The sequence below is a fragment of the Uranotaenia lowii genome, chromosome 1 (genome assembly GCF_029784155.1).
Source record: "Uranotaenia lowii strain MFRU-FL chromosome 1, ASM2978415v1, whole genome shotgun sequence".
Taxonomy (NCBI): Eukaryota; Metazoa; Arthropoda; class Insecta; order Diptera; family Culicidae; genus Uranotaenia; species Uranotaenia lowii.
In genome coordinates this window covers 173,961,260-174,537,975 of record NC_073691.1, presented here as the reverse complement: position 1 = coordinate 174,537,975, position 576,716 = coordinate 173,961,260, and the positions used below count along the sequence as shown (strand labels likewise).

General features: G+C 35.8%; 5 protein-coding genes and 4 long non-coding RNA genes across 15 annotated transcripts; 4 read left to right on the top strand and 5 right to left on the bottom strand.

Annotated features, from left to right (window-relative positions):
* Positions 1-84,446: 84,446 nt before the first annotated feature.
* LOC129739113 (uncharacterized) lies at positions 84,447-109,544 on the bottom strand. Its single transcript, XR_008735747.1, has 4 exons — positions 109,503-109,544; positions 88,448-90,565; positions 85,893-87,654; positions 84,447-85,260 (listed from the first exon to the last, which is right to left on the bottom strand). It is a non-coding gene; the product is annotated as an uncharacterized LOC129739113 (long non-coding RNA).
* An 81,450-nt stretch (positions 109,545-190,994) lies between these two features.
* On the bottom strand, positions 190,995-197,060 carry LOC129738161 (uncharacterized). Its single transcript, XM_055729355.1, has one exon. It carries the CDS (start codon positions 197,058-197,060, stop codon positions 190,995-190,997), a length of 6,066 nt encoding a protein of 2,021 aa, XP_055585330.1.
* A 29,539-nt stretch (positions 197,061-226,599) lies between these two features.
* On the top strand, positions 226,600-256,853 carry LOC129739112 (uncharacterized). The gene is made up of 6 exons (XR_008735746.1): positions 226,600-226,684; positions 226,753-226,911; positions 226,986-227,693; positions 228,215-229,211; positions 253,880-254,357; positions 256,725-256,853. It is a non-coding gene; the product is annotated as an uncharacterized LOC129739112 (long non-coding RNA).
* Positions 256,854-290,906: 34,053 nt separating this feature from the next.
* LOC129738159 (uncharacterized) lies at positions 290,907-329,448 on the top strand (the record flags this gene model as incomplete). Its single annotated transcript, XM_055729345.1, has 2 exons — positions 290,907-291,497; positions 328,724-329,448. Coding segments are annotated over 2 exons (1,032 nt in total), but the record flags the coding sequence as incomplete, so codon positions are not given.
* On the bottom strand, positions 298,105-312,134 carry LOC129757521 (huntingtin). Of its 2 annotated transcripts, none has more exons than XM_055754822.1 (15): positions 311,798-312,134; positions 311,335-311,722; positions 310,095-311,263; positions 308,944-309,877; positions 308,231-308,878; positions 307,978-308,161; positions 307,652-307,914; positions 304,402-307,586; positions 304,247-304,344; positions 304,026-304,176; positions 299,867-300,179; positions 299,667-299,804; positions 299,340-299,608; positions 299,108-299,282; positions 298,105-299,051 (listed from the first exon to the last, which is right to left on the bottom strand). In XM_055754822.1, exons 1-15 carry the CDS (start codon positions 311,863-311,865, stop codon positions 298,296-298,298), a joined length of 8,739 nt encoding a protein of 2,912 aa, XP_055610797.1. In that variant the 5' UTR covers positions 311,866-312,134; the 3' UTR covers positions 298,105-298,295. The 2 variants fall into 2 exon arrangements, with proteins under 2 accessions (XP_055610797.1, XP_055610862.1); XM_055754887.1 differs by having other exon boundaries at positions 299,349-299,608.
* On the bottom strand, positions 329,228-537,466 carry LOC129757671 (ABC transporter G family member 23). Of its 6 annotated transcripts, none has more exons than XM_055754987.1 (12): positions 537,353-537,466; positions 527,328-528,145; positions 349,398-349,559; positions 333,644-333,762; positions 333,371-333,566; positions 333,107-333,308; positions 332,888-333,039; positions 332,674-332,818; positions 332,464-332,550; positions 331,921-332,311; positions 331,590-331,839; positions 329,228-331,532 (listed from the first exon to the last, which is right to left on the bottom strand). In XM_055754987.1, the coding sequence occupies exons 2-12, from the start codon at positions 527,543-527,545 to the stop codon at positions 330,965-330,967; spliced, it is 2,490 nt and encodes an 829-aa protein (XP_055610962.1). In that variant the 5' UTR covers positions 527,546-528,145; positions 537,353-537,466; the 3' UTR covers positions 329,228-330,964. The 6 variants fall into 6 exon arrangements, with proteins under 6 accessions (XP_055610962.1, XP_055611031.1, XP_055611093.1 ...); XM_055755056.1 differs by lacking the exon at positions 537,353-537,466 and adding an exon at positions 536,712-536,854; XM_055755118.1 differs by lacking the exons at positions 527,328-528,145; positions 537,353-537,466 and adding exons at positions 373,218-373,641; positions 411,982-412,089 and having other exon boundaries at positions 329,229-331,532.
* LOC129758065 (uncharacterized) lies at positions 380,486-381,319 on the top strand. The gene is made up of 3 exons (XR_008739886.1): positions 380,486-381,001; positions 381,061-381,172; positions 381,234-381,319. It is a non-coding gene; the product is annotated as an uncharacterized LOC129758065 (long non-coding RNA).
* Positions 394,617-399,838, bottom strand: LOC129758003 (uncharacterized). The gene is made up of 2 exons (XR_008739873.1): positions 399,180-399,838; positions 394,617-395,120 (listed from the first exon to the last, which is right to left on the bottom strand). It is a non-coding gene; the product is annotated as an uncharacterized LOC129758003 (long non-coding RNA).
* Positions 537,467-550,420: 12,954 nt separating the features above from the next.
* On the top strand, positions 550,421-552,566 carry LOC129739404 (uncharacterized). Its single transcript, XM_055730841.1, has 2 exons — positions 550,421-550,490; positions 550,934-552,566. The coding sequence occupies exons 1-2, from the start codon at positions 550,448-550,450 to the stop codon at positions 551,575-551,577; spliced, it is 687 nt and encodes a 228-aa protein (XP_055586816.1). The 5' UTR covers positions 550,421-550,447; the 3' UTR covers positions 551,578-552,566.
* Positions 552,567-576,716: the final 24,150 nt, after the last annotated feature.

Sequence of the window (576,716 nt, the reverse complement as noted above, 5' to 3'; positions counted from 1 at the left end):
TGGAAGCTACAAAAAAAGTAGGAAAAAAAGTGACTGTTTGAATGGATGGTTGACAGGAAGATTTCCATTTAAGTAAGATTATTAAATCTAAAAGTAATCTGGAATCGGAATTTTGAGCTGTAGGCTTCAACTCAATATATCTATCAAGAAATTCAACCGTATTCCTTTACAATGATAGGCAACTGCTTGTAAAAAGATTTTATCTGTGACAGCTATTGGAAGGCCCATGGCAAAAAAAAACCTTCGATTTGGGCTGAGACAGTTTTTAGATTTGAACTAACATTCGTGGCAGAAAAGAGCTAGTGTTCGATTATGATTACAAAGTTGTTTTGAGCCGTGTAATACTCCTACACTTTTTTAAGCTGATTGATTCATAATGCAATGAAATAGGACTTGGAATATTAGCATTAAAATTAAAAATGAAAACGTAATCAGCCACCTGAGAAAACAGAACTTTGTTTTTAAGAATTGGTGATCCGTTAGAAAAGTTGCTCGAATAAGTAATCTTGCTCTGAACGATTTCTGAAGAGTTGAACTTGATAAGTCGTTACTACTAGATATTAATTTTCTAATGAAATGCTACATGAAATCGAAGAACTATTAAAAAAAAATTGACTGTTTGAATAAATCATTGAGGAAATTTCAGGAGACTTGAATTTTTTATTTGAATATTTATGGAAAAAAGAGATCAGCTATCTGAGAAAACAGAAATTTGTTTTTAATAATTGGACATTCTATGAGTAATCTTGGCATCTGGATGATTTCTGAAGAGTTGATCATGATTAATGTTCATGCTTGGCAAATGTTAATTATAAACTGATATGAAGAGCTGAATAATAATTTTTGCTCACTTTGATTGAATGAATAATTGAGGGAAAATTCTCTATTCAATACGATGGCGAATCTAAAAGTAATTTGGAATCGGAATATTGAGCTGCAGGCTTGAACTGATTATTTCTAGAAAGAGACATGATTTCATCACAAGCTAACATGGAACATGGAATATAATATAATATCATTTAATATCGCTGAAATGCGTGGTTATGCATTACGAATCGTAAAAATATATATGTGTGGTGAATTCTACGTGATAGATAAGGCAAGAGTACAATTAAGTTCAAACTATTATGTAAATCGATGTTGATGCTCATCTTTAACAGTTAAACTGGCTATGAGTCGAAACAACAACAAAAAAAAAGAAGTATAAATCGTAAATGATCGTAAGGAAGAAATGATCGTAAGGAAGAGTAGAGGCAAAGGATAATGTAGAGAATAATAGTATGAAATAATTAATAGAAAAAATTAAGAAACCAATCAAATCACATGTCATTCAAACAATAATGCGATATTGCTATTTCATCGGTATATGTGATATAAGTTAGTTTTGTGAAAAGCAATGTGAGAACAAAAAAAGAGATTTCTCTGCTTTTCGCCTGAAATGAATGAACTCGATGTGAAGAGAGTGAGAGAAAGAGATAAACTGAGTGAACTTTAAGGGCAAAAAAAAGAGAGGTTGGACTCTGACAGTCAGTCTATTAACTAATCTTTTAGCGTATGGTTGGTTTTCATTTTTATTCGGTAGTAAAAAATGTGTAGTGAAACGGACATGAAAAAAGAAAGGTCACGACAATGGCGACAGTTGGTAAGAACCATTTTAATAAAAATTAGTTTCCGAGCGATGCTTAATTCAGGTACGATAAAATAAATAAAGATTTTTGTTTTATTTATGTATGCGACACAGTTCCGGTTAATCTGGGAACCCGAGGTGACGCTTGTTAAAAAAAGGCGACTCGTTTGAAAAAAATTGCGACCCGGTTCTGGCCGACCTGGAGAACCTGAGGTGACGCTTATTTGAAGTAAAAAAAGTGGCGACCCGGTTCTGGCCGATCTGGAGAACCCGAGGTGACGCTTGCTTGAAAAGAAATTGCGACCCAGTTCTGGCCAATCTGGAGAACCTGTGGAGACGCTTATTTGAACAAAAAAAAAGGCGACCCGGTTCTGGCCGATCTGGAGAACCCGAGGTGACGCTTATTGTAGCAAAAAATAGGGCGACCCGGTTCTGGCCAATCTGGAGAACCTGTGGTGACGCTAATTTGAACAAAAAAAAAAAGGCGACCCGGTTCTGGCCGATCTGGAGAACCCGAGGTGACGCTTATTGTAGCAAAAAAAAAGGGCGACCCGGTTCTGGCCAATCTGGAAAACCTGTGGTGACGCTTATTTGAACAAAAAAAAAATGGCGACCCGGTTCTGGCCGATGTGGAGAACCCGAGGTGACGCTTGCTTGAATCTAGTGAACCTGTTAATTTAATAATGAACTGATGTATGAAGCCAAAAACAAAATGAAGTTTTGAAAAAAAAATTTAAATGCGGGTTAATGGATAATTGAAGAAATATCCGCACTTATTATCCCTGTGAAGAAAACTTAAATCTCCCCGAGAGGATGCTCGTTTCAGAATCATTTTTTTGCTTATGGAAATAAAAAGAAAAAAAAGGGAAGTTACTTGAGAAAACAGAGTTGTTTTTTTAGAATCGGACTCTAAATGATTGGATGAATCATCCAAAAGGATGAAAATCCTGAAATAAAAAAGAATCGGACTCTCCGTGAAAGAAGTGTTACTCAGATAAGTAATCTTTACTTTTATATGATTTATTAAGAGTTCAACAAGATTAGTCGTTGATACTTGACTTGTCATTTAATTTCTGTATTAATTTATCAATGAACCGATGGAAGCTACAAAAAAAGTAGGAAAAAAAGTGACTGTTTGAATGGATGGTTGACAGGAAGATTTCCATTTAAGTAAGATTATTAAATCTAAAAGTAATCTGGAATCGGAATTTTGAGCTGTAGGCTTCAACTCAATATATCTATCAAGAAATTCAACCGTATTCCTTTACAATGATAGGCAACTGCTTGTAAAAAGATTTTATCTGTGACAGCTATTGGAAGGCCCATGGCAAAAAAAAACCTTCGATTTGGGCTGAGACAGTTTTTAGATTTGAACTAACATTCGTGGCAGAAAAGAGCTAGTGTTCGATTATGATTACAAAGTTGTTTTGAGCCGTGTAATACTCCTACACTTTTTTAAGCTGATTGATTCATAATGCAATGAAATAGGACTTGGAATATTAGCATTAAAATTAAAAATGAAAACGTAATCAGCCACCTGAGAAAACAGAACTTTGTTTTTAAGAATTGGTGATCCGTTAGAAAAGTTGCTCGAATAAGTAATCTTGCTCTGAACGATTTCTGAAGAGTTGAACTTGATAAGTCGTTACTACTAGATATTAATTTTCTAATGAAATGCTACATGAAATCGAAGAACTATTAAAAAAAAATTGACTGTTTGAATAAATCATTGAGGAAATTTCAGGAGACTTGAATTTTTTATTTGAATATTTATGGAAAAAAGAGATCAGCTATCTGAGAAAACAGAAATTTGTTTTTAATAATTGGACATTCTATGAGTAATCTTGGCATCTGGATGATTTCTGAAGAGTTGATCATGATTAATGTTCATGCTTGGCAAATGTTAATTATAAACTGATATGAAGAGCTGAATAATAATTTTTGCTCACTTTGATTGAATGAATAATTGAGGGAAAATTCTCTATTCAATACGATGGCGAATCTAAAAGTAATTTGGAATCGGAATATTGAGCTGCAGGCTTGAACTGATTATTTCTAGAAAGAGACATGATTTCATCACAAGCTAACATGGAACATGGAATATAATATAATATCATTTAATATCGCTGAAATGCGTGGTTATGCATTACGAATCGTAAAAATATATATGTGTGGTGAATTCTACGTGATAGATAAGGCAAGAGTACAATTAAGTTCAAACTATTATGTAAATCGATGTTGATGCTCATCTTTAACAGTTAAACTGGCTATGAGTCGAAACAACAACAAAAAAAAAGAAGTATAAATCGTAAATGATCGTAAGGAAGAAATGATCGTAAGGAAGAGTAGAGGCAAAGGATAATGTAGAGAATAATAGTATGAAATAATTAATAGAAAAAATTAAGAAACCAATCAAATCACATGTCATTCAAACAATAATGCGATATTGCTATTTCATCGGTATATGTGATGTAAGTTAGTTTTGTGAAAAGCAATGTGAGAACAAAAAAAGAGATTTCTCTGCTTTTCACCTGAAATGAATGAACTCGATGTGAAGAGAGTGAGAGAAAGAGATAAACTGAGTGAACTTTAAGGGCAAAAAAAAGAGAGGTTGGACTCTGACAGTCAGTCTATTAACTAATCTTTTAGCGTATGATTGGTTTTCATTTTTATTCGGTAGTAAAAAATGTGTAGTGAAACGGACATGAAAAAAGAAAGGTCACGACAGCTACGACTTCGAATAGATACGGCGAGTTCCAAATTTGACATTCGGATCGAGTAATTGTTCACTTCGTGCTACGGGTGATTCCGCCTGGTATAAAACTTATTTCCACATTTTTTTGTCAATTAATTGCATGTGTATGAACGTATAATAGTTTTAAAGATTCTTCATGAAAAATTACATAATATTATTTATTTTCGTGTGTAAATAATCGATGCAGCAATATAAAACATCATTTCACATAAAACATAACTTTACTTGTTTACTTTATTCATGTTGAATCAAAAATATTAACTCATGTTTTTTTTTTTTTTGGAGCATAATCTTATCAAGTTTCAAATAGGGTTGAGATATACAAATGTTTTAACCATAGAAAATTTAGCTGGTATGCAAAGGTTAAGTGAGCTATTATGCTCTCCGTATCATAAGAGAAAAATATTTTTTTTAATATTGTACAGTAAATCGTTACTCAAATATGTTGGTGCTAAGGTAGACAGATTTTTTTCGATATATGTATAACTTAAAGTGATTTAAGGAGTTGTTATCCATCCATTGAGTATTTTTAACGTTTGGTCTACCTGCATGTAAATTTCAATAAATTAAAGGCATTCGACTGAAGGAATGAAGCCTTCGGTCATTTTTTTTCTTGTTAACCAGCACAAGTAATCGTAGTAAAAAGGCTTTACCATTCATTTGCATAGCTTGTTAATAATCAATCATTATCATTTACTGAAGGGCGCGAGTGTTGAACAATAATTATGACTAATTTCTCATAACCTAATTTCAGCAGAAATTCACGAAAAAATAACAAAAATTTCTCATGAATTCATTTTCAATTAACATTCGTCTTATATTGCTTCGTCAAATGATATCGATAGCCAGTAACCTGCTGCTTTTGGCTGCGCTACAAACGGAAGACTACCATTTGCTGATCAAAAGCTTACTAACTAATGTTAGATAATTGGTTATCTTCTTACTTTTATCTTGTTTAAATTTATCTATATAATTTGAAATTTCGATCATAAAACATTCTCTAGATTATAGGTTTTCTCTCATGGTTATATCATTAATTAATACTTCATTTCAAAATTTATACTCGAAAATTACTCTTTCAGGTTATTGTCATGAACATACGTGATTGGTTGAAAAAGCATTATTCAATATTTTATTATACATATTCACTTAACCATTTTTTAAATTTCACACGTATAATTTTCTTAGAACCATCCCAATAATAATTTTTCTTGAGTATGCTCAACTTAAGAGCTCATTAAAACCCAAATCTCTGCTTTAACAATTATATTTATATTAATATATAATATTTTTACTATTTTAACGATCAATTCAAGTCCACACTAGGCTTTTTTACATGCAGCGGCAAATTTGTTTTACATACAATATTTTAGGAACATCGGTAAGGATCTTCATTTTTCAAAAATATGGGACGCCAATTTTAGTCCTCCTGATGTGAGTTCGAGCCGCTCATGGTTTTGTATAGCTTGTTGATGGATTTTTTTTTATTTTTCATGATAAAATATGGCGATTAACTCAATTTTCAGCTATCGACTTGGACATCGCCTGAAATATTCACCTCAGCACTGGATTCTTTTATTTTCAGATATTCATGGAATTTACAGCTTCAGTTATGAGTATACTTAGAAATTGTGCAGATTCTCTTTCCTCGCATCTCACTGTTTACTTTTTATTTATATCGCAATTAACGTCTAAATTCCATGTAATTTAATTTTTTATTTCCTATAGCATGTACATTGTACATTAGGGTGTCCCAAAATTGCATAACTTCTGGGAATCTGGGGGCTCAACCTTCAAATGGTAGATTAGGATGTGCAGAACAAACTTCTGTATGGGGCCGACTAAAAAAAATCATGTTTAGAGGTTCCGCAAGCGCGATCTTTGAAAAAAGTCCACTTTCAAAAGATTTGATTTTTAATAAATTCTGGATCCAAAAATTTTCATAAAATTTAAATATTTTATATTTTTTAAATTTTGTTTGAGTTGAATACTACACGTGAAAAATGAAAAATGAATCAAATTTGTATCAAAATGTAAAACAAGCAAGCTATTTCCAAGAAAAAAATTTTTTTGGTTCAAACATCTTGTGTTCAACTGACCAAAATGTGTACCAAGCGTAAAATATTTTTAATACCACTGCCATCAAAAGATGCGGATTTTTGTGCACTTAAACTTTGCTGAACAAAACATGTTGTTTGTATCATCGTGTGAAGAGCTATTCACGGTTTAATCCTCAATTAAAATCGAAATTTAGGATATTTTTTATTTAATTTATTAAATTTGTCTTAATAAATACCTACTTTAAAATCAAAATACTTGCAAAAAAAAAGACTTTGATGGTTTAAGGGAGTCATCAGAAGGCCATATGCCAAATTTGAGCGGAATCGGACAACAGGAAGGGGTTGCACTGAATCTCAAGTGTGAAAGGGATTCTGAGACAAAGTGTTCTAAAGAAGCATAAAAAAAAGGTTTTTCATCATACATTTTTTCCTTACCAATGGATTGCTTGATTATGAAAACTTTATTAAAATTTAATTAAGACTAACATTTCACCTGAAGACTACAACTCGATTGGACTTAAATCAAAAAAGTTATGGCTGTTCAAAGATTGTATTTTTGTGGCAAATTGTCGTTTAACACACAATGAGTACATTTTACTCATTACGTTTTACAGGATAATTTGTAACCAAAATACAATCTTTGAACAGCCATAACTTTTTTGTTTTAAGTCCAATCGAGTTGCAGTCTTCAGGTGAAATGTTAGTCTTAATTTAAATTTTAATAAAACTAACATAATCAAGCAATCCATTGGTAAGGAAAAAAAAATGTATAATGAAAAACCAGTTTTTGATGCTTCTTCAGAACACTATGTCTCAGAATCCCTTTTACACTTGAGATTCAGTGCAACACCTCCCTGTTGTCCGATTCCGCTCAAATTTGGCATATGGCCTTCTGATGACTCCCTTAAACCATCAAATTCGTTTTTTGCAAGTATTTTGATTTTAAAGTAGGTATTTATTGAGACAAATTTAATAAATTAAATAACAAATATCCTAAATTTTGATTTTTATTGAGGATTAAACCGTGAATAGTTCTTCACACGATGATACAAACAACATGTTTTGTTCAGCAAAGTTTAAGTGCACAAAAATCCGCATCTTTTGATGGCAGTGGTATCAAAAATATTTTACGCTTGGTGCACATTTTGGTCAGTTGAATACAAGATTTTTGGACCAAAAAAAATTTTTTTTCTTGGAAATAGCTTGCTTGTTTTACATTTTGATACAAATTTGATTCATTTTTCATTTTTCACATGTAGTATTCAACTCAAACAAAATTTAAAAATATCAAATATATATTTATTTTATGAAAATTTTTGGATCCAGAATTTATTAAAAATCAAATCTTTTGAAAGTGGACTTTTTTCAAAGATCGCGCTTGCGGAACCTCTAAACATGATTTTTTTTAGTCGGCCCCATACAGAAGTTTGTTCTGCACATCCTAATCTACCATTTGGAGGATGAGCCCCCAGATTCCCAGAAGTTATGCAATTTTGGGACATCCTAATGTACATCGCCAACATAATGGAAACATTTATTATAACAATTTGTTTATTCATTTATTTTAACAATACAATTTTCTTGAATTATTATTAGCAGGACGTGGTCATGTTTACTGCTTTTAGTTTTTTGTACTTACAATGAATCTATCATTTTCGATATTTGGTTTCAAATATTTTGCATCGCAATGTTATAATACTTTAAAAAAAAAATATTTTAGAACGGATTGAAAAAAATATGGTTATGATACTGATTAAGGTAGATTTCAGCTAATGGTAAGCTTAGTGTGTCTTGAGGTAAGTTGGGCATTGTAGATTTAGGATAAATGCACTGGTTTGGATAATGGATTTTCGGATGGTTTGGTGACGAGTAAAAAGACGCGCGTGTGATCTTAACGAGAGTTCTATTTCAACTGACTTGGTAACAAAAGTATGTGTGTTGATGGTGTGGATATTATAGCAAATTTATGACACAAAGTGCACTGTAAGAAATGTGGACTGTATCATCACTTTTTTATTTATTCAGGCATAAAGGTGAGGTTCAATCAGTTGCCAGCTGGGCAGGTATCTACACGCATGTGGAATACCTGTCGAAGATACATAACATTGAGAATGTTATGAATTTTATACGGTTGCGAAACTGTTTGCTCGTTCTACAAATAAGACATACACATACACGAAATTCATACATTACATGACAGTTCACACGAAGCCATGGTGTCGGGTATGTGCTAATTTGCATTGAAGATTGGCCGAACTTAAAATCTAAAGAATGCAATTTAGCGCATACGTTGGCGAAACTGCGGTGAATCCGTGCACCCATGGTGGATTATCTACATACATACATACATAGGTACATAAAACTTTATCAAACTGCTTGATTTCTTCATACTTATGCTTGATTTATCCGTTAAGCAATTCAAAACCAAACTGGGAAGAAAAATTTCGTAATTTTCAATCATTCATGTTTTAACAATCAAAACACATAGTGCTGCTATTCTTATTTTGTTCACTGCATGATATTTTTTTTCTGAATATTGGTTTGATTTGCTCAAATTATATGTCAGGTACACCAGAGAAAATAACGACAAGTGGAAAAATAGCTCTTCATCTCCATTTAAAAATGTTTCAAAATAAACAGCTTCACCAGGAACTTTGTTTTTTTTTTGTGCGGTAGCAAATGGCTTTCTGTGCGCTCACTACCGTATTTGCATGTTCCTCGAAGTATCTTTTACCGGTTTTTAATACCACATACGTTCGATTTGTGTTAATTTTGATTAATCGAATAGTTGGTAAAAATTTGAGCAAGGGCTTTTGTGTTGTGGATATTTTTATTACTTCTGTGGTGTCAAATCTAAATGCATCTTCTTTTGAAATTGTTTAAGTACTTTTATTGTACTTAGAAGTTTAATGGGGGTTTGATATGCTTTTTGTCAAAATCGAAACTTGCAAACGAAAGTGTATGAATAAATTCAGAATTGATATTAATTCAAAGGTTATATTGAAAAAAAGAAGCAAAATCCCTCATTTCAAAGTTTAAAACTATTCCATTTAAAACATGTTTAACTGGCAATGATATACTTAAATGGAAAAATAGGTGAAAAAAATGCTTCTGCCTCTTTATGTTATACATGTCTATTTCAAATTTATAACTTTATGAAAAAGAAATCAAAAAATAATTTTATTTACAATTCGAAGTTCTTGTCGTTATTTCAACCATTTTTGTGCAGAGTGTATCAAAATATGTTTATTTATAACATTCCAAACTAATGACAACTTTTTGACAAGAATTTGTTAAAAGCTACATCATCCTACCCTCGAGCTCCAAAGCATGAAAAAACTGGTAATGAACCTAATTTTCGAAAAATTATTATTTGGGTAGCGTCAGAAATTATTGGTCCATATTTTTCGAACTAAATTGCTATGGACAGTTAGGTTAAGGTTGCCAGAATTTTTATAACACGTATCCAGGATTTCAAAATTCTCGACTAAAAATCCGGGCAATATCCAGCCAAATTGAATAAATCCGGGAAAATCCGGGCTGTTTCAATAAAATCCGAACAACCAGGCCGGACCAGGCTTTTTCAAATTTTGTATAAAATATCCACGCAAACCGGGAAAAAAACCGAGAAATTTGGCAACCTGAAGTTAGGTCTTAAACTAACACAATTCAGGAGTTATTTTGTTGTTTGAATTATCCTATGTAAGGTAGAAAAGAAAATATTTGAACCCCGACGAAAGGCGGGGTAGGGAAAAACGACAACAAAACGATAAATATGTTAAATTTTTGCTACCGGAAAAGGACTGAAATTAAGCTATTTAGCCCATGTGATTATGCAAATTTTGATAAAAAAAATTATAAAACATGTTTATCTATATATATAAAAATGAATTTCTGTCTGTCTGTCTGTCTTTCTGTCTGTTCCCTATAGACTCAGAAACTACTGAACCGATTTACGTGAAACTTGACAGGTGAGGGTATTGGAGGCCGGGAAAGGTTCCTATTGTGATTTGGGACCCCTCCCCCTGACAGGAAGGGGGGGGGGCCTTTCAAACAAAAGGCAATTTTTGGCATAACTCGAGAAATAATCAAGCAAATGGTATGAAATTTGGCATGGGGTGGTATTTGGGAACGGGGAATATTTCAATGAATATTAGGTACCCCTCCCTCCTCTCAGTGGGGTGATAGGAAGGGGGAGGGGGGCTACCTTACAATTTTTCATATAACTCGAAAACTAATCAAGATAATGGGACCAAATTTGGCACGGGAAGTTATTTGGATACGAAAAATATTTCAATGATTATTTGAGACCCCTCTCTTTTTCCAGAAGAAACGGGGGGCCTCCTTCATAATTTTTACATAACTCAAAAACTGATAAAGCAAATGGAACCAAATTTGGCATGGGAGGGTATTTGGATACGAACAATATTTCTATGATTATTTGAGACCCCTCCTTCTTTCCAGAAGGGGTGATATAAGGGGGGGGGGGCCTCTTTTATAGTTTTTTACATAACTCAAAAACTAATTAAGCTACTGGAACCAAGTTTGGCATGGGCGGGTATTTGGGAACGTGACATGTTCTAATGAATGTTTGAGACCCCTTCCTTCTTCCAGCGGTGAAAAAGGAAAGAGGGAGGGGAGTTTCATACAATTTTTATTGCATAACTCTAGTACTACAACAGCTAATGGAACCAAATTTGGCAAAGAACGATATTTGGGTACGAGAAATGCTTCTATGAATATTTGGTATCCCTTACTCCTTCAAAGAGGTGGATGAAAAGGGGGAAGAGAGGTCTCCCTTACAATTTTCAGTATAACTGGAAAGTTGATCGAGCAAATTGAACCATATTTGGCATGTGAGGGTATTTGGATATGAGAAATGTTTCTATTATAAATTGAAGCCCCACCTTTTTTTTTCAGCGGAAAGATATAAAGGGGGAAAGGGGGCTTCCATACATTTTTTTTGCATAACTCGAGAATTAATCGAGCAATGCAACCAAATTTGGCATCAAAAAGTATTTGAGTACGAAAAATACTTTTTCTATGTGAAACAATTCCTTTCTTGCAGTAGGATGATAGAATTGGGAATACAGGAAAGGAAGAAGAGGCTTACATTCAACTTTATTTTTTACAAAATCTGAGAAATGGACAAATCTTAACATCGTAAATCATTTTTGTATCATTATATAATTATCTGACACACCATCCTCCTTTCAGTGAGTAAGTACATAGGAGGAGGGAGGTGAGTCCAATACAATTTTTTTAGCATAAGTTCTCAATTTATGCTGACGAAGCCAACAAATGGAAACAAATATGGCATGGAAAGTTACTAGGTTACGAGATATGTTTCAACGATTGTTATAGACCCTTACGCTTTAAAGTATAGAAAGGGGGAGGAAAGCAGGAGGCTCCATATACATTTTGTTGTAAAGCTTAAAAACTTATCAACCCATGGAGCTATATTTGATATAGGAGGATTTTTGGGAACGAAATGGGTATGATTATCAGAAAGATGAGGCTCTCTTATCAGTTTTTAGCATAAATCCAGAACATATCAAGCTAAAACAACCGTATTTTATATGTTAGATTGTTTGCGTACGATTAATTTGAGACCAACCAGACAGATTAAATTTATCAGATCTTTAACACAAATTTATAGAGCAAGATTCAGAATATAAGTTTAAGTTATCTTTGAGTTACAATTCGAAACTCCAGCTGCAGCTCTCCTTTTTTATCGGTTGCTTATGAATTATGTTATAATTTGATTTAAAATAATGCAAAGAAAACAATATAAATTTGAATAATTTCTGAAAATATCATTTGATTTTGAAAGGTGTAGCAAAGCACACCGGGTCAGCTAGTGAACGATAAAGTTTTTTGTCGAACTGACGTGGTATATAACTATAAAAATAACTTCCATGAGTTTTGAAGCGAAAAACACCGGTTTTAGTGGAATAATGCTAAGTTATGATTACAATGTTAAAAAGAAGAATAGAAAGTGAGACTGCCAGTAGAAGTCGTACGCTTTTAAAGTGCCTATCGGAAAATTGATTACACCAAAGATGAAATTGCCTAAATTTTGAATTTCTTACTTCAACTCTATTTCGAATAACCTCTTCGGTTTGGTTACCATTCCCACGAAGTGAAAAATTTTGAAAATTCAAGAGTCTACCGGCAAGGAAAAATTCTAAATTTTCGCTTTCGTGTATTTTGTAACGGTTTTTTCCCGTTTGGGTGGGAGGGATTGATCGGGATTATAATAGGAATGCGCATGCCCCCGATGGCTTAATCCTGCCCTGCCTAGGATAAGAGCCGAGCTGAGATGTAAGCAGTTTAACCACAAAACATCACAATAGACCAAATAAAAATAAGAATAAAGGTCTTCGGGCAAAACCACATGAATAATTTTGTCTTCGGACGAAACAAGAAATTAAAAATTCTTATGCGTAATACAGAATTAGATAAAGGTTTCGACCAAAAAACCAAAAAAATTGTGAACTCCCTCGGAGTATAAACACAAGAAAAACAATCGGGCCTCACCCATATGATAAGAAGAAATCACAATCATGATAATGATGCTATCGAATGACAAAATTGTAAACTCCACGGAGTTATCAGAAGAAGATAGGGCACATAGCCAAATAGACTACAAATAATAGCTACCGATAAAGTAGACTCGAGTTCTAAAAATAGATTGATTACAGCAAACAATACCACAATACAATGCCATTGTTCTATAGAACACATCCAAAAAAGTAAGATCTCATTATTGGGCTTAGGCATGAGTTGTGTAGTATATACGCAATACAAATAAAAAAAATCCGGATGGTTGAAAAGAATTTAAAGTCCCAATGGCTTACCCGGCTTATCGTAGGGCTGCACCAGAGATACGGGAGAGGATTTCAAAAGTCACGCATATTATGTTAAAAAAATCAGCTCAGAAACCTTTTAGTACTCATTCTGTGACGTTCACTTCGCTTAGTGATGATATCATCTAAAATACAGGGATGAGTAAAAGACTAATTTGTGTGACTGCGAAGCTTTTCTCAAATTGAATTTATTTTTCGACTTTTCCTAAAAAATGTTGTAAATGGTAATGAAATATGAGTGCATATTAAACAAACAAATAAAAATATATTGGTGATTTCATCAAGCACTTTACATGTGCGTATTAACATTTATCCCTTGATTATACAGATTGTTTGCCTTTTTTCCAGCATTTTAGCATTTAAATATTGTAAATATTGTAAATTTTAAACTACCACTTTGAAATGCGTATTCCATTAATGCTGGCCGGAAGAGCAAAAACGAAAATCGGAAGGCAAAATTTGATCATATGCATTTCTAAATCCAGTGGAGGCATCTCATCAGCAGGTTTTTTTTTTTAATTTCTAATTTTATCAAATTCGGTTGAAGGCTAGTTCATTTTAAAACTGTTATGAAGCCTTTGTGAACGAAAGAAACATTTTGGTGAAAAAAGTTATGTGGTTTTATGTTAAATATTCCGACATTTTGTACATACTTATTTATTCAGCCGGGAGTCTAATGACTCCTAACTCTTTTTCCGCTAAAGCTGTCTTGTTTCTCAACCGATTTTTACAAAATTTATAGTTTTAAACAGCTTGGAACGTGATTCAAATATCTATATATATAAAAAGCTATTTCTGTGGGTTTGTTTGTTTGTTTGTCCTCTATAGGCTCAGCCGTCTTGAGCTAGAGAGCTGAAATTTGACTTGGATGCTCATTAGGACCAGGAATGATGAAAAATGTTTTCAGAATTTCGGTTGACCCCTTCTGAAGGGGGTCGTCCATACATGGCAAATATTGTTTTCACGTTTTTCACATTATTTTTCGTCGGATCAGGATGAAAATTTGCACATGGGAGTTTTGAGAGATGGGAAATCGATTCCAGGAATTGAATTTTGGGTCAGGGGTCGGCAAAAACCTTTTCAATATTCGTGTGATATTGACGTTAGTGTACATCGGATTGAGATAAAAATTTGCACTCGGATGGTTTTATGAACGGGCCATCGATTACCGGTATCAAATTTTGTGTAAGGGGCCCACCAAAGGGGTCGTCCATATTCACTGTTCGCTATTTTGGTGATACTGACATTATTATACATCGGATTCAGATGAAAATTGGTACACGAGAGTTTCAAATGACAAGCAATCGATGCCAGGTATCGAATTCAGTGTAGGGGTCGGCAAAAGGGGTCGTCCTTATCAACTTTTAATATTTTTGTGATATTGACGTTATTATTCATCGGATTGAGAAGAAAATTTGCGCTCGGATATTTTTAGGGATACGCAATCGATTTCCGGTATCAAATTTTGTATAAGGGACCATATTAACTGCTTTTTTTGCGATATTGACGTTATTATACATCGGATTCAGATGAAAATTGATACACGAGAATTTCGAATGATGTGAAAACGATTCCAGGTATCAAATTTTGTGTAAGGGACCGGCAAAAGGGGTCATCCATATTACGTTATCAATTTTTTGTGATATTGACGTTATCATACATCGGATTGATATGAAAATTTGCACATAGAAATTATTAAGGACGAACAATTGATTCCAATTATCTATCGGGTTAGGGGTCGGCCAAAGAAGACGTCCATATTAACTATTTACTGTTTTTTTGTCATATTGACGTTATAATGCAATGGATTGGTTTGGAAATTTGCACACGGGAGTTTTGAAGGAAGGGCAATCGATTCCAGAGATCAAAGTTCGGAACAGAGGCCACCGATCTGCAACGATCGAGTCGAAATTTATACACGGTTTATTAGGGTTGGAACGGTCAATTGATTTCTGATTTCAATTTTTGTATAAAACGACAAAAAAGGGGGTCGTATTAACTGTTGAATTTGCTTTGCAATGATTACGTGAGTTTGTATCGCATCGAAACCATAATTCATAAACGTAGGTGTTTTGGCACGGTCAATTGATTCCTGATATTGAATTTAGTAGTAAACGACAGAAAAAGTTATCGTACATATAACGTGTTCAACATTTTTGCAATTATTGCTTAAAAATGTATTCGGAATTGCATCTGGAAAATGCCTGTGAATTGACATTCATTCAAACTATTTATGATATATTCCAAATTGAAAGCGAAACGGAGTTCGTATGGGATAAGCTAGTGATTTATAAACAATAGTGCTTTATTGATTAATTTCAAAGTTATTCAAAGTAAATTTTTTTTTAACATGCTTTGGGAAAAGGACGTAAGGCAGTTATCAAGTGCTCGAAACAATTTTCACTAAATGCTTAAGAAAGCTGAAGTTAGAAGCAATCTATTGCTCATATGAATTTTTTTTTATTTCTTAAGATCGTGGCCACGAAAAATGTAAAAAAAAAGTTGGTGTAAAAACCGTACTTTTCAATCAATCAACTGCCAAAGCTGTCCTTAGAGTGTCCATTGCCCAGCCATTTTTGCGTTCCCGGGGAACCTGACGATCCTTTTCACGGGAATTCTTGGAATCCCGGCAGGGCCGGATTAAGCCATCGGGGGGCCCGGGGCAATTTTTCTCGGGGGGCCCCTATGATTCGATTTTTTTTTCAAATGCTATCCCAGAGAATACAAAACATTTCGTGTAAAAGAAATGGAGATGAGTTCAGTATAAAGTTTTCAAATAGCCATGTTGTCAGCCTAGAAGATAGTTTTTGGTACCTTCAAATGAAAATTGTTAATTAATGACGTGCAAGCATCGCGGAAGAGTGTAGAAATTGAAAAAAATAAATGCTCTGATATGAGCTGAAAAATGCAAAATTTATTTCTCATTTTCGTTTTATCGGGAAATATTAACCTCCTGACAATTGGAAATTATAATGAAGATTTAAAACATAGAAGACAAAATTAAAAAAAAAATAAACAAAATAATTAAACTCAGAGATACAGATATAAGAGTTTTAGAATTCAAGAATAAATATCAGGTTATATTCCGAACTAAAATTCAATGTCTAAAATCTAAATAATAATTTCAAATCAAGTTTTGAGAAAAAACAAGATTCAAAGTTACAATCAGACCCAAAGCAAAAATTTCCCCACATGTGAACTTCAATTTAGTATCTTCGAAACACAAAAAAAAACGTTTATGAGTATGTTTATGAATATGACTCTCATCAGATAAAAAAACATGGTTATCAAATTGTTATTATGTGACAAAAAAATAATTGGATGCTCTCAAAGCTCAAGGGGTATAAGTGCAAAAATGATTGATTGAAAATCAAATCGGACTAGAGATTAAATGTTTAAATCGTATAATCAGTTATAGGTAATTGAAAAAAGAATCCAAATGAGTTAATTACCTTAAACAAAGACCCTGAGTTCTCAAAATTTGGAAAAACCATGAAAATGAACTACATTAACAGAAGAAACACCACAAGACTTGAAAATCTCAATGAATAGAATCTGGATAAAGATAAGATTCAAATCATAAAAATATTCATGTTAAGAAAATTACTCAATCATATTGGCAATTCAACTATTAGATCGTTTTTATGATAACTTGAGAATGATCATTTGGAAAATGATATACTGAATTCAGGGTATTTACTTCAGTAGCTGATAAAATTTTGGGTTAAATCAGTTGAAAATTTTCCAATACGAATTTTAAGTCTAAGGCAGAATTTGGGATGGAAATTCAATAAAGAAAGTCTGTACTGTCGATCGGTCCAATTTAAGCAACTACAGTTTTTTAAGCATTTATTTTCAATAAAAAGGAAGGGAAAACGGTTTAGAATTTATAAACCAACGGAAAGTTCAATAATAATGATTGAAAAATGAAAATTTATAATGATACCCGGTATCAACCCGGATACTGCCCGGGTAAAATTCTGAAATGTTTATCATAAAGCTTTTCTGTTCTCTCTTAGCACTGTGAGCTAGCATGTTTCGGTAAAAAAAAATGAAAATTGGAGGTGTTTTGCCTCATATTCTTCTTTATTTTTTTCGAATTAGGTTTACAATATTTTTTTCCAGATTTAGAATTGAAAATTCTGAAATACAATACCAAAATTTCGACATTTTCAGCCCGCAAAATGCGGTAGAACTTCTTCACTACTTATTCTAGGGAGCCTCTTTAACTCGAAAAACTTTTGTTATGTTTCAAGTTTTAATTCCGATTTTCTAGTTTTGATTTCTTTCCATAGATTTGTAGAAATTGAAGTAGTATGATTCAAGTAATGTAAAACTTTTTTTCCCTGGGGGGGGGGTCTCTGAGCCGGGGGGTCCGGGGCAATTGCCCCTTTTACCCCCCCCCCCTTTAATCCGGCCTTGAATCCCGGTAAAAATGAAATATAAAGTTTTAAACACTCTACTGAATACAGAACCTTACCCTATATGACTTTAATTTTTTAATTTTAGGTAGTAGTGATGCAAAACATTTCAAACTTTTTTAATGCCTCAAAAATTTAATTAGCAATTATAAAATCCAAGACCTGAAAATAAAATTCTTTAACCGACAAACTTAACTGATACTCGCTGCTAGAATTTGAAACAATTGAGAATTAAATCAAATCTTATGTTTTGAATTCGTCTTGGTATATCTTTGTACCTGAAAATAATCACATTTTCAAAGGTGATGGCGTGTATTAGCGAAACATGGAATATCAAAGAATAAAAGACCATAAGTCGAAAATATCATAAATTTCTCTAAATTTGCGGGTTCAAATCCCTGCCGGTGAGCCATTGTATCTTTTTCAAGAAATTTATTATATTTACGGATTATGTTCTTGCATTCTTTGATATCACATGTTTCTCTAATGCTTCCAATCAGTTTTGGCCGCAAAAAGGGGTCTTGAGGGCCGCATTTTACTCATCCCTGTATTTTAGACGATATCATCACTAAGGGGAGTGAACGTCACAGGGTGAGTACTAAAAGGTTTCGAGCGTATTTTTTCTATTAGATATCTACTGGTTTCTCTTATCTGAATTCACCTCACTTTCTATTCGAATCTGAGCTTATTTTTTTTATCATAATATGTGTGAATTATTGAAATCCTCTCCCGAATCTCTGATGCAGCCCTACGAAACGCCATTTCTACTGTGAAGTTTCGTGGCACAGCAGTTTTTATCCACCGAAGGATTTTTGTTCCGAAAAGGTAAGATTTTTAATGTTTAATTGGAAATTTATGGATGGATGGAGGATACAAAATAGTTTCGAAATCTGTTTTTTATATAGGGTTGTCGGTTTATTAGTTAGCAATAATGTATTTTACTTAAAACTTGGTAATTTTTAAAATTTCAAGATCGAATTTCACTAGAACTAGATTTGACATAATCTGACAAATAGTTCAAATTCAGGACGGCACAATCGATTTGTGAAACAAAGGCTTTACAGATTTGAAAACATGTGTACATATAATGTTTTTACTGTAGGTATTCTGCATTTAAGTCTCTTAGTAGTTGAGTCTCTTTGATTTTTAAAACCTTATTTGTTCACATTTTTACTTGTTTTTGCATAAATGATTGGAATAGTTTAAGCTTAGCATGTGTTTGAAGAAATTTAGAAGATTTGTTTTCCTGCTACAGGGGGTGTTCCAAGCAAACAATTAAAAATACATTATAACTCTATTATTAACCGGAACAGTTATCTAATTGTCATTATCTTACCCCGAGAAATTAACTCAACATAAAAATATTTGTTGAATAAATAACTGTTACTTTTTGCACTGGAATCAAGTCCACATTTTTCTGCATAACAACGCTTATCCTCTACTGAATAAAAAATGAAAACGTTGAGATTTGTTTTTGATGGAAATATTTTGTTTGCCCAAAAAAATTATCTGTTTTTTAGTAATTTTAATGTTTAATAATGTACGAAATCAGTTTTTTTTTTCAAATTATAAGTGTTTGTAGTTTGCAATATTTGACAGTACTGAATCATGCTAAAAATATTTAAAAAAAAGTTCGAAACCAAATATAAAGTCGTTTGCAGTAGAGGATTTTGATATGTTTTTTTTTTTTATTTTTATGACAACAACAAAAGATTACATTGTTCCTTTTTAAATTTCTTTAAAAACTTGCAATTTTAATGTATCAAAATGTTGAACTCAAAATCGATGAGATTTGAAATTCAGATTTTTGAATAGTATAGATAGTTTAATTCGAGTATCAACCAATTCAAACTGCAAAATATAATTTTGCTACGCTTTGAAAATCAAAAAAAATTTTTTTTGTTTTTGTTGATTTTCGTTACTTTTGATTTTATCATTATAAATTAAGGAATCATAATTTTAAATTCCTTCTGCAATTTGTATATTTATCCATTTCCATACTGAAATTCCCTAGTATAAAATAAAAAAAAACAATGAGTGAATCTCAATTGAATAAATGTTTTAAATTTTGTCTATATCTCAAACTTTAATATGCTGTCGAATTATCCTCAAAACTGTTCAATAAAGACTCTGTAACATGTTGCCCATATTTTTTTTAAACATTCGAAATAAGAATTCAAGATGCAAAACAATGTTTGGTGAATAACCATTTGGTGAAAAACCTTTTCTAATTATTAATTCATTACAACACGTTGCAGAAAGTTTATTTTTAGAACGAGTGATAAATTTATCCAACGGGGCTTGCCGAGGTGTCAAGTGCTGAAAAAATCGAGATTTGCTACGAGTGGCATACACAATTTTATGCAAACTTGGAAAATCCATTAATTGACCCAAGCGAATCTTGCGAATAACCACATGTCAATGACTACGCCAAATGACTGAAAATGTGTGATGAAGTAGATCGTAGACTGATTTTTTCGCAGGATAAAAAAGCAGTTTGAATTAAAAATTATCGCTTTTCTATAATGTTTTTAGTGTCTAAAAGTTAACTTTTTGCCACTGATTTGCGTTAAATACAATTAAAATATCGATTCAAAAATTGAATAAATTTTTTTTGTAGCAAATATTTAGATTTTTTAAATATAAAAAATCTGTACTGAATGCTGAAGAATTTTGTTTTGAATTTAGCTTGAACAGAAGACAAGTTTTTCGGAAAATGGTATGGGAGAGTGGGGAATCATGGGCCACTTTTTTTCGTTGTTCCTTAACTTCTTGATGATAAAAGATAAAATAAAAATAAAAAATGGTATGGTTTTCTACATTTTCAATGTATCATAGGGTATTTTTTTTTTTCATTTTTAATAAGTCATTCTCCCCAAATTCTGACTGTTTGAAAAAAAGCAATATTTTTTGGATTTTGAAAAATGGTGGGGAATCGTGGGTCACCAATTCCAAATTGACCAAACAACATGCAAAGTTTATGAGTTGACCCAAACCTGTGATTTTTTAATTCATTTCGTTATTTTAAAGCAATTTCAGATGATGCAATGAAAAAGAAAGCTGTGTATGATCGAATAGATTCCAAAACCTGGCTCACGAACGTTTTGGCAAAAATTTTTATATAGGATGGACAAAATATTTTTCATAACTCTTCATTTGGCATGAGAAAACTTTACAGATAGGAAAAACTTATTTTAAGCTATGAATGTGTATAAAAACATAAAAATATAGGTGATTCAAGATGCGTGGCCCACGATTCCCCACAAGCTATGATTTGCAAATTGGTTGTGTTTGTGTGACTTATTGATGTTTCATCAAAAATTCCTTTTCCACGTGAAAGATCATGACAAAACTAAGATCATAAACGTATGAGCAAATTTTTGTTATGCACTTTAGGTTCCCCATCGATGAAATTAGCGGGTGTTTTTTTATTTATGTAAGTTAATTTTTCTAACTTTTTTTAGCTTGATAAATAAAAGAAGCATATGATGCGTATTTCAGTCAACAACATATAGGAATATATGCTCAGGCAAAGCGACGACGATGATAGTTGGTTTGAGAATTTTATCTCAATACACATCTGAGATATTAAAAGTGGCCCACGTTTCCCCATGGCCCACGATACCCCACTCTCCCCTACGGTTAACTAAAGTTATCATGAATTAAAATAATTCTTTTTTATTCTTATATCTGTTCATAATTACCAAGATTAATATGGGGTAGTAATGAACACTGTTCACGACGATTCTTGCTACGTAACATTTTTTATTAGCGGCAAAATTTCTACAGGAATCTAAACACTGCATCTGGATACGATTTGTGGTTTTTAAAAATTTCAAAATGTTTCCCCATAATCATGGGGAATTTTTGTATTCACAAAGGAACAAGGAATCTTGTCCATACAATCACATATCCACTGATATAAGGAACTGATCAAGTTATGTATAACAGTTTATTTTCAAGATCTCTATGGTTATTGGTATTTTAAACATTGAAGATAAGTTTAGAAAATCAAACAATGCCTAAAAATGGTGATAATAACTGCCCCGTGTTTAGAATATCATCGGCAATACTAAACAATCCTTTGTGAATCAGTATGATAAATGATTAGCAAAAATTTATATCACACTTAAAACCGATAATTTCAAAATGAAAAAGTTGTGGCCACCCTGATTATTGTGAAGAGTTATCAATGAAAAATTACTTAGATAACTTATCATTCGTTTGAATTCGAATTACTTAACGGTTTAAGTATTTTCATAATTGAATGCTAATTTTGAACACATTGATGACCAACAATAACTCGAGAGTTAAAAATTGACCAATGAAATTGAATTGTATAAAACTTTATCCCTCATATTTCATTACTAAAAAGTTTCATGCGTTGGATATGAAATTACCAGATAATGCACGTTCAATTTTCTAATCCCCCGTTACAATTCCCCGACGGCTATCAAAGGTTTGAAATCGTATCGTTCAACTAATCACTCTGAATTTAATAAATTTATCTAATTAATAGTATATTTATATAGACTTTCAACGCCCCCCAGCGGCGGTAGGAACCATTTTGAAAACCACTGTTCTCATTCATATATTCCTCACAGGCTAGTTGTATTTTTCATTCCTAAATGAAGACTCATTATTGCAATCAAATACTTCGAACCGGTATCACGTGCTTCGCACAGTAGAATTGGAAGAAAGTACACAAAAACTCGCCTAATATTTCGCTATCAAATTTAAAAACATTCACAGGCTTTGATTTGCTTTCAAGTACGCATGGTGAACTCTGGCTGGATGGTCTATTTTAATGCCCGGCCCATGGTGATGGTCAAAGTAAGATTAAAAGGGGGGGGGCATTGCCCAGGGCCCTCCCAGCTCGGCCCCCCTCCCGGGGTAGAAATGTACAACATTGTAGTGATTTATTCATTATTTTTCCTTTGCTTATTTCTGTTACTAAACAGAGCATTGCAGATTTTTTTTCCGTATTTATGTAAGGTGTGCAAATCAGGACAAACTTTTTGAAACCTTGAAAAATATAGACATTCGATTTCGATTTTTTTACACAAAATCCAAAGAAGCGATTCAGCGATTTTTCGAAAAAAAAAGTGAAGAAAATGAAAAAAAAAATACTTAGAATATCTATTGATTTTTCATCAAAACAAGTCAGCTGCGTTCATTTTTTTTTCTGAATATAGTAAAACAATTTAGATAAAGCTAGCTCAAAACGTTGAGCCCTATTTGAGCTTTCTGTTTTTTTTTAATAATGGGAACAAATCCAGAAATATACGTACTGGTTATTTCTTATATTCTGGTAAGCGGGTCAGCCGTAGTTTGCTTTACTTGTCCATTTTACTTTGATGACCCAGGCATGTCCAAAAATTCCTGGAAGTTTTTAACGCTTCCTACAATAAATAGCACTAGCCAATAAAATAACAATTTTTTCGATGTGCAAAGAATCAAAGAGCTTATTTTGAATAATTTTAGGACGCTGATTCTAAATCTGCAATATTATATCAAATTCTTGCGGATTTTCACGTAAACGAAAATATTTAGAAAAAGGTAAAAATTCAATAAAGAAATTCGTGCACTTTTGCTTAATCTTCCAAAATCAGATTATCAAACGTAGGCACCAAAAATTTTCTGGAAAATTTCATGTTGGTCAATTTTGCATTTGAATTTAATTTGTTATTTTTTTCTCAATCTTGATTTTAATCTATGATTTTAATTAAATGAGAGACACTGAATTGTGGTTCTGAGCAAATCTGATTTTAGGTTTCAAATCATGCTCTTTTACTTTTATAGCTATATCTCTATGGAATTGAAATTGATTTCTTTAGAATTTATTTTTTTGATTTTGGATATTTTTTTTACTCAGAGATCTTTATGTTACTTCTCAATTGGCATGAGATAAAAATGTATTTTGCTTTCAATAAAGACAATTGACAGAATGAAAATCGTTTTAAAATCTATCTTGGTTTTTTCTAAACCAGCGGATTGAAGATAATAAAAGAGCTATTAAATAATTTGCGAATTGAATGTCTCTTTTAACTGAGCTTAATTTCAGTTCTTTTGTATGTTAAAAATATTCTCTGGGATTCCCTGCCCCTATGCTAAATGCTAAAAAATGATAAAAAGGTGCTCCGCCTTCCCTTTCTTCTTCTTATTCTTCACTATTTGAAAGAGGTAGGCGTTTTAAATAATCATACCCAATTTTTCGTACCTAAAAACCTTCTATTTCTTAGATAAATTCTCGAGTTGGGCAAAAAATTGTAAAGGAGCCTTTTTTGTTTTTCTGAGCTTTGACTTCACCTTGAATGATTTAAAATTGAAATTTCTAACCCTCTACTGCAGCGGTCGGGGAACCGGGGTAAATTACCCCAAATGGGGTTAAAGTGAAATTCTTGGGGGTAACAGTGAATATTTTGTGAGTGAAAAGTGTATATTTTCATTTCCTCCCTGAGGCATTTAGAGAGCTCGCTTAGTGTTTACGAATAGGTTTTTTTTTGCTCTTCGTAATGGGGTAATTCAACTTGAATAAAATTTTTTTGGGGTAATGATTCAAAAAGTTCCCCGACCCCTGCTCTACTGCAACGAAACCATACTATAAGGTACACCGATTGCTATTTAAACAATATCGTGCACTATTCTTTCAAACTATGTAAATAAAAATAAATAAATATTCTTTCAAACTTTCGTCAAGAAAAAGTTCAGTTAACTTGTATTTTTTTCCTCATAACTTTGAAAATGGCACAATATGAACAAAAATGAACGTACAGAGACTTTTTGTATTCAGACCTACAAATAAAAAGAAGAAACGGCGCGGTTTGAAGTGAAGAAAGTAGTGAATTTTTATCCAAAGCACAAAATATAATACTTTACTTTAATATTTAAATATGATTATTTAACTACCTATGCCTTTCTTATAGTACCGGATTTTGTTTAAAAATTTATGACTTTTCGAGCAATAGAGTATCGTATTCAACAAATAACAAAAACCATCAATTTTGTTGAAAATTTCCTGGAAAAAACTATGTCCAGCCCACTCACCACATAAAGCAGGTAAGTGAAGACACCTGCAGTCCATAACAATTGATGAAATAAATTTTCTCGCATCAAGCTTATTTTATCTACAGTTTACAAACATATTCTGCAGCACATTGAGCTCCTGATTTTTTAGCGATTTTTTAGTTTGAACTATACGACAAACCGTCCCCAGTTACCCTGGTGTACTATATTGTATATTAACTCTTTTTTTCGTTCAGTATTGTAAAACATATCAAACCATTTTCAATCAGCAAATATAGTCCCAAAAAAAATTTTGAAAATAAACACAATTAAAACAAAAAGAATTTTTTCATCAATTTCTGGTAGAAATTTCTAAGATAACAAAACCTTTTGTTTTCTTCTTTCAATATCATGCAGGAGACGGTTTTAACAACATTGAGCTTATATGAAGCCCTTGATTAGAAAAAAAACAAGAATTTATTGAGCCTGAAATGTAATTTTCGACACTAAACTCAGTGCTGAAAAGTAGCTCTTTTCAACAAATTGCATAAATAACTTGTTACAGCATTTAACTGAATTCTGATCACCTGTTTTGAACATCCTGCATATTTTATCTCAGAACAGTAAGTATTGAAAAATGGTTGAAAATAATATGTAACACAATCTTGAGATTCAAGATATAATCTTGAATTTTATCATTTTAATTATAGACACTGTTATTTTATAGAGTCTGGCTGTGTGGCAGCGGCCTAAAGAATACTGCCACTGGGATACTGGTCCATGTTGTACGAGGCGACTTATTCAGTACCTCCCAGATGCGTTTATCTCATATGTCTGTCTATTGGAAATCCATGAGGTTGTATCTGGGAGGGGGAGAAAATGGGTTAAGGTCAATTATAACATGCTGATTTCATAATTGTTTTCAGTTTGGAATTGCGTAAGCCAATTTTTGAATCTAAATCGGTTTTGAATTCTTGCTGATATTTTTGAACTTTTTGACCCATTTTCTCTCGGGGAGGATATGCCAAAACTGTTTTTTTTTTCAGTTTTTAGTTTATCATGTTTTTGATTGGTCATATTTTGACAAGTGTGGTAACCAGAATTGAGAGTCTGTATTCTTATGAGCGATAGTACCAGAGACTATTAATGAATCTAAAATTTTGAGGCTCAATTGTAGTAATCACCTTGCGTTGCATTTCTATGTATTCTGAATCGATCAAACCAGTGCTTTTGCGTACCCTTTTTATCAGTTCGTTAGATAGAGTTGAAATCTATTACAAAACAGTCGGTTAAATAAGTATGTTTAGATTTCCTAAAATAACAATTTTAAAAATATTGCACAGAGCCAGATGAAGTTAAACAGAGTAGCACATTGCTTCATTGTGTTTCGGATTTCATGTTTGAAAGTCGGTTAAACGTTCGTTTTCCGTTTTCAAATTGGAGTCATTTTTTTGACTGGTGTGAGATGCATTCCTTGAGCATGCTGAATTTATATTTCAATCTGGAGCAGATTTTTTTTAAAGTATTCGAATTATTTTTATCTGATAATTACTTAAAACAAGCATAAAAAATCGAACATCAAAGGCGTAGTTTATTTTTTTCAGAAGCAGTTCATGCACTCCTAGCCTAAGGTTGCCAGAATATTTTCAGTACCTATCCGGGCCGGACAAATCCGGGCAATTTTTTATAAAAACCTGGCAAAATCCGGGCATTAGATTTCAAAATTGACGACCGAAATCCGGGCAATATCCGGTAAAATTTTGTCAAAACCCAAAAATTTTTCAAGAATTTTCCGTTGGGTAAGAGTTTTTTCTTCGGTCCACTTTGAAACTTTGCTTTTTCCCCAGGAACGGGTCAACCCAGAAAGGGCTGCCCAGCAACACCCAGTCCATAGTCTTTGTTTTGAATGGGTGGATTCCTAGTAAAAATAAATACCTTGGTTTTATCTGGTGTATTCGGCGAATTTTTGAAGAAAAGCACACGGGGGTCGGGATGGTAGCGGGGCTATCGGGTCTTCTTTGTCGCCACGCGCCGGGCGTCGCGATGCCTAGATGGGACGGGAGCTGTGCGGTACCACACTCACGGCTAGTTCTGTCTCTCTCCTCGGCTTGGCCGGGACTCCAACCACGCTCTGTTGGCTAAGCGCACTACTGAACAGTAGCCTCACTAGGACGAGACGTGTTGGCGGGATGGAAGAGATAGTGCGGTACCAAGCACTACCAGCGGGATGATACGATCTCTCTTTCTCGACTTGGACGCTCCAACCAGACTTACCAAGCCACGCGTAGTGCTGTTTAACGCACACCAGGCTGGCTGTCAATGGTCTGGTGGACACTGCTGGCTAGGCGCGCTGGCCTAGCGCACACCTCGGGCCTGATGGAATGCTGACCAAAATGATCGAGCCACGCGTATGACGGTCACGCACACAAGGGAAATGGGATTCGGTCCAAGCTGGTCTCTGGCTGCGGCGATGGCCGGTCCAAAACTCGAGCTGGCTAACTTGAACGCTGATGATTGTTCGGACCGTGGAAATTCGTTGTTGTCCCAACATTTTTTGGAGCACTTACTGGATACGTCCGTCTTCAATCGCCGCCGGAAACCAAGAGACCTGTTGAATCGTTTCGCCTCACCACGAAACTTCTTCATGCTGCGCTGCTTACTTGCATTCTTCCCAAAAGCGTGCTGTCATCGGCCTTGCGTTTAAAGCTTACGCAACTCTTTGGGCCATGTGCGTCTCAAGTTTTCGCCTACTGTTCGCTGACCATCACGTGTTTGAATTCAATTTCGCCAGTTTTCTTTTTAACCAAACTATTTACAATTTCTTACCCTAACTCCAACCCATCAATAAATTCATAAAAAAAAACCCGATTTAATACACTTATCAGTGGATTGGAGGCTTTCTTACAGAGTGTCAATTATCTTTGGAAATAAATGACACAATAATGGATTCCTTATTTCTGAATTATATATTATTAATCTATAAAAAAGATTATGATTAAAGAAAATCAATAGCAAAAATTACTAAACTCAATATAAAAAAAAGGTGCCCAGTACGTTTTTTGGAGGATAAACGAACTTATATTCAACGAGTTCATTTATAATCCAAATAATTCAAACTGTTAAAGTTTGAGAGCCACATATCTCGACGCTCACTAGTGGTCAAGGGGTTAACCTCCTAAACTCTCATGCTAGATGGCGTGGGATCGATTCTCTGCTGTTTTATGAAATTTTTGTCAAATTTTTGATCGCCTTTGTAATTAATTTAGCGATTGCTGGCTACTGCTGCTGAGCAAATGGCTACCTTTTTTGGAGCCAACGTAAGCATGATATGTTCTATGGAATAGAAAAATTTTAAACAATTTTGTTTTTTTTTGGTTTTGAGATAGGTCCTACAGGAAAAAAAATCCAATTTTTTGATACTAAATTCATCAAAATCGTGAAACCTAGAATAGGAGTTAATGTGTTAAGAACGTTTTTATGGAACATACAAATTCCCGGACATCATCGTAACTCGTCGAGCTGAGCCGATTGGTACCTATAAAGTGGGGTCTTGGACCCTTAATTAATGATATCCCCAACTGACCGTTCCCTATGCCTTTCTGTAAGAAAGCCAAAAACCAAAACAATGTTACCGAGTTGATAACAACTTCCATTAATCGCAACATTTTGTCTTACCTTAAAAAAAATCAAACCATAAGCACAGTCATAATATGAATATCCTCAACTTACCTACTAATTCAACTACCAAGAGCTGGTATTTCCGGCAGAGCATTCGGTGCCATGAGCCACGTCCAACACTAGTCTAGGATTCAGGTCTCCCGTGTAGGAACCGGAGGAACGGCTTTTGTCTACATTCTTTTAGCTGACGTAATTTCTTATTCTTCAAGAAATAATTTTGTATAATCTCTTTGAATACATTGAAGTAAGGACACACGATTAAGGGAAGCTACGATCAGGAACGATTAACTTTATAATAGCAGTATAATATTGACCATTTGATGTACGGTTTTCGATTATGCGGGAAGACAATAAGCTGCATTCACCGAGGCTCGCTAGATGGATAGCAATGACGTCATTGTCGAGAAGATATCACCTATTGTACACCGTGCAGAGAACCAGAAAAATCTGGCACACGTAATTTGTTTTTTTTTATTTAAAATATGTTTATTAGGCCGTTTACTTTTTAACTAAAGTGTTTGTTGGCTGAGGGTCAGGGGTTTTCTTATGGCTAGGTGGAGGTTGGAAGGGGTAAGGAGAGGGAAGAGGGCGATGAGAGGGAATTGGAGATTTTAATATTAACTGTTCCCTCGATCGGGAACTGGGGGATCCATTAGTTTTGTGCGATCATTTGCCTCATCCGACGATTGTGCTGGTGAGGGTTGAGGGGTAATCCTTTTCCGAGGGGGAGATGCTGGTTTTAGATGTGCAGTTTGTTGATTTGTTCGCTTCTGTTGTGTTGGCTGCTGCTGTAGTATTTTGTCTTCGTTCTGTTTAGGTTTGGTTGGTGGTTGCGGTTTTCTGTTGTCCATTAATTCGGTTGGTGCTCGTCCGTCGTCTTAACAATGCTGGCGAACGTTGGTTGTTTGCTGTTGGTTTGCTGGATCAGTTTTCGGGCGGCTGCAATTGGCATGTACTGTTCGGTGCTGATTTTTATTGCTGCTGTTTCTACTAACCAAGTTGGGCATGCGCGATTGATGGGTGAGTGGCCTTCTTTTTCGCAGTTTCCGCAGTACGGGTGATTTTTATAATTCGCACTATCATGGCTAGTCGAGTTGCACTTGCTGCACGAGAGGGGGCTGGTACACTTCTTCTTCGTGTGTCCGTACTTCAAACAATTCCTACACAGTAGGGGCAGCGGGTAGTACAAACGAGTTCGTACTTTGAGAAATCCAAAGTGGATGAACTCTGGAATAACGGTACTGCTGATAGTAAGTATCAGCGTGGGTGTATCAATAATTCCTGCGGGCGTTGTTTTGGTGATTCTACGAACGTCTATCACTTTTTGGGGCGACAATTCAGCTAAGAACTCTTTTTCTTCCATTCCTTCAGCTTCCTGACAGGTAACGACACATTTGCGTTGGTTTAAACTTGGGTGACGTCCGACAATTATAGGAGTACCATCGGTGAGACAAGTTAACTTTGCCAGTTCTCTAACTTGATCTTTACTCCTACATTTCAGTACGTACCATTCATTCTTCTTTTCGAAAAACGCGCCATCAATTTTTCCTCCGGCTTTCTGTTCCGCGGATCGTCCAATTAAGAACGGGTTCTGTGGAAGTTTATGTCCATCTGCTGCTTTCAGGGTCAAGTAGTACACAGCAAAAATTATTTCCTGTAAAATTACGCAAATGTCCTGTAACAAAAAGGAGCAGGACATTTACCGTAATTTTACAGGTCGAAAAACAAATTACGTGACATTTAATTTTAAGTGTACAACTTTTTTACAGGACATTTGCTGTAATAATAAATGAATCTTTTTTAACTTTTAAGAGAAACAATTTAAAATTACAGGTTTTGTTAATTACAGGTTGATTTATTTTAAAGGTTGTAGTTTCAGTGACACGTAATAGTCAAAAAAATTTTCTGTGTACAGTCTTCCGTGCAGGTTTTGTGGATCCATCCATGAAGGTATTGTCCTATCAGGAGGTTCACCCGGCGATGGGCTCATCGCGCCGCTACAACTTCTCACTTTTTAGTTCAAAAAACAATAGCCTTTGTCGAGGACGAGGACCGAACACAAAAGGCGACCGGTCTCGTTCGAGGCTGAAGAGGAACTGGACGTGATTTGTATGGGAACGTAAAGTTGCCAAAGGGTTGGGTGAGATCTGGATCATCACTTTTTCTTGGCTTTTGGAAACATTTTACATACATTCGACGAAAGTGAACAGTTAACGGCCCACTACCTTCAGAGTATGAACAATTGAACATACACGAAGTGGGCACGGATCGGCGATCAGTGCGGCAGGTTCCCAGCTGGCCGGACGTATGACTGGCCGTGGATGTTAGTTGGAGTGGATGGCATAGTTAATCGGTAGGACAATTCGACGTTCCAGCACAAAGGTTGTTTGTCTCGGGACTGGGTGAAATTGGACTCCGGCTCATCTGAGACCTAGGATTGAGAGATCCCTGGATGCATATTTACTCAGACGAACCATTCGTAGCGTAATACCTACGGGTGGCTGGTATTGGACCTGAATACCAGTACAACCCTCCCGGGTTACTGGGGCTGGATCAGTGTATAAAGGGCTGGAGACATTTTTGAGCCGGAATCGGTTCGTTACAGCAGGCTCTTGTCGGGTTGCGGTGGATTGCCAAACGGGTCATCTGTGGTTGAGATACGGTAGTGTTTAATGATCGATATTAACGGCGGCTTACTGTCGATTGTAGTAGACCAAGCGTGATCGAGGGTAAGTTATGTTACAGGTTACAGGTCGGGGTAGCTTAACGCTGCAAGAGTGGCAAACTCCTGGCGAAAGCTTCCAATCCTGGTCACGGAACCAATGTTTTATCCAGGCTATTGCGGATAAAAAATAAAAAACTTTTTTTCTGTGGGACGTCCGAAACTACAAGAGAGATTTTATTTCGTATTCATAATCCATTTCAACTTTTCCCGCGAATTTAAACAATATAAAACAGAAAACTTGGCATCATTCAAGCGGTGTTTGAAGGGTTCAGCTGGACACTATATCTTTAGGCGTTTAAGTGGCACAGCAGGGTGATCAATAGTGATGAGATCGATCATCTTCTAATATCAGTTGTTGAAACATACAGTTGCGTTCAAAAAAGAATGAAATCGCATGAAGCTGCGCACCCACTTCCAACTTTGACAAGCTGCCATTTCTCTCTTGGTTTATATTTTTTCATGAAAATTTCACACAATCTAGTTCAACTATTCAACTGACACTCCACAAAATTTGAAGTCTTTTCAATGACGAGAAACAAAGATACAGCTTTTCCCGTAAAAAAGGGAAATTTGGAATTGCTTCACAAAATTTCCGGATCTTTGACAATTTTCATCAAAACATCTTGAAATTTGGTCCAAAGGTGTAAAAATGTTTGACCTAATATCAGGCCAAGTTTCGTCAAAATCGATGAACGTGATCAAAAATGGTGCCGGATTGAAAATGAGGTTCATTATCGCTCAGCAGACGATTTCATTCTTTTTAGGACGGATGTTTGTATGGAAAACATCGTAATCCATGTATTCTTGGTTTTTTCTTTCACAAAACCAAAAGTTATCACAAAGAATGTTGTAAATTGCTAAAAACTCAATTCGTACTTTGTTTCGAAAGAGAAAATGTTTCAATAGGGTTTCAAAATAAGAAAAACAGAGTTTCAGAAATGACCTGCTAATTATACCGATATATAAATTTGATCCACAATTAAAGCGAATATTCAATTTGCTCTTTTGTTTCAATACCAGCCCTGTTGGAACAATTTCTATTTCTTAACAAAGCAAGGATGAAGTTCATATCAATTTACAACATTCTTTGTAATGAATGTTGGTTTTGTGGAAGAACAAACCAAGAATACTTAGATTACGATTGTTCCATGCAAACATCCGTCCAAAAAAGAATGAAATCATCTGCTAGGCGACAATGAACCTCATCTTCAACCCGGCACCATTTTGATCACGTTCATCGATTTTGACGAAACTTGGCTTGATATTAGATCAAACATTTTTACATCTTTGAGCCTAGTTTCAAGATTTTTCGATGAAAATTGTCAAAGATACAGCAAATTTAGTGAAGCAATTCCAAATTTCCCTTTTTTACGGGAAAAGCTGTATCTTTGTTTCTCGTCATTAAAAAGACTTCAAATTTTGTGGAGTGTCAGTTGAATAGTTGAACTAGATTGTGTGAAATTTTCAAGAAAAAATATAAACCGAGAGAGAAATGGCAGCTTGTCAAAGTTGGAAGTGGGTGCGCAGCTTCATGCGATTTCATTCTTTTTTGAACGCAACTGTACGTACCATCAATAGTGTTCTCCTGTGTAATCATACATACTTTATTTATGTTCATAATGAACATATATACCCGTTTCAAAATTCAAACACTTTTTAGTCGGGCTTCTACCAGACTGAACCACGAGAAAAAAATTATGAAACAACAGAATATGAACCTCATGCAATTGAGATGCGAGAAGAAACAGGGAATATTTTTGACCACAATGGATAGCTGGTTTTTAATAATTTTGCTTTTTAGTTCAGAATATTTATTGATTTGAATATAAAATATTTGTAAACAAAAGTTCTGTGACTTCACTCTTAAAACACACATGATTTTTCACTTAAAAACAAGGATCCAGTGATTTTCTTCCATTCAAGTGCGACATATACATTTCACTTGGCAGTCACTTAAATTTCAAGTGAATTCATCCACGTTCACTTCAGTCGCCACTTGAATTTGAAGTGAGAAAAAATTTTCACTTCCCCTTCACTTGAATTTCAAGTGAATGTCGGGTTGTAATTGTGTTTATTTTCAGAGTTCAAAATGGCAAATTCTAAAGAACAGCGTCTAAAGCTTATGCTGGATTTGGATTTTCCCAATTCTTTACTAGGCGATTTTGGCAGAAGTTTGTGTGAAACGTGATGTAAGAAAAAGTTATTTAAAGGTGTTATCATGTTTCAGCTTGTGGGTTGAACTGGACAGATTTTCTGGTTTGCAGCAGGGAAGATTTAGAAGTCGCACTATCCGCAGTAACCGATCTTTCTTGGGATTACGATGGAATTTTCCAATCAATAAATTCATGGCAAAAGCGTAATGTAAGTATTTGAAATCGAAGTGGTGTTCTATAAATGTTCTTTCATTTAAAAACGCAAGAGATAATTAACTAGAAACTTACTTAGAAATTCAGATAAATTTCACTCGAACGTCTTAGTGGAATTCACTTGACCTGTCACTAAAGTGAATTCACTTGATCCATCACTTAAAATTCAAATGAAATTACGTATGGCGAGAATTTACTACAGATGTGCGTTAGACTTGGAGAATGGTGTTAGACCTGGTCGAATTTCTACCATTTGATAAAATTCAATGTTACAGATGAATCCACTTCAGTTCCTCCTCAGCCTCGAACGAAAGCAGTTGCATTTTGTGTTCGGTCCTCGCTCGCTAGACAAAGGCTATTGTTTTCTGAACAAAAAAAGTTTGAAGTGATAGTGGCGCGATGAGTCCATCGCCGGGTCAGCCCCCTGATAGGACGGAACCAACATGGATGGATCCACAAAACCTGCATAGACGATTGTAGATACTGACCCTTATCCTGAAAGCAGCAGATGGACATAAACTTCCACAAAACCAATTTTTAATTGGGCGTTTGTGAATTGCGCTCTTGATAATTTGTGTTCTCGTGTGTTTAGGAGATTGGACATGGATAAAACGCGGAAGAACAAGTTGAAAATCGCATTCGTTGTGTCAACTAAATCATTGGCATATTTGGTCGTTTTTGGATTTGTAGTGAAAGCATTGAACGTTCGTTGTATAAAGATGAAAATGGCCGTTGTTTTCATAATAAATTCATCGAGGAAACAGCTTCTAGTAAATTTACATCAAAATTGGACGCTGAATACCTTTTTGTGTATCACGATGGAACCAGAATTACCATTAAGTTGGATGTGCAAAAACCGTTTCTCGATGTTCGAATTTTTAATTTGCCCCCGGTAATCGACGATAATGTAATCTCAGTAATTTTGAGACAGTTCAGGGTAAAAAAAACAGAACATACCTATAGCAGCAGCACGAAAATTGATCCAACAAACCAACTGAAAGCAACCTACATTCGCCAGTGTTATGAAGACGACGGACTTTTCCTTACCCCTTCCAACGTTCCTCTAGTGTTAAGACTTATGATCCTCGGCCCCTTAAAACCTTAGTTAAAAATGGCCTTAATTAACGATACTTAAATTAAGAAGTAAAAAAGATGAACCAATTTCAATTTATTAGCACTTTAAACTTTTTTTTGTTTCCAAAAAAAGGCTGGCCTTTTATTATAACAGTTAGTATAGTTAGCAAGCGGTGTATAATATGCACCGTATACACAAGAAACTATTAAGTTAGGAAAGCGTAATCACAAAAATACCACACATTACGTAACAAAATTTGAAAAAAAATCCCACCCCCCGTGTTGTTGCATGACACAGCATAGCCATTTGGAATAGGAATTTGAATATTTTTCTTCCGTAAAGGAGATTGGTATATTTTTGAAAACACATGACGTTTCTTTCAACATTTAAGAAATTGTTGCTCTGTTATTTTTGCATTTTTATGGGTAAGTAGACTTTTCGATATCGATTTTATATGGAATTATAACAGGTTTCCTAGAATTGTTTTATTCTCGACAACGTGTATAACATAACGAATTAACCAAAGAGATTCAGATGGAAGTGTATTGTTGCACTAAGAAACCTAGCCATACGAAACAGAGTATTTTTATTCTGGGTTCCAGGCCACTGCGGTATCCTAGGGAATGAAGAAGCAGACCAGCTAGCTAGGGAAGGATCTCAGGGCCTGTTAATTGGACCAGAACCTTTCTGCGGAGTATCGAGGAGTGCCTTGAATATGGAACTCAAGAACTGGGAAAGCACCACTATTGTCTCCAATTGGAGAACAGCAGAGGGAGCAGCTCAGGCGAAAAGATTCATTGAACCAAGCGCACGACTCTCCAAAAACATGTTGAACTTAAGTAAGCACGAGTTAAGTACTTACACAGGTCTCTTGACCGGACATTGTCCAACAAAACAACATCTCAAACGGATAAACATTATTCAAAATGACGACTGTCGGTTCTGCGGGTTCGAAAAAGAAACTGCAGAGCATCTTCTATGCAACTGCTGCGCCCTCCTCAATAGGAGAGAGCGGGCTCTTGGGGCAACATTAATAAGCGCACAAGACATATGGTTGCATATCAACCCTAAGAAGGTTATATCATACATCTTTGATATCATACCCGATTGGGATAAAATGCTTAGTCAGCAATCAACTGTCACTTCAACCCATAGTGCAGGTGAGCCTGATAGCATACAGTAACGCGGGGTAATTACCACAATAGATCAACTACTGGTCGCAGTGGGCTCTCCCCTACAAGGAAAAAAAAAAGAGATTCAGATATGGAAGGCCTTCATGTCTTAGTAGACTAAGGCTATACAGACTGATTAAACGTGGACAACTTAAGATTAACATACAACAACTGAGATAGGAATCGAATCCTTGCCACCAGTGGACCAGCGAATACCATTTTACTACTTGGTCCGAAGCCGTATTTTTACAAATTTACCAAAAACATTATTCGTTGTGTGAAATGACGCACCAAATTGAATAGAATATGCATAGGAATCTGAAAGCACCATAGATCGCCAATTCAATCTTAAAAGAAAGTTACACAAGCACATAATCGATGTTTTTCGTTCTTTTCCGATGTGGTAAGTATGATTTTATCCTCCACCAAAGAAGTCATACTTTGTGAACTGGAAGCGATTCATTTTGGTGCAAAAAATCGTTTTCTGCAATTATTATAGTAAAAGAAATAAATTGCTTTCAGAGCAAACGTTTATCAACAGGTTATTCTACATAAAGTAGAATGACTGGTCTTAATTCTGCCCAAAATCAAACATGAATATTTACTACTAAACTAGCTGATCCCGTACGAACTTCGTTTCGCCAGCAATTATAAAAATGTGATAAAATTAGTTTATGTTTTTCAAACAATAACTTAAAAAGATAGAAAACCATCACATTAACAACGTATCTGTTTCTTTCCAAAACTCATTCTTCAATTCGTACGTTTACCGTTTAAATTCCACGAAAATGTCGCGAAAACTTAGGCTGGTTCATGAAAATGGCGCTTTTTCGTTACATGACTATCCGAAATTGTAGACCCACAATTCTCAATAAATAACTGAACACAAATTTTTCTCATTGATCGTATGCATTGACTTCTGTATGTCTGTAAATATGTTGGTTATCCACCATGGGTGCACGGATTCACCGCAGTTTTTGCCTAAGTTTGTGCTCACATGCATTCTTTAGATTATTAAGTTCGACAAATATCCAATGCAATGCGTACACCGAATCCGGGCCTCATGGCTTCGTATGAACTGTTATGAAGTGAATATATTGTGTTGATGTAAGTATATTTTGGAAAAACCAGTCAATCAGGTGGGCTCATTTACTTACAGGTATTCCGGCATCCGTGTATATACCTGGTCAGCTGGCAACTGATTGAACATTCTTATCATATAGTCAGTTATAAGAGGAAACACATCTTACCTGTCGGCCACTTATGGGATTCGAACATTAGTCAGTTTAGATCTGCATAAAGCTTTTGACCGTGTAAATCATGACTTTCTATGGAAAATTTTGGAAAAATTTAGGTTCCCGCCTTCTTTTATTAACTGCTTGAAAAATTTATACGTTAACGCTTGTTCCAAAGTACTCGTAAATGGTTTTCTTACAAGAGAAATCAAAATTAACTCTTCAGTTCGACAAGGGTGTCCGATGAGTATGATTCTGTTCATTCTGTATATTGAACCTCTTATTAGGCATCTCGCGAATGAAATCAATGGTGTTCTTGTTTACGATATGTTTATTAATGTAATTGCATACGCTGATGACCTGGTAGTTTTCGTAAGGAATGATAAAGATTTTGATATTTTATTTGAAATCATAGATTCATATGGCCTTTACGCGCACATTCAGCTAAACAAAGACAAATCCGAATTTATTAGATTGAATAAAGCGTTTTTTGGTCCACAAAAAATAGAGTGAAAATTCTGGGTGTAATATTCGAAAAAACGTGGAATTCTTCGATCACAAGTAATTATAATAAACTCATAAGTTCAATAAAAGGCACTTTGATAAAGCACAATGTTCGGGCTCTAAATCTCTACGAGAGATGTTTCTTTTTAAACGTTTACATTTGGTCAAAGCTATGGTATGTTTCGCAAATCTTTCCTCCTCTGAACAGTCATTTAGCGGAATTAAAATCCGCTTCAGGAAAGTTTATTTGGAACGGTTACATTTTTAAACTAAACAGAAATCAACTTTACTTAGATTTTGATAAAGGAGGATTGAAACTAACAGATCCAGAGGCTAAAGCTAAAGCATTATTTTTAAAAAACATATTTTACAATCAGGATGTGGACGGTGGTTTTGCTTTGGAAAACTATCTCATTGAATCAAGATCTAAATCATTTCTATCGCGGAATGCAAGAGAGTGGATAAACGAAGGTGTAGATGTGACGACAAATTTTGACTTACCGACAACTAAAGCTCTATATAATTATTTTTTAGATAAAATGAAAATAAAACCCGATATAGAAAATAAATGTCAGTTGAATGGAAAAATGTGTGGGCAAATTTGAATTATAAACTCATTTCTTTCCAACATCGCTCATTAGTTTATTCTTTTGTAAATGACTTGATACCAAATAAAAGAAAATTAGAAATGTACAATGTTGGTAATTTGAAATCAGTAATTTGTGAAAAATGTGGCTCCATAGATGATAATATGCATCGTTTGAAATCATGTAAAAATGCTAATGCAGTTTGGAAATGGTGCGAAAGTATAATAAAAAATCGTCTAAAATTAAAAATCAATGACATTGAAAATATCTAACAAAAAATTATTCTAAATAATTGTAAAAAACTTAAGGCAGCATTATGGTTGTTAACGAAAGCGATCACAAAAGCAGTGAACATTCAATATGGACAACCCCTTTTGCCAACCCCTTACACAAAATCTGATACCTGGAATCAAATGTCCATCCTCCAAAACACTCATGTGCAAATTTGATTCCTAAACTTCCGTGTGCCGATTTTCATCTTAATGCAATTTATTACAACGTCATTATCGCAAAAACAGGGAACAGATTATATTGACGACCCCTGCCCTGAAGTTGTATAATTGAAAGCAATTGTTCGTTTCTAAAAACTCCCGTGTGCCAATTCTTCATCTCAATTTAATAACGTCGATATTGCAAAATAAACAATGAACAGTGATGAGGTAATATGGACGACCCCTTTTGCAGACCCCTTACACAAAATTTGATACCTGAAATCGATTATCCCTCCCTGAAAACTTCTCTGTGTCAATTTTCATCCATTTCCATTAAAAAAAACCCGATTTAATACACTTATCAGTGGATTGGAGGCTTTCTTACAGAGTGTCAATTATCTTTGGAAATAAATGACACAATAATGGATTCCTTATTTCTTAATTATATATTATTAATCTAAAAAAAGATTAAAATTAAAGAAAATCGATAGCAAAAATTACTAAACTCAATATTAAAAAAGGAGGCCAGTGCGTTTTTTAGAGAATAAGCGAACTGATATTCAAGGAGTTCATTTACTATAAAAATATTTCAAACTGTTTAAGTTTGAGAGTCTCATTTCTCGACGCTCACTAGTGGTCAAGGGGTTAACCTCCTCAACTCTCATGTTAGATGGCGTGGGATCGATTCTCGGCTGATGTATGAATTTTTTGTCAAATTTTCGATCGGCCCCGTAATTAATTTAGCGATTGCTGGCTACTGCTGCTGAGCAAATGGCTTCCTTTTTTGGAGCCGACATAAGCATGATATTTACTATGGAATAGACAAATTTTAAACAGTTTTTTTTTTTTTTTTTTGGTTTTGCGATATGACCTACAGGAAAAAAAAATCGAATTTTTTTATACTAAATTCATCAAAATCGTGATACCTGGAATAGGAGTTAATGTGGTAAGAACGTTTCAATGGAACATACAAATTCACGGACATCATCGTAACTCGTCGAGCTGAGTCGATTTGTATATATAAAGTGGGGTCTTTGACGCTTGAATAGTGACGCTTAAATAGTGATATCGACCGTTCGCTATGCCTTTCTGTAAGATAGCCAAAAACGTAAATATCGCAAAAACAGTGATTAGGTAATATGGACGACCCCTTTTGCCGACCCCTGCCTCAAAAATTTATGATTGGAATCAATTTCTCGTTCCTTAAATCTCCCGTGTGCAAATTTTCATCTCAATCCAATGTATGTATATCTCTGTATTTTTCTCAGTTATATTTTTTTCTTGGTAACACCAATTTATTCATTTTTGGGTATGGTTAAATATCAAACTTACTGTTTATATTTATTAAAGATGTTTAAGAACATCTTAATTTGTTAAATTTTAATATTGAACCATCTTTTTTACACAATGAAAAAATTATTATTGATGATCCAGAAAACAAAGTTAGAAACATTATTTTCATAATTTGAATTTATTAGTTGAGTTTACCAAAAACAAATCTCTCTTTCTACTTAGCGTTTCACTCAAACCACCAACCCACCTAAAATGGCAAACTCCGTCCTTGACATCGCTACGGTTCGCTCTCGGGTGTGCTCAGGAGAGTACATCCTATGCGCAAGACAAGGGGTCCGATCATGCGGAGCATGGACGATTTTTAGGATCGTGTGTTTAAGCACCACGAGGGAGAGTGTCGGGTTTGTGCAGTGCGTGAACTGCCAAACGCTTTTCCGGTTCGGCAGGGGAAACAGCACGTCGAACCTTAATCGCCACTACGTCAGTTGCAGGGCAGGCGAGGCCAACTCTTCTTCCAACGCTCCAGCTTCTGGAGGCGAGCCTGGAGTAGAAGGGGGAGTCGAGAGAACTCCGGAAGGCGAGTCAAGTGGACAACCAGCTACACCTGCTCCAGCACCACCGCGGCAGGCACCTACACGAACCAGAGGATCCCGAACCTCACGTCCCAGAGGAGTGCCACAGCGCGTCAAGGACCAGATCACGGACGCTTTCGTGAAATGGGAAGCCTTGGATCTGTGTTCATTTAGCGCTCTAAATGGACCAGGTTTCAAGAACTTGGCGCAGCAGCTCATTCAAGTTGGTGCGAAATTTGGGAATGTGGACGTCGAAAGTGTCCTGCCAGACCCATCGACCGTTTCGAGAAAACGGTGCAAGGTTGCTGAGAAGGTCAGAGCCGAACAGCTGCCAGAAGTGAAGGAGGCTTTGAGAGCAAAACGCTGTGCTTTCGATGCTGATCTGTGGTCGGATCAGTATTCGGGAACAGCGTACCTCACAACTACAGCCCTATACATCACGGATGAGTTCGAGCTCAAATCGCTGGTACTATTCACGACTGACTTCCCAGCGGACCAATCCGAAACCGCGGCCAATGTTAGGAGTTTTTCAAATGCTGCACTTGAAAAACTCCAGATTTCCCAAGAGGACATTGCCGATGTGACCCACGTAACGGACCAGCGCTCAAACATTGCCGATGCATTCGCTGATCGAAGCCGTTTGTCCTGCATGGCCAATATTCTGGCCTCAGTTTTGATCCATGCATTAGATGGCAATTTTTTGAGAAACCATGCTCCATCGATCTTGGCATGCCTGCAAGTAGCGAGAAACGCTGTTACCTACTTGACCAGGTCAGGCCTTTCCAGTTTGTTGCCTCCAACTGTGAAAGCTAAGATCGAAGTCCGCTGGGATTCAGATGTGGATATGCTACTTGACGTCGTCGACGTTTTTCCACCGATTGCGGATGTTCTTCGCCAGAACGGTGAGCAGCAGATGTTGGATGGTTGGGACGAACAACTAATGGAAGCATTAGTTCAAGTCTTGGTTGAATTCAAGGAGGTTTCCGGTGATATTCAAGCCAAGATGGTTCCAACCATCTGGTACGTCGTGGTAGAGTTCTACAATCTTCTGGAAAAATGCCAACCGAAGGAAGGCGACAATGAGGTGTTTATGATAATTTTATTAAAAAAAAAATACAATAAAAAATTTCAACACTATTCTATTTTCTATTTTCAGGAAATCACTGCTGTCAAGGAAGAGGCCGCACGACGACTAAAAGAGAAGGTACTTCTCCGCGAAGAACACTATATTGCCGCTGTTCTTTGTCCGAACATTCGATCATTGGTCAGATGTGAACCCCAAGAGAGGCAACACGCACGTTCCTTGGTCCTTTCAAGGATGGAAGATATCCGTCGCTCTGAAGGTAAGACCAACTAAAATAATTATTCATATTCATAATTGGCGATTGGCAGCAAAGCGGTTTGCTCTCCAGCCATCTGACGAATTAGAAATATTATAACCTACTACATCACAAAACGTACCTCCCATTTTTGTATTCTTTTCAGAGCCGGAGCCAGAGCCGGAGCCGGAGCCGGAGCCGGAACCATTGCTGGAGACGGAGTCGGAGACGGAGTCGGAGCCGGAGTCGGAGCCGGTGCCAGAGTCGGGGTCGGAGACTAACTCTCCAACTTCTAAAAGAAGTCGGTTGGTGCCGTGGAACAGCAATCGTGTTATTTCGCCGCGGGTAGAGCTGAAGTGGTACCTGAAATGCGCTCAAAGGAATGATGACGCACCCGAAACACTGTTGGCTTGGTGGAAGCAACATGCCTGCATGTTTCCGAGACTGGCCTCCCTAGCAAAACGTATCCTCACAATACCCGCTTCGAGCTTTAACAGCGAGCACAACTTCAGCCGAGCGGGTGTTATATTGAGTGATAGGAGGAGCCGAGTCTGTCCAGGAACTGTTGATCGGTCCCTCGTAATCCACAACTTCTTCTTGGTACGAACTTTTGCAGTCCGTTTAGATTTTCATTATTCATTTACTGTTTTTTTTTTTTTTTTTTGTTTGCAGAGCCAGCCTGGCAGCCAAGAAGAGGCAGACCTTTTTAAGGAGGATTGATCGATTGGTTGACTACTGGACTGATTTGGGTAGTGGCGCTGTTTTCCCTTGTAACATAGTTTATGTTACAAAAATGGCTGGCGAATGGTAGATAATGTGCAACTCGAGACCCCATACACCCAACCTTCGGGTAGTGGTCATATCACCTCTTATCTTACAACTCCGATTCTCAACCTCCCCGTGGTGCTGGCTGGGATGCGAAAAACCTTAGCGAAGATCGGGTTCCCAACCCCGGTGGATGCTTTGGTCGCATGCTAACTGAGATAGGGGGCTCCTTACGCGTAGGCTTACCAGAATAAACTACAGCAAAGTAGGACTTTCGATGGGAAAAAGAAGGACGGGTGAGTACAAATTTGGAAAAATAATTGGGACTCCACATAAATATCATAGGAACATTTTATAACATTTTTTTAATCTTATTTTCATCACAAATTCTGGAATATCTTGACGCCCTGATCTCGAATATTATATTTAAAGCATCTTTTCCAAATTTTCAAACAATCAAAACTTACCTACAAGAAGAGCAACAAATGCGGTTAGAATTTGGTACATTTTCGGTTTGACTTCCATCGACTTTTTTTTTGTAAAGCAAGGGCAAAACGAAAAAATGCGACAACTTCCATTTATTTTTTCCCGTCCTCGTGTAAACTAATAGTTCGCTGATAATATGTTGCAAATTAGTATTTTTCCAAAAGTTTTTGATATCTAACCGTTTACTCTTAAGAGCAAGTTCACTGGTGTTGGGAAAAAGTGGTAGAAATTTTGACATTATTAAAATTTTACCATGCAAAACTGTTTTCAAGATCTTGCGGCGATGTATTTTTTTACAACACTGTTTCTATTTCAGCCGTATGTGATAAAATATTGCTATTTTTGCATCACAGCATGCGAAAATCCAACACGTGTTGTAAAAAAACTAGAAGGCCACAGATCTTAAAAATGTTTTTGTATGGCAAAATTTTCAAAATGTGCCGTAAGTGTCAAAATGTCTACCACATTTTCCCAAGACCAGTGAACTTGCTCTAAGGGATAAATAAACCGTAATCCTAGACAGAATATTCGAACGGTTAAATCGAAGCCACCATTTGTGTTTTTATTTATTAGCAATAAAATCGCTAAGATCACTCATATTTTCTTTGTTCTTTTTTGTATTCCCTTTACGGTTGGATTGGCTATCAATTGGATCGTCGGAACTGAGCGCTGTCTGCTCAAAAGACCGATGACTAGATTAAGACTGAGATGACTAGCGGCAGCTTTTCGGATTCCAGTTCCAGCGATAGGAGCTCCAGCGGAAGTTAATCTGGGGGTTTCAGAAGCGATTTGTGCCGTTTTTCCAGTTCGGGAAGTGTCAACATCTTCAACATCATAATCACGCTCACGTCTCTCTCACCATCATAAAATAACCAGGTAAAATTTATATCTATTTAATTGAATGTACTGTTGTGAATAATATCATTTTATTTAGGATTGCCAGGAAGGAAAGAAACGAGCTTGGTGGAGTCATTCGAAGGCTGCAGCTCTGAGCCCTAATCTGACCGGAAGAAATGTTATGGAATTTCCCGCTGCGAATGATAGGTATTCCCTCAAATTCTATTTTTTTTTTCCTAGTGATTTGAATCGGAAGAGAAAGATGTTTAATCCACACCATTCTGCCTTCACTCTTCCTTCTATGAAATAACGGACCCTTTTTGCCCTTTTTTTCTTGAATTACCTGATCAGGCTTCAGAGGTCTTGAATAGTTTTGATTTAGACTTTTGTATTCATTTTAAATATTTTCTACGACCCAAGTATAAACAAGACAACACGTTGCTACGCCAATTGGATATTTCGCAAACATCATTTGATATTAAATACGGATGAGAAAACTTCGAAAAGATCGCTGGTCAGCTTCGTTTGCAACAAAATATGCACAATATTTTGGAATGTGCATAAAAATTTATTTATTCATTGAAAATTATTTAAAGCATTATTTTTGTGTTTTTCTTTGTTTTTTCTACAGCAACGTATCAATGCTAACGGGGCCAAAACATTCATGAAGTTGATACCGATCCAAAAAGTGGTGCTGATGGTCAGTCCAAGTCACTGGGATTTGGAGAGAATATCTCAGTTTCTCTGCGCCGTTTTCCCCCTTCCTGGGAATTGAGTTTCATACAACCTATTGTAGGAATGCCAGGACACCTCCCTCCCATCCCCAGCTAAACAGCTGAAACCTGAAGTTTTCTGCAATTAGGAATTTCAATGTAAGTAAATTTTACTAATAAGCATGCTTGATATTTATTTCGCTTTAGATTTTGAGTCGTCGGTACGGAACTAGGAACAAGTACAAATGTTATATCAAAGCCATGGGCCTTAAGATTTTTTCCAAAGAAAACTTTTAGATCGAGAAAAATAATTTACCGTAGCTACGTGAAATTACCTGGGTTAAAAAAAATAGTGTCAACATACATGTGAGAAAATTTGCTCGACTCTGGCGTTATTTAGTCCTATATCACTCTATGACCAAGATATTAGACTGAAACGATTTAGGGTAGTTTCTTAATTTCTCAAACCCTGGGGTCTTCAAAACTTCGTTTTGGTTCATTACTCATCCATGATTTTCTGCAGATTTTTGAAGAAACGTTTACACATGAGTAAATTTAAACTTTTAGGTTGGTATGGGAAAATTAATTATTTTGTACTGAAACATCAACATCAGTTTTGTTTCTTCTGTGAAACCGAGCCAGTAAATGGTATTTGTGCCAATTTATAAATTCTCTAAAGAAAATTTTCCGCTGAACAATTTTGTTGAGATCTGTATTTTTGTATCTTATTAGGCATAAAAGCTATTAGCTGTCGAACAGGGGTATGTCTTTTGGCATTGAAAAACTATAAATTCAATTGACATCACAGCTGAGGCCACAGCGAAGGTTTTATGCAAAGTAGTCATGCAATACCGCTCTAGGCACCCAGCAGTGATGTCAATTGAATCTATTGACATGCCCCTTTTAAACAGTTAATAACTTTTAAGCCTAATAAAATACGAATTAACGGTTTTGGACAAAGTTGTTCAGCGGAAAATTCCCTTTAAGAGAATTTATAAAGTTTCACAGAAACCATTTACAGGCTTGGCTTCACAGAAGAAAAAAATGAAATTGATTTTTCAGTACAAAATTTACAGTATTGCCATACAGACATGAAAGTTCAAGTTCACTCATGTAATCGTTAAGGTGGAAAGGGGAGATACTTGATCCCCTTTTCTTATATTCATCATATCTTTTTGGGAAAACTTTGCAACTCACCGTATTTTGTATTTTCTTACAGCGTAAAATTTCGAATTTATAAACTAAAAATTTCAAACGATACATGAACTCGTTGATAAGCTAAAAGCATTTTGGTGAGGCTTAAAAAGTTGTGATATTTATTAAGTTACAGGAGACTTTGATCCTTAACTTAAGGAGACTTTATCCTTGCTGCAGGGTGCCCTGAGCCTAGGCAAAAATCTAGTATAATCCGAAGATTAAAGATCCGTTAACTTTTTGTTTGCCATATTAGTTCTCATTTCACAGTTTGTAAGTATCAGATAAAGAGAATTCCGAAGGTTTTTCTACTACCCTAGAGTCATCGCATACTAAAAGGCGCAATTGTTTGGTTTTTAGACCAATACAGTATTTTATTCTTTTTTAACAGATAATTACTGGACAAATTTTATTTTTTGGACATTTATTAGTGATTTCATAATAACCAATGATCACGATCCATTCAGAGAGAGAAAATTTCATTTTTTACTCTAGGGATCAGTTAAACCCAAAGCATTCATTTTGGATAACTTCTTCTTAGAAAAACTTACAGTTTCCTAAAGCTTCGAAAAAAAGGCATTATGGGATTCAAGTCATACTCTAACGATTGACATTTTAGAACAAAAATTTTGGAACTTTTTTCTTGAACATTTGTTATCTGTAAGACATTCCTGTTTCGAGATATAGCGATGGAATCAAGTTTGCCCAGGGATCACGTATCCTCACTTTCCGATACTGAAAATTCTGCAAAAAAACGGTTTTGAACCAAAACGAAGCTTTTCAGACCCCAGGATTTGAGAAATTCAAAATTGACCCCAAATTGACTCAGTCTACTTATTTTAAATGATCAATTAAGATCTGCAACTCAATAAACTTTTTGTATTGAAACTCAAATTTCAAATTGAGTAGTGTATCGAAACAAATTCACTCTTCACTTTATTACTAAAAACTTTGACAACAAAATCATTAAAATTAACAAATTTTATGCTAACATGAAATATTCTTCAAGAAACCAATTACAGCCTCAATTTTATTTTGTGACTTTTGCTCAACTCCACGTTCAAAATTGTTTGAAAACTAACACAAGTCCACAAAATTCACATTTTCTAAGGTAATTCAAAGAATTTATAGAAAAATATTCGATCAACTTTGGTGCCCTGCAATTTCTGAAAAAAGTTAAAAATTATTTAAGAAAGTTCTTCACTTTTCTGAGAAAACTTTAAAATATTCCAAAAAATTTTTAAAATGAAGGTATTTGTCAACTTTTCCCGAGACCGGAAATTATTTGGACTCCTTCTAAAATACTTATCGATGATTTCTATTAGTTTGCTTTTTAAAATTCTATAAAATAATTGATTTTAAACGAACTATTAAAGAAGTATTGACTTGAAAAAACCTAAACAGATTAATTTGTTAAATGAGATAAAACCATTTTTAACATTGTGTCAGAGATATTTGTCTTCCAAATTTTTAAAATCTGTACAATTTTACTGGTTTTGATTATTCATCATCACCGTTTACAACTTTTAATCATAGGTAGTTTCTGACCTGATCAAAAATTTATTTAAGAATAAGGATTCAGTTTCTTTTCAAAACTGGTGTAATATTTGATGATTTTTTTTGGTTCAGGGCCTTAAGAAAAACCGACTCATGGGGGGAGCTTTTGTGACAAAATTTTTCCTTTTACATTTTTGCTTGAACAATGAATACATAAAGAATACTAAACATAAATTGAAGCTTCTTTATAATTATGCAGGTTTGAGATATTTTTCACTAACAATGAGGTATTCATTTCAATTTCCAACTTTCAAAAATAAATCTTAGATGTTGCCAATTTTTTCTTCAAGAAGTTTTGAATTTGGATTTGATTTTTTTTATATTCACTAAAATGAGAAAGTAGTAAGCTAATTCTTTAAAACCACAAGTATTAAAAAATTATGAAATAAATTCGCGGTTCAAATCAGATTTATTTTTTTCTCTTGTGAACTCGATTAAAATTAAAGATTTCAGTTTTCAACTTTATTTTCAGTTAAATTTTATCTTGAAAATAAAGAACAAGTTCTTTTGCGGCAAATAAATTATCATTAAAAATTTATTTCATGACTAGAATTCTGTAAAATTTTACAAAAAAATAACGTCTTTGTTTCTCAAAAATTAAAATTTAATTTTATATTCGTGATTATATTTTGGTTGGTGTATGTGTGATCGCTTTTAATTTTAATCCTAAGTAAAATTCTCACATTTAAATTTTAATCTTGGTTTGAAAAACTGAGCTTCGAGCTGAATCTGAATTTTTAATTCTTATTTCGAATCTTAGAACTGCCCTTTGAACCTGAGTTCGAAATTTGAATTCCAAATTTGAAAACTACTTTTGAATCTTCTAATTATGAGCCTAATTAATTTCTTCTAATAATGAGCCAAAAGGCGAAATTTGGATCGGAATGTCTACAAGAAATCTCTATTTGAATTCGGAAATTTTGGCTTACATTGTGAATTCTTTCTTCAGTGAACTTCAAAATTCAACTTGTGAACCTGAATGAAAATTGAGAATAATAAAACAGTTTCAGCTATTCCAGTTCAATGAAACTTTTTTAGTTCCAATTCTGCATAAGAATTAAAATTAAAAACTTCAAATCTTAAAAATGGTTTATAGTTTTGAATATTTTCTTTTCATATTCCAAAGTGATAAATTTCGATTACAGAAGTTTGAAATGCAAAACCCAGATTCGAATTAGGATTTTTCCCAATGATGATCCAAACTGAAATTCGGCAACAATAAACTGGATACAGAATCCGAATTCTTATCACATCTTATTAAAATTCGATATTCAAGACTTCATTTCTATCAATAAGTTGGACATATTTTGAAAAACTTTAGGAAATAATTGACCTTGGATAAGATTATGAAGTTTTGGCTTTAGTTCTGAGTTATGAATCATTTTAGTCATTCATCACAATTTGATTAGGAATTTGTAATTTAAAATTTAGAGAAGAACATGTTGCTTGGCATTTTAGGATCCTCATGGAAAGGGAGGAAAGGATGAACCCATAAAAATTTCCCCCGTTCCTACGGCCATGATTATGTTTATGTGAAGTGTACATTGATTCTCAAATCTGACGATTTAAATTCTGTTTTAATTTTAATTAGCTTTTGTTTTTTTGTGTTTCGAAATTATTGATTTAAAAATTTTAGTTCAGAATAAGGATCATAATTTTGAATTATTTATTGAAAACTAAGAAATATCATTGATTTGAACTGTTTTTATTATTTATTTTAAGTATTTTCAGTAAATATTATTTTTTTCATGTTCGTGTGATGGTAATGGGTATATTGTGTTTTTTTTGGTATTGTTATCGTTTCTAACTTAATTTGAATTTCGAAACTAAGAACCCCTCCCCATATGGGTGGCTCCTTCGCACGGGCCTGCAATCTATCAATAAGCTTGCAAACTGAGATCCAAACATCAAAAAGGTAATATTTACTTCAAAAGAATAACTGTAAATTTAAGTTTGGGGAAGTAAAGGGTGATACGGTCAAAATTTGGTCAATATCAACTTGACGTATTCCTTTCAATTTTGCATTTAAAAAACCAGAACACCCCTCATTTTGAAGGTGTGTGTGTGTGTGTGTAGAATGTTGCTCCTATTTTGATTTTGGAATTCACTCTTCAGTTGTCAAAATGCCGTCCAAGAAAGAAGAGCAGCGTATCAAAATTTTGCTCGCACGCACGCAAAGCTGGCAAATTCGCTAAAAGTTTCCAAATCGTTTGTCGGCAGCCAGGAAGTCTGGATCGAGGGGAAATCGAAAACCGCAAGCCGCTGAGACGACAAAGAGAGTTGCTGGTAGTTTCAAGCGAAACCCTAACCTCTCTCTCCGAGATGCCGCAAATAAGCTGGGTGTATCGTCTACAACCGTCCATCGAGCCAAAGAACGAGCCGGACTATCGACTTACAAGAAGGTAGTGACTCCAAATCGCGATGATAAACAAAATACGACGGCCAAAGCGCGATCCCGGAGGCTGTACACGACGATGCTGACGAAGTTTGACTGTGTTGTAATGGACGACGAAACCTACGTCAAAGCCGACTACAAGCAGCTTCCGGGACAGGAGTTTTATACGGCAAAAGGAAGGAGAAAGGTAGCAGATATATTCAAGCACATGAAACTGTCAAAGTTCGCGAAGAAATATCTGGTTTGGCAAGCCATCTGTACCTGTGGCTTGGAAAGTAGCATTTTCATAGCTTCCGGTATTGTCAGCCAAGAAATTTACGTGAAAGAGTGTTTGAATCTGAATAAACGTCTGCTGCCTTTCCTGAAGAAACACGGTTGTTCCATATTGTTTTGGCCGGATTTGGCATCTTGCCATTACGGTAAAAAGGCCATGGAGTGGTACGCCTCCAACAACGTGCAGGTGGTTCCCAAGGACAAGAACCCTCCCAACACGCCATAGCGTTTTCCCTTGACCAAATTTTGACCGTATCACCCTTTAAGAAGCAATAATCATCTTTTAAGTAATAGAATACAATTCACAATACTTGATTCAAGTTAACAAAAAATGTTTTGTGAATTTTCTACAAGTCTAAAGCAAATATTTTCAAGCATAACTTAAAGTTTACCTTTTTTTCTCGATTCAAGTATGCTTTTTTTATTTATCCTATCTTTCCAGTGATCATACAACGAATTGCGAACCCCTTGGTGTTTTTTTTTTCGGACAATCAATCAGAAACCCGGATGGACAATTCCAACAACCAAATAAATGTAATCGAGTCCTCAATGTTGAACAACTGCAAATCATTCCGTTGGTTTAACAATCAATAATGAACCCTGTTTGAATGCCACCAGAACTTGCACGAATTCCTGTTTAGTTCCTGAGGAAAGCAGCTGCTCACAAAAGAAGGAATCTCACTTTCGACGGGACCTAGCGTGGAACATAAATTGAAACAGATCCGGTGGCCAAATCAGATTTTACAGAGTCTCGGAAGGATGGCGAAAAAATGTAATGTGTCTTTCTGCCTAGTCTATCATCAAACCAGAAAACCTTTGTAAGGAATAAAGAAAAGTATAGTTTTAGTTCAAAACATTAATTTATCTTTTTTACAGATTATGGAAAGGTTAATGATTCCAAAACCACGTGAGATTTCCCTACAGAACGTCAACCCGTGGTTTATTGATGACCTAAAGGATTAGGGAGATACATCAGTAATATCAGACTTGCTCTTACTCTGGTCTACCATGGGATAGGAAAATATCTTACTAATGGATGGACGTCTCCCAGAAACATATCTATGACAAAAAAAAACTGTCTCAGAAAATACAACTGAAGGTTAGTATCAAGAATTTGGAATCATTCATATTATTAATTAAGCTTCAGTAGGATTTTCATTCTTTGAAAAGCGTGCGTTCATTTTAAAATGTACCTACTTTTAAAGAAAAGAGGAATGCTCATTATGCCCCGGATGCTCGTTATGCCCTTATCTCCCCGACTTTAATTACGAGAATGTCAAATGTAATTGCTTAAATCAAACCAAGGTTAATTCTTAATAATGCATACCGTAATTGACGGTGTTTTTTTGCCTTCACGGAGCAAAAAGTATAGTTTGACCAACAATATTTCGCCTATAACCAATCAAATTGATGATTGATTCTCGACCAACTATATTTATGAAATATTCAATTAGAGATGGTAGGGAATCGGGATTCAACCAGATCAGTGGTCGACTTTTGAGTCAGAAGAGCTAAAATTTTCAATTTTTTTATTGTTTTTATTTATAATTAAAAAGCAAACAAAATATGCATGATCTATGAACATTCGTTTTACGAAATAAACTATAAAACTATGAGAGTATTCTTTTAACTCTTGCATATTTCTTTTAAATCATTTTCTGATTACCGTTAAGTACATGGATTCCCTTCTGGATCTTTAATTATTCTAACAGGGTTTGATTTTTTATATATTTAAATGCCTTGAAAAGTATCGAGTCAAGTCCATATCAAGCTAAATTGAATACTTCGCATGATATTAAAGTGAAATATTCGAACATATTAACATAAGCAGAATATTTATAATTTCTTCAGCAAAAAAAGCTTATAAATTAAAAAAGTTGAGAAAACCAAATTTACACAAAATTATCAAGCATTTTATGACATTCTTCAGATTTAGCTCAACCCTTCCAAAATCCAAAAGTATAAGTTTAAATTTACCTGGAGTATATATAGTGGAAAATTTTGATCTTCAAAAATTATGCTCCTGACAACTGGTAGAATTTAAAAATTCATGACATCAAACGAACGTGTCTTCAGAATTTAAACATAAAAAAATTCAAAAATCGCATTTTATTTCACATGTATTATCAGTATTATGCTTCGAATTGAATGAAGAATGAAATACAACACATTGTACATTATTAGTTAATACTTGCTAAAGCTGGAAAAAAATCTGTGGTTTGACCAGTATTAATCTGTCATTAGGTGATTTTGTAGCCTACTTTTAAAAACCGTGTCAAATAATAAAAAAAAAACAATACATTTAAACTGGCCACCTTAGTTCATTTTTTTTTTATTTGAAACAAAAATTTATAACATTGAAAATGAAAAACAAATCTGTCCGTGCTGAAAATTCGTTCAAAATTTGTGTGTTTCTGGAAAAAAATGGATGCATAACACTTTAAATTAAAAGTTTGTTTAAAGACTCAAAAGTTTGTTTTTAAATACAAACAATTTAGTTATAAAAACAACTGCATCAGGGTGTTAAGATCAATTTAGTAATTGATAACAATTATTCAGCCTGTACATAAGTTTTCAAATAGATTCTCAGAATTAAATTTCATTCATTCTTAATGCTGATTCAATGCTGATTAAAGTTTGAAAGATGCCAAACATTAATTTGTAATTCTCAGTTCTCAGTTTTCAATTTTGTATTTGAATTTCATGCATCTATTCACTTATTAACCCGAAATTTATAGTGTGAGGTTAAATTTTTTTTCTCTGTACATATCTTGGCCGTGCCAACCCGAACATTGGGTTTTTAAATTTTTAACTCAAAACCCGTTTGTATCCAGGCACATCCAGTCAAAATCTAACTACTTTCCAGAAAAGGTGAGAGAAAAGCTTAAAAATAAATACACGAAAAATGATTTTTATCAAAGCACATCTCAAATCTAATCTTACAATTCCAAATAATTTATTTATTTTGCTAAAAGAAGTTGGAAATTTGGAATTCCGTAAAAATTTTGAATAATTTTGAAAAAAAAAACTATGGGCAACGGGACTTGACCGGGCATCTCTCAATGTTTTCTTTGAAAATCCGGACAAGCCCGGTTTAAATCGAGTAATCTCGAACGCTAATGAAGTATCTTTATTCATAAACATTAAAAATTATCGTTTTCAGTTAAACAAATAGGATAGGACTAAAATGGTTTTTTCAAATATTTTTATTATGTTACGTGTAAAAGTTGTAAATATTTTTTTTCTAATGATTGATTAATTCAGATACGATTTTGAAAATTTCAACTGATCAATTTTCAGAGAGGGTAAATTAGATATTGACTTTGATTTTCCTGTTATTTGCAGCTCAACTTTTGAATTTGATTGATTTAAAAATATACACACGTTTTGGAAATGAAAAATTTGATTTTAGTTTTTGATGTTTTGAAACAGAATTAATTTACGATTAATGTACATTAAATCTGGATCTCTATGCTGTTGCCTCAAAAATAGTGGAAAGCAAGAAATTGTTTAATAAGGCTTAAAAATGCTTTTTGCCATTTCGTTCTATCCGCTTTTTTCTCCAGTGGATGCAATTTCAAAATTGTCTGCTGAACCTATGAAAATCCGTGTGCCAAGGTCACAATTATCGGTTTTGAAAGCTATAATAAATAGTTATTACAAAATATGTATAATATTTGCGCAGTGAGCTGAACTGCCGCAGCTTTAATTCAAAGAGCCGCTAAACTAAGCTTGCCAGATTGCTCGGTTTTATCCGGGTTTGCCCGGATATTTGATGCAAAATTTCGAGAAAGTCCGATCCGGCCCGGTTGCCCGGATATCGTAAAAAAAAGTCCGGATATTGCCCGGATTTTTTCACAATTTTCACAAAGAAACAAAAAAAAATCAAAGTTTTTTATTAAGTTTCAGCAAAATCGATTAACGGTATGGAAATTTTCAACGGTTGTTTCAAATAATTTCGCTGATTTACTTTTATAAACCTTTAAATATTTAAGTGTTCCAAAAAGTTTTTGGAAGTCTGCAATTACATTAATAAAATATTAATTTCATTTTTTTTGCATTTTTCTTTGCTTTTATATATCTTAACACCTAAATTTTGCCCGGTTTTGGCCCGGTTTTTGGATTTGAAAAATTGAAATCCATGCCCGGATTTTGCCAAGTTTTTTTGGAAAATGCCCGGAATTGCTAGGCCTGGATGGGAGTGGAAAAAATTCTGGCAACTTTACGCTAAACCGAACTGAATCCTTTGAATTTTAATATGAATTTCTTCTAATGGATTGGTAGGATTTTTAACTTTTAATGATAATTGAAGTTTATTTAATTGTTTAGAACAAATTTCCCAGTCTAATGATATAGCATTGCCGATTTTTTCATATTTTGGTTCGAGCAGAGGGACCTAACTGCAAACATATCGTTATTAAAGTCCAATGTGCTACCTGGAAGGACTACCTCATAGAACTACCTCATAGGGGGGTTTTGGAGACAAAATTTTTCATTGAACATTTTTGCTTGAAAAATGCGTTTATGAAGAATAGTGAAAAAAAGTGATACTAAAAGTATCATATTATTCGGGTTTAAGTTCTTTTATATTAAAAGTAGTTCATTTCAAATAACTACTTTCAAAAATCAGTCCAAAATATGATAAGTTTTTTTTTTAATTTAAAAAAAAAGAATTAAAGATCTTGAAAGCCTAATTTGAAAAAGAAAACTTGTTTTGTAAGTATCTACAATATAAATAATGTTAAAAAATAAATTAATAAAATGTATTCCCTGAACCCGAAAATGAAGTACAAATTATTTTATCAACAATAAAATATCATTAATGCTTTATTTCATTATTGAAATCCTGCGAAAAATTAAAGATTTCTCAGGGAACGCAATTTTGGAAAAGAGTAGATCTTATTTTATAACAATGATTTGTTTTGTTTTGAGAAATTTTGAATTTCCATCCCGAATCTGAATTCTGCATTTCGAACATGAATACAAATTTTTAATTCTTATCCGACTGAAAATTCCGAATGATGAAACCCTGATATTTCATTTCTGAATTACCATTGGAACTTTTTAAAGTTTCAATTCATCATAAGAACTAAGAGAAAAATTTCAAATCCAAATTTCAAAAATCGTTTGTTATTTTAAATATTTTTTTAATATTCCGAAATTATGAGTTTTTGATGAGATTCGGATCAGGATTTTGTCACAATGGTGAACCAAACTGAAAACCAAGAACTATAAACTGGATTCAGATTCCACAATCCGGTCACAAGCAACAAATTGAAATTTATGAAAAAAAAAGGTACCAGAACATCGGATATTATTCAAACCTGAGCTCATTAGATATTTTTGCGCACTTATACGGGCAGGGAAAATCTGGAAAATTTTATTTAAACACCTTACAAAATCCGGGCAATATCCAGGCAAATCAAGAAAAAAAAATTCGAAAAGCAGTTTGTTTTCATCGAAACACATCATCAAGTTTATTTGAATAAACTTTATTGAAAAAATGGTTTTAGACGCAAAATACAAAATTGTTATCACGCAGTTTAAATTTTTCAGGCTACCTTATTGAAAATATATTTAGATATTAGAGACTCAGGACTGTACCCAAAATTTATGCACAACTTATTTTGTAAACAACGTTTGATATTGTTTTTCGAGTACAGTCTATAAGTTTCTATCAACAAATGAGGAATTTTTTAAAAATCTATAGTAGAATTGTGGACCTGGGATAAGATTTCGATGTTTTGGCCTTAGTTCTGAGTCGAGATTGTTACTCTTGATTAACTTTAGCCGTTCTTCGAGATTTTATTAGGAATTTAAAATTTTTAGTTTAGAGAAGAACATTTTGTGAACTTTGAACTCGATTATCTCGAAATCAAGTTCATGGCATTCAGTTAGGTCTAGTCAAGCCCCGACTAGATATTTGTATGATTGGTTTTATACATTCAACTTAAAATATGATAAGTTCAAATACAATTGTGAGATTGATACAGCAATAAAATTGATAAATTCAACTATTATATACTGTTTGATGTGGGCATTCAACCTTGTGAGTTGTAGATTCAACTATAGTGCTATGGCTGATTTATAATTTAAAATTATGATTGAATCAATCATACTTTAATGATTTATTTTATGCGTTACTTTTTTCGCATTTTTCCTGCATCCATCTTTATTTATGTTTTGGTTTTAAACATATTTTGTTTATTTGTTATTAGCTGAAAGCATAAACATATTTTGTTTATTTGTTATTAGCTGAAAGCACAGAAAAGCCAATGGTAGACAAGAATTATATGATTTTGTAAACAATTCAATTGATTTTGGAATTGATCTTTCCGATGAAACACCATTTCGTGCCACCCAAAATGGGCAGCATCGATTCCAGCGGCATCGATTCCTACGTTCCTACGTTGCTGCCGCATCTGGCTGGAATTGACCGAAACGGAGGAAAAATTTTGTCGCAAGTTTTTTGAAACAAGCAAACGTTTGCTATTCAATTATACTGCCGCTCATAGCAAGTCCGTCCCATTTGCGTTTTCATCATTTTTCAGTTTATCGCTGGAAACATCTTAATTTTATCTGTAGTTTCAATAGAAAACTTTGTTTTCAGTACTTTGTTCTGATGAACATTGAAAAAAACCTCAAGTAATTTTGTCCCATTGAACAAATGATCGCAAGTCGGTCCCATATGGCATAAATCATCGCATGTCGGTCCCACAGCCATAAGGGCCCAGCAAATGATTTTCAACAGAATCAAAACAAAAAAATAATCCTTAAAAAGCGAAAATCTTTCATTAGCCGCAGCAGTGACAGATTCTGTTGATTACTTTGATAAAAAAAACATACAAGTGCCGAATTACCGGTGGACTTTTTACGATTTTTCAATGCCGTTTTTCTCATTTCAACAAAAACGCAAATGGGACGGACTTGCTATGAGCGGCAGTATACCTCTACTTATTATTTACCTTCTGTTTTTACCATTTTTAAACATAAACTGCTTGCAACATTCACGCTTACTACTTTTATGTAAAACACGCAGTGATTGGATTTGTATGTCTTTATTCAAGTATCACACAATCGATCATAAAAGAATAGTTGAATTCACTTTATTTATAGTTCAATACCTTAAATCAATGAAACATTTGAAGGTGAATTTATCATATTTACAGTTGAATCAATTATATCACTACAGTTGAATATATCATATTTATAGTAAATTTTATAGTAAAATGTAAGAGATGAACCAGAAATGTTTAGTTGAATCTATTATATCTATTATATTTACTATACAATTGTTGTTGAATCTATCTTATTAGCAATTAAATCAATTATACCACAAAAGTTGAAGCTTTTATATTCATAGTAAATTGCGTAAGGTCAATCATCAGTTGAGTCTATTACATTTACAGTTGGATGCGAAAAAAATACCTTCACTTTAATGATTCCGCATTTCCGCATTGTTTCAAATTTATAGTGAATTCAATGGTTGCTGCCAGTTATGTCACTTAATTTAAAAATAAAAAACATTACATTTGTTCAATTCTGAATATTTAGAGTGCATTTTACGTACAAGCATTATTTATTATTATTGAATTGAATTTCATTTAAACGATGATTGAATTGAATTTTAGGTGATAAATTACCAATTTTATTCTTGTTCTCAAGACTTTTTATTTTACTTTTTCAGGTAGGCATGACTTTCCATCCATCTTCGAGCTTGAAAACTATACTGACGTTGCAATTCTCTTGGTTAATGGAAATAGTTGCGGCAAATAGATGATTTCACCGAAGAAATCGTTGGAACCATTGGGGACGGAAAAACTAACTACCAAGCAATGCCGAAAAAATCTTTGTAACCGATTCAAATCACTATAGGTTGGTTTTTACATCGATTTGAACTAGTCTAGTAACCCCAGTGCAGAATCCGGATCCATGTTAGCACAAGAAGTACGTCGACGGACTCTTATTAAGGTTCGTAAATTCACTTTTTTAGACGAGATGATCGATTTTACGTTCCTATAACAAAAAATTTAATGATTACTATCAACTATCAATCAAGCCAAATGTAGATTTATGGAAACGCTTTCATGTTTCAGAAAGTCAAAAGTGATTTGAGACATTTTTCTATGTTTTTGAACCATCGGTGCATAATAAGGTTTTTGATCGTAATATTTTTACTCTTCGAATTAGTAGAGTTACCAATATTTACTAAATTATATGTTCGGAGTTTGCTATGAAATCTCCAGTGGCCAGGCTTCCTAAGAAACAAAACGTAAATTTATTCGGTTTTGAATAAAATGATTGGAATTTGTTACTTGAAGATTTCTGCAGATAAAATCTCAAATATACTTTGATAATCTCGAGTAATAGGATGAATCTTCCATTGGGATGAAAATCCCAAAAAAAGAAATTTCGAGTAGCATTAATTCGATTCAAAATGCGATATCACTGAATAGAAATTTACCGCCCAGACACCAATCATCACCCGAAATCACAATTTAATGTGTTTTTTTTTTTTTTTTCAAATGGGATGTTTTCCGCAACAATCTCACGTCTTCTTTGTGTTGGCATCAAAGTTCTACCATTTCACTGAAAAAAATAAGGGGAGAATGAGGATACTTGATACCTGGAGATCATCCACTTCCATCTGTACCGTTGAGCCGTCAACACGTACGCCGGAGCATCGTATCGTTGCTGTGTACCTGCAGGAATATTTTACATTATTTTTTTTTTCCTTACCTGTTTTTCAATCAGCACTTTTCAGTGCTAAAATTATAAAAAAAAAAAATTAAATTATTTTCATTTTCTTTTATTCATATTTTCTCTTTTCTTTCCAGCATGGGGAAGTCATCGGCTGGCTCAAGGGCTGGTAGAAAGCGTATTGCCGAAACTAATTCAGGTCCATCGCCCAAAAAAGTTGAAATTTCCAACTCATTCGATGTCCTTCATAACATCGGTGATGAGGAAATATTCATATTTAATTCTGATAAGAGTACTAAGAAACCTTCTTCTTCTTATACTCTTAAAAACGAAAAGATTCCACCAATAACGGTCACGATTCCTGACTTCAATGCCTTTCGAAAAGAAATCGTCACTTCCGTTAAGGATGTGAAGATTTCTTTTCAGATCGGTCGAAGGGGAACTGCTCGTATATTGGCGGAATCTTTTAATGATTTTCAAAAAATTTTAAATTATTTGAATAATAAAAAACATCAATTTTTTACTTACGACACTAGAAGTGATCGTCCATTTAAAGTTGTACTTCGTGGTCTCACCGGCGATCAGACACCGGATGAGATCACAGCTGAATTAAATTCTTTGTTAGGTTTTTCTCCAATTCAAGTAATTCAAATGAGGAAAAGAACCAACACGAATAATACCAGTAGTGTTGGTTTTGCTCCTGAGCTTTATTTGATCCATTTTAAAAAGGATCAGGTCAATAATTTGCAAATTTTGGAAAAGGCTCGTCTTATGTTTCATTGTCGAGTAAAATTTGAACCTTTTCGTAAATCCCATACCAATTTTTTACAAAATATTACGCAATGTCGTCGTTGTCAAGCTTTTTGTCATGGCACTAAAAATTGTAGAATGAATGCCAGATGCATGTTTTGCGGCTCATTCGATCATGAAAAATCTAAATGCCTTTTTGGTGGTGATAAGCCAAAAACAGAATTTTTTAAGTGTGCGAATTGCGCAGGTAATCATTCCTCGAATTCTCTAGAATGTCCCGTTAGGGCAAAAATTGTTGCTTCTAGGAAAAATCCCAAAGTTTCCAGAAAAGTTTCTTCTCCTCCTTCCTCTTTTTCGTCTTCACACGTCAGACCGGCAAACAACTTGCCTGTTCGCAGTCAGCCTCGGCCTACATTGGAATCACGGCTGGGTAATACCCGAAGTGATTTTAATGTTACCTGGGCTGATTCTGCGCCACAAACTCGTTGTTTATCGTTCTCAGAGGTGGTTGAAAATGGGTTGCCCTCTTCAGGTTTAACTAATAAAAATGGGAAAAAACCAAGTCTCAACGTTCACGCGAAGGCTTGGGAAAATCCCCGAAATTCAAATACTTTTTCTTCTCCTTCATTTTCTGATCCTAACAATTTTGTTGATTTGGGTGAGATTACTGAGGAAAAATTAAAATTTTTGCATCAAAATTTAATGGAAATGATGCAACTTATGTTGAAAGCAAATTCAATGTTTGAAGCTTTCCAAACTTCTTTTAATTATGCTAACAAAATTATTATGACTTTACGATTCCCTCATGGATCAAAATAGATGTTTAAATATTATGAATTGGAACGCTAGATCTTTACTGGCTAACCAAGATGAATTCTTTTTATTTTTGAAAACTCAAAACATACATATTGCTGCCATCACTGAAACTTTTTTAAAGCCAGACAATAACTTGAAAAGCAATGCTTTCTTTAAAATTTTACGAAATGATCGACTTGATCGACAAGGTGGGGGTGTAGCTATTGTCATCAATAGTCGTCTCAAATTTAGACTTCTTCCTTCTTTCAATACAAAAGTCTTAGAAACAATTGGAATCGAATTAGAAACTTCTATGGGGAAAATTATAATTGTTGCCGCATATTTGCCTTTTCAATGCAGCGGCGAACAGAAAAATTTTTTGAAGGGAGATTTGCAAAAACTCACCAGAAATAAATCTAAATTTTTTATTATTGGTGACTTTAATGCAAAACACCGATCTTGGAATAATATTTCATCAAATTCAAATGGGAATATTTTGTTTAATGACTGCTCTGCAGGTTATTATACTGTTGAATATCCTAATGGGCATACTTGTTTTTCTTCAATTAGAAATCCCTCCACAATTGATTTGGTTCTAACGGATTTAGGCGAGCATTGTAGTCAATTAGTTACTCATGCGGACCTCGATTCAGACCACCTTCCAGTAACATTTTCTTTATCCCAAAGTCCCATTGAAAACCCTTTAAAATCAACTTTTAACTTTCAAAAGGCTAACTGGGAGCGATATATGAATTTTATTGAACGTAATTTAGATGTAAACGTTCCACTGAATTCAATAGAAGATATTGATTTGGCTGTAGAAAATTTGACAACTGCAATAGTCAATGCTAAAGCCGCTTCAATACCTAAAGTTAAACATAAATTCAATCAACCTTTGATCGATGATGATCTTCAGTTTTTGATACGACTGAAAAACATTCGTCGACGCCAATATCAACGTACTAGGGATCCTTATTTGAAATTAATTTATTGCGACCTTCAAAAAGAGATCAAACGTCGTTTAAATTTCATTCGTAATGAAAATTTTGCTAAAGCAGTAGAGGATATAAAACCCTACTCAAAGCCATTTTGGAAATTAACTAAAATTTTGAAAAAGCCTCAGAAGCCAATTCCTACTTTGAAAGATGGGGATAAACTTCTTTTAACTAATTCAGAAAAGGCTCAAAAATTAGCCCAACAATTTGAGTCTGCTCATGATTTTAATTTAAACGTTGTAAGTCCAATTGATGCTCAAATTTCCCTAGAATTTGATGATATTCTTTCTAAGCAAAATGTGTTTGAAAGTTCTTGTGAGACAAATATTGATGAACTTAAATTGATTTTCAAAAAATTTAAAAATATGAAAGCTCCAGGGGAAGATGGGATTTTCTATATTCTTATTAAAAAGTTGCCTGAAAGCACTTTAAATTTTTTAGTTAAAATCTTCAACAAATGTTTTCATTTGGCTTATTTTCCCAATAAATGGAAAAATGCCAAAGTAACTCCAATTTTGAAACCTGGAAAAAGTGCTTCAGAGCCTTCAAGTTATCGACCAATTAGTTTGCTTCCATCTTTAAGTAAACTATTTGAGAGAGTTATTTTGAATAGAATGATGATTCACATTAATCAGAATTCTATTTTCCCTGATGAACAATTTGGTTTTCGTCATGGACATTCTACTACACATCAACTTTTGAGTGTAACTAATATGATTAACGCTAGCAAATCTGAAGGTTATTCAACTGGTGTTGCTCTTCTTGATATTGAAAAAGCTTTTGACAGTGTTTGGCACAAAGGTTTAGTAGCTAAATTAGCTCGATTTGATTTTCCTGTATATCTCACCAAAATTATTCAAAATTATTTGACTAGCCGAACCTTACAAGTAAGCTATCAAAATTCATGCTCTGAAAGGACACCCATTAGAGCTGGTGTCCCTCAAGGCAGTATACTTGGGCCAATTTTATACAATATTTTTACTTCTGATCTTCCTGATGTACCAGAAGGAAAAGGTAGAAGATTATTTGCTGATGATACTTTGCTTTCAGCAAAAGGTCGAAATTTACGGGTGGTACGCAGTAGATTGCAACAAAATTTAAATTCCTTTTTGAATTACTTGAAAATGTGGAAAATTTCTCCTAACGCTTCCAAAACTCAACTTATTTTATTTCCCCATAAGCCAAGAGCAAATTTTTTAAAACCTAATGAAAATCATTCCATAACTTTTAATGGGGTTTCATTAGAATGGTCTGATCACGTGAAGTACTTGGGACTTACACTTGATCGGAATCTTACTTTTAAAAATCACATTGAAGATATTCAATCTAAATGTAATAAATACACTAAATCTCTTTATTCTCTCATCAACAGGAAATCCCGGTTGTGCCTGCGAAATAAGATGCTCATCTACAAACAAGTTTTCCGACCAGCGATCATGTATGCAGTTCCGATTTGGTCTAGCTGCTGCGCGACGAGGAAGAAAGCCATCCAGAGGATTCAGAACAAAGTTCTGAAAATGATTTTGCGGCTTCCACCTTGGCACAGCACCGAAGATCTTCATCGGATTGCAGGCATTGAATCTATCGAAGAGATGGCCAACAAAATCATCTCCAACTTCAGAGGCAAATCGATGCAGTCTTCCATCGCAGAGATTCGTTCTCTTTATGTTTAGTTTAATTTTAAGATAGTGTTTAGTTTTAAGTATAAAATATTTTTGCTATTACAGGATGTTCTCCTACATTAAAAACTTGATTGCGCTCAGCAAATTTAAATCTTATAAATAAATTTTTATAATCTAGTTACTTATAGGGCTATGAACAGTTCATTATTGAGCTGAACACCTAGTTTAATGCAATAATGTAATATAAGTGTAATCATGATTTGATACAAATAAAGACATTGATACCTGGAGATACTTGATTCCTTTGCTGTATTTCGAAACAGGAATGCCTTACAAATATCAAATGTTCTAGAAAAATGTGCCAAAAAGAACAAAACAACAATGCTGTTATCTCAACATATTTTAAAAAAATTATTTTTCGAGTTATTGAACTTTGTTTGAAAATTTTGATGTGATGATCCTTTTCTATCACTTTGAAATTTTTATCACATGAAAAAATTATAACAAAAATATTTATTCCAATACTTCAATCGTTAAAGTATAATATGAACTTCATAATGCCATATTTAACTCTCAAATTTCTTTTTAGAAGAAGTTTTCTAAAATGTATATTATGGGTATAACTGATCCCTAGAGCCGAAAATGATACATTTTTCTTTGAATTGTTCCTGATCATTGGTTATCATGAAATTATTAACATCTGTTCAATAGTTGACAACAGCCTTGAGACTAATCTAACTGCCAAGAAAACCGTTAATAAATAAAAAAAAATTACTTATCTTCATCCAATCTTTATCGAATTATCTGTTAAAATGATAAAAAATACTGTAGTTATCTAAAAAATAATTGGTAATTGGAAAATTGGTATGCAAGCAAAAGTGTTTGTTCTTAACATTTATTTAATGCTTCAAATGTGTAAGTTATGAGTAGTGTTTAGTAGAATTACTTTAAAAAATGATGTTTTATCGCTAAAATAACCAATTGCTTGAGCCTGTTTGCCAGGAATCATCATTTTATCAGTCAATGCACTTAGTTGAAAATTGAACTATATTGACGGGAATAATTTCACAAAATGCATCCTCTGAAGATTTTAGACTGCTGCTTACAAGGACAATACTAAAAAGAACCATTTCGTCTTGTGAGATAGTTTTTCCTTAAGAAAACTTTATCGGTACTGAAAAAAGACAAGTGGGTGGTAGTTTTAGGGCGCGTTAAGTAATTTTGAAAAGTAGATATACAATATTCGCTATCCACTAAATTTTTTTATTGAAAGTAGAACAATTTTGAGATGTACTGGAAAGGAAAGTGAATTAAAATCTGTAATCGTTTTTTTTATTGCGCAAGTTTGAAGTTGGAAAACCGCTTAACTGGGTGGAAGATGGCGACTTGACGGTAACTGAAATACAAACCTTATATATTTGGTGGGTATCTATTAAATTCATTTTGAATTCTAGTGATTCTGTGAATAAAATTACAAAACCACCATTTGTCAGTTTTCATAAATTAAAACATTGAATATCAAATTTTGAGAAAATTTCTACTAGAAGCAGGGTGATTTGCCAATCGTTGCACAGCTAAGCACATGATTTTGGTGTTTATGCTGTATTTTTAGTAATTTCTACTAAATTCATTCAATTTTTTTTCGTCGATGCACTCATACAGGATTGGTCAACAAGATCCAAAAGTTAAAGTGTTTGAAAAAAGGGACATAAAAATTTAAAAAATCATTTAAAACAGCTTTTCTGTGCCCAATAGTTGCACAGGCAAATTTTGTGTCGTGCATAATGTTGTCCGATTTTTTCCAATGGTTGCACATTTTAAAAATCAGTCACCATGAGGTCGAATAGGCTGATATTTGTTACGAAAGCTTATTATGAGAACCTCTAGTTCAAATGCAATCTAATTTTTAGACGGCCACTTATGAGGGGAGGGGGGGGAGGGTCTTCCATATAAACCGTCCAATGCACTTTCCAATTCCAATTCGGCCTCAAAAAAACACAAAGCCGCCGGTTTGAGTGTCTGGAATAGCATTTATATTGATTTTGCCCATTCTTAAGATTAATTGTTTGCCAGCATGAGAAGAAGCAAAGTATTTCATGAAAAAAGTAATAACCATTTCGAAATAAAAAATCGTAATCCATTGAAAAGTATTGTAAAATTGCAGGATTTGCTTTCTGAAGCTTTCAATAATTTCATGACATGTTTTTGCAAAAGTTTTGAATCATCACACTTATTGGCAATGCAAAGAAGTATAATGCAATTCTTATTTTCATCCGGTTAACCAGCTTTCAAATTAGCTGTCAAAACACTAAAATTAAAAATTATTTACCTATTTTGATTTTTTTGTATGACAACGAATATCATTTCTGGGGTACAAGTAAGGTTTAGTTTTTGTTCACATACAATATATTGCAAGAACCAAGAAATTCTTTATAAATTCATTTTTTTTTAACTTTCAATACATCTCTGATGATTTTTTAAAGAAAATGAAAATTTAGATTTTTCCGTACAAGCCTCCATACTAATTCAAACGCGTTGTTATAGTTCAGGACTTAATCAATCGCTTTCAAAATTTTTATTGCTATTTCTAGCTGTAAAAACAACCAAACAAAGTTATTGGAGGTATACGAATTTATAAATTTGAAATTTTCAAACAAATTTTGCAGCGGAATTATGTACAACAATGGGGCAGGAGAAGATGGAGCGGACCAATTGTTGCATGATCCAACATATTTTCTGGTTAAGAATGGATCATAATTTTTTTTCAAAATCATGGTGTTAAAGTTGTCCAACAAACGTTTCTGATACGAAAAATGTTTTGTTCTGACGTAAAACCTTATTTGCCGTAGAAGGAATGTTAAGGTTTTTGTTAACAATTAGCACAAAAACCGCGCGAAAAAAACAAGAAAAATTAAAACTGCCGTAAGATTCACACTTACCAGCAGAAAATATCACAAAAGTCTCATTTCATCAGAAAACATTCCGAATTACATGATTCAGTATTATTTTTGAGGAAAAGTTGAAAAAACAGCTGAAATATTGACAATTTAAGTCATGCTATGCAACAATGGGTTAGAGGACAACGATTGGCAAATCACCCTAGTTTGAACACTTTGGGTGCAAATTTTTTATTGATTGATGAATAAAAACTGTTAAGATACTTATCTTTCAAATTTTATTTTTACAGGTTGACAGAAGGAGCAAAAATTCCAAATCTGGCCCACGGCTTCTTGATGGAAGAAAACAGATGCGGCCAAGGAGTCAATCCACCGAAAAATCTTCGGCGCAAGCAATTCATTGAGTGTAATTTCGAGATAATTGCTGGACGATGCTGAGTGAAAATAGTCGGAAAATATTGTTTTTTGCTAGCATGGAAGTATTTAAACAAGAATAGAGCAGGCCGAGCATTCAAATTTAGGTATATTTGAAGCACTATTAAATAGGATTAGGACTGTCATTTTTCATAAACGCCAAAAACAACGAAACGTTAGTGACAGAAGAAGAGAAGCTTCTCTGTTAAAGGAATAACATGAAAAAACATGAAAAAAGACAGTAATGCTGAGCAACTCGGTCGTGACAGATTCAAATTGAAAGGCAAGGATTCAGGACTTCTAACTAAGTATTTATTACCAAGCAAATAATTTGAATCCGATGGATAGCTTTAATTATTGCTGTTTTGATACCTACAAATAAGTAACAATATTGTACAGTTATTGATTGTATTCTTTTTGTGGCATTCTTCCCTACTCTTGATTGTCTTCGTGAATTATGTGCAAATAAAAATAAACATTGAAAAAATAAAATTCTATATGTTTTTGGAGGAGAACTTAAAAACTAAAAAAATGGCAATCATGCAAATGACCAGATCCAGAAATGGTTTGAAAATCCATTTGGTGTCGGCCCGAAAACGAGTTGTTTTGGCATAAAAAATGCTCGATTCGTACGATTCCAATAATATGATTGATTTATTCTAATAGATCTTGCGAACCAATAGCTTTCGTTTGTGGGAAACGGCTCATTCCGAGGATAGTTTGTTCTATAAAAATCCAGGAAAATCGACAATTTGTATCATTCAGAATCGATAAAAATTCAAATTCAAGTATAAACAACCAGAAGAAAAGATGAGCACCTTTTTATATGATGTCTCTTTTTACATTGCATTGGTTCAATAAATCAATATATCTTGAAAAGTACCTATGGGTCCCCCCATTTTTTTTGATGGAAAATTAAAATAAATTTTAAAGAAATATTTCTTATTTGTTAACCATTTTTAAGTTCTTTTGAATTAAAAGTTTTATGTCTTACAAAGAAAATTTTGAAATTTTATATCTCAAATTGAGCTCAGAATCCCGAAAAAAACGCTTCTTAATGCCAGACAATGTATTTTAAAGTTTTTATCCCAATGCTGAAATGTAAAAAACTATTTCTAAATATAGATTCCAGATCAATAATTCGAATATTTCGATATGAGCCAAGAATTGAAATTTGTTTCAGAGTCCTCCATCATCAATCTAGTTTTTATTTTATATTTGATAACTTGCGTTTCAATCTAGATTCATTATTTCTAGAGATGTACCGAATATTTGGCGCCGAATAGCGCCAAAAACCGTTAAACCAAATATTTGGCTCACCGAAAGTCAAGCTAAGTAATCGGCCGGGTTTTTATTTTTCAAATTAATGCAATAATATTATTGTCAAATTTTTCAAACGATTTAGAATAATTTGGAAAATAACCAAAAGTAATATTGAAAATGCTGCACAATCATCAAAAATTGTGGTTTGAGTAAACCATTTAAGGCGTATCCGTGTTTCTTTCTAGAGTGAATGCTGACAAGTATCGCTTTATACTTTGATTATCGTTTATTCGAGATAAATCAAATCTGTCCGGGATGCCCAGTTATTGTTCAAAACTTTCCGGATTTGGCCCGACTTAAGGAGGAGTAGGGTCTAACATTTTCAAAAAATCGATTTAATTTTTTTTTATTTTCTTATTGTAAAACATTTCAAGAATGTTGTGTCAAATTTTCAAGTCAAGCAAAGCAAAACTGTAGAAATTATAGGCCTTTATCTTCTCTCATCTAATACTGGACTGCAAGTATCCAGCAAGCAGAAACTTCAAACGCGTTTTTCTCGAAAGCACATTTTTAAAGTCAGTGGACATCGTCATTTGAAAGCTACTTCACCGATTTTTTTCAAATTTGTAACATCTTTTCTACATATAAAATACCAAACCCCAACGTTTTTCATTTCTATTTTTTTTTTTTTACTTTGGGGTGATTTTACAGATAAAAATGGCAGATGTTTTCGTGAAAAATCGTTGATTTTACTTCAAACAGCCACAAAAATTTCATAAATTTTTATAAAGTTAAATAATATCGTTGAGGTCCAGAAAAACATCTATTAAAAATATTTTGCTCTGGTTTTTTGACTTCGGATAATTCTGTGCTGAGATACAGTGTCCACCGCAAATCTTGTTTTCTAAAAGGCATCCTCAAAAGTGCTCCGTAACCGGCCAGGGGCGGTCCTAGAGTTGGCCCTTGGGGGGGGGGGGGGGGGGTGATTTTTCCAAATTTTCAAAAATCAGTCAATAATAAGGATCGTAAATATCTGGCGAAAAAACGTTTATTTTAAGAAACAGAGTGAAGGAGGGGGAAGGATTTGGTTCCAGTTGCAACTAAGACTTGTATATTGTAGGTTTGTATAGCTATAGGTTTGTCATTTGAAAAATTTTAAATTATAGAAAAATAGTGGATAATTTTAACAAATTTTCTCAATACATTAAATGTCTTTCATAAAACAATCTGCGAATCTTAGATGTTCACTGCGAAAAAGTGTTGATAAAAAGATATTTTTTCAATTGGTAGGTTATAAATTATAACTTTAAGAATAATTTAGAGAATTTTACCATATAAATGACATTTCACAAATGAAAATTAAACACACATTTTCGTAGATGAAAATGTAAAAAAAATCTTCAAGTTATCTACAATATTTCAATGGTCATCTTCATATCAGCGTAAGAGCCTCACAAAATTTTTCATGATTCTCATTTTGCAACAATTCCAAAACAATAATGTGAGAAAAGTGTTTGTTAATTTTTGCTATGAATTAAAATCTGAATAATTAATTATTTTTCTGAAGTATTTTGCTAAATCGTTGTTCGAAAGTATCGAATAATTATCTATTCTTGTTCCAATTCTTCAATTTTTTAATATAAATTAAATTTTACATGAGGTCATCAAAATCAACATTTATATTTATTTTTTTTTCTTGAATTTCAAGCTAACCATTTCTCACTTAATGAACTGAATGTTGAAAGTTGTAAATCAAAGAATGGATTTTTTTATAAAAACTTTTGATCAATATTAAATTGTTTAATTGTGATAACGGCTAAAAATGTATGAGGCTCTTCAAGTCAAAGTGCATAAAAGCTAATGAAAGACGTAAAATATCACAATAAACGAGCCTTCGAAAAAAGGGTAATTTAAAAAAAACTTATTTCGAGAAAACACATTTTTAATTTGATGTGCTTGGCCATTTTCCATTTGTTTATCTAAAATTTGTTTTTCTTTTTCAAACGTAAAAGTATGTAAACTTAAATTCTAAAAATTTGGAAAATTATCAAATAAAGCTTCTATAAAATACAAAGAAAGTCTTGTTTTACATCAAGTTTATTGAATTTCTCATTTTCTAGATTAATTTGAAGGATTTGGATAGTTTGTATAATTTGGACGGTTCCTACGGTTCGAACGGTTCGAACGGTTCAGATGGTTCCTACGGTTCGGAGGCTCCAGAAAATTAACCAAGACACAATTTTTCATCTGAGCTTCAGTGAAATGCAAAGAAAGTATTGTTTTACATAAAATTTATTGAATTTCTTAGTTTCAATATTAATTTGAAGGATTTGGATAGTTAATATAATTTGGACGGTTCCTACGGTTCGAACGGTTCGAACGGTTCAGATGGTTCCTACGGTTCGGAGGCTCCAGAACATTAACTCAAACACAATTTTTCATCTAAGCATCCATAAAATGCAAAAAAAGTATTGTTCTACCTTAAGTTTATTGAATTTCTTAGTTTTTACTGTCTGGACCAGAGGGGGCCAAACCTAAGCCCTCGAGTCCCTGGTCGTTCCTCTGGAGACTCAGTGGAGTGTGGGCACACAAGGCCTTTTTTTGTGGCTAGCTCAATCTTGAGCAGGAACGGAGCTCCTCAAGTTCGGCTTTTACAAGTTGCTGCTGATCAAGGACCCGTCGGATATGGTTAAACACGCTACCGCTGTAAAAATTAGATTTAATGTTTTTTATTTGGATACCTGTGTGTGGTGTGTTTTCGTTGGGCCGGCCTTTGCTGCTGCTGCTCCTCGTAACGCTCTGGGATGTGGATATGTCGTGGCTAGGCAGTTGACGAGAATTGGCGATTACGATGCCAATTCCTCATCAGCTCCTCAGGCCAGAACAGAGAAAGGGCTCCGTTCAGCCTACCAATCCGTGGACTCCTATTGGGATGTCTCCTTCTACTCGGGCGGATCTTGGCTTACCAATCTGGTCCGAAGAGCAGACGCGTGGTACCAGATTGGAATTTGACCGAAGCGAATTAGTCCTAGATGGCATAAAACCTACGCACTGAACTTTTGGGTCCAGGAGGGATAAAGCAAGGCACATGTTTCCTTAGAGGACTACCATTTTCTCAAAAGGTTATTCAATTCCGCGCTTTTACCTGATCCGTTTATCGTGTTCGTAACTTCAATTCTTTTCCGTTGATTTTTACAATTACTGACACACTCTTTAACGGCTTAGTATACCACTATTTTGACGACTATTTTTGTAACACTCGATTGAGGTGTAGTAATCCTCGATCTTTACGTGCCAGCGAATCAAGCGAAAAAACCCTTTTTTTGTATTTCTGGTAGCTTACCTCCAAAATTTGTGCTTTATACCAGATTTTAAGCGACTAGACTAATCAGCTGTTTTAATTTGTGCGTTCTCAGTTAGCTCGTTCTAGTAATGCATTTTGTGTGATTGTTTCAGTGTACCTGTGTTAACATGTTGTGTTCTTGTGAGTCCTGTATTTTATTTAATTAAATCTATCTTGCTATGATGAACTAATAATTAAAATAATGAAGTAACATAGAACAATAAACAAATAATTTAAGTAAAAAAACAAATAACTAATAACGTTAGGAAAACTTTGCCGAGTTGAATTTCGCCACGGTAACAGTTTCTAGATTAATTTGAAGGATTTGGATAGTTTGTATAATTTGGACGGTTCTAACGGTTCGAACGGTTCAGATGGTTCCTACGGTTCGGAGGCTCCAGAAAATTAACCAAGACACAATTTTTCATCTAAGCTTCTATGAAATGCAAAGAAAGTCTTGTTTTACATCAAGTTTATTGAATTTCTTAGTTTCTAGATTGATTTGAACGATTAGGACGAGTGTGTTTTAATGATATTTTCAATCAATTACTGCATTTGTTATATTGCTAAAGTTTTTCTCATTCTTCATGCTTAAAATTTTGTAATCCAGATAACCTTTTTATGAATCTTTATAAAAGTTGGTGATAATAATAATGATTGTTATGTCAGACCTTTCCGGGAATACAAAAAACACTTCTTGTTCAGTGAACAGTGAATAGAAAAAAATGTATTTTATTTCGTCTGTATTTGAAATTTTTAATTTTCGCGCGAATGAAAACATCACTCACACACACACACACACACACACACACACACACACACACACACACACACACACACACACACACACACACACACACACACACACACACACACACACACACACACACACACACACACACACACACACACACACACACACACACACACACACACACACACACACACACACACACACACACACACACACACACACACACACACACACACACACACACACACACATACACACACACACACACACACACACACACTTTTGAATAGCAGAAAAAAAACTTGGCAACATTATGGCAGTGGTTTAATAGTTCCGTTGCAGAGTATACTTTAGGGCGTTTAAGCATCACATTAGGGTGACCAATAGTACCAAGATCGATCAATGATGATAATTTCAGTGATAATACAGATTCAGATTGTTTTAAACTTTTCTTGTCAAACTTGTTTTTTGAATCATTTTAAATCATTTTGAGAAAAAGGTGTTTAAGATAACGGTAAATTAACAAAACCAGAAACAGAAAGTCTTTCGATATGTTTTTTTTATATTTCTCAGCAAATTGATTTTTTTGTTATAAACTCTCTGAACAAATTCCAGGGAAATAATACTATTCAGCTATTATTTTGCACAAAAAAAAATCTAAAACCGTTGCAGTTTAAAAATCAAGTCAGCTTACCTCTTTTTTATCGTGAAATTGTTCAATTTTCTAAGGAAAACAAACTGCGAATTAAGTTGGATTTTCAATCTCCGAAAAGATTAACTATCGTCAAACGGGGCATCATGCAACATCAGGGTTAGATGTAACATTTGTATATCACAACACTTATTCAATTCTAATTTTTATATAAGGCCTAAACATATTTTAAATCTTTCTTTTGACACTCGGAGTTGGAACATTTCGAGGGGTGAGGGGGAAGTAATAAATAAAACGAAAAACAAATAAATTGTAATAAATAGCACAAAAACTTGTATGCAACAACATTGCATACTATATCATTGCACAAAACATATGAATCAAGTAATTTTAAATCTAAAAATTCAATTAAATCAAAATTACAAATGGTTAAATAACTCCCAGCTTCTACAATTTATTTTTTGGTCTTGTCATCTATCGGATATTTGATTTTGTGTTTCGAAATTTAAAAATTTATATAAAATATTTGAAACTTTATTTATTCCCCCCTTTGTGATTTTTGGAAATTTAGAAGGGGGGGGGAGGGTTGTTGCCAAAAGAAAAAAAAGAAATTTGTTCCAGCCTTTTGTAATCAAGTTATCATAAAATGATAACAAAATGAGTTTCTAACATCGTGAGATAGTTTTTTTTATAGTTTGTGATTCTCATGGAAAATTTTAAATATCGAGAACTATTTAGATGTACAAATTTTTATATTTTTCTATGCTTAAACAAACTTACTCAGTATGACGAATACACTTTTTTAATTGATTTTTTATCCTATACCTAACATCATTGATGGTGTAAAAATTTCAATTCAGATAACAGTCTGGGCTAAAATGTATCAAAATGTAAATCAAAGATTCACCTTTTAAATATCGTTTCCACATGCTGGAATTTGATTGTCTAACATCACGCGTTTGTTAATTTCAAAATTTCATCCATCCCAACATTAATTTTCATGATTTCACTTGGTAGAATTTTTTGTAGTTTTTTTACCCCTGAATGTATGTAGCACTAGGGTGTCCCAAAATTGCATAACTTCTGGGAATCTGGGGGCTCAACCTCTAAATGGTAGATTAGGATGTGCAGAACAAACTTTTGTATGGGGCCGACTAAAAAAAATCATGTTTAGAGGTTCCGCAAGCGCGATCTTTGAAAAAAGTCCACTTTCAAAAGATTTGATTTTTAATAAATTCTGGATCCAAAAATTTTCATAAAATTTATATATTTTATATTTTTTTAATTTTGTTTGAGTTAAATACTACACGTAAAAAATGAAAAATAAATCAAATTTGTATTAAAATGTAAAACAAGCAAGCTATTTCCAAGAAAAAAAAATTTTGTGGTCCAAAAATCTTGTATTCAACTGACCAAAATGTGTACCAAGCGTAAAATATTTTTGATACCAATGCCATCAAAAGATGCGGATTTTTGTGCACTAAAACTTTGCTGAACAAAACATGTTGTTTGCATCATCGTGTGAAGAACTATTCACGGTTTAATCCTCAATAAAAATCAAAATTTAGGATATTTGTTATTTAATTTATTAAATTTGTCTCAATAAATACCTACTTTAAAATCAAAATACTTGCAAAAAAAGAATTTGATGGTTTAAGGGAGTCATCAGAAGGCCATATGCCAAATTTGAGCGGAATCGGACAACAGACAGGGGTTGCACTGAATCTCAAGTGTGAAAGAGATTTTGAGACATAGTGTTCTAAAAAAGCATAAAAAACTGGTTTTTCATCATACATTTTTTTCCTTACCAATGGATTGGTTGATTATGTAGATTTTATTAAAATTTTCATTAGGACCAACATTTCACTTGAAGACTGCAACTCGATTGGACTTAAATAAAAAAAGTTATGGCTGTTCAAAGATTGTATTTTTGTGGAAAATTGTCGTTTAACACACAATGAGTACATTTTACTCATTACGTTTTACAGGATAATTTGTAACCAAAATACAATCTTTGAACAGCAATAACTTTTTTGTTTTAAGTCCAATCTAGTTGCAGCTTTCAGGTGAAATGTTAGTCTTAATTTAAATTTTAATAAAATCTACATAATCAAGTAATCCATTGGTAAAGACAAAAATGTTTGATGAAAAACCAGTTTTTGATGCTTCTTCAGAACACTATGTCTCAGAATCCCTTTCACACTTGAGATTCACTGCAACTTGTTCCTGTTATCCGATTCCGCTCAAATTTGGCATATGGCCTTCTGGTGACTCCCTTAAACCATCTAAGTCTTTTTTTGCAACTATTTTGATTTTAAAGTAGGTATTTATTAAGACAAATTTGATAAATTAAATAAAAAATATCCCAAATTTTGATTTTTATTGAGGATTAAACTGTGAATAGCTCTTCACACGATGATACAAACAACATGTTTTGTTCAGCAAAGTTTTAGTGCACAAAAATCCGCATCTTTTGATGGCATTGGTATCAAAAATATTTTACGCTTGGTACACATTTTGGTCAGTTGAGTACAAGATTTTTGGACCACAAAAATTTTTTCTTTGGAAATAGCTTGCTTGTTTTACATTTTAATACAAATTTGATTTATTTTTCATTTTTTACGTGTAGTATTTAACTCAAACAAAATTAAAACAATATAAAATATATAAATTTTATGAAAATTTTTGGATCCAGAATTTATTTAAAATCAAATCTTTTGAAAGTGGACTTTTTTCAAAGATCGCGCTTGCGGAACCTCTAAACATGATTTTTTTTTAGTCGGCCCCATACAAAAGTTTGTTCGGCACATCCTAATCTACCATTTGGAGGTTGAGCCCCCAGATTCCCAGAAGCTATGCAATTTTGGGACACCCTAATGTAGCACCCTTTGGGTTTTTCTTTAAAAATAAAATTCAATTCGATCAAAACTAAAAATTACTGCAAATGGTGCTGTACGGATTATGACACCACAAATATATCAAAAATTTAATATTTTCGTTTTTATTCGATTTTCTGATGTCCTTTTTAGTAAGAACATCTAATGATTATGAAAGTTCATAGACGGATAGAAAGTTAGAAGAATTGAAAGATGATGAAAATGAGCGGGTAGAATTAATGTTAAGCTTCCGTATGGGGTGAAAAAATAGAAATAAGCCGGAAGGAACATATTTCCGAGAAAAATGTCAATTTCGCTTCAGAATCAATGCAAATGCAACATTTTTAAGCTGATTTACCCAAAACTTGTCAGATTGCCCGATTTTACCCGGACCTTGCTCGGATGTTTGATAAAAAGTCCGGATTTTTTCCAGATTTATTCACTGACAAATCTGATCCATCTAACAAAAATCTCAAATTGAGTCAATTTATTTTTGCGTAATAAAACGATTTTTTTTAGCAAATTTAAACCTAATCATTATGAACTGTTTTTGGATGCTTAAAAAATGTGCTAAAAATGAGTTCGAGTGTTTTTTTTTTGCTGAATAGTTTCTAAACTTAGCCCATATTTCCTCGGTATTGTCTGAACTTTCTATTGGAAATTTTGAAATCAAATGCCCGGATATTGTTGAGTTTTTGGATAAAATTAAACCGGATTTGAATGGCCTGGGTACGTGCGGGAATAATTCTGATAACATCAATTTACCTCGTTATTTTGCTTTGTAAATTTTCCGACTTTATTACAGAACGTCATCTTAATCAAGAAAATATAATTATGTATGATATGTCTGTAAAAGTTTTGACATATCCAAAACAACTGAAGAGGTTGCAATGAAATATTCCATTATAAAATATTATTTTTATTTTTACCAGGAGAACGTCTTATTTTTAACTAATTAGTACCGTGAAAGGGGATTACATTGATCACCGGAATAACTGTGACCATCATGAAATTTTCCACATAAACATCAATAACTAAGTCTAAGCTTAAAAAATTTCAAAACTTTCCTCTACGTTAAAGACCTATAAGTTGAGCTTCAAACTGGGAAAAACTCGGTTCATTTTTGAAAATTTCAATTGTAGGTAAACATTTTATTTCAAAATTTTGATTTATCTGCTTTTTCGAAGGCTCCCAAACTAACTCCCTTCCCGATAAAATCAAAGTGTTTAGAAGCAGCAGGTTGATTTATGTGAGGTTCTACTTTCTTCCTTAGTAAATGTACGGTTTTGGTGTAGTTTTCGTTGTAGTTTGAGGTAAATTTTTGATATTGAAAAAATAGGGACATTTTCCAAGAGTAAGCCAGTCTAGGACAAAAGGTTAGAAACCCCTTTCAAATGGTAAATTTTTTAAGAAAAAATAATCAGGGATAAGTGCAAGGGCCTAGGAAACTGATTGAAGGCAAAATTTCATTTGTTTTTGCAGTTATAATTTTCTAAGTAATCTTATAAAATTTAGCCCCTTAATTTATGCAGCGTCATTTACCATCATTCAATTCAAATTGCACATGAAGCACCGCATTTTTTTATATATTTTTTTGGACCGTGAATAAATCTAAACCTAGAACAACCGAAATTCAGCATTGTATATATCAGAATTCACAGGACAAAAAGTTTCTAATTTATTATCTTTGAGCCACCGAAAGTGTCGTGTTCAATTTTGTACAGTTTCATGAATAAATTAATATCATTTGAGTTTATTCCGAACTGCCATAGCAATTGATAGACTTGCATTTGCAAATATAATAAAGTTGTTTTGTATCCTTTATGATCAAGAAAACTCCTTAAAATCGTCAAAATGAAGACTAATCAATGCTACTCCAAAGCATCAAATTCTAAACATTTTTTAATCCAATTTTTAGTAGTTGAATGATTTTCTGTAAATATGTTTAACGTTAATAGACGTTCAGTACTGGTTTTAAAAAAAATTAAATATGCCACATTTCCCAGATCAGAAAACTTATCGAAAAATATTTTTAAAAAACGATCAATCTTACCCCGGACTACAGTATAAGACAACCATAAATTCATTTAATTGTTTTTATTTATCGTTTAGAATGTATTGAGTTAGTTTCAGATTAGAATGATATAAACTTTGTAATTCCATGAGGATTTCAAAAATATAAAAAAAAAAACAATTGGAAAATTTGGAAACGTTAGATATTCTGCTCTTCTTCCTTCCATACGTAGATGCTTAAAAACTGAACGAAATTCAGGGTAAAAATAAGGTCAACTTCGTCAAACTAAAACTCATAATTTGATCCAACTCTCAGAATCAGAAATTAGATATAGATATTTGATTCCATAACATCTTCGAACATAAGAACAAAGAAAATGTAAAATAATTAAAATTAATCATTTTTTTGAATTTCTTATCTGATTTTGAATGCAAGATCACAATGTTAAAAAATCCATAACCATTTGGTTTGAAATAGCTGTGAGCAAAAATTCGATGAATATATTTTTTGTACTCAATTCCTTTGCTCATTTCTTAAGTATCCATATCTTGATAAATATGATAAAGATAAAATTGTTATAAAATGGATGATCATAAGGTCTGATCAGATAGCAAAATTTGTTCAAAAAATTAAAAAAATATATAAATATTTGCACCATTAAAAACGGGAAATTTCATACAATAAGAAGTATTGTTTGGAAACACTGTAAATAGTGTTCGCAAATTTGGCATACGATGAAAGACACTTTCAACATGATTTTAGCGAAAAAAGAAAGACAATTGATTGAAATTACTTAAAATGGCGACACTTTTCAACAAAATTTTTTTTGGGCACATCTAGGATCCTCTGTGAATGGAAAAATAATGTGAAACGGCAGGAAATTCATTTTTAAGTCAATCCCAGAAGATATTCGCTTTAAATTTTCTTCGATAATTTTGCTCCTGAAGGTAGGCAATACCATTGACAATTTTTGGGTTTAATTAGCTTACGAAAATGGTTAAAACGGAGAATTGGAATAAACAAAATATTAAGAGAAAGCTTAACTTTGATTGGTTTAATTTCAATAACAGATTTGCAAAGCAAAAAACAACGCACTGATCCATGTTCAAGATGATGTTCTTAGAGTCCTCATACATGGTATGACAGAAATATTACGAAAAAAGTACAAAAACTGTTCCGATTCACTCCATTTACGGTACCATTTAAGTACCGTGTACCCAGATGATTATTAGCCTTTTTTCTGCTTACCTTCTTGTAGCAACATTATTTTTGTAAAGTTCAAAAGCTCAACAAAGTTTGCATATCAGGCATTTTATAATTGAAATTTCAGAGAAGAATCAGAAACTTTTATTTTTATTAATTTTTTTTTATTATTAGTTGAGTTCACAATTGATCAATCTCTCTTTCTAAAAAACTTACAATAGAATAATGTAGTTCCCATTATCATTCTCAGAATGGAAAACACACCGATTGACAGTGCTACGATTCGCATACGGGTGCGCTTAGGCGAGTACATACTTTGCGACAAGGAAGGTGCCCGATCATGCGAAGCTTGGAGTATCTTCAAGAACGTGAGTTTGAGCACTACAAGGGAGTGTGTTGGCTTTGTGCAGTGCGTGAACTGCGGATCCCTTTTCCGATTTCCAAAGGGCAACAGTACCTCGAACCTGAATCGCCACTTCGAGAGATGCAGAGCAGGTGCTTCTGAATCCGATCCTGAGTCTTCGGCTTCTGAAGTGGAACAGGAGAGTATCCCGAAAGTGGTACAGGAGAGTATTCCGGAAGCCAAGTTTCTGTCCAAAGCGTACCACAGCACGTCAAGGACCGAATTTTGGACGCTTGCGTGGAGTGGGAAGCCTTAGATCTGCATCCATTTATCGTGCTTAATTGATCAGGCTTTAGGAATTTGGCGTAGAAGCTTATCGAAGTTGGTGCGGAATTCGGGAATGTGGACCTCGAAAGTGTGCTGCCAGACCCATCGATAGTATTGAGAAAAGCGTGCGTTGTTGCTGAGAAGGTATGAGCAAAACAGTTGCCAGAAGTGAGGGAGGCTTTGAGAGCTAAATGCTGTGCTTTCTGTCGTAACCGCTAGAATCCTGGCCTTAAAATTGAACGGAGCTAGAGACATGCTTCCGTCATCAAATTATCTACCGAACTGAATCCGATTAGACTGCTCGTCAACTCCGAACGATTCTTCTTGAGTGAGAGGGAGGTTAGAGGTATCATGTCTCTTTCTCATACCTTGTTTCAAGTCAAATTTAATCGTTTAACGGCTTCTCATTAAATCAACGAAGCTTAAGAATCGTTTTTTCGTTGAGCTGATGTTTACACGATCAACAAAGAACGACAAGTAATTGATTTAAACTTTTACACAATTATATTTAATCAATCAGATAATATTTAATCGCCTTTATTTATTTTTTTTGCTTTCTCAGTTTTCAATTACATTTCATTGGGTAAGCTCTCATCCACCACATTACCCCCCTTCTCTATTCTAAAACATCAATTATCATTATTTTTGTATTAAAATTTTGATATTCCTTATTTCAAAATCTCTGTTTACTTTTCAAATTGGATTGTATTTTATTTTTCATTAAATGGTTTTTAAATTTACTGCTAAATTTTAGTTCTAAACATCAACCGAGTATAATAAAAACATATATAAAATTTAATGTAGACCGTTATAAGCCAACGACTATTACTGTTCTTTGTGCGTTATTGTGCTTGTCATTATTGGATGTGCAACTTTACTTGATTAGTGAATATTTAATTTGGAATTCTCCACATTATTTACAACGAAATGGCGCAAAAGAGGCCCTCTGTTAGTGACTTGGCACGAATAGACTCTCGGATTTCTGTCAAAATTAAATTGCATTAAGTATGCTATCATTTTCATAACGTGTTCAGGAAACACTCCACTCATATTTTAAGCTTATAAACATTTATTTGAAAACCTTTTAAAAATCAATAAAAACACCCAGACTTGCTTAAAAAAAATTATATTAACTCAAAGGAAACATATTGAACTCCACATATTTTAAACCATTCTAGGTAAAAAAATTCTACTCAGGGATTCAATACAATATAAATTTTGGATGTACAATCAGTTTTTTTTTCCAAGTTTCGATTAATAAAACTGATTTTTGGCACTATTGATCAGCTTGAATCATTCTTTTGTATCCGAACTATAATATTGAATCCACATCCAAAATTGAATGAAATTTTACTCTGGCATGAAACTTAAAATCATTTCGGAAAATGAACTCAGGTTTTATTTTTTAAATTTCAAATTTCAATTTTAGATTTAAATTTGAAGACTTTTTTTTTAAATTCATTCTCTGAAGTAATTGAAACGCTTATATACTGTTAACAAAAATTATTAAATTACTGTGAACTTACTGGACTTCATATAGCTGTATACTTTAGGTTGTTTAATTTCTACCGAGATTCATTACAAAAAAATTGGATATAAAACCACAATGTCAGTTTTTTTCATTCTTGCATCATGAAATCATAAATTCATTCATCATTTAAATTACTATTTTGTACATATGATTAATAATTTTGATTCCACAATCAAATACCGGTTCAGTATAGTGAATTGGGTTTGACTCTCGAACCTCAATCTTAAGACTGATCTGGATTTTATTTCGAATATTCAATCTGAATTTCATCCTCCTCCAGAACGTGTGTTAAAAACCAATCAATGCAAGAACTGAATGTCAAATAAAAGCAACTAATCATTTTTTTTTCATCTCGATCGCGTCATTAGTACACGAATGTTTAAAGGATTCTACATTGATACTGAGTTAAGTAAAAGTTTGAAATTAAACCTGTTATAAATTAAGTCTTGAATGACTTGAAAATATCCTTTACTAATATTTTTCGCATATTTTAAAACATGTTTACTCATAAGACATGGGATTTTTTTGTTCCAAGCCTTTTGTTTTGATTATTATACTTATTATACATATGATTTATTAATCCTTTGAATTCGAGTTATGAAATTATTACTTGAATCCTCATCTTGAAATCAATAATATATCTAAAACTTTTGAAAAGAAGTTTTTTTTATATTTTCTGATTATTTTCAAGCGTAATTTTATTCTGAACTGAGAATTCAATCAGTTTGTCCAGGACACAAATTTTAAATTTGAATCCCGAATTAGAATCTGTTTTCTTATGCTAAGTGCTTTTCCAACCTGTGAATCTGAAATCTAATATTTGTTCTCGAATCTGAACATAGAATCGGTATCTTAAAATATTGTCTAGTTTTTTTTTTTTTAAATTAAGAATTTGATTCTTAATTTCTAATATTAGCCATGAATTTGCACTATTGAATAAGCTTTTAATCTTCGATCAAAACTAAAAATATTATCTTCTTCATTGAAAAAACTTGACCATTCACTTATTCAAGTATTTTTAATTTATTCAAAATTAAATGTTAATCAAATCCCTGATGATTTTTTTAAATCATGGAATGGTGAATAAACTTTTCGTTTTTTTTTTCTCTTAATATCAGTACTTCTTAACGTGTGTTCTGATATTATCCATTTTAGTAATGCTGCTCAACATTCTAGTCTCAAATAAGGCCTTGAGTTTCAATATTCAATATTCTAGTCTTAAATTAGACCTTGAGTTTCAATATTGACTTTTTTTTTTATTGATTCATTTCATCTTACATACGAAATCGTTCTTTTTTTCCGGATGCTCCCATCACAGATGTAGATAATTTTTAAGTACTTTTTACCACAAGGAGTATTTAAATCTATTCTTTGCTTAATTTCGTTGAACGTTTAGATTTTCCTTAAATTTGATTTATTTTTCATTCAACTTATTCTATTTTTTTCTGTAATCCGACCCTTTTTCCATAGAGAAAATCCCTCAATTCATCATATTTTAAGAGATTTTTTTTACTTCGTTTCATACTCTGTTTGCCATGTTTCGGTTGTTAAATATATTTCTGCTTTTTTTCGTTTTCTCGACTCAATATTTTTCCTAAATTTTGCTACTTTTCCAGATTCTTATGTTTTTATTTACAATCATCCTTTTCAAATAAGATTGCGTTTCGTGCTCTCACGATCGTTTATATTCATTAGGTATCTTTATCAATTGTTCCAGCTGTTCAAAATATTTTTTCTTAATTTAATTTTTTTTAACACTGAAACAGATATCTCTTTCTTCTATTTACCACAGTTTTAATATAACAACTTTCAACTTTTGTGTTCCTTTTATCGACTTTTTTTAAATGTTTTTTTTACTTTTGATGAAGTTTTGTTTCAAATTATTTGTATATTTAATTTTCAAAACCTTCTTCCTTTCTTTTAAAGATACTTTTTAGCCATTGTGTTTTCATCGTGTTTTCGAATCACGCATTTGCATGTTGATTTTTTTTCTTATTATTCTTATTTTCATACGAAGACATTTATTTCATTTTTGTTTAAACAGTTTTTTTGTTTGGTGTTTTTTTTCTATTTATTCAACTTGTCAAATTTTCAATCAACCTCACTCTTAAGTCAATCATTTATTTACCTGTTTCGTAGTTCTTCTTATCCTACGAATTTTCAACTTTTTTTATTCATCTTCGTTGAACTGAACTTTTTTTTTCAATCATGTCCTATCGTAATTTTTCTCTGCATTTTCTATTTTTAGATCTTTTTAACTGATCATTCTTTGTTTTATTGTTCCTTTTCATGCTTGGCTTTTTTTTTTTTAAAACACAGTTTTGTTTTTCTAGAAAGCCTTTGTGCTTATTTCGAAAAATCTTATTTTTTTCATCATATTATAACTTTCAATCAATATGTTCGCAAAAGCCTCATTCCTTATTCAATTTCCTTTTTTTTTACCAGTTTCGTAGTTCTTTTTTTTTTTTATTCAAGGATTTTCAACTTTTTTACTCATCTTTGATGAGCTGAACTTGTTTAACTTTGATAATTCTTTTTGTTTTCAATTGCCAATCCTTTTTTTTTAAATCACGTCCAACCGTCGTTTTTTCTATTTTGAAGCCTATTTAAAGGACCGTTCTGTTTAATTGTTTTAATATTTTATTCGTAACTTTTTCGAAAACAAGTGTAGTTCTAATTCTCTTTGCATTTTCTAGAACTCGATCTTTATCACTTATTTTAAAAAAAAATACTTTATTCCATCATATTATATCATCATTAATTTTTTTTCATCGTTGTGCATTTTGCTTTTCTTTAGTTTAAACTCTTTCATTCATTTTAAGACAATTTTATTTTCCTAACTTTTTTTTTCAATTTTTTTTTTTGAATTTCGGTTATCCCTTATCCAATTATTTTATTTCTTTCTTCATTCTTATACTTTTAAATCATATTTTCCAATAATACATCTCGACTTTTGTTTCTATTTTTGCTGGTTACTGAATCTTTTCGAAGGGTCTTTTTTCGTAAACGTTTTGAAATAATATTATCAATTTTTTTTTTGCTATAAATTAATATATTTCCTCTATCATCCACTTTTCTTTAAATTCGTAATTCGTTATCTTGCTTTTCGTCTTCTGATAGTCTTCTCGTTTTTTTCAACTTCTTTTCGCGATTAAAAAAATATTCAGAATATCTTCCATTAGTTGTTTTAAAATTATATTTTTTTCCCGTTAACCTTTCCATTCTTTAAATTTTATTATTAACATTATTAGTTACTCATTTGAAAAAAATAGTATATTTTCAATTCATCCCATTCTAAAGTCCTTCAAACCATTCTTTTTCGCAATAGTTTTCTTGTATTTCTGTTTTTTCTTGTACTTTTAATTTAATCCCTTCGTATTTTTAACTTCGTTTCTGTTTTTTTTTTGCATCATATATTTTTTCATGCATCATATATTTTTTCATGCATCATACATTTTTTCATGCATCATATATTTTTTTCATGCATCAAATTTTTCTCTAGGCTTCATTTATTTTTTCTATGCATCAATTTTTTTTTCTATGCATTATATCTCATCTCTTTCATTATCTCTCTTCTGTTTTACTTATTAGTTTTGACCATTTATTTTTTTTCGTCAAGTATCGATTTTCATCATTTTCTTTATGGCATCACATTTATTTTTTCATACCATTATTTTCCATCCGTTTCCTTCTTAGTTTCTATACTTTTTTTTCACTTTTTCCACAACCGTTCAACTTTTGTTCTTCACATACTTCCCAACTTTACCTTACCTTTATGGAGCAACTTCATTGCTACCGACTGCGCCATGTCGTAACCGCTAGAATCCTGGCCTTAAAATTGAACGGAGCTAGAGACATGCTTCCGTCATCAAATTATCTACCGAACTGAATCCGATTAGACTGCTCGTCAACTCCGAACGATTCTTCTTGAGTGAGAGAGAGGTTAGAGGTATCATGTCTCTTTCTCATACCTTGTTTCAAGTCAAATTTAATCGTTTAACGGCTTCTCATTAAATCAACGAAGCTTAAGAATCGTTTTTTCGTTGAGCTGATGTTTACACGATCAACAAAGAACGACAAGTAATTGATTTAAACTTTTACACAATTATATTTAATCAATCAGATAATATTTAATCGCCTTTATTTATTTTTTTTGCTTTCTCAGTTTTCAATTACATTTCATTGGGTAAGCTCTCATCCACCACAATCCAATGCTAATCTGTGGTCGGATCGGTATTCGGAATCAGCATACCTCACGACTACGGCCAAATACATCACGGAGGAGTTCGAGCTCAAATCGCTGGTGCTATTTACGACTGACCTCCCAGCGGATCAATCCGAAATCACTGCGAATGTAAGGAGTTTGTCAAATTCCACAATTGAAAAACTCCAGATTTCCCAAGAGGACATTGCTGATGTGACTCACATAACGGACCAGTGCTTAAATATTGCCTAGCATTCGCCGATCGGAATCTTGTGTACTGCATGGCCTATTATCTGGACACCGTTTTGAAGCATGCATTGGATGGCAATTATTTGAGAGACCATGCTCCATCTCATTTAGAACATTTGGGAGATAAGAACTGATGATCTGAGATGTATCCTGTAAGAACTTCAGTTCTCTAATCATTTCGGATACTCGCACAGCCGGTTCGTTCACCTCCTCAATTACCCATCAGTTCAACCATCTTCGTTGCACTTACAGACTTTTCTAGCTCTAGTATCTTAGGAACCACTCGTTTCTTTTGCTCCAATACCATGGTTCCATTGTTTCTAAGACGGAAATTGTGCTCATATCTGTTGATTTTTAAAAGCGCTTTTGAATCAGGTCACCGCTCTGTAATACATCGTGATGGAATGGGGAATTCTAAAACGAAATGAAAATTGCAAATATTATCTTAAATATCTTTCATTAAATTCATTTGTCATTAAATTGATATCAATTGAAACTTTATATAAATTTATTCAAAAATTAATAATAAATTTAATGTAATGAAGCGATTAATCCCTACAATGTATGTTTGTTATTTTACTTATCGGTTTTTATGTGAAAAGTGATGGCCTTTTTAGGAAACACATATTAAAATTATGCGATTTTAAAGGTGGTTTGAAAGTTAGAAGAAATCAAAGATGGTAAAAATGAACGGGTAGAGTTTAATCAGAAGCATTATCATCACATATCAATTTTTTGTTCAGTACGGGCCAACTACTACGCACTGCAATATTTTTGCTTGTGGGGAGAACCGCGCTTGGCCTACTTAAATGCAACTCTATCTCTATCTATCACTTCATAGTAGTTGGCCCGTGCTAAACAAAAATTTGATATGTGATGATATTGCTTCGAAAGAAATTTCACTCGCTCATTTTCACCATCTTTGATTTCTTCTAACTTTCAATCCATCTATGAAATTCCATAATCTATAAATGTCCCTACTAAAAAGGACATCACTTTTCATCGATAAGTTAAATAACATTGATTTAATGTTCAATAATAATTACCTTCTCGACTGCTGAATGACAACCCAGAATGGAAAACACACCAGTAGATAGTGCTATTCAGGTGCGCTCAGGAGAGTACATCGTATGCGATGATAAGCAAGGTGCCGATCATCCGAAGCTTGGAGCATTTTCAAGAAGGTGTGTTTGAGCAGCACAAGCGAGAGTGTTGGGTTTGTGCAGTGTGCAAAGTGTCAATCTCTTTTCCGGTTCCCAAAGGGCAATAGCACGTCGAACCTTAATCGCCACTTTGAAAGTTACAGGGCAGGGTTGTCAGTTCTGCTTCTTATTCCTCGTCTTCTGGTTGCGAAGCTGGATTTGAAATACAGGAACAGGAAAGAACTCCGGAAGGCCAATCTTTAACCGAAGTGTACCGTGTGAAATGAGAAGCCTTGTAGCTGAGTCTACATTTGATCAATCTCTCATTCTACTGAGCTTACAATCAAACCAAATCTTCCTATAATGGAAAACACACCGATTGACAGTGCTACGATTCGCATACGGGTGCGCTCAGGCGAGTACATACTTTGCGACAAGGAAGGTGCCCGATAATGCGAAGCTTGGAGTACCTTCAAGAACGTGTGTTTGAGCAGCACAAGGGATAGTGTCGGGTATGTGTACTGCATGAACTGTGAATCCCTTTTCCGGTTCCCAAAGGGCAATACCTTTTCGAACCTGAATCGCCACTTCGAGAGATGCAGGGCAGGCGTTTCTGACTCCGATCCTGAGTCTTCGGCTTCTGAAGTGGCACAGGAGAGTATCCCGGAAGTGGCTTCTGAAGTGGAACAGGAGAGTATCCCGAAAGTGGTACAGGAGAGTATTCCGAAAGGCCAAGCATTTGCTTAAAGCGTTCCACAGCACGTCAAGGACCGGGCGCTTGCGTAAAGTGGGAAGCCTTAGATCTGCGTCCATTTAGCGTGCCTAACAGACCAGGTTTTAGGAATTTGGCGCAGAAGCTTATCGATGTTGATGCGGAATTCAGGAATGTGGACCTCGAAAGTGTGCTGCCGGACCCATCAATAGTTTCGAGGAAAGCGTGCGTCGTTGCAGAGAAGGTCAGAGCGAAACAGTTGCCAGAAGTGAGGGAGGATTTGAGAGCTAAATGCTGTGCTTTCGATGCTGATCTGTGGTCGGATCGGTATTCGGAAACAACATACCTCACGACTACGGCCAAATACATCACGGAGAAGTTTGAGCTCAAGTCGCTGGTTCTATTTACGACTGACCTCCCAACGGACCAATCCGAAACCGCGGCTGTTAGGAGTTTGTCAAATGCTGCAATTGAAAAACTCCATTGCCAATGCATTCGGCGATCGGAATCTTGTGTCCTGCATGGCCAATAATCTGGACACCTTTTTGAAACATGCATTGGATGGAAATTTTTTGAGACACCATGCTCCATCGATCATGACATGCCTGCAAGTAGCAAGAAACGCTGTGAACTACTTGAACTAGTCAGGCTTTTTCAGTTTGCTGCCTTACACTGTGAAAGCAAAGTTTGAAGTCCGCTGGAATGCAGATGTCGATATGCTAGTTGATGTCGTTGATGTAATTTCAAAAATTAAGGATGTTCTTGGCCAGAAGGGAGAGCAACAGAGGTTGAATGGTTCAACACTATTCTATTTTGTTGGAATTAATTGTTGTCTCCGAGAAGACCACTACATTGGAGCTGTACTGTGTCCAAACGTTCGTAAATTAACGAAATGCCCAAGAGAGGCACACCCAATTTCCTTGGTCCTATCCAGGATCTAAGATATCCGACGCTCTGAAAGAAAAATAAACTTAAATAATTATTCATATTCACAATTGGCGATAGGCAGCAAGACGATTTAATATGCGGCTTAATCTGGAAATCAACTATTTTTCAACTCAGCAATGATCAGATATTCGAGAAAATTACATGCAGGGCAATACAAAACAAAGTACAGGAATAATAAAATGGATATTAATTCAGGAATCAACCAAATCATCTGAAATTTTACCCTGATGATTGGTGACTCAAAATGCATCGAAAAACGTATGGGAGCAAACAGAGGAACTATATTTAATGTTATAAGACATAAATCACCGTTTTGTATGTTTGTTATCTAACCTATTGGCTTTATCGGTGAAAAGTGATGTCCTTTTTAGTAGAGGCATCTCAAAATTATGAAATTTTATAAATGGTTAAACGTCAGAAGAAATCAAAGATGGTGAAAATAAGCGGGTAAACTTTATTTAGAAGCATTATCATCACAAACTAAATTTTAGTTCAGCACGGGCCAACTACTACGCACTGCCATATTTTTGCTTGTGGGGCGAACCGCACTTGGCCTACTTAGATGCAACTCTATCTCTATCTACCATTTCATAATAGTTGGCCCGTGCTAAACAAAAATTTGATATGTGATGATATTGCTACAAAATAAATTTCACTCGCTCATTTTCACCATCTTTGATTTCTTCTAACTTTCAATCCATCTATGAAATTCCATAATCTATAAATGTCCCTACTAAAAAGGACATCACTTTTCATCGATAAGTTAAATAATATTGATTTAATGTTCAATAATACTTACCTTCTCGACTGCTGAATGACAACCCAGAATGGAAAACACACCAGTAGATAGTGCTATTCGGGTGCGCTCAGGAGAATACATCGTATGCGATGATAAACAAGGTGCCGATCATCCGAAGCTTGGAGCATTTTCAAGAAGGTGTGTTTGAGCAGCACAAGGGAGAGTGTTGGGTTTGTGCAGTGTGCAAAGTGTCAATCTCTTTTCCGGTTCCCAAAGGGCAATAGCACGTCGAACCTTAATCGCCACTTTGAAAGTTGCAGGGCAGGCGTTGTCAAATCTTCTTCTAATTCCTCGTCTTCTGGTTGCGAAGCTGGATTTAAAATACAGGAACAGGAAAGAACTACGGAAGGCCAATCTTTGTCCAAAGTATACCGTGTGAAATGGGAAGCCTTGTAGTTGAGTCTACATTTGATCTATCTCTCTTTCTACTGAGCTTACAATAAAACCAAATTCTTCCATTATGGAAAACGCACCGGTTAACGCTGCTACGTTCGCATCCGGGTTCGCTCAGGCGAGTACATCCTTTGCGACAAGGAAGGTGCCCGATAATGCGAAGCTTGGAGTTTATCAAGAACGTGTGTTTGAGCACCACAAGGGAGTGTGTCGGCTTTGTGCAGTGCGTGAACTGCGGATCCCTTTTCCGATTCCCGAAAGGCAACAGTACCTCGAACCTGCATTGACACTTCGAGAGATACAGGTCAGGCGCTTCTGACTCCGATCCTGAGTCTTCGGCTTCTGAAGAGGAACAGGAGAGTATCCCGGAAGTGGCTTCTGAAGTGGAACAGGAGAGTATCCCGAAAGTGGTACAAGAGAGTATTCCGAGAGGCCAAGCTTCTGCCCAAAGCGTACCACAGCACGTCAAAGACAGGATTTTTTGACGCTTGCGTGAAGTGGGAAGCCTTGGATCTGCGTCCATTTAGCGTGCTTAATGGACCAGGTTTTAGGAATTTGGCGCAGAAGCTTATCGAAGTTGGTGCGTAATTCGGGAATGTGGACCTCGAAAGTGTGCTGCCGGACCCATCAATAGTTTCGAGGAAAGTGTGCGTCGTTGCAGAGAAGGTCAGAGCGAAACAGTTGCCAGAAGTGAGGGAGGCTTTGAGAGCTAAATGCTGTTCTTTCGATGCTGATCTGTCGTCGGATTGGTATTCGGAAACAGCATACCTCACGACTACGGCCAAATACATCACGGAGAAGTTTGAGCTCAAATCGCTGGTGTTATTTACGACTGATTTTCCATCGGATCAATCGGAAATCTCTGCAAATGTAAGGAGTTTTTTTCTGCATGGTCAATTATCTAGACATCGATTTGAAGCATGCATTGGATGGCAATTTTTTGAGAGACCATGCTCCATCGATCATGACATGCCTGGTAGCAAGAAACGCTGTGAACTACTTGAACCGGTCAGTCTTTTTCAGTTTGCTGCCTCACTCTGTGAAAGCAAAGATCTTAGTCCGCTGAGATTCCAAAAGATATCGATTTGGGTCGTGAGAGGATGAAAGTAGCAGTGGTATTCTAGGGCCGTAGGCAGAGCCGGAGCTGTACTTGCAATACGGTAGAAGGAATGACGACACACCCGAAACACTGTTGAGCTTCCCTGTTTCCGAGACTAGCCACTCTGGCAAAACGCATCCTCACAATACCCGCTGCAAGTGATAACAGCGAGCATAACTTTAGCCGAACGGGTATTGTATTGAGCGACAAAAGGAGTCGAGTCTGTCCAGAAACTTTAGCAGTCCGTACAAATTTTCACTATTCATTTATTCCTTTTTTTGTCAGAGCCAGCCTGACAGCCAAATTAAAAATTATTTTTTGAAGCTAGCCGCTAGCTGCTAATATCGTACTGCGGTTGTGAGCCTTTGGCAGTGCTGCAGCTGTGCAGGATTACCCAGTAGAGGCGTTCCTCCGGGTGAAGACAAAGTCAAGGCCAATGGAGTGACTGCCAGAAATTCTTCGTCAGATGAATTCAAAGGTTGATTGATAACCAACCGTTGACGCATTCATTCCAGCAGATGAAGTGTTGAGGCCATGCTTCTTTTTTATTTTCAAGAGTTTTTCCCATACAACTTTTTCTTGGGTCGTGCCTTCGAAGCGCAGTTTGTGCATATATCCGACGGAACCTGAAATTAAAAAAAAAGAAATGTATAAATTTAAACACAAATTTCCTTTTAACGAAGGGACAGGCAGCTGGGTGACCTTACTAAATAAAAAAGTAATTTAATATGCATTGGCTAAAAATATGGAATTATAACTTTCGGCTTTTCGCCCTAAGATCTTTATTTTTAATTTAAAATTATTTTATCAAGCCTTTGATTTTGAACACTTAGATCAGATGTAAGAACCTTGAAATACAACAGTACGAATATCAATCTTCAATCCAACCAAGCAGAAGCAGTATGGTACCACATAATATTGTATCATATGGTATCGTTACGGAACTCTCAGTATTATTTACGAGCCAGCACTAAATTTTACTTCGGAAGTCCGGACTTCCGACTTCCGAAAGACTTCTGACAGAGAAAAGTGAAGTACTACCCAAGTTTCATAAACTCCTTAGAAACATTTATAAAACGTTTATAAGCGTAAAAAGGCCCACCTACAGGAGGTTGTGAAAAGCAAAATAAAAATCACTTATAAACCCCCTCGAGTTTTAAAAAGGCTTCATTAAGAGTTATTCTAGATAACATTCGTCATGAACAATTTTGGGATCATTCCTATTCCATCTCATTGTCTTAAAAAGTATTTTGTCAAAACAAAAATATTCTAAAGAAAATGATGAAGGTTCTTGCTGTCAAAATTTATTTAGAGTTGATCGGAATCAGAAAAAGATATGAAAACTCAATGCGCTTAAAAAGAGCTCGAACAGTTTTCATAAAAACTAGCAAAAAAAAGAGTGCGCTTTAATTTGAACCTATAAAATTATTTTTTTTCCATAATTTCTTCACTTATATCTGGTTAAAACAGATTTCAAATTTTAATTTTTCCCCTTAAAATGACGATTCATTTAAAATCTTAGTGTTTTATTAAAAGCATTTATAATCAAGATTCCCTTGAAGAAAGTATTTCAAAGAACACTTGTACTTTATAAAATCCTTTTTGCTTTTTATATAACCAATAAATCTGTTCACGGATTTTCTCAGAACTAAATATTCGTACATAAAAAAAAACTTCTGATTCTTTACCTATATTTATTTAATCTTCTCACAATACGTTGATAAGATAATTTCTTGCCCGAAAACAGCTCTTGAAGGATAGGAAACAAATCCGTTTCATGCAACCAGAAGAAGCGTTTCAAAACAGGAAGCGCTGCCCAGCGGGGCTGCAAACATCAGGACACATCACCGTTTGTTTCGCACTGATCCGTTCACCACGAACTCATCCACCAAAATTGTTCAGTATGTTGACTTCAGGTACTTTGAGCAGGGTGATTCTGTAATATTTTGTGCCAAAAAAACTCGGAATAACCTGTCAGCCGAAAAAAAACTGAAGAAATTTCTACTGCCTCTACTGCCTTGAAGATAAATTACGGAGCTGGAAATAAATAAAGTGTTGGTTTGCGCTGAGCTTCAGGTATCAGGTATCAGGTATCAGAATGGGGGTAGGCTTAATAGCGGCACGTTATCCAAACATACGGGAAAATTGTGCCTAGCCTTTTTTTATCCAAGATTTCATCATTTACCTGAGAAACCTGAAAAACCTGTAAAAGGAAGAAATAAATTCAATCTATTTAAGATGGCATAAAGCCTTTCCACAAGGGATTATTAGCATTATAGCTCTTTTCTACATTCGGTAAGGAATGATAGCATGTCTTTTAAGTTTAATTTCTTAAACTCAGATTCGCTTATAGCGTAAGATCCCAGAGTACGAAAACGTAGTCTGGCAAATGAGGGACAGTTACATATAATATGGAAGGGATCTTCCACATCTGATTCACAACTACCACATACTGGAGATTCAGCACGCTGAATGATGTGCATGTGATAGTTGAGTTTACAATGACCGGAGAGTGCTCTGATCAGGATGCTGCAATGAGCTTTACTTAAAGTTAACAAGTAACTCGATATGATTGGAGATGGTTTTTCTAAAAATAATTTTGTTTGGCGACAAGTGTCCAACTCTTCCCAGTATCGTTTATGCTGGTTAGAGGACCAAGTTTGGATTTGGTTTCTGAACCAACATGGCGATATTGGGACAGCCGGCTCTGGTCCGTAAAATTCCTTTTCCGATCCAGCTCTGGCGAGTTCGTCGGCGAACTCGTTTCCAAAAATTCCCTTATGTCCGGGTACCCATAGAAGGTTTAATCCGTTGCCTTCAGCAAGTTCTTCGATTGCTTTCCGGCACGCGATTACCAGTTTTGATCTAGAACTGGAAGCACTAAGTGATTTGATAGCTGCTTGGCTATCTGAACAGAAATAAATTGTTTTGAACACAATTTTCTTTTGAAGTGCAATTTGCACTCCATACATAATAGCATATAGCTCAACTTGAAAGACTGTACAATAATTACCTAGAGGTTGAGCATGTTCTATGTTCAACTCGTGACAGTAAATTCCAGCACCTGCACGGCCATTTGATAATGAACCGTCAGTATAGAATACAATATGAGAAGACATTTGGTCCTCTACGAAACCTGATAACCATTCTTGAGGAGAAGGAAATTTGACTTTAAACCCCATGTAGGGAAAACTACTCGAGAGTGTTAAATCGTTTGGCGCTAAATTAAACTCGTTTAATCTAACTAATTCAGGCCACACATTTGTATGGCTCGATGATCTTTCGATATTTCCTGACAGCCAGAGACCAACTGCCTGTAGACGAAAAGCACATGAGAAGGCTTCCTGTTTTAAGAACAAGTGTAGAGGTTTGATAGAAAACAGAGCTTCTAGTGCTGCAGTAGGAGTTGAAGTGAACGATCCGGACATCCCTAAGAGACACATTCTTTGAAGGTGATTTAGTTTTGTCCGAACTGTTGCAACTTCACCTCTCTGCCACCACACTAGGCACCCATAGGCCAGAATTGGTCTTACTATTGTGGAGTAAATCCAGTGAATATGTTTGGGTTTGAGTCCCCAGTTTTTCCCGATTGCACGTCGGCATTGTCCGAAGGCCATACATGCTTTCTTGATTCTGAATTCGATGTGATCTGACCAGTTCAATTTGGAGTCTAGAATGACGCCCAAATATTTTACTTGATTAGACACGGTGATTTCGGATCCATAAAACAACAGAGGGCGCACCCCGCGGGTGATACGTTTTTTAGTAAATAAAACAAAATTAGTTTTGAGAGGATTAACTGAAAGTTCTATATGAGAACACCATCGTTCAACAGAGCGCAGAGCTTGTTGCATTATATCAAATAATGTGCTTATGCACAAACCTCTTACCAGCAGAAGATAATCATCTGCGAATCCATAAGTTGGTATTCCACGGTCATTGAGTTTTCTCAACAAGCCGTCTGCAACTAGGTTCCACAAAAGAGGTGATAGTACACCTCCCTGTGGGCAACCACGTGTGCTAACTTTTGTAATTGAAGCCTGTCTTAAAGAAGAATGAAGATTCCTGTTACTTAGCATAGCGCTAATCCAGTTAGTTATAACACTAGGCACTCCATGAAGTAGTGTAGCGTCCATTATTGATGTAAACGAGACATTATCGAATGCTCCTTCTATGTCTAGAAATGCTCCTAGACATGATTCTTTCTGTGAAAAACTATTTTCAATGTTATGTACTACGTTGTGCAGAAGAGTTAATGTTGATTTTCCTGTTTGGTATGCATGTTGTGTCGCATTAAGCGGATGTTGGATAAGACATTCTTGCCTGATATGATGATCAATTAAACGTTCGAGTGCTTTTAATAGAAATGAACTTAGACTAATAGGACGAAAGCTTTTGGCTTTGTCGTATGATGATCGTCCCCCTTTAGGGATGAATTTCACGGCTATCTGCCGCCAAAGTTTAGGAATATATCCATGAGCAAAACTGCTTATCATTATTTTTCTTAATATGTGTTTGAAGTGTTCGAAACCTTTTTGAAGCAAAACTGGAAATAAACCGTCATTTCCAGGAGATTTGTATTGAGCAAAACCATCGATTGCCCATTTGATCGATTCTGTAGTAACTATTTTCCGAGCAAAATGCAAGGAATCTAGACTTCCAGAAAAGAACTCAGGCTCTGTCGATGATTCTTGATCAATACATCCTGGAAAGTGAGTATTGATTAGACAACTTAATGTTTCTTCGTCGTTTGATGTATAATCACCACTAGGGGTTTTAAGATATGAAACCTGATAATCTTTTGATTTGGCTAAGACTTTATTTAACCTACTTGCTTCGTGCAAGCCTGAAATGTTGGTGCAGTATCTCTGCCAACTTGAGCGCTCGGCAGCTCTTGTTGCTTTCCGGTAAGCTCGGCGAGCCAACTTGAAAGCATCAAAACCTTCCGTGCGCCGTCGGTTCCAAGACCGTCTGCAGTTCTTTCGTAATTTACTGAGATTTGAATTCCACCATGGTGTACTGTTTTTGTTGAATTTCAACGTGCGTAAGGGACATGCTTCTTCATAAGAATTCAAAATAATTTCGGTGGTTTTTTCAACAACTTCATCTAACTCAATAGGAGTAGTAATTTCAGGTGTATATCCATGAAATTTAGTGGCAAGATGCTCCAAATATAGGTTCCAATTTGTTGTTCTTGGGTTTCCAAAAGTAATTGTTTCTAAAAATTCACCTGAGTGTTCAAAATAGATAAACCTGTGATCAGAAATCGATTCTTCGTTAGGCACATGCCAATTTGAAATTTCCTGAGAAATTCTTCTAGAACAAAGTGTAATGTCAATCACCTCTTCTCTGTCACATCTAACAAAAGTTGGTTTATTTCCTACATTTAGAATTTCTAAATCAGTGCTGCTTAAATATTCCATTAAATTTAAACCTCTCAAATTGATATCTGAGCTACCCCATACAAAATGATGAGCATTGGCATCACAGCCTATTACAAGCGGTATATTTTGTGATTCACAGAATGAAATGACATTTTTTAAATCATCCGTAGGAGATGATTGTTCATATGGTAAGTATGCTGAACAGTAGACGTATTTTCTATCAGGCAGCGAAACCTGAACGACGCAAATATCTCTTGTTGTTAGATTGGGTATAAGTGTTGCATTTAAAGAATTGTTTATTAATATACATGCACGAGGCATTATTCGGGCATTAGTCATTCCAATTATACTGAACACAGTAAAGTTAGGTTTGAGCAAATTCCCTAAGTAAAAAGTTCCATTTCGGAAATAGGGTTCTTGGACCAAGGCGATTAATGCAGTTCCATTTAGGATTAAACGACACAAGTTCAGTGTAGCAGTTCTTTTGTGCTGCAGATTTATCTGTGCAACCTTAATAGAAAGCATTTCTATCAAAGAATTCCACACATATTTCCATCACACCCAAGAACCACTGCACCTTCATATCGACGCATGAAGCGGGGTATCCAATACAGGATGAAAATTTTAAAATCGTGTGTATAATCTGAATCCCACGAGTTGCCAGGAAAAAATACAGCCTTTGCACCAGTGCCTGGCTATAGTGCAGACCTTAACAACGTTCTGCTTAAGGTAGGATTATTATACACCCTCCTACCCCCACTTTGGGGCCCACAGGCACAGAACCACCTTGAAGCGGGTGTTTACAAAATTTAGGAGAATACAACTAGTGCATGAGCATTAATGGCAAAAAGCACAATTGATGAATCCTCCCTGAAGAAGCTTGGCTTGGAACCAAGCCAAGTTTCCCCCCTCCCAATGTGATAGTCGCATTTGAAGAATGACTAACACATATGGGAAGTACTGGATGAGTCGCCTTTTACGACGTGGACCAGTATCCCAGTGGTAGTATTCTAAAGGCCGCCACCACACAGCACAGCTGAGCTTTTACGTTCTGTATAAAAATCATCATCAAACTTACCCATAGTTTATTTCCGATAACCTACAGCAGGATTATTTCTCAAGATTTCATACATTTTAAAGAAAAGCGATTCACATCGAAGCGAAAACAACCTAACTTTAAAACTTTCAAGCAGTTTGTTTACATTTTGTTCCTCCTGCCGTTATTTGGTCTTCTTAAAGTCAATTCCAAGAGTAAATTGCTGTTATTGAAACTTTTGAGTTTTTTCTGAGACTTTTTGTTCTTAAAAAGGGTATATAAAGGTTTTTTGACGACAAATTTGTATTTTGACGAGTCGAATAGGGTTTCTCAAAGTAGTAATTTGTTTACATTCTGTTCCTCATGCCTTTATTTTGTCTTCAGGAAGTCATTACCAAGAGAATACTGGTATCATTTAAACTTTGTCATACGCTTTTTGTATTTTGACGAGTCGAATTGTGTTTCTTAAAAGTTCAAATATATGGTTTTATTCAGGAGTATTGAAATTTCTTTATAAGACTCTGGAAAACTCTTATGAAAACCTCAAATAAACTAAATAAGGAGTTTTATAAAAAGTTTTATAAAGGTTTTGTAGCTATCTGGAAGGACAGTTATAAAGCGTTCTTATTGAAATACAGTCGAAGGCAATAAATACTTTACTAATATTTTATAAAACACTATCGCTTGCATACAAAACTATTATTAACCAATTATTTGCATCTTTTATTTGATTTTTTTCGTATTATTTTCACCGTAAGAACTTGGAAAATGTCTCGCATCCTAGAAAGATTATTTGAATTTAAAATCAACTCAAACTACAATACAAATAATTTTTCATTAAATATTGAGTCAATGTGGCAATTCTATGTTAAATGAGATTTATTTTAAAAAGACTCAAATACTTATCAATATTTTGAAATTTAGGTACTATAATCCGGGATAAGATAACTCAATTTTTTTAATATTTTTCGATTATCTTTCCTGTTAAGGGAAATGTGGCATAATTTTAAAACCAGAAATAGACTCCTATGAACGTAAAACACGGTTGCATACATTTCATAGACTACTTTAATTTCGATTTAAAAATCGGTTTTATCTCTGGTTAGAATTTGATGCTTTGAGGTAACATTGATCAGTCTTTATTTTTCTTCATCATATAGAATACACAACAACTTCTGAATTTCTGTTTTTCTTGGTTTTGATTACTTTGGGGTCCAGAGAACAACAACAACGCGGTCCTCAATGTGTTTAAGCCGAGCAACAATTAAAATCTAAAGATAGACAAAGATGCTGCATAAATTAAGGCGCTAAAATTTTCAACATTACTTATAAAATTTTAACTACTTAAGCAAATGAAAATTTGCTTCGTTTAATTTCTGAGGCCATCGCACTATTCCCCTAATATTGTTTTCTTCAAAATTTACAATTTGATAGGGTTTCTAACCTTTTTTGTCCTAACTAGACTGGATTACTATTGCAAAAAATCCGTATCTTTGAAATTACAAAATTTACCTCAAACCACAATAAAAACAACATCAAAACTAAACGTTACCTGACAAAAAGGTTGATCTCTCACATGAATCTACCTGTTTGCTTCTGAACGCTTTGATTTCATCAGGAAGGATGTTTGTTTGCGAGCCTTCGAAAAAATCGATAATTCAAGATTTTAAAATAACATTTTTACTTAAATTTGAAATTTTCAAAACAACAAACCAAGTTTTTCCCAATGCAAAACTTAACTTATAGGTTGTCAGACGTAGAAAGAAGTTTTCACATATTTTAACTTTAGACTTATTTATTGATGATTATCTGGAAAAAATCATGTTGATCAAAATTTGCCGTAAATTATAATTTATTCTATACATTGTTTAAATTATGCACGAGAAAAAAAACACATTATGCCTCATATTTTCTAATTTTTTACTTTTACCTTTTTTAACTTTTTAAATTCATAACTTCACAATAGTGCCATTAAAGTTTCCAACTACTTTCAATTGATTCTTATAAATTTTGAAAAAAAAATTCAAATTTTTTTTTCGTATTTTTTGTTGAATAATTACATTGTTTTGACAAAATTGGCCCGGATATTGCCAGGATTTTGGTTGTCAATTTTGACATCAAATGCCCGTATAATGCAAGGTTTTTATAAAAAATTTCCCGGATTTGTTCGACCGAGATAAGTGCTGAAAAAATTCTGGCAACTTTAATTTGTTATCTGTTTGAGCCAAACAATTCCATAAAATATCAATAGTTCATGTGAGCAAGTTCACCGGTGTTGGGAAAAAGTGGTAAAAAATTTTAAATTTTGAAAATTTTACCATACAAAAATGTTTTCAAGATCTTTGGGCGTTGTATTTTTTTTGCATCATAGCATGCGAAAATACAACACCTGTTGTAGAAAAACTTGGGGGCCACTGATCTTGAAAATGTTTTTGCATGGCCAAATTTTCAAAATGTGCAAAAAGGGACAAAATTTTCACCACTTTTTTCCAACACCAGTGAACTTGCTCTAAGTTTTCAAATCTACAATTAGAGATTTCCGAAGTGATCGGGCAAAAATACGTTCATCTTGTCGTTTTTCATCGTAAATTTCTCAAGAACAAGCAAACATAGACATCTGAAAAATTGGCGAGGAAGTCCTTTTCATTACTACACAATGCAATGCAAAATTTTGCATATTTGAACTCGTAGAAATAACTTATCACCGAAATGAAGTGCCCGGACTCTAAATGATCTTAGTTTTAGAAATCATCCTGAGTTTCTGTTTCATATTCAGATTCGAAGTTCTTAAACTTAATTCTTTTGAAGAATTAAAGCCATAAAAATGGCGATGCAGAACTGAAAACTCAAAACAAGATTCATGTATGTATGTATGTATGTATGTAGGTAATCCACCATGGGTGCACGGATTCACCGCAGGTTGACCAAAGTATGGATTCATTTGCATTATTTAGTCAGCAGCAGATCAACGTTATTTTTTTCATTAATTTTCGCTGTCTTCTTTGGAAATAGCTTCTGTCTTCTTATTCCACCAAAACTAAGACCATTTTCTTAAAAGATTTAGAGCCATAACTTACTTACCCCACACTGATAAGTATGCATCGCACTTCATGTAAAATCACTACACTTCGCGAATCTAGCCCTCTACCCTACCTCAAAAAACACACGCTAGACTCTGCGTCGCAAACAAAAACCGGACCGTTGCATAAATTTGTCTATGATACATATGCATTTAAAAAGCAGAAAATATGATTCAGGACTATGTTGATTAATCTTCACTAATAATGCTAAACAAACTAAAAACTGCGTGAAACACAGCTTCCGGGAAAATTTTAACCTGCCCATCAGTATAGAACGCTTCTACTCCTAAATTACACCTTTTTCTCAGCTGTTTAATTAACCCACCAATTTTCACTAATCATTGTATCTTATCGCCTTTTCTGGAGGTCCAAGACCCAGATTACGAAGAAAAACGACACAACCATAACACTTTCTTCTCTTGCACTCTGACAAGACGAATGAAAACTCAAAACAAGATTCACTTTAGAAATTCATATTTCAATTCAGATTAAACATGAAATATTATACACTAGATGATTGAGGGCTCTTAAACAAATTTCAATATTTTCGAAAAATTAATCTGGAATCTAAGTTCAGAAATCGTTTTGATTTAACATTTTAAAAATCGTATTGAAACTCTGAAAAGGAAATTCAAATTTCATGCCTAGTAATCTTGATAATTTTAACTCATTTTTTAGGTAAATCTAAATTTTGGATACAGATGCTGTATCTGAATTTTGAACGTCAATTCATCTCAAGGTTCAGAATTCAGATACAGAATTAATATTCAACACTCAGATTAAGCTAATTAGTGAGTTATAAATTTCAAGATAACAATTTTGTTGAAGAATCAAATTAGTAAGAGAGCAGACTTAAAGTTTTGATAAATATTTCAATTTGAAATTCCAAATTGGATATTTACGTCCACAGGATTTGATTTAAGAAATTCATTTTTACGTGAAGTATTTGCGGATAAAGAAACATGAAATATCCCGTAAAAAATTAAAAATGTTATTATTGAATTGTGGTTTGATCAAGAGAAAAATTTCAAACTTAAACTTCATCTTGGATCGAGATTGTAAGTATCTGGTTTGAACCGTAAAACTTCAATCAACTCGTTTAACTTTTGAAAATTTATGTTATATTTGTTAATGGTTGAAATCATTGTTTGCTCGAGAGTTTGGTGGATATCGCTTATCGGGTTTTAACAAAAAATAAGTTTTTTACTAACCACCGATAAAAGTAAGTTCTCTTATTTGTAACTGTGAGATTCTTTATACAATTGTAGTTGATAATTTTACAGTTTTTTGGATGTATTTTCAAAAGTTTCTATGTAATACGTAACACTTTTAATGTAAAATAATTTTTAAATGGATAGGTAAAAGTTAAAGCAAATATACTTGTCAATTTAAAATTTTATTAACAAGCGCAATATATGAATTTAATATTAGCATCTGAAAATAGCTTTTTTTCGAGATTTTTTTTTCATTCGGGATCTACTACTGATAATCTGGTAAAACATTTCGACTTAGTTTTTCTATTTTTGTAAGGTTAAACATGTCAGGCTTGTTTGCTAGAGCTTTCAAAATTTTATGAAATTATTTGCAAAGGTTATATGAACAAACAAACCCATTGGCTAAGCAAAGCAGTTTTTTTTATTTTCATCCTAAGGTTAAACAAATTTCATTTTAAGAGTCAAACACTTAAATATAAAAAAGGATATTTTGAAATTTAAAAAAATGTAAAACATCGACTCCTATTTTTGGGGGAAAAATAAATTTAATGGTTTGATCACATAGAATCAATGTATGGTAGAAATATTCAAAATCTTGCGTTATTTTTATACTTTTTGTTTATCTAAGGGGATTTTCAAATGGAAAATTTTGTTTTTCCAAACATATTTAAAAATTATAACTCGTTGTGCTTTTTAATGACTGAGGTAAAAAAATTATAAAATTGAAATTTTCAAACAAAACTAGCAGCAGTCTAATAGACGCAAAATAAAAATATATTCGCCTTATTTTCAATCATTAAAATGAAAGTAGGTATTTAAAAAAATAATATTCTAAATTAACAAAAGAAGCCCAAAAATGTACTGTATTTTATATAAAATATCAGATTTAAATCATCGACTCAAAAGGTTTGCCACTTTGGAAGTAGAAATTCATTCAAAAAATGTGCAATACATTGAGAAAAAAAACTGTGATGGTCAAGATACAGTTCTGATGAACATCTCCAGGGAGAAATGTCTAAGTCTAAGGAACACCCACGTTCTACAGCATCGGCTAAAGATTGAAACGACCGATCCCGAAAACATATCACATACTTAGAAAAATTAATGATAAAATTTAAGCAACAGGAAATCGGCCTTTGGTTAGAAGCAAAAGCCATATCATTTATACTGAAGAATAAGGAATAAACCAATTGATATGTTTTACAAAAAGAAGTATGTAAAAGAAAGTTTATTTACAAGAAAATTTGGTACATTGACAAATTTATGAAGTCGTTAGATGTGTTGTAATGAATTAAAAAATAAAGACAATGTTAGAGTACAAAAAATATGGACCAAACTGATTTTCAGAAATTATGGCCAGATTAAGCCATCGGGGGGGCCCAGGGCAATTTTTCTCGAATCGATTTTTTGCCATATGCCATCTCAGAGAAATCATAATTTGTTGAACATACGAAGGAACTGAGAATGAGTTCAACATATTGCCTTTAAATAACCATTAGAAGCAGGCGCGGTCCTAGAGTTGGCTCAAGAGGGATTGATTTTCCCGATTTTCAAATATCAGTCAATGAAAGGAATCTTAAATATATGATGAAAAAAATGTTCAATTTGAAAAAGAAAAAGGGCGGGGGGAGGAGGGGGGCGGTTGGTTTGTAGCCTTTAGTTAAATTTTTTTTTAGCTTTTTAGCTTTTTTCATAAGTCTACAATCATTGCCGTATTTGTAAAAAAGAGATGAACAGCAAATATATTAATCTAATTTTTCTCAATTTCCTTAATTCTATACTCTTTTTTTAACAACTTAAATTTATGAATCTAAGCGAGAACATGTTGGAATAATAAGAAGAACTACGTAGTATGCGTATCGGGGAGTTCAAAAAATATTTGTTTATTGAGCTCTTTTAGGTAAGTTCTAGGTAAGTGTTTGATTTGTAATAAATTTAAAAATTATTGTGAAACTTTAATTCTTTATTCTCCTTCCGAAATGTTTTACTAAATCGTGATTCGGAAATATCGTATTATTATTATCAATTCTGAATTACAACTCTCATTGTCATTTCTGGTTTCGATTAACTAATTTCTTAGTATAAATTAATATCTGTTATATGATTATCAAAATCCAAATTCTTAGGAACGAAGCTATTGGAGCTTAGCAATTGAATCTCAAGCTCTCATGCAAGATTTTTAATCACTCGAACTGAAATGAATGAAATAGTTACAATTTTGAAACAATTTTTCAACAAAAAATCGTTAAAACCGTATTTTCAACATTTCAATCCATTACATAGTCTTTCCAGTTTTTTTTAAACGTATTCGGGCCAGGCAAACCCGGGCATTTTTACTCAAAAACCTGGTAAAACCCGAGCATTATATTTCGAAAATTTCAAGTCAAACCCCGGGCACTATTCGGGCTATTCCGGCCAAAAATAAACACATGGAAATTTATTTTTTAAGGCACAACATTGGTGCTTAAATATGATTTTTGCTTCTCCGTACTAAAAAAAATGTTGGGTTTTTGTTACGAAGTTTGATTCTGAAAAGGCCTGCTTTTCGGGCCGAAAAAACAGTGTCGAAACTACTGTTACTTTTCGACAAAGATTTGATGTCGAAGAAAAACAACAAACCGTTACTTGTAAGTTTAATAAGTTGTTTCTTGAGGTATTTTTCGGTATTGCAAAAAATTATGTATGCAACTCGTTGAAAAATTTGATTGTTCCAGCACTCGGCGTAATCATTGAACTAAACAAGCCTGTTTGCTGAAAAATCTACTTTTTGCAACTTGTTGCAAAAATAACTATAAACAATTACAAAAATGCTTGCCAGTCTACTTCAATGAAACAAGCGAAATAAAAATTGTAATCCATGACGAAAATTATGGTTTATAGTAACTTAGTTTAAATTTGTGGTTTGGATTTTGCTTATAATGACCCGAATTGAGTTTTTCTCATTAAGTTAACCGGATAAAACCAGTTAATTTGGGATGGTTTAAAAATATCTAAGACAAATTTTGATTTCAAATTTTCTCGAAATTCCTTAATTTACAAAATAAAGAAAAAAAACAAAAAAAAATTCTTCTTTTTTTTTTCGCAAGTCAAAATTGAAAATGGTTCTGGGAAAATTGAACATTATTTCTTAACTTTAATTTTTTTAATTTTCGTTTTTGCCAAAAAGTGCAAAAAAATGTTTACCGGTTTTTACATTATACCGGAAACAAGAACTGCACGAATTACAAATTAAGATAAAGCATTTTCAAACCCATCTTAATCAGTTCTCATAATTCTTTGCACTTCAGAAAAATAGGAATTTTGATACTGTGTTATTATAACGAATGTATAATTTAAGCTCTGAAGCCTGTTAATCACTGATTCCTTCATATTGAACCAGCAAATATAAATACGTTTCATCTTTTCTTGGGGCTGGAATCTCTTGTGCTTTTTGCTTGAACTTCAAGATCTGAAGAAAAGTTTTTTTTTATTTAAACTCTTACACCGTAATATTTCATATTCGATTTCAGTTTTGCAATACTTGTATTTTTCGCGGTCATCCATAATATGAACATTTGATGTGAAAGTTGGAAACGGAATTAAATCAAAACAGATTTAATATTTAAGTTGTGATTTTTTTTTAACTTCAAATACCTTGGGCTATTATTAGATGACACCTTATCATGGAAATATCATATAATGCAATTGGAAAGCAAGGTCTCATCACTGTGTGGAATCCATTGGCGTATAAAGCAATTTGTGCCACGTCATGTCTTACTAAAATTCTATCACGCATTTGTCAATTCTATTCTAAATTATTTAATCATTCTTTGGGGAAGAGCATCTGTATCCCTACTAACACGACTACAAACACTGCAGAACCGTTGCCTGAAAACAATATTTAATCTTCCATTACTGTTTCCAACTTTCCATCTTTATTCTGAAAGATCCCACAATATTTTGCCCCTTACAGAAATGTGTGACTTACAAACCATCTTATTTGTGTTTGATAATCTTCATTCTTCAACCAATAGAAATATGAGCTTTACCATGGGAGTCCGAACCCATAATACCCGACAATCAAGTCATCTTCAGCGTAGTAGATCATCGACTACACTAGGTCAACGAAGAATCTCCTTCATTGGGCCTACCAAATATAATAGTTTACCCAATCGAATCAAAATCATCAACAGTCGATCCGCCTTTAAAACCAATTTGATACAATATCTCAAAGGAATTCATGTTCGTTAACCACCAACCATCGTATCAGTCATAGTAATTTTAGTTTTTTTTGTTTACCTTTAAATATTTTATTTTAGTTCAGTTTTTTTTTTTTAATTTAGTTTTAAGACAGCCTTAGTTTTGATTTTTTTCTTCATATCTTTTAACCTAATTTTAATTTGTAAATTTTTGTCGTATTCTGTGGATCTCTTAAAAGGATATATTTCCACTGAGATTCACACGTTAACGTTAATTTAGATATATTTTTTCTCATCCATTCCTTCGCATATAGCTTAAAAAAAAAAATTTGGTTCCCAGCATGAGTAGAGTCTTGTTCGCGTTTTGTTATTTGTATGCTGTCGACATGCTGGGAACAGTAGCGTCCATTACCAGGGGACTCAATTGAGTTTTTTGGTGTGGGGGAGTGTGTTGTTTCATAAATAATCCCTGAATGGTAGATAATTCAGGTCCACACGGAGAAATTCGTGCAAGGTAATCATTACTTCGATTCAGAACCTCAATTCTGATTTTGCAATTTAAATATGAATTTAAAAATTTGAGTTCTAATACTGTATTTGAAATTAACGTTTTTAATGAATTTCAGTATCATGTGCAGACTTTAGATTCTCAAATCAAAATATAAATATGATATTTTGATTTTGAATTTATGGTTTTCCTTTGATTATTATCATAAACAAAAAAAAATTGGAAAAAAGTGGATTTCATTCCAACATTTGTGTTATTGTGTTTGTGATTGAAACATTATTGTGGAGTATGTATAACAGTAATTCAAATTCATAATAAAAACTCACTAAATATCCATGATTTTGTTTTTGCTTAGTTTGGAAATTTTTCATCTGAACTTTAAAACATTGTTGAAAAATGTTTGATTGTGGTAACAGCTCAAAATATCGGTACACCGGAACAAACACAAATAGAACTTTTTTATATTTCCTGAGGTAAATTTTTTTAAAATAAGTTTGTATTTTGTAATATTCTGAAATTTAAAAGTTTTTTTTTTCGAAAAAATTTCATTGTTGAAATCATCTTATCAGTTTTACTATCTTCAATTAAGAAAACAATGGGGTTATGCTATGCATACTGTGTAAATTAAAACTTGCAACAAGATAATGTTCACACGTGAGCTTTCGTTACGTCGTATAAAACATCTTTAGAGTTCATAGAAAACTGCTGCAAAAATTATCAAAACAACTTTCAATTTATGTTCCACATATTGAATATGTTGTCCAGGCTACAAATATTCTAAATGGAAAAAAGTTGCCACTACTTTATGTCAGTTGTTGCATTTTTTTCGTAAGAAAACTGTTTGTTTACATTTTGTTTCATACGACGTAATGGAAACTCACGCGAGAATACCGACAAATTTGAAAGCTAAGTTTTTCTTAAAAAGTTTCAAAGATGTTAGAAGAAACAAAGAAATTCAGAAAATTAAACCGCAAATGAAAAAAACGAAAGTGCCCTTTAGAAAACTGTCCACTCCAATGTAAAAAAATGCATTTTAAATATTAAACTTAAGGCCAAACGCCTTTTTAACTTTTTGAATGGAAAAAGTGAAGAAAATTGCAAAAAACAGGATTCTGTAAATTCTGTATTTTGCGCATTATAATTGTTTTGTTTTTTTTTTTCTAAGGTAATAAAAAATATAGTGTGATTCTGATGATACTGAGACTATCACTGAAAAAAACTTATTTGATTTTTTAATCAATTTTCGATTTTTTTTAATTTCATCATTCCATGTAGAATCAAAAGAAAAGTTTTCAGAAAAGATCAGAAGTTGTATGGAATGCGAAATTCATAACCTTAAGCTTGTGTTAACTTAGGCAGGAGGGATTACTAGTGACAATTTTTCCAAAATAAAAATAGCCTCTACATTCCATTAGGAAGCCCAAATGTCTGAAATGTATAGTAGATTGGCAACAAACTCAAACTGAACACCAACTCACCCAAAGATATTTGGTAAAGTTCGGCCCTAGATATAGCAAGCTATCGATGTTTCAGTTTGGAGGACCGATTTTTTTTTTATCTTGGAACTTTAAGTGATAAATAACCACTTTGATTGGAAAAACACTCCAACCGAGTGGAAAATTTTTAAAATTAAAAAGTACATCCACTAGAAAAAAGTTCTAAGTTCTGACAGAAATTTGAGCGTTTTCATGTATTTTTTAACAGTTTTGTCGCTTAAAGGGGGGGGGGGGTGGTGGTGATCAACACGATCAGCTCCCCCTCTTCCCATAGGACTGCGCGTGAATTGAAGGCACTTCTTGATATCTTCAAAAAAAAGATTGTAAAACCATCACGTGCAAACGTTGCGAAAAAGTTAATCAATCAATCGAAAAGTGAACTCTTGTTAGAGCTGTTAAAAGCAAAATTCAAGTCGTAATTTATTTAATAACTTTATTGTGTACTTGTGTAATTTAATAACTCTATCACCAACTTAAATTCTCTGTTTTGGAATAATTTTAAGAGAAACAAATAAATGTTTTTCATTTAATCATAGTGTATCATAGTAAGTGCTTCATCAGAAGCGGAATAGTCGTCATGACATATGAGAAGTAACATTAACATTTCAAATCAGCTTTTGGCTCTCATGTTGTTTTGTTGATTCATTAGTTAACAATGATTGATTTCATTGAGATCTGAATAATTTCAAACTTATAAACACACCATAACAAGATTTGAAATGCAAAATCTGACAAAAGCTTCGAGTTCAGGAAGCTAAAATCTTTCAAACTACAATCATTAAATCATAGGCACATAAAATTCTGTTAAATTTTATAATTAAAGATTTTAAAATGGTAAGACATTTGAAAAAAAATTCTTCTGAAAACTAATCTTTTCCATCAAGATGTAGATGGAGGAGATTAGTTTTCAGAAGAATTTTTTTTCAATATAAACATCATAACAAAAAAAAAAATCTTAATTATAAAATTTAACACGATTTCATGTGCCTATGTTTTAATGATTGTAGTTTGAAATGAATTATGAATTTTCCAACAAATTTCACCAAAGCAATCGTACCACTGTTAAAATTTTAGATTTTTTTTGAAAAAATTGTGTTTGTTTCTCAGTTCTTAATTTTTGTATTCTGAGAACATAATTTTATTAGAAATCATTCGAACTTAAAAAAATGAAAAAAAATGACTGTTTATATCATTAGTTTTTGACCCATTATTGAAATTGACAGCGAAACCATGTTCCAATCTTAGTATTTTTAATTTTTTTTTTATTTTAATTTTTTTTATCGATCTTGATTTTAAACTTATCTATGAAAAGTTAAAAAAGTTATTCGAAGTTGCACCACGTAAGCTAAATATCAATGCAAGATGTTAACCAAACTAGCATTTGTTTTGTGTTTTCAGCATTTGATGCAGCATGGTTTTTTTCAGCATGTTTTTAGCATATTTATGTTTTTTATCAGTTTCTTAAAAATTGTTTAAGATCAATTCCCAATTTAGACTTTGTCAGTACATAAAATTTTTTCAATGATGAATTTAACTTGTTTCTTTTATAATATATATAGTCAATTTTGTGAATTGCAAAGATGAATTCTTTAATTTTGATAACTGGAAGAATACAAAATTTAAAATGTTCGACGTCAGAGCGTTGAGCACTTGAAACGAAATTTCATTTATTTATCGTTCCAAATTAATATAAAATAGCTACTAGATGTGTGTTTTGAGTCAACTCTCTTAATTCCAGTTTGGATTTAATTTATTTTTAAATCTTGTTTAATTTTAAATGTTATCTATTTCTGATTTAATTTGTATTTGCGAAGGTTAAAATTCTTGTTTAATTGATATTTAAATGCATATTCGTTTTCTAGTGTTTCGCAAATTTTGAATTCAAATTTGTAAAAAATTGTAAATTGTAAACAAGACTGCTGAAAAATTATTTTTAAGCAAATTTCTAATTCAGAATAAGGAACATCCATTTGAACATTTTTCTAATGACTTTCGGAAAAAAGTATTGATTTGAATATTTGATTCTGGTTCATTTGGAATCGTAACAATAAAATTTATTATTTACTCAAGTCAATTTCCCCATTGGGACTGTCTCCAAATTGGATTGTATTTTTAGCTCAAAGTTCTCATAATAAAGTTCCACAACAAATATCAGCTTTTTTGACCACTTGGTGGCTAGGCCTTAAAATGGGTTTTCAAATGTGCAACCATTGGTAACAATTGGACAACGTTAGGCACGACATAAAATTAGCCCCTGCAATAGAGAAGAATGACTGGTAGTTAAGCTCCCTTGAAAAACAAGCTGTTTAAAACGATTTTTTAAATTTTAAGATCACTTTTCTAATACTTAAACTTTTAGATCTTGTTGACAAATCCTGTGTGAGCGCAATTGACAAAAAATTCGAGTTAATTCGGTATAAATGACTAAAATACGGCATAAAAACCAAAATCATGTGCTTAGCTGTGCAACGAATGACAAATCACCCTAAGTATATCATGTGATCAAGGTAAAAACAAACCTTATCTCAGTTGAAAAGCACAAAATAAAAAAAAATCTTAATTAAGAACCACAAAAGGAGATAAAAAAGTTCACAACCAACAAACAGAAAAAAGAAAAAATGATTCAAAACAACATAAAATATTAAAATCTCTTAATGTTTTACATACCTAACAATTTAATCACAGTTAAGTCCATGTGCCTCACCGGACGGTTAAAACTAAATGGAAGGAATTGAACGCAGCGAAATGAGTGAGCTTAGCTGGACAAAGCAAAACGAGAGACATGGAGGAACATCTAAAAAACCGTTCAGGTTTACGAGAGAATAAACCAAAAATTCACCACCAATCCAGTGAAGCGAAAAGTGAGAAGTAAACCAATCACTATTACTTTTAGTACTCACTCAAGGAGTGATCCTAATCCAGTGGTCGGCAACCTGCGGCTCATTGGGTGCTGATTTTTTTTATGTTTGTGATCGCCAAAAAGTCAAAATCTGAATTTTTTTAGAGTTTTTTTTTACATTTTTGCTTGGCGCTGTACTTCTGAATAAAGATAAATATAAGATACCAGTTTAATTTATTCCCTAAATCTTACTCTAACTTACTCAAAATCCTGTGCAAAGCCGAATTTAGGTGTAACAATAGCCTCAGAAAATGCAGATTTATAAAACTACACTGAAATTTGTGTTTCGAATCAGATTCTTGCAAACTCATTGCAAGTTTTAGAATTTAGATTGAAATTTGTCATTTAAAAAAAAACGGCAACTGCAAATGTATATCAATACACACAAAACATGGAATTTCCTTGCAGTTCGTTTTACAAGAAGATTACAGAAAAAAAAATTTCAACGAAAATCAATTTTATAATCAAAATTCTGTAGATGATTTAAGAAAAAAAATAACTATTTTTCATTTCCATTTAAAATATAAACTCAAATTCTTCATTTAATTTGTAGTTAAGCTTATTTTGAGATTTTGAGATTTTAAAATTAAACTATCAATAAAAATTAAAAGTATGCGATCACTTGCAGCATAAACTACCCTAGAAAAAAGTCATCTTGATTGTAAACTCATTAACGAGCTGAATCTAAATGGAAATTTTAACTATTAATTCTGAATCTTTAACCTACACATGAATTCAGACTTTGAATTTCAAAATTGTTTTCGAATTTCAATGAGATTTCTGATAAAAAAAATTTCTTGAATTAAGATTCCAAATCAGCATTACCATTCCAAGCTAAGAATAGAAATTTTCTAAAGATTCTGAACCATGAACCTATAATAATATGCTTTAATTTTAATTCTGATGTTTTGGGTTTTAAACTTATTTTTATTCAGTTTATTAGTAATTTTAAAACGACTTACAAATTCAGAATAAATATGGATAAAAAATTGTTAATCTTATTCTACATTTTCAATACTGGATTGCCATTTCAAGCTTTATAACGTTCGGATATTGCAAAGCAAATACTTTTATTCAAGAATTTAGTTCCAGACCTTCAAATGAAAATCAAACAAAACCCAAGAGGGTTTCTGATAATTATTATAATGGACATGTCCCGTTTTTCTGTTGAATGTCCCGCCGTCCCGCTTTTTCCTCAAAATGTCCCGCTTTTTTTCAAGGAAAACTTTTTTAAAATTCACAGACTAACACTGTGAAAAATCAAACTTTGTTCTCTTCATGAAAAGTCTTTTTTTTTCAAAATAAACAATACAACAAGAAGAAAAATCAAATAGGTCATTTTTCTCAAAATAAGCATCAATTTTTCAGAGTTTACATAAGACAATACTTAAAAGCTCTGACGTTACAATAAGATTCGGATCAATTAATCGTTCTTGGAGCGTTTCAACCAATGAAATACCTTTAGTACACGCAGAAAAATATATTTTAGAAATAATCAGATTTCGGTCGAAAATAATAAAAATTTTGGTTGGGAAAAAGCACAAATATATTTTTGGCCACACTGAATAAAAGTATCATTTTGATTTAAAGTTATCGTTTGATTGAAAACGAAATACACCCTTTTTATAAATGATTCACCATACTTGTCAAAATAATAAAATTTTGGGTAAAACACACAAAAATTTTTTAGCCTGAAATTAAAAAATAGGGGGGGTTAAAAATTAAAAATAACTTATGATTTGAATTCATTTTTGTTTTTCAATTCAAATGAAAGCAGTTTTTATGGATTTTCGGATTTATTGAATTCGGTTACAATTTTTGTTTTTTGCATCATTTATTCGATACACAATCCCTTTTTTTCCTTGGGAAGTTTCATGTTTCGCTTGGCACATTATGGTTAACTCCCGCCAATCGCTTGCCTTGGGGAATAATTACCAACCAGCTGTACTGGATCAATACAGGGACCCATTTCCTTCATGAACCAGCTTCGTATGTTAGTCCGACTTCGATCTGTTCCTTAAACATAAAAATATAAAAATAAGTACCTCACTCAAACTTGAGTTTATGATACAAACCTGTTAAGATGAGCTCTGGAACAAATCCGGAGGTCCGGCCGCACCGACGAATGAGCTGTTCGGATGAGAAAATTTGATCATTTTTTCCCGCTAATTTTTCTTTTTTTCTTTTGTTTTTTATTTGTTGGTCTACAACACGATTATTGAAATAAACCGATTTATGATTTCGAATTAAACCAAAATTTATATATAAGTAATAAAAAATGAGTGTGCAAGAATTACAAAATTTTATTGTTATTTCCGATCGATTTTTTAGTGAAACCTACACGAAAATTTGCATCGATATTGTAAAATAAAATAACAAAACGTTTTGTTGAAACCAACCCCCTTTCTTTTTCTGCGTGTATATATGATGGAAGTATTGTTTAAGCTGCTTCTAAATGATTGTTAATTTTAATTTTTTGACAGAATCTAAGTTCAATTGCTTTTTACACACCATCTTTTTCAATTTAATTAGTCAATTTTCATCACAGAATCTTTGGCACAGAACACAGAATTTTAGAAATATTCACAGATTCCACAAAACTTTAAAATTACATACGTTTTGTTTTATTAATTTTTACGTCGTTGTACATTTTGAATTTTTAAGTATGAATTGGGAAACATTGGAAAGATTAGTAGTGTACTTTGATTTTTCTCAAATAAAATGTAAAAAATACACAAATTTACATGACTTTTTAATGACATTATTGAAAAAAGCGCCATAGAAAACCATTACAGAATTTTTAAATAAAATCTCAGAACATCAGGTTTTTTCATTGTCAAAACACAGAATTCGTTACGACAACCTTGGTGTTAATTTGCGAGAACCTTGGAAAATAACGGAGTTTATGGCCCCCCACCCTCTTGAACACCACCCTCATACATATAGTTTTGCCAAACAGAATATTCAACTCACCGAGGCCGAAATGCACTTTGCCATCCTGAACAACTTTCAACGCCCACACAACACTTAATCCTCATTTTCGTCACCAGTTTTGTATGGCAAAGAATCATATTCACTGGAAATGATGACCACATGGATCGGTCGTTTTGTTTCTTTCAATTTGTGTCGGACCTGGTAAAAGAATAAATAAAATTTAATTAGTCTTAGTTTTTTATTTAATAAATGCTTACAACGATTACCTCATGGATCAAATCTTCCGTTGTGCTCCAAATTGTGATGTCGCGTTAAACTTTTAATTTGAGCAATAATCGACACATCCATGCTGTTTTCCACACACGAAAGCAAGATGCTTCTGGCCTGGCAACACCGAAAGGAACTTTACTTGCTCCAATATCCAACCACGTGCCTGGTCACATCGTTGGTGTGCTTCAGCCAGATTTCTCCCCGTTTCGGGATTCTACACTGCACAGTGGTGCAGAACATCAATCTAGCTGTGCGAAATTAATAGCGCCTAGGGATGAAGAGATAGACATTTGCTGTCTTCAGTAACATTGTTCAGTTTTACAAGGAGCATATTCAAGTACCGAAATTTTTGCCGAGGGGTCCACCGATAGCGAGATAAAAATGCTAACTTTCTTGTTTTTTAAATTAGGGCTTTGATGTCTTCGACAAAGTTGTTTATCTGATCAAAATACATAAGTTTGTTGAATATGTCAAAATCCTATCACATCACCCTCAGGAGTTACAATCAAAGTAAAAAAAAAATCTCTTGTAAAAACAGTTTTTTGAACCTGACACGTTGTAGATTGGATAAAATGGTTCGCTGTCTTTAGAAAAAAGTTGTAACAAGCCACGATCTACAATCGCCTCATACATTATGATGGGTTTAGAAGTTGCTGAAGCTCTATAGAAAGCATTTAGTGATTTTTATTGGCAATTTTGGAAGGCTCGTCCATCGAAAAGTGCACATTTTCGCAACACCCCCTTTTATGTGATTATTTTTGATGATGAGCGGAACCATTTCCATTTGAAATTAGCGGGGAAATCGGTGGAGCTAGTAGAGATTTGAATGATTGAAAATACACATTTTATGTAAAAATTACCTATTTTACTTATAGAAAAAAGGTTAAAATATTTAATTTATTAAAAAAGTGTTGCAGTTTCAATTTAAATATTTTGTTTTATTAAAAGGCATTTAAATTCGATTTTTCAAATCATTTAAACCCAAGAAAATGAATGGAACTTATCTGTTAAATTAGGTAGAGCACTAAATTAGTATTTGATATGATATAAATGAATAATAGAATTTTGCCATTAAAATATAACTGCTTCAACTGGTTCCAAGTTACTGTATCCACGTAACCAATCTTACAAGCAATTCGCATTTGTCTTTTCGTTGAGTCATAAGTTTTAATCGAATTTAAATGCCTTTTAATCAAACAAAATATATAAAAGAAAACTGCAACATTTTATTAATCAATTAAATGTTTTACCGTTTTTTTTCTATAAGTAATTTTTACATAAAATGTGTATTTTCAATCATTCAAATCTTCACTAGTTCCTCCGATTTCCGCGCTTATTTCAAATGAAAAGGTTCCACTTATCATCAAAAATAATCACATAAAAGGGGGTGTTGCGAAAATGTGCACTTTTCGATGGACGAGCCTTATAAAATTGCCAATAAAAAACACTAAATGCTTTCTATAGAGCTTCAGCCACTTCTAAACCCATCATAATGTATGAGGCAATTGTAGATCGTGGCTTGTTACAACTTTGTTCCAAAGACAGAGAACCATTTTATCCAATCTACAACGTGTCAGGTTAAAAAAACTGTTTTTTCAAGAGATTTTTTTTACTTTGACTGTAACTCCTGAGGGTGATGTGATAGGACTTTGACATATTCAACAAAGTTATGTATTTTGATCAGATAAACAACTTTGTCGAAGACATCAAAGCCCTAATTTGAAAAACAAGAAAGTTAGCATTTTTATCTCGCTATCAATGGACCCCTCGGCAAAAATTTCGGTACTAGAATATGCTCCTTGTAAAACTTAACAATGTTGCTGAAGACAGCAAATGTCTATCTCTTCATCCCTGGGCGCTATTAATTTCGTACAGCTAGATTGATGTTCTGCACCACTGTGCACTGGTAGAAACGGGACATCAAGGGCAAGCACTTGGTGGTGAAATCACGGGACTTCCGACTAATTCGATCTTGTTCTTGAAGAGCAGCAATGCCGAATATAACGTCACCTTGCCGCAGTAGAACATGGATGAACACCTTAACATCTCAAAACCAATTCCGGTTTACGTGAGTGTAAATGTGTAAACTTAGAACACACAACCAATCCATTGGAGCAAAGAATGAGAAGTAAACCAATCACTGTTTCTTTTAGTACTCACTCAAGATGTGATCCTTACTCAGTGGTCGGTAACCTGCAGCTTATTGGGTCTTGAGTTTTTTATGTTTGACATGACTGATGAAACTAGGTGAAAAGTCAAATTTTTAAATTTTCTTGGAGTTTTTTTTCTCAGAAAATGCAGATTTTATGAAAATGTCTTGAAACGGCTACCTTCGAATAGTAGTTAAAAAATTCTGTGTATCGTGTTATATAAATCTAAAGATGCCAAAATGTTACAAATTACGTTAACTTCCCAATTTATTGTCTAAAACATTTCTACTGTGACTTGGACAGCTAAAGTGAACGCAAATTCACGGAAATAAAAAAAAATCTTTAATTCCAGAGTCCTGGGAAATGCATAAAAGGCCCAGGAATTCCCAAAGCCTATAAAAGGTGCTAAACAGAGTACTTAAACTTAACATAAATTTAATTGGAAAAATGGATAAGATTGAGCAAGGAAATTGATAGTTCAACCTTGATGTGTGGCTTTTAATCAAACATTTTTGTTTTACTGATAAATACTTTAAATATGATAATAATGGCTGATATGAATAAAACTCTAGTAATTGCTTTTGCTATTTTCGAGCAGTTTTGTGAGTCAATTACTTCGAATGCCATGCATATTTTTAATCCGGAGCTGGTTGAAAGTAAATGTTTTACTTTGCTTTTTCATATGTAGGTGAGCAAATGCATTTAAATTTTGCCATTATAAAGTTCGAGCTAAGTAAAAGCTATCGAAGCAATTGCTATTTTTTTATTCATACCACCTAATGTTTTTTTGTTCGGCAACTTGGTGTAAAAGTGACGACAAAGAATCTATAAAACCAAACAATTCAATAAAAAGACACGCTGTGAAAAGAATCTGAATCAACTTTTTAGTAACACTCATCATTTGAAACTTCTGTTTCGAAAACTGTTGATAGTTGCGATATTACCGGCACAGAAATGACATATTTTTATCAAAAGAATAACTATCTGAAAATTTATGAGATTTGATGAATAAACCTAAAGTCTAGCTAACCAATATCTATCGAAAGTGCAAAACCATTCTTAATTATTTCAAATTCTAGGAGCGAGTATCAGTCAAGTTTTTCGGTTGAAGAATTTTATTTTTGGCTTTTGGGTTTTATAATTGCTGATTGAATTTTTGGGGCATTAAAAAAGTTTGAAATGTTTTGCATTACTACTACTTAAAAATTTAAAAATGCCATATAGGTAAGGTTTTATATGCAGTAGAGTGTTAAAAACTTCATTTTCAGTTTTTCCCGGGATCCCAAGAATTCATGGGAAAGGATCGTCAGATTTCCCGATTCCCGAGAACGCAAAGCTGACCGGGAAATGGACACTCTAAGCAAAGCTTCGGTGGTTGATTGATTGAAAAGAACGGTTTTTACACCACTTTTTACATTTTTCGTGGCCATGATCTTAATAAATAAAAAAAATCAAAAAATTTATAGTGAAAATTGTTTTGAGCACTGAATAACTGACTTACGGGCTTTTCCCAAAGCATGTTTTTTTGGAAAAATTATTTTTGACTTCGAATAACTTTGAAATAAATCATTAAAGCTGGATATGGTTTAGGAATAATATTCCATTCCATTCCAAGCTGTTTAAATACCAGTGAATATGATAAGACATGTCATTAAATCATAAATAGTTTAAATGATCAATTTTGAATAATTTGAATTAAAATTTTATTGAAATTACTTTCAAACCTTTCTTTTTCCAAACAGAGACATCGTTTGTTACGCTTTTTTTTATATAACACGGAGAAAAAAGACGACAGTTGTTTCAATTATTTTAGCTAATAATGGATATAGCCAATAATCGAAATGCAGTCGTTTTTTTTTGTATTCAACTACTTATAAAATAGGTTCAACAACAAACTTCTAATTGTCTTTACGCAATCAACTATCAATATAGTGCATTCAACTGTATGATTTATTTTATGCATTCAACCATAAATACAATAGATTCAACTACAAACTGCTGATTGACCTTATGCAATGAACTATGAATATAATAGATTCAATTGTAATGGTATAATTGATTCAACTGTAGATATGATAGATTCAACTACAATTGCATGATTGATTTTAGACATTCAACTATAAATATAATAGATTCAACTGTAGTAGTAAAATTGATTCAATTGTAAATATGATAGATTTAACTACAAATGTATGATTGATTCTAGGTATTGAACCATAAATATAGTAATTTAAACTATATTGTAATGATAGATTGTGTGTTACTTGAATACTATAGTGTTCATCAGCAAAAACAAAAAAATAGCAAATGTGGGACTCAATACGTGTTCCCTGTAGCGATCATATCGCTGTTTTTAAAACTCAGCCGATAGTTCCTGACATCAGTGGCAAAACGCAAGCGCTCTCCGGTTTTCCTCTACCAGTTCCTGGCAGCGATCGTGTAGAAGGCCGACAGTTCCTGGAATTGGGAAAAATAAAAATAAACCGTTGAAATAAAATTATTCCGAAAAAGTGCTTCAGATATGATAACTTCCAATATACACAGAAATTAAATGAACAATATTTATATTTGATCTCAGTGAACCAATCATAGAAACTAAATTGAATCTATCTAACATCTTAAATCTAAAATTGAATATATCATATTTATAATTAAATCAATTTTATTATTATAGTTGAATCTATCATATTTATAATTAAATTAATCATATAATTATAGTTGATTCTACTATAATTATTGTTGAATGTATGACATCAATCGTGCATTATAGTTGAATCTATTATATTTATAGTTGAACGCACAAAATTAATCATACAACTATAGTTGAATGTATTATATACATTGTTGAATGTACAAAATCAATCAGATTGTCTATTATACGTATTGTTGAAATTTTAATAATTATAGTTAGCCGATAAAAAATAATCAGATATATGATTGAATATATGTGGATAAATTGGAAATATTATCCTTTTTTCTCTGTGAAAAAACTGTATTTTTTATTTAATATTCCTCATTAAACCGTTGGTTCAATTCATTTTTTTTTATAGATCTGTTTAGTAAAAACCCTTTGAGATTGGTTATGTGGATTGCAAATTTTCAAGAAAAATTACTAATTTCGTCGATTAATGACATGACTTTTTCATGGCTATTATGAATAAAGCACCACAGACAACCGTTACTGACTTTATAGATCAAATCACAAAATTACAGATAATGTTTTTTCAAGAGCTTAAAATTTTTCTCCGGAGCTTTGATACTGAAATCTTAAATTGCATACATAAGCTTCATAACAGTTTTAACAGAAACTAGCCTTCCAATCAAATTTAATAAAAAAAAACAATATTTTCAAAAAAATAATTGACTAATATTTATTATATCAGCGAAAAATAAGTCTCCTCCGCTGGATTTAGAAATGCCTATGGTCATCTGTAGCCTTTCGATTTTCGTTTTGCTCTTTTGACCAGCATTGAAGGAGTTCGCATCTCAAAGTGATAGTTCAAAATTAAAATAATCTGTATAAGACAAACTTAAATTTATATTACGTTATTCACTATGATATTGCCTTTAAAATAATACAATTAATGCTAGAAAAATGGTCAACAATTGGAATGATCAAGGAACAAATGTAGACACGCACAAGTAAAGTATCATTTTTTTGTTTAATATCCTCAAGTATTTCATTATAATTGACAACATATCTAAGGAGAAGTCGAAAAATAAATTCATTTTTAGAAAAGCTTCAAATGGGTCTTTTACTCAACCCTGTATTTTAGTTCATCACTAAGGGGAGTGAACGTCACAGAGTAGTGAGTACTAAAAGGTTTCGAAATTATTTTTTTCTAGTAAGCACATTTTTTCCGTTAATCTGAAATCACCTCACATTCTTTTGAATCTGAGCTGATTTTTTTTATCATAATATGCGTGAGTTTCGAAATCCTCTCCCGTATCTCTGGTGCAGCTCTACGATAAGCCGGATAAGCCATTGGGACTTTAAATTCTCTTCAACCATCCAACTTTTTCATTTGTTTTGCGTATACCTATTAGAAGACTCATGCATTACTCCGTGGAGTTTACAATTTTGTCATTCGATAGCATCATTATCATGATAGTGATTTCTTCTTATTATATGTGTGAAGCCCGATTGTTTTTCTTGTGTATATATTCCGAAGAAGTTAACAATTGTTCTGGTTTCTTGGTTGAAGCCTTGAGCTGATTCTGTTTTACGCATAAGAATTTAAAATTTCTTGTTTCGTCCGAAGACATACTTTTTCTTGTGGTTTTGTCCAAAGACCTTTATTTTGTTTTTTATTTGGCTAATTGTAAAGTTTTGGAATTCAACTGCTTCCATACTCGGCTCTTATCTTAGGCAGAGCAGGATTAAACCATCGGTGGCATGCGCATTTCTATTATTCCTTAAACGGGAAAAAACCGTTTCAAAATACACGAAAGCGCTAAAACTTCTAAAAAAAAATTAGAATTTTTCTTTGTTGGTAGACTCTTGAATTTTCAAAACTTTCCACTTCGTGGGAATGTTTACCAACCCGAAGAGGTTATTTGGAATAGCGTTTAAGTAAAAAATTCAAATTGCAGGCGAATTATTCATTGATGTAATCAATTTCCAATAGGCTCATTAAAAACGTATGACTTCTACTGTCAGTCCCACTTTCTATTCTTTCTATTAACATTGTAATCATAACTTAGTGTTATTCCTCGAAAACCGATTTTTTTCGCTAAAAATTCTAGTTAAGTTAATTTTTTTATATATAAACCATTTGATTTCGACGAAAAACTGTATCGTTCATAAACATGTTTTATAATTTTTTTTTTATCAAAATTTTCATAATCACATGGGCTAAATAGCTTGATTTCAGTACTTTTTTGGTTGCAAATATTGCACATATTTATCGTTTTGTTGTCGTTTTTTTTTCAACCCCGCCTTCCGACGGGGTTCGAATATCTTCTTTTCTACCTTGCATAGGATAATTTAAACAACAAAATAACTCCTGAATGGTGTTTGTTTTAGACCTAGCATCAGGTTGTCAAATTGCTCGGTTTTATTCGGGATTGCTCGGATATTTGGTCGACCAGACCGAACTCAACATTTTCATCTAGAGACAGAAGATATAATGTTATCAATCAGATTCGATAGTTTATAATCGAATGAATTCATTTCAATTAAAAGTATTCGCCTTTTCGATCTAGTGTATGAATTACAAGAGAATTAATTTCTGTTGTTTCAAATTTTTCTCATGGCACTCAGTTCGGTTTGGTCGAATCCCAGCCATTTAATATAAAATTTGGATATTGCCCGGATTTTTGGTCGAAAATTTTGAAATCCATTGTCCAGCCCAGATACGTGCTAAAAAAATTCTGTCAACCTTAATCTAACTGTCCATAGCTACTTAGATCGGAAAACTCTGACGCTACCCTAATTATAATTTTTCGAAAATAAGGTGCATTACCAGTTCTCTCATGCTTTGATGCTTGAGGGTAGGTTGATGTAGCTTTTGAAAACTTCTTGTCAAATAGTTGTCATTAGTATGGGATGTTAAAGATAAACATAATTTGAAACATTCTGAAGTGGTTGAAATAACGACTAGAATTTTAGATAGTAAATACAATTATTTTTTTGCTTTCTTTTGTCATAAAGTAACAAATTAAAAACAAACATGTATAACACAGAGAGGCAAAAGATTTTTTATTAATTATTTCTCCGTTTAATTGTATCATTGCCAGTTAAACATGTTATAAATAGAGTATTTTAAAATTTTGAAATGAGGGATTTTCTCTTTTTTTCTTCATTTTAACCTTTGAATCAATATCAATTCTGAATTTATTCATACACTTCTGATTGCAAGTTCCGATTTTAAAAAATGCATCTCAAACCCCCCTTTAAACTTCTTAGTACAATAAAAGTAAAAAATGTCCACAACACAAAAGCCCTTGTTCACATTTTTCACCAACTATTCGATTAATCAAAATTAACACAGATCGAACGTATATGGTTTTAGAAACCAGTAAAAGATACTTCGAGGAACATGCATTTGCTACCGCACACAAAACTAAAAAGTTCCTGGTGAAGCTGTTTATTTTGAAACATTTTCAAATGGAGATAAAGATCTATTTTTCCACTAAGTATCTTTTCTGTAACTTACAATATTTTGAGCAAATCAAACCAATAGTCAGAAAAAAATATCATAGCTGCCAATTCTTATACCTCGTAGTGGCTTAATATGTTTTTTTGTAGTTTAAATATTTTGAAAATCGAAGGAAAATCATGAAATCAGTATCAAATTCAAAATATTCTAACAAAACTATGTTTTCAGTTCAAAATTAGTAATAAGGCGGTGCCAAACACCGAACTTGGCTTAGATAATTTTCAAATACGGCAAACGCATAATTTCTCATCATAACTGACAACCTGTGCAGTATATGAGAAGGAAATGCAAATCTTGCCGTGCTTAAAATGTCCAAATTTGAGTCCAACTACCGTAAGATGAAATGATGGGAATAGAAATAAACCACGAAAATGATAATGATCACATAGGAGAACAATTTCCTTCATTCCAATAGACTTCGACACTCGACCAGTACAACTTTTATACGCCAGGTTGTCTCCTGAAGTGGAATGTTTATACAAGGGCCCCGGAGAGGCGCAAGATGTGGTTTCAAGTCCTATCTATAACAGGCAGACAAGGCCTTTTTTCGCATGTTTTTAAATATCGATTTTCATCTTAACTATTTCCTGAAATTTCATCTATTTAACACAGTTGGATTCATTTCTCTACAAAAAAGTTTCGCTGACTGAATGTTTGAGTCAAGATCCATCTCCATCTCCATCCTCCAGGGTCGCAGTTTGAAAATAGTTTATATTGTTCTTAATGTAAGGTTGTAATCAATTGCAATTGAAATAATCAACTATTTTTTCAGATTTCAAATTGGAATAAAATATGAAATTTCCGTTGTATGAATGATCTATAAACAATATTGACAATTCGATTGGTGTGAATATAAAAACCCATCCGAGTACGGAAGCAATATTGAAAATATATATTTATTAAATTTAAAATATATATGCATTTTGTGAGATAATTCATTTTGGAGTTTTAAAGCTAATTTTTCGATGACGGCTGATAATGAATTCGAAATCAAATTTTAAAATTAAGGTATTTCTTTTTAATCTAAAAAAAAGTTTTGTTAGAATATTTTGAATTTGACACTGACTTCATAATTTTCCTTCGATTTTCTAAATGTTTAAACTACAAAAAACAGCAACCACGAGCTATTAGAATTGGCAGCTACAGTGAGCGAAATTACGAAAACTTCCTTCTACAGTTTGGTTTTGAATTGCTCAACGGATATAATAAGCGTAAGTTTACTTTTTTGGACGTAGCAATTGGCGTTGAGAACCAAAAATGTGAAAAAAGAGGTTCGAAATAAGAATAGTACCACTTCAGTTTTTCAACAAAAACAAAATTAATTTTAAAAATTTACTGTGTTAAAGTGAATAATAATGCTTCTACGAATGATTTGAATAACAACTGCATTTTGAGGAGTTTTCAGGTATTCCAAAGGTTTTCAAAGGTATTAAAAGGGGGTTTTAAGAGATGCTCCTCTAGCGTTAAGGAATGAGGTATTTGAGCTATAAAACTTTCAAAACTGCTGGAAATTTACAAAAATTAAAGAATTGGTTCTGTTGAATTAAAAAGTACTCGTGTGATTTGTGGCTGAAGGTTTTTTTTAATTGTATCTTTCTCGGTCTCTTATGGTTGCTTCTCATGTGAAAATTAAATAAAGTACAACAGAATGGGAAAGAAAGCATAAACTATGTTCATCATGTGCTAAATGATGATTCTTCTATTCTTCTAATCTATTTGAGAAGCATAGTGATTAATGAAACAAAGTTGTGTTGAAATGTGTGCAAGAATTGTAAAAAAATCGGATGCTGAGGCCATTCGATTGCAAGCAAAGCAGAAGCCACCAAAGCGCGCGAGCGACGGAATTCAACGAAACGGAGAATCCGGTGAGCTCGTTCCTTAATATTTTTTTGAAATTTTTCACTTTTCATTTCCTTATTCGAGCTTCTGAAAAAATGTTTTCTAAAGATTTGTGAACTATTTGGTAGAAGATGGACACGAAATATTTTAATGAACTTAGAAGAATACGGAAAGAGCAACCTGCCATTTAAACGCTTCATTTTTTTTTTTCTCTACTCCACTCACACGATGGTTTGATCGCAGCAATCGCTGATTTTTCAAAATTCATCACCAGTTATACCTAGTGTTTTTTTTTTCTTTACTGTTCTTTCCCATTTTATTCTGGTGGGCACTTTGTTTATTTAGCTAAACGTCGGTTGCTAATGTTTTCATGTGCCCGATAGAACGTTGCTGTTAGGAATCATTTCAACTAAATTTGCGTAAAAGACACGTAATAGGTGTAGTAGGATAATTGCTACGACTTCGAATAGATACGGCGAGTTCCAAATTTGACATTCGGATCGAGTAATTGTTCACTTCGTGCTACGGGTGATTCCGCCTGGTATAAAACTTATTTCCACATTTTTTTGTCAATTAATTGCATGTGTATGAACGTATAATAGTTTTAAAGATTCTTCATGAAAAATTACATAATATTATTTATTTTCGTGTGTAAATAATCGATGCAGCAATATAAAACATCATTTCACATAAAACATAACTTTACTTGTTTACTTTATTCATGTTGAATCAAAAATATTAACTCATGTTTTTTTTTTTTTTGGAGCATAATCTTATCAAGTTTCAAATAGGGTTGAGATATACAAATGTTTTAACCATAGAAAATTTAGCTGGTATGCAAAGGTTAAGTGAGCTATTATGCTCTCCGTATCATAAGAGAAAAATATTTTTTTTAATATTGTACAGTAAATCGTTACTCAAATATGTTGGTGCTAAGGTAGACAGATTTTTTTCGATATATGTATAACTTAAAGTGATTTAAGGAGTTGTTATCCATCCATTGAGTATTTTTAACGTTTGGTCTACCTGCATGTAAATTTCAATAAATTAAAGGCATTCGACTGAAGGAATGAAGCCTTCGGTCATTTTTTTTCTTGTTAACCAGCACAAGTAATCGTAGTAAAAAGGCTTTACCATTCATTTGCATAGCTTGTTAATAATCAATCATTATCATTTACTGAAGGGCGCGAGTGTTGAACAATAATTATGACTAATTTCTCATAACCTAATTTCAGCAGAAATTCACGAAAAAATAACAAAAATTTCTCATGAATTCATTTTCAATTAACATTCGTCTTATATTGCTTCGTCAAATGATATCGATAGCCAGTAACCTGCTGCTTTTGGCTGCGCTACAAACGGAAGACTACCATTTGCTGATCAAAAGCTTACTAACTAATGTTAGATAATTGGTTATCTTCTTACTTTTATCTTGTTTAAATTTATCTATATAATTTGAAATTTCGATCATAAAACATTCTCTAGATTATAGGTTTTCTCTCATGGTTATATCATTAATTAATACTTCATTTCAAAATTTATACTCGAAAATTACTCTTTCAGGTTATTGTCATGAACATACGTGATTGGTTGAAAAAGCATTATTCAATATTTTTTTATACATATTCACTTAACCATTTTTTAAATTTCACATGTATAATTTTCTTAGAACCATCCCAATAATAATTTTTCTTGAGTATGCTCAACTTAAGAGCTCATTAAAACCCAAATCTCTGCTTTAACAATTATATTTATATTAATATATAATATTTTTACTATTTTAACGATCAATTCAAGTCCACACTAGGCTTTTTTACATGCAGCGGCAAATTTGTTTTACATACAATATTTTAGGAACATCGGTAAGGATCTTCATTTTTCAAAAATATGGGACGCCAATTTTAGTCCTCCTGATGTGAGTTCGAGCCGCTCATGGTTTTGTATAGCTTGTTGATGGATTTTTTTTTATTTTTCATGATAAAATATGGCGATTAACTCAATTTCCAGCTATCGACTTGGACATCGCCTGAAATATTCACCTCAGCACTGGATTCTTTTATTTTCAGATATTCATGGAATTTACAGCTTCAGTTATGAGTATACTTAGAAATTGTGCAGATTCTCTTTCCTCGCATCTCACTGTTTACTTTTTATTTATATCGCAATTAACGTCTAAATTCCATGTAATTTAATTTTTTATTTCCTATAGCATGTACATTGTACATTAGGGTGTCCCAAAATTGCATAACTTCTGGGAATCTGGGGGCTCAACCTTCAAATGGTAGATTAGGATGTGCAGAACAAACTTCTGTATGGGGCCGACTAAAAAAAATCATGTTTAGAGGTTCCGCAAGCGCGATCTTTGAAAAAAGTCCACTTTCAAAAGATTTGATTTTTAATAAATTCTGGATCCCAAAATTTTCATAAAATTTAAATATTTTATATTTTTTAAATTTTGTTTGAGTTGAATACTACACGTGAAAAATGAAAAATGAATCAAATTTGTATCAAAATGTAAAACAAGCAAGCTATTTCCAAGAAAAAAATTTTTTTGGTTCAAACATCTTGTGTTCAACTGACCAAAATGTGTACCAAGCGTAAAATATTTTTAATACCACTGCCATCAAAAGATGCGGATTTTTGTGCACTTAAACTTTGCTGAACAAAACATGTTGTTTGTATCATCGTGTGAAGAGCTATTCACGGTTTAATCCTCAATTAAAATCGAAATTTAGGATATTTTTTATTTAATTTATTAAATTTGTCTTAATAAATACCTACTTTAAAATCAAAATACTTGCAAAAAAAAGACTTTGATGGTTTAAGGGAGTCATCAGAAGGCCATATGCCAAATTTGAGCGGAATCGGACAACAGGAAGGGGTTGCACTGAATCTCAAGTGTGAAAGGGATTCTGAGACAAAGTGTTCTAAAGAAGCATAAAAAAAAGGTTTTTCATCATACATTTTTTCCTTACCAATGGATTGCTTGATTATGAAAACTTTATTAAAATTTAATTAAGACTAACATTTCACCTGAAGACTACAACTCGATTGGACTTAAATCAAAAAAGTTATGGCTGTTCAAAGATTGTATTTTTGTGGCAAATTGTCGTTGAACACACAATGAGTACATTTTACTCATTACGTTTTACAGGATAATTTGTAACCAAAATACAATCTTTGAACAGCCATAACTTTTTTGTTTTAAGTCCAATCGAGTTGCAGTCTTCAGGTGAAATGTTAGTCTTAATTTAAATTTTAATAAAACTAACATAATCAAGCAATCCATTGGTAAGGAAAAAAAAATGTATGATGAAAAACCAGTTTTTGATGCTTCTTCAGAACACTATGTCTCAGAATCCCTTTTACACTTGAGATTCAGTGCAACACCTCCCTGTTGTCCGATTCCGCTCAAATTTGGCATATGGCCTTCTGATGACTCCCTTAAACCATCAAATTCTTTTTTTGCAAGTATTTTGATTTTAAAGTAGGTATTTATTGAGACAAATTTAATAAATTAAATAACAAATATCCTAAATTTTGATTTTTATTGAGGATTAAACCGTGAATAGTTCTTCACACGATGATACAAACAACATGTTTTGTTCAGCAAAGTTTAAGTGCACAAAAATCCGCATCTTTTGATGGCAGTGGTATCAAAAATATTTTACGCTTGGTGCACATTTTGGTCAGTTGAATACAAGATTTTTGGACCAAAAAAAATTTTTTTTCTTGGAAATAGCTTGCTTGTTTTGCATTTTGATACAAATTTGATTCATTTTTCATTTTTCACATGTAGTATTCAACTCAAACAAAATTTAAAAATATCAAATATATATTTATTTTATGAAAATTTTTGGATCCAGAATTTATTAAAAATCAAATCTTTTGAAAGTGGACTTTTTTCAAAGATCGCGCTTGCGGAACCTCTAAACATGATTTTTTTTAGTCGGCCCCATACAGAAGTTTGTTCTGCACATCCTAATCTACCATTTGGAGGATGAGCCCCCAGATTCCCAGAAGTTATGCAATTTTGGGACATCCTAATGTACATCGCCAACATAATGGAAACATTTATTATAACAATTTGTTTATTCATTTATTTTAACAATACAATTTTCTTGAATTATTATTAGCAGGACGTGGTCATGTTTACTGCTTTTAGTTTTTTGTACTTACAATGAATCTATCATTTTCGATATTTGGTTTCAAATATTTTGCATCGCAATGTTATAATACTTTAAAAAAAAAATATTTTAGAACGGATTGAAAAAAATATGGTTATGATACTGATTAAGGTAGATTTCAGCTAATGGTAAGCTTAGTGTGTCTTGAGGTAAGTTGGGCATTGTAGATTTAGGATAAATGCACTGGTTTGGATAATGGATTTTCGGATGGTTTGGTGACGAGTAAAAAGACGCGCGTGTGATCTTAACGAGAGTTCTATTTCAACTGACTTGGTAACAAAAGTATGTGTGTTGATGGTGTGGATATTATAGCAAATTTATGACACAAAGTGCACTGTAAGAAATGTGGACTGTATCATCACTTTTTTATTTATTCAGGCATAAAGGTGAGGTTCAATCAGTTGCCAGCTGGGCAGGTATCTACACGCATGTGGAATACCTGTCGAAGATACATAACATTGAGAATGTTATGAATTTTACACGGTTGCGAAACTGTTTGCTCGTTCTACAAATAAGACATACACATACACGAAATTCATACATTACATGACAGTTCACACGAAGCCATGGTGTCGGGTATGTGCTAATTTGCATTGAAGATTGGCCGAACTTAAAATCTAAAGAATGCAATTTAGCGCATACGTTGGCGAAACTGCGGTGAATCCGTGCACCCATGGTGGATTATCTACATACATACATACATAGGTACATAAAACTTTATCAAACTGCTTGATTTCTTCATACTTATGCTTGATTTATCCGTTAAGCAATTCAAAACCAAACTGGGAAGAAAAATTTCGTAATTTTCAATCATTCATGTTTTAACAATCAAAACACATAGTGCTGCTATTCTTATTTTGTTCACTGCATGATATTTTTTTTCTGAATATTGGTTTGATTTGCTCAAATTATATGTCAGGTACACCAGAGAAAATAACGACAAGTGGAAAAATAGCTCTTCATCTCCATTTAAAAATGTTTCAAAATAAACAGCTTCACCAGGAACTTTGTTTTTTTTTTGTGCGGTAGCAAATGGCTTTCTGTGCGCTCACTACCGTATTTGCATGTTCCTCGAAGTATCTTTTACCGGTTTTTAATACCACATACGTTCGATTTGTGTTAATTTTAATTAATCGAATAGTTGGTAAAAATTTGAGCAAGGGCTTTTGTGTTGTGGATATTTTTATTACTTCTGTGGTGTCAAATCTAAATGCATCTTCTTTTGAAATTGTTTAAGTACTTTTATTGTACTTAGAAGTTTAATGGGGGTTTGATATGCTTTTTGTCAAAATCGAAACTTGCAAACGAAAGTGTATGAATAAATTCAGAATTGATATTAATTCAAAGGTTATATTGAAAAAAAGAAGCAAAATATTTGAACCCCGACGAAAGGCGGGGTAGGGAAAAACGACAACAAAACGATAAATATGTTAAATTTTTGCTACCGGAAAAGGACTGAAATTAAGCTATTTAGCCCATGTGATTATGCAAATTTTGATAAAAAAAATTATAAAACATGTTTATCTATATATATAAAAATGAATTTCTGTCTGTCTGTCTGTCTTTCTGTCTGTTCCCTATAGACTCAGAAACTACTGAACCGATTTACGTGAAACTTGACAGGTGAGGGTATTGGAGGCCGGGAAAGGTTCCTATTGTGATTTGGGACCCCTCCCCCTGACAGGAAGGGGGGGGGGGCCTTTCAAACAAAAGGCAATTTTTGGCATAACTCGAGAAATAATCAAGCAAATGGTATGAAATTTGGCATGGGGTGGTATTTGGGAACGGGGAATATTTCAATGAATATTAGGTACCCCTCCCTCCTCTCAGTGGGGTGATAGGAAGGGGGAGGGGGGCTACCTTACAATTTTTCATATAACTCGAAAACTAATCAAGATAATGGGACCAAATTTGGCACGGGAAGTTATTTGGATACGAAAAATATTTCAATGATTATTTGAGACCCCTCTCTTTTTCCAGAAGAAACGGGGGGCCTCCTTCATAATTTTTACATAACTCAAAAACTGATAAAGCAAATGGAACCAAATTTGGCATGGGAGGGTATTTGGATACGAACAATATTTCTATGATTATTTGAGACCCCTCCTTCTTTCCAGAAGGGGTGATATAAGGGGGGGGGGGCCTCTTTTATAGTTTTTTACATAACTCAAAAACTAATTAAGCTACTGGAACCAAGTTTGGCATGGGCGGGTATTTGGGAACGTGACATGTTCTAATGAATGTTTGAGACCCCTTCCTTCTTCCAGCGGTGAAAAAGGAAAGAGGGAGGGGAGTTTCATACAATTTTTATTGCATAACTCTAGTACTACAACAGCTAATGGAACCAAATTTGGCAAAGAACGATATTTGGGTACGAGAAATGCTTCTATGAATATTTGGTATCCCTTACTCCTTCAAAGAGGTGGATGAAAAGGGGGAAGAGAGGTCTCCCTTACAATTTTCAGTATAACTGGAAAGTTGATCGAGCAAATTGAACCATATTTGGCATGTGAGGGTATTTGGATATGAGAAATGTTTCTATTATAAATTGAAGCCCCACCTTTTTTTTTCAGCGGAAAGATATAAAGGGGGAAAGGGGGCTTCCATACATTTTTTTTGCATAACTCGAGAATTAATCGAGCAATGCAACCAAATTTGGCATCAAAAAGTATTTGAGTACGAAAAATACTTTTTCTATGTGAAACAATTCCTTTCTTGCAGTAGGATGATAGAATTGGGAATACAGGAAAGGAAGAAGAGGCTTACATTCAACTTTATTTTTTACAAAATCTGAGAAATGGACAAATCTTAACATCGTAAATCATTTTTGTATCATTATATAATTATCTGACACACCATCCTCCTTTCAGTGAGTAAGTACATAGGAGGAGGGAGGTGAGTCCAATACAATTTTTTTAGCATAAGTTCTCAATTTATGCTGACGAAGCCAACAAATGGAAACAAATATGGCATGGAAAGTTACTAGGTTACGAGATATGTTTCAACGATTGTTATAGACCCTTACGCTTTAAAGTATAGAAAGGGGGAGGAAAGCAGGAGGCTCCATATACATTTTGTTGTAAAGCTTAAAAACTTATCAACCCATGGAGCTATATTTGATATAGGAGGATTTTTGGGAACGAAATGGGTATGATCATCAGAAAGATGAGGCTCTCTTATCAGTTTTTAGCATAAATCCAGAACATATCAAGCTAAAACAACCGTATTTTATATGTTAGATTGTTTGCGTACGATTAATTTGAGACCAACCAGACAGATTAAATTTATCAGATCTTTAACACAAATTTATAGAGCAAGATTCAGAATATAAGTTTAAGTTATCTTTGAGTTACAATTCGAAACTCCAGCTGCAGCTCTCCTTTTTTATCGGTTGCTTATGAATTATGTTATAATTTGATTTAAAATAATGCAAAGAAAACAATATAAATTTGAATAATTTCTGAAAATATCATTTGATTTTGAAAGGTGTAGCAAAGCACACCGGGTCAGCTAGTGAACGATAAAGTTTTTTGTCGAACTGACGTGGTATATAACTATAAAAATAACTTCCATGAGTTTTGAAGCGAAAAACACCGGTTTTAGTGGAATAATGCTAAGTTATGATTACAATGTTAAAAAGAAGAATAGAAAGTGAGACTGCCAGTAGAAGTCGTACGCTTTTAAAGTGCCTATCGGAAAATTGATTACACCAAAGATGAAATTGCCTAAATTTTGAATTTCTTACTTCAACTCTATTTCGAATAACCTCTTCGGTTTGGTTACCATTCCCACGAAGTGAAAAATTTTGAAAATTCAAGAGTCTACCGGCAAGGAAAAATTCTAAATTTTCGCTTTCGTGTATTTTGTAACGGTTTTTTCCCGTTTGGGTGGGAGGGATTGATCGGGATTATAATAGGAATGCGCATGCCCCCGATGGCTTAATCCTGCCCTGCCTAGGATAAGAGCCGAGCCGAGATGTAAGCAGTTTAACCACAAAACATCACAATAGACCAAATAAAAATAAGAATAAAGGTCTTCGGGCAAAACCACATGAATAATTTTGTCTTCGGACGAAACAAGAAATTAAAAATTCTTATGCGTAATACAGAATTAGATAAAGGTTTCGACCAAAAAACCAAAAAAATTGTGAACTCCCTCGGAGTATAAACACAAGAAAAACAATCGGGCCTCACCCATATGATAAGAAGAAATCACAATCATGATAATGATGCTATCGAATGACAAAATTGTAAACTCCACGGAGTTATCAGAAGAAGATAGGGCACATAGCCAAATAGACTACAAATAATAGCTACCGATAAAGTAGACTCGAGTTCTAAAAATAGATTGATTACAGCAAACAATACCACAATACAATGCCATTGTTCTATAGAACACATCCAAAAAAGTAAGATCTCATTATTGGGCTTAGGCATGAGTCGTGTAGTATGTATATACGCAATACAAATAAAAAAAAAGTCGGTTGGTTTAAAAGAATTCAAATTCCCAATCATCGTAGGACTGCACCAGAGATACGGGAGAGGATTTCAAAACTCACGCATATTATGATAAAAAAAATCAGCTCAGATTGAAATTTAAAGTGAGATGAATTCAGATAAAATAAACCAGTAGATATACACTAGAAAAAATAATCTGGAAACCTTCTAGTACTCACTCTGTGACGTTCACTTCGCTTAGTGATGATATTATCTAAAATACAGGGATGAGTAAAAGACCCATTTGTGTGACCGCGAAGCTTTTCTCAAATTGAATTTATTTTTCGACTTTTCCTAAGATATGTTGTAAATGGTAATGAAATATGAGTGCATATTAAACAAACAAATAAAAATATATTGGTGATTTCATCAAGCACTTTACATGTGCGTATTAACATTTATCCCTTGATTATACAGATTGTTTGCCTTTTTTCCAGCATTTTAGCATTTAAATATTGTAAATATTGTAAATTTTAAACTACCACTTTGAAATGCGTATTCCATTAATGCTGGCCGGAAGAGCAAAAACGAAAATCGGAAGGCAAAATTTGATCATATGCATTTCTAAATCCAGTGGAGGCATCTCATCAGCAGGTTTTTTTTTTAATTTATAATTTTATCAAATTCGGTTGAAGGCTAGTTCATTTTAAAACTGTTATGAAGCCTTTGTGAACGAAAGAAACATTTTGGTGAAAAAAGTTATGTGGTTTTATGTTAAATATTCCGACATTTTGTACATACTTATTTATTCAGCCGGGAGTCTAATGACTCCTAACTCTTTTTCCGCTAAAGCTGTCTTGTTTCTCAACCGATTTTTACAAAATTTATAGTTTCAAACAGCTTGGAACGTGATTCAAATATCTATATATATAAAAAGCTATTTCTGTGGGTTTGTTTGTTTGTTTGTCCTCTATAGGCTCAGCCGTCTTGAGCTAGAGAGCTGAAATTTGACTTGGATGCTCATTAGGACCAGGAATGATGAAAAATGTTTTCAGAATTTCGGTTGACCCCTTCTGAAGGGGGTCGTCCATACATGGCAAATATTGTTTTCACGTTTTTCACATTATTTTTCGTCGGATCAGGATGAAAATTTGCACATGGGAGTTTTGAGAGATGGGAAATCGATTCCAGGAATTGAATTTTGGGTCAGGGGTCGGCAAAAACCTTTTCAATATTCGTGTGATATTGACGTTAGTGTACATCGGATTGAGATAAAAATTTGCACTCGGATGGTTTTATGAACGGGCCATCGATTACCGGTATCAAATTTTGTGTAAGGGGCCCACCAAAGGGGTCGTCCATATTCACTGTTCGCTATTTTGGTGATACTGACATTATTATACATCGGATTCAGATGAAAATTGGTACACGAGAGTTTCAAATGACAAGCAATCGATGCCAGGTATCGAATTCAGTGTAGGGGTCGGCAAAAGGGGTCGTCCTTATCAACTTTTAATATTTTTGTGATATTGACGTTATTATTCATCGGATTGAGAAGAAAATTTGCGCTCGGATATTTTTAGGGATACGCAATCGATTTCCGGTATCAAATTTTGTATAAGGGACCATATTAACTGCTTTTTTTGCGATATTGACGTTATTATACATCGGATTCAGATGAAAATTGATACACGAGAATTTTGAATGATGTGAAAACGATTCCAGGTATCAAATTTTGTGTAAGGGACCGGCAAAAGGGGTCATCCATATTACGTTATCAATTTTTTGTGATATTGACGTTATCATACATCGGATTGATATGAAAATTTGCACATAGAAATTATTAAGGACGAACAATTGATTCCAATTATCTATCGGGTTAGGGGTCGGCCAAAGAAGACGTCCATATTAACTATTTACTGTTTTTTTTGTCATATTGACGTTATAATGCAATGGATTGGTTTGGAAATTTGCACACGGGAGTTTTGAAGGAAGGGCAATCGATTCCAGAGATCAAAGTTCGGAACAGAGGCCACCGATCTGCAACGATCGAGTCGAAATTTATACACGGTTTATTAGGGTTGGAACGGTCAATTGATTTCTGATTTCAATTTTTGTATAAAACGACAAAAAAGGGGGTCGTATTAACTGTTGAATTTGCTTTGCAATGATTACGTGAGTTTGTATCGCATCGAAACCATAATTCATAAACGTAGGTGTTTTGGCACGGTCAATTGATTCCTGATATTGAATTTAGTAGTAAACGACAGAAAAAGTTATCGTACATATAACGTGTTCAACATTTTTGCAATTATTGCTTAAAAATGTATTCGGAATTGCATCTGGAAAATGCCTGTGAATTGACATTCATTCAAACTATTTATGATATATTCCAAATTGAAAGCGAAACGGAGTTCGTATGGGATAAGCTAGTGATTTATAAACAATAGTGCTTTATTGATTAATTTCAAAGTTATTCAAAGTAAATTTTTTTTTAACATGCTTTGGGAAAAGGACGTAAGGCAGTTATCAAGTGCTCGAAACAATTTTCACTTAATGCTTAAGAAAGCTGAAGTTAGAAGCAATCTATTGCTCATATGAATTTTTTTTTATTTCTTAAGATCGTGGCCACGAAAAATGTAAAAAAAAGTTGGTGTAAAAACCGTACTTTTCAATCAATCAACTGCCAAAGCTGTCCTTAGAGTGTCCATTGCCCAGCCATTTTTGCGTTCCCGGGGAACCTGACGATCCTTTTCACGGGAATTCTTGGAATCCCGGCAGGGCCGGATTAAGCCATCGGGGGGCCCGGGGCAATTTTTCTCGGGGGGCCCCTATGATTCGATTTTTTTTTCAAATGCTATCCCAGAGAATACAAAACATTTCGTGTAAAAGAAATGGAGATGAGTTCAGTATAAAGTTTTCAAATAGCCATGTTGTCAGCCTAGAAGATAGTTTTTGGTACCTTCAAATGAAAATTGTTAATTAATGACGTGCAAGCATCGCGGAAAAGTGTAGAAATTGAAAAAAAAAATGCTCTGATATGAGCTGAAAAATGCAAAATTTTTTTCTCATTTTCGTTTTATCGGGAAATATTAACCTCCTGACAATTGGAAATTATAATGAAGATTTAAAACATAGAAGACAAAATTAAAAAAAAAATAAACAAAATAATTAAACTCAGAGATACAGATATAAGAGTTTTAGAATTCAAGAATAAATATCAGGTTATATTCCGAACTAAAATTCAATGTCTAAAATCTAAATAATAATTTCAAATCAAGTTTTGAGAAAAAACAAGATTCAAAGTTACAATCAGACCCAAAGCAAAAATTTCCCCACATGTGAACTTCAATTTAGTATCTTCGAAACACAAAAAAAAAACGTTTATGAGTATGTTTATGAAAATGACTCTCATCAGATAAAAAAACATGGTTATCAAATTGTTATTATGTGACAAAAAAATAATTGGATGCTCTCAAAGCTCAAGGGGTATAAGTGCAAAAATGATTGATTGAAAATCAAATCGGACTAGAGATTAAATGTTTAAATCGTATAATCAGTTATAGGTAATTGAAAAAAGAATCCAAATGAGTTAATTACCTTAAACAAAGACCCTGAGTTCTCAAAATTTGGAAAAACCATGAAAATGAACTACATTAACAGAAGAAACACCACAAGACTTGAAAATCTCAATGAATAGAATCTGGATAAAGATAAGATTCAAATCATAAAAATATTCATGTTAAGAAAATTACTCAATCATATTGGCAATTCAACTATTAGATCGTTTTTATGATAACTTGAGAATGATCATTTGGAAAATGATATACTGAATTCAGGGTATTTACTTCAGTAGCTGATAAAATTTTGGGTTAAATCAGTTGAAAATTTTCCAATACGAATTATAAGTCTAAGGCAGAATTTGGGATGGAAATTCAATAAAGAAAGTCTGTACTGTCGATCGGTCCAATTTAAGCAACTACAGTTTTTTAAGCATTTATTTTCAATAAAAAGGAAGGGAAAACGGTTTAGAATTTATAAACCAACGGAAAGTTCAATAATAATGATTGAAAAATGAAAATTTATAATGATACCCGGTATTAACCCGGATACTGCCCGGGTAAAATTCTGAAATGTTTATCATAAAGCTTTTCTGTTCTCTCTTAGCACTGTGAGCTAGCATGTTTCGGTAAAAAAAAAATGAAAATTGGAGGTGTTTTGCCTCATATTCTTCTTTATTTTTTTCAAATTAGGTTTACAATATTTTTTTCCAGATTTAGAATTGAAAATTCTGAAATACAATACCAAAATTTCGACATTTTCATCCCGCAAAATGCGGTAGAACTTCTTCACTACTTATTCTAGGGAGCCTCTTTAACTCGAAAAACTTTTGTTATGTTTCAAGTTTTAATTCCGATTTTCTAGTTTTGATTTCTTTCCATAGATTTGTAGAAATTGAAGTAGTATGATTCAAGTAATGTAAAACTTTTTTTCCCTCGGGGGGGGGGGGGCTCTGAGCCGGGGGGTCCGGGGCAATTGCCCCTTTTGCCCCCCCCCCCCTTTAATCCGGCCTTGAAACCCGGTAAAAATGAAAAATAAAGTTTTAAACACTCTACTGAATACAGAACCTTTAGGTAGTAGTGATGCAAAACATTTCAAACTTTTTTAATGCCTCAAAAATTTAATTAGCAATTATAAAATCCAAGACCTGAAAATAAAATTCTTTAACCGACAAACTTAACTGATACTCGCTGCTAGAATTTGAAACAATTGAGAATTAAATCAAATCTTATGTTTTGAATTCGTCTTGGTATATCTTTGTACCTGAAAATAATCACATTTTCAAAGGTGATGGCGTGTATTAGCGAAACATGGAATATCAAAGAATAAAAGACCATAAGTCGAAAATATCATAAATTTCTCTAAATTTGCGGGTTCAAATTCCTGCCGGTGAGCCATTGTATCTTTTTCAAGAAATTTATTATATTTACGGATTATGTTCTTGCATTCTTTGATATCACATGTTTCTCTAATGCTTCCAATCAGTTTTGGCCGCAAAAAGGGGTCTTGAGGGCCGCATTTTACTCATCCCTGTATTTTAGACGATATCATCACTAAGGGGAGTGAACGTCACAGGGTGAGTACTAAAAGGTTTCGAGCGTATTTTTTCTATTAGATATCTACTGGTTTCTCTTATCTGAATTCACCTCACTTTCTATTCGAATCTGAGCTTATTTTTTTTATCATAATATGTGTGAATTATTGAAATCCTCTCCCGAATCTCTGATGCAGCCCTACGAAACGCCATTTCTACTGTGAAGTTTCGTGGCACAGCAGTTTTTATCCACCGAAGGATTTTTGTTCCGAAAAGGTAAGATTTTTAATGTTTAATTGGAAATTTATGGATGGATGGAGGATACAAAATAGTTTCGAAATCTGTTTTTTATATAGGGTTGTCGGTTTATTAGTTAGCAATAATGTATTTTACTTAAAACTTGGTAATTTTTAAAATTTCAAGATCGAATTTCACTAGAACTAGATTTGACATAATCTGACAAATAGTTCAAATTCAGGACGGCACAATCGATTTGTGAAACAAAGGCTTTACAGATTTGAAAACATGTGTACATATAATGTTTTTACTGTAGGTATTCTGCATTTAAGTCTCTTAGTAGTTGAGTCTCTTTGATTTTTAAAACCTTATTTGTTCACATTTTTACTTGTTTTTGCATAAATGATTGGAATAGTTTAAGCTTAGCATGTGTTTGAAGAAATTTAGAAGATTTGTTTTCCTGCTACAGGGGGTGTTCCAAGCAAACAATTAAAAATACATTATAACTCTATTATTAACCGGAACAGTTATCTAATTGTCATTATCTTACCCCGAGAAATTAACTCAACATAAAAATATTTGTTGAATAAATAACTGTTACTTTTTGCACTGGAATCAAGTCCACATTTTTCTGCATAACAACGCTTATCCTCTACTGAATAAAAAATGAAAACGTTGAGATTTGTTTTTGATGGAAATATTTTGTTTGCCCAAAAAATTTATCTGTTTTTTAGTAATTTTAATGTTTAATAATGTACGAAATCAGTTTTTTTTTTTCAAATTATAAGTGTTTGTAGTTTGCAATATTTGACAGTACTGAATCATGCTAAAAATATTTAAAAAAAAGTTCGAAACCAAATATAAAGTCGTTTGCAGTAGAGGATTTTGATATATTTTTTTTTTTTATTTTTATGACAACAACAAAAGATTACATTGTTCCTTTTTAAATTTCTTTAAAAACTTGCAATTTCAATGTATCAAAATGTTGAACTCAAAATCGATGAGATTTGAAATTCAGATTTTTGAATAGTATAGATAGTTTAATTCGAGTATCAACCAATTCAAACTGCAAAATATAATTTTGCTACGCTTTGAAAATCAAAAATATTTTTTTTTGTTTTTGTTGATTTTCGTTACTTTTGATTTTATCATTATAAATTAAGGAATCATAATTTTAAATTCCTTCTGCAATTTGTATATTTATCCATTTCCATACTGAAATTCCCTAGTGTAAAATAAAAAAAAACAATGAGTGAATCTCAATTGAATAAATGTTTTAAATTTTGTCTATATCTCAAACTTTAATATGCTGTCGAATTATCCTCAAAACTGTTCAATAAAGACTCTGTAACATGTTGCCCATATTTTTTTTAAACATTCGAAATAAGAATTCAAGATGCAAAACAATGTTTGGTGAATAACCATTTGGTGAAAAACCTTTTCTAATTATTAATTCATTACAACACGTTGCAGAAAGTTTATTTTTAGCACGAGTGATAAATTTATCCAACGGGGCTTGCCGAGGTGTCAAGTGCTGAAAAAATCGAGATTTGCTACGAGTGGCATACACAATTTTATGCAAACTTGGAAAATCCATTAATTGACCCAAGCGAATCTTGCGAATAACCACATGTCAATGACTACGCCAAATGACTGAAAATGTGTGATGAAGTTGATCGTAGACTGATTTTTTCGCAGGATAAAAAAGCAGTTTGAATTAAAAATTATCGCTTTTCTATAATGTTTTTAGTGTCTAAAAGTTAACTTTTTGCCACTGATTTGCGTTAAATACAATTAAAATATCGATTCAAAAATTGAATAAATTTTTTTTGTAGCAAATATTTAGATTTTTTAAATATAAAAAATCTGTACTGAATGCTGAAGAATTTTGTTTTAAATTTAGCTTGAACAGAAGACAAGTTTTTCGGAAAATGGTATGGGAGAGTGGGGAATCATGGGCCACTTTTTTTCGTTGTTCCTTAACTTCTTGATGATAAAAGATAAAATAAAAATAAAAAATGGTATGGTTTTCTACATTTTCAATGTATCATAGGGTATTTTTTTTTCATTTTTAATAAGTCATTCTCCCCAAATTCTGACTGTTTGAAAAAAAGCAATATTTTTTGGATTTTGAAAAATGGTGGGGAATCGTGGGTCACCAATTCCAAATTGACCAAACAACATGCAAAGTTTATGAGTTGACCCAAACCTGTGATTTTTTAATTCATTTCGTTATTTTAAAGCAATTTCAGATGATGAAATGAAAAAGAAAGCTGTGTATGATCGAATAGATTCCAAAACCTGGCTCACGAACGTTTTGGCAAAAATTTTTATATAGGATGGACAAAATATTTTTCATAACTCTTCATTTGGCATGAGAAAACTTTACAGATAGGAAAAACTTATTTTAAGCTATGAATGTGTATAAAAACATAAAAATATAGGTGATTCAAGATGCGTGGCCCACGATTCCCCACAAGCTATGATTTGCAAATTGGTTGTGTTTGTGTGACTTATTGATGTTTCATCAAAAATTCCTTTTCCACGTGAAAGATCATGACAAAACTAAGATCATAAACGTATGAGCAAATTTTTGTTATGCACTTTAGGTTCCCCATCGATGAAATTAGCGGGTGTTTTTTATTTATGTAAGTTAATTTTTCTAACTTTTTTTAGCTTGATAAATAAAAGAAGCATATGATGCGTATTTCAGTCAACAACATATAGGAATATATGCTCAGGCAAAGCGACGACGATGATAGTTGGTTTGAGAATTTTATCTCAATACACATCTGAGATATTAAAAGTGGCCCACGTTTCCCCATGGCCCACGATACCCCACTCTCCCCTACGGTTAACTAAAGTTATCATGAATTAAAATAATTCTTTTTTATTCTTATATCTGTTCATAATTACCAAGATTAATATGGGGTAGTAATGAACACTGTTCACGACGATTCTTGCTACGTAACATTTTTTATTAGCGGCAAAATTTCTACAGGAATCTAAACACTGCATCTGGATACGATTTGTGGTTTTTAAAAATTTCAAAATGTTTCCCCATAATCATGGGGAATTTTTGTATTCACAAAGGAACAAGGAATCTTGTCCATACAATCACATATCCACTGATATAAGGAACTGATCAAGTTATGTATAACAGTTTATTTTCAAGATCTTGATGGTTATTGGTATTTTAAACATTGAAGATAAGTTTAGAAAATCAAACAATGCCTAAAAATGGTGATAATAACTGCCCCGTGTTTAGAATATCATCGGCAATACTAAACAATCCTTTGTGAATCAGTATGATAAATGATTAGCAAAAATTTATATCACACTTAAAACCGAGAATTTCAAAATGAAAAAGTTGTGGCCACCCTGATTATTGTGAAGAGTTATCAATGAAAAATTACTTAGATAACTTATCATTCGTTTGAATTCGAATTACTTAACGGTTTAAGTATTTTCATAATTGAATGCTAATTTTGAACACATTGATGACCAACAATAACTCGAGAGTTAAAAATTGACCAATGAAATTGAATTGTATAAAACTTTATCCCTCATATTTCATTACTAAAAAGTTTCATGCGTTGGATATGAAATTACCAGATAATGCACGTTCAATTTTATAATCCCCCGTTACAATTCCCCGACGGCTATCAAAGGTTTGAAATCGTATCGTTCAACTAATCACTCTGAATTTAATAAATTTATCTAATTAATAGTATATTTATATAGACTTTCAACGCCCCCCAGCGGCGGTAGGAACCATTTTGAAAACCACTGTTCTCATTCATATATTCCTCACAGGCTAGTTGTATTTTTCATTCCTAAATGAAGACTCATTATTGCAATCAAATACTTCGAACCGGTATCACGTGCTTCGCACAGTAGAATTGGAAGAAAGTACACAAAAACTCGCCTAATATTTCGCTATCAAATTTAAAAACATTCACAGGCTTTGATTTGCTTTCAAGTACGCATGGTGAACTCTGGCTGGATGGTCTATTTTAATGCCCGGCCCATGGTGATGGTCAAAGTAAGATTAAAAGGGGGGGGGCATTGCCCAGGGCCCTCCCAGCTCGGCCCCCCTCCCGGGGTAGAAATGTACAACATTGTAGTGATTTATTCATTATTTTTCCTTTGCATATTTCTGTTACTAAACAGAGCATTGCAGATTTTTTTTTCCGTATTTATGTAAGGTGTGCAAATCAGGACAAACTTTTTGAAACCTTGAAAAATATAGACATTCGATTTCGATTTTTTTACACAAAATCCAAAGAAGCGATTCAGCGATTTTTCGAAAAAAAAAAGTGAAGAAAATGAAAAAAAAATACTTAGAATATCTATTGATTTTTCATCAAAACAAGTCAGCTGCGTTCATTTTTTTTTCTGAATATAGTAAAACAATTTAGATAAAGCTAGCTCAAAACGTTGAGCCCTATTTGAGCTTTCTGTTTTTTTTTAATAATGGGAACAAATCCAGAAATATACGTACTGGTTATTTCTTATATTCTGGTAAGCGGGTCAGCCGTAGTTTGCTTTACTTGTCCATTTTACTTTGATGACCCAGGCATGTCCAAAAATTCCTGGAAGTTTTTAACGCTTCCTACAATAAATAGCACTAGCCAATAAAATAACAATTTTTTCGATGTGCAAAGAATCAAAAAGCTTATTTTGAATAATTTTAGGACGCTGATTCTAAATCTGCAATATTATATCAAATTCTTGCGGATTTTCACGTAAACGAAAATATTTAGAAAAAGGTAAAAATTCAATAAAGAAATTCGTGCACTTTTGCCTAATCTTCCAAAATCAGATTATCAAACGTAGGCACCAAAAATTTTCTGGAAAATTTCATGTTGGTCAATTTTGCATTTGAATTTAATTTGTTATTTTTTTCTCAATCTTGATTTTAATCTATGATTTTAATTAAATGAGAGACACTGAATTGTGGTTCTGAGCAAATCTGATTTTAGGTTTCAAATCATGCTCTTTTACTTTTATAGCTGTATCTCTATGGAATTGAAATTGATTTCTTTAGAATTTATTTTTTTGATTTTGGATATTTTTTTTTTTATTTAAAATATGTTTATTAGGCCGTTTACTTTTTAACTAAAGTGTTTGTTGGCTGAGGGTCAGGGGTTTCCTTATGGCTAGGTGGAGGTTGGAAGGGGTAAGGAGAGGGAAGAGGGCGATGAGAGGGAATTGGAGATTTTAATATTAACTGTTCCCTCGATCGGGAACTGGGGGATCCATTAGTTTTGTGCGATCATTTGCCTCATCCGACGATTGTGCTGGTGAGGGTTGAGGTGTAATCCTTTTCCGAGGGGGAGATGCTGGTTTTAGATGTGCAGTTTGTTGATTTGTTCGCTTCTGTTGTGTTGGCTGCTGCTGTAGTATTTTGTCTTCGTTCTGTTTAGGTTTGGTTGGTGGTTGCGGTTTTCTGTTGTCCATTTATTCGGTTGGTGCTCGTCCGTCGTCTTAACAATGCTGGCGAACGTTGGTTGTTTGCTGTTGGTTTGCTGGATCAGTTTTCGGGCGGCTGCAATTGGCATGTACTGTTCGGTGCTGATTTTTATTGCTGCTGTTTCTACTAACCAAGTTGGGCATGCGCGATTGATGGGTGAGTGGCCTTCTTTTTCGCAGTTTCCGCAGTACGGGTGATTTTTATAATTCGCACTATCATGGCTAGTCGAGTTGCACTTGCTGCACGAGAGGGGGCTGGTACACTTCTTCTTCGTGTGTCCGTACTTCAAACAATTCCTACACAGTAGGGGCAGCGGGTAGTACAAACGAGTTCGTACTTTGAGAAATCCAAAGTGGATGAACTCTGGAATAACGGTACTGCTGATAGTAAGTATCAGCGTGAGTGTATCAATAATTCCTGCGGGCGTTGTTTTGGTGATTCTACGAACGTCTATCACTTTTTGGGGCGACAATTCAGCTAAGAACTCTTTTTCTTCCATTCCTTCAGCTTCCTGACAGGTAACGACACATTTGCGTTGGTTTAAACTTGGGTGACGTCCGACAATTATAGGAGTACCATCGGTGAGACAAGTTAACTTTGCCAGTTCTCTAACTTGATCTTTACTCCTACATTTCAGTACGTACCATTCATTCTTCTTTTCGAAAAACGCGCCATCAATTTTTCCTCCGGCTTTCTGTTCCGCGGATCGTCCAATTAAGAACGGGTTCTGTGGAAGTTTATGTCCATCTGCTGCTTTCAGGGTCAAGTAGTACACAGCAAAAATTATTTCCTGTAAAATTACGCAAATGTCCTGTAACAAAAAGGAGCAGGACATTTACCGTAATTTTACAGGTCGAAAAACAAATTACGTGACATTTAATTTTAAGTGTACAACTTTTTTACAGGACATTTGCTGTAATAATAAATGAATCTTTTTTAACTTTTAAGAGAAACAATTTAAAATTACAGGTTTTGTTAATTACAGGTTGATTTATTTTAAAGGTTGTAGTTTCAGTGACACGTAATAGTCAAAAAAAATTTCTGTGTACAGTCTTCCGTGCAGGTTTTGTGGATCCATCCATGAAGGTATTGTCCTATCAGGAGGTTCACCCGGCGATGGGCTCATCGCGCCGCTACAACTTCTCACTTTTTAGTTCAAAAAACAATAGCCTTTGTCGAGGACGAGGACCGAACACAAAAGGCGACCGGTCTCGTTCGAGGCTGAAGAGGAACTGGACGTGATTTGTATGGGAACGTAAAGTTGCCAAAGGGTTGGGTGAGATCTGGATCATCACTTTTTCTTGGCTTTTGGAAACATTTTACATACATTCGACGAAAGTGAACAGTTAACGGCCCACTACCTTCAGAGTATGAACAATTGAACATACACGAAGTGGGCACGGATCGGCGATCAGTGCGGCAGGTTCCCAGCTGGCCGGACGTATGACTGGCCGTGGATGTTAGTTGGAGTGGATGGCATAGTTAATCGGTAGGACAATTCGACGTTCCAGCACAAAGGTTGTTTGTCTCGGGACTGGGTGAAATTGGACTCCGGCTCATCTGAGACCTAGGATTGAGAGATCCCTGGATGCATATTTACTCAGACGAACCATTCGTAGCGTAATACCTACGGGTGGCTGGTATTGGACCTGAATACCAGTACAACCCTCCCGGGTTACTGGGGCTGGATCAGTGTATAAAGGGCTGGAGACATTTTTGAGCCGGAATCGGTTCGTTACAGCAGGCTCTTGTCGGGTTGCGGTGGATTGCCAAACGGGTCATCTGTGGTTGAGATACGGTAGTGTTTAATGATCGATATTAACGGCGGCTTACTGTCGATTGTAGTAGACCAAGCGTGATCGAGGGTAAGTTATGTTACAGGTTACAGGTCGGGGTAGCTTAACGCTGCAAGAGTGGCAAACTCCTGGCGAAAGCTTCCAATCCTGGTCACGGAACCAATGTTTTATCCAGGCTATTGCGGATAAAAAATAAAAAACTTTTTTTCTGTGGGACGTCCGAAACTACAAGAGAGATTTTATTTCGTATTCATAATCCATTTCAACTTTTCCCGCGAATTTAAACAATATAAAACAGAAAACTTGGCATCATTCAAGCGGTGTTTGAAGGGTTCAGCTGGACACTATATCTTTAGGCGTTTAAGTGGCACAGCAGGGTGATCAATAGTGATGAGATCGATCATCTTCTAATATCAGTTGTTGAAACATACAGTTGCGTTCAAAAAAGAATGAAATCGCATGAAGCTGCGCACCCACTTCCAACTTTGACAAGCTGCCATTTCTCTCTTGGTTTATATTTTTTCATGAAAATTTCACACAATCTAGTTCAACTATTCAACTGACACTCCACAAAATTTGAAGTCTTTTCAATGACGAGAAACAAAGATACAGCTTTTCCCGTAAAAAAGGGAAATTTGGAATTGCTTCACAAAATTTCCGGATCTTTGACAATTTTCATCAAAACATCTTGAAATTTGGTCCAAAGGTGTAAAAATGTTTGACCTAATATCAGGCCAAGTTTCGTCAAAATCGATGAACGTGATCAAAAATGGTGCCGGATTGAAAATGAGGTTCATTATCGCTCAGCAGACGATTTCATTCTTTTTAGGACGGATGTTTGTATGGAAAACATCGTAATCCATGTATTCTTGGTTTTTTCTTTCACAAAACCAAAAGTTATCACAAAGAATGTTGTAAATTGCTAAAAACTCAATTCGTACTTTGTTTCGAAAGAGAAAATGTTTCAATAGGGTTTCAAAATAAGAAAAACAGAGTTTCAGAAATGACCTGCTAATTATACCGATATATAAATTTGATCCACAATTAAAGCGAATATTCAATTTGCTCTTTTGTTTCAATACCAGCCCTGTTGGAACAATTTCTATTTCTTAACAAAGCAAGGATGAAGTTCATATCAATTTACAACATTCTTTGTAATGAATGTTGGTTTTGTGGAAGAACAAACCAAGAATACTTAGATTACGATTGTTCCATGCAAACATCCGTCCAAAAAAGAATGAAATCATCTGCTAGGCGACAATGAACCTCATCTTCAACCCGGCACCATTTTGATCACGTTCATCGATTTTGACGAAACTTGGCTTGATATTAGATCAAACATTTTTACATCTTTGAGCCTAGTTTCAAGATTTTTCGATGAAAATTGTCAAAGATACAGCAAATTTAGTGAAGCAATTCCAAATTTCCCTTTTTTACGGGAAAAGCTGTATCTTTGTTTCTCGTCATTAAAAAGACTTCAAATTTTGTGGAGTGTCAGTTGAATAGTTGAACTAGATTGTGTGAAATTTTCAAGAAAAAATATAAACCGAGAGAGAAATGGCAGCTTGTCAAAGTTGGAAGTGGGTGCGCAGCTTCATGCGATTTCATTCTTTTTTGAACGCAACTGTACGTACCATCAATAGTGTTCTCCTGTGTAATCATACATACTTTATTTATGTTCATAATGAACATATATACCCGTTTCAAAATTCAAACACTTTTTAGTCGGGCTTCTACCAGACTGAACCACGAGAAAAAAATTATGAAACAACAGAATATGAACCTCATGCAATTGAGATGCGAGAAGAAACAGGGAATATTTTTGACCACAATGGATAGCTGGTTTTTAATAATTTTGCTTTTTAGTTCAGAATATTTATTGATTTGAATATAAAATATTTGTAAACAAAAGTTCTGTGACTTCACTCTTAAAACACACATGATTTTTCACTTAAAAACAAGGATCCAGTGATTTTCTTCCATTCAAGTGCGACATATACATTTCACTTGGCAGTCACTTAAATTTCAAGTGAATTCATCCACGTTCACTTCAGTCGCCACTTGAATTTGAAGTGAGAAAAAATTTTCACTTCCCCTTCACTTGAATTTCAAGTGAATGTCGGGTTGTAATTGTGTTTATTTTCAGAGTTCAAAATGGCAAATTCTAAAGAACAGCGTCTAAAGCTTATGCTGGATTTGGATTTTCCCAATTCTTTACTAGGCGATTTTGGCAGAAGTTTGTGTGAAACGTGATGTAAGAAAAAGTTATTTAAAGGTGTTATCATGTTTCAGCTTGTGGGTTGAACTGGACAGATTTTCTGGTTTGCAGCAGGGAAGATTTAGAAGTCGCACTATCCGCAGTAACCGATCTTTCTTGGGATTACGATGGAATTTTCCAATCAATAAATTCATGGCAAAAGCGTAATGTAAGTATTTGAAATCGAAGTGGTGTTCTATAAATGTTCTTTCATTTAAAAACGCAAGAGATAATTAACTAGAAACTTACTTAGAAATTCAGATAAATTTCACTCGAACGTCTTAGTGGAATTCACTTGACCTGTCACTAAAGTGAATTCACTTGATCCATCACTTAAAATTCAAATGAAATTACGTATGGCGAGAATTTACTACAGATGTGCGTTAGACTTGGAGAATGGTGTTAGACCTGGTCGAATTTCTACCATTTGATAAAATTCAATGTTACAGATGAATCCACTTCAGTTCCTCCTCAGCCTCGAACGAAAGCAGTTGCATTTTGTGTTCGGTCCTCGCTCGCTAGACAAAGGCTATTGTTTTCTGAACAAAAAAAGTTTGAAGTGATAGTGGCGCGATGAGTCCATCGCCGGGTCAGCCCCCTGATAGGACGGAACCAACATGGATGGATCCACAAAACCTGCATAGACGATTGTAGATACTGACCCTTATCCTGAAAGCAGCAGATGGACATAAACTTCCACAAAACCAATTTTTAATTGGGCGTTTGTGAATTGCGCTCTTGATAATTTGTGTTCTCGTGTGTTTAGGAGATTGGACATGGATAAAACGCGGAAGAACAAGTTGAAAATCGCATTCGTTGTGTCAACTAAATCATTGGCATATTTGGTCGTTTTTGGATTTGTAGTGAAAGCATTGAACGTTCGTTGTATAAAGATGAAAATGGCCGTTGTTTTCATAATAAATTCATCGAGGAAACAGCTTCTAGTAAATTTACATCAAAATTGGACGCTGAATACCTTTTTGTGTATCACGATGGAACCAGAATTACCATTAAGTTGGATGTGCAAAAACCGTTTCTCGATGTTCGAATTTTTAATTTGCCCCCGGTAATCGACGATAATGTAATCTCAGTAATTTTGAGACAGTTCAGGGTAAAAAAAAACAGAACATACCTATAGCAGCAGCACGAAAATTGATCCAACAAACCAACTGAAAGCAACCTACATTCGCCAGTGTTATGAAGACGACGGACTTTTCCTTACCCCTTCCAACGTTCCTCTAGTGTTAAGACTTATGATCCTCGGCCCCTTAAAACCTTAGTTAAAAATGGCCTTAATTAACGATACTTAAATTAAGAAGTAAAAAAGATGAACCAATTTCAATTTATTAGCACTTTAAACTTTTTTTTGTTTCCAAAAAAAGGCTGGCCTTTTATTATAACAGTTAGTATAGTTAGCAAGCGGTGTATAATATGCACCGTATACACAAGAAACTATTAAGTTAGGAAAGCGTAATCACAAAAATACCACACATTACGTAACAAAATTTGAAAAAAAATCCCACCCCCCGTGTTGTTGCATGACACAGCATAGCCATTTGGAATAGGAATTTGAATATTTTTCTTCCGTAAAGGAGATTGGTATATTTTTGAAAACACATGACGTTTCTTTCAACATTTAAGAAATTGTTGCTCTGTTATTTTTGCATTTTTATGGGTAAGTAGACTTTTCGATATCGATTTTATATGGAATTATAACAGGTTTCCTAGAATTGTTTTATTCTCGACAACGTGTATAACATAACGAATTAACCAAAGAGATTCAGATGGAAGTGTATTGTTGCACTAAGAAACCTAGCCATACGAAACAGAGTATTTTTATTCTGGGTTCCAGGCCACTGCGGTATCCTAGGGAATGGAGAAGCAGACCAGCTAGCTAGGGAAGGATCTCAGGGCCTGTTAATTGGACCAGAACCTTTCTGCGGAGTATCGAGGAGTGCCTTGAATATGGAACTCAAGAACTGGGAAAGCACCACTATTGTCTCCAATTGGAGAACAGCAGAGGGAGCAGCTCAGGCGAAAAGATTCATTGAACCAAGCGCACGACTCTCCAAAAACATGTTGAACTTAAGTAAGCACGAGTTAAGTACTTACACAGGTCTCTTGACCGGACATTGTCCAACAAAACAACATCTCAAACGGATAAACATTATTCAAAATGACGACTGTCGGTTCTGCGGGTTCGAAAAAGAAACTGCAGAGCATCTTCTATGCAACTGCTGCGCCCTCCTCAATAGGAGAGAGCGGGCTCTTGGGGCAACATTAATAAGCGCACAAGACATATGGTTGCATATCAACCCTAAGAAGGTTATATCATACATCTTTGATATCATACCCGATTGGGATAAAATGCTTAGTCAGCAATCAACTGTCACTTCAACCCATAGTGCAGGTGAGCCTGATAGCATACAGTAACGCGGGGTAATTACCACAATAGATCAACTACTGGTCGCAGTGGGCTCTCCCCTACAAGGAAAAAAAAAAGAGATTCAGATATGGAAGGCCTTCATGTCTTAGTAGACTAAGGCTATACAGACTGATTAAACGTGGACAACTTAAGATTAACATACAACAACTGAGATAGGAATCGAATCCTTGCCACCAGTGGACCAGCGAATACCATTTTACTACTTGGTCCGAAGCCGTATTTTTACAAATTTACCAAAAACATTATTCATTGTGTGAAATGACGCACCAAATTGAATAGAATATGCATAGGAATCTGAAAGCACCATAGATCGCCAATTCAATCTTAAAAGAAAGTTACACAAGCACATAATCGATGTTTTTCGTTCTTTTCCGATGTGGTAAGTATGATTTTATCCTCCACCAAAGAAGTCATACTTTGTGAACTGGAAGCGATTCATTTTGGTGCAAAAAATCGTTTTCTGCAATTATTATAGTAAAAGAAATAAATTGCTTTCAGAGCAAACGTTTATCAACAGGTTATTGTACATAAAGTAGAATGACTGGTCTTAATTCTGCCCAAAATCAAACATGAATATTTACTACTAAACTAGCTGATCCCGTACGAACTTCGTTTCGCCAGCAATTATAAAAATGTGATAAAATTAGTTTATGTTTTTCAAACAATAACTTAAAAAGATAGAAAACCATCACATTAACAACGTATCTGTTTCTTTCCAAAACTCATTCTTCAATTCGTACGTTTACCGTTTAAATTCCACGAAAATGTCGCGAAAACTTAGGCTGGTTCATGAAAATGGCGCTTTTTCGTTACATGACTATCCGAAATTGTAGACCCACAATTCTCAATAAATAACTGAACACAAATTTTTCTCATTGATCGTATGCATTGACTTCTGTATGTCTGTAAATATGTTGGTTATCCACCATGGGTGCACGGATTCACCGCAGTTTTTGCCTAAGTTTGTGCTCACATGCATTCTTTAGATTATTAAGTTCGACAAATATCCAATGCAATGCGTACACCGAATCCGGGCCTCATGGCTTCGTATGAACTGTTATGAAGTGAATATATTGTGTTGATGTAAGTATATTTTGGAAAAACCAGTCAATCAGGTGGGCTCATTTACTTACAGGTATTCCGGCATCCGTGTATATACCTGGTCAGCTGGCAACTGATTGAACATTCTTATCATTTAGTCAGTTATAAGAGGAAACACATCTTACCTGTCGGCCACTTATGGGATTCGAACATTAGTCAGTTTAGATCTGCATAAAGCTTTTGACCGTGTAAATCATGACTTTCTATGGAAAATTTTGGAAAAATTTAGGTTCCCGCCTTCTTTTATTAACTGCTTGAAAAATTTATACGTTAACGCTTGTTCCAAAGTACTCGTAAATGGTTTTCTTACAAGAGAAATCAAAATTAACTCTTCAGTTCGACAAGGGTGTCCGATGAGTATGATTCTGTTCATTCTGTATATTGAACCTCTTATTAGGCATCTCGCGAATGAAATCAATGGTGTTCTTGTTTACGATATGTTTATTAATGTAATTGCATACGCTGATGACCTGGTAGTTTTCGTAAGGAATGATAAAGATTTTGATATTTTATTTGAAATCATAGATTCATATGGCCTTTACGCCCCACATTCAGCTAAACAAAGACAAATCCGAATTTATTAGATTGAATAAAGCGTTTTTTGGTCCACAAAAAATAGAGTGAAAATTCTGGGTGTAATATTCGAAAAAACGTGGAATTCTTCGATCACAAGTAATTATAATAAACTCATAAGTTCAATAAAAGGCACTTTGATAAAGCACAATGTTCGGGCTCTAAATCTCTACGAGAGATGTTTCTTTTTAAACGTTTACATTTGGTCAAAGCTATGGTATGTTTCGCAAATCTTTCCTCCTCTGAACAGTCATTTAGCGGAATTAAAATCCGCTTCAGGAAAGTTTATTTGGAACGGTTACATTTTTAAACTAAACAGAAATCAACTTTACTTAGATTTTGATAAAGGAGGATTGAAACTAACAGATCCAGAGGCTAAAGCTAAAGCATTATTTTTAAAAAACATATTTTACAATCAGGATGTGGACGGTGGTTTTGCTTTGGAAAACTATCTCATTGAATCAAGATCTAAATCATTTCTATCGCGGAATGCAAGAGAGTGGATAAACGAAGGTGTAGATGTGACGACAAATTTTGACTTACCGACAACTAAAGCTCTATATAATTATTTTTTAGATAAAATGAAAATAAAACCCGATATAGAAAATAAATGTCAGTTGAATGGAAAAATGTGTGGGCAAATTTGAATTATAAACTCATTTCTTTCCAACATCGCTCATTAGTTTATTCTTTTGTAAATGACTTGATACCAAATAAAAGAAAATTAGAAATGTACAATGTTGGTAATTTGAAATCAGTAATTTGTGAAAAATGTGGCTCCATAGATGATAATATGCATCGTTTGAAATCATGTAAAAATGCTAATGCAGTTTGGAAATGGTGCGAAAGTATAATAAAAAATCGTCTAAAATTAAAAATCAATGACATTGAAAATATCTAACAAAAAATTATTCTAAATAATTGTAAAAAACTTAAGGCAGCATTATGGTTGTTAACGAAAGCGATTTCATACAATTTGAGGGTGGCCGATCCTAGTTTGTATGTTTTTAAAAGAGAATTGAGGGAAGTGAGGTGGAATAACAGAAAGCAATTCAAAGCGGAGTTTGGTGTGTTTTTAATTATTTGTTGACCCAAGTTTTGAGTATGGCAGTTAGATATGAGTTAGGCTAGTTAGTTGACCATGTAATGTAAAAACACGATTTTTAGCTTTAAATAAATATTTTAAAAAACCAAAAGTTTTCTTGTCGTTATCGTGAATCGAACCCAGTACGCCTGTCATACCAAAACTAGTCTCGCGCCAGCTTATCCGCTAGAGCTTGTGATATAGCTCAGTTGGCAAGTCAGTTGCTTTCTGAGCCGATGTCCGTGAGTTCGAGCCCAAGATCGATAACAGTTGTACCGGATAAGTTTTTCAATGACTTGTCCGCCAACTTCATCGTTGATATAAGTCGCGAATAACATAAAGATGTTAAAACGACTATAATCGAAACAAAAAAAAAAAAAAAAAAAAAAGCTTATCCGCTAGACTACATCGGCGCTCTCTCGATCCTCTGCATTGACTTCTAACTCATAATTCCACTATACGAATCGATACGTCTTACCTCAAAAAACCCCGTGTGCTTAATTGTACATCCATTTAATAATTTTCCGTCTCTCAAAATCCTGATGTGGAATTTTAAATCCCAATCCGATGCATAATAACGTCAATATCTTAACAGTATAAACAGTAAATATGGACAACACTTTTTGCAGACTCTTTACACCAAATTTGAAACCTGAAATCAATTGAACGTCGCTTAAACTTCCTGGGTTACAATTTTTATCTAAATCTAGTAAATAATATTGTCAAAATCGCAAAAACAGTGATTAGGGAATATGGACGACCCCTTTGACCGGCTCGATATACAAAATTTGACACCTGAATAAGGCTGCCCGGCTTGTAAAAGCCGCATGCGTGAATTTTCATTGAAATGCAATGAAGAATAACGTCAGTATCACAAAAGCAGTGAACATTCAATATGGATAACCCCTTTTGCCAACCCCTTACACAAAATCTGATACCTGGAATCAAATGTCCATCCTCCAAAACACTCATGTGCAAATTTGATTCCTAAACTTCCGTGTGCCGATTTTCATCTTAATGCAATTTATTACAACGTCATTATCGCAAAAACAGGGAACAGATTATATTGACGACCCCTGCCCTGAAGTTGTATAATTGAAAGCAATTGTTCGTTTCTAAAAACTCCCGTGTGCCAATTCTTCATCTCAATTTAATAACGTCGATATTGCAAAATAAACAATGAACAGTGATGAGGTAATATGGACGACCCCTTTTGCAGACCCCTTACACAAAATTTGATACCTGAAATCGATTATCCCTCCCTGAAAACTTCTCTGTGTCAATTTTCATCCATTTCCATTAAAAAAAACCCGATTTAATACACTTATCAGTGGATTGGAGGCTTTCTTACAGAGTGTCAATTATCTTTGGAAATAAATGACACAATAATGGATTCCTTATTTCTTAATTATATATTATTAATCTAAAAAAAGATTAAAATTAAAGAAAATCGATAGCAAAAATTACTAAACTCAATATTAAAAAAGGAGGCCAGTGCGTTTTTTAGAGAATAAGCGAACTGATATTCAAGGAGTTCATTTACTATAAAAATATTTCAAACTGTTTAAGTTTGAGAGTCTCATTTCTCGACGCTCACTAGTGGTCAAGGGGTTAACCTCCTCAACTCTCATGTTAGATGGCGTGGGATCGATTCTCGGCTGATGTATGAATTTTTTGTCAAATTTTCGATCGGCCCCGTAATTAATTTAGCGATTGCTGGCTACTGCTGCTGAGCAAATGGCTTCCTTTTTTGGAGCCGACATAAGCATGATATTTACTATGGAATAGACAAATTTTAAACAGTTTTTTTTTTTTTTTGGTTTTGCGATATGACCTACAGGAAAAAAAAATCGAATTTTTTTATACTAAATTCATCAAAATCGTGATACCTGGAATAGGAGTTAATGTGGTAAGAACGTTTCAATGGAACATACAAATTCACGGACATCATCGTAACTCGTCGAGCTGAGTCGATTTGTATATATAAAGTGGGGTCTTTGACGCTTGAATAGTGACGCTTAAATAGTGATATCGACCGTTCGCTATGCCTTTCTGTAAGATAGCCAAAAACGTAAATATCGCAAAAACAGTGATTAGGTAATATGGACGACCCCTTTTGCCGACCCCTGCCTCAAAAATTTATGATTGGAATCAATTTCTCGTTCCTTAAATCTCCCGTGTGCAAATTTTCATCTCAATCCAATGTATGTATATCTCTGTATTTTTCTCAGTTATATTTTTTTCTTGGTAACACCAATTTATTCATTTTTGGGTATGGTTAAATATCAAACTTACTGTTTATATTTATTAAAGATGTTTAAGAACATCTTAATTTGTTAAATTTTAATATTGAACCATCTTTTTTACACAATGAAAAAATTATTATTGATGATCCAGAAAACAAAGTTAGAAACATTATTTTCATAATTTGAATTTATTAGTTGAGTTTACCAAAAACAAATCTCTCTTTCTACTTAGCGTTTCACTCAAACCACCAACCCACCTAAAATGGCAAACTCCGTCCTTGACATCGCTACGGTTCGCTCTCGGGTGTGCTCAGGAGAGTACATCCTATGCGCAAGACAAGGGGTCCGATCATGCGGAGCATGGACGATTTTTAGGATCGTGTGTTTAAGCACCACGAGGGAGAGTGTCGGGTTTGTGCAGTGCGTGAACTGCCAAACGCTTTTCCGGTTCGGCAGGGGAAACAGCACGTCGAACCTTAATCGCCACTACGTCAGTTGCAGGGCAGGCGAGGCCAACTCTTCTTCCAACGCTCCAGCTTCTGGAGGCGAGCCTGGAGTAGAAGGGGGAGTCGAGAGAACTCCGGAAGGCGAGTCAAGTGGACAACCAGCTACACCTGCTCCAGCACCACCGCGGCAGGCACCTACACGAACCAGAGGATCCCGAACCTCACGTCCCAGAGGAGTGCCACAGCGCGTCAAGGACCAGATCACGGACGCTTTCGTGAAATGGGAAGCCTTGGATCTGTGTTCATTTAGCGCTCTAAATGGACCAGGTTTCAAGAACTTGGCGCAGCAGCTCATTCAAGTTGGTGCGAAATTTGGGAATGTGGACGTCGAAAGTGTCCTGCCAGACCCATCGACCGTTTCGAGAAAACGGTGCAAGGTTGCTGAGAAGGTCAGAGCCGAACAGCTGCCAGAAGTGAAGGAGGCTTTGAGAGCAAAACGCTGTGCTTTCGATGCTGATCTGTGGTCGGATCAGTATTCGGGAACAGCGTACCTCACAACTACAGCCCTATACATCACGGATGAGTTCGAGCTCAAATCGCTGGTACTATTCACGACTGACTTCCCAGCGGACCAATCCGAAACCGCGGCCAATGTTAGGAGTTTTTCAAATGCTGCACTTGAAAAACTCCAGATTTCCCAAGAGGACATTGCCGATGTGACCCACGTAACGGACCAGCGCTCAAACATTGCCGATGCATTCGCTGATCGAAGCCGTTTGTCCTGCATGGCCAATATTCTGGCCTCAGTTTTGATCCATGCATTAGATGGCAATTTTTTGAGAAACCATGCTCCATCGATCTTGGCATGCCTGCAAGTAGCGAGAAACGCTGTTACCTACTTGACCAGGTCAGGCCTTTCCAGTTTGTTGCCTCCAACTGTGAAAGCTAAGATCGAAGTCCGCTGGGATTCAGATGTGGATATGCTACTTGACGTCGTCGACGTTTTTCCACCGATTGCGGATGTTCTTCGCCAGAACGGTGAGCAGCAGATGTTGGATGGTTGGGACGAACAACTAATGGAAGCATTAGTTCAAGTCTTGGTTGAATTCAAGGAGGTTTCCGGTGATATTCAAGCCAAGATGGTTCCAACCATCTGGTACGTCGTGGTAGAGTTCTACAATCTTCTGGAAAAATGCCAACCGAAGGAAGGCGACAATGAGGTGTTTATGATAATTTTATTAAAAAAAAATACAATAAAAAATTTCAACACTATTCTATTTTCTATTTTCAGGAAATCACTGCTGTCAAGGAAGAGGCCGCACGACGACTAAAAGAGAAGGTACTTCTCCGCGAAGAACACTATATTGCCGCTGTTCTTTGTCCGAACATTCGATCATTGGTCAGATGTGAACCCCAAGAGAGGCAACACGCACGTTCCTTGGTCCTTTCAAGGATGGAAGATATCCGTCGCTCTGAAGGTAAGACCAACTAAAATAATTATTCATATTCATAATTGGCGATTGGCAGCAAAGCGGTTTGCTCTCCAGCCATCTGACGAATTAGAAATATTATAACCTACTACATCACAAAACGTACCTCCCATTTTTGTATTCTTTTCAGAGCCGGAGCCAGAGCCGGAGCCGGAGCCGGAGCCGGAACCATTGCTGGAGACGGAGTCGGAGACGGAGTCGGAGCCGGAGTCGGAGCCGGTGCCAGAGTCGGGGTCGGAGACTAACTCTCCAACTTCTAAAAGAAGTCGGTTGGTGCCGTGGAACAGCAATCGTGTTATTTCGCCGCGGGTAGAGCTGAAGTGGTACCTGAAATGCGCTCAAAGGAATGATGACGCACCCGAAACACTGTTGGCTTGGTGGAAGCAACATGCCTGCATGTTTCCGAGACTGGCCTCCCTAGCAAAACGTATCCTCACAATACCCGCTTCGAGCTTTAACAGCGAGCACAACTTCAGCCGAGCGGGTGTTATATTGAGTGATAGGAGGAGCCGAGTCTGTCCAGGAACTGTTGATCGGTCCCTCGTAATCCACAACTTCTTCTTGGTACGAACTTTTGCAGTCCGTTTAGATTTTCATTATTCATTTACTGTTTTTTTTTTTTTTTTTTTTTGTTTGCAGAGCCAGCCTGGCAGCCAAGAAGAGGCAGACCTTTTTAAGGAGGATTGATCGATTGGTTGACTACTGGACTGATTTGGGTAGTGGCGCTGTTTTCCCTTGTAACATAGTTTATGTTACAAAAATGGCTGGCGAATGGTAGATAATGTGCAACTCGAGACCCCATACACCCAACCTTCGGGTAGTGGTCATATCACCTCTTATCTTACAACTCCGATTCTCAACCTCCCCGTGGTGCTGGCTGGGGTGCGAAAAACCTTAGCGAAGATCGGGTTCCCAACCCCGGTGGATGCTTTGGTCGCATGCTAACTGAGATAGGGGGCTCCTTACGCGTAGGCTTACCAGAATAAACTACAGCAAAGTAGGACTTTCGATGGGAAAAAGAAGGACGGGTGAGTACAAATTTGGAAAAATAATTGGGACTCCACATAAATATCATAGGAACATTTTATAACATTTTTTTAATCTTATTTTCATCACAAATTCTGGAATATTTTGACGCCCTGATCTCGAATATTATATTTAAAGCATCTTTTCCAAATTTTCAAACAATCAAAACTTACCTACAAGAAGAGCAACAAATGCGGTTAGAATTTGGTACATTTTCGGTTTGACTTCCATCGACTTTTTTTTTGTAAAGCAAGGGCAAAACGAAAAAATGCGACAACTTCCATTTATTTTTTCCCGTCCTCGTGTAAACTAATAGTTCGCTGATAATATGTTGCAAATTAGTATTTTTCCAAAAGTTTTTGATATCTAACCGTTTACTCTTAAGAGCAAGTTCACTGGTGTTGGGAAAAAGTGGTAGAAATTTTGACATTATTAAAATTTTACCATGCAAAACTGTTTTCAAGATCTTGCGACGATGTATTTTTTTACAACACTGTTTCTATTTCAGCCGTATGTGATAAAATATTGCTATTTTTGCATCACAGCATGCGAAAATCCAACACGTGTTGTAAAAAAACTAGAAGGCCACAGATCTTGAAAATGTTTTTGTATGGCAAAATTTTCAAAATGTGCCGTAAGTGTCATTTTTACCACATTTTCCCAAGACCAGTGAACTTGCTCTAAGGGATAAATAAACCGTAATCCTAGACAGAATATTCGAACGGTTAAATCGAAGCCACCATTTGTGTTTTTATTTATTAGCAATAAAATCGCTAAGATCACTCATATTTTCTTTGTTCTTTTTTGTATTCCCTTTACGGTTGGATTGGCCATCAATTGGATCGTCGGAACTGAGCGCTGTCTGCTCAAAAGACCGATGACTAGATTAAGACTGAGATGACTAGCGGCAGCTTTTCGGATTCCAGTTCCAGCGATAGGAGCTCCAGCGGAAGTTAATCTGGAGGTTTCAGAAGCGATTTGTGCCGTTTTTCCAGTTCGGGAAGTGTCAACATCTTCAACATCATAATCACGTTCACGTCTCTCTCACCATCATAAAATAACCAGGTAAAATTTATATCTATTTAATTGAATGTACTGTTGTGAATAATATCATTTTATTTAGGATTGCCAGGAAGGAAAGAAACGAGCTTGGTGGAGTCATTCGAAGGCTGCAGCTCTGAGCCCTAATCTGACCGGAAGAAATGTTATGGAATTTCCCGCTGCGAATGATAGGTATTCCCTCAAATTCTATTTTTTTTCCTAGTGATTTGAATCGGAAGAGAAAGATGTTTAATCCACACCATTCTGCCTTCACTCTTCCTTCTATGAAATAACGGACCCTTTTTGCCCTTTATTTCTTGAATTACCTGATCAGGCTTCAGAGGTCTTGAATAGTTTTGATTTAGCCTTTTGTATTCATTTTAAATATTTTCTACGACCCAAGTATAAACAAGACAACACGTTGCTACGCCAATTGGATATTTCGCAAACATCATTTGATATTAAATACGGATGAGAAAACTTCGAAAAGATCGCTGGTCAGCTTCGTTTGCAACAAAACATGCACAATATTTTGGAATGTGCATAAAAATTTATTTATTCATTGAAAATTATTTAAAGCATTATTTTTGTGTTTTTCTTTGTTTTTTCTACAGCAACGTATCAATGCTAACGGGGCCAAAACATTCATGAAGTTGATACCGATCCAAAAAGTGGTGCTGATGGTCAGTCCAAGTCACTGGGATTTGGAGAGAATATCTCAGTTTCTCAGCGCCGTTTTCCCCCTTCCTGGGAATTGAGTTTCATACAACCTATTGTAGGAATGCCAGGACACCTCCCTCCCATCCCCAGCTAAACAGCTGAAACCTGAAGTTTTCTGCAATTAGGAATTTCAATGTAAGTAAATTTTACTAATAAGCATGCTTGATATTTATTTCGCTTTAGATTTTGAGTCGTCGGTATGGAACTAGGAACAAGTACAAATGTTATATCAAAGCCATGGGCCTTAAGATTTTTTCCAAAGAAAACTTTTAGATCGAGAAAAATAATTTACCGTAGCTACGTGAAATTACCTGGGTTAAAAAAAAAGTGTACATGTGAGAAAATTTGCTCGACTCTGGCGTTATTTAGTCCTATATCACTCTATGGCCAAGATATTAGACTGAAACGATTTAGGGTAGTTTCTTAATTTCTCAAACCCTGGGGTCTTCAAAACTTCGTTTTGGTTCATTACTCATCCATGATTTTCTGCAGACATTTGAAGAAACGTTTACACATGAGTAAATTTAAGCTTTTAGGTTGGTATGGGAAAATTAATTATTTTGTACTGAAACATCAACATCAGTTTTGTTTCTTCTGTGAAACCGAGCCAGTAAATGGTATTTGTGCCAATTTATAAATTCTCTAAAGAAAATTTTCCGCTGAACAATTTTGATGAGATCTGTATTTTTGTATCTTATTAGGCATAAAAGCTATTAGCTGTCGAACAGGGGTATGTCTTTTGGCATTGAAAAACTATAAATTCAATTGACATCACAGCTGAGGCCACAGCGAAGGTTTTATGCAAAGTAGTCATGCAATACCGCTCTAGGCACCCAGCAGTGATGTCAATTGAATCTATTGACATGCCCCTTTTAAACAGTTAATAACTTTTAAGCCTAATAAAATACGAATTAACGGTTTTGGACAAAGTTGTTCAGCGGAAAATTCGCTTAAGAGAATTTATAAAGTTTGACAGAAACCATTTACCGGCTTGGCTTCACAGAAGAAAAAAAATGAAATTGATTTTTCAGTACAAAATTTACAGTATTCCCATACAGACATGAAAGTTCAAGTTCACTCATGTAATCGTTAAGGGGGAAAGGGGAGATACTTGATTCCCTTTTCTTATATTCATCATATCTTTTTGGGAAAATTTTGCAACTTGTCGTATTTTGTATTTTCTTACAGCGTGTTATTTCGAATTTATATGCTCCAAAAGTTAGAACGATACATGAACTCGATAAGCTAAAAGCATTTTGGTGAGGCTTAAAAAGTTGTGATATTTATTAAATTACAGGAGACTTTGATCCTTTACTAAAGGAGACTTGATCCTTGAATCAGGGTGCCCTGAGCCTAGGCAAAAATCTAGTATAATCCGAAGATTAAAGATCCGTTAACTTTTTGTTTGCCATATTAGTTCTCATTTCACAGTTTGTAAGTATCAAATAAAGAGAATTCCGAAGGTTTTTCTACTACCCTAGAGTCATCGCATACTTAAAGGCGCAATTTTTTGGTTTTTAGACCAATACAGTATTTTATTCTTTTTTAACAGATAATTACTGGATAAATTTTATTTGTTGGACATTTATTAGTGATTTCATAATAACCAATGATCACGATCCATCCAGAGAGAGAAAATTTCATTTTTTACTCTAGGGATCAGTTAAACCCAAAGCATTCATTTTGGAAAACTTCTTCTTAGAAAAACTTAGAGTTTCCTAAAGCTTCGAAAATAAGGCATTATGGGATTCAAGTCATACTCTAACGATTGACATTTTAGAACAAAAATTTTTATTATATTTTTTCATGTGAAACGTTTGAAAGTAATAAAAAAATCTTAAAAACACATTTTGTTAAATTTTTCAAACAAAGAGCGATAAGTTGAAAAATAAAATTTTTAAAATTTCTTGAGATAACAACATTATTGTTTTGTTCTATTTGGAACTTTTTTCTTGAACATTTGTTACCTGTAAGACATTCCTGTTTCGAGATATAGCGATGGAATCAAGTTTGCCCAGGGATCAAGTATCCTCACTTTCCCATACTGAAAATTCTGCAAAAAAATCGGTTTTGAACCAAAACGAAGCTTTTCAGACCCCAGGATTTGAGAAATTCGAAAATGACCCCATATTGACTCAGTCTACTAAAACATTCAATTCTACGACACTATATAACGTTCACGAATTGAAACTAATTTTAAATGATCAATTAAGATCTGCAACTCAATAAACCTTTTGTATTGAAACTCAAATTTCAAATTTAGAAGTGTATCGAAACAAATTCACTCTTCACTTTATAACTTAACACTTTGACAACAAAATCATTTAAAGTAACAAATTTTATGCTGAAATGAAATATTCTTCAAGAAACCAATTACAGCCTCAATTTTATTTTGTGACTTTTGCTCAACTCCACGTTCAAAATTGTTTGATAACTAACACAAGTCCACAAAATTCACATTTTCTAAGGTAGGTAATTCAAAGAATTTATAGAAAAATATTCGATCAACTTTGGTGCCCTGCAATTTTTTAAAAAAGTTAAAAGTTATTTAAGAAAGTTCTTCACTTTTCTGAGAAAACTTTAAAACATTCCAAAAATTTTTAAAATTAAGGTATTTGTCAACTTTTCCCGAGACCGGAAATTATTTGGACTCCTTCTAAAATACTTATCGATGATTTCTATTAGTTTGCTTTTTAAAATTCCATAAAAAAATTGATTTTAAACGAATTATTAAAGAAGTATTGACTTGAAAAAACCTAAACAGATTAATTTGTTAAATGAGATAAAACCATTTTTAACATTGTGTCAGAGATATTTGTCTTCCAAATTTTTAAAATCTGTACAATTTTACTGGTTTTGATTATTCATCATCACCGTTTACAACTTTTAATCATGGGTAGTTTCTGACCTGATCAAAATTTTATTAAAGAATTCGGATTCAGTTTCTTTTCAAAACTGGTGTAATATTTGATGTTTTTTTTTTTGGTTCAGGGCCTTAGGAAAAACCGACTCATGGGGGGAGCTTTTGTGACAAATTTTTTCCTTTTACATTTTTGCTTGAACAATGAATACATAAAGAATACTAAACATAAATTGAAGCTTCTTTATAATTATGCAGGTTTGAGATATTTTTCACTAAAAATGAGGTATTCATTTCAATTTCCAACTTTCAAAAATAAATCTTAGAAGTTGCCAATTTTTTCTTCAAGAAGTTTTGAATTTGGATTTGATTTTTTTATATTTACTAAAATGAGAAAGTAGTAAGCTAATTCTTTTAAACCACAAGTATTAAAAAATTATGAAATAAATTCGCGGTTCAAATCAGATTTATTTTTTTCTCTTGTGAACTCGATTAAAATTAAAAATTTCAGTTTTCAACTTTATTTTCAGTTGAATTTTATCTTGAAAAAAAAAGAACAAGTTCTTTGGCGGCAAATAAATTATCATTTAAAATTTATTTCATGACTAGAATCCTGTAAAATTTTACAAAAATAACGTCTTTGTTTCTCAAAAATTTAAATTTAATTTTATATTCGTGATTATATTTTGGTTGGTGTATGTGTGATCGCTTTTAATTTTAATCCTAAGTAAAATTCTCACATTTAAATTTTAATCTTGGTTTGAAAAACTGAGCTTCGAGCTGAATCTGAATTTTTAATTCTTATTTCGAATCTTAGAACTGCCTTTTGAACCTGAGTTCGAAATTTGAATTCCAAATTTGAAAACGACTTTTGAATCTTCTAATTATGAGCTCAATTAATTTCTTCTAATAATGAGCCAAAAGGCGAAATTTGGATCGGAAAGTCTACAAGAAATCTCTATTTGAATTCGGAAATTTTGGCGTACATTGTGAATTCTTTCTTCAGTGAACTTCAAAATTCAACTTGTGAGCCTGAATGAAAATTGAGAATAATAAAACAGTTTCAGCTATTCCAGTTCAATGAAACTTTCTTTAGTTCCAATTCTGCATAAGAATTAAAATTAAAAACTTCAAATCTTAAAAATGGTTTATAGTTTTTCAAAGTGATTTTCAAAGTGATAAATTTCGATTACAGAAGTTTGAAATGCAAAACCCAGATTCGAATTAGGATTTTTCCCAATGATGATCCAAACTGAAATTCGGCAACAATCCGAATCCGAATTCTTATCACATCTTATTAAAATTCGATATTCAAGACTTCATTTCTATCAATAAGTTGGGCATATTTTGAAAAACTTTAGGAAATAATTGACCTGGGATAAGATTATGAAGTTTTGGCTTTAGTTCTGAGTTATGAATCATTTTAGTCATTCATCACAATTTGATTAGGAAATTGTAATTTATAATTTAGAGAAGAACATGTTGCTTGGCATTTTAGGATCCTCATGGAAAGGGAGGAAAGGATGAACCCATAAAAATTTCCCCCGTTCCTACGGCCATGATTATGTTTATGTGAAGTGTACATTGATTCTCAAATCCGACGATTTAAATTCTGTTTTAATTTTAATTAGCTTTTGTTTTTTTGTGTTTCGAAATAATTGATTTAAAAATTTTAGTTCAGAATAAGGATCATAATTTTGAATTATTTATTGAAAACTAAGAAATATCATTGATTTGAACTGTTTTTATTATTTATTTTAAGTATTTTCAGTAAATATTATTTCTTTCATGTTCGTGTGATGGTTTATGGGTATATTGTGTTTTTTTGGTATTGTTATCGTTTCTAACTTAATTTGAATTTCGAAACTAAGAACCCCTCCCCATATGGGTGGCTCCTTCGCACGGGCCTGCAATCTATCAATAAGCTTGCAAACTGAGATCCAAACATCAAAAAGGTAATATTTACTTCAAAAGAATAACTGTAAATTTAAGTTTGGGGAAGTAAAGGGTGATACGGTCAAAATTTGGTCAATATCAACTTGACGTATTCCTTTCAATTTTGCATTTAAAAAACCAGAACACCCCTCATTTTGAAGGTGTGTGTGTGTGTGTGTAGAATGTTGCTCCTATTTTGATTTTGGAATTCACTCTTCAGTTGTCAAAATGCCTTCCAAGGAAGAAGAGCAGCGTATCCAAATTTTGCTCACGCATCGCGAAAATCCGAGCTACTCGCACGCAAAGCTGGCAAATTCGCTAAAAGCTTCCAAATCAACCGTTACAAATGTAATTAAAGTGTTTGTCAACAGCCAGGAAGTCTGGATCGAGGGGAAATCGAAAACCGCAAGCCGCTGAGACGACAAAGAGAGTTGCTGGTAGTTTCAAGCGAAACTCTAACCTCTCTCTCCGAGATGCCGCAAATAAGCTGGGTGTATCGTCTACAACCGTCCATCGAGCCAAAAAACGAGCCGGACTATCGATTTACAAGAAGGTAGTGACTCTAAATCGCGATGATAAACAAAATACGACGGCCAAAGCGCGATCCCGGAGGCTGTACACGACGATGCTGGCGAAGTTTGACTGCGTGGTAATGGACGACGAAACCTACGTCAAAGCCGACTACAAGCAGCTTCCGGGACAGGAGTTTTATACGGCAAAAGGAAGGGGAAAGGTAGCAGATACTTTCAAGCACATGAAACTGTCAAAGTTCGCGAAGAAATATCTGGTTTGACAAGCCAACTGTACCTGTGGCTTGGTAAGTAGCATTTTCATAGCTTCCGGTACTGTCAACCAAGAAATTTATGTGAAAGAGTGTTTGAATAAACGTCTGCTGCCTTTCCTGAAGAAACAAGGTTGTTCCGAACTGTTTTGGCCGGATTTGGCATCTTGCCATTACGGTAAAAAGGTCATGGAGTGGTACGCCGCCAACAACGTGCAGGTGGTTCCCAAGGACAAGAACCCTCCCAACACGCCAGAGCTCCGTCCAATTGAGAAATACTGGGCTATTGTCATGCGGAACCTAAAGAAGACCAAAAAACTGCTAAGGACGAGCAGCAGTTCAAGGCAAACTGGCTTTCTGCGGCGAAAAAGGTGGACAAGGTGGCTGTACAAAATCTGATGGCAGGAGTTAAGCGTAAGCCCGGCATTTCGGATTTGGGAAAGCGAAAGCCTAACTGAATATTTTTCCTGAATTTTATACTAATTAAATTTGAAAAAGAAATTTAATTTGATTTTTTAAATAAACGATTTCACCGATTTACACGCGTTTTCCCTTGACCAAATTTTGACCGTATCATCCTTTAAGAAGCATTAATCATCTTTTAAGTAATAGAATACAATTCACAATACTTGATTCAAGTTAACAAAAAATGTTTTGTGAATTTTTTACAAGTCTAAAGCAAATATTTTCAAGCATAACTTAAAGTTTACCTTTTTTTCTCGATTCTAGTATGATTTTTTTTATTTATCCTATCTTTCCAGTGATCATACAACGAATTGCGAACCCCTTGGTGTATTTTTCCGGACAATCAATCAGAAACCCGGATGGACAATTCCAACAACCAAATAATTGTAATCGAGTCCTCTATGTTGAACAACTGCAAATCATTCCGTTGGTTTAACAATCAACAATGAACCCTGTTTGAATGCCACCAGAACTTGCACGTATTCCTGTTTAGTTCCTGAGGAAAGCAGCTGCTCACATAAGAAGGAATCTCACTTTCGACGTGACCTAGCGTGGAACATAAATTGAAACAGATCCGGTGGCCAAATCAGATTTTACAGAGTCTCGGAAGGATGGCGAAAGATTATAATGTGTCTTTCTGCCTAGTCTATCATCAAACCAGAAAACCTTTGTAAGGAATAAAGAAAAGTATAGTTTTAGTTCAAAACATTAATTTTTCTTTTTTACAGATTATGGAAATGTTAATGATTCCAAAACCGCGTGAGATTTCCCTACGGAACGTCAACCCGTGGCGTGGTTTATTGATGACCTAAAGGATTAGGGAGATACATCAGTAATATCAGACTGGCTCTTGCTCTGGTCTACCATGGGATAGCAAAATATCTTACTGATGGATGGACGTCTCCCAGAAACATATCTATGACAAAAAAAACTGTCTCAGAAAATACAACTGAAGGTTAGTATCAAGAATTAGGAATCATTCATATTATTAATTAAGCTTCGGTAGGATTTTCATTCTTTGAAAAGCGTGCGTTCATTTTAAAATGTACCTACTTTTAAAGAAAAGAGGAATGCTTACTATGCCCCGGCTGCTCGTTATGCCCTTATCTCCCCTACTTCAATCACGAGAATGTCAAATGCAATTGCTTAAATCAAACCAAGGTTAATTCAGAGTATTTGAATTATAGGGTACCGTAATCATGTGTGAACGTACCCCCACGCCGGGCATGATGACGTAGTTGTTATATGAGATTCTTCATACATTCCATAGGAAAAAAAATTAAATCTACGTTTTTCGTCATTTGCATTAAAAAGTTCAGTGATTAGTGTTAAGGAACTAAAGTTAGTGTTGAATCAATGGATTTCAGTATGAAATATTTTACATAAAGAGCTTGGAATCATTCCAAAATTCGAATAAGAAAATAGTTACGAGAAAAGATGATTTATCAATTAATTTTTTTACTGCTAATAAACTCGAAATTTGCGTATTTGATGCTTTATTAGGACTATAAGATGTATTTTCTTGCAATGTTTTCCATTTTTAAGCTTACAATATGCTTGGAAATAGTTTCCAATAATAACAATTTCTACCAAAGTTTAGATATTTCCGAGGTTAATTCACATTTTATGCAGAACCACAAACCAAATCGTATTGTTTTGAGAAGCTCATAAATCTGGGAAGTCGAATTTATGCATTTGAGGACAGTGGCGTACAAATTACTGTCATCAAAAATATTTTTTATGGAAAAACTGTAGAATTCAATACAATGCTCGTCATTTTTCATAACAACTACGTCATCATTCTGGAAATCTGCCAACCAATATGGCGGATGAGGTAACCTGTTATTTCGAAGAACTTTGAGGTTAATTCTTAATAATGCATACTGTATTTGACGGTGTTTTTTGCCTCCACGGAGCAAAAAATATAGTTTGACCATTAATATATCGCCTATAATTAATCAAATTGATGATTGACTCTCGACCAACTATATTCAACTAGAGATGGTTGGGAATCGAGATTCGACTAGACCGAACTGAACGCCAAATTGAAAAAAATAGTTATCTATTGCAGCGGATGCAAAACATGTTAAACATAATTTTTTTTTTTTTAATTTTGTTTAAAAAATCAATGTTGCAGGCAGGGGAAATAGCAAAAATGCTTTGAGCCAAAGCGCACCTTGAAAGGAAAAATAAAATGCACGGTTTGCTCAAGAAAATCTGTTTTTACGGAATAATTTGCAGTTTGTTCGGTTTTCTGATTCAAAACTATTCTTCGGTTTGGTGGGGAATGAAAACTGATTATTTTAATGACGAAAATAAATTTTCGTTCAGCCAAACCGAACTGAATCCTTTGAATTTTAATATGAATTTCTTCTAATGGATTGGTAGGATTTTTAACTTTCAATGATAAATGAAGTTTATTTTTAATGCTTACCATCATTCAGAACACATCCGATAAGTTAAAATCTAAAATATTTCTCATTTAGAAAGTAGGCTTTGGACGAAAAAGGAAATTTCCCAAGCATCACTAGTCATACTCGTTGTGTGCTGCCTATAAAGCGCCTTTTAGAAGGCCCCTAAGTTTAGAACAAATTGCCCAGTCTAATGATATAGCATGGCCGATTTTTCCATACTTTGGTTCGAGCAGAGGGACCTGAGGGCAAACATATCGTTATTAAAGTCCAATGTGCTACTAAACATGGCAGGGCCGTAGGAAGAACTACCTCATAGGGGGGGTTTTGGGGAAAAAATTTTCCTAGAACTTTTTTGTTTGAAAAATGCGTATATGAAGAATAGTGAAAAAATGTGATACTAAAAGTATCTTATTATTCGGGTTTAAGTTCCTATATATTAAAAGTTATTCATTTCTATTAATTACTTTCAAAAATAAGTCCTAAACATGATAAGTTTTTTTTAATTTAAAAAAAATTAATGAAGGATCATGAAAGCTTTATTTGAAAAAAAAACTTGTTTTTTAAATAGCCACACTATAAACAATGTTAAACGACAAATAAATAAAATGTATTCCCTGAACCCGAAAATGAAGTACAAATTATCTTATCAACAATAAAATATCATTAATGATTTATTTCATTATTGAAATCCTGCGAAAAATTGAAGATTTCTCAGTGAACGCAATTTTGAAAAAGAGCTTAGATGTATTTGATAACAAGGATTTTTAACCTGTGTTTTGTTTTGAGAAATTTTGAATTTTAATTCTGAATCTGAATTCTACATTTCGAACATGAATACAAATTTTTAATTCTTATCCGACTGAAAATTCCGAATGATGAAGCTCTGATATTTCATTTCTGGATCACCATTGGAACTTTTTAAAGTTTCAATTCGTCATAAGAATTAAAAGAAAAATTTCAAATCCAAATTTCAAAAATCGTTTGTTATTTTAAATATTTTTTTAATATTCCGGAATTATGAGTTTTTGATGAGATTCGGATCAGGATTTTGTCACAATGATGAACCAAACTGAAAATCAAGAACTATAAACTGGATTCAGATTCCACAATCCGGTCACAAGCAACAAATTGAGATTTATGAAAAAAAAAAATGGTACCAGACCATCGGAAATTATTCAAACCTGAGCTAACTAGATATTTTTCCGCACTTATCCGGGCAGGGAAAATCTGGAAAATTTTATCTAAAAACCTTGCAAAATCCGGGCATTCGATTTCAAAGCTATCAACCCAAAATCTGGACAATATCCAGGAAAATTTAGAAACTCTCCAAATAAAATCAAGAAGAAAAAACTCGAAAAGCAGTTTGTTTTCATGGAAACACATCAGCAAGTTTATTTGAATAAACTTTATTGAAAAATTGTTTTGGTCGCAAAATACAAAATTGTTATCACGCAGTTTAAATTATTGAAAAGGTAGGCAGGTAGCCTTATTGAAAATTCGATATTAGAGACTCCGGACTGTACCCAAAATTCATGTACAACTTATTTTGTAAACAACTTTTGATAGTGTTTTTCGAGTACAGTCAGTTTCTATCAACAAGTGAGAAATTTTTTGAAAATCTATAGTAGAATTGTGGACCTGGGATAAGATTTCGATGTTTTGGCTTTAGTGCTGAGTCGAGGTTATTACTCTTGATTAACTTTAGTCGTTCTTCGAGATTTTATTAGGAAATTAAAATTTTGAGTTTAGAGAATTTTGTGAACTTTGGACTCAATTCTCTCGAAATCAAGTTCATGGCATTCAGTGAGGTCTTATCGAGCCCTGACCAGATATTTGTATGATTGGTTTTATACATTCATCTTAAAATATGATAGGTTCAAATACAATTGTAAGATTGATACAGTAATAAAATTGATAAATTCAACTATTATAAACTGTTGGATGTGGGCATTCAATCTTGTGAACTGTAGATTCAACTATAGTCCTATGGCTGATTTATAATTTAAAATAATGATTGAATCAATCATACTTAAATAATTTTTTTTTCGTATTTTTCCTGCATCAATCTTTATTTTTGTATTGGTTTTGAACATATTTTGTTTATTTGTTGTTAGCTGAAAGCACATAAAAGCCAATGGTAGAAAATATGATTTTGTAAACAATTCAATTGATTTTGGAATTGATCTTTCCGATGAAACACCATTTCGTGCCACCCAAAACGGGGATGTCCAATGATTCCGCCAGCGGCATCGATTCCTACGTTTGGAATTGAGTTGGTGCCGCATCTGGCTGGAATTGACCGAAACGTAGGAAAAATTTTGTCGCAAGTTTATTGAAACAAGCAAACGTATGCTATTCAATTATACCTCAACTTATTATTTACCTTCTGTTTTTACCATTGGTAAACACCAGCTGCCTGCAGCAGACACACTATCTTCTTTTATGTAAAGCACGTAGTGATTGGATTTGTATGTCTTTATTCAAGTATCACACAATCGATAATTAAGTATAGTTGAATTTACTTTATTTATAGTTTAATACCTTAAATCAATGAAACATTTGAAGGTGAATTTTTGATATTTACAGTTGCATCAATTATATGACTACAGTTGAATATATCATATTTATAGTAAAATGTTAGAGATGAACCAGAAATGTTTAGTTGAATCTATTATATTTATAGTTGAATCAATCTTATTAACAATTAAATCAATTATACCACAACAGTTGAAGCTTTTATATTGATAGTAAATTGCGTAAGGTCAACCATCAGTTGAGTCTATTACATTTACAGTTGGATGCGAAAAAAATACCTTCTCTTTGATGATTCGTATGACCAGCTGAAATACCTAAAACAATAGTCACCTTTTTCTTCCGTGTTGTTTCAAACTTATAGTGATTTAAATGTTTGCTGCCAGTTATGTCACTTAATTTAAAAAAAAAACATTACATTCGTTCGATTCTGAATATTTAGAGTGCATTTACGTACAAACATTATTTATTGTTATTGAATTTGATTCATTGAATTGACCCTTGAATTGAATTTCTTTTAAACGATGATTGAATTGAGTTTTAGGTGATAAATTACCAATTTTATTCTTGTTCTCAAGATTTTTTATTTTACTTTTTCCGGTAGGCATGATTTTCCATCCATCTTCGAGCTTAAAAACTATACTGACGTTGCAATTCTCTTGGTTAAGGGAAATAGTTGCGGCAAATAGATGATTTCACCGAAGAAATCGTTGGAACCATTGGGGACGAAAAAACTGACTACCAAGCAATGCCGAAAAAATCTTTGTAACCGATTCAAATCACTATAGGTTGGTTTTTCACATCGATTTGAACTAGTCGAGTAACCCCAGAAGCAACAAAAGTTGGATAGTGATAGCAAAGCAGTGCGGAATCCGAATCCATGTTAGCACAAGAAGTACGTCGTCGGACTCTTATTAAGGTTCGTAAATTCACTTTTTTAGACGAAATGATCGATTTTACGTTCCTGTATCATAAAATTAAATGATTACTATTAACTATCAATCAAGCCAAATGGAGATTTATGGAAAAGCTTTCATGTTTCAGAAAGTCAAAAGTGATTTGAGACATCTTTCTATGTTTTGAACCATCGTTGCATAATAACGTTTAGGATCATAATATTGTTTCTCTTCGAATAAGTAGAGTTACCAATATTTACTAAAATATATGTTAGGAGTTTGCTATGAAATCTCCAGTGTCCAGGCTTTCGGGAGGATCTCAGTAGTCTACGCTGCAAGAAGGACATGTTTGACAGAGGCTCCGGAAATTTCAAGATATTTCTCTTCGTGATACCAAGAATGATTGTTGCATCAACAAGGAATCTGACGGAACTGGACGGTATTTCCAGCAAGGAAATGATGGAGGAGTTTTTAGCTATCGAACCTGGATGATTCCTGCCTTTTAGGTTCCCGATCCCTGTATTGGACGATTTCCCTCCCGGAATGCTCTTTATTAGAAAAGCTTATAGCACAAAGCTAAGTACTTTTTTTATATTATATACATTATACATTATATGCGCTGTTCAGGGTGAAGATTTTATTTGTTTATGAGGAAAAAGTGTGCCCCGTGCCAGTGGAAAATAACGAAAACGTTATACGGTTAGAATTTGAAAAGTCACAGTTCACAGTAATACAATTTTAGCGTTTTAGTGGAAATGGAAAACTTTGACCTTCATTTTCATCAAGTAAATCGTTTTGAGTTAATTGTATAGTGTAGTTTCTGATTAAAGGTATCGTTATCTTTCTTAATTGCATTGTAAAACTAGAGAACTTTTTATCTTTCACGAAATTGGCTTTAAATAAACTGCACAATTAATCAAAGTTGAAGTGCATTTCAGAAAGTTATATGTCTGCAGTTGTGGTTTTCATTGGAATTCGAATTTTGGTGGGATCATTTATCCTGGATTCCAAAACTTTGAAATTTTTCGAAAACCCAGAACTTATAATAAACTATTTTGGAAAACATAATACTCATTTTATTGTAATTATTTTTTTTAGAGACATTTACCATTTTTATGGCATTCATGTTTGTATTATACTAATATTTTCATGAATTAAAATCAGTTTTGACAAAATTTTAAAGGGCTTTTTTGAAGCATATTTTTTTTTATAATTCGTTTATTTCAAACGGAGAAACATATTTTATACATGATGTTAAAATTTAATATGTTAATGGTTAAAGAAAATAAATACAACATTGTTTTACTAACAGTTTGTTTAACACATATATCATTTTTTTTCAATTTGGTTCTTCAATATTGTAAGTTAATGGTTTTAGAATATGATGCATATTCAAACTTTCGAGTGTCTTTAAGATAGAACAGGAGCGTAGTACAATGTATAGGTTTTTTTTTCCACATCATTACACTAGTCAAAAGTGTATCCTGCTTATATCCTTTTCTCCCAACCCTCACACCTAAAATTATTTTGCTAGGATGCAGAGGTGACCTCGGTCCTGAAGCACAAAATTGATCTTTCATCTCTTTCTACCTTTTCCAATCTATCCATTGACTACTAGGACGTGGCCGGCGCCGTTATTGATGTTCAAAGAGAGAGCATCTGTTTTGTGCATTGAGGATGAGCTGCTAATCCCAAGCACCATTCTTTTGACCTTTGAACAAAACTGATGGCCTCGGTCAATCACGGAGTAGCAACCATTGGCGATGTGGAATTCGTTCTACTGAGCCACGCCTGCGACAATGGAGTTCGAAATGCTTTTAAAGGTAATGTGGAAGCAATAATGGAATCACTTAATGATTAATAAATGAACCTTACTATTGTATGTAGAAATTCATGATGAAGTATTTCGGGCCCCACAGTTCAAGGTGGATGTGAGTAGTCAATCCAGCTAAGCTAAGCTAAGCTAAATCTCCAGTGTCCAGGCTTTCGATGAACAAAACGTACATTTATTCGGTTTTGAATAAAATGATTGGAATTTGTTACTTGAAGATTTCTGCAGATAAAATCTCAAAAATACTTTGATAATCTCGAGTAATGGGATGTATCTACCATTGGGATGAAAATCCCGAAAAAAAATTTTCGAGTAGGTAGCTTTAATTTGATTCAAATTAAGATATCACTGAATAGAAATTTACCGCCCAGACACCACTCATCACCCGAAATTACAATTTATTGTTTTTTTTTTTTTAAATGGGATGTTTTCCGCAACAATCTCACGTCTTCTTTTTGTTGGCATCAAAGTTCTACCATTTCACTGAAAAAACATTAGGGGAGAATGAGGATACTTGATACCTGGAGATACTTGATTCCTTTGCTGTATCTCGAAACAGGAATGCCTTACAAATATCAAATGTTCTCGAAAAATGTGCCAAAAAGAACAAAACAACAATGCTGTTATCTCAACAAATTAAAAAAAAATATTTTTCGAGTTATTGAACTTTGTTTAAAAATTTTGATTTGAAGATTATTTTCTATCACTTTGAAGTTTTTCTCACAGGAAAAAAAATAATCAAAAATTTTCATTCCAATACGTCAATCGTTAGAGTATAATATGAACTTCATAAAGCCATATTTTAAAAGCATGGCAAGAAATAATCACCGGACCTTTTATTTTGCGATTTTACTAGATTTTTGCCATGAGTCAATGACCTTACGCAATTATCATGTATTGAGGATCAAGTCTCCTTTAGTAAAGGATCAAGTCTTCTGTAACTTGAAAAATATCACAATTTTTTTTAGTCTTACGAAAATACTTCTAGTTCATCTACGAGTTTATGTATCGTTCCAACTTTCGGAGCATCAATGCTATCAGAAAATGCAAAAGACGGCGAAGAGATATGATGAAAATAAGAAAAAGTTTGAAGTTGAAAAACCGCTTAACTGGGCGGATGATGGCGACTTGACTTCAGTTACCGTCAAACCGTACAAACCTTATATATTTGGCGGGTATCTATTAAATTCATTTTGAATTCTAATGATTCTGTGAATAAAATTACAAAACCACCATTTGTCAGTTTTCATTGATTAAAACATTGAATATCAAATTTTTAAAAAATTTCTACTAGAAGTTCGAACACTTTCGGTGCAAATTTTTAAATGATTGAAAAAAAAACTATTTAGATACTTATCTTTCAAATTTTATTTTTACAGGTTGACAGAAGGAGCAAAAATTCCATATCTGGCCCACGGCTTCTTGATGGAAGAAAACAGATGCGGCCAAGGAGTCAATCCACCGAAAAATCTTCGGCGCAAGCAATTCATTGAGTGTGATTTCGAGATAATTGCTGGACCATGCTGGGTGAAAATAGTCGGAAAATATTGTTTTGACTAAGATGAAAGTATTTTAACAATAATAGAGCAGGCCGAACATATAAATCAAGATATTGGTATTCGAAGCACAATTTGATAGGATTAGGACTATCATTTTTCATAAACGCCAAAAATAACGTACTGTTAGTGACAAAATTATGATTTTTTAAGAAAAGCTTCTTTGTTAACGGAATATAACGGCGAGAAAAACGATAAAATGTATACATTCTCATAAGTTTAATCGGAAAAAAGACAGTTATGCTGAGCAACTCGCTCGAGACAGATTCAGACTGAAGGGCAAAGATTCAGGATTTCTTACTTAGTCCTTATTACCAAGCAAATAATTTGGATCAAAACGATTAGCTTTTGTCAAAGCTGGGTTGATAACTACAAATAAGTTACAATATTGTACAGTTAAAGATTGTATTCGTGAATTATGTGCGAAAAAAAATAAATATTGAAATAAATAAAAATCTAGATGTTTTTGGAAAAGAACTAAAAATACTACAAGATTGGCAATCATGCTAATGTCCAGGTCCAGAAATGGTTTGAAAATCAGTTCGGTTTCGGCCCGAAAACGAATCGTTTGTTTTGGAATAAGAAATGCTCGATCCGTACGATCGATTCCACAAACATGATTGATTTATTTAAATAGCTTTGGCGAACCAAAAGCTTTCGTTTGTGGGAAACGTCTCATTACGAGGGATAGTTTGTTCTCTAAAAATCCAGGAAAATCGTCAATTCGTTGAATTCAGATTCGATAAAAAAAATCAAATTCAAGTACACATAAACAATTGGAACAAAAGATGAGAACCTTTTTATATGTTGTCTCTTTTCATACAGCATTGGTTCAATAAATCAATATATCTTGAAACGTACCAAATGAATAATCGAATCAGAAGACAGCAGGGCTAAGAACGGCCTTTTGGCCCCCCCATTGTTTTGATATCAAATTTAAAATAAATTTCAAAGAAATATTTTTTATTTGTTAACCATTTTTAAGTTCTTTTGAATTAAAACTATTATGTCTTACAAAGAAAATTTTGAAATTTCGTATCTCAAATTGAGCTCAGGATCCCGAAAAAAAACGCTTCCTAATGCCAGACAATGTATTTTAAAGTTTTTATCCCAAATTAAGCTCAAGGCGAAATTAGTAAAATGGTAAACTAGATTTGTATGAGAAATTCTCAAGTAACAATTTCGAAAACTTATTTTCATCGATGGTTAAAATCATTGAATTTGTTCTGAAATCTAGTCAGTTTTGCTTATTTGATTTGAACAAAGAATTAGTTTATAGAAGAAGTTTATATTGAAACAAAATTATTATAAGCTCTAATCAAATAAGCTAAATCTACCAAACTCCCTATAAAATTTGAAGGTTTTAACAATTAATGGAAATTAATTAAATTTTCTAAAGTAAAATTAATTAATTGATGATTAGTGGTTCAAACCTGATACTTACAATCTCGATCCAAATTCTAGTTTAGCTTAAATTTTGGATCTTGATAAAACTGCAATGTTAATATAATTAATTTTTTTACGGTATATTACATATTTCTTAATCCGCAAATACTTTTCGTAATAATGAACTCCTTGAGTTAAATCTGACTGACTTTGGTGAAAAAATTCGAAACTTTGAAACTAAAATAATCAAGATTTCTGTTTATGAAATTTGAATTTTGGATCTTTTTCAGAGTTTTAAAACGATTGCTAAAATGTAAAAAAAAACTATTTCTAAATATAGATTCCAGATCAATAATTCGAATATTTCGATTTAAGCCAAGAATTGAAATTTGTTTCAGAGTCCTTCATCAACAATCTAGTATTTATTTTATATTTGATATCTTGTGTTTCAATCTGGATTCATTATTTCTAGAGATGTACCGAATATTTGGCGCCGAAGAGCGCCAAAAACCGTTAAACCAAATGTTCGGCTCACCGAAAGTCGAGCTAAGTATTCGGCCGGATTTTTATTTTTCAAATTAATACAATAATATTATTGTCTAATTTTTTAAACGATTTCGGATAATTTGGAAAACATCCAAAAGTAATATTGAAAATGCTGCACAATCATCAAAAAATTGTGGGTTGAGTACACCATTTAAGGTGTATCCGTGTTTCTTTCTAGAGTGAATGCTGACAAGTATCGCTTTATACTTTGATTATCGTTTATTCGAGATAAATCAAATCTGTCCGGGATGCCCAGTTATTGTTCAAAACTTTCCGGATTTGGCCCGACTTAAGGGGGGAGTAGGGTCTAACACTTTCAAAAAATCGATTTTATTTTTTTTATTTTCTTATTGTAAAACATTTCAAGAATGTTGTGTCAAATTTTCAAGTCAAGCGAAACAAAACTGAAGAAATTATAGGACTTTAACTTCTCTTATCTAATACTGCAAGTATCCAGCAAGCAGAAACTTCAAACGCGTTTTTCTCGAAAGCACATTTTTAAAGTCAGTGGACATCGTCATTTGAAAACTACTTCACCGATTCTTTTCAAATTTGGAACATATTTTCTACATATAAAATTCCAAACCCCAACGTTTTAAATTTCTATTTTTTTTACTTTGGGGAGATTTTACAGATAAAAAATGGCGGATTTTTTCGTGAAAAGTCGTTGTTTATACTTCAAACAGCCACAAAAATTTCATAAAAAATTTTTTAAGTTACATAAAATCGTTGAGGTCCAGAAAAACATCTATTAAAAATATTTTGCTCTGGTTTTTTGACTTCAGATGATTCTGTGCTGAGATACAGCGTCCACCGCAAATCCTGTTTTCTAAAAGGCATCCTCGAAAGTGCTCCGCAACCGGCTCATTTTTCAATATTTTTCTACGAAAAAATTACTAACTGTTCTTTTAGCGATGCTTTGAATAATGCAAAAAAAATTAAATACATTTGTTTGAACGATAGCTCTAAAAAATATTCGTGAAAAAGGTGATTTTTTACCCGTTAGACCCTACTCCCTCCTTAATTGAAATTATTTGCTAAATCAAACAAAAAACTTAAATTTTTTTTTGAAAATTTCATGACTTTGATTTCAGTTTGATCAGTTTTTGAAGAATTTTATAATTAACATAATTTTTTGTTTAATCCTCAGATACGATTTCAACACTGCTGCTGTAATTCAATGAAAACTTCAAATTTTAAGCTGTTGTCTTTCAATTTGTATGTTTTGGCGTAGATTTTGCTCAGATTTGTCATTTTTTCCCATTATTTTCCAAAAACTGTCTGAAATTGCCCGGTAGCGTGGTTAAGGTTAAAGATAACTGTTCTTTTCAACAACTTTTATCAAGATATCTTGCTCAAATTCGACTCTCTTCTAATTTGATATCAAATAATATCAATATATTTGATATCAAAGAAAAATTGATTGGAAACAAATAAAAAAGGTTTTGTAAACTAATATGGCTAACATATAGGCTCTGAGTGTTGCATTTCATAACTTTCATTTGATTCGACATATTATTTTCATGTGTTGCCGCATACAAATCTTTACTATCTTTTTTTGGGTATTTGCGGCGACACATATTTTTCAATTGTGAAACAAATTGCAAAAATCTATATAAGCTGACACCTACCCTTAATGTGTCGAATTCGTTGAGTGTATTAAAGAATGTTAATACGCACAAGTAAAGTGCCTATTTGATGAAATCATCGACGTATCATTTTTTTATGTTTAATTTACACTCGTATTTCAAGATATTTGACAACATATCGTAGGAAAAGTCGAAAAATAAATTCATTTTGAGAAAAGCTTCGCGGCCACACAAAGGGGTCTTTTACTCATCCCTGTATTTTAGATGATATCATCACTAAGGGGAGTGAACGTCACAGAGTGAGTACTAAAAGGTTTCGAGATAATTTTTCCTAGTAGATATCTACTGGTATTCTCTTATTTGAATTCACCTCACTTTCTATTTAAATCTGAGCTGATTTTTCTATCATAATATGTGTGAGTTTTGAAATACTCTCCCGTATTTCTGATGCAGCCCTACGATACGCCATTTCTATCGTGAAGTTTTGTGGCACAGAGCAGCTTCTATCCACCGAAGGATTTTTTTTACCGAAAAAGGTAAGATTTCTAATGTTTCATAGCTGATTTGAAAAAGAGATCTAAATGAGTTTATGCATGAATTTTTGAAAATATCGTTGGCCATATTACCTTTATAAGTCTTCTAAAAGTTTTTTTTTATCACCACGGTGTGTTTCGTAGAAGGACTTAAAGAAAAAAAATACAGTAACGCTAATTTTTGCATGGGCAGAAAGATGATCTTTTTCCGGTTCATTTCCAACAAAAATTAAAATATTTGGTCGGTGACTCCCCATACAAATTTTTTTTTTGAAAATTTTCTATTTGAAATTTGAAAAAAAAACATATATTTTAAGTGTTTTCAGTTTCAGAGGTGCTTATTCTCTTAGTTCTTACTTTCAATATTTTTAATTTGAACTGGTAGCTCAACAATCATAAAAACAAAAATTTTAAAATTATTACAAACTAGTTACAGAGCTATTAAAACGAAGAAATTTTAAAAAATATCTTCTAATCCTAAAATTTAAAAATCAGCTGGCAAATTCTGTCAGCAGTCTGAGAGGGTTTAATTATCTAAAGTTATCAGAATGATCAAGATTAATCCATTTGAATTCAATATCTTTAGATATTCTGATTGTAGAAACACTGGAGGGTATTTTATTTGAAAAACTTCAATGATTAAGAAAATTAGTTAATACTAGTAACCGCTTCAAATTTTTTGTGATAACGCTTAACGTATGCGATCTGGAGTAGAAACGTGTGTCTCAATTTGAACTTTAAATAAATGAAAAAAAATCAATATCCAAAAGTAAACGATCCGTTAAAAACAATTTTTGATGAGAATTCAGTTTTTATACTTTTCCTGTATTAAAATCCCATTCGCACTTCAGACTTAATACAAGTCACTACAGCAGTTTAATCTTGCCCCAAATTTTGCATGTTACTTTCGTTTGATAAAATGATCATGATAAGCCTGGAGTGTTTTATCAAACGTTTTATTTCCATTTTTAAGCCCAATTTTAGTAACCCTCCTCTACACTGTGATTCTCCAATTTTATTCAAAGAGCAAACATTACATGCAAGGTTAAATAATCCAAGCTTCTACAGTTTTCAACCCACTATATTATTATAATAATCTCTTGAAATCTTTGTTTTAGATTAAATATTAAAGTTCTTAGGAATTTAAAAAAAAAATGGATGAATCTAGTTTGAACTGTGATAAATTTGAATTGATTCCAAGAAAAAAACATTTCTATCTTTTGTCGATATTAAATTTATAAATATCAACAGTATTGTTGGCAAAAGTGAATTGCAAATGATCGATAGCAATCTAGCCTGAAAAGCGTTAGATTCATCATATTTTGTTGCTCCCATACTTATTTTAGTTATTCTACTAAACACTGCAGTTTTCCTTTATTATTTATTAGAACATTAATGAAGCATAAATGTAACAGTAAAAAAATCATAGTTTCTACAATTTTATACCAGTTGTGGTAAAAACCTCTAGAAATAATAAGTTTGAATTACCCATAGAAAACCATAAAAACTAAAAAAATTAAGAAGCAAAAATCTGGACTGAAACTGTTGATGAAATTGGAACTTCTCCTGAAAAAACGGGGTTTTCATCTTTAATTCACTAGTTCAAAAATATCAACAGTATTTAAATTCTTACGCAAAACTGAAGTTCAGGTAATTGAAAAAAAAAATTATTCACCTTCAATATGTGAAAAAGTAATTTGAATTTGCTGTTATGTAGCCGAAGATGTACGGATTCCAAAGCAATTAATTTTACTTTTAACCAAATTTTATATTTTAAATTCTGTTGAAAACTGGTCTGCTAAGATTTATTTGAATTTTAATCTGAGGTAAAAGAAATTGAAAAATACCATAATCGAGTGGTATCATCAAAACTTTTTTGTTTTTATTAAATGCGTATTCATATGCATCTGAGCATACAAATATTGTGTTATTCATTCAAAGAACAAGTTTGGGAAAAAAAGATTTTTTTAATATTTCGTTAGACACCAATCAAAGGATGTTGGACTGTTGTTATTTATTTATATTTTTTAATTTAATTTAGCCAGAATTAGTCTTCCAAGATATACCCATATGAATAAATTTAAGTTACATTCCGATAGCACCAATTATAACGAGGATATTCCAAATTATATATTTGAAATAAAATTTTCATACAAAATAAGTTTTTCAATCCAAATCACTAATTTTTCTAGGCGTTGAAATTTGTTTTTTGTTTCAGAATAATAAAAACTTGAATAAAAACGAAAAAAACTAAATTTTTAAAGAAAAACATTGCAATTCCATTGCACTGGAATAATTTTTCAGATTGAAAATTTATGAATTTAGACTATAAATCTTCAAAAAAAACAAATCGTATGGAGACTCACCGACCAAATATTTTAATTTTGCCTGGAAATGACATAGAAAAGGCCAAATTTTCAATTTCTGAAAAAAATAGAGTTACTGTTTTTTTTTCTTTTAAACATCTTCTAGAATTACACCGTGTCACTCTTTTTAAGATGGACGATCTCCCCGTACAATGGTATATTCAAGTTTTCTTAACCTGATTGAAGACTCACGTTGCATGCTTTCAATCATATGTGAACTGTTTCCACTGAGTAATTTCCCATTGTTTTATAATTAGTTCTTCTAAAATGTTCAAAGATCCATCAATAGTTTTTCAAGCTTCCGAATACAAATTATCTCCGATCAGAAACCGCCCATTTTATAATGTTTTGAGAAAGGTTTTATTTGAGCACATTTAAATGTTTCCGTTCTTGTACACAATTATCTCATTAATTATTGTGAAGAGTGGTCAATGTAAAATTTTTTAGATATCATTTATTTGAATTCGCAGTTCTAAACGGTTTAAGTTTTCTCATGATTTGATGGTAATATTGAACACATTGATGACCAACAATAACCCAAAAGTTTTAAATTGACCATTGAAATTGAATTAAATGAAGCTTAAAACCTCAAAGGGTGGGTGTTCCTTATTTGGCATGTGTGCCTAATGTTATCATACCGTTTTATTTTGACTGATTGTGACGTTATTTTGCACTTATCACAATTACAAAAACAATGATAATGTAACGGATCATATGAACTTTAATTATACATACAGTTTATTTATCTTACTCTCAAAAATTCTACTAAATACCGGATTCTTTCAAAATATGTCCAAATTAAATTAAATTCTTAGCATTTTGCTTAAAATCCACCTTTTTTTAAATGGAAGTTTTAAACTGAATATGCCAACCAAATTTTTTGTCGGATTGTTCTTCATCATGATTTTTGTAATTTGAACGTTCATACCAAGAGTTTTTAACCCTCATCCGCATTTGAATGTTGATTGGACACTATTGCAAGTTTGAATGCTTGTAACTTTTTCAGAAGCTTCAAAAAAGAAAAAAATCTTCGGGGACCCTAAATGAATTCAAAAGTTTTTTAATATTGCACCTTTCCTTTTTTATGGACAAACCCTGGAAGCCTGGACAAAAAACTCCCTTTTCCGACTGTCAATATGACACTCCAAAAGTAAAAGCTATCTAAGTCGTGTGACTTATTATGAATCTCGTATAAAACTTATATCAATAGAAACCTTGTAAATATTGTCATTAAAATATGTTTAGATCATTATATAAAGCTAAAGCTACTATTTTTCTCGTTATTCAACATGACAGAAAAAAAAAACCGAAAAAACATGCCTCAGGAAAACTGCTGTAGTTCATATATTACACGTCCAAAAAAATATTTGCCTTATGCATATGAAAGCTGAAGTTAATTTCTACATCATGAAGCCAAGAAATTTTTTTTTAAATTTTTTTAAATGAAAGGGTCTCAAAAAGTTAAAAAAGTGGTCTGAAACACCTACTTCTCATTTGATTTCTAGTAAAAACTGTTTGAGCGGCGGTAGAGGTTTTGAAAAAATATTACTACAAAATTTATTCTAATTCTAACATTTTGTTGTCTATAGATTTTTGATGCAGCAAAAATTGAATTTACAGGAATTATTCAAAGTTGACTACTTTCGCGATTTTTTTACAAATTGAAATTTCATTTGTTTTTGTGGTCCACCGTCAGGTTGTACCCGGATTTCAGTTTTTTTTTATACATGAGCAAAGAAAACCCTGCGGGAGTGGAACTTTTTTCATGTTCCTTCTCCAGTGGGCGCAAAACCTCCTCATCACTCTTTATTTTCTTTTTTTTTCAATTTTTTCAATTTTTTAACAATAATTTGTGCACAATAATTTCGTTTCACTTGAACACTCGAATTTTTCAAATCACTTGTTATGGCTGGAATTTTATTTGGTAGAGGCGACGGTTGGAGGCGGTTGTCGGAGGCGGTGGTTGGGGGCGGCGGTATTAGGCGGAAATGAGATAAATAAGACAAGACATCTATTAAACAAATGAGGTGGGAATGTTTGCGGCTATTATGCCACTTTCGGATGAAGGGAGGTAAAAATTAATTTTGCTTCCAGCGAGATGAATGAATCTCTGTTAAGGAAGCTCTTGACGTCTCTAGCTCACAGTTTTAAACTATTGGATGTTCTAACATCAGAATTTAATGAAAGTAGGAATCGATTTTATGTCTGATGTACATTTTCAGCATCTTTTAAATTTTTGCGGATTTCTTTCTCCTCTGAGGATCCTTGGTACGGCGTTATACAGATTCTATAATATGGAAATGCTTTCCTTGACATTTTACTGTACGGCCTGGTTAAGTAGAGGGTGGCAGAATTTCGGAGCTCGTACACGTGGTCGGGTTGCTCATATACCATGTTGTGGTGTACATGCTGGTCATTTAGATGGGAGTGGATTATTGAGATAGATTGAAGCTCTCTAAGAGCCTGGATTGGGAATATGGAGTTGTCGGCTTCAGAGTATAAGTTTCTCGTGGGATACATTCTATGGCGGTTATAGACAGCTTTTAGGCAGCGGTTCTGAGCCGCTTGCAGTTTTTTAAGACGCGTAACGGCGGCAGCGCCCCAAATGAATACTTGGTACTGTAATTTTGATTGTATGAACGCTTGGTACAGTAAGGTCATCTGTTTTCGTGGGACAAAGCTCTTAATTTTCCACAATAAACCACACGTTGCACTGATTCGTTTTTGCAGTTTCTCTATGTGGTAGTTCGATTCCAGCTTACAATCGATATCTAGACCAGAGGTGCAAAGCATCGCATCATTTTGCATGCAGCGTTCGACTTTTTCCCGACCAGATCAAACTAACTTTATCTTCGGAAGCGTCGGCTTGCGAACATAGCACGCCGACTTTTGATTGCAAATGAACGCATCGCAACGACGCTGTGGCACGATGGTTCAAATGACTGCATCTCTTAAGTTCATTCCGATGCTTTGCGAACAGTTCGCCTACTGATTTTAAGGCGACGTCAACCGAAGGATCCGTTCGTTTGAATTCATCGGGGATAAGTTCAAACAACCTTATCGAGATAGGGTCGTTTGAACGTTCAATTGAATGTTCACTTTTGAACGTTCAATTGAATGTTCGTCTGATGCGTTCGGCAGCCTAAGGCAAGACGCCGAGCCGTGTTTGGATGGGATGGATTATTGATATGGTGCATTGCTTGCGTGTGATGTTCGGTCGTCGCTCGACGATAGAGGGTGTCGGGTGTCTTGTAGCGCGCGGACGACTTGGTAAAGAGAATGAGGCGCAGCTACAGTTTCATTTAACGGTGCAATTTTACTGAATAAAATGCCTGAATAGCAAAGACCATGGTAATAATATATCGTAACAATGATTTTGAATTTAACAGTAAACTTCATAGTGATTTCAAAATATTTATCAACCGGTTTAAATTTTGAAAATACCATGATTTTTAAAGTTACCGTGAAGTATATCATTAATTCAAAATATTTCAAAGTTGCAAATATTTCAAAAACACGAACATCGTACGGTATCACATTGAAATTCTTGTGATTTTTATTGTACCAGTGTTCTTCATGGTTGAATGATAATCCGAACCACGCGAAAATTGGTAATTTTTTGCTTTTTTACACATTTACATTTTTTCGTGTAATGAAAATTTTGGCGCTCTAAAAACGTCACTTTCTCTCGGAGGAAGTTAACTTAAATTTAAATTTTCGCGGTCGGAATCAGTGAATCCGGACCAAGTCGAAATCAAGCTGATCGGAATCTGAACAGAAAATGATGGCTTTAAATTCGGTGATCTTGGTAAATAATTTTATTATTTATTCATTTATATGTAGGCTAACTAAACCGAAATTTTTTTTATTCTAGAAGCTGACGGAAATTCAAAGTTCCCCATGGCCAACTTTAGATGTGGGCCGTATACAATGGCTGCGACGTGGACAAGATAGACGTCCGAGGCAAACCGATATCAAACGGATTTGTGGTCTGGTACTTCATGATGTGCAGGAATCCAGCCTTGTCCCAGGATCGGGCAGAAGATGCGGTACAAGAGCCGCCAATGTTACAGTTTAGAAACTCCGTAGTGCAGATGGTTTTTTATAGCTTCTGGAAAGTGATGATTTTTTTTTAAACAAGACGAAAAATTTGAATAAAAATTGAAGCAAACAAATGAAACCTGTTTATTTCATTCAATAGTAAATATGAATTTAGAAGAAAAAATAACTGAAAACAATAATTTTTACCATGGAATTTCACGGTCCTGGAATTATGATAAATTGTGAATTAAAATTGATGTTCAAGATTATTGAACGATTGAAATTCAAGGGAAAACAATGAACTCCACAGTTTCTTTGAAAAAAGTGGAAGCTGTAATAACCGTTAACTTTATCGTTTTGAGTTTCCAAATGTATGGGAAAAAGTCGATTTTTTCATTGTTAAGTTGCTTAACAACCCCCTTTTTTCATGGTAAATTTTGCTAAAACCATAAATTTCACTGTCCAAAACTATGAATTTGACAGTTTATTCAAGGTTTTATGTACCATGATTCGCATAGTTTCAACTATAAAATTCATGGTTGCGTGAAAATGAAATTCATGGTCTTTTCACAATGTTTTTCTATTCGGGTGCAAACCGCCCAACTACGGTTGGGCTTGTAAGGCTTGTAAGAGATTGTTTATTCTTTTTCATTCCATGTTAGGTTCAGAACTGAAGCAAACCGTCAAGACCCGCGAAATTTAATTCAAATTTTCAGATATCAGATTCAGATTTCAGATTTTAGATTTAGATTCCAGATTCAGATTTCAGATTCAGATTTCAGATTCAGATTTCAGATTCAGATTTCAGATTCAGATTTCAGATTCAGATTTCAGATTCAGATTTCAGATTCAGATTTCAGATTCAGATTTCAGATTCAGATTTCAGATTCAGATTTCAGATTCAGATTTCAGATTCAGATTTCAGATTCAGATTTCAGATTCAGATTTCAGATTCAGATTTCAGATTCAGATTTCAGATTCAGATTTCAGATTCAGATTTCAGATTCAGATTTCAGATTCAGATTTCAGATTCAGATTTCAGATTCAGATTTCAGATTCAGATTTCAGATTCAGATTTCAGATTCAGATTTCAGATTCAGATTTCAGATTCAGATTTCAGATTCAGATTTCAGATTCAGATTTCAGATTCAGATTTCAGATTCAGATTTCAGATTCAGATTTCAGATTCAGATTTCAGATTCAGATTTCAGATTCAGATTTCAGATTCAGATTTCAGATTCAGATTTCAGATTCAGATTTCAGATTTCAGATTCAGATTTCAGATTCAGATTTCAGATTCAGATTTCAGATTCAGATTTCAGATTCAGATTTCAGATTCAGATTTCAGATTCAGATTTCAGATTCAGATTTCAGATTCAGATTTCAGATTCAGATTTCAGATTCAGATTTCAGATTCAGATTTCAGATTCAGATTTCAGATTCAGATTTCAGATTCAGATTTCAGATTCAGATTTCAGATTCAGATTTCAGATTCAGATTTCAGATTCAGATTTCAGATTCAGATTTCAGATTCAGATTTCAGATTCAGATTTCAGATTCAGATTTCAGATTCAGATTTCAGATTCAGATTTCAGATTCAGATTTCAGATTCAGATTTCAGATTCAGATTTCAGATTCAGATTTCAGATTCAGATTTCAGATTCAGATTTCAGATTCAGATTTCAGATTCAGATTTCAGATTCAGATTTCAGATTCAGATTTCAGATTCAGATTTCAGATTCAGATTTCAGATTCAGATTTCAGATTCAGATTTCAGATTCAGATTTCAGATTCAGATTTCAGATTCAGATTTCAGATTCAGATTTCAGATTCAGATTTCAGATTCAGATTTCAGATTCAGATTTCAGATTCAGATTTCAGATTCAGATTTCAGATTCAGATTTCAGATTCAGATTTCAGATTCAGATTTCAGATTCAGATTTCAGATTCAGATTTCAGATTCAGATTTCAGATTCAGATTTCAGATTCAGATTTCAGATTCAGATTTCAGATTCAGATTTCAGATTCAGATTTCAGATTCAGATTTCAGATTCAGATTTCAGATTCAGATTTCAGATTCAGATTTCAGATCCAGATTTCAGATTCAGATTTCAGATTCAGATTTCAGATTCAGATTTCAGATTCAGATTTCAGATTCAGATTTCAGATTCAGATTTCAGATTCAGATTTCAGATTCAGATTTCAGATTCAGATTTCAGATTCAGATTTCAGATTCAGATTTCAGATTCAGATTTCAGATTCAGATTTCAGATTCAGATTTCAGATTCAGATTTCAGATTCAGATTTCAGATTCAGATTTCAGATTCAGATTTCAGATTCAGATTTCAGATTCAGATTTCAGATTCAGATTTCAGATTCAGATTGCAGATTCAGATTTCAGATTCAGATTTCAGATTCAGATTTCAGATTCAGATTTCAGATTCAGATTTCAGATTCAGATTTCAGATTCAGATTCAGATTTCAGATTCAGATTTCAGATTCAGATTTCAGATTCAGATTTCAGATTCAGATTTAAGATTCAGATTTCAGATTCAGATTTCAGATTCAGATTTCAGATTCAGAATTCAGATTCAGATTTCAGATTCAGATTTCAGATTCATATTTTGATTCAGATTTCAGATTTCAGATCCTGATTCAGATATCAGATTCAGGTTTCATATTAAGCATTCAGTTTTAGGATTAAGGTTAAGATTTTGGGTTAAGATTTTAGATTCATATTTGAGGCCCTTGGAGCCAAAAGGGGTATAAGTGCAAAATGGAAAAAATTAAGTTAACCATCTAGAACAAATCTTCGACTGTCAAACATCATATGCTGTTTTAATCACAATTTTATTTCGCTATTTTCTCATGTTTTGATATTGTTGAAAAAATCCTGCTTACTGAAAATTACTTTTTGTTTGGAGCCAAAGGGGTATAAGTGCAGACCCATTTGCTACCAAGTAATTTACTTATACGGTATAAGTTATACCCCTTTGCCACCAACCCTAACGTCATTTCCATTTAAAGTGTTCATTCCATCGGGATGAAAAAAATATGGAAATTAATGGGCATTTGAAAAGTAAATCATGTTAGAAAATCTACCACCAACAGTTAATCATTTCATTACATTTAGTGATAGTTCTGGTGAACAAAATATTACCAAATTTTTCATTTTTTCTATTCTAACCCCAATAAATGAATTCCAAATTTCTGATTTCGGGTCTTAATCAAATGGTGTACGCCATGAATTTGGGACTCAATATATTTAATCATCAACTCATTAACTCATATATGTTAAACATAAACTCATATATGTAAAACATCAACTCATAATGAGCGGAAGTCCATTTCCAATCTGAAATCTGAATCTGAAATCTGAATCTGAAATCTGAATCTGAAATCTGAATCTGAAATCTGAATCTGAAATCTGAATCTGAAATCTGAATCTGAAATCTGAATCTGAAATCTGAATCTGAAATCTGAATCTGAAATCTGAATCTGAAATCTGAATCTGAAATCTGAATCTGAAATCTGAATCTGAAATCTGAATCTGAAATCTGAATCTGAAATCTGAATCTGAAATCTGAATCTGAAATCTGAATCTGAAATCTGAATCTGAAATCTGAATCTGAAATCTGAATCTGAAATCTGAATCTGAAATCTGAATCTGAAATCTGAATCTGAAATCTGAATCTGAAATCTGAATCTGAAATCTGAATCTGAAATCTGAATCTGAAATCTGAATCTGAAATCTGAATCTGAAATCTGAATCTGAAATCTGAATCTGAAATCTGAATCTGAAATCTGAATCTGGAATCTAAATCTAAAATCTGAAATCTGAATCTGAAATCTGAATCTAAAATCTGAATCTGAAATCTGAATCTGAAATCTGAATCTGAAATCTGAATCTGAAATCTGAATCTGAAATCTGAATCTGAAATCTGAATCTGAAATCTGAATCTGAAATCTGAATCTGAAATCTGAATCTGAAATCTGAATCTGAAATCTGAATCTGGAATCTAAATCTAAAATCTGAAATCTGAATCTGAAATCTGAATCTAAAATCTGAATCTGAAATCTGAATCTGAAATCTGAATCTGAAATCTGAATCTGAAATCTGAATCTGAAATCTGAATCTGAAATCTGAATCTGAAATCTGAATCTGAAATCTGAATCTGAAATCTGAATCTGGAATCTAAATCTAAAATCTGAAATCTGAATCTGATATCTGAAAATTTGAATTAAATTTCGCGGGTCTTGACGGTTTGCTTCAGTTCTGAACCTAACATGGAATGAAAAAGAATAAAAAATCTCTTACAAGCCTTACAAGCCCAACCGTAGTTGGGCGGTTTGCATTTTATTCAGTAAAATTGCACCGTTAAATGAAACTGTAGCTGCGCCTCATTCTCTTTACCAAGTGGTCCGCGCGCTACAAGACACCCGACACCCTCTATCGTCGAGCGACGACCGAACATCACACGCAAGCAATGCACCATATCAATAATCCATCCCATCCAAACACGGCTCGGCGTCTTGCCTTAGGCTGCCGAACGCATCAGACGAACATTCAATTGAACGTTCAAAAGTGAACATTCAATTGAACGTTCAAACGACCCTATCTCGATAAGGTTGTTTGAACTTATCCCCGATGAATTCAAACGAACGGATCCTTCGGTTGACGTCGCCTTAAAATCAGTAGGCGAACTGTTCGCAAAGCATCGGAATGAACTTAAGAGATGCAGTCATTTGAACCAATCGTGCCACAGCGTCGTTGCGATGCGTTCATTTTTTCCAACCACAAGTTAGGCGTCGTAGCTGATCTTAACCTTTTCAAGAAATAATCAGCTTGCGACTTTTTCTCGACGACGTTTGCGCTGAACGTTCATTTGCACCTCTGATCTAGACCAAGATATGTAAAGTGATTGACTTTTTCTATTGGTATGGAGTCAATTACTAGTTCCTCATGCGATTCATCAGTAGCCCTGGGTGTTGATAATATCATGTATTTCGATTTTCGCAGGTTCAGAGACAGAAGATTTTCATTAAAATATCTGCTTAAGACAACCATGTCATTCTGCATGCTGTTGATAATTGTTGAGACTTTGTTGGCAGTGTAGAACAGCGACGTATCGTCAGCAAACAAGCGTGGCTTTCCGGTAATATTTAGTTTGGGCAGTTTACATACACAAGAATAGAGTAGTGGTCCGAGATTACTTCCCTGTGGTACTCCAACTTGCAACGATTGAATACTGCTTCGAATTCCGTTGATGGATAGAAACTGACTTCTACCAGTAGGGAAACTTCTTAACAATTCCAAAGGTCTGCCGCGTATGCCATAATAGGCTTGCTTTTCAAGCAGGATCTCGTGGTCTATGGTGTCGAAAGCTTTTTTTCAAATCAAGAAAAAGCAGTCCTACGTGTTTTTCTGGTCTAGAGCTCCGTAAACATCGTCAAAAAGCTCATAAGTAGCTGTTGTTGTACTCGAGCTCGATCTAAATCCATATTGGCAGTTGTATAGAATGCTTTGCCTTAGAAAAAAGTTTGAAATCCTACACAGATAAAAAAATGTAACCTTACACTACAAGTGATTTTACATTTTAACACCGCCGCTGGAAAATTTTGAAAAAGAGTATAGCATGTTTGCCTCTTCGAATGAAAATTACATGTCAATGCATGCTTATTTCAGCACCAGCGTCAGTTTGTCAGATTTGTTTTGTTTTCATTCCTGTTCGTTTAAGGTTCCTTTCTGCGTCGGTTAAAGGTTTCTATTTTTTCTTTCCATCTAACCGTGATTGCTGATAAAAGGTAAATCAATATTAAAAATAACTGTGATTGACTTAACATTTTCACCCTGATTGTTGTTGTTCGGATAAGAAAAGAATCCTCAAAGCAGCCTTTCTCGATTGTAGCAGCTTGAAGCTAAAATATTTCACATTTTATTAATTTAGAGTCCTAAATAATTGTTAGCTGAAAACTTACATTTAGTTTTCTTCTACTCGGGCTCTCACACTTGCTCACACTTGTTCGGATCGGCGAATGACAATCGCTTTTTAATTTCCGTCCGGAACCTTAGTTTTAAGAACATAATTGTTAGGCTGACTAATTTAGAATATCGGTTTACTACTTACGATTTACAATACAGTTGTTTGGCTATAATTAAAGCTGATCGAAATCGTCCTGAACCTAGTTTGTAGGTTAATTTCCTCGTACGTGACCTATGTGTGTTTAATTACATTTAGGAAATAATTTCTTCAGCGGATTCGTTTTGTACTCACTGTTTCACCTTTTAGAGGTTTGAATAATTATAATCAGTCACTCCCGTACTACTAGTTTTAAGAAATATCCGTACTATTAGGATTAGGAAATACTTTTAAGTTTTAATACTCCGTACTACCCGCGCTACAGATTTCCAACTATCTCCCGCTTGTTTTTGTTTATGTTTTTTTTCCCCTTTCGTGATGGCCTATCTCGCGCTTACTTTCTGACAAGGGCTGCCGAGTCGCGCAGTTTTTACACGCTCAACAGTCCCCCACCCGTAAACCTGGTCCGGATTCACTCTCTGGAGCCACCGGATCAGCGTTACCACCAGTATCAGAATTTGCTTGATGAGCGGCACTCTCTGGACCCACCGTCTGGACTCTGTCAGCAATCTCTAGTACCGCCAGATTCGCCGTTCCACGTCGAAAAACACCACCAGCTGTGCGTACCAAAGCTTGACGGACCCTTCCGTCTCCAGAAACGATCGGCTCCTCGATGATTCCTCGAACCCATGCTTTGCGTCGACTGCCCTCGACCACGTATACGAGATCTCCTTTCTTTAGAGGATTTGTTTCGGAGAACCACTTGGATCGTTGGTTGATCGTCGGCACGTACTCTCTAATCCACCGCTTCCATAACTCGTCAGACAGCTGTTGCGATCTCTTGTAAGCATCTCGAAGTGCTTCTGCAGGATGCGTAGGTTTAATGACTTCATGCGGCTCGTTGGGATCTGAACCTCGCAGGAAGACATTTGGACAAAGTGCACCCATCACTGGATCCGTGGTTACAAAAGTCAGGGGCCGGCTGTTGATCATATCCTCCGTTTCAGCAAGCGTTGTCAGGAGAATTTCGTCGTTCAATCGACGCCCGTCGTCCAAAGCGGCCATGACTTGCTTCACCGAGCGCACCATCCTTTCCCACGCCCCTCCCATGTGGGGTGTTCCAGGTGGGATGAAGTGCCAACTCGTGATAGCAGTCGTAAATTCATCGGCACAAACAGCATCAATTTCTCGTACCCGTTGGATTATCTCCTTACTCGCACCTCGGAAGTTCGTCCCGTTGTCTGTGAAGTATTCGGAGGCTGGACCTCGGCGGCTGATGAAACGGCGGATCGCCATGATGCATGATTGCGCGGTAAGACTGTGGACAACTTCTAAATGCACCGCTCTAACAACCATGCACGTGAACACCGCAACCCAGCGTTTTTCTCTGCGGCGGCCGACGACGACTTCAACAGGACCCAGGTAATCAATGCCCACGAAGTTAAATGGACGTTTAAATGGAGTTAATCTTTGTACAGGAAGTGCAGCCATTCGTGGATTCTTCGGCAGACATTTTCGGACCTTACACCACACGCAGCTTCGTTCGGTTCGTCTTATCAAATTGGTAAGACCGCTAATCAGAAAACGTTGCTTGATTTCATTCTTCACCGTCTCTCGAAATCCATGCCCAAACCTTTCATGGTATTGTTGAATTAAAAGACCCGTAACGTAGTGAGATCTCGGTAGAATTATCGGAAAGCGAAGATCGAAAGGGAGGAACTCTGCCTTTTCAGAACGACCTTCCATTCTCAACACACCATCGGCGTCGATCAAGGGCACAAGCTTGTAGAGAGGGCTGGACTTGTCTAGTGGAAACCAATTTTGAAAAGGTAATTCTGCATTCTTCTTCAATATCTTGATTTCGTCGCTGTAAGACTCGCTCTGAGCCAACCTGAAGAGAGCATTTTCTGCACATCGATGCTCGTCTTGCCGCAACGGAACCACTTCGAAAGGAATTTCAACCTTGATGAGCTTTTTAAGCTTTGGAGTCGATAGGACTGCTTCGATGGATTTGCCAGTAGCTTTGCGCCGGCAGTTGGAGATGAATCGGAAAATGCACGCCACTGTGCGAACTGCAACATTCCACTTCGAAAATCTGGTCACGTCGATGAAGCAACTAGGAAGTTCAACGCCGTGAAATAGGTGTATTGCTTTGATTTCCGTTCTTGTGTTTGCAGCAGGAAGATTCTGTTGAGGCCATTCCGACGGCTGCTGGTACAGGAACTCCGGGCCACGAAACCATGAACCTTCGCTCGAAAGATCCGGAAGACGACCCCATTTGGTGAGCGAATCTGCTACATTTAGCTTGGTCGGAACGTAGCGCCAGTCTGTCAGCTTGGAGAGACTCAGAATTTCTCCGATTCGGAAGCCGACGAACGGTTGATAGTGACGTTGGTCAGATTGAATCCAGGAGAGAACGGTTCGAGAATCACTCCAGTAGAAGATTTGATGAATAGGAAGGGAATGGTTTTTCTTAACGGTGTGACTCAGGTGCGCTCCCAAGACTGCTGCTTTCAGTTCAAGCCGTGGAATGGAAAGAAGTTTTATTGGTGCTACTTTCGATCGAGCCATCACCAACGAACATTTTACGGTATTTTCCACACAAATCCGTAGATAGGCGACGCTTCCGTACGCATTCTCCCCGGCATCACTGAAGATATGTAGCTGTATTTGGCCAAATCGATCAGAAGGTGTCGATCCAAAGTTGCATCTTGGAATCCGAACACCCTCGACCAGAGAAAACATTGCGATCCACTGTCGCCACTTATCCAGGCACTCTCCGTCGATTCGCTGGTCCCAGTCGCAACCCGCTCGCCACAGGTCTTGCATGAGCATCTTTCCTAATACCGTAAATGGAGCCAACAGGCCGATTGGATCGAACAGCGACATGACCGTGCTCAGGACTCCCCTTTTCTTTGGTGGTTCTGCCTCTGTAGCTGCTGCGTTTGTGGGTACCGCAAAGGAAAACACATCGTTTTGTGTGTCCCACATGATGCCGAGAACTCGTTCGTAATCCGTCACCTTGTCTTGGTTCAAATGGATTGACTCTCTGGAGCCACCACCCACTCCCAAACTTCGAAGAACAGCTGTAGAATTAGACGTCCAGTTGGTGATCTCGAATCCACCTTTCGAGTGGATCCAACGTACCTCTCTGGTTCGCTCGATGGCTTCCTCTTCGGTGTCGAAGCTGTCGTAGTAGTCATCGACATAATGGCGATAAACGATGGCCTGTGCTGCTGCTGGATAACGAGTGGAAAACTGTTGGGCATTCAGGTTCTTGACGTATTGCGCCGAGCATGGAGAACTGGCAGCGCCGAAGGTGGCCACGTCCATGACGAAAACGGTAGGATGATCGTCTTCCGGGAACCGGAAAAGAAACCTTTGCGCCTGCTTGTCTGCCTCTCTAATCCTGAGCTGATGGTACATCTCTTTGATGTCACCTCCCACTGCAACTCGTCGCTCTCGAAACTTGCTGATGACCGCCGGAAGTGATGCCAATAGATCGGGACCTTTGAGCAGGTAAGAATTGAGAGAAACTCCCTGCGATTTGGCCGCTGCATCCCACACCAAACGTACCTTATGCGGCTTCTTAGGATTCAGCACGACATTAAGAGGAAGATACCACACGGAAGAAGGATTGGTATTCTTCAGCTCTTCTGCTGTGGCCTTATGACAGTAGCCTTTGGCCAGGTAGTATTCAATCTGCTGGTTCACGTTCTGTTTCATATGCGGCTCTCGTTGAAAACGTCGTTCCAGGCTCTTTAGTCGGTTCAGCGCCATCGGATAGCTATCTGGAAAAACAGGCTCCTGCTTCCAAAGTAGCCCCGTTTCGAAGCGGTCTCCTACTCGGACAGTTGTCGATTCAAGGGTCTCACGGGCCCTCTGGATTTCCTCCGATTCTATGGGATTGCCTTGTGCTACATGAAGCTCTTCCTGAGCGTACTGCTCCGCCATCAGATCGTGAAGCTGACGATTGTTCAAGCTTTGAACAAGATGATGGTTCAAATAGTGATGCTGCTGCTGCTCAAGTCTCGAATCAGGACCGTAGATTGCCCAACCCAGCGCTGAACGCACGGCTATCGGTTCTCCCGGGGCACCAACCTTGGACTCCAGAGGGGCGAATAGATGTAGGTTGTCGAGGCCTATAAGAACTCTGGGAACTTCCATTTTGGTACTCGACAAAGGAACTCCATCTAAGTGGTGATATTTATCTACGATGCTTCTGTAACAGGCCTTATGTAGAGGCAGCTTCAATTCTCCGACAGTGTGGGCAGACGACATCATGAACTTTCTACGAGAATCCACGGCAGATACCAGCAGGTCGATTTTCCTCGAACTATCTTCATTCCGCTTAACATTTCCTGTCCACACGATGACCAGGGGTTCCGGAGTTCCCTCGACGCCCAACGATTCTGCTAGAGAGCTCTCAACAAGTGTTGTTGAAGCTCCTTCGTCCAGGAACGCCAAGGTTTGAACCGCCTTTCCTCCATGATGCAAAGTAATCGGTATCATTCGGAAGATTACTGACCGATCGACATTATAATGTGGGTTGCATTCCGCCACGGTAACGTTAACTGCTTCCTCGTGCCTGTGCAGCAGCGTGTGGTGGTTTCCTTTGCAGCTCCGTATCTCGCACCGTACTTTGAAGGTGCACTTCATCTTCCCATGGTCACACAGACAAATGTTGCACAGCTTGAGTCTATCGACCAACCTTTGACGATCCGGTAACGACATCGACGAAAAATCGTCACAGAACCTTAGTTTGTGGTCTGTGCGATTGCACATCGGGCAGGGTTTTCTCGTTCTCGCCGGCATCGTATTCTGCACGACCGGAAACACTTTAGTGTCGTGGGTATTCACGCGCTCCTTCCTTTTGTACATTCGCCGTCCTTCCGCAACCGCAGTGTTCTGCTCCCCGTTGAAGTCAGCCACCTCAGAGACTTCCGACACGATTCCCTTCATGAAATCGGCAAACATACGAAGAGGAAGATCAGTCCTACCTCTCTTGAAGCGTACCCAATCCAATTGATAATCAGATGGCAGCTTATCGACGAGTTCCGCTACCAGCATGGGGTTGCTCAAGTGGTCGTGTAGCTTGGCGGCAACAAGGTGATCACACAACTGCTTTACCGTGATCCCGAAGTACAGGAACGACTCTAACTTGTCCACTCGAGGGGCTTGTACCTTCCGTACTTTCGCCATCAGTGACTTCAACAGCTTTTCCGGATTACCGAACAGTTGACGCAGATCTTCGATGACCTCAGGCACCGACTCAGGCATGAGCAATCGGCTTTGTACTGCTTCCTTGGCTAGTCCTTGAAGGCTGTCTTGAAGTCTCTTCAAATTGTCGGTATTGGTGTACCCACACGCCTCCGTGGTGTATTCGAAGCAGCTGATGAATTGGGGCCACACCTCTGGCTCGCCTCGAAAAGTAGGAAGATGTTTGGACGCAGCTTGTCGTGCAGCCAACTGTTCTTTAGTCGGCCCTGAACTAACACTACAAGCTCGTCCTAACGTGTTACGTTCTAACAACTTCCTAATCAAAGCCTGTTCAAGCTTTTCTAGCTCAGACTCTTCTGGTTCGGGTGCTTCCGGCTCCTGTTGCGATCCATTTGCCTTCAAATAGTGCTCTAACAGCTCTTTGAAACGATGGTCGGTGTCCACACTCTTCTTCTTCTCCGCTTGAGCCTCACCCTTAGATGACGTCGCCAATGGTTCATGTTTGCGTTGGCGTCCAATCCCGCTCTGTTCCGAATCTGTCTCGCCATGCCGTTCCACTAACGCGTTACGCACAGTGAGAGGGAAACTCCTTGGCGCTGCTGCCGGCTTCTTGGGGTAAGCTCCGCGGGGATCTTCTTGCGTCTCTACCCACGCCTTCGTCTTCACGGAACCAACATCCGGATCGCTGTCCTCTTCATCGTTCTCAAACTCCTGACTCAGATCGGCTTTCATTTTCCGGAACTGGTCGCGCATCTGCTTCTGCCGGATCAAGAAGTCCTTGTGGTCCGCCAATTGCTGTTCTAGTTGCAGCTTCTCTTGGCGAAGTTTCTCCTCCTGCATCTTTTGTTGCAGCGCACGCCTTTTTTCGTTCACCGATCTCTCCAATTCCAAGCGTTTGTCGTGCAGTATTTTCTCCTCCTGCAGTTGCTGCTCGATCGCAGCCGATTCTTGTTCGAGAAGGCTCAGAGATTCTTGAATCGATGGCCGACCTTCTCGAAGCTCCGTTCCGACATCGCTTTTGGCACTTCCCGTTCGTTTGGAAACGTTCTTTTTAACAGGTTTCCTTATTTTGGGAACGTGCAGCAAATTACTGCATTTCGTGCAGTTCCATGGCACACTCTTCACTGCCTCGGTAACTCCCGCGCATTGATAGTGACTCCAAAAGCTACACATGTCGCATTGGACCATGTCATCTTCACTATCAACTTCCTCGCAATACATGCAGTTGCGATTGTTGACCGATTTCTCCACATTCCTGATCGTATCATTCGCCGGATCCGACATCTTGAGGTTATGTCCGGAAGATTGTAAATCTTCAAGTGTTCGGATAAGAAAAGAATCCTCAAAGCAGCCTTTCTCGATTGTAGCAGCTTGAAGCTAAAATATTTCACATTTTATTAATTTAGAGTCCTAAATAATTGTTAGCTGAAAACTTACATTTAGTTTTCTTCTACTCGGGCTCTCACACTTGCTCACACTTGTTCGGATCGGCGAATGACAATCGCTTTTTAATTTCCGTCCGGAACCTTAGTTTTAAGAACATAATTGTTAGGCTGACTAATTTAGAATATCGGTTTACTACTTACGATTTACAATACAGTTGTTTGGCTATAATTAAAGCTGATCGAAATCGTCCTGAACCTAGTTTGTAGGTTAATTTCCTCGTACGTGACCTATGTGTGTTTAATTACATTTAGGAAATAATTTCTTCAGCGGATTCGTTTTGTACTCACTGTTTCACCTTTTAGAGGTTTGAATAATTATAATCAGTCACTCCCGTACTACTAGTTTTAAGAAATATCCGTACTATTAGGATTAGGAAATACTTTTAAGTTTTAATACTCCGTACTACCCGCGCTACAGATTTCCAACTATCTCCCGCTTGTTTTTGTTTATGTTTTTTTTCCCCTTTCGTGATGGCCTATCTCGCGCTTACTTTCTGACAAGGACTGCCGAGTCGCGCAGTTTTTACACGCTCAACAGTTGTTATTTACAGGAAATTGATGATAAATCCCCAAAACATCATAGCCCCAACTGTGCGATAGCCAATTTTCTGCTGTCTCTTCGCACCAGCCGTCGTTTCCGTCTTCGAGGGAATCGTCGAAAATTAATCAATATTTGGAAGTTGAAGATCAGTTTATGTGTTGTTATTCAATCAAAAAGTGTGATCGAAGTTAAATAAAAGTTTATTTCTGCCTCGAACTGGTGACTTTTTTTATTTATTAAAACCACTCCTTGTCCAATAAGATTCATGAGATGTGCTAAATAATGTAAATGTACAGTAAACAACAAGCGTGTGCGCTACCGGGAATTTACATGAGTTGTACAGTTTTATCACACGCAAATGCCCGATTCCTTTCTACCCATGTTGTTGCATGTAAATCTACGTGGATTTTTCTAAGTGTGTTTAATACTGTGATATTTCCTTACAATGTTTTGGTGGAATGAATTCCCGATTTTTGCCTCAGTTTTTATTATTATTTTTATTTTTTTTTTCATTTAAATTTAAATTCCTCATCACAATATTGCTGTTACTTTTTCATTATTGGGTAAATTTTTCTCGTTTTATTGAATTGTGGAGTAAAGTTTAAGGATATATTTTTGTTATATTTCGCGGTGTAATTATCAGTTGTATTTTTACAGCAATTCATTTCAAAACTTTAAATTAAAAATAGATAATTTTCTTTGTTGAATGCTTAATTTTTCGCATTTTACAGGTTCCTCGATTCAAAAATCAGTATTTCATAATGAAAACATCATTTTTAGATTTATTTCGTTCATTAATTTGAGGTTTGAGAGTTTTCCCTGTTACCAATTCCATTCCATTTCAGCTGCCAGATATTCCATGCTCACATCAAGTGTGAGGGTTAAAAACTAATGTAATGGTATGCAATTGCCAGCAGCTGATAAATTAAATTGCTTTGTGTTTCTAATGTTTGCTATTTTTTTTCTGATCATTAACCCCTCATACTATCCACAGAGTATACGGAAAAAAAGGCAAAATAGCTGATCTACAGAAACCCAAATGTAATATTTTATATTCTAATTTATAATTGTGGTGAGTATACTGTTGGTAAGTATCGTCATTTCCTTATTAAGCATTTAATGTATCGATATTCCATATATACTTTCCCAAATGACGTAAATTCATATTTAGGTCTTTCCATATTCAAAATATTATATGAAGCGTTTGGTAGGGATCTCCACGCTTCATTCCGCCCCTGTATCCCGTATCTTTTGCGGTTTTCATCACATGGTTGGCCTGGCCGTAGTAATATCTGCAATGCATAGGAATATGTAACAGGTAATACGCTGAAAAGAAAAATGAAAGACGCAAGTCTTTCATTTTCCAGGATGCCTACATGTTTTGGCCATGTTGATGTAAGAAGAAGAAGAAGAAGAAGAAGAAGAAGAAATAAATTCCTATCAATGAGTGAACAAAATTTGATAAACTGTAGCTAAATTCTTCCCCTGGGTTTGGATTTCGAAGTTTTGACATTAGTTCTTAGTCAAGATTGTTACCTTACTTTACAATAAAAATTTGATTAAAAAAAAAATGAGTGTAAAGAAAATACCTCGCTTGCTTTTGTTGGAGCTGATAGATTTCTTCGAATATCAGTAAATATTATTTCAGGCAAAAGGAATAAGAAAAAAAAACCTGCGAAATGAAAAACAACGCTCAGGTCTGATATGACCACCAAATATAAAGTATTATTATAAAATAGTTACACATGTTAAAATGAGGGGAATTTCCGTAACAACTGGAAGCAATAGAAAACACGTCTTGATTCGTTTGTGGTCACTTCAAAAGAGAAGGACTCTTCGTTTATTCTTTCAATAATCTTTGTACATACATGAGCGCAGCTCTCTCACTAAGTCGATAGCCGACTTAGTTCCCAAATGGGGTTTTGCTATCACGTCGAAACATGGATACCACAACTCCTCCATCCTATATAAGCTTAAGCTTTTAACCTTTTAATACAAAAATAGTTCTACAATATACATTCATTAGTAACACTGCATTCGAACAGTTTGTCAATCCAACTCGAAAGTATTTTGCAAAATTTGAAACTTACTTATTTTCAGAAATCCTTAAAGAGGACATTATATTCAAAAATGAATTGTATAATTTATTTATTTAATGATTTTTTATTTTAAACATTCCTATATTTAATTTTTTTTTTGTTACAGTTTAAACTACCCAGACAACCAGAAGTCGTATTTTCTTTTACAGATTACATCGTATAGAATGTTATTTATACTCATTTTCGTATATCTGCACCTACAATGTGCGGTCCATGCATATTCTTTATCGTATTTAAAAGCATTGCATGATTTTATTACAACAAGAAGAGAGACTCGTATTTATGTACATATGAACTCGACCTTTGTGTACGACAATTCGCAAAAAATCCGTGAAACAACCGATATACGGTGATCAGCCGTGACTGAGAGATTTTGTCGTGTTATGCATAAAATAATTCGAAATAAAAAACGTATATAACTGCATTGATTCGTAATAATGTACATGCAGTCGTATACCTTTGCAAATTAATTCGCATGTCTGATTTTCGTAAAACTTATTTGCTGGCAATCGTAAAAGAATACAAAAAAGTTCAATAAAATCGTTTATGATAATGGGACATCGATGATTGGAATCGTATTAAAGGAGGCTTCAAAATGTTGGTCTATTTTTAGATCATCGATGACGGGTTCTACGATTTGAAAGATTTAAGTTATAGAAATATGCTATTTGCTTTTGGTTTAATGTCTTTGAAGCAAATCCCCTTGAATTTATATATTCCAGATAGCGTCGAGGAACCATCATGAGCTGCAGATCGTATGGTCAGGGGATCAAGTCCAGGTACTAACAATAAAATCAGCAATCAGGCAAATAATAAATTTGTACGATATAAACTTGAATTTGACAGCAAAAAACGCATTTCTTTGAAATAATCTTATTTTTATTATTTTTATGGATGAATAAACAGATTGGTTTACAGTATAAAAAAAAAAATAATCTTATTTTTATTCAACTGACGGAAAATGAGAGCCCTGCACTCACGTCGCAAAAGACGACCAAATAAGTCGTCAAACTTTCCATATTGTTACGAAAAATGTCGTATATTACAACCTCAATCATCTATATGATGATGTAAATTGTCAAAGTATATTCCAAACAGAATCAGGGTAGTCGTAAATGATGCGCACGACAAGTCGTGCAAATCGTAATTTAATACAATCCAAATCAAGAATATGTTTGCTAATGTACCTATATGGCCTCCAAAAAGTTCGTCGGTGAATTTGGTTGATTTTTTAATTAGCTCTCGTGAAAATAAGGTGAGAAAACTACCTATTTTTTTTCAAACTATTTCTAGTGTTGTATTAACTGAGGGTTCTTTTCATGGTGCCGCATAAATGTTTTGGGAGCACAAAAGAACACGAAACCATCAGAAACCAATGCCTCTCTACAGATCTCCAAAAAACATCTACAGGATTCCGATTGAGTTGCAGACCACCGAAGTGTTTTGCAAAGGGCTTGCGGCACTATAGCGCGGGGCAACTAAAAACGGGGGCAACAATGGTCAAATTACGAACCTCCAGCTTCCAGCACAAACCATCAGAGATACTCGAAACCGCTGTCAATGTACACACTCAATGGGCTGGATTGCAGAGCTATAAAATATAATAAAATTATTCTGAATTCGTTCTATTTTGATTAACCAGGCTGCTTAAGTTGTTTCTTGTTTTAAGGAATAATATTCCTGATTGGTCGTGCTTTTTTATATAAACGTTTATCAAGTTTTTTTTCTAAAGCACAACTTATCATGAATAAACTTCCTTAAAACGAGTAAAAGCTTTTGTAGCTGAATATCACAATCAATAAAAAATGTATTATTCATAGTAAACCATGAAATTTTACGGTTAAAACAATAATTATATACCATAGAAAAACCTTGACTTCCACCTTCATTTTAAGAATGGAAATAAACGTCTTTTCATGGTTTTATTATGAAAAAGTGGAAGCTGTTTTAACCATGGACTTCATATTTTTGAGCTTCTCAATGTATGGAAAATCGCCATTTTTTTCATGGTCACGCTGCATAACAATACCCCTTTTTCATGGTTATTTTGGCTGAAACTATGAAATGTATGGTCGAAAACTATTAATTTCAATGTATATTCACGATATTGTGGACGATAATAATCATTGTGTCAACCATACAATTTATGGTGTGTGAATGTGGAAATCATGGTTTTTTCATGGTGCAATTCTATTCGGGAAATCATCTTAATTTCCTTTTAATTTTTCTTTGGTTTGATTTTGTTGAAAAAATAAATCAGCATTGAGCTATAAGCTAAAAACAAAGTCTGATATTAGTATAGGGTGTGTCACAAAAAATGCAGCAAAAATGCGGTGCTTTTAAATAAAAAAACTGTGTTGTGTAAACTATGTTTAAAATTCTAAATTAAATACAACACTATCGCAAAACACAAAATATCACAGTTAAAAAAAACTGAGGGATTTGCATATACCTGACACACCTGTTTGCTGGATAGGTGTGCTGTTCACTAAAATAAAAAAAATCCTCAGTATAGAATCCATCACATCAAATCCAAAATCATTAGTGAAAAAAATAGCAAAACTCCGTGGTAAAATCCTTTTTCACATCAGCAAACAACATCATAACGAAGGAAACGTAACTTTGCAGCTAATGTTCTGGGCACAACAGCCAGGCGTTCCAGAAGAATTATACAAACCACTGGCAAACATTGGGTTCCTCAAATAGATCTTTTAAAAAACCACCGAACAAAACAGTCGGAACCGACACTCACCAGTTTGATACAAATCCATTATAAAGCGGCAATGTAGAAAAAAATTCTTGTTTATCAGCGTCACAACTTCGTCTTCGTCATCTGCAAATCTGCGGGGCCAGAAAAAATATAGCCTAGGACTAGCAAGGAACTTCAGTTCACCAAAATGGTTCTTTGGACACAGCATCAACCGACGGAACCAGCAGACATGAAAGACGGCAATGTAGAACGTGTTAGAACTGTTGGACGGCATCACCTTTCTCACAGTTCACTTATGTTTCCTCTGATGATGAGATGTGTGCCTGTCACTAAAAGTGTGGCCAAAAATGTATCTAAAAATAAGATCACTTAAGGAACTCACTCCTTCAAAAGCTGATGAAAAAAAAGAAAATACCATAAAATACTAAAAAAAACAAAATGGTGATAGAAATTCCAAAAAAATGTGTTTCAACAAAACCTTTGGAAAATTGCAACATTCCATCAATATTTCCGAAAAAAGACTCTGCTTTGTAATCAAAAAAAACTTTTAAAACTAAAAGAAATCATTAGAAAACTGATTCCAAAACTACAAAAGACAGCTAATAAAAGGCTTTGGCCACAATTAGCGTCCATTTCACCTTAAATCACTCCATTTGATACAATGAGAAAAAAAAAACTTACACAGCGTATATTCCAAAGATAGAGGATAGCATTCTTGTCTTCTAAGCCAACGTTCATGAGATCGAATCCCGGTCGTGACATAACCTGGCACACATAGTATGATGAAGGTTGGCGGTTTTAGCATTATTGAAATGCTAGCCGTGTATACCTTGGAATTGTACGCCTCAATGATGCAGCACATGCAATGTGGATGGATCTTTTCAAGGGAACTTAGATTGCACTTGGAGATCCTTCCTAGTTATGTGTGTGCTCGTAGTGCTACCGGTAAACAACTGCAACTTCAACCAATAGTGCAGGGGTGTCAAGTAGCATAGCAAAGTAAAAATAATAACGCGGGGTAAACCACAATAGATCAACTTAATGGTCGCTGTGAACTCTCTCCCCAACAGGAAAAAAAAAGTATTCCTAAGATAAAGACATAATCCGTAGTTTCATCCTAGTCGCCAATTGATATGACCACCAAATATAAAGTATTATTATAAAATAGTTACACATGTTAAAATGAGGGGAATTTCCGTAACAACTGGAAGCAATAGAAAACACGTCTTGATTCGTTTGTGGTCACTTCAAAAGAGAAGGACTCTTCGTTTATTCTTTCAATAATCTTTGTACATACATGAGCGCAGCTCTCTCACTAAGTCGATAGCCGACTTAGTTCCCAAATGGGGTTTTGCTATCACGTCGAAACATGGATACTACAAGGTCCACGTTCAATATTTATGAAGGTTAGGGAAATGAACGTATTCCTCGAACTATAAGCCACCCCACTTGGTGGGCTAACAAAATAGCTGTTTAAAATTGATAGTAACATATCCAAGAAATAAGAAAGTAAAATAATTACTATTCATATTTAGGAAATCTTTTTAACACATATCGAAGTTGTTTCACTTACCTCGCTAGAAGGTTGAAATAAAATGGAAGGAATCCAATGCATGAAATGAACGTATTCCTCCAACTATAAGCCACCCCACTTGGTGGGCTAACAAAATAGCTGTTTAAAATTGATAGTAACATATCCAAGAAATAAGAAAGTAAAATAATTACTATTCATATTTAGGAAATCTTTTTAACACATATCGAAGTTGTTTCACTTACCTCGCTAGAAGGTTGAAATAAAATGGAAGGAATCCAATGCACGAAATGAGAGAAGAAATAAGAAAGTAAAATAATTACTATTCATATTTAGGAAATCTTTTTAACACATATCGAAGTTGTTTCACTTACCTCGCTAGAAGGTTGAAATAAAATGGAAGGAATCCAATGCATGGAATGAGAGACATGGGAGAATATCTCAAAAACCGTTTCAGGTTTACGTGAGTGTACACACACAGGAAACTCAAAACCAATCCATCAAAGTGAAGAATGAGAAGTGAACCGATCAGAAATTTTTTAGTACTCACTCTAAAAGTGATCCTTACCCAGTGGTCGACAACCTTTTGCTTATTGGTTTTGGGTTTCTGCAGGAACAAATCGAAAAGTTTCTTAAAGTTTCTTGAAGTACTTTATTTCATTTTTTTGGTTAGCGCTGTATTTGAACATCAGAATGAAGATCAATAAAAAATACCAAATTTTTCGTTAAACTTTGATGGAGTATTAATTTAAAACAAAAAAAAAGCATATCAGAATTTTATTTGCCAATTTTTGAAATTCCTTATACTGAATTGTTTAACACTAAACATACCGACACTTTGTATATACCTTTTCATACCGCGAGCGGTCAAATGACGGTTCACACTATTTTCGCTAAAATTTTCTTGTTTCTCAACCGATTTCTTTAAAATTTATAGTTTTTAAAAGCCTATAATGTGACTCAAATATGTTTTTCAGACAATTTTCAGCTACAATCAATTATTTTAAAGTTATGTAAAGTCCAAGAAATTTTTAATGAAAAACATGCTTCTGGAAAATTGTTATAAATCTGTTCATCATTGCTCGAAAAAAATTTCACTTAGTGCATGAGAAAGCTGAAGTTAGAAGCTATATATTGCACATACGGAAATTTTTATCAAATTTTTTTTAAGATCATGCCCACAAAAAATATAAAAAAGTTGTGTAAAACCCGTACTTTTAAATCAATCAACCGCCAAAGCTGTTCCTGTTACAGTAGAAAAATTTCAAAAAATGAATTGGAAAGTTGACGTAATTTGTCACATTTTGGCATCTTTAGATTTTTTAAAATACGAAATACATAATTTATGACGAATTTTCAAAGGTAGCTGTTTTTCAAACATTTCATCAATTCAGAATTTTGATACAATTCCTACACCTATATTCAGCTTTGCACTGGATTTTGAGTATGTTATCGTAAGGTTTAGGCAAAAAAATTATATGCAAAAGAGAGAAAATTTCATACCGGTTCTAGTGATAGTAACTGCATTGGCAGTGCAATGCTTGCCAAAAATATGATAAATAAAACAGTGAGGTAGTTTCTGAATTTTGAAAAGTCAGCACAAATTCTTGCTTGGCAGACGGAGCAGTGGGTGGTAATATCTCACAGCTATTTTGCACACGAAGACGGGTGAAAGAAAACGAAAAAATAAACGAGCATTCGCTCAAATTTTCTGTTTTTACTTTCAGAAATATATTTATTATATTTTTGTCAAGCATTGCACCGCCAATGTAGTTACGTCACTAGAACCGGTATGAAATTTTTCCTTCTTTTGCATATAATTTTTTTTGCCTAAACCTTACGATAACATACTCAGAATCCAGTGCAAAGCTGAATTTAGGTGTAGGAATTGTATCAAAAATCCGAATCGATGAAATTTTTGAAAAACAGCTACCTTTGAAAATTCGTCATAAATTATGTATTTCGTATTTTAAAAAATCTAAAGATGCCAAAATGTGACAAATTACGTCAAATTTCCAATTCATTTTTTGAAATTTTTCTACTGTAACAGGAACAGCTTTGGCAGTTGATTGATTTAAAAGTACGGGTTTTACACAACTTTTTACATTTTTTGTGGCCATGATCTTAAAAAAAATTTGATAAAAATTTCCGTATGTGCAAGATATAGCTTCTAACTTCAGCTTTCTCATGCACTAAGTGAAATTCTTTTCGAGTAATGATGAACAGATTTATAACAATTTTCCTGAAGCATGTTTTTTCATAAAAAATTTCTTGGACTTTACATAACTTTAAAATAATTGATTGTAGCTGAAAATTGTCTGAGAAACATATTTGAGTCACATTATAGGCTTTTAAAAACTATAAATTTTAAAGAAATCGTTTGAGAAACAAGAAAGTTTTACCGAAAATAGTGTAAACTGTCATTTGACCGCTCGCGGTATGAATAGGTATATGCAAAGTGTCGGTATGTTTAGTGTTAAACAATTCAGTATAAAGAATTTGAAAAATTGGCAAATAAAATTCTGATATGCTTTTTTTTTGTTTGAAATTAATATTCCATCAAAGTTTAACGAAAAATTTGGTATTTTTTATTGATCTTCATTCTGATGTTCAAATACAGCGCCAACCAAAAAAATGAAATAAAGTACTTTAAGAAACTTTTCGATTTGTTCCTGCAGAAACCCAAAACCAATAAGCAAAAGGTTGTCGACCACTGGGTGAGGATCACTTCTAGAGTGAGTACTAAAAAATTTCTGATCGGTTCACTTCTCATTCTTCACTTTGATGGATTGGTTTTGAGTTTCCTGTGTGTGTACACTCACGTAAACCTGAAACGGTTTTTGAGCTATTCTCCCATGTCTCTCATTTCATGCATTGGATTCCTTCCATTTTATTTCAACCTTCTAGCGAGGTAAGTGAAACAACTTCGATATGTGTTAAAAAGATTTCCTAAATATGAATAGTAATTACTTTACTTTTTTATTTCTTGGATATGTTACTATCAATTTTAAACAGCTATTTTTTTTGTCCACCAAGTGGGGTGGCTAATTGTTCGAGAAATACGTTCATTTCACTTACATACCTTCATTAATATTGAACGTGGACCTGAGCGTTGTTTTTCGTTTTGCAGGTTTTTTTTCTATCAAAAGCAAGCGAGGTATTTTCTTTACACTCAAATTTTTTTTATTTTCAATCAAATTTTTATTGTAAAGTAAGGTAACTAATGTCAAAACTTCGAAATCCAAACCCAGGGGAAGAATTTAGCTACAGTTTATCAAATTTTGGTCACTCATTGATAGGAATTTATTTCTTAATTCTAAAAAAATAAGATCTAATTTATCTAAGAGATTTTGGTTGCTTATAATCAAAATCGAAATCGCATTCAGTATTCACTTTAGAATTCTTGATTTTTGGTTCGAATCATCATTAAAAATTTTAAAGAAAAGCAGTGTTTGAAATCGTCATTCAAATTTGGTTTTACATTTCATTCAAAATTTGATTCATGATTTTCAAAACAAATACGCATTTATTACATTTTGATGATATTTTTCCAAATATGAAAAAAAAACTAGAAAGCATTTTCAGTTTATGTTTCATATTCAGATTTGAAGATCCAAATAAACTAATTTCTAATCAAAAATCAGATTCGAAGTTCATGAGCTCTATTCTAATGCTAAATTCAAACAAAAATAAGCTTCAAAACAGCCATACAAATTCATCATTCGAAATTTTCCTTTTTTTAGATTTGCAATGCGGATTAGAAATACATTAGAGAAATAAAGAATAATCATTGAAACCCAAAACATCCGAATTATAATTACGGTTTCATGATTGAGGGCTCTGAAACTGATTTAAATTCTAGACTCATATTTCTAAATTTTGAAACCTTTTTGATGTACATTTCAGCAAACGATTTGAAACTCCGAAACAGATTGAAAATTCAGGATGACAATTCAGATACAGATTCAGCTAGAAAAAGAGTTCCACAATCAACATAAAATTATCAAGAAGACTATTTAAAATAAAATGGAATTTAAATTGCAAGAGATTGTTATTCTGATTGTTAGTTCGACATTTAAATTTAACCAAGGTCAGTTCGTTACCACAATTCAGCTAAAAATGACAAACAATAAGTAGAATTTGAGTTTATTTTGCTAGTTTTGTCTTATGAAAAACTTATTCAAAAAAACCATCAACAGCAATTGATTTTGAATGAAATGTAATTGATGATAAAGAAACATGTATCTTCACTCAAACATGATTAATATTGCAGTTTTTTCAAGAGCCAAATTTCAAACTTAAATCTTGAACTTGAATCAAAGTTGCAAAGATCCGATTTGAATCGCATCAAATTCTGATTCACAGCATTTTGAAATCATAAGATTATGAAACGTATTTTTTACAAAATGGCATTGAAAACTACAATTAACTTAGAGAATTATTTATTTCTTCCGTTAACCCATTTTTTTTTCAAACTAAACCATGCCTTTTCTGGATCTAGAAATGAATTTTGAGCTTCGTTTATTTCTCTTAGTTTCTTTTATAATTTTCTCTCTTAGCATTTAAATTTTTGAAGTTAAACGAATTGTTTTTGACTTTTTGAAATTTAATTTTTCACAATGAACACTGATTCAAATTCCTGGGTTGATGTGATAATAGAACAGGTAATTGAATTCATAATAGTACAATTTTATTCAGAATTTTGTTGCCATTTCTCATCAATGTTCACAATTTTGCTTAGGAATTTTCTTTTTTTTTAATTTTTTTAACGATTATGCAAAAACTTGATTTGCATTGTGTTGTTGAATAAAAAATCAGAAATTGTATTCGAAAGTTTTAACGTATTTAACGTTCATTCAAAATTTAAATTTCATTTTTTTGTTGAATAATGAATCAGAAATTGTAATCGAAAGTTTTCTTGACAAATCTTAATAATAATTCATGATTTTTAACATGTAAACGTAGAGCAATGTTTGGTAGAACATAATATACAAAATATTTAGTTTTTTAGCGCTGATATTTGGTTGTAAACTTTTTTTTTTGTTATGGATCTTGGTTCACATTTTCCTGTGATTAAAATTAAATTTGTTTCTGATACTGATTGTTGGATCAAATTTTTAGATTTAGTCCTACAAAGTTAACCATTTTTGTATCCTGAATTACGTTTATCATCTAAGCATGGAAGGAAGAAGAGAAGTTTTTCTAACGTATCCTAATTTTTCAATTGTTCAGTTTTTCAATGATGAAATTTTCATGAAATCACAAAGCTGATACCATTCTATTCTCAAATAATCTTTTACATCAATTTAAGGTTGCCTTCTTGGCATTTGATTTCGTTGATATTCAATTGATTCAGTTTATTCTTAGCGACTTCCGATTGAAATCTATTTGAAGAAAAGCGCTGGATCAGGTCATTCAGGGATATTATCTCAACCGGGAAAACAAAATAAACAACCAGTGTATTTACCACTAGAATTTGCTTCTCTGTCATCTGAAAATTTGAGAAAAATTATTGAAAAAACATTTTGTAGAAAAAACGTAGATTTTTTAGGATTTTTTTGAAAGTGAATTGAGATTGAATTTACTTAAAATTCAACACAACTTCATTTTAAAACTGATAACATCATATCATCAAAACTAAAGGTGACAGACAAATCTGACAAAAGATTAGAGTTCAGGATGCTACAATCTACTAAATTTTTGAAGTTCCAAAAACTTTGATTTTCAAATAAATTTACCAGTTTTTTTTTTAAATTTTACCGATTTTTTTAAGTCAGTATTTTTACATTTTTTGTTACATTTTAACTAATTTTGATTTTGTTTTTAAATCCTGATTTTTTGTGTTATGGGAAAATAATCTTCTCATAGGCTTCCAATAAATCTAAATTTTTGATAGGAAAAATATAATTTCTTTATTTTGTCCTAGGACCCAATTTTTCACGTTATTATTCCTAGATTGGAGCTAAACCTTAATTAATTGTTTAATTGAATTCCAGATCTGAATACTGCCTTTTGAACCTGAGTTATAAAACTGAATTTCGAATTTGACAATTTATTTGAATTTAAGTTCCAGATTATAATTTTTTCAACTATGAATCAACAAGCGCAATTCTCATCGAAACCCTTAACCAGAAATTTTTTTTTTAAATTCTGAATTTTTGGCTATTAATATGATTTTTTTTCTACATTTATTTATTTGAAATTCAGTTTGTTGATCTAAATAAAAATTGTTTATTGAGAAATGATGAAATGCATCTAATAGAGGTTTCAAATGCAAAACCAAGATTTGAATCATTTTTCCCAATGATGATCCAAACTGAACTTCAATTACAAAAATAAAATGAAAAAAAATCCGAAATCTGATCACAGACATCGAGTTTTAATTTTTATAAACAAATTTGGTACTGCAAAATCCAATATTATTCCAACCTAAGTCTACCAAGAACTTTTCCGCCAATATTCGGGCCTTGCAAATTCGGATAATTTTCTTAAAAATCTCCCAATATCAAATTATTCAATCAAAATCATGAAGAAAAGTCCTCGAAAACCTGTTTTTTATGTCTAAACACATCAATCAATTTTAAATCATATTTTATGTTTCCAAAAAATCGTTCATGTGATTTTGATGAAATTTGCTCAGAAAATAAGGACGCAAAACACATAACACTATTTCTAATGAATCAATTATTATTTTCGTATGATTTTGCAAATAAAGTGGACAGAATCAGGCAACATCTGAGCAATCTGGAAACTAAGTATTATCTTATTGAAATTCGATATTCGGGACAAAATTTCTATCAAGAAGTGAATTTTTTTTTTGAAAATTTGAAGTAGAATTGTGAACCTGGAATAAGAATTCGAGGTTTTGGCTTGAGTTTTAAGTCGAAATTATTACTCTTGTATTATTATAGTCGTTCATCAAAATAGGATTAGGAATTTGAAACTTTGAGTTTGGAAAAGAACATTTCGCTTGGCATTTTCGGATCCTCATGGGAGGGGAGGGGGGGAGGCTTAACCCCCAACCTTCCTCCCCCCGTTCCTACGGGTATGATAGTTTCATTACTAATTTTGAAACGATCGAAAATATATTTCTGATTAATTTCGTTTCTGAATTTTTATTTTGAAATTTGATAACGAATTCAAAATATTAGTTGTGCAACTGAATCCTAAAATATTATTTGATTTTGAGTCTATATGCTCGCTATTCAAACCGCAATTAAAGTATTATCACAGCATTTTCTTCGATTTGGAATCTATAAAAAAAATTATGTGCATAATTTTCAATTACATTTTTTGCATGAAGTAGCTGCTTCAGGATAACAAATTCTACCTTGCAACAATCATCACATTCAAAATAACAAGTAAGAAAGAGAAACGGTGATTTAAAAATAAGAAAATAGTGATTTAAACTTTGGTTTCAGATTCTACCCTGGGGTCAGTGGGGATGACGTTTTACAGACTTGATGTTTACACAACAGGGTGACAATGCATGTATGGGACAAATTTCATGATCGAATTTTGAAAACCGACTTAAAACATTTTTTAGATTGGCCCAAAAAACCGACCTGCGTAAAATTTCAGCTCAATCGGACTTGATTTAAAGGTGCCTCAAGCGCTCAGTATTTTCGGTTTTGTGACCCTCAAAAATCATCAATGGGGAAACAAAGGAAATTGGAAAAATCGAAATTTTTATTTTAACACCAAACATTTTGATACTTTGTATAGATATACCTACCTATTTATACCATCAGGGGTCAAATAACCCTTTACATCTTTTTTGATAAACGACCGGTTTTTCAAAAAAAAGCGTAATTTTTTTTTAAGGTAACACCAGATCTCGACGTTTTATGCAGTCATTTGTTACCAAAAATCGAAATTCCGATTTTCCGATTTCCTTTGATCGCCTCTTAGGTGATTTTTGAGGATCCCAAAACAGAAACTTGGAACGCTTCGAGGCACCTCTAAATCAAGTCCGATTGAGCTGAAATTTTGCAAAGGACAAATTATTCGGCCTATCTACAAAATGATCATGGTCGGTTTTCGAAAATTTATATGACCTATTTGGTTGTCACCCTATTACAAAATATTTCAATTGTCTTTTCGCCATTCAATACCATTTGGCTGAAGTTAGAATTCAGATGATGTAAAATTGGCAAAAGTACCGTAAACTGGGAGAACTTTGATCAGCGGGGTAACTTCGATCAACATAAAATTTTTGCAGATAATCATCATTAACTCAGTATTAAGTTAAAATATCTGAAAACTGTTTACTACGTTTGAAAGCCTATAAATTGAGTTACAAATAAGCTATATTTGGTTTTTATTAGAAGGTTTTTAATGTTACCTCAAATGTAATTTAAAAATCTTCAAATATCTGGATTTTTGAAGACTCATAAACAAACATCTCTCCTGATAAAATTTGAGCATTGAGGAGCAAATGAGTGAAATTTCAACTTTTTTCTTGGTTAAAGTTTAGTTTAAGTGTTATTCTTATGGTCATTTGATAATTATTTTTGGATGTTGAAAAAAAAATGGTAATTTTCCATAAGAAAGCCCGTATATAGAAAATGGCTGAAAACCCTATTAAATGGTTAAGTTTGAAGAAAACAAGAACATGGAAACAGTGCGAGGACTTAGGGAATTGCATGAAGGTAAAATTTCATCAGTTTTTGAGACCAAAAAATATTGAAAAATGTTTATAATTTTCGCTCCTGAATGTATGCAGCAATTGTCCATCTTTTGAGTATATTTGACTTAGAAAGGAAACGTTGAAAAATTCAATTGCGTCCAAACAGAAAATCACTGTTATCGATGTTTTGAGCCTTCTTTGCTAAATAGCATAGCATAGCATAGCATAGGGTGACTATACACATCTTGCATTGGCTGATACACGAGGTACAACTGATAATCAATGCAAGATGCCAAAATGAGTATCTGGATTCAATATTCATTTCAAGTGCTGCTCTTGAAGATCAGTGTGGTACCATGATGCACACCGTGACAAGTCAAAGTAATCATAGAAGGGATTATCTGAAACAGCAAAAATAACTTTTTAGGTGCAGAGAACTCATCCGACCCATAAAGCTGTTTCAGAAAGGTTTTGGAAGGTATGTCCAAGTGGGAAATCCTTCATGACAAATAGGATTAACGAAAAAGGTATAAATTGATTAAAATAAAATGAAACCATCTCACCAAAGTCCATTGATAGGCGATGAGGGAAGGAGGCAGTATGGATTGATTTGTATTTGATGGTCCTGTCGTACTAATGGTGACCATCCCTGCTCCTTCCAGTCACTGTTGCTTAATAATCCAGCACGTGCTTATGAATCACTATTCGGGATTTGAGTGCTTCTTTTCATAGTTAACTTCCCGACAAATTCACTTTCCCACAACATCACCAAACACAATCCAACTATTTCAGCCGAATCATTACGAATCACATGACCGAATCATATTTCTTCGCCCAATAGCATTTTATTAATTTGACCAACAAAATGCAGAACTTCTAATTAATAGGATACGAATTCTAGGCCCAGAAAACATTATTTTCTTCTTGCCCGGCTGAAGCTTACTCTAGTGAAACAAACATTCTGTTCAACACATTCTCTAATACAAAATTTAAGACAGCAGGTGAACCAAAACCGCAAGACCACCGGGTTTTGGTTTTAAATCATTCAACACACTTCCGTTTAGGCGTTTAACACATTTTTAAAAGATTTCTCACAAAATTCATAAAGAAATAATATAATTATAGGTAATTTTCACTGCAACGAAAAAAAACACGTGCGATGCCTTCAGGTCAACGCCTACTTCTCGTTTTGAGCCTTCTTTGCTAAATGGCATCAAAACAATAAATTTGAAGATGTTCAGATACCTACGTAAAAACCATAGTGATCAAAGTTACCCCGAAACTCGAAGTCTGGTTTTGTAACAAACATTCAATTATTATCACCGATGTCGTTTGATTTATCTGCAATCAATGATCATGTTTAATACTCCTCACCTCAGTAAGTGTTTTAAAGCTTTAAGGTGTTACGAAAAAGCAACCCCTTCCAAAATATTCAAAAATGAATGAAAAAAGTGATCAAAGTTCCCCCAGTTAACGGTACATATTTTACGTGAAACTTGCAGTTAATTTCGTTCGAGTGTTTTGCAACTAAAATCTTATATATAAAAATGGGGGCGTTTTCTTTGTAACAACATCACGTATGAATGGTCGGTCGGAATGAAGTGAAATTTGGTATCCGAAGGTTTTTTGGGTCAGAGATGGTTTGTATAATAGTAGCACCGATGTGGTCTAGTGGATAGGCTGGCGCGAGTCTGGTATTGGTACGCCAGGCGTACTGGGTTCGATTCTCGGTATCGGCAAGAAAAACTTTTGGGTTCGCATCCCATAAGCGGGGGCCGACAGGTAAGATGTGTTTCATTATATAACTGATTACCGTCAAACGGGGCATCATGCAAAAGCAGGGTTAAATGCAACATTTGTATACCACAACAATTATTCAATTTTTATTTAAATATCCTGTAATAAAGTTATCATTGAATGATAGCAAATTGATGATGACATAGTTTTTAACATCGTGAAAGAATTTTTTAAAGTTTTTGATTCTCATAAAAAATTTAAAAAATCGAGCAATAGATGTTCAAATTTTTACATTTTTCGATGCCGTAAAAAACTTTACCTCGTATGATGGATTGGCTTAACGATATCACCTACAAACTTTATATTGCTTTCGTTATTCAAAACCAACACTGTTGGTGTATGAATATTTTTCGGACAGTCACCAAATTTTTTTAAATAAATATTTTTATAATTCAGTTGGCTGACTGGGGCAAAATGCAACAAAATGCAAATCAGACCTAAATCTTATAAATCGCGTTTCCATATGCTGGAATATGATTGTTTTGCATTATGCATTTGTTTGAATTGAAATTTCATCCATCCTAAGATTTATTTACATGATTTAGGATAATAGGATATTTAGAAGTATTTTTTACCCCTACATGTATGCAGAAGATTAACACTTTTTTCTTAAAAACATTTTTGACAGAAAAATGTAAAATTTAATCCGAACAAAACCAAAAATTACTGCAATTGGTGCTTCATGCGTTATGACATCACAAATGTATCAAAAACTTTAAATTTTCAAACGTTTTCATTTGATTTTTCTTTAATTACAGAGTTTGTTGCAACTTACCCCTTTTTCTTAGTAGGGTTAAAATCGCATGTTTTTGTAAATTTAAAAATAACTGGTAAAACTTATAATTTTCCTGACTACGTCAGTTTTGTGCCCCATCAACCTTAAAACTTTTGTTGTACAAGAGGTATGATTATCTGTAAGCATTAAGATTTAAGAAGCCATTGAAGTTGAAAAGTGTTGCATGTTGCCCCAGTTGACGGTATATAATTGGAATGTTCAATCAGTTGCAAGCTGGCCAGGTATATACACGAATGCCGGAATACCTGTAAGTAAACTAGCCCACCTAATTGATTCGTTCTTCCAAAATATACCTACATCAACACACGCAATACATTCACGACATAACAGTTCATACGAAGCCATGGGGTCCGGGTATGGAGGCGCGCTGCATTGGAGATTTGTCGAACCTAATAATCTAAGGAATGCATGTGAACCCATACTTTGACAGAAACTGCGGTGAATCCGTGCACCCATGGTGGATTACCAACATACATATAACATACAGAGATAGTTTGTATAATAGTTTCAAGAGTCTTACTTTTGATGAAAGGGGGGTCCCCATACAAAGTTATCTCTTCTTCACATCTTATATATAAAAATGGAGGCGTTTTCTTTGTAACAACATCACGTATGAATGGTCGGTCGGAATGAAGTGAAATTTGGTATCCGAGGATTTTTCGGGTCAGAGATGGTTTGAATAATAGTTTCAATGATCTCACATTTCATGAAAAGTGGTCCCAATACAAATTTAACTTTATTTGTTACGATTAATAAGAAGAGAATCTATTAGCGAGCACGATGCAGTTAAGGACGTGTAGATGAAATTAAACATTTATTACGATTTATAGTTTAGAAGGTAAAACGAAGTTTACCGGGTCAGTTTACCGGGTCAGCTAGTTACCTATAATTATCAATTAACTACGCCTCTCTAATATTATCAGCATTTTTATGTTCAAAATTTAGAACTGCTCGAGCAATAAGGTAGCGTATTCAACCTACAAAACACAAGTTAGTTGAAAATCACTTGAAAAAAAAGTATCGTGCCCACTTACCCCATAAAGCGAGGTACCGTAAACTGGGGGAACTTTGATCTGCGGGGTAACTTTGCTCAACATGAAATTTTTGCAAATAATCATCATTAGCTAAGTATAAAGTAAAAATATCTGAAAATTTTTTACTACGTTTGAAAGCCTGTAGATTGAGTTACAAATGATCTTAATTTGGTTTTTATTAAAAGTTGTTTTATTTTACTTAAATTATAATTTTAAAATCTTAAAATATGTATCTGGTTTTTTGAAGGCTCACAAACAAACATCTCTCCTGATCAAATTTGAGCATGTTGGAGCAAATGGGCTATTTAATGTGAAAGTTCAACTCTTTTCTTGGTTGAGGTTAAGTTTAAGTGTTATTTTTATGGTCATTTGATGATAATTTTTGGATATTACAAAAAAAATGGTAATTTTCCATGAAAAAACCTGTATAGAAAAAATGGCTACAAACCCTATCAAATTGTTAAATTTGAATAAAAAAAAAAGAACATGGGAACAGTACGAGGACTTAGGGAATTGCATGAAAGTAAAATTTTATTTGTTTTTGAGGCCAAAAACAATTGAGAATTGTTTATGATTTTTGCCCCTAAATGTATGCCCTTGGTCCATCTTTCGAGTTTATTTGTTTTTGAAAGAAAACGTTGAAAAATTCCATTGAGTCCAAACAAAAATTACTGTTATCGATGTTTTGAGCATTCTGTGCTGAATGGCATCAAAACAATAAATTTAAAGATGTTGAGATACGTAAAAACCATAGTGATCAAAGTAACCTCGAAACTTGACATCTGATTTTGTAACAAACATTTAATTATAACTACAAATGTCGTTTGAATTTACTGCAATCAATGATCATGTTAAATACTCCTTACCCCAGTAAGGGTTTTAAAGCTTTTAGGTATTACAAAAAAGCAACCCCTTCCAAAATATTCAAAAATGAATGAAAAAAGTGATCAAAGTTCCCCCAGTTTACGGTACGTGAAGACACCTGCAGTCCATAAAAATTTACGAGATATTTTTGCTCTCTTCATCGCATTCTATCGAGCGAATTTTATCTGCATTTGTAAACTACATAATAGTATCATGTAGTTTATGCATGCAGATAGAATCAGCAGTCGTGTGGGTTTGTTGTGAATGTGCAGATTTTGCTGAAATATTATGTTATTTAGTACGGGAAGGACTTGTCGGGTGGCTTTGTAGCTGATTTGTACTGTCGTGAATTGATTCAAAAAGTATTGTTGAGGTTTTAAGAGAACCGACAAGGCCGATGATATTCAAGTGTTACAGAAAAAAACAGATGAAAGTTTTGGTCAAATGACAAGTGGCACTACACTCCAGGGCCAATTTCAACAAGCCAGTGTTGCGTTGTGATCAGTGATGTCAACCTTCCAGATTTTGTTTGGATCTTCCAGACTTTTTAGACCTTTGACAGACATTTTTTCAGGTTTCCAGACCTCCAGACTTTTGACATTTCTTCCAGACAATTCCAGACTTTTTGGTTTGGACATAAATTGTTCTAAGAAACTATGAATATTCAATTTTGTCATTGTGTAATACACCCAAAATAATCCGCACGTCGTGGCTACGTGAAAAACTACATAATTTTAACCAATTGATTTTCACGTAGCTTGTACGAGTAAACCATGTGAACGCACCTCAATAAGAATTCGCACGCTATGAGCTTCAGCTACAATTTACGTGAATTTTAAGTATGTTCGACACGGAGCGATTATGAAAAAGGCATGAAATAATTTTGGTTTCGAAATTAAATTGGGGTCGATTTTCTCGTTGCTTTTTCTTTTTTGAAATAAATAACAATAAAACTAAATTGCATTAAATTTATTTTCTAAATTATTCAACACCACCACTACCACTTATCACTATCACAATTATTGTGAAATTTATGGATGGAGTACACGAAACTGGCCTTCATTTCTATTGGGTTTGTTTCCAATTTAGTACAGTTGACTTGCCTGAAAAATATTGAATACTCAGATACTGAAACAGATTTGAAAAGATATCTTTAATCGAACTCACCAAAATGCAAACGCTTTTTTGAAGCTATTAAACGGTGGCAACCTTCTCGAGTTGCCGGAACTTTTCAATCTGAAGAACCACCTCACGGACTGAAGCAGAATTTATTCTATTATTAACTGAAACTTTGAGTGCCAGAAATTGAGGCCACGGTTCCAGGTTTCCGTGAATCCACGAGGTTACCAAAAAAACAAACACAACGTTTAACACGATTTTTCGAAATAGTAAATAAAAGTTGCTGACTGAAGGCAGCTTCTATTCTAATTAGAATTTAATAACACACACTTGAGAAAATGTACTGTAAGCCATCCACTTAGACTTTACGTGAAATTCATGAGTCAGTTATGTGGAAGTAAATTAGTTACTACCAGTAGGGCTTCCTTTATGCACTGTGTTTACTACAGACACACGTAGAATCGATATTATGCAGCAAAATCTTAGTTTACGTGAAAAATCCCGTATAAATAATTTCTTAATTATTTTGGGTGTAGGGCAGGGAATGATTAGAATTTATGAATTATGAAGTCATAATTGTTCGAAACCTATGTATATAAATATTGGCAAACGCTTTGAAGATGTATGTTAAATAGAGACTCAGAAAGAGCACGTGACTGATATGGTGACAACAAAAAATTGAAATTGCAACAAAAAAAAAGGTCGCCACCGACAAAACTTAGGTGTCCAGACATTTCCACAGATTTCCAGACATTTTTTTAAAATCTTCCAGACTTTTCTGAAAAATAGTTGACAACCCTGGTTGTGATTAGTGTTTGAATCAAATCGTCGCCTACTATATTCGGTTCCCGTGATAAGGATCAGTTATGCGCATGCGCTGAAAAGGCGATAATTCTGATCGTCGAAAAGAAGAGTGCAATACGCAGTGTGGAGTAATTCTATTTGATGATCCGTGGTGATGTTAGAGAAAAATTTAAGCGAAAAAAAGAGTTTCTAGTTTCGAGAACAAATTTATTTCCGAACAAGGTATGCTGTAATGACTCTTTCTATGCATTAGAGAATGGTATAGAGATAGTCATCTGAGTGGAGATTTTCTCAGTGGTTTTGTTTACCCCTCGGTTGTTAATTATCGGCAATCTGAATTTGGGTTTCGAGCGTTACGAAAACCCTATTTAAAGAAACCTGGTGAGAAAAGCAGCGATAAAAGGTCACTCATAGAAATGCGGTGAATAATAATACCGCGCAAAGCGGAAGTGTGCGAATGTGTTTGCCGCAAAGTATCAAGCGGCAAATCCAGATTTTGGAGGATGGAAGAATTCGCACGGATAGCGCATCAAGTTGGTTGAAGCTGTTGCCCATGTATACGGGAAACGTAGGAATCGATTCGAAATACTTAGGAGATTGTTCTTTTTTGGCTTGATTTTAAATATTTTGGTTTTATCATATAAATACGTTCAGTCAGATGCCAACTGACCAGATATTTTCAAGGATTGACTTTTATTGGCTTGGATACATTCACTTCAAAACAGATCATACGAAGCCATGGTGAAGGGTATGGAGTTTACCTGGATAAGGCGTATAAATCCATACTTTGGTCAAACTGCGGTGAATCCGAGATGGTGTATTTTCAACGTACAATATTTATGCATGCAGAAAAATTCCAAAATATGAGCGCTTATAATCAAAGCAGCTTTGCCTACTAGCGACACGTCGCATACGTCGCGACGTTGAAAATAATAACGACGCAGCGCGAGTTTCCTAGGAGACTTGGAGCATGCGATTGATGGCCTAAGGAAAATGTACAGTAAATAACATAAACAATGTTCGAGTACTACATCAAAATCGCCTACTGGACTGAAAAAAGAAAAACAAACCTACGAATGACAGGAATCCCGCTAGTAAAAATGCATCGCTAGTCCTACTGTCGCTATTCGGTTTGGTGCTATACACATAATACATAATTAAAAACCGAGAAGAATCAGGCTTAATTTCAAGTGTTGTGAAATACTATTCTGAATGGAAAATATACAGAACAGTAGGCCTAAACCATGATGAATTCGTTATGGTGATCTCGAATTACAAATCAGCCCTATTGATAAAAGTTTTGACAGCTGGCTTAAGTGTTCACGAAAAAGGGGGTCCTGAAATGCCAGATATTTAAGATAAAATATCAGAAATTTGAAAAAAAAAAAGTCTGTGTATGTCTGTGCGCAAGCTTATCGTAGACGTAGACCAACGATCAACAGATTAAAACCATATTGATTTTCAGTTTATTTTATTCAATTTAAATTAGACTTCCGATAACACAGAAATGATTTTAGTTTCCAATGAATTCATTTTATTCGAATCACGTATTTTTAAATGAAATTACTATAAAATCCGCACTTCTCGAATGTTCCCAAAAAGCCGTGACTAACCGTGATGATAGAAAGGGTCTTTTAAGGGTGGACCAAATAACCAAAATCCAATGTGCTCACCTGGGTTCGATGAACGAGCCTTTTCGTTGGAAAATCTTGTGGTTCCCAGTAGACGAAACAGCTCCAACCTTTAACGTACTAATGATTCCTTAGCATGCAGGATTATACCGGACCAGCTCACAAAATGACCGTCAGTTCTATTGCTCGTTACCATAAAGTGCATGGTTAAGGCTTCAACTCGCGTTTTCCGGACTAACTACTCTTGGAATCTTCACTTATTTTGTACAGAAAACACAATTTTTATATTGAGAAACATGCAAAATATATTCGTACAGGTCGATGTTTATTTAGGATAGCTCAAACTAGGCAGGTGTTCCTTGCCCCTTCAGCCGATGAATGTCGGATTCAGGGAATTCATCATCGAGGCTTCATCATGGTCTACGCCACTGCCACGTCTGCAGTCGCCACCGTCACCACCATGCAGCTCATCGGTTCCCTCGTTCAACAGGGCCAAACACTTCATCTGGTTTTCCGAAATGCTACGCAACAGATCCGGATTGCTCGATTGGATCTTCTGGAGCAGCGATGGCAACAAACGGAGATCCCCTTGAATCAGCTGTATCTCGATGAAGATTGGAAGTTCCTGCAGGAAGAGCAGCCGCTTCTCGGACGATGGAATGCCATGCCTCGCCAGGTTTCCATCCGATTCGATGACTTTCTGCTGCTTGCAGTTACCAAACAGCTTCTGGAAAAAAAATAATGTTGAATATGCATAAATTGGTTATAAGTAATAGGCGATGGAAGCGCTGACGAGTTTGGGTGATGGTTTTGCATAAGTGCAAGTGGGATGCAGTTATAATTTCACCCAACTTCTGACAGTTCTAAAGGCGTTTTTCTTAAAGAGAGAAAGAATAACTTTTCGCTTCCGTCGCCCATGGATCATTAATGTTACTCACCGCTGGCAAAGTCGTCTATTGATCCAACCTTTTCCAACTGAGCAAAACTGACCGGAACTCAGCCGGAAGACTTTTTTTTCGTTTCAATGTATTATATTCACAAAAATCAAGGCGAAATCTGTGTCTAAGAATCATCTTAACGAATTTTCAGCTACGTTTTACCCACTCTTCCGCATCAAATCCTCGCCTACTTTTTGCCAATCTGAGATCATCATACTAGATTCGTCATGATCAAAACAATCAAGTAAAATGTAAACAATCGTAGGACAAGGCTTAAGACCATTGTGGCTCAATTGACCTACAAATTGTGGTTTTTCTGAGATTTTACTTGCTGGTTTTTTCTTGTGCTTGGAGATACTTTTATAATTATGGTTGTTGTATACCAAAAAACAACATTAAAAATAAATTCTTTTACATTTTGTTGGGGATAAGAGGGGGATGCGTTTTTTGATCATCCGACACGAGCGTGAGCGTGTTAGCGAGCTAAGAGGGGCATTGCGGAGTTTCCCCGGCTGGGCGCAGTCAAGTGGCCCGTCAACACTGCTACGGAAGACCGTACCAGCATGCACAAGAGTTAAGCCAAAGAAGTCATATTTGGTAAACTCGGTGCAAAACATCGTTTCAGCTTTTGTTTCGAAGAAATTTATTGCTCCCAAAGTAAACGTTTATCAACAGGTTTTTAGTAAAATGATCGGCGTTAATCCTATTCAGATCCAAACACTGAGTATTTTCTTATTTTACCTCATATATATCTTGTTTGAATAGAAACAAAAGTATTTTTAATTCCTAAACGTATATTTATTTCAAATATTTTTTGCATTTTTGCTCAGTCATTCTTTTATTCTCGGTAGCACCATTTCATTTTTTTTGTATGATTTAGTCAGAAACTTTATGTTGACGTTTATCTAAAGTGTCTAGACAAAAATAATTTGTTGGATTCAAATATTGAACTATTTTTCTTAACAATGAAAAATTTATTATTGAAAATCTATAAAAAAAAAAAGCCAGAGACTTTCTTTTATTTTTTGAATTTATTAGTTGAGCTAACATTTTATCAATTTCTCTTTCTACTTAGCTTACCAGCAAACAAACTCTCCCATTATGGAAAATATCCCGGTTAACACTGCTACCGTTCGCACTCGCGTTCGCTCAGGCGAGTATATCCTTTGCGACAAGCAAGGTGCCCGATCATGCGAAGCTTGGAGTATCTTCAAGAACGTGTGTTTGAGCACCACAAGGGAGTATGTCGGCTTTGTGCAGTGCGTGAACTGCGAAGCTCTTTTCCGGTTCCCAAGGGGCAACAGTACTTCGAACCTGAATCGCCACTTCGTGAGATGCAGGGCAGACATTTCTGACTCCGATCCTGAGTCTTCGGCTTCTGAAGCAGAACAGGAGAGTATCCCGGAAGTGGTACAGGACAGTACCCCGGAAGTGGTACAGGAGAGTACTCCGGAAGGCCAAGCTTCTGCCCAAAGTGTACCACAGCACGTCAAGGACCGAATTTTGGAAGCTTGCGTGAAGTGGGAAGCCTTGGATCTGCGTCCATTTAGCGTGCTTAATGGACCAGGTTTTAGGAATTTGGCGCAGAAGCTTATCGAAGTTGGCGCGGAATTCGGGAAAGTGGACCTCGAAAGTGTGCTGCCGGACCCATCACTTGTTTCGAGGAAAGCGTGCGTCGTTGCAGAGAAGGTCAGAGCGAAACAATTGCCAGAAGTGAGGGAGGCTTTGAGAGCTAAATGCTGTGCTTTCGATACTGATCTGTGGTCGGATCGGTATTCGGAAACAGCATACCTCACGACTACGGCCAAGTACATCACGGAGGAGTTCGAGCTCAAATCGCTGGTGCTATTCACGACTGACTTCCCACGACGACTGAAAGAGAGGGTACTTCTTCGCGAAGAACACTACATTGGCGCTGTACTTTGTCCGAACATTCGATTATTGGTCAGATGTGGACCCCAAGAGAGGCAACACGCACGTTCCTTGGTCCTTTCAAGGATGGAAGATATCCGTCGCTCTGAAGGTAAGACCAACTAAAATAACTATTCATATTCATAATTGGCGATTGGCAGCAAAGCGGTTTGCTCTCCAGCTATCTGACGAATTAGAAATATTATAACCTACTAAATCACAAAACGTACCTCCCATATTTGTATTCTTTTCAGAGCCGGAGCCAGAGCCGGAGCCGGAGCCGGAGTCGGAGCCGGAGTCGGAGCCGGAGTCGGAGCCGGAGTCGGAGCCGGAGTCGGAGCCGGTGCCAGAGTCGGAGTCGGAAACTAACTCTCCAATTTCTAAAAGAAGTCGGTTGGTGCTGTGGAACAGCAATCGTGTTATTTCGCCGCAGGTAGAGCTGAAGTGGTACCTGAAATGCGCTCAAAGGAATGACGACGCACCCGAAACACTGTTGGCTTGGTGGAAGCAACATGCCTGCATGTTTCCGAGACTGGCCTCCCTAGCAAAACGTATCCTCACAATACCCGCTTCGAGCTTTAACAGCGAGCACAACTTCAGCCGAGCGGGTGTTATATTGAGTGATAGGAGGAGCCGAGTCTGTTCAGACACTGTTGATCGGTCCCTCGTAATCCACAACTTCTTCTTGGTACGAACTTTTGCAGTCCGTTTAGATTTTCATTATTCATTTACTGTTTTTTTTTGCAGAGCCAGCCTGGCAGCCAAGAAGAGGCAGACCTTTTTAAGGAGGATTGATCGATTGGTTGATTACTGGACTGATTTGGGTAGTAGCGATGCTATCCCTTGTAACATAGTTTATGTTACAAAAATGGTTGGCAAATGGTAGATAATGTGCAACTCGAGACCCCATACACCCAACCTTCGGGTAGTGGTCATATCACCTCTTATCTTACAACTCCGATTCTCAACCTCCCCGTGGTGCTGGCTGGGGTGCGAAAAACCTTAGCGAAGATCGGGTACCCAACCCCGGTGGATGCTTTGGTCGCATGCTAACTGAGATAGGGGGCTCCTTACGCGTTGGCTTACCAGAATGAAATACAGCAAAGTAGGACGTTTGATGGGAAAAAGAACGACGCCTGGGTGAGTATGAATTTGCAAGGAAAAACATAGACTCCATATGAGTATCATATAAAAATTTGTTAACACAGTGAAACAACATTTTGGTTGCCCAACTTTCAATAAATGGTTTTGGGCAAATAATTTTAAATTTAAAAAGCACGGTAGTTGAGTGGGCTCACAGCCACACTAGCTCTCTGGAATGATGATGTTATTCAACTGCCAGTCGGTTTGGGTGGATTTTTGCTTGGGCTTTTTTATATTTTTCCTTGTTATAGCATTTTTTTATATTATTTTTTAATACAGAAAATTATATGCCATTGAATTCCTCAGATTCTGAAACAGCAGTATATTTTTGATATTTGTACCTCAACAAATAAAAGAGATATAACTTGGTAAATGCACGTAGATGTGATGTTCTTTAGGCGGGTGGCGATAAAAATTGATTAGAGTTTTTGAGTTCAAAACTAATTCGTTTGCACGATTTTTTTTAATTAATGTAGTGTTGAAAGTTTGAATTTAATGACACAATCAAAAAATTTAAAACTCAAAGCATTTCCAGCATTTAAAAAAAAATAATGATTTGTTGAAGCATTAAAAATGTGGACAAAGTCGAGGTTAGTTCTCGTAAAAAATAACCACTACATTTCGATACAAATTTCAAAACTCCTAGATTTTGGAGGAAAATAAAGATAAACAAACTAAAACTAGACATTTCAAGTCATTCAACAAGACAAAGTTTGTGAAATTCGTATCAGCGGTTGGCAAGTTAGAGCTGTTTAAATGTCTAGTACCCACTATTTCTGGAGGTTGGGATCTTCGGTTTTAACAGGTACTTCAACCCTGTCAGGAACGTTTGCTCAATCGGACCGAATGCATATAAAATATGGCAGCATATGAATTCTAGTGGTTAGAACTTGGTACATTTTCGGCTCGATTTCCATCCACCTGTTCGATTGCTTGAAATCTAAACGGTATTTCTTTTTTTTTTAAGCTTGAAAACGGAACTAATGCGACAGCTGCCATTTTTTCCCGTCGCTTCGTCATAAATATTATTTTTGTGAAAATAATTTTCAAAAACTCTGGATTTCCTACATTTTTGTTATCTGACTGTTTGCTAGGGGCGAACGATCTATCAGCTGGTGTTAACTGGACTATTTAGAGTAAGTTCACTCATGTTGGGAAATGTGGTAGGAATTTTGACACTTGTAGCACATTTTAAAAATTTTATCATGCAGAAATGTTTTCAAGGTATTTGGGCGTTAAATTTTTTAAAAACACTGTTTCCATTTTAAGCCTTATGTAAAAGAAATCGAACTGGTTTTGCATCACAGCATGCGAAAATAGAACACGTGTTGTTGAAGGCCGCAGATCTTGAAAATGTGTCAAAATTTCTACCACTTTTTCCCAACACTGGAGAACTTGCTCTTATGTTAATCCTAGATAGAATATTGGATATGGGTAAGTCAAAGCCATCGTTTGTGTGTTTTCATTGGTTTTATTAAAAAATCTCGAAAATCGCTTAATTTTTCTTTCCTCTTTTTTACACTTCTTGCTTAGGTTGGATTGCCCATCAAGATTGTCGGAACGGACCACAAAATACCAGTGATTCTGGAGGATTCAGTAGCGATTCTTCCAGCTCCCAGGGTGCTATCACAACGATGACTCCCCGCACCAACAACGATGGTCTAATATCAAATGATGATTTGATAGCAAGATTTTGCATCGCACCGATCTTCCTTAGAAACCAATTTCAGAGAAGTCAGAGTAGTTCAGCAGATTTGATTCTGGAAGTTTTAATAGCAAAAGTGATTTTTGCAGCTCCCAGGATGGTACCCCAACGATAACTCTCAACAACACCCAGGCTCAGTTTGAAGGCCAGAAGTAAAATTTTCATTGAATCAATATGCTCAGCAGTTTTGTATTCTCTTTAAATAGATCAAGTTATATTTTCCGTTTGTGAAATATTATGATAAATTCATTAATGATGCTTTTCTATTTTCCTTCTCAGATCCCTTGCGCTTACAATCCCATGATGGGAACATACGAAGTCGTGTGGAGTATTTATATTGTCAACTTATCCGGTCATTTTAATGTAACAAAAAATTATTTAACAGACAACAACAGAAGAAGAGGAAATCGAAGAAAAAACAAGCCTTGTTTCCGTCTGGTAAGATCTTATTTACTTTTAACCAGTGACGAACAATTTAAAAAAAAAAAAAAACAATCCCTAACTTTTTCCAGTAAAGCTGTTTTCATTGGTGGTAGCGCTACACCCATAGAAAAGGTTGCAAAAATCCAATGCCTATTTAGCAAATCTCCGAAAATACACTGAAAAGTGTAGTGTGCCAAAGATGACATGATTGGAAAAGCACTTCTGGCATAAAGACTCGAGCTCCCTAGCCAAATGACTACATTCAAGCGAAATAGGAAAATCATTTTATGGGATTTTCATCCTACTGGATAATTCATTCCAAAAAAGTATAGTGGGAATCGAACCGACTGCAACATCTTATCTTGTCTTACCAAATCTTACCTTACCAAAAAAAAGCACTGCATTGGTCGTCTGCCGTTTGGCCGGTGTATTTTGTTCATCCTCCTCTGTCTTTGATGGTAAAGGGATGAGAATGGGAGGACACAGAATCTTATACCAATAATTCCACCTCCAAGAAAGTTCATTGTTGGAGTAAAGTCTGATTTGTGGGTGTAGCAATTACCAATGCCTTTTTCATCAGTCTCGCCAAACTGGGAAAACTGGTCTATCAACTTGACGGTAGTTCCGGTGGATTGCAATGAGTTTTCGTGAATAACATTCAGCCGACAGAATGGGAAGAGGAAGATCAACACCGTCGCTCAACTATCAACTTAACAGACCCAGATCACCAGTGACCAGATCCAATTTCGGGTCGACTGTGGAAGACTGCGTCCCACCATCAGCAACAATTGGCTGTGGTAAATCTTATGTTCAGACGATAAGTACATACTGTTTTAAGGCCACCATACATTACACAAACTGCTTGTGCAAATTCGATGATTCCACGAAGATTGTTCAATTCTATGCTCGCCCACACACGATACAAACAAATTTCGCAGGAGCACAAACGATTGTTGGCAAAAACAGCAACTAAAACAAAAAAAACCACCTCCACCCCGGCTGGGGCTCGGTAAATGGCCTGAAGTTTGCACAAACAGCACCATACACCATGCCTCAGAGGGCTGTTCGTACAAAAAATTTCTATCCCAACCGTTTTGACTCAAACAGTTTGCGCGCTCATTCAAGCAGTGCCGTACACGATGCAAATCGTATTCGCAGTGACAAAATTTAATCGAATTTCATCGCATGTGCATAAATGTGGTGTTGTACATACACACACAGCCCCGGTACATCATTCGACATTGCTGGCTGATTGTGTCCATCCTTCTTTGTCTTGTGTTAGGATATGTGATATATTTTATCTGGTTTTTTTTTTCAGATATATGCATTGCGATTGCGCTGGGAGGACAATGCCAGTTATTAGATAGCTTGTTGATGCCGGTCCGGCATAAAATTTTATACCAATAATTCCACCTCCAAAAAAGATCATTGTTGGAGTAGAGTCTGATTTGTGGGTGTATCAATCACCAATGCCTTCTTCAGCAGTCTGGCCAAACTGGGAAAAGCGGTCTATCAACTTGACGGAAGTCCCGGTGTATTGGAATGAGTCTTCATGAATCATCCACTTTCAGCCGGCAGAATGAGAAATTCAACACAATCACTTCAGTGCCCGGATCCAATTTCGGGTCGACTATGGAAGACCGCGCGCATCACCATTAGCAAAAAATCTTATGTTGAGACGATAAGTACATACGGTCTTAAGGCGGCCATACATTACACAAGTTGCGTGTGTAAATTCGATAATTCTTCGACGATTGTTTGATTCTATGCACGACCAAAAAAAAACACCTCCACCCCCGCTGGGGCGGAGTAAATGGCCTAAAATTTGTACAAACAGCACCATACACAAACTGTTTGCCCGCTCATCCAAGCAATGTTATACACGATGCAAATCGTATTGGAAGCGCAAGAATTTCATTGACTCTTATAGCATTTGTACAAATGTGGCGTAGCGTATGGCCCGCTTTACTCAAACCGACTGCGTACTCATTCAAGCAGTGCCATACACGCTGCAAATTCGCATTCGCAGTAGCAAAATTTCATCGCATTTGAATAAGTGGGCCGCTAAAACGGACGCCTGTTGTGGTCCTGTATATATTCTTCGAATACCGTGGATTCCTCGCGACGTATGCAGACGTTTTTGGCTCAGGAAATTGGCAACGGTGCCAGTATCGATCTGCAGAATAGATGGATATAAAAACAAGATGATTTATGACCGTTTTAAACACACCGCTCTGGGAATTTCTACAACCAGCGTAATCAAAAGATGTCGATTCGATGATGGACGGAAAAGAGCAAAAGTTTACTATATAATGGTGAGTGTTTCAATATTTTATTTATTAATTTCTGATAGCTGAAGGACATTGAAGAAACTTGAGGTTTAACCTTCCCTAAAATTTTTAACCGTTACAGTCCCTAGAGTGTCCAGTTGACTCTCCTGGCTTTATCTCTCTTGTTTCTCAAACGGTTTTTACAAAAAAATTTTAGACAATATTCACCTTCAACACTTCAAAAAAATCCGAAAAATCATATTTCGGAAAAAAGACTGCAGATCGGCTATAAAATGCTTAAAAAAATTCACTTAGTGTCCAAAAAATATGAAGTTAAAAGCTATAGAGATAGGGCTAAGTAGGGTAGTTATGAACAAAATTAGTCAGTTTTTAATACCATTAAACAGTGGGAAAAAATGTATATACCGCGAAGAAATTCAATATCTTCCCTCCTACACGAAACAAATCTGAGGCAAAGTGTTTTCCTTTAGTGAAAATGTCCGGAGAATCGATTGGACGTATTTTCAGACGCCGCACGAGCTTATGAACGAAGATATAGTGCCATTTGAACCCCCAATTCCCCTTTATTTTGTAAACAATCCAGAAAAAAAACTAATTAAGACTTGAGAATTTTGAACAAACAAAGTCCTTATGTTTTCTGAGGAATCTAATGAAGGCTTCTTGAGGCACCGCACGCTTCGAAGAATGGAGTTCTGACTGTTTTTACCCTCAATTCATATATATTTTCCAATTTTTCCGGCAAAACTTCGGACTTCAAAATTTCGAGCAACATAGAACGTACCTTTTTTTGTGATTTTTTCCGAAAAATCCAACGAAGCCTATTTAAGCCACCACACGCTTCGAAAAATGAAGTTATGGCTGTTTTACCCTCAATTCCCTTACATTTTTCAAATGGTCCAGGAAAGGCATGTCCGGACTTGAAAATTTTGAACCAAATCAGACTTATTTTGTGTAATTTTGTTAAGCAATCGAACTAAGGTTGTTTGAGCCACCACACGCTTTGGAAACTGCAGTTATGGCTACTTTACCCTCAATTTCTCAACATTTTTCAATTGATTCAGAAAATTTAGAGTAAAACAGCCATAAATCCAATCCGTGCGGTGGCTCAAACAGCCTTCATTGGGTTAATTGGAAAAAAAAACACATAAGATACGTTCCATTTTATTTAAAATTTTCAATTCCGGAAATGCTTTTTTCTGAACTATTAGAAAGATGAAGGGGAGGGAATTGATGGTAAAAACAGCAATAACTCCAGTTTCCAATCCATGCGGGGGCTCAATCAGCTTTTATTGGATTCCTTGAAAAAAAAAAACACATGAGATACTACCAATTTATTTCAAAATGTTCAAGTCCAAAGATGTTTTTTTCTGAATTATTTTGAAAAATGTAAGGATATTGAGGTAAAATAGCCATAACTCCTGTTTCCAATCCGTGCGGTAACTCAAAAAGACTTCTTTGAATTCCTCGTAAAAATCACACAAGATTTGTCCCATTTGGTTTAAAGTTTTTAATTCTAAATTAGTTTTTTTTTCTGGATTGTTCACAAAATATAGGGGAACTATGAGTTAGATATGCACTATAACTCCGTTCGCAAGCTCGTGAGGGGTCCGAATTTACGTCCAATCGATTTTCCGAACATTTTCACTAAAGGAAAGCACTTTGTTTTATACATAGACTAGCTGATCCCATACATACGAACTCCGTTTCGCTTTCAACTTGGAATGTGTCATGAACAGTTTGTATGAAAGTCAATTGCCAAAGCATTTTCCATATGCACTTCCGAATTCATTGTTAAGTAAGAGGGATGAATGACTTTTAGAAGTTAAAATCCATCCAAATAAAAAAAAAAAAAAATTGTTAAGTAATAGGGTCAGTAAGCCTTAACTTGGCATGCTCCTTATCTTCATGCCAAAATGCATTTTGGTGATTTACATGTCAAACAAATGCCTAAAAATGTTGTCAAACATATGCCTAAAAGGGCTGTTGTTGTGTTAGTGAGGCATGTTTTTTCTAGAGACGGCCATTTTAAGGAACTCATAAAGGGCCAAAATACGGCGCGGGGGCTACAATAAGGAGCATTTCAATCAATAGTTTGATCAGGTTTATCTCAAATTATCAACCGCTTTCAATCAAGGACATATTATTACTGCATTTCAGGCTAGTAAGCAATCATATTTGTCGAAGGACTTTTGAAGGTACACATTACAGGAAGACTACAATCATGGGAAATCTAGTCAAGCATTCCTTAGAGGCCAAGATTGGGTACATTTACCCTAATTGCAAAAATATTGGACAATCACTTTTTCTGTCGTCTGCTACTAAATTTGAAATCTGGAATCAATTGACCGTGCCAAAAAACCGCCGTGTATAAATTTCGACTCGATCGTTGCATAACAACGCAATTATTGGCCAAAAGTTAAACCCCTTTCGGTGGCCTCTTATACAACCTCAAATTTTCAAAGCAATCCATTGCATAAAAACGTCAATATTGCTAAAAACTGTGAAAAATTATTAATATGGACGACCCCTTTCGTCGACCCCTTTTGCCGACTGCTTACACTAAATTCGATACCTCAAATCGATTGCACGTAACTCAAAACTATCGTGTACCAATTTTCATCTGAATACAATGTATACTAACGTCAATATTGCAAAAATATCGAACAGTTAATAAGGACGACCCCTTCGACTGACCCCTAACAAAAAAATTGATACCTGAAATCAATCGTTCGTCTTTCAAAACATTCAAGTGCAAATTTTCAACACAATCCGACGAAAAGTAACGTCAATATCGCGAAAACAATGTTTATCTTGTATGGACGACCCCCTTTAGAAGGGGTCATCCAAAATTATGAGCTTAATGAGCATCCGTGCCGAGTTTCAAACCTCTAGCTCTTAAGACGGCTGAGTCTTAAACCCACAGAAATTGCTTTTTATATATACCTAAAGATTTGTTTTGTGCAGGAGGGAAGATATTGAATTTCTTCGCGTTTAATACACTTTTTTCCCCATTGTGCATCAGCTCAAACAAATAGTTCTTTAATGGTAAAATTCTGGAAAGTTACCAAAAATGAATGACTGGTTCGCTTTGTCAATTTAAGATTTTATTCTTATTTTTAAAATTGCAGCTTGTGAGCGTTAAACGCTTGTTCATATTTGGAGGGTTTGGTGAAATTATTTTTCCTATAACAGTTTTGCTTGAAAAATGCAAACATAAAGAATAATTTAAAATGTGATTCTGAGAGTATCTCAAAGTATCTATTCATTTAAAATCATTTTTTTCGGAAATAAGTCCTAAAAGTGTCCAGTTTTTTTTAAACTTGTTAAAATAAATGATTCCTTCAAGGCTTCACTTGAAAGAAAAACTAGTTTGGAGTTCAAATCAGATTCATTTCCATTTCTTGTGAACTCGATTCATACAGATTTAAGTTGAAATCTTTGTTTCTAAAGTATCTCTAATAAATATAAATAATGTTTAGCAACAAAAATATGTTTCCAACTTAATTTCCCTGAACTTAAGATTAAATACAAGTTATTTTATCAACAATAAATTATCATTATATCATTTATATCATTATTTAAGTCCAGTGAAATAAAATTAAATTAAAGTTCAGATTTGTCAAAGATCGCAATCTTGAAAATGAGTTCAGATTTTATTTTATAATAGTCGTTTTCACCTGCTTTGTGTTTTGTTTTGGGCAATTTTGGATTTAAATTCTGAATTATGCATTTTAAACCAGAATAAAACTCTGAATTCCTGATTCAAAGTTAAAGTTTCAAATCAATGATATTTTCAATAAGTTATAAATAAATAATTAAAAATGATGATCCTTCTTATGAGCTAGAAATTTTGCACATTAGTGCACAAAAATTGAATATATGAAATAGGTGTAGCACAAGTTTATTTTTAAACAAATTTCAACCGAATTTAAAGTTAATTCAGATCAGCTCAGTATTATCCATGATTAAAATTTTTACGCAAAATGTCAATAAATGATTATTTTTAGCTACCTTTATTTAAATACAATTATTTTATTCATTTTTAATTGATCGGAAAATTCGTCTGTTAAACATTAAATTTGAAATAATGTAGAATCACGATTTTAAATGTGAATTTTCGTTAAGGAAAAAAATATCCATTTCGAACTTCAGATTTTTTTTCCAAACACATTGCACAGTGGTCCAGAACGGAACTTCATCGTAACAAAATTTATTACGAAGATACTAGAAGAGATAGACAAATGATGTCTTCAACAAAAAATGCTCATCAAACCATGCGCTTTAATAATTTTAAATCAAACATTAGGGCCTGTCATTTTTGCATGATTTACACATACAAACTTTTTCCAGTGAACGGAAAGAGCCAAATAGTCTTTTGCAAAATTGTAGCAAACGGTTTTTGAGGCAACTTTATCGAAGACACCACACACATATGATGTTTTGTAAGCGAGTTATGATTTTTTGAATATTAAAATGTTAAGGTGTGTCGGAAAATTAATATTCTGGCTCCAGCTTTTGTGAATGATTTCATACAAAATATATGTCTTGTAGGCATTTGTATGAAATAAAAATTCGCACATTTTTCTCTCAAAGGGCAAATATGTATCTGGAGGCGTTTGTTAGTTATAAGAGAGTTTTTAGCAAAAATTTGTACTTTTTAAGCTGTCACATCTAGGATTGGTGCAAACTTTCAAACTATTTTCTGACGGCATCGATCAGTTCCTATATCAAATATTTGATTGTAAAATTATGGGAGATAGGTTATTTTTTAAGCTCGAGAAAAAAAAATCCGATGTTTGTTAATTTTCAATACAAATTCACACAATTGAAGACCCTGTGAAAAGAAAATACCCATTTTCATCGTTTTGTTAATGTCTGAGTCCATTGCGATTTAGTACATTTTTCTTGTTATAGTCAAAAGTTAAAAATTTAAAAAGTTACAATAAAAAAATAGTTATTTTCATCTTTTTTGAATTCGTCTAAATATGCTAAATCGCTTGTTTATGCATCGCAATTTAACCTATAACAAAACGATGAAAATTTGACTTTTTCACGAGAAATGAGGATGTTGTTTGAATTTGATTGAATTTGTAATGAGAATTAGCAAACTTTGGAATTTTTATCCTTGAGTTTAAAAATAGCCTATCTCCTGGTTTATGCTTAAAAAAATCTCTCATAACTAGCGAACTCATCCAGATGCAAGTTAGCGCACTGAGAGAAAGATGTGCGAATTTTTTATTTCATACATATGCCAAGAAGACATTTCTATTGTATGAGATAATTCACAAAAGTTAGATCAAGGATACTGTTTTTTTTTCGACACAGCCTAACATTTTAATATAAAAAAAAAACCATAACTCGCTTACAAAACATCATATGTATGTAATGTATTCGAAAAAGTTGCCTCAAAAACCGTTGGCTACAACTTTGTAGAAGACAGTTTGGCTTTATCTGTTCACTCGAAAAAGATTTTATGTGCAAATGACACACCATAATATTTGATTTGAGATAATTGAAGTCCATGGTTTGATGAGCGTTTTGGCTCAAGACATCATTTGTCTATCTTTTATAGTATCTTCGTCATTAATTTGGTCACGATAAAGTTTCGTCCTGGACCACTGAGCAATGCTTACTAAAGCTTAGATAACTGGAAAACAAAATCTGTGGGTTGACCAGTTTAAATCTGTAATCATATGATTTTGTAGCTTTCATATAAAATTCGTGACTAATAGTACATTTTAACTGGAAATCAGTTCAAGGATACTTTTGAATTTTTTAATCGAATGTAATAAAACTAAATCGGTGATTAACTCTTTATCAAAATTCCTTTACTCAAACTTTGTTCAAAATTTATGAGCTTTTGGTAAAAATCGGCTGTAGAAATCACATTTGAAATTGTAAATGTGATATTAACACATTTAAAATTTCAAGTGTGATTCCAACGGCCAAAGGCGCACAAAACACACAATTCAATTATAAAAAAAATGCTTCGGGGTGTACAGGACAATTAGTTATTGATTACAAGTATTTAGCCTGTGATTAAGTTTTCAAATAGATATTTGGAATTGAAATTTTTATTCATTTTTTTTGCTTTTTCGAATCTGCAAAGCTGTCAAACTTTATTTAGCAATTCTTAATTCTTAGTCTTGGAATTTTTTATTTGAGATTCATGTATCTTTTCACTTTTAAACTTTTCTTATCATTTGAAAATTTTAAAATTCTGTGATCGGTGACACAGATTCTGCGATGAAATTTTTTTCAAAACTCTGTAAAAATACAGATTTTTCTGTGATTTCGACAACCTGGCTGTCCACATGCACGCATCCCTTTTCATTGTCCACTTTCAATTCACGCAAACAGCTGCCAGATTCCCGTGCTCACGTTTCCTTTTAAGTTCCAATAGTCCGATTACGATCCACCGAAATTACAATACATCAGGTAAACTTTATAAATGGCCATTTGCCATTTTCATGGCACCAAAATGGCTGCCTGTTTTTGCGCGTTTGAAAAACGTCCCTTTAACAAGCAGGCTGTATCGGCCTTTGAAGAATAAGAAGTAAAATAAACATCCGCTACAAACAGGTTGAGCAGTAGGCAAAGACACGCAGCTCGTAGGATGAGATGAGTTGGGAAAAGTGATGAGTTCAATTCTCATTTTTTTTAAATTTTTTTTTTGCATACAATTTCAATAAGATTTTTAGTTTGATATATCCTATCTGACTGAGTTATAATTTAGTTTAAATTATAACAACGGTTGATATTATTTAGTAATGGCTGCATAGACATTTTGACATAATTTGAGATGTTTTAACATCCAACGAGTACTAAATCATAACTCATCCAGTTAGGAAAAAATTGAATATCGAAATATCTCATCTTAATATGATTTAGTTTTTCTCTTCTGATCGGGATGTGCATGAAATAAAACAGTTAAAATTGCAGACTTCAAAATTTTAAAGATATATTGTACATTGATAGAGCTATGTGTATAATGGTCCAGCTGCTAAGCACAACCACAGAGGCATAACCCATGGTGTCTGTAAACGGACAACTTCGTCCATTAACCATTCGAGCAAATTGTTTGAACTTTAAACAATCAACTTTGCCCATATGTCACAATAATCGGGAAGCGGGGCAGTGAATGTGATTAGCATTTCATCCTAACGGAGAAACTTCAATTAAGCGAACTCTGGCCCCATCATCGAAAAATAGGCGAACAGAAAGCGGACCATCAAAGTGCAAACTTTTGTAGGCCATCCGAAGAACAATTACATCCCCGGAGTTTGCGGTTCGACGTAAACAGCCTTTCTCATAGTTAGTCTTTCTCATTGGCCTAGGTCCGCAGGACATTTGGCATCCCCCGCCCCATTCTGTTCCACCCACGATATCCCTTCATTCAGATCAGCGCCAGCAAAGATGGTCGAAAAAGGGTTGGTTTTTGTTATTTCAGCTTTGGGCAACAGATTTGGATTAACCAAACGAGCGTACAGTTCGTTAGTTAGTTAGTTGGGAATCCTGGCAGTTCCCCGATTTGGTTTCAAAGACTGGAGTCCGTGGAGGAAAAGTTGCGAGGGTACCGGATCCAGATAGAAAGATTGACAAGTTTTCGGTACACATTTTTGGGAACCATCATCATCAGCCAAACCAGCACAGAACACAAAACGCAGAGTGAGTAATTGAGGGTAAATTGGGTTATGCAAACTTTGCCAGTAAATCCCACGATTAATTTTTTTTTCTTGTCTCTGTCCTCGAGCAACCACAGGGCAGCTTCTTCCTCTCTTCCTCGAGGTTAGATCATTCTAGATAAATGACCGGGTGTCGTAAAGTCAAACCAAAACCGGGCCAAGCTGGGATAGTTTTAGTTGAACCATACTTGGCACTTAACGAATTTGTGAGGCTACATCTGGGTGGAGGATATAATCCCCGCAAATGGGGTTTTTTTTTCAAAGCTCCTGGAATATCATAATTTTCCTTGTGAACTATATGGTTTCTGCTTACAAATTTAAGATGTTATATTTACTGAATGTCGACTTGAAGTATTTATTTGATTTAAATCAAGTTGTTAAAATTTTTTTTCTTTCCCAATTCACAAGAATGAACCTACTTGTACCCGCAGAACATTATGTATTAGACTAATACAAAAACCTTTCAAACGTCAACTTAGAAATTCCGTGATTTATTGCCGCGAGCTCACGTTACTGATTGGAATTTATTACACGATCATCTCCAATTATTTCTGGCGCCAGACGAGATGAAAAAAGTCACCGGCAAAAACAACACCTACAACATTGACAGTACCCCTTACAGTCGGTTTTGGAGCAAACGAAAGCAACTTTCTTCTGAAACCAGCAGAAAACCTATCCTGAAACGCGAAGTGTTCCAGAAGAGATTTTTATGGGGCATCAGCGAAACTGTGCTGTGCAATCGTCATGTTGATTTCTCCAGCTTGCCATGTTTCGGCAAAGAGGCGACAGGGATGGGAATTTTTTGACAAAAATCTGTTTCGAAAAAACGGAAATACAAGTGGTTCTAAACTAAGGTTTCCAGAATTTTTCAGCACGTATCCGGGCCAGACAAATCCAGGCAGTTTTATACAAAAACCCGGCAAAATCCGGGTTTTTGATTTCAAAATTGACGACTAAAAATCCGGGCAATATCCGGGCAAATTTTGTCTAAAGCAAAAAAAAAAACTCAAGGAAAAAACTTTTTTTTTCATGAAACAGTTGACGGGAGGGAATATTGTTTTTAACACTTTAAGGGTATACTAAACATTTCTCATAAAAATATTGCGTCCAGTTGAATATCAGTCCTAAAGTCTCGCTTTTCAAAAACGAAGCGGATCAAAAGTCTCTCTTATGCTGCTAAAAACACTTTTCATGTAAAGTACGTACTTGAATATGGTATGTTAGCAAAAAGTACGATGGTTTTTTCAGAATTATTTAAAATAAAAAGTTCCCATTTTCATTTCTAAATTCCTTTCAGTTGTGTGTTTGGGCCGAAGTAACAATCTCTAGAAGAAAACATAATTTTTTAATTTTTTTTAACAGAAAAAGTTGAACGTTTGAACATGTTCTAATGTTCCTTGAATGATTAGTCGAATGCTACCTACATTAACACGAACTAAATATGGAAGTATTTTTGCAAATCTTTCAATTGGTTTTGATTCGATTGATAAAATGCCAATCCGTGTCACATCTAGGCGTCATTTATTACCACGTGCAATTAAGCAAGAAAAAAACACATCTAGGTTGCATATCGCCCCCACGTTCATAAGAAACATACCTAGGCAGGTACTTGGTTGAGAAACAGGCGCCTGATTGTTAAATTTTTTCAGCGATCAATGAACAGTATGCTTTAGTTACTATCCACTTGCGACGACGTTTGCTTGCGACGCCTCGTCCATGGAGACGAAAAACAAACCCCTCAAAAAAAAAAAATCGAATTGGCTTCATATCGCCACCCCTTGCATTGAAAATATTCTTGGTTGAGAAATACGCGCCAAAATATTCCCACTGATCAGTATGCTATGCCATGGTTACTATCCTTTTGCGACGTTGGCTCGCGACGCCTCGACCATGGAGACGAAAAACAAACCGCCCAAAGAAAGAAAAAATCTCAAGAAAATGGATGTCATGACTTTAATTTGTTTCGAAAAACTACAAATTTTGTATGGAAGCCCCCTTTCCCTTGAGTCGGATGGAGTTTTGACTATTACAGAAACCATCCCCGGCCTCAAAAACTCTCAGATGCCAATTTTGACGATGATCGGTTCAGTAGTTTCCGAGTCTATAGGGAACAGCCAGACAGACAAACATTCATTTTTATATATAGATGATTTCCAAAGAAATTTGCCGAATTTTATAGTTTTACAATTATGAGTTTTTTTTTTAATTTTGATTCTGATTAATTTTGAATTGTGACAGAAGAATTAATTATTATTTCGAGTTTATGTGATGGTCATAAGAAGAAAAGTTGTTTAAGGAATCAATTTCTTTATGAACTTTTGGATTTTTTTTATTGCAAGCAAAATTTTGATTTCGAACTCCGATTCGATTCGATTCTGCGTCCCTTTTATGGCGACAAATCAAAATTAGAACCACTTCCATCTTCCACCGGAAACCGGAAGCCGACAACCAAATGTACCTACCGTTCCCTTTGCCCGCCCTCGTCTTACTGTCTCGAATTCTCTTCAGGAGTGCCTCCAGCGCTACAATGTGTATAAATTGTATTTTTCCCAATAATAATAATGGCGAGCGCACTCGGGCACGGTTATCATTATTTTGAGCTTTTCCGGCTCCGGTGCTTGATTTGCAGGAATTTTTCGTCTCGTTTTCCTCAAAGTACGCGCCAACCGCGGGAAAATGGAAGCCACACGGCGGCAAGCCAGGGGTTTGAGATTTCTGGAGCAAAAGGAGCTTCTAATATGACAGCAAATAAGATAAATCATTGTCGAAATCGGCTTCACCCTCGGGGACTTCTGCCTCAAGAAAAATGGAAGCTGTGAAAGGTACTAAGTGTGGTACCGCTTTTTTGGCCTTTTGCTACACTTGACGTCTCTTCCATGCTCCTGTATCCTGAGTTGATCGCTTATTATCGTTAGTTATTGGAGGTACTGACTTCAGTTTTTTCCTTTGGTTTGGTTCGGTTTGTCAGATGGTACTGTGTCGTTTTTATGATTCCCAAAAAAATCGAGGCAACTCACACGTCTCAAATTTTTGGATCACTCACCGGGCAAAATGAGGGACAAATACAATAAATAATGGTATTACGAAAACTGGATGGAAGCATTTTCCCTCGTACTGAATGCACAAACGGCACAGCCCCAGGATGGGGCACGTCTCGTTAGACGACTTTAAATGATTTCAAAGTAAACTTCAGTACAAAAAAAAACAAAAGCAAAGATTACTAGAACGTTTGCTCATTTGTTGATATAGAAACTATCAAAAAACGAAACAAACAAAGATTTTGCACAATTTTGTTTGAGATTAAAAGGCCACTGAAACAAAAAAAAAACATTTTTGTCATTTTTGTAATTTTTGTCTTTTTGTCATTTTTGTCATTTTCCGCCATTTTTGTCTTTTTGTCATTTTTGTCATTTTCCGCCATTTTTGTCATTTTCCGCCATTTTTGTCATTTTTGTCATTTTTGTAATTTTTGAAATTTTTGAAATTTTTGTCATTTTTGTAATTTTTGTCATTTTTGTCATTTTTGTCATTTTTGTCATTTTTTGTCATTTTTGTCATTTTCGTCATTTTTGTCATTTTTGTCATTTTTGTCATTTTTGTCATTTTTGTCATTTTTGTCATTTTTGTCATTTTTGTCATTTTTGTCATTTTTGTCATTTTTGTCATTTTTGTCATTTTTGTAATTTTTGTAATTTTTGTAATTTTTGTAATTTTTGTAATTTTTGTAATTTTTGTAATTTTTGTCATTTTTGTCATTTCTGTCATTTTTGTCATTTTTGTCATTTTTGTCATTTTTGTCATTTTTGTCATTTTTGTCATTTTTGTCATTTTTGTCATTTTTGTCATTTTTGTCATTTTTGTCATTTTTGTCATTTTTGTCATTTTTGTCATTTTTGTCATTTTTGTCATTTTTGTCATTTTTGTCATTTTTGTCATTTTTGTCATTTTTGTCATTTTTGTCATTTTTGTCATTTTTGTCATTTTTGTCATTTTTGTCATTTTTGTCATTTTTGTCATTTTTGTCATTTTTGTCATTTTTGTCATTTTTGTCATTTTTGTCATTTTTGTCATTTTTGTCATTTTTGTCATTTTTGTCATTTTTGTCATTTTTGTCATTTTTGTCATTTTTGTCATTTTTGTCATTTTTGTCATTTTTGTCATTTTTGTCATTTTTGTCATTTTTGTCATTTTTGTCATTTTTGTCATTTTTGTCATTTTTGTCATTTTTGTCATTTTTGTCATTTTTGTCATTTTTGTCATTTTTGTCATTTTTGTCATTTTTGTCATTTTTGTCATTTTTGTCATTTTTGTCATTTTTGTCATTTTTGTCATTTTTGTCATTTTTGTCATTTTTGTCATTTTTGTCATTTTTGTCATTTTTGTCATTTTTGTCATTTTTGTCATTTTTGTCATTTTTGTCATTTTTGTCATTTTTGTCATTTTTGTCATTTTTGTCATTTTTGTCATTTTTGTCATTTTTGTCATTTTTGTCATTTTTGTCATTTTTGTCATTTTTGTCATTTTTGTCATTTTTGTCATTTTTGTCATTTTTGTCATTTTTGTCATTTTTGTCATTTTTGTCATTTTTGTCATTTTTGTCATTTTTGTCATTTTTGTCATTTTTGTCATTTTTGTCATTTTTGTCATTTTTGTCATTTTTGTCATTTTTGTCATTTTTGTCATTTTTGTCATTTTTGTCATTTTTGTCATTTTTGTCATTTTTGTCATTTGTGTCATTTTTGTCATTTTTGTCATTTTTGTCATTTTTGGTGATTTTTGTCATTTTAGCAACTTTCTTAATTTTTGTTCTTTGTCATTGTTTGTAAGAATTTCCAGTGGGTAGTGGGAAGATTTATCCAGCGTAGTCTTGACCATCTTTATAGTAACGATTTTTTTACGGTGCAATTTTCAGAGAATAGATTGAACTATGTACCATGGCCCTGGATAATGTTGCTGCACGCAGATGATGATGTAAACTTTACAAATGGGTTCCGAAGCATTCCGATGCATCCTTCTTCGAACTTCTCGATTTCTACCCTCCCTCCACGGCTCTGCTGATCCTTTGCTGAGCCCGGCAAAATAACTACGAAACGAAGCGCTGTTGAATCTGATGAAATATGTCGTAAATATTTCACACATATACATATATTTGAATTACTTAAAATTTACAACCTTTCTCACACGTCGTCTAGGATGAACATATTATCCCTGGCAGAGAAGTTTTATGTACCATACCTACATCTCTTCTCCTTCCAGTTTTCCTTCAGCTCATTTCCTTTTCCTCCATCATCAAAACTTGGTGCTGTCACCGGTGATAGTTTTCCGTTTTCCACCCTTCCGACCTCCATCTTACAAACAAACTGCGAAGGAATGCCAGAGCCGTATTTCCGTGGTTGATGAAACAGAGACACGATGGGTCGGATTTACTCGTTGCATGTCCTAAGGAAAATTTCCGCACAAAAGTTTATACCATTCATTGAGGGTTTCGAGAGGTGTGGGAGGAAAGGGTTCATTCGACCCTCCACCACTACTTGCTACGACGTAACGGTTACCAGCAGCAGTCTACTCGTAAAAATTCGATAAAACAACATCACGTGTGGAAATTGCAATGCAACACAAGAACCAGCAGAAAATAATTTACAGAATGCTGTTTTTCCGAATATTGTAGCAAAATAGTGTGCTCGCTTATTCGCATTTTCCCGAAAAAAACACTCTGCCTCAAATTTCTCTCTGACGGATTCTTTTTCTTTTTCTTATTTTAAAGTGGAACAGTCTATACAATTAGGTTAAATACCCACTGGATGTAACTTCAGGCGAATATAAAGTCTTACGTTCAATTAATGGGCATTTACATAACCTCATATTTTGTAAAAATCATCTAAATTTTAAATATAGCGAACTGCTTTCGAGAGGCTGTTAAAGTAGTTTAAGAAAATGTCAAAACTACACTGGCAAAGACAACACAATTTTGCATCAAGAATTCACTTCTGGGCGCTGACAGATGCCAACGATCTTCGGAAGGAAAAGATTGAATGGGGTAGAGAGGACAAGACAGTCTACTGCACACACATTTAGATGAATGCAGCGTCAATCATACATAACCTACTTGATACACCTGATGTAGGTACGACGAGCACTCAATAAGGGGTCTAGCAAGCGCAGCTGAACGTTACTGACACTTCAAACATTTAACGTATCTCTCCCCACGTTTTTCCTGCCATCCAGAGACATGGCAAACACCGAAAAGGACTGTAATTAGAAAATGTCATATAAGTTTTCCCATCTTGATACCTTTCACATAGGGACAGAACTTTGGTGTATTTTGCCGGGTGATGGCGCACAAAGGAAGGTTCTGGTTTATTTCGTTTTGAGGTAAGTAGATAGGTTGGAACTTTCGGATCATAAAACTGAAAACTTGCGGTTGAATGTGCGAAGCAGATGTCCGGTTCGAGTTGTTGCTCTAATAAAGCTGTTTGAGGTCGGGCCAGTGAGGTTGATGCCAAAGTTTCCAACTGATGATCCCATGAACTAAAACTTTATCGGGTATTTTGGGAATACCCTGAATTTATTTATTTTCATCAGGAAAATCGTGATAAACGGTACATGAATAAGGGAAAATTTAAACCAGTCTTGATGGTCAAAGCATATTGCCATAAGATATGAGACGCTTACTAGTAAAATCACATCAAAATTACACATCTTATTCAATGACAATATGACAAATATAACAATAATGACAAAAAATTTCAAAGAGAAAAAAGTGCAACTTATGAACACTGTTTTGATCTCGAAGGAAAAACTACAACTGGTTTATCTCTTCTATTATATAAAATTCTCTTGTAACGGTGTTTGTAGTACTACTCCTCCGAAATTACCCAAACGATTCAAATGAAATTTATTTTAGAATATTTTGTAGCCAAGCGAATCGGTTTATATCGAATATAATGCACACAAAGTCGCATCAATTCTTCGTAATAATTAAATTTGTAATAATTTGAATAAAATAAAAGTCATGGCTTCCATTTTTCCTAGATTTTTTTCCTTTGGGGGGTTTATTTTTCGTCTCCATGGTCGAGGCGTCGCGAGCCAATGTCGCGAGAGGATAGTAACCATGGCATAGCAACATTTGAGCGCGTATTTCTCAACCAAGCATATTGTCAATACACGTGGTGGCGCTATGAAGCCTTGATGTGATTTTTTTTCTTTTTGATTCCTAGCTCATTTGAACAGCACATATTAATGCATGACGCCTAAATGTTATCAAGATTGATATCTTGCCGATCGAAGCATATACCTAAATGATTTCAAAAATTAAAACTATTTTCATTTCGTGTGATTTAAAGCAAAAAAATTTGTCTTGAAAACATGAATTTCATACTGATGTATTACTCTTTGCGGACATTTAAAAAAAAAGATAATGGGAAGATTTACATACACTTTTATAATCCAATACGCCTAGAAGGCGAGTTTTGATTCATATCGATTACAGAAAAAAGAATAAGATGTTTTCAACAGAAATAGATCGAAAATATCTTTAGAACATGTACTAAACTGAAGTTGTATCAAGAGCCTAATACATTTTTAGAACAACAACAAATCCTATGAAATTAAACAGACACTTGACTGAAAAAGAGCCTCTCCTTCAAAATAGAAGAATGATGTATTTAGAGGCCAAATTCAGAGAACGTTTTGATTTTTCTCAAGCATAAGTGAAAGCTATCAAATCACTTTTTCATAACCATAAAGCGAGGATACGCATTCTCCGGAAGAGTTTCAGTTGAGAAGGTACATTAGAGCAAGTGCAAATGTTCAACATTTACAAAAATTATAGAAATTATTTCTTCATATATAAATCGTTTGGCTGAAATGAACAATCTGACTATGTAAACTCAACTTTTTTTAATCATTCATGTTTAATACATTGGAGTCATTTACTTATCCTTTATATAGGTTTTCAGATTTCTCAGGTACATGATGAAATCTCCAAAAAAGGCTTGGCACAGTTTTCCCGTTTTTTGGATAACGTGCCGCTTTTAAGCCTAACCCTTTTCTGATACCTGATTCTGAAACCTGATACCTGATGTAAACTAAACTTTTTTTTTAACCATTCATCGAAAAACATTCTCCTGTTTGTTAACACACAATTTAAGTACGTACTTAACATAAAAATTGTGTTTTTTCTCATACTTTGGCTACAAAGAACAGACCTTTTGATTCGCTTTTTTTGAAAAGTTTTTTTTATTGATATTCCAGTGGAAGTGGATTTTTTTCAATAAATTTCAATATGACCTGAAAGTGTTGAAAATAACATTAACTTCTGTCATTTCAAATGGTGAAACAAGTTCAAACGCGCCTTTAAGTCATGAATCATCTACCTTTCATGAACTTCCTCCTTCTTATTCAATGTCTTAGTAAATAAATGACATTTGCTTAATACAACATTCAGTAAAAGTCGGGTATCAAATATTAACTTATACCGCAGAAAAGTTGTAGATATATCAATGAATAAGTTCAGAAAAAGCATTGTGTTTTCACTTGCCTGAATGAACTGGACAAATGTCAACACGTTTTCATATTTTATTTTCAACAAGAGTTTGTTAATAACTGATTTAGTTATGCAACAAATAAAATTTGATTTGTTTTACATATTAACATATTTTTCTTAGACTAATAAAAGTTTTACTATGGTGAAACCCGTATACGCTTGCCCCGGTGTATCTTAATTGAAATTAAGATTGAAATAAAAAATTGAAGCAAAATTAACTTTGATAACTATTACCCTTCTCGGCACAAAAATCATCATTTAATGATTTTATGTGGTATTTTCATGAACATTTTTGGAAAATATTCATACCAACGTCGATGAATGAACAGATTTTATTCAATCCATTCAATTTTCAAAAATTTGCTTTTCAATCAATTTTTAATGAACAGATTAGGTCAGTAAGTTGAAATCTTGAAAAGCCTTAAAAAAGACTCTCAGCACAAAAAAAAGAAAAATTGCTGTATTTCAGTCGAATAACAAAATTTAAACATATTTTTTCTCCTGTAAACAATTCTTTTCCTTAGATCATTGGGTTACATCTTATCCATATCAATTCAATGTGCACTTTTTGCCTAATTAAATAAAAATATTGCAATTTGTAGTATAGATTTCGTCAGATTTCTTACTATTTTTTTCAGGGATTTTCATCCTATTGGATGATTCATCCCATAAATTTCTTACTATGACAAGTGCTATTTGGCATCACCTCAAGTTGTTTTGTGTCATGTCTTCAAGATAAGTATTTTTCTATGATTGTTACAAACCTTTCTGCATTGCAGTGTAAAGAAGGAAGACATAGGGATTTTCGTATAAATTGCGTTGTATAGCTTGAAAACTTATTAACCAATCAGAACCCCCAAATAAGTTTGTTGGCATACATTAATTGAGACTCTCCTTTTTTCTGGGTAGAGTCGGAAAGAAGAAGGCAAGTCTTTTTTCATATTAAATTTGGCATAGGGTAAATGTACCCGACCTTGGCACCTAAGGCATGGTTTACCCTCTTTTTCGACATTCCTACCTTCCTGTTGAGTGCACCATATAACATCCTTTGAAGAATTTACTTGCTAACTGGCTTAGAGTTCAACAAAAATATGTTTTCTCTATGGAACTTTCATTAATTTGAGTAAAATGCATGCAAAGTACTCACTGCGGTGCTCCAATTACTTGGCCGCCGTACCAATTGTTTGCCGTTTCGATGATCCGATTCTTGGCCACCAGCAATGTGCAATAGATCTTTACCAACAATGCTCAATTGACAGTTAACAGAATCGTTGGCTATTCTAAATATAAGGCCACTGACAGAATGACGTCAGCTGAGCGTAAAGTTCTATGCGACGATGGAACACCGGGCTTCACTCATACAACAAAAAGGCTTTCGAAAACATTGATGAAATTTGGTTGGAAGGGAAGCACAAAATAAGCTTTCATTTCAAAAAGTCGGAAGTCCAGAAATTCCGTAATGCGATTGCGACACAAACGGTTATTTTCACTACCAAACAACTGTCTTCATATTGTGGTGTTCGGCTTCATAAAGTAAAAATTGAAAAATTCCTTGAATGGTATTTAAAAATTTTGCCCTTTTGAATTTGTTAGCTGAGATTATGAGCTTCTAGCAAGAGCCACCTCGAATGCCCGGGGTGTTGCGCAGTGGTTTGACACGCCAAATAGATGTTAGAATGTAAACCTTGCTAAAACAGTTTTTTAAATTCGACTCACATCAAATATTTTAAGGAATAATTGGAAAGCAAACGATATTTTCCTGAACTTCCAACTTCTGTTTCCAAGAAAAAAAATTAGAACAAAATTCAAAACAATTAAATCTGAGTAAGTATATGGTTCCCAAGCAATAGAAAACGATTCCAAAACTCAATTAATTATGTATTTTATATACTAAAGTCAAAATTGCCATCGATCTAACAATTTTTAGATAAGAAAAACATCTTAAGTCTAGTGAGATGCTTAATTTAACTTAGTTTTTTTTTTAATATTTCGATCCACTGTGTTCTGTAGGAGACCACGTGGCTTCTGCTCGGCAGACTGCAATGCAAATGTTTGTCCGCACGCATACCAATGTACCTTCGATTCATGGTTCCCAAATAACGATTTTTGCATTTAAAATGCTTGGATATGACTTTTAGTTAGTCGAATCACTTATGTTCTCCAACTTATTTCGAAGCTTAAGTTGATAGCAACGGTCTTATCATACAACCCAATTAGTATGCCCAGCAAACATAACATCGCATTAGAAGTGTCAGCTCAACTCGTTAACAATTTTAATGTGAATCGTAATTCCTACCAAATCAAGTAAATGATCGTAAAAATGGTTAGTTAAAGTCTACCGACTCGTATATGACAAAAGTCCGCCATGTTTGCAAATTTGTCTCCCACGTGCGGGATTCAAATGAGAAAACAACCTTGTTGTTCTCTTTGCGATAAGCAGTGCAACCAGATTTCTAAAAATCAGAGGGTCCATTTGGATAAACTGGCCAATGAGAGAAGCAGCAAATATTGTCGCTGGCAACGGTTTGCATGCATTGAGAGCAAAACTTGCGCTCTCTCGCATACTGTCAGGATGTACGGTAAAAGGTGTTGTATATCGTCCAATTTTTACAACTCTTATCGCTTAAGCCAGAAGTTAAAAATATGTATGTATATTGCCTCCACTTTAGTAGGTAACTGCTGTTTTTTCGAGTTATATAAGATGATTTTATAATGTATATGAAACGTATAGCAAAGTTTGTTGGGAAATATACCTACAAAAATGTTTGCTGGGTGAAAACATTTGTGCGTAGTTTTAAATGGAGTTTTAAAGAAAACATCAGCCCAAAAATACCTCTTTAATGAACATGTATTTTTTCCAGCTTCCAACACTGGTGGTGTATTTCGATTGAAGTTGCATGCCAAGAAAAGGAACAAGATTAGTTTTAAATTTTTATTCAAAACTTAAATAAATATTCACTCTTTAGTCTTTCTAGTATTTTTGGATTTTTTGCCGAGTTTAACTGTAAGCATGAGTATTTATTGCAAATTTTTCAAATGAATGTCCGCGTTTGAAAGCGCATGTGAATTTAACAGTTGCACTAGAAAGGTGAGTTCATCTGATTTTCATACGGTGATTTCCAACATAATTTCCTCGGATGCAGATCGAAAAAATTAACAACTTTATTAAAGTACAAACAATCAAAAAATTCGGTATGCACAGATTTGAAACAAATTATTCTCTTCGCAATGAAAATATATTCTAAATTTTTTAAGCTCAATTTGGACCTGAAAAACATGAAAAGACATGTTGGCATGCCAAGAAAAGGACCATGCCAAAATAGAGCTCACTTACCCTAATATCAAAACTTATCAGACAAATGAAGCGAAATGTTGCCTCAATAAGATACTAAAAATGATTTAATAGTAGTTCGTGAGCCTTTCTTGCATTGGAAGAGAGAAAGGTCTGGAAATCTATATCATTGAAACATACAATTTGACATCATTAAAAACACAGAGAACAGACGTACAAGCTCGAACAAAAAATCGTCAAAAAAGTGTGGAAAATTTCAAGTGCTATCACCCTAAAAATACGTTAGAAATTGACTACAAACAGTGCCATCTATTGCGTCGTTCAAAAGTTACAAATCAACTTTAAAGTGCCCAGTTTTCAAAAAGGCGTAATCGTATATGAACTCACAAAAAATGAATCCAATGTCTCAGTAAAATAGACGGCTTCAATGTATTGCTAAATAAATGAAATCAGAGATACCTTTAACTGGGCGAAAATTCACTTTCTTTATTTTTGCACTACTATGAATATTAAGATAACTAACAGCTTCGGTTTAAGTTTTCGCACTTCTTGTAACAGTAATTTATGTAAGACAATGCATCACCTATGTCCAGTCAAATACAAGAACATTCTTGACGATCAGTCTTACCCAGCAGTATTGATTCTAGGCATCTCAAAGCGGGTTACTTTCACAAATCACTTAAGCATCCAGCTGTTTAAAACTACGTATTTCTAACAAATTTGAAGGAAAAAGATAATATCTAACTTTTATTATTATTTTTTTCATGCAACATGATGAACGTTCGTTCATCAAGTTTCGAACTAAACTTTAACAGCGATTTTCTTGAAGCATGCTAAGCAGCACATACGACCTTTAGAAAACTGACTGAAACTTAGTCCGCTTTGTTTTGACAGTTCTCTTTGGTGTGTTTGGATTCATCTGGTGGCCCAGCCAAAAGACAAAAAATGGTTCAATAAGGGTGTTGGGATTTTTACACAACTTTCGTGGGCTAGCTTGTATGTTTGTTCTCTGTGTTATAAACTCTATGAAGCTTATTAAAACAGAAAAAAAGTTTCAGATGTTGAAAAATAAAGCTTCGAGAATCTCACATTTTACCAGGGCCGGATTAAACTATCGGGGGGCCCGGGGCAATTTTTCTCGGGGGCCCCTATAATTCGATTTTTTTTTCAAATGCTATCCCAGAAAATACAAAACTTTTTAAACGTGTAAAAAAAATTTAAGATGAGTTCAGTATAGTATCTTCAAATAGCCATGTTGCCTGCATAGAAAATAGTTTCAGGTATTTTCAAATAAAAATTGTTTATTAATTACGTGCACACATTGCGGAAGAGTTCAGAAATTTCTTAGAAATGAAAACTCGGATTTAAGCTGCAAAATGCAAAATTTTATTCTCATTTTTTTAAAACCCATATCACCAACTTAACTTCTCTAATTTAAAAAAAATGACCGGGTAGATATTTTAAATGATTTACATATCATCATTGATCGTTTAGTTTGTGCTTATGAGAGAAATATTAACCTAGTGATAATTAGGAAGTATCATGAAGATTTGAAACATAGGAAACAAAATTTAAAAAAACTAAATAACATAATAATAAATTCCACATTCCATAGAGATACAGACATAAAAGTTTAAGAATTCAAATTTTTAAATCACTCAAATCTAAATCATAATTTCAAATCAAATTTTGAGAAACAAAATATGAATTAAATTTAAAAAAAGAAAAAGATATTTAAAGTTATAATCAGAGCAAAAGCAAAAATTGCACCAAATGCGAATTTCAATTCTTTGTATTTGAAACACAAAAAATAATCTTTTCATGAGATGTTTTTGAATATGATTCTCATCAGATAATTTTTATTATCAAATTGTTATTCAAAATGTGACGAAAGTTTCATTCGATGCCCTCAAAGCCAAAGGGGTATACGTGAAAAAATGATCGGTTGAAAAAAAAATTGAGAATAAAGATTAAATGCTTAAAACACAGAACCGGTTATCATTGAAAAAAATCAGATAAGGAATACAAATGAGTTTAGTAACTTAAACAAAGATCCTGAATTTTCAAAATTCAGAAAAATTATGAAACTGAACTTCAGTAACTGAAGAAACAACACAAGACTTGAAAATTCCAATGAATTGAATCAAGAAAAAGATAAGATTAAGATCGTAGGAATATTTATATTAAGAAAAACACTGAATGATACTAGCAACTCAACTATCAGATCGTTTTTATGATAATTTGAGAATGATCATTTGGAAAATGATATGCTGAATACAGGTATTCACTTCAGCAGATGATAAAATTTTGATTAAATCAGTTGAAACTGTTCCAATACAAAATTCAAGTCTAAGAGAGAATTTGGGATGGAAATTCAATAAAAAAGCCCTGTACTGTCGATTGATCCAATTTAAGCAACTACAGTTTTTTTTAAGATTTTACTTTCAAAAATAGGGAGGGAAAAGGGTTTAGAATTTATAAACCAATGAAAATTTCAATAATAATGATTGAAAGGTGAAAAGTTATTAAAATACGCGGTATTTATCTGGACACTACCCGGGTGAAATTCTGAAATTTTTATCATAAAGCGAAATCAGCTGCTATTGTAGTGCAGTAAACCATAACTTGGAAACTTAACGTAACAACAAACATTATTGTTGTGCTAGACGTTTGAATGTAATGAAAATGAAGAGATGTTTTTTTTATTTTACCTGTTCTGTACAAAATATCTTAACTGATATGTTTCGATAAAAAAAGAAAATTTGAGGTGTTTTGCCTTATATTCTTCTTAATTTTTTTTCGAATTCGGTTTTGTCCAGAAGATTTTGATATTCTCAGCTCGAAAAATGTGGGAGAGCTCCTTCACTGCTTACTCTAGGGGGTCCCCTTAACTTTTTTAAGACAAAAACTAATCTAGATATTATTTCACGGGGGCCCTTTAGTTTTTATATTTCAAGTTTTCATTCCCATTTTCTAGTTTTGATTTCTTTTCATGGATTTGAAGTAGTATGATTAAAGTAATGTTAAAACTTTTTTTTTCTCTCGGGGGGCCACCCTAAGCCGGGGGGCCCGGGGCAATTGCCCCTTTTGCCCCCCCTTTAATCCGGCCTTGCATTTTACGGAAGGGTGGCTCCCATACAAAATCAACTAAAAATGGGACACAACTTGAAGACGATTTCCATGAAAACTGATTCACGAGCATGAAGTTACAGGTAAAACGAAGTTTACCGGGTCAGCTAGTATAGGTATAAGAACTTGATCCTCAAGGATATTTTCCGGCATTGCCAAAACTTTTTAATGCAACTCAATGCAAAATTCCATTTTTCCAGCACGAGTCGTTAATTTATCGAACAAGGTTTGCCGAACCCTCTTTTCGCAACTGGGAAATTTTGCCATTAATTATTGTTGATTCGATCCCGACAGACTTCGTGTTTTTAAGTTCGCACAAGGTCTAAGTTCTGGCTGTATTTTTACTCCTTAAATTACACACTCATTTCATACAAGTCACTTGAACTTTAATATTAACTCTGTTCATGATGCCACATTCTCCCCTTGCTAAAAACAAATAAGCGCTTGTTTAGCTTGAAAATAAACCTATGTATGTAAAAATGTCGTGCTCACAGAATACTAATGTTCTTTAACTTTAAATGAACACATTGTGGATCAAATCCGAGATATCTTTTTTATTCGCTTGCCGCAAGTGTGATGTTCGATTCAAAACTCAAATGCTATAAGTATAACAATGGATAAACAAAACACGTTAAAATATACAACCTATATTTAAAGAATTCGGTCAAGTGGTTTCTGACATGAAGTATGTCAAATATGTGTTTCTGGGTTTAGATTTCTTCGTGGTCCTTGATGTGTTAAAAATTATTTTGAGGATGTTCGATCATTCGAAATTTGATTTTGCTGAGCATCGAATGATAAAATCGATAACAAATTTATATTTGTTTAGTTTCTATTATATTACTTTGTTTGTTTCATCATTATTCACAATTCCTTAGTTCACACCTAATATAATTTTATATCTTTGTATCTGTAAGAACTTTCTCAAAACTTTTGAAAACCCTTTTACACATTGTGGTGGAAATAACTATTTAAGCGTTCACCACACACATAAGATGAGTTGTTCCAGTAAATAGCACATCCATAAATTTGTTTCCTCACGTTTCCGCTCCATGCCAGAAAAGTAAAATAAATTTTAATAGGCTCCCCTTCCTTTATGTTAATATAGTTTATCGGCTTTCAGTTTAAGACGCAATTGTCCTTTTAAGCGCAGTAGTATTTGCAGTATGATTCTGGCCTTTTTTCTCATCATCTGTGTTTCATATTTCTCAATTTTGTTGAAATTTGGATTTCAATTTTTTTTTAGTTTCATTTCCTTTTATGTGTTATTGCGTTATTTTCAACTTGACTTCTGGTTCCATATTTTAAACGCTTTTCATACTTTTTAAATATTCTTTTCATTTCTTACCATTTGTGAGTTTTTTCTGTCTGACCTTTTCTGTATTTTATGTTTCGTACATTCCTTTGTTCGCTTCTACTACATTTGGATTTATTTGAATGTATTATACTTTGTAAGCATTTTCTTTTCTTTTTTTATCCATTTTTTGGTATTCCATTTTTTCGTAATTTTTTTTCAATATTTTTGGGTCCTTTTCTCCTTATGTTTGTATCTTTTTATTAAAACTTTGTTTCAATTAACTTTTTTTTTAAACTGTCATAAACAATATTATGTTATGTTATCACCTTTTGGTTTGATTTTTTTTAAAGATTCGTTATGTTTTACCGTTATGTTTCGTTTTGTGCATTCAAGTATAAATATAATAGATTAATCTATAATGCACGATTGATGTCATACATTTAACAATAAATATAGTAGAAACTACTATTATTATATGATTGATTTAAATATAAATATGATAGATTCAACTATAGTAATATGAGTGATTTAATTATAAATATGATAGATTCAATTATAATAATATTATCGATTTAATTATAAATATTATAGATTCAATTTTATTTCTATGATTGATTCACTGAGGTCAACTATAAATATTGTAAATTTAAATTCTGTTTATATTGGAAGTTATCATATCTAAAGATGTTTTTTTCAGAATAATTTTATGGCTAAGTTTTATTTTCTTTTATTTTATTATTTCAGCAATTTGCATCTAGTTCGATTTATCCGCCACAATGCTAGAAAAGCTGACCGCATATCCCGATATCCACGTCCTGGTTCCTCCGCTGTTGTTTTTCTTGCATCTTGATGCATGGTTGCCCAGGAAATTGTGCATCTTAACTCGGTCCCGGAAGACGTATGGTGTCTGCACCCGGCGAAAATTGTCCTTGTGGGGGAAAACCACGACATGAATCTATCATACGCTGACTTACCATAATGCTTGTTTCCTGTGGGATCCTGCCAGGATCACGTTAAAGAACGTCGAGACACACGTCGATTTCGCGGGCAGGCAGAGTAGGTGTACCTTTCCCAATTCCAGGAACTCTCGGCCTACTACACGACCGCTGCCAGGAACTGGTAAATGAAAATGTTTCCCCATCGCCGAAGAACGCTTGCGCTTTGCCACAGATGTCAGGAACTGCCAGCTGAGCCCTAAAAGCAGAGATACGATCGCTACATGGTACACATACTGACACTTACGATTTTTTTTGTTTTTGCTGATGAACACTATATATAACACCCTTATTCTCGTTTTCGATCGAAAGACATTCGTTCGAAAGTTAGGCTATTTCGTATTCTCGTTTTCGTTCGAACGAATGGGAACAGTTCGATCTTTCGAACATCGTTCGATCGAACAAAGCGTTGCATTCCCGTTTTCGATCGAACGTATTTTCGCTACCACCTAACAAACGCAAGTCTGATATTGCGAACCATGACCGTTTGAAGCAATTTGGGAAATTCAGTGCCGATTATAAAATACAAAACTGATTCAAAATGACGAAATTTTTGTTTGTCAAATTGTATGCTTTAAAAACGTAATTTTAAAGAACCAAACAATTTATTTTTAGTTTAAAATCACAAATTTTTTTTATAAGCTATCGAGACCCTCTTCCTTTCGGCTGATAATTTTTTTGTCATCATCATCATCAAAATACACGCCCGAAAACGTTCAGTTTTGTGTAAAAATGATGTGTGTTAAATAACTTTACGTCAACTTTCGAAAAACAAACTTTTGATGATTGAAATAAATATGTTTAATTCAGAATGTTACCACTAATTTTATAGGAAATCCTTCATGTTCTTCTGATTTTTTCAATTCTTTTTCCTTGGCGGGATGCCTTGAACAGCCGCAGAAGTACAAAAAGCGGCAGCATCTTCATTATTCCTGCAGGTTGTCATTACAAATATCTTTTTGTGATCGGAGACCATCTAGACCACAGAAACAGCTTCAGAATTGAACACTTTTCGTTGCTGCTGGTGACGGTGGTATTTTGCCGGGCTAGTTTCGTTGACTCGTAGAATCCTTCGATCGCGACATTTTAAATATTTCATCTGTTCGCCGACGAATCAATTTCCTCAAGAGAGAAAAAAATTTTTTTGTTGGAATGCGTACACAAAGAACTGTCATTCTAACACAGCTTGCTGCCAAGAAATTTCGAAGTTCATCTGGCAACACCAACATCGAACGTATCGCATTCGAACGAATACAAGAATAGCTTTTTCGAATTCGATCGAAAGTAGCCGTTTGAACGAACGACAGATACGCCGTAAACAAGAATAAGGGTGACAATCTATCATAACAATATGGTTTAATTTACTATATTTATAGTTAAATACCTAGAATCAATCATACATTTGTGGTTGAATCGATCATATTCACAGTTGAATCAATCATACCACCACAGTTGAATTTATTATATTTACAGTTGAATGCCTAAAATCAATTATACAATTGTAGTTGAATCTATCATATTCACAGTTAAATCAATTATACCATTACAGTTGAATCCATTATATTCATAGTTGATTGCGTAAAGTCAATCATCAGTTTGTAGTTAAGTCCATTATATTTATAGTTAGACACGAGAAAATTAACTACGCGTTGATGATTGGCAGAAATAATTAGAACAACTGTGGTCTTTTTTCTCCGTGTTCAAATCTCAATTATGCATTTTTCATGTCGTCGTAGGCCTTAATTGTTTAATTGTTACATTGTAAATTTGTGCCTCGTTCTCCAGCAAAAAAATATTGCTGGAGTAGTCCGGCAATTATTATTTTTTTTTTTTTTGCTGAAACCAGCAAACATTCTCCGTCTTGCTGAGTTTTCCAACACTTGATCTTCATTGCTGGAAAACCAGCATTCGATCTGTCAAACTCGAAGTTGTTTTTATTTTTCCTCATTGTTTTTCGTCCCACGCGAGAAGTGTTTGACTCGTTTGACTCTATATTCCGGCGATGGAGCATTGAAATCAAAGGTATGTTGATTTTCGAAGAAAAACATAAAGTATTTTGTTAAAGAGAATAATATATTTTTATTATTTCAGGTCGAGTGTCCAGATTCTTAGCGAAAATCGGCCAACCCACTAGCAGATATTTAATTATGTTCTAAAATTTTGAATAAATTTCGCTCAAGAAAAATTAACAAACAAATTTATTTTTATAAATATGACTACCATAAGGGTTTAAATTTAAAATCTAATTTACAATCCAGAAAATTTCGGTTGTTTTTTGAAAAAAAAAAAATTGCAGGTATCCAGCAATTGATACAGCTGTATTTCCAGTAATTTAGTTTGCTGAATTTTCCAGCAATCAAAATTGCTGAAAATTTTGCTGGAATGCCAGCGGGACAAACTCCAGCAAAATTTTGCTGGTTTCCAGCAGAATAAAATTTGCTATGTATGCTTTCCTCTTTCAAGTTGTCAAGTTGTTCGGTTGAAAAGAAAAACAATACATAATCATTAAAACTCACATTTTAAATTTTATTAAAAAAATTTCATAATCAAGAAAAATATGTTTTATTTATTTTTTTTTTATTTTTTTTTTGTAGCGGCGTACCACAGCCCTCTGGTAATGAACGCTACTGTTCTCAGCACGTCTGGCAGCAACAAAAAATAATAAAAACCGCGAGCAAAATTTTACTCATGCTGAGAACTGAAATGTTTAAATTTAGTGCGAGGAAATGTAATGATAAAAATAAAAAAAATACTACATGGATCTCAATGGAAAACAGTTGGTGCAGTGGTTGTTTAATTTTTTTTCGATGAATTAAGTGCAATTTTTAATCCAAATTTTAATAATAGTCTATTTTAAACACAAATTAATAGACCAAAATAAAATGACTTTGTTTATTTTGAAAAATCGTATCGTTTCTTTTTTCTTTGAGAATTATCTGAATTTCGTAGTTATAACCATTTAAGATCAATTTGTGAAAATACCTCAGATTGATAAATTTTGTGAAAAGTTAAACGAAAACTGTGTTCTAAATAAAATTGAATTAAGAGTAAATAAATAGTGCAAAAAAAAAATAAGAAAAACACTTCGAGAGTCAGGAGTTCAGTGTCATGTGTTGTAGTAAGATGTAAAGAGTTTGGAGAGGAGGTTTAGTATTGTAAAAAATCTCACTATTTCTTACAACGGGGGTAATGGGTCTGGAAATGCTTACGCACTAGTGAACGGCCCATAAGATGATAAATTAAAAAACGGACGCAAACACATACAGTATCTTAATTAGAGTGTCCATTTCCCGGCCATTTTCTCGTTCCCGGGATTCGGGAAATCTGATGACCTGTTTCCCGGGAATTCCCGGGATCCCGGGAAATATCCAAAAACTTGTAAAATATATGCACTTCGATTGAAATATAGCTAATCGAACCTTCTCTCTATACAAGTCTATAATATGTTCAAAATGTACTCTTCATAATGTTTTTAGCTTAGTTTTTATCAAATAAATCAAACAGTTTCCAACAATGATAAATTAAAAACAGTCAAACAAACTATAATATAATCTGACCAGGTCAAATGAGGAATTCATTCATGCAATTATTGGCTAGTTTAAAACATTATGTTTTTAATTGTTTGATTTTTTGTTTTTCTGAACACTTTCCATAGTTGTTATTTATATGAAAAAAAAAAAAAAACGATGTCTTGGTCATTTTTAAGTTTTGAAATTCATCTGGCTTTCGAAGCCAGACAGAAACAAGAGAAAACATAATCTGCCTACCTGCTGCGCGATTTTTCATACATTTAAGGCTATTTGAATTAAAAAAAAATTGCACCAAACGGCTGCAAAATATCATTTGTCACAAGAATTGGCCCCTTCTCAATGAGTTTTGAATGACTACGTTTTCAAAAAGAACAATTAGAATGGTTCCGGAGGCTATCAGCCTTGTCCAGAGAAATAATTTCAGACATGTCGGAAATTCCCGGGAATGAAACTATGATTCCCGGGAATCGGGAATTCCCGAATTTTACAAATTCCCGGGAATTCCCGACCGGGAAATCCTGGGACGGACACTCTAATCTTAATGAAGCATGATGTTTCCTCCGGAGATTCTTGTTACTCAACTACACCTTTTTAGGATATGATGGCTAGCATCTTACAAATGCTAAAACCACTAACCCACAGAAAATGTACTAAAAATGTTTGCCGTGACCGTTGTTCCATCTCATGTCCGTTGGCTTAGAAAACTTGAAGGCTATCCTCAAAAAAGAAATTTTAAACTAAAATATACATTCGTTTTCAAATCGTTAAAATGAATTTTACAATTTACAAAAATTTACAATTTTGAAAAAAAAAATTACATTAAGCAAAAATGCATTTTTCATCAATAATGAACTTTTTTTTCGATTATAGAGTAAAGTGGGGCAAGAGAACGCACTTAGTTGTGTACTTATTGTATCTCTTCAAAGAACAAAGTATCGATCATAGTAATTAAACCAAATTAAAGTAAGGCTCTTTACCTTGATTGTATGACGCAAAAAGTTTTGATTATGTTTGTAAACATTAATAAAAAATCATATTTTTCAAAAATTACCAAAGCGTACTCTTACCCCACCAGTGGGGCAAGAGTACGCATGAGGTGGGGCAAGAGTACGCATATAATAAGCTCATTGTATTCCATTCTGGTCCGGTGTAAGTGAGGTCTTGAATCATTACAATCGTTTATTAAACAAAACAAAACCTTTATTTCATAAACAATAATTAAAATGAAACAGTGATTTTATGGGTAACGCTGTGCGCTTCAGCAAAGGCGAAGCGACGCAAATCACTGAAAGTCAGACCGTAAAAAGCGTAATTTACGAGATCCTCTGACTGCTGAGGAGTAAAAACTGAAGTGAATTGTCCATGGCTTTCAGCACCGAATCCCTGGTCGAGAAAAATGATTGTTATTCACAATTCAATACAAAAATATCTTCTGTTGATTGCCTTCTTAAGGCGTTTACGCAAGGTTGATTCCGAAGTCCCGAGGCTTTCAGCAATCCGGCGCTTCGATTCTCTGTCCTTCAACCGCTGCCTGGCATTTTCCAGCATCTCCGGAGAGCAAATCTTCCGGATAGTTTTCCTTTCGTACGTTCTGATTATTGAAAACTTGATTATTCTTTGGGTTAGCTTTCCAAATGCTATCAAAAAGACGAAGGAAACTGTAGTGACCGGACGTTCTTGCTTCAGGGTCAATTTCTTTTTTTTTTTCACTACACTTATATTTCATGCGTCTATCCTCATGAAATTACTTCACTTAACTGCCTTATGTTATCCCGCGTTCTCACATCGAATCATCGAGCACCAACATTCTCCTAGACAGATCGTTCACACGAACACACGTTCATCATATCATTTTTCCATTATCCATATACTGACTGACATTCTTGAGTTCATTTGTGCACACTCTCCCACTTGCGTTCATCAAGGGCTTTAACGGATATCTCGCTTCACATAATCCGTTAACACGTACACGTGCATCGAATTCTAATCACCTTCAGCATAACTTCATCTCAATAATTCTAATCACTCCTATTTCCTACAGAAACCAACGCGTACTCTTGCCCCACCAAGCCTGCGTACTCTTGCCCCCTACGACCATTTGTGAGTAAAGCTAAAAGTGCTAAATATTCCGATCATATCCTGGCATGAGTGTTCCACAGATTTAATCTATATTAATTATGTGTCCTTTGTCACGTATGCAAATTTGATTAGCGAATTTCTACTAAGCGTAATAATGTTTCCAAATACGCATAAAATTACTTAAAAACAGGAAAAACTAAAACTTATCTCATTTCTCCGACGTGCGCGAACCAAACCACAAACAAAAACACATATGATCAGCTGACTCGATGATCTGTCAAACCGGTACAGTGTTGCTAGTTTCAGTGTTGTCGTTTACTGTAAAAGCCTAGTGCGTACTCTTTCCGCCTGCGTACTCTTGCCCCACTTTACTCTAGTCGTTTTACCATCTTTATGGCATTCGCGACTTTATCAACATTGCAGTTGGCGGATCGTTATTGAAAAACTCATCCGGTACAACTGTGTTCGATGTTTACTCTTGGGCTCGAACTCGCGGACATCGGCTCAGAAGACAACAGACTTGCAAACTGAGCTATATCACAAGCCCATCAATAATGAACGAAATTGACTTGATTCAGCATTATTTTTGGTAAAAAAAAGCCAAGAACAGCAGCTGTTTTGACAGTTTAGTTCAACTTGTGCAACAATGGAAAAACCAACCTATCATTTTAATAATAAATCATTTGCGTACGGTATCTGTTGGAGTTTTAATCGTTGCGTTGTGGAGTTGAAACTTAAGCAATGCACATTTGCTGGGTTTATTCAAATAGATTTAAGAATTGTGTTGCATGTTCCGCAACAGATGTTGCAATTATTGAATCAACTGCTCATGGATCAGCATCTAGAAAGAATATAAATTAACGACATTGTAAGCGATCAGCACCAGTAACTGTTACAAGCACTCCGGAATGAGATCAACGCAGCTTTTATTGCAATTTTCATTAGTCGTGCTGACGTGGAGCTTTTCGAATGCAGCCGAAACTGAGGATGATTGTCAAATTTCAGTTTCAGATATCGAGAATCTACGTGGGATTTTATCCAACCTTAGCAGTACTGTCTATGTAAATACAACCGTTCACAGTGAGGGAATCTGCAAGAAGCAGCTAACAAAAACATTTATGAATCTTAGACGAGTGACTCAGCTTTACAAGGTAATATCTAGAAATTATGTGACCAAGGAAAGGATAGCAAATGTTACGGCCGAATATGAAGCAACACTTTCGAAACTTATGGCAGATTTTGAGGAATTTCAAAATCAAACCAAGGTAAAACACGCGGATGGAATGAAAGTATTTTTAGAGGAAGTTGTTAAGTTGGAAGAATCTTTGGCCGGTTTCAGTGCAAAATTGGAAACGGTTAGACAATCTCTTCAGGAAGTAGTTCAACATTTGCTCAAGATTAGAGTTGAACGAAGTCAGTACGAGGAGGGACTTCAATTGCTGAAAAAACGTAAATTCATTTATATATTAAACGGTGTCAAATGGATAGCCGCAAACCACAAGCCCGTGCTAGCTCGACTGATAACTTTCGCAACTCACATAATGGATTTGGACGATCGAGTGGCTGTCCTCATGTCTATAGCTGAGCAGATGCAGAAAAATTTTAAGGATCAGGAAGAAATAGTGCAGCTCACAAGTGTCATGAATCAAATAATTGCGGTTGTGGAATCCGAAATGCTTCATATCACTGACTATCAAAGAGAAGCCATTGAAGAGAAAATGAGTGTTTTCCTACCTGAGTCGTTTAAAATCGTTGAAGGATGGCTGAAACGGGTCCATCAATATCGAACCCAGCTCAAGTATGCATTCGATCAGATGGGCCAAAGTCAGATGGTTCACGTTGGAAAAACGATCTTCCAGGTGGAAACCAAATACAATCGAGAGGCCCTCATAGAACTGCTCGCGGCCACAGATAATTCATTTAGATTGAAGGCGTATCTGGAGTTGATGGAAAATAAACAATTCCACGTCACTATCATGGCTAACATTCTGGGTGCACAGCAAAGCTCCGAAGACTTGGAAAAACTTAGAAATGGTCTGCCTCAGTATTTCCGGAACATTCTAGCATGTGACAAACTGAAAATCATTTTTGAAAGGTGGAACTTATGTTTAATTTTCGGTACAAATATACCCTTCGTGGAATCACAGTTCTATCGACCCTTCATTATAGCTCATCCTAGCCAAAAATGTCAAACTTTTCGACTGTTGCCCGATCGTAAAAGAGAATACGTCCAGTTTCAAGTTGTCGACAAAAACAAACAACTAATGGCAGTCTACCGGAAGAAAGATGGGAGCGAAGGAGTTGGTCTCGAAATGGTTCCGAACATGGAATACGTGGATAATCGGTGGTCGCTTGATCTCATAACAAACTATAACATGCTTGATCTCTATACACCAGCCGGACAACATTTCATCATGCATCCAACAACTAATTTCATTGTCGTGCAGCGTGAATATTTGGGAAACAACTTTTGGAAAATCGAGTGTGACTCCTAGGCTGTCAATTTTTCTGCTCAAACCACAGTGAACACCCCTATGCATGGGTAAAATTAGCACCAGTTCACTTTCTCAAGTTCTGAGTGTTTAAAAAAAAGAAAGTTTTTATTGGATTTTGAAAAATTGTGGGGATTTGTGGTGAATCCAATATGATCAAATAATATGCAAGTTGATCCAAATCAGTAATTTCATAATTTCTTTAGTTATACTGAGGCAACTTCAGGTGAGGAAATAAAAAACAAACGTATTTGCAAAATTTCTCACACAGGATTTATGTTCGCCTATATCACATTCAATAAAAATAAACAGAACATAACAAAACTTTACAGAAAGCAGTGATTAACCCTAATCCGCTCTTAAGTGTCAATATGGAACTATTGGAAGTTTGGCGGCCTGTAACTTCATTCGGGTGCATCCAAATAAAAAAAAATCTTCGGGAACCCCAATGAAACTCCTTTAACTACCTAATCAGACATTCAGTGTCAATTTGACACCCTCGTTTTAAACCGCTATCTCTTTTGTTTCTTAAAAAAATTTAATATACAGTGAGCGAAATAAGAATAGTACCACTTGTGGGATAGGAGAATATCTATCTTGGTCATTTATCAGTCGAGTCAAATAATTCCAACTGGCAACTCCATTTGCCAGCTCCCGAATATCTCCACCTATCGATATCTTGGTTTCTACGAATCTCCTTCGCTCTCTTTCGGGCTCGCGTCCTCTCGTCGGCACGACATCGTTCGGCTACATCGTGATCGGTTCGTGCTCATCCGTCGCTCGTCAGACAAGAGCCAGCAGTGGACCAAGCGAGTCAGGTTCGTGCATAACGCCGTGATCGGAAATGAGGCGCACACCACTGTGTTTTGCTTGTTAAAATATGAATGATTGAAAATCACGAAAATTTTCTGAATTGTTTAAGGGAATAATCAAGCATAAGTTTACTTTTTTTGGACGTAGCAATTGGCGTAGAGGACCCAAAATATGAAATAAGGGGTGCGAAATAAGAATAGTACCACTTGAGTTTTTCAACAAAAACAAGATTTTTTTTTATAAATTTACAGTGTAAAAGTGAATAATAACTACGAATTATTTGAATTATTTGAATAGATAACTGCATTTTAAGGAGTTTTCCAGAACTCCAAAGGTTTTCAAAGGTATTAAAAGGGCGTTTTTAGAGATGCTCCTCTAGATTTAAGGAATTTGATATTTGAGCTGTAATTCTTTACCAAACCACTTACTTTCTTCATTAAAATGACGTGAAATGATGAAACAAACATTCGAAATTTATTTTGAATAAGGAAAAATAGATTGGAAATCAAAAACATAGATTAGTTTCAGTAAACCACATTTCTTCCAGTTTCAAGTCGTAGACGGACTATCTTGCAGTTAATACCAAATTAGGTCTCTATATTGATTTTCCAGGTTTATTTAGACACATATTCATCATTTAAAGGTATTTTCCCATCACAATTTTGTGGAAGTTCACGCTGCAGAAAGCTTTTCCGGATTTGCAAAAGAATCACCAGCACAAGAATGTACAACCGCCAAAATTTCTGCTCATCTCAACTTCCGATTCAATTGCAAATTATACCAATAATACTGCTAGCCGTCTGGTCCATCAAGCTCCATCACAAAGTACAACTTCATTCTGATAATCCGTCCAAAAACTTCACTTTAGATGACCTTGATACAATTCTAATTTTATTTTATTTAGTGACTAGCTGACCCGGTTTGCTTTGCAACACCTTCCTTAATTATTGAAATTTATGGTACCTAGATATTGAGCTTTTCATTTATTTGCACAACATTCTAAATTCAATTTCAAAATTATTAAAATGTTTTTTTTTTTTTTTTTTCAAAATAAAATTGCAACTTTTTTTTTATTTGAAATCTTAATAATTTTGTTTTTAAATCAGTATTTTAATCCTTTTTATTACTTTGAATTACTTCATAAATTTATAACTTATACCAAAATATTATTTTATATATGAAATCTTCGTTGTCCCTTTTTAATGTGGAGAGGGTATCAAACTGTCTTAGAAACTGTTTTTGTAACAAAATAACGTCACGGGACATTTATTTTACCAATCCGTTCTCGTGTTATTGTACAAAATGTGAGAGTTACCCCCTCCTCTATTTCTTCTTTGTTCCTAATGGAAGGAAGGGGGGTCTCATAACATAAAAAAACACTTCTTTTATACAAATACGATCCCATGTCATATACGGCTTCATTCTCGATAAGTTCTCGAGTTATTTTAAAAATGGGTGAACCTCTCCCCACTTAATATATCCCCTCTGGCAGGAGAAAGGGGGTTTCAAACCGTCGAGGAACATTGCCCGTACACAAATGTGCTCCCGTGCAAATTTTCCATTTTCTCGATTAGTTACCGAAATTTAAAAAACAATGTATGAGTGACCCTCTTCCCACTTTTATCGTTCCACTGAATGGAAGGAGGGGTGCTAAACCACCGGAAAAAACATTTCTTGTGCTATCCCCTTCCTGGTAGGAGGGAGTCAATATAAAACATTCCGTGTATTCAAATACACTCCCATGCCCAATTCTGTTCCATTTGCTTGATTGTATGATTGTTCCCGTGTCATATTTGGTTCCATTTGTTACATAAGTTCTTGGTTTATGCAAAACAATCGTATGTGAGCTCCCGTCTTCTCTAACTGTATTCCCAAATGAAGGAGAAAGAAGTCTCAAATAAGCAAATAACCATTTACGTATCCAAATACTTTCCCATGCCAAAGTTGTTTCCATTTGCTCGATAAGTTCTAGAGTTATGCGATAAATTCTGAAGGAGCCCCCCTCTCTCCTTCCTATCACGCAACTGGAAGGAAGCAGTAGTACCAAATATTCACAGAAACATTCCTCGTGTTCAAATACCCTCCCAAGTCAAATTCCGTTACATTTGCTGGGTAACTTCCAGAGTGATGTAAAAAAAGTATAAGAGCAGGCTCCTTCCTCAAGATTTTCCGACTTGAAGAACGGAGGGTTCTCACAATATCATATAAACATTTCTCGTAATCAAATACTTCCCCTCGCCAAATTTGGTTCCACTTGCTTGATTATTTTCCCAGTAATGGGGAAAATTGTGAAAGAACCCCCTCCCCACTTTCTGTCCCTTCACTGGAAGGAGGGGTACGAAATATTCATACAACTATTTATCGTACCCAAATACTCTTCCTAGCCACATTTGGTTTCGTTTGCTCGAATAGTTTTCGAGTTATTCAATGAAAAGGAGTTAAAGGCCCCCCTTCCTTCCTGTTTTTCCAATGGAAGGAGGGAGGGGTCTGAAATAACCATAGAACCATTCCTCGTATTTCACAACCTCCCCATGCTAAATGTTGTTCCATTAGCTTGATTAGTTCTCCAGTTATGTAAAAATTTGTAAAGTAGGCCCCCGCCCCCCTTCCTATCTCCCCATAGGAAGGAGGGAGGGGTACCAAATATTTTTAAAAACATTCCTCGTACCCAAGTACCCTCCCATGCCAAGTTTGGTATGATTTGCTTAATCAGTTCTGTAGTTATGAAGACTTATTACTATTATTTGAGAGACCCCCTCCCCCCTTCCAGGATGAGGGAGGGGTCCCAAACTATAATAGGAACCTTCTCCGGCCTCCAATACCCTAATGTGCCAAGTATCACGCAAATCGGCTCAGTAGTTTTCGAGTCTATAGGGAATAGACAGACAGACAGACAGACAGACAGACAGACAGACAGACAGACAGACAGACAGACAGACAGACAGACAGACAGACAGACAGACAGATAGACAGACAGACAGACAGACAGACAGACAGACAGACAGACAGACAGACAGACAGACAGACAGACAGACAGACAGACAGACAGACAGACAGACAGACAGACAGACAGACAGACAGACAGACAGACAGACAGACAGACAGACAGACAGACAGACAGACAGACAGACAGACAGACAGACAGACAGACAGACAGACAGACAGACAGACAGACAGACAGACAGACAGACAGACAGACAGACAGACAGACAGACAGACAGACAGACAGACAGACAGACAGACAGACAGACAGACAGACAGACAGACAGACAGACAGACAGACAGACAGACAGACAGACAGACAGACAGACAGACAGACAGACAGACAGACAGACAGACAGACAGACAGACAGACAGACAGACAGACAGACAGACAGACAGACAGACAGACAGACAGACAGACAGACAGACAGACAGACAGACAGACAGACAGACAGACAGACAGACAGACAGACAGACAGACAGACAGACAGACAGACAGACAGACAGACAGACAGACAGACAGACAGACAGACAGACAGACAGACAGACAGACAGACAGACAGACAGACAGACAGACAGACAGACAGACAGACAGACAGACAGACAGACAGACAGACAGACAGACAGACAGACAGACAGACAGACAGACAGACAGACAGACAGACAGACAGACAGACAGACAGACAGACAGACAGACAGACAGACAGACAGACAGACAGACAGACAGACAGACAGACAGACAGACAGACAGACAGACAGACAGACAGACAGACAGACAGACAGACAGACAGACAGACAGACAGACAGACAGACAGACAGACAGACAGACAGACAGACAGACAGACAGACAGACAGACAGACAGACAGACAGACAGACAGACAGACAGACAGACAGACAGACAGACAGACAGACAGACAGACAGACAGACAGACAGACAGACAGACAGACAGACAGACAGACAGACAGACAGACAGACAGACAGACAGACAGACAGACAGACAGACAGACAGACAGACAGACAGACAGACAGACAGACAGACAGACAGACAGACAGACAGACAGACAGACAGACAGACAGACAGACAGACAGACAGACAGACAGACAGACAGACAGACAGACAGACAGACAGACAGACAGACAGACAGACAGACAGACAGACAGACAGACAGACAGACAGACAGACAGACAGACAGACAGACAGACAGACAGACAGACAGACAGACAGACAGACAGACAGACAGACAGACAGACAGACAGACAGACAGACAGACAGACAGACAGACAGACAGACAGACAGACAGACAGACAGACAGACAGACAGACAGACAGACAGACAGACAGACAGACAGACAGACAGACAGACAGACAGACAGACAGACAGACAGACAGACAGACAGACAGACAGACAGACAGACAGACAGACAGACAGACAGACAGACAGACAGACAGACAGACAGACAGACAGACAGACAGACAGACAGACAGACAGACAGACAGACAGACAGACAGACAGACAGACAGACAGACAGACAGACAGACAGACAGACAGACAGACAGACAGACAGACAGACAGACAGACAGACAGACAGACAGACAGACAGACAGACAGACAGACAGACAGACAGACAGACAGACAGACAGACAGACAGACAGACAGACAGACAGACAGACAGACAGACAGACAGACAGACAGACAGACAGACAGACAGACAGACAGACAGACAGACAGACAGACAGACAGACAGACAGACAGACAGACAGACAGACAGACAGACAGACAGACAGACAGACAGACAGACAGACAGACAGACAGACAGACAGACAGACAGACAGACAGACAGACAGACAGACAGACAGACAGACAGACAGACAGACAGACAGACAGACAGACAGACAGACAGACAGACAGACAGACAGACAGACAGACAGACAGACAGACAGACAGACAGACAGACAGACAGACAGACAGACAGACAGACAGACAGACAGACAGACAGACAGACAGACAGACAGACAGACAGACAGACAGACAGACAGACAGACAGACAGACAGACAGACAGACAGACAGACAGACAGACAGACAGACAGACAGACAGACAGACAGACAGACAGACAGACAGACAGACAGACAGACAGACAGACAGACAGACAGACAGACAGACAGACAGACAGACAGACAGACAGACAGACAGACAGACAGACAGACAGACAGACAGACAGACAGACAGACAGACAGACAGACAGACAGACAGACAGACAGACAGACAGACAGACAGACAGACAGACAGACAGACAGACAGACAGACAGACAGACAGACAGACAGACAGACAGACAGACAGACAGACAGACAGACAGACAGACAGACAGACAGACAGACAGACAGACAGACAGACAGACAGACAGACAGACAGACAGACAGACAGACAGACAGACAGACAGACAGACAGACAGACAGACAGACAGACAGACAGACAGACAGACAGACAGACAGACAGACAGACAGACAGACAGACAGACAGACAGACAGACAGACAGACAGACAGACAGACAGACAGACAGACAGACAGACAGACAGACAGACAGACAGACAGACAGACAGACAGACAGACAGACAGACAGACAGACAGACAGACAGACAGACAGACAGACAGACAGACAGACAGACAGACAGACAGACAGACAGACAGACAGACAGACAGACAGACAGACAGACAGACAGACAGACAGACAGACAGACAGACAGACAGACAGACAGACAGACAGACAGACAGACAGACAGACAGACAGACAGACAGACAGACAGACAGACAGACAGACAGACAGACAGACAGACAGACAGACAGACAGACAGACAGACAGACAGACAGACAGACAGACAGACAGACAGACAGACAGACAGACAGACAGACAGACAGACAGACAGACAGACAGACAGACAGACAGACAGACAGACAGACAGACAGACAGACAGACAGACAGACAGACAGACAGACAGACAGACAGACAGACAGACAGACAGACAGACAGACAGACAGACAGACAGACAGACAGACAGACAGACAGACAGACAGACAGACAGACAGACAGACAGACAGACAGACAGACAGACAGACAGACAGACAGACAGACAGACAGACAGACAGACAGACAGACAGACAGACAGACAGACAGACAGACAGACAGACAGACAGACAGACAGACAGACAGACAGACAGACAGACAGACAGACAGACAGACAGACAGACAGACAGACAGACAGACAGACAGACAGACAGACAGACAGACAGACAGACAGACAGACAGACAGACAGACAGACAGACAGACAGACAGACAGACAGACAGACAGACAGACAGACAGACAGACAGACAGACAGACAGACAGACAGACAGACAGACAGACAGACAGACAGACAGACAGACAGACAGACAGACAGACAGACAGACAGACAGACAGACAGACAGACAGACAGACAGACAGACAGACAGACAGACAGACAGACAGACAGACAGACAGACAGACAGACAGACAGACAGACAGACAGACAGACAGACAGACAGACAGACAGACAGACAGACAGACAGACAGACAGACAGACAGACAGACAGACAGACAGACAGACAGACAGACAGACAGACAGACAGACAGACAGACAGACAGACAGACAGACAGACAGACAGACAGACAGACAGACAGACAGACAGACAGACAGACAGACAGACAGACAGACAGACAGACAGACAGACAGACAGACAGACAGACAGACAGACAGACAGACAGACAGACAGACAGACAGACAGACAGACAGACAGACAGACAGACAGACAGACAGACAGACAGACAGACAGACAGACAGACAGACAGACAGACAGACAGACAGACAGACAGACAGACAGACAGACAGACAGACAGACAGACAGACAGACAGACAGACAGACAGACAGACAGACAGACAGACAGACAGACAGACAGACAGACAGACAGACAGACAGACAGACAGACAGACAGACAGACAGACAGACAGACAGACAGACAGACAGACAGACAGACAGACAGACAGAAATTCATTTTTATATATATAGATCTTAGAATTTCCAAAGCGTTCACACGGTACCATAAATTTATTTCTTGACCAAAATCGTCCAGCACTCCCTAATTAATCCCAAATATTCGAAAATGGGCATAATTTTGGTTAAATTGCAAATAATGCTGCCATCTATGACTTAAGACTAGAGAAATAGAGTATGACTTTTAAAAAACATTGGCATTTTTGAATTCAAACCTGTTTTTTTGAATTCAAATTCACCCTCAAATCTATGTTTCATCATTTTGCATCATACTTATGAATGTTAATGTAGAAACCAAGCAGTTTGATAAAGTTTTATAGCTTAAATATCAAATTCCTTAACGCTAGAGGAGCATCTCTTAAAACCCCCTTTTAATACCTTTGTAAACCTTTGGAACTCTGGAAAACTCCTTTAAATGCAGTTATCTATTCAAATAATTCGTAGAAGCATTATTATTTACTTTTACACAGTAAATTTATAAAAATAATCTTGTTTTTGTGAAAAACTCAAGTGGGACTATTCTTATTTCGCACCCCGTTTTTCTCATTTTTGGTCCTTAACGCCAACTGCTACGTCCAAAAAAAGTAAACTTATGCTCGAATAATCCGTTAAGCAATTCCGTACAAACTGAAGATGAAAATTTTCGTGATTTTCAATCATTCATATTTTAACAAGCAAAACACTTAGTGGTACTATTCTTATTTCGCTTACTGTATGTATAGTTTTAAAATCCTCGTAATGTAACTCGAATATGTTAGTCAGACATTATTCACCTACATTACCTTAAGTTTTCCGTTATTCAAATATTTCTTAGAAGAAATAGAATAAAAATCTAAAAAAACATGTTCCGGAAAAAAGACTGTAGATCAGCTACGGAATGCTTAGAAAAATTTCACTCAATGTCCAAGAAAGCTTAAGTTAGAAGCTATAAAATATGAAAATATTGATCAGCCATACCCGATCAGAAGAGAAAAACAAAATTATATCAAGATGAGATATTATTAAATTTTTCCGATCAAAATGAGATATAATTTAGTTCTTGTAGGATGTTAAAATATCTCAAATTATAACAAAAAGTTCATGCAAGCATAGCTAAATTATACCACCCCTTGATAGCATTATATCAAGCTTATGTCTCAATCAGATAGGATTTAGACCACCAAAAATGCAAAAATATGAGTCTTGCATACAAGCTTTTTGTGACTAACCAAGTCTCGTTTTGAGCACTTTTGTGTCCTTTATGTGACTTACCAAATCCCGTTTTGAGCACTTTTGTGCCCTTTATGTGACTTAAGTTCCGTATAACGTACGTATAAAGCACTTTTGCAACTTTCAAGTTCGTTAATGAGTACATATAGTTCGCTCATGGGAATTGGGCAAAACAAGTCACATACAACGTACATATTAATCACTCTTGCAACTTTTAAGTTCATTAATGAGTACATAAAGTTCACTAAAGAGAATTGGGTAGTTGATTCTCCGTGTCAGCTAATATGTAACTTTCAATCCGTTCATTCAAGTAAATTTGTGACTTTTGGTTGCTTGGGTTTGAATGACTGAAAACTGAAGTATTGAAGATGAATATTGCCTGAAAATCATATTTGAGTTACATTACGAGGTTTGCAAACCAGAAATTTTGTAAAAAAAAATCGGTTAAGAAACAAGAGAGATATATTGGGTTTAGTCAGGAGTCAGGAGTGTCGAATTGACACTCCAGGGGCTGTAACGGGTAAAAATTTCTGGGACAGATGAGGGTTAAACGCACTTTATCATTACAGGACCGGTTTTTTCCAACAAATTTAACAGTGCACTCAATTCAGACCAGCAAAAGGTTGATGAGAATAATCTAAAACTTGTTATTGAGTTTATAGTTAAAAACAAATGACTTGTCACCCAGAAGAGTAACGTCATATTTCTGGAATCAACAACAAGTTATAAAATCAAATTTAAATGTTTTAATTGAATCAATAGAATGCTGAATAATTGAATTGTATCTTTCTCCCCACAGCGCTAAATTGAGTCCCATTTTGAATAAAAATGATCATAGAGAACTTTAGGTCTTTAGAAGTATTTTAGAGTATTTTAACAATATTCAACAGTGTGGCCAGTTTCAGATATTTTTTTAAATAATTTTTCCCAAAGCTAAAATTAAAATGTTTCGAGTTATTAGGTGTTTCGAAGAAATATTAGTACACTTAACCCTAAAAAATGGAAAATTTACAAATTTTAAGAATAATTATAAGGGAAATTAAAAAAAATATTTACGTGTTAGGGAATCAGGAACAGTCTACTCTGTAAAGTGGAAAATTTTCAGAGATGCTGAATTTTTCGTCTCAACGATCCCAAAAATTGTCACCGTGACTCCATGTATTGATAAGCTAATCAAGATAACAACCTGAACCTAATTTCAAATCCATTGGACAACTCATAAGCGACCCTCTAACACCTTAATGTCATCTTGTTGCCCAGCTACCACGAAATTTCGAAGATTTTCTGTGTTGATTTCCATCGACTTGGTCTTTGCGACATTGATTTTGAGACTTTCTGGCAACACTGCCACTGATCAAATTTGACCAAAATAAATTCAAGAGAAGCCCTTAAGTCTGGTTCTGGGACCATTTTTAAGATGTTAACAAGAAAGTTTGCACTATGTGAAAAATGTAACATAACCCTTTTCCTCACATTTCCTTAGGGAGATAAAGAGAAATAAATCATCCAATGTTGGTATTATTTTCATTTCAACTGATCAAAATAGAAGAAACATATGATTGAATTGAACTTCATTTAAGTTCAAAATAGAAGAAACATATAATTGAATTGAACTTCATTTTAAGTTCAAATAATACAGAACCAGGACATTCGGTGACAGTAAAGTTCTGATAACCCTAAGAAAATGTATGTAAAGGATATAAAACATGGTTAAGTTCAATTATATGTGAACATTTCAAGACTCTGTATAATTTGCAGCCTCGCTAGATTCTTTAAAAAAAAAATACTTCTCTGTTTGCACTGACAAATCACTTCACACATTAAAGTGTGAAATTTCACACATTTTAGATATAAGTAGACCAACACAATGTGTGAAGGAACTGCTGCCCATTAATGGGAATATCGTTTAAGGAAACAAAATGTGGATGTTTCACTCATCAAACGTCTTTTAAAACGTGAAAATATGTGAAAATATCACTATGTACCAATTTAGGTAAGCAAAAGACGATAGTTTAATTTATTTTCAATGATTTGGCAATCGAAACATCAAGATTTTCAACTTGAATGTTTTTTTTTTCTTATTTAAAATCTGTTTCACATAGAATCTGGTCGCATATTTTCATTTACTGCAAGATTGAAGCAGTCGGTCAAAAGTTATCGACGATGGAACGCGAAAGGCGAGAGAACATTCTGCACACTCACGTAGAGAAACCGACGTGGTTAGGGGTAAAGATCGCGAAATTCCTGAAATATCCAAAATCGACTGTAAATTCGTACGTCTCGGTGGTCGAGTGGTTAGCGTGGTAAGACGGTAATCGCTGATCCATTGATGGCATGGGTTCGTTTCCAATCTCGGTACTTGGTGTTGAATGTTAATCTTAAGTTGTCCACGTCATTATTTATTCAGTCTGTAAAGCCTGAATCGGCTAAGACGGTGTATGTTTTTTTTTAAATCGGTGCTGCAACGTTACCGGGAGACCCTTACGGTGGATCGAGCAAAACAAACCAGGCGTTAAAGTGGAACATATGACCGGAAGCTGCGAGCAAAGGTAATTCGATCTGTTCACAATAATCCTGGAATCTCCTTGCGTGATTTGACGAAAAAGTTCAAGACGAACCACAGTACAGCTCGACGAATTTGTTTGCGAGAAGACTTGCGGTCATATCATGCAAGCAAACACCCCAACAGGACGCTGAAACAAAACCCGATTGCCGAAACCAGGGCAAGGAAGTTGTACGAGAAAGTGTTGACCAAGTACAACGGATGCATTTTGATGGACGACGAAACTTACGTCAAAATGGATTTTTGACAAATACCCGGTAACAAATTTTACCTTGTGAAGCGTAAAGGGAATGTTGAGGGTAGATTCAAGTTTGTTTTCGCAGATAAATTTGCTCGTAAGTTGAAGATTTGGCAAGGGAGTTGTGGGAAGAAGACTAAGGTTTTCATCACTGGGGACACAATGAATGGAAATGTTTACAACGAAGAATGTCTCCAGAAGAGGGTTTTGCCATTCATTCGGTCCCACAAAGGTCCTGTGAAGTTCTGGCCGGACCTGGCAAGCTGCCACTACAACCGGGATGTAGTTAAGTGGTATAAGGAGAACAAGATCGATTTTGTTGAAAAAAGCATCAATCCACCAAACTGTCCGGATTTTCGTCCCATCGAGAAATATTGGTCAATGGTTAAGGGCAAACTGAAAAAATGTGGCAGAACCATGAGAAAACCCGCTCAATTGGAAAATTTTGGAACAAGATGGCGAATGAGGTACCAGCAGTACTGTGCAGAAAATGATGGGTGGTATCACAAAAAAGTTCGAAAAACCATCCGAAAAGCTGACGAATGATTTTTATGTATTTTTTTCTTTAAAGTGCAATAAAAACCCTACAAAATGACATTTTTACTTTTGTTGTACGTTATGTCTTTGCGGAGAAATGATCTATTTTATCCGACCAGATTCTATGTGAAACAGAGTTTAACTGTAATGTGTACGTGTACAAAATTTGGTGAAAATCTGTCAAGTGGCTTTTGAGATTGCGTTCAATACTAAAGTTCATTGACAAAATATTTTGGACAGGATCGAGAGAAATTCAGAAAAGTCTCAGTGGAAGACCCAATAAAGCTGGAGATCAACTATTCGACCAAAGTGCACATGGTAAATTGTTGAGGAAGTCCTATATATGGCTCAAAAGTGAGCTAAAATTTGTTGAATAAAAGTGAAGATTATTGATTCCATGAAGTGAGAGGAATGTGAGAGGTTTTTTTCAAGCTCAATCTGAAAATATGAATAGAGGAAGTGATAAAAAGTCTATTTTTTCTGACTGGTTCGTCTAGCTGACTTCTAAACAGGCCTGGTTTCATTTCTACAAGCTAGAAAAGCAGCCCAGCGGTAAAATAAACAAAATACGGTGGTCAAATCGTGCGCTAAATATTTGGACTGCTAGTGGGGAGATATTTTTAAAAATTGGGTAATGGACAGCAAAACAAACTCTTTAGCGGTCACCTAGCAGGTTACCAACAAGAAACTTTGCGTTTTCAAGTCTCGCCTATATTTTCCGGAGATAAGCAAGGTGAAAAAAATGGAAAAATTCTAGTATTTGAGGAGGCTAACGATCTGTCGAAACTGCAAATTACGCAGTCTCGCATAGCGATTGAAACGATGAATGGCTAAAAATTCAAAGAAGACTGCCTCAAAATGCGACTTTTTTCGCTGAAAAGCACTTCAATAGTGTTTGGGATGGGATCGTACCTTGAGTTGGTTCTGCGGTTCCGCGGGGTCGTACCTTCGGTGGACTGTATTGCGCTTGGGTAAGTACGGGATTCCAGGTTGGCTGACTAGGCGCTCTCTTGGCTGGGCGAAACTAAGAGTTTTTTCGGTTGGGTTTGGGGCTTGCTCGCCTTCCTTGGACGGGAATGTTTTCTCGGATTGGGTTTCCGGGCACAAATAACAACACTGATCTTACAAATGACCAGTGTTCGGCATCGCTAACGGAAGAGTTAGCGGCGCTAATTAGATCGCTAACTCGGTCAAAGTTAGCGATCGCTAATTAAAACCGCTAAATGTTGCGTAAAAGTTATCGATCTATAATAAAGCGCTAATCGCTAATCGATAGTAGAAAGTTTTGAAATTTTTAAATTTCAATATTGACTAGAAAAGTTTTGAACGTTTTGAACTTATTTTTTAATATTTCTGTCCATATCAGTTTCGTCAGTTCACTTTAATTTCTAGTTAGCGTATTCGGTGGAAAGTAAAAGGAAAAACTTTCGAATCAAATTTTCGAAATAGTCAGCCGTTTATCAATTTTTTTTTACAACAGTTAATGCAAAGATTCTCTTTAGGTATGTAGATGTTTGGTTTTGTACGAAATAGTTTTTCACCTTCACCACGGGTATTAGAACTTTTCTTATACTCAAAAGATTGTTTGATTGATTGACTTTTTTAGTTCTGAAAATTTCAATTTTTCTAAACTTTTTCATCTCTTTTATATTCAAAGTAGGCTTATGAAGGCATAAACAATTAAAAAAGACGCTTATTCCTATGATCCCAGTCAAAATCGAAATAGAATAGCTTCTGAAATCAATCTTTAACGAAAATTTAAATATTTACCTGGTCGGATTCAAAATTTTAAATCTGAATGATGCAGAATTTGTAATCTATCAGTCTTTGGCCAAACTAGCTCTTCAAAGATGTAGCGTTCTTCAGCTAGCGGAACTAAAAATTAACGGAACTTTCTTATCCGCTAGCTGAAAAAAAACTTAGCGAGCAAATAAATTCGCTAACCGAAAGTTAGCGGACTAATTAGCGATTAGCGGATTAGCGTTTTTGTGCCGGACACTGCAAATGACAAACTATCACTCAAGGGAAAAACATTTATTGACTCTACTACGTATATTTAAACGAAAGGTTACATTTAGCGACTGTTCTTTACTGGTTCTAATTTTATTCTAATTCTAGAAAATGGCTATTTTAAGCTACTGCCCTGATGATTGCATTGTTTTACATTTTTGGTGTTGAGTCTACGATATCATATGATGATATTATGTGTGTATGTGTAAGTATGTGAAGTGTGTGAGTTCTTCGAGCTATGGGCTCTCTTCATCCGACAGGATAGTTGAAGATTGAGATGGTCGACAGGTCCTTGATGTACAGCATAAACAAATAGGTTTCACAAAGTTTACACTTCGTTTACTTTTGATCTGGAATCGTGCCTTTACGCAAAAACGGTGTTGGAATGATAAAAAGTCAAATATGTTGTTTTTGTGCCGAAGGAGGAAAGTCGGCTAAATTTATTATACATAACTTCGACCAAACTCAAACGTAATCTAAAATAGCTTTGATTTGAAAAAGGTGGTTCATAGTATGCATTACAAGTGGCGCACGTGTTGCCCAAAAATTTAAGTGGAAAAATTTTTCATTGGACGCCATCTCAAAAACCACTTGACAGAACATCACAGAAATTTGCACTTATGTAAACATTACATTATCAGGTAACTTTGCTGAAAATTTCATCAATTTACATCTATGCATTCAGAAGTTATTCACAAAACAAAGTGTTGCAAAGTGTTGCCGAATACACTCCTTAAAGCAAGTTCACTGGTGTTGGGAAAAAGTGATAGAAATTTTGACACTTGGGGCACATATTGAAAACTTTACCATGCAAAAACTATTTCAAGATCCTCAATTCAGTTCGGCCTTAATTTTTTTTTTTACAACACGTGTTCTATTTTCGCATGCTGTGATGCAAAAGTAGCTCAATTTCTATCACATCCGGCTGAAATAGAAACAGTGCTGTAAAAAAATACAACTCCCGAAGATCTTGAAAACATTTTTGCATGGTAAAATTTTTAAAATGTGCTACAAGTGTCGGAATTTCTACCACTTTTTCCCAACGCTCTTAGTATGGATGTAGCTCAATCATTATCCTAACGAGACAAGTGATGAGGTAATTTCTGCCCGACTTTATGCCTCCTTGCTCTCATTAATAGTAATTGAATTTCGCTTTCGGTTGGAAAATTAACCGAACCCCGCCGGCCGCACTGGAAAAGATCAAACAAAGTTCAAAACGGGCTCAATTTAACAGATTGACTCACTCTCTCAACGAAAGGCCCAAGTTGGCTCCGCCAGAAAAGACTCGGGCGTGATTGCGTAAATAAATAAATATATGCATTCGTAGGGTAGAACCTCATTACCAAGAAGAATCCCACACATGAACGAAGCACGAGTATCCATAAATTTAATTCTCGAGACTTGATTTCAGAACATCCAACCAAATTTATTAGATTTTTGGTAATACTCAAATTACTGAACTTCGGATACCGATAAATTGATAAGCTGTACCAAATACATTAAGATACGAGTTTTAAATTTATTCAATTAAATCAGTTTATTTAAAACTTGTTACTTGAATTTCGAAGTTTTCGCGTTGATGGTTGTCAACCTTGCCATAATGAAAAATGTCAAAACCTCGGCAATCGTCAACCATTTCTGTTCTACTAGTTCCGACACTTGGAAAATGTTTGATAGATGTCTGAAATGTCGCCCGCGCTGATATTGACGAAAATTTCGGTTGGGGATTCAGCGACGAAAAAATTATCGATTACTCAATTACAAGCCACTCAAACCCAAGTCTTTTGATTCAGACATTTATTAACGGTTAAGTTGATGATAATGATGATTGACTTAATTTGATCTCGTTAGCCAAACCTTTTGAATCATCCGGATAAATTTAATGCTGATTTGCCTTTTCAAAGGGAAAAATTCTGCTCGAGCACATCGTTAATCGGATGGCGTAAAAAAAATTAACTTGTATTCGAGGGAAATTTTGTCAACGAAATGCAGCGGTTATGTGAACTGAGTTTTAATTCTTTCTTACTTTAAACTTTGTTTTATTTTACTTTTGAAAAATGTTATTTGAAAAGAAAAAAAAACCAACCCAAGCAATAAAAAGTCCCTCAAAACAGTTCCGTGAGTGCTTAATCTTTCAATGTGCATTCAGCCCATTAAAATTTTTAACGATACTTTAAAGTTCCAAAATCAAACTGGGGAGAATGACATTCAGCCCTCATAAATGCTCAAGAAATCGTTGATATTCTCAGGAAAAAAAACTGAATATAAACTTTGAAACTTCCTTTTCCTACTCCAAGCATGTTCCTAAATTCGTAGTGGGATTGAACTATGGCACTCCGGGGTGATAGTCTTAAACCATATATAAGCTTGCCAGACTGCCCGGTTTTATCCGGGTTTGCTCGGATATTTTATGCAAAATTTTGAGAAAGTCCGGTCCGGCCCGGTTGCCCGGATATCGTGAAAAAAGTCCGGATACTGCCCGGATTTTTCACAATTTTCACAAAGAAACCAAAAAAAAAATTAAAGTTTTTGAGTAAGTTTCAGCAAAATCGATTAACGGTATGGAAATTTTCAACGGTTGTGTCAAATAATTTCGCAGATTTACTTCTTTAAACCTTTAAATATTTAAATGCTAAAAAGTTGTTGGAAGTCTGCAACCACATTAATAAAATATTAATTTCATTTTTTTTTTGCATTTTTTCTTTGCTTTTATATATAATAACACCTAAATTTTGCCCGGTTTTTGGATTTGAAAAATTGAAATCCATGCCCGGATTTTGCCAGGGTTTTTTGAAAAAATGCCCTGAATTGCTAGGCCCGGATGGGAGTGGAAAAAATTCTGGCAACCTTAACCATATTGATCCATTGGCGCTTATCCAAATATAACCACTACAGCGCACATAATCATAACTTTCATGTTGAAATTGTGCAGTTTCTCCTCTTTGATCAGCTAATAATGTTACTTTAAAAGTCTTTATTTGAGCAGATGCGTGACTTTTGTTTGCTGGGGGAAATTCCAAACTGTGAATCTCATATTGCAAAAACTAAATTTTAATTATGCAGAGATGAAAAATGGCACTTTTGTAAGACAAAATGCACATTCTTGTTTAAAAGTTTGTTTTTATTCAAGCATTTTTTTTTTGTGTTAAGACAGATTGCTTCAATAATACAAACTTTAGCCATTCAAATAGACTTCCAAAATTTTGATTTCTTAAAAATATTCTTAATCTGATTATTTAAATTTCGTTTATAAACGCTTTTAGTTCTTTAAGAACCTTAAAAAGTATGTACTATAAAACTTCGTTATAAATTATCAACAAGTTCTAGAAGCCCTTCAACAACATTTGCAAAATGCTTATAAATGTACCATCTTTGTTCATATTTGGATTTTTTGTGCGGTTCGTAAAAATGTAATTTAAAAAATTTAAAATAACTATTTTTTTCGAAGGCTCGCGAACAAACAACTCTCCTGATAAAATCAAAGCATTTAGAATAAGGTTGCCAGAATTTTTTCAGCATGTATCCGTGCCGGATAAATTCGGGCAACTTTATATAAAAACCTGGCAAAACCCAGGCCTTTAATTTCAAAAAGGACGACCAAAAATCCGGGCAATATCCGGGCAAATTTTGTCAAAACCTAGAAATTACTAAACTAAAATCAAGTTAAGGCTTCCAAAAAACCTTTCATTATTATTTTTATAAAAATTGCTCAAAAAGTGTCGTTTTGGAGGCATAGTTAAAAAGGTTGTACAACGCAATTTATTTTTTTTTTTTGTTTGATTTGCCACATAAAGTGAATAAATCCGAGGAAAATCAGGAAAATTTTCATTAAAATCCGAAAAACCGCGCAGCGCCGGGCTGTTCCCAAATTTTTAGAATAAGGTTGCCAGAATTTTTCCACAAATCTGGGCTATTAGAACTAACATCCTAGCAAAATCCGAGCTGTTTATTTCAAAATTATTAATCCTTAAACCGGGAATTATGGAATAAACATCAAAAAGAAAAACACTTGATACGTTACATTAGACTGAGTCAATTTGAGGTCAATTTTGAATTTCTCAAACCCTGGGGTCTGAAATGCTTCGTTTTGGTTCAAAACTCCTCCATGATTTTTTGCAGAATTTTTAATTAATATTTACATGAGGAAATTTGAACTTTTAGGTTTGTATTTCCCCCAGTTTACGGTACATGTCACCGTCCCTTTTGCCAACTTTGTTTTTTTTTGTTGCTTGGGCACACAATTCTAATGCAGGGCTTATACTTTGTTGCATTTAAATTTATCACTATTTCATTAGTCTCAAATTGATACGTTTTAAGCGTTTGGCAACAATAACTCATCCAAAAACCCAACCCCATATTGAGCAGCGCAAGCGTGTACGCAAAATTAACTCAAAATATAGAAAAGATACGGAGCGTGTAAAAAAGGAATAAAGAATACTGAGCGTGCAGGAAAAATCACTAAAGAATACTGAGCGTGTAAAACCGCCAAAAACGTCAAGTGAGTTTCCGGGGAAAAGACGAGTCGGTCGGTCGCCACAACAGCATCGTGGCAGTGCGTTTGAGACCTGATTGTGGGCCAAGAAAATTAGGGCCAGAGCCGTTCAAACACATCAGGAAGCAGCAGAAACGCGGAGAGAGTGGGGCCACGCCACGTGCACATTTCCCCGACGTGCACCGAGTCAGGCAAAAGAAAAGGAAGAGCAAAGGGTACCCAGTGCCGAGAAAGTTCGAACACCAGATATTCGGGCCGGGAGAGGAAAAAACAAGAAGCAAAAGGGTCGCTGAAGGCGGCCCTTTTCCCCTGATTTCTCCTTCTCACTGATCTCTCAGGCTTTCTCCGATCCGCATCTGTGACATAGAACCCCGGAAACCACCGAAGCGAAGGGCCTCCGACCGCCGCAGCAAACGATCGTCAGGTGGAGCAGCCGCCAAAGCTCCTCGCCGCATCTGGGGCGTAATCTCCGGGAACCGCCGCCGAAGCAAGGGTCCTCTGACCGCCGCAGCAGGCGATCATCGGGTGCAGCAGCCGCCGAGGTTCCTCGCCGCATCTGTGGCTTGACCTCCGCCGAAGCAAGGGTCCTCTGACCGCCGCAGCAGGCGATCATCGGGTGCAGCAGCCGCCGAGGTTCCTCGCCGAATCTGTGGCGTGACCACCGCCGAAGCAAAGGGCCTCTGACCGCCGCAGCAGGCGATCATCGGGTGCAGCAGCCGCCGAAGTTCCTCGCCGCATCTGTGGCGTGACCACCGCCGAAGCAAAGGGCCTCTGACCGCCGTAGCAGGCGATCAATCGGGTGGTGCAGCCACCGCAGCTCCTTGCCGCATCTGTGGCGTAACCTCCGCCGAAGCAAAGGTCCTCCGACCGCTACAGCAGGAAATCATCGGGTTGAGCAGCCGCCGAAGCTCCCTGCCTCATCAGTGGCGTAGCATCCGGGGTAACCTCCGCCGAAACGAAGGGCCTCAGATCGCCGCACCAGTGGCGAAGGAGCCCGGGGACGATCGCCGAATCCGCCGGCCATCTATCGCCGATCCGGTGGGAGAATCCCGGCGAATCGGTGCGAAAAGGATTGCGCTCTATCGCCGCACTGGCGGCGAGCCGAGGCGAACAGGTTCGCTTTCCATCGCCGCACCAGTGGCGAACAACGTCTGGTGGCATAGCCGCCGAAAGGGTTCGCTTTCGTCGCCGCACCAGTGACGAAAGAATTCCAGGGTACCGCTGCCGTTCTGAACAGAAGTTCTTCGTCGCGGCGGGGCCAACCTCCGCCGAATCAGAGGGCGCTCAATCGCCGCACCCGTGGCGAAATCCAGGTGGCGCAACTGCTGAATTCGTTCATCACTCGTCGCCGCATCGGTGGCGAACATTCGAAGGAGCAGCCGCCAACAAATTCCAATCGCCGCACCGGTGGCGAAGGTCCAGTGGGTCCGCCGCCAACTCCGAGGCATCCGAGGAGGGGGAAGCATGTTGCAACCTTGTGAAACGAGTGAGTACACGCCATTTCGGGGATGATGGGGGGTTGAGCTTATTAATGTTGCCCAATACACGCAAAGTTTACCTCAGCTTGATTTTTTTTTTTTGATTGTGGCACCGACCACGGAAAGCCTCCATAATAAATGGCGCCCAACAAAAACGAACCGCTTAAGTTTTGTTCGGGAAAAATAAAATATCATTTGTATTTGTGATGATATTAGTATGTTTATTGATTGTAACAGTAATTTAGTTAAACCTACTGTTATGTTTACTCATTATTATCGCTTAAATTATAGTATCGTATCAAGTTTTTGTAATCTGTAAGTCCACATTATTAAAAATATCTGGTTTTTTGATCCAAATAAATAATCATGAACAAACAAATTGAGTTGTATCATCTTAATGATGAGGAGATGGAATATGAATTAGCCTTGCGCCATGTTACGAATCTAGCCCCATGCTCTAGAAGAGCTAGGGTGGTCAAGTTAAAAGCCCTTGTCCAAGAGGACACCCTTAGAGACACCATTTATGTTAATTCGGAACACGTAATGTCGCCGGAGTTGAACATCGAGGTCTGCCAGAGGGCAGTTGTTGAATTGAGGAATCAGGTCGATTTTGCTACCCAGAATAGAAACGCCGATCAAATGGCTTGCGCGAAATCGAGACTGCTTCATTACCGGCAAAGATTATCACTGATTCCAGTGGTCGCGAATTTAGAGGAAACGCGTAGGGTCGTGTGCGAGCTTGTAGAGACGCTGCTAGCTCAGATAGAGTGCGTGAACAGTGCAGTCAATATGGTGCTAAGTGAAACGGAAAACACTAGTCTTTCTACTAGTGTCCCGACCATCCAGGCAGAGAACAGTAGCAGTAGGGATGCCTGCGATGCGTTGACGATTCCACCGAGGCCACAAGCAGCCGGAAATGATGAAGGAGCACGAGCACGGATGCAAGAAGCGGATGTTGAGCCGTCTTCTCTTCCGTTCCAAGGAGGCAGACAAGGACAGAGGGACTCGGAGGAAGTAATCATCCGGAGGTCGGGTAGTTCGGCTGGTCTAGCTGCTGTGAACGTTCTGGACGAACTGCGGCTCGACATTCAACAACGACAAAGAAGGCAGCAGCAATTGAACGACAGCTTTACAAACCGAAGTGGTAGCAACTACGACAGGCGGATGCAGAAGGCGATTCACAATTGGCCTTTCAAGTTCCGAGGCGAAAAGGACACCACGTCCCTCAACATTTTCCTAGACCGAGTGGAGACATTTGCCAGATCAGAGGGAATCGACGATCAGACACTTCTGGCTTCCATAAAGCACCTGTTGCTTGAAGACGCCCTAGACTGGTACTCCAGAGCACTTGCCCAACGTCGCCTGTATTCCTGGCAAGCATTTAAACAAGAAATTCGACGTGAATTCCTGCCTAGTGGATACGCTCAGATCCTGAGGTTAGAAGCCAGCTTTCGTTTTCAAGGTGCCAACGAAACGTTCGATAAGTTCTTCCGTGACATCTCTACACTATTCCGCTTCATCGATCCACCACTTACGGAAGAGGAGAAGTTGTTCATAGTCAAGAAAAATATGAACATGGACTATGCAACAATAGTAACAGCCGCTCAGCCAAAGACACTGATGGACCTGGTCAACGTCTGCAGTAACTTCGACGAAACAAGGCTATTGCTGAACCAACAGCGCAGAATTCCAATTCCGCACAACCACTTACTAGAACCGAACTTCGCAACACCAGCAACAACAAGTCGGTCGCAGCAACACCAGCAGCAGCGTTTCGGGAGATTGCAAGCAGTGGAGGCGGACGAGCAGTTGTACGGAGCCACATCATACTCAGCACCATCGCATCGGCTTCCAATACAACAGCCACGCTTCAACAGAGTACATGCGGTGGAGAACGAGGCCCAGCAAGGTGCGGCTTCAACGTCAGCTATCCAAACTGAAGCAGATCTAGTGGATCCAGAAGAAGCAAACGGTTTGCAAGGGGACTTCAACCAGCTGTACGAGCAAGTTTGTGCCATGAAGCTTCAACTGGAGCGCAGATCGAATCGTTTCAATACAGGACTACAGCAGCAACACTCTCTACAACGACCGGAACAGCGTCAACAATCGCCCACAACTTCGGCAGGTCAGAACAATTTGGTGAATCGGCAAGGCAGTCAAGCGGAAAACTATCGAATACAACATCCGTTGCAACAGCAAGCTAAATAAGCGCCGCGGCAGCAGCTTCAACAGCAGCAGCAGCCTCAACAGCAGCAGCTTCAACAACAGCAGCCTCAACGGCAATTCCAACAGCACTATCAACCACAGCTCCAGAACCAGCAGCTTCAGCAAGCAGGCAGCAACATGTACGATCTAGATCCTGTTCAGCATACAGCGTACCGCCCAGCGCTTTGCTGGAACTGCGATGAGGAGGGGCATAGGTTTCCGGATTGCACGAAGGCACAGGCAATTCTCTTTTGCTACAGATGCGGTCGAAAAGGTTACACGTTACGCAGCTGTCTTGTTTGTAACAGCGAAGCGGAAAACGCCGCAGCGAGGAGGTGGTAGATGGAGGGCCAGATTCTTCGCAACACAGCTATCAACCTTCAATACCTCCCGATTTACAAGACATCAACTCTATCATTATCAATCCCGGACATGACAATCGTCCACACGCCGTTTTGGACGTTCTTGGAAAGAAAGTCACAGCTTTGTTGGACAGTGGTGCAAACTGTTCTTTGTTAGGTGGCAGTAAAGCACAGATCGTAGAAGAGCTTGGACTGCGAAAAGAAGCACTGAACGGTGGGATCAAGACAGCGGATGGAACGCCACACCAGATCAATCACTTCACACGTCTGCCAATATCGTACAACAATCGAAGCGAAATTTTGCCGGTTCTACTCGTGCCTAGCTTGCCAGATTGCGCTATCATGGGCATGAACTTCTGGCAAACGTTTGGCGTCAAGGCAGTGTGCTTCTCGATAATGAACAATGAAATTGAACAAGATGCAGAACCGATGAAGGCGCTTTCACCAGAACAGCAAAAGCGACTAGACCAAGTGGTACACATATTTCCGAAGGCAGAAGATGGTAAACTAGGTAGGACGCAGATCTACGAACATCAAATCGACGTCGGAAATGCGCCACCAAGGAAACAACGGTACTACCCAATGTCGCAGTACGTCCTAGCGGAAGTTAACAAAGAAGTCGACCGAATGCTATCCCTAGACGTGATCGAAGAAGCAGTGTTCTCACCGTGGAACAATCCACTGGTAGCGGTGAAGAAGAAAGATGGCAGATACCGGGTATGTTTAGACGCAAGACACCTGAACTCGATCATGGTGAACGAAGGTTATCCGATACCGCAGATCTCCGCAATCATCAATAACCTCGGAGGATGCTCGTACATATCTTCAATTGACTTGAAGGATGCCTTCTGGCAAATGCCGCTCCAACAAAAGTCACGACCCTTAACAGCATTCACTGTACCATCCCGTGGTCACTACCAATTTAAGGTTGTTCCTTTTGGCATCTGTACGGCAAGTCAAAGACTCGCAAGACTAATGACACATCTTTTCGCGGACATGGAGCCATTCGTCTTTCATTATTTGGACGACATCATTATCTGCTCCAAAACGTTTGACGAGCACGTAGCAGTTCTTCAAGAAGTGGCAACCAGACTACGTCAGGCGAATCTCACCATTTCTCCGGAAAAATCCAAGTTCTGTCGCCAACGCATAAAATATTTGGGCTACGTTCTCAGTGAAGGAGGATGGAGGGTCGACGAGGAAAAGGTGGAGAGCATCGTCAAATTTCCAGTTCCAAGTACACGAAAGGAAGTTCAAAGATTCCTAGGCTTATGCGGATGGTATCGACGCTTCATTCCAGAGTTCTCACGAATCGCTGCACCAATCACGGAGCTCACGAAAGCCAAGATCAAATTTCGATGGACTACAGCAGCAGAAGAAGCTTTTCTCAAACTCAAGTCAGCTTTAGTCACCGCTCCAGTACTTGCGATGCCGGACTATACAAAACCGTTCTCAATAGCATGCGACGCTAGCGATGTCGCGATTGGTGCTGTATTGACGCAGGACATCGAGGGAGAAGAACACCCGATCAGTTATTTTTCCCAGAAGCTATCTTCGTCGGAGCGAAAATACACAGTCACAGAAAAAGAGTGCTTAGCAGTTATTCGTGCGATAGAAAAGTTTCGTGGGTATGTAGAAGGGGTACGCTTCGTCGTCTACTGTGACCATTCCGCCCTCAGCTACCTGAAAACTTTAAAGAACCCCACAGCTTTGATGAGCAGATGGCTTTTGAGACTCAACGCGTTCGACTTCGAAATCAGGTACCGGAAGGGCAGCTGCAACACCGTACCAGATGCGCTATCCAGAGTAGTCTGTTCGCTAGTGTTTTCGATTTCCGAGGAGAATGATCCATGGTACAAGAACATCGTCAAGCAGGTGGAACGGAAAGGCGATAAATATCCCGACTTTCGTATTGCAAACAACGAGCTCTACAAAAATTGTCATTGCAAGGACGAGGCTGGTTTAATCACGCATCGATGGAAGAAAGTAGTTCCGGAAAACCACCGAGCAGAACTCATTCGTCGATACCACGACGCACCATCAGCAGCGCATCTAGGCTTCCAGAAGACGTGGCACAAACTACAGCAGCACTATTACTGGCCGAAGATGCAGGACAACGTCGCCCGTTACGTCAAAGCATGCACTACGTGCAAGGCTAGTAAAGCGCCCAATATAAGAATGATGCCGCAGATGGGGAAGCTCAAGCCAACGAAGGTCCCGTGGGAGCTAATTTCTATCGATTTCGTCGGACCCTTAACCAGATCCAAGAAAGGCAACACTGTGCTGCTAGTAATTGTCGACTGGATCACGAAATACGTCATCGCTCACCCGATGCGAGCAGCTGATTCGAGCAAGATGGTCGAGTTTTTGGAAGAAAAGGTGTTCCTCAAGTTCTCCAGACCAAGGATTATTTTATCAGATAACGGCAAGCAGTTCGAGTCGCAGGTGTTTCGGGCGCTGCTAAGCCGTCACAACATTATCCACATGAAGACCGCTTTTTACGCACCGCAGGTCAACAATGCCGAGCGAGTGAACAGAGTTCTTATCACTTGTGTTCGATCGTTGTTGGAGGAAGATCATCGAGAGTGGGACAAGAATCTGGCCGCCATCACCGCAGCCATCAACAGTGCGAAGCACGAATCAACCGGAGTCAGCCCGCATTTCGCCAACTTCGGCAGGGAACTGCTGCTGCACACGGACCTCTACACTCTGCAGGACTTAAACGTGTCAGACGATCCAAAGGTCGCGCAGGAGATGCGGCTATCCACGATCAACAGGATTCACAAATTCATCCAACAGCGGATCAAGAAGACTCACGAGAAGACAAAGCAGCGCTACGATCTACAGAAGCGGACTGTGTCCTTTCAACCGGGCGAGCTAGTATGGCGCCGCTCGTTTGTTCTTTCTTCGAAGGCGGACCATATCAACAAGAAACTGGACCCCAAATTTATTCCGGCTATCGTTAAAGAAAAGCTGGGAGCCAATCTCTACACTCTGGAGGATGTCGTCACCGGAAAGCGAGGTCGCTACCACGTGAAGGACATCAAACCAGACTAAGATAATCCAGCTATGACCGCTACCCAAGGTAGTCAACAAGAGCCTAACGAGGTCAAAACACGCCAGTCGTTACTACCACAAACAGGAGATCATCCACCAACCCCAAAAATCTCCGAATCAATACAAAAAACCTTCAGCTACGACCACAGCCAAAGCCTGTCAACCAAGCGCAACAGCGCAGGAAATACCGTTAGGCCGATCGGAAAAAATCGTGCATCTGGAAAACGCAGTGAGCAATATCTCTTATCTACCTCCTCGTGAGTACAGTAACAAGTTTAGCTATGTCCGCTACCCAAGGTTGCCAACAAAAGCATCACCGATGCAAAAAACACGTTCATCGTCAGCACCACAACCATCTGCTTTGCGCGACGACTCCGGAAGAAGGGCCCGTCTGAGGGAGCTCATTCGCAGCAGCAGCAACATCCGATTTTGTCCCGCAAACACGAACTCCGCTTATTCAGCACAGCATCAACAAGACGAATCAGGACAACGCCCACGGTAGCTTGAAAGAGGTTGCAAGATTCCTGCTGACTTTCTCCTAGTCCGGAGGACCATAGCTGACCAGGCTTCCCAGAAATAAGAAAACCGAACAAGTACATCCACAATGAACTCCCGATTAAGACCACCCGATCAAGACTTCCCGATTAAGACTACCCGATCAAGACTATCTTCATTCAACCACGACAACTCCTGATTAAGACTTCCCGATCAAGACCAGCTTCAATCAACCATGACAACTCCCGATTAAGACTTCCCGATCAAGACGAATCTACCAAAAGTTATCTACCAACTTTGTCAAAGCCACAAGCTATGAGATCATCATCTACCACGGTCCACACCCCAAAATACGCGCAGCGGAACCACAAATTACCCTCGCCTGAAATGGTGTCGGCAGTTTAACTGTCCGATTCAGACTTGACCACAAATCACCAACCTCACAAAATGATACATTATGGATCATGCACAGTTGTCAAGGGGGTTGCCAAGGAAATATCAAAAGGAACGCGATCTGGAGGCGCGGTATAACCTCTATTCTGGGCCCTTGGTAATTAAGAGGATTAAATCCCTCTTTTCCTTAGACTTCTGTTGCTCTTAGTATAAACCAGTTAAGTTCCCACCTAAATTTCGTTTGTTAAGTTCTATTTGTAAGATCTAGGTTATTATCTCTATCAATAACCATTTGATTTTGGATTTTCGTATGCTGCTGAGGTGGATGTTATTAAGTAGATTGTTTTAAGGATTCGAAGGAGTTTCTTTCTGCCAGATATACTGGTAATTATCGACACATTTGCCATAACTCGTTGGCTTAGATTTGATTTGGATTTTGCCAAGACCCGTTGGCGTAGAGATATAGTTTATTGTTTCTGTCCTTAGTCTTTGAAGATACTCACCACTGCAGGGTGACATCAGTACGAGGTTTTCTCGACACAGCCGTCGATTCTCATATCTCCTTCGAACTCCTAGTGGCGTGATTATGAATTTTTCATGGATCCTTATCATGATCCATGAAAAATTCTACCAAAGCAGCAATGTTGTGTTGCATTTAAATTTATCACTATTTCATTAGTCTCAAATTGATACGTTTTAAGCGTTTGGCAACAATAACTCATCCAAAAACCCAACCCCATATTGAGCAGCGCAAGCGTGTACGCAAAATTAACTCAAAATATAGAAAAGATACGGAGCGTGTAAAAAAGGAATAAAGAATACTGAGCGTGCAGGAAAAATCACTAAAGAATACTGAGCGTGTAAAACCGCCAAAAACGTCAAGTGAGTTTCCGGGGAAAAGACGAGTCGGTCGGTCGCCACAACAGCATCGTGGCAGTGCGTTTGAGACCTGATTGTGGGCCAAGAAAATTAGGGCCAGAGCCGTTCAAACACATCAGGAAGCAGCAGAAACGCGGAGAGAGTGGGGCCACGCCACGTGCACATTTCCCCGACGTGCACCGAGTCAGGCGAAAGAAAAGGAAGAGCAAAGGGTACCCAGTGCCGAGAAAGTTCGAACACCAGATATTCGGGCCGGGAGAGGAAAAAACAAGAAGCAAAAGGGTCGCTGAAGGCGGCCCTTTTCCCCTGATTTCTCCTTCTCACTGATCTCTCAGGCTTTCTCCGATCCGCATCTGTGACATAGAACCCCGGAAACCACCGAAGCGAAGGGCCTCCGACCGCCGCAGCAAACGATCGTCAGGTGGAGCAGCCGCCGAAGCTCCTCGCCGCATCTGGGGCGTAATCTCCGGGAACCGCCGCCGAAGCAAGGGTCCTCTGACCGCCGCAGCAGGCGATCATCGGGTGCAGCAGCCGCCGAGGTTCCTCGCCGCATCTGTGGCTTGACCTCCGCCGAAGCAAGGGTCCTCTGACCGCCGCAGCAGGCGATCATCGGGTGCAGCAGCCGCCGAGGTTCCTCGCCGCATCTGTGGCGTGACCACCGCCGAAGCAAAGGGCCTCTGACCGCCGCAGCAGGCGATCATCGGGTGCAGCAGCCGCCGAAGTTCCTCGCCGCATCTGTGGCGTGACCACCGCCGAAGCAAAGGGCCTCTGACCGCCGTAGCAGGCGATCAATCGGGTGGTGCAGCCACCGCAGCTCCTTGCCGCATCTGTGGCGTAACCTCCGCCGAAGCAAAGGTCCTCCGACCGCTACAGCAGGAAATCATCGGGTTGAGCAGCCGCCGAAGCTCCCTGCCTCATCAGTGGCGTAGCATCCGGGGTAACCTCCGCCGAAACGAAGGGCCTCAGATCGCCGCACCAGTGGCGAAGGAGCCCGGGGACGATCGCCGAATCCGCCGGCCATCTATCGCCGATCCGGTGGGAGAATCCCGGCGAATCGGTGCGAAAAGGATTGCGCTCTATCGCCGCACTGGCGGCGAGCCGAGGCGAACAGGTTCGCTTTCCATCGCCGCACCAGTGGCGAACAACGTCTGGTGGCATAGCCGCCGAAAGGGTTCGCTTTCGTCGCCGCACCAGTGACGAAAGAATTCCAGGGTACCGCTGCCGTTCTGAACAGAAGTTCTTCGTCGCGGCGGGGCCAACCTCCGCCGAATCAGAGGGCGCTCAATCGCCGCACCCGTGGCGAAATCCAGGTGGCGCAACTGCTGAATTCGTTCATCACTCGTCGCCGCATCGGTGGCGAACATTCGAAGGAGCAGCCGCCAACAAATTCCAATCGCCGCACCGGTGGCGAAGGTCCAGTGGGTCCGCCGCCAACTCCGAGGCATCCGAGGAGGGGGAAGCATGTTGCAACCTTGTGAAACGAGTGAGTACACGCCATTTCGGGGATGATGGGGGGTTGAGCTTATTAATGTTGCCCAATACACGCAAAGTTTACCTCAGCTTGATTTTTTTTTTGATTGTGGCACCGACCACGGAAAGCCTCCATAATAACTTTTAGTCAAGTATTGCACAATCAATCATAAAAATATAGTTGAATTTACTATGACTGTTGAATGCCCTAAATCAATCAAATTTGGTTCTGAGGAATACGGCATCATCCTTTGCATCGAGGAAATAAGTTTAAACCGAATGGATTGAAAACATAAACCAAAAATGTTTAAAAGTATGTTATAGAAAACAGATACTACACATTATAACAGAATGAATGATGAAAAAATTATGTGATAAATAGCATTTCTAACACACAAAAATGAAAAAGACTGAACATTTCGATGACCCAAAATTGTACCTGGGCTTCTTTGTATTCAACCTTTTAATGATAGCTAAGGGTGTTAGAAAGAATCTCTGATATGGCGGATCATAATACAATTCTCAGGTCTTAAAAAGGATTATACTTACCATGCGCTTATATATTTTTAACATTTTCTTGAAGGGTTTACCTTAAAATTTTTATCAACAATTTTTAATTTTGTATTTTTGTGAATTTGTATTTATATTTTAAATTCTGCAAAAAATGGAATTGTATACTTACTTCATAGTTGTACCATAACACGTTCGTCAACCTGTCACGCAAATACACGGATAATAAGTTTTTAGAAACCATTGAAGTTGACGGTATTCTTTATTTTTGAATCTCTTTCCGCAACAGTCATCTACTTTAATGCCTCAATCCCAAACAGCTAGTGATTTGTTTAAAAAGGTACGATTTAAATTGCATGGAAACCAAAAAAAAAAGACACGGTGCGGCAGATTGAGCTTTGCAAGAATTATGACGGTCACATTGCTCCGAGGGATGACGCGATAAGCAAGCTGACACCGGAAAGTTTCCAGATCCGGTCGGCGACGAGGAATGGGGGCGGATGGATAACGCTCAGTTGAGCAGATTTACATTGTTGTATTCTTCCTGCAATATAAGCAAACAGCACCTTCCGACGACTATACAAAAACGACGTCGTACCTACTTTTGTCGGCGGCGTGGCGGAAATGGAGCAAGCGAAAAAACACACAGGAAACGGAAACGGCGTAAAAACTTTTCCCGGGTCCCTATACCTGTTTCTCATTATAGTTTAGTGTGTTACCATTCTCGAAGCAATGTTGAGTTAAAGGATGAGGGAGGGTGGACTATTCTCAGCTTGGTGTAGTCAGTAGGTACTCCCGCATAGACCGATGTCTGGCGCCACATCTCGTCACGGTTCGTGCTCGGATGATGGCCGGAAAAAGATGAAGGAGAGAAATTATGGCAATGAGCAAAAATTTGTACCTATCTCCTGTCTGCGATGGGAAAGGGCCAACTTAAGTGCCAAACAACGACAAACGGAGTTACTCATGGTTCTTGATGCTGCCGGAACTCACTCGACGAGCATTATCGGCGAAAAAAAGGTTGAAAACCGATAAATCTTTTTGGATTTTTTGTTGGTCCTGCCTCTGTCTCCGGATAGGAGAACCCAACAATTTGGCGAGTGTACAGCAAAAGAATGCGCTTAATAGCGTGCAGTAAATATACTACACTGCTATCTAGATAACAGGGCTGGTAGCGGTTTGATAATAAAATAGAAGTGACTTTAGTGACCAAAATTTGAAAAAAGTGACCAATTAGTGACTTTGAGGACCTAAAAAAGTGACCAAATTTTGACTATGTAGAACGAAAAAAGTAACTTTGAACTACAAAAAATGTGACCAAATAGATTTTGAAGCAATTAAAATAGTCAGCCAAAGATAATTCTGTAGTTATCAAGTTTAATAAAGATGATTTTTTATCTGCAAAGTGTTAAATGTTCATTGGATTACAAATTTATTCCTTTTTGTATCATGAAAAACGAATTTAAGTCCACCGTCTTCGGTAATTCTTCGGCTTTTTGGCGAAGAATCCAGTTATCAAACGCGCTTTTTTCTTCTCTACGGTATCTCGAACTTGGTCAGCAGCTCGTTTTTGTGAAGACTGCTGCTTCTTAACAGTCGAAACTCCCTCTTGCATCGCTTGAGCTAACTCGACTTCTGCCATATTACGAGTTTCGATGGCCTTTTTTAGTCGTGTGTTTGCTTCCAAAAGCAATCTGAAGAATATAAAAATATCAAAGTTTTTCTATTTGGGTACAATTTGTAAACTTAACAGAACATACTTATCGGCAGTCCGTCTCTTCTCGTCCTCATCCTTTCGAAGGACTTTAGGCTCTACATCCTTCTTTTCTATTGATGACTTCAAATCATTCATTTGAAGCTAACTTTTCTCTTCTTCCTTTGCGCGTGCGATCTCCTTCAACCTCAACTTATTTTCCTCCTCCTTTTGGCGTCTCTGTTCTTCCAGGTAGTTTTTATAGCTGCCATGAGCTGTGTGGGCCATTTTTATTAGCTCCTTAGGGATGGTAACGAGATGAGGTTTGTTTCCAAATGCCTTCAGGGCGCTTATGATGTGCATCAGAGAATTTTAAGTTCTTTCGCACATTGATGACCTATCATCTGTGAGTATTCTTCCAGAGGTAGAAAATCCTCGCTCGACATCTGCATTACCGTGCGATACGGTCAATGCTGCTGTGACAATTTTCATTATCAAAGGATATTTCATTTCTCCGCCTGATGTCTTCTTGATGAAGAATTGGTTCCAGTAACTTTCTATTCTGAGATTTTCACTGCCATTCGCATCAGCTTCACATCTCAGTAGATTCGTCCATTCGTCCATTAATAGATCCCTTTTAATATTTAGCGAAAGAGATTTTGCTATATGCTGTATATCATTTGAGTTGCGACTCGATTTTCGATTCGATGGGGCAAGACAGCCACAATGCTTTATAAAGGCATTTCGAATTCCTGATTTGGGCAGGACATGCTTGCAAGAAGCAATGTAATGTTTTCTAGCATTATTCAAGAAATGAAGCGCAATTCAAATTACTCTTTCATTGGTTTATTTTCGGTGAAAAAAGTGACTTTTGGTGATAAAAGTGACCATTTTTCGGAAAATAGTGACTTTAGTGACCAAATGATGAAAAAAGTGACTGACCCAAAAAAAGTGATCAAGTCACTAAAAAGTGACTCGATACCAGCCCTGAGATAAGCATGCAAGCATTCTTTCTCACCTCCAATCTCGAGTCTAAACAGTCTTGAAACATCAGCAAATCACGTGACGTGGCTCCAGTAGCATTTACAGACTAGATATTTTCGCTCAGAGGAGGTTGTAACGAGTTAGAGACTCCCGAAGTGAAAGCACTATCTGTGGCCATAATAAAAAGATAGATCAAAACTTCATGAGTAGGCTTTTTATTTTCGCGGCATTATGCTGAGCACCCCAGAATTATTGGGAGAATGATTAGCGACTGCATGGTGATACGTTATGTCGTGAAACAGAATACTATGTAAATAAAAATAATGGTGATACGATCACTATTGGGCTTGGCCTGGGAGCACTGGACGAGATGTTGAAGAAGTTTACGAAGACCCCAAGCTTGCCGTACGCTGGATGTTGGAGACGCAAATGCCTGGTTCAACGATAAAGTTCGAAGTTTCACAGCCTACACTGTCACGAAGTCTACCCCTCAAACTTGCAGTATTTGTTTGTGTGTCGTTTTCGGGATGTGCATACATCGTTTCTCTACTTTCGTGGTGGCTTTGCTTCGCCGGTTCCTTTCCGAGTTCTTTGCTTTACGTATTCGGGTGATGTCATCGCATCGGTGTGTCGTCGCATCAGGTATTTGTCGCTTTTGGAAGAGTTGTCGAATTCTGGAGTACTCACATTCGGGAATACGGTGTTATGTCCAAGATAAGCTAATTTTATTTAAGCGTGTACGCTCGTGCTAACGCTCAGCCGAACTAAACAAACAACCGAATGAAAACAATAGCTCTGGAAAAGCATAAATAAACTAGCAACTAGAAGAGCTGGCCTCTTTTAGTTCTGGCTTCAAACTAAGTAATACGCGTTTTTAATTATATCCGAAATCTAGTGTTAAAACATAAAATACGGTAGTCGTTTGATAATCGGATATCCGATATTCACATTCTCTAGGGCGTAAAAAGAGTTCGCGGATGGTGAATGATAGATTAAAATTTTCATTCGTACAGTTGTCGATATGAATTTGTCGATTTTCAATGCCTGTTGCTTTCACGTGCAATCAGATTCTCAATGAGTTCATCTTTACGTTTGTTATCTTTGATAAGCTGATTCAATTCAATCGAGTCGATTCGAGTCTGTGCTGTCACTTGGACATAGTTGTTTTATCCAGTTTCAACACGCTGCATGGCCTCTGCATACGTGATATTTAAATCGATTTTCGCTTTAATTATTTTAATCCCTTCTGATACATTGAACATTTCCAATTCTCAGGTTTGTGACGCCTTTTGCAATTGTGACAGTATTGGGGTTTGTTGCGTTAGGTTGGGATTTAATTCTCTTCCTGTTCATTCACCTGATTTTTTGTTGAGCAATTATAACATCGCTTGGCCCGTTGCAATTTTTCGAGGAGTGACCATACTTACACACTTAATCTTTTCTCCTGTGGTCGGGAGGATTTCGTCCTGTATTTTCAACAGCTGAAATTACAGGACGATTTCAGGACAGAAAATCACTACAGGAAAACAACTGTCAAATGCACCTGTAGGTACGAAACGGTGTTCTCCTGTAATTTGCAGGGAATTTTGAATTGCTCCTGTGAGCAGGTGGCGGGTTCTTTCCGAGATGTTATGAAATTTTGAAATTTTTACCCCTCTTACCCTTGCTTTTCGGAAACTTGTAATGTTTTTCAATTAAAATAAAGACATGTTTTTCATTTTATAAACCAATTTATTAATATATTTTATTTTTCACATTAAAATTACTGAGACGCTACTGCCCCCGCGGCGGGAATGTCAGCCGTTTGATAAAAAAAATGAATAAATTGAAACTACTTACACGAAACTTTGGTGGGCGAAGCATTTGACTGGTATTCCGGAACTACCAGTAGACGACTTTCGCTGTCGCGCTTGGGACCCTTGTTGGATGACCTACCCCTGAGGAGCGGCTGTTGGTTGGTGTTGATAATTGATGAGGGAGCCGGATTTCTTGACTTGCTGGCAGCCATCTTCAGCTTCTCTGGAATCAGCAATGTCGGTCGGTTTCGATAGTGAGGTGATGGTGTTCAAGCTACGATGTGCGTTTCCACTTGTTCTTTTTACACTTTTCAAAGATAAAACTTTTCGAACAAAATTTCGCGCAGCAACCTGAAAAGCCCGGGATAGACAAAAATTCGCAACGGACTTAGCGTTTAATTGTCGCGATTTGAACGGAAAAAGAAAGAATGTTTGACAGCGACAGAGAAAAGGAAAACAAATGTATCTAACGTGCTACAGGAGCACATTGTCTGTTTTTCAGGAGATTCCTTCGAGTTCCTGTGCACTCGTAGGAATTTCGTCTCGTATTTCAGGAGTAATGAAGTGTCACGAGATTCGAATGGATTTCAATTCGAGTTTCGTGATGTCTAAGCAATTTCCCTGTGATTCGTTAAACCATAATCCCGAGCGGAATAATTGCAGTTTTAGTGTGTATAACATCCATAGCATAGCATAGGATAAGGAGAGCATATGCGGGTTGGCTGTCGGAGTAAACCAATTTTAACATGTTCAGGGTATGTTGTTTGTCTGAACGTGAGTATTAGAGTGGGGGTGATAGTTACATTTCCACTTTGCGTCAGCGTGGTTCTTCGTACCTCGGACACATTTTGGCTGCCAGTTTTTCAAGAAATTCTTTATCAGTTAGCTCAATTAAATCGTATGACGAAATGACACATTTCCACGAATTCAAAGTTTGATTATATGTGATATTGATATGTGTACCGTCTAAAAGATGTTTTACAGCCATAAGTTTGTTTGCCTGCTCCTGTTTTCTCATCTTGATCGTGTATCAACTTAGTTCCTTGAGTTTCACTATAGACTGACTCCACACACCCTATAGGCTGACTCCAGATTCACCTACCACAAAAGGATTTTTCGGCACTATATATATATTCATCAGCACCGGTGATTTGCAGAACGATGCAACGTCCATATTCGTTGTTAGGGTCTGTCGTGATCTTCCGAAATGAATCTTTCCTTTCGCTTGGCAGCAGTGAATACTGCTGAACCAATCTAGACATTCGCGGGTTTACTTTCCGTGATGTTGCCGAAACAAGAATAGTTTTACGAATGAGCCCAACTGAGCTGGATACACTCTTTTTATAGCGTCAAATACCCGAGCGTCAGGGAGATGGGACGAGCTAAATCGATGGGTCTTTTCTCTCTGTATAAAAAGTGATAAAAGAGAAGATTTTTCATTCAGAACCTTTTCCGCTTCGAGTGCATATGATGACCTATTCTATCTACTATCTATTGATGTGTTTGTTTTTTTCTTTTTCTCTATATACTCAACAGGATCCATAAACGACTTTTTTTATTTTAAACTCCGTTTTCTACAAAAGTAAAATTGCCAAAGGATATCAAGCTTCAAAACTAGACGTTAGTAAACACAAATGTACATTCTCGATTTAATATATTGATTCTAAAGTGATTATGCTTTTTATAAATAGCAACATAAATTGTAAAACAAATTAACATAAACAATGATAAACAGAGTTCCACTTTGTATAAATACTTAACACGATTCGATTAAAATCTACACAGAGCTTTCAGCAAGTTTCGCCTCTTCTAGTCGTACGGGAACAAATCACAGACACTGCAGCAGATTGCTGTACACAGACGACTGATGGTTTTGCTGAAACATATCCCTGAACTTAGTTTTCTGGCTTGGATCCAAATTTCGGTAGAAGTCCCTGGCCGACAGGATGAAATTGTTCATCTCCCGTTCGTTAAGCTGTTGATACGATGGCAGCGAGAGCACTTCCGGGAACAGCTTCAACAGATGCTGGTTCAGCGATGCCGACAGAAACATCACCGTTAGGCACCAGATAGATTTGTTGATCTGCGGAAACGACAGGAAGTTCGGCAACGAACAAAGCAACCATTCCTGGAGCAGCGCCAGGTAGGAGCTGTCGATGGCCGATCGAAACACCTGATGCGTTACGATAGCGATGATGTCTGGATTCGGCTGGTTCAACATAAGCTCCTTGAATACCTTGGTGAGAATTTCGTTCGGCGGTAGAAGATCTCGAATGAGGGTACACAGGACATCTCCGAAGATTCTAGCTCCGGCTGGGGTGGTTGTGCGTATTTTTGCGAAGAGAATTTCTATTTTCTCGATCTGCTGAATGATGATTTCCGGTTCATCCTGGACGATTCCGTTAGACCGTTCGGTTAGTTCAAGTTGTTCAGCCGATCCGTGATAAATACAGGTAACAAGAAGTTTCAACGCTGCCAGCGAGAACATCTCGTTATCTAGTTTGACTAATTCGAGAGCAAGTTTTTCAATTTTCTCCAACAACAATCTGGGTGCTGTGTTGGTGAGCACAAGTCGCTCGAGACCCTGCGGATAAAAGCATAATCGTCAAAATGGCATTGATGTAACAAGAACTAACTTACATTCAAAATGCACAGATAAATATCCAAATTAGCTGTGCGCTTCAAGATGTTATTAGCCGATATGACACTGTTGGTGAACAGATTACAATCGGCTACAAACCGGGAAGTATTTTCTATCAGGTAGAAGTTCAACGTCCATACCAATATTGTGTGGGTGTCACTATAAGCCGATGAACTGAAACAAGATCGAAATTGAAGCATTACTTGTGATCAAGAAAAACACAATTCTTACTGAAACAACCTTTCGTCTATGATACCATGCTTGATAATATAGTTCACGATGATATTACGAAGCAATTGAAGTTCCTCGCTCAATGCTCCGATCGTTGTATTCGAAGTGACCAAACACTCCAACAGGGCCAGCAATCCACTCAAGGTTGCATTTCGGATGAACAGTTGGGTACTCTTCAGGTATGTCGGAATAATCATACACAAATGAGTCAGCTCCGGCATAGTGGGTTCCAGAAGCGCGGCCATTTTGCATAACAGGTAGATTATGTGCTAAACGAGAAATACAAATTGATCAAACTTCATTTAGATTGTCAAGTTTTCAACAAACCTGCTGGGAAATCGTGTCTTCCATTGGGACTCGCTCCTGTAGTGCAAGAATAGATACATACAACTGCCGTATCTGATCACGATTCTCACAAATTTCACAAAATTTAACTAGGTGAGACAACGCAAGGAAACTGTTTTCCTGTGATAAAAGAAAAAAATTAAGAATCCTTTTGAAAAGTTGCTATTAAATAAGCGAGGTACCTCCAGCAACTGCCCCAATACGTTGTGGATTAGCTGGACCGAGCTTGTCACATCCAGATTAGCTTTTTCAACAAAATACCGCAGATTACGAACTTCCAACGAAGGTTCCGGAACGAACTCCATCAGCTCCCAGGAGTGCCGGATGGCGAACTGATTCCAACCGAAGGAGACCGTTCCGATGCAGCTGTCTGTTTCAAGCAAAAGCTGCCGATTATCTGCCGTCGTCGTCACGATCAAGCGACGCTCCAAGTTTGGCTGGTAGAACACATTGCTTAGCGGAATCAGCAGCTGGATGTTGTGAAGTTTTTTCAGGCTGTGAGTGGTACAAATTAAATTTTTCAATTATTTTACCTTATGAAGTAATATTCTGAAAAAAATTTTCAGTTGGATTAACAGTTAGAAAATATCAAAGAAAACCTACAATATTCATTACCCTTTGAAAAGTGAAGGTGCTTTTTCAAAACCAAAAGGCATTCTAGTGTTCTCATAAATGATATTTTTCACTAGCAATTTCAAATTTGGTTCATTTTTTTTTTTTTTTTGAAGACAAACAAATATAAGAAAGAGCAAAATGACACGTATTTCAAAATTAACAATTTAGAAAAGAAATTCAAAGAACTTTCGAAAAATTTCCACATCTAATAAGGAGAACCACAGGGTTCTCATCTAGAACCAATAGTTTTTCAGGTGAATTTGATTTTTAGTATTTGCAGTCCTGTTCTTCTGCTTCTTCTTCTTCTTCCTCTATTTGTGGCTGCGATTTGCGAGACCACGATTGGATCGGCGAATAAGACCATATATCTAGCGGTTACCTGTTCTTCTGCAGGTCGACGATTTGAAGCAAATTGTTGACATAATTTTTTCTGTTTTCTGTTGTTTATATTTTTCAATACAAATGTTAAAATGAAAAAGTCGTAGCAAGCAATAATTAGTTATGTAATAAGCCTTATGTAAAAATAAATCCATTCCATTTGTAACATTCAAACGATCTAGTTATACTGAAAAGCTCTGTCTACAGCAACTTCTGCTTTTAATCTATATGTTTTTAGAAGGTTGAAATGTCTATAACAAGATCGTAGAGAACCGTATTTAGCTGCCGGAGGCTAAGTAGCTGGAATCTCGTACGTGGGATCAAGTCTCCCTGCCATCGAAAGTTTGAGCCAAGCTGAAAATCATCTTATTGGTGGATTCATTCCTGTACACCCATTTCGAAGAATCGGAATCGGCTCGTGAGGTGTGGGACTGTTTGGAAAAATCTTTGAAGGACAAGGGTCTTGCTCGTTAGGTTAGTATCCTACACAAATCACTTCGATTGACCCTGGAAGCTTGCTCAAGCATGGACGATAACGGAGTCGTGGGCAAATTCAATCAACTAAACTCACTTGGACTTCGGATTCCGGATTTTTTTTTTTAACGAACACACACATATACACTCAGAAAAATACTATTATGTATGCCATAAGATTCTCTTATGAAGTGGCGCCATAAGAAAAATTAATGAAATTCATAAGATTGCCTTATGACGCGAATGAATTCTGAAGATGAACGCCTACTTCAATGAAAGGTTGTTGCTTTTCATAAGAGATTCTTATGGAAATAGTAAATCACTTTCTAATAAGAAAAATTCTAGATATTTCATGCTAAAACAATCACTTTATTGTTTGCCAAATTTGTTTAAAATTAAATCCTTAATGGTCACCATCAGCAGCGCATCAACAGACGGCTCCATCAAAGTTTTTTTTTGCCGCATCTAAATCTTTGACCTTTCGTTTTTTGGAGATCAGCTTGCTGAAAAGTAAACAAATAATGTATTTTAGTTTACTAATATATTAGACGTTTACACAAAAAACATCAAATCGAACTTACCATTCCGGAGATAGCAATTACATTTAACATTGAAGGGAAATTATTATAACTATGAACTGGCGATTGCTTCGTACAGTTAGATGATGAAAAAAACTGATGTTATGAATGAATATGTTCATTATTTTTTCACAATGGCGTTTCTTCTATTTTTCATAAGAACATCGTATGAAAATTGAAAGAATTTCATAAGACTCTTATGACACATTATTTTACACTTTAAAAAGCGGTTCATAAGATGCATCTTATGAAAATTATAATAAGAATTTGCCTGGGTGTAGGATCTCAGTGAAACTTCATGTTTCTTTTAAGAGATCTAAATTCTACTTAAGACTAAGCGTACATCTTTCAAGGATATAATGGCTAGCATTTTACTAATGCTAACACCACCAACCCACAGAAAGAGTACTATGTTTGCCGTGACCAAGACTTGATCTCATGACCTCTGGCTTAGAAGACTTGAACGCTATCCTCTAGGCCACGGTCGGCGGCTATTTGTGGGTCGGTATGTTGCTGCTTTCTAGGTTATTGAAGCAGTACAAGCCCATAATAAAGGTCATTGAAAAATCCGGCGTGGTATTTTCTGGTGATTATTTAAAAACCAAGCTACCAGGTAGCGACGTGCTACCAGGCAAGTATGAGGATATTTTTGTTGAAAGCGCTGGTATTGCTCGTTCCAAACCTTCACAAACTCCTCGCTCACAAGATTCGAAGGTTTTCTGCGCTTTTAACGATGACGAGTCTCTTTCGTCGCCGATCTACTGACATCGCGAATCGATTGTCCTACGCTACTGGAAGCTTTTCTTCTTAGTGTGAGACCCCATGAACTGAGAAACCAGGACCTTCAACTGTATGTTCCCATTCGATTGAACATCTACGGAGCCAATAGTGCATTCATCGGTGTTATGTTAACGTTCAACCGCTTATCAGAGCTTTTCGACTTTGACTTGTCGAGGGATGTTTTCCTAAGAAAAGTTTTAAGTAAGGTACACCAGGGCAAGTTCAAACGGTTTTCACCATAGTTCAACTTTCACATGTCCTAGAAAAATGTGTAAATCTTCAAAAATTATCAATTATCGTTCGTTGCATCATTAAAATGGTTCTCAACAAATTCCCGTAGAAAGTGAAAAATAAAAAAAATTTTGGTAAAAAGTAACGGCACTTTTGTGAAAAAATTTCTAAGTTTGCACTTGCCCCGTTTATGGGGGCAAGTGCAAACGCAATGCTTTTTCCAAACTTTTTCAAAGATGCGTCAGTGTATCGTTACTAAAATGAATTTAATACATGTTCCGGTATGTTTTATCAACTTTTTTTTATGTATTTGCTTTTTTTCTGCTATATTAATTACTTTTTGGAACTTCAGTTTTGCTGACTGTTGTTTGAAGCAAAAGACCTTCATTTGCCAAGGCATTACGGAATTTTGAATATCCGCTTCAGATACAACACTTTGGATACCCTTTCTGACCACTCTAATATAATGCTGAACCATTTTTGAGATGATTTTTTTTTAATGTCGGATGTTACATGGCTTCAAGGTGCGTTTGCACTTACCCCGGTAGTGTCGTTTGCACTTGCCCCGCAGTGTGGGTTGACAGGAGTGAATATTATTTTCACAATTTTTAGGGTCGAATTTTCTGCTTTCACCTGAATATCAGTCCCAAACACTCACCTTTCGACGAAAAATCGGATTTGAATGCCCTTTTTTGTAGCCAAAAAAAGCAAAACAAAAACACACTTTTCATGTCTAATATGTACTTGAATTCGTGTGTAATCAAACAGTGCCGTGTTTTTAGTGATTAATTGAAAGACAGTTTAGTTTATCTATGTCAGACTGTTGGTTTGGACAACAAAAACAACTTCTAGAAGAAGAAATATTTTTTAATTTTTTTGTAACAGAGGAATGTTGAGCGTTTGCACTTGCCCCGAGTTTGCACTTGCCCCGGTGTACCTTATATCGAACAATCGTTAGTTAGATGTAAATTTTAAATTGGCCTTGGTCTTGGTCTGTTGATTGAATAAACAAAAATAAAATAGAAAATTGGATTTGAAAATTATGCACATCAAGTCGACATCGAAGTTTTAAATAGTAAGTAAACAAAAAGTTGCTGTAAACATCCGTAATTTCTGAAATGCTGTCTGTTTTCATAGTTGAAGTAAATTTTACATCCTGCATCAAAAGTTTGAAAAAATCTTTTTTTTTTATTTGGCTTCAATTATTTTTTTTGGCCTAAATCGAGCTGGTTTTGATAAATGTTTGCCAGTTTTTACATGTTTGTGTGGTTTTCACCCAACTTACCCAACGGAAGTGCACTTCACTAGGTGGTTTCGAGGTACGTGATGGAACTTTCCGTCGTGGGAGCCGATCCTTGGATATCGGTAGCAGGAGAGCAGCAAGCTCATGATCGCTCTCAGACATACACTCTTGATCTCCAGCTGCTCTTGGAATGCTGTTAGATGGACAAATATATCTCTATTATAACTGATAAACTATGGTGATTCTTCAACAAAATTTCATACTCATCATATCTGGATCTCCATCTCGATTGATCAGCACCAACAGAGACATGAAAAGTTCCTCAAACTGTTGCTTAGTGGAATATCCAAAAATATTAACTCTGTAAATAGTGCGTGAGTTGAATTTCAATTCTAAAAAAATATATAAGACAACGTACCTTTTTAAATAAGCTTGCAACATATCCGGTTCATAAAGATAATCTATCGGAACCGAAGGTAGTTTTAGCGGATCTACGTCAACGTCGAAATTGTAGCAGTTCAAAACTTCCCCCGGTGTTAGAGCATACGGGTAGAAACGATCCGTTTTCAGTACAGACACGGCCAATGATTCTAATATTTTCAACAGAACACTATTAGCTTCTTGGATGCCCTTCATCGTGTCTTTTTCCGCAATATAATGAGCTATGAAGACCGTTTGCAAGTAAATTTCAACTTCTTCGTAGCGATCTTCCATTAGCGTTGCAAAGACTTCCGGTGTTCGATACCGGTCCAAAAACAAACTTCCTCGTAAGTGTACTTTGAGTACTTCGAACACCGTCTGCACATAGAAATCTCTATCATTGTGATACTTGTCATTCTGATTCAATTCGTTCCACAATTGTCGCTGTTGAAGGATCAAGTCGGTGCATTTCAAATACAGCTCCAGATCTGTCGAGTCCTGAAGCATCGACTTCCGAATTGAAGACCTAACCAGTTTGTTACAGTTGCATGCTAACATCAGCAGAGATTCATAGAATTGCGATTTGAGAATATTGTCTTTTACAAATTTCTCAATAAACCTGGCTTCCACGTATATCAAGCAAAGATGTTCCAATTTGCTTAGGTTTTCCAGAAAGCAGATGGCCGATTTCACACAATACATTAAAATCTCTCGATCCCATCGATCCTCATCGGTGGAGTTGATTTCGTCAAGTTTTCTCATAAGCACGATTAAGGCCACCTTCAGCATCGGATGTACTTTCAAATAATTTAGATGGGGATTAAACTGCACGCAATCCTTTCGAAAACTTAGGCACATATGCTCGAAGGCCGTGTCAATTATTTCCTGAAGTAAGCGCAGATTGAATCCCCCGGTAGAGAGCAAGTTGATCAGGCGGCTCTCGGAATTCACCTCCAGTAGCATCCGCGAAACATTTTTCGGTTTAGTGTACGATCGCCCCGATGTACAGTGAAAAGCGACCTGCTGCATAAACCAAGCTTCATCCACGTTTACCTGCTTCAATTGATCTGTGTCTACTTGAGGGATGAGGTCCCGCGGAGTTTCGATTCCCTCGTAAAACGGACAGAGCAGTAGAGCGGTTTTGAACAACTTTGGATACTTTTTACGACGATCTGATGCACTGATCGTTCCGAACAGATTACGAAAATGTTGATCGGGTAGGATTTTTTGAACCGTTATGCTGTCTAGCGGCTGGCTTGCTAGGAGCAGTTGTAGTTTTGCGTCCAGAACTAGGGCTGACTTACGGGTGATGATGATATTGGTTTCAACTGCCAGGATTCTTGTAAGGTGATCGGCAAAGAGTGACAAACTACTGAGGTGAGATCGTTCCAGTAGATTGAAGTGAGTTGTTGATTGTTTTTGATGATCAAGGAGCCCCTTCACAATTACCGAGGAGTATTCTGTTGATGCTACGTAGCTCAATAGGAAAGAACTAAAGTGACCAATGAGAATGTCCAGATGGTTGTTTATCAGATAGGAAACTTCCTCGGTATTCCAGTGCACTTTTGTGGGTTTGATTTCTTTCTGGGTTTTGATCAGTTCGTAGACTGCAATGTCATTTTGAATTGAATTCTTTCTTGTTCCTATCAGATCTACGACCGTTTTCAGTTCGTAGCCGAGGTAAAGCAGTAAATTGGCTAGTTCTAGTTGAATTTGTTGGCAACTTGACTTGATATGTAATCGATGTATCTCGACTTTTTCGAGTAATTTTCCCGCTACAGCAGGAAACTTGCTAAACTTTCTAACAGTACAAATGATTTTCACAGCGCAATTGATTTCTGAATGATTTGTTGCTTGAGATTTCACAGTTTCAACAGATTCACACAGAAAAGCAATCAAAAGGTTTACAAAAGTGTCCAATTCCGAATCGTCCTGAGCTCCATTCACGTCGTTTAAATATCGCTTTAGATTAACTAAAAGATTATTTTCTTCTGTATTCAATAGAATATTTTCCAGAATAAGCTGACTGTATGCAAGTTTTTGATTGGCAGGATAGTCTTTACCTTTCTGCAACTTGAACAGCACTTTTAGGCCAATTTGCAAACAATCGTTTTGTATTATCCATTCTTTTCCGAATGCCGTCAAGCAATGGTCCAAGATAATTAGGTCAATTACTTTATTGGTCATCATTTTGCCATCTTGGATTCCACCAACCATCAATGCGTTGAAAACTTGCACTTCAAACGTAGCAGAATTCGAATTTCTTCCAAAAACCAAAAGCATCGGAATTTTGCGGTAGCTTCTCACGTCATGTGGGAACTTTATCATCATATTCAATATGACCTCCTTTTGGGTGGCTAATTCTGTGAATGTCTGCATCCCAGAGCCACTTTGCTCTGGACTACCAACCGATGATCGATCGAAGAAAAAGATCTCATCAGCCAGCGATTGGACCGATGCAATTGCTGGTCCCCTGGCCATAGCGTTGGCCAGCAAATTGTCGCACATGTTTATGATTTTCGGAACATTCACCAACACCTTATTTTGATCTTTCATATGTGTCAAAAGAAACAAGAAACGAACAATCTGTTCGATCAATCGTTCGCAATCTTGAATTGTTCCCTTTTCCAGCAGCTCCACATGTTTGATTACACAATCCACAAACACGTTGCTAGCATCCAGCAGCTGATAGTTTATGTTAAACTGAACCAGCTGACACAACAATTCCAGAATAGCTGTTTGTACTGGAACCGTGGCCTTCGAATACATCTTCAGGCAAGCAATTACTACCTGCTCAAACTGCTTGATATAATTGCCCAAATCTGAGGTAGAGCTCACGCTTTTAAACTTGCAAAATTCGAAATAACGTTCCAGAAACGCCTGGCATCCTTCAACGTCGGCAATGTCCAAAATTTCACCTTGCTTTCGAAAATAGCCTACGTCCAGCACCCGATTGACGTAGTTGCAGGAGAACAAAAACCGCAACAGGTACCGGGTACACCGGACGCAATGTTCCGGTTCGTATGGCAGAAATACCGTCAGGTAGCGCAGCACTTCTTCGATAAACTTGAACCCATTGGTCATCGAGGTGATGTGCTTGATCTCGAGCAGACGCCACAGTGCAGTAATGGTGCTGCGCAACAGATCGAAAAACTTCTGACTCACGTCGGCGGCAATCGTAATCTGTAGGAAGAATTAAACGTCTTTATTTAGCAATCACACTGATATAAAATAACTATCAATTTTACCTTATAACTTTCGAACGAATTCCTTAGCAGGTTGTACAGTTTCAGATAGACCTGATCATTGCCAAAGTACCCAAAACAGTTTACCAACCGGAGCTCTTTGGTGTTCATGAATAGGTCTCCCTTCGTCGGTTTTGCGATGATCACCGGCTTAGTGCCACTGAACAGGTGCTGGAACATGTTCAGAATTTTTAGCACGTGAAAGATAAATTTGTCAATTTTCTCATTCTCCGTCGAGGGTGAATTGGTCCGAGCCGAGCTGATCACTGTTGATGAAATAAAAAAAAATTGAAATACGTTTTTCATCTCTTTAAAAAAAAAACAACTACCGATCATTAGTGAAGAACACAAGTCCAGCAGGTCAGTTTGGGCAGTCAAATCCAATGCCGTCGTCGGATGTTCCATCATCAAACTCGAAAGGACACTGAGCAGGTTAAACTCGTTCCAAACGTTTAACGTTTCGAGAGGGTCATATTTGTGGACGAACAGTTTGATGAAGCCTATTATCCCAAACTGCAAGTGATCAGATGAGAAATTAATTATAACGAGTTGATCCTTTAACTTGTGGAAAATACTACTCACCAATTGATTTCGATCGTCGACATTCAGAAGTGCATTGCTCAAGACATAGAAAATTTGAGACGTCGTTTTTTGGAACGCTTTTTTATCGCCGGTTATTTTGGTAAATTTTCTACGATCGACCGGTTCGGCAAAAGTAGCCAAGATGTATTCGTTCACAAAACAGCTCACGATTCCTTCATCCATCTGAATATCATGGGTCCAGTTGTTCGATGAAACGTTTTCAATATAGGTAATGATTCGTTCAGCAGCATGGTTCCGCACTCGGATGTCATCATCGCCAAGAAACATCACCAACTGATCTAACACAAGTTTTTGAACCCGTTGTCCTTCGCCGTCATCCAAAGCAGCAATCAGTAGTTTAAAATCTAAATTCGAGATCACGTCGCACAGCTTGCATTGTACCAGCCAATAGCGATTGTAGAAAACTTGAGTCAGCTTAGTGACCAATGCTTGGACATCGATTGGAGGCAAGCTTTCGGATCTTGTAAATACATTTTGGGGACTGCTCGTTTTGAAACTGAACTGATCAACCGTAGGAATTCGAGTTCTCGTCTTGGAGGAATGCTGACATCGGCACAAAACTGGAAGTGTTTGTTCGAGCGCTGATAACGCTTGATTTACCACGGTATGGATTTCATCCAAAAGACCCTGAAATCATAAAATATTAAACGTAATTAAAGTCCAAAAACATCCAAAGTAAAGTACTAAATTACCTTGGCAATAACATGCAGCAACGCTTCCTGACTCAGAAAACTACTCAGGTTTCTTCTTTCGTTGCAAATCAAAAACGCCTCCACGCTGCCATTTTGGTTTAAAGAACCTGCCAAAAGGTTTGCAACTATACTCAAAACATTTCCCCTCAACGTTTGATCCGCATGATCGTAGAACAGCAATATATCGGCCGCAAACTGTTGATTTTCATTAGCCGAGTCACCACTTTTTCGGGTCGTTGTCACCACCCTTGGAACTACCAGTAATTCCGTTCGATGGGGCCGTTGCAACATGTTAGAACCTTTCTTCCGACCCATCTCACCGCTGCAATCCGATTGGGACAGAATAGCGTCCAGTTCTTTGCTTAACTTTTCCTGGCTGTCGGATGCCATAGTACCAAAATTTTCTTCCACTTCTTTCAGTTTTAACTTCAGCGAACTCAACCCTTGATCTAAGCTTATACTCATAGGGGAGAAGTAATCGAAATAAGTCGAGCTGGTGCATTCCCCGAAGTGATCTTCTTTGATTTCCAGTGGCAGTCCACCATCCGGATGATCAAGGGCGGATGCTCCAGCCTCGTTTTCCTCACTTCCCGGAGGAGAATCTCCACTATCACCGATTACGATTTCATTAATAGCATCCTCCAGGCTCAGTATTTCTACCACATCAAACTCCTCCTTTGGTTCGTCCTTTTCCAGCGGCAACAGCAGTACTTCCGGTCGCAACTGAACGCACTGACCCAGGATCTGCAATGCCATGCTTTTAACGGAAACGCGAGCCACGTAGTCCGGAACCAACCCACGGGGACTTCCAGATAGGAGAAATTTCGAGGCTATCAGCCGTGTCGTGTAGTCCAGGATGTTCTGATCGTGGATGCTACCGATAAATAGGTCCCGCTGAACTGGGGTAGCACGGTCCGGATCGTCACTGAGGGGGCTGTAAGAAAAGAAAAAGTAACAGTAACAACACCAACTATCAACGTGAACACCTGAACTGGCCCTTTTCGTCTAGCGGAAACCTTATCGATTACTAGTGGAGGGTTGATCTAACGATGGCTATCGCTGATGTTGAGGGCTTGTCTTTCATAAACTCTTCATCATTTATGTGAGAGCCATGGGAACACCTATCGGATACCAGGGAAATCAAAACTCACCCGGAGCTATCGTCGCCGGTCACCACCTCGATCCGCACTCCATCGCGGTCCGGCTCGATCAGCACAGCATCGCCGACGTCCGGTGCCAGAGTTACCGTTTCGGCCACTGAGGAAGCCCCACCGTCATCATCGGCCTCGGCCGTTACGTCCAGCTCCACCCGGATCGTTTGCGAGTCCGCCAGACTGCTACTGTTCATCGATATCTGGCTGCTGGCGAGCGATTCCAACGATTCCAGATCTTCCGTTTGCTGGAGCAGCGGAGCAGTTCCACCGGGCGAGTCGAACGGCTTCCGGAAAAATTTGCTCACCGATTCTCCAGCACTGGAACTGGTATTCAGGAATGTGTTGAAAAAGGAACCGATCGAGTCGGTTGACTTTTGACTCCTCAATGATACGCTGTCGGGTACCGGTTTTGGTTTGGATTCCTTTTCGGGACTGGATTCGCTCGTTTGGAAAGAATTATCGAACTCCATACTGCGGAATGATTCCATTTCTAAATCTGATGCTGAAGCGAGTGATTTGTCATCACCGGGAGCAAATTTTGTAGGGGTAGAAGTGACCTGCAGAAACGATGATGATCCTGGTCTAAGTGAATCCATCCGGGCATCGGTGCTCGATTTGCGTGAGCTCAGCAAACTTTCGCTAAGATTAATTTTAAAGATAGAATTTTTTAGAGTTTTGCGTTTCAAAAGCATTTTTTGATGCTCCATTTCTTGAGATAGCAAAACTTTTCTAGTCGCAGGTTGAACACTATTCAAAATTACGCTTATCACTTCTAGGGTAGCGTTGACCACGCTGTGACTTCCGTCTTTCAGGAATTGTAGCAGCAAATCTAACACTTCGATAGATTTATCGACCCCAGCGCTCTTAAGCACATGCGGCAGAATACCTCGGAAGCAGGTAAGAACTCCAAGAACTGCATTTTGTTCTTGATTCTTCAGCAAAATCTCAATGCACCGGTTGAAGGCGTTGTTGGCGTGAACTTCCGGCCAGCGCGATCCCGCAATGAACGAATCAATATTCTGCGCTGCACAACGCCGCTTAGTGGCACATTCGGCCGTCAGATCCTCGATGAAAACTTCTGTCATCTTCATCACCTCCCAATCGGTCATGTACGATTCTAACTTTTCGCTGAACATTTTCACAAAGGATGCCAAACTTTCGAGAACCTTAAATAAAATAGAATGAGAAAATTAAGTGAAACATCCAAGTATTTAAGTCAGTATATGTAGGTACTGACCTGCGTTTCACGGCGCTTGGAAATGGCAAACATGCATGGTAACAGATTTTTTGCATAAGTTTCACCCTTTCGCTGTTTGATTCTATCGCAGTAGTGGCCAAACAGATTCAAACAGATCCGCAATGATCGTTCGTGTCCGTTTTTCTTGATCTCGTGGTACAGATCGATCTGAATCCGGACAAGGGCTCCATGCCCCTCGGCATAACGAACGATTCGGTTCAAATTTTCTTCCGCGCTCATTCGTACCCCGGAATCGGCCTCCTCGCAAAACAACAGCAGCGTCGCAACAGCCGAGCTCAGATGGTTCTGGAAATTGGCCGATCCTGTTTGCCGCACCGAAACAATCGACTCGCTTATGTTGCCGAAATGCGTTATCTTTTCCTTTTGACTGCAATAAGAATATAAATAAATAAAGTTATCAACATAGGTAAAATATAAAAATTAAAAAACAAACGAGCCGCACCTGCATTCGGTCGATTTGAGGGTATCGATCGACTTTTGCAAGCTACTGAAAACCGATAGCTTGTCCATGATTTCCTACGTTCTCCGCCTTCAGCCGATGTCGGAATTCGTTAAAAGATTCCCGGAACACCACTCGAAATACTACAGCAACATTAGCAACGATAGTAAACGCCTTTTTCCTCGATAATTTCGATGACTAATAACTTTCAGCAAACAATGCAACGCAAAAATTTTCACTTTCTCTTCCTGCATCCGCTGGCTGACAGCTGTTGTTTTTTTTCTTATCTTTTCTTCTTTTTATTGCAGTAGCGTGTCAGCTGTTTTGCCCGCTTGCCTGACGTTTTGGTGCGCTTTGTTTTGATTCAATCGTTCGCATTTTATGCTGATTTTATGCGCACCGACCACCCCGACCACCCATCTACCCACAATTTTCCTCCGAAGGAAAAATCATAATAAACACTGAACGAAATTCACCAATCAAAGTTGAGAGATTCAGCAATGATTTATAAGTGTTATACAGTTTTGTGTTAGAGCAAGTTCACCCGTGTTGGGAAAAAGTGGTAGGAATTTTGACAGCTGTAGCACAGATAGAAATTTTTCTATCGTGAAAAATGGACCAAAAATGTTGGCCGTCCACCGGTGTGATAGAAACGAAGGTATAAAACTGAGAGCAACCAGCGATGCCAAGTGCATTTGCTGTTCAGTATTTTTACTTTTTTTCCTATTTCGAATTGACCGTTTAAAAATTGAAATCAAATTCTCTTTACTTGATCATTGACTTGAAATAGTAGTGTTAATATGAAAATTTTATTATTTATGTGTATGTACAAATATTGTATAAGTTATAATGCATTCCAATATTAAACTGAATTCTGCAGAGTTAGGATTTTTGTATTAGAGTGCATTTGATTACACTTGTTGATAAAGTTTCTGAACTCTTCCTAAAATAATCATTTTTAAATTGGTAATTAAGTAAGTGACAAATAAAAAGTATAGATATTTCAGACATATTTCAAATTCCATAAAATAATTATTGAAATTCAAAAAAAAAAACTTTCATTGAAACAAAATTACTGAAATAGTTTCTCTTAAAATGAAAAACTAAATTTTTGTTTTAACTTGTTTAACTTATTCATTTAAGTTAAAAAAAGATTTAATCAATTCTTATTCTAAAACGTATAAATTGGAGAAGCTGTATTATGTTTGCCATGATCGAGACGTCATGTAGTCTAATTTATGACAATTGCAAATGTATCTCTAAGCATAGTTATGTTACTGCTTGGAACTGTTGCATGAGACGTTTGCTCTGCAGTTAACGTAAGATAGAAAAACATTTATGAAAAAAGTATTCAAATCATCAGTCAGTTTTTATTAGGTATAGTTATTCTATGGTAGTGGTTTTGTAACGTTCTTCAAATGTTATGAGTACAATTTTTGAAATCGTACGTGCAAGTAGAGCACACATGAAAGTGATTTTGGTTTTCGAAGGATTTTTCGAATTAAAAGGTTTCACATATAATTTAAATTTAGCGTTTTGTTTGGCAACTATTCAAACAAACTTATATAGGCTAGTCGTTTCTTTTCTCGTTCCTCCTTCGAACATCTAACCAGGTCCCACCTGTGGAACGTTCCATGTTTCCGTGTTTTCCATTCCTGTCCGTGTTTGAACAGAGGGATCAGTGATCCAACCCACCGGAAGCCAAACTTGGTGCATTCCGGCAGCAAAATCTAAAATTTGGAATATGGGTGTTGATTTTCAAATAATTTGCCAACTATTGAGAACATCTACCTGATACAAACATTTAATTTCCGATATTTCTTCGTTGGAATAAGCTGCACTTTGTCCGGGTTGCGCTGGGACCGAAAAATTGATTGGTAGCTGAATTTTTCTCCCGATACGATGCCTGCGTTTGATATGATTGACACTTGTCTAATTAACAGCGAGGGTTCCGCTTTTTTAAAGATGATGGAGCCATTAAAGACGACGTTCCGAACTTGTTACCTGACCTGACATTCCGACGGAATATCTTTTTCAAATAAAAAACGAATCAATTTCTACTCCCTACCGCTCAAACAAAACAAACAAGAATTTATTTACCCACCTATCTGGCATCTCTGCGTTTCAAAATGCATGATAGCCCATTCAATTGGCAAGGGCATGAAAAAAATTAGCTGTAAGTTTTAAAGAGTTGATTAACTTCTTGGTAATTCGTATCAATTTAAGTGATAAAAGAATTGTTTAAAAAGAAAATATCACTTTATGTTAAAATCCTGAAATTGCTCAATTTCCATTATTTTCCCCTCAACTGAGGGTTTGAGCATAAGAAAGATGGCAGCACCGAAGCGTTTCATGCACGAATACTGTATTCCAACGCCGACTCTATCACTCGGTTCGGTGTTGCAAAACATCGTGTTTTTCTATCACCCTCAGCCAAAAAGTGTTATACGATGCAAATTTTGCAGCGCGAAACTGTTCGAATATCAGATTTTCCCAACACCGGTGTACGGCAAATGTGTTGTGATGTGTTGCAAACCTTCGAAATTTCCAACTCCATCTCAACCAGTGAACTTGCTCTTATAAAATCAATCTTACACCCGAAATATTCATTTTCACCAGACTCGAGTCAAATAAAGAACATCTCCCTTTTTCTTATTCGGCAAAAAAATATTGGGCTTGGGCCTGCTGAAAAGAATAAGCTTGCTCTTTACTCTTAAACCGTCGTGTCTTTTGATCCATTACTCTGAGAGTTTTATAAATATCGGAAAAGTCCTTTTACATGTCATGGTCGCCTGCATGCGGTTATTTGTTAAAACAAATACCCAAGAAATAATTTTAATTTTATAAGAAACTGGAAGCACAGACTAGTCTGCGCTGGAAGGGTACTGCTAAACTTTGTAAGAAACCAACGTTTAGTTATATAAACTCCATTAAAACATGTAAAAATCACTTAGAAGTGCAAAAAGGCCCAGCTAAAGGAGGTTCTGAAATGAACTATAAGAATTAATCTTATACAACCAAATAGACTCAAAAAGATTTTGCCGAGGGCTTTTACTAGATCATATTTTCTTTTGGCAGAAAACAAATTCTTCGTTTAATTTTTCTCTCCAAAAGTTGGTTCTGAAAATGCATTTATCAAAATGAAATAATCTTTCCCCATGAAAAACTAATAGAACTTTTCTCTAACAAGTCTTAAAAATGCTATGTGTAATTATTGTTAAAACTGTAATGTAAAGCGTGCGCACTTGTAATTTTCTATAATAGAATATTGTTAGGAAATATTTTTCAAAAAATAATAAACCCAATTTATTACAGCATTTTTAATACAGTTCGCTATGTCACTTTTCGATATATTATTCAATTTTAATACCTCAACTTGATTCAATTATTGATAAATAAAGCTTTTTATCATGATGCTCGATGAAAAAAATTGTTTTTAGTCAGTCATGATTTGAAAGATTGATTTTAAGCATGTGAGAAGTTAGTAAATAAAATATACAATTTTGTTGCCACACACTTTTTGCAGTGTAGAGTAAAAAAACTGTTATAAAAAAATATGAATGGCCGTTTTGTAAAGATGTGAGCCGTTTTCTCACAGAGAAAGCAACCAAAGCAGATTGATAAAAAATGTGTTCTGCGTGCGAATGCAAAGAAAATTTATTTTTCATATAGCAATGAATGATAAAATATGGTCATATTGAATAGTTAAAACACTTTGAAGAGTGATCGATTTTTCTAACACCTAGTTTATAGTTTGAAATATGATTTTTTTTTCAGATATTTTCAGGAAATTTAAATAAATGTAACCAATTCTGCTGATATTTGCATACTTTCTTTTCGATGGGACATAATATAATCTCTGATAACAATATTATGTCATTCCACGGGTCATTCTATAATCTTTCAAATTAAACCACTATGAAACTACAAATTCGTTTATGAAATGCAAGAATAAATTTGAAATGACGCCTTCAGAGCCAAAGGAGCGTAATAAAAGTTAATGTCGAGAAAACACACTTCAAAGTTTTCGATTTGCGTGTTTCAATTATATTTTTTGGAAAGTTGCAGTATTCATTCGATCAAAAAAGTATGTAAATAGAATTCTCAAAATTTGAAATTCACAGTAGATAGAGATTTAAACATGAAGAACCGTTTGACGTTGTTTACTCGAAATTGGATATTTTTGCACTCATCTCCCTTTGGTTTCAAACGCATCAAAGAGATTCCAGTTAAATTTGATAGCTAGTTTCAATTCATTGTAGAATATACATATACTAAAACTATGATGCATATAGAAAGCGAAATGCTTTTAATACAATTAATTCAACATTGTAGCGACGATGCAGATGACAGACAATACCCGCATGAATCAGTATTATACAATGACTATTCCCATTATCTTCTTCCCAAGACACCCAAAAGATTACTTCTATAGTTTTGGATTATTAATGTAAGATAAGGCTTATCATTTTTTCATGAGATGGAATCGTATGGACGCACTTTACGATACAGGGAACGGGTCGTTAAGTAGAGTAACCATTCAATTTTTTTGCTTTTTTCTACTCGCTCCGAGCGAGTTGTATGATACGTGGAATCTTCACTTAATGATTTTCCCATAAAAAGAATAACGATACAACATATCGTGTACTTTTTATACAATTATTAAAATTTAAATGAATGAAATGAAAATCAGTTTAAAAATTAAAGCATTTTATTCACAACACATACATATAATTATTTTAAAATACACACAAATTCAAAAAAAAACACTGTTCACACTTCAAATAGTGTCGTCGTGCTGCTGTTTCCGATGCTAACCTGGTTAGTGCTGTTGTCGATTCTGTTGTCCTCCCACCGTTAGAACCGGTGCTATTGCCTAGCGGACCGGCTTAACATAATAATGCTTCCGTTAAAAGGGATCCTTAAGTTAATTCTGGCGTCTGCGTTTTGATCAAAAGACATCCGGCTAGCTGCGACTGAAAAAAATAATTTTCTGTTGGTAAAACTGAAAATTGCCAATAAATCAGAGTACTTACCCTCGCACAACCAGAACTGGCGCTGTCGCCAACCGATCCTTCGCACCATCGGAACCGGTAATGTTGCGTTCCGAATAATCCCGAAACAGTGGAATTTTCTCGAAATGTTCCGGCGAAATGAATTTTATACTCTGCACAAATTAAACCACGTGTGATGTGACAGCAGAAAATATTGGGGTGCGTTGCTAAAATTATCGAATATTTTTCAAGATTATTAGCTGTATCTTTCAGGAATATTTTTTTATCTTATCGTCGCGTTGCCAAATTACTCAAATAGATTTTTGGAAGATTAATCTTATCTTTTAGAAATGGTTTTTTCTCGTTTCTAGCAAAGGCACATTAGCAATTACCCAAAAGAAATCGTAACTATTAATCTAATCAGAACCGAATAATTCGAAAGATTCATAGTATGGTTTCTACCTATGCGGGTAATCACCAAGCGTGAAATATTTAAATCATGATAATATTGTGCCCAACAGCTCAATCATTTTCGATAATGAGTGAGCATTAAAGTACGTAAACGTGTCAACGATGTTGATGCATGCTGATGAAAAATTTCAATTAAATCTCAAAAAAAATTATCGCTGTTTGATTAATTTGTTCAAATAAAAATTGATTAATTTTATTGTCTCTTCAAAACCACTAGATTTAAAAAAAAAATCATTAAAATTGACTCGTCGATCGCTCTCTATTTCAAACTTTTCACCGCAATGTCCAGAAGGAGGTGTCAATGGATTTAACTTTTTTCATCCCACATTAACCGATTTCACTTCTTTGTTCACGAGAATCACAAGTTGTTAGAATGTTCTAAAATGATGCCGGGTTCATTGCTCGATTCAACGGTTTTCCCTTTCAGTAGCGAGGTTCCCTCGAAGCGCGTGGTACAGTGCTGATTAGAATTCAGGAAAACTCGAATAGTTAGAGATCGATTTAAAAAATGGATCAGAAACGAATTTGGCAGAAGCACAGTTTTCGCACTGTTTTGCTAATAGTGTTCGTTAGTTTGTGGATCGGCAAATCGCACCTTCCGGGAAGTGATGCATTCAAACTGATACAGCCTTGGGCCTTGGATAGCTCGGCTCAATGTAATAACAACAAAAAACTGATGGCCTTGTTCAATCTGTTGTGCAACTCAACGCAAACGGCTTCTGTGACGGCCCGGGATGCTTGTTACGGATGTTTCTTCCGGGCGACGGCCATCATTCCCGGTCAAACCCAGCTGCTGTCCATCAGTCAATGTGCCACGCTGTACCTGATGAATAGCAGCTATGCCACGTGCGCAACAGGATTGGCTGTAAGTGGAAAATTGCGTTGCTAAAGTTTTGTTTTGTTTTTCGGGAAGAAGTTGGAAATCAAATGCAGATTAAGAATTTAGATTCAGAATTCCGACGGCGAACCAGCCTGCGGCTGCAAACCTCTCACAATTAGACAAAAATAAATTAGAATTCTGATTCAGAATTCAGATTCAAGAATTCAGATTCAGAATTCAGATTCAGAATTTAGATTCAGAATTCAGATTCAGAATTCAGATTCAGAATTCAGAATATAGATTCAGAATTCAGATTCAGAATTCAGATTCAGAATTCAGATTCAGAATTCAGATTCAGAATTCAGATTCAGAATTCAGATTCAGAATTCAGATTCAGAATTCAGATTCAGAATTCAGATTCAGAATTCAGATTCAGAATTCAGATTCAGAATTCAGATTCAGAATTCAGATTCAGAATTCAGATTCAGAATTCAGATTCAGAATTCAGATTCAGAATTCAGATTCAGAATTCAGATTCAGAATTCAGATTCAGAATTCAGATTCAGAATTCAGATTCATAATTCAGATTCAGAATTCAGATTCAGAATTCAGATTCATAATTCAGATTCAGAATTCAGATTCAGAATTCAGATTCAGAATTCAGATTCAGAATTCAGATTCAGAATTCAGATTCAGAATTCAGATTCAGAATTCAGATTCAGAATTCAGATTCAGAATTCAGATTCAGAATTCAGATTCAGAATTCAGATTCAGAATTCAGATTCAGAATTCAGATTCAGAATTCAGATTCAGAATTCAGATTCAGAATTCAGATTCAGAATTCAGATTCAGAATTCAGATTCAGAATTCAGATTCAGAATTCAGATTCAGAATTCAGATTCAGAATTCAGATTCAGAATTCAGATTCAGAATTCAGATTCAGAATTCAGATTCAGAATTCAGATTCAGAATTCAGATTCAGAATTCAGATTCAGAATTCAGATTCAGAATTCAGATTCAGAATTCAGATTCAGAATTCAGATTCAGAATTCAGATTCAGAATTCAGATTCAGAATTCAGATTCAGAATTCAGATTCAGAATTCAGATTCAGAATTCAGATTCAGAATTCAGATTCAGAATTCAGATTCAGAATTCAGATTTAGAATTCAGATTCAGAATTCAGATTCAGAATTCAAATTCAGAATTCAGATTCAGAATTCAGATTCAAAATTCAGATTCAGAATTCAGATTCAGAATTCAGATTCAGAATTCAGATTCAGAATTCAGATTCAGAATTCAGAATTCAGATTCAGAATTCAGATTCAGAATTCAGATTCAGAATTCAGATTCAGAATTCAGATTCAGAATTCAGATTCAGAAATCAGATTCAGAAATCAGATTCAGAATTCAGATTCAGAATTCAGATTCAGAATTCAGATTCAGAATTCAGATTCAGAATTCAGATTCAGAATTCAGATTCAGAATTCAGATTCAGAATTCAGATTCAGAATTCAGATTCAGAATTCAGATTCAGAATTCAGATTCAGAATTCAGAATTCAGATTCAGAATTCAGATTCAGAATTCAGATTCAGAATTCAGACTCAGAATTCAGATTCAGAATTCAGATTCAGAATTCAGATTCAGAATTCAGATTCAGAATTCAGATTCAGAATTCAGATTCAGAATTCAGATTCAGAATTCAGATTCAGAATTCAGATTCAGAATTCAGATTCAGAATTCAGATTCAGAATTCAGATTCAGAATTCAGATTCAGAATTCAGATTCAGAATTCAGATTCAGAATTCAGATTCAGAATTCAGATTCAGAATTCAGATTCAGAATTCAGATTCAGAATTCAGATTCAGAATTCAGATTCAGAATTCAGATTCAGAATTCAGATTCAGAATTCAGATTCAGAATTCAGATTCAGAATTCAGATTCAGAATTCAGATTCAGAATTCAGATTCAGAATTCAGATTCAGAATTCAGATTCAGAATTCAGATTCAGAATTCAGATTCAGAATTCAGATTCAGAATTCAGATTCAGAATTCAGATTCAGAATTCAGATTCAGAATTCAGATTCAGAATTCAGATTCAGAATTCAGATTCAGAATTCAGATTCAGAATTCAGATTCAGAATTCAGATTCAGAATTCAGATTCAGAATTCAGATTCAGAATTCAGATTCAGAATTCAGATTCAGAATTCAGATTCAGAATTCAGATTCAGAATTCAGATTCAGAATTCAGATTCAGAATTCAGATTCAGAATTCAGATTCAGAATTCAGATTCAGAATTCAGATTCAGAATTCAGATTCAGAATTCAGATTCAGAATTCAGATTCAGAATTCATAATTCGGATTCAGAGGCAGAATTCAGATTCAGAATTTAGATTCAGAATTCATAGCTTAGCATAAAGTTACTTATATTTTTACATAATCAAATATTTATCTTATCATTTTTCGATAAAATTGAGCCCTGAGTGCTTTTATCTAAAAAAAATAGAAAATTGCGCCTTTCAGTATGCAATAACTTTTATAGGGTAGTGGACAAACTTTTAGAATTCTTTTCGTCTGACACTTAAAAACTGTATGAGTACTTATATGGCCAAAACTAGTCAGTGGATTTTGCCTGATTTTTGCAAAGGTTTAGAGCACCCTAAATAATGGATCCAGTCTTCTTTAATAAAGGGTGATACCGTCAAAATTTGGTCAAGGGAAAACGCGTGTAAATCAGTGAAATCGTTTATTTTAAAAATCAAATTAAATTTCTTTTTCAAGTTTAATTAGTTTAAAATTTCAAATCCGAATTGCCGGGCCTTACGCCTAACCCCTGCCATCAGATTTTGTACAGCCACCTTGTCCACCTTCGCCGCAGAAAGCTAGTTTGCCTTGAACTGCTGCTCGTCCTTAGCAGATTTTTTTGGTCTTCTTTAGGTTCCGCTTGACAATATCCCAGTATTTCTCAATTGGGCGGAGCTCTGGCGTGCTGGGAGGGTTCTTGTCCTTCGGAACCACCTGCACGTTGTTGGCGGCGTACCACTCCATGGCCTTTTTACCGTAATGGCAAGATGCCAAATCCGGCCAAAACAGTACGGAACAACCGTGTTTCTTCAGGAAAGGCAGCAGACGTCTATGTAAACACTCTTTCACGTAAATTTCTTGGTTGACAGTCTCGGAAGCTATGAAAATGCTGCTTTTTAAGCCACAGGTACAGCGATGGCTTGCCAAACCAGATATTTCTTCGCGAACTTTGACAGTTTCATGTGCTTGAAAATATCTGCTACCTTTCCCCTTCCTTTTGCCGTATAAAACTCCTGTCCCGGAAGCTGCTTGTAGTCGGCTTTGGCGTAGGTTTCGTCGTCCATTATCACGCAGTCAAACTTCGTCAGCATCGTCGTGTACAGCCTCCGGGATTGCGCTTTGGCCGTCGTATTTTGTTTATCATCGCGATTTGGAGTCACTGCCTTCTTGTAAGTCGATAGTCCGGCTCGTTTTTGGCTCGATGCACGTTTGTACTGCCGTGATATGCCGAAGTGACGTGTATGCCATTCCCAGATCTCGTCATTAAGAGTGTCTTTCTCCCTTCCCCCACTTTCCACTTCTCCACAACTTATCATGAAATGTTATACTGTATACAGATCACATTTTATGAGGGGTCCCGGAGAAGTGGAAAGTGGGGGAAGAGAGAAAGACACTCTTAATGACGAGATCTGGGAATGGCATATACGTCACTTCGGCATATTACGGCAGTGTAGACGATACACCCAGCTTATTTGCGGCATCTCGGAGAGAGAGGTTAGGGTTTCGCATTAACTACCGGCAACTCTCTTTGTCGTCTCAGCGGTCTCGGTTTTCGATTTCCCCCTGATCCAGACTTCCTGGCTGTCGACAAACGTTTCCCAAACACTTTAATTATATTTGAAACGGTTGATTTGGCAACTTTTAGCGATTTTGCCAGCTTTGCGTGCGAGTAGCTCGGATTTTCGCGATGCGCGAGCAAAATTTTGATACGCTGCTCTTCTTCCTTGGACGGTATTTTGACAACTGAAGAGTGAATTCCGAAATCAAAATAGGAACAACATTCTACACACACACACCTTCAAAATGAGGGGTGTTCAGGTTTTTTAAATGCAAAATTGAAAGAAATACGTCAAGTTGATATTGACCAAATTTTTACCGTATCACCCTTTATTTTGAACGATTTTTCCAAGACAATTTTTTTTTAATTAAAATAAGACCAAATATCGAATATATCAAAAATAGGTCCTTGACATCCCCGCTCTTTTCCAAACCACTCACGGACGGTCAAAACTCTCCGTAGTCCAACGACCGCTTCGGTTAAATATCGCACGACTGAGACAACCTGAGGTCGCGGCAGACTACACGCAATCGCTCAAAGCAGCGCTGCCGGCAGAGCGCGAGCTTGACGAAGTCCCTCTCTAAGACTGTTGGGATCATGATGCCTCTAGATATGGTGATCTCATATGCCAAATCGCCATTCCGCCATATTGAAAAAAGTTTTGACAGCTGGCTGTAGTGTTTACGAAAAAAGGGGTCCAGGGATGCCAGGTGTTAGAGATAAAAAATCAGATGGCAAAAAAGTGTGTATGTGCACAAGCCAATCGTAAACGAAAGATCAAAAGATTCAAAACCGTACTGGGGTTTAGTTTATTTTATTATATTTAAATTGAGTTTTCGGAAAAAAAGCAATGATATGAGTATATTCAATGAATTAATTTGTATTCTAAACACTTTTTTATAATAAAATTACAATACAGTTCGGTCTATCCGTATGTTCCGAAAAAGAAAAACTTTTCATTGACCGTTATGATAGAAAGGATCTTAAAGGGTGGAACAAACAACCAAAACCCTAAACCGGATGTTGCTTGTTCCTTATTCTTGTTACCTTATCCAAAGAGCTATTTTGTTTCCCTCCAATCGAAAAGTGTTGGATGAAAATAAAAGTAAATCGGTTCTGCTAAAGGAATGCTATAAATTCTGCTATTGATAATTTTCATGATTAAATGATAAACGATTTTATGGTTCGAATTTTTTTTTTCAAATAACTGTTGCATCATGTAAATACTGCTTAAGCCTTTTTCAATATTAACATATTCAGTTAATGTACCTTCACCACTACCTACGAGCAGCGCTGAGCTGGAGCTTTGCTGCACTTGAGGATGACTAGCAATTGGACAGCATCACCTGCAGAATCCTTCAGGGGCTCAATCCATTCCGGACAATCAACAGTCTGCAGTGGATCGAACTGATTCCCCAACCCACTCATCGGACTTATCGTCATGCTGCTCAGGCGCCTAACGTTGCGCCTATTTTCCTATTTCAGCTCATCGGTCCCATCATTCAAAAGTACCAAAAACTTCATCTGATTTTCCCAAATGCTACCCATCAGATCCGGATTACTCGATTGGATCTTCTGGAGCAGCGATGGCAACAGACGGGGGTCCTCCTGAAGCAGCTTTTTCATCTCGATGAAGATCGGATGTTCCTGCAGGAGGGCGCTTCTCGGACGATGGAATGTAACGCCTCGCCATGTTACCATCCGATTCGATGACTTTCTGCTGCTTCTAGATAGCTTTTGAAAGAAAAAAGTTTTGAATAAGCATAAATTTGTCATAAGTAATGCAAAATTAATGTTATTCACCGCTACCGACAAAGCTGGCACCGTCGTTTATAGGTCCAACTTCTTCCAGCTTTGCTTACCAGCCCGGAGCTCAGCCGGAAGATTTTGTTTCGATTCTATGAATTATATTTGCAAAAATCAAGGCGAAGTCTTTGTCTAAGCAATAGCTTGGTGATTGGCAAAACTTCGTGTTTTACAAAAAATCAGAGCACCTGGCATCCCAGCCAGCCAGCAGCCAGCCGAACAGCCAGCTGTCAAATTTCGGCTCCTCCTCCGCATCCAACCCTCGTCTACTTTTTGCCAAAGAGAGACCACCATATCTAGAGGCATCATGGTTGGGATGGGATACCATCAAGACAGCCATCAACAACGTTGCGGAGAACGTCATCGGGCATGTGGAACAAACTCGACGGAACGACTCATTCGACGAGGAGTGTTGGAGGGTGATGCACGAAGAGAACGCCGCGCGGACGGCATTAGTGCAGAAAAGAACCCGTCTGAACGTGGAAAATCACCGACAGCGGAAGAGGCAGCGAGTCCGAATTTTCCAAAAGAAAAGCGCCGACTCGAGGAGAAGCAGCTCGAGGAGCTGGAGCAGCACACGAAAGCTCTATCAGAAACTCAACGCATCCCGCAAAGGCTTCGTGCCGCAAGCCAAAATGTACCGGGATAAGGACTTGATGAACACCTGAACTGCGCAAATGCAGGAGACCAAGAATATGGGGGAAGGTTTATCGCCGGCGTGGCCAACGACAAAGTGGAGCCACTCCCAACTATGAGTGAAGTCAAGGAAGCCATTCGCCAGTTGATAAGTCGGCTGGGAAGGATGGCATCACACCTGAACTCATCAGAATGGGTCCGGACAAGTTGGCCGATAGCCTACACCGGTTGATGGTCCGAATCAGGCCGCCTACAAAGTGTTGTCCTAATCGTACTCCGCCTCCTAACGCCACAAGCAAACAGATTCATGGGAAACCATCAGGCCGGCGCCATGGAGGGACGGTCTGCGAAGGACCAGATCTTTACACTACGGCAAATCCTTCAGAAATGCCGTGAATACCAAGTCCCTACGCACCATCTATTCATCAACTTCAAAGCCGCATACTACACGATCGACTGTGACGAGCTATGAAAAATCATGGACGAGAACGGCTTTTCCGGGAAGCCAGCCAGACTGATCAAGGCGACGATGGATGTGCGGGGATTTCGGATAAATTGTAAATTTCATTCGAATCGCGCAGGGGCTTCGACAAGGCGGTGGTCTATCCTGCATGATGTTCAACATGGCACTACAAGGTATAATTCAACGAGTGGTGGGCGAAATGCGAGACACGATTTTCAACAGATCGAGTCAACTTATCTGCTTTGCCGACGACATTGATATAGATTACCTGTGGCGGTGGAGATCTACCGCAAACTAAAACGCGAAGCAGGAAAGATTGGGTTAATGATTATTACGTCCAAGACGTACGTCGAAGACTTTGTCTATCTCGGCTCTCTGGTGACGGCAGAAAGTGACACCAGCCTTGAGATGCAGCGGCGAATGATCAGCGGAAGTTGTGCGTACGATAGACTCCACAAGCAACTGCGGTCGAGAAGACTTAGACCTCGTACGAAGCTCATTAAACCGGTTGTTCTCTACGGGCCCAAGACATTGATATTGCTCAAGGAGGAGCTGCGAACACTGGAAGTATTCAAGCGACGAGTGAAAAGAACCATCTTTGGCGGAGTGTGGAGGCGAAGGATGAACCACGAGCTCGCGCGACTCTACGGTGAACCCAGTATCCCGAAGGTGGTAAAGACTGGCCGGAAACACTGGGCAGGACATGTGGCGAGAATGCCGGACGACTCACAGTGGTTCAAATCTCCAAAAAGCCGGAAAAAAGTCAATTTTTCAAGTCAGCGACAACCAAATTTTTTATGTTGGAATCGAATCTTCAATGTTCTTGGAAAGTTATGATGTATTAAGATATTTTCTAGGACCTTTTTCACACCTTCTATGAAACAAATATGAACGACAACTTTAACACAAGAATTAAAAATTGGATTTTTTATTCTCAGGCCAAAACAACTTGAAAAAGCATATAAATCTTTAAAAATTTATTAATGCTTAAATCGAAGTGATGTATTATAACCTTATTCACAGTTTGAAGATAAAAAACGTTCTTAATATCATGAACTAATAAAGTTTTGCTTGATTCAAAACCCAAAGTTAGATGATGAATAAAATTCTATTTACTCTATTTATTTTTCGGAAGCAAAAATAAAGCTTGCGCTGTCGATCGCCGTGGTAAATTATACACCGTTGGATAGGTGAGAGCCTTATCAAAAACATATCTTAAAATCAGCTGCTAGTTTTCGCTATATTTTGAATACAAAGTCATTGAGTGGAACGCTGTTTGGTTTAAAAATGCAAATATTAAAATATTTATACAGAGTATACCAAGCATTGTTTGCTACAATACATATGCAAATTCACCTTAAAACATCAGTTTTAATATTCATCCAACTAATATACATGAATTTTGGAGCCCATACTTACTTTTAATATAAATATTCATAACTAATTGAAACATATTCAATTTCCTAGTATTAAGCTAGGGTTGCCATCCGTCCCGCAAAAGCGGGACATGTCCCGCTTTTTTGTTGAATGTCCCGCTGTCCCGCTTTTTCCTCAAAATGTCCTGCTTTTTTTCCTTGGTAAGAATTTACTAAGTTAACTAACTAGCAATGGAAAAAAATCAAACTTTAGTCTCATTTTGAAATTCTATGATGAACATGAAATCTTTGAAATACATCTTTCTCAAGAAACACTGAATGATTTATGAGAATCTTCAGGCCACTTATGAAACTTAAACTTGGTCTTGTAGCCTGTTAAAAAACATGAAATGTTGCTCGGTTTTTCTAAAAATAAGCAGCATTTTTCATATTTTTTTAAGGCAATACAGAATACGCTAAAGCTCTAGCATTACAGTAAGATTCGGATTCAGTTAAGTGCTCTTGAAGCAAGTTCAACCAATTATGAAGGAAATATTGTTCAAGTTGCCTCAAAATAATTATAGATTATAGAATTAAACAGATTAATTTTTGTGCTGGAATCTTAGTTAAATTGCGTTATATTATACACCACCTTTTTCGGCTCAATTGTCCAAAGTTTATAAAGATGAAAGCTGATGGAAGTTTTCTTGTGTTTTCAAGTTTCCAAACAAATTACAAAACAAACAAATTTTTAAACAAATTACACATAGATTTTTTTACGATATCATATCCGCCGTTTTCATGTACGACTTGAAATATTTTCTCTCAAATAACGTGTTAATTCTCAAAAACCGTGGAAAATAACACTGCATATGGCAAAAAAACCGTATAAATAGAAGTCATGTAGAAAAATTGGGTAAAATCAATCTGCGTTTAAAAAACCCTTTGTGTACTTTCTTTGAACAACTTGGCTGATGATAAAATTATAAGTTTGGCTACCGCTACACAATAAAGCTTTTTAAAAGATTTTCTTAAATGTCCCGCTTTTTTCGGCTGTGTCCCGCTTTTTCTTCGTGAAATGTCCCGCTTTTTTTCTGAAAGTATCTGGCAAGCTCAAACCCCGTTTCAACAATTATTGAAAAAATAGGAAATTTTGAAAAAAAAAATCTAAATTATAATTTTTTCAACTTTCCGCCAAAAATCATTAACAAAAAAGCTTTTTAATAATTTTTTCCCACTTTTTTTGATTTTTAACCACTGTGCGACTGTCCTGCAAGACAGGTGTTCCCTACGAATCCGGTAGGAGCGAGACGAGCAGGAGCGCAACGAGCGAGGTGGTCAGACCAAGTGGAGCGTGATCTGGCGTATGTGGGAGGAGTTGGAGAACGGTTGCCATAGACCGAGTGAACTGTAGGAATATTGTTCATCAGGTTATGTCGTGTGGCGGAACACTATGTAAATAAATAAATGCAGCATAAGGCCGATTGGTATAGATGATTTGAGTGTGCTGCATTTGTTGTTGTTTTTTTTAAGAAAAAAGAGCTAAAATAGCACTCTCGGAATCGCTTCTCCTCTCTCTACAGTGCTGATATTCAAGCGCTGGCTTCAGTCGACTCTCGTTTTCCTGTGCAATCAATGATGAGTGTGCTGAATGTTCGACAAAAGAGCAGAGCTCTCTGAAATGGATTTAAGAAATTAAGAAATAATTTTATTAGTTTTTTGAGGGAAAAGCCCTGCCTAAGAACATAGAAAAAAAAATCTTATTATAAATTCATTCATTCACTCAGAGGAAATCTTATTATCAATTTCATAAGATACATCTTATGAACCACTTTTTTGCGTCCAAACTAATTTTTCATAAGAGTCTTATGAAATTCTTTCAATTTTCATACGATGTTCTTATGAAAAATAGAAGAAACGGCATTGTGAAAAAATGATGAACACATTCATTCATAGCATCAGTTTTTTCCTCATCTAACAGTACGAAGCAATCGCCAGTTCATAGTTATTATAGTTTTCCTTCAATGTTAAATGTTATTGTTATCTCCGGAATGGTAAGTTCGATTTGATGTTTTTGGTGTGAACGTTGAATATATTAGTAAACTAAAATACATTATTTGTTTACTTTTCAGCAAGCTGATCGGCAAAAAACGAAAGGTCGAAGATTAAGATGCGACAAAAAAACTTTGATGGAGCCGTCTGTTGATGTGCTGCTGATGGTGACCATGAAGCAGTTAATTTTAAACAAATTTGGCAAACAATAAAGTTAATCTTTTCAGCATGAAATATCGAGAAATTTTCTTATTAGAAAGTGATTTACTGTTTCCATAAGAATCTCTTATGAAAAGCAACAACCTCTCATTGAAGTAGGCGTTCATCTTCAGAATTCATTCGCGTCATAAGACAATCTTATGAATTTCATTAATTTTTCTTATGGCGCCACTTCATAAGAGAATCTTATGGCATACATAATAGTATTTTTCTGAGTGTTGGAATATGTAATTATTTTCTTTGATTCTAGTCGGTGGTAACGGGAATGCGCCCGACGACGGCACCGGTTGTCGGAACCAACTGCTACACCGGGTACTGCGAGTTTGTCCAGTGCGTGCGACGCATCAACGCCAACTCGCTGATCAACATGTGCATCTTGCAAACGCTGGCCAACAAGGATCTGAATGTGGAGTCCCAACGGATCGGATTCTACGTCAATGCGACCTCGTGCATTCTAGCAAGGGCTCGATGCAATCCGTACAATCCGATTACGGGGGAGTTGCAGGCACCTCTGGGCCCTACCACACCTTTGGGGCTTCGAAGTACCGACATCATGGCCAACGCCCTTCAGGTGACGCCCTTGGGGGACATCAGAATTCTGGCCTTCCCGGTTAAGCTGATGGCGTCGGATCTGTTCTGCTCGTCACGAGCTGTGCTCGATCAATCCACCTTCGGGGATTCGGTTTGCTAGGAGGACTAAACCAAGGAGATTGGTCATCAAAATGCTCTCCCAAAAAAAAAGTGTTTGTATTGGTTTTAAGGTTATTTTATTCACATTCCTCCTTATAGATTGTCCTTAATTTTATCCATTTTCATGTACGATATGTCTGTCCCATTTTAATTCACTGTTTACTAAATAAAAAGAAAGATAAGAACCTGTCTAGAGTCGTTGTTTCAAAACAATTTATGTAAGTATGTAGGTGGTACTACAAGATGTCTTAATAATGTTGATTTTTCTTTCGTTTACCTAAACTATTCTAATAATTGGACCGATCCGAATAGTTCGATAGCCGTGGCGCGAAAATGCACAGCGCGCTACCAAGCAGCGAAAAAGTGGTCACGAATCGAATAGAGTGTTTTTTAAAAGTGACACGATTTTTCGGGGTTATTTTTTGTTCGTGAACCGTGACTATGGTTAAGACAAAGTTAAAATAACAAAGGTAGGTAAATAGCTAACCGATTGCCCGAGAAAGAGGGCAACCCTCAGATTCAAATTTTGTTTTAGATACGAGTGTCTGATTAACCCTTCACAAGTTACTTGAAAAAAAAAACTAGAGATTACATATGCGTTTATAGGGTGTGGCTCTAGGAATGGAAAACTCCGGAAAGAAAACGAACTTACTCATTTTCTCGCAAAACTTATCAACAATCTTTTTCAACTACAAACTACTACTTTACACGAGACGACAGAGGATGATTACCACGTGCCATTTCATTTTCTCTCATTGTTGATTGTTTTGTTTTCTACTCCATTATTTGGGAACAGCTGAAAAGAGTTATCTCCAGAGAGTTTTATAAAAATTTATTCCTAGGTAATGTTACTTTTTTTCTTTCATTAAGTCTATGGTTTGCTTTTTTCAATCAGTTTCAACACATTTTTTTAACACAAAAACTCTCTCACTACATTCCTGTTACACGTTATAAAAACAGAATCTAAGAGAAAATTACATGTTTATAAAAAATAGACAAAAATATGTATCATCACAGATCATTAATTGTTTACATTGCATCCATCGCCTGGGTGGAAAACTATTGCTGGTTGACGGATTTTGTTTGTTTGTTTTTTTCGATGTCGTTCTATTTCGTTCGAGATAATCCTTCGAGCGAGGATTATCGGAAGGGAAATAAATTGGATCTATTTCTTGTTAAACTGACTGAAGTGGGACGACGTTTGATTGCATGTCTTTTTTTGTGGCATTGGACTAATTCGGAATTAAAAGTTGATAACTAAAAATTGAGCAAATAAAATTCAGGCTTATAGTATGGGGGAAAGGGATTTGGGGGGTTCCTTTGACTGCCAATAGAGCTGTGCGATGTTTTCTAGAAGCTCTTGCTTCTTAAGAAGGTGTACGAGGAAAAATGATGAAAAGATCAAACAAGTGTTGCTGGTTTAAAATAAAAAAGCTAAATACGAACAAGATGAGCTTCAGACCTTGGGTCATTCCTTGATAGATCGGAATTTTTTGTTTACTCTAATCGATGGTTGAACTGGCAAATGTCGTCGAATTTCTTCCGCATTAAACGGATATGGTGGAGCGGGGCTCTTCTTTTGTGTTTTTTTTTCAAATTCGTGGAAACTCACCAGCTCAACTATGGACGGATTGGTTGCTGAAGGGCTTTGTAAATTTCCTCCACCCGAAAAGTACAACCCCATGAACGACGACGATCACACACACACAAAGTCGATAAAGATGCATGCGCTTTCATATAAATTAATGAATGCTAGAGTTTTACATACAGAAAATTTGTCCTTAAGAGCTACCTAGCTAGTTTAACCTCGCTTGAACTTCAACACCAGTATCGTTACGATTAAGAACAGGGCAATCCAGGCTATCGTCGAAACGAAGCCCATGTAGACGTTTTCGTCCGTTATGCTCCAGCCACGGGTCAGAATCGATCGTAGCGACGATGTGGCCAGGGTCAGAGGCAGGCACAGGGACACGTAACGCAATACCACCGGCATACCTTCGATGGGCCAGATGACACCGGACAGTAGCAGCGTCGGGTAGAAGGATCCTAGGGCCAGCTGGATGGCATTCCGCTCAAGCTCGCAGATGGCCGAAATGACGAATCCGAAGCACATGCCACACAGACCCTGCAGAATTGTTAGCAGCACGATCCAGGTAATTTCTCCGTTGTTCGTAACACCAAAGACCACAATCATGAAGACGAGCACCAAGGCAGTCTGGCCGCACATAACCACAAACTGGGTAACCACATGGGAGAACAGGATTTCACCGGGAGACACACCGGCAACCCAGGATCGATCCAGAAGACCTTCGGTTCTCTCAATAATCAGCGCTGATGAGGTCAAAGCCACGGCCAAGAAGAATACAATTCTAAAGAAAAACAAACATTACTAACTCATTCCATTGGTTTTTCGAATGCCAACTCACGTCAAAATTACACCGGGGGCTACGAAATCAGTAAACGAGGGGTCATTGGTACCGTAGATCGGTTCCTTGAACTGAATAGGGACGTCACCGAGCTTGGGATTGTTGTCGCAAACCCGCAGCAGCTCCTGGGCAAATTCCCGATAGGCGACCTGCAGATCCCGGTTCAGCATGATACCGATCTGTTGGTTAGACATGTCCAGCCAAACCCGAATCTCCGACTGGTCCAGGGTTTCATCGTCCGAATCGCGACCTAGAGAGGTAAATTTATTGATTAACATTCCAATTCAGAACATGGAAGATCGCGTTCACTATTAAAAACGTGCTAACTAACCTAACGCAATTCGCGCGACCAGTGCATCGGTAAAGTTGTTGGTAAAGTAGAGCGCTCCCCAGGCATTGCCTTGCCGTACCGCATCGAGCGCCGAGTCCAGATCCGGATAATAGTTTTTCACTATCGTGTCATTCAGATGGTTCAGATAGCGGCAGGAAAGGTTCGAAAAGCTGCAGCCCGCATCGAAAACACACTCCCCGGTCAGCGACGAGTTCATTTCTCCGTTGACGATGGCCATATTCAGATTGGTGGGATCACGCCCGATCGCAAGACAGAACAGAATGACCTGCATTACCGGCAGTGCGAAGATGAACAACATCACGCCCACGTTTCGCCACATCCTCAGGAAATTTTTCGCCAACAGTGCCCGCAGTTTGCCCTTGGTCGATAACTAGTAGGTTTTTTTAATGAACAAAAGTTACTATTAGTAAAAATTCATCAGCAAAATGAATATTCTCTTTAGGTCGATAAAACAGATGTCTACTACTCTTCAATCTATCCAAGAGAGAATAAAACGAAAAAAAGTTTATTTGTGTTATTTACATTCATGCAATCTGAACAATCGGCACAGTCGTCGCATTCCACTGCTTGGCTGATTGCTCCTGGTGGGGATCCGTTCAGGCCATTGATCTGCGGAGAAAGAGAGCGAAAAAGGTGTTGGGGTTCAACGGCGACGACGAGCGTCACTGTTGAAGCTAAACCGACAGTCTAGAAACATGATTAGGCATTCTCCCACCGCTATCGGATACTTACACCGTACGTTGAGCCGTTGCTATCACTAATGAGTACTTCTTTACTTTGATGGAAATTTAAACCTACGACTCCGCTTTCCTGACTCACGTACACGGGATTGTCCTTGGCCTTGCCGAACGCCAGCGCGGACAGTGAAATGTTATTGCTAAAAATTAGAAAATTTTCCCTTTGATTAGAATGCATAATTTTAGTACCAACTCGAAAGGAATCTAACCTAATGTTAAGCTCAGCCGGGGCGGCATTCTGTTGTCCTTGCTTGCGAGACAACTTCAAGAAGACATCCTCGAGACTACTACAGCGATACATCGACAGCAGACAGGCTGGTGATTCTTCCGCTAGGAGGCGCCCCGAACGCATCAAACCGATCTGTGTTGAATGATAAAAGCAGTTTTGAGTAAACAAAAACCCAAAGTATAACTCGCTAATATCTTACCGTATGCGCTTGCCGAGCCTCTTCGATGTAATGTGTGGTGATGATGACTGTCTTCTGTCCAGCCTTGGTAATGTGCACCAGATGGTTCCATATACTTTGCCTAAGTAAGGGATCGACACCGACGGTCGGTTCATCCAGAATCAGCAGCTCCGGATCGTGCATCAAAGCCACCGCAAAGGATACTCTTCGCTGCTGACCACCACTAGAAGTCGAAAGCAAAAACCATTCGATTCAATTGCTTTAACCGTAAAACCCTAGACTCACCTCAAATTCTTTACCAATCTTGATTCGGACGGCAGATCGAGGAAATTGAGCAAGAACTTTAACCGTTCGGCAATTTCCGACGTCTGCATGCCGAAGATCCACCCGAAGTACATCATCGTTTCCCGAATCGAGAACTCCCCGTATAGAGCGATTTCCTGTGGCATGTACCCGACTCGTCTACCCGGTACTCCGGATCCTAAAATGTCATTTGAACGAAAATTCGGTTCAAAAACTTCTACCACAATTCTCAGCTAAATAAAACAAATCAATCACCTTTCGTTCCCGGTTTGCCACCGAGCACCCAGATTTCGCCGGCATTCAGTCGCTTTCGCCCCACTATGCAGGATAGCAGTGTCGTTTTACCGCACCCGGATGCTCCTAGAAGTCCATAGCTGGTCCATGGAAATAAATAGTTAGCAGAAAAAAAGGTTTCAATCAATCAATTGTTCATCAGTCGAAAACAAAGCACTTAATCGACCTTTCAACAGCGTCACCGGGTAAAATATTAATTCCGAACACGTGCCTTGTTTCAGTGTGTGTGCGTTTTTTATCTCCTTCAAAGCATTCGCGAAATGGTCAGACGGCTGCCGAGCAAGAATTTTTCGCACTGATAGCTAATAAAAGGTTGAAGATTCTGGGGGGAGGGCGAGCACCCTGGTGTAAGATCACCGCAAAGGTGAAACCGTAGCAAACACAATGCCTCTATAGGATAATGGATCGTCAACACTACGGCCGACAATCAGCGCAAAAATTCGTCACCCGAAGCTTGGCTGTTCGACGTTTTGTCGTTTCGAAGCGAAGAGATTTCGAGTGCCCTTAATTGTTTAAAGTGCCTTCATTTAATTATTCATAAACTCCTTAAGCAGGTGGTTTTACGGTGCAGGGGAAGGAACGTGATTTGTCCGTTCAGTCAAGCTGGAATGTGAGGAATCCTCTATTTCAAAGTCTTTTTCTGCTTAAGAAAACTTTGTTTTGCTTCGAATACATCAAACGAATCGCCATCAAACGTGTAGGTAGGTAGATTTGATATACATAGGTTATTTTGATCCCAGGAGATTCATATTCGCGATTTTAGCATTTCCTTTGGTTTCCACAGGTCGCTGGTTACCAGTAATTTGGCCAATTTTGTTGAATCGACCCTGTTTATTATCAAATGCATATAATCAACACTTCAACTGTAAATGAATAAATTATATTATCAGCTTAATGCCCAAAATCAACCAGGATTATAGTTGAATCTGTTATTGTTTTGTTAAATGTTTGATATTCATAGGTGGCTGGAAATCAATCAGAATTATGACTGAATTATCAACTCGGAAAGACCTATCGGCCTAGAGAGTATCGCACTCGCAATCAACGGTTACACATCTCCCCCTACACGAAAATGCAAAAACAGAAACAAAATTTTTTGAGGAAAAAATTGTCATCAAAAATATGCACACACAAGCATATTTGATTTCGTCTCTCCGAACTTTCATCAAACCATTCTTGTGAGCGTCGTTTACATCTTCTTCTGTGCTTATTTATGTTGATAATATTTTGAATCTAAATACGATTTTCTACATTCAGGAAGAACATTCAGGCGTTCCGTTACTGATTTATAACAGTTTCATATACAGACCCCGTTCGATTTTGGCAACATACCCGTACATTTTGTGTTGCCAAAATTGAACGGTTTTTTCTCATATTATTTTTCAGTTATTTTTACAAAATAACTTATATTATTATCAATAACGTTGATTTTGTAATGTTTGAGTACTTTATAATTTTTTAAAAAACTTTTGTTTTTGTAGTTGTATTTCATCACCATTTTCATAACGTAAAAACGTATTTATGGTGTTTATCAAAATTATTTTGGTCCTGTTATAGCGAAAACTTAAAGGTAATGTTATTTTGAAAAACCGGACGATTTTGGCACAAGTGCCAAAATCAGATGTTGCCAAAATCGAATGTTGTCAAAAACGAACGGGGTCTGTACTTTCGATAGACAGCCCAGTATCGGACGATCAACCGTATCATGAACAGGGAATCCAAAAATCGTTATCCTCTGATAGAAATTGCCGATTAAAACACCCGTAAGAGAGATTTTCATCCACAATAATGCAGATGGAATGTACGCAAATAGCTGGAAAAAGCACTCTCAGTGCGTTTGTTCTCTTGCTCAATTTCAGTTTTGCCGGAGAATATTCTCAAATCTAGAACTGACGGAGAGAAAATAATTTCTAGCGAGTTATCTAGATGGTCATTGGATAACAAGTGATAAACCAGTTATCATTATCAGTTCTGCTCGATTTGCTTCCCTGATCATGAATAACTCTCTTCGACTAGCCTGGAATATTAATAAGTAATCATTTGAAAACTCGATCCTTTTATTGAACTTCCATCGTAATCAAACTTCAGTCGGAACTACAGTCGGAACTTCAGTCACTACTGGAATCTCAAGCTTTTGATTGGAACTCCCATCGCAATCAAACTTCAGTCAGAACTCTTATCCTGACGGAAAACTGGAGCCTTTGAATGGAAATTCCATCGCAATCAAACTTCAGTCGTAACTTTCACCTCGGCTGGAAAACTCGAGCCCTCGATTGGAACTCTCATCGCAATCAAATTTCAGTCGAAACTCTCATTTCTATTGGAAAACTGATTGGTTATCAAAACGCGGTATCATTGAAACAACCAGAAACATTTGTTGTAGGTCATCTCAAGCCAACGTAAATTATGACGGTCCTCCCTATTTAACAAAAATTTGTGAAGTTATGAAAAATCTTTATGTTAGTCCTCCTGATCCAACCTGAATTTATGAAGTGAAACTTCAGAATACCCCTTATGTTGGTCCTCGCAATTCAACGTAAATCTATGAAGCTTATCTTCAGAACACTCCTCATGTTGGTCCTCCCGATCCAAGGAAAATTTATAAAGTGAACCTTCAGAACACTCCTAGTGTTGGTCCTCCCGATCCAAAGTAAATTCATGAAGTTAACCTTCAGAACACTCCTCATGTTGGTCCTCCCAAATCAGCTAAATTTAATCCTCGGCACACTTTTCCAACTGTTCGATGATATTATAAAACATAATTTTCATTATGTAGCTGGAAGTTTATTTACCACAGACATCATCATATAATATGAGAAATATTTGTTTTTATGCTACGGATATCTTTGGATTCGATATTGTCTCCAATTTTATTTGATGTTTTAGAATAACAAAAAGCCTTATGTTTAACTCATTTCTCATAAGTTTTTTTTTATCCGATGCCAATAGTATGTGTGGGATCTTCGGGGTTAGATCCATTTGTAGTAATTCAACATAAAATTGATTTTTTCTTAAATTTTCCAGTTTAATGAAATTTATGAAGCTTTCAGATTTTTTTTATTTTTAAAACATCCCAAAAATAAATGCTTCGGTCCAGTTTTTTTATTGCAGCAAATGTTTTTGAATGGAAGAAATCGCACATTTATTAGTTCTATAAATTTATTTACTATAAATATCTTTATGCTGGTTCCCTGAAGAAAAGTTGTATCAAAGTTTTCTTAGAGTTTTTTTTTGTTTCTGGAGTTATAAATGGACGAATAAATATGTCTAGGAAATTATAAATCGAAATAAAAGAAGTCATCCGAATCTCCAAACACTCACAACTCTCTTCAGTAATTTCAAGCCATCTTCAGTTGTCAAACCCGTAAATTTGAAAAAGTTTCAGACCATAGATCGGAACCGTAACATACAGCGTTAAAAACGCCCTGCAAGGGGTTGGAAACAGTATTGAACCTGTGTCCCTGACATCTAGTCTGACATCCGATGTCCAACGATAAAACTAAGAAGAAGAACCTGTGTTCGATAACCATATATCAAGATCGGATATTACATTTTACTCGCATTCTACTGCGAATATAACTTAGTGCAGCAACTGGCTGTTTTCGTAGTAATCTGAAACACAGTTCAATTTAGTGCGCTACGCGTTGTAAAAAGATCACCATTGTGCAGCGTTAGTATCCGGAATCAATCTTTTAGATAAAGAAAGCTTTCAATACACATTTTTTTAAATTTTAAACAGATAAAAATGATTTTTTTTTCCATGAAAATACAGATCCAAATGTGGCAACGTTGTTCGGAAAGGCCTTTCGACCGAGAGAGTGTCACTTTTGCAATCATCGGCTACATGATGCTGGTGATTAACAGCTGAGCGGATCTGCCTTTAAACCCTGAAAGAAAACAGCCAACCAACAAAAACGCACGGAAATGTTGGAACGCTTCCACAGATGGCAGCACCTGAAATGCTTCTTAAGTCAGGGCTGGACATATTTAGCAGCAGAAAATGGAGGCTAAACTGTTGAGGGGAAACCGGAAGAAGGGATAGTACAGGAGTTATAGACAATAGGGTCAATCTTCGCGGCAACTCTGAGCGAATACTACGGCAAGTCAAAACACCAAAGTATCACTCGTTCCAAAGGCTAGGTACCTTTTCTTAAAAACCCGTTGAAGTTACGGTTATCTAAGCTCGAGATAGCGAGAAGCCAATAATTTTGTGTATATAAGGGACTCAAGGTAACCCAAGGCTCTGAATGCCATCAAAGTATACGACCTAACGACGAGCCACCATTTTTATCCCTCTATCACCAGGACCCCTTAATATATCCTTTGAAGCTTTCCTGAGCCAATTCGGTACAGCAGGCGGCGTCCAAAACTTCGGCGTGGTTCGACAACGACAACGCGCTGCGATTTACGGAGGCATACGAACCCACCCTACTGACATAAAAGATAAGACATGCAGCACGACGAGTTGCAGCACATCCGGTACCAGGCAAAGAGGAGGTGCGAGTAGGAAGAATGGACTCGGAGGCAGATGGCTGAGGAAGGAGGTTCTTTTACTACTGGACAGGGCATAACTTTTTAACCATTGGGTAAAAATCAACCAAATTTTGCACACTTTCTCATTGATGTGTGTTTTTTTACATGCTGTCAAACATGAAATCGTGTTTTTCGATTCAACAAAAATAAAGGTGAACCAACGCGAGTCGAGAGAACAATTTCTTTCCAAACACCTGGAATTTCTTGACCTGTCGCACCGGCGGCAGTTGGGAAAAATGTTGAACATTCACCATTCAACCGTCTCCAGAGTGTTGAAGCGGTTGACGTTGGACCACGGCAAAGGAGCTGGAAGAAAACTGGGACCGGAGAACAAAAAGACGGAGGGAAAGGTGAAGCGGATGATTAAGCAAATTCAAACGTCTCAAGCCGCGTTTTGGCTTAAAAGATCGGCCTGTCACAGAGCTACTTCCAGAACGCAAAGAAGTGTGCTGGACTACATACATACAAGGTACATAGCTTCCCAAACCACGATTAGCGGCAACAATCGATGGCTAAAACTCGGGTACGGAAGACAAGAAGTTGCTTACAAAATATGAAGAAGAAAGATGCTTACAAAACATGACTGCTGTGTGATGGACGACGAAACGTATATTAAAGCCAATTTTAAGCCAATTCCGGGGTTGGAGTTTTTCAACGGCAAGGTTAAGTTCGATGTGGGCGACAAATTTAAGAATAAAATGCAGTAGTTCGCCTCCGAATATTTCGGTTGGCAGGCCATCTGCGGACTGAGAAGAGAGCCTTTCGTGACAAAGGGCACAGTAAATTGCGAGATCTACAAATCTGAATGCCTCCCATTTGCCGTTCTATTTTGGTGAAATTTGGCATCATACCACTATTTTAAAAGCGTCCTGAAGTGGTATGACACCAATTCTGTCCATTTTGTTCCAAAGGACATTAACCTAAAAAATTATCCGGAACTGTGCCCGGTGGAGCAGTATTGGGCAATAATGAAGCGGAAACTTCGGAGGAGCAAGAAGACAGAGACCTGTTAAGAAAATGAAAAAAAAAAAACAATAAAAAACTGAGAAACTGGTACCGGATGACACTGTAAAGACTTTGATGGAGGGCATCAAGCGAAAATGCGTTCTAAGTATTTTACACTCAAGGCTCCATTGATTTACTTTTCTTTTGATTTTTGCAGTATATTATATGTATGAAACTACCCTAAAATTTTGGTTTGATTCTAAACATTATAAAAAATTGGCATGACATTTTCGGTGTCGCAATTATTTCGTGTTCGCCCTTTATCAAGCAAGGGGAATAAAATGGGCGAGCAAAGCTTGAATTTTCAATTGCTAAGTGTTTTCCCCCCCTAAGTCCTAACAGTAGGGGAGAATGAGGATACTTGATCCCTGGGGATACTTGATTCCTTAGCTATATCTCCAAACTGGAATGTCGTGCAAAGATCAAATGTTCTAGAAAAATGTGCTAAATAGAACAAAACCGCAATGGTTGAAGCTCAAAAAATTTTAACAAAACAAGTTTTTGGGTTATTGAACTTTGTTTGAAAAATTTCACACAATGTGACTTGAAGATCTTTTTTCATAATTTTAAAATGTTCCTAACATGGAAATATTATATAAAAATATTTATTCCAATACATCAATCTTTCGAGTGTAAAATAAACTTCAAAATACAGTATTTTCAAAGCGATGGAAAACTCCCAAATTTTTTTCAGAAAAAGTTTTCTAAAATGTTGATTTTGGGTAGAATTGATCCCTAATATATGGGTACAAATGATCCCGGTATATTCTACTTCTCAATGGATCGTGGTCATTGCTGATTACGAGATTACTAATATTTATCCAATAGCTATTATTCATTCATCAATTATATAAAGAAAAGGGCTAAAATAATTGATTTTTTCTTGTTTATAAAAAAATTGCGCCCGTAAGTATGCAATGTTATAAGGGTTGAGAATAAGCTATAGAATTTTTTTCTGGCAATTATAGATTGTGGAATGAGAACAAACATGACCAAAATAGTCAGATAACATTCTATCTTGGGGTTTTGTTTGATTTATTCCATGGATTAGGGCTTCCTGAATACAGGATCAAGTCTCCCCTAACTTCAAAAATATCGCAATTTTTTTACTCCCACGATAATGCTTCTAGTTCATCTACGAGTTAAAGTATCGTTCTAATTTTAGGAGCATATAAAATTGAAGTTACACGCTGTTAGAAAATGTAAAAGAGTGCGAGTTGCTAAATTTTTCCAGAAAGATATGGTGAAAATAAGAAAAGGGGATCAAGTATCCCCACTCTCCCCTACTGGGTAGAGACTCAACCATTGGATACAATAATTTTAATCCTTAATATTTTTTCTTGACACATACATAAAAAGTTCTAACATCTTTTGTGAAGCCTCATTGCTCCACATAAAAGTCAAATCTCAAAATTCAAGAAATAAAATCAACATTTGAAAAATATTAATTTTTTCAAGCTTTAGAGCTGATTTAATTGAAATCTAGATTTCAGAAATCAAGTCCCACACATCTCGGCATTCCTATTTTTGTAGCTCACGACGGATACACCCAATTGCACAACATTGTGAATGATCCAGTAAGGCCCGATGGTAACCAAAATAAACGGTTGACATCAGTTACGTACAGCGCCCGACGATGAACAGTTGCGCGGTTGGTGCGGTTACAACAATTTGCCTCCCAATTTCTAGCTAATGTTCATTGTTCGGGGTGGGTAACATAATTATGATTCGATCAGCGAGATGGAAAACCGCCAGGGATCTTACCTAAGCGGCGAATTCATCCATCAACCAGGAAAGCAAAACAAACACGGAGAAAACCCGCCACCATGTTACGCACCCACAAACCGAAGAAGGAGGAATTGCAAGTTAGTAATTTCTCTGTGACGTATATACAAGAAAGGTTGACACCGAGGCAGTTGGTTACGTCACTGTCCAGAAAGGTAAGTGAATTTAAATTTGATTTATTTTTTCCATGGGATCAATACACTACTGGAGTAAACACACTACTGTGGTTCAAATTTTTCGAAACGTTTTTCTCATGGAGTATGAAGTTTACACTTTGTTTCCCGCTTGCTTCGATTCCAATTAGTCAAACGATCAATTCCAGTTTTGCGTAGAGGATTACAATAAAGAATCAAAACCAGCATTTATTTTCGTTTGCTAAGGTAAGAAGGAATTAAACAAGTGGCAATTTCTAATAGTTAAAATGTTATTGATGAAATTCCTTCATTCGCAAGTCTAAGTAACGACATTTGTAAGTCAACCCAAAACGATTTACAGCTGCTAGGCTTGCGGTAGGTGCAATTTTCGTCGGCAGCATCTGATGGTTGCCGGTGCATGGTGCGTGACCCCGGTCATCATGTAGACATATGTAGCTGTTAGCGTAGCTTTCGAAGCGCATTTTTAGAGGCCGCCGCTAGGCGTGTAGTTTGCGCCAACCAGTCACGAATCAGGAAGAGCAGTGCTGAGGTATGACGTAATTCGTCATGGAAGCGCGGCAGCAAAACGCTCAACCTGTGTTTTCTATCTTCAAAAACGCATGTAGGTAAATGGAGATAATTTCGTCAATTTGTTTCTTGCTGTTGCATATTGAGCTGTACGGTTGCGGATCTAGGGAACGCAATGTGCGATAGAGTAGACCGGAATTAGGACCAGAATTCATTCATGAGCTTTGCGAAACAAAAACACTGGACCACTTAAATTGACATTACGAAAATGGTAAATATTCCGATTCTGACCAAAGGCATCCGTGGCCTTGTATATTGATGTGAGTTTCAAATAAAATATTTGTTTAGAAGTGGTTACACAGTCCCATCATTGATCTGAAGTAGGTTCTATGCAGCCAAAAAATTAAGTCATATTGATACTGTCAAGTTCCAAAACAAGGTTAGATTATCTTCCATTCAACTTCTAGCGGCCCTTTAAAAGGCTTCAAAAAATCGTAAAACAAGCAAACAAAAATATTTTTATTTCAATTTCACTCACTTATTACCACCTTCTTTTCATTATTTAATAGGATGTTCAGTACATGGTGCCACCATCGCGCAGCTTCTTAAAACCCTACAAATTGCGGTTTGCCGAGATTTGTTCAAATTGCTGCTCGATTGCTTCATTCCTACATTCTACAAATTTGTATCAGAATGATCACTCAAGTAATGAAAATACTTATTGGAAAAAAAACATGTCAGGTTTCGGGATCGAACTCCGACCTTCGTGGTGACAATCGAACACGCTACCACAAGGCCATGCCTGGATGTTCTAGCTGCGTCTGGCCCAGCAAACATTTTTGTAGTTTTATTCCATGTTTTGATATACGTTACATATACATTATTGAAAGATCGTATGAAAGTTAAATAAAAACAGCGTTTACCTACCAAAGTGGGGGCAATATACATACAGTTGCGTTCAAAAAAGAATAAAATCGCGTGAAGCAGCTCACTCGTCTCCAACTGTGACCAGCTTTTACCAAATCTAGTTCAACTATCCAACTAACACTCCACAAAATTTGAAGACTGTGCTATGATTGAAAAAAAATATTTGGAATTGTTTGTCTGGAAGATATCATAATAATTTTTTATTGGATTTTTCTTTTACAATTTCAAAATTTACCACTTAAAATATAGTAAATTGATAGAAATTAATGACCCTGTGTTCTTCTTATTTTATGATCTGTTAAAAAAATCTATTCAAAAATAAATAAGAAATATAGTTTTCATCAAGAATCAACATTTATGGTGTATATTTTTGGTTTTGTGAAAGAGAAATTTTAAAAAAACATTAATTTCAAAATTTTCCATACAAACACCCTTCCAAAAAAGAATGAAATCGCCTGTTGGACAATAACGAACCTCATTTTCAAACTGGTCCTAACTTTGATCGCGTCAATCGATTTCGATGGAACTCTGCCAGGTAGTAGATCAAATATTTCTACATCTGTTGGCCAAATTTCAGGTTTTTTTTAAATGAAAATTGTCAAAAATACTGTGACTTTTGTGTAGCATCTGAAATTACCCTTTTTTACGAGAATACCTGTATCTTTTTTTTTCCAGTTATAGTACAGTCTTCAAATTTTGTGGAGTGTTAATTGAATAGGTGAACTAGATTTTGTAAAAATTTTATGAAAAAATATCAACCCAAAAAGAATTGGCAGCCGGTCAAAGTTGGAAGTAAGTGTACTGCTTCACGCGATGTGATTCCTTTTTTTTTTAACAGCAACTGTACAAATTTTTTTTCTTTCGCGACGAAAACTACACCAATTGCGCATTATCCGACACCTTATTTGTACCTATCGGAAGTATGCAAGATTTAGCGTTCATAGCTTTCAAATCGTTGCCAGCGACAATGTTTTCCAGTTCTCTCATTGGTCAATATTACTCAATTCCCATCCGATTTTTAGCCATCTGGATGCACTGCTGGTTGCAGAGAGAACATTACGATGATTTTCTCACTTGATGCTCGCACGGGAGCAAAATCATATAAAAATTCACAAACATGGGGGACTTTCTATCATATCCGATTTAAACTGACCTCGAACGACGTTTTATACGATCTTTTCACTTTGCAGGAGGAATTACGAATCGCAACATCACTGTAAACGACTTAAATTATTATTTTTTTGGACGATTTCACGTTTGTTGGGAAGACCGATATGGTACTGATCACAAACCTGCAATCAGCAAAAACAGGGAGGATAGCAGTTGGACCGTGCGCAATCGAGGCCAAGTGTGCGATTATGTACTTGGGAGCGATGAACGACCATCGGCTGAGCTTTACAAGCCATGTCGATTACGCATGGAAAAAAGCGACAATCGCAACGGCAGCCCTCACGCGGGTCATGTCGAACAACACAGCGATTAGTTGCAGCAGAAGTAGGGTCCTGACGTGTGTGAGCTCGTTCATTCTGCAATATTGACAAGGAAGCCTGAAAAGCAGCCTTGAGCAGGCAGTGCAACATTCAGAAGCTCTGCAGCATACAGCGGCTGTTGAGCCTTAGGGTGATCATTATCATGGAGGTCATGTCCATCTCGGTCTTGTTAGAGTAAGATAAGATAAGGCAACATCTTCTGCGTAGCGGAGGTCAGGGGTGCGCCGCGAACGTGTGTAGGATACCCCAATGTCGGGGGGTATCCGAGTAGTGCCGCTTCCTAAGAGGAAAACTGCGGGGATAAGACTATACCTTCCTCGTAGCGGATCTCGAGGGAAGAGGGTTAACCACTGCCGGGGGATACCCACGGGTAGAGAGGCTCTCGACGCCGGGCGAGCCTCTCGAGTCGGTGTAGGATTTCGTCACCGTCGGGAAACATCCGAGTCGTAGCGTTCCAAGTCCCGAATGTGTGCCGTGACAGGCGAGAGTCTAGGATAAGCTGCTCTCGATCTGGCACACAACGGGCAGGAAAATCCGCGGGCCAAAAATCCTAGGGTTGCCAGCCAAAGGGGATATAGAAGACCGGACAACGGTCGGAGTAGACTGACCCCATCGACAAGGGGCTTTCGAGTAGAGTGCGTCCGACCCCACGGTTTGAAGTTACAAAGATAAAACAATACCTTCTGCGTAGCGGATGCCGTGGGTGCGCCGCGTTCGTGCGTAGGATGCTCCACCTTCGGGGAGTATCCGAGTAGAGCGGTTCTCAACGACAGAAGCTGCGGGGATAAGACTTGACCTTCTTCGCAGTGGAAATCGTTGGGAAAGGGTTATTCAACGATCGGGGAATACCCACGGGTAGAGTGGCTCTCGACGCTGGGTGAGCCATTCGAGTCGGAGTAGGATGACGTCTTCGTCGGGAATCATCCGAGTCGTTGCGTTAAGTCCCGCGCGTGTGCCGTGACAGACGCGAGTCTAGGATAAGCTGCTCTCGATCTGGCACACGACGGGCAAAGGTGGCAAACTTCGAACCCTGAAGATAAGAGGTCGGGCTTCGAGTCGTTAGAGGAGAGGTCAGGCCTCAAACCTTCAGGCGGAGAGGTTTGTGTGGTCAACCCCGAGTCTTTATGATAAGAGGTCGGGTCCCGAGTCGCAAGAGGAGGGATCAGGCCCCTTACCAACAAGAGGAGGGGTACAAGTGGTCACCTCGAGTCATTACGAGGAGAGGTCAGATTTCAAGTCGTTAGAGGAGAGATCGAGCCTTGAATCGTGCAGAGGAGAGGTAAACCTCGAGTCGATGCGAGGAGGGGTCGGATCTCAAATCGTTAGAAGAGAGATCAGGCCTCAAGTCGCGAAGAGGAGAGGTTTGTGTGGGAATCTCGAGTCATTGCGAGGAGATGTCGGTTCTCAAGTCGTTAGAGGAGAGTTCAGGCGTCGAGTCGTAAGGATGAGAGGTTTTGCTGAAAGTGGTCTCGTTAATGAGTATTGCCTTGGAGCGCATTAGCGCGAATAGACCTCCCACTATTGAAGCATAGTGTACTAAACAGTTCGAGGTGGGAACCAGGTCTGCGGCCTCAGGTGGAGTTTAGGGAGTAGGGGGTGTACACGGAGTATATCATGAGTCTTCCCATTGTACCCATGGACTCAGAGTAGCAAACTGGGGGGACGCGGTGGCTCGCCGTGCCTTGGAATACAATCCGTAAACCGGGATTTACCACCTGTGGTTACCAACTAAAAACAAAAAAGAGTAAGATATCCTCTGCTACGAGCATAGGCACATGGCCGATGTGCGGTAACATGTCAGAGAGGTCTCGATTACCATAGGGCAACAGATGTGTGACAGCTTGGAAAGTGGACGGTGGACCCATCGCTTGATCACTTACATCGGATCCTGGATGGATCGGAAACATGGTTAGGTGGATTTCTGTAGCACACAGTTCTTGACTGATCACGGAAGCTCCATGCAGTCGGTTCGGATACGTGGCTCCGCCACTCTGCCCAACCTGCGGTGACATAGTCGAGACGCCGGAGCACGTAGTGTTCAACTGTCCAAGGTAGTCCAAGGTAGAAAGAGTAAGTACATGCTTGCCGCCTGTGGACCCGACACGACAACCGACAACATAGGATGATGCCTATACTTTTCGCGTAGTCAGCGATGGGTTCACTCGAATCATAACTGTTCTACAGAAGAGTTGGAACCAGCACCAGTCCGCGACCTGTGCGTGCTGGGTGACTCCTTCGTAGAGTGCGTCCGAATCTAGCAGTAAAGCATACAAAGATAAGACTTTACCGTTTATGTAAGTCGCGGACCGTCGCGGACCGTCGCGGACCGTCGCGGAGTATCCGAGTAGAATGCGCTCCCTTGGACAGAGGCTACGGAGATAAGACAATACCTTCTCCACAGTCGAACTCGTAGGAGGAAGAGTATTCACGCCGCGGATTACTCTCGGGTAAAGTCGCTTCACATCGCAGTCGGGTGAGTTACTCGAGCCGGGTAGGATGACATATCGTCGGGATTCATCTGAGGGATTCATACGTGTGCTGTAACAAGCGTGACTCTACATAGGATAAGCTGCTCTCGATTCAGCGCACAGTGGGCAAAAAGCCCGACCACTTATCTCGACGAAGCCCGACCACTTATCTCCAGGATTCGAGGTTTGCCACCTTGCCCGTCGCGTGCCAGATCAAGAGCAGCTTATCCTAGACTCGCCGCACACGCGCGGCACTTAACGCAACGACTCGGATGATTCCCGACGAAGATGTTATCCTACTCTGACTCGAATGGCTCACCCGGCGTCGAGAGCTACTCTACCCATGGGTATTCCCCGATCGTGGAATAACCCTTTCCCAACGATTTCCACTGCGAACAAGGTATAGTCTTATCCCCGCTGCTTCGGTTGTTGGGAACCGCCCTACTAGGATACTCTCCGAAGGTGGAGCATCCTACGCACGAACGCGACACACCCACGGCATCCGCTACGCATTAGGTGTTGCCTTATCTTTGTAGCTTCAAACCGTGGAGTCGGACGAAAACTACTGGACAGCCCCCCCTCGATGGGGTCAGTCTTCTCCGACCGTTGTCCAGTCTCCTTTATCCCCTTTAGCTGGCAACCCTAGGATTTTCTGCCCGCGGCTTTTTCTATACCGAGCTGTTACCGCTGCAAAGTATCTGAGTAGAACGCGACCCTTGTGAAGGAAACTGCGGGGATAAGAAAATACCTTCTACACAGTCGTACTCGTAGGGGGAAGAGTATTAACGCCGCGGAATACTCTCGGGTTGAGTGGCTTCAAGTCGCGGGCGGGGGAGGATGACTTCACCGAGAATCATCAGAGTAGCTCCGTAAAGTCCCGGACGTGTGATGTGCGTGTAAGAACGAGTAAGCCGATCAGTAGCGCCGACTTGGTCTCACATCATGGGTATAGAGCTTAAGTTGCAGATCTAGAAGGGAGTTATGGCCAGAGGCCCCAGTTGGACTTTATGGCTGTACCATATAGTATCTAGAGTCAACCAATTGCTGTCTAGCTATCCAGATATTAGGCTATCTAGCATCTTCACGTCCGAAGTGAACACCGCGCTAAAACGGAGTCCTCCCCTCTTCGATAGCCTGGCTCTGTCCGCTATCACAATGTGGAGCGGATGGCATCTACGGTGCTGCGTCCTCTACGGAAACCAAACTGTTTCGCCCTCACGTTCAGTGTACCTCTGGAGTCGAGTCGGTATCCGATCGTCCATTATGCCAGTTTCGAATAAACTTTATTTGAAACTACTTAGTCTAAGGATTAGTCGAAGAATGATGAGATTTGGAAACAATTTGAAGCAGTTCTAAGCAGGTTGACAGTTATGAGAACACGATAAGACCTGATTACTTTGGTCCAGTTCTTTTATAAATTAGACTCCAGAATTGACCAGCAATACAGTTGCCCAAACATGACCATTTGGAAGAAAATTCTATTTTCTGTTAAGCCAAAAATCAAACCTGAGTTGCCAAAATGTGTCACTTCTGTAATTTCCACTTAAGCAGATCTGATCTAAATTTCATCATCATCAGCCTTAATGATCGTGCCAAAAATTCCAGAGAACACTCGCCCATGATCTTGGGAGCTGAGGCCATCGAGACCACAATCTTGCCGATAAGCAGCACGCAAATATAACAACAAAGTAAAATGAGCATTTAACTCAGCTAAACAGTCTCAAGCAGCCGCGAAGCGGTTGCTGTGTTGTCAAAGATCGCATCCAGATTTGCAATTTTAATTAACCGCCCATCGAGCGCCGCTTTGTGCTATTATTAAAGAATAAAATATGAAGAATCGGTATCGGGTAAGCAGCCGCCTGAAAAATCTGGGAAAATTGAAATTGTTTTCGCACTGATTGGGAAACATTTGAGCATAACATTCATCTCATTGTGGAGCTTCAAATGGCTGAATGCCTAATTGAGACAGTGGGATTCCTGATTGTATGTTATTATACTTTTGTAATTTAAGTTGTTAAGCCGAAACTATGCGTAATAAATCCCAAATCGTTAAATCTTGTTTTTAATACTAATATGGATGAAGATAAGTTGTTAAAATAGCGACTATATCGAAAATAACAACTCTTCATGTCACATATAAACAACTGCATTCTTATTCTCCTGAATTCAGATTTTGACCTAATCGTGTAAAAATCGATTAGAAAAAATATGTAGCTTTTCGCGAAGCCCCTATGTATAGATTTTGTTTTTAAGTTTAGGACTAAACCGTTGAAAAAAGGTTTGTTTTTATCATATCAAAACAGTTAACTTACAACGGAATGTCTCAGAAAATATTTGATTGTGCTTGTTGCTCTGGAATTGTTTTTGTTCGAAAATTCTTACAAATTTCATTACAAATGTGTTGAAATCAGCTCCTCATAACATTTGCTTCATCACCTAGGTTGTTTATTTCAACGAGAAAAAATACACGTGATGAATAATCATATTCATACTAGAAAACAAAAGTCAGAGAGCAAAAAAATACATTGAGTCAAATTAACTGCATTCTCACGCGCAAACTGGTTCGACATCATTAGGGATGTTTCATTTTGTTGTATCTCTAATTTTCTCGGTCGTTTTGCTGAAATTGTTCGTAAACCATAATTACAATCGGCCTAATTTAGCTGTTACCGAAGGATGATCTTTCCCGATTCCGACAAGTGCAAAGCTTTGAACGTTGTTTCTCATGCAGAATTGAATAATTTCTAATTCCGATAATAGTCAAACTACTCAAGGCACGCATTTCCAAAGCTTTATAACCAAAATTATTTAGAATATCACCAAAAAAAAAATCCCGGGTACTCACATTGTTCCTTTGGCAACTGTCATGTTTAGGTTCGAGAGCACCTGGTTCGGCTTCTTCTTGGAGCCGTACTGTTTGAAGGCATGCCGCACCGAAACGGCATGCTGCTGCCGGGCCCACATCGTTCCGCCATCGTCGATCGTCGCCACGCTCGTCTCGCTGCCACTGGAAGTAAAAAGAAGAGGAAAGCTCTGTTAGAAAACTGTAACACACAATCCGGATCGAAGGACCAACGCACGGTCGAACTTCAAAAAAAAAACAGCAAAATCTTTGTATTCTTAAAAGTTCAATCAGATTTCAAGATGGAAGAAACTATTTTTTTCTGTGCAAACGTAAAAAAGTCCATTGAAATTACTTTATCCATAGAAACGTGTGGTCGCTTCACAAACAAACGACACGAACGCGAAACCACCTATAGGCACGCAAATTGCTTTCGGTAGAAGAATCTGGATGATGGCGTCCACAGCTTCGTCTGCAGCGTGTCCAGTAGTGTGTCATTAAATTCGATCAATCAGTTGCAAAATGAGTGTTTCCTGCCACGGATCACCCGTAGCTTCTAAGTATGAGCGATCGGTTATTTAACTACAAGAAAAAAACCGGTCTCCTGGACCGGACCGGGAGACTTCTTGATCACATTTCGAGCGAATTCGCTAGCTGCCAGCGTGACTCGCCGTAGCCTATCAATCAAGCGATTTACTCGGGTAATTAGAGACCCTTTGAACCCGTTGACACGTGCCTATGGTAATCAGGTGGTTTTACGCGATGGGAGAAAAAACAGGAACCGAGAAGGAAGGAAATCGGTTCATTCATGATTGATAGAGCTTGTTGCGTTTACTTAAATTCTGCGAACGCACTATGACACTAGCTGTTATGAACGCGAACCAATTGTTTCCTTTCCTTTCGCAAACAACCCCCGCCTTCTGGATTGCAAATTTTGATCAATTTCAAGAAAACCACGCGTTCCCCAATAAATTATCCTAGTTAGCGTTCACAAAATGGAATCCTTTGTCTAGGGAGCACGTCCACAAAAGCCGATCGGTAAAAAGTAATTAATCAGGTCAAACAATTACCGCTGACCATCCCAGCTAATTGCACAACCATCAGAAAAATCAACCAGAGAAGTATTTACTATGGAAGAAACCTACATGGTTTTTGTTCTGAAGGTGAAAAAACAATGCAATCACACCACCAACAGAGGCGTTGTCGTCCTTGAAAGTTCATCGCTTTTGTTTTTTTAGTGTATTGGGGCCGTTCTTCGTCTAGTTTTCCATTACGAGCGGACCCTCGAGCGCATTGCGTGTAGCATCAATAAAACGGTTTCATTAAATTTCAAGACAGTTGGTTTCACATTTACCGGTTGCTGCGATTCCAATTGAACCGCGCTGCGCAAGGATAAAAAATCCGTGGTGTACGTTCACAGTTACTTCAATTGACAGTTTGAAATTGACCCAAACCAAATCAAATTGTTAGAATTTTTGAAACTGAGAATGGGGAAATCTGAAAACAAAAATCAAAATTCTCCCGAATGTGACTTCCATTTGCATTTCCATGAGTTGGCGTTGCGTTTGGAGTGAAGCGGTGTCCGTTGAAGGGGGTACTAACCATTTGGGCACGCGACGACGTCTTCAAAACTTACTTTTACTGCCCGTGTCTTCGGGTGTAAATTGGACGTTTAAGCATGGGTGGTTGTAAAAAGTTTCTTTGCAATTTTGTTTTGTTTATGACCTTTCAAACGGGCTGTTTTGCTTTTCGGAGAAGCCGTTTGTAGTAAGGCGCAGTGATTTTTATTGGCAGCGCGTGCATCTTTAATTGGTGGTTGACTTGAGTGTTTTAGAATAAGAGTGCATTCCGTCATGGATCATCTTTGAATAAGACGTTAGCAGATTCTAGGCTGTATGCGTTTAAGGGGGGGGGGGGACGATACGATACAGATTCAGATACGATAGATTCAAATGCAATTTGATGATTCATTTTAGGCATTCAACTATAAATATAATAGAGTCAACTACAAACAGCTGATTGACCTTACGCAACGAGCTATCAATACAATAAATTCAAATAGAATCGTATAATTTATTCAACTATAGATATGATGGATTCAAATAGAGTTGTATGATTGATTTTAGGCATTCAACTATAAGTATAATAGATACAACTACAAATTGGCGGTTGACCTTACGCAGTCAACTATGAATATAATAGATTCAACTGTGATGGTATAATTGATTCCACTGTAAATTTGATAGATTCGAATTCAATTGTATGATTGATTTAAGGTTAAAAATATAAATATAGCTCATTCAACTATATTTTTATAATTGATTGCGTTACATTTGGATAGAGTTTTCAAAAAAATTGGATATTTTTGAATAAACGTGTAGTGTGGGTCGGAGTGAAGAAACGGAAAAACGACGACCAAAAAGCAATGACAGGCTAATTGAAAACGATTGCATTTTTTAAACCCCAATAACTTTTTATTGTTCCTCCTTCTAATTTCTCTCAGATGCGGCTGAAATCAGTGGGCATTCCGACGACAGCAGTTTGCATCGAATTTTCCGTTTCCTTGCGCCAGGAATCGAGTTTGGTGGACATAAACAAAGAAACTGCTGGCAAAGCTGACGAAGTTGCGGAAAGATTCGACCCATTCCAACCAGGTCTGTTGATGCCGGATGCCGGATTCAACTGAAGCGCATACTAGTACAACAAAATTCGAGATATAATCAATACAGGAACAGCTTTCAACGCTTAAGTTGACACCTGCAGCTATTCCAAAATTCTTAACCTACCCGGAAGAAAACGAAGTGCCGTCACTCACCAGGAAGTTTGAGGAAGCTTTCATTGCCGCTCACCACCAAGTTTGTATATATTTTAAATTTCTTTCTTCAAAAATCTTATTTGTTGTTTCAACTATTTTAATATTTGCTTCGCATAGTGATTAAGAAGTTAAATGACTGCGCCAAGCTTGAAAGATTACAAACCATCTAATGGCAGAGGCGACTGGATTCAAAAAACTTGTCAACCCGATCAACCGCATGAGGAGTTTTTTACGGAACTATTCAATCAAATCAAACCAACCGAACGTGAGCAAGGGCCGGTTTATAAATATGGAATATTAAATTACATAAATGCTTCAAATCTGTATAAAATATCAAAATAATTAAATTTTCATAGGGAAAATTCAATATTCTACTATATTTTACAGTTAAAGCATACTACCAACTATAGAAATATATATTTGAATGTGCATAAAATCAATTATAAAAATATAGCTGATTAAGCTGAATCTATAATTGATTGCTTAAAACCAACTTAAAAAATATTGTTGATTTAACTGTTGTTATAGTTGATTGCATATAATCAACTATAGAATTTATTTATTAAACTGTATCTATAGTTGATTGCATCAACTATAGTTGATTGCAAGTCAACTATAAAAATATAGTTGGATGAACTATATCTATAGTTAAACTCACGATGGTAATCAAAGGATATAGTTGAATTAAATATATTTATAGTTGAAGGCGAAAAAACAGTTATAAAACTATAGTTAAATCAACTATGTTTATAGTTGAATGCATAAACTTCATCAGATAATCTACGATTATACATGAATATTAATCATGAATATAGTTGAATATCAGGTAAATATTGTTGGAAAACTATACTTTTTCTCCGTGATGGCGCTATAATTATTGTCCTCAACTTAGTTTTCCATTAGAGTATGGTGGGGTAAAAGTACGACCTTTGTGCTATCCTATTTTAAGATAATTTTGCAGTTGTTTTTCTGAAAAACCAAATACAGCATTGGATTCCTTAGACTTTTATCTTTCTTCTAAAAAATTACGAAGATAATCGATCGACGCATTTGATAGCAGTAATGAAAATGCTTAACTGCTATCGAAACGTACTCTTACCCCACCTCTGGGGCAAAAGTTCGAATGATGTGGGGTAAAAGTACGACCATTCAGAACTCCACAATTTTGCATGAAGTCAAGAGGAAAATTATTTGATATCAATCTTTGCCTACTTCTATGTTTGCTTCTGATACAAATCCTATACATGTGCGATCAACCTGCGCGGATTTGGAGTTCTTCACTAATTGTCCATATCCAACAGGTTTACGAAATCGAGTTCTAATCGTATTTGAGAAATTTTTTGCGCGAGCAAGTCTTTGTATAAACGAAAATATGCTCTGATGTTCCCAGTGAATTTCAGTAAGAAGTTAAAACTTTCCGTTCAGATTTACTTCAGTATACCCTGTATATCATTCGTACTTTTGCCCCATTTGAAGTTCGTACTTTTGCCCCTTCAAGGTTTCTTTTGATTCACAGTTTATTGTGCAAAACAGAGACATAATAATTAAATTCTTTCTTCGGCATTTGCTAGTGGTTGCAAACAACTAAACAGACACATTAAGACTTTCATTGAAAGCCAGAGTTTTGATTGCTCAAACATGTTTGCCGTTATTTTAGATATTACATCATTTGGGTAAAAAAGCTGCTTTACCTCATTTTTCGGAGGGTTTTCAATGTATCAAAATAAAAATTTGTCAGGATGAAGGCAGTCCAAATCACTATCAATCCACGCCAGAGTTTTAAATTTTTCTGTTCTCGGTTTGTGATAATCTCAAAACGTACTTTTACCCGACTCGTACTTTTACCCCACCTTACTCTATACAGAATAGGAATATTTTTTCCTAGTAAAAATTGAAACATTTTTTTCAAATAGGTACGTTTTTATTTTATACATAAAAAATGCTGAAGAATCAATAAACTTTTGCTGAAATTATACAAAATCAAAAAGAAGCATCTCAACAGCTTGAGCCTCACTTTTCGAATCACACGTTTAGGAAACAATGAAATCTAAACCCCAATAAAAATAACAAACTAGTACAGCCTCAAACTTGACCTATCTTTCGGTGAAAAAAATATAACAAAATGGATTCAAATTATCGCGTCCGTCAAATTTGTAAGAGCCTCAATCAAATGTGCTGGAAGACGGAAAAACGCTTCTTTTGCAGACTACCCGAAGAGTTTTTTTCTCAGCTGTTGTTGTTTACCATTCCTCAAAGCTCAACCCCGAGTCATCGTTCAAGTGAAACTTTTGACCGCGAAATCGACACTTGATTGGTCAACGCAAAAGTAACCCACCACAATGAATAGAAGCGCGGTTGTTAAGAGGAGACCAATAAGTGTATGTAAAAAAAAACAGCATTTGCTGACTCGTCAGCGTGCCTAGACTTCGTTCGCAGTAGTTTATGATGTTTGTTGTTTTGTTTTTCTTTTTTGGCAGCCGCTTGTTGATTTTCGACACTCGGTCTGCTTAAATTTTCAAGGTCCGGGTCGAGGCTTGGCTACTGACGGGAATGGAAGGTTACATCGTTGTGCATATTGGCGATGTCAGTCAGATTTTTGAAGTTTTGTAGTTAGGAGAAAACTTATGGCTGTTAAGAAAGTTTTTTTTTATTCCAAAAGCTTCCTAACTACTCTATACTCTACTATGGAAGACGTGGTGTCGCTACTGTTTGCTTAATAAATTTGTTAGGGATCTTAGGACACTTCCAAGTTAGAGAATCCCTACAAAGTGGCGCTAAATTAGGGTTGCACGAAGATAATCATAGTCAATGGAAATCTACTCGAAGCAAAACGCGCATATCATCATCAACTTTGCAGTTAGCAAGTTTGTAGAGACAGGTCGTAGAGTAATTATCCCGGTATATCTGCGAATAAGTGAGCGCGCTACCTGGTTGACTTTAATTGGGTCTAGGTTGAAAACTTGAACCGCTGCAAGTAAGCGCAAGCTAAACCTAGTCTGATATGTTGCACTCGCCAAAGAGAAGGAAAAAGTCAATTACGCGAGACGCCGTATATTTCTACTGGGTGAACGCTACTGTTGACGAAACAGGATTTCAACGAGCGACAAAGAAGGAAGCGAAAAACTTGCTCGCTAAGCAGCAATTTCTACGAACTTGGACGGTAGTATCTAAACGTTCGGCCCACTATTTTATGGCATGAGTACCACTTCCCGCTTAACCTTTCTTTCTGTAGAAGGCCGGCGATGCCAGTAAATAATATGTGACATAAGGGACCTTGGTGTTATTGACCATGATCAGTAGCAACAGGTCCCGGTTGCCAGCTTCTGGCCGCCAAGGGAAAAAGAAATATAACAGTTGTCATACAGGAAATTTATTGCTTATTGATTTTCAAACTCGAGAAAAGATGTAGTGCTTTCAAATAAATATTGAAAAAAATATTGTGAAACATCTGCAGACGACTGTAGTTGCAGTCGCACTTCTGCTGATGCACACGTGTTTTGGAAACAATTCGGACCAACCAACTTCGTCTGTTATCTTCAGTGAGGGAGTCCCTCAAACACGTTGGAATAAACTGTTGTTAAATGTAAACAAACAAAGTAAAGGCATGATAGGTAACTGAGCTCAACCAACTAAGAACGATGAGGTTCTGTGCTTACGCTTGCAGTCTTTTGTTTACTATACAGCCAGCCGTAAAACAGTTAATCAGAAATTTAAAATAGGGTAACGGACCTATTTTGGACCGCGTTGGGAAGTAGCGATACTATTTCTAGAAATATGAAAGAATGTGTTAAAATTGTTGACTTTTTTATCCGTTCGATCAAGGTTTTTTCTATCGAACCATATCATCGTTTGTTGCTTTGCGACAAGATTTAAGCCTGAAAACTCGTTTGTTCGACAATTCATCTGGTCGGTATTTTGGACCGCCGTGTTTCGATTTTGGACAAGTTTCTATCACGTTTTTCACGTTTTCCACATTTCCTCAGCCTTTTTTTTTTACTAGAATTAAAACAAAATTAACCGACCAATTTTGACGTTTGGGTTTCACGGAGAGCAAATTTTAGCACCCAGGCAAGGTTGCCGAAATCACAGAAAAGTCTGTATTATCACAGAATTAAGAGCAAAATTTCGTCACAGATTCTGTGTCACAGATCACAGATTTTTTCAAATTTTCACAGAATTCACAGATTTTCTAGATTTTGTACAGATTTCCAAAATTATGAAATTCATGTCACTTCCTACTATTTTTATTTCTGACTCTTATTTATGAAATGAAGGTAGGTAATGTAAATTGATTTTTTTCTATCGAAGTTCTGTAAAAAATTTCTAATTTGTTGATGTTTCACATGATTTTTTTTGTTTTTTTTTACACATATAGGATCTCAGTGAAACTTCATGTTTCTTTGAAGAGATTTAAATTCTACTTAAGACTAAAGCGAACATCTTTCAAGGATTTAATGGCTAGCATCGTACTGATGCTAACACCACCAGCCCACAGAAAGAGTACTATATGTGCCGTGACCGAGACTCGATCTCGTGACCTCTGACTTAGAAGACTTGAACGCTATCCTCTAGGCCAAGGTCGGCGGCAATGAATTTAATAAAAATAGCGTCACAGAAAACCGTCAAAGAATTCTAGGCTCAAATTACAGAATTCGAGAATTTTTCACGCCAAAAACACAGATTTTTTTTAGGCAACCTTGCACCCAGGGCGAACTTGACACCCCTTTTTTTTCTAAGAAAATGCGTACACAGAAAAAAAAATGTAAACCTACTTTACAAGTGAATATACGTTTCCGCATCATTTCTGTCAAAAATATGGAAAAGACTATAGCATCTTTGCAATTGCAAAGAAATTTACATGAAAATGCAAGCGAAACACACAGAAACTCAATGGGAATGCATGTTCTAAAGGACAATTACATGAAACTGTATGTGCTCCAAGCTGTCAACACACTTGTTGTTTTGCTCCAATTCCCGTAGGAATTGAATTGCGTTTGCTGCTTGTAGAATATTCTAGCAAGGTAAGTTCTGATCTAAAATCTATCCAAATGTTTGTGAAACGATGTTGTTGAATAGTTGTAACCAATCGTCACTAATCTTTTCACATCGATTGATCTTTTATTTTTTCAGAAACCATAAGAGCCAAAAGCAGCTAAGGACTTAGTAAGGAGTAATTTGTTTGTCTACAGTCTGCAGTCCAATTCCCGGGGGAACTTCAAACACTTATGAACAGGTGTAAATATCAAACATAAAATCTGCTAATAAAGTATGAATACCTGGTCAAACTTGTGTTTCCGATCTTATTTAGAACATTGCAATCCAATAGGAATTTTGAATTGGGGTAAAAAAATGTAAACTTACAACAAACAAAGCACATAAATGCTATTGGGATTTTACATGAAGTATGCAGTTTCATCACATGTAAAAGGCCGATTCCCTTCTACCCATGTACTTTCATGTAAGGCTACATGGATTTTTCTAACTGTGTATTTTCTCTAATAAATTTTCACAAGGAAAAGTTTTGTAGTTCCTATCCTAATTTCCGTATCATCTCTACAGAAATATTTAGAAAAAAATAACTAGGTTCTCAAATGACGAAAATATTAAAGGAAATTTTTGAGAACCGGTAAATAAGCACTTATGATCGTTTAATCATCTTGATCTTTAATGTACGCAAAGCAATGTGATGTACACATTGTCCTTAAATTTTCACCGCAATTAATTTTTAAATTTTTCACTAAAATAAATATAACAACGCGTTCTCAATTTAGCTTGTGGACTCGGGGCGAACAGAGCACCAATTACCGTGCACCGATTTTGCCGTAGAATCTAGCAGCGAATTCGATTCGATGAAGTCAACTGAATTATAGAGCTATGATGGTATAGCTTGACTAGTTTCATCTGACAATTGGCCTATTGGTAAGGTGTCGGAGAGATAATCAGAGGACTCGACTCCGATTGCTGTTCGAGGCAATTTTTTTTTGGTTAACCATACATGGTCGATTTTTTTTTATTGTTTTATCATACGGCTAGTGGCATCATCCACCAAACAAAGCTCCAGAAACATAGTGTATGAGTTGTTTGTATTCTACAAACCGACATACATTATTTTGTTATTGCTTTGTTTGATAGATCTACGACGATCATTGTACCCCGATTAATGGTGTTTATACTGCCCCAGGGGAGGTTCTCATTATGCCCCTACAGTGTCCGATTTTCAGCTTTCAGCAAAAAAATTTAAAGTGCATATTTAAACTTTTTATCTACTATTTCAAGCTCTAGCCAGTTAAGAAATACACTTTTATAGTGTCTGAACATGCCTCAATTTTTTTTGTTTCGATTATAGTCGTTTTACCATCTTTATGGCATTCGCGACTTTATCAACGTTGCAGTTGGGGGATCGTTATTGAAAAACTTATCCGGGTACAACTGTGTTCGATGTTTACTCTTGGGCTCAAACTCGCGGACATCGGCTCAGAAGACAACAGACTTGCCAACTGAGCTATATATCACAAGCCCTTAACATGCCACAATGATGTCACGGTTTTTATAGTGAAAGGACTTTAATAAAGTACACAGTAAACTTTTGCCTCGATTTCCAGCAATAAAAAAAATGCTGGAAACAGCAATTCAAAATTTTGCTGAAAACCAGCAATCAGTTTTCTAATTTCTGTACCATTCGATCATGCTATTTTCATTTTTACTGAAAAATCAGAAATCGGTTTTCAAATTGCTGAACTTTCCAGCAATTGGTCTAAATTTTTTTTTTTTCGATTATAGTCGTTTTACCATTTTTATGGCATTCGCGACTTTATCAACGTTGCAGTTGGCGGATCGTTATTGAAAAACTCATCCGGTACAACTGTGTTCGATGTTTACTCTTGGGCTCGAACTCGCGGACATCGGCTCAGGAGACAACAGACTTGCCAACTGAGCTATATCACAAGCCCTTAATTGGTCTAAATAGTATACTGGAATATATACTCTACTTCTATTCAACCAGATATCAAGTCAAGGGTGAGTTTTCATTGAACAGGTAGATACTCCATGAACGATACTAATCAAAACTCTTTTTTCAGGTGGCGAATGAACAACATTTTGGCACAAAGCTGCCACCCCAAAGCCGGTGTTGGAATATGGAAAAAAAAATTGTGTTTCTGAAAATAAATACATCCCTTATTGAGAAATGGGAGAAAATAGTAGTTTTTATTGCTTATAACTTGCACAGACAGTAGTCAATATTTAATTTTGAATTGAAATATAAATTTGATACCAAATACAGCCAGTTGTTTTGAAAGAAATAGCTGATTTCCAGCAATTCGAATTGTCAGCAATGCTCGCTTGGCACAGCATCAATGTTTGCTGTTTTTTCCAGCAATTTAATTTGCTGGAAATTTTGCTGGAAAGTCAGTGGGCAAAAACCAGCAAACGGCTGAAAATGCTCTACGTACCCTGATTAATGTTGCTTACACTTCCTCAGTGGGGGTTCTCACTATGTCCCTACAGTGACTGATTTTAAGATTTCAGCAAAAATTTTAAATTGCATTTTTTTAAATTTTCATCTAATTTTTCAAGTTTCAGCAGCTTTAAGAAAAAAAAGTTTCGCCAATTTTCACATGAACAGAAAGTAAAACGTATACCGGTTTAATTCCACTTTTTTTTTTTTAAACTGAAAACTTTCTTTTTGAAATCTTCAAGAAATATACGTATTTTAAGTGTATTACAATTTCAGAGGTGCTAACTCTCTTAGTTTTCACTATATTTTTTTATTATTTTTTTTTTTTTCAAATTGAACTGGTAATTCAAAAAACTCTTCAAAAACTATGAAAAATTTCAAAAATTATTTCAATCTAGTTACAGAGCTATTAAAACAAAGAAAATTGCTTAAAAATATTTTCATATCGTAAAATGGACAATCGGCTGGCAATTCCTGTCAGCAGTCTGAGAGGGTCAAATTATGGAAATTTATTATTAGACGTCGTACAAAAATTACGTAATGCAAAAAATCTAGAATTTAGACCCCCTGCCCCCCCCCCCCCCCTATGTAACAATAAGTAACGTTTGATAGGACCCCCCTTCTATAGTTACGTAACGCTAAATACCGCCCCCCCCATATTCAATTTTGAAATTAAAAGTTAAAGTACACAAAGTAACAGGGGTTCTCATCTGGGCCCCCGTCAACGGTAATAATAACAAAAGGCTTGATTTCTCCTTGATAACGCATGATCTCATCGAACTCTGGTAGTTCACGCACCCTGTTTAAATCCAGTCCATGGTAAAAAGGTGTTGATGAACAGTGTTTCCCTGAACGCATCTACTTATCCACCATTGACGCTTTCGAACAAGGGGTGCGTAGATTTGCTCGCCAAAAAAAGAAAATTACAATTCTTTTCTTTATGTTTTTTTTCCATTTATTTGTTAAATAACTGAACCAAGTACCCCCCCCCCCCCCCGTCCCCCTATGTAACAGCAAGTAACGCAGACTCAACCTCCCTCCCCCCTCCCCTACATGCGTTACGTAATTTGTGTACGACGCCTTGTTATCTGAAAAATATGAATCCGTATATTAATCCATTTGAATTCATTATCATTAGATTTTCTGATTGTGGAAACACTGGCGGGAATTTTATTAAAAAAGCTTAATGATTATGAAAATACAAATCGCTTAAACTTTTTATGTGATAACGTTTTTCAAAAGTATTCAGAAGTAAAAGATCCAATTTGTGATGAGAGATCAGTTTTAATACTTATCCCGAGTAGACAGATTAATAAGGAAGTTAATTAATCCTTTAAGAAATCCTATTCGTTCTTCAGACTTAATGTAAGTCGCTACAGCAGTTCAATCTAGCTTAAGTAAATTTAGCACGTTACTTTCTTGTGATACAATGATCATTTTAAACTAGGAGAGTTTTATTAAACGTTTTATTTTTATTTTTTCTAGCCCAATTTTAGTAACCCTGTTCTAAACTGGATTCTGCACATTCATTTGAAGTGCTAGCATTTCTGTTAAGGTTTATTTTATTTTAGCTTCTACAGTTTTCAACTTACTATATTACTATCATAACCTCTTGCATTCTTTGTTTTAAATTGAATTTTAAAGTTATAAGGAAATAATAAATGAATCTAGTACTGGGATCAATTTAAAATTATTAAAAAAATTTATTTCTATCTTTTTATCGAAGTCCAATTTACACAAATCAACAGTATTGTCGGCAAAAGTTAAATACAAATTATCGGTAGCAAACTAATCTGATGCGCATTAGATTCATTATGTTTTGTACATATTTATTTTAGTTATTCTACTATACACTGCAGTTCTTTTTTATTATTTCATAGAACATTAATGAAGCACTAATGTTATGGTGAAGCAATCATAACTTTTACAATTTTATACCAATTGGGGTAAAAACCTCGAGAAATAATTTTTTGAATTAACCATAGAAATCCACGAAAACTTAAAATTTGTATAAGCATAAATCTGATCTAAAACCGTCGATGAAATTGAAATTTCTCCTAAAAAAAAGGTTTTTAATCATTTTGATGGCCATAAATTCAAAAATATCAATAATTCTCACGCAAAATTGAAGTTTTGATAAATGATTGAATATTTATTAATCTTCAATATGAGAAGAAGACATTTGAAAATGATTTTATGTAGCCGAAGATGTACGAATTTGCGAGTACTTTTACTTCCAACTAAAGATTATAATCAAAATTTAACTAAAAATGGCCTTTGTTTAAACAATGTTTAAAAATGCCATAAACGAGTGGTACCATTAAAAATTGGATTTTCTATTTAAAGTGCGGATATAGTGATATTTCAGAGAACATGTTTGAAAAAAAAGAAAAGATTTTTAAGATATTTAAATATTGGACTGTTGTTATTCATGCATCTTAAAATATCATTTAACCAGAGTTAGTTTTCCAAGATATATCTTAAAATATGAATATAAATTTATATTACCTTTGGATATCACCAATTAAAACAAGGATAATTGAATTTAAAAATTATAAATAAAATTTTCATTCAAAAATAAGTTTTTCAGAAATCCAAATCATTAATCTTTCCAAGCGTTGAATTTCCTTATGTTTCAGAATGACATAAACTTGAAAAAAATATTCAAAGAGAAACATTGGAATAATTTAAAAGATTAAAATTTATAAATATGGACTACAAATCTAAAAAAAAAACAGCGTCTGGGGATTCACCGACCCAATATTTTAATTTTCCTGAAAATGACACCAAAAAGGCTAAATTTTCCATTTCTGAATAAAAAAGAGTTTCCCCTTTTTTATGTTTTAAACATCTTCTATAAACACACCGTGATGTAACTCATATATAATAGCTGATTGCTATGGTTAAATAAGCATCCTTCTTAAGGTGCCATTATACCCTTATCTCCCCTTTGTGTGTGTGTAAAATGTGTGTGTGTCTAAATATGTGCAAGGATAGCATTTCATATGAAAATGTGTTTAGTTTTAGATTAGATTTGATTTCAACAGACCAACACCTCTCTGTGTAACTGGTCCAATCGGAACCTTGAGCAGCACTGATTGCTTCTTCATGTGACCGTTAGTAGCGGCAGAACCGGAGCAATCGACAATATGCGCGCTCGGCTAAAACCCCGAGTCGATGGGTTAAGATCTGTTTCTCGAGAATCATTCTTATGTTTAGGATAATTTTTCCTCATCCGATTGCTTTCCTCAGGATATCACTTGAGGAATTAAATACGTATAGTGTTTATGTCTTCACATCAACAAACTGAAATATTCAGGTCTTCGAACCCGGAATTGGTTATCTTTCCGACCAATACTAACAATCTTTTATACAGGAAGCTTTAGAGCATTATGTGCTTGGTAATTTTTCAAAACCAAAAGTTTAACGTTAATCTGCCGCTTCTCAAATAGCACGTGCATTCCCACGCCTCTGATCACCAACCCGTGTGATCCACGCAAACGCTTGAACCAAGTGTGTTGATTGCTTCTATTGAGATTCTTAGGAAATTGTTGCGGTACCTGTACCTAACCGCAAAAAGGAGGCTAGCATCAAAGTTCAAACGGGCTAATGACCAATTAACTACACCGACCGACACGACCGGACGTTCCAATCCAAGTCGATCGGGCAATTAATTCTTAATTTTTAGTTTTTAGTTTTGAAGTGTGGACTCTTTTGATTTGAAATAAATTGTTTTTATGAAATGAACTCCTATGCTTATGAATAGCAGAGTGAGTCACACGAGCTAAATAATAGTTGAGCAAAAGAGAGACCTAATGATCTCTGAACGAACGAAGCGGCTTCAGGAGAGTGGAGCGAATTTTTCATTAAAAATCAATTCCAAAGCCATAAGTCCATTCTCGATGGCGGCGGACGACCTTTAACGAGCCATGTGCAGATATTGGGGTCACCAACCGTAATGAGTTTTTCACCGGTGTGGCAACTTCACGCCCTCGGGGCTTGGCTGGCTCTTTTCTTGTGTTTCATACACATAGTTATGTTTCTTTTGAAACTGTCAATCTGCATGTATTTATGCACCTTGAATTACTCAAGCTCGATACTATCTAGCAATCGTCTCGCCCCCTCCTTAGGGCTTTCATCATCGCTCGTGAGCTTAATTAACGATCTTGGATCGTTGCATCCGGGGAGTTATAAGTTGATCGAATTTTTGATTTCTCATGATTAGGGTTCATCTTTTATTTTATTGATCCATTTCCTGATCCGTGAGACTGTTATTCAACTTATGGAAGACTAAATGAGGTAGGTTTTAGTTCCTTGAAACTGAGCTAGAGACCTACAAATATCAAACTTTTTTTCTGCTAGTTAACATCGCTAGTCCTTAAATACCAGTTTAAGCTTATTGATGTTTACCCTTATTGATGAAATCGACTCCGCTCGAAGGCGTTTTATTGTGTGTTGTTCTGTGTCGAAAAATGTGTAGACAAGCGCGTCATAATCAAGATCGCACAAAGGCACCGCGCAATCACTGGCCAATCCAAGCGGCAAATAATAATCATGCAGTGTAAATGGGCTCTGCAAGTCTGCAAGACCAAAGTCAGTCAGTCAGTCGGCATCGCAAATGTGGGGAAACAGCAACGCTGGAGCTGTTGCTAGCAAGTATGTAGGAACAAAACAAGGCTACATACCAACCAAGCGAAGTCTGCAAAACCACACCACGATCACTCCACGAGAAATGCACATCAAAGAAGGAAAGAAAAAAAAACCGTCCAGCGGTGGTCGTCGCCGATGACCTTCAGAAAAGTGGGTCACGTACCTATGCCGATACGCTTCTCGTCCCGCCCGATTCTTTCTTGAGACCTCTCGAAAGCACACTAAGTAGAAGAAAATGCCACAAAACTAGAGTTTTGGCGAGACATCAAGGGGACGACAGATTTTCGGGGACCGAAAGCGAACATGGCCGAGTCGTTATATAATCGGTCAAGTTGACGACGACGACGACGGTTTGCTGTTGTCTTTATATTGCTTCGGATTGTTCCAACGATGACCGGTTATCGCCCTCAACCGTGGTGTTGTCGTCGGCTCTTTCGATGAAAGAAGAAGAAAAAAAAATGCGAACACAATTTCGCCACTGAGACCCACAGATAATCGAGCAACTGGTCTTGTGAGAGGAAAGCGGCCTGTTTGTTGACCTTGCAACGAGCACAGGTGCTCGGAGCTAATCGATGCGGATGTGTGTTAAGATGACATTTTGACCACAGTTTGGAGCGTTATTTTTTTTTGTTTTCGCTCTGAAAAGACAGCGATTTCGGTGAGGTCATAGTCCTATGCTTTGTTTTTCGATGATTGGTCACTGAGGAAACACATTCCATCAATGAACTCTCGATTCTAGAAACCGTACACTGGAAACACCTACAGCTTATCTACATACCTTCCAACCTATTTACACCGAACTTCGACTCTCGACTTTTATATTGAGTCGAGTCGACCTGGGACTATCGACTCTTCTGTTGAGTCGAGTCGACCTGGAACCATCGAATTTATTCTCAACTACCGACTCGTGGATGCTCGATTCTCGACTTTTAATTTTTGATTCTCAACTAACAATTCTTCAATCTTAACTCCTGACTACCGTCATTCGATTCTCAAGTTTTGACTCTTGATTATCGATTTATAACTTTCAACTCTGGACTCTTAAATCGACTCTCAACTCAACTCTCAACTCGACTCTCAATTCGACTCTCAACTCGACTCTCAACTCGACTCTCAACTCGACTCTTAACTCGACTCTCAACTCGACTCTCAACTCGACTCTCAACTCGACTCTCAACTCGACTCTCAACTCGACTCTAAACTCGACTCTTAACTCGACTCTTAACTCGACTCTCAGCTTAACTCTAGGCTCTAAACTCGTCTTCAAACTCGACTTTCTACTCTCGACTCTTGACTTTCGACTCTTGACTCTCGACGCTCGATTTTTGACTCTCTGCTCTCGACTATCTACTCTCGATTATCGAATCGTGACTCTCGGCCCTCGTCTATTAATTCTTCACTTTTAACTCCTTACAGGCGACTCTCGATTCTCGAGTTTTGACTCCTGATTTTTTATTTATAACTCTCAACTCTGGACTCTCAACTCTGGACTCTCAACTTAACTCGAGAATCTTAACTCGTCTTCAAACTCGACTCTTAACTCGACTTTCGACTCTCGACTCTTGGCGCTCGACGCTCTATTTTCGACTCTCTGATCTCGGCTCTCAACTTACGATTCTCGACTCTGGACTTTTGAGTCTCTACTTACGACTCACTGCTCTGGACTATAACTCACAACTCTGGGCTCTCAACTCGACTCTCAACTCGACTTTCAACTCTCGACTCTTGACTTTCGACGTTCTATTTTCGATTCTCTGCTCTCGACTCTCAACTCACGATTCTCGACTCTGGTCCCTTCACTCTTAACTCCTTACAGGCAACTCTCCGTTCTCGCGTTTTGACTTTTGATTTTTGATTTAAAAATCACAATTCTTCACACCCAACTCGACTCTCAACTTAACTCTTGACTATAAACTCGTCTTGAGAGAGTCATCTTGAGAGAGTCTTCAAACTCGGCGCTCTATTTTTGACTCTCTTCCCTCGACTCTCAAATCACGATTTTCGACTCTGGACTCTTGAGTCTCTTCTTCCAACTCTCTTCTCTCGACTATCTACTCTCGATTCAGGACTTGTGACTTTTGGCCCTCGTCTATTGATTCTTCACTCTTAACTCCTAACAGGCAACTCTCGATTCTCGAGTTTTGATTCCTGATTTTTTATTCTTGATTTTTGATTCATAACTCTCAACTCTGAATTCTCAACTCTGGACTCTGCACTTGACTCTCAACTCGACTCTCAACTTAACTCTAGACAATAAACTCATCGAGAGACAAGAATAGAGAGTCGAAAGTCGAGTTGATAGGCGAGTTTGAAGACTCTCAACTCGACTTTCGACTCTCTGCTCTCGGCTATCTACTCTCGATTCTCGACTTGTGACTCGCGGTCCTCGTCTATTGATTCTTCACTCTTAACTGCTTACAGGCAACTCTCGATTCTCGAGTTTTGATTCTTGATTTTTGATTTATATCTCTCAACTCTGGACTCTCAACTCCAGACTCTCAAATTGACTCTCAACCCGACTCTCTACTTAACTCTGGGCTCTAAACTCGTCGACAGACAAGAATCGAGAGTCAAAAGTCGAGTTGAGAGTCTTCAAACTCAACCCTCTATTTTTGACTCTCTTCCCTCGACTCTCAACTCACGGTTCTGGACTCTGGACTCTTGAGTCTCTTCTTCCGACTCTCTGCTCTCGACTATCTACTCTCGATTCTCGACTTGTGACTTTTGGCCCTCGTCTATTGATTCTTCACTCTTAACTGCTAACAGGCAACTCTAGATTCTCGAGTTTTGATTCTTGATTTTTGATTCATAACTCCCCAGTAAGCGCGTCCTCTCAGAAATCGACAGAGCATACAAAAAATTGAGAGTTGAGTCACCGAACTTAGAATAAAACGGTTAATTTCAGCGACACTCCAAGAACGCATTCGGTTTGTCCTGCCGAGATCCCTAGAGGCAACGAATACGAATGCGTAGATGCGAAATCAGTTTGAATCGTACACTCGTACGGTGCAGTCGACTTCTCAGGCAGGCAAACACGCGTCTCGAAGGGAAACATACGATTCGGATTGTGTTCGCGTGTTTCTCTGGAGGGCGTGTCTTAGATTATTTCGTGGCACTCATTCAAGGCACGCCTATGGTGTGTTCCTCTCAGCCGATCAGATGATGCAAAATCGCAAGAAAGATCGTTACGATCCCTCTGTCGATTTGAGTTACCTCTCTGCCGATTCATGTTTACTGGGTCTCAGCTCTGGACTCTCAACTCTGGACACCCAACTTGACTCTCAACTCGACTCTCAACTCGACTCTCAACTTGACTATAGACTCTAAACTCGTCGAGAGACAAGAATCGGGAGTCGAAAAGCGAGTTTTGACCCTTGATTTTGGATTTATAACTCTCAACTGTGGCTCCCAACTAGAATGTCCTACCCGGGATTTCCCGGGAATTAGAAAAATTCGGGAATTCCCGAACCCCGGGAAACGCTTAAAAAATCCCGGGAATTCCCGAAGCCAGTAAAATGTTCTAAATTACTACAAATTTACACGATCTAAATTGGAAAAATTAATCATGTTGAGCAAGGAAAATGATAGTTCTACTACTGACCATACTGACTGGACAATCGATAACGTTGGTTGGATAATTTTTCCAACAGTACACAATACCGATTCCAGAGTGCGCATCGATCGATTTGAGAAATGCTATCCCAGTTAGAAAGTGCCATCCAACTTAAAAAAAAGGCAATTTCTACGATAAAATCGGGCTAAACAGGTTAATTTTTTCGTCGGTTTTGCAAACCTACAAACTTTGACAAAAACAAATCTGAAAATGGTTAAATTTGTGTTCTAAGTGTCATGTCAGTGTGATCAGTGACCTTGATGGCTTAGTCTTAAATATTTTTTTCTTAAATCTTGTTAACACAAGAAATTTGATTGAAACATGTTTTTCCTATCGAAAACTTAGTGTAATAGTGAAAAACGCCAAAGAATCTATAAAACCAATAATAAAACGCTTCCAAAAGAATCTGAATGTTCTATTTTGCAACACTCTTCATTTAGAACCAAAATCATCAGCAAACAAATGACATATTGCTAAACAAATGGATAGTTATCTGAAAATTTACGATGTTTGATGAATAACAGTCTAGCTAACTAAGTTCTACGGATAGTGAGAAATCTTTCTCAATTATTTCAAATTTTTGCAGCTATAATCAGACCGGTTTTTCGGTTAAAGTACTTTATTTTTGGGTCTTTGGTTTGCTTATTGAATTATTGACGCATTAAAAATGTTCGAAATATTTTGCAATATTAGGTACTACTTTAAATTTAATAATACCATATTGATAAGAATTCATACGCAGTAGAGGATCAAGATCTCCATGTTGAAATCTTCATTTTCAATTTTCCCGGGATTCCGGGAATTCCCGGGAAAAGGATCGTCAGTTTTCCGATTCCTGGGAACGCTAAAATGGCCGGGAAATGGACACTCTACTCCCAACTCGACTCCCAAATCTTGACTCTAAACTTGTCTTCAAACTCGACTCTCAACTCAACTTTTGACTCTAGTCTTTATACTTTCGACTCTCCGTTGTCGACTTACGATTCTCGAATCTCTGTTCTCGATTCTTGACTCTTGATTCATAACTCTCGACTTTCGACTCTCGATATTGACCCTCGATTCTCGACCCAACTAACATGAAATTGTAAAAGAAGTTTGTGTCTTAGCCGGGATTACCCGACCGGAAATTCTCGAGAATTAAAAAATTGAGAATTTCCGAATCCCGCGAAACGCTTAAAAAATCCCTGGAATTTACGAAGCCGATGAAAAGTGTCAAATTACTTAAAATTTAACACCATCTGAATTGGAAAAATAGATCAGATTAGGCAAAAAAAAATAGTTCTACCTTGATCAGTTGTGTTAAAAATAGCAACGCACAAACTTCCAACATTGACATAATGCCATTTCTCTCATAGTTGTTATATTTTCATGAAACTTTCACACAAGCTAGATAATCTTTTAAACTCTTCATTCAATGAGTTTCGAACATATTGAGGGCACTAGAAAGAGGGATACAGCTTTTCTAGTAGGAGTAGGGAAAATTGAGATTGCCTCACAAAATTAGCTGAAACTTTGTCAAATTTAACGTTTTTATTCGAAAATTTGATGCGGAAATGTAAAAATAGTACATTCATTGAAATTTGTATCTAATTGAAGCATTCTGAAAGTGAAAAACTTCCAAATGAGAGAAAACAAAAACACACAAAAATAAGGAAATTACCTGTCACCCCGAAACCAACCTGATTTTCAAATCGCTTCAATTTTTGACCGCGTTGATGGATATTGATGACCACATACTAGAATATACTATTTTACATAATCTCATCAAATTTTGAGATGAAAATGTTAAGATTGACAAAGTTACAGCTAGTTGTGTGATGCATTAGGTAAGATACAGCTGAATTTCTCTTCCTTGTGCCCGCAAAATGTTCTAAACTCATTGAATGAAGAATTGATAAGTTTATCTAGCTTTTGTGAAAGTTTCATGGAACAAATTCGACTGTAAGAGAAATGGTATTCTATCAATCTTGGAAGTTTGTGCGCTGCTCTGCGTGATTTCATTCTTTTTTTCAATGCAACTGTTGCTAAGACTTAAAACTTTTTTTTTGTGAACTGGTTAATACATTGAATTTGAAAAAAAAAAATCATTCGAAAACTAAGAATTTAAGTGAAAAACGACAAGGAATCTTTAAAATCAAACAATTCCAATAAAGAAGCGCTACGAAAAGAATCTAAGTGCAAAGTTGCCGAAAAAAAATTTGTGTTTTTGTGAAAAAAAATCTGAGTTTCTGACTCTCTGACTCTACCCAAAAATTCTGTGATGGGTTTCTGTGGTGTTATTTTTATTATTTTGATTGAAAAGTCAATAAAAATAGGTTATTTTTACTTAACCAGTTAAAAGAAGAAATTTAAAACTTATATTGATATAAAAAAAAAATTTTAGAAAATATGTATGAATTTAGAAAAATCTGTGAAATCTATGAATTGTCCAAAATTCGTGTTCTGTGACATAGATTCTAAATTGAAGATTTGCTCAACATTCTGTGGAGTCAAATATTTTTCTGTGATTTCGGCAACCTTGTCTGAGTGTTCTTTTTTACAACACTCATCATTTAAAACTTCCTTTTCGCAATCTGTTGACAGTTGCAAATTTATCGGCAAATAAATGACATATTTTGAAAAAAGAAAAAAAAGGATAGTTTTCTGAACATTCATAAGATTTGATGAACAACCTTAAGTCTAGCTAACCAATGTTGATCGATAGTGAAAAATATCTCTCAATTTTCGCAGCAAGAATCAGTCAAGTTTATCGGGTAAAGTACTTAGTTTTTGGGCCTTTGATTTTATAATTGCTAATTGAATTTTTGAAGCATTAAAAAAGTTTGAAATGTGTTGCAATGCTAGGTACTACCTAAAATTCAAAAAATACCATATGCAGATAGGAATTCGTACTTATGCAGTAGAATGTTTAAATTTACATTTTCTATTTTTCCCGGGATCCCGAGACTTCGTAGGAAAAATTTCGTCAGATTTCCCGACTACCGGGAATGCTAAAATGGCCTGGGAATGGATACTCTTATGTTTTTCCAATCGATTTGATCTTTGGCATAATGCATATTTCAGCTCATTTTTGACATAGACTTTGCGCCAAGCGGCATTGAAATTTTGCAACCTTTTCTCTGGATGTGTGCTCGTCTCTTTTGACTCTCGCTTCTTAATTTCGAAATCTCTATCCTCGATCTTAAACTCTTGGCTTTTAACACATTCAGGATTCTGACAGTTCGAATGAGAGGAAAACATTGCAAATAACATTAATAGTGATTATCTATAAAATTTAAGATTACCATTTAAAAATGCTGAAGAAGTTTAAAATTTTGGAAACTTTTTTTTCAGAAAACCGAGGATGTTCTTTAGGTTTGTGATGAAATAATCTCCAAAAATAGCTGACAATTCAATTTGAACACAACTGAGGAAGCTAACCATTTGTACAAACAGATTTTTTTCTCGACAAACCTTTCGCGAGAGTACATTTATTTAGCAACCATGAATATTCGTAAATTTGCAGTCCATATTGTTTCTTCCACTCTGGTGTATTTTTTTTGGAAATCAATGTTTGATATTCGGGAGTGATTATCTTCTCGCCTTGTTTTTTTTCCTACCTACTTATTGCTTGGGAGCGAACGAAAAAAACACAAGAGCAATTACTCAAAGGTTTCTTCCTGGTCCGTCGTTCAAATCTTTTCCCATCGACACCCGGGGAGTCAAACTAAACATTATTCGAATGTGGGGAAACAAGTGTTGGTCCAGCGAAAACAAAAAAAATAACTCAAAGTTCGATGTGTTTGGTTACTTATTATATTGGTGTACGTCACTGAGGTGACGTCAATCAACGAATCCTCGCGCAGTCAGAACAATTTATTAGCGTAATTTCTGATCGTGGATGGATGGATGACTGAAATGGCTTGTCAAATCAACGAAATCAATTATCTTACTCATAAATAAAAAAAATAAATTGCAAGATGAAGAATTCTGGAGTGATGTTTTGAGCTAAAAGTCGAAACATTTAAATGTTGAGGTCATAACTTTCAATTTTGAAATCATAACTTATCAATAAAATTTTAATCATTTAGATATCAGATTCTGCTTGTGATTCTGACGCCAAGTTCAGCTATTCTATGGATGAAATTTAAAAAAAATGTTTTATTCAAAAGTTCAAATGTTTCTTATTTGTAAATGAGAAACTTAAAAATAACTGATAATTATACTATAAACATTCTGATAATTGATCAATTCCCGAGCAGACTTTGATGCCTAAATCGATAGCAAACATATGCTAAATGAGCTATTGATGCTAAAATGATAGCAAGATTTAGTTCCCGATGAAAAAATAAGGTTCCACTGAAGTATCGATATGTTAAAATTCGATGGCAAACCAATACCAAAGTAAAGCATCAATAGCAAAATGATCACTCTATAAGAAACAGATTTTACTGCGACTGCTGAGTAAGGGGTATCATTCAGGTTATATTTTTTGTTATAGTTAAGAAAAACGAAATATAAACTAGTACATATACTTTAATAGCTAAACTTGCTATCACGCCTTGAGAGTGATATTTGCTTTATTTTGCTTGACAATGAAAGCTTAATTTTCGTGCTTGGCTAGCAACGTTTTGCCAAAATTTGCCAAAACTGAGACCTTCGCTACACCTAATTTTTCGAAAGATTTAAGAGCATTATGATGTCAAATTCGGCTAATGTCGAAAAATATGTGATACCTTAAATTGACATCCATGTGCTTTTCTAGCTCTTGGGAAACGAGGTGTAGTTAGGGTTTCACATTTAGCAAAATTTGGTATCATTTTGCTTACAAAGTATGATTTGTGCTCTCACTTTTGCTGTGTACCACCTTATGTCAAGTAAAATGAGAGCAAATTTCACTCCAGGGTGTGGTGGCAAAACTTGCTATAATTTTGCCATATCAGTCTGCTCCGGCAAGCCATAAAAAATCACCTTCAACTAAAAAATTAGGTTCTTAACTACTTCAACGGGTAGTTCCGGTCAACGAACGTGGCCATGGTTATCAATCACTCGATGATGAATAATTCAAATTCAAAGAACCTGATCGGTACTGTAAACTAGGGGTTTATCGGAAGTCTATTACGTTTCTAAAAAAAATGCCTGGACTCCAACATAGCGGCTAAATTAAGCCACTAGGCCAACGAAAGGGAAACGACAAGACTAGTTTTTTCCCCAACTAAAACGTGTTCCAACTTCCCTAAGATTGTTTTTGTTGGCTGCTCGCACATGAGGAAATAGAATAAATTAGATCGGAGCTACTTGGGTACTTACGTTATTAACATTTTGTCATGTATTGTACGCCGTTATCGATGTTGTTTCTTGTTGCTAGAAGCTCACTTAACTTTTTCGTCGTTATTCGTTGGAAACTCACACGCACCGATACCGGTCTCTTGGCCGAAGAGAATCCGGTCCAGTGAACTTGTTCCAGGACACTCACAGAACACACAGCTCAGGGTCGGTTACCCAGAGAGAGAGAGAAAACTGCTGCCGAACGTAAGGAAGTTGCGGCGCGAGGATAAAGAGTGCTTCTTGTGCTCTTCCACTTTTTTTTTGTTGATTCAAACTAAAAAAACTAAAAAACTGTCCACGTTGTCCTAAGTCCGTTGGTCCGAGGATCGTCGTCAATTGTACAGACTAAATCATAAATTCACTATTTTCTATTAATGAAAACTCACTGGCACCTTTTTCTCGTGAACTGAAAAAAGAGATTATTTTTCTTTAATTTAAATTGATCATATTGGGTTTGAAACTTCGAAACACTTTTAACTCATTGAGTTCACTGATCGAATCACTTTTTAAACACTTTCAGTTCATCAGGCGATATTCTAGGGGAAAATTGTGCGAACGTGGAACACCCTCCTGCAACACTAGTTTAACATAAAACCAAAATACCTCAGATCACAACAGTTTCTCTTCGGTGATTCTCACCCAAACGATCTTCACGGTGATCCGGTTGCACCTGTACTGGTTCGTCGATCACCGACACGTTCTTGATCACTAGCCAGTCAATGCGCTGTTGAGAACTGTTGCTGATAACTGACATTCTTCCAAATCTCAGATTTGCTTGGTGCTTGTACTTACCCTAGATACAAACAAGGTATTGCGTGAGAGAGATATCTTCAAACCGAGAGAGTATCGATTAACACTTTTGTTCTAGCTATAGAGTTCGGCAATCGTGCGTGCGTGAAAATTCGACTTATCATCGTGTGTTTACTCTCTCGTCGGCATCGAGAAACGAGAGAAACCCGACGAAGGACACTAATCACGCCATCATCGTCATCACCTTAACCACAAACAAACACACGCACACACACAGATATTCGCATCCCATTCAGAGAAGACTAGTTAATGACACTTATGATGGAAGCGATTGTGACGAGAGGGTTCTTGTTTTTCCAACTCACACCGCTGATGATCCATTGATGATGATGATGATGCCAGAATGGCAGCCGTCACACTGACTGCATACTAATCACGACGGCAAATTTGAATCTCGTTACCGAGGAGCAGCTGCCGTCGTCGCTCATTCGTTTGTTGCCTAATGCTCGTTCGCCTACTGTGAGATTCGGGTTCGGGTTCTGGTGAGTTATTTAGAATCTCTGTTTGTAATTGGAACTATTTTTAGCGTTACTCAGATTTGTTTTATTTGTTTTTATCTGTTGCGTGGAATTTTCCAGTGTGTGTTCAGCAAATGCGATTGATTTTACTAAATGAATCGATATCGGTTAGATGCAATGTTGGTACGATTAACTTTTTTCAGGTTGTCAGAAAAGTTACGCCGTCTGGTGTCATAAGTAATTTTAAAACATCAATAAAGTAGGCATAACTTTTTTTCTTTGCTTGCTATAGAGTTGTTTTTGACATTTCTGACGCAAACTCGCTGAGCGTGTACAGATGAGGCGGGACAATTAACCTCAAAAACTCTCGGTACAAAAAAAGGGGCAGCCAGTCGACGCACATGGTCGTTTTTGAGGTTAATTGTCCCGAAACTGAAAAGTGTTGGTGAAACAACCAGCATCATTTTACGAACACTACCAGTGGCAAATAGGACTATGTCGTATATTTTCATTGAAGGATCCTTAGTTGGCCGTTATGATAGAATGGTCTTTCAATCTCATGAGGAGTTTTTCCCATCCAATGGTATTCGTAAGTTTCCCGTTAGCCGGGATGCTTCAAGACGATACAGATCATTCCAGAATCATTGAGAATTCAAATATAATCTGTTTTCCGGAAGTCTCAGGAGTCCAGTCGAGAGTTTGCATAAGTTTTTCTATCAACATGAGCAAGTGTACTGAAAGTAACTTCTGAGGCTTTAACTTTTTTGAGTTCCTTTAGTAACTCTTTTGAATGTTTGAGAATCTCTAATGAATTCTTAGAGGAATTCTCATGAGTCACTTCAAGAACTCTAATGAGTCCCTTCAGGAACTCTTTTTACCTTCGTAAACTTATTTGAGTTCCTTCAGAAACTCTTCTGATTCACTTGAGGAACTCTTCTTAGCTTCATCAGGAAGTTTTTTGATTCAGCTTCCAGCGGCCTTTTAATGCAGCTTCTAAAAAATCGTAAAATGAGCGAAAAATTCTCTCTTTATCTTAACTGCACTCTTGGCATCGGTTCATATCACCTTCTCTTGATTAAGTACTATGTTTAGTACATGGTTCCGCCATGTTGCCACGCGCCGGATTCCAAGCTCGAAAAATGGCTCAATTGCTTCTTTTCTACATTTCCTACATATATCGCATCACAATGGTCACTCAAGTACCAAATTACTTATTTAAAAAATACTTGCCCGGCTTGGGGATAGAACCCCTACCTTCGTGGTGAGAATCGAACACGCTACCACATGACCACGCCTAGATATTGTTCTAGCTGAAACTAAAACTCGATGTGGTAATGTGATTTTGGAAGCACTTAATGCACTTTTTGTGACTTAACCTTCCAAAGTCGTTCGGGTCAATATGACCCGAAGCGCACATTCAAATCATCATAACTTTTCGAGAAAAAATCGCAAAAAATTGATTTTAAAAACCTCCCTGGGGAATCACGAAATACACAATCTGTAGTACCAGGCAACTTCCTGTGACCACCGGAAGTGCTCCCTCAAAAAAATCCGTAATTAGGCTGTTCGGGTCTATATGACCCGAGAGTTTGCGTATGTTCCCCTGGCCGCAAATATTGACCGATTTCGATGAATTTCAATTCATTGTATAGATAATTTATTCTAGTTTCTCAATATTGAAAAATAAAGTCGAAATATTTTACGAAATCACCAGTAGCTGATTCCGAATGAAAAAAGTCCCGAAAAAGAGCTCTTTTTAGAATGCCTATAACTTGAGACAGGTTCCAAATATTGCGCTGATTTGATAATATTTGGAATTGTCAAGAATAAATCTATCCATAGATGTATAAATCTTTGGTGGTCCAAAGGAAGTTTTGGCCGCTATCCCGGAACTTCCGGTAGAAAAAATTCTTACTTCAAAAAAGTCACCCAATTTTGGCTTTGCATTGCTGTATCTCGGTTACCAATGGATCGATTCTCTAAATTCAAATTTTAGTTTATTTTCGTTAACTTTATTATTATTTTCGTAGAACATTGTTGGTTCCTCAAAAATCTCAGTTGTTCAGTATATGGTAATGAAACTCACATCTTTTTTATCATTTTTCAAACTCCCCCTCGTGTCGGTGGGTTTACGCGATTTTGTTAGCGTGATTTCTCTAAAATTTGAACTCAAATTGGTCATTTTTTATATACCTAGAGATTCATTAGAATCTCCTCTTTCGATTGACATACATTTTGTGTGGTGTTTTGAAAATTTGTAGCAACGTTTTTCGAATTTACTGAAAGCTGCCAGATTTCAACCAGTTTGGTCCACGTTTTCAACAGGTTGGTGTACAAATCTCGCACCCCTCACGTAGCTGCGGGAGAAACAAATCCTGTAGCTCTCTTTTTGTCGCTCACCAAATCTACCACCCAACCCAGCAGCAGGAGGAACTGCCGTCTCGCCGCGTGGTTTGTTGATTGATTGTGCTGATGCTGATGCCTCTTTGCGTAGTAAATGTTATGATTTTAAAATAGAGAAAGATTATTTTTCCAAATTGAAATAAGCTTCTTGAATCTTTTTAGATATTTTATCATTAGAATTCTTCAGTGATACATTTGTTTTGAATGTTACTATGATTCTTTTCTGAATTTCCTGAATTTTAGAATTCTTCAGTGATACATTTTTTTTAATGTTATCATGATTCATTTCTTTTATTTCAAGCAGTGTCTACTGCAGGAGACACAAAATCTATGATTCAAGTAACAAATATTCTGAAATTTTAATCAGAAACTTTAATCAGAAATCGGAATTTGAATCGGAATCTGAAATTAGAATCTGAAATTTGAAATTGAATCTTAATCTGAAATCGAAATCTGAATCTGAGATCTCAATCTGAATCTGAAATCTGAATCTGAAATCGGATCTTGAAATTTAAATCTGATATCTGTATCTGAAATCTGAAATCTGCAATCTGAAATCTGTAATCTTAATCATAAATCATGGACGTGACGTTTAGAAATGTTGCCCATCCATTTAAAATATTAAATCAAAAGAGATTCAAGCAATTCCTACAACAATAAAGCATTCATTTCGTTATCAGCATCAGCACAATCAATCAACAAACCACGCGGCGAGACGGCAGTTCCTCCTGCTGCTGGGTTGGGTGGTAGATTTGGTGAGCGACAAAAAGAGAGCTACATGATTTGTTTCTCCGCAGCTACGTGAGGGGTGCGAGATTTGTACACCAACCTGTTGAAAACGTGGACCAAACTGGTTGAAATCTGGCAGCTTTCAGTAAATTCGAAAAACGTTGCTACAAATTTTCAAAACACCACACAAAATGTATGTCAATCGAAAGAGGAGATTCTAATGAATCTCTAGGTATATAAAAAGTGACCAATTTGAGTTCAAATTTTAGAGAAATCACGCTAACAAAATCGCGTAAACCCACCGACACGAGGGGGAGTTTGAAAAATGATAAAAAAGATGTGAGTTTCATTACCATATACTGAACAACTGAGATTTTTGAGGAACCAACAATGTTCTACGAAAATAATAATAAAGTTAACGAAAATAAACTAAAATTTGAATTTAGAGAATCGATCCATTGGTAACCGAGATACAGCAATGCAAAGCCAAAATTGGGTGACTTTTTTGAAGTAAGAATTTTTTCTACCGGAAGTTCCGGGATAGCGGCCAAAACTTCCTTTGGACCACCAAAGATTTATACATCTATGGATAGATTTATTCTTGACAATTCCAAATATTATCAAATCAGCGCAATATTTGGAACCTGTCTCAAGTTATAGGCATTCTAAAAAGAGCTCTTTTTCGGGACTTTTTTCATTCGGAATCAGCTACTGGTGATTTCGTAAAATATTTCGACTTTATTTTTCAATATTGAGAAACTAGAATAAATTATCTATACAATGAATTGAAATTCATCGAAATCGGTCAATATTTGCGGCCAGGAGAACGTACGTAAACTGCAGGTCAAATTTATCAAAAATAGATTTGTACGGAAACTTTGCGAACGGCTTTGGAAGGTTAATAAATCCCGTTTTGAGCACTTTTGTGCCCTTTATGTGACTTAAGTCCTTTACAAAGTATATATAAATCACTTTTGCAAAATAAGTCGCATACAACGTGCATATAAATTACTTTTGCAACTTTTAAGTTCATTAATGAGTACATAAAGTTCACTCATGGAAATTGAGCAGTTGATTCTCTTTGTCAGCCAATATGCAACTTTTAAACCCTTCATGCAAGTAAACATGTGACTTTTGGTTGCTTAGGCTAGCAAGACAAATAACAATCCGAGTACAAGGCAACTTATTTCAATTCTTGTGATCTAACGGCACTACACAAAATGATTCCGATGGAAAAGAAACTGTGTTGAAGTGAAACAAATTGGAAGTTTCATGTAGGTACTGGCATGTATGTGGCTCTAAAGATCAGAGTAAAGGTAGTCAGTCAGTAGTGAGTATCTCAAAGTTAGCGAGTAACGAAACTTCGATAAGTACCTCCCGAAATTCTTTCAAGATACTTTAAGATCTTTTTAAAGTCTCTTCAAAAACTCTTTTTTTTTCCTTTTAAGACTATTTTGAATCCTTTGAAAGACTATTCTGTGTCCAATCAGCATTCCTTTTTATTTTTTTCAGAATCCGTGCTGATTCCCTTCATTATTTTACTTGAATCTTTCAGAAACCATCGAGTGCCACTTGGTCCCTCTTTTAAGTCCCTTCAGGGATTCATTTGAGTTCCTTCATGAGCTCTTGTGACAACTTTCAAGAACTCTCTTGAGTCCATGCTCGTGTCCCGTAAAATCTTCAATTAGGACTTTTTGAAACTCTTTTGAGTCCTTTCAGGCACTTTTTTGTCCCTTCAGGAAATATTCTGAATCTCACAAGAATTTTTTTCTGCTCCTCCAGGAAATCTTTACGAGTCCCTTCAGCATTTTTTATGAGTTTCTTCAGCAACTTACAGTTCCTTCAGAAAGTTTTTCCCAGTATACATTAGTCAGCAGAGAGGTAGCTCAACTCGCCGATAGAATCGCTAAGATCTTTCTGACGATTTTGGAGGGTTACGCCATGTGCGTGCCTCGGGTGAGTGCAACCAATAATCCGGTATAGTTGCTCTAGGACACGTTCGCAGGGAAACACACGAACAATATCGGAGTCTAGCTCTCGATTTTTTCATTTCGGATGCGTTTTGCTTCGGACGCCAACCGCTCCGATTGAATGTGCCTATGTAGAATACCACAGACAAGCCCAACGAAAATATTCGTCGAGTTTTAAGTGTCGTTGAAAATTATCGTTTTATTCTACGTTCGATGACTCAATTCTCAATTTTTTCATGTTCTGTCGATTTCTGAGAGGATCGCGCGAAATAGGTTTGAGTCTCATACAAAATCTGTTTTAAGTCTCTTCAGAAACTTATTCCAAATCTCCCATTACCTCAATCGAGCGAGCCCCTTAAGGGATTTTTTTTTTGGCTTCCATCATGAAATGAGGAACTTGTCTGAGTCTTTTCTGAAGATTTGATGAGAACATTAAGAAACGCTTATGCGTGCATTCAGAAACACTTTTGAAATCATTAAGCAATTCTTCTGAGTCCATTTAGAAACTTTTTGGAGTCCCTGCGTGAACTCTTTGAATACCTTTAGAAAATTTACCAAAGCTCTCTAGCTGGTCAGTTAATATCCGTTCAATCTTATTTCGATTTTGTCCTTTTTCCCGGAACGATTTGCGCTGCTGAAAAACAGTGTCGAAATGACAGAAACAAAAAAACCGTCGTCTGGTTTCACTGGTTGAATGAAACCAACTTCAGACCGATTTTTGACACACTTGGTAATCTGGATTGATCAAAGCAATCATATTTTTCAGTTGCCTCTGCTCAAAAAATTTTCACAAGGTATTTTTCAAGGTGAGTTTGTTTAATGTAAATTATGTTAAACTGTGCTAAATCCAAAATATTTTTTTCAGGTAATCATCCAAAACTATCTTCGCCGGAGGGTCCAGTCCGGCGATTCCAGCTGGAATGTTGTTTCATCCAGGGTGTCCCTCTCCGGCATCTCTCGGAGACCGATCGCGCCTTAAATAATCGGATCTCTGGTTAGAAAATTGCGCTTACGTCGGTGGATTGATGAGCCAGACAATCCTACACCCAAAATAATTTAGAAATTATTTATACGGGATTTTTCACGTAAACTAAGCTTTTGTGGCATCACATCGCTTCTACGTATGCTTTGTAGTAACTACTGTACTTCCATATAACTGTCACATGAATTTCACGTAAAGTCTAAGTGGATGGTTTTGAATACTTTTTTTTGCTGTTTTCTCAAGCATGTGGTAGTATATTCCTATTGGAAAAGGGAATTGTTGTCAGTTAGCTAACTTGATTTTGTCTGGATGCGGCAGCTCAAGAGCATTCAGCGTCGGAAGACGAGCAGTACACCACAAAGGACTTCCTGCGGGTCTCAAACACGAGAAATACAAAACCTCGGGAGCAAGGCGGTAAGTATGACATGTTTCCTGTCGAAATTTGATTCAATTTAAACTGTGGTTTTTTCCAGTTTCGAAGAAAGCTTCAAGAAATCCGTGGAGAAGACGAGGAAGGGTCGTGAGAACAAGCCTAAGCACCAAATCGGCCCCAGATGGAAGTTTGTTTCTACTGATCCTAACAAGGTAATTTTTTATCAATTTGATGATTCTATTTTTAATTGTTAAATATTTTCCATTTTTACAGGATTCAACAAACCAACTCAATGAAAAGAAGTTCCACAATTGTGATGAAATAGTGAATTATAAGTGTAGTGACATGACAGTGTGACGAATGATAATAAAAATAATTTTTTTGACGAAATTCAATTTGTTTTCTTTTTTTTTATTACCAGAAACAGAAACAAAAAAAAAATAATAGAAAGAATCCAAATATTATTTCGATACTAAACACATTTCACAAAGCTTTCGTTTTCATAGCACGTTGAACGCATGAAAAGTTCACGTAAATTGCACATGGTGTACATAGAACAAAATTCCAATTAGGGGAGCGTTTACTTATTTTATTCGTACAAATTACGTGAAAATCAATTGGATAAAAATTATGTGGTTTTTCACGTAGCAGCAACGTGCAGATTATTTTGGGTGTACGAATTCTTTTATGGAAAATTAATAAGGCAAAGTGTTCGGATTTTTTGTCCAATTTTGGTTGAAAAACTGCCAGATATTGGTCGGAAAACTGTCAGATTTTGGTTGGAAAACAGTTGATTTTTTATTGGAGTCGACCCATTTTCTTTGACAACTCACTCGCAAAAACTTAACGTCGTCAGGAAAGTTCTGTCACCAGGGCACTGAATTGGTCGTTTGGTTCGTTTTTTTTGGTCTGTTTTCGAACCGATTCACGGGTTGATCGGACAAAATTCCAACCAATTTTGGTTCAATTTTTCGTTACGAGTAGCTTAAGAAACTGATATGAGTAGGGACATAACAAAATAATGACTAATACGTGTCTTCGAAAATGTTTTTTTTTTAAATAATCGAGCCAGTTATTTCAAAACACAAATTTTCGTTTAATTTTTTTTAAGTGAATGAAAATAATTGATTTTCACAGCAAATGCGCATTCCAAAAAGCAGCATAACGGTTTCTTAAGTTTTACCGGCCGAATAAAATTACGTGTCTAGTAATTGAAGCCATGAAATTATTCTCAAACTTGTGAAACTATAGTAAATGTCATGCTCCTTTTTGTTACAGGAATTAAGCCGTAATTAATTTTTGCTGTGTGTTTGTAGTTCAGAGCTCGCAGCCATTATCTTCAACGAAATGATCTAAGATGAGTTGGCTTATTGTGTAAGGCAAACCAAAAACTTGGGATCTACCGTGATACCTGTCAAATCGTTCAGGCAATGCTTCTGAATTACTCGTATTCCTGTTTGTTCAAACAGTGGCAAATTCGCACAGCTGATGAGGTTAAACGACTCACTTCCATCTGATTGGCACGCACAAGGCGGGTAAAACCCAAAACCACTGCATGGAAATTAAGCGTGCAAGAAACAAACGCATGAGCCCAACGTGAGCTAGTAGATCCTGCTAGGGAGATTAGCCGTCTTCGCAAGTAACCGGGTATGTAACAAAAGTTCAAAGTCTGTTGTCTGTTTGTTGAATCGCGATGGCTGTCGTCGAACTGAGCTCGGATGTCTCTGCGATGACTGATGGGGCGCGTGCTATGAATTATAGCTTTTGCAAGGTACTCACTGATTAGCTTCCCGGTTAAAGGTCAATAACGATTGTCTCTACTCTCGCGGATCTGAACTTCGCCACCGAGTGGGGTTTTCCCTGGCGCCGCCGGATCTGATTTCGATCACGGATCGTTTCAGGCTAGTTATCTAGAACTTCCCTGGAAACTTTCCACAAACTCCGTAAGGTGAGCGAGCAGTGTTTTTCGTTTCGAGTTTGAGTTAGCTGGAAATCGAAAAGCCGACCTAGAAGTTGAACGAACGGCTTCCATTAAAAGTTTCCACACGATTGGTTCTGAGGTCAGGCGAATTAATCACATTGTCTTATTTATACGATGGCCGGCCAGTTTCCGTGAAGTGACTAACGAGGCCCGTTCTTGCGTTTCGGATGACCGGTTTTCTTTAGGAGACGCCGTACCAACCTAAAGTGGCCGCCCTATTAGATTTACGGAAACTTCAATGAAGGAGGAAATGTCATCGTCCCTGTCGAATTTCAGCTCCGAAGTTACGTTTGGATGTACCATAATAGTTTGCACCTCGGAAAAATAGAAACGATCAAAGCCAAATCCCGCAAAGTCTGCATATCTTTTCAAATGCTAGCGAAATCCATGCGTTGACAACATATGTGCCCGCAGAAACGCAATAAAATAAAACATTGACCGAAAGCGGCCTCAACTCAGCGTCTCGATCCGCTCTCTCGTCATTATCGGTTGTGGACTTTCAAGATCAACCAGTGCTAGTTTTGCGTGAATGCACACGCCGGAACGCATACTCACGCGTGAACGCGAACACACACAAATCTCGGCTATCGGGTGCAACATTGTCGAAATCGCAACACATAATCGAAAGTTCACCCTCGACAAACATGACTGGGTGGGTTTGGAGAAAATAAAGAACAAGTTCTTCGACTTTTGCGATCTCGCAATGACTTAAACCCCATGATTAATGATCATGGCCCGAGTTCAGGTACCTTCACAATCTTTGCGGCTGCAGCAGACGCCATATTTACCATAACCAAACAAACATACGATATCTACAGTACATGTACACTGTGGGATGTTGCAACGAAATCTCATCGATCGCACGACCGATTCTGTGGTCTGTGAACGTGCATCGTGGCAAGAGATCAAGCAACTGGCACATTCACATATCTTGTTCTTGTGGGCAAGTTGTTACTGGTACCCGAACCGCAAGTGAAATATATCTGGAAGGTCTGTTGTGAAATTTAAACTACCGAGCACCACCGGGGGTTTATTTATCTGGTTTCGATTGGTTCGCATTGCGAGACCTCAATAACCGACCCAGGCTGGGCATCAGCGGGTATACATATTTTTTCCGTCACTGAACCACCAAAACGGGCTCTGAAACATTTCGACATTTGCAAAAAAACGAGTGTCAATCGCTTTCGTGAGGAATTCTTTCAAAAATAAATTAATAAGAGTTGAGTACAAACTTGCAACGATCGGTTTTAAAAAACTAATGGTAAAATTTTGATATAAAATTTTGTCCAAATCTTATATATAAAAATGGAGGCATTTTCTTTGTAACAACATCACGTATGAATGGTCAGTCGGAATGAAGTGAAATTTGGTATCCGAGAGTTTTTTGGGTCAGAGATGGTTTGTATAATAGTTTCAAGAATCTCACTCTTTATGAAAGGGGGGTCCCCATACAAAATTATCTCTTCACATCTTATATATAAAAATGGGAGCGTTTTCTTTGTAACACCATCACGTATAAACGGACGGTCGGAATGAAGTGAAATTTGGTATCCGAGGGTTTTTTGGGTCAGAGATGTTTTGTATAATAGTTTCAAGTATCTCACTTTTTATAAAAGGTGGTCCCAATACAAATTCAACTTTATTTGTAACGATTTCCAAAAGAATCTATTCGCGAGCACGATGCTGGTAAAACGAAGTTTACCGGGTCAGCTAGTACATCATATATTTAATGCGAAAATTTTACTCCGAATAGCTTTCCAATGCCTTAACGATGTTTGGTTTGACATCCCTCAGATTCTAAATTCAGATTCAGAATTCAGATTCAGAATTCAGATTCAGAATTCAGATTCAGAATTCAGATTCAGAATTCAGATTCAGAATTCAGATTCAGAATTCAGATTCAGAATTCAGATTCAGAATTCAGATTCAGAATTCAGATTCAGAATTCAGATTCAGAATTCAGATTCAGAATTCAGATTCAGAATTCAGATTCAGAATTCAGATTCAGAATTCAGATTCAGAATTCAGATTCAGAATTCAGATTCAGAATTCAGAATTCAGATTCAGAATTCAGATTCAGAATTCAGATTCAGAATTCAGATTCAGAATTCAGATTCAGAATTCAGATTCAGAATTCAGATTCAGAATTCAGATTCAGAATTCAGATTCAGAATTCAGATTCAGAATTCAGATTCAGAATTCAGATTCAGAATTCAGATTCAGAATTCAGATTCAGAATTCAGATTCAGAATTCAGATTCAGAATTCAGATTCAGAATTCAGATTCAGAATTCAGATTCAGAATTCAGATTCAGAATTCAGATTCAGAATTCAGATTCAGAATTCAGATTCAGAATTCAGATTCAGAATTCAGATTCAGAATTCAGATTCAGAATTCAGATTCAGAATTCAGATTCAGAATTCAGATTCAGAATTCAGATTCAGAATTCAGATTCAGAATTCAGATTCAGAATTCAGAATTCAGATTCAGAATTCAGATTCAGAATTCAGATTCAGAATTCAGATTCAGAATTCAGATTCAGAATTCAGATTCAGAATTCAGATTCAGAATTCAGATTCAGAATTCAGATTCAGAATTCAGATTCAGAATTCAGATTCAGAATTCAGATTCAGAATTCAGATTCAGAATTCAGATTCAGAATTCAGATTCAGAATTCAGATTCAGAATTCAGATTCAGAATTCAGATTCAGAATTCAGATTCAGAATTCAGATTCAGAATTCAGATTCAGAATTCAGATTCAGAATTCAGATTCAGAATTCAGATTCAGAATTCAGATTCAGAATTCAGATTCAGAATTCAGATTCAGAATTCAGATTCAGAATTCAGATTCAGAATTCAGATTCAGAATTCAGATTCAGAATTCAGATTCAGAATTCAGATTCAGAATTCAGATTCAGAATTCAGATTCAGAGTTCAGATTCAGAATTCAGATTCAGAATTCAGATTCAGAATTCAGATTCAGAATTCAGATTCAGAATTCAGATTCAGAATTCAGATTCAGAATTCAGATTCAGAATTCAGATTCAGAATTCAGATTCAGAATTCAGATTCAGAATTCAGATTCAGAATTCAGATTCAGAATTCAGATTCAGAATTCAGATTCAGAATTCAGATTCAGAATTCAGATTCAGAATTCAGATTCAGAATTCAGATTCAGAATTCAGATTCAGAATTCAGATTCAGAATTCAGATTCAGAATTCAGATTCAGAATTCAGATTCAGAATTCAGATTCAGAATTCAGATTCAGAATTCAGATTCAGAATTCAGATTCAGAATTCAGATTCAGAATTCAGATTCAGAATTCAGATTCAGAATTCAGATTCAGAATTCAGATTCAGAATTCAGATTCAGAATTCAGATTCAGAATTCAGATTCAGAATTCAGATTCAGAATTCAGATTCAGAATTCAGATTCAGAATTCAGATTCAGAATTCAGATTCAGAATTCAGATTCAGAATTCAGATTCAGAATTCAGATTCAGAATTCAGATTCAGAATTCAGATTCAGAATTCAGATTCAGAATTCAGATTCAGAATTCAGATTCAGAATTCAGATTCAGAATTCAGATTCAGAATTCAGATTCAGAGTTCAGATTCAGAGTTCAGATTCAGAATTCAGATTCAGAATTCAGATTCAGAATTCAGATTCAGAATTCAGATTCAGAATTCAGATTCAGAATTCAGATTCAGAATTCAGATTCAGAATTCAGATTCAGAATTCAGATTCAGAATTCAGATTCAGAATTCAGATTCAGAATTCAGATTCAGAATTCAGATTCAGAATTCAGATTCAGAATTCAGATTCAGAATTCAGATTCAGAATTCAGATTCAGAATTCAGATTCAGAATTCAGATTCAGAATTCAGATTCAGAATTCAGATTCAGAATTCAGATTCAGAATTCAGATTCAGAATTCAGATTCAGAATTCAGATTCAGAATTCAGATTCAGAATTCAGATTCAGAATTCAGATTCAGAATTCAGATTCAGAATTCAGATTCAGAATTCAGATTCAGAATTCAGATTCAGAATTCAGATTCAGAATTCAGATTCAGAATTCAGATTCAGAATTCAGATTCAGAATTCAGATTCAGAATTCAGATTCAGAATTCAGATTCAGAATTCAGATTCAGAATTCAGATTCAGAATTCAGATTCAGAATTCAGATTCAGAATTCAGATTCAGAATTCAGATTCAGAATTCAGATTCAGAATTCAGATTCAGAATTCAGATTCAGAATTCAGATTCAGAATTCAGATTCAGAATTCAGATTCAGGATTCAGATTCAGAATTCAGATTCAGAATTCAGATTCAGAATTCAGATTCAGAATTCAGATTCAGAATTCAGATTCAGAGTTCAGATTCAGAATTCAGATTCAGAATTCAGATTCAGAATTCAGATTCAGAATTCAGATTCAGAATTCAGATTCAGAATTCAGAATTCAGATTCAGAATTCAGATTCAGAATTCAGATTCAGAATTCAGATTCAGAATTCAGATTCAGAATTCAGATTCAGAATTCAGATTCAGAATTCAGATTCAGAATTCAGATTCAGAATTCAGATTCAGAATTCAGATTCAGAATTCAGAATTCAGATTCAGAATTCAGATTCAGAATTCAGATTCAGAATTCAGATTCAGAATTCAGATTCAGAATTCAGATTCAGAATTCAGATTCAGAATTCAGATTCAGAACTCAGATTCAGAATTCAGATACAGAATTCAGATATAGAATAATGAATAAAAATCATGAGTGCATAGTTTGAATATTTGGTTGAATAATTCAAATTACACTTAAAGTTTAAATTTATTCATTTACCTTATATAGCATCATCAATCTTAAAGTAAGATCTTCACGCATATGCTTTTTCCCTCTGCGTCGCTGTCAAGATTCATTTGTTATTCTGACTCCCACGTAATTACTATTATCAACTGAACAAATGATATTTTAATTTTCTTGTTGTGGTTATTAACATGACCGGTTAGGCAGCAACAGCAGCATCATGAATCTAGCCGTTTTCCACCATCGATTCGTGCTAAGCAAAACTGAGTGACGAGTGACCTTAATGATTGGACACAAATCGCAAAGTTCAATCTTTGAATGTTATGTTAGGGTTCCATGCAAATGTATTTTGAAATTCTGTTCATGGACAAACGATATGAACGAGTTCCAATTTCAAAACTTTACGGCAACGGAATTTCTACAACACATCTTTATGGTTGAAATTTTCAACGAAGCCGCAAAAACGCGGCTGCAAATAAATTTACTAGCCCTCATTTTAAGGAAAACGCAATCAACTTAATTTTACGAAGCGCACCGGATATGAGAGCTCGTCGAGCAATGCCGCGCACCGGTTAAAATTTTTGAAACCCTCGAACGAGACCCATTTTTTGCGGTCGTTTCGTCAGCGGCTGCGGTCGTCTTTCCGGCAGCAGAATCACACGACCGTTAAAGACCTTCGCACACACGCACACATGCGCACTCAAACAACTAGAAAATGGGGCCCACCTAGTTAGTGGTGATTTTGCTAATTTTTCAAAATCATCATAACCTACCAAGGTGGTGTTTAGTTATTATTGATTGATATTTTTTTCTACTATTCGCTTCCTATATATTGAGTGCGATTATGGTAAAAATCATGATTCAATTGACGTCAGACGTCAGTCAAGAGTCAATGAATGCTAAATAAATATCTTTAAAAATTATGTTGAATTTACTCAAAAAAAAATATCGGTAAAAACTACTCAACTGAGTTGCATGATTTGAGGAAATACATACATTAAAATGTGAAAAAATTGTTTACGACCATATTGTTCATGTAGTTAAGTACATAAAATTGCTGAACCTCATCTCATTGTACAACGTTATGCTGAAGATTTTATTGTAAATTTTCAAAAACTACTTGAAAAATACGGTTTTATCCTTTTGAAACGTTCTATAGTTGTGAAATTGCTCTTATTCGGAATTATTTCATGCAGTTATTTTCCACTGAAATTGATAAATGGCTTTATCAGATAGCGCAAACTTTTCCCTAGATCGACATTTGGAACAATTATCGTTGAAACTTTCGAGAAACTTGGTGAAACGCACATTGAGGATGAATATAAACTACTAGCTGACCCGGTGTGTTTTGCTACACCTTCTGAAAATTATTCATTATTGAAAAAAATTGAAATTTTGATTTTTTTTTATAAGCATAATTTTCATCATTTGAAAATGAGAACTGAAGCTGAAGTTACGAACTGCAATTCAAAGGTGATTTCATCTTTGTTTTTAGTGAACCTGTTCTTTAAATTTCTTATTAAAGATCTGGAATTTTTACAGTGTTTTCAGAAGTTGCATAAGTTCATTTTTTGCCAAAATGTATGTTTTATTGATATGGATTCTCCACCCTTTCTCTCTTTTAAAGTGGGGATTGTTGGTTCTCTTTCAAAGTGGGCATTGTTAGTATCTAAATAACGTCACATTTCAAATTTGGTTCCATTGGTTTGATAAGTTTTCAAGTTGTTCAAAAGTTGTTTTTGAGTTATGTTAAGATTTGTAAGAGAGCCCCCTTCTCTCCTTTCTATTTCTCTACTGAAAAAAGGAAGGGATCTCAAATGATTGTAAACATATTTCTCGTACCCAAATACTCTCCCATGTCAAATTTGGTACCATTGGCACGATCAATGTCTATTGTTTGGGAGACCCCCTCTCTCTGCTTCCTGTGAGGGGGGGGGGAGGTCTCAAATCATTATAGGAACCTTCCCAGGCCTTTAATACCGCAACCTGCCAAGTTTCACGCAAACTGGATTTGTAGTTCCTGAATCTTTAGGGAGACAGACTCACAGACTGAAATATTAGACCGCTGCCTTTTGAGTCACAAAGCATCAGTGTAAAATTTGATATGATTTGGTTGATTTCTGAGTTAGAGCAACGAGTTTCAACTTTGTATGGAAATTTGTATGGAAGAAAAAATTATTGCACATTAAATCATCCAGGAAGTTCAAATAAGCTTGAAATATAGCTGGTCTTCGATTTTTGGATTTGACTATTCTTAAACTTCAATTTTTGCTAACATGACAAGCAGCTAAGCATTTCGTGAAAAAAATTATAATCATTTCAAAACAAAAAATCTGAATTCATTGACAAGTATTTGAAAATGGGAGACTCTGCTTGCTAGAGCTTTTAATAATTTGATGAAATGATTTTGCAAAGGTTATATAAATTAATAAAGTCCCTGGCTGTGGAAAGCAGTTTTTTTGAGAATTTTTTTTCTCATTCATCGGTTACACAGCTTTTCAATAAGCAGTCAAAAACACAAAAATTAAAAAAAAAAATTTGAAAAAAAATTGTACAACATCGAATATCTTTTCTGGGGTACAAGTTAGGTTTGTGCTTTGGTGACATGAATTGTTTTGCAAAAACCAAGGAATATGTTTAACCAAACCTATTTTTTTTTGGAACTTTTCGTATATCCCTAGCGATTTTCGAGTGAACAAATTTGATTTCCCTTACAAATTTAATTGAAATAGGTTCCACAAATGTTATTACTATTTCTGGCAGCAAAAACAACCAAACAAAGTTATGAGAGTTGTAAAAATTTAAGAATTTGAAATTTCCAAAAACGCTTTCAGCGGTCTAATGTATCATACGCTTTTTAATCATACAAGTTTGGCAATCAGACGTTTTTCGGGGGTAAGGCAAACCCAAATTGCTACTCGCTAAGCGAAAATTTTCATTCAAAATTTTCCGCTTTTCTCATGTTTTTTTTTTCAAAAAATCTTCCGCAAGTTGGACAAATAATTGTAGAAAAATTTGGCCCAAAGCTTATGGTTCAGCAATCATGGCCCGACAGGCATATTTTTAAAAAAATTTAGAACTTTTCACTCTTCTATATTCAGTTTGCTTTGCTTGTTTTATGTCTAACTTCAACTCATATATCAACTTAATGATAAAAAATGGGATTATGAACAGATTTTTTTTTCTTAAAATGTAAGAAGACACTTTGCTTTAAATATTCTGCGAGACACCTGACATGACTGTTATGTTTCAGAAATGCCTTGCCAGATTGCCCGGTTTCATCCGGACTTGTCCGGATATCTCATATAAAACTTGGGAAAAGTCCTGTCCGGCCCGGTTGCCTGATTTTTTTTATTGGAAAAGCCTGCATTATGCCCGGATTTTTGTTTGTCAAATCAAACAAAAAAAATTAATGATTTCCAATCAAAATTTTTTGCGCAAAATCTGCTGAAAAGTTTTTATGAAAAAATTAAGCAAGTTTTTTTTCTGGATTTTTTATGGATAATTCCTGAGTTTTAACCTAATTTTCCCGGATAATATCCGGATTTCGGGTTGAAAATATTGAAATCCAATGCCCGGATTTTGCCAAGTTTTTATATAAAAACTTCCGGATTTGGCCGGCCATGATACGTACTGGAAAAATTCTAGCAACTTTACTTTAAACCCAGTCTGTACTCAAATTGAATTGACAAATGAAAAAATATCTACGATACAACCTTAAGTTTAGAAATGAAATGGAGTATCGTTGAAATTTTCCTAAATTGAAGAAAATTATAAATCACATGATTCCACACATTGATAGCATAAAGCAACTTAATTCAATTTTTTTTCGAGGTGCAAAGAATTGAATAGCTAATTTTGAATTATGAGGGGGCGCTGATTTCCAATATGTAATAAGTTTTTTTTTCCTATTAGCTTCTAGTCTAGACCACGAATAAGTTTTACTTCTGAAAAAAATGTAAGCCAAGTTTTGTTCTTGTCAAAAAGATGTAATCTTATCTTTTTAAATATCTAAAAATTGTGCAATTTCCTTTTTTAAGCGTTGTTTCAGACCCGAATGTAAAACAAAGGGTCTTAAAATAAAATTAAAAAGCGTTGTATTTTTGAAGCTTTAAAACTAGACAAGATCTGAATTCTTCATTGAATGAAGGGTGAAAATTGATTCATAATTTTTTTCATGTTTCATGTAGATTTATTAGTTCAACAGTTGTCGAAGATCAATATTACTCGAAACTGATCAATTTTAGAATTTCAATAGGCCATACTTTCAAAATTAAATGTGATCAACAAAATCTAGCGAATAATTTCAATTCGGCACGCCAAGATCTTCCAAAATCAGTTATTGAAACATAGGCACCAAAAAAGTTGTTAATTTTTTGTTCAGTTTACTGCAATATTTTATATGGTAATTTTTCAAATTTCTATAATTTTGGTTACCGTAATCCGAGGTAATATTGATCACTTTTTTCAATATTTTTCGATTATTTTTTCTGTTAAGGGGAATGTCGCATGTTTTATATTTTTAAAACCAGTACCGGACTCCTTTGACGTGAAACATGGATGCAGAAATTTATTACACTACTTTGAATTTGATTTCAAAATCGTTTTCGTCTCTGTTCAGAATTTGATGCTTTGGGGTGACATTGATCAGTCTCTATTCTGACGGTTTTAACGAGTTTCCTTGATCATAAAGGATACAATACACCTTCATAATATTTACATATGCTAGTTAATCAATTTAACCTTGATTTTAAACTTTTTATTTTAAAAATATTTATAATCGAAGAAATAACTATGATGCTGCCTACATTAAGGGGCAAAAAAATATAATAATTGCTAAATAGTTTGAGCTTCAAAATACAAATGAAATTTTACCTTCACACATTCCCCTAAGTCCTCCCACTATTTAGATTTTCATTTTTCCTTCATACGGACTTAGTCTTGGAAAACGTCCTCATTTTTTAAATATCAAAAATTCATTAAACGACTATAAAAATAGCACTATAACTATTCATTACAAAAAAAAACAAAAGTTTTTCTTTCACATTAAACAATCGGTTTGCTTCTAAATGCTTTTTGGTATCATCATTAGAGCTGTTTGTTTGCAAACCTTTGAAAAATAGATATTTTAAGATTTTGAAATTAAATTTTTACTAACAAAAAAAATCACATACAACCCAATTTTTGCCTATTTTAAACTTTTTTTTTAAATTTTATAGGCTTTCAAACGTAGAAAACAGTTTTCAAAAATTCAAACTAAAGACTGAGTTATTGATGATAATGTGGGAAAGTGTATCGTTGGTCAAATTTACCCCGTTGATAAAAGTTACCCCGTTTTATGATACCTACTTTTACGTATGAAAGAAAATGCAAGTTTTTAAGTAAATGTATGACAAAATGGTCAAACACAGCAACTAAAAGGCTCACTCATAGCCTTTGACTTCAAGGGCCTCAATTAAAATTTCATCATCCGTTTGTTATGCCTTCTTCCACAACATACAACATGGTGATAACATTACTTCTGTTTACACAAATTAGTCAGTAGAACGTTGTTTTCGTGAACAAGTCTTAATCGAAAAGCACACCAATTTTTTTGTTCAAAAAAAAGCAGAGCTACTGTTTAGTGTACCTTGGACTGAGTCAATTTGGGATAATTTTTGAATTTTTCTAACCCTGGGGTCTTAAAAGCTTTGTATTGGTTCAAAACTCATCTAAGATTTTTTGTCGTCGAATTTTGAAGCAACGTTTACATGAGTTAATTTGAACTGTTATGTTTGCATGGGAAAATTGAATATTTTGTTCTAAAAAATCAACATGATTTTCGTTTCTTCTATAGAACCGAGCCTGGTAATCGGTTTTGTGTCAATTTATAAATTCGTTAAAAGAAATTTTCCGCTGAAAAACTTTCTCGAAGATCATTACTTCGTATCTTATGAGTCAAAAAGTTGTTAGTTGTTGAAAAGGGGTATGTCTTTTGGCATTGGGAAACAATCAATGAAACTGACATCACTGCTGGTGCCTACAAAGTATTCGTTAAAAAAAAGTCATAAAATACCTCGCTAGGCACAAACAGTGATGTCAGTTGAATTGATTGATTTTCAATGCTTCAAGACATACCCCTATTCAACAGCTAATAGTTTTTTTGTCTTATAAGATACGAAGTTACGGTCTTGGAGAAAGTATGAAACCGTGCCCATTATTTTTAAAGAAAAAAGGGCTGTTCCAATGCAACAACTTATCTATGTTTTTGCGTATGTATCAAATACGATGGTTTTCATTATTAAATTTTAGAATTCTGTATGGAACCACCTCCTTTCCTCTCAGGTTCCAGGGTTGGTGATCCATAAACTTTCGGATACAAAATTGAGAACCAGATTTTTAAGAATCTTAATTACAAAGAAAAACATTGTTTTATAATCTAATTCAAGGTGCCAAAAAGTATTATTTTTAATAGTTTTCGGAAACCAATTGTCTACCATCAATAGTCTGAAAGGTCTCCCCATCAGCCTGAATGAAGTTGCCTTAAACGACGTCGATCTTCACCGAGACCTTTAATTGTTTATTGTTTACTAAACCACCCTCAAGTCAAGCCATTTCTGTTATTGGTGGCCATTGAGTGGCTCTGTCCTTGTATCGGCTCATCAGCTAGCTCGACGATGCTCGCCCATTCACGGCGATTTCAATTGTTGTTTTCAATTACAGGCGGCTGTCCATAAACATAAAATGAAGCTTAAAATGAACAGCTCATGGAAAATTGGAAATGAAGTAGGTAGTGATGTGTCTGCCTCACGAAAGGAAATCAACTGAAATACTGAGCTGACAAATGGATAGTTTAGTTAGATATTTCGAGGTAGAATGATAATACACAGGGTTGTGGTAGTGAGGCTGTACGAATGATAAGAGACCTGCTCTTCTCATTCGTCAGCTATTTATTATAAATCCATACGTCTGGTTTCACACTCAGAGATGTAAGTCTCCGTCACGATATTAATTTTAATTCAATGGACATAACATCATTTTCCTCCTTTAAAAAAAATAAATTCGATCAACAGTTATCGATCAGAATTTGTAATTATAAGCTTTCATAAAATTCAAAATTCAATTCACTTAATATTCATAATCTTCATCCTTGTTCTGCTTTCTAATCCTCTTTGACCGTCGTGGCTCAGGTGTGTCTCCGGAATTTGCCAGTGACTCTTGTTGCTTACGCTTTCTGGGGTTGGCCACTTGTCTCAGCCTCTCATCATTATCGTTCGTTTGAGTCATTTTTTTTGTTCATAGCGTTCCAGACGTTTGGCCGTACCACCCGATGTTCCAACTCAACTGTCCGGACTTGATGTCGATGGGCCATTGCCTCTGCGTTTCCAACAAGTATCTGTATTGTATTGGGTGAAAAATGTTTCAAAAATGTAGCCTTTATCCATCTAGCTGGGTTGTGCGGATTATGGTTTTGATACCAAATCTCATCACCTTCAGCTAGTTCATCTAGAGGATCAACCACCACCCTTTTGGGAAAAGCCGCAACCTTGTTAGGTACCACTATATCATCTCTTAATGAGTTTTTATTTGAAATTTTAGTATGCTTTGTAGGATTAATTAAATCAAATAAGGTCTTTGGTTTAAAGGAAAATATTTTTTCAAATGGACTTTTCCCATCACTTGATAGAAAGTTTCTATAGTTGAAAAGAAATAAACTGATTTGATCTTCTAAGTTCAGTTGTGAGTACTCTGCATCTAGAAAAAACTTTTTCAGAACATCTTTAACGGTACGCACTAACCTTTCAGCCTGACCATTGCTGGCTGGGTGATAAGGTGGACTTTTCATAACCTTTATTCCTTGGTTTTCCAAAAACATGATAAAGGCATGTGAGTTGAAAGGAGGACCTCCGTCTGACACCAAAATATCTGGTAACCCAAATCTTGAAAAAAAATCCACTAGTTTTATTAAAACCTTTCCGCTATCAGTACCCCTTTTCATCCAGATTACTTCTATCCATTTTGAAAAACTATCAACTATAAGAAGAAAAGTGTGACTAGAAAAGTGAAAAAAATCGATATGTAGCCTACTAAATGGTCTTAAAGCTGGAGTCCATTTCGACTCAACTTTTTGTTTAGGTATCACAGCTCTGCTGTTGCAAATATCACAATTAGCTGCAAGGTTTTCAATGTCTTTGTTTATATTACACCAAAAAACAGTGCCTCTCGCCAATTGTTTCATTTTGACCACCCCTGCATGATTGGCATGTAAAAGTTTAAGAACCCTACTTTGTAAAATTTGTGGTATTACTACTCTCCCTTGGTACATTAAACATTCACTTACAATTTCTAAGTCTTGCTGATTTGAAAACAAACCACTGAATTGTTTACTCATTTTCTTTGGCCATCCATCTCGTAGATAAGTAAAAACCGTTGATAAAAAAGGATCTTCTTGAGTCGCATTAGCGACTTGAGCAAAATCAATTGGGTTTTCTTTACTAAAGTTTATACTTCTTACAAATTCAACATCAAGTTCTTCAGGAATCGATTGATCTAACGGAAACCTTGAACAGAAATCCGCGTTTCCCATTTTTGAAGAAGGTCTGTAATGAATCTCAAATTCATAAATTGAGAGTTCCAAAATGAAACGTTGAAGTCTTGTAACATAGATTGAGTTCTGTCCCTCTTTCCCAAAAATTCCTACTAATGGTTTGTGATCGGTGAAAACTTGAAATTTTTGACCATATAGATATTTATGAAACTTTTTGATAGTGCAGACCAAGGCTAAAGCCTCAAGATGAAGTATAGGGTACTTTTTTTGAGCGTCATTTAACGAAAAAGAGGTAAAACATATTGGTTTTTCAAAACCATCTACAATATGTGCTATTACTCCTCCTAAACCATAGCCGGAAGCGTCAGAAACAACTACTATCGGCTTATTGGGATCGTAAAATTCTAAAATATTCGCTGAAAGCAAGGAATTTTTACTTTTTCTAAATGCTCTGTCACAATTTTCATCCCAAACATACTTGACATCTTTTTTTAGTAAATTGTACAAGTAATACAATTTGCTTGATAAATGCGGAATAAATTTGTTGTAATAATTTATCAACCCTAAGTATGATTTGAGTTCGCTAACATTAGTTGGCGCTTTTGCTTTCTGAACAGTTAAAATTTTATCCGAACATGTCATCAATCCTTTTTGGCTAATTGTATGACCTAAGTATACCAATTCATTAACAAAAAATTTACACTTGCTCAGTTTAATTTTGATATTGGCTTTTGCTAACCTTTCTAGCACCAAATAAAGCTTTTGTTTGCAATCATCCCAATTTAAACCAGCAATTAACACATCATCGAGATAGCAAAAAACTTTTTCTAATCCTTCCAAAACCCTGTCCATAACCGCCTGAAATTGGCTTGCACTAGATGCACTTCCTTGTGGAAGCCGATTATATGTAAAAAGCCCTTTAAATGTGTTGATTACCATATATTTTCTTGACCTTTCGGATAGTGATAGTTGAGTATATGCTCCTTCAAGATCTAAAGAGCAGAAAACCTTACAACCTGCCAATTTAGCAAAAAGATCCTGAGCAACTGGAAGTGGGTAAGTGTTAGGTACCAAAACTTTGTTTATAGACACTTTGCAGTCAATCACAAGTCTAATTTCGTTGTCTTTTTTGATAACAATGACTATTGGAGAGGCCCATTTGCTATTTTTAATTGGAGTAATGACATTTTGCTTTTCAAGGTTCTCAAGATATTCGGAAACTTTGTCCCTCAACCTGTAAGGTACTTCATATGCCTTTTTAAAAATTGGTTTTTCATCATTGATTATTAGTTCAGCTTCATAACCCACAATTGGAGAAGAAAAGTCCTTGTTGAAAACATTGGAAAATTTTTGTTTCACGTCATTAATAACTTCTTCAGTAGAACATGAGTTTAAATTTTGTACCGAGGAGGAATTTGTGAAAAAATTTCTCCAGTCAGAATAGAATATATCTAACCAATTTCTTCCTAAAAGAGGAATAAAACTGTGAGAACAATCAAGAATAATAATTTTCAGATTAGTTTCAATATCTTTAAACTTAACTAATACTTTGGCTTCACCTGCAATTCGTAATTTAGAGCCATTCACAACAATTAAACTTTTATCGGTTTTTTTCAGTTTTTTATCAAAAAGAGCTTTAAATTGGTTAATACCCATCACCGTCACAGAAGAACCACAATCAACCTCCATCTGAATAAATTTCCCTTCAATATTAATACACAGCAGACATGGATCGCTAATCCCATTGATTGAAGTCAAATGCATGCATTGAAAACTACCTGAATCGCTATCATCGCTATCCGAGTCTGAAACTCTTGGCCGCATACGGTTGAACAATTCGCTCAAGTCCTTTTCGTGGCCCGAATTCAAATTGTCTACAAAATTGACTGCTTGCTTTTTCAAATTTTTTAGTTTGAAACATTTCCTTTTCGGATGACCCTTTATTTTACAAAAGTCGCAAACAGTGTTCTTGTAATCCGGTTTCCGTTTTTTTTCCTCGCGATACGAAGTGTTTCCGCTTGTTGCCTTTGGAATAGTCCCAGTGTAGCGTCTTGGTTGCCTACCCTCAAAGCTTTCTTGTTGATGATAATGATTTCTATACTCATATGGTCGATCCCTTATAGCTGGTCGTGTACCCAATCTAGATTTCACTGGACCCCTAAGATTCGCTACCTGTCCATAACGACCGATACCACTAAAAGGACCTTGTCCACCCATAGCAAAGGCATTAGTTTGGGCCATTTCCCATGTAGCCACCAAGTTTTCCGCCATCTCCTGGGTTAAGTTTTGTTCAACCAATAAACGCTGACGCAAATTTACGTCCCTGACCCCCGCAACAATACGATCTAAAATCATACTTGATTTAGCTTCGCCAAAATTACAGAATTCTGCTTGCATTTTCAGTGATAAAATAAAGTCTTCCAAAGACTCATTTGGTTCTTGAACCCGAGTAGTAAATCTGAACCTAAGAATCCTGGAACTTTCTCGTTTATCAAACCTTTGTTTTAGTCTGTCAATCATATCGTCATAGTCTGCAGCGGCCAATTGACCGTTAGGGTAGAGAAGCATAAGCTCATCAAAAACCAAAGGGCCGCTCAAAGTGAACAACAAAGGTTTGCGTTGATCATCCTGAACATTGTTCACTTGGAAACAAAATTTCAATCTTTCCACCCAATTACAAAAGGATGTACCTCTTCTGTAAGGCTCGATCAATGCAATAAGGCTATTCGCGTTGTTGTTATTATTAGCCATTTCAAATGACTCGTTACTTAATCGTAAAAATATCGACAATAATCGTGATTCAATTCAATGCAGAAGTCAAAATCAAAATGAATTTTTGAAAATCAATAATTTGTGATGAATAATAATCACTGTAGCTCAATTGAAAGGAAATCAAGATACGCTTACCGAGGTTCCGAACCAATCTATGATGGCGTCGTTCGACCCTTGCCGATCAGACAATCCTGGTGATTTATTTGCTTAACAGTTGGATGATGATCTACCCCAATCCGGAGTCACAAAATATAGGGTTTCCTCCTCAAAATGGTGATCCAGACCCAACTAGCAGAGTTCGAAACTTTTTTTTTTGTTGATATCGGCGAAAAGGTCAATAACCTTAGCACAAGTTTCCCAGCTTTTTCTACCCGTGCTTCTCGCGGAAAAGATTCCTGCTGCCGAAATGTATCCACCAAAAATTAACCACTTTCAATTGATCCAAATTGCCTCAGAGAAAGTAAACTATTACTTCTGGCGCGCTACAATAACACCAGTCAGATCCAACCAGCTGAAATGCGGAAAGTATTCCTGCGGCCGGGATTTAACCAACTATCACTTCGCACTCAAAAGACACTTCCGACCGTATACCGAAAATTTATTTCGCAGTCGATAAATACTTTTATCACTCCCTCAAAACTTACGCGCAATCCGATTTTCTCGTCGCCAAAATGATGTGTCTGCCTCACGAAAGGAAATCAACTGAAATACTGAGCTGACAAATGGATAGTTTAGTTAGATATTTCGAGGTAGAATGATAATACACAGGGTTGTGGTAGTGAGGCTGTACGAATGATAAGAGACCTGCTCTTCTCATTCGTCAGCTATTTATTATAAATCCATACGTCTGGTTTCACACTCAGAGATGTAAGTCTCCGTCACGATATTAATTTTAATTCAATGGACATAACAGGTAGCTGTTTACATTCGAGCACCGTGACCCAACTGTCATCAAATTTGGCTTCGATCAAGTTGGTCCAATGTTCGAAAGATTTCCACTTTTTCCACGTTTTTGAGTTATCTAATGACTTCCTGATCGAGAGCTGATGTATTTTGTCATCGGTCCATCATCATTATCATTTCCATTATTGGTAAAACCACAGATGATAGAGCCTCCGAACCAGATACTAAATCAAATGGAAAATAACAACTCCAACGAGCAGCAGTTTTCTCCCATATTCGATGTTGAGTCCGTAATGGTTTGAAAAAAAAAAACAATGTTGGGTAGCAACAAATTGCGAGCGGAAGTTCGCCTAAGGCTGACTCTTCACTTGGACACCTGTGATTCAACCGCAAAATCTACCAACCACAAATCGAGCTAAAATCCAAACCTGTTCAAATTGTTACAGCTTTCGAGAGCCCTTGTCGTTGTTGTTGTTTCGAGGTCCATCAAAACCAAACGGACTGGACCACGACTAGGAGTATGATTTGATCGGTTTATCAATCATGTCGTTACTTTTTTTTCGTTGGCGATCTTTGTAGACGTGACGTCGCCACCAGGCTTGTTCCGGTTTGAAGTTGGGCCTCGAAGCCTCAGATGAATGGTTGAGACAAACAAGCTTAACATTAGAAAAAATTCCTTTGTTTTTTTGTTAAAAGTTTAACACTCAATTAATGTTAGTTTAAATATGAGATGAACGTGATGTAGAGAATAAATCAAATTGAATAAAAATAAAATAAAATAATAGTTGATTTGCAAGGCTGATGCTCAGATTGTTCAGAAATGGTTCTGGCTCCGGTAAATAAGACGCAGAGGATGTAAATAGGCAGATTTTTAAGACTGCTGCTATGATTGTTTGTTTTGATTTGGCCTTCCGGTGGAAATAACGGAATGGGTCAGGGAGCGCAGATTTTTAAGGCTGCTGCTGTTGATTGTTTATTTTTATTTGAACTTCCGGTGCAAAAAACGGGATGGCTCAGGAAGCGCAGATTTTTAAGGCTGCTGCTGCTGATTGTTTTTTTTTATTTTACCTTCCAGTGGAAAAAAAGACGGAACGGCTTGGGAAGCGCAGATTTTAAAAACTGTTGCTATTGTTTTTTCTGCTTTGACTTTGCCTTCTGGTGGAAAAGACGGAATGGCTTAGGAAGCGCATTTTTTTGAAAATTTGCTGCTGAATGTTTTGTTTTGATTTGGCCTTCCGGTAAGAAAAACGGAATTGGCTTAGGAAGCGCAGATTTTTTAGGCTACTGCTGCTGATTATTTGTTTTGATTTGGCCTTCCGGTGGATAAAAATACGGATTTTCTAGGCAAGCGCAGATTTCAAAGACTGTTGCTGTTGATTTTTTGCTTTGACTTGGCCTTCCGGTGGAAAAAGACGGAATGGCTTAGGAAGCGCAGATTTTTAAAACTTGCTGCTGAATGTTTGGTTTTGATTCGGCCTTTCGGTGAGAAAAACGGAATTAGCTTAGCAAGCGCAGATTTTTAAGGCTGCTGCTGCTGAATGATTATTTTTATTCCGGAGGAAATAAAGGAATGGCTTAAGAAGCGCAGATTCTTCAGACTGCTGCTTATTGTTTGTTTTGATTTGGCATTCCGGTAGAAAAACACAGGATTGGCTCACGGAGCGCAGATTTTTAAATCTTGCTGCTGGTTGTTTGTTTTGGTTTGGCCTTCCGATGAAAAATACAGGATTGGTTTAGAAAGCGAAGATTGTTTGATTCAAATAATCTGACCGTCCAGTGAAAATAGATGGAATTGGCTTAAGAAGCGCAGAATTTTGATGCTGCTGCTGCTGATTGTTTATTTTGACATGGTAATCCGGTGGAAATAGACGGAATGGCTTAGGAAGCGCAGATTTTCAAACAGCTTCTGCTGATTGTTTATTAAGTTTTGGCCTTCCGGTGGAAATAATGGAATGGCTTAGGAAGACCAAATTTTTCAGGTTGCTGCTGATTGTTTGTTTTGATTTGGTCTTCCGGTGGAAAAATACGGGATTGGCTTGAGAAGCGCAGATTTTCAAGACTTGCTGCTGATTGCTTGTTTTGGTTTGGTCTTCCGGTGGAAAAATACGTAATTGGCTTCGAAAGCGCAGATTTTGTGTTTTGATATGATCATCCAGTGAAAAAGACGGAATTGGCTTAGAAGGGTTTGTTTTGATTTGACCTTCTGATGTTAAAAAGACGGAATGGCTTAGGAAGCGCAGATTTTAAAAACTGTTGCTGCTGATTGTTTTGCTTTGACTTGGTCTTCCGGTGGAAAAAGTCAAAATTGGCTAAGAAAGCGCAGAATTTTAAGACTTGCTGCTGATTGTTTATTTTGATTCAGCCTTCGGGTGGAAATAACGAAATGGCATAGGAAACGCAGATTTTTCAGGCTGCTTTTGATCGTTTGTTTTGATTTGGATTTTCTGTAGAAAAGTACGGGATTGGCTTAGGAAGCGCAGATTGTAAGACTTACTGCTCAATGTTTGTTTAGTTTGGCCTTGCGGTGGAAAAAGATGGAATTGGCTTAAAAAGTGCAGATTTTTAGGACGGTTGCGGTTGATTGTTTGTTTTGATTTGACCATCTAGTAAAAAAGACGGAATGGCTTGGAAAGCGCTGATTTTAAAGACTTTTGCTGCTGATTGTTTTGCGTTGACTTGGTTTTTGGGTAGAAAAAGACGGAATGGCTTAGAAAGCGCAAAGTTTTAAGATTGTTGCTGTTGATTGTTTTGATTTGATTTGGCCTTTCGGCGGAAAAACGGAATTGGCTTAGAAAGCACAGATTTTTAAGGCTGCTGCTGCTGATTTTTTATTTTGATTAGGCTTTCCGGTGAAAAAAAACGGAATAGCTTGGCAGCGCAGATTTTTCAGGATGCTGCTGATTGTATGTTTTGATTTGGTTTTTCGGTAGAAACGACAGGATAGCCTTAGGAAGCGCAGATTCTTTATGCTGCTGCTGCTGGTTGTTTGTTTTGGTTTGACCTTCCAGTGGAAAAAAAATATGGAATGGCTTAGGAAACGCAGACTTTATAGGCAGCTTTAGCTGATTGTTCATTTTGACTTTGTCTTCAAGTGGAAACAGAGAGTTTGAAAATCGTAAAACCAGAACAGTGAGTAACCCTGTAAGTAATTTCTGAAACTTTCTGAAAATAACTAGTGGACCAGTCGATGCGAGATATTTCTACCCAGATAGACTTACAGTCTATCTGTCTTTTTCTTTAAATATTCTTGATAAGCTATGAATTTCTAGTTCCGCAAACAGAAATTAGAATTTTGAATACCTAATTCGCTGTTCCGACTGATCCTGAGCCAGAAAATGTATTATATATTCTTGTTCGGAAAATTTCGATCGGAGATTTCAAACGTTAATAGCATGAAAAAGCCGTCCCGAATCTGAGAGCTTCATCAAGCGTTTAAATTGTTAAAATGTGACGAGACGATGCTGCGTTGATGCGTTAACGATCTCAGCTAATGAGAACTACGCATTTTTGTGTATACTGGGCGACCTTGCAGAAGATTTGAATGGTTGCTGCGTGTGAGATATGAATAAAAAAAATTCGGCACGCATCCGAATCAAGAAGTTCAAGTCAGTTCAGGCCTAAAAGAATTGTCGCTTAATGCTTGTCTCTGGCACAAAGTTATGAATAAATTTGAAACCCTAAACACGTATGGAAATGAGACAATGGTCGTGGGATCAGCCGGTAGGAATTTGCAAGTCTGGAAAGTTCCGCATTGTAAGTTTAGCAATTTTCGTTCAAAGTCCATCAGCAGATATGCGTGTATGAGTCACTTTCAAAACGAGACACCTCCAGCTAAAATTTCTTCACCCTGGCGCAAGCCAGTTTGTAATAAGATCTAGCTCAGCAGAAATTAAACCCAACTATCTAACAGCTGCCTTTTTGTGAAAGGTCTATGTTGTCGGACATGTCGTTCGGGCCAACTTTTTCCTTCATAGTAGCTAGTGTCGTAGAGTAACTAGTAGCTGTGGCTGTGAAGTGGCGTCGATTGAGAGACTTTGGCATTGCAACATTCAGAACCGCCAGCGGTGTACCATATGGTCAGAACCTGGCTGAAACCTTAACCAATAATTAAAAGAGAAAAAAAAAATGCTCGGTCACCAAACCAGGCAGCTTTCAGAACCGACCGAACTGACGTTTGTATTCCGCAACGACCGAATAACTCCGGCATTGCTGGATTGTGAATGAACTGGTAAAACTTGTTTTCACAACTCTCAAAAGATCCCCCAAGTGTGCTGCTGCTCACCGAAGTCTTCGTCGATGATTAGAGGGTGCTAGCGCGGGGAAAAGTTGCACAGAATTCGTGGTGCGACTTCTAGCGATCTTTCTCAGGTGCTAAAAGTTGTTGTCAGCTTTCGGTTTGCCATTTTGGCTCTAGCGAAAATTAACTCTCCACCTTTACTAAAGTGAAAAGATATTTCCTCGAAAATTTTTGTCGAAAAGAATATTTAAAATTAAAAAAAAGAACGAGCGAGCTCTTGAATGATTTGTACACTTATTTCCTTTGTACATGGCGACCGTAAAAAATAAATCTGGGTACCATTTACGATACCATATTTTCAAACAGACGATGGAAACAACTAGCTGCCAGAAGGCACTGTTGTTGGTGTCGAGAGAGCCTCGTTTGCTCAATCCTGACAAGCAGCGTAAATCACCTCTGAAGGCACTGCAAAAGTGGTCCAAATAGGGTAGTTTTTGTACACGAATTAGTACTAATATAACCTTTGATCAATTTAAACCAAAATAGGGAACTAAAAACCTAGTCGCCGAATATAGTGATTGTCTTTATTTTTTAACTCCGTTGACCGATTTATTATAGTTCGATTGAACATTTTATCTTGATATATTTAAAACTCCTCTTGGAAAATGTAGTTTACTAATTTTTCTCGAAATGCTGCGCCGGTTCCGGTCACTGTAAAGATCAAAGTTAAAAACAATTCAAAAAGCAAATCATACCATCAAAAAAAACTTTATGCTAACGAAAATTTATCTTAAAAACGAACTAAGAATTCTTCGCCGGGATACATCCCTCGAAACGTCAAAATCGAAATGCTAGAAGAAGCGATTGACAACAAATTAACAGGTTTACCCGGATTTTCCAAGAAAAAAAATTGAGAAAAGCCCGGCCTGGCCTAGATGCTAGGATTTCGAAGAAAAAACCCAGGTTTTGCCCAAATTTCTCATCTAATTAAGTGAAATTCTAACCAAAAGCTCAAATTACTTAAGTTAAACAATTTATGATTTTCTCGTCAAATACCATATTTCATATAGTTTGCTTCATCCAATTGAAACTGTCCTACGATAAGTTTTCAACTATCATGAAAGATAAGTCTATGAAAATTGTTTGGTTTTAGAGAAAAATCGGGGCTTCAAAGCCAAACTTAGGTTGTAAAGAAAAATAAAGTTTAAATTTTCTATAAATTTCAACATTAAAAATATTGTGGTTGAAAAAAATAACAAAAATTTATTTAAAAAATTCAAAAATAAAAATTTGCCATATTATTTTTTTTGTTGAAAATAAAAAAAAATGAATATTGATATTCGTCAAAAGCTATTGACCAAGTTTAGAAAATTATCAATAAATGTTGTTTTTATTGCAGCTCGCCGAAAAGATTTTCAATACAAAAAGGGGTGTTGGTTCAGAAGGTTGCTCACCCCTGCTCTAAATTCTGTCTGATGAATGACAAAATTGATTTTTCTGTTTTGTTAATCGCGGAATTGAAGTTCAGTTCTTTTCTGCAATATTTTCTTTAATTCTTAATTATCCTTCATGTGAGAAACATCATGACATTTTTTAAGTTAAACAAAAAAAAAACATAACTTAATTTAACTTTTTAAAAGCTCGAGTATATTTCAACGTTCAAAATTTTCTCATTTGAAAACCAACCTTACTTTTTGATAATTTCAAATTAAATATATTAAAACAAAAAATAAACAAGACTGAGAAAATATCAACTGTTTGATGCAAACATAATTAGGAATTTAAGGAAGTAACTTTTGCTTCGTTTGAACAGAACAACAAAATATCAAAACTTCAAATTTGTAAAAATTATTTAATCATTAAGAAACAAACATGTGAATGTAGGATAACACATTGAGAAAGTTTAAAAAGAAATCGGAGGTAGACATGAAAAGTTTTGTTGAAATTTTGAATCTAACATTCAACGTGCAGATTTGTTACCGACATTTTTTGTTATTTTAATTGTAACCTTGGTATACAAATTTTCCGATTTCAGTAGTTTTTAACTATAAAAATCCTTAAAACTAAAATTTCCAGATTTTTTCCAGTGGCATTTTGACGGATGCCTGAATCGAAAGCAGCTCAATTTTTTCAGCTCGTAGGTGGGTCAGACAAATCCACGTAAATTTTATATAAAAACCTGGCAAAATCCGGGCATTTGATTCCGAAATTGACGACCAAAAATCCGTTCAGTATCCGGGCAAATTTTGACAAAGCCCAAAAATAACTCAACAAAAATCAGGAAAAACGGATTGAAAAAATAATTTTTTTCATCAAAATTTATCGACAGATCTAAAACGTATTTTAGGCTTCAAAAAAACCTCTTTTGATTATTTTTGTAAAACTTACTAACAAAAATTCGTTATGGATGCATTAATTGAAAATTTTTACAACACAATTTGTTTTTTTTATTGTTTTATTTGCCAAATAAAGTGAATAAATCTGGGCAAAATCCGTGCTGTTTTTCAATGAAATGAAATCTCAAATTTTGTATTAAATATCCGGACAAACGCGGATAGAACCGGGCAATCTGGTAACCGTATTCTAAATAGAATCATTTTCGTATGGAAAATTTGACATTATCAACAAAAATATAATTTTGCCTTCTTAGCAAATTTAGGTCAAAATCAGCCTGATTAAAGGTTGTTCAATGTTACATTTTTCATTATGCGGATGGCACAGTTCTGCAAAATTTTGATGTCACTAAATGTATTTGAAACTTAGTTTAGCCAGCTTTTTTCAAGGAATTTTGAAAGCACTACGATGCCAAATTTTGATCTCTTTCGACCCTAAAAAGGACATCGCTGTACTGGCTAAATTCTATTCAAATGGTGGTAAAACAAGATTTAAGATTTTAGTAAAACCTACACTTGGAATGATTATGGTATAGACAATGAGACTCAAATTTTAACATTCTACCACCTTTTTTCGGGCAAAATGATACCAAATTCTACTTTCAAGGCAAGATTAAAAATGTAGGTATAGTTCTATCATAACATTGTGCTCGTGTACGGATGAAAAGATTTGTTATTTTAGTCGACACTAAGAAAATTAGTTTTTTGCTTGCCTGGCCCAACACTTCTTTAAAATGACACTTCATTGCTTGAAGTTAAAAAAAATCATGCAGATACATTTTTACATCGTTGAAATCCAAAACTTGATTTACCTATTGTCATTTTCAGATTCCTCACTTTCCTATTACAGTATTTGGAAAGCTAACTGGGAAAAGTTATCTCAATTATTTTTCTCGTGATATCTAAACTGACACTTTTTAATGTATATTCAATTGTCGAATTTAAGGCCTCTTTGACTATAAACGGAAATAAAAATCGAGCAAACCTTGATGGTAAAATAACACTAATTTTTGATAGCATACCTCGTTAGTAAAATTTGGTATTATTTTATCCGAATATAGGTGGAACAGAAACAAAATTTTGGTCTCAAACTTCATTTAAAAAAAAGCACAAATACGCCTAGTTTTAGTAATATTTGAAGCATAATGCTACCTCGTTTAGCCTGTGCCTTCAGTGCTGTTTTCAGAGTTGAATTATGCCATTTTTGGCAACTGTTGCATCGAAAATTTGGCATCATTGTGCTCTCAAAAGCACTTTTAAACTGTTGGCTAAACGAGCTACTATTAAGGGTTAAGTGAAACTTTCGATTGACATGTTTCTGGTATCCGTATATGTAAATTAAGAACCAAATTTTATCAGTCTACCACCTCAACTCGGGTAAAGTGATACCACAGTTTGCTATCGAGGCACTATTAAATATAATTTTATCATAGAAGTCTGCTCAGGAGGCGTTTTTTTAAATATTAGCAAAATCGGGATCAATACCAAGTATAAGTAAAACTTTGGGCAAAAAATAAGGAAAATACTCAAAATATTAAAGTTTAACTCATGGTTGCCATAAAAAATTTTCAGCACCTACCCGGGCTGGACAAATCCGGGCTATTTTATCCAAAAACCAGGCAAAATTCGGGCATTTAATTTCAAGTAAATTTCTTACTGACTTCGGTTTTTGAAGAGTTTTGCATAAACGGTATTTTTAATAATTTTGCGATGAATTGATTAAAACATCGATGGTAGTTTATAAAGCAACTTATACATTTCAGAATCTGGGCATCTTGATTCGTATCGTAAACTGAAAATTCAGAGTGTCTCTAGATCATGACGTTTTTTTTCCAAATTAGCCTTATTTTGAATCTTGCGAACAGCAGAAAATGTTTTTTTTCACGAAGATTTCACATCAGCCTGTGGGCTGTTGGTGTATGTTAAAAGAAAAAAAATGTTTGCATACTTTTTGCGGTCGTAAAGTTTCAAAAACCTTGTGGCCCGCATGTCAAATTGTATTGAGTGTTTGATGGAGTCCCCAGAATTTATGCAAACATATTTTGCTTTCCTTGTACCATGACAGGCCACACACGATGAAATTTTTTCATAAAGTGTAAATATTCTGCAGTCCGCAAGCTTTAAAATAAGGTTATTACGGTGCAAATCTTGGCTACACATGCTTTAGAGTCAGCTTGCCAGATTGCTTGGTTTTATCCGGGCTTGCCCGAATATTTGGTAAAAAATTCCGTTGATAAAGCCTGGATTTATTCACTTAATTTGTAAAATCATACAAAAAAACCTTAGATTAGGTTACCATATTTTTGGGAGAGTCAAAAAACAATTTTTTTTAAGCAACCCTGAAACACGATTTAAATTCTGCTGATGTATTTCGATGAAAAAAAGTTTAATCCCTACACTAACTGACTGGCAGTTGTCAAAAGCTACAGCTAAGAGAAGCTTTAAAATACGAAAAAAACTGCAAATTGACGTTAATAAGAATAAAATAAAAAAAATCAAATTATGCCTCGATGTTCCTCCAAACTCTAGAGTTTTCAAACTTTTATGAACGTAAAACATGGCTGCAGAAATTTATATCTCTATTTTGACGGGTTTAACGAGTTTTCTTGATCATAAAGGATACAAAACACCTCCATAATATTAAATTGGTAAACTAAGGCAGTTCGTGATACTGCATAAATTAAGGGGTTAAATTTTTTAACATTACTTCTTAAATTTTACCTACTAAAAATATGAAATTTTACCTTTATTCAATTCTCAAGGCCCTCGCACCATTCTCCTTTATTTTTTCCTTCAAACTTTACCGTTTGAGAGGGTTTCTAGCTTTTTGTCCTAAACGGGCTTGATTTTGGAAAACGTCCCGATTTTTTTAATATAACAAATTTACCTCAAAATACAACAAAAGCCAAAAGAATAAATTTTCTAGGGGAAAAAAGTTGAACCGTCACATAAAATAACCTGCTGCTTCTAAACGCATTGATTTCATCAGGAAGGGTGTTTGTTTGCGAGCCTTCGAAAACATAGATATTTCAGGATTTTGAAATCACATTTTTACATAAATTTAAAATTTTCGAAAACATATCAAGTTTTTTCTACATTTGAAACTCAACGTATAGGTTTTTAAACGTAGAAAAAAGTTGTAAGATATTTTAACTTTAGACTAAGTTATTGATGATTATGTGGAAAAATTTCATGTTGATCAATGTTACCCCGTTTTACGGTAACATAATCTTGCAGTGGAAATGGAGTATCATTTCTATAAAAATTGAATAGAAAAAAGGATCTCATTGAAATAAAACTGCCTTGTTTGAAGGTAATGAAATACATTATTATGAGAATAAAAATTTTTGAGTTGTGTTTTGCCCGTAAATCCACGCAATTCGCACGACCCTAGTTTAATTTAAATGCTTACAAAAATGAAAAAAAAAGTAACATTAAGGAACGGGCTCATCATAAGTGCCAAATAAAATGCCAATCCTAAACGATGAAGAAGATCGCCAGGGAATCTGATGCTTGAACCTTCGGGGGATGGGATGTTTAATTTTTCAAAAGTTCCATTGGAGGTCACTTAATTGGTAATATCTCAAAAGTTTATCCAGTTTTCCTTCGTCCAGTTTCTAGATTTCGAAATATGATTCAATTTTTAATGACAGGAAAAAAAAGCGTACCTTTCAGTTGAAAAGTAACTAAAAACTACAACCAAAAAATACTGAAAATCATGTTCGTTTGCCCCTTTAGTTATGCAATTTCATGTTATGTCATGTCATGTCTCTAAGTTCTTTGCACCTCGGCAAAATATGAATTTCGATGCCTTATGTAATCTATTCAATATGAATTTGCATTCAGTTATTTTTCACTATGAAATTTATTATATGTTGGTTTATGTGTGGGGTTTTCCTTTTCCGTGATATTTGATTTGACCTCACATTTTGTGCTTATCCTTGGATAGATCAGTTATCGTGAGAGGTTAATTCGGTAATGCAATATTTCTTAGCACCTTAATAAAAGATATCTGTCCAGTTTAATCTATAATATTGATTGATGGAAAATCGATTTTGAATCGACCCAGTATTCAAGCAAATTAGATTCTTCTGCATAATTATACATCCAATCCACCGAGAAAAAAAGAGTTCTGAATATTTTAACAGTTTGTTCAAGGAGACAAGACAGGACTTTTTTTTCCTGTCATTTGTTTGCACACCTAGAACCAATTGTAGATATCGTCATTATCAATACTAGTGAAAGTATCATTGATATCTAGAACTAAAGTTTTTTCCCCCTGTGGGTGGTTGGGAAGGCCACTTTTGATAAATTACTGCTGCTGTTATCGTAAACCCATCAATGAAGATTGTTATCATTGTTAAGGTGTACTGTAGGTGTAGTTATTCTATCCATTTTATGTGGTAAAGTTGTTCTAGAATGTGGGAATTTAGTCCACCTGTTCGTTCGGACAAATGTGTTTTTTTAAATAATAAACTTTTTCTCATAAGGCACCCGTCATCGGTCCGGAATGGCTGCCCCACCACCCAAGACAGAAGACTCGATGCGGTTGGTGAGATTTTGTGCAATCGGTGGTGGCCTACAATTTGGGTAGCCACTTCACTATATAGTTGGAGCTGGCCCAAGACCGGGCCAAAGATCGTTCGTTGCCAAGAGTCTCAGTCAATTCGGTTGCTCGGTTGGATGAATGGAATGGAACGACATCGATGAAGGCGAAAAAACTCGTTTTCCGATCATTGAGAACACCAGATCGGTGGTTGATTTCGTTTTTTTTTCTTACGGGCGGCTTCTATCGAAGTTTGCAGATGTTAACCTAAGTTAATCTGCCGACATTTTTTAGCTCTGGCTTGTTTTGTCACCTTTCCTGTCAAGGAAAAAATTGGAAAACTGGTTCCACGAATGCGGTTAAAAGGTCCTTCTCTTCGATATTTCGTTGAGTTTTGCTCACTTCATAATCCTCACGTTTTCTGATTTAATTTTTCAAATCTCTTCAAGCATCGCACAATCGCACAAGTTAATTTTCCGTTGCATAATTAGGCTTAATTCCGTTTTGCTCGGTAGACACAATCTCCCACAAAAAAAAACGCTGCTTTCGCTGGGCACGTTTTTTGCAGCCACTTTTTTTTCTATCTCTTCCTCCCTTTTGGGGTGCAAAATCTAATTCACAAATTGGTCACAACTTTCCATCGATTATCTCAGATTCGGTCATTGCCCATTTCCGGTTGTAAATCGAAACAACAACACCAATCACTGAACACTAATTTTCCCACAGAATATCGCCACCGAAAAAAATACGAAAACACAATTACAGAATAGAGGTCCCTTTAGAAGTCCTTAAACCAGGAACTCCTTCCACCACCCTCTCCCATTCACAAACGAAGATAAAAAAAAAACCCATTCGCACCTTTCGGAAGCAACCACCCAAGGCGGGGGTTTGAAGATGGGGGCGCGAATACACGAAAGACAAAACCGCGAGAATCCGGTGTAGGACAACCGTTGGCGTGCAGTGTCCGAATAAAACTGAAGTTGCGCTCCTGAGCCGCGTGCGATCGAAGCTCTGTGCTCGAGCAATTTTTTCAATGTTTTTTTTTCGCTAAGTTTCAACTTCAACCGTTTTGTCTGAAGCTACGACGGGGTGGTTCTTCTCGAGGCTTGGGATTTGCCAACAGCGAGTTTGAGGTTTAATTTTTCTCGGTGCTTCAAAGGGGTGGTGGAAAATCTGTGTGTGCGCGCGCTTGAAGTTTGATGTAAAAACGATTCTTAAGTTTCAAACAAACCTCCTATATGAGAACGCTAGTTATTCGCTCTAAAGGTACCTACTTTGGCAGCAGTGTTACGATCTCTGAAATTAAAACTAGCCTAGCAGTTCGGAAAAGAGCAACAGCAACAACACTCGGTGGCACTGAAATTGCGAGCTAATGGCTTAGTGTCATTCGTTCTAGCACCCGGTTTTTTTTTTCTGTTACTGAACAACGCGAGTGTTTTCATGAGCATATATGAAACATTTGTTCTCCAGTTGAGCAACTTAATTGTGAACATCAGAATCAGATTACCAGAGATATTTTTTGAAATAAACTCAACTAGTAGCGGGTATAAATGTCCAGTATTATTTTTTTAAAGTTGTCCAATAAACTCAATCGTTATGATTAAAATGAAAATATTTTCTTGTCACAGCAAAGCGCATAATGGTTCCAATCCTCAAAAAGCTGGAAAAAAGTCAATTTTTCAAGTCAACGAGAACCAAATTTTCTTATGTAGGATTCTCCAATATTCAAGGAACGTTATAATGTATTTAGATATTTTCTTGGACATGTCGTTCAAGTTTGTTCCATGTAAGGTGTATATTCCATGGAAAAAAAATTTGAACGACAACCGCAACACAAGAATAATTTTTTTTTAATCTCAACTCAAAACAACTAAAAAAAAGCATCTAAGGTAACGAACTTATTTTGGACCGCATTGGGAAGTGGCTATGATATTTTCTGAAACAAAAAAATACATGTTACTATTTTTGACTAAATACTTTATCCGTTCATTACGAAAATCGTGGCTATTTCTATAGAAACATCCCATCTTTTGTTGTAGTGTAGCAATATTTAAGCCTGAAAACTCGTTATTTCGATCATTACTCTGGTCGGTATTTTGGACCAACAGGTTTCTATTTTGGACCACCCTTAAACTAAATAAGATTTTTTTTTAATAAATTTTACTATATTAACGACAGCAATTGATGCGCAATTATGCGAATAATTCAGTTAATCTTCCCCTTTCTCAATCTTTTGTCAAGTTTTGTTTGTTCACTTTCATTCATTCCTGAGCTAATTTTTTTTCAACTTTTCCCCAAAGGCTATTTGACTACATTTTTTTTTGTTGAATATTTCTTACTACAGCCATCTGTTTTTTCTACGACTTCCTATGCTTTAAAACATTTTTTTTGGATAAGAATAAAGTAAAAATAGAAACACTTCTCCTTTATATAGTGTGTTTCAAACGTTTTGAAAATTCCGACAGCACACTGTAATTTCAACGAAATTTGATCTGCAGTGTTAAATACTGGCCAGTTGGCTTATCTTTAGGATCAATTTTTAAACGCAAATTTTTGCAGGCGACTCAATTATAAGTTGATAAAGTCTGACATCATCAACACCGCGACATCAATTGATGCATTTGACTTCCAAAACCTTTATATGGATTTGGTTTAGCTTCAGTTCTGAAGAAAACACAGATTCAAAAAAGATAAAAATGTGCGAGAACTATGGGACCTTTTTAAACATCTTAGAGTCAGATTTTTTTTGCTGAAAAAATCACAAAAGTTTAGTATTATCTTTAAACAACTTTTGATCTACAAAAACATGTATCATTAGAGTAAATTTTCCAATTTTTTTTTTCAAAAATTACAAATCCACAGGATCTGAAAAACTAGATTTTTAGTACTGTTTCACTTGCAATTTTAACCCATTTCAACTATTTTTCCTTAGTTTTGAAACATATGAAGGCTATCTCATAGCTATAGTTCAATTTTCTTTTGTTAAATTGGTTCTACTAATAACTGGGATATTTCAACTGATACAAAAATTAAACTAAATTTTGGCTACCCCATAAAGGCGTTAAATTGACCCATTATTGAGAACCTCCACGATCTGTCAAATAACGGGTCGTTTTGTCGTATCAATTCTACCCCTTATTTCAAAAAGCTAGGGAAGCGAGCTTAGAAGGGGTTCAAAACGTCGTTATTCGTCCAGTAAATTGGCTATAAGGTACACAGGGGTAAGTAGGGACGGTTTTTCGCATAGTTTAACTTTGAAAAATCATTGAAAAATCATCAACGTGATGCAGAACATGTTGTTTACAAATTTTGAAGAGATGAGCTTGATAGACGCAAAGCGAGGAAAGTTACCTCGTAAATTGTTGTGGACTGCTGATTTCTTCACTTACCCAGCCTTATGGGGTAAGTGGGGACGGTAGATTTGCTCTTTGATTTCTCGGGAAATTTTCAACAAATTTGTGTTTTTGGTTGAATACGTTACTTTATTGCTACACGGAAAATAATAAAAAGGTAAAATTTACCGAATTAGCAAAGGTGAACGCTCGTGAAAGCCAAAAAGGTAACTTCTACCTCTTCGAGGTGAAACTCACCTCACAGTTAGGTAAAATTTACCTGAATCGAGGTTTGAAAAAAGGTACAATTTAGCGAGAAAAAAGGTGAATCCAAAAAAGGTAAATCTTACCTCGTAGCAAGGTGAAGTTCATCTGAATTGAGCTCGATAAAAAAGTATAAAAAATGGTAAATTTTACCTTTTTTTTATTTTCCGTGTAGAACCATCCACAATTTTGGAATAAGTTCATGGTACTATAAGTAAAGCATCTTTCAATGAATATTGTGTTTAATTTATGTTGCAATACACAAGATCCGATTTTATCGAAAATATATACTTATTCCAGAACAAACAAGTACTTTTCCCGATTTTTCATGATCCAAAAACTAAATTAATTTGATGAAGAAAAGAAAATTGAAAAAATGTGTAAACATCAAGTCTGAATAAAGCCGTCCCCACTTATTTATCCCACCCGAAGTCCCCACTTACCCCGGTGTACCTTAATAAAAAAGACTTTTGTAAGTATTTTATAGACAATTTGTTCAAATTTTCCATTAGTAGATCCTAAAATTTACACAATACACAAGCATTTGAAATAAGGGGTAATCCGTTATGAGCTGTTATGAGCGATTGAAATAAGGGGTAGTTATTTGCCGCTACAAGCGTTCTCAGGCTGAGTACCCCATAAAAAGGAAAGAGACTTTATCCGAAAAAAGGAGTTCTCCCAGTCTTATCGAATAGCGGGTCAAAGGTATTCGTTAAGGGGTAGCCAAAAGTTAGCTTGTACATATTTGCGATTTGTTGTCGTTTTTTTCCCAACCCCTCCTTTAAAAAGGGGTTTATATTTTCTCTTCTATCTAACCAAGCATTTTTTTTTTTCGAAAAACAACCCTTAATGGTTGTAATTTGTAGACCAAACTGTCAATATTTTTTCATGAAGCATTAAAAATAATAGTCGTGACTATGAGAAAAGCTTTTCTTCTAGAATTAAAATTAATGACTTCATAAAAAAACATGGTGCATGTCCTGTTTTTTCATGTTTTTAAACTGTAGCTACTGGCAACTGCTCATCAAACAGCCATTAATGTGGATTATTAGATTAACGTGGTTAAAACATAGTGCACAAAAAGTAAGTACCGTAATCCGATTATTTTTTCTGTTAAGGGGAATGTGGCATGTTTTATATTTTTAAAACAAATAATGGACTCCTTTGAACGTAAGACATGGATGCAGAAATATATAAGACTTCTTTAAATTTGATTTCAAAATCGTTTTCGTCTCTGTTCAGAATTTGATGCTTTGAGGTAACATTGATCAGTCCCTATTCTGACGGTTTTAACGAGTTTTCTTGATCAAAAAGGATACAAAACACCTTTATAATATTTACATATGCAAGTTTATCAATTTTACCTTGATTTTTAACGTTTTATTTAAGAAATATTTATAATTGAAAAAAGAACTATGATGCTGCCTACATTTAGGGACAAAAAATATAATAATTGCTAAAAAGTTTGAGCTTCAACATACAAATGAAATTTTACCTTCACACATTCCCCTAGGCCTTCCCACTATTTTCATTTTCATTTTTTCTTCAAAGTTGACGATTTGATAGGGTTCCTATCCATTTGTCCAATACGGGCTTACTTTTGGAAAATGTCCGTATTTTTTAAATATAAAAGAAATTATCATTAAATGACTATAAAAATAGCACTATAACTGTTCATATACAAAGAAAAAAAGTTGTTCTTTCACATTAAGCATCCCGTTTGCCTCTAAATGCTTTTTGGTATCATCAGAGGAGCTGTTTGATTGCGAGCATTGGGAAACATAGATATTTTAAGATTTTGAAATTAGATTTTTACTTACAGAAAAAAGTTTCAAAAACAAAACACATTTTACCTATTTGATACTCAATTAATAGGCTTTCAAACGTAGAAAACAGTTTTCAAAAATTCAAACTATAGACTGAGTTATTGATGATAATGTGGAAAAGTTTATTGTTGGTCAAATTTACCCCGGTGATCAAAGTTACCCCGTTTTACGGTGAAAAGAATGATTGACTTGGTTTTTTGCCGATTGAAGTGAACCCCGTCTAACGGCGGGCTAAGACTTTAGCGAGTTTATTAAATGATATAATGCCAAAATTTCAAATTTTATTTATAGTAAGCGATTGAAAAACTGTGCATAATTCTTTTCATATCGTCGAAAAACGTCTTATTACTTTCATGAACTTTAACAGGAAGTTTAACACCCAGAGTATGTTGAGTAATCCAAATTAAGTCCTCAAGGAATTGAGTAGGACCTATTTTCGACATGGATCAAATTAAGTAGTACATTTTTTTGGTTCTTCGAGATTGCAAACTAGTTTTCAAGTGTTTTATCATAACTGTGAATATGTTTGTAGTTGTTTAATCCAACACAGTTATGCAGAAAACCTCTTGAAAGATGACTCCAATAATGACACGTCCTCCCGAAATGGGCTTGATTCGACCCAACTGTGAAATATCAAAATTTTAATTCCAATTTTCTCTCCCTTATCAGCTTATTCAAATGAAATATCAGATATGTTTAAAATCAAAAAAAGTAGTTTTTACTGTATTTGTTCAAAATGTTCATGATAAACATGATTTATGAGAGAAATATTGGGAAAAAGCTACAAGGTGGTCCAAAATATGTACCCGGTCCAAAATAAGTCCGTTACCCTATATCAACATAACATATGACATAAGGGGATTTTGCGCCGGGGGTCTTCAGATATTCCCCAAAAATGGAAATTTGGCTCATTTTTAAGACTTAAAAACACATGTATTTTTACAGATTTCTAACATTTTAATTTTTCGAGATAGATTCATTTCCCACGTGAGCTTTCATTACGTCGTATGAAACATCTTAAGAATTTACAGAAAACTGCTGCAAAAGTTAACCACTTTTAAATTTGTATCTCACATATAGAATATCAGCAAATCCGGTAAACTACGTTTTACCTGTTACTAAATAAATCGTTAGAAAAGTCTTCTTCAAGTTATTCGAGTTGTGTCCTTTTTTTGTTGATTTTGTATGGGAGCCCCCCTTCCAAAAGAATTAAGATTCTTGAAACCATCATACAAACAATCTTTGGTCCGAAAAACCCTCGGATACCTAATTTCACTTTATTCCGACCGCCCGTTTATACGTGGTGGTGTAACAAAGAAAATGCGTCCATTTTTATATAAAAAAGAAGAAGATAGCAGGAGGATATGATTTGGTATGGCAGTCCTCCTTCCATATAAAGTAAGATCCTCGAAACTATTATACAAAACATCTCTGGCCCGAAAAACCTTCGGATACCAAATTTCACATTATTCTGACCATCCGTTTATACGTGATGGTGTTACAAAGTAAACGCTTTCATTTTTATAAATAGGATGTTGTCCATTCTAAATGGGAAGAAGTCCACTAGTTTTTGTCTCTTTTTGAATTATATCGTAATCAAACCCTTTGTTTACATTTTGTTTCATACGACGTAATGAAAGCTCACGCGAGATTTATATTTTTTTTGTAAATTAAATTAATCTTTATTTCAGAGCTACATAACTCTGTTATCATTCAACGGAAATAATTAAATAGCACATCAGAACGCATTGAAATTTTATAAGTGTTCCAAATAAAATATTTCAAAAAAAATTATGTAATGACCTTCAACATGAAAAATTGTAAATAAGATTTAAATGGTGTCTATAGTACCGTCTGCATCACCGAAAATTTTGCAAAAAATACCTTTGTATAGCCCAATTTATAATGCAACTTTTTTTTGGAAGACACCAAAGTGGGCCAACAGTTTCCTTGAGACATATGAAATAAATAATGACAGTAAATCTCTTTTTTTCGCATCGAAGATAAATAATGGTCGAACAATTGTACTCACATATACAGGTAAAGCGCGCTTTTAACAACATGGGAAGAAACGTACTTATAGCACTTTGCCAAAACCTTGTAAGTAGGTAGGTAAGTAAGTGAGTAAGTAATTAAGTAATTTGGTGAGTAAGTAAGTGAGTAAGTAAGTAAGTAAGTAAGTAAGTAAGTAAGTAAGTAAGTAAGTAAGTAAGTAAGTAAGTAAGTAAGTAAGTAAGTAAGTAAGTAAGTAAATAAGTAAGTAAGTAAGTAAGTAAGTAAATAAGTAAGTAAGTAAGTAAGTAAGTAAGTAAGTAAGTAAGTAAGTAAGTAAGTAAGTAAGTAAGTAAGTAAGTAAGTAAGTAAGTAAGTAAGTAAGTAAGTAAGTAAGTAAGTAAGTAAGTAAGTAAGTAAGTAAGTAAGTAAGTAAGTAAGTAAGTAAGTAAGTAAGTAAGTAAGTAAGTAAGTAAGTAAGTAAGTAAGTAAGTAAGTAAGTAAGTAAGTAAGTAAGTAAGTAAGTAAGTAAGTAAGTAAGTAAGTAAGTAAGTAAGTAAGTAAGTAAGTAAGTAAGTAAGTAAGTAAGTAAGTAAGTAAGTAAGTAAGTAAGTAAGTAAGTAAGTAAGTAAGTAAGTAAGTAAGTAAGTAAGTAAGTAAGTAAGTAAGTAAGTAAGTAAGTAAGTAAGTAAGTAAGTAAGTAAGTAAGTAAGTAAGTAAGTAAGTAAGTAAGTAAGTAAGTAAGTAAGTAAGTAAGTAAGTAAGTAAGTAAGTAAGTAAGTAAGTAAGTAAGTAAGTAAGTAAGTAAGTAAGTAAGTAAGTAAGTAAGTAAGTAAGTAAGTAAGTAAGTAAGTAAGTAAGTAAGTAAGTAAGTAAGTAAGTAAGTAAGTAAGTAAGTAAGTAAGTAAGTAAGTAAGTAAGTAAGTAAGTAAGTAATTAAGTAACCCTATTAATCAATTAATTACTTTTTTGTCTAATAAGATACGAAGTTACAGGCTTCGTCAATATTGTTCAATTTCTTCATACAAACATAAAAGTTCAAATTTACTCATGTAAACGTTACTTAACCCTTCGTTTCATAAAGTAACAAATTTGCAACAATTAATGTATGGAAAAAGTGAAAAATCGTATTTTATTTTAATTTTTTTATTCTTGATGTACTCATAATTTCCAACTACAGACCCCGTTCGATTTTGGCAACACGCCCGTACATTTTGTGTTGCCAAAATCGAATGTTGCCAAAATCGAACGGTTTTTTTTCCAACTTTTTTTTCAGTTATTTTTACTAAATAACTATAATTATTATCAAAAACATTATTTTAAGTCAGTTTCCGATCACTTGTAGTCATTTTTTAATTTTTTCTTCAATTTTTTTTTATGCATTTTGCACTTTTCTTTTTTTGTTTGTAATGCCTGTTTTCTTTTGTCATATTTGCTGTTTTTGTCATTCTTCATCATTTTTTAAGTTGTTTTTTGTCATTTTCAGTCTTTTGTTTGAATTTGTTTTTTAACTTTTTGAATTTTTTATCTTTTTGTCATTTTTGAGTACTTAATAAAATTTTTAAAAAACTTTTTTATTTATTGTTGCATTTTATCACCATTTCAGAACACAAAAACGTATTTATGGTATTTGTCTAAATTCAATTGGTCCTGTTATAACGAAAACTAAAAGGTAATGTTGTTTCTAAAAACCGTTCGATTTTGGCACATGTGCCAAAATCGGATGTTGCCAAAATCGAATGTTGCCAAAATCTAATGTTGCCAAAAACGAACGGGGTCTGTATTAAAAATGATTTTTAAGGAAAAATAAAAAATCATGAATCAAAATCACTTAAAACGATGCTATTAAAACTCTAGGGTTTGAGAAATTCAAAAATGACCCCGAATAAATAGACTCAGTCTAATGAGATATGTTTTGTTTGGTTTCTTTCAAACATATGCAATGCGGTTGCGCTGGGAGGACAATCCCAGCGATAAGAAAGCATGTTAGTGCTGGTCCGGCATAGAATCTTATGCCGATTATTCCACCTCCTGGGAAGGTCAATATTGGAGTAGAGTCTTATTTGTGGGTGAAGAATTGATAGGATTTTAGAATTTAAAGTTCAGTCTCCATAACTAAGGTTCTGAAACAGGAACATTATATGTAGGTGCCTTGTTACGATGTATAATTCGCAGTATGTTTCAGTCAAGCCTTCATTCGATCGGCATTTCTTTCTCTACAATTTTTTCGCAACCCACTAATTAAATCTCTTCCAAAGACCTACTCAGCTGATAGTAACACAAAGTGTAATTAAAATCATGCTCAACAGAGCTAGGTGTCCGCTACCTGGCTCGTGCGCGATTTGCATCAGCTGAGGACTGCCGATAATTCTAGCTACCTAACTCACTTTTCTTTCTTCCCAGCATCCGGAAGTGTCTTATGTAGCTATCAAAACAACTTCATGAATGATTTGTAGCTTATCGCGGGTTTCGAACGCCAATCATTAACACTAACGCTGTTTTTCTTTTCAATAATAATAAGGACTTTCATCTGACAACGGCTGTAAATCCAAGTAGTCGGTAATTATAGAAACAATTACGATCAGCTGCTTTGTTCCGCATACTATGATGAAAACAAGGTTTGCATAGTCAATCGTCAATGTGATTGAAAGTGAGATTATTAGCGGAGAAAAAGTTTGATTCTCTATGGACTAACCCAAGGTTTGGTAACCTGCGGAAACCTTCGAAAAGCTGAATTAGAATCTTTTAGAAAGGATCAGCAGATGGTTTTGAATGTTCTGTTTTTCCGCGTTTTGAGCAATCCCAAAAAGCCTCTACTCGATGAGGCTGTTAGTGTATTCTAAGCTAGTAAACGTCAGCCTGATGGATGTGCCATTCGAAGCACTTGGTGTGTCTTCACCGGGGAATGAAAATCTACAAGAAAAAAAAACTCATTCTGCGGCATCACTACTGTCAGCTGTAACGGCCTGGGTTAAGTGCACTTGTTCTTAGCCACACAACTTGTAGAAGAAGTTGAAGCTGAAAGAAAAAAAAACACAACACAACTACCTTCTCTAAGTAGCTGGTGGCCGTAAGGCTGAACTGAGCGGGGTTTCTGTGAAGGTCTTCAACCCGACTTGCTTCACTATAGGCTACTAGCTAAAGCAACAACCAGGCGAGTCGTCATGATTCAGCTGAAAAATACCCACTTAAATAGGAGAGGTAGCTTGACAGCTTTTTGGGGGAGAAAAACAAGCTCGACTTCAACTTGTTGAAAGTTTTTGCTGCCGTTTCTCAGATTCTCCGGTTGACAGTCTTTTGCCGCAAGACGAGCGCGGCACGCAGTTGGGCCGTGTTGTTTTTGTTTTTCCATTCTAAATTTGGTTAGTTGCTACTTAGTTTTCGTTGTAGCTTACTAAGCTCAAATTTTCTAGCTTATCATGGCTCCTCGCAGCTCGACTAACGTAATGCAATCGACATGGATAGCCAGAAGGAAAATTGTCAGCAATCGATTCGTCTGACAGCCATGTGCTCTGCAGTTCTTGCCTATGTTGTTGTTTTCGTCTTTGGGTTCATATGAAGAAACTTGGTGACACCAGCACTGGAAAAGGATTCTTAACTTCATCAGATGCGATCGGTACTTTTTAGTCCGTTTCGAAGCTTGTGATTCCATTTAAATACATACACACACATATCTGTTTCCAAAATGTCGTTGCTTACGATCAGCAGCTACAAACATGTGGATGTGTGCGTGTTTGTATCTTTCGTCTGAACTGTGGAAAATCCGAATCGATTGGTTGCAGTTCGTGGTTTAATCGACCTCTTTTTATTGAGTGTCTCTTTCGATTGCTGTTTCTTAATATCGAATCATCATGTGTGCCACCACAGCCTCTGATTTGGAGTCACCTTCTGGTTTTGCTCAGGTGTCGGTTGCTGATAGATGCGGTGCGATGACTGTCATGTGGATGAATTAGGTTCCGCATGTTTGCTCAATTTGTCTGAGGCAATTTAACACTTGTTAAGTTCTCTCGACGCGCCCGCTGCTGGAGAGCATGGTGATTCGTTTATTTCTGGTTTGAATATATGCCGCTGATTTACAACTTGGATCACACACATACCTAATAGGGTTTTGAAAATATTTATTCAAATTGATACTAGAACATTCAGTCTGATGAATATACTTACGGAATTCAACAAAATGTGGAATATGATACATACACCCATAGAAGAGGTTGCAAAAATCCAATGCCTATTTAGCAAATCTCTGTGCCGATAATGCGCTGAAATGTGCACTGTGCCGGAGATGATATGTTTGAAAAACCGTAACTGGCATAAGGACTCGGCTCCCAACTAAAATGATGCATGACCACTACATTGAAGCGAAACAAGAAAACATTTTATGGGATTTCCTTCCTATTGGATAATTCATCCCAGAAACAAGAAAATAAAAATATAAACTACAGCGCCCGTAGGGAGAGTCGAACTCAAATCGCCGACTATATCGTTTTTCCAGTCCGTCATCCTAACCAGTGTACTATTTGAGCTTCATGCAGGACGAGGGATATTTGTCATAGGCTTTCTGCCACCGAGCAATCACAAAAAATCAAACGGTGGCTCCCGGCGTTTGGCCGTCTTTCAAGGTAGTCCTTTGTCTTGCGATGGTAACGGGAAAGGGAACGGGAGTGAAGGCAAAGGGAAACCCATTGAATGAGAACTGTGCTTTGCTTACTGCCTGCTATTACATACACACGCTACATATACACAGCTGCTAAAGCCGGGCAGCTTGGCCAGGGGTTGTTTGCCGGTAAATTGAAGGAATGGTTTTGTTGTTGCTTTTGCTACATACACACGCACAGCTTAGCCGTGGTTGTTTGCCGGCAAATTGAATTGAAGGAATGTTTTTTTTGTTGTTGCTTTTACTGCATACACACGCACAGCTTGGCCGTGGTTTGCCGGTGCTGGTGGATTGAATTAGAAGGATATTTTTGTTGTTGCTTTTGCTACATTCACACGCACAGTGCTCGGTTCGCTGGCTGCCTGGTGTTGGCCGGTATTTATTTCCATCCTTCTTCGTCTTGTGATGCGATAGGGAGGGACGTGAAAGCGTTTTTATTTTGTTTCTTTCAGACATACGCAATTCGTTTAACTTGGGAGATTAATGCCGGTGGGAGCAAATCAAATCAGCACCGGTTGCGTTATCTTCTTGTACCAATGATGCTATGTAATTGACTACACGCCATTGGCACAGAGGCTGAATTTTGGGTGTATGTTTCCATCAAACGGAGCCAAAAGCTAGAGATACTTTTACTAAGTAGAGTGATTTTCTCTACCCCTACCACTGGATTTTACCCTTTTTTGCTTATCGCGCCCCTTTTTCTATACTTTTGAACACACCATCCATCTGATTCAATTTCGAGAAAATAAATTTGACAAATAGTACTGAGACGAAATTCAAAGTTCACTAGAATTTTTGTTTTGTTTTGTATAACACTTTTGCTAGTACTTCAATAGCCTAACTGATTGACATACAATTTCAAAATAACAATGCTCCTAATGCTCCTTATTTTGGTTCCCCGTTAAAAATTATGACCATTTCTGGGTTTCTAAAATTGGCCGTCATGAAAACATTTGCCATGTCAATACAACCAAGGGGCATATGAATTCTATTATATTACAGAGGATGAATAAACCGCCCGCAGATTATACGAGCTACGCCATTAATGTTTTTGGGGGTAGAAGAAAGATATTTCAATCTCAAGAGTATGCGAAAAAAGAACACCTTATTCTAACAAATTGAGCGGAAATAAGGCTATTTAGTGTTAGCATAGCTTATGCTCGAGATGGACATATGTACATACCAACCATACACCGTCTTAGCCGATTGAGGCTTTACAGACTGAATAAATGACGTGGACAACTTAAGATTAACATTTAACACCCAGTACCGAGATGGGAATCGAACCCATGCCATCAGTGGACCAGCGACTACCGTCTTACCACGCTAACTACTCGACCACCGAGACGTATACGACGATTTGATATGAAATATGTGAAAATATATCTTAATTAAGAGAACCGAGTTTGTAGAGCTATCGGGACGTGTGCAATAAACCCAAGCAGCCAATAATCCCATATCTACTTAAAAGCGGGTCCCCAAAGTTAGAAATTCGCTGAACGAAGGTTCCAACGGGAATTGGTACCGAAATCTCTCGAATGCGAGCATGAAAGTTACAAAATGTTCCTCAAATAGCCTTTTTTGTGACAAGTCAATCGCATCCGTTCAGTTTAAAAGTTACAAATTGGGTCTCAAATAACCTTCCATGGACATGAAGTTCCAAAAAGTTCCTTAAATAGCTTTTTGTGACATGTCAGTCATTTCGATTCAGTATAAAAGTTACAAATTGGGTCTCAAATAGCCTTCTATGGACTTTAAGTTCCAAAAAGCTCCTTAAATAGCATTTTTGTGACATGGCAGCTATTTTCATTCAGTATAAAGGTTACAAATCGCAGACCAACTTTTAGCTTTCATCACACAAATACTGGTGAAATCAGTCGCAAAATATACGACATATTTGTGTTTCCCATCCTTTGTGAACTTTTCAACTCCATAGTCGATACTAAATCATTCCCTGATATCTGGAAAAAGGCTCTTATTAATCCTATCCCTAAGATTTCTGCTCCCGCGCAACCCAAAGACTATCGCCCTATCAGTGTGTTACCAGCAATATCGAACATCTTCGAAAAAGTCATGCTTTCCCAGTTAACTGATTATCTTGACTGTTCTACACCTCCTCTTCTTGCTGAGCATCAGTCTGGGTACAAAAAAAAATTCAGCACCACTACCGCACTCGCAAAGGTTACCACCCATGACATTTAAAGCGGTCTAGATAAAGGTGATTGTACAGTCATGGTGCTTGTCGACTTCTCTTTGGCGTTCAACTGCGTCAATCATCGCCTATTAAGAAGTATATTAGAAAATGAGTTTTTCTTCACAAGCGAAGCTTCAGACCTCATATCATCCTTTTTGAACTATCGTTCACAAATTGTACGTCTTGGTACGAGCCTGTCAACTGATCGAGAGCTCACCGATGGCACTCCACAGGGTTCTTGTCTAAGTGCGCTTCTTTTCTGCCTGTACATCAATAGTCTACCGAACGCTCTGATGAAATGCCAATACCATCTCTACGCTGATGATTTACAGATGTACATCTCTGGCTCTGTTAGCGAAGTAGACCACCTCATCGAGCAAGTTAGTCAAGATCTGACAAGAATCGTGGAATGGTCCAATAACAGCTGTCTCGTACCGAACCCGAAAAAGACCCAAGCCATTGTGTTCAGTAAAACCGGAACAATCGTGCCGAACGTGGCATTAGTTTTTAGAGGAGAAGTTGTACCACTTTCAACCTCAGTCAAGAACCTTGGAATTTACATGGACGTCAACCTCTCATGGACCCAGCAAGTGAATGACGTCGTATCAAAGGTTGTTGGTATCCTCAGAATCTTTCGTCGTTTCTCTTCCGTACTATCTCGACCTACTCGCCTCAAACTGGTTCAATCCATCCGTGATAGTTCCTTTGCTGACTTACTGCGACATTATTATCCTGGATTAACAGCCGCTCTCAAGAAGCGACTAAATATATGTTTGAGGTCAGCTGTACGGTTTGTTTTCAACCTCCGGGGCAGAGACTCGACTCAACGCGTTCGGAATTTCATCCTTGGTCACGAGCTGGACTCCAACTATCAACTGCGAGTATGCTGCTTTATGCGACAAGTTTATCACAACATTCTTCCAAGATATGTTACCCAACATTTGCAAAGAGGACGTCAAGAGAGGACCCAATGTTTCATCATTCCGAGGCATGGTACATCTGGAAGGAAAAGCGTGCCTGTTTTTGGGGCGTCGCTCTGGAATGGTACGCCTATCTCCGTCAAGAAAAAGCCATCATATGACACATTCAAAACTACATACAAACTCTTGCTGCAATAATCACCTTTTTTCATTTCGTTTCCTTTGTTTATATAAATTACCCCAATACTTGTTTTTGTTTGATTATAGTTTTAAATTCATTGTTAGCCTAAAATAGTGTTTATTCATTCCATTGTCCTATTTGCTTTCCCACTGAAATCTCTTTGACCTGATACAATGTAATTTTAGAAAAAGGTTATCGTCACTGAATAAAAAAAACAATTACAATTACAATTACAAATTTGGGCTCAAATAGCCTTCTATTGACTTGAAGTTCCAAAAAGTTCCTTAAATAGCCTTTTTGTGACACATTCATTATAAAAGTTACAAATTGGGCCTCAAATACCCTTTATGGGGATCTAGTTATGGGATAATTAGTTGGTTTCTGGGGAATGGTTTCGGATAACCAGAAATCTGGAGACCGATTGATTTGGGTGTCTGAATCAAACTAAAACTATATTCACAAGGTTGAGTCTATGGCAAAACTTGGATTTATGTGTTTGTAATCAGGTTGATAACTGTGTGTAGTAAGAGAGAAATTTATGTTGAGTTTCACATTAAATATTGGCTATGGTATGTGTTGTGAGTATGCAATGGAATTTGAGAGTTGTGTGATATTTGTATTATGGTTACGCCACACCTTCTATGGACTTGAAGTTCCAAAAAGTTCCTTTAATAGCTTTTTTGTGACATTTCAAATAGCCTTGTATGGACTTTAAGTTCCAAAAAGTTCCTCAAAGAGCCTTTATGTGACATGTCAGCCATTTCGATTCAGTATAAAAGTTACAAATTGGGTCTCAAATAGCCTTCAATGGACTTGAAGTTCCAAAAACTTCCTTAAATAGTCTTTTTGTGACATGCTCCGCTGCTTCCCGCTGGCTTCCCTTGCTGCTATTCTAGGAAAGCTTATTATCACTTATTATTCAGTCTATTGATTTTACTGATTAAGCTGTGTTTAACCTTTTTAACGAGATTTTTTTTTTGCTTGGTAAGTTAGAGCCAATAAATTGGATATTGAGTATTCGCTAGAGCAAATGGTGTCCAATTTCCATAAATACTTGACCGTTTTTAATCGACCCCTTAGATTATGGTTACCAGAATTATTTTTTTCAGCACGTACCTGAGCCGGACAAATCCGGTAATTTCAAAATAAAACGTGGCAAAATCTGGACATTTGATTTCAAAATTGACGTCCAAAAAATCCGAGCAATTTTAGGGCAATTTTTGTTAAAGCACAGAAATAACTCAAAAAAATGAAATAAAAAAAATTTTAATTCGTATTTTAGGCTTCCAAAAAACCTCTCATGATTATTTTAGTAAAACTTGCTCAGCAATTTTGTTTTGGAGACATCAATAAATAAAAAAAAAAATAACACAATTTGTTTGTTGGTTTGTTTTGTCGAATAAAGTGAATAATCCTGGGCCAAATCCCAAATTTTGTATCAAATACCCGGACTTAGCCGGATAAAACCAGGTAATCTGGCAAACTTAACTTAAACCAACTGATTGTCGAAAATAAGGCGTGAATCTTGGAAGCTTCAGTATAACTTTCATATTCCCGTTAGCTTTTCAGGGCACTTGTATCCATGGTTTATTCTTGGGTCTTATTTATACAAGCATTGAATCAACAAAATAAGATCCAATCCAGATAAATAACTGGCAATCCATTAACTTTCAACCGGTTTAAAACTGCGTCAAATTTGGTCCAAATTTGGCTCTATGAGAGCACCTATATCCGTGGTCCAAACAGCCGGTTAAGACCCAAATTCCGACCCGAGCAACCGCACTGTTGATCCATTATACCAGTTTCAACTCAACTTGTTTTAGAGCTGGTATAAGGATTGATCCAAAACTGATGAGATTTGGATCCAATTTGACGCAGTTCTAAGCCGTTTTACACACGCTCTTTTTGTAAAACTCAAAATTAAGTAGTTTTGGTTCAAAACAGCACTTCAGTGGCAGCCCTCAACTTTGAGTTTGTCTGGGCAATCGCAAAATTAAGTTCTGATAGGCATACTCAATACTAAGTTCGGCAGCCGAACTCGAATTTATCCTTTTTTTCGAGAGTAGCTTATTTTTAGGGATTTCAAGGATGATTAAAATTTGTTGTACCGGATGTTGCTGTTCCGGTACATTGCATTGCAATTACAGAGCGGGGGAAAATTTTGACACTCCCGGTCAAAGAAAACTTCCGGATGTTACTTCTTAAGGGAAGTGAACAACATCCGGAAGTTTCCGGACATTCCAAGCCGCTCACCGTATGATGACAATGACTGACAGAATTTTACGCTGACACGGTGAACATGCATTCCATTATGAAGTTCCTTCAAAGTCTTCCGGTAATTGTTCCGGAACGACACCATTTTGCGACGTGTTCGTTGGTTGTTGTTCCGATTCGAACTGAATTCGCTAAGTGTTTTCAGTCCAACAAAGAGAGTTCAATTTTTAGTTCATAAGGTCGAACTCAGCTTTGCTCCCTCGCCGAAGGAAAAAAAGGATCAATTTTGAGTTCGCAGTTCGAACTCCGTTTTGAACCATCGCAATGAGGAAAAAGGGTACTTAACTTTATGTTCATAGAATCGAACTATGTTCTTAACTTCGGTCGTACTTAATTTTGAGTTAAAATAAAAGAGCGTGCAGTTAATGGAACATGAGTGCAGTTGCCAGTTTTGTCATTGGATCGGATCTAATTTCTTTGGTTCAATTCTTGTATAAATAAGACCCAATAATAGACCTCGGGTACAGGTGCTCTAAAACATGAGTTGAAACTGGTATAATGGACCACGGATTTGGTTGCTTTGGGAAATTTGGGTCTAAATCGACTGTTTGTCCCACGGACACAGGTGCTCCTAACAATCCCAAGTACGAAGCACTGAATAACAGCGGCGAGCGCATATTTTGCAACTGTTGAAGCTGACATTTACCCAGTTAAAAAAATGGGTAATGCAAATAGTATGTGACGACACTAGACGTTTATCAATCGAGTGTTCCATCCGTTGTTTGTGCCACCTAAAAAGACTAGAGTAAACAAAGAGACGCTCACCAATTTTTTTTTTGTCACAATTTTAATTCGAATGATAACAATACTTTCGCTTTCGCAATTCAAAATTTTTCAGATTAAAAAAGAATCGAAAATTGTAATCAGCACATTTCGTCTCTTTGTTGACTATAGTCACTTTAGAGTCAACGAAACCAAAAAAAAAAAAAAGAGGAAGGTGGAAAACCCCCCCGAGAACAGAACTCCGAGCCACCTTGAAGAGCACAGCATAAAAATTTCAATAGCATAAAGCAATTTTCTGGCGGCGGCGCACCAACTCCTCGAGAAGCAACAATCTAAGCAACCTAAGAAGTGAACATAGATATACAGAAGCGCGCAACTCGAGTTTCGTGAAGCACACTTCAATTAGTTTTTTTTTTGGTTCACCCGGCGCCTTTTTTCGTACCGAATCAATTGCCCCAACGCCAACGAGGTAGATGGGACGACCTTCACAAATTCCGAGGCGAGCGTTGTGTTATTATTTCTGCTGTTGGCAATATATTTACAACAACCGAGGGCTGCTGGCTTGGTTTTGATTGATTGATTCGAAGAATAACAACATCGCCCGTCGTCCGGTCGGCCAGCAGCGCCTGCTTAGATTCACGAGACAAATGTTGAACAATTTTCGGAAAAATTGCATCCGCCCACCGGTTTGGCATAGTTTACCTCAGAATAGAATTACATCCAAAGCACGATGTGCTGAAACGGAACTTACCTGAAAAGAAAAAAAGAAAAAGAAATGTAAGATTAACAAGAAAATTCCGCATTTAATAGGTTCGGCCGTTTGGCTGATAAATCAGGCGACCGGGGATCGAAACCCATCGTTTCCAATCTAGGTTAAGGAAATTGAGTAAGTCCAGGGACGCTAAAATGAGCACATTCAATGAAAAATGTATCACATGAAGAATCGAAAAAGGAATGGTTAACTGGTCTCAGTATTTAAAACTTCTAAAAATGTGTTATGAACAATATGATAAGATTTCCACAGTCAAATTCGGGGGAATCAAAATGTAAACACTAAGGCCAGTTTAAAATTCACTTTCCTACAATTCCTTATCGAATCTACAATGTTTAAAAACTAATTTATGTTGTTTTTTTAGTTATGGTCGAACTAAGCTTTTTTTTATTTAAACTAATTTACAGTTGCGTTCAAAAAAGAATGAAATTGCTTGAAGCTGCGCACCCACTTCCAACTTTGGCAAGCTGCCATTTTTCTCTCGGTTTATATTTTTTCATGAAAATTTCACACAATCTTGTGCAAATATCCAACTAACTCTCCTCAAAATTTGAAATCTTTACAATGACGGGAAACAAAGATTCAGCTTTTCCCGTAAAAAAAGGAAATTTGGAATTGGTTCACTAAATTTGCTATATCTTTGACAATTTTCATTGAAAAATCTTGAAATTTGGTCCAAAGATGTAAAAATGTTTGATCTAATACCAGGCCAAGTTTCGTCAAAATCGATGAATGTGATCAAAAATGGTGCCGGATTGAAAATGAGATTCATTATCGCCCAGTAGCTAGGATGAAGTTCCTATCAATTTACAATATTCTTTGTAATAAATGTTGATTTTGTGAAAGAAAAAACCAAGAATACATGGATTACGATGTTTTCCATACAAACATCCGTCCAAAAAAGAATGAAATCGTCTGCTGGGCGATAATGAATCTCATTTTCAATCCGGCACCATTTTTGATCACGTTCATTGATTTTGACGAAACTTGGCCTGGTATTAGATCAAACATTTTTACATCTTTGGACCAAATTTCAAGGTTTTTCATTGAAAATTGTCAAAGTTACAGCAAATTTAGAGGACCAATTCCAAATTTCCCTTTTTTACGGGAAAAACTGAATCTTTGTTTCCCGTCATTGTTCAGACTTCAAATCTTGTGGAGTGTAAGTTGTGATTGTGTGAAATTTTCATGAAATAATATAAACCAAGAACGAAATGGCAGCTTGTCAAAGTGGGAAGTGGGTGCGCAGCTTCATGCGATTTCATTCTTTTTTGAACGCAACTGTATGTTGTTTTTTTAGTTATGGTTGAACTAAGCTTTTTTCATTTTCATCTTCACCGGAAGTGTACCAAGACCTCAAGATACGATTGGAACGCTGCTGATGTGAATCAATGAAAAAAAATAATTTAAAGTGATTTCTTCAACTTTTCTCTTGAATGTTTTGGAATAATGCCTAAGTTTGTTAAAATTTGCCTGGATGTTGTTTAATTTTTTTTTCAAATTTTTCAACAACCTGATTGAGGTTTTATTTTTACACAATCATGGCGTCTGGTGACTCTAAATGTCGGTAACCCTAATTCAATTATTGAAAATTATTGAGAATTCTTTGTAGATTATTTCATCAACACCTTTAAGGTTCTAAAATAAATAGCTTCCTTGATAAATAAATATTTCTGAATATTGGACGACAAATCTGTTAGTGTTGCCAGTTTCTTTTCATGAAAAATAGCATGTTTAGTTTATAACGTTAAAGATTATTCTCGCTTTTTCTACCGCTTTGCCGTCTTCGGCATAAAGACTGTTCCGATAATTATAAATAATCTATAAAGTAACCGTCATTTAAAAAATCGTGTAGTGTTCAACAAAATTTTGGCTGCGTACTGTTGTTTACATTCAAGTGAAGTAAGCACTACAATTTTTTTGACGTTTTTAGCGAAGAAAATTTCAAATACGTGAAAACGGATTGAGCACCAATAAGGCACCGTGTCGTTCTCAATTAAAAAAGGAAGAATGAGTGAGTGTCGGAGCAGTTAAAAACTGCGTTGAGAAAGTATGGAGAATCGGTAGGCAACCTGGCCCTGCTGACCCTACAATGGACAAGAAAATCAAGGATTACTACAAACGGCATCCTTCGGCATCAGTACGGGATGTGGATAAGAAACTAGGTATCTCATCGACTAACGTTATGCGTGTCAGAGAGAGAATTGGACTTCAGACCCAAGCCGAATCCTTGTAACCGTGAGCTTGGAAACTCTACGACAAACTTCTGACCAAGAATTCGGGTTGTGTTATCATGGATGATGAAAGAACTCGAATATAAAACTCTACCTGGACCACAATTTCATAGCTCACTGAAGGGAAAGGAAGTTCCAGCATCAGTGAAAGGCATTTACACTGATAATTTTGGAAAGAAGGTTATGACGTGATAAGCCATATGTGAATGCGATAAAATGTCTCGTCAAAAAGGTTGCTACCATTAATCAAATAGCATGAAAAATCCTACATACTTTTAGCCTGATCTCTCTGCGTGCTTCTACTTTAAGGATGCATTTAAGTGGTATAAAGTCAACAAGGTCACATGTTGACCGAAAGACATTAACCCACTAAACTGTTCAGAGATTCGGCCAAATGAAATTTTTTGGGCTTTGAAGAAGGAAATTCCGAGTAATTACATGAAACCAGCGGATAGTGTTGATAAATTTAAAAAAGATTGCAGCCTAATGCAGTTAAAATGTGTAGAAGCTGACGAGTAGTGTTTTAAGAGAGAAGTAAAAGAACTCTCCTACCCTTCAAAAACTAATGTTAAATCTATATATATAAAAACTAGCTAACCCGGTGTGCTTTGCTACACCTTCCAAAAATAAATGTAATTTGTAAATATTTATTCAAATTTAGATTCTTGTAAGCATTTTTTTCAGTCAAACCTTCAAAGTTCAGATTCAACAACTTTTAAATGAGAGCTGCAGCTGGAGTTTCGAATTGCAATTCAAAGATGGCATATATTGTTTACTGAATCTTGATCTCTAAATTTGTTTTTCAAGATTTGAAATTTGTACTCTGTTTTAAAAGCTTCATAAGGACTTGAATAATGTCAAAATTTATGGATTTTCCACCTTTTTTCCGAAAGTGGGAAGTTTCGAACTTCCATAAAAACATTTGTAACATATTTGAGTTATGCCAATTATCCGTACGCAAAAAAATTCTCTCATAAAATATGGTCTCTTCTTTGAAAAGCTCTTTATCCTAAACTTACATGGGAGCTCCCCTATCTTTTCCAATTTTGTCCCCCATTGCTTGAAAAAGGTAGGCTGATTTACCCGGCTCGAGTTTACATTAATTTCTAATTGAAAGAAAGAGATTCGCATTGTACTTTATGGAAATAGAATTTTGATCAATAGCGTGAATCGAGAAATTTTTTTTGAATAATTCCCAATATTCTGTATTATGAGCACTTCCAGTTTCTGATTAGCTTTAGATGGTGTATTTTTTGGAGTTGAAAAAATAAGCTATAGAAATTTGAAAACAAAAACGATGAAAAGGATTTTTAATAATCATTTTCAAACAGATTTTTTCACCATCCTCGCAATTCGACGCATCCTTCCTTTTTGCGCCAAAATTATGTTAAAAAATGTTTCGCCATATGCCAAACTCGTGGACATGAGACATTTCAGCTTGAAGTTTTCTCAAACAGCACTTGTCATGATATGAAAATTATCGCTTTCATACAGTGCAAATTTCTTTTTTTCTAATAAATTTATTAATGCTAAAACTATAAATATTCAAAAATGTCGGCAATAACAAATTTCTAAGTTAACAATTGTCCCGTATATAGGGGCAAGTGTAAATGCAAAGCTTATTTTCAGATGTGTCAGAGAAATGGCTATAAAACTGATTTAATACGTATTTATGTTTGCTTGTTTTATCAAGTTTCATTGATATATCTGCAGTATTTCTGCAGTATAAATTTATGTTTGTTACTCCACTTTTAACGAATGCTGTACAAAGCAAATGACCTTCGTTTACAAAGACATTTAAGAATTTTAAATATCCGCTTCAGTTTCAACATTCGACCAAATGACCTTCTGGTCTTTCCAACATATTGAATCATTTTGAAGATGAATTTATTAAAAGTTCGACGTTTGCCCTTTTCCACCGTGCAAGTTGACAGGAGGGAATATTGAACGTATGCTTTGGTTACTATCCACTTGCGACGACGTTTGCTTGACCAATCTGGGTCACATCTAGGCGCCATTCATAACCATGTGCTGTACAAATTATAATGAGCTAGGAATCAAGTAGAAAAAAAAACACATCAAGGGTCTCATATCACCACCCCTTGCATTGAAAATATTCTTTGTTGAGAAATACGCGCCTAAATATTCCCACTGATCAGTATGCTATGCCATGGCTACTATCCTCTCACGACGTTGGCACGCGACGCCTCGACCATGGAGACGAAAAACAAACCGCCCAAAGGAAAAAAAATCTCGAGAAAATGGATGTCATGACTTTAATTTGTTTCGAAAAACTTCAAATTTTGTATGGAAGCCCCCTCTCCCTTAAGTCGGAGCGGTTTGTAACTATTACAGAAACCATCTCCGGCCCCAAAAACCCTCAGATGCCAAGTTTCACGATGATCGGTTCAGTAGTTTCCGAGTCTATAGGGAACAGACAGACAGACAAACATTCATTTTTATATATATAGATGAATTTCTGTCTGTCTTTCTGTCTGTCTGTCTGTCTGTTCCCTATAGACTTGGAAACTACTGAACCGATTTGCGTGAAACTTGGCAGGTGAGGGTATTGGAGGCAGGTGAAGGTTCCTATTATGGTTTGAGACCCCTCCCTCTCTCAATAAGGGAGGGAGGGGCCTCCCAAACAAAAGACAATTTTTTGCATAACTCGAGCACCCATCAAGCAAATGGTATCAAAATTTGCACGGTGTGGTATTTGGGTACGAAGAATATTTCTATGAATATTAGGTACCCCTCCCTCATCTCAGTGGGGTGATAGGAAGGGGGAAGGGGGCTACCTTACAATTTTTCATATAACTCGAAAACTAATCAAGATATTGGAACCAAATTTGGCACGGGAAGGTATTGGGATACGAAAAATATTTCAATGATTATTTGAGACCCCTCCCCCTTTTTTGTAGAAACGGGGAGGGGGCCTCTTTCATATTTTTTTACATAACTCAAAAACTAATAAAGCAAATGGAACCAAATTTGGCATGGGAGGGTATTTGGATACGAAAAATATTTCTATGATTATTTGAGACCCATCCCTCTTTCCAGTAGGGAGAAATAAAGGGGGAGGGGCCTCTTTTATAACTTTTTACACAGTTCAAAAACTAATTAAGCAAACGGAAGCAAATTTGGCATGGGCGGGTATTTGGGAACGTGACATGTTCAAATGATTGTTTGAGAACCCTTCCTTCTTCCAGTGGGGAGAAAGGAAAGAGAGAGGGGAGTTTCATACATTGTTTACATCATAACTCAGAAACTACAACAGCAAATGGAACCAAATTTGGCATGGAACGATATTTGGGTACGAGAAATGCTTCTATGAATATTTGGTATCCCTCACTCTTTCAAAGAGGTGGATGAAAAGGGGGAGGAAAGGTCTCCCTTACAATTTTCAGTATAACTGGAGAGATGATCGAGCAAATTGAACCATATTTGGCATATGAGGGAACTGGGATTCGAGAAATGTTTCGATCATAAATTGAAGCCCCACCTTTTTTTCAGCGGAAAGATATTAAGAGGGAAAGGGGAGCTTCCATATATTTTTTTTGCATAAGAGAATTTATCGAGCAAATGAAATCAAATTTGGCATCAAAAGTTATTTCAGTACGAAAAATACTTTTTCTATGTGAAACAATTCCTTTTTTGCAGTAGGGTGATAGAATTGGGAATATAGGAAGGGAAGAGGAGGCTTACATTTAACTTTTTTTTCACAAAATCCGAGAAATGGACAAAACTTTACACGGAAAATCATTTTTGTATGATTCTATGATTATCTGACACACCATCCTCCTTTCAGTGAATAGGTACATAGGAGGAGGGAGGTAAGCCAGTGTGTTGGCAAAAGTGTTAGCAAAAGTTCTCAATTTCTGCTAACGAAGCCAACAAATGGGAACAAATATGGCATGGAAAGGTACTTGGTTACGAGATATCTTTCTACGATTGTTATAGATCCTTACGCTTTACAGTGTAGATAGGGTAAGAAAGGAGGAGGGTCCATATAAATTTTGTTGTAAAGCTTAAAAACTTATCAACCAATGGAACTATATTTGATATAAGAGGATTTTTGGGAACGAAAAAATTAGGCATGATTATTAAAAATCACGACCTCCGTTCAGCAGGGGGTGAAGGTAAGGACAGGGGAGGGCTCTCTTATCAGTTTTTCAGCATAAATCCAGAACATATCAAGAAAAAACAACCATATTTTATAAGTTAGATTGTTCGCGTACGATTAATTTGAGACCGTCCAGACAGCTTCAAATTATCAGATCTTTAACACAAATTTATAGAGCAAGATTTAGAATATTCGTTTAACTTATCTTTGTGTTGCAATTCGAAACTTCAGCTGCAGCTCTCATTTTATAGCGGTTGCTTATAAATTATGTTATAATTTGATTTAAAGTAAGCCAATAAAACAATAGAAATTTGAATAATTTTTGAAAATATCATTTGATTTTGAAAGGTGTAGCAAAGCACACCGGGTCAGCTAGTGAATTATAAAATGGAAGAAAAAGTTATTGTGCAGTATGTTGGAGAGTAAAATTTTTAATTGAGAAACTATTTTTTTAATTTTAGAAATATAGTGTATTTTTTATTTTCGGATAAGTCTTAAGTTGTAGCCAAAGATTTTTCCTTTAAACTTCATAAATTTGCATTGCTTGCGAAAAATAGAGAAGAACAAAACAAGTAACTTTCTTCGAACAAGCTTTCGGCACCTTTATCTCCTTGAAAAAATGGTTAAACAATTCTTTTGTTCGTCGTTGACCAAAAAGGAAACTTTTTAGACTACAGAGATTTTTAAATAAAAAAAAAAGATGCAATTCGATACACCCTAGTTTTAAAACTGTTCTATTGCGGTCATGACAACTGCTTAGATTCTTGATTCAACCATCTGTTTTCAGGTAGGTAGTTCTGAAAACGCTAAGAGCAAGTTCACTGGTGTTGGGAAAAAGTGATAGAAATTTTGACACTTATTGCACATTTTGAAAATTTTACCATGCAAAAATGTTTGATAGATCTTTGGGCGTTGTATTTTTTTACAGCACTGTTCCTATTTCAGCCGTATGTGGTAGAAATATTGCAATTTTTGCATCACAGTATGCGGAAATAAAACACGTGTTGTAAAAAAAAACTTGAAGGCCACTGATCTTGAAAATGTTTTTGCATAGCAAAATTTTCAAAATATGCTAAATGTGTAAAAATTTCTACAACTTTTCGAAACACCAGTGAACTTGCTCTTATCCAGTCAAATTATCGGCCCAGACTATGTAGTGTTTCGTTGCGATCGAAGCCCCCTGAACAGCAAAAAATCAACCGGAGGCGGAGTTTTACTTGCTGTAAAGTCCAGATTCACGGCTCAGCTGATCGAAGACAGTTCCTGGAACGATTTGGAACTTTTTTGGGCTCGCATTGATCTCGGTGACCGGAAACTGTACCTATGCGTAGTGTACGTGCCTCCTGACCGCTCTACTGACCTTGTTGTAGCTGAGTCTTTCTCGCACTGCCTCTCCAAAATAAGCTCAATCTGCTCTCCCGAAGATGACATACTTGTTATCGGTGATTTCAACATGCCTGGCTTGAAATGGTGCCCCTCCCATGGTGCCTTTTTGTTCCCAGATCCTATGCGCTCCTATTTCTCGGCTCCTTCCAACATCTTTCTAGACTCTTTGAGCACCGCGACTCTTCGCCAGATCAACAGCTTCGAAAACGAAAACGGTCGTACGCTAGACCTCTGCTTCATAAACGAAGGCTTCAGGAATCCGACTATAGATTTAGCTCCCGCCCCTCTCGTCAAAGTTGTTTCCCATCATCCAGCTTTAGTGGTCTCAATCGATGTCACTGACATTAACGCCCCCGTAGAGGAAACTGCTTCTTTCTACCAGGACTTCAAAAACGTCGACTACGAAGCTATCTCACTTGTCCTGGATTCTATCGAATGGGAGAATGAGCTCGATCTTTCTAATCCCAATGCTGCCGCTGCGACTTTCTCAAACATACTGAACTACATAATCGATCGTCATGTTCCGAAACGAAGCTTACCGTCCAACCCACGAGCTCCCTGGGTCACTAATCAACTGCGACAATTGAAGACGGCTAAAAACCGTGCTCTTCGAAACTTCAGCAAGCGCAAGTCCCTCTGCACAAAAGAAGAATACCGCAAGCTAAACACGGCATACAAAAAAAGCAGCAGGCGTTGCTACCAGAACTATCTTCACCGGCTACAGCGCAATTTTAAGACCAACCCGAGATCTTTCTGGAAGTACGTCAAAAATCAGCGGAAAGAATCCGGGCTTCCGTCTCAAATGTTCTTGAAAGACCACACAGCGAACACCGATCCTGAAATATGTAATCTTTTTGCTGAGAAATTTTCAAGCGTTTTCTCAACGGGATCCATTTCCTCAGAACAACTGGATACGGCTGTAAGAAATATTTCACCTCTCGATTCTTCCTTAAGCCGTATTTCATTCGATGACGCAGCCATTCTGAAGGCGACAGCCAAGCTTAAAAATTCATCATCTACGGGTCCGGACGGAATACCAGCTATTTTCTTGAAACGTTTCATGCCACATCTACTGACTCCCATTAGGCATATTTTTCGAACTTCGCTGGACTTCGCAATCTTTCCCTCGCTTTGGAAGGAAGCTTACATGTTTCCTGTTCACAAAAAGGGAGATAAGAAAGATATAGACAACTATCGTGGAATTTCAGCTCTTTGTTCGATAGCCAAACTGTTCGAATTGGTTGTTCTGGATCCGATTTTCTCGTCCTCGAAGCAATACTTTTCCAACGATCAACACGGATTCTTGCCAAAACGATCCACGACAACAAATTTGCTGACTTTCACATCATTCGTGCAAGATAGCTTTGCCATGAAGTCCCAAACTGACGCCATCTATACTGATCTGTCTGCTGCTTTCGACAAAGTAAATCACGATATTGCAATCGCAAAACTCGAACGCTTAGGATTCGGTGGATCCCTCCTGGACTGGTTTCGGAGCTATTTAACAGGACGAAAGTTATCAGTGCAAACTGGAAATTACTTTTCAAGACAGTTCTCCGCTTGCTCAGGTGTGCCCCAGGGAAGCCACTTGGGACCGATAATTTTTGTCATCTATTTTAACGATGTACTCACTCTCTTGGACGGTCCAAAACTTGCGTATGCCGACGACCTCAAACTTTTCCACACCATCAATGGCCAAGACGATATCGATCTCTTGCAAAGGCAGTTCAACACCTTCGCTCACTGGTGTGACACCAACTGCTTGCCTCTGAACCACAGCAAATGTGCGGTCATTTCATTTTCTCGCAAGCGGAACCCTCTTTGCGCAGAGTACACTCTCGGGAACGAAACCATTGCCCGGGTGGAACACATCAACGATTTGGGAGTTATCCTAGACCATCGGCTGGAGTTTAAGACTCATACGAATTACATCGTTGATAAAGCATCTAGAAGTCTTGGCTTCTTATTTCGCGTAACAAAGGAGTTTAAAGATGTGTACTGCCTGAAAAGCCTGTATTGCAGCATAGTCCGCTCAACTCTCGAATATGCATCTGCAGTTTGGTGCCCATTTTACCAGAACGGAGCTGAACGAATAGAGGCTATCCAGCGGCGCTTCATACGGTATGCCCTGCGACACTTGAACTGGTTAGATCCGTTTCGTTTACCCAGTTACGAAAACCGTTGTCGCCTAATTGATTTAGACACGCTTCAAAATCGTCGAAACGCTGCACGTGCTTTAATCGTAGCAGATCTCCTTGCGTCGAGGATCGACTCTCCTACGCTGCTGGAGGCTATTCCCCTCAGTGTGCGGCCCCGAGGATTAAGGAACCAAAATCTGCAGCTCTATGTTCCCATCCGGCTGAATAACTACGGAGCCAACAGCGCTCTAATTGGAATTTTGAGAACTTTCAACCGCTTCGCTGAGTACTTTGACTTCGACGTTTCAAGAGCTACTTTCCGAAGAAAAATTTTAATGGTTTCGAGAACTTTGTAGTTTTAAGTAGTTTTTAATTTATTATTTTATTAGGCTATCATTAGGATCAACATGTGATCCGTTGATGTTTTACACAAATAAATAAATAAAGCTTTTACTAAATATACTGTTTTGGTAATCAAGATGTCAACACAGGACACTCAGGCTAGGTTGCACATATTTGAATTGGAATTCTTAGTTTTACACATTTTTGATAAGTGATGTGTGCTGTTTTTTAGTTAAATAGAGAAAATAATAAAAAAATCTTTGAAATACTTCAAATCACCGGAAGAGTTATGAATATCTCAAAAATATAAGTTTTGGGTGAAAGTGCTTAACTAGTAGTAAGAAAAGTTTGTTGCTTGACGCCATTTTTTGGTTCCTAGATTGCGTCAGATAGCAAAATTCGACTTCTTCTAGAGTAGCCCTTTCACCCAATTCCAATGTTATGGGGATTTCATGCGAATTTTAGTCATGTACAGCATTTAAAGATCAGCGGAAACCACCATCTTGTACTTCAAGATGACGTCAGTTAACCAGATTTGACTTCTTCTAGTTTATTCTTTTCACCCAAAATCCATATTGTGAGGATTTATTGCGTTTTTCAATGATAAGCAACATTTTGAAATTAAGCGGAAGCCGCCGTTTTGGATTTCAAGATGGCGTCAGAAAGCAAAATATGGTTTCTTCTAGTTTAGTCCTTCCATCCAATACCCATATTGTGGGGATTCCATACGAATTTTAGTCATGTGCAGCATTTAAAGTTCAGCGGAAGCCGCCACCTTGGACTTCAAGATGTCGTCAGATAGCAAGATTTGACTTCTTCTAGTTTACCTTTTTCACCCAATACCCATATTATGAGGAATTCTTGCGATTTTCAGCGATAAGCGATAAGCGTTAGCGATATTTTATGCTAACGCGCCATTTTTTATTTCAAGATGTCGTCAGATAGCAAAATTTGACCTCTTCTAGTTTAGTCCTTTAACCCAATACCTATATTCTGGGGGTTTCGTGCTTTTTTAAATCATTTTCAACATTTTAATGTTAAACGGTCTTGTTACTTGGAAAATCATGCCAAACGGCATGACATTTTTAAACTAGAAATGTCCATTCAATGCAATGTGTGTAGGATGTTTGATTTACTCTTATTTATGCGTGGTTCATGAAATCTAGTCTTTAGAACGTCTTAGGATTATTTTGAGACTTTTTCCGCTGTAAAAGAATGAAATAAGAGTAAAAGTAAAATAAAACTTTTTTGTGGTAGAGGATTTTATTAAAACTAAACGATTAAACACTTTTCCAAGGCTGTTTACAAGAAGCATTAGGTAACCATCGTACCGTTTAAACGAGATTACTTTAAGAACGCACCAAAGTAACAATAGGCAATGGAAGCGGTGCCGAATTTGGGTGATAGTTTTTCACTAGTGCAAGTGGGATGCAGCTTATATTTCACCCAACTTTTTTTTAAGGAGAGAAAGAATAACTTTTCCCTTCCATCGCCAATGATCATTCTTTAAAAATTGTGCAAACTGTCAAACGGCAAACTGGTATTACGAAGGTTATCGATTACAAATCCGACCACTAGTGAAATATGTTTAATTTCGGTGGCACTAATTTTTTCTTGACATCAATACGCTTATTATCCCTTCGAGAATGCCACTTCACGAGCCTGAAGTATAAAACCTCGACCAGAAAAACCAACAAACTGACCAAAATGCCAATAGCTGATAGCTGCAATACGACAGAAAAAATTTCCATCGACAACGGGTCTAATGTATCCTCTTCCGGAGCCTCTTCCGACGTATATCTCACGTCATAGTACATGTCCGCGAAATGAAACAACTTGGCTTCCGCGAAAATGTGGGCGTAGCGTTGGATCAAACGAGTCAAGGCAAACACTCGGGATTGCTCCGGTTGCTGCAGAAAAAGCGGCATCTGGTGTGCTCGAACTTTACTTAATCTGAGATGGGAACGGAAAAATTTGCCATAAAAATTCTGAATTAACAAGCATGATTCCCCATAACAAGATCGAAGCCCTTCTGGGGTATCGAAAAGTTTTGGGTAGGTAAGATGCCTGTAGGGACTGTTATGTTTAAAGACATCGTCAGTAGAATGGTACATATAGCAGGAGTCGTTGATGAGCTGCATCGTGTCCAGTTCCGGGAATTTAGATGGTTTGAAAATAAGTGATACAAGCAATGATTCGTAACTGGTCATCAGAACGATACTACCAATGAGAAAAAGGTTGACTAGGTGCCTTTCCAAGGATTCCGTAAACTCATTTCGTGGTGAGTTGAAGAGCGCCTGGAAGATCATGAAGATCAGATCCCCAATCTGCATCCGCTTATTCTGTACGATTCGCAGCAAGATCACTGTCGATGAAGAGCTTGCCAGAATCATGATCCAGGACCAGAAATCAAACGGTGCTACCAAGGTGTATTCCAGACCTTTGGACTTCGCCTTTTCTACAAGGTAACAAATTTGATAGTGTACTTTGTTCATGTTGATTGCTGGGTTGGAGTAAGAAATGCGTGATTTTGCCCATCTTATAGGTGCGAAGTACGTGAAATTAAAGCGTTTACAAATAGTTCGCCAAAAAATCTCGAAGACCAATCGGTTTGCTTCCAAGGGGTAACGCGAAATGAGAATATGTTTATGTTCATAGCTGATGGCATCCCGAATTTCGACTGACGTGGTTTGATTTTTCAATACTCTGTTTGATCCAAATCTATAGTATCTCGAAGTATAAGTAAACGTTTCTAAAACTTCGATATACACCGTATCGTGTGGCATATTATCCATATAAGTGAACGACCATTCCTTCTGCAATTCTCGTTTAACAATCACCAACAACTTCGAAGCGAAGACGATTTTTCGGAGTTGCTTGTTCTTGATAATTGGAATAAAAAATACAGGTTTGGTTTAAATCGCATTAATAAAATGTTATTGTGCACTGCTTACCAATGCCACGCTGTCTTCGCCAAAAATGAGAATGCAATCGACCGCTAGGGTTTTACCAAACTGAACAAGAGTTTCGCCATAGGCTACGGTCCTAGGGGAATTCTCCTTCAGAAGTGTTCTTTCAAAAAGTCCATCATTTCTGCCTTTGACGGATTCCAGCGATCCGTACAGATACCGGGTGGCTCCCGGGCAGAACCATCGTTTGTTTTTGATGATGAAATCGATCAACAAGGTTTGGTCATAGCCGCTGACGGAAAGCGGAGCCAGGATAAAAATGGTAGCAATCCAACCCGACACAATCATTGTGATGGTACTGGAGACAGTGAATTGAATTTGTATAGTCTTGTGGCGGTACAAAACAATTTGTTTCAAAATAACCTATATTAACACCCATTTTTTTTGATGACCACCATTGAAAACATAAAACATTCATTAAATCGGAACCCGTGCCGTGATAATGGATTTCACGCTGGCATGGAACAAAGTATTGTGTGTGTAGCATTCTTAGCCCATTATTGCTCTACTTAGTACCATCTTCACTCTTCGAGTTGAACGGAACGCACATTATTTTTAGACTTGGCTTTTACTTTCTTTAAACAATTGTACACTGTTGTCAAAATTTGTGCCTTTTTTCAGTTAGATACGTGGAATTTTTATGGAATCCTACTGTTTTCACAGTAGCAGCTGCTTTTAATTCAATACATCAACGCATAATCAAAAAAAAAATGATGAGATCCAATTCTCCTTAATACAGGTAGCAGCTAAAATTTAGGATCGAGAACTACATAGGGTATTTCGGGGGAATATGCACCTGCTAAGGGAAATGACCGAGTATGCGGAATACATAAGCTGAACACCCGAATACATTGCAACATGTGCTTCGTATTTCTATCTTCTACTCATATTTTGTCAATAATATAACTTTTAATTCTAAAAACTATGAAAATATTCGATTTTTTACAAACGCTTTTAAAAGCAACCTTTAAAATCATTGGATGTTTAACGCCCCAGTGTAAGCACATGATTCTCCAAAACATTGGATCAAAACGACTCAAAAACAACACAATATTCACAGTGAAAATAAATTAATTCTGTTATTTTATTCGGAAAAAAATGAAAAAAAAATTTTAACATGTTTATCTACACATAAAAACAAGTGGTTTGTTAACATTTCTCAATGAAAATAGGAGTTTTTTTTTGAAATTTTTGACTTTATTTTGAACTGTGTCAGTTTCAACGAAATTTTTCTGCTGCTTTTGGCGACAAATTTAGCGAACCGATTCGATTTTCAGTGCACGTTTTTTACTGAAATTCGATCGAAAGTTGTAATTATTATGCATCCTAATGATAATTTAGGACTAAGCAAAGAAGAAGATCGATAAATCATTTCGATAATCGGTCTGTATTCATGGAAAATTGCACTTCAAAATTTAGAATAAAACACGTGGTTTTGTTTACATCTTACCAAACAGCACCTTGAGAGGAGGGCGAATTGTCCAAAAATTGATGGGGGCATTTTGATCGGTTATTAAAAATTTAATAAATCTTTTGTTTACAATAAAACAACTATATACAACAGCTTTTCATCAATTGATAATTCAAATACATAATTTGAACAACCAATAAAATCAATAGTGAGGATGTTTTAAGAAATCATCTTGGTGTAAAAGCCTATTTCATTTGATCACTTTTTACAACTTTAGTGATGAATAGCCACCACAAAATTTAATTTGATTTTTATTCGTGATTAAATGAATATCTGGTAATGGTTCTTACTAAAATTACAAGGTATTGATTTTAAGAACACATTTGTGCAAAAAGAATCCACATAAAACTTAGCAAATCTTTTAAATTTATCAAAATATAGTCGCTGGCATTTTACCCCGCAAGGGCATTATGGACAGAAGTACCCTACTCTAACATAAATGAGCTCAGAGAAAAATCAGAATGTGTATGTGTTATCTTTTCTTTCTTCTTTTAGCCAGTATTGTTTGTGTTGTTTTGTTTGTCCAGTTGTGCTCAAAATGTCTCCGAAACAAGAACCGTTTTGCGAGCGCGCTGTACGGTTCTACGAACTGCACGAAATTCTAGGCAAAAAGTATACAGTACAACATTTTAAAAGTAGAAATGTGGCGGCTTCCACTGTTTACCATACCCTAAAATCCACAACAACTACTCGCGAGCAAGGTAGTGGCAGGTCAGTGAAAATTATGGACGGAAAGGGACTTCGTTCTCTTTAACAACAAGGATTCACTGAGTCAATGGGATGCCACAAAAAAGTTCAATTGTTCTCATTAGCAAATTGGCAAGACATTGAAATAAATTGGAAATAAGTGCCAAAAGAAGGCAAGAGCCTCAGAATACACTGAGGATCAGATTTCGACTCTTAAATCCCAATGCCGCTGGATGATGAAAATTATTCCTGAAAATGTTATGTTTTGGACGACGAAATTTACTTCCCTCTTTCGGAGACGCACAACCCCGGAAACGATCGACATCAACTATTCGAACGAACCATTTTTCATGATATCTGAGCTTCTAGTTTGTCTTGAGTCGCAACATAAGTTGATGGTTGAAAGAGCCACTCCTTAGAAAAAAAAATAGGAGGGATGTTCAATACAATTTAATATAGTTTTTGAATGGGAAGGAGTATTAAGATACAGGAATATTTGTACATAGTCATAAAGTGTGCTAAACATTATGAGAACACTAAGACTTTCGTTTCTATAATAATATGTATGTTCTGTTTATGGATAGAGAGTCCTGATTCATTAAAATGGGAAGCGTCTGTCAAAACAATATATCATCTGATTTTGTAAAAACTTATTTGTCAATTCAATAAATCATCTCACTTTGTCAAAACTCAAAACGCCTTCCTTTGTCATTTTTTAACAAAAATCCATTAAAGGTTGTTGAAATTTTGAAAAAAAAATTTATTGCTTTTGTATGGGGGACCCCCCCCCCCCTCTCTCTTTTTGAATGCGGAGGCGTTTGAAAGTTATATTAGAAACCATTCCCGGTCTTGGAAACGGCCAAATACAAAATTTCTCGTTGATCGGTTCAGTAGTTTCCAAAAATTGTTCGGATTGTGTCAAATTTTTTATGAATTTTGAATGGGAGCCTCCTCTTTTTGAATTGGAAGGGGTTTTAACGTGTAATTGAAACCATTCCCGGTCTTGAAAACGGCTACAAGCAAAATTTCACGTGGATCGGTTCAGTAGTTTCCAAAAAATGTTAAAATGGTGTCAATTTTTTGTAAATTTTGTATGGGAGCCACCCTTTTTTGGATTCGGAGGGGTTTGAAAGTATTGAAGAAACCTTTCCTGGTCTTGGTTTCACACCAAATTTTACGTTGATCGGTTCAGAAGTTTCCAAAAATTGTTCGAATTGTGTCACATTTTTATGAACTTTGTATGGGAGCCCCACTTCCTTTAAGTCGTAGTGGTTTGAAAGTATTTTAAAAGCCATCTCCGACCCCAAAAACTCTTACATACCGAATTTCAGCAAAATATAAAAATTGCTGACTACGCAATCAACTATGAATATGATAGATTCAACTGCAGTGGTATAATTGATTCAATTATGAATATGATAGATTGAACTACAATTCTATGATTGATTTTTAAGCATTCAACTAAAAATATAACAGATTCAACTATACATTTCTGATTGACCGATCTCATTGAACTTTAGATATGGTAGATTCAACTATAAATTTCTAAGTGTTGCAACTGGAAAGATGTAGAGATCCAAAATGCTCATTGAAACATATCTAGTAAAGCATGAATCATCTTAAATCTGGACGCAATGAAACAGGTCTATCTCAAATCTATATAATTATTATATGATTTTAATCGCCGTAACTTGTATCATTATAGTTTTAATGGCGTGTTCGGCGGAATGAAAACTAGAGAGAATTTTATTTTTTATGGATATTTGAAAGGAACGTGGATAGACAGGCATTAGTGCGCCAATAGGAGAAAGCTTGATAGGTGTTGAAATTTTAGGCTAGAGGGCATGTTGATGAAAAGCTCCCATCAATTCCCCCTCCCCTGTCCAAAAATTGACACTTGGCCAAAAGTAAGAACACGGAATAGATAAAATGTGAAAAGCGAAAAATCGACAAGTAGCAACTATTCGCAGAGAGAATCTGAAAAATGGCAACGTCGCTTTTCTTTCAAATGTATCTATAAAAAAAAATATTCTCTCTAGTTTTCATTCCGCCGAACATGCCATTAAAATTATAATCATACAAATCTATGTAAACGAAATAAAATCCTATGGCTATCTAGAAACAGTGCCATCTTTTGCGCCGTTGAAGAGTTACAAACCAAGCTTCAGCTGGGACAGTCTACGACATGAGATGGGCATTTTCTTTGTTAGTAAAATTTAGCAATCATTAAAGTAAATGAGAGGAATTGTTAGACCGGCAATCTTGTAGACTCTCATCTGGTTGTCAAAGTAGGGTGATTTGCCAATCGTTGCACAGCTAAGCACATGATTTTGGTGTTTATGCTGTATTTTAGTCATTTCAACCAAATTCACTTGATTTTTTTTTGTCGATGCACTCATACAGGATTGGTCAACAAGATCCAAAAGTTCAAGTGTTTGAAAAAAGTGACAAAAAAATTTAAAAAATCGTTTAAAACAGCTTGTTTGTGCCCAATAGTTGCACAGGCAAATTTTGTGTCGTGCATAATGTTGTCCGATTTTTTCCAATGGTTGCACATTTTAAAAATCAGTCACCATGATGTCGAATATGCTGATATTTGCGACGGAAGCTTATTATGAGAACTTCTAGTTCAAATGCAATCTAATTTTTAGACGGCCCCTAATGGGGGGGGGGGTGTCTGGTGGGGGTCTTTCATATAAACCGTCCAATGCACTTTCCAATTCCAATTCGGCCCAAAAAAACACAAAGCCGCCGGTTTGAGTGTCTGGAATAGCATTTATCACCCGTGAAATTTTCTCAGAAACTCAAACCCACCTCTTAATTTACCCAAAGCCATTTGAGTAGAATGCTATTCAACCTAATTTGCCCTGTGTTGAGCCTTTTTCTTTGTATGTCCTACCAACATAAAATTTGATGTCTTTAAAATCCCACAGAATGAACTGAAAGGTATTTAATGCTTAATTTTTAAGTGGCTATTAACAGGTGAAAAGATTAGAGAACGTGATCTGTTTTGTCCCACTTTACCCCTATGAAGAAGATGCGATTTTATAAAACAAATGTTTTAGGACTCACTTGGAAGTCGATCGATTTTTACATAATGAATCTCAATTTAAAACTTGAAAATGAACACAACTGCGCGAAAAAAAAACAAGAAAAATAAAAAGTGTCGTAAGATACACACATACCACCAGAAAATATCACAAAAGCTTCATTTCATCAAAAAACATTCCGAATTACATGATTCAGTATTATTTTTGAGGAAAAGTTGAAAAACAGCTGAAATATTGACAATTTAAGTCATGCTGTGCAACGATGGGTTAGGGGACAACGATTGGCAAATCACCCTAATCGGATTTTTTTCAGCGCATTATTTTTTTAAAGATATTCTCCTAGAGGCTGAACAGAATACCCTTATGCCACTGAAATGAACTTCGAAGTCTACTTGAGAACATAAATTTTAGACTGACTCTCTTCGGGCATTAAGGAGAGTGGCTTTAGATCTTATGAACCCTTTAAGGGGAATTCTGTTGGCTTGGGGAATAAGGCTTTAAAATTGAAAAAAAAACTTTTAGCATTTCTATTATTGAACTGAAATAAAAGTTTAAAATATCATTCTGCGGGAATTTGCTCTCAAAAATTCTAATTGAAATCTATGAAAATTTCAAAATTTCTAATATATTGAGGGACTTCATACCTGGCGCACATAAAAAGTCTCAATGAATAAATTTTGCAGATTCTCAATTTTTTCTCAGTCCGTCCAGTATTCAATTTTGTTTACAGTTCAGAGATATATTGACTGCACAATATTAAAAAGGAACGTCTACAAATGGAAAAAGGTGTCAACCGCTTTTCACGGTAGTCGTTTAGTTAACTGTACAGAAAAAAAACTTCGATATATTGGTCGGTCGGTATTTCTGCGCTCTTCGAGACCGATTCAATGGGAAACAGGGCCAATACCTTTTAAAGATTCGAATTTTCAGGTATCCAGTTCAAAGCTAAGCGATTTGAGATCGTGAATGAATTAACTGCGGTTTTTGAACATACGACGCGTTTGTCAGTTAATTGCATCAGTAGGTACTGTTAGAGATCAACATGTTTTCCATGGAAGTTTCTCACCATCAAAATTGGTGGGACATTATCGGCTTTTTTTCGATTTGCCATGAACTTTCCACATTGATCAGCACCCATTCCTATGAAGACCTCGTTTTAAACCATTATCACCCAGTGTGACTGAGTGACAATTTTGCTGAATGGAATCAATCTCAATGGTTGCTACGATAGCAAGAGCTAGACGAACGCCTTCGCCTCGCGCCCCGCGCCCCGTGACAAACGACTCCAAAGCCATTGCTTTCCCCTTCCTCTTTCCGAACGATTCCGAGAGGAATGCGCGCAAAGTTATGAAATCTTGATCTACACCGTAAATTTAATGATTTATTTATTACGGTTTTGCCAACTGACTGGGCCTCAAGCGGTTGTTTATTTTTGTTTCTGTTTCTGAGCGTCGTCGTCGTCGCTTCGTCGCTAGACTTTCAACGGAAAGCGAAAACTCAACTGTTTCGTGGCCGGCGGTCGTCACGATGCTTTTGATTTTGCTACAGACATTAAGCACCATATGCAATTGAACCGGACCGGGAGGTAGCCATGGGGAAAATCGGTGACTAACCTTTCTTCATAGCTCTTCGTTTCTAGTTCAAATTAATTCTTCTACATTCCGACTAAGGAGGAAAGAGGCCCAAGTCAACAACACACTTGACCAATAGTCCGTATCGCGTGGTTAATACACGCTCGCTAGGTTGCACTCAGTTGTATGGTTTGTGTTTTTCCTCATCTTTTTCTAGGTTAGATACCTCTGACATATGTGAAGTTCAAATGCTAGTCAGAGTCTCTGCCACCCGGGTATGATTAAATTTGATTCAGCATTGACGACATGGATCACTTCTTTGGTGCTTCGAACTTAGCGGGGTTATAATCGAAAAAAATTTTCGAGGTTTTGAAACCCCATTGGCGTTTGTTTTCATTTGCACTCGAGTGAAAAATGAACTATTTTGAAAGTAGGGGTTCCGTCTTGGCCAGATTGAAGGAGAAGCTTTAGGTCAAGGTCTTAATAATTTATTTTTTTTCAATTAGGGTAAATGTTCCCGACTTTGGCACCTATGGCTTGGTTGACACGTTTTTTCAACATTCCAACCTTCCGGTTTAGTGCTCCATAGAACATCCTTTGAAGAATTTACTTGCTAACTTGCTAAAAGTTCACCAAAAATATGTTTTCTTTATGGAACTTTCACAAATGTGAGAAAAATGTCGGTAAAGTACTCACTGCGGTGCTCTAAATCCTTGTAGAAAAGATCTCTACTAACGATGCTCAATTGACAGTTAACCGAATCGAAGCCTATTCTGAACATAAGGCCACTGACGGTCCCAAGTAACCATAAGCACTAAAGCTTGGCATTTTTATTGCTTAATACCAGCATTCAAGCGCTAAACTGCAGTATATCAGCACATAAAGTACAATTCTGCATTATAACTGCTCGTCGAGTTGTATGCTGCATCATATAAGAATTACACAAGTCTTTCAAAATGCAACAAGCATTTTATCAGCTTTGCACAATGCTTTTGAAATGCAACATAGCTCTGAATCAGAATAATAAATGCTATATTTCCTAAGCATCTTTCTAAGCAAATTGGCATCACTCAAGCTCGGGTTGATGCTGTTTAGCACTATGTAAACATTATAGTGGTACTATGCTAAAGCACATCAACACAGATCTATGCTGAAATGATTCAAGTTAAGGTTACAGGTCGCTATAAAATTGATTAAAAAAACATGTAGAAAATTCCACTCGAAGGATCAAAATACATAAGCGGAATATCATCAAGAGGCAAATTTAGTATGATGATGGCTGAAAATGAAGCCAAACGAAAATCATTTGGACTCCATTTGCATTTTACCAGCATTTTACCCGCCAACCCTATGGCATCAAAAAATGCTTAAATAATAAGCACTATTTTACAGGAAGATACCAGTTTCTGCACTAAAGCAGCAGTTAATTTCTCCAAACCTGGCTCACAGAGCTAATATAAACCACAAAATCAAGCTCTATAGCTGACGTTAGAGCAGAATTGGTGCTAGTTTTTAGTGCTTATGGTTACTTGAAAATGACCTGAGCTGTGCGTAAAGGTCAATGGCATCGACTCGATGTGACGATGGAAAACTGGGCTACGCATACAACAAAAAGGCTTTAAAAAATATTGATGAAATTCGGTTGGAAGCAGGAATGCCAGGTGTGTAACCCTAATCCGCTCTTGAGTGTCAGTACGATACTATTGGAAGTTTGGCGGCATTTTATATGGACGAACCCTGAAAGCCCAGGAAAAAAACACCCTAATCGGATCTTGAGTGTTTTTTATTTTCTGGGGTAATCCAAGGAATATTTAAAGAAGGTAGTGTCGAGGCAGCCCTGCTTTAGTATTAGTACACACTGCGACGTCACAATCACGAAAAATCTGTTAATTTACTAGGAAATTTGCCTTTTTCGTTGATAATTTGAAGAATTTGTTGGAAATGTTCCACTTTTAATACCTGTTATTTTAGAAGGATTCTTGCTCTACAAGATCGGTACGAAAAAAGTTGGATTTTCGAGTAATTTTTGTAAGAAATAGACCATCGAAGTTCGAAAAAATGGTGGATTTTTCCTACTCAAATTTGCAAAACATTAAAATTAGTTCAAAGTCTTCTATGAAAATGATCAAGTCAGTGCAGTTTAAGATCCTTGTTACAAAAAAGTTATCAAAAAGCAAACTTTTGCATAAACCACAATTATTTATTCGCATTTTAGTAAATCGAGTTTATAATAATCAATTGATGTTAATTGTTCTTCATAAAAATTGAATATGGTTAACCGATTGTATAAAAATCATGACAATCAGTTGAACACTCAATAACTACCAGCTAGACTTTTTTAAAGTAGATTTTATCTTCGTTTTTGAACGTTTTAGCTTCAAGATGACATTGCGTTCAATATTAAAATGAGAAAAAAACATAATGCAATCTTCAAAGGACCAGAAAATTTCATAACATAGTGAAATAGAGGTCTTACAACACAATCGAAATGAAATTGGAATTCATTTTCGTTCTAAAACATGTTTTTCTTTGAAATTTCTGCCATTCGCATATAAATTTTCGATACATTCGTTTTTGTGACGTCACAAAAAAAATCCAATATGGCTCTCGACACTACCTTATTTAAATATTCCTTGGGGGTAATCATCCTTTCGGATGATTCATCCTAGATTCATTCATGAGTGTCAATTTCAACCTCGTGATGTAACTCAAATCTCGCGTGAGCTTTCATTACGTCGTATGAAACAAAATGTAAAAAAATAATTTTATTACGAAAAAATATAAAAACTGACATAAAATAGTCACAACTTCTTTCCATTTAGAATATTTGTAGCCTGGACTACATATTTTATACATGAAATACAAATTTTAAAGTTATTTTGATAACTTTTGCAGCAGTTTTCTGTGAATTCTGAAGATGTTTCATACGACGTAATGAAAGCTCACGCCAGAAATATGTTTGTCAGATATTATTCACTTATAACACTTCACTAGAAGGTATATCTTGCACATAAGGATATATATTTTTTTTAATTAATTAAGACCATGACCACATAAAACGTACAAATTGGTGTAAAAACCAATCAATAAACGTCAAAATTTATTGAGCCATACTAGATAAGTCTATAAAGAGAATTGAAAAGTTGGCGTGATTTGGAACATTTTAAGCAAATTTAGATTTTCAAAATACAATTTACAGAATTTTCGACTAGTTTTCAGTAGAAGTTGTTTTCGAACTTTTTTTGAATTTGCACATTTAGAGACACTTTTCGAAGAGAACATAGTAAAATAGTGTGTTTGTTACCTATATATTTCTTAACTACCGGAGAAAACAAAGTTAACCGCCCTTCCCCCTCCCCCCTCATCACACAGTGGGTCAGGATACACATTTTTGTGGTCTAAATTAACTGCAGGCCGAGAGTTGGTTGTAGCCCAACGGTGTCATGCGTATTTCTCGTATAAAAGTCTAATTTTTATATTTATTTTTAATACTTAAGCCCATTTCGATGCTTAATAATGCGATTTAGTACATTTGGTGGAATTAACTTAAGAAATAGAAAATAATTTAGAACTGTATTTTTCATTTTTTTTTTTTACATATTTGATCCAATGTGCGAAAAATGTGCTTAATTACTTATTTAAGCATCGCAATAGACTCATCTAATAACGATGAAAATTCGACTTTTCCCCGAAAAATACGCATGTTCTCTTTGAAAAGGGTCTTCAACTATATGAATTTGTATTGAAAATTAACCAACTTTATTAAATCATTTGGCAAAAAATCCACCGACATTTTTACATGCATTTAGATCATGAACACAACTGTCACTCCTCGAAAAACGAGATACGCCAAACTGCCAATTAGCAAGCCATTCCAATAGGAAAATATATAATTTTTACCAATTTTTTTGCGATGATGACAGAAAAAATCTGCAAAAAGAATAAATTTTCTACTAGAATATCCCATTTCAGTCTAATTCAATCGAGTACTGTGGAACTCGGAAGTATTGCATAGCTGAATGATTGGTGAAATAGTCATACATATAAGCAACATTTCTAGTAAGGTCAGGTTGAGAGGGAAGAACATAACAAGCTTTCATTTCAAAAAGTCGCTAGTGCAGTATTCCAATAAAGATTTTTATTTAATTTTTAGAAAAGCTTGACTTTTATCTAATTTAAATAAAGTGATGATTTTATACACCTCAGGTTGTTTCAGATTATTTTTATGTGAACAAGAATCATTGTTTTTTAAGACAACAAAACCTTCATCAACCTTTATCAGGAGGACCGACTTTGAAATTAAATCTAAACTTATAAACTATGTAAGCAAATTTATTAAATTGAACATTTAAACAATTTTTTCCAACAAGTAACAGTAAAGCATTTACTTATGCAGTACTGATATAATCTGAATAAAACTAATCTATCTAGAAAAAGTACCGTCAAATGGGGCTCCATGCAACAGCAGGGTTAGATGCAACATTTTGCAACTCATTCAATTTATATTTAAATATAATAAAATAAAGTTATCATTTGATGATAACCAAATGATGATAACTTAGTTTCTTACATCGTGAGATTTTTTTTTAAGTTTTTGATTCTCATAGAAAATTTAAATAATCGAACAATAGATGTACAAATTTTACATTTATCGATGCCGTAAAAAGCTTAACTCAGTATGGCGGATTGGCTTAATGATATCACCTATAAACTTTATATTGCTTTTATTATCCAATGCCAACACTGCTCTGTTGGTGTATAATAGTATTCGGACTATCAAAATTTTTTTTTTAAATAAATAGTTTATATTTCAGTGACCAGTCTGAGCTAAAATGCATCAAAACGTAAAACAAAGATTAACCTTTTAAATTTCGTTTTGCGTCACGCGTTTGTTAATTTCAAAATTTTATCCATCCAAACATTAATTTTCATGATTTCAGCTCGCAGAATTTTTTGTAACCTATTTTGCCCCTAAATGTATGCAGCACAATTTTGCTGTTTCTTCAAAAAAATTTTTGACAGTCAAAATGTAAAATTTAATTCGTATGCGTTGTATATCAAAATCTATAAATTTACAAACGTTTTTATTCGATTTTCCATTAAAAACAAAGTTTGTTGCAGCTTACTCGTTTTTCTTACTATGGTGAAAATTGCATGTTTTTGTAAATTTATTAAAAACTGGTGAAACCAAGTGTTTCTGACTACATCAGTTTTATGTCCCATCAATCTTAAATCTTTTGATGTAAAAGTGGTATGAGTTGACGGTATTTCTGATGGCATGGACTTATCAAGACTAGCCCAAATATTCAATGCAGAATTTTTTATAAATCTGATGTGGCCTAGTTGCCAGAATGAGGTAAAACATGGACGTGGTATTGTGCTTTGACCATGAAAACGTTCAATTAAATGACCTTAATTTTCAATTTTTCTGTACTTTTAGTCACATTTGAAAGAATTTAGTTGCCATTCGCTAACCCACATTGAAGCTGTTCCTTCTAGGATCGAAAACATCAAGCAATAGAATGCCTGGGGCTCTGCGCAGTGGTTTGAAACGCGAAAAAAGATGGTTTAATGTCAATCTTGCAAAAAAAATTATTGATTGGATTAATATCTAATACTTTGATGAACATTTTCAAATAGCACGATATTTTCAAAATTTTAGATTCTTTCAGGAAAAAAAATAGAAAAAAAAATCGGTAACAACCCCATTAAAATTTAAGCTGCATCTAGAGTTTTTAATTGCATCACAAAGATGATTTAATCTAACTATTTGAAACTTGATTTCTAAATATGTTTTTCAAGATCTGACATTTTTTTATGCTTTGCCAAATAAAATTGAAGTAAAACATCACCTCTTTCGTCTTGACTGCGCCCTGATTAGTGCGAGGGTTTCAAATTATCAGTGTTCGGCACAAAAACGCTAATCCGCTTATCGCTAGTTAGTCCGATAACTTTTTGTTAGCGGTTTAGTTTTGCCGCTAAATTTTGATCGAGCTAGCGATTTAAAAAGTTCCGCTATTTTTGGTTCCGCTAAATGAAGACCGCTAACTTCCATTTACTTGTTTCAAATTCACGAATTATTACTGATAGAAGAAAACTTTTTGTCGTTTGACAAGTTAAGGAGACATCGGGTATCATTCTTACACCAATATGCGCTTCAAGTGAAAGTGGTCACTTCGAATGGTCTCAGGGCAGGAATGCCTCATACAGATTAACTTTTTTTTTTCTCTTTTAGTACTTTTTTTCTCAACATTCTTAGAAAAAGAATTCAAGAAATATAGTTAAACAGTATTAAACTATTTTAAACATCCTTTATGTAATTCATAGCTAAAAGGTCAACTTTTCGATACTTTTTTTTTGCCTGCAAAAGTACAGTCCACGGCCTACTTGATCAATATTTTACGTGACTTTAGCATGGTCGTCCACATGTGATGATTTGTTGAGATGTGCTTTTTAGGTTGAACGATGGAATTTGAAAGGTTTTTCCAAATTTCCAAGTTTTTTTTTTATTTTAGATTTCAACGTTACTATCCCACCCGGCAAGTCTCGTTTAATACATGTACGAATCGTGCTGGAAAAATCCACTTTCTACAACTTGTTTGAAGTGGATGAGATATTTACTTTTCACAATACAGTTTTTCACTGGTATTTCAAATCAGGTAAAATAAAGATAAGATAAAATCGCCATAGAATGAATTTGGATTTTCATTTCATTTAGTTTTTATAGATCCACGTTTGGCAATGCTCCTATCATAAGAATTTTGCATTCCTATTTTGAAAGTTTGAAAAAAAGTGAAACCTGGTGAAAAAAAATTTCATTAGACTGGGCACAATAAATAATCCACCATATTTGTAAGGTTTTTGAGCAAACGAATTGAGATGCAACAATAATCCATCCTCTGGCCATGCTGTTTACGCTATTGTTAGTCAACAGTTAGCGATTAGCGATTAGCGCTATAAACTTGAAGCGATAACTTTTTCAGCTGATTTAGCGGTTTTAATTAGCGATCGCTAAATTTGAATGAGTTAGCGATTTAATTAGCGCCGCTAATTATTGAATTAGCGATGCCAAACACTGCAAATTATTCAAACGCGAACAACCTCTCTTAGAAAATTTGGTCCCTTTTGCTAAATAAGTTCTCTTTTAATGGAAACAAAAGCTTGGATAGGAACCTCCCTTTTTCCCCACTGCTTGAAGGCGGAAAGGGTCTCTCATCATGATACCCATGTTTTTAGTGCCTAAAAACCTTCTTATATCAAATTTCATTTCATTGGTTGATAACTTAAGCTTTACAACAAAATTGATGAGGAACTTCCATCTTACCTCTCAAAATGCAAGATGGATGGGTCTGTAAAAAGTAAAGGAACATTGTTCACACCCAAATACTTTTTCATGAAAAATTTAATAACATTTGCTTGACTTTTTCTAATGTTCAGTCAACAAAATTGTATTGGAGCCTCTTCTCTCTGTTTGTATCCTCACTGAAACATGTCATGGTTGATGCCTCAAATAATCATAGAACCATTGCTCGTACCCTTGTCAAAATTGGGTTCATTTGTAGGATAAGTGTAGGATAAGTGTAACAAAAATATCCTCCCCCCCTCCCTCTTAATTTCTATTCACCCACTTGTAGAAGGAGGAGTCTCACATAATCATAGAAATATTTGCAATATTCAAATACCATCCCATGCCAAATTTGGTTCCATTTGCTTAATTAGTTTTCGAGTTACACTGCCGGCCAAAAGTTTGGGATCACCCGCTAAAAACATGCCAATTTTGATCGTTCATATCTAAGCCGTCTTAGCAAATCATCTGATATCATTTGAAAGATAATGAGCAATAGCTATTTCGGAGGTCTTTTGACCATAAATAATGTTTTAGTTTTGCACCGCAAACTTAACCTAAAGTTAGGCCATTTTCAAAAAATCGCTCTCAATGTTTAAAGCCGATCATCTCGGGAAAGGGTGGACAAAATTTCAAAATTTTAGTTGCATTAGAAACCGTATTTTATACTTCTCAAAACACAATCAAAACATTAAGTGCAAAAATTTAAGAATATACTTTTAATTAATAAAATAGACACTTAAGTTATCGTCCAAAAGTTTGGGATCACCACTAAGCATGGTGTATCGGCCAAAAATTGGAATCATTATTTTAAAAACATGCAAAATTATCTCATTCATATCTTTCTCTCCTAACATCGTATTGCAGATCTGAAGTGTGCATTTGAAAGCTTAGGAATTGTTATTCTTTTATAAATTCATACAAACATTATATTTTAAAGTGATAATCATAAAAAATTTACCTGAAATTAATTGTTTTTTTTGAAAATTCACACTTATGATTCTGAATTTTTTATGGTTATGGATTTAAAATATAATTTTTTAATGAATTAATGGAAAAACAACAATTCCTAAGCTTTCAAATGCACCCTTCAGATCTGCAATACGTTGTTAGATGAGAAAGATATAAATGAGATAAATTTGCATGTTTTTAAAAGAATGATCCTAAACTTTTGGCCTACTGAGGGGTGATCCCAGACTTTTGGACGTATCTTAAGTGTCTATTTTATTAATTAAAAGTACATTCTTAAATTTTTGCACAAAATTTTTTGATTGTGTTTTGAGAAGTATAGGATACGGATTCTAATGCAACTAAAATTTTGAAATTTTGTCCACCCTATCCCGAGATGATCGGCTTTGAATATTGAGTGCAATTTTTTGAAAATCTCCTAATTTTAGGTTAAGTTTTAGGTGCAAAACTAAAACATTATTTATGGGCAAAGTACCCCCGAAATAGCTATTGCTCATTATCTTTCAAATGAGATCAGAAGATTTGCAATATGTCCTAAGACGGCTGAGATATGAACGATCAATATTTGCATGTTTTTAGCGGGTGATCCCAAACTTTTGGCCGGCAGTGTACGTAAAAAAATTGTAAGGGAGCCCCCCTCCCTATCTTCCCAATGAAGGAAGTAGGGGTACAAATGTTCTAAGAAATATTTATCATCCCTTAATACCGTCCTAAAGTCTGCTTCTTTTAATATTGGAACACAAACAATTGCGTGTAGTTCAGTCATTTATTAACGAATTCATAATTTGTTTTCCATACAAATGTAGCATTTTCTTTACTCTTTCATAAAAAAAAATTAAAAAAATTATTCATTGCTGTTTCGAAGAAATTCTCGTACTTTTCCCGTAATACGGCACATTAGGCGGCGCACACCCTTTTCGTCCACCGTTTTGGCGATTTGATTCCACCAGTTCTTCATTTGAGTCATGTTCCTAACAAGTTTTCCCTTTGCCTTAAGCCTCCGCTTCGTGATTGCCCAGTATTTCTCTATCGGCCTGAACTGGGGGCAGTTTGGGGGGTTGAGGTCCTTCGGTATTACGCTGACCCCGTTCGTTGCGTACCATTCCATAACCGTTTTGCTGTAATGGCAGCTTGCGAGGTCCGGCCAAAACATTACTGGACGGTCGTGGGCACGAATAAACGGCAGAATCCGTTTCTGTAGGCACTCTTTTTTGTAGACTTCTGATGTCATTGTCTTGTCAGTGAGAAAGGCTTTGGTTTTCTGTCCACAACTGCATATCCCCTGCCAAATCATGTACTTGCGGGCGAATTTATCCGCAAACACGAACTTAAATTTTGCAGGTACATCCCCCCGAGCCATCGCCAAATAAAATTTTTGACCTGGGATTTGCCCAAAGTCCGCCTTCACGTAGGTCTCATCGTCCATCAGAATACATCCGTCGAACTTGGTCAGCACTTGGTCGTACAGCTTTCGAGCACGGATTCTGGCCACATTGTTCTGCTTCAGCGTCCGATTTGGCTGTTTGCTGGCTCGGAATGACCTTATTCCTTCCCGGAGACGAATTCGTCGCACCGTACTGTGAGCGGCCTGGAACTTATTGGCCAAATCGCGGTCTGAAAGATTGGGATTCCTCTTGACGGCCTTGATGACTTTCCCACGCAGTTTCCGGTCGACAGTTCCACTCCGACGCTTGGAATGCGGCTTCCGAGCCGTCGTCAATGTTTCCTTGTACTGCTTGATAACACGCCATACGGTATTTCTGGGCATTTTAAGCTGTTTAGCTAGCTTCGATGCCGACAACAATGGATTTTCAAGAAAACTGTGCACAATTTGATCTCTCCGTTCGGCTTCCATGGCGGTTGTTTACAAAATGCTATCGTTTGGTGTTATGACATAAATACATGGTGAAAGATAATGAATTTCCCGACACGTGGGTGAAAAAAGTTTCCAAATCCGTCCACTAGGAGCGCCACAATGAGCAAAAGAATTTGTTCCAATATTAAATGAAGCAGACTTTATGGTAAATTTGATACCATTTGCTTGACCGGTTCTCAATATATGCCAACATTTGTCTTCTGTTTGGAGGACACTCTCCCAATTACAGAGAGAAGCCTCAAACCATGATACTCCGGCCACAATAGCACCCACTTGCCAAGTTTCAACCAAATAGTATCAGAAGTTTCCGAGGGGGGGAAAACAGAAAACAGACAGACAGAAACCCATTTTATATTTAGATTCGGTACAGAATATTCGATGGATTTCATCATTTTTTTTAGCATCCCAAAATTTTGCTTTTCATTTAATCTACTATCGTCTGCAAATGAGTATAAGGGTTTCAAGATTTATTCCAGGGCTTCTTCCTGTTTTATCGTTCAGGTTGACGCAGGCGCAAAAATAACTCTTTGCAAAGTACCTACATTTGAATAATTGCCAAGTGGCGGGTCGTAAATCATGGTGAGTGCCGGTCACTTTTTGCCCCTTCGAGGAGGCTTGCTTGTATCAGTGGCCATGTTAGTGCCCCAATTCGAGTAGAGCGTGTCGAGGTTTGAAAATAATTACCGTGGAAAGGATATCAAAAGCGAGAAATTTATTTTTCGACTACAAGTGTAGTGAAGTGTAATTCAAAATATCACAAACTCACTTGTGACAAATTTCAGCTGTCAAATGTGACACGCCTTACGAGAATCAGCGACAGCTAATGTTTTAACGAGTGATTAGCACGCAACAACACCGAATGTAAACACCACCCACCGCCAGCATTCAACAGGTCCAACATTCACACAACAGCAGCGTGGTGATCTTTCTAGAGTGCCTTTCCGTATTATTATTTCAAACGGGCCGGTGTGTCACGTGTCACGATCAACCTGTACTTGTATTTCAATCTGGGTACACAGAAACAGATCGACCCTTTGCCTCCACATTTCAACTTGTGCGAGCAATATTGTTGACGGTTGATGGGCAAGGAATACACAAACGATTTTCAAGATGGCGGCGATGTAAACAACGGACGAACCTTCGTCAATCGTTGGACCGCACTCGTCCGTCAGTTTGCCGAGGATTTATGGCATGTACCTACAAATATGGCCGGACACTACTAACGCAATAACGAAATTAAAAACAAATATTGTGACGGCTGGCAATGACGAACACCAACGGCAAAAACTTCGACAAAGGCTGTCGTGAACTCGTGGACATTCCAGAGTTTGCGTTTACTCATTCTTGAGACACTTGAAAACTGTCATCACCCCTCCTGAAAAATAATTTGTATTGTTTGACTCTTCAATGGTGTTGATAGATGTCTTCTTGTTTTTTTTTCTTGAAGAGATTATTTTTATGATCGTATTATTAACAATCTATGTGACATTTGAATTTTTTTTCTTATTGACCATGCAATTGGAAGTCGGACATTGACATCGCTTTCCGAAACAATTGTGTTCGATGTTTTTTGTTGGCCTCGAATTCGTGGTCATCAGCTCGTGTGGCTTGATCTGCCAACTGAGCTATGGCTCAATCCCGTCTAAAATAACGTTAGAAAATCCAGTTCGGACTACTCTAGAAAAATGTTACGATGGTACTGGGCTAGAACAAGACAAATTAAAGCTTTTTGAAAATAATTTTATTCGATTAAAATTAACACTGAAAGCAAATGGCCAATGCAGTGCGTTTTTTTTAGTAATTAGCGATGGTAGAAAGTCTAGGACAACAAATTTTCGATTGATAACCGACTCAGATGGTGTATTGGGTAAGATATCGGACTGGCAACCGATATGAGATGTTGCAGTGAGTTCGATTCTCACTATATTTTTTTTCTTTTTTAAGATGAAAATTATCCAATAGGAGGAAAATCCCATGAAATGTTCTTCTTGGTTCGCTTGACAGTGCCAGTATTACTTTTCCAATCATGTCATTTTTGGTACACTACACTGTCCAGTGCATTTTCGGCACAAATAGGCATTGAAATTTCGCGCGTGTACACACACAGCGATCAGTACATTATTTGACAATATCCTTTCAGGCTGATTTTTTCCATCTTGCTCTGTCTTGTGATAGGATATTGGATATGTTATGTTATATTGTTTTTTTTTTTCAGACACATGCAATGCGGTTGCGCTGAAAGTACAATGACTGCGATAAGAAAAGTTGTTAATACCGGTCCGGCATAGAATCTTAAAGTATCGATAACTGCATTTCCATGGAAGTTCATTATTGGAGTGTAGAGTCTCATTTGTGGGTGTACAAAAGGCACTAAACCCTTAAAAAACGTAAAATTACGTGTAACTAGTGGATGAGTTACTTAATTTCTTCAATATTCTTCACCCGTCTCAGAGGTTTTTACCCGTGAGAGTTCATAGAGTCTCAATTTGACACATTGACGCTATATCTCTCTTTTCTGTCAATCGATTTGTACAAAACTCATATTTCTAGAAACCTCGTAATATAACTCAAATATGTGTCTCGGACAACATTCAGCTACAGACCTTGAGTGTCAATTTTACACTCCTAGCTTGAGATCGCTTCAGCTCTCTCTTGTTTCTCAACCGATTTATACAAATTTTAAGTTCTAGAAACCTCGTAATGTAACCCAAATATGATGCTCAGACAATATTCAACACTTCAGTTTTCCGTTATTCAAAGACGAAGAAAAAAAATCCTATAAAACATGCATCGGAAAAAAAAACAATTCATTCAGCTTTTATGCTCACAAGCAGCAGCCTCCCCATATTGAGTAGTAAGTCTTACTATATGGATACGCGTACCTATTAATTGATCTGTATAGTTTGAATCAGCTGGCATTGACGCTTACTAAAAATACTAACTTCATAGGTATAACCTAGGTAGTGAGACATTATTACGTTAACTGTTCGGATCAAGTCTGGCCGGAGAAATCGAAAGAGGCACAAGAGGCAGAAAGACTAAAAAAGTCTGACAAGCAGCTACGCATATGAGTTGGTTGCATTGGATATCCTGAGCGTAGATATGGTTCTTTTGAAGGCTTTGAGTGAATCAAAGAACGGGGCAGCCAATCGTGTGGCCTGGGGACATGATTTGAATGTTGATCACTGATCGAGTGATAACAGCCATAGCAAATACAAAAAAAAATCTTGCTCCCCTCGCAAGGTTTTCCAAATGATTCCAATAATCTTTAGAAAAAACCTTGTGGGGAGCGAAGAATAAAAATAAAATACACGTTTCCTACAAAACTTATTTTCCTAGTAATTACATTAATCATCTGTAAAATTTTGTAAGGAGCTTAAATCTATATATATCTATCTATATATATAAAAAGCAATTATCTGTATGTTTGTTTGTTTGTTTGTTTGTTTGTTTGTCCTCTATAGACTCAGCCGTCTTAAGAGCTAGAGATCTGAAATTTGGCATGAATGCTCATTAGGACCAGGAATGATGAAAAATGTTTTTAGATTTTTGAACGACCCCTTCTGAAGGGGGTCGTCCATACAAGACAAATATTGTTTTCACGTTATTGACGTTATTTTCCGTCGGATTGTGATGAAAATTTGCACATGAGTGTTCTGAGAGACTAGCAATCGATTACAGTTATCAAATTTAGGGTCAGGGGTCGGCCAAAGGGGTTGTCCATATCAACTGATTAATGTTTTTGCGATATTGGTGTTATTTTACACCGGATTGTGATGAAAATTTGCACATGAGTGTTTTGAAAGACGAACAATCGATTTTAAGTTTTCAATTGCGGATCAGAAGTTGGCTGAAGGAGTCGTCCATACCCAACTTTAATGTTTTTGCGATTTTGACGTTATTCTACATTGGATTGTGATGAAAATTTCCGCATAGGAGTTTTGAGGGACGCTCTTTTGCTTTCAGGTTTCAAATCTTGACTCAGGGGTCGGCAAAAGGGGTTATTATCTGTTCACTGTTTTTACGATACTCTCTTGATTGAGCATAGAATTGTAATGAAAATTGGCACATGGGAGTTTAACAGAAAAGATAATTGATTTCAGGTTTCAAGTTTTAAATCGTGGTCAAAAAAAGGCCGTCCATGTTAGTTGCTCACTGTTTTCGCGATATTGTCGTGATCATGCATCGGATTGAGATGAAAATGTTCAGATGAGGGTTATGAACTATGAGCAATTGACTCCAGGTAGCATGTTCCGTGTCAAGGGACGGCGAAAGGGGCGTCTATATTCACTGATCACTGTTTTCAAGTTCCTGACGTTATTTTACATATAATTTGAAAAGAAAAAATGGCACAAGGGAGTTTTGAGGAACGTAAAATTGGTTTCAATTATCGAATTTCGGGCCATGGGACAGAAAAAGAGGGTTTCATTGAAAGTTCAGTATTTTGTGCAATAATTTTGATGGAGGCAGTTAATTGGTACCAATTTAAGTGTGAAGGTCAAGCAAAAGAGTCGTGCATACAAACAAATAGTACATGTTTCTGCCATAATGTCTAGATTTTGCAACCGATCGAGAAGAAAACACTCTAACATAAATTTTAATAAAAAGCCAATCAACCGTTTAATTAGAATTTCAAGTAATAGTAATAGTAGCGACTTTAAACACTGTTGAATTTTTTCCCCAAAATTGTCGAAAGAATGTTTCGAATTCTTTTTCTAAACTCATTTTGACGTACCAATGATTTAAAGCGAAACGAAGTTCGTACGGGATCAGCTAGTATATATATAAAAAGCAATTTCTGTGGGTTTGTTTGTTTGTTTGTCCACTATAGACTCAGCCGTCTTAAGAGCTAGAGAGCTGAAATTTGGCATGAAGGCTCATTAGGACCAGGAATGATGAAAAATGTTTTCATAATTTTGGTTGACCCATTTTGAAGGGGGTCGTGCATACAAGACAAATATTGTTTTCGCGTTTTTCACGTTATTTTTCGTCGGATCGTGATGAAAATTTGCACATGAGGGTTTTGAGAGATGGGAAATCGATTTCAAGTATTGAATTTTGGGACAGGGGTCGGCAAAAGGGGTCGTCCATATTAACTTTTCAATATTTTTGTGATATTGACGTTAGTGTACATCAGATTAAGATAAAAATTTGCACTCGGATGGTTTTAGGGACGAGCAATCGATTGCCGGTATCAAATTTTGTGTAAGGGGCAGCCAAAGGGGTCGTCCATATTCACTGTTCACTATTTTTGTGATACTGACGTTATTATACATCGGATTTAGATGAAAATTGGTACACGAGAGTTTCGAATGAGAAGCAGTCGATTCCAAGCATTGAATTAAGTGTAAGGGGTCGGCAAAAGGGGTCTTCTATATCAACTTTTCAATGTTTCTGTGTTATTGAAGTTATTATTCATCTGATTGAGAAGAAAATTTACGCTCGGATATTTTAAGGGACACGCAATCGATTGCCGGTATCCAATTTTGTATAAAGGGCAAGTCAAAGGGGTCGTCCATATGAGCTATTCTCTGTTGATGCGATAATGTCGTTTTTATACATCGGATTCAGATGAAAATTTGTACACGAGAGTTTTGAGGGACGAGCAATGGATTTCAGGTATTAAATTCAATGTAAGGGACTGGCAAAGGGGGTCGTCCATATTAACCTTTCAATATTTTTGCAATATCGTCGTTATTTGACATCGGTCAATTGATTCCTGATTTCAAATTTAGTAACAGACGAAAGAAAAAGTGATCATCCAATATTTTTGCAATTATTACTTATCAATAAATTCGGAAGTGCATCTGGAAAATGCTTGGTAACTGACTTTCATACATATTCCATATTCCATGAAATATTCCAAATTGAAAGCGAAACGAAGTTCGTATGGGATCAGCTAGTAGGTAATAAAGCTATGTACAAGACCTTTTTCATTTAAAAAAAAGGGGATAGCTCAAGTCTCAGATCCTAAAGCTGAGGTCTCAGGTTTCAGGTTCCAGGTCTCAGGTCTCAGGTCTCAGACCTCAGGTCTCAGATCTAGGTCTCAGGTCTAGGTCTCAGGTCTCAGGTTTTAGATATAAGGTCTCCGGCTCAGGTCTCAGGTATAAGATATAAGGATTCAGGTCTCAGGGCTCAGATTTAAGATCGCAGGTCTCAGGTTTTAGGTCTCAGGTTTTAGATATAAGGTTTCAGGTCTCAGGTCTCAGGGCTCAGGTTTAAGATTGCAGATCTTAGGTTTTAGGTCTCAGGTCTCAGGTCTTTAATCTACAGGTCAAAGGTCTCAAGTTTCAGGTCTCAGATCGCAGGCCTCAGGTATCAGATATAAAGTGTCATGTCTCAGGCCTCAGATTCAAATCTGGTTTCATGTCCCATGAATCATGTTTCAGAACTCAAGCCTCAAGTTTTAATTCTTACAAGTAATTCCATTCCCAACTTTATACGGTAGGTTTCTTCCTTTTAAACTATGCCAAAGAGTACCTACTTGATTTTTAAAAACAATATTGCGTATGTTTATAGAAAGTGTACGGTTTTATGTACAAAGTGTGTGCATTAGAGTGGCCCTTATTTTTAAACTTTCAGAAACACTCCCTAATCTCAGTCAAAAAGAAAACCCTACACTCAGTTAGATTACTCTAAGGCGACCTTTTCATAAGCCTTGAAGTGGAATTTAACTTTATAACGGATTGATTTTAACATGAGGAACAACTTCGGGGAACAGTTCAAATTATTTTTGTGCATGTAAAAAATTTACAGATCTTTTAGTTTAGGTTTATTTACTTTAAATATTTTCATTCAAAACAAATAGATTACAGTGAAATAGAAAGTTTCTCATTGGGCTTCATTTTTTTCCTACATTAATAACAAACCTTTAATAACAAAACCAACCGTGTAACAGTGCTGCCAGGAAGAAAATAAACATTTGCCTGTGAAAATAACTATTGGTACCAAACTATTGTAAAACCAAAAAAATATGGGAGGACATCCTCCAATCCCCTTGGAGGTTTAATTCCTGAAGCCGTGCCTCGATCTTACCTAGTAAAGCAAATTGACATACTTCGTTTTCTCAAAAAGTATTTAGACTTTTATTTGAAAAGGGCTAAACTGTTCTTGCAACAATTTTATAAACCTTTTTAGGCTCGAAAATGTCCATATTTTCACAAATGTGGTTCAAGAGAGAGTTTTGGACAAATCATTGAATTTTTAGAAAAAAATAATGAATTTTTATTCTGAATTCCTACACTGAGAAAAACACATTTCAAAAACTAAAACTCAATTTCCCAAAAAAATGCCATCTCAGAATATGATGAAATTTTTTTTCTATGCCGGGTAATAATAAGGCCTACAAGCCGTCCATACAGACGACTTGTGCATATTAAATCGTAAAAAAGTTTTTTAACAAAAACTTTTTGATGATTTTTTTTGAAAATCATGTAGTTTATTTTTTCAGTGTAGATTTCAACCTCTATTTAGAAAACGGCTTCGTTGAATTAATTGATTGTACTGATTTCGAAGAGCTTTTATTGTTAATGAATAACAATTGTTGGTAAAATTAAGTGGAAAACCTACACTGAAAAAAGTGAAATTAATAAGTAGATTAAAAATAAAAGCCATCCCAAAATTCGATTACTTTTTTTGTGGTGGGGAATAATGTGGACAGCTTTTCTGAACATCGTAAAACGTAAAACATATGTTTTGGGTGTAATGATAGAACTTAATTAGATGCAGAACATTATAGCAATCCATTGACTCTGGGCATATTTGAAATTAAGAACTTACATAAAACATATTATCGGAATAATATATATGGATGGAGAGGGGGTCATGTCTTAAAAAGGCTATTTGAGGAACATTTTGGAGCTTCAAGTCCATAGAAGACTATTTGAGACTCAATTTGTAACTTATAATCTGAATGGATGCGATTGACGTGTCACAAAAAATAGGCTATTTGAGGCCCTATTTGTAACTTTTAAACAAAGTAGAGGTGATTGACACGTCGCAAAAAAGCTAGTGTGTGGTTTTGTACTTCTTTACATCTTGTTAGTTTATCTAAGGGTATACCCACTATATTGGTCGAAATTGGACCGAAAAAAACTCGTGCTCAATGCAACAAACACACGCAGAATTAAATTTTAAAAATAACTCACAGGTTATTTGTCATTATTTTGAAGCCTTTGAAAAAAAAAAGAGGTTTGATAGCTTCAAGCTGAATAAATTTAGCACCGACTTGATATTTTAGTATCAACACTGTTTAATTTTGAAAACAGATCGTTGGAATTTTGTCTATCAAGTTGAATCAGATATATTTCTGCTGATATATTATTGCTGGTTACCGTCATTATGAGTAATCCTGCGCAAACAATTGCGCCAAATTTATCGCATATTAGCTATCTCAGTCAATGTTTACGTTGGCATCATTCATTTATTTTGTCATACATTTAGCCAAGAAGTGTGTTTATGTTTGAGGGACCCTGGGCAGCACAGTTCAACAACCAACTAACCCAGAAAAAAATATGAAAGGAAAAGTGATAATTTCTTCACATGGTCACCAACCTAGTATGTTCAACCAACTAGCAGCTCCCACAGTAGGCCATGCGTATGCGTATGCTTGACGCTCGAAACCCGGCAAAGGCCTTCTGGTCGCCATCACCTGTTGCATCTATGGCTTGCTGGTAGGAAGATTTTTTTTTTCGGTTTTTCAAAAGGGCGAATGTGTCAAATGTAAATAGATCGAGTTATTAACTGAATGCAATATTAAGTTAGAAAACTTTTGATTGTACGTACACACTTATCAGAAAAATATTTTGGATTCGAGATCAAACTTTAAACGCGATTTGCTCAAAACAGCAATGTTGACACATTCGCCCTTTACTAAAATCGATTCCGATTTTTGTCTTTCGTTCACAGAGCCTTCCGATCGATCCGAGAATGCGTTGCGTCCTTAATGAGTACATTGAAGTCGAATCTCGGTGCGGTCCAAAATATACCGAGATGTGTCGATATTTAAACGGTTGGTGTTCATATTGGCTCACGAGAAACTACGTAACTGACTGGGCCACTCAAAAGGTTCTCTTACCGTTCGACACCTACTAGAAAAACTGCCGATCATCATCCGAGAAGAGACGACACCAATCGACCAGAGATTGTTTGGGTGCTGCCGCGAAATATTGGAAAGCAATCTGTGTCGCAAACAAACCAGTCGCGGGCCAAGTTTATCTCCAGCTGAAGTTTTGTAAACAGAAAACTGTCAACTGACGCGTGGAATCGAGCGAAGAACGTCGTTCAATTATCTCAACTGGTCATAACAGTGATTGGGTTCTCGATCTTAGCATTCCTTACACAGGGGTTAGTGTTTGTTTTTTGTCAGTTAAACCTGAAGCCGGACGTTTCGATTGAAGTTGTTCCTATCCGGGTGCGAATTCGTTGAATTGTACAAACTTCCGGCTGAGCTGCCCGAACACCTCCGGGTCATCAGAACCAATTGAACACACCTATTAGTTGCATAAAACTCATCCATTAGAGGTTTCGCTTTATCTCCGATTGGAACGCCCATTTAGATAGGTTGTTTGCCTGCGTTACAAGCTAGTGCCTAATTGAAATGTAATCAGCGAATGATTCTTTCCCTCATTCGTTTTCCCACACACAATCTACTCGGTCCATCCGTGTCCGATTCTGGTTGTGGATGCTAATACGGAAGCATTTGTATGAAAGCAGTCAGAACAAATCCCCAAGGGGGGTGGATGTGAGGGAGCGGGAACACGCTTTTGATAACAGCCGACTATTGCGAGTAATCCGACGAAAGGCCACCAACATCAAGTATTTTGATCTGTGAACTATCATCTTAATCACCCTCTATAGTAGATATATATAGTCAGACGAACTCTCGACCAATACTTCGATCTCTCTATTTGTAAGTCCATATACAAACACACACACATACACATATGTTCAGATGTGTTTAGCTTGTCTAGAAATGATTGGGTAACATTAGAGAACTAGCCAGCCAGCCAGCCAGCCGCGTTCGGTGAATAATTTAGATCGTAATGAGACACTTGCTGACAATTGCTGTCAGGGCTCTCCAGTTCACGGTAATCACAGCACGGTCACTAGATAGGTACCTGGTGCTTTTGCAAACGAATCCCGTTGGTATCGCTGTGAGTAGCAGAAAGAGTGAACCCATTTCAAGACAATTCTGGTGGAATCACATGTAAACAGAACCTGGCGATGGCATTGTTAAGGGTTCAATTCCTCACGGAGAAAAAAGTATAGTTTTTCTCAACAATATGCAGCCTATATTCAACTATATTTCTGATTGATTCTCGATCAACTACAAATCTGAAGATTTCATATATTTGTATAATAGATTATCTGATTGATATTTTGCGATCAACAAAACATATGATAGATTGAACTATAGTTGTATGATTGGTTTTAGGCACTCAACTTTAAATATAATAGATTCAACTACAAACTGCTGATTGACCCTACACAGTAACATTTTTTAATCGATTTCCATAAAAAAAATGTTGAAAAAATCCAGCAATTTCAATTTTGGTGAAAACCGGCAAACATTCTCCGTTTTGCTGATTTTCCCAACACTTGATCTGCATTCCTATAACACCAGCAATCGAACTGTCAAAATTGAAACTTGTGTTTCGGTGAGTTGATCGTTTATATGATCTAAATATGAGCTACAAAGCATAACTAAAAGAATTTGATTTTTTCTATTTCTGTAAATTTGCCTGAAAAGTCATATACAATTTGTCTCGCAAACTTCCTAAAAAACGAGTCGAGGTAAGATATATTTTTACAAGTATCCCAGTAGAAAAAGGTTATTTATTAATCTTAATTTCCATCCAGATACGACTTTAAACAGCAGCTGGTGGTCGAAAACATAGTTTAAGGCTGTTGTTTCTCGCCACGGATAGATATTGGAAAAACAGTCAGATTCCTCATATTACGTGTGCCTTCTATAAATAAAGTTAGTTATAGACTTATAAACAACATTTATAAAACCGAACATTATTTAGTTTCCAGAAAATCATTTTTTCAGTTTGCTGTTTTTCCAGCAAATCAGTTTGCTGATCGTTTCCAGCGATTCATATTGAAGGAAATTTTGCTGGAAAACCAGTGGGAGAAAACCAGCAAATTGCTGTGTACACAATCAACTATGAATATGATAGATTTAACTTTATTGGTATTATTGATTCAACTGTATTTATGATAGATTCAACTACAATTGTATGATTGATTTCTACGCATTCAACTAAAAATATAATAGATTCAACTATACATTTCTAATTGACCTCTCTCATTGAACTATAAATATGATAGATTCAACTATAAATTTTTGATTGTTGCAACCGGAAAGATGTAGAGATCTAAAATGCTCATTGAAACATTTCTTGTACCTTTACACTTTAAAGGGTGAACACGAAGTTATTGCGACACATTCAACAGGGCATATTTTTTTTACCATTGGGTAAAAATCAACCAAATTTGCTCATTTTCTCATTGATGTTTATTGTTTATATGCTGTCAAACTTGAAGTCGTGTTTTTCGATTCAACGAAAATGGAGGTGATTCAACGCAAGTCGAGAAAACAAATTCAGCAAATCCCAACGTCTCAAGCCGTGATTAGGCTAAAAAGATCAGCATGTCGCAGAGCTACGTCCAGAATCCAAAGAAGAGAGCTGGACTACATACATACAAGGTAGAGAACTTACCAAATCGCAATGAGCGGCAACAATCGACGGCTAAAACTCGGACACGGAAGTTCTACGAGAAGATGCTGACAAAATACGGCTGCTGTGTGATGGATGACGAAACGTATATGAAAGCCGATTTTAAGCAAATTCAGGGGTTGGAGTTTTTCACCGGCAAGAGCAAGTTCGATGTGGACGAAAAGTTTAAGAAGAAGAAAATGTCGAAGTTCGCCTCCAAAAATCTCGTTTGGCAGTCCATCTGCTCTTGCGTACGGAAGGGTGAGCCTTTCGTGACAAAGGGCACAGTAAATGGCAAGATCTACAAATCTGAGTGCCTCGAGAAGCGAAAATGCGTTCAATTTTGAACTCAAGGCTCCATCGACTAATTTTTCTTTTGATGTTTGAAGTAAATGTATGTATAAAACTACCCTGAAATTTTGGTTTGATTCTAAACATTATAAGAAAACTGGCATGACATTTTCGGTGTCGCAATAAATTCGTGTTCGCACTTTACAATGCACAGTTTAGTTCCACTTGCCTAAAAGATTTTCGAGCTGTGATTACAAAAGTTGTATCGTTTTATAACGATTATAACGGTTTTGTAACGATTGTGCCGAATTATTCTGTAACAATAGTTTTCGTTCTATGGCCTTAAACAAACCGCCCGAAATTAATGCCCTGGATCAGCTTACAAACGCAATTACCGAAATGCGCTCAGACATACAACAGCTTGCTCCAAAACCTATTCCTGCCCCCGTATGGAACAAGGCGACACCTACGTCAGAATTAAGGCGCCCACTTAAACGAATTAGAATTCCTGATGCCGCCTCGACTGAACCATGCAAACTTGGATCAAAACAAGCGACAGGAGATATTGCATCCATTCCATTATGCGATGAAGAAAACTCGAAGCTATTCTGGATCTATTTGTCACGTATTAAACCCGATGTGACTGAAGATGCAGTTAGGGCTATGGTCCAAGCCAACCTTGGCGTGGATGAAATAAATGTAACAAAACTTGTTCCTAGAGGCAGTGACATAAGCTCGTTCCGGTTTATTTCATTTAAAGTTGGCGTTTCTCCCGACTTAAAAGTTAAAGCGCTGGACCCTGAATCATGGCCAAAAGGATTGTTCTTCCGCGAGTTTTTGGATTACAACTTCAGACAATTTCGTGGACCGCTGTAGAGATCACCATTTTAAACCCACCATTCCTGCTGCAAATGAAATCAAAAACTACGAATCTGTTTCGCCGCTTTCTCATTGGATATCGGGACGCACCTCTCAAGTCAATTCGGAAGCTCTTTTCTCTGGCCACCAACGACTGATTGTTCCTGCATCAAGCCGTCCCGTTTTTCGGTCAGGTGGTCCAGGGGGAGGCTTCCAATTGCCATGTCAAGGCAAGTATTTGTCCCATTTGAGCACTTCTTCCGGTCATGCATCTTTGCCTTTTAGCCTCGCTTCATGCGCATCTGATGTTACTATTTTTTCGGCTTATTACGACAATCGAATTCTCGAGGACGTCAACTCATCGCTTCAACCTGCCACTAGCAACATCTCGGACAGCGAAACTATTTCGCAATATTCTCAATGGTCACCGGGGCGCACCACTCATGCCAATTCGGAAGCTCTCTACTCTGGCCACCTACGATCGATTGTTCCTGCACCAAGTCGTCCCGTTTATCGATCCGGTGGTCCAGGGGGAGGCTTCCAATTGCCATGTCACGGCAAGTATTTGTGTCATTTAGGCATTTCTTCCGGTGATGTATATATGCCTTCCAGCCCCGCTCCGGATATTATTTTTTCTGTCGACGAGGATATCAACTTCACGCTTCAGCCTGCCACTGGTTCACCGGGACGCAACGGATTGAGCACAATGGAGACCCCAGAGCCCTTCGTCACAGTCGCGCAGTTTCCAGCCAGCGTCAGCAGTCGTCCCGGCCCTGTGTTCGAAGAAGGCAACGGGGTTCTCCAGCCTGTGCGTTCAGGCAAGTACCCATATTTATTTCCTAATGCGTTCAGTGATTGCCCATCGCCTTCCAGCATGCGCCCCATTCATCATAGTCATATACTGCGGGAACAACACATCGTACTACTGATCCGCATGGTTTGCGCGTATACTATCAAAATGTTCGTGGGCTGAAATCAAAAATCTCCGAGTGTTTTATCTCAACATCAGAGCTCGGTTACGATATTTACACCTTTACCGAAACGTGGCTTGACTCTTCTGTACCTTCAAGTCAACTTTTCTGTTCAGACTACACTGTTTTTCGCTGTGACAGAAATATTTCCAACAGTAGGCGTAGTCGTGGTGGAGGAGTCCTTGTGGCTATTTCGAGCAAATATAGCTCATCCATCGTAACAATTGGAAATGCCAGTAGCTTTGAAAACTTGTGGGTGAAAGTGTCTTATGCACATAGTTCGTTTTTGATCGGCTTAGCGTATATTCCACCGGAAAAAAGCCAGGACATATCAATTCTAGATCTTCACGTGAATGCTCTTTCGGAAGCTAGATTGCAACATTCTTCATGCGGTATGATTTTTCTAGGCGATTTTAACCAACTTCAATTACTGTGGATCCCTGGTCATGGCAACAGCTTGTCGGTCGATTCCACATCAGTGATGAGTACGGCAAGTGCCTCTTTAGTGGATGGGACTGTCTTGAATGAAATGCATCAGAGAAACGGAATACGGAACCAGTATAATCGAATGTTGGATTTAGTATTCACTGATGAGTCTATTTTGATAAGTACCATCATCGAGGCCAGCGAAGTTGTTGTTCCAATAGACGTGCATCATCCTCCGCTTGAGTTTGATATTTCTTTCCCGAAACCTGTAGGTTTTGTTGATGAATTCGATGCATCTGCTCGTAATTTCTGTCGTGCTGATTTTGAGTTAATGAACCGAGCGCTATCTTAAATTCACTGGACGATTCTCCAAAGGTGTACTGATGTAGATATGGCTGTGAGTACATTCTGCTCTATTATGACTGAAGTTTTCGAAAATTCTGTACCGCTGGTTCGGCCTCCGCTCCGACCTCCTTGGACAAATATTCGACTAAAACGGTTAAAACGGCTTCGATTAAAATGGTTACGACAGTTTAGTAGCTCCCGCTGTCCGTTTATCAAAATGAAACTAAATGATGCCACCAGAAGATATCGGATCTACAATCGTTTTTGCTACCGACGCTATTTGGATCGCACGCAATCTAAGCTTCGCCGCAATCCAAAAATGTTCTGGAAGTTTGTTAACAATAAAAGAAAGGAGTCTGGTCTACCAGCGATGCTTCATTTGAAAGACAGAACTGCCAAATCGTCTGCTGAGAAATGTAACCTCTTTGCCAGTCATTTTTCCAGTGTTTTTCCGATGCATTCGTTAAGTACAGATCAAATCAATGCAGCCATCACTCTGTTACCCAGAGATGTGTTAGACCTCGACATCTTCGCGATTACTGAAGAAATGGTTCTTGATGCTATCAACAATTTGAAGTTTTCTACCTCAGCCGGAAAAGACGGAATACCTTCGTGCGTTTTTAAAAGATGTAGCGCCATACTAGTAAAACCTCTAACTCACATATTTAATCAGTCCACTACGATCCACTAGTTACTAGACGATAGTCCTAAGGGCACGAGAAGAGCTTCTACGATGGTTTGAGATTCCATAATCACAAAGTAACACAAGACATTGGCAAGTTTTGAAGGTCGGGATAATTTCTAGAATAGCGAAACAAAATGTCCGCGTGATAACCAAGGATACACCCAAATAAGGGGTTGCAAAATTTCAATGCCGCCCGGTAATAACTTTATGCCAAAAATGCGCTGAAAAGTGTACTGTACCAAAGATGATATTATTGGAAAGGCACTACTAGCATAGAGATTCGAGCTCCCAAGAAAATGGATGCAAAACCACTACATTGAAACGAAACAAGGAAAACATTTTATGTGATTTTCATCCTATTGGCTCAAAAAAGAAAAAAGTGAGAATCGAACTCAAAGCACCATCCTTATTTCGGCTTGCCAGTCCGATTACTTAACCAGTGTACCAACTAAGTCGGTTAGCAAACGAAGGTTTATTGTCACAAAAAAGAACGAGCTACGTTGGCCGTCTGCCGTTAAGTCGATTTTTTTCATCCTCTTTTGTCTTTGATGGGAATGGGAATAAAAATGGGAATGGGAATAGGAAAGCGAATGGGAATGGGAATAAGAAGGGGAATGGGAATGCGATGGGATAGGAATGGGAATGGGAATGGGAATGGGAATAGAAATGGGATTGGGAAAGGGAAATGGGATTGGGAAAGGGAAATGGAAATGGGATTGGGAAAGGGAAAAAGGAATGGAAGTGGGAATGGGAATGGGAATGGGAATAGGAATGGGAATGGGAATAGGAATGGGAATGGGAATGGGAATGGGAATGGGAATGGGAATGGGAATGGGAATGGGAATGGGAATGGGAATGGGAATGGGAATGGGAATGGGAATGGGAATGGGAATGGGAATGGGAATGGGAATGGGAATGGGAATGGGAATGGGAATGGGAATGGGAATGGGAATGGGAATGGGAATGGGAATGGGAATGGGAATGGGAATGGGAATGGGAATGGGAATGGGAATGGGAATGGGAATGGGAATGGGAATGGGAATGGGAATGGGAATGGGAATGGGAATGGGAATGGGAATGGGAATGGGAATGGGAATGGGAATGGGAATGGGAATGGGAATGGGAATGGGAATGGGAATGGGAATGGGAATGGGAATGGGAATGGGAATGGGAATGGGAATGGGAATGGGAATGGGAATGGGAATGGGAATAAAACGAGAAACAGTTTTCTATTGCCGGTTTACATAAACACGCTCTTCCATTATGCTTTGTCTTTTTAAGGGATATGTTCATTTTGTTTCTTTCAGAAATATGAAAACCGGTTGCGCAGGAAATAATATCCCAGCGATAAGAAAGCTTTTTAGTGCGGGTCCTGCATAGAATCTTATGCGTATTATTTCACCTCCTAGGAAGGCCATTATTGGAGTGGGTGTACCGTTCAAAGTTGACATGAAATGTGAAACAACTCGATCTGTTTTTAAGTAATTTCCTTATAATTATCCACACAAACACATTCTGACATAATGAAGGCTGTCCAAATTCAATAAAAAATGTTGATAATTTTTAGACTCTTAGGTTCAAAGTTCAATAACAAGAACTCATAGCTTCCTCAAAACACAAAATTGATATTGTAAAAACAAATTTAAATTGAATATTTGAAAACCGAGTTCAAAACCATTTTTGTTTATATAAGAAATCATTTCTAATTTCAAAAATTTAGTAGTTATTCAACTTTTTTGTATTGGCATATAAAACTCAAGTGATTGGATTGATTTTTTATTCAATATCTTTAAAATACAATTCAAACTTAAAGCTTGATTTGTGAAAATCTTCTACATTGTGATATTTTTCACGGTCGCCATGTGATTCGTGTGATTCAAATTAGCAAATATCCAGCTGAAAAAAACTTTAAATTGTGTTTAATAACTTCTAAGCAAATATTTCTGACTATTTTCAAACAATGACAGCGCAATTAAGGTTGAAAACTTGAAAACTCAAAGATGCCCTGCACCGTACAGGATTCAATCGTTGCGCGAAGATCTTGAAACATTTGCTAGTGCCCTTTTGACACCGTTGCTAATTTCAGTCTAATCACATACCGTTCACCAATGTAAAGCCCCAGGGGAGATTTGCAAGACGTTGAAAGCTTTGCTGAGGTGAATTATCGTCCCAAGCCTTCAGATGAGAGCAGCCTGAATGAGTACCTACTTCAGGAAAGATTCTAGTGAGCAGCTTTAATTGAACACGCAGCTGTGACCAGGCCAGGCTTGCGAAATTTCCTTGACCGGTTATCCTTGTCCGCACCCAGAGGGGTCAAACAGGTTCCCACAGCGTTTCCGGTTTCTTCAAAATCCCATAGAGCACATTTTCGTATACCTATGTAGAATGCGCAATCTTGTCAAGTGAGTTCTCATCGAAGACCACAAGCCAGTATGTATTTTTAGTAGTTTTATCCCAAATGGGTTGGATCAAATATTTGCAGAGACGAGCCCATCTTTTTCTCGTTTTTTTTTCCTTGCTGCAGCAGCTTCTCCGATTCTGATTACACAAAGTTTATTTCAGCCGACGAGCATGCAAATGTCTTGGGCAAATTAGCATTTAGCATCGATCGGACGATTCTTGACGTTTACGATGGAATTTTCGCGGGGTAGATTAGGAGAATCTTTTGTTAGTTCTTCAAATAGCAAATAGCAAATTTTAACGGCCATTTTCGCTTTAGGATAAGATTTTGTCGCCTTCTTATTTGGCGTCGATACGCAAATAGTCAAGTGTAAGAAGATTGGTTTCGGTTCTACTGACATTAAACTTGTGGCGAATCTTCTGCTTTGAGGAATTCAACCATCGAAGGTCAACCATCAATGGACGGCGTGAATGGACTTCCTAGTTCCTGTTGGCATTGGGTCGGTAATGGATAAGAAGTGAGCAGACTCTTTCATTACTTACTTTTAAGAATTAACGCACTGAGATATCTAATCCCTAATTGCCAAAAATTGATTTTGATTTCCATGAGCGGAGCGCTCTTTAATGTATGCTTAAAATGTGGGCAGCTGGCAGCAGCGCAAGCGTTACGATTATTTTGGCGTTCATGCGTACGCTTAAACTTTTTTTTGATTAATGCGTTTATTTGAAATAGCTCTTACTAACGTTTAAATTTTTGTATGTACCAATCTACATACATCTAAGTTTAGGTTTGGGTACCACAGCTGCCCACAGCATTATCTATGCACATTCATAATCCTCATCTTAATCGAAAAAAAAAATCTTTTTAATATGAGTTATTGGCAAACAGGCTTAAAACAAAAAAAAATTGTTCTACTACCTGGTTATTTTAGTAATTTGCATAATTTAAAAGACAAAATTTTTATTTTTAACCATTGCACAAACCAGAACTTTTTAGTTTTTTTTTTTCAGATCGATACTTCGAAAAAATAAGATTCAAAATACAAAAGACGAAACTTAAAAATAAGACACAGAGAAACAGGAAAAAACAACAACTAAACACAATAAACATGACTTCATCAACAAAATACAAAAAACAACTTAAAAACAAAAATTACATTTATTTGTGAAAAAATACTCTAGAAGATGAAAAAAAATATAATTTCATTCATATGACTTTCCTGAACGGGAAAGGTGAAACGTGTATTTAACGTTATTTTAAGTTTTTTTTATTCTGAAGCTTTTATTTCGAGAAATATCTTTTTCCCGTCAGTTTTTTCCCATTTGCCTATGTGAACTTACATTAAAAATTTTCTGAATCAGAAGTCAGTATATACTAGCTGATACGCCCGGTCTTTTTCAATTTTTTTTTTATTTTATAAATTTTTCGTATGTGACGGCTAATTTTCAATCTTTGTTCGAGAGATACATCAACCGTTTGAGTGCTCTAATTGAAAAGCATGAATCGGGACAAATCAATCAACCTGGTTTAAGATTCGGTTATCCGTGGATAAAAATATATTTTCGTGTGTTATCAACGTTCATTGTATAAAGCGTTATTGAGGATTATTTTTTAAGTAAAACTCAAAAGTGATTTTGGCTTTTCTCAAACCTAATCAAAAACATATCAAGCTTTATCGGATTTGAAATGCAGGCTACCATTTTAAGTCGAAAAAAATCGCCAATTTAAAAAAAAAATGCATTCACATTTTATTGTGTATATAGCTTGATATTCTAAAACGTATATATAGTAGGCAAGCCCGGATTAAGGGGGGCAATAGGGGCAATTATCTCGGGCCCTCAGGCTCAAGCACATCCCTCCGAGGAAGAAAAAATATAACATTACTATAATCATACTGCTTCAAGCTCTATAAATCTAGCCAAAGAAATGAATCGAGAAAATTGAAATTAAAACGTAAAATACAAAAAGTAAAGGGGCCCCAGTGAGAAAATATCTCAAATTGTTTCACTATGATAAATATCCGAGCCAGATTATCACAAAAAGAAGAACAGAATTTCAAACACAGAGTCACAAAACAATCATCATAAGGTAACGACACCATCTTTTAAATAAAAATCTCATTTTGAATGATTTCCTAAATCAGTGGATGGCAAACAGATAGGATGTACCCTTTTGGCCATTCAATCCAAAAAAAAAGTAGAATTAAAGTTTTTTCTAGGTGAATAGAAAAAAGGGTAAATTCACCATTTTGTTAGGTGAATGAACAAAGGTAAAATTTACCCCGAAAGAGGGATGGAAAAACCCCAGTAACACGGTAAATTATACCTTTTTTTTATTTTCCGTGTACATTAAGGCGGCATTCCTAACAGGGCGACCAAACAATTTAGATCAAAGACTTTAACAGAAAATTGAACAACTTGAAAAATAATAAAAAAAAACCCTTTAATCGGAAGACAATGAAGAAGTGTCGTCCAGGATATAACTGGCATCATCTTTTTCGCTGATTATTTAGAAAGAAGGCCTCTTTTTCCTAATTTCTTTGTAACAGCTAATGATGATTTCTTTGAGAAACTTTAGCGCTACGTTCGACGTCTGGATCGAAAACCGGAAGCCGCTGAGACGACAAAGAGAGTTGCCGATAGTTTCAAGCGAAACCCTAACCTCTCTTCGAGATGCCGCAAATAAGCTGGGTGTATCGTCTACAACCGTGCATCGAGCCAAAACACGAGCCGGACTTCCGACTTACAAGAAGGTAGTGACTCCAAATCGCGATGATAAACAAAATACGACGGCCAAAGCGCGATCCAGGAGGCTGTACACGACGATGCTGACGAAGTTTGACTGCGTAGTAATGGACGACGAAACCTACGTCGAAGCCGACTACAAGCAGCTTCCGGGACAGGAGTTTTATACGGCAAAAGGAAGGGGAAAGGTAGCAGATATTTTCAAGCACATGAAACTGTCAAAGTTCGCGAAGAAATATCTGGTTTGGCAAGCCATCTGTACATGTGGCTTGAAAAGCAGCATTTTCATAGCTTCTGAGACTGTCAACCAAGAAATTTACGTGAAAGAGTGTTTGAATAAACGTTTGCTGCCTTTCCTGAAGAAAAACGGTTGTTCCGTATGGTTTCGGCCGGATTTGGCATCTTGCCATTACGGTAAAAAGGCCATGGAGTGGTACGCCGCCAACAACGTACAAGTGGTTCCCAAGGACAAGAACCCTCCCAACACGCCAGAGCTCCGACCAATTGAGAAATACTGGGCTATTGTCAAGCGGAACCTAAAAAAGACCAAAAAAACTGCTAAGGACGAGCAGCAGTTCAAGGCAAACTGGCTTTCTGCGGCGAAGAAGGTGGACAAGGTGGCTATACAAAATCTGATGGCAGGGGTTAAACGTAAGGCCCGGCAATTCGAATTTGAAAAAGCGGAAGCCTGACTGAATATTTTTCCTGAAATTTATACTAATATAACTTGAAAAAGAAATTTAATTTGATTTTTTAAATAAACGATTTCACCGATTTACACGCGTTTTCCCTTGACCAAATTTTGACCATATCACCCTTTTGTGGTTAATTTATTATTAATAACGACAAATTTTTGACAAAAACAAAACTGAAAAGGACAAATAAACGAATTCGTTTACTTGCAGAATTTTTTTTTAATATAAGGTGATTTAACCAGTCGAAATGTTTTGTAAAAATATTTTAACCTTTTTCTGAGAAAAATCTTTTTTTTCGAACCGATGATATGGCATTTTTCTGCATCACTTTCATTGAAAAGTCCATGGAGATTACCCATAGCGATTTTTTGAATTGCCCATTTACGAAAAGATTTGTTCACAATTTATTTTAATTTTGTCGTGAAGCTTTCTTTTTTTCTATAAACGGTGATTTTTTTTATTTGAAGTTTCGTATGAAATCATTGCATTGAGATGTTGAGCAAGGTCAAAATCATTATAAATTTATTATTATGTAGATTTTTAGCCAGATTTATTAATGTTACAGTTTACAATTTTGATTCTCATTTTATTTACAGATTTTATAAATTTTCTGAACTTGATTTAGATAAATCTGGGATAGGCTTTCTAAGGATGAATCTAAATATCTCATGAATTTATTTATGTGGTTTGCTTATTTTGAAGATTTTTTCGGCATGATTTGCCTATGAAATGACTGAAAATAACATTTCACAAGAAAAACAAAATTCACATTATTCTGAGGTGCAAGGAATCTCATAACTGATTTTGACTTATTCGGGGGCGCTGAATCCAAATATTAAATTTTTTGTCAGCTCTAGTTTTAGAGATAACTTTAAAAGAAGGTAAAAGCAACTTGTGTACTTTTTACAAATTTCTTAAATACAGGGTGGGGCAGAGTGGACTCCCTGATTTGATCGGTTAGCTGTATAAAAACCGTATAAGATTATTAGAAAAACTATTCAGTTCTGAAATCTACATACAATGCCATTTATTTTTTATTAAAATTTTAAAAATGATATCGTCTAGGTGACGACCTTGACGAGCGATGCACATATTCAGCCGTTCAATGAAGTTTTCAAAAACTCTACGCAGCATATCTGGCGTTATTCCAGCAATAACATCAACAATTGTTTCCTTAAGGGCTCCCAAGGTCTTTGATCGATCTTTGTAAACCTAAGATTTGAGATAACCCCAAAGAAAATAATCGCACACATGTAATCCATTTCCGTATGGTTTTAGCATCAGAAACTCTATCATGACGATTCAAACCAAATTGTATACGAAATGCACTCTGGGTCGCCACCACACTATTCTTATTTTTAAAGAACGTTTCGGCAACAAAAACCCGATACTCGCCAGCCCACGGCATGGTGACTACTAAAAATGGCGACTTTTCCCCCCACCGCATGTGACTCTTCAGCGACTGATTGAAACGAGGGAGTCCACTCTGCCCCACCCTGTACAAATACTTATTGACTCAATTATCAACTTCTCAAAAACGAATTTTTGGAAAAAAAGTTATGGAAGCTTTCTTTTTGTTATTTTTTCCCAAACCAGCAAAAACGGGAATTTTGACGAAATTTAAAAGAAAAATTGAACTAAATTGAATTTTTGATGTTTTTAAAAACCGAGTCATGCAATACCTCGCTAGGCACCCTGCAGTGATGTTAATTGAATTTATTGTTTATCAATGCTAAAAGATATATCCCCATTCAACACCTGATAACTTTTTTGTCTAATAAAATACGAAGTTGCGAAGTTGTTCAGCGAAAAATTTCCTTAATGAATTTCATAAATTGGCACAAAAACTATCAGCTGGCTCGGTTCCACAGAAGAAACAAAAATGACGATGATTTTTCAGTACAGAATATTCAATTTCCCCATAAAAATCTAAAAGTTCAAATTTATTCATGTAAACGTTACCTAAAAATTCTACAAAAAATCTTGAATGAGATTTTACCACGACGAAGCTTTTAAGACCCCAGGGTTTGAGAAATTCAAAAATAACCCCAAATCGACTCAATCTAATGAAGGGTGGAATATTGATTGAAAAAGATCAAGATAAGATCTTAGATCTACAAATGTTTAAAACTGAAATATATTTTATTCAATGGATAGTTTAATGAATAGATACCATGAAAATGTAGAAGATTTTAATTTAAGTACTTTTAATAATGATTCAAGATCCTTTAGAATTTTGCAATGGAACGTACGTAGTATGAATAATTTAGATAAATTTGATTGCATATTACAGACCATTGATCATTTTAATGTTTGTATCGATGTTATTGTTGTTTGTGAAACCTGGCTTGGTAAAGATAACTGTTGTATTTACAACATTCCGGGATATACATCGATTTTCTCTTGCCGCGACCAACCATATGGAGGCCTAGCTATGTATATAAAGACAAATTTGAAATTTAAAACTACTGAAAATATAACTTTTGATGGCTTTCACCGAATTAGTGTCGAAATTTGTACAAGTGGTCAAGTAATTTGTGTTCATGGCGTATATAGATGTTTTGTGATCAAATTGAATCTCTTCTAACGTCTGTTGCTGATAATCACTCCTGCTTCATTGTCGGTGACCTAAACGTTCCTGTGAATTTGATTAACCTGAATACCGTAGCAAAATATAGATCTATCTTAGAATCTTTTGGATACGCTTGTACAAACACCTTTCCTACTAGGCCAACAACTCAGAATATTCTAGATCACGTTATATCGAAGCAAATTGACTTAGATCGATTGAAAAATGATACAATCTTTTCTGATGTTAGTGACCATTTACAAATACTCACATCATTCAATTTATTATGTGATAAAAATGTAACAATTCTTAAGAAAGAGATAGTTGATAACGCTAAACTAAACAGCTTATTTGTGAATTATTTAAACAGTATTCAACTACCAGAAAATGTTGATGAAGGCCTACAAGAAATCACATCAACTTACAATCGCTTTGTGACAATTTCTTCTCGAACACTTAATAAAAGGGTAAAACTTAAAGGAAATTGCTGTCCGTGGATGACATTTGACCTCTGGACACTCATCAAAATAAAAGAGAATTATTTAAAACGATCGAAAAAGCATCCAAATGATATCAATTTAAAAGAGATGCTAATTCACATAAATAAAAAATTGAGTTCAAAAAAACAAGAATGTAAAAGGCTCTATTACGAGCGCTTATTAAATAATTCACCACATTCAAAGCTCTGGAGAAACATTAATACGCTCTTAGGTAAATCTAAAACGACTTCCTCAATTAACCTTTCAGATGAAAGAGGTGTTATAACCAATAGTACACAGATTTGTGAGAAATTTAACAAACACTTTTCCACAATTGGAAAGAACCTGGCTGAAAAGATTCCAGTAAATACTGAAAATGATCATTTGACTCAAATCGAACAGGTAGAAAATACAATATTCTTACGGCCCGCTAGTGTAAACGAGGTTCGACTTGTAATTTTTTCACTTAAAAATAAAAAGGGTCATGGACCAGATGGTTTCCCTGTTAATGTCTTGAAAAATAACCACGAAACATTCTCGCACATACTTACACAATACTTTAATAAAATTTTGGAGTCAGGAGTTTTCCCGAACTGTCTAAAAATTGCGAAAGTCATCCCTGTTTTTAAGGCTGGCGATTTGCTTGACGTCAATAACTATCGCCCTATCTCGACTTTAAGCGTTTTTAGTAAAGTGTTCGAGAAGCTTCTTGTTAATAGAATTGTAGACTTTCTAAATCAGAACAATATACTTTATAAACTGCAATATGGATTTAGATCAGGTTCGAGCACTCAAATTGCCATCTCAGAATTAGTTGACTCCATCATATGTAAAATAGAGTCAAAAAATATTGTTGGGGCACTATTTTTGGATCTCAAAAAAGCCTTCGATACTCTAAATCATGACATATTATTGTCCAAACTGTATAAATACGGGATAAGAGGAACAGCAAATAATATCCTTCGTAGCTACTTAGAAGGTCGCAAGCAGTATGTGGCTATTGAAAACACAAGAAGCGAATTAAGAAATATTGATATCGGTGTACCACAAGGGAGTAATATCGGGCCATTACTTTTCCTTTTATATGTCAATGATTTATGTAACCTTCAACTTAAAGGCACAGCACGTTTATTTGCCGATGATACAGCAATTTTTTATTCTGAAACTTCACCTGATATTATAATTCAGCACATTGAAGACGACCTAAAACTGCTTTCAAAATATTTCAATTCAAACCTACTTTCACTAAATTATACTAAAACAAAATACATGTTGTTTCGTTCTTCGCATAAAAAGCTACTTCGTACTAATGACCCAGCTATGAATGGAAATACTATTGAGAGAGTTAGTTATTTTAAATACTTGGGAATTTACTTAGATGAAACTCTCTCATGGAATCGTCACATTGAACACTTGGAAAAAAAAATTACTCCTCTTTGCGGTGTTCTTTGGAAACTGAGAAATTTTGTTCCACAACATGTTCTCTTTAAATTTTATTTTGCGTTTATTCACTCTCAATTGAACTACCTTATTATGATATGGGGAAGAGCCTCCTTGTCCCACTTACAGAAACTTCAAACGCTCCAGAATAGATGCTTGAAAAACATCTTAAAGCTCCCTTTGTTATTCCCTACCCTTCAGCTTTACTCTTTAAGAACGCATAACGTTCTTCCAATATCTGAACTCTGTGATTTGCAAACTGTTGTATATGTCTATGATAATCTACACTCAATTGAAAATATTCAAAACCTCCATTTTACTACGGGGTTGCGAACTCATAACACTCGCCAGTCAGATTTCTTGCAACGAAGCCGATCCACAACATCATTAGGGCAAAAAAGAATTTCATTTATTGGACCTACTAAATACAACACCTTACCAACGGATATTAAAAACATAACCAATCGTTCCATGTTCAAAACCAAAGTGATACAGCTTTTGAAAGAAAAATTGAACCATTAAAACAGTCGATCATCAACCAGTCTTTGTTTTGTTTACCTTTTGTACTTTTGTAGCGTTAATATCTAATATTATTTTTCTTAAAAATCTTGTAGTTTGTATTTTATCTTATAAAATTATTGAACATAACATAATAAAATTAGCAATAAATAAATAGTATATTAGTAAATATCGAATAATGAATCTCTTCAAAGGAAATTATTTTCCATTGAGATTTCATATTGTAGTCAATTTAGTTAAATAATACATTTCCTCGCACGACATTATAAATATTTGTGTTCTCAGCATGATTAAAATTTGCTCGCGTTTACTCTTATTATCATTTTGCTGCCAGACATGCTGAGAACAGTAGCGTCCATTACCAGGGGGCTCAATTGAGCCTTTTGGTGTGGGGGAGTGTGGTGGGCCGCTACAAAATTTTCTCTAAAAAAAAAACATCTTTTTTTTTGTTTTGATGCAGGTTTTTGGTTAGTCATGAAAGATCGATTTAACCCAAAACTGATCAATTTAAAAATTTCCACACGCCATATCACCGAAACTAGAAGTGATAGATAAAATCTGTGAAATGTTTTGAATACAGAAAGCCAAAATCTTACAAAATCAGTTATTGAAACATAGGCACCAAAAATGTTGTTGAGTAATCATTACAAACTTTTTGGGTTGAATCACAGAATTTCAGATGTTTTTGTCAAGAAATCAGAATTTGGCTGGGTCATGTCGACATGAACCTATTATCGTTCCCCTAGTCTTTATTATAAAACTTTCCTTACTTCCATCATTAAATCAAGAACAAAACTATTTCACTTCATCATAAAATTTTAACTTTTCGTTTTTCCAATAAATAATATTGCATCCATGCCTTTAAAAGAACTCGATAGAAAGCTAAAATCCTGCAAAAAAGTCAACAATCTTTATGATTATGGGACAAATGCAACAGCAAACAAGTGACGTGCATCTGTGATAAAGTTTTTGATATATCATTTTTTTTTTTTTTGGTTTACTGGAGACTGCTATTTTATGGTAATTAACAATTTATCGTAGAAAAAGTCGTGAAATAAATTTAATTTGGGATAAGCTTCGCGGGCCGCACAAACATGTCTCGAGGGCCGCGGGTTGCTCATCCCTGGTATAGAGTGTAGCTTTGTAAGGACCTTACTGAAGTAGTGAATAAAGAACTGATTCTATTCCACCGCTAAAACCTACGTAAAACCTGAGTGACCGATTTAAGATTTCTTTTCGCCATGAAGAACAGTGATGTCAACCTTCCAGATTTTGTCTGGATCTCCCTGACCTTTTTTTACTTTTGCCAGACATTTTTTTCCAGACTTCCAGACTTTTGTCATTTCTTCCAGAAATTTCCAGACTTTTGAGTTTCGATATAAATTTTCTGACAAAACAATCAAAATTCAAAATTTTCGTTGCAAAATGGCAGGAAATTCTTCGAATTAGTAATTCAAGAGTGAGGAATGCCACGAAGATGGTATTAAAACAGAGGAAGTAAAGCATAAAACGTAGTACCGCCGACATCACCACAATAGTCTCAGGCAGTGATAGTGTAAAGAATGTATGATTATTATGAAGTAATGAATGTTATTCCCTAGTCTGCAAAATATTGGCAATCTGGCGACTAAAAAAAAAGGCTCATCACCTATAAAGTTCGCCATCCAGACTTTACCGGACTTTTCCAGACATTTTTTCAAAATACTCCAGACATTTCTGAAAAACAGTTGGCATCACTGGTGAAGAAGCCGACAAAAATTTTAAATCTTAACAAAAAAAATTAGTTTTCAGATAAAACCCATTCTGTAGCCTTTTTTATTACACTAATTTCATGAATTTCATCTAAATCATATCAAGTCAAACATTGATAAATTGAGTGATTTTTCCTATAAAACAGCAATGCAAATAATCAATGTAATTAGATTTTCATAATTTCTTTATTCATAAATTCATGAATTTCAGAAATCCATATCCTGTATGCAAATCAAAAAAATATTTGAAATCTGTTATAAATTTCAAAAATTAAGATTGTGAACTGCCACTGATATTTTGTTTTACGAAATTTGCATAGGCATCAGTGAAATCATGTTATTTTTCCGTGATTTCGACAATCAATTTGTGTTTGTTTGTGTTTTGTAAGACATCTCCATAGAGACCTATCCGTTTTAAGAATAAGAAAGCCGAAATTTGAAACAGGAAATGAGTATTTTGGCAAGGAACGGGGAAAAATGTTGTCCGATTTTAAAAGTCCACCATTGTTGAAGGAGGTTTTCCATAGAAACAATATAATGTTTTTGTGATTTTTGTTGTAACCATTTATCAGATCAAGAGGAAACATTGTAAATCATTTCGAAAGCCAAAAAAAAGGATTATCAAAATAAATTCATCTACGTTTTTGCAATCTCATGACAAGTTCGTGTACGAGATGTTATGAAGCTGGAAATTTATCCTTGGATTTGATGTTTATAGTTCGAGGAAACGAGGGCTTTTTTACCACGCAAACGATTCAAAATTCTGAATTTTGAATCATCGAGCAAAAAAGGGGTCAACAAAATAATCTGTTTTTTTATTGAAACGAAAATAGACATTCGGAGGTTGGATGAGGCGACTAATCAATAAATTATTTTGAATTTTGGATTAAAGGTCCTCAAAAAGGGGTCGTCCATGCAAACCATTTCCTGGTTTTGAGATATCGTTTTGACTGAGAGGCAAACCTCCTGTTTCTTTAGAATTAGCTAGTTATAAATATTATCATAATTTTCTAATTGTTATCCATAATTTTTTTACGTTTCCTCGACTTTATGATACATTCTCAAACTCGTCTTTTTATAAATATTTTTACTTAACTTATAAATCAAGTTCAACGCACGCTACTTTCTGCGGTTGAGGTTAATCGCGTGAAACATTCATCATCTCCATCGAAACGTTATACAGCCCATTTCAGAGTCCACTAAGTAATTTCATTGCCGTACGCGTCTCGGCAGCAATTCTAAGAAGAAACCGTGTGATTCATAGACCAACCCCGATTTTATTTACGTTTAAAGTGGACGAGCTCAAAGGCTGCTTTATGGTCTCGATGGCCTCAAACGCGGTACTATTTTGTTACTTTTTTTCTACTCTGCATGTCCATTTTCACCGACAAACCAAAGGTAATTGCGCACATTAGCCATTAGAGTCGTGCTATGACCCCGGCCAGAACTTTCAGGCGCACTTTGTAGTGGGTACTAACAGCGATCCACCATTTTTGATTTGATCTTTCTGAGCAGAGATTTTTCGACCCCCGACAACGACGTGACGTTTGCTGGAACCTGCGATCAAATGAAGCTGCGCAAAAGCATGAACTGGCAAATTTCAGCCATTATGGGGTGGTTAGCTGTTGTCTGACGCAAAATTTACTCCAAAGACCGCAAACTTCACTCCTGTAAGAAAGCTTAATAGCGTTTTTTTTTATTTGTTATTCTCGTTACTTCAGGTGACTCTCTCGAAAAGCAAATGAAGGTTGGATGAGTAATGGTTTTTTTTTCTCGCGGCAATCTTCCGCTGATGCGTATTTTTTATGGCATTTTTCGGAGGCCACGGTCAGATCATTTGAGTTGGAGATTTTTTCTTTGTTATTCCGGGTTTAGGCGATCGTGCGAAACAAATTTCAATGGTCGTAATCATCCTAATCTTAATTTTATTTTATTTGATTTCATGAATGCGTGATTACCGATTCATTTGGCTGCTAAAAATATCTTCCTCCAAAAAATAGGACAGAAACGAAAGACGCCTGATTAATGAAAAAAATAAAAAAAATGGAGTGATTTGAAGACTTGTTTGTACATAAGTCTAAAATAAAAATTATGATAAATGATGAATTTGGTACAATTTTAAGTTATGCAATTCAGATTCAGAATTAAAATTCAGAATTCAGATTCAAAAGTCAGATTCAGAATTCAGCATCAGAACTCAGATTTCAATTAGATTTTTGGAAATAAAAAATTGTAATTAAACCTGTAAATTGAAACAAGTTTGTACCAGCAGTTGCTTTTCTAATAATGTTTCCTTTAGTTTTTATTCAACAGCACTGAACACGAACGGAATCGAATCGCCACATAGACGTTCTCCAATATCAATCTTCAATTGGAATTTCATTCACGTTCGCCAAAGGCCGTAGCAATGAATATCGGTTATCGAAAAGGGTACTTAAGGGTAACCATACTCTAGTTTGAATTTGGCAGATCTTTTAAATATTGTATACGAATCTCATCGATCTCGTATTTTTCCTCAAGGAAAAAGCAAACTTTTGCAGGAATTCCAAAGAAACAAAATGTAATGTTACGTAATTACAACCTACTCAAGCAATTCTCCTCGAAAACATGTGGCTGAAGGCAAACAGTTTGGCATTGAAAGCTCCAAGTCAGTGACAGTGTGCCCCCTAAATGAAGGTGCCAGTATTTCGGTGGGCTAGCCAGAACGTGTGATATTTTCCACCTCTCGGGGTGCACCTTTCCCCCGATTTTTGAGCTGGTAGATACGAAATCGAAAAAAAAATCGTGACCGATACCGCACCTCAAATCGAGCACAGCAAAATTCCGAAAAAATACTGTCATTAAAGAAAACCCAGTGAACTTCACACTCGACGGCGATCAATTCGTCCGGTTTTGATAGGCAGCTTGCCCCCATAAAAAAAAATCGTTTCGTTAATAACAATCGATAGAAAATAAACCGCGTCGCGACGCGCCTCGCGCAAAAAAAAGAACCATACACCGATAGCAGTCGTTAATTTTTGTGCGGACGCAGCTTCAAGATGCTTTCGCAAGTTTATGTGAGAAAATTTGAAATGCTATCCTCGTGCGTATTTGGAATCCATGTATTGATTCATATTGTTAACGAGTGCCCCGAGTAAGTGATTGTACTCGTTAGGTTGCTCTGAAGGGACTCTTGAATTCCCGAAGGGTCTCTTGAGTTCCTGAAGGGACTCTCTTGAGTTCCTGAAGGGACTCTTGAGTTCCTGAAGGGACTCTTGAGTTCCTGAAGGGACTCTTGAGTTCCTGAAGGGACTCTCTTGAGTTCCTGAAGGGACTCTCTTGGGTTCCTGAAGGGACTCTCTTGGGTTCCTGAAGGGACTCTCTTGAGTTCCTGAAGGGACTCTCTTGAGTTCCTGAAGGGACTCTCTTGAGTTCCTGAAGGGACTCTCTTGAGTTCCTGAAGGGACTCTCTTGAGTTCCTGAAGGGACTCTCTTGAGTTCCTGAAGGGACTCTCTTGAGTTCCTGAAGGGACTCTCTTGAGTTCCTGAAGGGACTCTCTTGAGTTCCTGAAGGGACTCTCTTGAGTTCCTGAAGGTACTCTCTTGAGTTCCTGAAGGGACTCTCTTGAGTTCCTGAAGGTACTCTCTTGAGTTCCTGAAGGGACTCTCTTGAGTTCCTGAAGGGACTCTCTTGAGTTCCTGAAGTGACTCTCTTGAGTTCCTGAAGGGACTCTCTTGAGTTCCTGAAGGGACTCTCTTGAGTTCCTGAAGGAACTCTATTGAGTTCCTGAAGGGACTCTCTTGAGTTCCTGAAGGGACTCTCTTGAGTTTCTGAAGGGACTCTCTTGAGTTCCTGAAGGGACTCTCTTGAGTTCCTGAAGGGACTCTCTTGAGTTCCTGAAGGGACTCTCTTGAGTTCCTGAAGGGACTCTCTTGAGTTCCTGAAGGGACTCTCTTGAGTTCCTGAAGGGACTCTCTTGAGTTCCTGAAGGGACTCTCTTGAGTTCCTGAAGGGACTCTCTTGAGTTGCTGAAGGGAATCTCTTGAGTTGCTGAAGGGACTCTCTTGAGTTGCTGAAGGGACTCTCTTGAGTTCCTGAAGGGACTCTCTTAAGTTCCTGAAGGGACTCTCTTGAGTTCCTGAAGGGACTCTCTCCCGGTAAATTTGAATCGGCAGAGAGGTAACTCAAATCGCCAGAGGGATCGTAACGATCTCTCTGGCGATTTTGCATCATCACATCGTTAGAGAGGAACACAACATACGCGTGCCTTGGGTGAGTGCCACGAATTAAGCTAAGACACGCCCTCTAGAGAAACACACGAACACAATCCGAATCGTGTTTGTATGTTTCCCTCCGAGACGCGTGTTCGCCTGCCTGAGAAGTCGACAGCTACGATTGAAAGCACACACGGGACACGGGGACAAAATGCAACCACACCGTACGAGTGTATGATTCAAACTGATTTCGCATGTACGCATTCGTATTTGTTGCCTCTAGGTATCTCGGCAGGACAAACCGAATGAAAATATTTGCGTTCTTGGAGTGTCGCCGAAGTTATAACCGTTTTATTCTAAGTTCGGTGACTCAACTCTCAATTTTTTGCATGCTCTGTCGATTTCTGAGAGGACGCGCTTACTGGGCTTGAGTTGCTGAAGCTGAAGGAACTCTCTTGAGTTCCTGAAGGGACTCTCTTGAGTTGCTGAAGGGACTCTCTTGAGTTGCTTAAGGGACTCTCTTGAGTTGCTGAAGGGACGCTCTCGAGTTGCTGAAGGGACTCTCTTGAGTTGCTGAAGGGACTCTCTTGAGTTGCTGAAGGGACTCTCTTGAGTTGCTGAAGGGACTCTCTTGAGTTGCTGAAGGGACTCTCTTGAGTTCCTGAAGGGATTCTTGAGTTCCCGAAGGGACTCTTAAGTTCCTGAAGGGACTCTTGAATTCCTCAAAGGGATTCTTGAGTTCCTGAAGGGATTCTTGAGTTCATCAAGATGACTCTTGAGTTCCTCAAAGGGTCTCCTGAGTTCCTCAAAGGGACTCCTGAGTTCCTCAAAGGGACTCCTGAGTTCCTCAAAGGAACTCCTGAGTTCCTCAAAGGGACTCCTGAGTTCCTCAAAGAGACTCCTGAGTTCCTCAAAGAGACTCTTGAGTTCTTCAAAGGGACTCTTGAGTACCTTGAGGAACTATTGAGTTTCTTGAGAGACTCTTGAGTTCCTTCAGGAACTTTCGAGTTCCCGAAGGGACTCTTGAGCTCCTGAAGAGACTCTTGAGTTTATGAAGGGATTGTTGAGTTCCTGTAGGGACTTTTGATTTCCTGAAGGCACTCTTTAGTCCCTGAAGGGATCTCTTAAGTTCCTGAAGGGAAGTCCCGTTGACCATCAAACTTTAACACCGCCAGGTTTGTGTTGCCAGAGTTTTGCTGAACATTTTTCAACCGGTGGCAAAACATAAATTTTTTCTACATGTTACATCTACCTGCTCGGACAGTCAGACTAAACAACCGACGACTCATAGTTTTTGGGTATCGTTGACCGTGAAGTTGAACCTCCACCCTCTCTCGGGTGTCAATTAGTGTATCTAGCATTGCTTATCACTTGTTCAGTCCGGGCTTGGACCTTCTGGAGAGACCTTGACCGGTCCAAGAGGGTTAAAAACTTCATTATCCTTTACTTTTATATATGTGTGCTGGTTTTTTTTTTCGATGACAATTCCACTTTGTTTACAAACGCACGTTTGTTGACAAACAAAACCCATGGTTGTGGGTAAATACTTTCAACGGTTTCCCACAAAAAAATGGAATAACGAAATCTTTGCGCAAATTGTATAACTGTTTATATAGTAATGGTTGTGTATCCCTCGGATGGTTGATAATTTTCTGTAACGTTTGTATTTGATCACAGAATGGCGCTGGGGTGAGTTGACTACGCCCAAAGTCGAGAGAATAAGACAAACAGAACAGCAGTTGATAAACCCCAACCACCATTTATGAATCCAAAATAAACCAACATGAGATCCGCTGTTGGCACAAACCGGTTCACCATTTTTCACCCAATCGATCGATGGAGGATTAACCTTGAGGTCTTGTGGTCCGCCTCACCACCAACCAAAGAAACCAATCATCATCATTAATGAATGGCTGATGACTTTGGCTCACTCGTCGAAGCTCAGCGAAGTGGCGTGTTCGCTCACGCGTTGCCGCCATCATGAGTGTGCAGTTAGCCTCTGCTAGTTGCCAACAAATGGGCGAGCTAGTGTGGTGTGATTCAGTTTGATTAGAGCTGAAATGCGACTCGAGCAAGGACCGGTAGATAAGATTTCGCCACATCCTTTAGCACCAATAACAACGACTGGGTACAACCACCAGGAGGCAATACACCTTGCAGCTGACATTGGAACATTGAACGTGTCTGATTGATTTCACACAATTTTCATATTGCTCTTTTTTTTCTTGGACAGCTGGTTGAAAAATCCACGGAGAATAAAAAGGAAGTTATCACTTCTACCGATACATACACAGATCTATACTCAAAATCCACTTGACAAAAAAGAAATAAAAATACTATTTTTCTTTTGGTATTTTTAAAATATTTGCTTGACAAAATGAGAAATGAGAACACCTCGAATAAAGTGGAATTTGGTTTACGAGGGGTTTTCGGACAATAGATGGTTTAAATAATTGTTTCAACAATCTGAACTTTGGAAGGGAGGCTCCCATACAAAATCAACTTAAAATGGAACATAACTAAAATAGTTTTTAACGATTTTTGTAATTGGGTACGCATACATGTTTGCACATACCGGAATGATTTATTTAACTATTGACCTTTCTCACTTAAAAAAAAGGGGACTCATACAAAATGTACGAGTTATACGGATTCGTTTATTTTGTGAAACCATCACATACAAACGGGTTCTTAGAATGACCAAAGAACTCCTATACAAAACGAGCTTCAACTATGACACAACTTAATCAATTCTCAGGTTATTTTCCCAAAAACTAGTTCACAAGCATAATTTGACACAAAAAAGATGTATTATGCGGCATAATTTACGTTGAATGGCAACTCTCGCTTTAAAAACGAAGAAGGAGTCCCATTAAATATTTATAAAAATCAACTGAATTTATTTAATTTTCATGACTCAAATAAGCAAAACATGCTTGTTTTAAAATGACAAGATGGTTTGATGTAATAATTAATGTTTTCCACTTTATTACAGTGGGCTCCCATACAAAGAAAACATAAAACTCGACACAACACAAACAATAATCATGTAACGTTCGTCAAATTTCAGAAACAAGTATGATTTGACATAAAAAGATGCTATACTTCACTTAATGACATTTACCACTTTAGATTCGGGCTCCAAACAAAATCAATGTAAAATACGACAAAACACGAACAAATCTCAAGGGATTTTTATTAAATTTCGAACAAATGAAATTTTCGACGTAATCGGATAATTTGTTGTACTAAAAGAATTTTCCTTTTTTCTAAATCAAAACTCTTATTCAAAATCAAAATGTAAAACACTCCTCGCGCAATTATCAAGTACCTTATGTTTTTGCCTTTCTTTCAGAAAGGTATAGTTATCGGTCGATTTGGGAAATCATTAATTATGGGTCTTAGATATACCTTTATAGGTACCTATCGAATCAGCTCGACGAGTTCAGACGATGTCAGTGTATTTGTATGTATTGGTGTGATTTTTTTTATAAACTTTGTCACTACGTTTTTGCGAAACTGGGAAGTACAATAAAAATGATTTTTGTCTTAAAAAATTTGATTTTTTCCCTCTTCAATGTATAAAAGAAAGAAAAAAAAAACAAAATAGTTTGAAAAATAAATTTTCATAGTAATTATCATCAAATCATCACTCCAAAAAACGTGTCAATTCGGCTTGCTAGCCACAACCAGCAATCACTAAAATGAAGATTATCGTGTATATGACGTCATATACACGATGGGCGCGTTCGCTACACGCTATTCGCTACATGATGGGCGCACTCCACTCCCACTCATGACGACAAAACGAGCGGTAGAAAAGGGAGTAAGAATTCATATATCTTAACAATTTAACTTTTTTACCAACTCAGTGTTAACCGAACCGGTCTCAAAAACTTGAAGCCGAAGCTTCAAAACCATATTATGATAATATGGAGTTTCATAAAGGGGTACAACCCCGAACTTGCCATATCAAACCGATGGGTGTAGGGTTCAACACGGCATTTTTCTGCAGCGATGGCTGGCTTCGATACGTCGAAGCAAGCGTGAATCTGTTAGATAATTTTGTAGTAAGTTTGAAAAAGGGCGAACGCACCAAATGTAAACAAACATAGCGTAACATTTCATAAGGGCGAAACTATCAGTTAGCTCGAAAAAAAAACGCTTTTGAAACTTCGGAACATCTAATCAAATCCTATTTCAAAAATCGACGCTATCTATTGGCCCTACCCGGATAAAAAAATCCCATTTTAAATAGGCGTAATTTCGCGTTCAAAAGAAAATGCATCAACAAAAAGTTTCACCCAATTTAATTTTATCAACTGTTTTAAAGTTTAAAGTGATTTTTTGTACAGACGTGTTATTTTCAAAATGTTGAATTCCCTGGACTTTAAAGTATTTCTGATTTTAAACTTAACTAAAAAAAATCGGGTCCAATAGTGAGTTTCAGAATTCAGATTAAAATTCACAAATTCAGATGCAATCCAGCGCTAGACGATTTTCAAAATAAATTAACAAAACCGACATAATGGACAAAAATGTCAAAATAGTCAATTACTACAAAAATGACAATTGTTTAAATTTTCTTAAATTACAAAGTGTATCAAATTTACATAATTGATAAAAATTACAAAATAGACAACATTCACAAACTTTAATCAAGTTTTAACAAGCCTGACATATTTCGCAAATATGGGAAAAATTGACAAAAATTGACCAAAATTGACCAATTTTGAATGGATTGACATAAAATATAACATTTACAAAATTGACAAAACTGGATAGATAAAATGAATATAAATCATAAAACTGAAAAAGTTTTCAAAATATGCAAAATTGACAGAATCAATATAGAAAAAAATTAAACAAATTTACCAAACTGACATAATTTACAAACATTTCAAAATATTCTATAATTACAAAAATGACATGATTGTTAATATCATCAAAAATTACAAATTGGACCAAACTTGCATAGTTGACAAAATTGAAAAAAAAATGACAAAATTCACAAACTTGATAAAATTTACAAACCTGACAAATTTTGCAAATATGGCAAAAAATGTGCCCTTTTCAAAAATCGACCTTACGTTGCGAATCATTCGTTGGCATACCCAGAATCCCATTATTTTCTTCCAATAAGATTCTATATTCCCTACCCAGAATGAGAGCAGCAGTGGTATAATTTTTTTCAAAAGGGCGTGCGGCCAAATGTTAACAATCAAATTGTCAGCTGGGTGAAAAAGTACCGTTTGAAGACTTACATTTTAAACCTAATTACTTTCAACGCGATTTTCTCGAAACAGCTTTCGTCCTTTACAAAAATGAATCAACATAGAAATCAAAGTTTTTAGCATACCTATCAGGGGCATTCTTTCTTGTATACTAGTAGGAATGCCCCTGAAAGGTATGCTAAAATAATTTATACCACTGCTGCTCTTATGCTGGTTAGGGAAAATAGAATCTTATTGGAAATAAAATAATGTGATACTAGGATCAACTGATCTAGCAGTAGCATGTATATTGACAAGTTAAAGTCAAAAATCAAAAATAAATATTTTAAATACTGTCGAGTATAAGTTTTTGCATCATTCAATTTCACTTGCCGTTCTAAATGTTCTAAACGTTGACAAAACTACCCAAGTGGACAAAATGGACAAAATTTACAAAATTTTCAAAATTTACAAAATTCACAAAATTTACAAAAGTTACTAAATTTACAAAATTTACAAAATTTACAAAATTTACAAAATTTACAAAATTTACAAAATTTATAAAATTGACAAAATTGACAAAACTAATAGAATTGACAAAATTGACAAAAATGATAAAATAGACTTAATTGACAAAATTGAGAATATTGACATTTCAAAGTTGTCAAAATGTTTAATATCTATTGTTAAATCGATAGATTATTGTAATCTACATTGAAGCATCGTATTTTAGTTTAGCAGTTGAAAATTTATTTAAATTTTTTTCCATTTATTCGCTTCCTTTTCTTGAGAGGTTGAATTGTTTGAAACACATGGTTAGGAATCTTTTTTAAAAATTATACCCTTCATTTTTAGACCTCTTCTATTTTATAAATATAAGATCATAATGTCATAGAAACGGGATCATACAAGATATCCCAGAATTCAATCATTCCAAATTTTTCAATTAGTTTACAATTATGATATTATTTATGTGAAAATTATAATTATTTCAAAATACCTTCATCCTTTAAAAAATTTAGAATCCTAATTTCTTAAATTCATTTAGGATTTACTACGTTCGAAATACTTTAATCATTACTCAGAATTTATAAATCGATCTTTTATTATTTTGTGTCATGTGTATCCAAATATAATTTTTAGACTGTAAGAAAGGCTACAATCCACTGTTAAGTGTATTAAATCGGGTTTTTCCTATGGGAATTCCGGCTTGCAGTCTTTTTTAAGCAAAAACGATTTTTGTTTTTATAAATCCAACGTTTCAATCCGTTTTGGATCTTCTTCAGGGACTGAAAATGTATTTTTATAAAGTATTTTACCGATTACAAATATGAGAAATTTACCTAAAAAGTTTCGTTTTCTTGTTGAGGTCGACTCGGCTGGTCGTTTTGAAGCTGTCTTTTAATCTGTTTTTAAATGTTTCCGAATTAAATCGTGTTTTGTTATAACAAAGGTGTTGTGTTTAACTTACTGTGAATAGTTTTTCATGGATAAAATCCGTTTGTCTGGTGTTTTTGGGATAGTTTTTCCTCAGCATCAGAATATGCACAGTCTTCACTTTTCACTTTTTGTTTTGTTGTTGTTAAATGTCAGCTTGTTGTGTGTTTTGTTTTGGGTGGTGTTTTTTTATTTTGTTTTCTGTGTTTTGGATCTTCGTTTATTGATTGTATAGTTTTGAAAATGTTAGAATATGTAGGGTGGATGTTTCCAGTGTCTTTTTTAATGTTTATGGCATTTTTTGTTGTTTTAATGTGGCAGCTTTCCAGCATTCGTAATTTTCCTTGGTTGTCTCCCCTGTCGATGATCCGAACTCCGTCAATGTCGAACAGGTGGTTCATAGCTATCTCGTGGTCCAAGAGTGCAGTTTGTTGTCGAAGTTTTGCTATTGGGTAATCCGTTTTTATGTATCCTAGGTCCCACAAGCGTTTTAGTTCGTTAGTTTGGCAGCGGTGTTGTGACATTCGTTGTTTTAGTTTCACGCTTGTGAGACCTATATAGCATGCCTTGCATTTTTCACCATTTTCTTCTTGAGTGTCTTCCTCTTGATTCTCATCATTATTTTTCCATGTTCCTTTACATTTTATTTTGTATATGACATTGGTGTTTTCGTCATATGGTGTTTTGTCTTTTACAATTGGAAATAGTGATCCGATTGTTTTTGTTTGTTTGCATGCTACTCTTGTGTTTTTATAATCTGAGTGTAATGTTTTAATAATTTGTGTTGTAAGGTTTTCGATATTTGTTAGAGAACGGTAAATGTATTTTTCTGTATTTTCGTTCTCGTTCATAGCTTCTTCTGGTATCGTTTTTTCATATGATTTGTTAATCATTCGGTTTATGAGAGACATAGGGTAGTCATTCAAGCTAAGTTGTTTCCGAATGATATTATTAGCTTGGATGGTTCCTGAATGTGATGAGAACTTCATGACTCTCTTGGCGAAATTAACAGCTACATTTATCTTCTGGTATATGAAACCAATAGCATCGGGGCGATTTCTTAATTTTCACTCGTTCCATCCGCTTCATCAGAAGATAAATGTAGCTGTTAATTTCGCCAAGAGAGTCATGAAGTTCTCATCACATTCAGGAACCATCCAAGCTAATAATATCATTCGGAAACAACTTAGCTTGAATGACTACCCTATGTCTCTCATAAACCGAATGATTAACAAATCATATGAAAAAACGATACCAGAAGAAGCTATGAACGAGAACGAAAATACAGAAAAATACATTTACCGTTCTCTAACAAATATCGAAAACCTTACAACACAAATTATTAAAACATTACACTCAGATTATAAAAACACAAGAGTAGCATGCAAACAAACAAAAACAATCGGATCACTATTTCCAATTGTAAAAGACAAAACACCATATGACGAAAACACCAATGTCATATACAAAATAAAATGTAAAGGAACATGGAAAAATAATGATGAGAATCAAGAGGAAGACACTCAAGAAGAAAATGGTGAAAAATGCAAGGCATGCTATATAGGTCCCACAAGCGTGAAACTAAAACAACGAATGTCACAACACCGCTGCCAAACTAACGAACTAAAACGCTTGTGGGACCTAGGATACATAAAAACGGATTACCCAATAGCAAAACTTCGACAACAAACTGCACTCTTGGACCACGAGATAGCTATGAACCACCTGTTCGACATTGACGGAGTTCGGATCATCGACAGGGGAGACAACCAAGGAAAATTACGAATGCTGGAAAGCTGCCACATTAAAACAACAAAAAATGCCATAAACATTAAAAAAGACACTGAAAACATCCACCCTACATATTCTAACATTTTCAAAACTATACAATCAATAAACGAAGATCCAAAACACAGAAAACAAAATAAAAAAACACCACCCAAAACAAAACACACAACAAGCTGACATTTAACAACAACAAAACAAAAAGTGAAAAGTGAAGACTGTGCATATTCTGATGCTGAGGAAAAACTATCCCAAAAACACCAGACAAACGGATTTTATCCATGAAAAACTATTCACAGTAAGTTAAACACAACACCTTTGTTATAACAAAACACGATTTAATTCGGAAACATTTAAAAACAGATTAAAAGACAGCTTCAAAACGACCAGCCGAGTCGACCTCAACAAGAAAACGAAACTTTTTAGGTAAATTTCTCATATTTGTAATCGGTAAAATACTTTATAAAAATACATTTTCAGTCCCTGAAGAAGATCCAAAACGGATTGAAACGTTGGATTTATAAAAACAAAAATCGTTTTTGCTTAAAAAAGACTGCAAGCCGGAATTCCCATGGGAAAAAACAATATATTCAGTCGATCCCCATACACAAGTACCTTATGGTAATCAAACCAAAACAAAATTGCATGTTCTGCCTCTCTGTCTTTTCAATCGAAGGCGGTCATGTAGAATCAATGAAAAAATTCAAATCATCTTGAAAAATTTTCAAGAGACTTCCATCAAATTTGGTACGCAAGCAGGTGTGGATATGATTAATGGATTTTTTTATACACTAAGTGACCCTCACTCCGTTGAAACCGTAATGCAATTTGTATCCAATTCTAAACACCAGTACGTTTTGAAAAAAAAAACAGATGATTCTCGTCCAATTGGTAGAGTAGTGAGGCTTACATAAGGCGTTGATTTATCGTAGTTTTTCAAAACAGGCATCCCATAAAATCCACGTATATCACGACACAACTTTGATAATTCAACGTTTATTTTTTATTGAATATCGGCAAACCCGAAGCAATCGGCTTAAAACCTGAGTCAATGGGTGGTAATCAGGGATGCCACATTATAATCTGCATTTTCAAGCCCGAAAAATCGATATTCGGTATGAAAATAAAAAAGCTGGTAAAAATACCGATTCATCATATTAACGGCTTACATTCTTTTTTTTCTTTGATATCTCATGTTTCTCTAATACTTTCCATCATCTTTGAAATAGTAATGTTTATTCCCAAGCAACCAAAAGTCCCATAAAACAGGTACAAAAAAGCTTACTCGGGCCCCCTAATTGATATGAAGTACTTTCTGTGCAGCTCAAAATTTAAGTATTGATACTTTCAAGTTTCAAAACAAGTCTTAATGGCCTTTTTCTGCTTCCAGCGGCGATTATTTAAGCTTCCAAAAAATTCTCTCTCCATCTCAACCTGCACCTTGGGCATCGGTTCATATTTAAATTGATCTGAATTAAAATTTCAATATAATAAATTATACATTTTAACAATTTCCAAGCTATAAAAAATGATTTATTGATTATATGCCCTTTTGTGATGTTCGTTCACATTTCATATTCATGAAATGGCGGACATGTCTCAAAAAGGCTATTTGAAGAGCATTTTGGAACTTTTAGTCCATAGAAGGCTATTTGAGACTTAATTTGTAACTTTTAAACTGAATGGATGCAATTGATATGTCACAAAAAGGCTATTTGAGGAACATTTTGTAGTTTCCAAAGAAGGGTATTTGAGAGCCAATGGATGCGATAGACTTTTCACAAAAAAGGCTATTTGAGGAACATTTTGTAAATTTTATACTCGCATACGAGAAAATTCCCTTTAGAACCTTTGTTCAGCGAAATTCGGACTGTGGAGGCACACATTTAAGTAGATATGGGACTGTTGGTTGCTTGGGATCATGGCTGCACCATGAACTGAACATAGTAAATATTCAAAGGAAGGTAATATTTAGAGCTAACTCGCAAAGGAACGCATGAAGTTACTGTGAAAAATATATACAAATTTTTTGTAAATTATTTGGAAAATGATCAATTTGTGTCATATTTTACGTCGATAATATAAAGGACCTCCCCTCTTTTTCAAGATGAGGAGGTTTTGTAACTTATCAGAAATAATTAACGGCCCAGAAAACCCGATATACCAACTTTCACGACAATCAAAGCCAATTGAACGAAAACACTTCTGCATATGGAAAAACACACCAGCTAGATTCCAACGTATAATGGTTTTAATTCTGGGGTGCCATTTGAAAAGTTGGACGAAAAAAAATCAAAAAATTATTCAATTTTGAAACCGTTACAACTTTTGAATGACGCACCATAGAGGTTCAAGATCTTCGGAAAGTTGTGTTTAAAATCTACGGAAATAAGATGCAGCTTGAGAAATTAGAGTTCAGAGGAACAGTAAAGTAGGATTTGTTGAACAAAAAACTCTCTTTTTCCATACTTATTTCCAAACTAACTTTGATTTTTTTGCAACAGCCCATTTCAAATTCTAGAGACACCAAAACTAGCATAGCTGTTATTGAGCCCAAAAGGAATCCAAAACCGTTTAATACTTTTTTTTGGCCCGACTCTCACCAGTCTAGTGTGAGAGATTGAGAATATCTCACCGCAGTAAACTCGTAACACGTTACTGGCGTTACGATCTTCTACAAACTTGTTCCTCATTGCATAAGCAATAAATCCTGCAATTCTGAGCTATATAAATAGCATGTTGGAGGCATATTTGAGAACATAAAGACTGAAAGTATGTTGATTTTACATACATTTAATAATTAAAATTACATCAAAAGGAATGAAAAAAAACATCTTTTTTTAATTACATTTGTGAAAACTTAGAGACAAGACGAGCAAATGTCTGAGAAATTGGAGAACGGTTGCGATGGACTGAGTGAATTTTAGGAATTATGTTCGTCAAGTTACGTCGTGAGACGGAATACTATGATAATAAAATAAAATAATACTCTTAGAATTTTTTTTGCCCTGAAGAGTGTCTACACGTTGTAGATACCAAACAGGGATGCCAGGTGGTTTTGCCAAAAATCAAAACATCATTAGGAAAAAAAATCAGAATATTTCAGGACACCACTAATTGCATAAATAAAGGCGAAATTTCGCCTTAATTTATGCAACTGAGACGAACAGAATCTTGGCGGGCCTGCATTTATAGACGCAAAATAATTTAGAAATTATTTCCACAAATTTTTTTACGTATTTATACAAAGATTTTACTGCATAACAAAGATTCTACGTGTGTCTTATAGTAAGCACAAGGTACCTTAGTAGTAAATAACTACTTCACATCCACATATGTAACTGACTCATGAATTTGCCGTTAGGTCACTTAGATGATTAATATCCGTGTTGTTCAATTGCCTCAAGCGTTGCAAATTCTTTTTAGAAAAGAGAGTTGTCAGCCATCTGATTTTGTTAGCTGAAGTGAAATTTTTTGAGTCTGGTGATTATGGGTGGTGATAATGAATGGGATTAAAATTACTGTGTAGTTTATAACGTAGCCACTACGTTCAGATTATTTAACGTGTATGGAAAACTACCATATAAATATCACCTGAACCAAAGATTATCATCGTTAAGATTATAGCTCAGTTGGCAAGTCAGTTGCTTCCAGAACCGATGTCCGTGAGTTCGAGCCCAAGAGTAAACATCGACCACATTTGTACCGGATAAGTTTTTCAATGACTGTCCGCCAACTGCAACGTGGATATGAAGTCGCAAATGCCATATAGATGGTAAAACGACTATAATCGAAACAAAAAGTTATGCTTATTTTATTACAGTTTTGTTTTTTGTTTAATTTAACTATAAATTCATTTACAATGTAGATGTTTTTTGAAAATCAGGACAATATCGGACAGTTTAAACATTAAGGACGGTCTTTCGAAAATCTGGTCAATTCCTGGTTTATCAGGACACCTGGCACCCCTGATGCCAAAGCAGAAGAATCCGACATCAACAAACTGTCGTAAGGTGACCGTTTTAGACGTGGCGGGTTATCACTCTTTGAACGCGCGCGTTTGAAAATGGAGTAGCATCACTCTTTTCGCCATAACAGGAAGACTTTGGCAAATTTCTTCTCATAGGTAGATCTTTATGATTGATGCTGCGAAGTTTACCGGGTTTGCCAGTTTATTATATTGTAAGACACGTCCTTCTTTTAAAAACTTCATGTTATTTCTTGTTGACGGGATGATCTTAAATTCAAAAAGAAATATTCGAACTGAGAAAGACTTCATGAACACAACCAGTAAGGTTATTTTTGTAAACTACCTTATTCAGAAAAATGTACAATTTTTGATAGACTTTTCTGGAAAATGGAAAGTTACCATGTAACTCTCACCCCGAAGTAAGTAGGTACCAATCATTTCGCCCGGAAAAGGTCATTTCTATTGACCTCCCGGGCCGCGATTGACGTTCACTCAACATCTCATTACGGTTCAAAGTTCAATTATTTCTACTGCACACTCGTCAAACACCTTGTGCGTTGTTGATCCTCCAATATCGATAGGTACATCTGTAAGTTGTTTGGTACGTCACCATCGAATCTTTTTGCTCCTCCATCATCAACTGGCATCGAGAATGAGAAGTGAATTGAGAGACAGAGAGCGTGTTAAGTGCTGGTCAAGCTCACATTTCAAGGTACCTTTGCAGCTATTAAAATATGGCTGCCAACTTTGCTCACCTATGTAACTAACTACCCCGTGTTGGTGATTGAGCAGATCGAGCTTAGGCTAGTGACGTCGAATCTAAACTACGGTTGGAAGTGGAAAATTTGCTTGGAACTTCAATGGGGAACTACCACCTTATTGTTGTTGGCTTACGAATGCGTTTCACAGAAGCTTTCGATCGAGTTTGCTGAGCACATGTTTGCTTGAGCTAGGAATTCCGTGGTGGAAAACAAAGCACCTCGCAATGCGTCAAGCGTTAAGCGTCATCGTCATCTGGTCACTCGATGATGATGGTGATGATGGCGAAGGAAAATGACGCGTCATCTCGATCAAACAGTGAGTGGCCTGTGGTTGATGGGAGTCCTTGGAAAATTGTGAATCATTTGTTGTCGCTTTACCGAAGCGAAACTTATGTTTAAAAATCAGCTTATAATTAAATGGATCTGGGGTTTTTTTTTTCATTTCGTTGATTCACTTGGCATGTCCTGTTAGAGGGGAAGCCCGAGAAGAATCCAATCCATTATCACAATTTAGATACAGATAGACTCACTATCAGCTTTCTTTTTTGGTGATTTAGAACGTAGAGTAATATTGACATTGATTTAGAACTTGTCCTTGACCATTACTCGAAAATAAGAGTCAAATTGAAACTAAAGGGTGTTCCACAAGAAAAGCTGTTAACAATGACTTATTTTAGCGATCCTTTTAAAACTTCCAAAAAATAAACTTTTAGCCTGATTTCGGTGATCAAAATCATATAAGAACAATTCGCTTTCCCTGACCCAAAGCTAAAGGAGGCAGTAAAAGTCGTACCGTTGAACTTGAAAATTCGTGCGAACTATTCAACGTTAAATTATATTAATTCAAAAATTTTGGAATAAAAGCCAAACAGCATCAAAATGCCAAAATAAATTCGCTAAGTTTCGGACTTGATATTGGAATTCAAGGGTAGATTTGAAGATATTGGATAGCATTCTATCCATTTACAACACAGTTTTCCGATGGCTTTGGCTTATTGTCAGGATAATTACAAATGGAACACTGCGAAATGTGCTGTGATACCTAAATAAAGGAAAAAAAAACCATCAGGTTGGCCTAAATAAGCTCCATAGAACAAATTTGGCTAAAGTGAAGTATCCTGCATTTATTTAACATGGAACCGGGAAAAACCGGGAATTTCGAGAAAAAGTTAGAAATACCCGAAAAGTTGCCATGTTTTAGAAAATTTACTACAAATTAAAAAAATATTTGTAACTAAGAATGTAAGAAATTTTTGGGTTAAAATAAATGTGATAATAACAAAACTCTTCCAAAAGCATAGAAATATTTCCCATCAGAATTTTTCGAAATTTACAGAAATTTAATCGCAGACGTGTGAATGAATCGATTTGAACAAAATTCGGCTTAAAATCATCTCAGGCATAATTTTTCTTTGAACGACATGAGAACATTTTCACATATTTGGAAAAAAAATCTTACTTAAAGACTTCTATCCTACAAAGTTTTGAAGCTTATGATTTTTCATATCTAAAAGGAAACAAGTTTTGAGAAAAAGTTATTTAAGATATCTTCAATTGTCGCTCTTAAATTGCTTCCATTTATGTTATCCGGAAATTAATAATTTTTCAAACCAAGTTTCAGAAAAATATCTTTTTTTTATGTTCTCATGTTGAACAGAGGTATGATTTTTGGCATTGATGAACGATAAGTTCAATTCCAAAAGACATACCCCTGTTCAACAGCTAATTACTCTTTTGCTGAATAAGATACGAAGTTACTGTCTTCGACAAAGTTGTTCAGCGGAAATTTTTTTAGAGAATTTATAAATTTACACTCAAACCACTAGCAAGGACGGATGCACAGAAGAAACAAAATCTATGATGATTTTTCAGTACAAAATATTAATTTTTTTCCATACAAACTTAAAAGTTTAAATTTACTCATGTAAACGTCACTTAAAAATTCTGTAAAAAATCATGGATGAGTTTTGAACCAAAACGAAACTTTTTAGACCCCAGAGTATAGGAAATTCAAAAATGATCCAAAATCGACTCAGTCTACTACCGCCTATCCCATTCGAATTGTTATGCTTTTGCATGATTTTTTTTAAATGGTAACATTTTTTTTATCAAATTTCTCTGTTTTGGAAATATTTACTTTATGAAGTTTCAATATAATGATAAGCCAAGACAAATTTTGGAAAACGTTTCTTCCTTCATGTGATTCATTTTTGATCATTTCTAGTTACTATTAGTGCAGCTCTGGAAAAATTTTGGAAGTCAATATTTTTACTTTTGTGACTTTACTCGAAAGAATTCTAAAATTGTTTAAATTTCAAATCAGGATTGCGGATCTCATGGTGAGCCATGGTTTAGTATTGAAAATTGAAATTAACCCGGAAAATCATCATTTTAACCGAAAAAAAGGGATAAACTTGGGAATTTCAAAACGAAATATCGCTAGCAACCCTGAATATATTTTTTATCTGTTTCGATTAAAGTTCTTTTATCATTTTTGTTGAATTCGAGATTCGAGACTTTCCATCAACGTTGCAGTTGGCGGACAGTTATGGCGAATCATAATCTGTACAACTGTTTTAGAACTTACGGACATCGCCTAAAGAAGCAACTGACTTGCCAACTAAGCTACGTGACAAGCCATTTCCCTTTATATCGCTTTTTCAAATGGGTTTAGCAATATTGATTCAGTAAAATATCATCATTTTATGTGAATAACACAACTAAACGAGTTTGAAACCGATATTCTCTGAAATTTGCCACGAAAATAATCCATCAAGATGTCTACAACATTTTTTTTTAGGATTTGCGAACTAAATCGAGCAGACTATTAAAATTTTTACAAAATCTTTCCATAAAACTACCCATTTTAAAGCTCGGGTGTATTAAGATTGCTTCAAAATTTGGGTAATACTTATTGCGAACATTTTGATAATTAGATTATAAAACAAAAAAATTGGAAAAAAGGTTGAAAAAATTACCAGTTAAGACTACGCAACACTGTATAAAATGTACAAAACCGCTTTTTTTTTAAATTGTGTAATTTCAATGGTTTTAAAAATGCTGTGCCTTTCTATTGGTAAAACAGACAACTCAATAAGTAAAAGGCAATTTGAGAAATCAGAGTAATAAGGAAACAATTGCGTTTTTCGGATGATCGTGAGAAAAACTTTCTTTGTACGCTCCTTCCTTGACAAATTGAATATGACCCAGTCCAGCGTTGCATCAAATCATTTGGAAAATTTTTTTTCATGATTATAGTAAAAACTTTAAGATGCTTAAATTTTAACAAACACACAATGAATATCGCCGGTGTTTACTTATGTCAACCTTTAATGTGCAACTAATAAAAGTTTTCTATGCAGTTGAGCCTCCCTGCGCCTCTCAGTCCGTCTTATTTGGCGGAACTGGCATCAAATTGAAACAAACAAAGCAGCAGCCTTTCTAGTCTGCGCTTCTTCATTCCGTCTTATTCTCCGGATCTAGCGTTCTTTCAAATCAAAGCGACAGACATTCAAATCAGGCATCACTTTAAAATAAACAAAGCAGCAGTCTTTCAAATCTGCGCTTTTTCAGTCCAGAACTTACACCAGAACTAATTCATTCCAATAGAAACAGCAGCCTCTCTAATTTACACTTTTTCAGTCTGTCTTATTTACCGGAACTTCAGTCCGTTTTATTATCCGAAACTGGCATCACTTAAAAACAAACAAAGCACCAACCTTTCAATTCGACACTTTTTCAGTCCGTCTTATTTTACTGGAACTGGCTGCATTTAAAAACAAACAAAGTAGCAACCATTCAAATCTGCACTTTTTCAGTCCATCTTATTTACCGGAACTTGCATAATTTCAAAACAAACAGGCCAGCAGCCTTTCATTTATTCAGTCCATCTTATTTACCGGAACTGGCATCATTTTGAAACAATCAAAGCAGTGCTTTTGCAGTCCATCGTACAAATTTGCCGAAACTTCTGTCATTTCAAAACAAACAAAGCGGCAACTTTTCCAATTTGCGCTTCTTCAGTCCGTCTTATTTACCGGATCTGGCGTTCTTTCAAAACATACAAAGCAGCTGACATTCTAATCTTCTTTTTCAATTTATCTTATTTACCAGAACAGGCATCATTTCAAAACAAACGAAACAGAAGCCATTCAAATCTGCGTTTCTTCAGTTCTTTTTATTTACGGGAACTGGCACCATTTTAAACAAACAAATCAGCGCTCACCGTACCAACTACGCTATTGCCGAGAACTGACGATTAATCGGAGGAAAATTCAAAAACTTGCTTTCGAATGTCTGAATCTCAAGATAAGACCAATAACTGATTTGAGTTTTTGTTAACACTTCAAATTCTATTTGAGTGATGACACATGTATGTTTTATTTATATTTTTAACTTTTATTTTTATTCCGTACATTCATCTTATCTCCACAATGGTTCGAAAATGACCTAAAATTCTAAGTGTTAACTCATCGAAAGCATGCAATGTGTGTGTAACACGAAAATTTGATTCTGAAAGATGAAATACGTTTACGAAAACGTAAAAAAAACGAGCAATTTGCTCCACAACACTGTTTTCGTGGCGTCACATTATTCCATTTTCCTTCTAACGTCTTTATTTCTCAACCGATTTTAGTTCTGCAAAATGCATTGAATGTGGCTTTATAAGTTTGGAGAGAATCCAATATTACATTACAATAGAGCTCCAGAGTGCGTTGTAAACCTTTTAAAAACCTGTTATTTCCGTTGCGTCTCATCTTTAAAAATATCCCTTTCTCCACCTGTAGCTACAGGGAGAGAATATTGATGGTTAGAGTGTAACACATTCGTCGCCACGCTCATTTTGGTAGTTTCACTAGCCGGGCCCTAAGAAATTTTCAGAGAGAGAAAGCAAAGAGGGAGAACTTCCATATTTGAAACGTGTGGAGAAGCTGAGCGGTAAACTTAAGTAATAGAGCGTCACACGCTTTTTGATGTGACGGGCCCTCCCATGAAATAAACCCGTCACCCGAATATGGGTGCCGTGGCGACGAACGTGTTAAACTATGTATAGTTGAATAAAGATATAAAGTTTATAGTTTTCAAAATAGATGATAGAAGGATAACAAAAAAATTAAATAATTATAATGTAGAATTTCAGTTGATAAAAAATTGATTGTTTCGTTATTTATGGTTCATCTCTCATTAACAGTTTGAGAAGCTCTTCCTGGAAGAGAGACACGTTCTAGAATTGAAATTTGGCACAGAGTTTGAGAACGAAAACGATAGCAAATGAATGTTGATGAGAGAGACCTCTCGTTGAAAACTTTGTAGAGATTTCTGATCGGCCTAGAACGAAGCCTAGTGGTAAGGCGTCAGATTGATAAGAGTTGTAAACGAGTACAGTTGTAATTTAGTTCGTTGTCGAAACTAAATAATCGATAGGTCACAAAACCACCCTCTATAATCCGAAATTATAAAAAGTTTGCTTTAAACGCCTTGACATCCTGAATGTAATTGGCATTCGCTATATTTTGGGTACAGAACGATACAGATTTTTTTTTAATTCAACCCGTGCAGTGACAAAATATTTAAAAATTTATCAAAAGTGCGTTTTTATTATTTACAAATAAACTTATTGAGTTGAATATATCTCGTATTTTATAAATCGAATTCAATTTTTTTAATGCAAAAACAAATCTGAAGAATTCACCTTTCAAATGGTGTTTGACACCTTAAACGAATATGAATAATAAAAAAAAAACCACTTCATGGTGGACGGCCGCGTAGAATGGGTCATCTAGTTACGACTTAGCTTAAAATAAGAAAATTCTCCCAAAAATACACTTAAAATTCACTCGAATCCTTATTGCGTATTTATCAATAAAATTTCTTTAATATTCTGCTAGAAAACATGCAATGCTCTTAAAATAAATAAAATAGAATCTCAAGTTATCGTTTGGAATCACCTAGCAGTATTGTGTATCGGGCAAACCATTGGAATCAGTCTTCTAAATCATGCTATTTCATTTCATGCGTATCACTGTTATGAGACATCGTATTGTTAATTTGATAAGATAATTTGGAAGCCAATGAGTTGAACTTGATTTTTGGATATTTTGTAGAATTATTCTTGAAGACCAACTTCATAAAAAATTTAGTTTAGTTTGATAACAGAACAAAATTTAGCTTAAACAGTAGGTATTTGCTAGGTATGGATGACCCTTTTCAAAAAGGGTAATTTTCGAACCTGAGCATCTTGCCAAGTTTCAGCTACTAATTTCATCGTAGACCAACAAACAAAACCACGGGAAATTTTTTTTAAACAGCGATTCTGATATTTGGGTTGAATTTCAAAATTTAAGTTCCAATAAAAAGGATCCTTGATATATGTATATAACTTTTTTGAAATTTTATCGCGAAATTTATAATGAATCATCACTCTGCTTTGTATCTAATGGGATTCCTGTATTTTCTACAGGAACAAACCCACAGGAATTGTTTTTTGAAAACGGAGACTCTAATTTTTAGTGTATTTGTAAATTTTTGTTCAAATAAAAAGGATCCTTATGTATTACTTTTTTGAAATCATTTCGAGCAATTTATGATGAATCATGGTTCGGCTTTGTGATTTGTGTAAATAAGTCTGTATTTTCTATTTTAGATCTTTCAGTTTGTCATTAAAATCATGGTATCAAGTCGATTCCTGTCACATTGGTTTTCGTTATTTCAACTCTTATTCTGGAGATTTAAATATAAACATTCAAAAGTAGTTCAAATTCACTTTTTTGACCAAACTATAGAACATTACTTAGATCTTTTACAAAAGATTTTCTATAAAGGGGAAATTTTAAAAACAAAATAAACTTTGTTATTTCTTATAGCCTAGGAGAAATGTTTTGCAGCGTTCGAAAAGGTGGGAAAAGAATTCAAATCTGAAATATCAAACACTTAGTGACGTACTTCAGTGAAGTCCCGCTCGTTGAAAATATTAGGTACAACTGTTCTACGATATACATTGTGAGTTTAACATGAATAGCCAAGCCAACTATCAATGTCATTACATTGAGTGATTAACTACTTTTGTTTTGGGAAAAAAAATCTTTCGTACCATTTTTTTCTAGGAAATTTTGATACTTTTTATATTTTTCGATCAAATGTATGTAATAGTTAAATAGAGTGCAAACATTAGACACTTCAATCAATTTTAAAAGAAACAGATATACTTTTTGAACCTTTCTAAAAACGCCAATAAGTTTTTATTAAATAAAATGTTGAAAAGATTCATAAACATTTTCGACATTCTACCATTTAAATTGAAATAAAACCTTTTCATATAACCACCACCCTATGCAGGAGCTTTTCAAATGATTTCATTATAGCAGCTTTTCTAGCACAACGTTTAAAGCTTTTCCAAGTTTTCAGCACACTCTCTTTTTGAGAGCCATCGGATAAGCTCCCAGGAAACTTGAAAGCAAACTTTGACGCGACTCCAAAACCAACCGCTAAAACGAAAAGGGGAAAATGAAAGCTTAAGTAGGCGGCGAACTGGAAAACTTGAGGGACTTGCATGCAAGTCCAGCAACGAACTCCGACAAACGGTTTTGCTCGCACGAAACCTTTTAAGCTTGAGTGAAGCTTAGTGGAAATCGTTTTGGTTTTTTTTTCTTTTCAAATTTCAAGAGAGATGATCTTTTCTTAAATGTTAAATAAAATATTCAAAGAATTTTTAGAAGTTTTTTTTTTAATTACAACCTAAACACGTTAAATAGATTTGATACGTCCAAGTAGATGCGTAGTTTAATGATCAGCTGCAGAATGAAATCTTAAATTCCGAACGAAAAAAAAAGATCTAGAATCATTCACACGTTTCGGCAACCGGTCGAGAGTGTGGAATAAATTAGCATTCACAAATTTGCTACCAATATGGGTTGGACAATGTTCTTAGCAACAGAACGAGATTTTTTTAAGAAAAAAAACCTTCACGCTCATCCAATTTGGATAACCGTTTTTTTCTTATTTTTGAAAGACGAATTGAAAAACTAGTTTCTAATGAGCGGATATAGTTTCTGTTTCAGCATTTTTTTTGTGTGGAATTGGTGATTTTTTTTGAAAAAAGAAAACGAAAAACTTGCCACACGCTTGAACGATCGGAATCGGTTGGGCTGATTGATATCACAAACAGTGACAGAAACTCGACGCAAAAGTCTCTTATGCGTCCTTCGTCATTAGGCGGGCAGCCCTGATAGGTTTCGAAAAAATATACAAATATCAAGATCGCGAGATCACCACGACATGTGTGATAAACTTGAACTTGAGAGCAGGAATTTGTCCGCGGCAGCTCAACTCTCACTCACAAGGCGACCGTGAACATTGGAATTGTCATCTCCAAGGGCGATCCACAATAAAAACTGATTATCTGTAGGCTTTTTAGTGTTGTTGGATTCCCGAGAGCATGCCACTGTCCATTGTCCAGTGCCTATAGGAGAGTTTTTTCATAGTATGTTTTTCTTTTTCCGGTACGATGCACAAACATATGAATTATTGCCATATGCGCATAGGTTTCACAGGGTCGGGTTGAAGGGGTTACTACGAAATGACATGTGGAACTTTTATTTGAAATTATACTAGCCTTGAGTTTCCCCCAAATCACAGAACAATACTGATATACTCAAAAATAAATTCTTGAGTGACTTCTATAAGGTGACGAAACATTCGTTTTCTAATGAATAATTCTCAGCCCTGAAAGTCGATTTTCGGCTTAACACGAATCTGGCATTTTAAACACCATATCAGTTAACAGACACCCATAGTTCAAGTTGGATTGAGCTAAAATATTACCCACGTCAGTCTTTGGGGCGATTGACAAAAAGGGATGGTTTCCAATAGTGGAAGATGAATTTTACTGTACATCCATTGTTATCATGAACTAGCTGATCCCATACGAACTCCGTTTCGTTATGAACTTGGAATATGTCGTGAACAGTTTGTATGAAAGTCAATTGCCGAACATTTTCCAGATGCACTTCCGAATTCATTGTTAAGTAATAATTGCAAAAATATTGGACGATTACTTTTTTTGTCGTCTGCTACTAAATTTAAAATTAGGAATCAGTTGACCAGACCAAAAGCCCCCGTGCATAAATTTTGACTCGATCGTTGCATAACAACGCAATTATTGCCAAAAAGTTAAACCCCTTTCGATGGCCTTTTATACAATCTTTGAAATCTGAAATCAATTGCTCTTCCCTCAAAACTGCTGTGAACAAATTTTCAAAGAAATCCATTGCAAAATAACGTCAATATGGCTAAAACAGTGAAAAATTGATTAACATGGACGACCCCTTTCGTCGACCCTTGGCAAAACATTTGACATCTGAAATCGATTACCCGTCCCCGAAAACTACCGTGTGCAAATTTTCATTCCAATCCGATGTTAAATAACGACGATATTGCAAAAATATTGAAAGGTTAATATGGACGACCCCCTTTGCAGGCCCCTAACACTGAATTTAATACCTGCAATCCATTGCTCGTTCCTCAAAACCCTCGTGTACCAATTTTCATCTGAATCCGATATATAATAACGACAATATCGCATTAACAGTGAATATATAATATGGACGACCCCTTTAGCCGACCCCTTACTTTAATTTGGATAAGTGAAATCAATTGTTTGTCTCTAATAACTCCTATGTGCAAATTTTCATCCCAATCCGATGAACAAAAACGTCAATATCACTAATATATTGAAAAGTTGATATGGACGACCCCTTTTGCCGACCCCTTACACTGAATTTCATACCTCGAATCGATTGCATGTCACTCAAGACTATCGTGTACCAATTTTCAGCTGAATACGATGTATAATAACGCCAATATTGCAAAAACAGCGAACAGTTAATATGGACGACCCCTTTGGCTGACCCCTTACAGAAAATTTGACACCTGAAATCAATTACCCGTCTCTCAAAACATTCATGTGCAAATTTTCAACACGATCCGACGAAAATAAACGTCAATATCGCGAAAACAATATTTGACTTGTATGGACGACCCCCTCCAGAAGGGGTCATCCGAAAATCTGAAAACATTTTTCATCCTTCCTGGTCCTAATGAGCATCCATGCCAAATTTCAGACCTCTAGCTCTTAAGATGGCTGAGTCTATAGAGGACAAACAAACAAACAAACAAACAAACATACAGAAATGGCTTTTTATATATATAGATTCTATTTATACTTAAAATTGAGATGCTGTTAAAACCATTTCCTTCCATGGCGACCGTCAAAAACAGTTCTTTGAGTTCAAACATGTTAGCACACGGCCGTCAGTTATTAATGAATTTGTTCAGGTTACCTCGAAACATAGAAAAAAGTGAAAAATTTAAACTCGCAAACACGATATCGATAGTTACTGACCGAGAAAGAGGAACCAAAACTGCGTTAAACTGCAATGAAGTTCTCGATTCGAAATCAAACAAGAAACCAAAGGTCTTGGAGAATTCCTTCAACAACCGATTTCGAAATAATTTAACATGTTCGATCATCGCCTAGAATTTTTCTTTCCTTGGAGCCATCCAGTCAGGGTTCATATCAGTGCAAAAAAAAAAGGAAAAAAACCAGCAGTTTGTTTTCAATCGGCAAACTTAACTTAGCCGCGGCGCGTGTTCTTCAAACTCCGAAACCCCACTTTCAGGGCAACTTGTGGGTGGGTGGGTAATTGTTTGGTTGATGAGTGCGTGATACACCTCTTTCTACACACCCCTTCCCCCCTGAGAGCATGCATGCTGCAACTGGAGCGGGTGGCCAAGATTGTAAAGGCAACCACGTGTTTGTTCGGGGGTCTGACGTTGTGGGTGTTTTTTTTCTTGCGATTGCACCGCCTAAAATTGCATAACTTTCCAAAGTGCAGCAAACCCGCAAGCAAATCCAAACAGACCGCAGACCGCTGTAATGGTTCCACTAATTCAGTGCGAATTTGTACCATTTGAGCTGACTGAGCCAAACCACACGGGGTGATACGATTTTGGAGCGCTAGGAGTTATTGGGGGTGATTGCGTGACTCTTTTTTGGAATGAGTTTTTTTGGATCTGTGTTAGTTGAAGTCTTTTTTTTTGTTATCGATACAATTAGAATAAACTTCGTCGTTGGTTCTAAGTGGGATATGTTTTCACGAAATTAAAAATATCTTTTCGATACCTAAGGATCAGTTTCTATGGTATTTGAATGTATGAAAATAATAATTGGGTCATTAATTGTTGGATTTAAATTAGTAGCAGATCCTGATTCCAGGGAAGGAATCTGTTAAACGGAAAATGCCAACAGGATTCAGCTCTTTTTCCGATGAACCGTAGAACGTTAGACTCCAAAAATATAAAAAGACAGCCAAATTAAAATACAGACACTTATGTTTTCCAACGAAATCAAATTAATTTCGAATAAAATACCATAGCCAAGCAACCAAAAGTCTCATATCTACTTTAACTCATGCCTCCAAAGTTCGAATTTCGCTGAACAAAGGTTCCAAAGGGAACTGGTACCGAGTTTTCTCGAATGTGAGCATGAAAGCTACAAAAAGTTCCTCAAATAGCCTTTTTGTGACAGTATAAACATTACAGATTAGGTCTCAAATAGCCTTCTATGGACTCGAAGTTCCAAAAAGTTCCTCGAATAGCACATGAATATGAAATGCGAACAATCATCACAAATGGGCATATTATCAATACATCATTTTTTAGCTTGGAAATTGTTGTAATGTATAGTTTACATTGAAATTTAAACTCAGAACAGCTTAAGTAGGCTTGCCAGATACTTTCAGAAAAACGCGGAACATTTTCCGAAAAAAGCGGGACATTTAAGAAACTCTCAAAAAAGCTATATTTTATAGTCAAACTTCTACGTATACTATCAGTCAAAGTTGTTCATAGGAAGTTCACTAAGGTTATTTTAATGCGGATTTATTTTGCTCAGTATGCCTTACATAACTTTTACATACACGGTTTTTTGCCATATGCACCATTATTTTCTAAGGTTCTCGCAAATTAACACGTTCTCAAGAGAAAATATTTTAAGTCGTACATGTATAATCGGCGGATTCGATCATGCGTAAAAAATCTTTGTGTAATTTACACAAAAATTTGTTTGTTTGTTAATTTGTTAAAAAGTGTTAAAACTCATGAAAATTTACATTTTTATATACTTTGGTTGGACAATTGAGTGGTGTATAATATAAGGCAAAAGATTCCGGGAAAAAATAATCTCTATAATTATATAATAAGGTTGCCAGATTGCCCGGTTTTATCCAGGTTTGCGCGGATATTTGATACAAAATTTGGGAACAGCCCGGTCCGGGCCGGTTGCCTGTATTTCATTTAAAAATGTCCGGATTTTGAACGGATTTTTTCACTTTATTTGGCAAATCAAACAAAAAAAATAATTTTTTTTTAAATTTCTTTAGGCTGGAACAAATATCAATTTCTTCTTTTGTTCCCCCCCCCCCCCCCCCCCCCCTCGAAATTTCCAAAAACCCGAAGGGAGAAATAAATAAAGTTTTAAGTATTTCATGGAAATTTTGATAAAAAATTCAAGTATCCGAAAGATTACAAGACCAAAAAAGAAATTTTGGAAGATGGAAGTAATTTCACAATGTGTATTCTTGATTTTATTGAATTTTTGAATAAAAAATTTCATTATTTTATAGGTTTTGTGCAATGATATAGCATGCAATTTTTTGCATGCAAGATTTTGTACAATTTATTCCAATTTATTTGTTTTTCGCATTATTTTTTTATTGTCCCTCCCCCTCGCGATGTTCCAACTCTGAGTGACAAAAGAAGGATTTGAAATTTGTTCCGGCCTTATTAAGCCACCAAATCAATTTTATTTCAGCAAATTTGGCAAAATAATCTTGAAAGCATTTTTCGAAGCGCTCATTACGATTTAAAATCTGTTTTTCAATTTTGATGAATTGTTTTTTCTTTTCAACTCTTTTATTTATTTATGTTGAGTAATTTTTGGGTTTTGACAAAATTTGCCCGAATATTGCCCGGATTTTTGGTTGTCAATTTAGAAATGAAATGCCCGGGTTGTGCCAGGTTTTTATCGAAAATTGCCCGGATACGTACTGAAAAAAATCTGTCAACTTTATTCTATAATCTAATATAGTATTAGGAAGGAACTTAAACAATATTTTTTTCCATCATTGGTTGAACGGTCTCCCAAAATTCTTAACTTTATCAGAAAGAAACTGTAATGCCAAGAGCTTAAGAGTTATTCAGTATTATCTCATAAACTATGAAAAATGCTGCTTATTTTGAAAAAAGACATATTCGAAAGATTTTCTGCGTTGAATTCAATGAATTCAAATTGAGACTTATATTTTTTTTCCAGTGCCAGTGCAAGAAAAATGCGGAACATTTTGAGGAAAAAGCGGGACAGCGGGACATTCAACAAAAAAGCGAGACATGTCCCGCTTTTGCGGGACGCATGGCAACCCTAGCTTAAAGTAAACTCGCAAAGGATTGCTTTTAAAATTTTTTGACTTTTAAATGTTTCATACAACTGCTTTTACTAACCACGAATTTATCACACGTTGAAAGTCAGTTGGAGCAATTCATGAAGTAAATATGAAGTCAAGAATTTGTATAATTTTATGCTCAACAGTTATAAACATGGAATTCCAATTTTTTTAAACCGATATTATTTCAACGGATGCTTGATTTATTTGCCATCGTAATGTTTCTGAGTAAAAATTAACATCCGCCTTCGCTGTCGGCCACTGGCTGCCCTTGAGGGTATTCTAGAAAAACTTATTACCACTTCTAATTTTAGCTGCCAGTAGTGGCAGCGTGTTTGGCTATCATCACGAATGGTCTCGGTTCAAACCTGGTATCAAGACTAATTTTTTTCATATGCGAATCAAACAAATGTGTAGCTGAACTGGTGTGCGTGCCGGCATGTATCGAACAAAATCAAAAACAAAGCAGTTAAGTCAGATGAATTGAGGTGATGGGAGGAATGAAGATTGATGTCGAGAAACCGGCAGCACCACATGTGCTGATGGTGACCGAAGTAAGAGAGGAGAGGAGAGATTTTTTATTTTATTTTGCTGATTAAACGCTTACTTGTGAGCTGAACAGAAGGCCGTTCAAATCTGTTATGGAACTTCAAAGTTTCAATAAGAACTTAAATTTTGAACTGAATAAAACGAACTTCAGCACACTGATTATGCGATTAAGCTGTGTTTGACCTTTTAAACGAGATTTTTGGTTGCTTGGGTATACAATTAATTTTATGTACCTTAGATAGGGCGCCCACATAAAATCAAAGTAGAAAATGTTTAGAACAAATTCTGCATTGATCGTCGTTTCCCAAGTAACACAGATTAAACCAACTAGCATTTGAAAGTTGTGTTATGGTTTTATTGCGGCATTTCATGTGGAGCTAGTTTTAAACTGTTTTTTTTATGATCGTGAAAAATGCTGAGATTTTTTATTCAACCAAACAAATGGTTGAGTTCAGGAACAAATGTTTGGTTCAGGAAGTTCTGAAAGCACTAACAGAGCTTTTACTAAATATACTGTTTAACCTGGCACGCAGTGCTTCATTTTAAAACCGTAATAAAATTACATTGCAGTTCTCGATCAAGATATCGAAACAGAACACGCTCGGGCTAGATAGCACGTATTTGAATCGGAACTCCCATTTTTCAACATTTTTGATAAGTCATGTGTGTTATTTTTGAGTTGAATAAAAAAAATTATCAAAACCTTTGAAATACCTAAAATTGCCGGAAGTGGTATGAATATTTCTGCAATATGAGTATTGAGTGAAAGGGCCCAACTAACAGGAGAGAAAAAATAATTGTTTGACGCCATCATTAATCCAAGATGGCGGCTTCCACTTTTATTTCAAAGTTTTAAATGCCTGTAAATTTCATGAAACATCTACGATATGGGTATTGGAAGGAAAGGCTGAACGAGTAGAAGTCGAATTTCGCTATCTGACACCATCTTGAAGAATTTTCTTTTCAAGCACTGAAAATCCAACTTCTTTCACGAAGATCGATAACGTTCGCTAAACACTTTCCACTTACTTCTAGGTGTTTAAAAAATTCTCTTAAGACAGAAACGAGAGCAGATTAAGCTTCTATGAACCCTTTTTGAGGGAATTGAGCGGAAGCCGCCATCTTGGATTATAGGATGGCGTAAGAAAGTGAAATTCGACTTCTTCTAGTTTAGCCCTTTCACACAATACCCATATTCTGAGGTTTTCATGCTTTTAGAGTCATTTACAGCATTTTAAAGTTCAGCGGAAGCCACCTTCTTGGATTTCAAGATGGCGTCAGAACGCGAAACTTGACTTCTACTTATTAAGCCTTTTCACCCAATTCTCGTGTTGTGGCAGTTTCAAGCGATTATGAATTATTTACAAAATTTTAAACACCGGCGGTAGCCGCCATTATGGATTTCAAGATGGCGCCAGTCAACGAAAATCGACTTCACTTCATGGTATCATTCCACCGGACATTCACAACCAATCCCTTATTTATTTCATTTAAAAAATCTGTTCTTATTTACCGTACCAATAACACTAGTTTACTAAATTTATTAAAAAATTGAGAACGTCATCGCCTGACACAAATTTTTGTCGTAAAATCGGGCCCTGAATCCGAATATGAAATTCAAAAAAAATCTCAGTTAAACAGTTTTTTAGTTATGCTCCAAATATTTTTTTTTGTATATTAAAGGTGAATAAATTTTCAACCGATCATCTAAACTCCATTTTTGGGAATAGTCAACAGAATTGTTGACATTAGTGAAGTTGTGTTAGAAAAATATTTAAAAATGCATTTTTTCAAGAGGAAATTTTGTTTATCGAAAATTTTGGGCTTGATAGTAATATTTAAAAAATCTGATATTGTCTGAACCGTAAATGTCGATTTAAAACAAAGATTTAAAGTGGATATTTTTCAAAATCGGTTCAAAATTTAAGAAGTTCTGGTTATTTTACTAAAACAGTAATATTTGCAATTTTGAATAATTTAACGAACTGCAGTGTAATAATCATAATATAAAAAGTATTAAATATCATATTACCAAAAGAATTAAATATCATATTACCAAAAGGTCACATGCCTAATTTCAGTAATATATAACCATAGGGAGGGCTTGCTTGAACCTCAAGAGTGAATGGGATTTAAAGGAATTTTGCTCGAGAGCTTAAAATGTACCTACTAATAACAATTTGCTGCCAAAATTTGAACCGCGATAACTTTTTTATTTTAATTCCAATAGCCTTGCAGTCTTTAGGTGAAAAATTTGTCTAAATTAAGGCTTTTAGAAAAATATTCATAAAAAGCAATCAGTCAATGACGAATAAATTTATCACTGAAAAACCAGCATTGTTTGTTTCTCTCGAGCAAAATACTCTAAATCCCATTCACGTTTAAGGCTCAAGCAAGCCCTCCCCATGATTAGATATTACTGAAGCTAGGCATACGACCTCATGGTAAGTTAATGATCAATTTTATATTGAGGCAAGTGCGATTTATTATGTTTCATTCTTCCTATATTTAGATTTTTACTCTGCGGTTCGTTAAATTATTCAAACATGCAAATATTACTGTTTTAGTACAATAACCATAACTTCTTCAATCTTTATTCAATTCTGATAATTATCCACTTGAAATCTTTGTTTCAAATCGACCTTTAAAATTCATACAATATCAGATATTTAAAATTTAACCGTCCAGCCTAAAACTGTCGATAAAACCAAAGTTTCTGTATAAAAATGCATTTTTTAATAATTTTTCTAACACAACTTCACTAATATCAACCATACTGTTGATCATACGCAAAAATGAAGTTCAGATGCTCGATAGAAAATTTATTCACCTTCAATAAACAAAAAATAGATTTCAAATTAATTATTTACAATCCAAGACATTTGAAAATAAATACAGGTACTTTTTTTATTTTTTTAAAATTTAATTTTTGGAGCATCCAAAACTTTACTACTAAGACTTTGTCGAATTTCATTTTCGTATTTAGCGCCCGATTTCACATAAAATTTGATCTTCAGCTTACTTAGTTCAAAAATGCTATAAACTAGTGTAATTACCAACTCAGAAATGAGTAACTCATCCTCATAATCGTGAAATTGGTTGGCTTTCGAGAGAAACGTCGAATTTAAGCTATTTTTAGCTTTCATGAAACGATTATAAAGTTGATTAATCATTTATCTGCACATTGTAAGGCTGTTAAGCTTTGAATTGACTAACACCTTATTGGTTGCAAAATCGAAGGGCACAAAATGACGCCATGTTGATTAATTCACAATGTCAAGTTTTTGAAAATATTTTTCATTTCCATTATTTTTGCGATGTCATTACGTCATTATTTTACAATTCTCGCGTGAGCTTTCATTACGTCGTATGAAACATCTTAAGAATTCACAGAAAACTGCTGCAAAAGTAATCAAAACAACTTTAAAATTTGTTTCTCACATATAGAATATGTTGCCAAGACTATAAACATTCTAAATGGAAAGAAGTTGCGACTAGTTTATGTCATTTTTTTGTAATGTAATAAAACTGTTTGTTTACATTTTGTTTCATACGACGTAATGAAAGCTCACGCGAGAATTATATTTATTGAAAAATGGTTCTCGGGATTTTTTTTCCAATTTTAAGTTTTTTACATTAACATGAATTACAATTTCCTTATTCTGAAGATGTGACGAGGCGCATTTATTTTATGATACTACTAGCTGACCCGGTAAACTTCGTTTTACCTTTAAATAAATAAATCGTAATAAATGTTTTGTTTCATCCACACGTCCTTAACTTCATCGTGCTCGCGAATCGAGTTTTTTGAAAATCGTACTGAATTGTACGAATTTCCCATTTAAAGTTGATTTAGTATGGGGACCCCCTACCATAAAAAGTGAGATTCTTGAAACTATTATACAAACCATCTCTGACCCAAAAAACCCGCGGATACCAAATTTTACTTCATTCCGACCAACCGTTTATACGTGATGTTATTACAAAGAAAACGCTTCCATTTTTATATATAAGATTTCATACACATTTTTTTGTTAAATAATGGCTGGCAGTAGAAAAGATGCTCATAATATGATTTAACATTGCATTTATGTTATCAATTCTACCAGATCTCAATTGGAGTTCTGGTGATGTATAGAATGCGCTATAGCTTTTTATGAAGATTAATGCTATAGCCCTGACGAAGTCGTGCTGACCACAATAATGCTAAAATTGTTACTTAAGTAATGATTATTTTTTATAAAAAGATTCCTCCCTCTTCGAATGCGGGGACTCCTACTCAAAATTAAGTTTAAATAAGACATAGCTCGAATAATTTTTATACGAATTCCAACAAGCTTGTCTAAGTTTCTCAAATTTTAACAGAACGAAATAGTTTATTGAGCTATTACAGCTAGGTAATGCCAAAATTTGCATAAGTGCCAAGTTTGCTGGAAGTGTGATGAAAAATGTTAGAGGTTATATCATACTGTAAGTAGACAGATTTGAAATACCACTGTCCACTGTCTTTATTACACTTTTGGTTAAACCTCTTTTTCGCTGCTTTAAGTATACAAATTCTAAAGGCAGGTCTGGAATTAAAGGAATAATTTGACACAATTTCGACAAATATAGCATCGTTGAGTTACCCAAAGTGTTGTACACAATAATGAAGAATACAGTTTCTTTATAAAATGAAAACACGAGATATCCTGTATTTGGTCCGCAATGTGTTAACAACAAAAATGATTAAAAACATGAAAGAGGTTATTTCACGCTTAAGACGTGTGGTAAATTTGTTGTAAACATGTTGTAAACTTCTGCCACGCGATACTTTGTGAAAGTGTTGTTTTACCTGCATTTTACGTGATAAGTGTAAATACAGGATATCATGTTGAACTGCAACTAAATCAAAATGAAATCTGCTGAGATAGCATTAGATAGCATTCGAAACCCTATAGAGAGTGGGCACCTGTGTACAGGTTTTTATCTCAGGCAGGAGCGAAGCTTAATGGAATCTCATTCAACATCTCATTGATAATTCATAGAATCTCAATTAGACCTGGGACGCCAATGATTGAGAATTGAGAAGCGATACGATGAACACTTTTGAATGGTGATGTTTCCCAGCCAGATCATGAAATCAGCTTAATGGATGAGAATTTCTGGCCGGGAGGGTAGCAATTTTAGAGATATGTATTATTATTCACCTTTGGCGATTACCGAACACAATGGATGCTTAACTACTGTGTTCGGTCAATCAATTGAAAATCAATAATTGGTTAATGTGGCATGAGAGTAATTTAATGAAAAACTGTAGTGATTACACTACACTTGATTAATTTCGAGGCTTTGGAAGCTGATTGTTTCTGTTCAAACATAATTAGGTCACCTAAGTTAGGTGTCGATGGCAAGAAAAACATCAGTTTTTAAAACTCATTTGACCGCTTAGTAGTTATCAATATTTTTTTTTCAAAAAAAAATTGTTGTATAAAAAGGAGACCTTAAAGTTGATTCTGCTTAGTTTTTTAGAGATCTCTGAAGGAAAACGCCATAGTAAAAAGAGTTTTAAATTCATCGAAATTTTTCACCTTTTTGTTTACATTTTTTTCCTAATTACAAAACGTCAAAGATTCATCTGGCATCCACAATCAAGAACTGGGTGCCTTTATAAAACATGCAAATAAAGCTTGAAACAAACTTCTCAGATTATGTTTTATTGGAGTTTTAAATAATAAAGCATTCAGAACTGTTTCTTAAACAGTATATTTTGTTAAAGGCACAGTTTGTTAGCTTGATAAAAGAAGCAATATTAGGGGGTGGAAGCAGTGAAATTTTTGCTTTTGTTAACCTCCATTTAACTAAGGGCCACCTTCAAAGTGCATAAAAGTTAAGGCCAAAAAGTGAATTTTGCTGTTTAAGAACGACAAACGGTATCAATTATCCATATAAACTTTTGCCTCAATGAGCGACTTCATAGAATAAAATAATGAGCTGAAATTTGGCATGGAGCCTTCTGGCAGGCCAATGAACGATTCTATCTCTCAATTTGTTGATTTTGAAGCATAAAGGGTGATACGAACAAAATTTGGTCAATATCAACTTGACGTATTTCTTTCAATTTAGCATTTAAAAAACCTGAACACCCCTCATTTTGACGGTGTGTGTGTGTGTGTAGAATGTTGCTCCTATTTTGATTTTGGAATTCACTCTTCAGTTGTCAAAATGCCGTCCAAGGGAGAAGAGCAGCGTATCTAAATTTTGCTCGCGCATCGCTAAAATCCGAGCTACTCGCACGCAAAGCTGGCAAAATCGCTGAAAGTTGCCAGATCAACCGTAACAAATGTAATTAAAGTGTTTGGGGAACGTTTGTCGGCAGCCAGGAAGTCTGGATCGGGGGGAAATCGAAAACCGGAAGCCGCTGAGACGACAAACAGAGTTGCCGGTAGTTTCAAGCGAAACCCTAACCTCTCTCTCCGAGATGCCGCAAATAAACTGGGTGTATCGTCTACAACCGTGCATCGAGCCAAAAAACGAGCCGGACTACCGACATACAAGAAGGTAGTGACTCTAAATCGCGATGATAAACAAAATACGACGGCCAAGGCGCGATCCCGGAGGCTGTACACGACGATGCTGACGAAGTTTGACTGCGTGGTAATGGACGACGAAACCTACGTCAAAGCCGACTACAAGCAGCTTCCGGGACAGGAGTTTTATACGGCAAATGGAAGGGGAAAGGTAGCAGATATTTTCAAGCACATGAAACTGTCAAAGTTCGCGAAGAAACATCTGGTTTGGCAAGCCATCTGTACCTGTGGCTTGAAAAGCAGCATTTTCATAGCTTCCGGGCCTGTCGCCCAAGAAATTTACGTCAAAGGGTGTTTGAATAAACGTCTGCTGCCTCTCCCTGAAGAAACCCGGTTGTTCCGTACTGTTTTGGCCGGATTTGGCATCTTGCCATTACGGTAAAAAAGCCATGAAGTGGTACGCCGCCAACAACGTGCAGGTGGTTCCCAAGGATAAGAACCCTCCCAACTCGCCAGAGCTCCACCCAATTGAGAAATACTGGGCTATTGTCAAGCGGAACCTAAAGAAGACCAAAAAAACTGCTAAGGACGAGCAGCAGTTCAAAGCAAACTGGCTTTCTGCGGCGAAGAAGGTGGACAAGGTGGCTGTACAAAATCTGATGGCAGGAATTAAGCGTAAAGCCCAGCAATTCGGATTTGGAAAAGCGGAAGCCTAACTAAATATTTTTCCTGAATTTAATACTAATTAAACTTGAAAAAGAAATTTAATTTGATTTTTTAAATAAACGATTTCACCGATTTACACGCGTTTTTCCTTGACCAAATTTTGACCGTATCACCCTTTAGCCCTGTTTTAGACACACAATGGTTATTTATAACTGTTACTCATCAACAGAATGTTAGACTATTACATTTGAATAGTTTTTGGACAGTACCATAAAGGGCTCACGGGCGTTATATCGGAGTAATCCCGTGTTCATAATTCCCCTCTCACCCTGCCTTTGCCACCTTCCCTTTGGATGAAGGGGTCTAAGGATGAATTTTGCGTTAAAAAACCTGAGTAAAAAATGCTTTCTATTTAGAAAACAAATCACACTTACTTGGCAACTGGCGCGTCCGTAGCCCAGCTGAACATTTTGTTGATCATTGGACCACCCTTCTGACCCTGGATTCCGTCAGCAACATCCGAGTTATGCTGCTGTTGCTGCTGCTGATCGGAACTGATTTCCTCGATCCTACCAGTCGAAATGACAGCAATCCCGGAAGACCCGGAAGCCGGATCACCGGTAGTGCTACTTCCGTCGACCGAAACCATCATATCACCTATCACACGAGGTAAAACTCTTCTTCCAAGCAAGTTGCTTCACAAAACTAATGGCACTTTATCCCCCGGTCACTTTCAAACCAAAAAACTTCTACACAATTCTTAACAACACAAAAAAAACTGAGTAATTTTCAGTAATTGCACTGTTTTTTTTTTTCTTACTGCACCGATTCCAACAAAACAATCGTAAACTTTTGGAAGGTTATTCGTCGATCCAAAGCGATTGAATAAAAAAACACGCACTCGCTCACTAGCTCAAGAAAGGGGAAAGCGATTTTGCTTATGACTCGACGGTGTGTTGATGATGATATATTGAAGAGAGCTGAATGGACCCGCCGAGGTTGTTGTTCAATTGACTGGCCGAGCTGCGGTCAGAAGGTGGATTCCTTCATATACATATGCGCTCTCCGGTCAACAACTAACAGATACACTCAAAAGCACGCAGCACACTTTTTGGATTCACTTTTGCGCCGCTTGGCTATAACTTTTACAAGCTGGCTCACCTTCCGCGTTTTTAAGTTCGAGTTCGTCGTCTAGCTTCTACTACAGCTAGCTAGGCTCGTTCACTTTTGCTACGCGAAGATCTTCCTGCAACTAGGTGGAAAAATAGTTAGATATATGGTAGGGTGGTTCAATCGAGAACATTTGATGTTAATTTTTTCTCCCAAAATCCGATTCTGTACATGCTAAATGAACATCCAAAACCGATGAAAGGCGTTGTCACTGGTGAACGAATTTTTAATGTGTCTTATTATTTACGTCTTAAAATGTATGACATAGCTCCTTCCAGGAGCCAATATTGTAAAATTGGACATATTTACAGCTTTATTTAAAATTATTTGCAAAACTCGAGTCCTTCTTATCAAGAAAACTGATCGTGTGAAGTTTTTTTGAAACAAATAAAACTCAATTTGAGCCCCTTTCCAGCAATAGGAAGGAGAAGGGAACTCAAATACAAATAAAAAACTGATTTTGACATTGCCAAGTATTAAATCCATCAAACAGAACCACATTTTTCAAGCAAAATTATTAGACGCCAGAAATAGGTTGTTTGATTATTATTATTATAATTTATTAGAGGCCTTTTTACCACATGGGTCATTCGGGTCTGTAAAGGTTGTTTGATGGTTATTAAAAATCCTCCTCTTTCCTTAAAAGGGGTTGCATTTCATAAAAAAAACAATCACAGATGAGGTTACGTTTGGAGTGCTTGAAATCGGAAATAGGTTGTACAATAGCTTGAAACCAAACTGACATTAGAGATGGAAGTTCCCATTGAAAATAAACATTGAATAAATATGATATAACCGTACATTTTCAAGCAATTTAAGTAAAATTTTTGAAAAAAATTTTGATGAACTTAAATGGCAGACCTCTTTAATCTTTCGCGATTCCCTTGCCAGTTTATTGGAAAAGTCTACAAATCATTCATATAAAATCAACAGAATATTTGACAAAAGTCGAACAGTTGCGTTTTTCTTTCAACATTGGTTCAAACCCCTCTCTTTAACTGGAAGAGGAGAAGGGAGCCTCCCAAGAAAAGAAAAATGTTCGCATAACTTGAGAACCATTCAAGCAAATGATACCAAATTTGGCATGGGACGGTATTCGGCTTCGAGAAATATTTCAATGAATATTCGGTGCTCCTTCCTTTTCCAGGGGGATTATAAGAAAGACTAAGTAAGGATCTTGTACATTTTCTTACATAACTCGACTACTAGTCAAGAAAATGGAACCAGATTTGGCATGTGGGGGTATTTGGATTCAAGAAATGTTTCAATGATGATTTGAGACCCCTTCCTTCTTCCAGTAAGGATAAAAAAGGGTAAGGGGACTTCCATACAATTTTGGATGCATAATTTGATAGCTATTCGAGCATTCGAGGAACCAAATTGGCAGGAGAAGATTTTGGAATACGGGAAAAGTTCCATGAATGTTTAATGCTCCTCCCGACTTGCGTTGGAAAAATAGGAAGAAGGAGGGTGCCCATACATTTTTTGTAATATTCGTTAACTCAAGCGAGGGGAATCAAATTTGGGATGCGAGAATATTTGGGAGAACGAAATGTTTCCAAGATGGTTTGGAGCCCTTCCTACCCTCCATTGGAGAAACAAGAGTGTCCATTTCCCGACCCTTTTAGCGTTCCCGGGAAATCAGACGATCCTTTTCCCGGGAATTTTTAAAATCCCGGAAAATTTTTTAATGAAGATTTTAACACTCTTCTGAATACGAAACCTCATCCATACAGAATTTTAGGAAACTTCCGTATTGCAAAACATTTCAAACACTTATAATGCCTCAAAAACTCAGAAGCAATCAAAAACCCCAAGACCCAAATACTAAGTATTCTAACCGATCCAATTCTTGCTGCAAAAGTTTGGAACAATAGAGAGAGATTTTTCACTATCGATAGAAGCTGGTGAGGTTATTCATCAAATCCAGTAAATTATCGGATAATTATCCTTTTTTTTTTTCAAAATACATAATTTCTTTGCCGATGATTTTGCTACTGTCAACAGTTAGCGAAACGGAATTGGAACTGTTAGGATTAATAGATTTTCACTTTTACACAAAGTTTTCGAACAAAAAAAACATTTTTTTTTTAATTCAATGTATTAACCAGTTTAAGAAGAAAAAAATAAGTTTAAACCACACAACCAGATAGAACTATCATTTTCCTTGCTCAATTTAATCCATTTTTCCAATTTAGATCATGTCACTTTTTAGTAACAGAACAGATTTTTATTGGCTTCGGGAATTCGTTACTCGGGATTTTTTTATTTTCCGGGAATTTCCGGTCGGGAAATCCCGGGTGGAACACTCTGGGAGAAACAGACAGGGGAATCCTCCAGTGGGGGGATGAACAGGGAAAAGGGAAGCTCGCATACAGTTTTTTGCACAAAGCAATAATAAATCAAATCAAATTGGTCAAAGGAAAGTATATGGAATTAATAATTCTAGACTCCTCTTTTCTTTTCAGTGGAGAACTAGAAAATGGAAAGGGTGAACCCACACTTTTTTGCAGAAAAAAATCCCACGAAATGATCGATCAAATTTGGCAAAGAATGGATTGGAAATTGATCAAGCAAATGGAACCAAATTTGGCTTGAGAGAGGAGTTTAATCCAGATAAAACATTTATTTTGGCAGAATTCAGAAACTTTTGAATAAATATTGAGTTATAATTTTCGATAGAAAGTAATGATTGAAAAACAAATTTTTGGACTGGTTTTGAAAACAGAGAAAAATATTCAAGTAAATTAGAATGAATCTTTTCTGTATTGCAATTCGAAACCTAAGCACAGAAAACTAAAGTAACAACTTTCATTACAGGGGTTGATGTATTATAAGATTGAGATTTTAAAATAAAATGAATAACAAACTTATATAAATTTAAATTATTTTTAAAATTTTCATCAATTTTGTTGCAAAACAAACCTGGTCAGCATGTTTAAAATAAAACTTCAAGGCACAACAATTATTCTTTGAATTTCGGTCCCTAGAAGATATTCCTAGAATCATAGAGAATCGAAAAAAAAATTTTTAATTTCATATTTCATAAATCATTTATAGGAGACCATATTTAAAAAAAATCGAAAAAATGTGCTCCAGACTAGAAATTCCGAAAAACACTTCTTTTAGAAAAATGTATGAAACATCATCACAGAATTTAAAGAACTGATTAATAATTTACAGTTTTTTGCACAAAGCAATAATAAATCAAATCAAATTGGTCAAAGGAAAGTATATGGAATTAATAATTCTAGACTCCTCTTTTCTTTTCAGTGGAGAACTAGAAAATGGAAAGGGTGAACCCACACTTTTTTGCAGAAAAAAATCCCACGAAATGATCGATCAAATTTGGCAAAGAATGGATTGGAAATTGATCAAGCAAATGGAACCAAATTTGGCTTGAGAGAGGAGTTTAATCCAGATAAAACATTTGTTTTGGCAGAATTCAGAAACTTTTGAATAAATATTGAGTTATAATTTTCGATAGAAAGTAATGATTGAAAAACAAATTTTTGGACTGGTTTTGAAAACAGAGAAAAATATTCAAGTAAATTAGAATGAATCTTTTCTGTATTGCAATTCGAAACCTAAGCACAGAAAACTAAAGTAACAACTTTCATTACAGGGGTTGATGTATTATAAGATTGAGATTTTAAAATAAAATGAATAACAAACTTATATAAATTTAAATTATTTTTAAAATTTTCATCAATTTTGTTGCAAAACAAACCTGGTCAGCATGTTTAAAATAAAACTTCAAGGCACAACAATTATTCTTTGAATTTCGGTCCCTAGAAGATATTCCTAGAATCATAGAGAATCGAAAAAAAAAATTTTTATTTCATATTTCATAAATCATTTATAGGAGACCATATTTTAAAAAAAATCGAAAAAATGTGCTCCAGACTAGAAATTCCGAAAAACACTTCTTTTAGAAAAATGTATGAAACATCATCACAGAATTTAAAGAACTGATTAATAATTTCAAATCGATGGTCGAATTCCAAATGAGGTTTCAAACGTTAAATTAATAATTTAATTCGTTTTTCAGAAATTGCTAGTAACAGTTCTCATTTTGAAAAGACTAACTCATTATTGTTCATAATTTGAATAGTTTTTTCAAACTACCTTAATTTTTGGAAGGTAGCAAATCAAAAAATTTCAAATGTATTCTAGAAACAAACGTACATTACAAAAAAACTCTTCGAAAAAATTAATCATCAAACAAAAGCATTTGTTATTCAAAATCTAAAAAAAACATTTAATTTTTCACAGTTTTGGACGTTGGACAAAAAATAAGTATAAAGTGCAGAAAGTTGGTATATAGCTTGTTCAAATGTTACCTTTGAAGACTCACTTAAAATTTTAAAACACGTACCAGAAAAAATCCAAACATATCTGAAATCTAATCTGTCAATGGAACAATGAGATGGTCATAGTGTTGACATTAATTTCTATGCCAATTTTAATGAAAATCACTTGAAGTTTTCGTACAAGTGCAATATTTTCTATTGATTTTTGTATGGGAACCCCCATTATAAATATAAGAGATGTTGACGGTAGTCGAATCACCTCGGAGTCACCGTGAGTTTTGTCACCTTACTCCCGGAGTCGATGTGGGTAAAGTAACAGATGTTCATTCCTGGTGAGCGACCGAATGAACTCAAGTGTCTCATTTGATCCGTTTGTTTTTATCTTGTTTGCGATTCCAAATGTTAAAATTAAATTTTTAAACAATATGTTTGAATTTAGATATGCAACCGGTAACTATTGGGTTGCAAGGTTTATGCAAGCAGCTGAAATTAATTTTGGAGCTATAAATAAAGCGTTATTGGCCAGAATTGGTCATATATGTGTGGTTCCCAGAGCGGCTTGAAAAAAGTATCAACATAATAGCGGAATTCGACGGCTGCTGCCTCAAACAACTGGCCCTTTGGATACGGATCAACACATGGGTACGACACCTCGAATGAGGACGAATGGTTCAGGACATGACTTTAAAACTTAAATTGTTTTTTTTTCGAAAACACCAATTTAAGATTACGTTGAATATAAACAGTTTCATGAAATAAAACTATAACCTCTTTCAATTTTATTTGTTTGAATTTATTTTTAACATCTTGAAATCTTTTTTCTATCGCTGCAAAAGTGATTAAAAAAAATAAAAAACGGACGTGGATTTTTCTCTCATCAAGTTAAAATTGTTTGTGTACAGGGATAGTAATAACTTTATTTTTATTTACATAGTGCACGACATAACTTGACGAACATAATTTCTAAAATTCACTCGGTCCATGGCAACCGTTCTCAAATTTCTCGGACCGGATAGTAACTCGTTCTTCAAAAACCGGTATTTTTGGTTTTGAAACAGTAGCGTGCAAAATGAATAAAATCGCATGATGCCATTTTTTCTCTCGATTTATTTTTTCATATAATTTTCACACAAATCAGTTTCATCATCCGATTAACGCTTATAGAAATTTGAAGAATGTACAACAAAAATCCAGCTACTTTCGAAAAAAAGGAAAATTTTAGATCGCTTTACAAAATACGCTAGATCTTTGCCAATTTTCTTTGAAAATTTTAAAATTTTGTCAAAACATAAAAAAGTTAGATCTAAATCTGGCTGTTTTATTCAAATCGATTCATGCGATTAAAAAAAGTGTTGGTTTCAAAATGAGGTTTTTTTATATGTCTTTAAATTCCTGTCAATTCAAGTTGGTCACTTAAATTCAACTTTTAATTTTCCGCATTTTTTCCGACTTTTTCACGCATGGTCTCAGAAGATTCCCGATTCTTAAAAACAAAAATATCAGTCCCAAAAGCTCTTTAACGGAGTTCTACTTTGAAAAGTGTTTTAACTATGATAGCATAGATGATATCAATTTCAAAAAATTTCACTGTAACCACCTCTTATTCAGCGCATTTTCCTATCTCGCAAACAAGAAAACCAGTTTAAAATTTAAAAGAAATAGAAAACGTACCCAAATAAGAAAATACGCTGAAAAACAGTGTTAATATTAGAGAAATAAACCTTATGATAATTTTTTTTTTTAAGAATATATAATGCCTTCGAAAGTAAAATAAATGATTAATTAAAAAAAAATAGATATATTTAAAATAAAGTGGAATTACTTGGTGGAATTATATCAACGGAGGAGAAATGGTCGAAATTCGATTAGGTCGAACTAAACGCCATCAGCATTTTTTCCAGAAACATCAGTTACGAATACAAATCACTACTACATTAGAAGAAGCCATTTATTAAATGGTAGGTTAAGTAGTTTTTAATATATTTAAGAAACTAATTTCCGTCATTTAATCTGGTTGACCTGATCAAACTCATCCAAATATTCTTTAATCAAGTCAATGAAGGTTCGAAATGTTAAATTTCTAACATTACTTAAACGATAAGCCCCAAAACTCGAAACTTTGCATGGGATTTGTTGAAAGTTTATTCATTTAAAGTACTGATTTTTTTCTTAATCGTTTGTTTATTTGAATGTTCAATTATTTTCTTCAAAAATGTCTTTAAACTCAATGACAAATCTTTGTCTTCACTCTAACATTTTATAAAAAACATCAACCGCTTTTTGGAAATGTTGTTCATTCTGTGTGTCCATTTCCAAATCTCATGAATTTCAATGATTTTTTTATGGCTCCACTTAGCATACATTGTTGTATTTTTCTGAGTAAAGGTATTTAATGTTCAAAGATGCAAAGAAATTCTAACGAAAGAATATCATATTTTTACCCATTTTTTCACCGTATCAACTGTTATGAAGCCTAGAATTTTATCATTTTTGAGTTGCACGAAGTTTCGAGTTTAATGATTCAAAACATGATTAGGGTGTTAATTTCACAATTCAAGGTCATCCTGGAACATTGGATCCACTGAAATATATGCAATTAGCAGCTGAGCCAAAAATTCCAGATTTCATAGGGATTTTTCAACTTTTTCCCGATTTTTTCCCGGTGGATTTTAAATCCTGACTTTTTGCCTCATTTCTCGACTTTTCCAAATGAGTAGCCACCCTATGTAATGTCAAAACTATTATAAAGTTTAAGATACTTAAACTCCTCAAGAGCTCTGAGTTTTGTATTTTGAGATTCTCATGATGCCAAAATGTGTAAAATCACTGCAACTTTCCATTCAATTTTTCAAAATTTATTTACTGCGACTAAATCAAGATTGACGGTTTATTGATTGAACACTACTGATATATACTACTTTTTTAATTTTTAAATGATCATGATCTTAAATTTTCTTTAAAAAAATCCTTGTGCGCAACCTACAGCTTCTAACTTCAGCTTTTTTAAACAAGTGAAAATGTTATTGTGTATTTCGTAGCTGATCTACAGATTTTTCCGAAGCATGTTTTTTAGGATTTTTTTTTCTTAGACTTTGAATAACGATTAAATGAAGTATTAAAGCTGAGAAACATATTTGAGGTACATTAGGAGGTTTCGAAAACTATAAATTTGTACAAAACGGTTGAAAAACAAGACAAATATAGCGGTTATAGTAAGGAATCTCAAATTGACACTCCAGGGAATGTAACGGGTAAAAATGTCTGAGACGGATGAGAGTAAATATGAACAACGTTTGGGTTTTCGTAAGAAACAAGTATTTTGCAATTTAAACTCTGTTTAGACTGCCATTTCGTTGGGAGTTTTGAAAAAAAATCCTCAATATCGGTTTTGACGAGAATAAAATAACGGTTTCGAGGAACACTCTCGGTATAATTATCCCTATTTTGTCAGTTTTGTTATATTTTATAGGTGTTGAAAGTGTATGAAAAACCATTTATTCAAAAACGAGAGGGGGGTTCGTTCAAAACAACAAATCATCGGAATACAAATGTCCTAAACTGTCTACCAATACCATCAATCATCTTAATCATGACACAATTTGTTAGTCTAGTTGAAGGAAATCATTTGAAAATTGTTCCGGCAGGAACATATTCATGAAAATTTTGTATGGGAGCCATTGTGGAAACCGTTTTCGACTGAATAGTTCCCGTATTTATAGGGCGGTCAAGGCACCCTGTATGCCTTTTGCCCTGTTATGACCTGTTGCTTTTATTCTGTGGTGTTGTTTTGGGTAAATTTTCATTCAATATTTCAATGATTATTCAAATTTAATCAAAAAGAAGTCTCAATAATAGTTGATTATTTTTTCAACATTCATCGTTTGAACCACCCATTTTTTTGCCATTCGCTGGACTGTACTCGATTGAAACGCATGACTCGTGTAGCTAGTAGGTAAGTCGCTTCATCCATCATCAATGGTACAGTGTGTATACATGTAATGTGTTGCTAGTGCCATAATTTGTTTTTCTTTTTTTTTAACTAGCAAGCTGTCGAACGCACTGAGGGGGTTTGCACTGTTTTTTCCTGTTTTGATCATTTTTAACTGCTCCCTTGATGTTGGATGGCTTTGATTTTTTTTCTTTTCTGCATAATCCACGGCACAAAGGTTTCTCTGTTCAGATCACTCTGTGGACTGTGTAGGGAGAGTTGTCACTTCGAGATCTCTAAAATCTTGATTCACTTCTTCGCTCGTGTCCCATTGTTATTTGTTTGGAAATTGCGAAATGGGATGCTGATTTTCACTTTTTTTTGGCTCCGTTGTTCAATTTCACTACCTGCTACTTAAAACAGAAGATATCCGGGTTTCAGAAGCAAAACACACACGCCGCACGCGTCTATAATCACAATCCAGATTGGGTCTGATTCGAACGGATCACTCAAGGGAACTGATCACGAGAATCTCTCGAATCATCGAAGAATCTAGCCGCTCTAGTCGCGGAATGATGATATCGGCATCTTTGGGGACCAACACATTCACAAAACTGCTAACAAACTCGCGATCACTACCTACTAAGACGACGATGTCTGTCTTTCTGATCTAGGCAGATACCTATAGATGGGGGCAGTCGGGGAAATCCAGCCAAGTTCGACTTCCTCAGATGGTGACGATTGAGGGGAGAAACGGGGATCAGAAGATTCCGTACCGTAGGAAACTGGTTTTTCGTCTAGGAGCATGGAACTCTCGGAACACCCATCAATCGCAAAACTTGGCCGTATTGTAGAGTGTCCTTCAAAATATGGAGCTAACCAAGGACTTGTTCGTCCGTCCGGCCAATCCGGTTCAGTCGAATGCGGAAATGCGGATCATCTCCCCGAAACGGGGTGGAATATCCTCAAAAACTCTCACTCTCCGAAAAAAAACAAACGCAATCACACTCAGTGTTGGCAAGATTGCCAACTGTGAACATTTGCTTACGGTTTGGGGAACAACCAATAAACTCGTACGCGAAAAAACCTGACGATTCGAATGGAGTTTGATTTCCAACGTGACGTTATTCGATGCACTGAAAATCTACGACTGATAGCCACAACAAGGCAGGGCAAACAGCTCTGACTGCATCGAACAAGTTAGCGCATTTGGGGTGGGTGGGTATGCAGTAAGTAATCAGTTTGCTAACCATAAATGATTATGATGACTTTCATACCGAACCGCGCAAACGATATACAGAGGAAAAAAGAGCGCACAGGTTCGTCGCTTGTTGAAATGTTACGGAGCATTCAAGTCGCCGAAGAGCTGTTCTGGATTCCGCTCGTCTCTCCAGCAGTTTCGCTCTCGTCGTTTCGCTCAGTGTTTTGGGACGGGTTGTTGTTGTTTTGATGTGGGAAAGCGATTTTTTTTTTTGTTACATCGGACTCACATTGCCTTGGTAGGTCGATCTCTACTCTGATGCATTGACTGTTTTCGCTCTCTCCCGGCGGCGGCGCGGCTTATTCGCTATAAAACGGGGGCTGCAATGGAAAGTTGCCGGATCAGTGTATGGATGTGTACGTGTTCAGTGGAACCTTGATATCGCGAGAAAACCTCGGCCCATGAGACGAGGGGTCGTCCGACAGTCTTGCCATGTGCCTGGTCCATTTTTCAAAGCTATTTTTAAAAGTTTAAAAGTTAAATTATAAATTTTGAAATATTTTGTTAAATGATTTGTCCTAACATTCCACCTAAATTCTCGAACACTTTTCTGGAATATGCACAAATATATTTCGTAAAAACTATCTAGACCATGGCCTGCGGGCCACATGTGGCCCGCGAAGCTCATTTTGGAAATGCCATGTTCTGAAAACTAAACGTTTTTATTATCCTTCATATATCATTTGGATAAATATAACTGAAACAGCACTAGCTGAATTCAAAACAAAGATCTGAACATTTCTTTGAAATGCTATAAGCCGAAAGAATAAAAGTGTATAAAAACTTATTACTAGAAAACACGCTTTTAAATTATTGTGTTAGGCCATTTTTCATTCATTTTTCGAACATTTGCAATTTCCTGTCGAACGTATAACTATATAAATATAATTTAAAAAATCTGAAAAAAAAAACACCAAATATAATTTGAAACATGAAGAATCATTTGGCATTATTTACTCAACATTGATAATTTTTGCTCTTGGCTCTAAAGGCCTCATATAATTTTACAAAAAAGGTTACCGTCACATAAATAAAAACGAATACAATAACAACTTTTACGAAATTATAGGGTATTTGATACATTATCTGTAAATTCCATCACACATTTTTCAATTTTTCCCGATTGGGTTTGGGTGACCACATACAGTGAGCGAAATAAGAATAGCACCACTATGTGTTTTACTTGTAAAAATATGAATGATTGAAAATTACGTAAAATTTTCTTCCATACAGTGAGCGAAATAAGAATAGCACCACTATGTGTTTTGCTTATAAAAATATGAATGATTGAAAATTACGAAAATTTTCTTCCACAGTTTGTTTTGAATTGCTTAACGGATAAATCAAGCATAAGTTTACTTTTTTTGGAGGTAGCAATTGGCGTTGAGGACCAAAAATGTGAAAAAGGGGTGCGAAATAAGAATAGCACCACTTGAGTTTTTCAACTAAAACAAGATTATTTTTAAAAATTTACTGTGTAAAAGTGAATAATAATGCTTCTACGAATTATTTGAATAGATAACTGCATTTTAAGGAGTTTTCCAGAATTCCAAAGGTTTTCAAAGGTATTAAAAGGGGGTTTTAAGAGATGCTCCTTTAGCGTTGAGGAATTTGATATTTGAGCTGTAATTCTTTTCCAAACTACTTACTTTCTTCATTAAAATGACGTGAAATGATGAAACAAACATTCGGGATTAACTTTTAATCATAAAAAAATAGGTTGGAAATAAAAAACTTTGATTTTGTTAAGCAAACCACAATTTTTTCAGTTTCAAGTCTTAGATGGCAGCACTAACTTGCAGTTAAAACCAAATTTAGTCTCAATATTGATTTTCCAGGTTTATTTAGGCCCATATTCATCATTTTGAGGTATTTTCCCATCACAGTTTTGTGGAAGTTCACGCTGCAAAAAAGTTTTTCCGGATTTGCAAAAGAATCACCAGCACAAAAATGTACAACCGCGCAAAATTCCTGCTCATCTCAACTTCCGATTCAATTGCAAATCATACCAAGAATATTGCTAGCCGTCTGGTCCATCAAGTTCCATCGCAAAGTATAACTTTATTCTGATAATCGGTCCAAAAAAATTCACTTTTAGTGACCTTTATGCAATTCTTATTTTGTTGGATTAAGTGATCTTAGCATTTCCAAAGCGTTCACAAAGTACATGTATTTATTTCTTGAAAAAAATCATCCAGCACTCCTTAATTAATCCCGGATATTCGAAAATGGGCATGAATTTGGTTAAATGGCAAGATAGTGCTGCCATCTATGACTTAAAACTAGAGAAATAGTGTTTGACTATTAAAAAACATTATTAGTGTTTTTGAATTCCAACCTGCTTTTTGGATTTAAACTCAGCCTCAAATTTATGTTTCATCATTTTGCATCATAAATATGAATGTTAATGAAGAAATAAAGCGATTTGATAAAGTTTTATAGCTCAAATATAAAATTCCTTAACGCTAAAGGAGCATCTCTTAAAACCCCCTTTTAATACCTTTGAAAACCTTTGGAATTCTGGAAAACTCCTTAAAATGCAGTTATCTATTCAAATAATTCGTAGAAGCATTATTATTCACTTTTGAACAATAAATTTTTAAAAATAATCTTGTTTTGGTTGAAAAACTCAAGTGGTGCTATTCTTATTTCGCATCCCTTTTTCACATTTTTGGTTCTCAACGCCAATTGCTACCTCCAAAAAAAGTAAACTTATGCTTGATTTATCCGTTAAGCAATTCAGAACAAACTGTGGAAGAAAATTTTCGTAATTTTCAATCATTCATATTTTTAAAGCAAAACACATAGTGGTGCTATTCTTATTTCGCTCACTGTATCATTGGTATGAAGAGTGTTCAAGCGGACTCTAGTTTTAATATTGAGGAGTTTGGATAGCCTCAGAAAGATAGTAAAATTGTATTAAAATCGTATAAAAATGGTAAAAAAATCACCGAACCATATCAATATCATAATTCAAAACAACTTCACCATTTATAACTTGAATTCTATTTTGAAACCTTCGTTCATCCATAAAAATTTGATAACTTTGGCAAATTATGTAACATATCGAAATTTTGCTCTGTAAATTATTTCCAATTCGTAATTTTTTGCACAGCTTTCCAGAAAAGGGTATATTTTTGAAAGTTAAACCAAATCCAAATATATTTTTATTGGCAACGTGCTTTGTATTTGTGCACATCAATAATGAAAAACTAGACAGATTTTACAGTTTGGTAGTAGAATTAAACTTGAACCGGTTTGTTACTGACAAATCTCTCAGAAGAGCGACATTTTAGCAAAAAAAATTTACTTGAAGAAGGTGCAATCATTATAGAACATTCAAATTCGCCTTCATCCTGTTTAAAGTGGCTTTTCCCAACACACTTGTCAAATCGAGATACTGGAAATTTAGAAAAAAGTTGTATTGAGTTGATGTTAAGGTCCGTACTTTGTAAAATCAATATTTTTCATAATATAAACTAAAGTTCGTTGAAATAATTATTTTCTTTGAAATTTCAAAAGCTTGTGACCGTTACTTTTTTTCAACAATTCCATTTTGCAGTTTTTCCCTAATTTGTCCATCGATTGTTTCTAAGGAGAACGGTAAACTTGAAAACTTTGGAAAATGGACGGTCATTTTTTTATTTGGAGACCATAAAATTGACTTCATGTGCATTGTAGACACGCGATTTGACATTTTTGGGATGAATAAACAGCGGAAGTTTTAAATCCCTTGAAACCATACATAAGTTGGGAGGGATAATTCATTTCGTATTGCATAATATTTATACTTTTTTTTTTCAAATGGAGCGAAATTTATTAAATTATGCACGTAACAAAACTAACTTATTAAGATGGATCTATAACCGATGTGACCTAGGCAAATGTTTTTTCCATAGTGTTTTCTAAAATCAGTTATAATTTTTTTTAATACTCCGGAACAATTTGTATTTGTGGCCCGCCAGCCAATCTTATTTCTGGAATTTGGCCCGCATGTTGAAAATGTTGGCCACCCATTATCTAGACGAAATGATACGTAGTGAGCTGAAATCTGTTTCACATTGAATCTGGTCGCATCTTTTACTACAGCGCCCCTAGTTGTCACATCGCGAATCTATTGACAGTGTTTTGATCCGGATGGTTTGTTTATTTAATGGTGAAAATTTCATCAAGATTGAAGCAGTCAGTCAAAAGTTATCGACGATGGAACGCGAAACGCGGAAGAAAATTCTGCACACTCACGTAGAGAAACCGACGTGGTCAGGGGTAAAGATCGCGCAATTCCTGAAACATCCAAAATCGACTGTAAATTTGGTGCTGCAACGTTACCGGGAGACCCTTACGGTGGATCGAGCAAAACAAACCAGGCGTAAAAGTGGAACATATGACCGGAAGCTGCGAGCAAAGGTAATTCGATCAGTTCACAATAATCCTGGAATCTCCTTGCGTTATATGACGAAAAAGTTCAAGACGAACCACAGTACAGCTCGACGAATTTGTTTGCGAGAAGGCTTGCGATCGTATCATGCAAGCAAACACCCCAACAGGACGCTGAAACAAAACCTGGTTGCCAAAACCAGGACAAGGAAGTTGTACGAGAAAGTGTTGACCAAGTACAACGGATGCATTTTGATGGACGACGAATCTTACGTCAAAATGGATTTTGGACAAATACCCGGTAACAAACTTTACCTTGCGATGCGTAAAGGGAATGTTGCGAGTAGATTCAAGTTTGTTTTGGCAGATAAATTTGCTCGTAAGTTGATGATTTGGCAAGGAACCTGTAGTTGTGGGAAGAAGACTAAGATTTTCATCACTGGGGAAACAATGAATAGAATTGTTTAAAAAGAAGAATTTCTCCAAAAGAGGGTTTTGCTATTCATTCGGTCCCACAAAGGTCCGAAGAAATTTTGGCCGGACCTGGCAAGCTGCCACTACAGCCAGGATATCGTTAAGTGGTATAAGGAGAAAAAGATCGATTTTGTTGAAAAAAGTATCAATCCACCAAACTGTCCGGATTTTCGTCCCATCGAGAAATATTGGGCAATAGTTAAGGGCAAACTAAAGAAATGTGGCAGAACCATGCAAAAACCCGCTCAAATGGAAAAGTGGTGGAATCAGATGGCGAATGAGGTTACCAGCAGTACTGCGCAGAAAAGGATGGGTGGTATCACAAAAAAAAAGTTTGAAAATTCATCCGAAAAGCTGACGAATGATTTCCATGTATTTTTTCCTTAAAGTGCTATAAAAACCCTACAAAATGACATTTTTACTTTTGTTGTACGTTATTTTTTCGCGGAGAAATGATTTATTTTATCCGACCAGATTCTATATGAAACAGACTTTATTTAGCTGAAAGATCGAGAAACTTTTGTGAATCATCGATGATGAACAAGCATCTCGGATTTAATTCTGATTTTGTTTGGTAAAAGTGCGAATTTTGAAAATATCAATCGTATGCGTAATTGAGATTGGCTCTGCTGATCGAAATTAAAAAGGTTAAAACCCAAGTAACAATTTTAGCTGTATTATGGTCAGCAAAACTTCGTTGAAACTATAGCATTTATCTTCATTTAAAAAAAACTAAAGCTCATTCTTTAACATCACCAGAACTCTGAAAAAGCTGGCTATTTGGAAACGTTATCATAACTTATTTTTTAAACCTCGATAAAATATAATAATTTTGGTCACCAATGCTTTTGAGTTGTGTTTCATTTTTTCTAGCAGCCATGATGGTTGATAAATGATGATTGCATTACTGCAATATAATCTAGTAAAATTAATAGCCAAACAACTAATGTTTTAACCATATTATCAGCATCTTTTCTACTGTCAGTCAAGATTTTAGGTAAAATGGGCATGAAAAAGTATCTTTAATAAAAATGCACCTCGTTAAATCTGATGGGCAATCATGATGGAATTGATGGAAAATAGGCCTGAAAAACTATTTTCAAATATTTGACATTGTGAATCCATCAATATGGCACCATTATGTGCCTTTCGATTTTGCATGGCGTTAGTCAATTCTTAATAACTTTATTATGGTCAGATAAATGACTTATTAGTTATTTGAAGTTTTCAATGATTTTTATATTTTTTTTTTATTTTAACTCAAAATCAACCCCCATAACTTATCAAAAATGTGTAAAAATGGGAGTTCCAATTCAAATATGTGCAATTTTGACGTCTTGATCGAGAGCTGTCACTAAGTTTATGGTGGTTTAATAATCAAGCAATGAGTGCTATTATAAAACATGCAAAAGAAAGCTTGGAGCAAACTTCTACGTTTGTGTTTTATTGTAGTTTAAACAACGCATTCAAAACTTTTTCAAATCAACTAAAACAATATGTTTGATAAAAGCTTTTTTAGCATTTTCAAATGGTCGAAACTGGTTATTGCGAAACTGGTATATAATGCACTATAAAAAAAAACCGTCATAAAACAAGCCGCACAAAATAGTGCCATAATAAAATCATAATAAAATTTTCTAATGCTAGTTGGCTTAATCTGTGTTACTTGGGAAGCTATGCTCAATTTTCAGTGGAAGGAACGGTGAATTACCGGTTTTGCGTATTCAATCCACCATTCGGTCCAGGATGGAAAATTTCCCGTGAAAACGTTTCTCAAGCTCAGAAATCACATGTTAAAGTTGTGATCCTGAGTTTCGGTCCAAATGGTAAAAAAAAAACAATCCTGTAGTCACAAAAAAAAACAAGTTTCAAAATTGCTACCCTGGAGTTCAAATTTCACGCACTTTCTTGGAGAAATTTTCATCGATCATTAACAATAATTCATTTCCATCTATCTTTGTCACCTTTATCTGCCAAACAGAAATTGATTTGGAAATATCGAAAGTTTAGACCTAGGTCGTCGTCGATCGATCGATGGAAACTGCCAAAAATATCGAAAACGTGATCCTGGCCAGTCCATTCGCGAGGTCGTCGAAAAGTGACGCAGGCTCGACGCAGGTCGGCCGAAAAATCGACAACGAAAAAGTTTACCAAACTGGGTATGACATGTTTACGGGCGTTTTTCAGATGTTTTCCTTTAAATTTTATCATTCGTTTTGTTGTTGTTGAATTTTCACGTCATTTGTGGAACAGTCTTCAACTAATGAGATAAGAAACCGCACTATTCCGAACGAAGTTCAAGTTCGATCTCGATTTCCGACGCACGGTTTCGCTCTAATGTGAATATTTTCTGTGGAAGAGGATTTCTCGCGCAGCTCGGCGACAAGGTTGAGCATCATCAGGTGCCACATGAACGATTTAATAATCGGGCAGCCAACGATAGGGGATGGAGCTTTTTAATTTCGTTCTTCATCTTAGACCGACAAAACAATGTCCGATCATCTGGAAACGTATGTATCGAAGCGAATCTTTTAGCAAATAAACCGTTTTTCAAATGTTACAAACCATGAAGAAAGGTCAAACTAGTAGCCGCATTGCTGTGCTGTATCTCGGGGCTGGATAACTATTTTTTATAATATTTAAGATAACCAGAATCCATCAGATCCATGCTTTACACTGAGCGTCACAGATTTTACATAAAATTTCAGTTTTGTAGAAAAACATTAGTTTCTTGAAAACAGCAGATTTAAAGAATGCTATTTTGGGAAAAATACCTGAACATCGATGGTAGTGATGGTACTTGCAATGATACATTTAAAGATGAAAATATAACGGCTTCGTCCCAATAAATTTTGACAACCTTAAAGTGATGAGGTTTGTTCTGAGGAACGTAAGATGGTTTTGCTTTCAGATGAAACGTTTATCAGGGAACTCTAGTTTTAACGTAGATCTTAATTAACAGCGAAAATATCTTAAGAATATGAGTATTTAAAGTTAAATCATGTTATTTTTTTCCTTTGAGAAGTTGAATTGGTTCGCTGAAAATTATGGGTTCAAGTTTTTTCTCTGCAAACAGGTCTAAAACATGATTATGTGACATTTAATTTTTAGTGTACAACTTTTTAACAGGACATTTGCTGTTAAAATAAATGAATCTTGGTTAACTTTCAAGGAAAACAATTTAAAATTACAGGTTTTGTTAATTACAGGTGATGTATTTTAAAGGTTGCAGTTTTCAGTGACACGTAATAGTAAAAAAAAAATTTCTGTGTAGCTTGAATAATTTGATTATTTTGAGTTAATTCCTTTTTTATCGATTTTAATAACCACAACTTATCTATTAAAAAATCGAATCAACGACTCAAACCTGTTCAGATCAATTAGTTTTTTTATAGCAAAAAAGTTAAACAACATTGAAACACATTCAGAAACAATAGTGTATGTTGAACCAAATGTTTTCGTTCAATCTTTTTCAAAAACAATTTATTTTTATTAATCCAACTCGCTCAGAATAGATAAATAAAATTTTATCAAGTTGAGATATTTTCATATTCAATTTTATATAAATAATAATACCTACATGTATAATAAAGTCTATGCAAGAGTATCTAAATTACATCTCCCTTAGATAGCATTAAATCAAGATTATATCTCAATCAGGTAGCACTAAAAACCAGAAATATAAACAAAAATCTTAATTTTACATACAATTTTACTTGCCATTTATGCCCTCCACTCAAGTGATTGGGTAGCAAAGCACACCGCGTCAGCTAGTGGTGAATAATACGCTTTGAAAGGTCAGAAAACTAATTTTAGAATTGTGACACCAAATTGAAGTCAAAACCGCGAATAAATGTCAATTTCGTCATTTTTGTCATTTTTGTCATTTTTGTCATTTTTGTCATTTTTGTCATTTTTGTCATTTTTGTCATTTTTGTCATTTTTGTCATTTTTGTCATTTTTGTCATTTTTGTCATTTTTGTCATTTTTGTCATTTTTGTCATTTTTGTCATTTTTGTCATTTTTGTCATTTTTGTCATTTTTGCCATTTTTGTCATTTTTGTCATTTTTGTCATTTTTGTCATTTTTGTCATTTTTGTCATTTTTGTCATTTTTGTCATTTTTGTCATTTTTGTCATTTTTGTCATTTTTGTCATTTTTGTCATTTTTGTCATTTTTGTCATTTTTGTCATTTTTGTCATTTTTGTCATTTTTGTCATTTTTGTCATTTTTGTCATTTTTGTCATTTTTGTCATTTTTGTCATTTTTGTCATTTTTGTCATTTTTGTCATTTTTGTCATTTTTGTCATTTTTGTCATTTTTGTCATTTTTGTCATTTTTGTCATTTTTGTCATTTTTGTCATTTTTGTCATTTTTGTCATTTTTGTCATTTTTGTCATTTTTGTCATTTTTGTCATTTTTGTCATTTTTGTCATTTTTGTCATTTTTGTCATTTTTGTCATTTTTGTCATTTTTGTCATTTTTGTCATTTTTGTCATTTTTGTCATTTTTGTCATTTTTGTCATTTTTGTCATTTTTGTCATTTTTGTCATTTTTGCCGTTTTTGTCATTTTTGTCATTTTTGTCATTTTTGTCATTTTTGTCATTTTTGTCATTTTTGTCATTTTTGTCATTTTTGTCATTTTTGTCTTTTTAGTCATTTTTGTCATTTTTGTCATTTTTGTCATTTTTGTCATTTTTGTCATTTTTGTCATTTTTGTCATTTTTGTCATTTTTGTCATTTTTGTCATTTTTGTCATTTTTGTCATTTTTGTCATTTTTGTCATTTTTGTCATTTTTGTCATTTTTGTCATTTTTGTCATTTTTGTCATTTTTGTCATTTTTGTCATTTTTGTCATTTTTGTCATTTTTGTCATTTTTGTCATTTTTGTCATTTTTGTCATTTTTGTCATTTTTGTCATTTTTGTCATTTTTGTCATTTTTGTCATTTTTGTCATTTTTGTCATTTTTGTCATTTTTGTCATTTTTGTCATTTTTGTCATTTTTGTCATTTTTGTCATTTTTGTCATTTTTGTCATTTTTGTCATTTTTGTCATTTTTGTCATTTTTGTCATTTTTGTCATTTTTGTCATTTTTGTCATTTTTGTCATTTTTGTCATTTTTGTCATTTTTGTCATTTTTGTCATTTTTGTCATTTTTGTCATTTTTGTCATTTTTGTCATTTTTGTCATTTTTGTCATTTTTGTCATTTTTGTCATTTTTGTCATTTTTGTCATTTTTGTCATTTTTGTCATTTTTGTCATTTTTGTCATTTTTGTCGTTTTTGTCATTTTTGTCATTTTTGTCATTTTTGTCATTTTTGTCATTTTTGTCATTTTTGTCATTTTTGTCATTTTTGTCATTTTTGTCATTTTTGTCATTTTTGTCATTTTTGTCATTTTTGTCATTTTTGTCATTTTTGTCATTTTTGTCATTTTTGTCATTTTTGTCATTTTTGTCATTTTTGTCATTTTTGTCATTTTTGTCATTTTTGTCATTTTTGTCATTTTTGTCATTTTTGTCATTTTTGTCATTTTTGTCATTTTTGTAATTTTTGTCATTTTTCTCATTTTTGATTTTTCTCATTTTTGTCATTTTTGTCATTTTTGTCATTTTTGTCATTTTTGTCATTTTTGTCATTTTTGTCATTTTTGTCATTTTTGTCATTTTTGTCATTTTTGTCATTTTTGTCATTTTTGTCATTTTTGTCATTTTTGTCATTTTTGTCATTTTTGTCATTTTTGTCATTTTTGTCATTTTTGTCATTTTTGTCATTTTTGTCATTTTTGTCATTTTTGTCATTTTTGTCATTTTTGTCATTTTTGTCATTTTTGTCATTTTTGTCATTTTTGTCATTTTTGTCATTTTTGTCATTTTTGTCATTTTTGTCATTTTTGTCATTTTTGTCATTTTTGTCATTTTTGTCATTTTTGTCATTTTTGTCATTTTTGTCATTTTTGTCATTTTTGTCATTTTTGTCATTTTTGTCATTTTTGTCATTTTTGTCATTTTTGTCATTTTTGTCATTTTTGTCATTTTTGTCATTTTTGTCATTTTTGTCATTTTTGTCATTTTTGTCATTTTTGTCATTTTTGTCATTTTTGTCATTTTTGTCATTTTTGTCATTTTTGTCATTTTTGTCATTTTTGTCATTTTTGTCATTTTTGTCATTTTTGTCATTTTTGTCATTTTTGTCATTTTTGTCATTTTTGTCATTTTTGTCATTTTTGTCATTTTTGTCATTTTTGTCATTTTTGTCATTTTTGTCATTTTTGTCATTTTTGTCATTTTTGTCATTTTTGTCATTTTTGTCATTTTTGTCATTTTTGTCATTTTTGTCATTTTTGTCATTTTTGTCATTTTTGTCATTTTTGTCATTTTTGTCATTTTTGTCATTTTTGTCATTTTTGTCATTTTTGTCATTTTTGTCATTTTTGTCATTTTTGTCATTTTTGTCATTTTTGTCATTTTTGTCATTTTTGTCATTTTTGTCATTTTTGTCATTTTTGTCATTTTTGTCATTTTTGTCATTTTTGTCATTTTTGTCATTTTTGTCATTTTTGTCATTTTTGTCATTTTTGTCATTTTTGTCATTTTTGTCATTTTTGTCATTTTTGTCATTTTTGTCATTTTTGTCATTTTTGTCATTTTTGTCATTTTTGTCATTTTTGTCATTTTTGTCATTTTTGTCATTTTTGTCATTTTTGTCATTTTTGTCATTTTTGTCATTTTTGTCATTTTTGTCATTTTTGTCATTTTTGTCATTTTTGTCATTTTTGTCATTTTTGTCATTTTTGTCATTTTTGTCATTTTTGTCATTTTTGTCATTTTTGTCATTTTTGTCCTTTTTGTCATTTTTGTCATTTTTGTAATTTTTGTCATTTTTCTCATTTTTGTCATTTTTGTCATTTTTGTCATTTTTGTCATTTTTGTCATTTTTGTCATTTTTGTCATTTTTGTCATTTTTGTCATTTTTGTCATTTTTGTCATTTTTGTCATTTTTGTCATTTTTGTCATTTTTGTCATTTTTGTCATTTTTGTCATTTTTGTCATTTTTGTCATTTTTGTCATTTTTGTCATTTTTGTCATTTTTGTCATTTTTGTAATTCTTTTTTGTCGCTTATGAGTTTTGTCATGTTCTTTCACGAGGAAAAGGAATTTTTCATGAAACATCAATAAGTCACACAAACGCAAACAATTTGCAAATCATTGCTTGTGGGGAATCGTGGGCCACATTTTGTGGGGTATCTTGAGCCACCTATATTTTGATGTTTTTATACACATTCAGAACTTAAAATACGTTATTACTATCTGCATCTTTAAATAACTAAATGAATTATGAAATTTTAGTTTTGGATCAACTCATAAACTTAGCACGTTATCTAGTCAATTTGGATTTGGTGGCTCACGTTTCCCCATAGTTTTTCCATATCCAAAAAAAAAATCCTTTTTTTAAACAGTTAGAGCTCGGAATGTTTTTAAAAAAAAACTAAACTCAGAACTCGGAAAATTAATGTTTAAAAAAAAATAATAAAAAAAAACCAATGATACCGAAAAAATGTAGAAAACCTTTCCATTTATTTTTTTCTTTTTATCTTCTCAAATAAAGAAATTATGAAACAAAGAAAAAAGTGACCCATGATACCCCATTCTCCCCTACTGAATTAAGCTGGAAAAAAGTAAAAACCTTCATGGTCAAACATATTTGTAAACATGGGCTCCTATACAGTAGAAAGTTAATAAGATTTTTTTTTATTTATGAATGAGTTAGTATGCAGCAATGAAGTTATTTTTATAACTCTTCAGCCGGATATTACTTTTAATTTTTAATTCAGTGTTTCATTACATTCTATTTATTTATTGAGACTACGATGCAATGATTCAACAGCTGCTACATCATTTCACCATTGACCACATTCATAACTGATGTATGACTGACATACAATTAAATATTTTGTTGGTATATAAATGGTGGGAAAGATCATTCCTTTAAGTGTCACTTATCACGGTAACGGAACTAATTGTGTTGAGATGCAGTCAAGTGCGATCACCTTCGTATTCGTTTTAAAAATAGGTAAGTATTGACTTTTTATGGAATAAGTGAACTTTAGCTTCTTCTTTGTCATTGATTTATCGTTTTGAAAAAAATGTGAATATTTAACCTTCTAAAAATATGTTTAAAGATTCAATGGTTTTAGTTCTGGTTTAAGAGATTGACCTCAAACTATTTTCATCTTAATTTATTGGAATTGAATTGTTTTTAGAGAGCTTTGGATTTCAATTCAAAATAGATAAAACAAAACACTGCTGCTGAAGAAACTACTATAACACCAAACCGTTTCCACTAAAAAGGGAGACACAATAAATTTACAGCAAAAAATATTTCATATCGAAGATCGTGATAAAAAAAAATTCTTAAAAGTATAATATGTAGATCATTTCCAAAACAAGAAAACATCTTCGAAATTTTTCATCATAGATTATACTGTATCGAAATGTATCATTTTACTTTTTCAGGTTTTCTACTTTTTATTACCAACCTTAAAGAATTGGAGGCTAGAAAGTGTACAGCGTTGCGTAGTAGTTGCGAGAGCTGGGAAAAAGATGCCACATGCTTCGAATCGCCTTGTTCAAATTTTAAATATCAATACGTAAGAGATTCTGACAAGCGCACACTTCTGGGAATACACAACTTTATACGGAAATGGGTACATACGCATGATTCCGAGCTCCCAAAGGCGGTTAGAATGGCTGACTTAGAATGGAGCGGTGAGCTGCAAGAAATAGCCGAATTTCTATTAGGAAATTGTCGTGCGGCAACATGTGTTGCTACAGCTATATTTCCAAATGCGACAGTTGTGCATTATTCAGCGTCCGATATTAACACCAGAGCATCAGCCAGCTTTTACATGATCCAACGAGCAGGTCACAACATGCGACATTTAGATAGAGCCCAAATAATAAGCTACGATGGTAAAACTAACAAAGAAGTGAAGCAAATTTTGTACCACAAAGCGCGTAAAGTTGGTTGTGGATTATCCTGGAAAGATAAAAAAGCTGACGAGGAAAAAGATTTTAGGCTGTCATGTATTTATGACCAAAGACCTGTCAAAGGAGAGCCAGTTTATGAATTGATGGAGAACAACATAAATGGAAAATAAGACAGAGTTACTCAGAGTTTCTTCAATTTAGCACACATTCAAGTTTTCATGTAATGAGATTGCTTAAAACGTTTGTCGTTTTAGTATAATTTACTCATTATGTTTTAAATCAATTTTTTCGAGATTTTTACTCTTTAGGATGATTCATCCCAGGATTCCTAGGTTTTAAACCAATCTGTTGAAAGAAGTCTTCATACAAATGTAAGTCATGCCCCATTTTTGATATTATTTTATAAATTTTGATTTATTGAATTTATTTGAATGTCGTGTTTTGCAAACAGAAAAAAAATCACTTAAGAAAATTAGAACTAATCATGTATCTGTGTACAAATTCAAAACTCAAGTTGCAGCTCTCATTTTTAAGGGGAATGAAGTTGGAATTTTGATTTAAAAAAAATATTTAAAAAAAATCCATTTTAATGCGTTGGAAACCCTTTCAAAATAAGAGCTGCAAGTTGAGTTTTGAATTTGTACACGCAAACATGATAAGTTCTAAATTTCTGAAATGATTTTTTTCTGTTTGCAAAACACGACATTCAAAAAAATTAAAATAAATCAGAATTTATAAAATAATATCGAAAATAAGGCGTAACTTACATTTGTGTGAAGACTATTTTCAACAGATTTTTTTAAAACCTAGGACTCCTGGGATAAATCATCCCATATAATCAAAATCCCGAAAAAAATTGGTGTAAATCTTAATGAGTAAATTTTGTATGGGAACCCCCTATACTAAAACGACAAACGTTTTAAGCATTTTTTATATCATTACATAAAAACTTGAATATGTGCTAAATTAAAGAAATAAAACCGTTTAGAAAGTGGTTGAGTTCTTGAATATTTTACAGTGTTTTATTAAGAGTAATATGTAGGCACAGATTTAAAAAAAAATCCGTATGACTTCTGTAGCAATACCAGATCCAGAATCAGTAGCATCGAAATCCATACGATTAATATACACAATAAATCAGTTGCGCTACCAAAACATGTATCCGGATGGGCAAATGTTTCTATTCTTACGAAATTTTATATTCCCTTCTTGCGGCACAAAGGAATTTAAAACATAAGTTTTCTAGGGTAACGGACCTATTTTGGACCGCTTTGGGAAGTTGCTATGCTGTTTTCTGAAATAAAAAAAAGTACATATTACAATCTTTGACTGCTTTATCCGTTCATTACAAAGATCGATGCTATTTCTATCGAAACATATCGTCGTTTGTTACAATGTAACAAGATTTAAGCCTAAAAACTCGTTTCTCCGATCATTACTCTGGTCGGTAATTTGGACCACCCTCTGGTCCTATTTTGGACCTCCCTTAAACTTAATAAGTTTTTGACGTAGAATTAGGTAACTTTGCGCTTTAGGATCGAGGTCACCTCTGCATCCTAGCAAACAATTTTGTTTTGGAGTTTGAATGGAAGGATATAATCAGGAAACACTTTTGACAAGTGTGATTTAGATTTTAAAATTGTGTTCTTGAAATTGTTATTTGAAGGAAATACTTGAACTGGTACAAGTACAATCCTAACTTATAACCACATGTTTTCGTTTTTCATGATTCTTTTCAAAACATCTAATAATCAGCCATTTTATCGAAATATTTTCACACAAAATATCATACCATTTCCCTAAATGATAGAATCATAGTTCTATATAAGCTGAATTGATATCATTTGATAGTCGATTGATAGTCGTTTTATCAATTTCTTAATGCTTCTCTTATCTCGGCTTCATACTAGTTTTCTGGTTTAGATGGAATGTATAAGCAAATATCACAACACGCATTGGATCAATATTTTTGTTATTAACCTGAAAAGAAATATTTCTTCGATTGGACAAACAATTCCGGTAATTAAATAGTTGCACTTCACTTCCATCACCGTTGAGTCGTCAACACGTACCTTGGAGCATCATATCGTTGCCATGTACATGCTGGAACCTGTGCTGGAACATTTTACATTATTTATTTTATTTTCTGGGCTTGTGATATAGCTCAGTTGGCAAGTCTGTTGCCTCCTGAGCCGATGTCCGCGAGTTCAAGCCCAAGAGTAAACATCGAACGCAGTTGTACCGGATAGTTTTTCAATACCGATCCGCCAACTGCAACGTTGATAAAGTCGCGAATGCCATAATGATGGTAAAATGACTATAATCGAAACAAAAAAAAAATATTTTCTTACCGGTTTTCCAATCATCACTTTTCAGTGTTAAAGTTATTTACATTATCTTTTACTTATATTTTTCTCGTTTCGTCATATCGGCAAAGATGAAAGCCGGAAGAAAAAGGATTGCTGAACCTAATTCAGCTCCATCGGCCATAAAAGTTGAAGTTTCCAATTCATTCGAAGTCCTTCATAACATCGGTGATAAGGAAATATTAATTTTTAATTATGATAAGAGTAATAAGAAACCTGCTTCTTCTTAAACTCTCAAAAATGAAAAGGTTCCACCAATTACGGTAACGATTCCGGACTTCAATGTTTTCGGGAAGAAATCGTCACTTCCGTCAAGAATGTGAAGATTTCTTTTCAGATCGGTCGAAGGGGAACTGCTCGTATATTGGCGGCATCTTTCAATGATTTAAAAAAAAAATTCAATTATTTGAAAACACCAATTTTTACATACGACACTAAAAGTGATCGTCCATTTAAAGTTGTACTTCGTGGTCTCACCGGCGATCAGACACCGGATAATATCACAATCGAATTAGATTCTTTGATAGGTTTTTCTTCTATTCAATTAATTCAAATGAGGAAAAGAACCAATACGAATAATACCAGTAGTGTTGGTTTTGCTCCTGAGTTTTATTTGATCCATTTAAAAAAAAAAAAAGAATCTGGTTAATAATTTGCAAATTCTTGAAAAGGCTCGTCTCATGTTTCATTGTCGAGTCAAATTTGAACCGTTTCGAAAATCTTCTACCAATTTTCTTCAAAATATTTCACAAGTTCGTCACTGTCAAGCTTTTCGTCACGGCACTAAAAATTGTAGAATTAATGCCAGATGCATGCTTTGCGGCTCATTCGATCATGAAAAATCTAAATGTCTTTTTGGTGGTGATTAACCTCAAATAGAATTCTTCAAATGTGCGAATTGCGCAGGTAATCATTCCTCCAATTCCATAAACTGTTCCGTTAGGGCAATAACTATTGCTTCTTGGAAAAATCTCCCAAAATTGTCAGACAAATTTCTTCTCCCCCTTCCTCTATCTCGTTTTCACACGTCAAGCCGGCAATCAATCTGCCTGTTCGCGGTCAGCCTCGGTTTTCTTTGGAATCACGTCTTGGTAAAGCTCAAAGTGATTTTAATGTTACCTGGCCTGATTCAGCGTCACAGACTCGTTGTTCAACGTTCTCAGAGGTGGTTGAAAATGGGTTGCCAAACTTCTTTTAATTATGCTAACGTTATTATTAGGACTTTACGATTCCCTCATAGATCCAACTAGATGTTTAAATATTATGAATTGGAACGCTAGATCTTTGCTGGCTAACCAAGATGAGTTCTTTTTATTTTTGAAAACCCATAACATACATATTGATGCCATCACTGGTAATTTTTTAAAGCCAGAAAATAACTTGAAACGCATTGCTGTCTTTAAAATTTTACGAAATCATCGACTTGATCGACATGGTGAGGGTGTAGCTATTGTCATCGAAAGTCGTCTCAAATTTAGACTTCTTCCTTCTTTCAATACAAAAGTCTTAGAAACAATTGGAATTGAATTAGAAACTTCTATGGGGAAAATTATAATTGTTGCCGCATATTTGCCTTTCCAATGCAGCGGTGAACAGAAAAATTTTTTGAAGGGAGATTTACAAAAACTCACCAAAAATAAATCTAATTTTTTTATTATTGGTGACTTTAATGCAAAACACCGATCTTGGAATAATATTTCATCAACTTCAAATGGGAATATTTTATTTAACGACTGCTCTGCAGGTTATTATACTGTTGAATATCCTAATGGGCATACTTGTTTCTCTTGAATTAGATATCCCTCCACAATTGATTTGGTTCTAACGGATTTAGGCGAGCATTGTAGTCAATTAGTTACTCATGCGGACCTCGATTCAGACCACCTTCCAGTAACATTTTCTCTATCCCAAAGTCCCATTGAAAACCCTTTAAAATCAGCTTTTAACTTTCAAAAGGCTAACTGGGAGCGATATATGAATTTTATTGAACGTAATTTAGATGTAAACGTTCGAATGAATTCAATAGAAGATATTGATTTGGCTGTAGAAAATTTGACAACTTCAATAGTCAATGCTAAAGCCGCTTCAATACCCAAAGTTAAACATAAATTTAATCAACCTTTAATTGATGATGATCTTCAGTTTTTGATACGACTGAAAAACATTCGTCGACGCCAATATCAACGTACTAGGGATCCTTATTTGAAATTAATTTATTGCGACCTTCAAAAAGAGATCAAACGTCGTTTAAATTTCATTCGTAATGAAAATTTTGCTAAAGCAGTAGAGGACATAAAACCCTACTCAAAGCCATTTTGGAAATTAACTAAAATTCTGAAAAAGCCCCAGAAGCCAATTCCTACTTTGAAAGATGGGGATAAACTTCTTTTAACTAATGCAGAAAAAGCTCGAAAATTAGCCCAACAATTTGAGTCTGCTCATGATTTTAATTTAAACGTTGTAAGTCCAATTGATGCTCAAATTTCCCTTCAATTTGATGATATTCTTTCTAAACAAAATGTATTTGAAAGTTCTTGTGAGACAAATATTGATGAACTTAAATTGATTTTCAAAAAATTTAAAAATATGAAAGCTCCAGGGGAAGATGGGATTTTCTATATTCTTATTAAAAAGTTGCCTGAAAGCACTTTAAATTTTTTAGTTAAAATCTTCAATAAATGTTTTCATTTGGCTTATTTTCCCAATAAATGGAAAAATGCCAAAGTAACTCCAATTTTGAAACCTGGAAAAAGTGCTTCAGAGCCTTCAAGTTATCGACCAATTAGTTTGCTTCCTTCTTTAAGTAAACTATTTGAGAGAGTTATTTTGAATAGAATGATGATTCACATTAATCAGAATTCTATTTTCCCTGATGAACAATTTGGTTTTCGTCATGGACATTCTACTACACATCAACTTTTGAGTGTAACTAATATGATTAACGCTAGCAAATCTGAAGGTTATTCAACTGGTGTTGCTCTTCTTGATATTGAAAAAGCTTTTGACAGTGTTTGGCAGAAAGGTTTAGTAGCTAAATTAGCTCGGTTTGATTTTCCTGTATATCTCACCAAAATAATTCAAAATTATTTGACTAGTCGAACCTTACAAGTAAGCTATCAAAATGCATGCTCTGAAAGGACACCCATTAGAGCTGGTGTCCCTCAGGGCAGTATACTTGGGCCAATTTTATACAATATTTTTACTTCTGATCTTCCTGATGTACCAGAAGGAAAAGGTAGAAGACTATTTGCTGATGATACTTTGCTTTCAGCCAAAGGTCGAAATTTACGGGTGGTACGCAGTAGATTGCAACAAAATTTAAATTCCTTTTTGAATTACTTGAAAATGTGGAAAATTTCTCCTAACGCTTCCAAAACTCAACTTATTTTATTTCCCCATAAGCCAAGAGCAAATTTTTTAAAACCTAATGAAAATCATTCCATAACTTTTAATGGGGTTTCATTAGAATTGTCTGATAACTTTTTTTTGTTTTTTGTTTCGATTATAGTCGTTTTACCATATTTATGGCATTCGCGACTTTATCAACGTTACAGTTGGCGGATAGTTATTGAAAAACTTATCCGGTACAGCTGTGTTCGATATTTACTCTTGGGCTCGAACTCACGGACATCGGCTCAGGAGACAACAGACTTGCCAACTGAGCTATATCACAAGCCCTATAATTGTCTGATAACGTGAAGTACTTGGTGTGGTAGATATGTCCTGACAAATGAATAATGTTAAAAAAATAAACGCTTTAATCTTTGTAATCATGTATAGTATTTTTTAATGCATTTTAATTTTCAAATATTTTTACACCTAACAAAACACAAACCACATCATCATTATTTTAACAGTAATACAACTCAGACATACACACGGTTATTAGAAGAAACTAATCCTAATATTTTTTTATTAGAAGAAACTAATCCGGTTATTAGAAGAAACTAATCCGTTATATAATTTATTTTTTTAACATTATTCATTTGTCAGGACATATCTACCACACTTGGGACTTACACTTGATCGGAATCTTACTTTTAAAAATCACATTGAAGATATTCAATCAAAATGTAATAAATACACTAAATCTCTTTATTCTCTCATCAACAGGAAATCCCGACTGTGCCTGAAGAATAAGATGCTCATTTACAAGCAAGTCTTCCGACCAGCGATAATGTATGCAGTTCCGATTTGGTCTAGCTGCTGCGCGACGAGGAAGAAAGCCATCCAGAGGATTCAGAACAAGGTTCTGAAAATGATTTTGCGGCTTCCACCTTGGCTCAGCACCGAAGATCTTCATCGGATTGCAAGCATTGAAACTATCGAAGAGATGGCCAACAAAATAATCTCCAACTTCAGAGGCAAATCGATGCAGTCTTCTATCGCAGAGATTCGCTCTCTCTACAATTAGTTTAATTTTAGGATAGCTTTAGTTTTTAGTTTTAAGTTTAAAATATTTTTTACACGACAGGATGTTCTCCTTTATAAAAATGCTTGATTGCGCTCAGCAAATTTAAGTCAAATAAATAAATGTTAGTGATTATTTAACTATAGGGCTCTGAAAGTTCATTATTGAACTGAACACCTAATTTAATGTATTAATCTTCTATATATATAAAAATGAATGTTTGTCTGTCTGTCTGTTCCCTATAGACTCGGAAACTACTGAACCAATCATCGTGAAACTTGGCATCTGAGGGTTTTTGGGGCCGGGGATGGTTTCTATAATAGTTACAAACCGCTCCGACTTAAGGGAAGGGGGGCTCTCATACAAAATTAGTAGTTTTTCGAAACAAATTAAAGTCATGACATCCATTTTCTAGAGATTTTTTTTCCTTTGGGCGGTTTGTTTTTCGTCTCCATAGTCGAGGCGTCGGTCGCGAGCCAACGTCGCGAGAGGATAGTAACCATGGTATAGCATACTGATCAGTGGGAATATTTTGGCGCGTATTTCTCAACCAAGCCTCTTTTCAATGCAAGACGTGGCGATATGAAACCTTGATTTTTTTCTACTTGATCCCTAGCTCATTTGTACGGCACATGGTTATGAATGACGCCTAGATGTGACCCAGATTGACATTTTGCCGATCGAATGAAACATATACATTTTTTTTTCCAAAATCTGAAATTGAAAAGTTATGGCATCCATCCATCCAGAGATTTTCTTTTCTTTGAGGGGTTTGTTTTTCGTCTCTATGGTCAAGCAAACGTCGTCGCAACTGGATAGTAACCAAAACATAATGTTCATTTATCGCTGGAAAAAATTTAACAATCAGGCGCCTGTTTCTCAACCAAGTACCTATATTTCTTATGCACGTGGGAACGATATGCAACCTAAATGTGTTTTTTCTTGCTTAATTGTACACATAGCACGTGGAAATAAATGACGCCTAGATGTGACACGAATTGGTATTTTATCAGTCGAATCAAAAGCAATTGAAAGATTTGCAAAAATATTTCCATATTTGTCCATATAGCATTTGTTGTCTAAAAAATATAAATTTAGTTCTGATGCTTATGAAATAATGGTATGACACTTTGCGGACAATTGAAAAAAAAAAATACTGAAAGTAATGAATTCACATACAATTTTTTAACCCATTTTGCCTTCCAGGTTATTTTTTAATCATATTGATAACAGAAATATGAATAAGATGTTTTCTACAGAGGTAGATCGGAAACATTTTGTTGAACATGTAAAAATGTACTTAACTGAAAAAGAAGATCAAAAAATCCGATCCGGCACATGAACTAATCAAGAGCCTTTTCTTTTAATAAGATAAGATAGGACTGACTTGTGCATAAATGAAAAGTATCAGTGAAATAAACTGATTTTTATTGACCAAAAGTGAGGGAATTTATTTTCCGTAATAATTTTCATTCGAGGAACACTAGAGCATGTTCAAACGTTCAACTTTTCTCTGTTAAAAAAAATAAAAAAAATTGTTTTCTTCTAGAAATTACTACTTCGGCCCAAATGCACAACTGAAACAAATATAGAAATGAAAATGGGAACATTTTATTTTAAATAATTTTGAAAATAAGTATCGTACTTTTTGCTTACAAACCAATATTAACATGAAACGTACGTACTTAACATGAAAAGTGTTTTTGTGTTACATGGCTGCATAAAAGAGACTTTTGACTTCTTTTTTCAAAAGTGAGACTTTAGAACTGATATTCAACTGGAAGCAAAATGTGTATGAGAAATTTTGATTATACCTACCCTTGAAGTGTTAAAAACAATATTCCCTCCTGTCAACTTACACAGTTGGGCAAGGGCAAACGTGGAACTTTTAAGAAATTCATCTTCAAAATGATTCAATACGTTGGAAAGACCATAAGGAGTATTCCGAATGTATTCAACATGCGGATATTTAAAATTCTTGGCGAAGCATTTTTTAATATAATTTTGGCGCAAAAAGGATAGATATTCAAACTGCCTCAAAGGGCGAGGATGGTGAAAAAAGCTGTTTGAAAATGTTTATTAAAAATCCTTTGCATTTGCTTTTTTAAATTTCGATAGGTTATTTTTTAACGAATCTTTTTCTTTCAATTAGAAATTTATGTAAGCCAGGTAAATCAGCCTACCTTCTTCAAGCAGTGGGGGACAAAATGGAAAAGATGTGGGAGCTCCCATGTAAGTTTAAGATAAATATCTTTTCAAAGAAGGGACCATATTTTATAAGAGGGTTTTTTTGCGTACGGATATTTGACATAACTCAAAAATAGATGTGACAAATGTTTCTATGGAAGTTTGTAACTTCCCACTTTAGGAAAAAGGTGGAAAATTCATGAATTTTGACATTATTTAAGTCATTATGATGCTTTCAAAGCAGAGTACAAATTTCAGATCTTGAAAAACAAATTTAGAGATCAAGTTTCAGTAAATAATATATACCAACTTTGAATTGCAATTCTGAACTCCAGCATGCTAACAAAAATCTAAATTTGAACAAATTTTAACAAATTACATTTATTTTGGGAAGGTCTAGCAAAGCACACCGGGTCAGCTAGTTTGGTTATAAAATGTTAAAAAATATGTTTTGGATGCAAAATACCTCATTGTGATCACAAAATTTTAATTTTTCTTTGATTTTGCAAATAAAGTGGAAATATTTGGTCAAATTCCAGGCAGTCTGGAAACCTTAATAAGTCTTCTCATATTATTCGAATAAAATTCGATATTCGTGACTAAGGACTGCGCCAAAAATTCTTGCACGAACTTTTTTTTTGTGAATAACTTTTGATAGCGTTTTTAAGTAGAGTCTTAAAATATTTATCAACAAGTGAGATATTTTTTGAAAAAAAAGTAGAAGTAGCATTGTGGACCTGGAATAAGATTTCAGAGTTTTGGCCATATTTCTGTGTCGAGATTGTTACTCTTGAGTCACTTTAGTCGTTCATCAAAATTTGATAAAGAATTTTAAATTTTGAGTTTAGAGAATAACCTTTTGCATTTAATAAATAAAATTGTACAATTTTGACAATATTTTGACAATAAGAAAAATAATTATAACTAGTACAAAAAGTACACAAGAAGATTTTTTGAAATTATTTTACAACTTTGTTAGAGACTACAAGCCGTTTTGAATTATATTTTAAGAAATAGCGTATCTTTTGACCTAAGATTCTAGCTCTTTTTCCTAGGTCGATTGAACTTATATCCCAAAAAAAATGGTGTTGATGATTTGTATGATTTCTTCAGTTATCTCTAGGAATAGCTACGCCACTTCTCAAAGTCCTAAAACAGGGGACTGAGATAAACGGAGAATCATCGTCAATGATCACACAAATTGTGAAGCCAATGATTGAATTTGTGGTAATTTGTGGCAATTTGTGAGAGAGAATTAGAAGGTTTAAGTTAAAATGAGAGGAAACGGTGCTCAGAGAGAGTGAAAATGTGCTAATTGTTGCAAATTGTTGCAATTTGTGAAGCTTTGTGGAATTTTGATCATTACCATCCCAAATGCAAAGAATTCTCTCTCCACTGCAATCCCTTGTCCTAAAAAGACCCGTTGTAATATTATGCGAAAAGCATATTTTTGTTGCCACTTTCTACGCATGCTGCTTAACGTGTGACCCCTGGTGGCGAGTAGAGGAACTAACAAATATGGCTGCGTGCTTTCCTGTTGATAATGTCGATCCAAACAAAACCAAAAAAAAATTAAATTCTCATTCACCATACCTGCCAAAATTAAAGCAAAATAAAATTGTACATAATTGTAATAGATATTTTATTTACATGTGCTGTCTAATGATTTGTTTGTGTTGAAAAATTAAAACTTTTTGTTTTCAGTTTCACCAAACTCCAATTTTTGGTGACCCTCTCAAATTATAAAGTTCAAAAAATTTAAACGATTTTGGACGAAATCCGCATCAACCGAGTGAACTCAGGATATCATTTATAATGAACTCGCGAGACTCGTGACATTCAGATGGCGCTATGGTAAGCTTTTCGTAAAGCTTCGTCTAATGAATTCTATAGGGTTGTAAGTTTTTTTTAATGACTGCAAGGGGTGGTCACTTTATCTTTTTTTTATAAATTAAAATATTTTGACAACTTTGATAATTTTGAAAATTTTGACAATTTGACAATTTTGACAATTTTGACAATTTAGACAATTTTGACAATTTTGACAATTTTGACAGTTTTGACAATTTTGACAATTTTGACAATTTTGACAATTTTGACAATTTTGACAATTTTGACAATTTTGACAATTTTGACAATTTGGACAATTTTGAACATTTTAACAATTTTGACAATTTTGACAATTTTGACAATTTTGACAATTTTGACAATTTTGACAATTTTGACAATTTTGACAATTTTGACAATTTTGACAATTTTGACAATTTTGACAATTTTGACAATTTTGACAGTTTTGGCAAATTAAATGTTTGAAGGTCTTGGGTAATCAGGAGTTTTGGAATTTGGAATTGTTTGAGTAATTTGATTTTTAATTCTGTTTAAATATGATTTTAATTTGTTGCTGAGTTACTTTAGACTATGTTTCAGAATAAAATGTGCGATATAATTGTTATTCACAGTTCATACTTAATATTGGTATCTTGAAAATCTTTAAATTTGAATTTTTTCAGTTACAGCTGCTTTCAAATCCCAAGCTTCCACAGGGAATTTCCATCGGTAGAAATTCAACCCGTTCTCCAACATTCAGAAAATGTAAATTCATTCTTAAACGGAAATATGTACACTAATCCACATTGAACTCGGTCATATTTTATTGCTCGGTGACAGGTTTTATTTCCATTCCCGAACACAGATGGTTGTTTCAGTGGATGTGCTGGTCTTGTTGTGATGATTGGGAAGTTTTTTTTTGCATTCTGGTATCTCATGTCAATTGAAAGTGGGGTGAAAAATGATTTCCGATCCGTTTGGAATCGTTTCTGGAACTTGATTAGCATATATAGAATAAATAACAAAAAATACACTAAATTAGACATCCACAAAAAAACGAAACTGAGAGATATTTACTTTTTTGCTTTTGTATACTTATGCTATCAGAAATCAATATTTTTTTACAGATGAACCTTCCATTTAAAAGAGACGATGCTTTGGAATAGCGTTTCACAGTGTTCTAGAAATTCTGCAATTCAAAGTTTCCGCTTTTGCTGCTTTGGCGTACTGCCTCATAAGTTTAGTCGGGAAGTTGGTTGTTGTATTCATTGTATAAGCTGGCACTTCAATCGATGTTTTTTTTAAGTATTTAGTGTTTGAATACAACTCCTTTTTACGATTAACTGTTCTTGGGATTTTTTTTTATTTACTAGACTATTTATGATGCTCAAAAATGTTGAAATTGTGACCAAAAATTTGTCCAAAGGTCATTCGAGAAAGTTTTGATCCTAAAAATACTAAAAAATCTAGAACGTTTTCAAGTCAACTTAAAATCCGCTTGAGTTACAAATTTGCAGTTGCCTCACCACGAAGGCTACAACCTTAAACCATTGTAATTACCCTTCTGTAAGGGGCTGTCCATTAATGATGTCACGCAAAATTTGGAAAAAATTTACCCCCCCTCCCCCCTCCGTCACATATTGTCACAAATTCCGTAACCCCCCTTTTGTATTACGTCACGTTTTCCTAACCCCCACCCCCTGGAGTAAAATTTGCAACTCATAGAAATTTGATTAAAAATGTTGCTTTTTTAAATTCATCAGTTTTATTCAAAGAATTGAAAAAAAGGTTAACAACTTTTAACAAGCCTCCAATCATTGCTTAAAACACATTTCAATCATGAGTCCAAGGATTATTTTGATGACTTTCCATATCAATGATCGAATCTCTATCCAACCATAAAAATCTAGTTCCTCTTCTTCAATCGATTCGCAATCCAAATCTTCTCCACAGGTTAGAATAGCCAAGCAATCCTGTTCCCGTTTTGCCACAATTTAAGTGGAAAGGACTTTCCTGAGTGTTGCAGTGAAAGTGTTCTTGTGAACTTTCTTATGCTAATAAAATTTACCAAAAGTGATTACATGAGCATAATTATTCAGTAAATGAATGGTGCAAGTATAGTTTTATTGAATTTAGGATAAAACTATTTGTTATTGTTTTGCTGCGTTTTTTTTTTGTAATGATAAGCGATGTCACGCTCAAGCTGAACCCCCCTTCTCCCCATGTCACAAATTGTCACAAAAATCAAAACCCCCCTCCCCCCCTAACGCGTGACATCATTTATGGACGGCCCCTAATTTCCCATCATTTTTCGGCAAATGAAAACAAACCCGTTTGCTTTAGACAACACAGCTAGTTGTTGCCGCCCTACCTCCACATCTCCCCAGTTAGGAAATGCAATTTATTTATTTTTTATTTGTTATGTACCTCGTCAATTATTCCATTGACACCTGCTGGAGCGCGGCCTACTATTTGTACCAAAAATAAAACAAAGCTAAACTAAATCCTAAGGCAGTTAAAAAATCATCAACCGCCTTTTTCTTGTTCCTCTTCAGTAAATCGCATTAATTTCCAGCGTTTTAAGCATTGCTGCATCTGTTTGACTTCGTTCCTACGGATTTTTATTTCCTACGAAGAAAGAGCTCCACATAGTAAAGCAACCGACCACATCCGGATTCCGAAATCGCTGCAGCAAGCAAGCAGTGACCAACATTTTAACGAGTGGTTGTGCATGGAAAACGTAATGAAATGAAACGGAACGAAAAAAAAACATGTGATTCATCATGTTAAACGGAGTGGGATTGTAGCGTTAACTTAATTCACAGCAACAACGTCATCATTTGACATGGCCAACTTTTCACGACGAATGGTGTCTGCTGGTCTAGTAAAAGCGAAGAACTAGGCTCCTACGATGCGAGTGCCTACATACTTGGAAAAACTTACTTAACCTCAATCACACGATGTCTTTTTTCCTTCTTCTTACTTTTTAGGTAGTGGTGCATCCACCATGGTCGAAATTTGGCATACAGCACACACCGAATGTGCCAAGATGGAGCAACTTAGCCAGCAACTGTGGCGGTGTGAATTCGCCGGCGATGACGAATGTTCCAAATCAACGATTCTCTGTCTTAAGTCTCCCCGGAACCTTCGTTCGAATCGCGGAAGCGCGGAACCTTCAAACGCGGGGGAAATTCCGAGCATGAGAGCGCGCTGTTTGGGTTTTACGTTCGGTTGAAGGATTCGAGTCCATATTTAGGAACCGTTTGATCCGGTTCAAACATCTGTTGAGGTTTATGATTAACTTGTTCTTTTTTTTTAATTTCTTCGGGCTGTTTGAAGCTATCAATCCAATCTCGTTTACAACCAATTTTAAATGAATATAAACATTTATGAATCTCCACAGCTATTTACGAGGATTGGTATTGCCGATTATACTCGTAGGATAAAAATAAAATAATCAGTTTCCTTAACTTTTTTGCTAGCTTCTTCGTGCTCGTGAATCAGTTTTTATGAAAATCGCCTTGAAGTTGTACAAATTGTACAAATCATCTCTGATCCGAAAAACCCTCGGATTCCGTATTTCACTTCATTCCGACCGCCCGTTTGTACGTCAGGGTGTTAGAAAGAAAACACCTCCATTTGTATACACAAAAATAGACCTTTTTGTATGGGACCTCTCCGATATAAACGAGAAAAAGGTTACATATTGCAACAAATCATCTCATCATGCCAAAATTTGCATATGTTCCCATTTTCATGCACATCACTTTGAGATTTTATGCATTATGTTGATTTTTAAATAATTTTGTATGGGACCCCTCATTTCAAAAGCGTGGATTAATTTTGCACAATAAATTCAATACTTGTGTTAATTTGTGCTCGTGAGCCAATTTCGCCTTAAAATTGTTCCAGTTGTGTTCGATTTTAAGTTGATTTTGTATGGCAGCATCCTTTCTTTCTGATGTAAAAATCTTGAAACTATTATACAAACCAGATAAACTATCGGATACCATTTTTCACATCATTCCAACCACCTGATTACCTGATATTGTTAATAAGAAATCGCCTCAATTTTTATATTTAAGATTTTGACAATTTTGACAATTTTGACAATTTTGACAATTTTGACAATTTTGACAATTTTGACAATTTTGACAATTTTGACAATTTTGACAATTTTGACAATTTTGACAATTTTGACAATTTTGACAATTTTGACAATTTTGACAATTTTGACAATTTTGACAAGTTTGACAATTTTGACAATTTTGACAATTTTGACAATTTTGACAATTTTGACAATTTTGACAATTTTGACAATTTTGACAATTTTGACAATTTTGACAATTTTGACAATTTTGACAATTTTGACAATTTTGACAATTTTGACAATTTTGACAATTTTGACAATTTTGACAATTTTGACAATTTTGACAATTTTGACAATTTTGACAATTTTGACAATTTTGACAATTTTGACAATTTTGACAATTTTGACAATTTTGACAATTTTGACAATTTTGACAATTTTGACAATTTTGATAATTTTGATAATTTTGACAATTTTGACAATTTTGACAATTTTGACAATTTTGACATTTTTGACATTTTTGACATTTTTGACATTTTTGACATTTTTGACAATTTTGACAATTTCGACAATTTTGACAATTTGACAATTTTGACAATTTTGACAATTGTGACAATTTTGACAATTTTGACAATTTTGACAATTTTGACAATTTTGACAATTTTGACAATTTTGACAATTTTGACAATTTTGACAATTTTGACAATTTTGACAATTTTGACAATTTTGACAATTTTGACAATTTTGACAATTTTGACAATTTTGACAATTTTGACAATTTTGACAATTTTGACAATTTTGACAATTTTGACAATTTTGACAATTTTGACAATTTTGACAATTTTGACAATTTTGACGTCAAAATTGTCAATTATGATAAATTAGACAATTTTGACAATTTTGACATTTTTATGGTAGTACTCTACTGCAACAACGTTGAACCATAGTCACCCCCTCTGAAGGGTGACTATGGGTCAATTTTCATTTGCTCCCAACTTTTACAGTAATCACTTATTTCAAATATTATTTTGCACACTTACGCTTTGACTATCTGCGAACATTTCTGTATATTTACTTTTTTAAGTGAGTTGAATAACGGGAAAAAAGGGAAAACAATTCAAAAACATCATTCTTGGCCCATTGTCACCCCGCACGACGGTACTTTCAGTAAGTACAAACGTTTGTACGATTCGTTATACTTCATCACATTAAAAGATTTGGCAATCAAAATTAAAACGTTATGCATTAATTTATTTTAACTTAAAAACAAACTATCTAAATTCTTTTAAATATAAGCACTGGCCAGAGCAATTACACTAGTTTACAAAATTTTAAAAAAAATCATGGACTATAATGGCTGACCCATATTTTTAATGTGAAATCGGGCGCTGAATCCGTTAATGAAATTGAAAAAATCTCAATAGAACAGTTTTTTCAGTTATGCTCCATATATGAAATTTCAGAAAAATTAAAAAAGTACTTGTACTCTGATTCAAATATCTTGGAATGCATAACAGTAATTTAAAATCTGTTTTTTGCATATTAAAAGTGAATAAATTTGTTATCGATCATTTGAACTTTATTTTTGCATCAGTATTGTTGATATTAGTGACTTTAAGATAGAAAAAAATATATTTTGTGTAACACGCAATGAGTACGTTTTACGCATTGCATTTTATACGAGAATTTTTGACCGAAATACAACCTTTGAACCACAATAACTTTTTTGTTTCAAGTCCAATCGTGTTGCAGACTTCGAGTGAAATAATCATAAAAAACAATCGGATAGTGAACAAAAAAGTTATTAATGAAAAACCAGAAGTTTTTGTTTCTTCCGAGCAAAATACCTTAAAATCCTATTCACATTTGAGACTCAAGCCACTCCTCCCCAAGTTCAGATCGTTCTGAAATTTGGCATGTGACCTTCTGCTAAGCGAATAATTAATTTTGACTTGAAGCGAGTGAGACTTACCATGTTTAAATCTTCCTATATTATGATAAGTACACCGTGTTTCGTTAAGTTATTCAAAAATTCAAAAGTTACTGTTGTTGTTAAGTAACAATAATTTCTTCAACTTTCAACGGATTATTGAAAATAACCACTTAAAATCATGGTTTTGAATTAATATTTCAGTACAAATAAAAATCAGATTTTTTTAAATGTTATTTTAGAGTCTAAAACTTTCGCTAATGCATAATTTCCGAGATTTTTGAATCTGAACACAAGTACTTTTTAATTGATGTAAAATTTCATATTTGGAGCATAAATGAAAAGCTGTTCTACTGAGATTTTTTTGAATTTCATTTCCGGATTCAGCGCTCGATTTCACATTAAGATCTCCAGTTTACTGAGTTCAAAAGTGCTGTAAACTAGTGTTATATTTGCTGTTTGAAACGTTAAGTTGCAAAATGTTAATTATTGAAGATTTTTATGAGCATTGCTGATATGATGAAGCTGATGAAAACTTATAGACAACTTAAAGATTTTTTTCTACATTTACTTCTCTTAATAGCGTGTTTATTATTTTCATTGGTAAAATCACATTTATAACGAAAGATTATTTAAAGTGATTTTATTTGAAGAGATAAATTTGATATGTTTTAAGCTCTCAGTATATAGAGAAAATTTGTCAAAAGTTTTTTACTATTCTTCTCTAATTTTTCAATTTATTTTTCAGAAAAACCCTGATGTTTTTTTCATAAATTCAAGGGGAGAAGGAGGGGCAGTGTGCAGCAATTATTGAAGACTTATCTACCACTTCCTCCTTTCTTTTGATAATGAACGTTTGTTTTCAATTTTCAAGATGATAGAATTTTTTAAGAGAAACCTGAGGATCAAATAAAAGCAAAAATGTAAGCCGTAAATACCATAAATTTATTGAAAAAAATAAAACGGGTCGCCGACAGGACTTAAGCTCACAATCACCTCTTTATTTATTTTTGGTAATCTCATACAAGACCCCTTCTCCCACAGACACACTCTGAGTCAGCTCTACCACCTAAGTTTTTCGGTGAAATGTTTTTGAGATACACTGTTACAACATTTAATTTAGCTTTTCCGTTAGTTGCATTCATTTTTTTGATTTTTTAAATTTCATTTGCAATTTTTCAATACTTCCATCGATTGCATGACTCAAATTGCTTGTCCAAGTCGTCGAAATTTCTCCCCTCAATCAAGTTGAACAGAGATAAAAAAAAACTTGCGAAAATCGCCACCTCAACAAGACGAGTGCAACGATACGGTCGGCGTGGAAAGTAAAATCAATAACACCCTATAATTCGAGATGGTCGAAATCGATTATATGACAACCAAGCAAAAGCGAAACATCCGTAACTGAAAAAAAACCACAGAAATAATAATACCCAAGAAAGATGCTTTCCCGTCTTGCGTTGATTCAACGCTTTATTTTTTTGTCTCCATTTTTGTCTTTTTCGTATTTTTTTTTCAGGCCAACCTTCGTCATATTTTTATTCGCATCCTGGTTGAGGTGATTCCACAATGTAAACCTCTCATCCGGACCCACCTTCTTCTTCTTCTTCCTGCCGTATCCAACCCCGCCCCACACACAAAAAGGTTCCGCCCAAAACCGATCGGCTCGCTCCACACTGTCACTTTCTTCGACCCCAAACGAAAGTTTATCGATATTCACTTTCATTTTTAGTGTGTCCGGTTGTTGGGCCAATCGTGGTGATATTTTCAAGTTCACTGTCCCATTTTATACTTTTTTTACGTAAAAGCCGCGGCACCTTTCGTTCAGATTCAGGAGGTTGGTTTTTTATCGTCACTTTTTTTTTGTTCGTTTTTTCGTGGTCGTCGGATCATTGGGGAAGGTTGAGTGGATTGACGCGGCTCCCGGTCCGGTTGAGAAGAGCTCAAAACAAAACAAAACAAAAAAACCTTTAAGAAGATAGCCGCCTCGATTGGTTCGTAGAAAGTCGCGGTGTCATGAGATACCCCCTTGGAGGTTAGGTTTTTTTCTTCTCTCGGGTGTTTCACAGGGTATTGTATCTGACTGAGGGTCTACATACTTAACGTGATTTTTTTCATTACTTTTCTTATTTTTTCTTAAGCTAATGCAAAGTTGGAAGCCACTCAAGTCTTATCACCTAGATTACAAATGTACGGATGATTTACCTACGAAAGTGAGACGAGGGAAAACTTTTCTGTATAAATCATAATGAATGATTGAGCATGACGGAAACCTCGTAGCTACTAATCCAATCGAATAGGCTTTTAAATGCATAACCAAAGCAATAGACTGCCCCAAATTTGTATGGGAAAGTTAAAACCTGTAAAATGTTATGTGCTGCAGGCTAAAATTGATTCTAGGCCTAGTGCAAGATCTCATGCCAAATTTGGACCAGATCGGATCACGGGAAGGGGTCGCTCAACGAGCCTAAAGTTTGTATGGGATTTTGGGACATTTTGTTCGTGAGAAACACGAAAAACTAGTTTTTCATCAATAACTTTTGTTTCCTTAGGCCGATTTCTTTAAAAAACGGGTTTTCTTGAAGCCCAAATTATGACAAATATTTCATCTGGAGACTGCAATTTGATTCAAATAAAGATAAAAAAGTTATTAGGCTTCAAAAATTGGTTAACATTTTTAGAGTGGTATTCATCACTGTTAATGCTGCGTCGAAATGTTCGAACGCCCCGACTCATTAACAATGATGAATACCACCCTTAAAAAAGTTAGCCCACTTTTGAAGCTTAATAACTTTTTATCTTAATTCGAATCAAATTGCAGTCTTCGGATGAAATATTTGTCATAATTTGGGCTTCAAGAAAACCCGTTTTCTAAAGAAATTGGCTGAAGAAACCCAAATTTATTGATGAATTGCTGGTTTTCATGTATCTCCCGAAAAAATGTTTCAATATCCCATACAAACTTCAGCCTCGTTGGGCGACCCCTTCCAGTGATCCGATTTGGTCCAAATTTGGTATGAGATCTTGCACTAGGCCTAGGATTAATTTTAGTTGGCAGCACATAACTTTTTCAAAAGTCGGGTCATTTGGGGCACTCTACTGAGCAACCAAAAGTAAATTTACCTAGTGCTATCGAAAAAAATGCATCACTGTGATTTGTGAATAACTTTTGAATGCATGGATGGAAATTGATGAAATTTTCAGTGAAACTACCTATTATCTAATGTAATATAAACGTGTCAAAAATTAAGTGGCAATCTGCCAAGTGGTTTTTGAGATAGCGTCCAATACTGAAGTTTATTGACAATTTTTTTGGGCGGAATCGAGAGGAATCCAGAAAAGTTCCAGTGGGAGACCCAAAAACATCTGAACATCAACTATTTGACAAAAATTCACATGGCAAATCGTTGAAGAATTCCTTGAGGATCCAGTAGTGAGCTTAAATTTGAAAAAAGTGAAGATGATTGATTCCATTAAGTGAGAGGAATGTGAGAGGTTTTTTCAAGCTCAAATCGAAACTATGGATAGAGGAAGTGATAAAAAAGTCAAATTTTTCTGACTGGTTCATCTAGCTGACTTGTAAATAGTCCTGCCTTCATTTCTTCAAAGTAGAAAAGTTGCCCTCCGGAAAAATTAACAAAATACGGTGGTCAAATTGTGCGCAAAATATTAAGACTGCATGTTGGGAGATATTTCGAAAAATTTCGTACTGGACACGAAATCGAACTCTTTAGCGGTAACCTGGAACGTTTTCGTTGACAAGTCTCGCCTGTATTTCCCGAAGATAAACCAAAGAAAAAATTGAAAAAAAATATGTCTAGTACTTCAGGACGCTGACGATCTGTGGAAACTGTAAATTAATCTGTCTTTCATAACAATTGACACGATGAATGGTTGAAAATACTTTCCTAGATTTTTAGAACAAGCAGGAAACAATCGTTGAGGATCGGTCCGATCCAGCAGCAGAAAATCTACAGCAACTGTCGTCGAAGAACCAGAACAGTTTGTTTCGGGTCTGTTCTCTACGCGCCAATTCGCATTTGATGATTGCAGGGAACAATAGAATGGTGATGGTTATTGCCGTTTTTGTTTTCACCTTCGTGGTCCACCAGTTGTGCACCAAGTGCTGTCAAAGCGTTTTTTATAAGAAGATGACAGCAGTTGGTGCACAACCGGTTGGCCACCAGATGAAAACAAATACGGCATATGACTGTACAAATGTTTACATCATCACACGATCAAGCAAAACTACCTAAACTAGGTTCGTAGTTACACAACAGTGTTGCCAGAAATAATGAGTAGTAATCTCTTTTTACTCATTGAAAAGTGAGTACTTTGCCGGTTAGGGAATATGAGAAGTGGAAAGGGACAAATAGCTATCGCTAATGTAATGAGTACTACCTATTATGGTGACTAAACGAATGAAACTGAATAAAGATTAATTCAATTCCACCACTGAAACCTGCGTTGATAACTTATTTTATAACAAATGCTGAAAAATTCAACATCCGAAAACCGCATGATTGAGTGTATTAAACTGCTGAACTCAATCCGTGACTGAATACGAAGGATACATCTTGTGATCTCATCTGCATGCACAACCTCGAACACAAATCGAATGGATGGCAGGATGGATGGATCCATTAATCACGGAAGAAGTTCCAAGCCCTGGCCATGCATGCCACCCTGCCCGAAAGAACCATTCCGGTGGTCACTGCACTGAACCCATCCATGGTCCCAAAAAAGGCAACTGTTCAGCTGGAGGTTTCTGTAGTCAATAGGGAGGGCGGGCGGACGAAAAAAAGTTATCCCATTCGCCAGAAGTTCTTTCTGCGTGTACCCCTATTCTCCTCCAGTATGTGGAGATGCGTTTGAGTTCGGTCGTTCGAGTGAGTGGGTGATGTGGTAGGGTCAAAATACAAAATACAAAAAAAAAATGCCGCCACTAGTGCTGCTTCGCTCTGTCTCGAATAATTTCTTTCTCATTAGCCCGTTTGGGAGTAATCAAATATAAAACTTTTTTCCCTGCTCGAGAGCGTGTCGGCCGGATAATATCAACTTCCACCCACACGTGATTTGTGGTGGGTTTTTTTTTTTGTTAACTGTTGCAACACAACTTGCACAGAGAGGAGTATTGGAATCACTACGGTCAAAAGGGGCATCATGCAACAGCAGGGTTTGATTTGCTTATCACATTTGCTTTTCACATTTTGAGCAAATTTTTACATTTTTCGATACCGTAAGAAAAGTAACCCAGTATGACGGATTTTCTTCACGATATCACCCACAAACTCTATATTGTTTTATCCTATGCCAACACTGTTGGTGTAAAATATTTTTCGGACAATCATGAAATTGATATTTTTATAATTCAGTCACCAGTCTGGGCCAGTCAAAATGCAAATCAAAGATTCACCTCTTAAATCTCGTTGCCATATGCAGGAACATGATTGTTTGTTTATTTCTAAATTTCATCCATTCAAACCTTATTTTTTATTATATCAGCTAAAAATATTTTTTAATTTTTTCACTCTAAATGTATGCAGCACCCTTCTGCTTTTTCATAAAATACATTTTTAACAGCAAAAATGTAAAATTTCGAAATCTGAACAAAACCAAGAATTACAGCAAAAAGTTCTATTTGCGTAATGACATCAAAAATATATCAGAAGCAATAAATTTTCAAACGCATTTGATTTTTCAATAAAAACAAAGTTTGTGCAACTTGTTTTCATTGAATACGTGAGTGTACGTGAAACAGACTTGCCTTTCTAGTGGTTGAACATTTCTACCTCGAAAACGCGTTTATAATCCGTATAAATTGCCAAAAACATCGGTAAATTGTTTCTAAACCAGTGAAGTTTCTCGTGAGTTGAAGGCATTGTACTACAATCAATTAAATTCAACAAAACAAACGGTTTTAAAAAACATCGAGGACAGGTCGTTTGTTCTTTTCTTGCAAACATTTGTTTACTACGACACACATTAAACGGCGAAATGAATACCAAGCTGTATGACCATAGGCTTGTATCACTAATCCGCACCACCGTCATAGAAGCACTCGACGAATCTCTGGGAAGTGTGCGTAAGCTGACATCATCAATCCAAAGCGCAATGGATGAAATCACCAGGGAGCTTATAAAAATAAAGCAAACCCAGAAAAATCTCACAGCTGATCTGAACCAACTACGAACTACGGCCAACAAAAACTGTGACTCCACGACTGGCTTTGATACTGTTTTGGAAAACAAGCTTACAAATAACCAATTGGATATCACTCGTCGCCTAAACTACGTTGAGCAATCTCGAATTGACAACGATATCATTATCTCCAACGTCGAACCGAATGATCATCAGGATACACTTTCGCTGGTACTCAATCTCTCCCGTGCAAACAATTTATCATTGGAATCACACGATATCATGTTCTGTAAACGCATGACAACTACAAACAAGCTTGGTATTGCACCGATACTTGTTCGCTTCCACGACGCATCGCGAAAGCACTCATTTGTACTACACGCCCAGCGAAGGAATATGAGCAATAGTCAACTTGGACATCGCAGCACTCGGAACATATACATCAACCACCGTTGGACACCAGCCTACAAACATCTAGACACCTTACTGCGAGCGATAGGAAAAAATACGGGATATTTCGCCTACTACAGATATGGACTGTTTTTTCTACGCAACAACTCTGACGGCGCGCTCATACCGATACAGGTTCCTGAAGATATTCCCTCATCGCTACAAATCATCATCAACCAACATCAGGATAAGTAAACAATCATCACCCATCGAGCTATTTTTGCTACTACAACCTTTTCATTCTATCCAACCCCAAATTCCTTATCCCTCTTCATTCCATACCACCCCGCCATACCCTCTCATCGTAATGCTGCAAATCGAAAGTAAAACTGCTGTTGTTGTTGTTGCTGCTGCTGGTACTGCTGGTGCCGTTTTTCTAATTATGATATCTCATGTAGATTGTTTTTTCTCTTGCGATCATGGGTGATCACAACTTAATTGGGAATTCGATTATCACCTATTCGTCTAATGCAAATTGCATTCCATCTATTTGCTTGAATATACTGTACTTAAACATTAGAAGTTGTCGAAACAAAATCGATTTATTAGAATCTTTTCTACTGGATCTCAACAGACGAATTGATGTTATAATTCTAACTGAAACATGGTTGTATCGAGACGAAATATTCAATATCGACACTTTTAACTCGTTCCATTGCACCAGAGAAAATTCTCGAGGAGGAGGTGTTTCAATTCTTATCAATGGAAACATAAGCTCACAGATTGTTCATTGTGAACACGTTGATGATACTGATTATCTTATTTTGAAACTGCCTGAGTTTAATATGAATGTCGCTGGAATTTACAATCCAGGGCGAAACGTTCCACAATTTTTAAGCAAGCTGGATACTTTGCTATCTAGCTTTCCCCGCAGTATCGTAATAGGCGATTTTAATCTGAACCTTCTGAATTCTGAGGATCGAGATGTTTTAAATTACAACACCACAATCGAAAGTAATGGATTTTCGATATTGAACCTAGTAAATGAATCATTTGCAACACGCGAATCAAACACAGTGAAAACAGTTATTGATCATGCGTTCACAGATCTTTTGAAAAATGATTACCATTTTACATTGTTTAACACTGATCCTGATCTTTCTGACCATAAATGTATAGTACTCTCTATAAAAGACTTGAATAACGTTAGCAAGTGCAAAACTAACATTTTTACTAAAACTGTATTAGAGCACGAAAGGATTAATGTTCCTGATTTACGTGTAGATCATGTACATAACTTTGATGATTTTGTATCGCACTACAAATCCTTGATTGATAGGAATACTAAAACATTGCAAATAAGAAGGAAAAGTTCTTTTAAAAAACCTTATATTAATCACGAGATCTTGAGACTTATCCAAAAGAAACGTGAGCTTTATCATCTATCTAAGCGCAATCCTGCTCTCACTGAAAGCTACAAACAAATTAGAAACGAGTTGTCTAGGTCTATTAAAAATCAAAAGAAAAGCTACTATGCCTCTCAATTTGAGAATAGTTTAAATGCCCCTAGGAAACTATGGAAACACATAAATGAGCTGATTTTTAACAAAACTTCCAATGACAGTAATGCCGTTCCATCCAAATTAGAAATGAATGGAGTTCTGGTTGAAGAACCAAAAAAAATGTGTGAAATTTTTAATGATTATTATATCAACGTATGCGAGACAATAATGACACATTGGAATGCGCCCAGGCCTGGGTTAAGCCAGCTACGGTTTAGCTTCTCATTTTCGAATGTATCCACTAGTAATGTCAGCTTGCATATAAAAAATCTGAAGCGAAATTCTGCCTCTGGAATTGATGGTATTTCCCCTCGTTTCCTGCAAAAGTATGAACCGTTTTTCCTTAGCAAATACACTGAACTAATTAATCATTCTATTGATATTGGGACGTTTCCTGAAATATTA

Excerpts from the sequence above, each read along its gene's own strand:
- LOC129757521 (XM_055754822.1), bottom strand. The coding sequence starts at position 311,865 with ATGGACAAGCTATCGGTTTTCAGTAGCTTGCAAAAGTCGATCGATACC. Across the intron at positions 308,879-308,943 it reads TGCTGCATGTTATTGCCAAG|GGTCTTTTGGATGAAATCCA; the intron begins GTAATTTAGTAC and ends TTATGATTTCAG. Across the intron at positions 304,177-304,246 it reads TGGAGATCCAGATATGATGA|CATTCCAAGAGCAGCTGGAG; the intron begins GTATGAAATTTT and ends TCCATCTAACAG.
- LOC129739404 (XM_055730841.1), top strand. The coding sequence starts at position 550,448 with ATGCAGTCAAGTGCGATCACCTTCGTATTCGTTTTAAAAATAG. Across the intron at positions 550,491-550,933 it reads CGTATTCGTTTTAAAAATAG|GTTTTCTACTTTTTATTACC; the intron begins GTAAGTATTGAC and ends TTACTTTTTCAG.
- LOC129738161 (XM_055729355.1), bottom strand. The coding sequence starts at position 197,060 with ATGTCGGATCCGGCGAATGATACGATCAGGAATGTGGAGAAATCGGTC.
- LOC129757671 (XM_055754987.1), bottom strand. The coding sequence starts at position 527,545 with ATGATGGTTTCGGTCGACGGAAGTAGCACTACCGGTGATCCGGCTTCC. Across the intron at positions 333,309-333,370 it reads AGATTGGTAAAGAATTTGAG|TGGTGGTCAGCAGCGAAGAG; the intron begins GTGAGTCTAGGG and ends TTCGACTTCTAG. Across the intron at positions 332,819-332,887 it reads CCGGCTGAGCTTAACATTAG|CAATAACATTTCACTGTCCG; the intron begins GTTAGATTCCTT and ends TCTAATTTTTAG.